This window comes from Lissotriton vulgaris, unplaced genomic scaffold (assembly GCF_964263255.1).
Source record: "Lissotriton vulgaris unplaced genomic scaffold, aLisVul1.2 SCAFFOLD_1549, whole genome shotgun sequence".
NCBI lineage: Eukaryota > Metazoa > Chordata > Amphibia > Caudata > Salamandridae > Lissotriton > Lissotriton vulgaris.
In genome coordinates this window covers 3160-579875 of record NW_028255745.1, presented here as the reverse complement: position 1 = coordinate 579875, position 576716 = coordinate 3160, and the positions used below count along the sequence as shown (strand labels likewise).

Here is a 576716-nt window from a genome sequence, read left to right as displayed (position 1 = left end):
CAGGAGTCCAGGCCTCAGGACAGCCAACGTCTACAGGGCACAGGCAGGCGCAGACACCGCAGAGCCAGCCGCTTTGCGGAACAGGAAGAGGAATCCGTCTTTGCAGGCTTGGAATTAAACATGCTCCAGGTGCAGCGCCTGCAAGCGAAAAACATTAAGTTGTTACAGCGAGAGATGAGGGCAGGGCTCAGGGGCATACAAGGAGAGGTGAGGGGCGCCATGCAAGAGCTGTGTGGAGAGCTGCATGCAGAACCTGCTGCACGGCGCAGGGAGCAGGACCGCATGGACCGTTATACACGGACCATCAATAGATTGGCCTCTGCCATCAACGTTTCATCCAGGCGCAGCATTCTCATGCAGAGAGAATTCTCACATGGCATGCAAGACATCGCCACTGCAGTCGTGCAGGCAACATCTGCTCTGGACGAGCTGCGGGTACAGCCGGCCCTGGAGTACTAACTCCCAGTGAGGAGGACGCCCAGTCTGTGTGGAGCAACAACACCCCACCACCCATCCAGGAGAGGCGCTGTAGTGGCGGGAGCAATAGGCCTGCTACGCACAATTAGAATGACTTTGCCGTCACACCAGTTTATTTTTTGCACTGTGACTGGAACATGTGCATTTCATTTGGAGTGTGAGTAGTTGCCACAGAGGATATGTGGCATTGTTCATCATGCTAATTAAACACAATTACACCCATTAGAGTTGTCATTGCGTCATTATTTCTTACCTAGAAGTAGTTGCGCATGATCTCATCACGCCTCTGGCGGCCAGCTGCAGCACCAGCGACACCAGCTGCCATGCGTCCAGGCCCCTCCACGTCAGAGGATTCTGAATCGCTCAACTCCACTACCGTGCCTTTTCTTGTGGCGATGTTGTGCAGCATGACACATGCTACCACCATTTTTCAGCATGTTTCTGGGCTGTATTGGAGCGCTCCTCCGCTTTTATGAATGCAGCGAAATCTGCTCTACAGTATGCCAAATGTTCTTTCAATGGTGCCTCTTGTGCTAATGTGTGCCCGATTTTATCGCCGCGCACCAGCAGTTGTAGGATTGAGGTAGGGTGTCAAGATGAAGTCCCGGACTGCATAGGCACTGTCACCTGTGGTTAGAAATGTAAATGGTTAGTCACTGAAATGCACATGGTAGTCAGTAGTAATGAGCCCTATGTCTAAATGCATTTACCTAGTAAGTATCCCTCGCCAAATTCACCTCTTGAGAGTCTACGGTATAGCCCACTGTGTCTGAAAATAAACGCGTCATGTGTGCTGCCAGGATACTTTGCTACTATGTCAGTTATGATGTTTTTCGCATCACACACCACCTGTATGTTAAGTGAATGGTAGCATTTCCGGTTCCTGTATATGTACTCATTGTGTGAGGGGGGTGAAATAGCGATATGTGTCCCATCGACACATCCTATGACGTGGGGGAATTGGGCAATGTTGTAGAAGTCCAGCTTGGTCTGGGCTAGTTCCTGTGGGGTGCTGGGAAAGTGTATGTGGTGTTGCATTCTCTGTACCATGGCATCGAGGAATGCATGGAAAAAGCGCGACAGGGCACTTTGTGACACCCCTCCTACTGAGGCTATCACCCCCTGAAAACTACCTGAGGCCAGTAGGTGTAGTGAACACAGGACCTGGATGTCAGTGGGGATGGCTTGTGTCCTTCGTGTGGGGTGTTCTAGATAGGGTCTGAGCTCTTCAATTGAATCTAGTATACTGTCTTCCTCCAGTCTGTAGTGGGTGTAGATGTCCTCCTCTGTGTGCTGGTAGATGGTGATGCGCTCACGGAATATCCTCTCCTGGCGCCTCCTCCTCTGAGCAGCAGCTCTCAGTCTTCGCCTCCTCGCAATGACGTACAGCCCGACATTGTGGAAAAGAGTCTGTTGCATTGTGGGATTCCTTATATACTTTGCACCTGGTTACCACCTGCTCCCACTTGATGGTAATAGCGATTTCTAAAATTGCGATTTTGTTGAATTCGCAAATTGCGATTTTTTGATAAATTCCATTGCGATTCCTTATTTGTGATTTCATTATTTGCGATTTTCACTAACTGCATGATCGCAGAATAAGGAATCGCAAGGGAATTTGCAGAATTCTGGCTCACGCAATTTAAGGAATTGCTATTATTGTGATTCCTTAAATTGCAATGTATTTTTGCTTCATACATTGGAAATTGCAAATTTTTGGTCGCAAATGCTCTTTTTAGCGATTCGCAGCTTTTGCGACCAAAAATTAGATTCATACATATGGCCCTTACTCCCCCTATTAGCTAAATCGCTGATTTTTTAACGTTCATGTATTGTATTTAAGAAATCGCAAAATGCGGTTCCTTAAATGCAATTGCAATTTGAGAACTAGCAAAAGCTAATTTTGCGATCGCAAACAGACGATTTTTACGAATCGCACCGTTTGTGATCGCAAAAGGCTTTGATGCATGTGCCTGTATATGTTTAACACTAAGAGTTAGGGTTGCGTTCTATGTTGTCTGGAAGTACAGGTACAGAGATACCTGGGAATCCCGGGAATGGAATTTAGAAGAGTGTGGTAAGGAAATCAAACTGAAGAAGGTTACTCGTCTATTGTCATAATACCTAAAAGCTATGGAGGGCTGTAGGTCTTATATTAGGGATTATATCGTACAAGAGTAGAAATGTGAGTGATGGCGAAGGGTTTACCTGTGAAGTTTCACCTTACTCAAAGTAGGAGTATCCCAAGAGGGGATTAAGTGAAAGGTATACAGTGGTTTTTACTCGTAGTGAAAGGAAGTACTTTTCTCTTTGAAGCAAGCGAAGAAAACTATCTTTGATTTAGCGCAGCAGACAGAGTAACACTGTTTTTACATTGTTACTAACAGAAATGTATAAAGAAAAAGTTAGAAAATACACTGTTGTATTACCTTGTGAAGGGAGGGTCAGTAGCAGGAGTAATACTGACGTCACAAAGAGCTGCGCTGGCATTGGTCAGACAAGTGGGTGTGTTGTAAGCTTTGATTAGCCTGTAGACAAGACCACGCTGGTACTGGTTGTGGAAAGAGATACGTAGTGAGACCTGATTTAATTGTTAGTGTGAGTCACGCTGGTATAGGACGAGTATTAGCAAATAGGATACTTGAAAATGCAGAAGAGTTTTCTGAATTTGCTGACTGAAATAGTTCGTTACAAGAATCGGAAGGTTGAAGTTGATTAATAAAATCAACAATTTCTTTAGGAAGGACAAGCGTGTAGTAACTAGGGAGGGAATTCTTATGTCACCTCCTAATACACCTGCTTCCTTTATGATGATGGAACAAGGATATCATATGTGTGTTTGGTTAGAAAATTGGGTAGAATATATGAAAGGTGATGGTGTTCTAGCTTTTCCAAAGCATGGTACGTTCAATGTAAGGATTCTTCAAAATTTGAGAAATAGGATGAATTCATTAGAACCAAATCCTAGGTTAACACAGTATGAGGATTTGGAGGAATGGGAAGTTGAGGCATTTGAACAAGAGAAATACAGAGGAGATAGAGAATTAATAGAGGATTTTTACCCAAATACCCATTTGACATTCGAGCGGATCAGATGAAAAGATGAAGAGCTGTAGTAACGTGCGGCTTGTATCCAGTATTAATGGCTGAAGATCAAGAAGGATGTAAATGTAAAGAAAAAAACATATAGGTATGACAGGAGTAGGGTGTGATGAATCTGATGATGAGTTATTAGACGAGATACAACTCCAAGTGCGCCAATGATGGAAACTCCCTTAGTTCCACAGGTTCTATATGATCCAACAGTCACCCAAGTATTACTTGAAAAAGAAAGTGATGCATTGAATAAGACGAAAAAAGAAATAATTCAGAAAATAAATCAGATAGGTTTAAATGCTGAAGCATTGACAGTAACAATTGGTCCGGTTATTCTATTGTAGCGAGATACCCTCAAATTACAAACAGTGACAGTCCCACAGAATAGTGCTAGAAAAGAGGTAGTGATGTTAGAAGATCAAACTAGTGAAAGTGACTCAAATGTCTTGTTACTAGATCTCCCTAATCTTGAGACAGTGACTGGAACCCCGAAGAGAATTTCACCAGAGAATGCAAGAAGAAAAGAACCGATTGTCATTCCAATAGCAGGGAATTCTAAAGGGTTTTCACCAGAAGATCTAGAGTGGGCAAATGGATTAGAAGAGAAAAAGCCCCCAAAACAAAATATAGATGTAGGCAAGTTGAGAGTGGATTTGGAAGAAATGATTATTGGTACCATAAATTCAAACAGATTAGGTTTGTTTGGAGATGAGGAATTACTGTTTTGTGTTAAAGTATAACCTGGAGAGCAAAGAATCTCCATGAAAAAATAGTGGAAGTGGCTTCAGAATTTGGAATAGATGTGGAGAAGTCAAAGATATTATAAAAACCATATAGGTCAGGATTTGGAGAGTTTGAATGCGTCAGGAAGAAGATTACAGATAAAAGAATTGATGTATGTTTTAAAGAAATGGGGAGATGCAGACAAATGGAGAAGTAGATGGACAAAAAAGAGGGATGAAGCAGCTACGAAGGAAACATTTGCATTTCCATTAAAAGATACATTTCAGGCAGAAAGAATGTGTCCAATGAGAGAAGTTCCTGGAGGTGGATATGTTCATGTTCCTTGAACTAGGCAGGATATTTTGTCTTTTACAAATGATTTCCCTAGATTAAGAGAGAAACCAATTGAATGGTACAAGCAAGTAGAGAGGTTCGTAAAGGTTTCAAAGGTTTTGTTAAAAGATTTGGATGGCCTATTTGACATAGTGGTGCCAACCGATTTGCGGACAGAATGTAAGATTACTGTTGATTGGCCAGCTGAAGGGTATCCAAGGGAAGCTAGGACAGGTGCACCTTCAGAAGAGGCGATGAGAAATTATCACCAGGTGATTACCTCCTTAAAAGGTAAAATTTCTCCAAAGGAAACAGATTGGGTTAAGATAGATAGAACAATCAAGAGACAAAAGTGTCAGTGCATGCGTATCACAAAAGGTTACTGCAGGTATTCAAGCAGTATAGTGGATTCGAAAATATTGGTGATAAGGATATGGGACATTTTGTATATAGATTTGTGTATGGATTGAGAACAGAGAGTAGTCTGATGATTCAGCAGTATATTCTTTGCTGACAGAGCAAGCCCATAGATGACATCTTAAAGTATTCAAAGTTTTGTAGAAATTATATTGATGCAAAGCACAAAATGCTGAAAGAGAAAATGATGTGGGCGCAAGTGAAGTTGTCAGAACACCAAGAGGCAAATTCTGGTTCTCAAAATGTTAACCAGTCAAGTGATCAGAATCAGAATAGTCAAGTATCGAATGGAAATAAAGGAAGAGGACGAATGAGTAGATAAGAAGCGAGAAAGAAGTATCCTTGTCACAAGTGCAGGAAGCATGGACATTGGAAGAATGAGTGTAGAAATGTTCAACAAAGTAATGGGGTAAATCAAATTTTAAATCCACAGATGCAGAATGAGGTGGTTAGGAACCAGCAGCAACAGCAACAGGTAGTTACTCCTGAGTTGTAGGTGACACAACTCCCTTTGCCCAGAGATACAGTGTGAACCCCAACACCAGTCACTCAAGCAAGGAACTTGGGGATCATTGTTGACAGTTCTCTCTCCATGAAACAACAGGCCAGTAAAGTTGTAGGCCTTTGTTTTACCATCCTGAAGTGGCTTAGAAAGATCCTGTGGATGCTGCCCATCTCCACCCAGAAAACCGTAGTCAATGCCCTTGTTACATCTCGGCTTGACTACGGGAACATCCTATACCTAGGTGCAAATAAAGCAGCCATATGGCGGTTACAGCTTGTCCAAAATTCAGCTGCCAGACTTTTATGTAAAATTCCAAAAACCACCAGTGTTTCCTCTTACTTGCGTGATCTGCACTGGCTCAGGGTGGAAAACCGGATCAGATTTAAAACCCTGAACTATATGTTCAGGATAAAAGCAGGCACCGCACCTAAATACCTACAGGCATAAGTTCATCCCTACATTCCCAAAAGAAACCTACGGTCACAATCAGCAGCAAACTTTTGTGTGCCTAGGTTCAAACTCTCTAGAATGGGAGGTAGATCTTTTGCCCATCAGGGTCCGTCCCTTTGGAATTCACTTCCGCCCCACATTCGCAAGGAGGTCAGATATTCTAGGGTCAGGAAAGAAATTAAAACCTGGTTGTTCGATCAATAATCTTGAACGACCCCGCGAACCCGTGCCACCTTTCTGTGCTGTGTCTCGGCGCCGGGAAACCCTTTTTGGGTAGCTGTTTGCGCCTTACAAGTTTAAAAAATAAAATAAACCCCGGATTCCGTGGAAAAATTGGTAATAATACACAAAAAGTTCAACAATATTGAATGCAAAGTAATGAGAGTGATTCGGATCCATCTCAATGACGGTGCCTGAGGGGAGAGGAAGAGTGTGTGCTTGGCGCATCTTTGGTGGTAGATCAGTCAGGTCCATTTGTAGATGGGAAAGTTGAAGGAAATGACATCACTTTTCTAGTGGATACTGGTGCTACCTGTTCTACTGTGAGAGCAGCAGAAATTCCAAACCTACCCCGCTCGGGAGAAACTATCGAAGTTGTAGGAGTCTCAAATAAACAAATAAAGACCCCAGTCACAAAACCAATAGAAGTGAATATTGGAAACTTCAGAGACATGCATCGGTTTGTGGTATGTGATTCAAGTCCGGTAAATCTGTTAGGGAGAGATTTGTTGTTCAAAATGAATGGCACCATCTACTGTACGCCTGATGGTGTGGCTTTCCAAACACCTGATGAAGATGTTGCATTTAAAATGATGCTAGCAAAACAAGGGACAGAAGTGGATGAGATGTTTTCTCTTCTTACTGAAAACAGATTGCTTGATGAACTGAAAAACACAGTGAGATCAGATGTATGGGACTTTTCTGGGAAATAAATTGTCCCGATGGCAAAAGTAGACCCAATAAAATTATGATAAAAGAGGGTGCAACTTATCCGAATACACCCCAATACAGAATGAGTCCAAAAGGTAAAAGCAGGACTTGCTCCAGTAATTGACCAAATGATTGAACAAGGTATTCTAAAGGAAATATTGAGCAGTCCTTGTAATTCACCAATCATAGGGCTTAAAAAGCCTAGTGGCAAGTATAGAATAGTGCAAGATTTGAGGAAGATTTATAAGATCGTAGTAACCTGTTGTCCAGTAGTACCAAATCCAGCAGTGAGTTTGTATCACATACCATGGGATGCACATTGGTACACTGTGATTGATTTGTGCCAAGCATTCTCTTCGATTTCTTTAAATCCGGATAGCCAATATCTTTTTGCATTCCGGTTCGGAGACCTTGTTTTGGCATGGTGCTGAGTTCCCCAATGGTACACAGAGAGCCCCTCGATTTTTTATCAGATTTTTTAAAAGTATTTGGAGACATTGATTATGCCAGGAAATTTGGTTTTGTTTCAGTACATTGATGACCTATTGGTGGCATCAAAAGCAAGAGAAGCTTGTGTGACTGACACAGTTGCTTTATTGAACCATCTACCAGAAGGAGGACACAAGGTGTCTCCAGAAAAATTGCAGTTTTGTCAACAAGAAGTTCAATATTTGGGACTAAAAATTGAGGGCCCGATTCACAGAACTAACTTAAGACAAAATCCTAAACTTACTACTATTTTGGTATTCACAGAAGGCACTTACTCATTTTGGTATTCACAGAAGGCACTTACTCATTTCGGTATTCACAGAAGTTAGGAGTCCTAACTTTAGGACTCCTAAATGCCTTCTGTGAATACCGAAAGTATTAAAGTTAGGATTTTTCGCAGTTTAGTAGTAATAAAGTTAGGACTCCTAACTTTAGGACTCCTAAATGCCTTCTGTGAATTACGAAAGTCTTAAAATTAGGATTTTTCCCAGTTTAGTAGTAGTAAAGTTAGGACTCCTAACTTTAGGATGCCTAAATGCCTTCTGTGAATAGCGAAAGTCTTAAAATTAGGATTTTTCTAAATTTAGTAGTAGTAAAATTGAGAAAAATCCTAATTTTAAGACTTTTGGTATTTACAGAAGGCATTTAGGAGTCTTAAAGTTAGGACTCCTAACTTCTGTGAATACCGAAATGAGTAAGTGCCTTCTGTGAATACCAAAATGAGTAAGTGCCTTCTGTGAATACCAAAATGGTAGTAAGTTTAGGATTTTGTCTTAAGTTAGCTCTGTGAATCGGGCCCAGAAAGAGGAGTCAGGAAAGTGACGCCAGAAAGAATACAAGTGATTCAACAAGTGAGTCTGCCTAAAACTAAGAAAGAAGTGCAAATGTTTTTAGGAGTGGTTGGATACTGTCTTCAGTGGATCCGTGGATTCTCACTGCTTGCAAAACCTTTAATGAGGTTGACACGAAAGAATGTGATAGATCCGATTGACTGGGATGATGAAAGTGAGGATGCATTCATGAAACTGAGAGATTGTTTGTGTCAAGCACCTGCATTGGGAATGCTAGATCATATGAAAGAATTTGCTTTGTTCTGTTGTGAAAAGGAAGGATGTGCACTTTCAGTGTTAACCCAGAGACATGGATTGTCAAGACGTCCAGTGGCATATTTGTCTGCCACTCTGGATTCAGTGGCTGTGGAATTGCATGGATGCTTAAAAGCAGTAGCTGCTACTTGTGTTAGTATACAGGAGGTTTATGCTGCCAGCGATAGATTTCTTGTGCAGAATTGCAAATTGTGCAATTTCGGGATGTGCCACATTCAGTCGAGATCCTTTTAACAAGGACTCGTACTCAGTATTTGACCCCTAGTCGGCTGACTAAGTATGAAAGAGTGATTTTAGGTGCTGAAAATGTTAGTGTGATAAGATGCACCACAGTAAAGCCAGCAACCTTGTTGCTGGATCTATACTGTGAAGAAATAAAAGAGGAGGTTGATCATGATTGTTTGGAACTGACAGAAATGTGCACAAAGCCCAGACCAGACATTCTTGATGACCCTTTAGAAGAATCAGATGCTGTAATGTTTGTTGATGGGTCATGCTTGAGGAAAGAAAGCGGCGAATTGAGCTCTGCCCATGCTGTATGTACCATATCAGCTATCCTAGAAGCATCCTGTCTAAAAGGAGTCAAGTCTACACAAATAGCCGAAATGTTCGCTTTAACAAAAGCATTTAAAATTTGGAGGAAATTGTCAGTAATCATATTTATGGACAGTCAATATGGTTTGGGGTTTGTGCACGACTCTGGCCAATTATGCATGCAAAGGGGATTTCTGACTTCTTCAGGTTCTCCTATCAGGAATAGTAAAAATGTCAAAGAAATCGCAGTGGTCAAAAGTACCGCACATAAGTCAGGAAATGACTATGTTACACAGGGCAACAGATACTCTGACCAAGTTGCAACATTTTGTGCTCAAAATACAATGTCTTTGAATAGAGGGTTGGAAAAAGAAGTTACCAATTGCCAACTAATGTTCTTTTCTGCTTTTGAAACATGGGATGAAGTTTGGCAGTTACAAGATGAGGCAGGTACAAAAGAAAAGGGACTCTGGATTAAATCAGGTTGCACAAGAAGAGTAGACAATGAAGTGTGGGTGTGTCCAGATGGAAGACCATTAATGCCAGATAGTTTGTTATCACAAGTGGCTAGGGTATATCTTAGAGCTACACACATTGGTTGAGATGCCATGATTAGACATTTCAGACAGACATGGTACAATCCCAAGTTTAGGGTAATTGCAGAGAGTCTCTGCCAGAGGTGTTTGTCCTGCCAACAGCAAAACCCAGGTAGGAAAACAGTTGTCAGTTGGGGAAAAATTGGAAAAGCTGAAGGACCATTGACAAGACTGCAGCTTGATTTTATGGAATTGCCACCGTGCAATATTCCGAAGTACGTCCTTGTCATTGTGTGTCTGTTTTCTCGATGGGTAGAAGCCTATCCCACGAGAAGGAATGACAGTCTCACAGTCGCCAAGCTCCTGTTGAGAGGACTCATTCATAGGTTTGGATTTCCAGTCACTTTGGAATCAGATAGAGGACCTCATTTTAACAATGAGATAATTAAATTAATGTGTACAGCTTTCAAAGTTGAGCAGAAACTGCACTGTGCCTATCAACCAGAAGCCTCTGGAGTGGTTGAGCATCTCAATGGCACAATAAAATCCAGATTAGGGAAAGTGTGTGCATCCACTTCAATGAAATGGCCTGAGGCTTTGCCCCTTGTATTGATGAGTCTTAGAAGCATCCCTGAAAGAAGGGCGCAATTGAGTCTGCATGAAGTCCTCATGGGAAGAGCAATGAGACAAGCATTTGTACTTTTATCAAACTGATGAATAAAACTCATGATCTAGTGTTGGACTATTGTAAAGGACTAGCTGATCTGGTACGTTCTGTGTCTCACCAGGTTGGAGAAGATCCAACCACAGCACAGCTGAATCAAGCTCATGATTTGTGTCCAGGAGACTGGGCCGTGGTAAAGAAGCACACGAGGAAATCATGCTCAGAACCCAGGTTGAAAGGACCTCACCAAGTCATATTGGTCACAACAACAGCAGTGAAGTGTGCTGGCTTGCCAAACTGGATCCATGTCAGTCATACACAGAGAATCCCAAGTCCACCTGAACGACAAGAGCAGCAACTGGTAGAACAAAGAGAAGAACCAAAAGCTGAAAGTTGTGAAGTCAAAGAGATCAGAGAACCAGACCCTGAAGAACGCATCGATGATGAGCAACTTAGTACAAGTCAAGTAGGGTGGGCACCAGTTACTGGGTCTCAAGAGACTGCTGTAGAGGCAGAGGAAGAGCTAGAACTTGAAAGACCAGAATGAATGGATCAAATTATAGAAGAATCTACTGCAGAAAATCCGGATCAAGCTCAGTCAGAGAAAGGAAAAGAACAACTGAAAGGTCAGGAGAAAACTGAGTCAGAAGAAGAAAAAGTAAGACTGAAAGGTGCAGAACAAATTTAGTCAATAGAAAGGGAAAGATCAAAAGTTCCAGAACAAGTTCAGTTAAAAGAAAGAAAATAAAAGGACACTTGAAATAGACGAAGAAGGTGAAAAGGCAGTACAAACCAAGAGGGTCAGAAAAGGTGATCACTGGCCGAGTGAGTGGAAAGACTGAGATACTTCCTAAGAAGGAAAACAGGAAAAGAACTCGAACAAGTAAATGAGGTATTAAGTCAAGTTGAGCAAGAACAACCAAGAAGAAGATCTTTGCGGACATCAAGGAGAGTGAGAGTTCCTACCAGAAAATATAAGGCTCCTGAATGGACCTATATTATACTTGAGGACTTTGAGAATCTTGATCTGAATGAAGAACAAGAAAATGTCACTAATGAAAGAAATTTAAGACCACCTTAAAAGGAAAAGACTTTGATATAAAAGGTGGAAATTGTCAAACAAATAAAGAAGAAAATAAAAGAAACCAAAGAAGAAATAAATAAAGTAAAGGGGGCTAAAGATGAGGAGCTTTTGAAGTGTGGGATCACACAAAGATTTTTTTAGAATACGGGGGCGCTAGAGGGCGCACAAGCTAATGGCCGCACTTCAGTGAGGCTCTGGCTGCCTGGCCAGAATTATCCTTCATTTATCCGTTTTGCCCGCAGGTGGATGCCTGGAAGTCACACCGTAGTTAGACCCACCTATGCTCCAGTGACCGCCCAACTCTGGGGAAGATCCGAGGTCCGGCGCCTGAGATACGACGCTGTAAACTTTCCCCGGGAGGCACCACCACGGAGAGCTGCTGCGGCGGGCTGGACGCCGTGCTACGCGAGGCCGCGGCTCTCCACGAGGCAGCTGGGCCTCGAGGTCGCGGAGAGCAGCCTGCCGGGCGGGCGGCCCACTGACGGCTCACCGGACTCAAGCGGAGGTGAGTCACATCCCCTCTAACACCGACACAGCGAGGGGAGAGGCTGTACGCCGCACCGGTGCTCTGCTGGGACGACGTACAACGGACGGTGCGGGTCGCCTGGGCCTGGCGTTGAAGTCTGCCCTCCACCCGTCCTTCCTGAACATCTCCCCGCCGATTCCCCAGCATTCATCCGGGACGCTGCTGCATGCGTGGGTAGCGGCTTGGCAGTGAAAGACAGTCGCTGGAAGCCTTCGGGGAGGTCCGTCTGGCGGATCCTACCGGGGTGGGTTGAGCCCCCCTTCCCCCCCACGGCCTTCCGCCTACCGGGTGCTCCCACTGTCGGGGCCTGCCTGGCTCTACTCCAGTGATCCGCTGCCCGCCTTCCAGCGCGGACGTCCCTGGCTGGCTCCATGAAGACGGTGCATGGGGGAGCAAGGGGATAATTTTGCGGTGGTGCTCTGACATCCACATTGATAGCGCTGACCCGAGTGTAGTCACCACGCGGAGGCCTTCCGAGGTGATCGATCTGCCGTAAAGGAGGGGGGGGCGAGAAATTTATTGCCTTTCACCGGACCCATTGGGTGCCCATAGGCGGGGCATGATGGGCAAGAATGATGCTAAACAGCCCAAGCTCTCCTTTGAACCTGCGACCTCCAAAAAAACGCTGCGGGGTACGTCGGGGGCTGGCGGTGCCCCGGGACCATCGAGCACCGAGCCCTCCCCTGTGCCCATGGCTCCAGAACTGCGACTGATCATAGATGAGATGCGCCAGGGTTTTGCCACTATCGTAGATAAGGTTGACCGCTTGTCCTCCAGGATGGATGGGGTTGCGCAGAAGCTGGAGGTTCACGAGGGACGATTGACAGAGGCGGAACAGCGCATCTCCACTGTGGAGGACACGTCTACGACCCACGAAACACGCCTTGCCCGCATGGACAATATCCTCAGAGTGATAGCAGCGAAGAACGAGGAGTTGGAGGCGAGGAGCAGACGCAATAACATACGCGTCACGGGGGTTCCGGAGTCCACCAACACTGGACGTATGGAAGACTATGTTGAACGCATACTGGTCACCGCAGTGGGTAAGGAGGCCTTCTCTAATCAGTTTATTGTCGAAAGGGCGCACCGCTCTTTGGGCCCGATCCCCAAGCCGGGGGCGCAACCGCGGCCTATCATCGCCCGGTTGCTTAACTACCGCGATCGTGATGCGGCGCTCCGCGCAGCTCGAACAAACCGGAACCTGGCCTGTGATGGTGTGCAGTTCTCCATTTACCCGGATTTCACGCCCATGGTGCAGGACCAGCGGAGGAAATTCTTGGACGTGAAAAAGAAGCTAAGAGACATGCAGGTTGATTATGCTCTTTTGTACCCGGCGCGGCTGAGGGTGACCCATCAGGGCAAACAAAATTTCTTTACGAACCCGCAGCACGCTGAGGACTACGTTAAGAAACTCCGTACTGCCAGAAGGGACAGGCGTAACGAGGAGGAAGATGAGGCAGGTGGGAACCCTGCCGAACACGAGGAGTCATAAACTGTATCCTTGGGTTCACTTACTCGCTGGCTCACTGCTGAACCACTGGTGCTTGTCTCAGGATCTGGGCCCTGCCCACGTTAGAGCTGCATTGCCCCACCTGTGGAGTCATTGATAGCTGCTTTCTTGCATGGTAGGCTTGCTGCTGAGCGATGACTGGCTTTGAACACCCTGCCACGCTGCTGTGTTGGAGATGGTATCGCGCAGGCCGATGGCGATACGAGGAACAATAGGGGCAGCAGCTGAAATATGGTCAATAACTTGTCCGCTTGGGGAGCGGCGATGAGACATGGTCCTTGTGCACTCTAACTTACTGACTCCCTGTTGTATTGATAGTGCTTGATTCGGATTCTGTGCCCTGCTTGTGCTGGGGCGGGCCTGCCCTACCTGTGGCGATGTGGATTACTGATCTCTTACGTTGTAGACTTGCTGCTGTGAGATAGCTGGCCTTGAATACCTTGCCCTGCTGTTGGTATAGTTCTTGGAATGCACTAGCTGGTGGTACTACAAGTGACAATTTGGGCAACAGCTGATATATGGGCGGGTCGCCTGCACTCATTGGTAGCTTATCCGATTTGGGGGCGGCGGTGGGACATGATGGTTTGATGTACGGACTTACACCTGTGGGAGTTATGTATGCCAGGCTCCACCCCTTCTTCTCTGTCTTCCCCGTATGGCATATGCGGGGCGGGAGGGGAGTGACGGGGTGTATGGGTGCGTACCTCTGTTGCCCCCAGGAGGGGATTCCCCACATGGTTTTTCTTTGGTTATCGAGTTTGGGGCTTGGGGTGGGGGGTGGGGTCATGGTTCTGGCAAGTTTGGGTTGCTTCAGTGGGTTGGGGGAGGACTAGTAGCACGGGAGTTGTGTTGTTGTGCGTGGGGGGAGGGGAGGTGTTTGACTGTTGAGATGGGTGCTGTTGAGAGTGGACATATTCTAGCAGATGGCGGTCGTGACATGTGTGCTGGGATTGGCGATGGGGTGAATGTCAGCATGGATGATCGTGTGAAGCGACTGTTTTGGACAGCGGAGAACTTGGGACTTGGTGCGTTCCTACTGAGGGCTGGAGCGCTGAACATTTGCTTATTTCGGGGATATGGTGACAAACACGGGTGATCACACTGTGACTACTGTATCTATGTTGTCCTGGAATGTTCGAGGCCTTAATGACCCCCGGAAATGCAGGAATGTAATTGCATATTTAGATAGGCATCATGTGCAAATAGCTATGCTCCAGGAAACCCACCTGAACCCACGTCAAGTTCCTCGGTTTGCAAGTAGATGGGCGAATGTACAAGAGTTTTCCTCCTATTCCACCTATTCTAGGGGGACGGTCATTCTGATTAATAAAAGACTGTCGTTCCAGAAGTTGGGAGTGCGGGCGGATAATGAGGGGAGGTATGTGCTCCTATGGGGGAGACTGGGCACTGATGTGATAATGCTTGTAAATTGTTATGCACCTAATGTCGACACTCCTGGTTTTTTCTTGACGCTGTGGGGTCATGTACTTGAGGTCGAAGCTACGCACATAATTTGGGGGGGGGACTTTAACTTATCACTGCATCCGGGGATGGATAGATCAGACGGTAACGGACAATACAATAAGAAAGCTAGGGACACACTTCAGGGCATACTGACGGAGGCAGGCATGTTGGATAGCTGGAGGCACTTACACCCGGCGGTTAGGGAAGGCACCCACTTCACTGCACACGCGCGCTCATGGGCCAGGATTGACTACTGCTTTATCTCGCGGGGCTTAGCTGGGGGGGGGTCGTTCAGGTGAAACATCTGCCTCGCACATATTCGGACCATTGCCCTGTCCTGACCGTTCTTGAGATGCCTGGCTATGCAAGGGTGAGCCCACCGTGGCGGCTCTTTCCCTCTGCCCTGCTCGACCCTGTCTTTAGACAGGAACTTGGCGAGGAGATAGAGGCTTTCTTCCCTAGGAACAAGGGGTCCGTTGATAAGGTCGAAACGATCTGGGAAGCTTTTAAAGTGACAGTGAGAGGTGTTACGATTTCTAAGAGCTGTGGCATACTAAGGGACATAGTGCGCACGTTGTCTAATCTCGAAACTGAGCTTAAGGCGCTAGAGGCAGAAATGGTCGGAAATCCTTGCCCTGACCTAGCGATGGCGTTCAGGGCCAAGCTGTCAGCTTATGAGGAAGAGGCGGCCAGGGAGGTGAAGTTCCGTGGCAAATACTGGACAGCTAGGCGCTATTGCGAGGGGGATCGGCCGGGAAAAGTTCTTGCGGCACTCACGAGGCACCAGCGATTCGCCACACATATCTTAGAAATTGCTGATGGCGGGGGCAGGATCTACCAGGATTCTAGAGGGATTCAGGATACCTTCCTGCAGCACTACCGTCGGCTCTATTCCACACAACAGGCCGGCGAAGTGGAGTTCGGAAATTTTCTGGATGACATTGCACTCTGCTGGCTAAGTGATAGTGACCGGGCGTTCTTGGGGTGCCCCTTCGAGCTGGATGAGATCCGGGAAGCGATCATGTCACTCAGTAATGGCAAAGCTGCAGGGCTGGACGGCCTACCGGCCGAATTCTATAAGTGCTACATTGACATCATGGCACCCGTGCTGAAAGAGGTTTTTGAGGAGTCGCTGGAGGAGGGGATACTGCCAGGCTCTATGAGGGAGGTGGCAATCACCTCGCTTCTGAAGCCGGGGAAGGACCCGGTCGATACCGATGCCTATAGACCCCTGTCGTTGCTAAATTGCGACGCGAAGATATTGGCGAAAGTGCTCGCGACTAGGCTGTCCCTGCTTATGACTACCCTTGTGCTGCCAGATCAATCTGGCTTTGTCCCGGGGAGAGCCACGTCCCATAATCTCCGCACCCTGTTCTCCCTCATTCCTACCATATCGCCCGACCTGCCAGTCGCTGCTGTGTTTCTGGACGCCACCAAGGCGTTTGATTCGGTGGAGTGGGGTTATTTGATGGCCATCTTGGGCAGAATGGGGTTCCCCCGGATATTCATCGCCTGGGTGACACTGCTCTACACTTCTCCAGTCGCTAGGGTCGTTGTCAATGGGGTACTTTCGGCACAAATGCCGATCACGAGGGGGACTAGGCAGGGCTGCCCCCTGTCACCCCTGCTCTTTGCCCTAGCAATCGAGCCGCTGGCTTGCAGGATCCGGCAATTACATAAGGCCAGTGCCTTTAACTGTAATCAACGGCAGATTGGCATTTCCCTCTATGTGGATGATGTCACCTTGTATGTGCGGCACCCACAGGACCACCTCAACCCACTTCTGAGAGAATTTGTGCTGTTCGGGGGCATTTCCGGAGTGCACATCAATTGGAAAAAGTCGCAACTCTTCCCCCTCACGGCCTCCGTAACTCAATTCCCGCTAGATTACCCTTTGGAGTGGTGCAGCTCTGATTTGAGGTACTTGGGCATTGAAGTGTCGCTTAAAAAGGACGACACGATCCGGATGAACTATGGGGTGGCTATCTCAGGACTGACCGACAACGTAACCCGCTGGTTGGCCCTCCCGCTGTCGATGGCTGGCAGAGCCTCCCTGATAAAAATGGTCATCCTCCCGCGTTTCCTGTACCTCTTTCAAAACATTCCCTACTTCCCGGGTGCATATTTTTTTAAACGACTCCGGTCTGAGCTGCTTCGCCTTTTCTGGGGCGGTAAGCAGCCGCGTCTCAGCTGGAATGTCTTGACACAACCATATGATAGGGGCGGATTCGATATACCAGATCTGGAGGTGTATTATCTCAGTGCTCAGACTCAGCATGCTTACCACTGGGTTAACCCCGCTCCCTTTATGCCTCAGGTTGCCGCTGAGGACTGGATCGTTCACCCGCTACCGCTCAGAGGCATGCTGATGGGCCTAGCTGGTGATGTCGAGACACCAGCTACAACTGTTACCTGCACTATAGACTCGTGGCGGAGAGTGACTAAACTGCTAGGAGCCCCTATGCTCTACTCACCGGCAATGCCCCTTGCGTACCACCCAAAGTTATCGCTTCTAATGGAAAATGGATTTCGATCCATGTGCAATCGGCTACACCTTAATACCTGGGGTGACTTGTTCCAGGATGGACTGTTCCGTACCAAGGATCAGATCTTCCGGACTACTCCTCCGACTCCTATGGAAGTGTTCTATTATATTCGACTCCGTCAGGGGATGAGGGATATCCTCCCTAACTTCCCGGAGGAACCGGGTACAGTATTGCCATTGCACATTTTGCTCATATCGGATGGCAGGCATTTGGTGTCGAAGTTGTACGCTGCCATATGTGACCAGCGCCCACTGGTTCAGTCTAAGGCTCGGGCTGCCTGGGATTCCGACCTACCTGCCGCACTCACTGACGAGCAGTGGAGGTATTGCTGCTCGGTCACTGCCAAAGTCTCCTCCAGCTGTAGATTAAAAATTATCCACTACAAGTTCGTACAGAGATATTACTATACTCCGGTCAGGAAGCTGCGATTTCACCTCTCGGAGGACGACAGATGTGCGAGATGCCGGGCGGAGAGCGCGGGTTTCCTCCATTTGGCCTGGGAGTGTGGAGCGATACAGGCATACTGGGAGCAGGTACATGCTTCACTCCAGGTCATGATTGCTGTCCCTCTTCCCATGAAACCTGTGGTGATGCTGCTGGGTTGTACCAAAAATGTACCCAAGTCAGACCGTAGGTTTGTTGACATTGCGTTGCTACTTGCTAAGAGGAGGATTGCTTGCAGATGGGGAAGGGGCAGGGCACCAAAATTTAAGGAATGACTGGACGACCTCACGTATTGCCAGGACCAGCATGGCGTTTATGCGGAACTGTTACCTGCCCGTTGCACACCCAGTGACTTTTGGTCTCCTTTACAGGTATACTTAATATCTCAAGCGACTCATAGCGACTCCTCTGGAGATGACGAGCCGATGCCGGGCCCATGAGCGTATTTAGGTACTTTACACCACACCCACCATACTATATCTCACACGATGGAATGAACCTTGACCCGCCTTCATTGGGGTGGGATGATGCGATTGTTGTTGAAGTGGTGTTGAGAGGTCCGAGATACATGCGACTCATATGACGCACCTTCGACGACCGGTCTAATTACTCCTACTGTTACTCTGGCACAATGGGCCGATGAGGATAGACATGTGCGCCTGACCCTGCGGATGCGGGTTGGGGTGGATGGCACCTGGGTGGTTGGGCACTACACACCGTCTCAAACAGTACTACATTTCGATTGCCCTCACACTGACTGTCCACTGATATACTAAGCCGGACCACGCTCCCTTGGAGCGCACACGATACACTGCTACACGGGGTTCCGTAGAGGGATAGCCGATTAGGACTGAGATGACCGGGGGGTTGGGTGGGTTAGGTAATAATTCTCCTCCTTACTTGCCATTGCGTCTGTGTACGGGGATGAGATGGTCTCCCCGCTCCTTCTGCCCCTAACTGGATGGGGGGAGGTTTCCTTGTGTGTAGGCCTCTTATTGTAAGACCCTGTGTGTTGTGTTTGAACTGTACCAGCCCTTGTAAAGATGATGATTATCCACTGAATGTACCGTGAATATTGCTGAATTGGATTATCGATGCTGTCACTGTCATGACTCTCTGCTGAATGCCACTAATAAAAAATAAAAAGGTTTAAAAAAAAAAAAAAGATTTTTTTAGAATACGAATTTGGATTCTATTTTTTTCCCTTTCTGATTTTTCTTTCCTTTTTAGTAGAGATATTTTAGATATTCACAAATTTGTAGTACTAAAAATGGCAGAAACATAAGTGACTGAACATCCGAAATCTAGTCTAAAACAAAGATGTGTTAAATGTTGTTTTTGTAGTATTTTAATACTATGTGTAGGAAGGTGGATACCTGACTATGGTTGCCCCCAACTTTTTGCCTGGTGTTTTGCTGGTTTTCCGACTTAGTTGACCTGGGGCCCTGCCAATCAGGACCCCAGGCCTACTGCTCTCTCTCTAAAATGGATTCCATGTACCTTAGGTACATTTCCAATTGGTACTGGGCCACCTTATCAGACCCTGTAACTCAGGGCATAGGTGTACCCAGGGCCTACCAGGGGCTGAAGCATGTATTATGCCACCCCTGGATGGCCATCTAAATCTGACACAACTGGCTGCACGACAGCTGGGGCAAGGTGGTGTAATCACCCTTTGCTTTAGATGTAGTATACCTATATCTAACCCTAAAAATGGACACACAGATTCCTATCAGCCACTCCTATGGCAAGCCTTGACAATCCTGAAGGCAGAGTGCTTGGAATCATGTGAGATGGTGCTCTGGCATGAGCTGAGCCCGTTTGCAGCTTGCGGAACCAAGTCCTAATAGCTGTTCCATGATAACGCATACCATATACTCTTAAGTGCATTATAATCCTCGCGGTGAAATGCTATCTTTGGTATCGCTTTATCAAAACATGTTGAGTAAGGTGTCATACGAATTGGAATACTAACCCCTCGCCAATTCTGGCGACGGGGTTAGCATTCCACCCTTCTAGAGGGACACGACATGTATGTAACTGTGAACCCCGGTTAAAGTTAACTGAAGCCTCAGCTCCACAAAATGGATGCTGCCACCACAGACACGAGTCTGACCTCCTGCTGCTGGGAGTCCTTCCAGCGAGGAGAGCTTGGACAAAGGGTTTCCTGTCAGGGGTGGTGCTAGCACCATCCCAGACAGGGTTTTGTGTATCCTGGGTAGGCAGGGCTATACAGGAAGGTGACTGCAAGTGGCACCCCAGTGCTCACTACGCATCTGCCGGCTAGAACCAGTTCCAGGGGCACACCAGCCCCTGGCCTGGGGATAGTCCGGCATGGGAGAGGGGTGTAACCACCCCCCTTCCTGGTCCCACCCCTAGGGCAGGACCTGGTTGCGTACCCACCCCTTTCTTTAGGATAAAGGCAGGAGCGGGGACCTTTCCAAATTAGATCATCTTTGAATCAAGAAACTACTTTCTACGAAAGGAACTCTCGACTTCTTCTCAAGATTTCTCCCTTGTGGCTAAGGAGTAGTCACCCTGCATCCGCAGGCACCATCTAAGAACTCTGCGGTTTGCTGCACGTCCTTCCTCAGGAATCCGACCGACCAGCACGACGAGACCCGGCTTCCCTGGCACCTCTGACCTCTACCTACCTCTACAGCTAAGCTGAGAACCGTAGGTGCGACGAGACCTCGAGGGACCGGCCATCATCAGAACTGCACGACTTCTATTCAGCACGACCGCAGAGGGATCCTCTGGTGAGTGCTTTGGGGTCCGAGAAGCCCCGACCCTGACCAGCTCCAGCACCGAAGTCCAGCCCCCCAGCATCTCCACGATCTGCGTGGGGCCCTTCTGCTTTTTGCTGCTCACCGCGTTGTCTGGCTACTAGCCCGCTGGCTTGTGGCCTTCCCGACGACGATCAACGACGACAACACCACTGGTCTGGTTGCTCCAGACTGGCCCTTGCTCGCTTCCAAAAGAGGAGCACCCCGGACCCTCCTGGTCCACTCAAGACTCCATTTTAGGTCCACCGCGTCGGCTTGAATTTGCCAAGGCTTGTTGCCCCAATCCTGGGTCCAGCGACGTCGACAGCATCAACCATCGTGGGACAGCTCGCACCTCCATCCTGGTCGCCGACAACGCCTTCTGGTCCGTGAGACTGCAGAGCCCAGCGTCGCCCACTCACCTAGTCGAGGTGACTAACATCCGGTGCCCTCCTGGTGCCATCTGATCACTGGCTAGTGGTCACGAACTTGGTCCCCTCTGCTTTCAGGTGTCATCCATCTTCGATCCAGGCTTGGATCACTTCGAACTATCTTCACTGGTCACCTGCCAGCAACTTCTTTCTTCAGGCTCCTGGTTCGTCAACGAGGATTCCCGACGTCTAAACAGACCTATGCAGCCGCAGCCCCTGGGCTAGGTAACTTCGGCATTTCGGTGCCCCAGCATAGCCTCACTATCTAAGGGTCCAGAGTCACTGTCGTTTTCGACCTATCTTATCGGGTTCACCTGAGAACACTAACTTTGTCTTTACTAGCTCCCATAGACTTTTTCCCGCATCCCGCGTGAGAGTGCACACTCTGCACCCGAGTCCCCTAGGCCTCCTACTAGTAATCTGAAAGTTCAGTAACGTAGTTCTAGCGATTCCAAAGCCTATTAGTACAGTACTTACCTGCTAGTAATTTCGCATTCCACTTCCATAGTATATGGTTTTCCGTGCCCCTCGGGCATTTGTGTAAATTGTGCAACTTAAAGTATTTTCGTAAGAGTTTTGTTGTGTGCTTAGTACCCTGTCCTCATAAAGGGTACAGGGCTGTTGTGACTTAAATAAATACACTGTTTATTTTCATAACACTTGTGCGGTGTCCTTTCACTTGGTGTTCAAGGGGTATATGTGAAGGTATAACAGCTGGCTTAACACGCCCTCTAGAGTTTAGCCCGAAGACTGCTCGTATCCACGCTACTAGGATAGCTGGTCTATAAGGTTGACTTACAACCAATCACCATAAGGGTTGTTTGGACTGATGCAAAGTGCTCACTAGAATAGTGAACACTATATATCAGGCCAACTTCTCACACTACTGTCCATGTTGTTATTGCTGGCTGTTGTGATACCTCTTCTAATGGTAACTAATAACAGAAATAACACTGATACTAGTGAACGAATTAATGTAGTTACTAAAGGAACAACAAATACTAATCTAGAGCAAATAGATGAGAGCATGTATCATCATGATAAATCAAATAGTGATTCATCGTTGAATGTATTTACTAAACTCCTTTACCAATATATCGATGCGATGGATGTGAGTGATTGTTATGTTTGCATGAAATTACCTACGTCTGTCTTGGAGGGGGTGACCTATAACCATCTTCCATTAACATATGGTGTGTCATGTAGTGTTGTGTCCAGTCTGTTTTTTGTAACAGGCAAGTTGCAGTATTACTATTCGTATATGGATTTAGACTTTTCAGAAATCCCTATTCGAAGAAATATGAATCCAGTGCTTAGTAGTAAAGATGCAGAGTTTATGGGTGAGTTCTTTTTAACCACGAAACCAATAGATATAACATATGCTCACAAGAATAATCTATCATGCACTTTGCGTGTTGAAGAGAACATTTTTGTAAATTTAGTAGAGGAGAGAAGGCAGGATTTCCAAAAGAAGGCTGTTGAGCAAATGTCACATGCACAATGGGCTAATCAGGAGGGGGACCATAAGAAAGGCAAGACTCATGCTGCAATGTCCCTAGACTTGTCAAAACTGGGGAAATTCTGTCTACATAGACTAAAAACAGATTATAACAATATCTTCATTGGTTCCAGTGAATGTGAACATACCTTCGTAATAATGGAGGGATAGGGACTAAAAGGGTGAGCCAATGTTGTTTTTCCAGGGATTTATTACGCGTGTGGTAAAAAAGCCTATTATAGGTTACCTGCATGCTAGTATAGTAGTTGTTACTTTGGAATAGCATTTCCAAAGGTTTATCACATAGATAAGAACAATGGAATCAATAAAGTAAGTCAAGGACTAAAAAGAAGTAAAAGAGCATGTTTTTCAGAAACAGTAGGTGACATATTTGGTGTACTGATAAAGTCAGTTGAAGTCATACTGAACTCACATAAAATACGTCAATTGTCAACAGTAGTTGATCGTCTATCAACAGATACTGCTGGAGGATTCTTAATGATCAACACCGACATGGTTGCAATTAGATTTATGGTTTTACAAAATCGACTTGCCCTTGATATTTTATTGGCAAAAGAGGGTAGTGTCTGTGGCATGTTGAAAATTCAACATTGCTGTACATATATCCCAGACAGAAGTAAAGTGGTTAACGGATATATTAAGAGTATTACAAAGATTCATGAAGATTTGACCCAACTGGAGGCTGACGGTGTTTGGGAAAGACTCGGTAGAAGCATTTCCACTATACGTAGTTGGTTTTCTACTTTTGGGAGTAGTCTATTAGGGACAATACTAATCCCTATACTATCAATAGCATTAGTAATTCTGATGATAATGATGACCTATAAGTGTTGTAAAAGTAAGATGAGAACAAGAGTGGTGACTGAAACAAAGAATAAGAGAATGGGAAGAAAGAGAAAAAGGGAAGAAATAGAGTTAGAGGGATAGTGCACATTTAGGCCTGCTATCATACATAACTGAAAGAAAATGGAGCTGGGTGAAATGGGAGCCGAGCATGCTCATTGTAATCGCAATGTGACCCGATGACAGATATCAAGGACGGAAGACATGGGAAAAAGAATAAGTGTATCACTCGTCTATGTAGCCTGTATTGAATTAATTATTACAATGGCAACAATATAAGCATGGGAAGAGGACAACATGAATTAGCTAAGGGGAGGGGTTGGCAGGACAATAATAACTTTAATCAAAATGAATATGTCAGCATGGTTGTTAGACGGGACCTGGAGGGTCGGCCGAGGACAAGGGGAGAGGACTCCGGGGAGAGCCGTCTCCAGCGATCGTACAGACAAGTAACTTCCCCCCCCACAGATGGACACCACAATAGGATAAGATTTAACGTTCTTTATAGGCAATCTTAAGGTACGGTAGAATGGTACAAGGAGGTCTGGACTCAGGGGTCCCCTCGATTATAGTCTCTTGGATGGGAAGGGGTTAGCGGAACAGTCTTATTACCAACGTGGTAGATGCGATGAGATGACGGGTAGCTCACAATCCTCGAGCTCGGCGTTCTTGGAGAACGGGCCGCGGCAGCGCCAGCAGGTCCCGGGTAGATCGAAGGTGGTAACGGTCTGCGGCAGCGCCAGCAGGTTCCGACGAAGGTGGTAGTTACAACGGGCCGCGGCAGCGCCAGCAGGTCCCGGCGAGGATGAAGGTTGCAGAGGGCCGCGGCAGCGCCAGCGGCAGGATGACAGTTCACAAGGTAGGGCTGCGGCAGCGCCAGCAGTCCGTCAAGGATGAGTTCTTCTCGGTGTCTCTCGACTCCAGGATACAACTGCCCCAGTTATAGGTCTGGCGCCCTTTGATGTCCGGACCCTCGCACTTGGAGGTCGGGAGGTCCGGGATGAGGGAGTCCAGACACCCAGCAGGGGGGTGGAGCCAGCGCCCGGGGAGGCTGGGGGCGATCGGCACCTGGCGGGGGAGAGCCATCGACACTTCTTCCTCCCATTGACCTGCCAATTGGTCCGTTCACCTCCTGGGTGGATGGTGGTGCCGGGCTGTCGGGGCCTGGCAAGGCCCAGGGTTGGGGTCGAGCTGAGGCCACGCGGCCGCGGGGTGCAGTGTCCAAGATGGCGGCCGGGCCGGGCAATGGTGCTGAAGGTGGCCCGGACCGGTAATACAGCGATGTCCGGGAGCAGGAGTCCCGTAGAGGACGGGTTGCGGGTTGCTTCTGTGGGTAGCACCTGGAGAGCCGGTGCCCGGGCCCTGTTGTGTGGGGAGGGAGTGAGCCCTTCATGTGGCCTGTCCAACAATGGTGTGATAAAAACTCCCCTTGTTCCGTTTAATCATATTCAGTATTTCAACAATTGCAACTTTTGAGGGTGGGACATGTAGAAATAAAAACTATAACTAGAGTGACTTAAGTTAGCAAAAGAGACTATGCTGAGAGAGTAAAAGAGAGAGAGAAAGGCGAGAGCTGCTAGAAGAAAAGAAGAGAGAAAAGACTGGGAAGATTCAGATCCAAATGACAGCCTGATTAGATTCGAGTGTAAGAGAATGATGAGCCCTGTTGCGTCGGGTTTATAGAGAAGTCTAGTACGTATCTGTCCTGTCCTGATCCTGTCCTATAGTCTTTGTCTCCTGACCCTAATTCAGGGGACCCCCAACAGTCCTTTGGCCCGACGGGTGGTTTTCAGTATTTCTTTAGGTAATTATCATTTTGTCTCAAATTTGCATATTTCTTTGCAAATATATTTTATCTATATGCCTTTTATCTCTACATCTATCCATTCTTTTTGCATTTGATTTGTTAAATGAATTCTGTGTTAATGAATGTTCTTGCTAAATGAAATTTTCCTCCGCATGTTAAGAATGATGGTGCTTGCACTGAGAGTCAGTAAATGAGTGTTCAATTTATGAATGAAATCTTAGATAAATCTTATGAATATTACCCCTAGTCTGTGGTTATTTCACTGAGATCGGTGGATTAGTTAAATAGTTGCTAATATCTCCATCAACTAACTCAACTAATGGTCCACCGACCAGAGTAAAGAGTGTTGATTCGAGAAGATTAGTTAGACATTGAGTTTTATTTTCAAACTATTATGTTTTCACAGAGAACTAACTAATCAGAACACAAGTGAAATATAAAACTAGGCCCCTACGGGATTGACCAGGGAGATTGAATGAAACATTCAGATAAATGAGTATGGGCCCTTTGAAATATTCGGTTTAGTGAATTTTCCAACCTTGCCTTCCGCTGGATCAATACCACCTGGCGATACTGCTGCGAAGTCACTCATCATATATGACTAAACGATAGGCATCGCCTCATTAATTTCAAGTTCTTCAATAAAATGTATTACATGCCGGAGAGATTGCTCCATTTTGGCCTAAGGGATACCGCTGACTGTGAGCAGTGCAAGGCCAGGGCGGCGGGGTTAATGCATGTGGCCTGGTTCTGCCAGAAGATCGCGGAATTCTGGGGGCAGATTTTACAAACATTTTAACAAAATCACAGGGCTCTCGCTTTCGCCTGATCCTGCTACTGGCTTTACTGGGCTACACAAGGAATCTAAAAAAAGATGTTAGGCGATTAATTGCAGTGGGTCTATTGCTGGCAAAGTGTAGAGTTGCGATGCGCTGGGCTCGGGGGCCAGCTCCATCTGTTGCGGTCTGATCCAAAGACATGTTATATTGCAACACGCAGTTAGAGTTATACAACAAACTATTACTCTCACAAAATCACCCCAAAAGTTTCTGGGGGTTATATAAGCCATATTTGGTTTGGAAAAGAAACAGGGGAAGCGGAAGGGAATGATATTACTTGACTGCTAGCCCGTTTCCTGAATGGTCCAGGGTTTAACGTCACCTCTGAGTTAGATGGGTGTTTATGCTTTCCAGGAATGTATGCTCGCAAATTAACCTATGTTACTGCTCCGTTATATGAGGTCAATGTCAATTGTCTGTAATGTACCATGCCCCAAATAGTAATGTCCTATGTCTGTGGAACTGCTTTGAGTACATATTGTATCCAGTTCACATTACTGTACACTGTGTGAACTAATGTCTTAATGTAAAATTTCTAAATAAAACAATTTAAAAAAAGAGGATAGCGCTGCATGGCAGTGGTCCTGGACCGGTTTTAGCCAGGTCACAGTAGCCATGTCCAGTGCAGAGCCAATCAGATGCTTCAAACAAAAGATCCTGTCCAAAGGAGAGTCAAAGGGGGCGATAAAAGCCTAATTAGTGAACTTTACCATATGTTAATCTCACCCTCAATTAATAAATTAGAGAGAGAGAGCTATAGAGGGGGAGAGACAGAAAGAACGAGAGGGGGAGAGAGAGATAAGGAGAGACAGAAAATGCACTAGGGAGAGACAAAGAGTATGGAGGTGAGAAAAAGAAACAAGCATTTACAATGCAATGGTTTCGCCTTTGGAAAAGTTAGAGTTATTGGCATTGTAAATGACAAAATTTGTATTTATGTGTTGGTTTTGAAAACAGATAAATAAATGGCATTTTCATTTACATTTCCATTAGCTTAATCTCCGCAGTCACTCTGCGCTCTCTAGCACTCCCTAGCACTCCCTACTCACTCTGCACTCTCTAGCACTCCCTAGTACTCCCTACTCACTCTGCACTCTCTAGCACTCGCTAGCACTCCCTACTCACTCTGCACTCTCTAGCACTCCCTAGAACTCCCTACTCACTCTGCACCCTCTAGCACTCCCTAGCACTCCCTACTCACTCTGCACTCTCTAGCACTGCCTACTCACTCTGCACTCCCTATGCACTCTGCACTCCCTATGCACTCTGCACTCCCTATGCACTCCGCACTCCCTATGCACTCCCTCTGCACTCTGCACTCCCTCTGCACTCTGCACTCCCTATGCACTCTGCACTCCCTATGCACTCTGCACTCCCTATGCACTCCCTCTGCACTCTGCACTCCCTCTGCACTCTGCACTCCCTCTGCACTCTGCACACCCTCTGCACTCCCTATGCACTCTGCACTCCCTATGCACTCTGCACTCCCTATGCACTCTGCACTCTTCACTCCCTATGCACTCTCCACTCTGCACTCCCTATGCACTATGCACTCCCTATGCACTCTGCACCCCCTATGCACTCTGCACTCCCTATGCACTCTGCACTCCCTATGCACTCCCTATGCACTCTGCACTCCCTATGCACTCCCTATGCACTCTGCACTCCCTATGCACTCTGCACTCCCTATGCACTCTCCACTCCCTATGCACTCTCCACTCCCTATGCACTCTGCACTCCCTATGCACTCTCCACTCTGCACTCCCTATGCACTCTGCACTCCCTATGCACTCTCCACTCTGCACTCCCTATGCACTCTCCACTCTCCACTCCCTATGCACTCTGCACTCCCTATGCACTCTCCAGTCTCCAGTCCCTATGCACTCTGCACTCCCTGTGCACTCTCCACTCCCTATGCACTCTCCACTCTGCACTCCCTATGCACTCTGCACTCCCTATGCACTCTCCACTCTGCACTCGCTATGCACTCTGCACTCCCTATGCACTCTCCACTCTGCACTCCCTATGCACTCTGCACTCCCTATGCACTCTCCACTCTGCACTCCCTATGCACTCTGCACTCTCTATGCACTCCCTATGCACTCTGCACTCCCTATGCACTCTGCACTCCCTATGCACTCTCCACTCCCTATGCACTCTCCACTCCCTATGCACTCCCTATGCACTCTGCACTCCCTATGCACTCTGCACTCCCTATGCACTCTCCACTCCCTATGCACTCTGCACTCCCTATGCACTCTCCACTCCCTATGCACTCTGCACTCCCTGTGCACTCTCCACTCTGCACTCCCTATGCACTCTCCACTCTCCACTCCCTATGCACTCTGCACTCCCTATGCACTCTCCACTCTCCACTCCCTATGCACTCTCCACTCTCCACTCCTTATGCACTCTCCACTCCCTATGCACTCTCCACTCTGCACTCCCTATGCACTCTGCACTCCCTATGCACTCTCCACTCTGCACTCCCTATTCACTCTGCACTCCCTATGCACTCTCCACTCTGCACTCCCTATGCACTCTGCACTCCCTATGCAATCTGCACTCCCTATGCACTCTCCACTCTGCACTCCCTATGCACTCTGCACTCCCTATGTACTCTCCACTCTGCACTCCCTATGCACTCTGCACTCCCTATGCCCTCTCCACTCTCCACACACTCTGCACTCCCTATGCACTCTCCACTCTCCACTCCCTATGCACTCTGCACTCCCTATGCACTCTCCACTCTGCACTCCCTATGCACTCTGCACTCCCTATGCACTCTCCACTCCATATGCACTCTCCACTCTGCACTCTCCATGCACTCTGCACTCCCTATGCACTCTCCACTCTCTACTCCCTATGCACTCTGCACTCCCTATGCACTCCCTATGCACTCTCCACTCTGAACTCCCTATGCACTCTCCACTCTCCACTCCCTATGCACTCTCCACTCCCTATGCACTCTCCACTCCCTATGCACTCCCTATGCACTCTCCACTCTGCACTCCCTATGCACTCTGCACTCCCTATGCACTCTCCACTCTCCACTCCCTATGCAGTCTCCACTCTGCACTCCCTATGCACTCTCCACTCCCTATGCACTCTGCACTCCCTATGCACTCTCCACTCTCCATGCACTCTCCACTCCCTATGCACTCTCCACTCTCCACTCCCTATGCACTCTCCACTCCCTATGCACTCTCCATGCACTCTGCACTCCCTATGCACTCTCCACTCTCCACTCCCTATGCAGTCTCCACTCTGCACTCTCTAGCACTCCCTAGAACTCCCTACTCACTCTGCCCTCTCTAGCACTCCCTAGCACGCCCTAGAACTCCCTACTCACTCTGCACTCTCTAGCACTCCCTAGCACTCCCTACTCACTCTGCACTCTCTAGCACTCCCTACTCACTCTGCACTCCCTATGCACTCTGCACTCCCTATGCACTCTGCACTCCCTATGCACTCCGCACTCCCTATGCACTCCCTCTGCACTCTGCACTCCCTCTGCACTCTGCACTCCCTATGCACTCTCCACTCCCTATGCACTCTCCACTCCCTATGCACTCTCCACTCTCCACTCCCTATGCACTCTCCACTCCCTATGCACTCTCCATGCACTCTGCACTCCCTATGCACTCTCTACTCCCTATGCACTCTGCACTACCTATGCACTCTCCACTCTGCACTCTATGCACTCTGCACTCCCTATGCACTCTCCACTCTGCACTCCCTATGCACTCTCCACTCTGCACTCCGTATGCACTCTCCACTCCCTATGCACTCTCCACTCCCTATGCACTCTCCACTCCCTATGCACTCTCAACTCTCCACTCCCTATGCACTCTCCACTCTCCACTCCCTATGCACTCTCCACTCCCTATGCACTCCCTATGCACTCTCCACTCTGCACTCCCTATGCACTCTGCACTCTCCACTCCCTATGCACTCTCCACTCTGCACTCTCCATCCACTCTGCACTCCCTATGCACTCTCCACTCTCCACTTCCTATGCACTCTGCACTCTCTATGCACTCCCTATGCACTCTCCACTCTCCACTCCCTATGCACTCTCCACTCTCCACTCCCTATGCACTCTCCACTCCCTATGCACTCTCCACTCCCTCTGCACTCTCCATGCACCCTGCACTCCCTATGCACTCTCCACTCTCCACTCCCTATGCACTCTGCACTCCCTATGCACTCTCCACTCTGCACTCTATGCACTCTTCACTCCCTATGCACTCTCCACTCTGCACTCCCTATGCACTCTCCACTCCCTATGCACTCTCCACTCCCTATGCACTCTCCACTCTCCACTCCCTATGCACTCTCCACTCTTTATGCACTCTCCACTCCCTATGCACTCTCCACTCCCTATGCACTCTCCACTCCCTATGCACTCTCCACTCTCCACTCCCTACTCCCTATGCACTCTGCACTCCCTATGCACTCTCCACTCTCCACTCCCTATGCACGCTGCACTCCCTATGCACTCTCCACTCTCCACTCCCTGTACACTCACACTCCCTATGCACTCTCCACTCCCTATGCACTCTGCACTCTCCACTCCCTATGCACTCTCCACTCTCCACTCCCTATGCACTCTCCACTCTCCACTCCCTATGCACTCTCCACTCCCTCTGCACTCTCCACTCTCTACTCCCTCTGCACTCTCCACTCCCTCTGCACTCTCCATTCTCCACTCCCTCTGCACTCTCCACTCTCCACTCCCTCTGCACTCTCCACTCCCTCTGCACTCTCCACTCTCCACTCCCTCTGCACTCTCCACTCTCCACTCCCTCTGCACTCTCCACTCCCTCTGCACTCTCCACTCCCTCTGCACTCTCCACTCCCTATGCACTCCATCTCCACTCTCCACTCTGCACTCTGCACTCCCTATGCACTCTGCACTCTGCTCACTCACTAGTTTGCTCACTCACTACTCTGCTCCCTCACTACTCTGCTCACTCACTCTGCACTCACTACTCTGCACACTCACTCTGCACTCTGCACTCACACTCTGCACTCAATTTTATCAAATACCGAGGAGAGGGGACTGCCTGGAGTGTGCTTATGTGGAGAGAGAGAGGCCGCCTTTCTGAGTTAAAACACCCCGTCATTTCTGCTCCACGTAGCCTGGGGGGTGGGGGCAGGAATGGTTAGACGGACAGCGGGAGGGGGGGCGGGAATGGACAGAGGGAGGTGGGGGGGTCGGGAACGGGATAAAAACAAAAGGAAACAGAAAAAAGACATTTAGAGCGAAAACGTCAAAATAAGTAAACATACAAAGTGAAAAAACATTTATAAAGAAAATGCTCCTTACCTGATCGCTTCGTGGGAACTCAAATCTTGCAGCCAACTCCAACAACAAACACTTGTAAAAAGAAGAAAACAGGCCAACTCGAGAAAAAAAAAATAACACCCACCCACCGCCGCGATGACGATCAGAAGTGGGTGGAGAGGGAAAAAATCGCGGGAACGCCCACGAATCTGCTCCGGCCATGACGGACAGATCTCTGATCCAATGGCTAGCCTCTATTTATGGAGCTAGCCAATGGAACAGAGGGCGTAATCCCAAGTCCACTCTGTTCTAACATAAGATTTCGCCTGCGCCGAAAAGCTACGCAGTGCGCAGCCTTCAGCCAGGCGAAACCTAAAAAAGAGGAGAAGAAATGAAATTTAGAAAAGGGGAGAAGGAAGGAAGGCTTCCAACCATTTCACTGCAGGTCAATATAGGTACATTAGAAGTACTGATTATTGGAGAGAGGGGCAAATCTGACACGGGTGGGAACATGGCGGCCAGCTAGGTGCCGGTCGCGGTCGTGAGCCAGGATTGCCTCCACTACCGGGATGCTGTAGCACTTAATTTCGTGCCCTTCCCCTCACCGCGCTGACCCCCCCCCCACCGAGCTGACTCACGCTGCCTCTGTTGACCGCGGAGACCAGAGATCGCCGGAGACCGCGGTATCCACGAGCCTCTGCACGCCGCCGCCGAGGTCTGCTGCTGCCATTCCCCCGGATGATAAAGGGTGAATGCGGAGCTCGCTGGATACTACAGCGGCTTCTGTTGCAGCGTTTTTCGTGCTATTGTATCTCTCAACGCCGCTTAGGGAGTTTTGCAGCTGGCGGTCATAGTACTGCCTGCACCCTCGAGGTCTCCGGCCCCCCACACCCGGGCCCCGATGCGTGTTCTGCCCGTAAGCCGCCATAAGGTTGGTTGGGAGGGTCAGACCTCGCGGGCGGAAAGGGAAAGACAGAAGGGAGCATACTTGGGACAAGCGGGGTGAAAGGACTGTTTGAAGGATTGTTTGAAGGATTTTTTTTTTAAAACACGGAAAAAAGGGGGAAGAAAAAAAAAAGAGAAAGCAGAAATAGATTTATTTTATTTTGTATTTGTGAAGCTGTTGAGAAGCTACTGACAAGTTTGCTTCCAGGGGCAGGTTTTGACTTGACTTTGAACGTTCTATTACTGAACTGTAATATAGGGAGAGTTGTATCTAAGACCTTTGTATTGAATCAGTATTAGCAATATCAGTCTTTTTTCCTGCCCTTTTTGATGCTTGAAAGGCGGGTTGTCACGTTCCATAGAGCTGCTGGGGCTCTGGTGGAGCTCCGTCATGTCCGGTGCAGCGTACGTGGGGGAGACATCCTCTACAGCTTGGGCCTGCTCAGGGTTGCTGCTCATATTACAAGTTCGGGTCAAAGCAGGACCCCTATTCTTAGCTAGGCTCAGACCTAAGTAGACTGACAAGACTGAGATTGTGTTCTTCTTCTGACTCTTCTGCTTATCTTCTGGAGTGTTGGAAACAATCTTCAAAAGTAGGATATGCACCACACCTTTATTCCATGGAGGTAGTGAGTCTACAATCTGCTCAACAGCTGGGTGCACCAAAAGTCGCGGAGAAGCTAGGAGAGGTTCAGTTATACACAGCAAAATCTGACATCTTAGCCTGTTCAGGTCCTATTTCCACTCCCAGTGTCTTCATCTCTCCCTCTACTGAATTGTCCTGGGGAGAAGGTATAAATTGAGATCACACAATTTCTTGGGGGAGGACCAGGCAACACAGCAACATCGAGTTACGGAGAACGATCAAGGTGAAGTCAGACAAAAAGTTAAACAGAGGCAGGTAGTGAACAAAGCTAACAAATCAGTTAATAAATAAGCCAAGCTTACGCCTGCAAAGGGCCAAAAGAAGAAAAATAATTTAGCCCCCATAAAAGTTGCTCCTTCACTCTGGTCCTATTTCATGGCCAACCCTAAGGGCAATCCGGACCTCATCAGGCGGGGTGGTATTAGTGTCACAGAAGAGGAAAGTGGTGAGGTGGCGGACTCTTCTAATACACTCTCTAACCATTTTGCACCTCTGAGTGCTTTGCCTGTAATGAGTGGGGAGGAAAGACATGAAGAACTCGAGGAGGCAGGGCCTGCCCCACTGGAAGAGGGACTCCAAAGTGCAGAAACGGTTCAGGGGCTACTAAAATGGCTGACACTGGAAATGGTCGCCCGCTTCTCTATCTCGGAAACTAATAAAAAAAAATATACAAGACACCTGCACCGGCCTAGAAGAAAATCTCCTGGCACTCTCTCACAGGATGGGTGACCTGGGACAAAAAGTAGGGAGCCTCGGCCAAGAGGCTAAGAACAACGCTCAAGAGATATCGAGACTAAAAGAGAGAGCGCGAAACATGGCAGAGAGAGTGGAGAGGCTGAAAAATATGTCCAGGAGGAATAATTTTAGGATTTTAGACTTAAAAGAAGGGCTGGAAGGAGATAATTTAAAATCTTAACTTTCATTAACATTCTTACCAATACTTTCCCACAGATTGCTTCCCCCTCAGTCTGGGAGGCACAAATACAGCAAATCCATAGAGATCCCTTCAGGTTGAACCCAGCTCGGAAAAAAACTAGAAAGATCTTGGCCTACATACAGTCGAACACTCTTAAGGAGCAGTTACTGGGGCGGATCTTAAGCTTAAGTCTATTCAGGTGCAAGGCGCCTCCTTCAGAATCCGTTTGGATATCTCCCAGGTCACAGAGGATAAGAGATGGGAGCTGGGAAAACGGATGGATGCCTTAAAGGATTTAGGGGCCCAGGTGAAGTTGCGCTTTCCAGCCTTCTTGAAAGCAGTTCTTGCACATAAGATGCATAACTTTAGGTTCCCTGAGGAGGTAGATAGCTTTTTGGCACAATATAATGCAACTGTTTAAAGAGGGGGTTAGTGAACCAGCATCCAATTTGTTACTTTAATATTATATCAGACACACTGAGGCGAGGGGCTCTACGCTCAAATAGGCAATATTTTTTGCTGGTAGGTAATATGGGAGGGTTCCCGCAAGATGGAGGGGGGTAGTTTGGGGGTGGTGGTGTGTTCTGGGAGTTTTCACATTGTTTGGTGGGGAGCATTGGGAAAAAATAAAAATAAAAATTTAGTAAAATCATTATAACCTCTAGTAGCTACTGCAGAAGGTGGAACCAGATTTATGTTGGGGGATAGGACCAATCAGGTAGGGATGCAACGTTAATGGCTTGAGAGAAATAAGAAGACAACATCTGATTCTTCAGTACTTACGGAATAGCTCAGCTAAACTCCATGCTTCAGGAGACTCATCTTATGCAAGCAGAGTGCAAGGCACTATTTGGTAAATATAAATGGGTGGACACAATTGTAGCCTCGGATAGGCAATGTTGTTCCAAAGGGACTGCGATAATTAAAAAAACAAACTCTGGAGTCAAGGTAACTAAGTCCCAGGTAGATTGCAGAGGACGTTGGGTCATTGTTGAGATTAAGTTTAGGGGGGTTAAACAGACCCTGGTTAGCTTGTATGGGCCTAATGAAGATGATATCTCCCCTTTGAACACTCTCTGTCTGGCCTTTGCTGACTTTGAAGCTCCGCTGATCCTGGCTGGAAATTTTAATGTACTCTTAGATAATAGGTTAGATAGGTCCTCCCCTCGCACCCAGATAGCAGTCCCTCCTGTAAAAGCATCTTGAAATTTTTTAACTTATGTGATGTGTGGAGGAAAAAAACATGGAGAGGTTAAGGAGTATTCCTTTTATAGTAAAAAAGAACTCTCACTATTCCAGATTAGACTATGTAGTTATGGAGGGGGCAGAAATACATAGGGTCCTTTTAGGTTTAAATTTCTTTATTAGTTTCAGTGTAAAACAAATGCAGTACATTGCCATAAGGATATTACGCGAAAGAAGGCAGAGGACAGACCGGCATCTTTGTTTCATGTAGCTTGTCTCATTACCCACCAGGGTCCTCTGATCTCACCGGTGTCCCTGTAGGGCGCCGTTGTTGGGACTTGTGTTTCCAGACATTGGACCATAGCAATGCCAAGTAGATAGAAACAACATTAACAAACCCCCCACCGCCTCTGGAGACCCCCCTCCTCCCCCAACCAGTGTGCCGATTTTCATGAAGCGAATGCTTCGTAGGTGTGGAGCATTTACTGTGCCTTATTCTCATGTTCAGTGGTGACGTGACTGTTGTCTGTCAGGCGTAAAAGGCAGAGGTATCTTGGGCATGTTGTTTCGTTAAATTCCTGGGTCAGAAGTGCTAGTAGTGGTTGCCAGACTGTGTGGAATGTGGCAGTGGACTGTGTAAGTGTGGCTTGGATGCGTTCCCCAGTGTATGCCAGAGTTTATGCAGCCAGCCCGTGTGTGTTGGTCATGTATTGGTCACCCAGAGAGACAGAATGTGTTGGGTTGCTGCCTGCAGCGCCAGTCCCATTTGCCGCCCCCTGACGGACTTCAGCGGATAGGTTAGTGCGTTCGGGAGTCCCAATATGGTGTAGGCAGGGAACCTAGGAATTTCGGTATCTAGGGACCTGTCAATGTCTTTGAGAATCTCCGACCAATACCCTGTGACTTCTGTGCATTCCCATAGGAGGTGTGTCAGCGTGCCCTCTGCTCCGCAGCCCCTCCAACAAGACGGGCTCTTGGACGGATTGCCTTTGTGTAGCCTAGCAGGGGTGAGATACCAATGCGTGGCGATCTTCACAGCCGTTTCCCTACCCGCTGTATTTCTAGCCGTGTGGTTGGCCCTGTACTATATGGATTGCCAGTCTCGGAGCGTCAGTGTCCTCCCTAGTTCTCTTTCCCAGCGTCTCTGTCCAGCTGTGTGTTGTGCCCCGCCATTGTCTAACCCAGGGTGGTGTGGAGTGAAAAAAAACGATGGATTTGGGCCCAGATCTTTGGACTGGGGTGAGTGTGTGACATTGATCTACATTCGGCCCATCACCTGTTGTGTTTGCATATTCCGGGGGGAGGATGAAGCATCTGTTAAAGATCGGTAATCATGCCACGATCCGACTTTTTGTGACCAGCCACTTCTCAAATTTCGTCATGCGTCTACCTACCATGGGCTCAGTCTCGGATTGTGTGAGCCAATGTCTGATTTGAAAGTATTGGAATAGCTGGGGTGATTTGACATCATAGGTTTGGGACACTGTGGGAAGTGGCATGAAGCCCTCTAAGTCAAAAAGATGCCCCGCGATCTGCAGCTGGTACCCCTCCACTGAGGAAACGACAGGGCTTTGGTGCCAAAAGGGAAATCAGGGTTGTCCCATAAAGGGGTTAGCGGCGATGGGAAGCATGTGAGCTCCCTTCTAGTGGCCACAGAGTCCCACACCTCCAGTATGGTCCGTGTGATAGGAGAGTTCTGGAGAGATCGTGGCCTATGTGTGCGTCGGAGAAAAGGTGTTTTCCACAGAGAGGTCCGTGCCATTGCCCTATCTTGGAAGAGCCACCTCTTCTCTGATTCGGGCCTGTACCACTCCACCAGAAACATCAGTTGCGCCGCCTGAAAATATTGTTGTAGATTAGGGATACCCAGGCCCCCCTCGTCCATCCCCCGGTAAGCTAGTTGTTTATTCAATCTTGGTCTCTTCCCTCCCCAGATAAATTGCTGTAGCGCTGCCTGCAGCGTTTGGACAGCTCCGGCCAGTGGGGACACAGGAAGGGTCTGGAAGATATATAATATCTTGGGGAGCGTCGACATTTTTACAGCTGCAATTCTCCCCAGCAGCGACAGGGGAAGCTTCTTCCAGCGACTCAACTCATTATTGATTTGCGATATCACTCTGGTGTAATTTAGAGTTACCGTCTGTTCCGTCGACGAGGTGAGAGTAATGCCCAGGTAGGGGATCTGCTTTTGAGTTCGCAGTCCTCCTCCGTACACAGGTGTTGCCTGGTGGAGGTGTGCATTTTTAACCAGTGGCAGTAGCATTGATTTCCCTTTGTTGACTTTAAAGCCAGATACACTCCTGAAATTGTCAATTTCCTCTAGGAAGGCCGGGACCGAGCGCTTGGGGCTATCTAGTGCCGCTAGGATGTCGTCCGCATATAGGCCGATTTAGTGAGGCTCCCCGCCAAAAGTTATGCCTTGTATGTTGGGGTTGTCGCGCACCCTCTGTGCCAATGGCTCAATATAGAGCGCGAACAAGAGGGGGGAGAGGGGGCATGCCTGCCTAGTGCCGCGTTGTATTTTGAAGGGACTGGAGCATTGACTGTTGAGATGGATCCGGGCCTGTGGTCGATGGTAACAGCTCGCAATCCATGCCTGAAAACGCTCACCCACCCCAAAGTGTTGCAGAACTTTCCCTAAAAAATGCCAATCGACCCGATCGAACGCTTTCTCTGCGTCAATAGTTAAGAGTACTGAGTCTGACTGTTGGAAATGGGCTTTGTCGATTAGGTGGAGGACGCGTTTGGTGTTATCGATACATTGTCTTCCGGGGATAAAGCCCGATTGGCCTGGTTCTATGATCCCGGGGAGGCAAGGGCCGAGCCTCGAAGCCAACACTCCAGTGAAGAGTTTCAGGTCAAGATTAAGCAGAGAAATCGACCGGTAAGCGGAGCATTGAGTGGTATCTTTGCCGGCTTAGGAAGCACTATTATGTCTGCCTCTAGCATGTCCGGTGGGATGGAGCCGGGGCCCTGTAATGAGTTGAAAAGTTTAGTAAGAACCGGGGCTAATAGCGGGCAGAAAGTCTTGTAGAATCCGGCAAAAAAAAGTCTGGCCCGGTGCCTTTAGCGGCTTGAAGCGGGAGATTGCACTGATAACCTCCTCGATTCGTATGGGTTCGTCGAGGGAGCTGCTGATGGCCGCAGACAACCCCGTGGTAGCCGCACCGCGTAAGTAGGTGTCGGCGCCGTTTTCCGGCGTGGGGTCAACCCTGTATAGTGTCGTGTAGTAGTCCCTAAACGCCCCTGCAATTTGTGCGTTATCATGGAGTTCCGTCCCATCTCCATTGCATACGGTCGTAATTTTCGAGCGTTGGACTTTGACCCTCAACGCACTTGCGAGGAGGCGTCCTGTCTTGTTCCCCCCCACATAGTATGTGTGATGTAACCGGAGAGCGCATATTCTGCCCGATCTATGTCGAGGCTCGCTAGTTGAGTCCTGGCAGCCTTCAATTGTTTCCAGATTCGCTGGGCGCCTGTACGGCTGTGCGCGCGTTCCAACTCCACTACCTTGGCTGTCAGGGATTCACGTTTGGCCTTACAGTCTTTGGTTTCCGCTGCCGTGATAGCGATGCATTCCCCCCTCACTACTGCCTTCAATGCCCCCACACCGCCGTCATAGGCATATCTGGGCGGTCGTTGACCTCCAGGTAACCTGCAATGCTTTTGCGGAGTTGCTGGACTGTCGCCGTGCGCTGCAGGAGAGCTTCCCTTAGTCTCCATCGACCCTGCGGCTTCCTAATGTTGGGGACTCTAAGTGTGATTTCCACGGCATCGTGGTCAGAGATGGCTGCCGGGCAAATATCAACGTCTGTCTCCTGGGGTACCAGCTCATTGGAACCTATGAAGTGGTCGAGTCTGGCATACGTGTGGTGTACGTGGGAGTAAAAGGTGTAGTGAGATGTATCAGGATCTTTAGTTCGCCACATGTCCTCCAGCCCTCTTTGAGTCAGCCACTCCCTCCCCGCAGCGGACATCGCGCCGTGTTGCCATAGCGTTGGGCTGATCTGTCTTTCTCTTTGTCCATTACCAAATTGAGGTCCCCCCCAGAAGTAAGAGGGGATCAGGAGAGCACTGGGCCTCCGACAAAGCATTTTTAAGAAAGGACTCCTGGCCATAGTTGGGGGCATAGAGGGAGCCCACTGTCATTGTCAGGCTGCCTATGGTAATACTGTGTGCTAGTAGCCTCACTTTAATCTCCCCCACCTTGTCCCCGACCCTTCCACAGAAATGCTTAGTGACTAGGATCGCTAACCCTGCTTTTTTGTCAGGTGTGGAAGAGAAAAAATATTGGGGGAACGCTCGGGATCTCATCCTATGGCAGTCTTTGGAGAGCAAGTGTCTTTCCGGAAGTAAGCAGAGTGCGGCGCTGAATTCTCTAGGTATGACAAGACAGTGCGACGTTTGAAAGGGTTATTGAGTCCCTTCACGTTCAGGGTAATGATTTTCAGAGGTGTATCAGTCATTTGGGTATCGGGAGTCGTTTACCGCATGGTCCACCCTACGCTTCTGCATTATGTCTTGCGCATGGGCCTCAGCCCCGGTCGGCACACTGGTTCCCTCCCATTTCTCTCGGTCCGCCAACTCCCCCCCTCTCACTCCCCAATCCCCCCTTCCCACCCAACCAACAGCCCTTCTCCCCCCCTAACCCCAACACCCCATCCCTCTCTCCCCGCACCCTAAACCCAATGCAGAAACCGCAAAGTTTTATCATTGTCCCAGGCCAGATAACTCCAAGACAGGCCCGTGGTAATGTCACATGAGAGAACGTGTGGAAATGGCGACCTCTCATGGCCCCCCGCCCAGCCCCCCAACCCGCAGTGATGTATTGCAATATGGACCCCAAGCCTAGCGAGGTCAGTCAGCTGCAAGTGTGTCTCTGGACACCTCCTGAATGGCCAAAGCTTGTTCCTGTGCCACTGTGGCAGGATCGGGTTTCATGGAAGCTCCAGGGGAGCGTCGGCGGCCCACCTTTTGCCATTCGCCCTGGGGCGAGCGCCGCAATTGTTCTTGAGACGGTCGTTGCAAAGCAGCTGGCACAGAAGCGTCCTCGTGAAGGTCGATACCTAAGAGAGAGCAAGTGTCCTGCAGGGATCTCATCTGGCATAAGGACCCGTTCCATTTAAAGATCAGTCTAAAGGGGTGGCCCCAGGAGTAGGGAACTCCCTTCTCGCGTAGAAACAATGTGACGTCTTTAAACGCCTACCGTTTTTGTAAGGTGATGGCGGATAGATCCTGGTGAAGTGTCACTGGCTTTCCCTGGTGCATTATGGGCTGTTTCTGTCGTTCCTCTCGGAGAATTCTCTCCTTGAAAGGGAAGTCGGGCAAGAAGGCTAGTATGTCAGGAGGGGGGTCCGGCACGCGGCGCGGCAAGCCGGCTCTGTGTGCTTTGTCTTTACAAATGACTAAGTCGGCTGCCTCTCCTAGAATTCCCCGGAACATGTCTTGTAAGAAGCCTGTGACGTCCGTTCCCTCTGCCTTGGATGGCACACCGCGAACCCTGATGTTGTTTCCTCTGGACCTGTTTTCAAGGTCCTCTGCCTGAGCCTGTAGATCCACCTGTTGGTCTCGTAGTCAAATGAGTTCCTGCTGGAGCTACTCCACCTCTTCGCCCCTGGACTGCCTCATCTGTTCTATGGCCGCCACTCTTTCGCCCAGGACGTCGACTTCTCGGCGAAGCTCACGTTGTTCACCTGCTGTTTCCTGTTTTAGTGTGTGAAAGCCTTCTCGCAGGGAATTAAATAGGGATTTGAGGAAGGACTTAGTTATGGGTACCTCCCCATCCCCCTGATCGCGGCTGGCTTGGGCGGCGAGGAGGGTGGAGGTTTGTCGTCCTTGGAGGGGCCCTTGGTGAGCATGTTGATAAGGATGCGTCCACCCCTCCTCCCAGAGGCGGCCATCTTCGCCTCCGGGCACACCGTTGTCCCCTCACGGTGCTGGAGGTGTTGGTGATGCTTGTTGCTTGTGTATGTAGGGGGAGGGGCGGCCCAGGTTGGGGTTCAAGGTGCTGCTGGCGATGATGTTGTAGGGGGGGATTGAGGCCCAATCGCCAGGAGTGTAACGCAGGGGGGGTCCCCGTCTCTTCAGGGCCTGCACCTCCACCCCTGTCCTTCCGCAGGGAGTCTTCGCTGTGTTGCCACTCGTGGGGCGGTGCGGTACAAAGGCAGAGGGGCTAGCCCCAATATGGGAAAAGTCTCTGAGGCTAGTATGGCGCGCCCCTGAGGGGGGCGGCAGCCTCGGGCCGACGGAGCCGCCCGGGGGCGAGTCCCCCAAGTCTCTTATGGGGTTGTCTCCATTCTAGAAAGCAATGCAGGGGTTCCTCTAAGGTGGTGGTGTCCCCCCTTGTAGACCGTTCCCGCTGTTGCCCCCTACTGTTCTGGGTTGTCCCAGGGGGTTCTCGCTTCAGTCCGCCACTTACTGTTGCTGGGTGTGGGTGAGTAGCTCTCCTGGCCTCTCTCTCCACCACTGCGAGTTGGGCCTGTTTCACCAACTCCGCGGCCGCCGCAGCAATTGTGCACCCCACAGGCCTTAGTGCTGGCAGCCCCGCGCCGTGATGTCTTTGCTCGCCATGGGGGACCGGTCTCCGTCCGCCTGCTGCTGGTTAATGCCTGTTGCTCTGTTGTCCCATGCGTCCTGGCAGTTGTCCCACAGGGTGCTGGGGGCAGGGGTAGCGGGCCGGATCTCCTCGCGACCTGTCGCTGAGGCCGCTAAGCCGCGACATAGATTTTGGCGGCGGGCAGGCCTCGTAGTCAGGACATGGCGCCGCCCCTCGCTTGCCGCCTCCTCGTCCCTGCTGGTAAAGGAATGCTCCTCACCTCCGCTTTACTGCAGGCAATGCTAATGCCGGCGCTGGACCCCGTTGCTGGGCCCTCGGATTGGCCCCCAGTCCGCCCCTGGGTGGCAGGCCCGGGAGCCGGGGTCTTGATTATCGCTGCGCCCGCAGGAGGCCCCGCCAATGCCGCTGGTTGTTCGTGGCCGCCGCCACAGTGCTCGCCGGTCCCCCTCTGCTCTTCTCCTACCAGTGCACTTGTCTCGCTTCCGCCACCACTCCAGAGCTTGAGACGGGCGCCCTCCATTGAAGCCTCAGGGTCCGGCAGCAACGAGGGGCCGGGGCGAACACCTCTCTCCCCCGGATTCACTCCGCCGCCATTTTGTGGTCGTTAGGCGCGGGCCCCCTATCTGGTCGCGCGGCTTTCCTCCTCGCCCCAGACAGCTTACCGGGCGATGGCCTCAGTTCCAAGCGCCTTATGGCTCAGAACCCCGCCAGGCTGGGGTGATACAGCTATGTTAGGACCGGTAAAGGGGATCTGGAGCGGGGAGCCTCAGGATTTCGCCTCCGCTCAGGTCGCCATCTTGGCCACGCCCCCCCATAGGGTCCTTTTAATTAAATACATGCCCATTCATTTATCGGATCATGGTGCATTGGTTTTCAATCTATCTAGATTTTCCTCCGGATCTTTCAATAAGGAGATGGACACTTATTAGGAGGTTTCTCCTACTATCTTCGACGTCAAGCTTTTTGAAGTCTGAAACTGAAGTATTCTTCCAGAACAATCCTGGGTCTGCCCCACTGTATATTGTCTGGGATGCCTTTAAGGCATGGCTTAGAGGGATACTAACAGAGGCAGTTTCAGCTTGGGCTAGGTCAGAGAGGGAAGAATTGGCCAACTTAGAACTGCAGATAGCGAGGGTCGAAGCTGAGCTAAGGGTGAGACCTCCTGAAGACCAGGGGGAAAGAGCAGGTGGTAAAGAAAGTGGAGGATTGTCAACTAAAATTCAAACTTAAAACTGAAGAAATTTTGCGCCAATAGTGGGAGTTAAGCAAGATGGGGGAATTTGATCAAGGGGAGAACTGCAGTAAGCTTCTGGCCATGAAGTCAAGGTCTAATAGAGCTAACATGTATATTAGTAAGATCAAGGTGGGTACACAATTGACGGAGGAAAAAAATGAAATAGCACAGGTTTTCACAGGGTTCTTTCAAGATCTACATCATGAAGATCTCCAGGGGTGAATGAGCTCACAGACAGCTGGCTCAAGGAGAAATTATTGCCGGGGTTAAATGAGGCAAGTCAAGAATTTCTCTCTCAAGACATGTCAGGGAGTGAAATATTGGAAGTGTTAAACCTGGCTAAAAAGGGGAAAGCTGCTGGCCCAGATACACTTCCGATCGAGGTATATTATATGCTGCAAGATGAGATTATCCCGGTCTGGTTAAAGTTGTTTAATGAAATAATAAAGGGTACTTCTCCCATACCTGAGTCATGGTCAGACGCAGTTATTACCTTGATATTGAAGCCTGATAAGGACCCTTTGGAGTGTCAATCATACCGTCCAATTTCATTATTAGCGTGGACTATAAAGTATTTGCAGGGATTTTGAATAAACAGCTCTGTAAAATTATACCTCAGATAATCCATGAAGACCAAAAGGGTTTTCTTCCGGGTAGGCAAATGTCAGAGTTGGTTTATACTTTGATATGTTCAGTGGACCTGGCATCGTCTTTGTGTACCCCTCTGTCAATTATTACAGTTGATGCGGTCAAAGCTTTTGACCGGGTCAACTGACATTTTCTAGACAGGACCTTGAATGTCATGGGCTTCACCTCGGGCTTTAGAGAGGTAATTAAAAAAATGTATAGCTCACCCCGTGCTCGCATTTTAGTCAATGGTAGCCTATCCCGATGGTAAACATAGAACGTGGAACAAGGCAGAGATGCCAGTTGTCTCCCATTCTATTTGATATCTACCTGGAGCCTTTCACTCAGAGTTTAAGGTTAAATGATAAGATCGTTCCATTTAAAGTGGGTGTTTTTTTTTTAAACTGGCTATTTACGCAGATGATCTAGTTCTGTTTTCATCTTGTGTAGATACTACCCTGCAGGAGCTTATACAGGAAACTGATACTTTTGGGAAGTTCTCTGGTCTTCAGATAAATAAAGATAAAATGAAGGTCATCGCTTGGAACATGGCTAATCAGGGGGAAGTATACGAGACAGAACTAAGATACCTCTGGATCACAATAACTCATGACCCTAGGAAAATCCCAAAGGTGAATCTAGATAGAATTTCAAGGGAAGTGGCAATTCTTTTAAAAAGATGGCAGAACATACCATTATCGCAATATAGTCGAGTTAATCTGATTAAGATGTGTTCTCCCAAAGTATTCTTATCTTTTTAATAATATACCTTTGGGATTTCCAAAAGCTAAGATCCTTAAAATTCAGGGTAAAATTTCCTCTTTTATTTGGGCAGGAAAGGGGATAAGACTGTCCTGGAAAAAACGTAGGTGCAAACTCACACAGGATGGCATGGGTTTACCTGACTTTCAGCTTTACTGTTGGGCTTATCGACGAAAGAACGCCCCGATATTATTGCATTCCCCGGATGATTCTCTGATTGGTATTATGTTCAAAGCCATGTTGGAGGGGGTAGGGGCATCGGGTTTTATGTATAAATTTGGCTCCCCCAAATTCTACAAAAAGGTTCGGCTGAAAACGCTGGGGATGGCGGCCAAACTGTGGTTGAATTGTAGAGTCTGTCTGGGGCTTTCTTATACAGCAAATGGGCCCCGGTGTGGGATTCTCCTGGAATGTTGGAGTGCCTTTTAGATGCCCTAGCTTATCCACTAAAAGCGACAGGAGTTTTAGTATGGGGGACCTGGAAGAGGACAGCAAATGTCTTCCTTGGGAGTACTGGAATCAAACCACTGCTGAAACTTTGTCCAGATTTAAGAACTACCAGCTTTTGTCATGGGGCAAATCTCAAAGTTGGTCGTGTAGTCTGGATGATGTCATGGAGTATGATTTGCAAAATCAATCCCAGAGGGAGAAAGAAGTTGCCCTATGGTATACCTATCTTCTGGCTGCAGCAGAAAGAAGAATGGACAAGCCGTACCGGGTCTTGGAGAATTACTTGCCAGGCGAAGAATGGAAGGAGTTATGGCAAGTATCTATTGACATGCTTTATTCAGTGATTAAATCTGCTGCTCTCAGAAGAAATCATTTCTTCACACTCCGTAGGATATACTGGACCCCGTTTAAGGTCTCTAAACTGAAGGGAGGAGGCGCAGCAAGCTGCTGGAGGTGCGGTTTTCAGAGTGCAGATGATGTCCATATATTCATGTCCTGTCCCAGAATACAAACATTTTGGTTGGATGTCGGTAAGACCATTTCCAGGGTTCTGGGTGCAGAAATGGAGGTAAGCCCAATTCTCATATTTTTTGGTGTGGTGGCTATGCCGGGTGGGATACAACCTCAGTCTGGTCCCCAATGCAAATTGGTGGTTTACTTGATATTGTTGGCAAGGAGGGAGATATGCCTGTTGTGGCGACAGGAAAAGCCTCCTAGTTGGAATGATTGGTGGAATTCTGTTAAATACTATCGAGCCATAGACCAGAGGGTTAATCTTTCTAGGGGTAGGACCGATCCTGGGCTGTTTTGGAATTGGTTGGATGACCCCCCTCCCCCGAGCCGAGTAGAGTGTAGATCATAGTTTATGGATTTAAACTGGTTAAACCTGGATTTAGGACATCTTCCAATGATTAATACCTCTGGGTCAGCTCAAGTTGAGTATAAACGGGCAATCCACGTTTAGAATATATCAGCTGAGACTAAGTATCCACCAAAAGCTATCTGCGCCAATGGCGGGTCAGGTCGAGAGGTGGCAGTAGCTTCGGAGGGCATATGAGGAAAAAAAAAAAAAGAAGTACTGATTATTATTTCTTGATGAGTGCCCCTTGAGACCCACCTAGAAGATATTTCACTTTATAGACACATGGTTTAAAAACTAGAGCTGTAAAATGTTCTATTTAGGCTATTTATAAAAATAAGTTTTTAGGCAAAGAACACCACTGCTGCACCATCACCCTCCAGCTGAAAACCTGTAATAAAAGTTGCCAAAACTTGCTTCTCTTGCTCGGTACCTCAGAGGTATGGTCAAAGTTTGTGGTGGAGGAGGGGGTTGGGGTATTTTAATTTCCACGCTACTTCATTTCCTTAGAAACATGCAGGATAATGATACTGGCTGTTGCTGCGGGTGACAATTTTGGGACAGAAGATTACGAATGTCTTCCACCTTACACAATACCTCCAGCACAGCTGTGATACTTTCACTTCTTGAATCGTCAGTTTTTTTTGTATGGGGTCACCCCAATATATGTCCGTGATCTCTATGACATCGAAGACCTATTAACATCTCATTCCCCACACAGGTTCTGAATTTGCACTCTCTTCACTTTAGGCACACCGGCGCACTCATAAAATGTGCACCGCAGATATTTTTTCTGGCTTGGTCTGGTGGCTCAGTGGATTAATGCAGCCACTCCAGGGATTTGTGTTTGTCCTCGTGATGACAAGCTTACATCCTGATAGGTCCTGCATTTCATCCTTTTAAAGTCAATAATATGAACACCATTGATTTGTGTAACAATAAACATCTGTTACTTTTGGAGAGCGCCAAGACACTCCTCAGGGGCTCTAGAAATATCCTGTTATGGTATGACTGCAAGGCGAGTGATTGTAACATAGGACTTGATTTAGATCTTGGAGGAGGGGAATACTCCCTCACAAACATGATGAATATCCCGTCTGGTGTATTAGGACCCCATTCTATCCTATGGAGATGATCGTAATATAGCGGACAGGATATCAGTCACATTTGTGACAGTGTTCTAATCCGCTGGGATCTAAATAAGGCCCACAGTCTCTATTGTTGGGATTATCCAGTATGATACCACAATTGATGAGTAGTTTATAGCAGTACTATGCTGGATGGGGCCATCATATCAGCCTTTCAATGGCATACACTGCTGTTGCACCCCTTCATATTAGTACAGCTAGTCTTGTTTTTGCCTCCCTCTGTTGGAAGCACTGATGATAGAGTGCAGGCATCTCCAAAGGTGCTGCAGGGTTATAGGCGCGGAAGGACAGAGATCATAGCAGCACCCTTACCTTTATTTTCTGTTACATTGCCTTGTAGCAAACTGCATGTGCCTCTACAGGTAAGTAAGAGTTGATAGGGACGGGTGGACCAGACAACGATCTCAACACTAACCTTATCTTTGCTAAGTGGCCGCCGGCATGACTCACCGGTGGCGAGGTCAGCGCAAGCGGGGGGAATCAGGCAGGGGAGTAGTGCGGGGTATGTGCGCAATATGAAAAATAAATGTAAAGAATTTAACTTATTTTATTTATTTATTTATTTATTAGGTTTATAAAGTGCGACAGCTACCCGTAAGGGTTTCCCGGCGCTGAAAGACAAATGCAACAAAACACAACCCAGAGACGTTATTGGTCAAAAAGCCAGGTTTTCACGGATCTACGAAAGCGAGTATGACAGTTCTCCATCCGGATATCCAAGGGAAGTGAGTTCCAAAGTCTGGGTCCTAAATTTGCGTAGGAACCACCGCCTAGTCTGGAAAGTCTGAACTTAGGTACACAGAATAGATGTTGAGACGAGGAACGGAGTGAACGGACAGGGGTGTAGGGTGTGACAAGGGCCTGAAGATACAAGGGAGCTACTCCGGTCTTGATCTTGTACATAAAGCTCAAAGCCTTGAACTTTACACGATTATCAAAACGGAGCCAGTGGAGCTCCTTCAGGCGTTCAGTAATATGGTCTCGTTTCCGGCAACCACAGAGAAGTCGTGCAGCAGCATTTTGGACCAATTGGAGACGGCGTAAGACTGCCTTGGTGGACCCCAGATAGAGCACGTTGCCGTAGTCCAACCTAGAGGTCACCAAGGCACTCACCACGGATCTCTGGGTGTTTGAGGGTAGCATCCAAAAGATTTTTCTCAGCCACCGCAGAATGGTAAAGCAGGTGGCAGCTACTTTGTTGGCCTGATCTTTCATAGATAAACCCCTATCAATAATCACCCCAAGATTACGTACTCGTTCAGACGAAGTCGGTAAGGGACCCATGGCAGATGACCAGTGCCTCGGGCTCCAGAGGTCAGGTTTGTTCCCGAGAACCAGGACCTCGTCTTTGCACCATTTAATTTGAGCAAGTTACGGTTCATCCAGCGGGATATATCGCTGGGACCTGTTTGCAGAGGAGAGGAAGAGGTGGGATCTGCTTGGATACAGAAAATACCATTTGGGAATCGTCTGCATAAGTGAATAAGTTCAATCCAGAGCATTGTGCAATGTGGGCCAAGGGAGTAACTTAAAAATTTAAAAGAAGGGGGCTAAGGATTGAACCCTGGGGCACACAGTGTGGGGAAGAGTAAGTATTTGAAGTAGACGTATGAGAAAAGATTTGGAAGGTACGGTCCGTCAAAAAAGATGTAAGGCAATCCAAGGCTTTTCCGCCAATGCCAATGGAAGCCAGGTTACTGAGAAGGATACTGTGCGATACAGTATCAAAGGCTGCACTAAGATCGAGTAGAATCAGTGCAACCGTTTCACCTCGATCCAATAGCAGGCGAAGATTTTCTGTAACGCCAAGGAGAGTGGTTTCTGTAGAGAAACCCGGACTAAAACCGGACTGGGAAGGATGTAGAAGATTGTTAGTTGCTACGAATTGTGCCAAATGCAAGTGGATGTGCCTTTCTAAAATTTTGGAAAATGCTGGTAGTAGCGAAATGGGGTGGAAATTAGAGGCAACATTGCCGCTAGGTCCTGCGTCTCTGCTCCTGCTTTCCAGGGTCCACCTCCAGGAACAAGAAGCACAGATAGGCTCCCCTGACCAATCACAAAGCTGCATTGCAGCATTGTGATTGACAAGCAGGCTATAATGCATCCTGCCTGGAGAACAGGGAAAGTGTGCATGACTGTGTGGCGGCCCGAGAGGGCCGACCAAACAGTCATTGTGTACTTAGGAGCAGGCAAACCACTCCCACCCTGCCCTGCTCCGAGAGCAGACCAGCCCCGCCCACCCATCCATCTGCAAAGGAAACATAAAATGATAATAACGTAAAGTTATTATAAATTTGTGTTTCGCACTTTGCACTGCTTAAAAGCAGTGGGCGATGCTCCTCCGCCATTGTGGAGGAGCTGCCACTGTCTTTGCTTTCTGTTGCAGGGTCAAGAGGCAGACAAGGATGACAGGTTTCATGTCTGGGAACGGATACAGAAACATGGGGGTCAAATACCAAAGGCATTTATGAGTACAGGAAGTAGCACAACAGGAGTACACTTTTCAGGTGTTCTTTTTATGGCTTTGGAAATCGGCGCTAAACTGTCCAACTCGCTGTTAGTGAAAGTGCAAAGGGGGCCAGTGCCCATTCTATCTGAACTTATTGTATACAAGTATTCCCCAAATATTCACATCTTATTCTCATTTGAGCTGTTTTGGGGCCATTCACAAAGGCACCTAATAGTACATAAAAAAGTGTTGCAGCAGTACTACTTTTACTAACTCCAACATGCCTTCATGAATAGACCATCTTTGTGAGCAAATTGCACAGCTGGGGACTAAAGCGCCAGTCAATAAATGATTTTTTCAGCTTCCCCTGTGCAAAACCTCCATATATACATGAATACAAATCCGTACATAATTTGACACTGAATGCTGTTCATCCCGAGGAACAAGGCTTATACAAAATAAAAATGCTTGTTACCAAGTTATGCTGCCTGTTATATCCTATATGGTTTCTTTAGGTAGTCTGTATCTTTAAGATAGCATGGAATTCTATGATGGGTTCTAGAACGGTGGTTTGGTAAGAGGCAGTTCTGACTGAGGCACTGCAGTGGTCAATCAATCAATCAATCAGGAGTTAGTATAGCGCAGCTACTCACCCATGAGGGTGTCAAGGCGCTGTGGGGGGTTCAGCTTCGTAGAGTGCTGTGGTCATCTGAAAAGCCAGGTCTTGAGGTCCTTTCTGAACTGGAACAGTGTAGGCCTGTGGAGGGGGAGGTCATTCCAGGTTTTGGCTGCGAGGTAGGAGAAGGACTTTCCATCCATTCTGTATTGTCTAGATGTGTGGAGTGGTGGCCAGAGAGAGGTTGGCTGAACGGAGGTGCCTCTTGGGTGCATGTAAGGAGAGGCGGTTGTTTAGGTATGCTGGTCCAATGTTGTGGAGGGCCTTGTTTGCATGCGTGAGGAGCTTGAAGGTTATTCTTCTTTCGATGGGGAGCCAGTGGAGGTCGCAGAGGTGTAGGGTGATGTAGTTGTTGCTGGCGATGTCCAGGATCAGTCATGCTGCAGCATTTTGGACGGTCTGGATCTTGCAAAGTGGTTTTTTGTTGATTCCAGAGTAGAGGGTGTTGCAGTAGTCCAATCTGCAAGTGATGATGGCATGTGTGACTGTTTTTCTGGATTCAGAGGGGATCCATCTGAATGTTTTCCGGAGTATGCGGAGGGTGTTGAAGCAGGCCGAGGATACAGCGTTGATTTGGGGGTTCATGGTGAGTGATGAGTCCAGTATGATGCTGAGGTTTCATTCATGGTCTGTCAGGGTTGGGGGGGGGGGGGTTCTGAGGGCGGGAGGCCACCAGGTGCTATGTCATGCGGAGGGGGTGGAGCCAAGGATGAGGACTTCTGTTTTCCTGGAGTTGAGTTTCAGGCAGCTGACCTTCATCCGGGTGGTGACAGCTTTCCTCCCTTCTTGGAAGTTGGGCCTGGTGATGTTGGGTTCTTTGGCGAGGGAGAGGATGAGCTGGGAATGTCGTTGGCGTAGGATATGATGCTGAGCCCGTGGTTTCTGATGATGGTTGAGAGGGGGGCCATGTAGATGTTAAAGGGGGTGGGGCCGAGGGAGGATCCTTGGGGTACTCCACATCTGGTCTTTGTTGGTCCTGAGAGGATGGGCAGGAGTCTGATTCACTGAGTTATGCCTGTGATAAATGAGCGTATCCAGTTGAGGGCCTTTTCTCTGATGCCAGCTTTGTGGAGTCTTGTTACTAGTGTGAAGTGGGAGACAGTTTCGAAGGCAGCTAAGAGATTCAGGAGGATGAGGGCTACCATTTGGCCATGGTCAAGGAGGGCGCGGATGTCATCAGTGGTGGTGAGTAGGGTGGTCTCAGTGCTGTGGTTGCTGCGGAATCCGGATTGGGATATGTCCAGGATGATGTTGGCTTCAATGAAGTTTTCTAGCTGGAAGTTGACGGCCTCTTTGATGACCTTGGCTGTGAACGGAAGCAGTGAGATGGGTATGAGGTTCTTGAGGTCCTTCGGGTCATCGAAGGGTTTCTTCGAGAGGGCGTTGACTTCGGCGTGTTCGAAGTTATCGGGGAATGTAGGGTTCAGCGCAATTTGGGTGCGATGGCCGTAACGGCTCTGTGGAAGATGTGAGTTGGACAGGGGTATGAGGATGCTCCGGAGTGGATGCTCTCCATGGTATTTAAGATGATGATGGTCATTGTAGTGTCCTGCAGGACATGGCATACAGCAGCCCCTCCCTGAGGACAGTCCTAATACCCATCCCAAACCCATCCAATCCAACACAGGTATCACCAGTCAGGTGACCCTGCCAATAGAAAAGGCAGTGTGCACTTCCCTAAGCCAGTTCTACACACTTACTTTTGGTATCTGTTATTTATCAAGCATGCAAGCCTAGGGCCCACAAAATTATATTGGTGATGAGGACGGTTGTAGATCATCTCTCCTGCTGTGCACTGCCTCTCAAGAGTGCAGGGATGAGGCCGAAGTGCATGGTATGCCCATGGACTGCTCCTTCGCCACATGGGCCCCTTACGCCATTCCAATCCCCAGAGCCCAGCTACAGTCCTGACTTGCTGGATAGAGAGCCTGTGGAGGAGGTGAGGTCGGCGGCAGGGTCACGAATATCTGGCTAGGTACACCGCTGCGGCCAGGTGGGGGACTGCAGCTGTAAGGCGCCAGAGAGGAAATGGAAAAAGATGCCTGTTGTCTCGGCATACGCCTTCATGCCGACCGGCCCAGGACATTCATCAGTGACCGACCTTGGCCCTTCCCCCCTTGGTGTGGCTGTGCACCCGGTTTTGTAACAACAAAAGGGAGAGTAAGGGATTGTATTCACAAAAAGTGAATGGGGATTACTCCTGTTCCCCTGGGTACCCTTTTTTTGCACTTATCACTCACAATCCTGCTCCACTGTAGTTCAGGTGTCGTAGCACACCCTGATGGCACTCGGTCATCAGGGTGGACCCCGATGATGAAGCATGTCACCACTAGGTTGGTGAGTGAGGGTTTTTTTTACAAAAGGAAGAATGTTTTCCTTTTCCCAGAACACATCCCATTAAGAATCCACGATTCTCTCTGGTGATACTCCTCCTATTGTTTATGAATGTGCACCCGGTTTGCCACAGCGAGAAGCCCTGCAGTAGATGGAGAGAGGCACCAGGACTGATATCTCACTGTGGCAGACCAGGAGCAGCAAACGCTCAGCTGAGTGTGAGCTGAGTCCCCCCCTGTGGGTGAGGGAACGATAGGGTGAGCGCGGCAAGCATAGAGTGCCCTCTGGTGCCCACCTGCTGTCACCATCGGTCAGTAGAGACTGTTTGCCACTGGCTACAATTCTTGTCATCTGCCTGTTAAAGGAATGAAAGTGTGGCTGAGGGAATCATCACTCTAGCACTCCCCTCCCCCTGCAAAGCCAACCAGCCTGAAGAGACAGACACTTGAAAAGAGGAAATATAGCCTTACAACGAGCACTAGAGTGGTGAGACCACAGTGAAATGAGGATCTGAAAGGCCCACTAGTGTTTCAAATCCTGATACTGCTACTACCCCCACTCGTAACAGGGTAGCGGTGAGACTGTGAGAAAGAGGAACAGTCTAGCCCAGGTGGGCCACAGCCTATATGCATGCTCTAACTACAGGCGCAGTGCAATTGAGCGCCCACCAGACAGCACACATGTGTTAGTGAAAAGAAAAGCATTACAAACACATTTATCCAACCCCATAACTGTTTCCCAACACCATAGAGCTGATGATCTGAGGCAAAGAGAGACAAGATGGAGATGGAGAGGCAGAAGATGCAGTCTAGCTGCAGACTCCACACACTCACCAGAGGTTTGCATCTTCAGCCCGCCTCCCGCTGAGAGAGCCCCATTGTGGTCCCTTCCCTGTACAGCCTTCTGCATGGGTCACCAGTTACAGCAAGGCCTGATAGATTGCTGCCTCCACTAGAGGGAAGAAGTGCAGTGCAAGTCTAACACTTCTCTAGAGGCACACACAAAAGGGGAGGGGTAGATGTGCACCTGGTCATTGTTAGTAAGAAGTGCAAGAGTTGAGAAATAAAGAGAGAATCAGAGAAACTCAGCAGCGAAAGAAAGGGGAATGCTCCGACCCTGCCGATTTATGACAAAGTAGGGGAGCCATCACGGGAAGACACCTAGATTACTGGGTGCAGCCACTAATGAGACTGATATCCCCCAAGACACTACAGTGGTCGTCCAAGCCCACTAGATGGTCACAGCCCTAGGCAGGAGAAGATCCAAAAAAGCGACGCCGGCCCAGAAGGTGGACAGAAGCACACAACACTGCCACTGTGGTCGAGACACTGGGACCACATCATACTGCGCCCTCAAGGCACACCATCCCGCATTTCACCAACCATGCCTAATGGCAGCGATGCCTCAAAGTGCAAGCACTGAGCCACCCAGAGAAGAGGAGGTAGAAGCAAGACTCCCCACTCTCTACAGGAACGGAATTCCAAGAGTTCCAGGAAGAGGGAACACCATGGAGCAGGAGCTCCAAGTAGGTCCCTGAGAAGGGAATGTGCATCACATGGCACAAAGCCACACCGACACAGAGGAGAAGAGTGTCAAACAGCTGGCAGAGCCTCGAGGCGGAGGACCAGCAGCAAACATCCACCCCCGGAGTGGGATCTCCAAGAAGGTCCATAAAGAGGGAATACGCAACACATAGCCGGATGACACACAGCACTCAAGAAGAAGCGAACAGGATTAGCAACTGCCCTGATCATCACCGAGCCGGAGCCCACCACCAGAGGCCAGTGGCCGGACTACAGCGATAGTCGACCACTCAAAGGCCTTGTTGGCTGACATCTGAAGAAAATGCATACTGCTGCACCCAGAAGAAGATACTTGCAAAGAGAAGTCTCAACTGCAAGAAAGAAGGTGTATGCAGAAGCACCAAGGGAAAGAGGAGAAGGACGTGTGACCTGCCAGTTCACACTGGGAAACCTGATGACCGACCAAGCCCAGTAGGAGAGAAGATTGAGAGTGGACAGGCCTGGAAGGCACTTGAGAAGACTCCAGCCACTGACAGAGTGCATTATCCCTAAAATGAGCCACTGAGGGGAAGAGAGGATGACCTGGTGGCAGCACAGAAAACTGAAAGTAAGCAGCAATCACCTGTGAACTACTGGGCTTATTTATGAGGCCCTTGCCGCACTTTTACACTGCCAGTCCATCACTTTGTTGATGCACTGGCGGCGTAAATAATGTAATAATCAACTAAGACGGTCCACTAGAGAATGGCAAGGTCAACTCCGTAGTGTCTAACACCACAATGTTTCTTTAAATGAACCCTCAAACACCAACCTGGTTGGTGTCATGCTTCATCATTGGGTTCCCAGCTGGGTAGCCGAATGCTACCCAGATGTGCTACAACACCTGATTACAGTGGAGGGGATTTTTTGTGTTTTTGTGTGATGGTGCTGGGGTGTGGTGAAATTTAAAAATACCTCTAGGAAACTCACTACTCAATACTTTATTTCCAGTGGCCCAGGGTATATTAAAACAATGAGATGGATAATGTGTCAGAGCTCCAATTAGTGTTTGGATTTATCCTTTGGTTAACATGTTTCAGCTCTCGAAAAAATTAAGGAGCTTTCTTCAGGACCTCTCTATACTGACTGTGGTGCAAAGTGAGAAAGTGAGAGGTAAAAATTCAAACCACGTGTTACCGTACTTTTACACACTCGCTAAGGTGTGCTTATCATGCTAGATGGACTAACCGTAAGTCTGGGTCCATCAATGTTAAAATTCCTGTGAAGAAAAAGGACAAGACAATACAACATATAACATAAAAAATATAAAGCACTCACTTATTGTTTGTTGTTGTTAATTCCATACTTATATCGCCCAAGTGGTGATAGAAACAATCAGTGTCATTCATGCGTGCAGGGCCACTCATACATATGCAAAAATACAATGATATACAATTTGTACCATGCTTGCTCGCGACTACAGTGAGCATGCTTGCGATGTTGTCTGGTCATGGGTTCGTGCTACACCCTGTGTCGACTACCGCAGTGAAAAGAGCGATGTTATACGCTTAAAAACCAGCATGCTTGTGGCCAAATTCGGTGAACATGCCAGTGTCTTCTATTCCCAATGCGTGCCGCGTGAAATGTCAACTATCGCTACAGTTGTGAGTGATAGAGTGAACTGCGGTTTTCGTGCTGCAATGTTTGATGAGTTAGCAAGCACACTGCGCGTGCTATGTTGTAATGGCTTTCGTTCATGAAACAAAGAATACGGGAATTCTCCATGGTATTTACGTAAATCACGGTATTTCCATGACCATTCGGTTCTAGGGAGGGGTGAGCTCCTATTAGGTACTCTAGATGAGTAATAAAAGGATGGATGAGGATTCTGCCTAGAGCCAGATTCAGAAGGGATAGTATATATGCCACAATTGGGTTCAGCAAGGAAAGTTCTTACTTAGTCTCGGTGCTCGCCCGCTTTTTTAGCCAATTCCGGTGTCCTCTGGAACTGGATGTGCCTCGAGGATCGAAGCCGCTGGGTATTTAAACATGACTGGGCGGGAGCACTTCCTGGTTTTCACCGTCATGCGTGTTGAGAACTCTGGGTCGCTGACCTACACTGTGTGACAGCCGCACAGTGGTCAGAAACTTCAGGTTCGTCGGAGGTCTCATGACGTATGTGAAATGGGTGAGGCCACCACCCAGCATGCTGCTTAATTGCAGTGCATACGTGCATGCGTCCCCAAGTGTACAGAACACTGGGCCGCTGACCTGCACTGCGTGACAAGCGGGGGTCGTGATGTATATGCAATGGATTTCGGTAGTTCCATCCCATAGTGCAACATGCGCAGAGTGGTCTATAGAGAAGGACAACAGTAATTATACAAATATTGCATTTAAGTGGAATCGGCTACAGACCTGGTTGGACGAGACAGACACCCTCAGTCCACTCCAAGCAGGATTTAGAAGAGGAGTTTTCACAGTCGATCAATTATTTCCACTAAATATCATCTACTGGAAGACAGCATTGATCGAGGGCGGCACTTTGTACGCGGTCTTTGTGGACCTACGTGCCGCTTTCGATCTGGTACCGAGGGCAAAACTGTGGGAGGTAATGGCCGAGTTGGGCGTCCCGGGAGACATCCTTGAAATCTTAATCAGACTCCACAAAGATAATTATGCACGAGTTAGGTGCGGGAAAGGTGGCAAGCTGACTGACAGGTTCCCCGTTCGCAGAGGGGTGAGGCAGGGTTGTGTGCTAGCCCTGACCCTGTTTTGCCTCTTCGTGAACGGGGTGATAGAACACCTGAGGAGGATTAGTAACATCGATGCACCAATATTGAATGGCAGCAGGGTGCCCGCAATCATGTTTGCGGATGACACCCTGCTGCTGTCCAAATCACCAATGGGGCTACAGCGGGTGCTGGACGGATTCCTAGGTTTTTGCAACGAAAGGGGGCTCGAAATCAACCCTGCAAAGACTAAATTTATGATTCTCAACCCAAAGGCCAATAATCGCCCAAACCCCCGCCTGGGCACAGCATGTTTGGAAAGGGTACATACAATAGAATACCTTGGGATAACCCTAAACCAGAATTTAACATGGTCGGCCCACATAACAAAAGCTAGCATGAAACTATCGCAGAGGGCGGGAGGTATCACGAGAATCGCTAGTAAATCCCCACTCCGCCCGCTGGCACCTGCCATTCAGATTTATAAAGCCCAGGCTCGGGGGGGAATCATCTATGGAGGTGAGCTGTGGGGCCACACCTCGACACACACCATCCAAAGCATAGAAAACAAATTTATTAGACAGCTGGTTGCCCTCCCCCCAAGTACTCCACTTCTCCCATTGAGACTAGACCTGGCTTTGAGACCTATTACGGAAGAACTGGGCCTCAAACCTTTGATCTACTGGCGCCGCCTCTGGAGCAGCCATGATCTTGTCATCTACAGATCGGAGCTGCAGGAATTTCTCATGTTACCTAATGCCACCAAAATTCCTTGGCTAAAGTATATAAGGAGAATGTGCGAGACTCTTGGAGTGCCTGACTTATGGTCGGATCCTGAAAGTGCGTGTACGAGGATGTCCAGAAAAGCACTGTCTACTCTGTTCTACAATCACATGCTTCAAAAAACACTGGATACCACTCGGGAGGGGTCCTTAACAGATCTCTTCATTAAAATCAAAGACTCGTACAGCCACAAATGTGTCTTGGATGGCATGACACCGGTGCTTACAAGGAAGATCTTTCTGCAATGGAGGTATGGGTCTCTCCCTCTAAGGTCCTTCACAAAGGCTTAGGTAGGTGGATCGGAGACAGGGGCGTGCCCGGCATGTGCTTATAAATTGGAGAATGACTTACATGTGGTCCTGTTCTGTGGAGCCTATACCAGAATTAGGAGACATTGGTTGGTCCCTCTTTTAAAAAACTTGGGCTTCAGAACATATGCTCCGGCCTATAGAGTTTTAAAGTCGGATCTATCTCCGCCAACAGTGTTTGCTATGGCAAAATTTCTGACTGCAATGTGGCTGGCACGCGCTCGAATAATCAAGGGCACCACAACACTGTGAACACCTCTTCTACTCTCCTTGTACTTGGGCTCACCCATTTTTCAGATTTGTATTGTATTAAGTATATCCATATACTGTTCTTATTGGGTTTTTACATGCATTTTAATGATTATTTTATTCTGTGCATATCTTTTATGATCTTTTATGATCGAAATAAAGATTTGAAATTGAATTGGAATCGAGTGTTATTGTTTTTGACAGATAGTGGTCACGTAGATCAAATCAATCCAAAAGGGGGTGCCTGAATTGTTCTTTCTATATTGTGGGGCTTATTGTGGGGCTTATTGCAAGGTGCATAATAGTTTGCTAGAAAGATACAGTCTCCTGGCATACTTGGGGGCACAGAGGGCATTGCAGTAATATGTGTACTGCTGTCAGGAGGTTCTATCTGCTTAAACTATTCCATGATTAATTGTCGTTGTTATTTAACAGATAGTGGTCAAATAGATTAAATCAATCAAAAGAAGTGCTTGAAGTTGTTCTTTCTACATTGTGGGGCTTGTAGTGTCCTAGCAGACACAGTCTAGTTGTTCTGCATGTAACAATACACCTAACACCCACCCACCACTGATGTCACGAGACCACGTGACACAGCTAATAAAGAGAGCCGAGCGCACGTGCTCGAGGCTCACTAACCAACCACACATCTGGTGTCTGTGTCGCACTTATTACGAGTATGTGGGCCTAGGGCCCCACGACTCCACAGGGCTTATTGCAAGGTGCATGGTAGTTTGATAGAAAGATACACTCTCCTGGCATACTTAGGGAGCACAGAGGGCATCGCAGTAATATGTGTACTGCTGTCCGATGTGTCTTTTTTCTTTTTTAAATTTTATTTATGGTATTTTGTATACATACAATACAGACAAGAATTGTTATGTGGGCTACCCGCCTCTGAGAATACAAGGTATGGAGTTAATGGCATACATCTCGGCCGGTTTCCCCTTTGCTGGTTATACGTTGGTGGTAGGATAAAGGATAGAGAGAGGAGGAGAAGAAACTATGAATAAGTGTAGGAGAAGGATAAGACAGGAGTAAATCAGACATTACTATCTGCTTGAACTATTCCAAAGTATATTGTCGTTCAACCCCCTCACATGGGTGGACAAACGATAGATCCATTGTTGCTCTTTTCTAGCAGTTGGTGTTGGATGTTGCCGCTACCAACTTCCAAATGTTCAATCACTACCCATTCCTTATCATTCGTGGTGTGACCTTCTGCCAAGAAATGATTAGTCATACAGGTTGTATTTCGTTTGCAACGAATAATACTTCTGTGTTCGCAGATTCTTGTCTTTACTTTGTGGCTGGTCATTCCAACATACCTGAACCCGCATGGGCAGGTAATGAGGTAGATTGCGTTGTCTGTATTGCAATTTGTGTGTGTGCGAATCTCCCACACTTTCCCTTGTTCAAGGTTGAGAGTCTTGGTTTGTTTGGTTAAATGGCACACACTGCAGTCTCTAAAAGGGTAATGACCGGTGAACCTTGGGAGGCCCCATGCGTTGTGTATAGTATTTTTTGGTTTCACCAGTTGCTGCGGTCTTGTATGTACTAAACTGTCTTTTAGACTTCTGCCTTTTCTGCATGAAAACAGGGTTTTTTCCCTCTGTTGGTTTCCGGTATTGAGTATTTGCCAGTGCTTTTGAATGATTTTGGCCACTTGGCATGAAATTGGATTGTATGTGGTTACACATGTCATTGGTATTATAGTTTCCCCCTTGGGGTTCTTCTCTAATAGGCTCTCTCTATTTTGATTGCGAGCTCTCTTTTTCGCCTTGTTGGTAATCTTATCAGGATACCCACAAAGTCGTAATTTCCTAGTTAAGCCTTGTGCTTGCTGTTTGAAATCTGCTATATTGCTACAATTTCTTCGCAGTCGCAGATACTGCCCATAAGGTAAGTTCTCCCTCAATGTTCGAGGATGAAAGCTTGTGCAATGCAGTAAAGAGTATTTTGCAGTACCTTTGAAGTGAGTTTTGGTCTTTAATATCCCATTGGTATGGGTGATGTCAAGGTCCAGGAATGTGATGTTCATTCTGCTGATAGTGCCGGTAAATTTCAGATTAGTGTTGCATCCATTTATCGAGATGAGGAAATCATTGAGGGTAAATTCTGACCCCTCCCAGATTAGGAAGACTTTATCAATGTTTCTTTTGTAAAAATGGATGTATTGTAACAGTGGCGGGCCAGGATTGAATAGGTACGTTTTTTCAAAATTAAAAACATATAGCCCCACCACACTTGGGGTGTAAATAATGCGCCATGTTGTGGCATATTTACAATGTGAGGCATCTAGGCAGATGCGTCACTTTGTAAACCCCTGAGCTATATTAAACCTTCCTCAGGTATATTGTATACAGAGTGGGCGTTCCCCCGCATGAAAGCCTTGTAGAAGTGGTGCCGTGAAATCTATCAGATTTCACTGTGCCACTTCTAGGACGCCTCTGCGTCAAATCCTTACGCCTGCCTCTCAGAAGGCATAAGGGTGGCGCAGTGCAATAGGTATAGGCCTCCCCAGGCATTAGTGGAGTTTTTTAATGCTTAAGACATAACTCCAGCAATGCGTGGGTTTTGCACTGACAGATACATCAGTATTCCTGACGTATATGTCAGTCCTTGTGACATGGAGCGCCGTCCAGTAAATACGGCGCATCCGTGGTGCCGCAAGGAGAGCACACTGTGCTGCATCGCTGTTTTTACGCAGCGATGCAACACTTTTCATAAATGAGGCCCCACGCTTCCCAGCATAACCGTCCAGACACATTTACTGGCTGGTTCAGCAACTCACAGTATCCAGGATGAGGGATGCAGATGCTTTTACAGAGAAAGGATGAAAACACCTGGCCACCATCACTCCAAGTTGTCGATGATCGAAGAAGGAATGCCACCACAATCAAGGCAAGTCATTACCACCTGTCATACAGGTTTACCACATGACTTGCAACCCAATCATGCCAGCACCTGTCTTGCGCATCATCACTACCAACCATGGAGCAACGAACAACTGGAGTGGAGTCCAACACCATCTTTGTACCTACAGGAAATAAGCGCCAAAGATCACCTGAAGAATGAGTCAACCAGCAACTACCTGCTCACCCTGCATGCATCCTGATCCCGTTGGAAAGAGCAAGTCTCGACCAGGACCCTTCTACCCCTACGGATGCACGAGCAACTAGTCCGTGGCTCCTCCGTGGTCTTGCAGCGGGCCAGATGTAGCACAGATGCAGCCCCAGCGCAGCCCACAAGCAGTCCCATCGAACCCCAACCAAGGGGCCTCCACAAGTGCGAGAGATGGACTTTACAATGCCCCACCGACGGATTCCAGGAGGTAGCAAGGTAATGCAGCAGAGACTCCAACAGTTTGTAGCTTGAAAAGACTGTATTCAGTGAGTTAAGCAACATCACCAAAGTATGCTCTGTGATGGATGTTTTGCGATGGACTCAGTCAACGCTGCAGTTGTACTTTGCTTGAATTTTTGACACCAACCGCGAATCATCATGGACTAACCCAAATGGACCAACTCCACACTATGGACATGACTCCAGCCGGCATGTAGTCAGAAAGTCCCTGATGTCTCTGAGCCAGCATTCATGTCCTGAACCACTCAGGTTAAATTATGAATGTGAGTGGAGATGTCCTGTTGCAGCTAGCTTTATCAGTCCAAATATTCACTGATGTCATGTTGATTGACTCAAGAGACTGATGGACCACGTGGTATCCAGTTTATTGTTGTTTTGTTTCCACAGGTTGGACTTGTTGCTTTTCCTTTGGAATTTGATAGTAATGTAGGGTCCTGCAGGACACTTCATATAGCAGCCCCTCCATAGGGGCACTCCTAATACCCACCCCACACCCATCCAACGCAGGCATCACCAGTCAGGTGACCCTGCCATTAAATGGGGCCAGGCGCAAGTTCCCTAGGCCACTTCTCCACACTTACTTCTGGTACCTAGGGGCCACATCATTACAGGCATACCGATTCAGGTACACAGCAAATAGTTTTGGCGCACTATTGTACCATCTTTGAACTTCAATTACTTTTCTTGCGAAGTTCAATTATCGGAAGGCACCATATTCGTACGGTCGATACCAATCAATCAATCAGAGTACTTGTAGAGCGCGCTACTTACCCGTGAGGGTCTCAAGGCGCTGAGGGGAGTGGGGTGCTGCTACTGCTCGAAGAGCCAGGTCTGGGGCGGAGGTGTCGAGCAGATCCCAGAGCTCGACGGCGTGTTTGCGTGCGGAGCGGGTGTTGAGGAGTATGCAGCGGTGGTGGTTGGGTCCCATCCTTGGAGGTTCGGTGGTTCTGTCGCAGGTGAAGCTGCAGGTGCGGCAGGAGAAGGGTCCGTGGGTCTGTCTCGGGGTGGCCTGGAAGCAGGTGTTGTTTCGGCCGGCGTAAAGTGCGTAGAGGCTGCTGGCGTCGTAGTGGAGTCTGGTGTCATGGTGTTTGCGGGTTCCAGGGGTTCTGGCGCTGGGCGCGGTCCAGGCGCGGACGGGCGCAGACAGGCTTGCCTTAGGCGCGCCTTCGGTTGACAGCTGCCACCATTTTAAGGGGATCTGGGAGGGAGGAGCAGCTGGGAGGTGGGAGGCGGGAGGCAGGGGTTGGTGAATGGGTGCGTGGGGGCAGGGCCGGATCGGCGGGAACAGCGAGCAGTGGGCGAGGAAAAATGGCGAGGAAAAACGGCTAACAACATAGCATCAAAAAACAACAAGATTCATCTTTAAATCAAAAAATACAAAGGATAACTCAGTTCAGTAAAGAAGAAGAAAAGAAAATAAAGAAAAAGAGAGAAGAAGAAAAGGTAATCACTCTTCACCACAACGTCCCTTGCTTTAGCAATTGTTTGTTAAAAGCATTATTACCCTCTAGGAACTGTGGTGATGCACAAATGAGCTATCAAAGGCTGAAAGGTCACTTGGTTCAGTTGTCTGTCCTAAGGCAATAGCAAACACTTATTAACCCTCAGATATCACTTATGGTGTTACTGCTTAAATGCCAAGTTTTACAAGAGATGTCCTTACCTATTAAAAACATAAGTTTAGAGCTTTGTTATTATATAGTTCCTTTTTCTTATTTGGACAATCCCAAGCAAGGTCTTTGACGGTGTTATCTAAAAATAAAGGCATATATATGAGCCTAACAATTAGTCTTTTGTTTTTCCACAAATGAAAGCCAACACAAGATTGTAAACCAGACTGACCTTGCTGACATCAGGAGGCTTGACTTTATGTTAATTCTTCTATTAATTTGCGATTCAACAATTTTATATCCTTTCTTAAGTTTTGTGTTCAATTGGAGATGCTTTTCGGTAAGCCTGAAACAGTATGTAAAACAACAGATATTTTATTCCTTTACCCGCTGCCCTGTCAGGTGTAGTTCAGGTCATAACCTACATCTTGTCTCCAAGCTCTTATATTTGGAAAAAACTGATTTCAGCACTCACCCACTATCGGTTTCCTTCTCATCCCAATGGCTCCCCCCTCTCATCCTCAGATGTTTTTTTCTGACTGCAAGGCACATGTTATCACCTAAGTTGTATACGTCTGCACTACAGTCTATTGCCACACAACAACACGCTCTAATAGTTCCGTTTAGTTTGCACGACCTTGTTCGTGGTGGCGCTCAGTTATTAGCCCATAACGTATATAAATGCACTAACGTGGTTTAAGATGGTACAAGTCTATAGTACCCTATATTAGTAACAGCAAATGTCCTTGTCCCGTTTAAAAAGCTGTCATTCACCGAATTTAACTATAGAGCACGTTACCCTAGTTACATGACCCTACGCTACCCCCAATTACTGAACCCAACGCCTCACTTGCTTTACTTTGCCAGCAAAGAGAGCGTACTGCTAACTAAGTTGCACGGGCCTCCCCTACTCCCAACAGCCTCAACACACAGTGCTTAACGGCCATTTATTAAAATATCCGTAATTTACTGGCACGTGATGTAATGCTAAAAGATATGGGATATTTCAGTCTTATTTGTACAAAGTTTACTAAGTAAATTGAATAGTTAAACAAAATAGAAGTACACGGATTGCATCAAGTGGATACACAAACATAAGTGGTCTGATCTGTCGCTTAAACCTACTACAAGATGGCGCCCGCTTTCACAATGTAGGAATAGATCGACATCAAGTTGCGATCAACAAACCGAGTCTTAATTTCACGTGACCCTATCCCTCGCACCATTAACGATATTTAAACTGGCTCACAGGTGTTGTTTCTTTCCACTGTGCCTTTTCAAATGGATTAGAATCGGAGACACAACAAGAAACGGACGGTAAGCACTGTGTGTTGAGGCTGTTGGGAGTAGGGGAGGCCCGTGCAACTTAGTTAGCAGTACGCTCTCTTTGCTGGCAAAGTAAAGCGAGTGAGGCGATGTCGATCTATTCCTACATTGTGAAAGCGGGCGCCATCTTGTAGTAGGTTTAAGCGACAGATCAGACCACTTATGTTTGTGTATCCACTTAATGCAATCAGTATACTTCTATTTTCTTTAAATATTCAATTTACTTAGTAAACTTTGTACAAATAAGACTGAAATATCCCATATCTTTTAGCATTACATCACGTGCCAGTAAATTACGTATATTTTAATAAATGGCCGTTAAGCACTGTGTGTTGAGGCCGTTGGGAGTAGGGGAGGCCCGTGCAACTTAGTTAGCAGTACGCTCTCTTTGCTGGCAAAGTAAAGCAAGTGAGGTGTTGGGTTCAGAAATTGGGGGTAGCGTAGGGTCATGTAACTAGGGCAACGTGCTCTATAGTTAAATTCGGTGAATGACGGCTTTTTAAACGGGACAAGGACATTTGCTGTTACTAATATAGGGTACTATAGACTTGTACCATCTTAAACCACGTTAGTGCATTTATACGTTATGGGCTAATAACTGAGCGCCACCACGAACAAGGTCGTGCAAACTAAACGGAACTATTAGAGCGTGTTGTTGTGTGGCAATAGACTGTAGTGCAGACGTATACAACTTAGGTGATAACATGTGCCTTGCAGTCAGAAACAAGCATTTACAATGCAATGGTTTTGCCTTTGTTAAAGTTAGAGCTATTGGCATTGCTCTTGACATTATTTTTATTTATGTTTTTTTAACATAAATAAATGGCATTGTCATTTACAATGCCACTAGCTTTATCTATCGCAAATGACACACACAAACACACACAGAGCCGCCCCACACACACCCCCACACAGAGCCCCGCACACACAGCCACACAGAGCCCCCCACACACACAGCCACACAGAGCCCTCCACACACACAGCCACACAAAGCTTCCTACACACACAGCCACACAGAGCCCTCCACACACACCAACACAGCACAAGCAGGCAACAGGGGCAGACGGAGGCACAAGCAGGCAACAGGGGCAGACGGAGGCACAAGCAGGCAACAGGGGCACACAGAGGCACAAGCAGGCAACAGGGGCCCACAGAGGCACAAGCAGGCAACAGGGGCCCACAGAGGCACAAGCAGGCAACAGGGGCCCACAGAGGCACAAGCAGGCAACAGGGGCACACAGAGGCACAAGCAGACAACAGGGGCACAAGGAGGCACAAGCGGGCAACAGGGGCACAAGGAGGCACAAGCGGGCAACAGGGGCACAAGCAGGCAACAGGGGCACGAAAACGGAGGCACAAGCAGGCAACAGGGGCAGGTGGAGAAAACACAATTTTCAACAGCCCACTTGGCTCTGCAACAGTTGCCTTTGAAAAGCAATACGGCGTAATGGGCATGATCAAATCCCGTCCCCTGCATAAAAAAAAAACAACAGCCTGAGGCGACTGCTAACACAGATGTAGTACAAGGCATTACACGGCAAGGGTGCTGCTGCCGGCAATTATCCTGGTATTTAAACAAATCTCTCTCTCTCACACACAGAGCCGCCCCACACACCCCCCCACACAGAGCCCCGCACACACAGCCTCACAGAGCCCCCCACACACACAGCCACACAGAGCCCTCCACACACACAGCCACACAGAGCCCTCCACACACACCAACACAGCACAAGCAGGCAACAGGGGCAGACGGAGGCACAAGCAGACAACAGGGGCACACAGAGGCACAAGCAGGCAACAGGGGCACACAGAGGCACAAGCAGGCAACAGGGGCACACAGAGGCACAAGCAGGCAACAGAGGCACAAGCAGAGCACAAGCAGGCAATAGGGGCACACAGAGGCACAAGCAGGCAACAGGGGCACACAGAGGCACAAGCAGGCAACAGGGGCACAAGCAGGCAACAGGGGCACACAGAGGCACAAGCAGGGGCACACAGAGGCACAAGCAGGCAACAGGGGCACACAGAGGCACAAGCAGGCAACAGGGGCACACAGAGGCACAAGCAGGCAACAGGGGCACACAGAATACACACATCGAACGGAGGTGGCATACATTCCCGATATACCTACAGATACTTGGGATGTGTCCCTCTAGTATGAATATAGAAACGTTACGCGTATGGCATCCTAATGCGTGCTGGCTCACAGAAAAGCCCGCCACTCTAGCAGACCGGAGTCCGTCACCCAACGACCTAATTTGTGAGACATGCTAGTGAAAACTGAAATGGGGGGAACCCAAAGCACAGTCCAAGCTGGGGAAGAGGTATAATGGCCTGAAGAAAATTCCGGGTGTAAAATGAATACACCCTAACCTCCCAGAGCTACTAAATGGTAACCCAGATTCACAAAATTAGATTTTTTACCAAAATTGGACGATATTGAATATTAAACAGATAAATAATGAAATTATAAAACCATCCCGCCACGCGATGGCGGGAATCGAACACATGCTGCAAGCTGTAGCGACCCCGGCACTAACCACCGTGCAAATGGCCTAGCTCTCATGAGGAACCCGGGAGAGGAATGAGATGGCGGGCCGGTACTGCATGCAAGGCTGCGACAAACCCCGCCACCAGCACTAGCCGGGCACCGTAGGCTATACTACAGAACCTGTTAGGAACTGCTGAAATGCCCCATAATTTTAATACAACAACGCTGGTTTGCCCCGTGAAATATAGCAGTTCCCAATGAAATTGCGAGTACCACACATAACCAGTACCGCATAACTGCTGATCAGTGCTGCAGCTGTAAGCCCCATAAAAGACGTGCCTAAACCGTCCCAATAAAAGTGAATCAACCCTAAGAAGTGCTGGTGTGAAAAGATCCCTTCCGTGAAATGCTAATGCCAATACCATCCCGTGAAAACAGCATCCTACAGACCGCTAAAGTAAAACCTCATGGGAGGGCCGAAGAAAAGTTACAAGTACGAGGCTAATAAAATTGCAACGACTCCCCTCCGAAGGGCAGACACTGTCCAGACGGCAAGGCTCCCGCAACCCTGAATGCCCGCGCTCCGAATGACTGGCAAGTCGAGCGCGGGCCCGCACAAGAGACCTCCCATGCCCCCACGATAGTGTCAAAATTGCCCAAACAAAACGAACCCACACGGGCTGGAGTGCTACGCTCCATGCTAACAGCACCCTGCTAACCACCTCATGTGCCACAGGGAAGTTACAATGCAGATGCCTCGCACCCGTGACCGACCTCCCATGGTGCAGGGCCCCGACCATAAAAAAGGAAAGAACACATCACTCGGTCCCACGTGGCGGAAAGCTTCTTCACGCCCTCCAAGGCCTCTCCGTGAGATCCCGGACCAGCGCCCACGCACAAACGCAGGCCCAGCACACATGCCCCCGAATACCCGCGACCGGGCACTGGAGCAGGGCATAGGCCTCTGAACCCGCGCTGTCCCCTCACCCTCACCCGAAACGGCAAAATCAACAAAACCTTCACCAAACCGACTCACCGCAAGCTAAGCCAAGCCTTGGCCCGCTGGAAACAGCACTCCGACGCAGCGCCTTCTCGCTGGAGGGGAGGGGCGGGCACCGACGCCCCCTCTCCCTCGAATCATGCTAACCACCTCATGTGCCACAGGGAAGTTACAATGCAGATGCCTCGCACCCGTGACCGACCTCCCATGGTGCAGGGCCCCGACCATAAAAAAGGAAAGAACACATCACTCGGTCCCACGTGGCGGAAAGCTTCTTCACGCCCTCCAAGGCCTCTCCGTGAGATCCCGGACCAGCGCCCACGCACAAACGCAGGCCCAGCACACATGCCCCCGAATACCCGCGACCGGGCACTGGAGCAGGGCATAGGCCTCTGAACCCGCGCTGTCCCCTCACCCTCACCCGAAACGGCAAAATCAACAAAACTTTCACCAAACCGACTCACCGCAAGCTAAGCCAAGCCTTGGCCCGCTGGAAACAGCACTCCGACGCAGCGCCTTCTCGCTGGAGGGGAGGGGCGGGCACCGACGCCCCCTCTCCCTCGAATCACTCACCGGCTCAGTCTCTCCGTAGGCTGCGGGGACGCTGGCAGTCTCCTTCCTCGTCCGGAGCTTGGCTCTCCTCCTTACCGGGCCGCGGGCGGGGCTCTCTCACCCTCGAGAGCCTCGCCGAGGACAAGACGCTGGGCTCCTTCTTCCTCTTGGGCAGTACGTGCGGCCGGCAGAGCGGCAGGTTGGAGAGGCACTTCTCCGGTCTCCCCGCGGGCGCCGCCATAGTGCTTGCCGTCTTCCTCTCCTTCTTCCCCGGGCTGCGGGGGGCGGGCACTTCCGGCCGGCCGCGCTAGGATTGGCCGGCCGGCCAGTCACAGGGTTAGGAGAGACGCAGAAGTGCCGGCAATGCCGGACCAGACACGGGGGCGTTCCCGGCGTCCCGTGACGTCGGCAAAAGCCAAAGAATGTCGGGAACGCCCCCGTGTCTGGTCCGGCATTGACGGACAGGCCCCTCGTCCAATGGCAAGGCTCCGTTTACGGAGCCAGCCAATCAACGACGAGGGCCGAACCAAAGCACCCTACAGTTCTCAACAGGATTTCGCCTGCGCGAAAAGCTGCGCAGAAAGCGCAGCTTTCGCTAGGCAAAACCTAAAAAACATCTGAGGATGAGAGGGGGGAGCCATTGGGATGAGAAGGAAACCGATAGTGGGTGAGTGCTGAAATCAGTTTGTTCCAAATATAAGAGCTTGGAGACAAGATGTAGGTTATGACCTGAACTACACCTGACAGGGCAGCGGGTAAAGTAATAAAATATCTGTTGTTTTACATACTGTTTCAGGCTTACCGAAAAGCATCTCCAATTGAACACAAAACTTAAGAAAGGATAACAAATTGTTGAATCGCAAATTAATAGAAGAATTAACATAAAGTCAAGCCTCCTGATGTCAGCAAGGTCAGTCTGGTTTACAATCTTGTGTTGGCTTTCATTTGTGGAAAAACAAAAGACTAATTGTGAGGCTCATATATATGCCTTTATTTTTAGATAACACCGTCAAAGACCTTACTTGGGATTTTCCAAATAAGAAAAAGGAACTATATAATAACAAAGCTCTAATACTTATGTTTTTAATAGGTAAGGACATCTCTTGTAAAACTTGGCCTTTAAGCAGTAACACCATAAGTGATATCTGAGGGTTAATAAGTGTTTGCTATTGCCTTAGGACTGACAACTGAACCAAGTGACCTTTCAGCCTTTGATAGCTCATTTGTGCATCACCACAGTTCCTAGAGGGTAATAATGCTTTTAACAAACAATTGCTGAAGCAAGGGACGTTGTGGTGAAGAGTGATTACCTTTTCTTCTTCTCTCTTTTTCTTTCTTTTCTTTTCTTCTTCTTTACTGAACTGAGTTATCCTTTGTATTTTTTGATTTAAAGATGAATCTTGTTGTTTTTTGATGCTATGTTGTTAGCAACAATGAACACTCATTTATGTGTAAAGAGAAACTCTAGTAGTGGACTTTTAGAGAGTTGTTTCTCCCAGATTTATGCGATATGTCAGTGCACTTGTACTCCAATGCAACCAAAAGTACTACGTATAGTCATATATTGTAACATGAAATTAATTGTCCTTCTAATATTAAATGGCATAGGTATATTATGTTATATTTGTAATTCCAGATACCCTGTGTCCACACAATAAGGAAGCAAGCTTTTTTCTGTCGAGGTCCTGAGGAAGGTGGTTCAAGCCCACCGAAATGCGCGTCGACCTGGCGTGGAAATTCACATAACAATCTGTGTTACCTTAGCCACAGAAGAAAGATTGTTCTGGATGAGAAGTGATGTGTGTGTAAACGTGTGTAGGAGTAGTATGTGAGTGTGTTCAGGTGTGTGGGATGTAGGGTGTCTTTTCTGATTTGTATATAAAATTTGAGAAATATACACATGATGATTTGCATTTTACTATTTATATGAATTGACTAAAAGAATATAATGAATTCAAAAGGAAATCATGTGACAACCCGGAAGCACTTGGTGAGTGGTGATATATACATTTAGTGAAAGGTGATAATGCAAGTGCTGAACGTGAACAGCGTGAACGGCGCAAGGTGACAAAGAAATATACAGTGGTGGCTCCGAAGGACTTAGTTTTAGTAACTTAAACCATGATGTCATACATTTTACAAGAGCCAAAAACGTTAGATGCGCCATAGAGTTGCGCTGTGATGTCATCTCTGTCACATGATTTCCTCTGTACAGTGCTGCCTAACTGTATCTCCATGTGAAACGCCCTTTTTTGAATTGGTGAATAACAAGCTCTTAAACCATATGAGTCTCCTTGTTTCTTTTTTATGTAATGCTTACTGCATACATCATTGAACTGCCTTAAATTGATACCTGTTGGGAATTGTTTTTAATACATAATCTACACCCATCCCGATGTGGTTTATGGGTTTTACTCCTGTTGTTCTTTCACAAAACTTGTAAATAAGGCCCCTTTTTACACAGCATTTAGATTGAAAGGGGCGGGCAATGGGTGTTCCGGTGGCGTTCCGCCACAACACCCACTGCGTTTGATGCTGCTCCCTATTTACAAGGGTGGCGTGAATATAGAGCAGCATCAAAAATAAGACCAGGGAAAACCTGGTCTTAACCTGGCGAAATGAATAATTTCTCCTCGTTTTTGCTGTTTCTAGCACACATAGAAACAGCAAATTGCCTTTAGTGATTGTTCATGTGCAGGAAGTTTTTCCTTCCTGCACATGAACAATCATTTACAAATGACGAGTAGCAAATTCTATGTGTGCTGCTCAAAGCAGCACAGATAGAAGTTACAAATCGCCATTAAGGGACACCTTTCCTGCACATGAACACCTTGATGGAGCAGGGTTTTCACGAAATAATACCTGCTCGGATTGAAACCCCCAAAAGTGCGAAATCATTAATTGTGTAATGTGCAAACTAAATGCGAAAAAGGACTAACATAAGGGAAAGTGAAAACTGCGCAAGCGATACCTAAAATGCTGGAGTAGGCCGCAAATGCTTATGACTAATAGAAAATAAAAGGACAAATGCTGCTTCATTGTTCTATACTAATATGTGTTGGAAATAACCGTAACCTGGGATGTGCATGAGCAAATGCAACATGCAGGGTGGGTATGCTATGGTAAAGCATTTTAAGTGATTAATAATGAATGTTTGTTTTCCATAGAAATATGGTTTTCTGCTTTTTAGAAAAGGCCAGAGATTCATTTTAGAAAATAAATGCGGGTTTAATCTGAGCAAGAAAGGGAAGGTGGAAAACTGTTCATCCTTCATGAATCCTGTGTGCCTGCCAACATTTGCGTGGAGAAATAAAATAAATCTTCAGAAGTGGAACACTTCCTTAGAGCGCGGCGTAATTGAACAATCGAGGCACAAAAGTTGTTACATGACTGATATCGAGGAAATGTGTACTATGACAGCAGCTTGAATTTGAATTTCCTGGGCTGGAAGTTGATAAAATGAGTAAAGAGGACAATGGACAATTTTACAGAAGCATCATGACGAGAGTAGTGTGACAGTACACCCCCTTCCATAACCAATAGAATGAAGAGAGAATTGTGTGTTATGATACAATGTGGTTGGTCTTTTGGGGTTTAATATTAGGTACTCGGTGATAGGGGTTTAGGTGTTGCTTGTTTTCTTTCTGCGTGATAGGAGAGGGCTGCATTAATGTCTCCTATTTGGGCTGGCTCTTTCCTGTTTGCTAAATCTTGACTTAGTCTTTGTTCTTCAATTCTTCTTGAGGGGCTTGCTGCTCTCTTGGCAGAGAGGAGTTTTCCAAAATGTCTTGTGGGTTAGTATAATATTCAGAATTTGCATAATCATTTTGCAAATGCTTATGTCTCTAATATTTTGTCTTTACGCCGATCCACTCACTCATTGCATTGAAGTTGAGATGTACTTCTGTTATTTTCTTTATTGTTTCTTGTGTGATGATCAATGATTCAAGCTGTTTTGAATTTTATGAGCAATCACAATATTTTAGATAAATCATTATAAATATACAAGTGAGTTTTTCTTTATTAGAGATATTGAATTTAGTTTATAATGATTTTTACACGTTCCAGGTATTAATTTGCCAAACCCTGATTACATAAATAAAGCTTGCAACTCCACCAAGGATATTGCAAGGCTAATATGATAATAGACATTGGTAATTTTGGTACTTTACTCACCCAACGTGAAGGGGCTTATTGGGTAATGAATTGGGACCAGGTAATGGAAAGTTTTTTGTGCCAGATCGCTGGATCATGAACACCTTCCTGCACATGAACAATCATTCCCTGCAACGCAGACACCCTTGCAGTATGGTGCAAGGCTGCCTGCATTGGCACTAGGCAGCTAGATTTAGCACCAGCGCTAGGGGAAACGCAGGGGTGCGCTGCATTCTTATGAATACGGCGCATCCCTGCATTTTTAAACAGACAGACTACATTGTTGGCAATTTTGGAGCAACACCGCTTTCTGCCAGTTTATTGTAATATGCCTCTGAGTTTTCTGATCCCTGGCTTACCCCTTGCCACCCCTGAAACTGTTCTTGCGACCCCTAGCCTCAGAGCAAATGGGACTTTGGTGAACCCTGTTTACTTTCTGTTGCTCAAAAGAATGGAACATTTTAATTCATTGCAGTATGCAGGGCACCTCAGAATGTTGTCATCTTACCAAATAGATATATGGTCTGATGCGCGCACTCTAATGAAGTAATGTTGCTTTCCTACTGGAGCTTTGCACTCCCATCCATCCCCTCTTCTGGACTGTACTTAGTTTCACTTTCAATTACTGCTGATATCTGTGTGTGCCCATGCAGGGCCACCCACTCCAGCAGGACAGCAGAAGAGTGTGTATCTTTCCATGCACAAGGGTGGGGCTGGCATGGAGTCCCAGTGAATCCAGGTCTGGCTGCCATGTCCTTCAAGCCATACGGGCTTTAGCTGACCTTTCAACCTATACAACACTGTAACTGTAAGTATTTGATTTCCTACTTATAATTTAAAATTGTTTATATCGGTGGCTCTGTATGGCTTGCTATAAAATATATTAATAATGGGTCTTTGAATTACACATATTTAAAGTTTGTATGTTAAACCTTTTAGAAGCCCACTGCTGGGCTCAAACTATGCACTTTGAAGTTCATACTTAATAATTCCACATTTGTAAAGCGCAAACTTATCACCCCTAAGGGTTTACAGGTGCTGGGGGGCGGGGATGTTAGCGTTGGGGAGATTAAGAAGCATATTTACAAGCCCCTATCACCACCACACCGTCACGTTTCTCGACGTTGTGGTGGTTATAGGGACTTCGCTATATTGACAAGGCGGCATTAAGCCTCTTAACATTTCTTAACGCTGCCTTTTAAATAAAGCACCCTTTCATGCTATGTGTAAGCGGCGGGCAATGGGTATTGTGGTGGTCATTCCACCGCAACACCCATTGATTTTGATGATGCCCCATATTTACAAGGGTGGCGTAAATATGGGGCAGCACCAAAATTGAGACCAGGGAAAACCTGGTCTTACCCTGGCTCAACAAGGAGAAATGTTTAATTTTGCATTGTTTTTATGCTGTTTCCATGTGTGCTGCCTTCTACAGCACACATAGAAACACCAAAACACCATTGAGTGTTTATGTGCAGGAAGGTGTCCCTTCCTGTGCATAAACAATCATTTTTTTAAAATGACGGCTTTCAACTTCTAGGTGTGCTGCATAAATAATGATTGTTTATGTGCAGGAAGGTATCCCTTGAAGAAGAGTTTCCTGAGTGGGTGCAATGTTTTATAGCCCCCACTCTGCACCATTTTTTTCATGTTACACATGTTAGGTTTTCGACGTGTTACACAGTAGCCAGTGCCAAGACACCCACGGGTATTCAAGCTCTTATTAGGTCTTTTTAAAAATGTTGTTTTTCAAAACAAACTCACAAAGCTGGATTTAATTTTTTTTGAACAAACACCCTGATGTGCGATACGTTTTCTCCATGCTCGTTGAGGACATGGTTTCATTGCCCTTCCCATGTCTACCATGCCTTGCAGCCGCGGTGCGTCCATTGGCGCGTAGAGGCGTAGCCCCACAGCCCATGGACCCGTGGCTGCAAGTAAAATAAATTTCACTGTATTTTTAAAATTAATTATCAGGATTATCCGAGCGCCTTTGGGAATCCAGGCAGCACCCGACTGAAACGGGAGTGCGCTGCGCAGGGGGGCAGGCGGGGCTGGTCTGAGTGACAGCAGGACGAGTCCACGTGACGTACATTTGTTAGACATTGCAGGCAGACCTAACGCACAAGTGCTGCTTGGGGCTGAAACTAGCCCGAGCATGCGCATGAAAGTTCCCCCATTACAGCTAGTGACCAGGGGGGTGCTGGTTAAACCGGGCGGCAGCCCCCGGCGTTAAAAAGGGCGACAGGGCAAGCAGTTAGTGTGCCCCCCCAAGCCAAACCTGGCGCTCATCACCAGCCTGTGCTTTGCTTTCTCGAGTCTCCTCGTCGTCATCACCACTACTTACAGTAGACAGACAGAACATAGTACCAGTAGTCTCTTCTTTTAGTGAGTATCTCAGTTGTACTTGTTTTTTAGGAGGATAAATGTCATTAGAGGCCGGGGCCCGGGGTGTATGCAGTTCCGTCCTAACTTCGGTCGGATATATACTGCGGTGCTATGGGGTTTTAATAGCGGAGTTCCACATGGTTTTATGTCTAAATGTAATAACAGTCCGGTTTCAGATTTCACCCGACAACAAGATCATGGTTCGTGTTCGGGCGAGGAGGGGAGCGGACTGAGAACCTACAGGGACGGGGGAGAGTGGTGCAAACAACAGGCAGCACGCAGACACTTGTCATTTGTGCCGTGTTTAGTTTACTTTTTGTTCTAGTTTTCGTTTGCTTTGTTTGGTCGTTCATGTGTTGCAAATTAGTGGTTGTTTTTCTTGAACAGCACACACTACGAACCGTACCGCATCCAAGCACTCTTTATTTAAGCGGTATAGTCATGTGTGTCGCCTTTCGGTTACAGAAGACACAAGTACAGCTTAATAAGAAGAAGAAGGGAAAGTTTAAAGTCCATATTTTATAGGAAATCTAGAAAACGTGAATGCAAAACTGTTAAAGTACAAAAAAGGAGAAACAACGCCATGATATTTCCAAAAGCAAACACAACTCCTAAAATGTTTGCTCGGAAAAAGACTGAATTCGAATGAATGGCTGCCGCTTCAGGGTGGTGATAATTATGTTCAACACAGACCCATTTAGAATACGGGGACTTTGGAAACGGAGTAAAATACACGAGCAGGGATAGTGAAATCATGGCTGCATTTTAACAGCACTCCTCGCTGCCTCTCTGGCCCACGAGGCCAGCCATTTGTAAGAGAGAGGGGCCGTGCCAGCTCCATAGACTGGCAGAGAGAAAGGACGGGCGGCGGAGCGGGAAGGGGCACAGTCAGTCACAATAACGCATAATGATGTTAGGCTCTCTCCATGCTTAATAGCTGCGATGTGCTGCGCCGCACAATATCAGAGTGTGGGCAAGGGGCGTCGAGGACGGAGCGCGTCTTTTACCCCTGGTTAAGACTACACGCTGCAAAAAAAGATGTTTCTGTGCTACAGACATATGCTCAAACGGGGCTAATGTGTGTAATGATCAACCGTGGATAATATTTTCAGTTGCGACCCCACACAGTATGGTCAAGTGGGAGAGCTGGGACTCCCCCTCCCCACAGCCGGTCCGACTTAATTGGCAGGGCTGGTTTGCGTTCCCAGTTCCGTCGTAAGCATGTATGGCAGGATTGGGTACTTGTTGGCAGCATTGGTTTCTCCCATGGGTCCGGTTTTTGATGCGTAGCTCCTCAGTGCACTCCTTACAGCCAATAATTTGGTTCAGTGTATCTCCAAAGGGAACTTGACCCAGCGTTAGAAGCGCTGCCCTTATCCCATCCTAGGGAGATCAGAGTGGCAGGATGAGCGCAGTGAGAGCAGATCCGCATTCACTCTTAAACATGGACCAGCCCTAGTGCTGGCTGGCTGTCCTGATGTCTACATGGCACCTTGTTTTCAAGCTTTGCTAGTGGATATCCTTCTTAAACTCTTGCAGGTTAGCAAATGTTTCTCAGGCATGGCTTATTAGATGTTAGACTGCTTGTCACCATCGAAAATGAAATGAAAATTCTACCAGTCAAGTTCCATTAGCATTGGACCTAAGATACATCATTACACATCACTTAAAGATAATAGCAACACGTTACATCAATCCGTCCAAACAAGTTACTCATTTACCCACTTCATCTCACCCATCCACCCACCCCAGACATCGACCCAACTCATTCATCCAGCTATTCAACCCTCCTATCCACCGAGTCACCAATTCAATTCAACCAACTCATTCATTCATCCATCCTTCCAAATCATCTAACCACCCAACTCACCCATCCATCTATCCATCCATCCATCCATCCATCCATCCATCAACCCATCCCAGAGTTCAGTCTAACCACTCATTCATTCACATCCAACCTATGCATCCACCAACCCATCCATAAAGTGTGTGTACATAGATAAACAGGGATCTAATGACTACAAAAAGATTCAGTTCATCTTGTGCTCTTACTCGGATATAAATTGTGGTGGTCTTGATACCCTTTATGCAGTGCTTAATTTATATATATTTTTTAAAAAAGTGCAAGGACCCAAATATTTTCTAAGGAGTCCAACACTGGTGGTTTCTGAATGCCCGAGTTGCTGATTATCAAGACTGCCTATTCATGATTCCACTTCATGCCTCCTTATCTCACACTTGGGGGTTCATTTGCATCCCTGCGTTCTACCTTTGTTACCCGTTTTCTAACTCTCTCTGCCTCAATCTACTGATTGAGGTACTCAGAAATGCATTGTTATCTCTGTTTTTAAAAGTTTTGTAGTGTTGGTTCTATTTGGAGACTACAAAGATTTTACTGATCAAATGGCATATTAAGTACATTTTGTTTCACCTTAACACTATCATCTGTGTAGAAAGACATGCGTGATAGTCACATGCGTTCTAATGGTAAAGGTAAGGCGTGGTTCCCAATGCTTTGTGAAGGCTGTTTCCCAACTGCTGTGCAACTTCTTCTACTCTTAGAGCTGAGATTTTCATGAAAGTCTTATAGTCTGAATTCAGCACCTGGGCCTAATAGGACGGAATGTATGAAGCTCTGTGGTTATACTGAATAAGCAGCTACCTATGTTATGCCATCTATTAATGTAATAACTGCACTTTCACAATTGCTTTATTAACCTTCCTGCTTTCTCAAATTTGCTTCAAAATGCACGATTTTTCTTCTTTATTTATTCAAAATTTTCTTGGGGGGTAACCCCCAAAACCACCCTTATGGGGTTCGGGCAAGCTCGCTGCACTCGCTCGCTACGGTGCAGTATGCAAATCACTTTGCGCCCCACCACTTTCAAATGTCATCAGCCGCCTGCCGATCCCAGACAGGGAAATCTTAAATAGGGTGGGGCGACCGCAACTGGGACCTGACTGCCTCTAGCGGACGGGTCACTGAGTTAGGGGGTTTTATTTGCAAAGCCCCGTGTGGCTCCTTGTTTAGGAAACCCTCATTTCCTCACCTATGAATGAGGCGGGATACCCGCACGCGAGTTTAGCAGGGCAGGTTATCCAAACATAAATTGGGCATGCGCGACCAATCAAGGACCACTGCTCAGGTTGCTTTTTTAATTACACAAACTTGGCTACAGGACGGATCCAACCCATACATTTTAAAAAAAATATTTTTTTATGAACATTACAAATGTTTGGAGTGGTTCGAAGAGTTGTAGAGATTGTGATACATATAATACAGACATATTATCAGTGGATTAAAAACAAAGGGCCTCATTTACAAGGAATTAATGCAGTGTGGTGCCGCAAGCCATTTGGCTGTGCCGCACTGTTTTAATTCCAAAGCACAGGGATGCATCATATCTACACGACGGATCCCTTTGCTCTCCTCTCCACTGAAGTACAATTTGCTGCAATGCGCCGACGCAGGCACCCTTGCACCATAGTGTGCAAGGGGAATGCGTTGAGGGGAATTATTGTTTATGTGCATGAAGGTGTGCCTTCTTGCACATAAACAATCTGAAATGGTGTTTTGGAACTTCTATGTTTGCTTCTAATGCAGCACACATAGAAGTTGAAAAAAGTAATTTATTTTTAAATAATTGTTTATGTGCAGGAAGGGACACCTTCTTCCACATAAACAATTACAAGAAGGGAATTTCCTCGTTCTATGTGTGCTGCAGAATGAAGCATGAATAGAAAGAGGAAAAAACAACGAGAAATGTAAACATTTCTCCTTGTTGTGCGTTGCTACTCCTTCCGTGGGGTGACATAGCATTCAGACGCATTTTCAGGTTTACGAATTCTTGTAAACCTGAAAATGCGGCAGAATACATGGGTGTTGCGTGGGAACACCCACAGCAACACCCATATCACACCCCTTTCATGCAAAGTGTTGAATGAGAAGGGGCCATATTTACAATGACACGAAAAGTCACGCAGGGTAGCTTTACTTGTGCTTGTAAATATGGGGCAGCAGTTTGCGCCGCCAGTGCATCACAAAAAGTGACGCACCGATGGCACGCGGTAATTGTAAATAAGCCTCAAAGTACAAAACAATCTGTGAGACATTAGGGGGCTTATTTACAAGCCCCCTGCATCGCAGGCGTGTCACTTTTAACTAGGATAAAAAGTGATGTACGGTCGGCGCATTTGCAATTTTTCCCACTCCAAAGGCCAATTTAATTTTGAGTAGGCTATTGCATATAAAACCTATTGTGGACCAATCACAATAACATTTATGAAGTCATTACCTGTCTGAATCTTGGAAATACCACAGCTTTTGTTAACTTTTGAGTAGTGTTGGTGCTTTGCTACTATGTTATGAATTATTTATTTCATAAATGGAATTATAATGAGGTGATGTCTGCATGAGGTAGTACAATTGTAATATATAAGCGGCCTTCTTAGTATTCCAGTGGTGTTAGTGGTTTGCAATTAAGATGGTTGATCATCGTGTTTCTCTGTTAAATTCAGAACAATTGTATCCAGTGAGATATTTATCTAGATTTCTTACACACTTGCTGTTGTGCTGGCACTTCTGAGTTTTCCACCTCTGCTCTGCCCATTTAAGAAGTTCTCCCTTCGAATGATTCACCTTTGAAGCGTTTGTGGATTTCCACATTGTGGCGAATTGTGTTTGACCAAAACAGTTAAATCTGTGAATTTGCAATCAGGTTTCTTCTTCTTAGTTTGATTCATTAGACCAAGCAAGCAAGTTCTGGCGCAAATAATAGTGCCAGACTCTTGTTCTTTTGTCTGAGTGATGTCTTCCAAAAAGTCATTGATTGGTGGTCTTTGGACAGGGTCTCTGTTAGATTCCAACCAATCAGATGTTTATTAAAGTAGTACACCTGAATGCCAAGATGATAGGTCCTCTACCTACAGAGATATTATGTGTGTTGTCTCCCAGTTTACTAGCTGTATTGGTGCCTTTCCAACTAAATCCCTCCGTCAGCGGCTCCATCGCAAGGGTAAAGAGGATTGGCGGTGAAGATCATTCCTCATGTGTACCACATTTTAAGTGGAGGGGTTTAGATATTACTTTCGCTTGAGCTTGAGTGTAGGAATTTTATCCTTGTTGTGATTTCCGGGATGAAAGTCATCACACGTAGAACCATGGATAGGTCATTCTGACTAAAGGTGTTGAATGCTTTCTCCATGTCTGTTGACACACACTACTGTAGGCAACAAAACTTTCAGTGTGTAGTCTTTCATGACATGAAAAATCCTACTGTTTGCCACTTTATTTCTTTGTGGGATGAATCCAAGAGCTTCCATTCTAAATTTAGCATTAATTATAGGTGATACGAGGACAACTTTAATGGGTCTAGATGAGGTTTGGATAGTGTCACAATTATGGCTTCTGTGGTGGTAACAATGCACATCCTCTAGCTTCTTGGTACATTTCCAACTGTTGTAGGCCCAACTGAGTACCCAAAGAACTTTGATCAAAAGTTTTCATAAGCAAGTGTTTTGCCCATTACCAGTTCTCTGGCAGTTGCTCGTATCGCTGCTAAGATGGTAGATACTTGTAGTTTAGAAGAGGTCAACTTCTTCATTCTTGCCCCATTGACATAACTATCCGTTTCTCGGTCAGTAACATCATTGGGCTCAGTATATAGTTGCTTATAAGTCTGTGACGTGTGAGGTAGAGTCTATGCAAGTATTTTAACTGGATGAGGTGAAATTGAGTGGCGATCATCCCGTGTCTCAGAGCTGCCCTAGTCTCGACAAATCCTTATTGGGCAGAGGGCCTAGGTCTCATTCTCAAGAAGAACTCAACTGGTTTTTATGTCAAATCAATGCAGAAAGCCCCCACTAGACCGTCACACATAGGTATAGGCCTACCCCATGCATTGCTGGAGTAGCATCATGCTTATGACACAACTCCAGGAATGCGTAAGTTTTGCCCCAAACATACATCAGGATTCCAGACGCATCTGTCAATCCTTGCGACATGGAGTGCCATCCATCGTGCCTCAAGAAGGGAGCAGTGAAAAGTGTTGCATTGCTGTTTTATTGCAGCGATGCAACCCTTTTCATGAATGAGGCCATTAGTATTTAAGAAACCAAATCCAAACCCTTCCAAAGTAGCCAATTAATGAACAGTTAGATTATGTCTTGCCATAGCTAAGATGATGGAAACATATCTGGCCAAGTGGTTGTCAAAACACATGAAGGTGAAGGCTTTTAGAACTGGTCTCAGGCAGACTTTTGGCCCTGTCAAGGAACCGAACCTGTGTTGATGTCTGACGTTGATGAGGTCAGATGCATTCAGTAGACAAATATGCTGCTTTTACATGGTCGACCATGAGGTATTGGTCCACCGCATTGCAAGAAATCCTGTTGGTAAGGCTACCCTGGGTTGGTTTAGGCCTGCAGTGTCACTGATCAATAAGATCGCCTGTGGATTCTCTCATGGGTTTTTCTAGTTTTTCCAACTTTTCAACTTGATTAAATCTTTTGGTTTTACCTGATTTTCCTTGTCTAGTGGACCTGAGCAAACAATTTGGATCCCTGATTTCTGTCCTAATTTTATGGGAATCATCCACAAACCAGACTCAAGAGTACAGTAACTTGTCTTCTTCATGGGCCAAGATTTTTCATCAAACACACAGATTAATGCAGTGACACCATTTTTTTCTTACAGCTAAGACCACTACGTAAATCCTGTCTGATCGGCCCGAAGCTCTGCATGCCACGGTTATGGAGCAGGTGTTGTCTCCTGATTATCATGGAAATAGAATATATCTTGGTTAACCCGCCCAGAAATTGAGCAGTCTGTAGATATACAAAACCATTATACAATACGCTTAGATGAACAACTTATGGAGTTTGTCTGTCGCGAAAGCCTGACACTCACTTCCATGGCTGTCAGTGGAAGAATCCAACTTACGTTACTGTGTACCCTTCTGATAAATCCAACAAGGAAATTTAAGAAGCAGTGTCATTTAGCTGAAGTAGGGAGGAGCACCAGGAAAACACTTGTTAACACCTCATCTTCAACACCTAGGCAGTGGAATATTGAACGGTCAGAACACTAATGACTAAGGTCAAGAAAATGCTCAGCTGACTAGATGCATTGTGATATCCGATGAAGGCTGTGGTAAAACTGTATACATACACATACATCTATACATTATAACACTTTCACTCACTGACCTGGGATACTGTTTTTTTGTTCTTCTAAAATGATCTCTTCTGTGCATTCTCAGGTCAAACTCTGCATTCTCCCCTCCACTGCAGTTATTGGGATCCAGATTTAAGAAATTAAGGCAAGGATGCCTGTGGTTGAGGGGTCCTGGACAGTCCCTATGGACCTCTCTTCCACTAAAACTGTGCACAGGTCCTAATCACTCAACATTTCATAGGGCTAAAAAGACCCATCTGTTTTGATGACAATTCTGATCTCACGGTCAACCTTATAAACAGCACCATGAAGCCTCTTGGGGGCTGATTCACAGAACTAACTTAAGACAAAATCCTAAACGTATACTTTTGGTATTCACAGAAGCCATTTAGTAGTAGTAAAGTTAGGATTTTGTCTTAAGTTTGACTTAAGACAAACTTAAGACAAGCTTAAGACAGACTTAAGACAAACTTAAGACAAAATCCTAACTTAAGTCTGCCTTAGTTAATGCATGTGTTACGCAAAGCATACTTTTAGGTGGAGCATACAGCACCGAGAACTCCCAGTGAGGATGTACACTGGTGCAACCCTGGACTCTGCCACACTTTTGGTTATAAGGTTCCACGTGTTCGCCTTTCTCCACAGATTGAACAAAGACCGTTTTGGCATGAATTACTGAGAACCATGTCAGTGTGTTTTCAGCAGGGCGAGTATGGATGTACCACTGCTATCAACACACTTTTTGCAGATTACAAGTATCCTGATGGGGTGTGGTGGAGCAAGTGGGAGGCGTTCATTCCGCTCCCTAAGTAATGAGTTCTTACAGAGGGAATCATTAGCTCCCAGTCCGATTCTCACAAGCAATTCCTCATTCTCCCTTGCAGTTTCCCCCTGCAGATACGCTGGGGGGAAACACAACAGCGCAGTGGTGTTTCAGTAGCAATTGTAATTCCCGATGGGGTCAGAAATTCCCTTACCAGTCCCATCGAGAGTCCTAAGCTGTACTGAGGCCCTCAGATCACTAGACTGCCACCCATATTCCCACATATACACTGAATAAGGAAATATGGCTGGGAACAAGGGGTAAAGCTTACAAAGGAAGGGTTAAGCATTCACAAACCCTAGAAACAGGAAAATCAGACCTAAAACCCCTTCCTTCTGTTCTAAAGACATATAGCAATTTGGAAAACTTTTCCTGAATCACTAAGTATGTTTAGAAATGGATAGCAACCAGATATGCCAGAATTGCGACCCTGGCCTCAGAGGTGGTAAAATCAGTGCCAAGAACACAGGGGTGTCACACATTTTCAAAATCTGGCTCTAACCTCGTTTTCTGCTAATTTATCTTACATTAATGGTCAATAATAGTTTAATATGTACTATTAGTTTAAGAAAATGTGGAGCAGCAAGATGTGGACCTCCACTGGCATATTAGATAAGAAAAATAAAATGGTTTTAATGTATGTGTGTGTGTGCATGCAGGTGAGAGAGAGTTTGAGTGAGAGAATGTGTATATTTGTGAGCATCTATGTTTGTATATGGGATTGTGGATGTGGGTGTCAAGATGAGTGAGTAAGTATAAGTGAGTCAGAGTCAGAGTGAGAGAGTGCGAATGAGTGATTCAGGGTGAGAGTGAGTGCATGAGAGTAGGTGAAAATGGATGAGTACAAGCCAGTGCTAATAGTAGAATGAGTGTGAATAAGTGAATGTAAATGAGGATTTACCCATGGACATCGAATCACCAAAATGTCAGGGGTAGCGGAAGTGACATCATATGACCTTTGACCCAGCATCGCCCCAAGATGTGATGTCACATAACTTTAATTCTGATGACAACGCAATAATTCACATTGAAGTTACATAATTACATAATTAATATGAAATATTCTTCTAGGGGAGAACAAAGGGTGGGGGCTTCTCTTAACTGAGAACTTTTTGAAGTGGGCTTTACTAGTGTACTTGAATTTTCCCATAAATTTGCTAATAAGCTATAGGCTGTAAACAAATACTCACTAAATATTCAAGTCCTTTCATTGTGTACCAAGCTACTGAAATCTGACAGTCCCCATGAGTTCACCCAATTATGGGTCTTATTTACAAGTCGCTTGTGCCGCCAGTAAGTCACTTTTTGTGACGCACTGGCGGCGCATTTTGCTGCTCCATATTTACAAGGACTCGTAAAGCCACCCTGTGTGGCTTTTCGTGTCCTTGTAAATACCGCCCCTTTTCATGCAGCACTTTGAGTGAAAGGGGTGTTCCATAGGTGTTGCTGTGGGTGTTCCCACACAACATCCATGGATTCTGTCACATTCCCAGATTTACGAGAAAGAAATTGTGAACCTGGAAATGCATCAGAACGCTACACCTCCCTAGGGGAGACGTAGGGAGAAGCAACGAGGAGAAATTTTTTCATTTCTTGTTTTTTCCTTTTTCTATGCGTGCTGAATTCTGCAGCACACATAGAAAGAGGAAAACACCTCTTGTGATTCTTTTTGTGCAGGAAGGTATCCCTTACTGCACAAAAACAATAATTCCTGCAACACAGGCACCCTTGCAGCATGGTGCAAGAGTGCCTGCCTGCGTTCGCGCATGGCAGCCAATTATGCACCAGCACAGTGGAAAGCACAGGGATCTGTCATATCATTGTAGATATGACACATCCCTGAGCTATGAAAGTGACAACAGTGCTGAGCAGCAAAATGGCTTGCGGCACCGCGCTCAGTCACTTTCTCGTAAATAGGGCCCTTTTAAAAAAAAATCCTATGGGTGCCCCCTTATGTCAAAAATTACCACCATTGTTAGGACCAGCATTTTGCCATGGTGGCCACTTTTGCCCAAACATTACATACAATATGCAAGTGCCAATGCCATAACTTTTCTAATACTGCTTCTCTTGCCCTTTGGAGGTCCCTCATGTCAAAGGGTATGTCTAATATGTCAAGGACCACATTTTGTCATGGATAGCCCCATGACCTTGCCACAGTTTTTTCTTTGGTGTGCCATCACCAGCATACTTTACAATCCCTGTCTTCAGTGATGTAGCATTGATGGCAGCCACCCCATTGAAAATGATTGCAGCACTAATGAATGTGGTTGGGAGTGGACAGCACCCTTTAAAAGAGAGGGATACCCGGCCTCTTGTGTCTGAGACGCCGGGAGGTCAGGTCTGTGTTGCATTTATTAAAGTGGTAATCCATTGTACACCGCCACCATGGTTGCTAACTTGTGAGATAAACTGTATACAGTTTCAGGATTTTCTAATTTTGCGCTTTTTAGACCCCGCCCCCTGACAGCATCCCGCTTACCTTTGGAAGAGCCCAGAAAGAGGGCATCTTTGGAGCGCCTAGCGCTTAGCTGGAAGAAGTTGTTGTGTGTGCATTCTTAATTTACACTGTCTCTTTAATTGGATGTATTCCTGTTAGGTCATTTCTAGAATATAGAGTGTTGTACATGTCATACTCTGCATCCTTTGTAAAGGATCAGTTATTCCTGGATGCTGAACTTGCTGGATTAATTGTACTGTGCTCTTCGATTAATTAAAGGATTTAACTTATATCCTTGGATTTACTCTTCATTTCACTGGCGACGGGATTCGAAGAGCACAACCTACGTGAGCAACCTTATTGAACTCTACTTTGGAGTATTTTTATCCTTTTAATTTACCCATGGAAATTTTGACTTAATATCTTCGATGGATTATGACTCTCAAGCTACACTAATTGGATTATAACTACTATTCGTGGAGCTAGCTGTGTTTGGAATAAGTTGCTGCTTCTACCTCTGATTTAGCTGCGCTAGAAGTGAGTTACTGTTTCCTTCTGCTTACAAAACCTTTTCTTACAATATTGACTCTGATCGTTTTGGGAAAAGATTTTTGGGTCAAGTTTAATTGCGGAGGAAACAAAGTTTTGATCTACTCGATTTCCGATTCCATTAACGGAGGAAACAAAATTGTGATCAACTCGTTTCCGTTACCTGCACGTTTCGCTGCACGCACTGCTGCACGAACTATATTTTAAAAGTCGCTGGCTACTTCACGCTCCGTTTCCGTCATCGTTACTGCCTTCCTTTGTTGACAAGCTCGGAGTTCTCCTGCGTTCCGATTCTTCATCTCCAGCTACGTTGACTATGAGGATTGTGGGTACGCTTCGAAAAGGATTGTGGGTACGTTGCGTGTGACGTCACACGTTTCTGGTGGCCATCTTAGTTAAACGTGAAGCCTTAAGAAAGACGTTTCTCCAGCGGACCTAAATTCTTCTACTTTTTCGATAACTATTTGATTAATTCTTCGTTCTCAGTGACTTTTGTGCGCTTCATCAACGGTGATTCGCACACCATAAACAGTGATTCGCACACTATCAACGGTGATTCGCACACCTTTTAAGTATTTTGTGTTCGTAAGCTTGTACAATAATTATTTATTTATTGTTAAAATAATATCGTTCTCTACCTAATTAACCCAGCATTGTTCAGTTTAATATTGTTGATTTTATTGATTTTGAGTAGCCTTATCTAGGATGACCCAGCCTAATTCTAATATTAGTGCTCCTCAGGCATTTTGGGTTTCTGGTAATTAACCTCCATTAAAATGGTTGGAGTGGAAACCTTATTTTTGTAATTATATAGATGCACTAGATGAGGATGGAAAAATGTCTCATGCTCAAAAGAAGAGACTTCTTCTTCATTCCTTAGGCCCTGTTGGACTAAAAGTGTATGAAACTATGACTAAACCTTCCTTTCCAGGAGATTTGAATGTTTATATGTTAGCGCTTTTACATTTAGACACTTACTTTGCTCCTAAAGTTTGTATCGGAGTAACAAGATACAAATGTTTTTCAAGGAAGCAAGCTAAAGAAGAAAATATTGATCATTTTCTTGCTGATCTTAAAAAATTATCTTTAGATTGCAAATTTGGTGTTTTACAAGAAGAGCTAATTAGAGACCAAATCGTTATGCATTCTTACAATGCTTCTATACAGGATAGATTGTGGATTAATGGAGATTCTCCGTTAGATGATATCCTTGCCATAGCACGCAAAACGGAAATGTCTGGCAGGTGCGCTAATGTGATTAAAAATGATAATACTTCCAAATTTAATGAGGTTGTTGGAAAAGTAAATGCAGTTGATAAGAAGAGGTTTAGTTATAGCTCAAAACAGTTGTTTGGTGCTAGCAGCAAACCTTTATATGCTAAACATTCTCAATATTCTTCTAATTTTAGACCTAGATGTTATAGATGTAACAGCTTGGAGCATTTAGCTGACTTCAAGGGATGTCCTGGCCTTAAAGCTAAATGCGCTAGCTGCGGTTTGAAAGGTCATTTAACGAAAGCTTGCAACAGGAAGAAGAAGAAGAGTAAAGTGAATTTTGTGAATGACATGGATGATGAGGAAATAACTGAGAATGAGTCGGAAGATAATTTGGTAATGAATTTACATGACAAACTAGTTTTGAGAATACGAGATGAAGATGTGGTTAACAAACCTATCTGTTCCATGAGTATTGGTGGAGTGAACGTTAAAATCTATGCCGATTCGGGTTCACCCTATACAATTGTTAATGAAGAAATGTGGAAGTCCTCTTTTGTCCAACATGTGGGTGAGAAACTATTACCATCAGATATCCATCCTGAAGGTTATATGGGGGAACCTATTGCTATTCTTGGTTTCCGTTGGTTCATATTTAGATTCAAGGGCAGAGAGTGTAGGGGTACGCTGTACATCTCAAGTAAAGGGCCACCTGTTTTGGGATGGTTCGACCAAAAACAACTTCACATTATTTTAGATCCTAATAGCAAGGAACAAGTTTTAGTCGTGGATGATAGTTTTGTTGTTACTGATGAGATTTTACGGAAATTTCCAAAAGTCTTTAGCAAAACTTTGGGAAATTTAATTGGTTTTGAACACAAAATCATATTAAAGGAAGATGCTTGCCCCAAAGTGCATAAATGTAGGAATGTTCCCATTCTAGTAAGAGATGAAGTCAGCAAAGAATTAGACAAACTTGTTTCGACCGACATAATTGAACCAATTGAAGCAAGCGAATGGGTTTCTCCGATTGTCGTCGCAAGACGTAGCAATGGAAAAATTAGGTTGTGTGTAGATTTAAGGTATCTAAATAACAACATAGTGGTGGATAAGTTCCCACTCCCTAAAATTAATGAGATGGTTGCTAGTCTTGGCAACGCACAATGGTTTTCAACTATAGACTTATCGTCTGCTTATCACCAGATTTCACTGTGTCCTGAGTCAATGAACCTCACATCATTTGTTACACCTTTTGGTTGTTTCCGTTATAAGCGGATGCCTTTCGGTTTAGCTTCGGCGGCCGCTGTTTTCCAGCGATTAATGTATCAACTGTTCAAGGAGGAAAAAGGTGTCAGATTTTTTCAAGACGACATTCTTGTTTTTGGAGATGATGAGAGTGAACATTTGTCGAGGTTGAAGAAAGTTTTAAGTATTCTTGAGAGCAAGGGTCTTACCGTTGAGCATTCTAAATGTAAATTTGCGCAGAAGAGCGTGACTTATTTGGGTCATGTCATTGACGGAGAGGGTGTTAAACCCAAGCCTTCTTTGATTTCTGCTATCTCCGAGGCTCCTGTTACAACATGTAAAGATGACATAAAATCATTTTTAGGAATGGCAGAATTTTGTTCAAAATATGTTCCAAATTTTGCAAGTGTTACTTATAACATTCGGCAGCTCTTAAAAAAAAGTGTTAAATTTGAGTGGTCTAGTTCTTGTGATGAGGATTTTAAGAACATTAAGCATGTGATTGCTAAGGCCACTGCCTTGCATAGTTTTGATCCATCTCTAAAGAATATAATAACTACTGATGCTAGTAACAAGGGTCTTGGGGCGGTTTAATGCAAGTAGATAAGAAGGGAATGGAGAAAGTGATAGCCTATGCTTCGAGGTCCTTGTCCCCCTGTGAGGAGAAATACCCAATAATTGAAAGAGAAGCCTTAGCATGTGCCTGGGCATTAGATCATTTTAAGTCTTTTGTTTGGGGGAAAATGTGTTTATTACGCAGTGACCACAAACCATTAGTGAAAATTTTGACTACTGAAGGTGTAATCAATGCTTCTGCACGCCTTGCTAGGATTTGAATGAGGTTACAGAATTTCATCTACAAGATTGTTTATGTTCCGGGGAAAAGTAACGTTCTTGCTGATTTTCTATCAAGAATGCCTGTAATGGGGAGGAGCCAAGATGGCGGACGGACAGGACGTTTGAGCTCCCGGCTCCGCAGCCCATCTGCTGTTTACAAGACATCCTGATCTCTACTCTTGCCTACGGCGCGAGCAACTGTAGCCACGAACGCGTTGACACTTACCGCGTTCCTCCGATGTCCCCGCCGGCTGTTTTGGTCGAGGATTCGTGGAGATTGCCGACTTCGGACTCTGCCTACTGACTCTGGCCCGATCACCGCCGCCGGACACTGCTGGATACGTACGGTGAGACGGTCTGGAGCAGGGCCGGCGTCTGGGGAGCGATACCGGCTGTGGAGGTGGGCAGCTTGGCGAAGCCCCCTTAGCGACGGAGGGGTTGCTTATGTGGTTGGGGACGGGCTGGCGACACTTCCTTTGTTATGCGGCCAGCGGTCGGAGCGGCATCCATCTTGCAGCGCCTACCACCCGCATTGTCATACAGCTGGGGGCTCTCACACCGCGCGAGCCCCGTATTACGACCAGTATCCTTCTTGGTGGCTTTGACTGCTGTTCCTCCATGCTATTGAGTCGCCCCCCCACCCTCCGATGTGGGCTAACTGCTGCGGTGGTGACGATGCCGGTCTACCTCGCCGAAAAGGCGGATGTTTCCATACCCCCGACACTTGCTGCCCTGCATACCGTCGAGATTGAGGGTGCTCCGGTGGCGCCACTGCACACTGCTGCCAGGCTGAGGCGGGGTACAGACCTGACCTATGGTGACATCCTTTCAGCCATTATAGACCTGAGGGCGACATGGCGGCGAAACGCTCGAGAGCTGGAGCGGAAGATTGACGAAGCTATGCCTTCCAGGGGACTACCGCTGCTGTCTGACCCCCCACTGCCTCTCATTCCCATCGAGGCGGATACTTTGTGGCGACAGGAGGATACTGTGGAACGTCCTATCCCTGGCTACAGTGTCGAGTGTTCTCTTAATGACGAGGCTGCAGTTACAAAGTTTCCTTCCACTCTGAGTGCTGAGACTCTGCCTCTGCAAGTGTTGCCAAGGCTTCCTCAACGTTGCTGGAGTGTGTGCCGTTCTGTGGGGAGAAATATGTTCGTCACTTTGGACATGTTGATGGTCGGTGATTGGGAACTCTCGCTTACTCTTCCTCTGCTTCTTCTATACCGTGAGCGGCCATCTTGCTCCTTTGTTCTGCCTGCAGTGCACCTCCAGCGGTGGCCATGCTTGCGAAGGTTTCAGCGTTCAGGCCAGGGCTAAAGTTGTCCCCCTCGAAGATCTTGCCTGATCGCCTGGCCATGACCCGAACTATAATACTTGTTGATGTATTCGGTGTGTTGCATATGTGTAATTCAATGCTGTAGATTGCAATGGCTAATACCTGCCAGGGTCTTCCTCGTTTTAGGTCACATATGATGTATCTGATTCTTGTCCCTCCCTACCGTGGTGGGTGCACGTGCGGACTGGGGGTCTGGGGGGCACTATTGTTGTTGGTGGTCACAAACTTCGTTTTTGCTCGACTGGGGGGGAATCGGGTTGGAACATTACCTCGATTTACGTTAGGGCGCTCTGTGTGATATCCCTCCTCATTAGTGGCAATGGCTTCTGTCTTCGCTCTGTTTTGGTCGACGGATTGTAGGTCTTGGGCGGGTAGTGGAAACCGGGACTTGGAAATTATGGCCCTCCTCCAGGGTTAGGTGTTTCTTGGGAGTTTTAGATTAGATTCTTCTTTTCTTGCTCCCTCTATCTAAGGTGATGTTATGTTTTTCTTTCTCCTTTTTCTTATTCTTATTCTATATTTCGGGTTTATGGGGCGACAGGTGCGCTGCAGGGGGGGGGTAGGCCGTAGCCTTCGCATGCGTATAGGGTGGGGGTTGGGGGATGGGTTTTTGTTTCCTTTCTGTTTCTATGGTGCCTTGTTTTTTCTTTTACTTTATCCCTTCTTTCTTCTCTCTTGGGTCCGTGTAGATGTTGTGGCGGGCGGGTGGCGGTGGACAACTGCTAGGACCTCGGGTCTCATATCCTTGCTGATTATTTTCCTTCTGCCAGGCCGCCTGGGTGTTTCGCCATTCAATTGTTGGGCCGTGTGTGCCTATGTCGCTACTACTGTGTTTAAGTCCACATGGACCCTGCTCTTTCTTTTGGCTCATTTTTTATTTTATACTGCAACAAAATGGTTGGACTTTACTTGTTGCTATGAAACTTTAAAAATTAACCTTTATTGATCCTGAGGCGCGCAAGCACGAGACCTACAGTGACCTACTAGCTGACTGCTTGCCAATTGTTATTGTTGTGCTGCTGCGCCATCGTTTTGCATGCACCTGTGCTTACCAGTATTTGTGGCCGGCCTCAGGGTTGTGGGCCACTATTTGTACCTTTCTGAATGCACTAATAAAGGTTTTCAAAAATTAAAAAAAAAAAAAAAAAGAATGCCTGTAATGCTGGAAGAATGTGACAATAATGAGTGGAATAAGTTACAGGTAGCTTTTGTACACGATGAGGGTCTTTGGAAACCAGAGGATTTAGATGTAGATAGTTCTAATGAGAATGATGTTTTGCTCAGAAGTCCTGTAACGGTTAACTCCCCTTCTGAAGTTCCTTCTAGTAGTCGTGTTGTGGAACTTACTGACAATATCACAGAGGAATCAGTTTTTACCGCTGAGGTAGGAAGTTCTGTTTCTGTTAATGAGGATTCTTCCTTGTGCCGTCATTCCTCAAGGAAGAGGGTGGTTCCTCTCTGGCTTAAGGACTACATTATGGAAAATATGTAGTAGTATTTTTTTAGTATCATTTTCATCTTATCTTAAGTTTCCGTTAATTTCGTTTTTTTGTTTTCCTTTCTTTTTTTTTCTTTTTTTTATATAAGGAAGGGGGATGTGTTGTGTGTGCATTCTTAATTTACACTGTCTCTTTAATTGGATGTATTCCTGTTAGGTCATTTCTAGAAAATAGAGTGTTGTACATGTCATACTCTGCATCCTTTGTAAAGGATCAGTTATTCCTGGATGCTGAACTTGCTGGATTAATTGTACTGTGCTCTTCGATTACTTAAAGGATTTAACTTATATCCTTGGATTTACTCTTCATTTCAGAAGTGCCCACCAATTTATACTTTGATTGCTGTATTCAGGCCTCAAAGAGTTAACAATGTCTCTCGCACCGGTCGAGGGATGCACATTGTGGTGCGAGTTTCAAAGGTATCTGCAGAAATCACAATCATTACACTTTCACGAGCATAATTCATGTTGTTGGACAGATAAAACGTTATTTATATAATGCTTTCTTCTAAATCGCTTTAAACAGAGGAAACTGACACCCAACCTAACATGTTACTCGTTTGATTGACTTGGTAAGGATGTCAGAGCATGCTGGGATCTGATCTGTGACAAACAGTAGACACACAGATTTGAGCAATTAGCTCAATGCTAAATTAATATGTGGGATTCAGAAAGGCATTCTTATCTCGATGGCTTGACATATGTCCTGAGGTTTAAACATCAGACTGTCAATAAATAGAAAAAAGACCCGTTCTCATTGAAGTCAGGGTTGTGGTAGGGCTGCCTGTGACGCAACTTCCTGTCACTTCAGTGATGTCATCACTCATCGATTTTTTTTTTGTGCCCATACTTACTTTTTCAGGAATGTGCTCTGAACTCATGCATATTAATGAGGTGTTCCAGTGACTCAACAGCCCCTCGCGCGACTGGCGGTGACTTATGGAAGCAGGGCCTGCACATGTTAAAAGACAGCACTAAGAACAGCTGAAATGAATTTAGGGAAATATATAAAAAGTATGGATGAGTACAATCTTGTCTACGCAACATATTCCGCTTGCGAATGTCCAGCCAGACGTTGTGCCCAGTCACTTACTTTGGTAACCAAAAACAGAAAAAAGCAATTATTGAGTTTAACATAAATTCCTCCAATCCGACAAATAGCTATTTTTTTGCTGAACATCCTGTGGTGGCAAAAATGTCCCTATAACCAACAGTTTTTTCTGAGTAAACGAAACCCACGAATTAAGTGTGGCTATGTTAACACAACAACACAACACTACTGATCAGTGGTTCTATTATTTCAGGTATAATAAGCTTCACTCACCAACATAGTAGAGATAGCTCCAGCGCACAAATGCCAGGATGAAGACCCCGGCGCTGAAGGATGCCATCCCGATCATAACCATCGTGGTGTCTTTCAAACATCTGGAGAAAACCAAGACGCCCATAAAGCTGGTGATGCTGATGAAGTTTCCAGCGGCTTCGCCGTAGCCAATGTCCACTGGACCCCAATTTAATGGATCCTTTATCACGAATAAGGGCAGGACTTCGCGTGCTCCTTCCAAGGTTATGCTGTAGAGAACGGCGCTGATGTAGAGTAGTGCTATTATGACCTTGGATGGTGCCACCATGATGTGACCCTCAGCCTGGATTGAAGGTGAACTTCTTGTGGGACAGTCATCTAACAACCTGGTTCCTTCGGTTTGCTCAGTGCTTTCGCATTGGCTGTTCGCTACACAGGCCTGGTTGGGTTCCCTGCTTCCATTTCCCATGTCCCCTGCCTCAGGGACCTTCAAAACAAAAGTGCTGTATACAACGCAGAATAGGTAACAAGCAAGCGTGCAGAAGGCCAGCACCATACCCTGATGATGTTTCGCACTGAAACATATAAAGATGTGCCCTGAGGCCAAGCTTCCAGCAAAGCCAGCCAACCCGTAGGTGAGCTCAATGATGAGGAGTCGGACAGACCTCCAGCTCTCTGTAGAGTCGAGCGCCGCTAGTGCCATGATGCCAACCCAGTAAGTGGTGAAGCCACCGGTGACGCCGTTCAGTGCCGCAGAGCCGTACACGACCTCTATCGGCCAATCCAGTAGTATCACAAGGAGGAGGAGCAAACGAGACATGAGGTAGCCAAGCAGTGGCACACAGATGGTGATCTTCCGATGCTTTCTGTCCCCAAGCCTGGCCAGGATGTAAGCAGACAGCAAGGGACAGAGGCCAAAGAGGAGATTGTTGATGATGTAGAAGTTGGCGATGGCTATCTGCTGCGCTTCATCAGTCGGCACCACTGCAGACGAATTGGAGTGATTGTAATAGTTCTTCACCACCATCAGCAGCCCGGTGTCGTAGAAAGAGCTGGCCATCTCGGTCCCGGCCACGATGGGCTCTACCCATGACCGCCATCCTACTGCACACACCATGCCAGCTGCTGTGTCTCCTCTTTGCCTTGTACCAATGTATACAAGGTCATAATATAATGAAGAATCTGGATATCACAGAGGACACGCACTCAAATGCATGGTTCTTTCTAGCAGTTCACTGAAATCTTGTATAGTTGAAGCTGTCAGCTCCTGCTAATATTTTGCTGATCCCAAAACGTGTGAACGACTTTTGAGTCCTCAACCTCTTGGGAGCTGCAACACATGGGCATCAGGCTCGTGCTCTCAGTAGCCCTTTCAGCTGAAGCTTCTTTCTCTGCTGTGCATTTTTTACCAGGAGGACAGGAAGTGGGAGGGAGGGGCCGAGCCACGAAAAAACAGCTGTCTCAACAACAGGATGCTTCTGAAAGAGAGCACAGATGAAATGTCCAAAAGTGCCAAACAAGCACTTAGAGACATGGTTCTATGAGACGCAGTATGCCTGTCCGGGCTATTACTCATTCAAGACTACCCCATACAAATTTCAAAATATACCAATTTAGGTCCACACTGTTCCAGAAAGGCATGTGCTCTTCTCCGTCCCATGGGTTCATTCCCTTTCCCTTCCACTCTGTTCTCCATTTCCCCCATCTCTCCGGGGCCCCCTCCAATTCGCTGAAGGAGAGGCAGGGTCGCCAACTGCTCACTTTTCTATTGGCCCGGGAGTGAGGGGCAGCCAATGAGAGCGGAGTGGTCACAGGACTTCCCCGTGTGAGCTCAGAGGGTGTTTACTAATGCTTCGTCTCGAATGGAGTGGGCCCAATTGAACGTTTCTCTTAACTTTCACTGTGGCATGCCAAACTGGAATATTTATATGCTCATAATCTCCAGCCTCAGCGGCCATGTCCCTGCTTTGCAGACGCTGAAGAATTAAATGTAAACCATATGTCGGAGAGTTTCTTTAATAGTTCTTAGCCACATAACACACAGTACGTTCCACCGCAAAATGTATTCCATAACCAGTGTTTTGTTTTCTCTCGGCCATACAGCCTTCAAGCGAGGCTAGCACGTGCTTGGCTGGAAGGAAGGCATTCACCTGTCAGAGGAGACGGAGCATACAGATCATGTAAGGGTGTATAAAAGGCAGCTTCATTAGACAGATCTGCGCTAACATTAAACATACCCCGGCAGGGGATAACAGACTGAATCTAAGACCTCACTAATGCAATAGAACCAGCAGTAACTGACCCAAACCTAATACACGGAATCTACCTTTAGTGCCCTTAATAAACTGCGGCTGCCCACTGCTCACGCAGTGGGCCACCTAAAAGGGCGGCTACCTTAGTGCCACTTAGGCACACTTACACCCCCCTCTAGTCTTGGGACTGGGGGAAGGTATTTATACCTGCCCCGCCTTTCAGGCGCCCTCTTTGTGGCCGGACATGCCGTCTGCAGGTCTTCTCCTGGTTCTGCGTTGCGTCGTGTTTGGCTGGAGCTAGAGTCGGTGTTTGGCGGTGAGTCTGGACCATTTGGAGCAGTTCCTCTCGCTTCTTTACACGGTCTTTTGGGGCTAGATGCCCCTCGTGGGGCCCCAGATGTTCCAATTCTGCGCTTACTGTGTGGCGCGATACGTCCCGTTATGGAATCGGGGTGCTTGGGCGGGAGATTGGTTCCTGCCGGCGGAACATTTGTCAGACCGGGGGGGAGCGGGGGATGCTCTGACCTGTCTTGTTTGGGCAGAAGGGCGTGTCCGTGGGCTTTGTCCCATCTTGTCCTGGGTGGATTTCGCTGATTTGCGCTACGCGGAACTCCGCAAAGTGGCAAAACACTCAGCAGCGCTACGCGGCGCTCCGCGGCGCTCCGCAAGCGGCGGAGTTCCATAGAAAAATGTTGTTCGCAGTGATTGCACAGTGAGGAGGCTTGTCCGCACTGTGCAATCATCTCAAACGGCACCTTGCACAGCGCAAGTGGTCCCTTCTTTCCCTTTTCTGCCACTCGAGTAGATTTATACTCGAGCAGCAGCTTTCTCAACGCGAACAAGCAGTTTCTCATCTCAAGCATACGCTACCACTACGCTACCACTCACAATGGGGAGAGGATGTGGTCTGTCGGCTAGTCTGCCGACTTTGGTGCTAGAAACCACGGTTAAAGCCTTGGGGTCGCATCAACATCCTGTGATTCTGGGCAATTCACTTAATCTCCCCGTGCCTGAATGTGTAATGTAAATACGGGGCTCATGTACAGCGCTCCAATACCTTCGGGTCGAGTTCACGCTATAGAAATATGCAGCAAAAAAAATGAGAAACCTGACTACTCCACGTGGAGAAATCTCGCAGGGATGTTTATTTTCCATGCTCGCGCTCGCCCACTGGATGTTGACAATCGCGAATGAGAAACAATTTCGCCAGGAGGTGGATTTTCCTCACTCGTGTAACTTGGGAGTTACATTCGATTTGATAAACTCCTTTTTCATCACCATGTGAATTCTGTTGTTTCATCGTCATTTAACATCTTGCGAAAAGTTAAGAAGCTTTTGCCATACCTCCCCATCACAACAGGCAAAACGCTCATCTCAACTTTGGTGTTTTCTCGCACCGATTACTGTAACGCCCTTTTCCTCAACGCGCAGGAAAAAGTCATTTCCAAACTACAAATGATTCAGAACGCTTCTGCCAGAGTTCTACTTGGCATTCCAAAATTTGCCTCTGTTACAAAACATTTGGCCCAATTACACTGGCTCCCAGTCAGAAGCCGTACTAAGTTCAAGTCCTTGTGCATTGTGTACAAGGCAATAAACAACATGGGACCCAAATTTCTCAGAAACTCCTTAAAGCCCCTCCCAACTCGCAGAACGCTTCGTTCCAACACGGCCCTCCTGCTTCAAACCCCCAGAACAAGGAAAGTAAACTGGGGAGACAGACGTTTTAGTGTCGCAGCAGCAAGATTATGGAACTCCCTTCCTCTCATCATAAAATCTAGCCCCACATTGCTCACTTTCCGAAAGCAACTCAAGACTTGGTTGTTTTCTCAATGAGCCCTCAGCTTTTTAGACTCAGAACTTACTTGTCCTTAAGATACTGGTACTATACATAGCTCTTAGCGCCGAGACACCCACGGGTAATTGTAGCGCTTTAAAAGTCACATAAATAAATAAATAAATAAATAAGATGTTGACGATCGTGAGCGAGCGAGGAAAAAAAACTCTGCTCCGCTATGCGAAGCAGAGTTTTTCGGAACTCCGCGAGCTCCATGTAATGCCGAATCCAGGAAACTCCACAAACTCCGCGAGCGGAGCGGAGCGGAGTTCACAGCCCAGGGTTACAAAAAACAAAACAGATGAAACCAATCATGCAACTCTCTGCAAGATAGATGGGGCACGGGCCAAGCACAGGAGGACACCTTACTTAATGTCACATATTTCCAAGGCCATCTGATAGTTGAGCCATCGCACACCGTGGGCTTGGTCACCATCATAGAACAGGCTATTGGGTCTGCCTGGTCATCGCATTGACACATTCTTATACCAACTGGACCCCTAGAAAGAATATGTTGAAAACACAGACTTTGGCACGTTTGGCCTCTATTCCCCGTCACCAGCTTTAGTGCTCCTTGTTGTGCTGGTGACCTAGAGTGCCAGGTAAGTGCATAGAGGCACCTGCATGAACCAACGAGGTCACTTGCATTGAGGCAGAGCAGCGTACCCACATAAGGGGGGACTGCGTCTGAACTTGAGACTGGGAATCTTAGATCCCGACTTGGTCATTGGAATATAATACACACGTCTGCCTGGCGATGCTGGGAAATTTTTTTTTAACCTGAATCACAAATTACTAGAATGTATGTTGAATCGGTGTGATTTTGGTGGAGGGCAATTATTCCAGAGTAAACCAAGTGAACCAGGTCGAGTGCTTTATGCATCATGGCATGGTCACAGCTGGTTAGCAAGCTGTGTGTATCTGGAACGGACCAGGCACACTCAGCAGTAATAAAGCGAAAGAGCAGCCCATTGCCACCATCCGGAGTGTGATGGAAGAAATAATTCTATCCCAGCCAAAGCAAATCAAGGTACTCACTGTCAGATGCACTACATATCAGGTTCACGAACTAGTCTTGACACAAGTAAGTGTGTGCCATAATTTTTTCAGTATACCTGACTGGGCAAAGGTCCGGTCTTGTAGCAGATACTGTGACCCTGAAACCAGAGCGTGTTAGTGGCGCTCGCATCATCGTCCTTGCTGCCAGACGGATTGCGTAAGTTTGTTACTTAACATGGATGTGGTTCCAAAGCTGGGAAACACTGGGTTTGAGCACACAGGGTCACAGCCATCAAAACACGTTGAGCATTCCCATTTCCAAGAAAGGGCAGGTATCTTTACATAGTGTTCTCCGCATGGCCACCAGCCCATAAACCTTTCCATCCGGTCTGTATTATGGTAATCCTTAACAGAAGTATGGCACGTGACGACTTGCGCCAGGGTGTGGCATTTAGCGGGTGGCACAGCAGATAAAGACTGCTGTTAGACGAGGGTGGTTACAGGCAATGAGGCCATGCAATGTTGCAGAACCTAATGGTACAGGGTAAACAAGACAGTGATTAAAGGAGAGAACAGTAGTTGCCAACTTCCGGGGAGGCCATCGTACAGTCATACGGAATGGTAAATATAGCCATGTGGAAGCCCACCAAGCAGGAGGGCTTGGTTCAACTCAAATTCATATCCATTAGAAGGGCTTGATAATTTAGACATGGCCTATTTTTGTGCAAGTACCGCACAGTATCCCGATAGGGACGGGGCACACCTATCAGAGGTAGATAGGGAAGTCGTCCAACTAGAAGGGCGGTAACAGCAGGTTGCAGGAGGTTATAGAGCCTGCAATAAAGGAAAGGGTAATAAAGCTGTGGTTATCAAAGAACAGTAGATCCCCCTCCCGGGGAGGCCATCTCCTTTTGTCAGAAAGGAAATTAAATCCAAGGACACTTCCACCAAGCTGAAGGCCTTTCTTCAATTCAAATTCAATATGAAACTTGATGGGTTAGGTACTTTGATGTGGCCTTTTTCGTGTGCACACATGGTCCCCCGAAAGGGCGGGGCACACCTGTCAGAGGTAGCTAAGGAGATGGTCTACCTAGAATGACTAATGGTCAACAAAGAGAAGGTCAACAAAGAGCACTGGTGCACCTGTCCTAGGTGGGCATGGATCTGTTCTTACTGGACATTAGCGAGGTGCTGGAAACAGCAGGTTGCAAGTGAAGGAAAAGGCATACCTTGGTGGGTGGGGGGTCCTGGAGGCGACAGTGGCCACATCCAGAGCTTTGGTGTAGTTACAGGGTGATCCGGAGGTGGAAGGGTACAGAAGGGTACCTCTTCTGGAGCACAATAGGGGTGCCTGTGCCAAACCCCTGGAGTCTTTACGGCAGGACCCTGGAGAAAGAATCGTCAGCGCCCCGCTAGTCCTTCGGACGGCTACGGTTGGAAGCCTGAGCAACCAGGGGCTTGCCTTGCAACGCTCCGCCCTAAAAAGGGGCGTGAGTAAAGTGGTGGACCAGTGGTTCACGGTATTCAAGGGGGGGATCCCCACATAACTTTTAGCACCATTTGGATTGGCCACGGTGCAATTTGGCTCTTCAGGCGGGCAAGGCAGAGTAGGTCAATCACTGCTGCCTGCCATTGGATCGCTCGTAATTTAGTCCACCATGTTGCATACTTTTGTATGGAATATACCTGCAGCAATCTTTTCCCAACAAATAATTGTGTTGTGTATTTATTTATTATATTGTGCATGCTAACTTTGCAAAGGGTGGGGAGTGTTACCTATATAGGCACTATGCTGTCCAGCTAACTCCCTAACATATTTCCTTTTGGTACATGTCAGTGTTATATCCTGTCTCGGAGGGAGAGGGCTGCTCTCTTTTGCCTGAGTTCCAGGTTGCGGAGAGTTGCAGTCTCTGCCAGAGTTCTAGGGAAGATTTCCCTGAGACACTTGTCTCTGATAATGGGACTCAATTTGTGAGTGTTGGGGTTGAAAGTTTTCTTGCTTCTTGTGGAATAAAACATTCCAAAAGCTCTTTGTACCATCCCCAGACAAATGGTCGCATTGAGAGAATGAATAGGGTGATTGGGGAGTGCATCAAGTGGGCTAAGTCTATGAACCATGATCTAGTCAAATCTTTGAACAGCATGTTGTGGTTCTACAGGACTACTCCACATTCCTCGACCAAAGTTTCACCATTTGAACTACTTAGAGGACGCAAAGCCAACACCAATTTCAGACCTGGTTGGATGAACAAATGGCTCAAATCAGGGTCTGATATAGAGAAGCTCATGGATATTGAGCGTGTTAATTTGTCTGAGTCTAAAATTAAACAGAAAATCTTGTACGATCACAAGAAAGCTGTTAAAACAGTTCCCTTGGGGGTTGGTGATATGGTCAGGATATAAATCCAATTCATGTTAAAAAAGGAGAAAAACAAATTTGGTAAACCCATTAAGGTTGTGAAGATTGTAAACAATCCTGTTCAGGTTATTTGCGGACATTGGTGGAATGTTGCCAAAATTGTCAAAGTGAGAACTGCTACCAAGAGCAGGTCTGATAAAGCTGCTGAAGATGATGTCATGGGTTCTTGGGAGGTTCATGTTGGTTTTAGGAGGAGCTCAAGAGTTCTTGTCACTCCCAAAAGGTTTCCGGAGTAAGTTATACATATTGTTTCATTTTTGGTGTTGTTTTTTTTCAGAGGAGAAGGGAAGGTGTGTTTTATCTTGTCTCTGAGGGAGAGTGCTGCTCTCTTCTGCCCGTGTTCCAGGTTGTGGAGAGTTGCATTCCCTGCCAGAGTTCTTTGGTTGGTGGGTGATGGTTTTTCCTTAGTGGGGATTCTGAAAATGTTTAGGTTGAAATCGTGAGACGTGTAACTGGTTGAGCTTCTGTTTGGTGCTCCACAACCGTGTAGCTACTAAATAAACACTTCAACTTACCTTGGCTCCAGGTCGATTACTACAGTCAGCCAATTGTTTTCCCCCTTTGGACTCCCTTACACTTTCTAGTTACTTCCTTGGAGAGATCCAGTCCAAGTACACCCCCTACCCCAACCTCAAGGTGTCTTGTCCATTCTGGCCATGCTAACCAACCTGCTAAGCTTCAAACTTATAATAAACACACCTTGCAATTAAACAACAATATAAACTGTGCCAAACCTTTTCCACTAAGTGCAATGCATACAACTGAACTTCATGTTCAAAACTGTCTACCTAAGCATCTTTTAAATCTTACATCACCTATACTTTCTCACACTTACAATACATCTCAAGAACCCAACAAAAGAAGGAATGGCGGGAGGGTGCTAACTGACCTGTATACTTGGAGCACTGGGAAAGGCAACACTAGAACTCTCCCTTGTGCAACTGACTCTAAACAACTTTGCACCCACTCCCTAATACTGCTGCACCAATCTCTGCACACACTGTATCTCAGCCGCACCACTGGCGTGGAACGCACGGGGAGACCTGCTCACCCCCAGGCACCTAATCATTGCATCCTTATAGGAACAGCCTTGTCTGACCATACTTCTTCTGTTTCTATTGATGAAATGCCTGAGTACAACACACCAGTCTCGTTTCTGTGGAACCACCAGTCTTATATGTGATGCTGTTCCTTCCCCTACCCCTCCAAAGTCTTAAAATTGATCAGTTGTTGTCCATACTTCACAGCCTCAATCTAGTACTATCACAATAAGGTTAAAAGGACAGCTGGCAGCTCTTTCTTGGTTTATCTCTAATGCTGTCTCTACCCTATTTAATAGGCGGAGAAAAAGAAAAAACTGTTTTCCCTATGAATACTCCATCCGTTTCATATCTAGAAGTGTGTGTGTGTGTTGATAGGGTGTCTCTGGAAGCCTTGCATTGTGTACTTGGATCGGATGTTTGACATAATTACCGTGGGGCTTAACTCTACATTGGCTACCATCGCCATAAGATTTATATTTAAGTTAGCTTGCACCTATACACATGCATGAACAGAAAAGCCCCAGCATATCTCCAGAAAAGAAATGCCAAACATCTTTGCTTGATCTCATATCAAGCCATCTCGACCTACCACACAACCTGCAAAACTCTCTTACAGAATACAAGAGGTCACAGATCTGGATTTCTCTGTCTCCAAATATCAAAATAAGATTACACTGTTGAACTTCGGGAAAGTCATCAAAAGTTCTTACTCACAAAGTGAACTTTACGGGTTATGTAGGACCATGGTGGAGCAGAAGCCTGTTGAGGTTGCAGATCCTCAACCCCATGGAGAGGTGGGGAGGCTACAGGTTTTTTGTTTTTTTAAACATTTTATTTATTTCCATTTTCACAAAATATAACCTTTGCAGGATAGCTCATGCATGCATAATGTACATAACATCTATTACTTATGTAAACTTATTGGTAACAATGAAAAAGAAACAACTCTTTAGGACAGTTGTATGCTAACATGCAAGAGAAACATCAATATGCATTATATTATTATAATAGTAGGCCCAGCCTTCGAACATCTAAAGCATGTAGCTTACCACAATTCAAAAAACATTTGTAACAGCAAGGTATGACAATAGTTGTTTAATACAATTGGTGGGCTTGTGCTTGTGGTACCTGTAGCAAGTGAGGGTATATTAGTGTCTTCGGATTTTTGTACTCGTACCCACTCCACTATGGGGCTCCAGATATCCTTAGGTCTAGAGGCAGCAGGCATAAGTTCCCAAAACAGCGAGAGTTGAGTTTGACAATAAATAATGGGGGATATTACCAACAACTAGCGATAATTTTTGTCTCTAACTTGTTTAGAGACAAAAATTATCGCCGCACATCGGCGATTTTTATCGCAGATAAACCTTGCTATTAGCAAGGTTTATCGCAAATGCGATAAAAAACGGCCGCAATGCATGAATATCGCTGAAAAGTCAGCGATATTCACGCATTATCGAGCAAATGCTCTTAGCCATGTTATCCACCTCCCATTGGATAACATGGCTAAGAACTGCTCAGGGCAGGTGTTAGCTTTTGGAGATATTCTCGCTTAGCGCGAATATCTCCAAAAGTTGGTAATAGGAGATAGCGATGTTAGGGACTGTTTCCAGTCGCTAACATCTTGGCACGCCCACTTTGCATGTCATTAGTGATAAATATCACTGACATGCAAAGCGGGGCCCAAGATGGTCGCTATCTCCTATTAGCTGTCACTAACTGGTGTTAGCGACAGCTTGGTAATAGGGAGATAATTTTATCTCTGCTTTCTTGGCTTTTAAAGCCAAAAAAGCGGAGATAAACCCCCTTGATAATATGCCCCAATATTCCTTGGCCATTCCTTAACTGAGGGGGTCGTTCGGTTTCCTCCAATAAATGGCTACTCTGCATTTAGCTAATAACAAGAGCATGGCATGCAGTTTTCCGAAGGTTTGCAGGTGTGCCCTTTACAAATCCCAATAATCCTATCAACAGATCAGGTGTCGCGGTGTATTCAGGACTTACCCGTTGATGTGAAATATGTCCACCCAATATTTTGCAATGGAAGGAGATTCCCAAGCTACATGTAAAAAAGGTGGCTGATTCCGCTCTACATCTCCAGCAGTCAGCAGCTGGCCTCAGACCCATGTGGTGCAGCTGTAAGAGGGTACAATAGAATCTGTGTAAATATTTTTAAATGGATGAAATGCAATTTACTATTAGGGGATAGCATCTTTAGTTATGAATTTTTAAAGTCTAAGTGAAAAATAGTGCCTAAAAGATCAAAGTGCCAACTGTGGGTATCTCTGTCCAGGAGAAGGTAGAGTTCAGTGGAACAAGGTAGCAGGTGTGGCCAGGAGGAGTATGTGTCACAAGAGAGTGCTGGATGAGGTCTCGGTAGAGCAATGAACGATGGCGGGAAAAGCTCCAAGTGGGAGAAGCCATATTTCCAGGATATTTACCTTCAGACTTAGACCACATTTGGAAGTCGAAAACCACCACTGTGATGAAGCTGCAAGCTATAGCCAAAAAGGGCTCTATGAGGTCAGATACCATTGCAGAGAGGTTCTGCGGAACAGGATTTGCAGCAGGAAGTTAAAAACGTAGCGGGAGCTACTGCAAAGTGAGACTGACCAGCCATGCACTTTGTGTAGATTGGTTGGCAAGTAGGCCCTGCTCTTATATTGGGTCTTCTGGCACTTTTTGACGAGTCCCAACCTTTAGGGTTTTGCAGGAAGGGCACCTTCAGCCCCACTTCCAAGGGTCTAGGACTGGTTGGGCACCACTTGGGGGGTTAGGGCTCACTCCAGCAGAGGCTAGGTGCAGGGTTCAAGGTCTCCGGAGCTTGTTATGTCCTTGTAACTCAGAACCGGAGGCCAGTCATGGAGCCCATGTAGTTTCTCTGGTAGTCCTAGGCTCAAGCAGCAAGATAGGCCTCAAGCAGAAGGGCAGTCCTTTGAGTAACAAGACAGGCTTCAAGCAGCAGGGTAGTCATCTGGGAGTTGCAGGGCAGTCCTCTGAGGTACAGAAGAGTTGGTCTGAGGGTCTAATATTTATACTTGGTGCCAGCCATTGAAATGGAGGAAACTTCAAGGTTACCCCTACATATGGTTCTTGAAAGCTCCTTCCCTCCCTGCCAGGCTCAAAAAATTCAAGAGTCACAAAAGATGAGTGTTAGGTTTCTTTGTGTGTGCTGGAGGCAGCCCCTATTGAAGTGCAAGTTGGTAGGGAACAACTCCACCCCATCCATCATTTCAAGGGGACCCATCCTTCCCAAATCTAAGCCCTATTGTCTCACTGTCCTCAAGGAATACTCAAAGCCCAACAGAAGTGTCATGTGACCCAAGACACTGGCATTAGGTGCCAAATGGTTAGGAAAAGAAAATGCCAACTTTTTATGGGGCATATCATCAAAGAACAGCGTTAAATATCCTTAAGCGGGCTTAGCGCAGATTTGCTTAACGCCGGCTATCACCGGGTTTGATCGCCGAGATATCGCAATATTTACAACGCATATCTCCACGGCGATATTAAATCCGGCGATAGCGGCGAAATCCGTAAACATCCAGTGCAACAACGGAAGTGATAAGGTATTCCTTGCAAATAGGGAGATGTGGATTCAGCCATAGAATCCACCTCCCATCATATGTATAGCTAAGCCTGCTTTTTTGCAGACGTTAGCTTTCGGTGATATCCGCGGTTAGTGTAGATTTTAATGTCAGTATTGGTGTCCTGGGCAAGCTTGCTGATAGGGAGAAGTGCTGTTAGCCATGATCCTCGTGTTGTGTTTGAAGAAAAGCCCACTTTGCAGCTCATTAGAGATACAAGGGTTCAGAAAAGGGGGTGGTGATGGACAGAGTATCTGAATTAAGCAGAACACTCGTACCCAGTCAACAGATCAGGGCTTGATCCATCACCGTTTTTTAGCTCACTGCACCATCCCAGCTCAGAACCTGGCTACATGCAAATTAGTCTGTCCCTGGCCCAGTGCATCATGGGAACAGGGCAGACCAAACTACCAAGCCAATTCTTATACTGGAAAGGAAACAAGCTTCCGGGGAACGGTTTCTGGCATTACAGCCGTCTTCGGCCCGGCTTGCTTGAATCCTGATGGTGCAGTGAGCAAGGGACTCACATCTGAGTATACCCTTCCACGCTTATGGTGGACAAAACGGTTCAGAAAAGGGGGTGGTGATGGACAGAGTATCAGAATTAAGCAGAACACTCGTACCCAGTCAACAGATCAGGGCTTGATCCATCACCGTTTTTTAGCTCTCTGCACCATCCCAGCTCAGAACCTGGCTACATGCAAATTAGTCTGTCCCTGGCCCAGTGCATCATGGGAACAGGGCAGACCAAACCACCAAGCCAATTCTTATACTGGAAAGGAAACAAGCTTCCGGGGACCGGTTTCTGGCATTACAGCCGTCTTCGGCCCGGCTTGCTTGAATCCTGATGGTGCAGTGAGCAAGGGACTCACATCTGAGTATACCCTTCCACGCTTATGGTGGACAAAACGGTTCAGAAAAGGGGGTGGTGATGGACAGAGTATCTGAATTAAGCAGAACACTCGTACCCAGTCAACAGATCAGGGCTTGATCCATCACCGTTTTTTAGATCTCTGCACCATCCCAGCTCAGAACCTGGCTACATGCAAATTAGTCTGTCCCTGGCCCAGTGCATCATGGGAACAGGGCAGACCAAACTACCAAGCCAATTCTTATACTGGAAAGGAAACAAGCTTCCGGGGACCGGTTTCTGGCATTACAGCCGTCTTCGGCCCGGCTTGCTTGAATCCTGATGGTGCAGTGAGCAAGGGACTCACATCTGAGTATACCCTTCCACGCTTTTGGTGGACAAAACGGTTCAGAAAAGGGGGTGGTGATGGACAGAGTATCTGAATTAAGCAGAACACTCGTACCCAGTCAACAGATCAGGGCTTGATCCATCACCGTTTTTTAGCTCACTGCACCATCCCAGCTCAGAACCTGGCTACATGCAAATTAGTCTGTCCCTGGCCCAGTGCATCATGGGAACAGGGCAGACCAAACTACCAAGCCAATTCTTATACTGGAAAGGAAACAAGCTTCCAGGGACCGGTTTCTGGCATTACAGCCGTCTTCGGCCCGGCTTGCTTGAATCCTGATGGTGCAGTGAGCAAGGGACTCACATCTGAGTATACCCTTCCACGCTTATGGTGGACAAAACGGTTCAGAAAAGGGGGTGGTGATGGACAGAGTATCTGAATTAAGCAGAACACTCGTACCCAGTCAACAGATCAGGGCTTGATCCATCACCGTTTTTTAGCTCACTGCACCATCCCAGCTCAGAACCTGGCTACATGCAAATTAGTCTGTCCCTGGCCCAGTGCATCATGGGAACAGGGCAGACCAAACTACCAAGCCAATTCTTATACTGGAAAGGAAACAAGCTTCCGGGGACCGGTTTCTGGCATTACAGCCGTCTTCGGCCCGGCTTGCTTGAATCCTGATGGTGCAGTGAGCAAGGGACTCACATCTGAGTATACCCTTCCACGCTTATGGTGGACAAAACGGTTCAGAAAAGGGGGTGGTGATGGACAGAGTATCTGAATTAAGCAGAACACCTGTACCCAGTCAACAGATCAGGGCTTGATCCATCACCGTTTTTTAGCTCACTGCACCATCCCAGCTCAGAACCTGGCTACATGCAAATTAGTCTGTCCCTGGCCCAGTGCATCATGGGAACAGGGCAGACCAAACTACCAAGCCAATTCTTATACTGGAAAGGAAACAAGCTTCCGGGGAACGGTTTCTGGCATTACAGCCGTCTTCGGCCCGTCTTGCTTGAATCCTGATGGTGCAGTGAGCAAGGGACTCACATCTGAAATACCCTTCCACGCTTATGGTGGACAAAACGGTTCAGAAAAGGGGGTGGTGATGGACAGAGTATCTGAATTAAGCAGAACACTCGTACCCAGTCAACAGATCAGGGCTTGATCCATCACCGTTTTTTAGCTCACGGCACCATCCCAGCTCAGAACCTGGCTACATGCAAATTAGTCTGTCCCCGGCCCAGTGCATCATGGGAACAGGGCAGACCAAACTACCAAGCCAATTCTTATACTGGAAAGGAAACAAGCTTCCGGGGAACGGTTTCTGGCATTACAGCCGTCTTCGGCCCGGCTTGCTTGAATCCTGATGGTGCAGTGAGCAAGGGACTCACATCTGAGTATACCCTTCCACGCTTATGGTGGACAAAACGGTTCAGAAAAGGGGGTGGTGATGGACAGAGTATCTGAATTAAGCATAACACTTGTACCCAGTCAACAGATCAGGGTTTGATCCATCACCGTTTTTTAGCTCACTGCACCATCCCAGCTCAGAACCTGGCTACATGCAAATTAGTCTGTCCCTGGCCCAGTGCATCATGGGAACAGGGCAGACCAAAGTACAAGCCAATTCCTATACTGGAAAGGAAACAAGCTTCCGGGGACCGGTTTCTGGCATTACAGCCGTCTTCGGCCCGGCTTGCTTGAATCCTGATGGTGCAGTGAGCAAGGGACTCACATCTGAGTATACCCTTCCACGCTTATGGTGGACAAAACGGTTCAGAAAAGGGGGTGGTGATGGACAGAGTATCTGAATTAAGCAGAACACTCGTACCCAGTCAACAGATCGGGGCTTGATCCATCACCGTTTTTTAGCTCTCTGCACCATCCCAGCTCAGAACCTGGCTACATGCAAATTAGTCTGTCCCTGGCCCGGTGCATCATGGGAACAGGGCAGACCAAACTACCAAGCCAATTCTTATACTGGAAAGGAAACAAGCTTCCGGGGACCGGTTTCTGGCATTACAGCCGTCTTCGGCCCGGCTTGCTTGAATCCTGATGGTGCAGTGAGCAAGGGACTCACATCTGAGTATACCCTGCCACGCTTTTGGTGGACAAAACGGTTCAGAAAAGGGGGTGGTGATGGACAGAGTATCTGAATTAAGCAGAACACTGGTACCCAGTCAACAGATCAGGGCTTGATCCATCACCGTTTTTTAGCTCACTGCACCATCCCAGCTCAGAACCTGGCTACATGCAAATTAGTCTGTCCCTGGCCCAGTGCATCATGGGATCAGGGCAGACCAAACTACCAAGCCAATTCTTATACTGAAAAGGAAACAAGCTTCCGGGGACCGGTTTCTGGCATTACAGCCGTCTTCGGCCCGGCTTGCTTGAATCCTGATGGTGCAGTGAGCAAGGGACTCACATCTGAGTATACCCTTCCACGCTTATGGTGGACAAAACGGTTCAGAAAAGGGGGTGGTGATGGACAGAGTATCTGAATTAAGCAGAACACTCGTACCCAGTCAACAGATCAGGGCTTGATCCATCACCGTTTTTTAGCTCACTGCACCATCCCAGCTCAGAACCTGGCTACATGCAAATTAGTCTGTCCCTGGCTCAGTGCATCATGGGAACAGGGCAGACCAAACTACCAAGCCAATTCTTATACTGGAAAGGAAACAAGCTTCCGGGGACCGGTTTCTGGCATTACAGCCGTCTTCGGCCCGGCTTGCTTGAATCCTGATGGTGCAGTGAGCAAGGGACTCACATCTGAGTATACCCTTCCATGCTTTTGGTGGACAAAACGGTTCAGAAAAGGGGGTGGTGATGGACAGAGTATCTGAATTAAGCAGAACACTCGTACCCAGTCAACAGATCAGGGCTTGATCCATCACCGTTTTTTAGCTCACTGCACCATCCCAGCTCAGAACCTGGCTACATGCAAATTAGTCTGTCCCTGGCCCAGTGCATCATGGGAACAGGGCAGACCAAACTACCAAGCCAATTCTCCTACTGGAAAGGGAACAAGCTTCTGGGGACCGGTTTCTGGCATTACAGCCGTCTTCGGCCCGGCTTGCTTGAATCCTGATGGTGCAGTGAGCAAGGGACTCACATCTGAGTATACCCTTCCACGCTTATGGTGGACAAAACGGTTCAGAAAAGGGGGTGGTGATGGACAGAGTATCTGAATTAAGCAGAACACTCATACCCAGTCAACAGATCAAGGCTTGATCCATCACCATTTTTTAGCACACTGCACCATCCCAGCTCAGAACCTGGCTACATGCAAATTAGTCTGTCCCTGGCCCAGTGCATCATGGGAACAGGACAGACCAAACTACCAAGCCAATTCTTATACTGGAAAGGAAACAAGCTTCCGGGGACCGGTTTCTGGCATTACAGCCGTCTTTGGCCCGGCTTGCTTGAATCCTGATGGTGCAGTGAGCAAGGGACTCACATCTGAGTATACCCTTCCACGCTTATGGTGGACACAACGGTTCAGATAAGGGGGTGGTGATGGACAGAGTATCTGAATTAAGCAGAACACTCGTACCCAGTCAACAGATCAGGGCTTGATCCATCACCGTTTTTTAGCTCACTGCACCATCCCAGCTCAGAACCTGGCTACATGCAAATTAGTCTGTCCCTGGCCCAGCGCATCATGGAAACAGGGCAGACCAAACTACCAAGCCAATTCTTATACTGGAAAGGAAACAAGCTTCCGGGGACCGGTTTCTGGCATTACAGCCGTCTTCGGCCCGGCTTGCTTGAATCCTGATGGTGCAGTGAGCAAGGGACTCACATCTGAGTATACCCTTCCACGCTTATGGTGGACAAAACGGTTCAGAAAAGGGGGTGGTGATGGACAGAGTATCTGAATTAAGCAGAACACCTGTACCCAGTCAACAGATCAGGGCTTGATCCATCACCGTTTTTTAGCTCACTGCACCATCCAAGCTCAGAACCTGGCTACATGCAAATTAGTCTGTCCCTGGCCCAGTGCATCATGGGAACAGGGCAGACCAAACTACCAAGCCAATTCTTATACTGGAAAGGAAACAAGCTTCCGGGGAACGGTTTCTGGCATTACAGCCGTCTTCGGCCCGGCTTGCTTGAATCCTGATGGTGCAGTGAGCAAGGGACTCACATCTGAAATACCCTTCCACGCTTATGGTGGACAAAACGGTTCAGAAAAGGGGGTGGTGATGGACAGAGTATCTGAATTAAGCAGAACACTCATACCCAGTCAACAGATCAGGGCTTGATCCATCACCGTTTTTTAGCTCACGGCACCATCCCAGCTCAGAACCTGGCTACATGCAAATTAGTCTGTCCCCGGCCCAGTGCATCATGGGAACAGGGCAGACCAAACTACCAAGCCAATTCTTATACTGGAAAGGAAACAAGCTTCCGGGGAACGGTTTCTGGCATTACAGCCGTCTTCGGCCCGGCTTGCTTGAATCCTGATGGTGCAGTGAGCAAGGGACTCACATCTGAGTATACCCTTCCACGCTTATGGTGGACAAAACGGTTCAGAAAAGGGGGTGGTGATGGACAGAGTATCTGAATTAAGCAGAACATTCGTACCCAGTCAACAGATCAGGGCTTGATCCATCACCGTTTTTTAGCTCACGGCACCATCCCAGCTCAGAACCTGGCTACATGCAAATTAGTCTGTCCCTGGCCCAGTGCATCATGGGAACAGGGCAGACCAAACTACCAAGCCAATTCCTATACTGGAAAGGAAACAAGCTTCCGGGGACCGGTTTCTGGCATTACAGCCGTCTTCGGCCCGGCTTGCTTGAATCCTGATGGTGCAGTGAGCAAGGGACTCACATCTGAGTATACCCTTCCACGCTTATGGTGGACAAAGCGGTTCAGAAAAGGGGGTGGTGATGGACAGAGTATCTGAATTAAGCAGAAGACTCGTACCCAGTCAACAGATCAGGGCTTGATCCATCACCGTTTTTTAGCTCCCTGCACCATCCCAGCTCAGAACCTGGCTACATGCAAATTAGTCTGTCCCTGGCCCGGTGCATCATGGGAACAGGGCAGACCAAACTACCAAGCCAATTCTTATACTGGAAAGGAAACAAGCTTCCGGGGACCGGTTTCTGGCATTACAGCCGTCTTCGGCCCGGCTTGCTTGAATCCTGATGGTGCAGTGAGCAAGGGACTCACATCTGAGTATACCCTTCCACGCTTTTGGTGGACAAAACGGTTCAGAAAAGGGGGTGGTGATGGACAGAGTATCTGAATTAAGCAGAACACTCGTACCCAGTCAACAGATCAGGGCTTGATCCATCACCGTTTTTTAGCTCACTGCACCATCCCAGCTCAGAACCTGGCTACATGCAAATTAGTCTGTCCCTGGCCCAGTGCATCATGGGAACAGGGCAGACCAAACTACCAAGCCAATTCTCCTACTGGAAAGGGAACAAGCTTCTGGGGACCGGTTTCTGGCATTACAGCCGTCTTCGGCCCGGCTTGCTTGAATCCTGATGGTGCAGTGAGCAAGGGACTCACATCTGAGTATACCCTTCCACGCTTATGGTGGACAAAACGGTTCAGAAAAGGGGGTGGTGATGGACAGAGTATCTGAATTAAGCAGAACACTCATACCCAGTGAACAGATCAGGGCTTGATCCATCACCATTTTTTAGCTCACTGCACCATCCCAGCTCAGAACCTGGCTACATGCAAATTAGTCTGTCCCTGGCCCAGTGCATCATGGGAACAGGGCAGACCAAACTACCAAGCCAATTCTTATACTGGAAAGGAAACAAGCTTCCGGGGACCGGTTTCTGGCATTACAGCCGTCTTCGGCCCGGCTTGCTTGAATCCTGATGGTGCAGTGAGCAAGGGACTCACATCTGAGTATACCCTTCCACGCTTATGGTGGACAAAACGGTTCAGAAAAGGGGGTGGTAATGGACAGAGTATCTGAATTAAGCAGAACACTCGTACCCAGTCAACAGATCAGGGCTTGATCCATCACCGTTTTTTAGCTCACTGCACCATCCCAGCTCAGAACCTGGCTACATGCAAATTAGTCTGTCCCTGGCCCAGTGCATCATGGGAACAGGGCAGACCAAACTACCAAGCCAATTCTTATACTGGAAAGGAAACAAGCTTCCGGGCACCGGTTTCTGGCATTACAGCCGTCTTCGGCCTGGCTTGCTTGAATCCTGATGGTGCAGTGAGCAAGGGACTCACATCTGAGTATACCCTTCCACGCTTATGGTGGACAAAACGGTTCAGAAAAGGGGGTGGTGATGGACAGAGTATCTGAATTAAGCAGAACACTCATACCCAGTCAACAGATCAAGGCTTGATCCATCACCATTTTTTAGCTCACTGCACCATCCCAGCTCAGAACCTGGCTACATGCAAATTAGTCTGTCCCTGGCCCAGTGCATCATGGGAACAGGGCAGGCCAAACTACCAAGCCAATTCTTATACTGGAAAGGAAACAAGCTTCCGGGGACCGGTTTCTGGCATTACAGCCGTCTTCGGCCCGGCTTGCTTGAATCCTGATGGTGCAGTGAGCAAGGGACTCACATCTGAGTATACCCTTCCACGCTTATGGTGGACAAAACGGTTCAGAAAAGGGGGTGGTGATGGACAGAGTATCTGAATTAAGCAGAACTCTCGTACCCAGTCAACAGATCAGGGCTTGATCCATCACCGTTTTTTAGCTCACTGCACCATCCCAGCTCAGAACCTGGCTACATGCAAATTAGTATGTCCCTGGCCCTGCACCAGGTTCTCAGCTGGGATGGTGCAGTGAGATAAATAACGGTGATGGATCAATCCCTGATCTTTGGACTGGGTAAGAGTGGTCTGCTTAATTCAGACACTCTGTTCATCACCACCCCCTTTTCTGAATCATTAGAGATACAAAGCGGGGCGTCGGTAAAAAGGCTTCTAACATGCGCTAATGCCTGTTAGCACTGCCTTGTAAATGGGGCGAAAACATTATCTCCGCCTTTTTGGCTTTTAAAGCCAAAAAAGCGGAGATAAGTCCCTTAATAATATGCCCCTAAGAGTGGTATTTTCAGAATTGGGACTTAAAATCTGCCCTTACCTAAGAGGATTTTACATTACAACTCATCTGAGACCGAACATGACTTTTCTGCTTGTTCATCAGAAAAGTTAGCAATTATTATATGGAATAAGGTAACCCAATGCTATCCTATGAAAGGGGGAGGCCTTGGAGTAGTGAAAAACAAATTTAGGGTTTTTTCCTACCAGGGCATGTAAAACTTAAAAACACAGGTCCCACTTTTTGAATACAAAGCATTGCGCCGTGTGGGGTGTTTAAAGCTTAACTCAGAGGTGACTTATATGGTTTAAAAAATAAGGTTTAGGCCTGGCAACAGATTATTTTGCCAGGTCAAAATGGCAGTTTAAAACTGCACTACATGCTGCATGACACCTGAGACATGGTTTAAAAGGCTACGTTAGTGGGTGCAAGCTGAGTATTGCAGACCCATTAGTAGCATTTAAATCACAGCCCATGGGCACATGTAACGCAACTTTACTAAGGACTTATAAGTAAATTAAATGTGCCAATTGAGTGTAAGCCAATTTCAAGCACTTTAACACTGGTTAGCAGTGGTCCTAATGCCACCAAAAACGAAATTCAGGAAACAGGAGGGGAGAAGGCACAAAGGGGCATATTAGCAAGAACCTCGTTAAAATCATCGCTGTTTTAGCTGCCGGAAACTGCCACTAAAATGGCGATAGTGGGCTTGCTAATATGCGTTATAGAATTCTAATAGAAGCCCAGGTTAGATGTGCAGGACATCTAACCTGGGCTTCTATTGGAATTCTATAACGCATATTAGCAAGCCCATTATCGCCATTTTAGCTGCAGTTTCCTGCTGCTAAAACGGCTATAGTTTTAACGAGATTCTTGCTAATATGCCCCAAAGTTGGGGGTAAGACCACACCAAGGATGTCAGGTCTAACACCCACCTTTAGTTGCATAGAAATCTTGGATTCTGGGAAGGGTTATTTGTGGCTCCTACCAGTGGAAATTAATGGATCAAGGCGGTGAAAGGATCCACTGAGGCCATGATGATAGTGGTATACATGCCCTGTAAAAATAAGAATCAGCCTTCTTATTCCATTTAGTTATGTCTAGCAAGAATACAGAGACTTGAATGCTTTTCTGGTGGATATACATTATTCCATCCACCATTGTATTATAGATTTTGTATCCATCCTCCAGACCCCAACCACGATTTTGTTTAATTAGAAAACATGTTGTGGAAACGTCCTGAGTTTGCCAGAGGGGACGATCGTGACATTCTATAGCGGCAGTCTTGTGGGTGGAACTTGGCATACCAAATCTAATGGTATTCAAAGATTCAAAACACGTACAAATGTTAGCCACCTTAAGTTAATCGACCTCTCCATCGATTACCCAGGGCTGCTTGGGAGTGATGTCACATGGTAGTAATGTCACTCTCTCCATGGATAGAAAGTTAGATAGGTTGCTGGTATACTTTCGGTGCTCAGCATTCTTTGTGTTAAGTGGATTGGTAAATGATTAATTTAAATTGCACATTCACGTTAAAACCTGATGATTTCTAGTGAATCAGTAGCACTTTTTTTGCGCAAGGTGAGAAATCATGATGAGTGGAAATATGACAACATATTGTGTTTCTAACTTTGAAATCTTTTAAATTTATGCTTTATTTATTCCCATATTTTCTGAATCAGAGCAAGAAAGCTGAAGTGGCAGCCAGAAATGCCAGTGAATTTGACATTAAATGAGTACCCAATTATCAAGATTTAAATGTTGGGCATTTATCAACCCACTATCCATCATACACCACTATGGTACTCTCATCAACGATGTCCTGCTGCCTTTTAGTTTCCTTCTCATATCTTTGGCCTTGATTAGGAGTATGGATATTGGAACAGTATTTACTGCACCTGATAAATGCAGGTACTCTCTTAATCAATAATATGAGTTTCCTAGTGGAAATGAGGCCGAAAACCTAGATTTTAGTGCTTTCCACAAAACCAAGAAGTCCTTGTTTTTTTCGGCCCTTTTTTATCTGGTAAATTCAGAAGGTTTGATCTGCCAAGATTTGTTATAGGAAAAATCTGTCTTTGGATTTTTATCGATAAAATTTGACAAACTCATAATTGTGGCAATCGTGCAAATAGGGGGTTGTACAAATGTAAGTTGGAGTTTTTGTGGAACAATTGCTCCCAAAACCATGCTAATTTCTTATTGGACATTCCTGAGGCTGTGGTTAGTCCCAGAGAGAAAAGTAATTTCCCCATATATGTAATCTGGACAATTTTGGTATTATCGCTCCAAGATCAAAAAGAAGCAATGGAAGAGAAACTCTTAAATTGAATGAGAAGATTTTGTGCTCAGAGGTGTATCATAATTTTGTTCTTTGGTGGGAGGCGTCTTGCATGTTTCACATGAATGGCCCAGTAATATAACTGGAGATCTGGTAACTCCCAGACATAACTGGAGATCTGGTAACTCCCAGACATCCTTCTACTTCTGCCTCATTCCTTTCAATCCTATCTCAGGCGTCTTTGAATATCAGATCAATTAATTTATCTCAGGTTGAACCTGGGCAACTACAGAGCGTGTGTAAAATAGCAAGTTATTAAACAGAAAGTTTATGTGAAGGAGACGAGTCAATTGATGGATTCTCCAAATCTCAGATGAGAAATAGTACTCTAGCAGGGACATGGTTTTCTACAGGGTTCTCCAAAGTTGGTCCTGGAGGGTCATGTCGTGCCAGATTTGTAAGGTAACTGCATTATCTAAATCGGGATATGCAAAGAATTGGGGGGCAGATTTACAAGCCCCTTGCACCAACTTTACGCCGCAGTTCGTCACTTCTGTGATGCAGCGGCGTCGTAAACAATGCGCCACAATGCAACATATTTACAAGGGGCCCGATTCACAGAACTAATTTAAGACAAAATCCTAAACTTACTACTTTTGGTATTCACAGAAGTTAGGATTTTGTCTTAAGTTTGTATTAAGACAGACTTAAGACCAAATCCTAACTTAAGTCTGTCTTAAGTCTGTCTTAAGACAAACTTAAGACAAAATTCTAACTTTTGTGAATACCAAAAGTAGTAAGTTTAGGATTTTGTCTTCAGTTAGTTCTGTGAATCGGGCCCAAGGTGATGCATCTAGGGAGATGTGGCACGTTGTAAAGCCCTGCACTACATTATACCTGCGTCAGGTATAGTGTATCAGGGTGGGTGTTCAATCGCAAGGAAACCTCGTAAAAGAAAGAAGCAGAAGAAAGAAGCAGAAAAGCCATTGAATGAGAAGCCAGCGAATGAGTGAGATGAATGTGACAATAACGGCACCCAATGGAAGCTGTGGGAGGGCTCTCAGCTCATTGTAAGTTCTTGGCTTAGTTCCCAGAAGGTCTGGTAGGTGACCCTAACAACATGTTTCTAAAGCTGCCTGTGCAGGACACTGTCTTTGATGCATCCCCTTCCCCTTGTTTACCATGTAAATATACAAAGGTCCCTATGCACAGATCATGTTAACAGTGCACAGGTCTGCAAAAGGTGTCTAATGCCCGGGCAGTTCAATGCTTCCCGGACCGCTCTTATGAGGGTATCCTTGCGAACACTGTCTGATCCAAGCACCCTCTTTCTCACCTCTCCCATCTTTCACCGGTCAGACTCCAATCAATCAATCAATCAATCAATCAATCAATTAATCACGGGTTTATATAGTGGGGCTACTCACCCGTGAGGGTCTCAAGGCGCTGAATGTGATGTCAGACAGCACATGGGAGAGAAAGCAATGCATAGGCACTGCATGTCCGTCAGCTCTTGGCACAAATGCGAGATGGTGAAAGTGGAACTGTCCCACCCCCTGGCCCCCTCTGCGGCTGGCACCTTAAAGGCAGCATTGGGTTCCAACACATTACCTCAATCTTTTGACAACTGATTTTGTAGCTAGATATGTTGTCAAATAGTTTTGATATTCTATCAATTGTTGCGAAGGTGGAATCTTGAACGCTTATACAAATTTAACAACCCCACACAAGGCTACTTGTTTTCCCAGCTAAGGGACCAAAACAGAATTATATCTCTTTTGCCTCTCAATCTTTGGGAAAATGGGCAACATTCAACAGAATATCATTGGTAATACCTGGATTCTCTAGCTTAAGAATATACTGATTTTATTTGATTCATAAAGGTGGCTGCAGTGGTGTAACGCAAAATGAGGGCCCACCCTGCAGAATGTGACGTGGAGCCCTGAGCCTTGCGTAGCGCAAAGACATGGAGAACGAGAAACGTATCTATAAAACAGCACTTGTTAGTTACCATAACAATATAAAAAAGGCAGGGAAAGCCCATGTTATCTCTAGTCTAAATCAAGCGGGCAATTCTACCAAGGAACTTTACACAGTTCTTAATACTTTCACTAACCCTATTGCCTATTCACGCAGAACCCTCCTTTGTAGGTACTCTGCATTAACATTGCTAGCTATTTTGACAAATAAATCAACCTAATTTATGATCAATTTCCTAATGATACTACATCCTTGGACCCATCTAAACTGCCGCCCTCAACCTTGAGAAGGACTGATGTCTGCCTTGAACATTTTCCTGCGCTGCAGATTCCACAAGTCGAAGCCATGCTAAAAACAGCTAAATCTGGTTCTCCTCTAGATATAATCCCAGCCTATTTGTTTGCCTCTCTTGCCCTTCTTCTGGCCCCCTCCATCTGCAACATCCTTAAAGCTTCTATGAGCGAAGGGGCACTTCCACTTGAATGGAAGGCAGCTCAAGTACTACCAATCAGGAAAAAAGCACAGTTACCCGCTGATGTGCTGGCTAACTATCGCCCAATTTTGCTTCTGCCATTTATGAGCAAACTGATGGAAGGATATGTAAACATACAGCTGAAGGGATACCTGGAATCTCACAGTATCCTTGATCCTGCCCAGTCGGGCTTTAGGCCTAACCACTCTACTGAAACCACCCTCATCGGTGTTACAGATCACATTAAACTGGCACTGGACAAGAACATTCCACAAGATGAGGCCCTGCTTCTGATGGAAATGGTCCTTGAACAAAGGGTAAGACCACATCAGGTTCCTACTGGGTTCCTTTTGGATCTAGCTAGAATCTGTTTAAAGAACAGCTTTTTGCATTTAAAGGTGAGCTATTCCTGCAAATAAAAGGTGTGGCGATGGGGTGTTGTTTTGCCCCAGAGATTGCCAACCTTGTCATGGATCAATTTGAAAAGAGATATGTCTTCGATGAGGCGACCCCATTTCGGCACCATGTGTCGAGGTGGGTGCGCTTCATCGATGATATATTCCTTATATGGAATGGTAATGAAGTAGAACTTGAGCAATTCCATCTATGGCTGAATGCGTGCATCCCAGATTTGAGGTTTACCAAGACCTTTAGAAACACTAAGATTAATTTTTTGGACCTGTGGCTCTTTAACAACAATGGGCAGCTGGAGGTGAGCCTCTATACTAAGCCAACAGACAGGAATACGCTCCTGGAGTTCTCAAGTGGACATCCTAGGAGTCTCAAAGAAAATATGCCCTACGGGCAATTTTTATGGATTCGTCGTAATTGTTCGAATAAGGGCGATTACTTTGACAATGCTGAAACCCTTTTTAATAAATTGTGCATGAGAGGTTACCCAAGAAAATTGGTTAGGCCCGCATTGAAAAGGGCGTGGTACACTCCGCGTGAAACCTTGTTGACGCCCAAAGTTAACAAGCATTGGAAATGCAATAGGTCTCGTATTAGGAAATTTTGAGCTACTGGTCTTATAAATTACTATTTTTTTATTTATGTGTTGTTTTTTAAAATAGCTAAGTTAATAGCTTTGTCATTTACAATGGCAATAGTTATAACTTTTGCAAATGTGACACCTATAGCATTTGTAATGCAACATGTTTTGTATTTACGTGACTTAGATGTATCGATATTACAAATAACAATGGCTTTTAATTTTTTTAAATAATTAATACTTAAATAATTTATTTAATTAGTAATGTCAATAGCTTAAACTTTTCTAAATAACTTTTGTGAAGATTATGTTCAGTGTTTTTTATTGTGACGAAAATCCAAGAACAGAAGTGAAATATTAACATCGTAATAAAGCTTGAACGCTTGAAAACAGCTTGAAACATTGAAAGAACATATTTGAACCAGTGATGCTGTGGTGGTGCTGAGTGGGAGATGGGGAGAGGGAGAAAAAGGAGAGCAGGGAGAGGGAGAGGGTAAAGAGAGGGAGAGAGGAGAGAGAGAGGAGAGAGAGGGGGAGAGAGAAGTGAGAGAGGGGGAGAGAAAATAGAGAGACGGAGAGAGAGGAGAGGGAAGAGAGGGAAAGGGAGAGAGGGAGAGGGTAGTGAGGGAAAGGGAGAGAGGGAAAGGGAGAGAGGGTAGAGAGAGAGAGGGAGGGTAAGAAGAGAGGGGGAGGACAAGAGCGAAGGACGGAGGGGAGAGAGGGGAGGGAGAGAGAGGAGAGCAAGCAGAGGGGGAGATGGGGAGAAAAAGGAGAGCAGGGGGAAGGTAAAGAGAGGGAGAGAGGAGAGAGAGGGGGAGAGAGGAGAGAGGAAAGTGAGGGAAAGGGAGAGAGGTAGACGGAGAGAGGGAGAGTGAGAGAGTGAGGGGAGGGAGAGAGAGGGAGGAAGAGAGGGAATGAGGTAGAGGAGATGTAGTGGAGAGAGAGAGAAGAGAGCCTTTTCCTGTGACTTCCGGGAGAAGTACGGAAGGACCTCCGCACGCCACTGAAAGCGTCCAGCTCTGCAGTAGGGCAGACGGCGTCTACCCTCTGATAATTGAAAGTAGACGGTGTCCACTCTCGACTCGAGCCCGTCTACCCTCGAATGGAGCCCTGTCTATCTGAACCGTGACTCTGCTGCACTGTTCATTAGGAGAAAAATGCATTCTAAATGTTTAATACGCCCGGACCTAAACACACCATGCCACCATTTAGTTGGCTAGACCAGAATAAGCAAGTACATGCAAAGTCAGCAGCTTTAGCACTCGGATTCAAGTGGTTACATAGACGCCTGCAGTAGGGCAAAATAATTTTAAATACATCATTTGCACATACAATGCACGGATGATAACGAATTAAATGTGTGATGAGAGTGTAGTTTTCAGATGAGAAATAGACCTACTTGCATTCCAGTGGAGGCGGAAGGATACACACAACAGCCAAAATAAAGGTGTGATTTAAACATTTCCCGTGGCATGATCCTAGATGCGAATGATGTCCCAAGCCAAAGGGTGAAGGTTCCTGAAGCAAAGCCCTAAATAGACTCGCAATGGATGATGCAAGCTACACGTCAAACCACAAAATGCTAACTATCACTTGTAACAAGTGTTTTCCCAATTTCAGAATCTGCTTCGGGAGTCTTTGTACATATGCATGCGAGAAGTTTTTATGGTGCTAGGAGCAACAAAATGTTGCGGGTCACTCTTCAGTTCCGGTTCCAAGGAGGGATTCTACTCACCACAGTATTTGGCGCCATCTAGTGGTGTTGCCGAGTTAGCTGCACAACAACAAAAAATGTGAGGGATGCTTTTTATTGTTATAAATCATAAATGCGCGTTACATACAACAGGAGGGGATAGCCCCAGAATAGCGCGGGGCCGAGGCGGTTGCCCTACCTTTGGGACAGCCGTGCTTGCGAGCCTTGAAAGAACTATCCTGTACTGGCAAGGGTAGAGGGCCGAGGAGCTTGGCAACTCTGAGACAGACACTCGCAAAGTGGATTACCAAGATTTCACAAATCTACACTTAGCGCGCAAAAGGAGCAGCTATAAAAGGGAAACTCCGAAGGTGAAGAGTGCACGGCAACGGTGCGTGGTATTTCCTGGTACAGTCTGGTAAACAACGAGGGGGGTTTCCGGTGACAGTGCCACATCCAGCAAACCAAGGAAATACCAAGAACAGGAATATTCCCGGCAAGCGTCCTCGCGTGGAAAAAATAACGAACACATTACGCAAGTAGACCATCATCTGTTCTAGAAATGCTGGAGAATTTCCTGACTAAATGAAAGTTACTTAAAACCCTACATATCAACGAGACACAATCGTTAACAAGAAAAATACAATTGAAGTTGATGGGCAACTCACGAGGAAACGTTATAAGTGTAGCGAAATAAAAACAGTCAACTCCAGCCTAAGAGTACCACCGTAACACAAGATAGATCCAGTGGTCGACAGAGGGTGTTACTACCTACACATCTGCAAATCCACATGAAACAAGACGGAGGGAAGACAGAGAAGGGGAGGGGGGAGGAGAAATGCGACACGGCGGGAAGGGGCGGAGCGGGTAAAAAAAAAACAAGACGGAGGGAAGGCAGAGAAGGGGAGGGGGGAGGAGAAATGCGACACGGCGGGCACGGGAGGGGGCCGAGCGGGGAGAGCGGCGAGGAGGGTGATAAGCAGCAGGGGCCTTTGAAGTGAAGCTAAGCTTCACTTCAAAGGTGTGGGAGGAGTGCTGCTGGGGAACAGATGGCGATTTGATGCTGTGCACGCGCATTTTAGGTCAATGCGCTTGCGCATTGACCTAAAAGCCAAGGGCACAGCATCAAATCGCCAGTCAATCGCAGGTCTAGGTAAAGCTTATTTAAGCCCCTATAGTCTTGCTCAATGTGCATGCGCATTGAGAGGCGAGACCTAAAAAGGATGTACAGCAAATGACATGTGTCTTGACTTTTAATCCTAAATCTAATAAAGTCAAACATGTCATCACAAAAAATTGGAGATTGATAGAACATTTAAGATGTGCCCAAGCGGAGGGCGCGCGACGTGGCAAACAAGATGGCCGCTCTCCCCTGAGCTCCGCGATTTCGGCGGCGCTTTCCTCACGAAGGGACCGCTTCTGGGCAGCGTTCCCTGCCGAAAACGGCTGTTTTGTGCGTCGGAACTGCCCCTCTACACATGGGTATGTTTCTGTACGCCCTATTTGTTTTTTGAGGCTAGAATTTGCATAAATGCTTTCTCCTCGGAAACGGCCACCATTTTGGTTTTTTCTCCTCAACGTTTTTTGATAATTTTATCTCTACTGACTCTATTTTTGTGCCTTCATGATGCCTCTTGTCTATTGGCTGTGCTTCTTCAACTTTGCAATGTTTCCACGGTTATTTGACATTTAATAAGGCGTTTTGAGTCATTTTTGCTTATCATATTATCGCTGGACCTCTGCCTCAGTTTTTTTTCTCCTCAACATTCGATTTGGCTGTGCGCTGTTGGTTTTCTGCCTCCTCCGCACTCATCATTTCTTCATTTCTGTGCTCTGTTGACATCCAGTTCGACCTTATCTTGACTGAGGTCTCCATTTTTCACAGTTTCAGTGTGTTTCTTCAGGGAGTTTGCAGCCTTTTACCACGTTCCGTCGCTCTTTTTTTGCCTCACGCTGATCCTGTCTCAGGCTTTTACATCATGGAGCACAGACATATTTCTAAGGCTTCTAATGCTGCTTCTGCTTCACGCAAAGACTCTGTTCCTGTGGGCAAACGCCTCAAGAAGGTCGCACCGTCTCCCTCCAAATCTCCTCTTCCTGTTACCCTTGAGGATCTAATGGAGGAACTCAAATTAATCCGCCCTTTTATTGCGGACACCACTGCTACTTTGCAAAGATTGGATGATAAGTGGTCCAACCTTGATAAACGAGTTACTGATGTTGAGCAGAAAATCAGTGACGCACAAGATGTTGTTGCCAAAGTAGACACCCTCACCAAGGAGGTTCAAGTCCTCAAGAAGACGTCTGAAGATTTGGAAAATCGTAATAGACGCAACAACCTTCGTATTTATGGTGTTCCGGAAAATTCTGAAGGGTCCGACATCATCTTATTCCTGAAGACACAAGTTTTACCGATACTTGGCCTGCCTAAACATGTGGATGTCAACATTCAACGAGCGCACCGTCTTGGCCCCAAAACTTCTTCCACTTCATCGAAACCCCGTGGTATCATCGCCTACTTCCTCCTCCACTCTGACCTCATGACTATTCTTCATTCAGCCAAACAACACAAGCAACTGTTATGGTCCGGCCATAAACTTATTTTCTCTCAGGATGTCTCCAAAGAGACTGCGGCGCGTCGTAAAGAATTCTTGGATCTGCGGCCTACGCTTCGGACCATGAACGCTAGATACGGTTTGATTCATCCTTTTCTTTTTCAAGGTTACATACAAGGATCGGTCCTACAGTTTCGAAGACCCGGCTGACCTCCGCAGATTCATCCATTCCCACAGAGAAGACTCCATGGAACAAAGCAGCTCTTATTTTTTTTATTTATTTGTTTCCTTCCTCTCTGTGTTTCTTTTATTGTCTGTTATGACTTGTTGTTTCTCCTCACATCACCTCACTTTTTTGTTTCCATTGTTTCTTAGGTGCGTTTCCCGATGTTTCGATAGTCCTCCTCTGCATTGTATTGTTTTATCGTTCGTCTCCGTCATCCCAGTACGCAGTTTTTTCCTGCATATCTGTTTGGTAAGTCTCCTTCATTTGTTCTTATGTCGTGCTCGGTCCCAGGTCCTCCTTGCATTTTTTTCTCTCTCCTCTTGTTTTTCCTCTTTTGTTCCTCGGACTGTGATTCCGACTTATCGCTGCTCCCGTTCTCACCTCACTGTTCTGTATGGCTAGAACCACCTTGGTTCTTCTTGCCGTCCTCCTTTTCGCTGTCTTCTTTTGGGCTGCTTTAGGCTCCCTCTTTCCTCCCTCTTGCTTCACTTTCTTCTCATTCCCCTTCCTTTTCTGCCTCCTTCAGTTTTTTCTACTTCATCTACCTTACTCTTGCTATTCTTTCTTCCTTTCTTTTGGCACTGCGGTATTAGACATTTCTTCTCTTTCTCTTCCATTTATATCTCTTCACTTCTTCTCATTTCACCTTCCTATGATGGCCTTGCTCCTTTTCCTTTTGCTCTCTCTACTTGGGTCTCTTTACTACTTCCATCGTTCCTCTTTTTACTATATCTGGCTTGTTTCCATTTCTCCTTGCCAATCTCTCTATATATTCTCTCTTTTTACCTGCATTACTCTCTCTTTTTACTTTTCCTTTAATCTCCTCCTATGAAAGGTTTTCAACTCATTTCCTGGAATGTTAAGGGTCTTCGTAACCCTATTAAAAAACAACGTGTTTTATCTCTCCTTGCTCGTTTAAAATGTCAAATTGCCTTTTTACAAGAAACACATCTTTTTACACAGGAGTTATCGATGTTACGTAGACAATGGGTTGGGGATGTTTTTTGCTCTCCTGCTATTAATCACAAAAATTGTGTTGTTATTTTATTTCATAATGCATTGTCTGTTCAAATTCTAAACAAAACTGTTGATTCTAATGGCAGATGGCTGCTCCTTGATTGTACTGTTAATGATTTCCGTCTCTCTCTTTGCAATGTCTATGGTCCGTATGGCATTGATTCTTCCTTTTGGAATGATTTCTCTTTCCTTCTCTCTTCTAATGCTAATGAATATTTGATTGTTGGGGGGATTGTAATCAATTGATGGACCCTTTTTTGGACCGCAAATCACAAGCCCGTTACATTCCCAATAAAATGCAAAAGTCCTTCCACAGATCCATTTCCTCCAGGGGCCTTATAGATTCATGGAGGTTGTCCCACCCTGACTCTCTGGAATTTTCCTTTTTTTCTCCTGTGCATAATTCCCTCTCCCGTATTGACTATATTTTTCTTTCCCATCATGCTTTTCAATTCATGACCAACTCAGAAATAGACTGTATCCTCATCTCAGATCATGCCCCAGTTATTTTAGATATGGACTACCCCTCTCCCACTCCTCAGTCCCGCAGATGGCGTTTTAACAACTCCCTTTTACTTGATCCCAATTTCATTGAACACTTCACTCAATTCATGGATGACTTTTTCACTACTAACTTACACTCTTCCTCTGACTTTCATTTTCTCTGGGATGCTTTTAAGGCCACTGCTCCTGCAGAACATCCCTTCACCCTCTTCACCTCCTCTCCTTGCCTCTCCACCAAACTTTCATGTTCCCCTTAAGGCCTCTGCTATTTATAGACTACTTTCTCCCTCACCTACTGATAGGCCTGAAACTAACCTCGAACTTACCTGGGAATCGGACCTCAATCAAACTTTTCCCTCACTCACCTGGGACTCTATTTGGTCCAAACGTCATTCTACCTCTAGGTCCGCTAGTACCACACAAACCCTCTACTTTTTTGGATTATTTTATACTCCCTGTGACCTGTTCAAATTTAAATTGTTAGATACTAAGATGTGTTGGTCTTGTTCATGCATTTCTGGTGATTTGTTCCACATGTTCTTTCTTTGTCCTAAAGTTCAACTTATGTGGTCCCACATTTGGTCTACACTTAACAAGATTTTATCCACTAAGGTTCCCTTTCTTATTTCTTCTGTATTTCTGGGTGGTTTGGCCCCAGTTTGGGATGTTCCGCTTCATACTCGTAAATTCATTGACCTTTGCATTGCTATTGCCTTTCAAATCATAACAACTAACTGGAAAGATACCAAAAATGTGGTTTATAATGCATGGTGGAATTTACTCTGCCATCATCACAGATTAGATCATGCATGCACTTCTTCTACTCCCATGTTGATTAAACGTGATTTACTTTGGTCCCCTTTAACAGACTTTTTATCTAAAAGTGCCTCATGATCACTTGTTATTGTTATTATTAGTATTACTGTTATTACTATTATTATGTACTTTTATTATTTTACACTTCTCTACTCTGCTTACCATTTCTTATTTACTGCTGTTCCCCCTCCGTTCCCCTTCTCCCTTCTTCTCTCCTTCTTTCTCTCTTTCTTCCCCCTACAAAATGAAAAGTTATAAAAGCATTTTTTCATTTGTATAGTGATTTCCCCTTTAGGGGCTTTTCTTTTTATGTTGGCACAATATTCTCCATAATTATTTTCATTCACGCTTCTTTTTCTTTGTGCTGTTGTACTGATGTTTTACATTGTTTTATTCTACTTAATAAAGCTTTTCAAACTTAAAAAAAAAAGATGTGCCCAAGCCTTTGTTTACCTTTAGAAAAGGGTGGAACCTCAGACAACACCTTGTGCAAGCTAGTAGGGATTCTGCTGTAGTGAAAAAGGACACTAGGAGTTTGTTGGGTTTGCCGGCAGTGGTGGCCAATTTAAGGTGCACTAACTGCACTGCGTGTGATAGCACGACAGACACCAAAACCATTTTGATCAATAATAAGACACATATGATGCGATCATTTTTGAATTGTAACTCCAAAAATGTGGTGTACGTGGTGATGTGCCCGTGTGGGCTCGCCTATATTGGTCAAACCACGCAAGCTGTTAAAATGCGTATCGGACAACATAATTCAGCCATTAGATGTAGGACACCTGGTGCACTGCTAGCTCTGCATTACAGTGAATGTGGACACAGTGAAGATGAGCTAGTCTGGTCGTTGCTAACAGTGATTAAAGCCAATAACAAGAAAGAATTAGAAACCAAATTGAACCGTACAGAAGCACGTTTAATAGAAAAATATCATACCGCGACGGAAGGCTTGAACGATAGAGATGAGATATGAGCACTGATATAAATAGCTATGATGCTTTGGGTTGTAGCATTATACATAGGTGAGGGGGATTATTGTATGAACTGTGTTTGCCCCTTGAAATGTCCCTATGTTGTTTATGCTTTCCTTACGTACAATATATGGAGATTGGTATTCTTTCAATTTTTGCTGGGATGTTTTATACCATGTTGCTTATATTGCTGATATAGAGAATGCTTAGAGTATTGTGGTTCTATTTCTACTTAAGGTGTTTTTTCCTTTAGGTACACTCCTATTATTTAGAGTGTACGCTCGTAGGTGACCGAGCAGTGTTTGTAAATTTTAAGTTGCCTGTAGTATGGATTGTGTCTACCGATTATATGATTTGAGTATCTTGATATTCGTTATAGCGTCGGTAGGCAGATTTAAATAGGACTGGAGTTTTGCTTGAGATGTGCATATTCTGTGATAGAGTTACCACTAGAAGGTGTAGTGTATGAGAGCTCCTATATTCCTGCTGGAGCACAGTGGTGGGATACGTGTTTTCACATTTTGTACACCAGTTATCCTTTGTATTAATTTATCAATTCATATATTTTTTTGTATTTAGTTTAATTTTATTTTAATTTCGGGTTACTTTCCACCTTGCAATTATTGCTTAGAGGCCGCGCTCCGTAATCTTCGATCGGGGCATGCCGGGAAGTGTAGTATTAGACAAAGCTTTTACTTGTAGTCTCTTCTCTATGTTAATGTCCGGCGGAGCGTGACGTAAGTACGCGGACGCCATGTAAGCAGCTGCTGATAAGTCGCGTACACTCGCTGTTTGGAAACTTGCTGCTCCGAGTGTATTGAAATCTTGTGTCCGTGACGGGACCCCTTATGTGCAGGTAATTTATTCTGGGTGGTCTTAACATCTGGTGTTTTTTGTTAGCGTGTGAAACTCGACTTGCTTTTGCTGGAGTGTGAGTAGAGAATTCCTCTAATCGTCATTTTTCACTTTTTATGTGGTTTATTAGGAATTAAGTGCCTGCGTACTTTTTCAATCAATCAATCTATCAATTCATTTATAGAGCGCGCTACTCACCCGCGAGGGTCTCAAGGCGCTGAAGGGAGAGGGGGGGGGGGCTACTGCTCGAATAGCCAGGTCTTGAGGTGTTTCCTGAAGGTGAGATGGTCCTGGGTCAGTCGTAGGTGTGCGGGGAGGGAGTTCCATGTCTTGGCGGCCAGGTAGGAGAACGATCTTCCCTCGGTGGTGGCTCTGTGGATCCGTGGGACTGTTGCGAGGGCAAGGCTGGTGGAGCGGAGCTGGCGGGTAGGAGTGTAGAACGAGAGGCGGTTGTTGAGGTATTCGGGGCCCATGTCGTGGAGTGCTTTGTGTGCGTGGGTGAGGAGTCTGAACGTGATCCTCTTGCTGACGGGGAGCCAGTGCAGATTTCTCAGGTGGGAAGATATGTGGCTGTGGCGAGGGATGTCAAGGATGAGCCGTGCGGAGGCGTTCTGTATGCGCTGAAGTCGTTTCTGAAGTTTCGCTGTGGTTCCTACGTAAAGGCCGTTCCCGTAGTCCAGTCAGCTGGTGACGAGGGCCTGGGTGACCGTCTTTCTGGTTTCTGTGGGGATCCACCGGAAGATCTTTCGGAGCATGCGCAGGGTGTTGAAGCATGAGGATGAGATGGCGTTGACTTGTTTGGTCATCGTGGGGGAGGAGTCCAGGATGAATCCCAGGTTGCGTGCATGGTCCGTGGGTGACGGTGCCGTGCCTAGCGCTGTGGGCCACCAGGAGTCGTCCCAGGCGGATGGGGATTGTCCGATGATGAGGACCTCCGTTTTGTCTGAGTTCAGTTTCAGCCGACTGAGCTTCATCCATTCCGCGACGCTCTTCATTCCTTCCTGGAGGTTGGTTTTGGCAGTGGTTGGGTCTTTGGTGAGGGAGAGTATCAGCTGGGTGTCATCGGCGTAGGAGATGATGTTGAGGTTGTGTGTGCGTGCGATGGCGGCGAGGGGGCTCATGTAGATATTGAAAAGGGTTGTGCTGAGCGAGGAGCCTTGGGGTACGCCGCAGATGATCTTGGTGGCTGTGGAGCGGAACGGCAGGAGGCGAACTCTCTGGGTTCTGTTGGAGAGGAACGAGGTGATCCAGTCCAGCGCTTTTCCTTGGATCCCAGTGTTGTAGAGGTGGTTTATTAGGGTGCGGTGGCAGACGGTGTCAAAGGCGGCTGAGAGGTCTAGGAGTATGAGGGCGGTTGTCTCCCCGTTGTCCATCAGGGTCCTGATGTCGGCGGTGGCTGCGATGAGGGCTGTCTCTGTGCTGTGGTTGGCTCGAAATCCGGATTGGGATGGGTCGAGCAAGTTGTTTGCCTCGAGGAATGCAGTCAGCTGTTTATTGACGGTCTTCTCGATGACTTTGGCCGGGAAGGGAAGAAGAGAGATGGGGCGGAAGTTCTTGAGGTCTTTAGGGTCAGCTGTGGGTTTTTTCAGAAGGGCGTTGATCTCTGCGTCCTTCCAGCTCTCTGGGAAGGTGGCTGAGGCGAAGGAGTTGTTTATGACGTTCCGGAGGTGGGGTGCGATGATGTCGTCTGCTTTGTTGTAGATGTGGTGGGGGCATGGGTCAGAGGGAGAGCCGGAGCGGATGGTGTTCATGACGTGGGTGGTGTCCTCTGTGCTGATGGGGGTCCAGTCGCTTGGGGTGGTGGTGGGGGTCATTGGTTTGGTGACTGGAGGTGGCGTCTGGGCGTCAAAGCTGTTGTGTATATCTGCGATCTTGTGGTAGAAGAACGTGGCGAGGGAGTTGCAGAGGTCTTGTGATGGTGTGATGTCGTTGTTGCTCGCGTTGGGGTTGGAGAGCTCTTTTACGATGCAGAAGAGTTCCTTGCTGTTGTGGGTGTTGTTGTCCAGCCGCTCTTTGAACGATGTCCTTTTGGTGGTACGGATCAGCTGGTGGTGTTCGCGAGTGGCGTTCTTTAGGGCTGTCATGTTTTCTGTCGTCCGTTCCTGGCGCCAGGTTTTTTCGAGCGTGCGCCATGATTTCTTTGAGTCTTTGAGGGCGTCGGTGAACCATGTAGTTATTGTGTTGCTGGTCTTGCCTGGGGGGTTCTTCAGCGGAGTGAGGCTGTCGGCGCAGTTGGTGATCCACTGTGCGAGGTTGTGAGCTGCGTCGTTGGTGTCGGAGTTGTAGGCTGGTGGGTTCTGGCTCAGTGATGTGGTAAGCTGGTCTGTGGTGACTTTGCTCCAGCATCGGCGGGGGATCTGTAGCGTGCGGTGGTGTGTTGTAGTCTTCTTGTAGGTGAAATGGATGCAGCTGTGGTCGGTCCAGTGTAGTCCGGTGGAGTGGCTGAAGGAGACGTGGTTGCTGGCGGAGAAGATGGGGTCCACCGTGTGGCCGGCGTAGTGGGTGGAGGTGTTCACCAGTTGCTTGAGTCCGAGGTTGGCGAGGTTGTCAAGCAGGTTGGTAGTGTTGCTGTTGTTGTTGTTCTCCGGTGGAAGTTAAGGTCCCCTAGGAGGATGTATTCTGGTGATGTTAGTGCATGCGGGCTGATGAAGTCGGCGATGGTTTCGCTGAATTGTGTGCGCGGGCCCGGGGGTCTGTAGACGAGGGTTCCTCTGAGTGTGTTTTTGGGGTTGGTGCGGATCTGGAAGTGTAGGTGTTCAGCGGTGGAGAGTGTGTCTTCGGCGTTGGTCGTGACGCTGATGGTGTTCCTGTAGACGATGGCGATTCCTCCTCCGGTTTGGTTGACGCGGTCCTTCCGGGTGATCTTGTAGCCATCCGGGATCGCTATGGCGATGTCGGGGGCCGAGGAGGCGTTCATCCAGGTTTCCGTGAGGAAGGCGACGTCCAGTGCTGTTGTGTTGAGGAGGTCACAGAATTCGATGGCGTGCTTGTGGACGGAGCGGGTGTTGATGAGGATGCACTTGAGGTGGTTGTTGTTGTTGTTGCTGGGTAGGTTGGGAGGCAGATGAATTTGCAGGCTTGGCAGGTGAAGGGTCCGTGGGTTCACTTCGGGGTGGCTCGGTAGCAGGCGGGTGGTCGTCCGGTGTTGAGTGCGTTGAAGGTGGTGGTGTCGTATCTCAGTCGGGCGCCCTGGCTCCGGCGAGGGCCAGGGGTTCTGGCGCTGGGCGCGGTCCAGGCGCGGACGGGCGCAGACGGGCTTACCTTTGGCGCGCCTTCGGCGCGTCTGCTGCGCGTCCGCTGTGCGGCCTCCATATGAGGAGCTGTGGGAGGGAGGAGGAGCAGCTGGGAGGCAGGAGCGGGGCGGGCGAGTGGGACAGTTTGGGGCGGGGCCGCAGGGACGCAGCGGCGGAAAGGGACACAGAAGCGAATGGGGGCAGGGGGGCACAGAGGACACAACAGTGGGGATAACAGAATCAAATAACGGGCGAACGGGGCACAGAGGACACAACAGTAGGGATAACAGAACAAATAACGGGCGAACTGGGGCACAGAGGACACAACAGTGGGGATAACAGAATCAAATAACGGGCAAACGGGGGCACAGAGGACACAACAGTAGGGATAACAGAACAAATAACGGGCGAACTGGGGCACAGAGGACACAACAGTGGGGATAACAGAATCAAATAACGGGCGAACGGGGGCACAGAGGACACAACAGTAGGGATAACAGAATCAAATAAGGGGCGAACGGGGGCACAGAGGACACAACAGTGGGGATAACAGAACAAATAACGGGCGAACAAGTGTGGACAGGAGAGAAAGAGTCAGAGGGGCAGAGGACTCACGCAGAAGTCCCAGGCAGCAGCGAGAGCACGGCGGCAAAGTCGGCGGGGGCAGGCATCACAGGAGGACTGTGTGGCGGCTGGGGGGCGGCATGCCTGAGGACAGGGTCAAAGGTCGCCCCCTTTGACCTCTGACGTTTCATTATACGAGTGGAATACAGCCTCACAAGGTAGGAATGAGGCTTTTTGCCTGAAGTTGGTACATGGAAATACTGATAATGTCCTTGTGTAGCCTCTGTATTTTACTTAGTAGAGTATGCTGTAGTTTTTCTCGTATTAGGGTTCATTGGCCAATGGGGCCAGGTGGCAGCGGGATAGGTCCCTGCCAGCCATGTTTGCCCAAGAGAGCGCACATTCCTTTCAGGTAGTTACTGTCCATTGTGTGTGTGCTATTTGCCTTGCTGCCTGGGTGTTGGCTCTTACTTGTGTGGTGATGGCCTTTTGTCTAACTGACACCAGTGTAACAAGTCTGACTTGGTCAGATGTTTTTTGTTTTGTTTTGTTCTGATTTTTTCTGTTTGAGAGTTTGGGGCACTTTTGTGTATCTTCTTTTTATTCCATCACAGAGCACTGTACTTGATTTTATCTGGCACTGCTCGGTCACTGATGGGTGAGTTGAGTCTTGATAATTGGCCTAATCTGATGAGATACAGAATATATTATTTATTATCATCATTGTAGAGATTTTGAACCCCCTGTCCTGATGAAGCCTAAAGGAATTACTGTCTGAAACGCGACCGCGCCTGCGTCGACATTTGTAAAGGACTCCCATCACTTAGAGTTGTGTAAACGAAGGAAAGCGCCACTTTATCAGTTTTGAGGTGTTATTCCTCAGGCGCAATGGGGACTACCTTACAGTGTACTGCTCTGAATTAAGAGCGTACACACTGATTGTTTTGTTCTCAGTAGGGGAACTAATTATTGATCTACTTGTTTGTAATATTTGTATATGTTTGATATAAATTTGTATACATCATGTATATATTGTATATATGTAGTGTATCATATATATGAGTGTGATTTAAATGTTTATGTAATGAAGTGTATATTGTGTATATATGAAAACTTTATATGTGTTAGTTTGTTGTGATCATATTGGGTTTTGTCCCGTCACCTGACACGTACACAAGTTATAATAGTAGAAATTAATTTGTTATAAATAAGATTTGGGACTAGCAGGGTAATTAATTGTACTCTGGTTGTAAATAAATGTTTTGATTGATCCCTTTATACCTTTTTTCTTTGACTCTACATCATTGATATTTATTGCCCAGGTATATGAGGGTAATTTGGGCATGACCCCGACTATATATATAACTGGACAAGAACAAGGCAGTGCTGCTGGTTTTGTTAGACTTGACAGCAGCCTTTGATACTGTCTCGCACCAGTAGCTGATCCACTGATTGAGAAAGATTGGTTTGCAGGGACAGGCTCTAAAGTGGCTTACAAGCATTCTGGACCAGCGCACTCAAACAATTAATCTAGGTCCCTTTCGCTCTCAGACCTTGAAACTCATCAAGGGGGTGCCTCAGGGTTCTTGCCTTAGCCCAGTGGTCTTCAAACTTTTTGATGTTGAGACCCCCTTGTCAAACCTTTTTAGGCGTAAGGACACCTTTTGACAACATTTTCTAGAAACTGGTTCTCCTCATCATCAACATCTATCGACAACCATAAATGCCCCTGTTAGATCTGGCATCTTTTGGCATGTATCCCTTGTTTTTTTTCCTTTCTGACCTCCTAATTCTGAATCTGTTTATGCTGGTTCAGTGTATCTGTGCACTTTCTCACTGCTGTTCAGTGTTAAGGTGCAAGTACTCCTGTTGTAAATTGTATTATGGGTTGGTGGCTCCATGATTGGTATGTTTGACTTACTAGTAAGTCCCTAGTAAAGTACAATGAGGGTGCCAGGGCCTGCAAATCAAATGCTGCTGGTGGGCCTGCAGCACTGATTGTGCCACTCACCCATGCAGCCCTGAAAAGAGTTTATCAGACCTGCCACTGCAGTGTTTGCGTGGTTTGTAACTGCCATGTCGACCTGCAAGTGCATCCACTTCACTTTGCCTAATCATCACTTTTCTTACATGGAGGTCACCCCTAAGGTAGGCCCAAGGTACCCCTGTGGGCAGGGTGCTGTGTATATTAAAGATAGGACATGTACTGGTGTGTGTGACATGTCCTGGTAGTGAATTATAGTGTGTTTCATTTTTCACTATGGAAAAGCTATCTGTCCCATAGGCTAGAATGGGAGTTTACTTATAATCTCTTATAAGCATATCTTCCCATTGGGACAAGCTAGAGAAATGGGGTTTAGTATGCTTGAACTCAGAATATAAAAATGCATCTTTTAGTAAAGATGATTTTTAGAAAGTAGGTATTTTCTTGCTTAGCCATTCTGTGTGCCTCTGCTGGGTTTGTGGATTGACTGTCTGGCTTTGGAGTGACGGGGACTGGGGATGTGCATTCTCATCAGATAGCCACTGGGAAGTCAAGGTGTGTCTTGCCTTTCCTAGATGAGTCAGGGCTGGGCAGAATAGACCTTGGCTGTATGTAAAGTAGTGGGAGGAGATTTCCTTGCACCTGAATGGACCTGGTCTGCCTTGGGCAATGTTGTCTCCACCTCCTTCCAGGAAGCTGGGCCAGAGAGGATTGAACTGGTTTAGGCTGGGCACAGGCACTCTCTGCCCAAAAGCAGAAAGAGAAACTGAGTATAAATATTGGGATCCAGACCCCAGAACTTTAGAACTCGCTGGAATCTAGGAATCTGCCAAGAAGAGGAGCTGGAAGAACTGCTAAGAGGAGTACTGCAACTTTGTTGTGTTGTTGCTTTGGCCTGCAGTTGCTGCTTCTGCCTTGGGCAGTGAAAGGACTGGACTGAACTTTCTTTACTTGTTGCTGAGTATCTCCAAGGGCTTGAAGTAGAGCTTGCCCCCTGTTCTGAAGTCTCAGGGACCGCAAAGACTTCACTGACCTCTGGGTACCGCCTCTGCAACCGTGGTTTCAGTTGCCACAGACTCTGTCACTGACTCCGCCGCTGGCTGCGTGTCCTGAAGGCACTGCAGAAGACACCCCGCATCTCACACCGCAACCCTGGTCTCATTGAAGACGGCCGCCGAGCTGCTGTTTGCACCGTGACCCTTGGGCACCGCACTCCGCGCTTCACTTCGCCGCCCTGGTCTCACAGACGCCGTCGCTGACTTCGACGACCGCACCGTGGCTTGGGGACACTGCTCGGAAGTCTTGCGACACAATGCCCCATCCCACACCGCAGTCCGGACAGACCGATGCCAGCTGCCCGCAAAGTGCATATTTTTACGTACTGTATGTTGGATTTTTATCATTTTTGTCTTGTTTTGAATATCAAGTATTGGATATTTTTCTGAACTGGCGTGTTGTCCTTTTGTAGTGTTTTCACTGTATTACTGTTGGTTATGTACAAATCCTTTACACACTGCCTCTGAAATAAGTCTGACTGCTCGTGCCAAGCTACCAAGGAGGTCAGCAGGGGTTATTTCAGTAGTGTATCCCTTTTACCTTGACTAGAAGGAAGGGTCCATACTTGGACAAAGGTGCAAACCATTGCCAACTAGAGACCCACATTTCTAACAGCCCCAAATTACCGCAGCAAATAATTTCTACAGTGGAGAAATTATATTAAACAGTGTTTAGCAAACCAAAGGTCTTTGAGTGTAGGGGTGTAGCTAAGAATAAAGGCTTCATTTATGAGGAATTGGCATAGGCATCACCGCAAGTCTTCTTGCGACACTGCCCTATGCCAATGTGAAAGGGCCGGAATACGCCATATTATGAAATATGGTGCATTCCAGTCCTTTTCCCTTCACAAACTGCTACCTAGCACTAACGTAGGCAGGATTGTTTTTGTACGGGAAGAGGCACCTTCCTTCACCAAAACAATCCTGAGGGGTGTTTTCCTATTTCTATGTGAGCTGCAGAATGCAGCACACATGGAAAGAGGAAAAACAAGATGAAATGAAAACATTTCTCCTCGTTACGCCTCCACTGGAGAGGCGTCAGTTTTTGGAGCTGCCCAGGTTTACGTGATTTTGTAAATATGGGGCAGCATCAAAATTCATGGGCTTTGTGTGGGAACCCCACGTAAATCCCATAGAACACCTTCTTGACGCAGAGTAAAGCAACACAGTGACTTGCACTGCTATGTCTTAATCCATATCTATGAGGCAATGCAATGCCATGCAGGGTGACTTTGTACTGCCTCATAAGTATGGTTGAGACGCTTGTGCCACCTGAGCATAAAAAAGTGAAGTTCTGGCGATGTAAGCCTCTCATAAATAAGCCCAAAATATTCTATACGTTTTTTAGGTCTTTCCCCTTCAGGTATCTACATATAAAATAAAGGGCAGCGTAAATGAAAAATAAATTAAAAAAGTTATTGCTCAGTGGTAAATGCACTGTAGTACATTATGAAACCTCTATTAGTTAATGCACTGCAGAGGTCTGTGTGTAACCAGAGAACCACAGAATTAAATCTTGATTGTTGCAGTGGAGAATAGTGATGTGTATTTTTAGTGCTATAAAGTCACAGCCTATGACGGAAAGAACAGTGAATATGTAAGTTAATTATTTATACTTGCATTACACACTGGGTAATATAGAATGCTGCAAAACATGTGAATAGTTTTACAATAAACTGGTGCTTTCAAAATGTAGGTTTAGTAATACCAGAGCGTATGTAATGCAGTTTTCTTTTTTACATAACTGTCCCTTCAACACCTCTTTAGGGGCACTAAGGGCTGTGTAAATGCAGTTAAAATTAAAAGAACTTCCAGCCCCGTTGTTAATTCTTTGCACTTCTACTCAAAAAAACACATCTTTGTCTTCAGAAAGAGCCAGAACTGCTCCCAAGCATACTTTACACTTGCAGATTAACAGATAAGGCACATTTGCCTTTAATTCAGGCAGGAAGCTGATAACGATCTCAATTAGCGGTCCCAGGACAGCTGTCTTTTTACAGGGACAAGTGAAGCTGGGGAATCTCCGACCCCCTTCTTAGGACTCCACAACCCCCCTGGGGGTCGCGCCCCACAGTTTGAAGACCACTGCCTTAGCCCCTCCCTGTTCAATGTGTATGTGGCCCCCCTTGCTAGGATTATTAGAGAATGTGGATTTACTCCCTTTTCCTACGCAGATGATACTCAACTTCTTCTATCTTTTGATATGACATACACTTAACTAAACAAAGTTGTGCGGAGGGCATGCAAGCTATATCTGGTTGGATGACAGAGAATTTCCTCCAGCTAAATGCTGCCAAGACTGAGATCTTGCTATTTGGCACCGCTCAATCGACGTGGTCCCCAAATTGGTGGCCTGCTACGTTAGACCCTGCTCCAGTCCCAAACCACACGGCTAAAAACCAGGGGGTCCGATTAGACAACTCTCTATCTCTGAGAGACCATGTTATAGCCACTGCTGGGACCTGCTACCACACTCTTAGTCTTCTGCGGAGAGTGTTCCAGTGGTTGCCCTTATCTGTTCGGAGAACTCTGATTCAAGCCCTGGTCATTAGCCGGCTCGATTAGTGTGACATGCTTTTGGTATCTGCCAATGAATCCCTCTTGAATAGAATGCAGATAGTCCAGAACATTGCTGCACACCTGGCTCTCAAAATGCCTCCCTGTACCTCTCCCCGGCCTCTGCTGAAACAGCTTCACTGGCTACCCATTCGCCAGCGTATCAAGTTTAAACTATGCTGCCTAGCTCATAAGGCTCTTTGTGGTGAGAGCCCGAGCTACTTGGCGGAAAAACTTAAGTTTGACCTCCCAAACAGACTGCTTCGCTCTGAGGGTAAAGGGCTACTTACGGCCCCCTCTATAAGAAACTGCGAGCAGGAGGCAGAACTCTTGCCTACCTAGCTCCGAAATTCTGGAACTTGCTGCCAGTGGAATTGCGTAAATGCTCTAATCTTCTTCTGTTCAGGAAACTCCTGAAGACTGAACTATTCTATACGTTTTATGAATCCCATACAAATACAAATTCATTGGCCTTAGGCCTAATGAGGGCCCGTGAAGGGTTGACGTTCTCACTGCGCCACAGAGGATGCAGGGTCCAATGTTTCACCCCTACTGCGCTTCCGAATCGTAATCGGCAGGGTCAGATTGGGATGAAAAATTGGCTCGGGCACCCAAACAAAAAGTGGCCCACAATTGCAGTTCGAAACCATTCATGCCGAAAAAGGTGAGTCCTTCTTATCCGGTTGTAGTCAGATTTTTTCTTTTAAATTGCAAAGTTATTTAAAACTTTTGTGTTTCTTATTTTTTTCTCTCATTTCATTGCACAGTATTTGAATAAAACTCCTCACCTCAATCGGAGAAATCTGGCAGCAGGCACCGGAGGCTTGTCTGTCTGGTCGTTGTTACCTGCTGTGGGGCACAAAAGCTTCCTCCTCACACCGACAACTTGTTAATTGCACCGTTCAAAAGACACACCTCTCTCAAAGGCTCACTGACACCTATGGGGCCTGGGATGGAAGTATGGACACCACATGTTTTGCGTCCTCCTGAATCCCTATTGTAATTCTACAAATAACAATTATTGGGCCTAATATGTGGGCTGCTCAGATTATCTTTCACCTGAAGCTGCAGCTCTATGGGGAAAATCAAGCCAGGTATATTGAGTTTCTTGATCCACAGACTAAAAAAATCGACCTACAAGCTGGCCTCTGCCACAGGCCCTTCGGGCACCGGCCGATTGCTCGCCCTGCCAATCCGACCCTGGTACTCCAGACTATTTTTTAGCCGTTGTAAATCTGAATGGACGGATCGTCATTTGTAATAGCTAGGGGGCCGATTCACAGAACTTATCTGAGACAAAATCCTAAACTTACTACTTTTGGTATTCACAGAAGGCATTTAGTAGTAGTAAAGTTAGGATTTTGTCTTAAGTTAGGATTTTGTCTTAAGTTAAACTTAAGTTTGTCTTAAGTTTTGCAGCCTGATTCATGAAAACCGGAATCTGCGATTCTCAAATAGCGAAAAATTGCGAATCGCTATTGAGAAATCGCAGATCGGAATTCATGATGTTTAGCGATAAAAAAAGCGAATCGCACGCGGCCGCAAAAGCCGTTTGCGATTATCGATAATCGCAGAAAAATCGCTATTTCCGGCTACATCCGTGTCGGGATTGCGATATCGCAAATAGCGATATCGCAAATAGCGATATCGCTAATTGCGAGATCGCAAAATCGCGAGATCGGGAAAACGGGAAGTCGCATTTCGAGCACAGTGATGACATCACAACCAGGAAGCAGCCAGTTCCCACCCCCATTCACCACAGTGAGGCCGACCTCGAGTCAGCAACTGGGAGAGCTCCTGCTATTCTGTTTGGATTCCAACTCTGAAACTACAGTGCTGCAATGTCTGAGGATGCAGTTCCTGGGCCCAGCAACACCACAGGGCGGAAGAGAAAGTTAAAATTTTCCGAGCAGGAGCTGGAGCATTTGATAGAAGGGGTGGTGGCCAACCAATCCAAACTGTTTGGCAAGGACTCTAGGAGGGTGCCGGAGCAGGAAAAACGGAGGATCTGGCAGGGAATAGCGTCCACGGTGAACTCCGTGGGTGTGGCTGATAGGTCACTGGACGAACTAAAAAAACGCTGGTACGACCTCCGAGGTCGTGCCAAAGAGAAGGTGGTTGAGCGGCTTGGAGAGGCATCGGGCACTGGAGGGGGAGGACCTACAGTCCCTCCAAACACAGCCTTGGAGGACCAAGTAGAAGACACGCTGGAGAGGGAGGCGTGCATTGGAGTGACTCGTCTTGACTCATCCCGCCCCACCCAAGACATCCAAGGTAAGTGGCATGCGACTGCGACCCTGTCCCCTATGAATGTCCATGACCATATAGCCTCCCATAATGTTCCATAGTCATGCCATTGTTGCACATCAGGTAATGCCCTGAAGCATTGTGGGACATGTAGTGTGGCCACAATGTAGAAGTACCACAATGCAGCCAGACAGGTTCCAAAGTACGCAAAGCCATAGCCAGTCAGGGAATGTCACCCAGCATGCATGTAGCAACTGCATGTGTGACAGATACATGCAACTAATGAACGTCCACTTACCCTCACAGGTGGCGCAGACAGCAGCGACAGCGAGAGGCTGCAAATAGATGAGGAGGCCCAGGATGAGGAGGAGGTGCCGCCACATACACAGCCACCAGCCCCTGCCGCAGCAACAACACCAGCAGCCAGGTCCACCAGCAGTGTGCCTCCTGCGTCTGGCGCAGCAACCACTGCCGCAGCCAGGCCCACAACTAGTGTGCCCCAGCCACAGCCGCAACTACTACTGCCGCAGCCAGGCCCACAACTAGTGTGCCCCCAGCCTCAGCAGCAACTACTACTGCGCAGCCAGGCCCACTACCAGTGTGCCTCCAGCCCCTGCCGCACCAGCAACGCCTGCTGTGACACCACCAGCAGCTGGTGCCTCTACATCAGGGCCCGCGACAGCGGCAACACAGCGGCCAGCCACTGTGTCAGGCCAGCAGAGCAGGCGTGGCAGGTCTCACCTGCAGACCAATGCAGCTATCAGCAGGAGGGGGAATGGACAGCGGCTGGCGCGAATGAGCGTGGAAAGACGCATGCTGCGTATACATCAGCTGCAGGCACGCCGGCAGGGTGCCATACAGCTACAGCTGTACAACATTGGGCGCAATGTGGCCGGAGTGGGGGACCGGATGGATCGCATGATGGCGGCCATGGCAGGTGTGGGGGAGGGAATGGCCCGCATGACTGCAGCCATGGAGGCCAACACTGCAGTAATTACATCTCAGAGCAACGCAGCACGCCGGCGCCACCGTCAGCTATTGACCCGGCTGACGGCCTACACCAGGTCCAATTATGTTATAGGCAATGCCACATCACGGTTATCGCGGCGGTCCCTTGCGCAGCAGCAGCAGCTCATCCAGTGCTGCGAGGATGTGGCCAGGGTCCTTGAGCACCTGACCACTGCCGTGACAGCACTACACCCTCCTGCTCTAGCCAGTGTTGGGGGTGATGATGTCAGTGAGGGGACATCGAGCGTGAGCAGCCACTCTGCCTCACAAGTAGGGGCACTCAGGCGCAGCACCAGGCCAACGGCAGGTACACGTGCCTTGGATGAGGAAGAGCCGCAGAGGCGCTTGGGTGGTACGCGCAGGAGGCGCACTTGACTTCATATGACAATTTCAGGCACAGGCTGAGTATAAGCCTGCCCTGTCCTTTCACACAGCAGTATGCTGAAATACTGTTAGCAATGACAACATTTAAAGTGGTACCATTATTGTGAATGAAACAATAATATTTAATTTTGCAGCACACATTGGCGTTGTGTCATTATTACATTTTGCATGCATTTGTGATTTGTGGGGTGAGGGTAGAGGGTGCACTAGAAACTGTTCATTGTGATGTGGTTGCGGCGTCTGTGGCCTTCAGCTGGGTTCTCCCCGCGTGCATGGCGCGCATGTGCAGGTGGCCGGTCGTCGTCCCCTTCAGATTCACTGCCAGAGATGTCGACAGGTATCCGGCTCTTGGTAGCAACGTTGTGTAGGATAGCACACACAGCCACAATGCGGCAGCACACTTCAGGACTGTAGTACATGGCCCCACCTGTCTTGTGAAGTATGCGGAATCTGCTTTTCAGTAGGCCAAATGTTCTCTCTATACAATTCCTTGTGCGTATGTGTGATACGTTGTAACGCCGTTGCTGTGGTCCTTCCCCGAAGTCTCCCCTGACCAGTCGTGTGTGGAGGCCGCTGTGGCGAAATATGAATGAGTCATGAGTACTCCCCGGGTACTGTGCCACTATGTCCGTGATGTATGTCTTTGCATTGCAGACCATCTGGATGTTGAGGGAGTGGTAGGACTTGCGATTGCGGTACATGTACTCCGTTCCAGCAGGTGGGCAAATGTGGACGTGGGTACAGTCAATGCATCCTATCACGTGTGGGAAACGGGCAACATTGTAGAATTGTAGCTTGGTCTCATCCAATTCCTGTTGGCTGGTGGGAAATTTGATGTGCTGGTGTAGCTGGGTCAGCATTGCGTCAAGGAAACTACGTAGGCAGCGGGACATGGTGGGCTGGGATATCCCCCCAGCTACCGCAACTATCCCCTGGAAGCTCCCAGAGGCCAGGAGGTGCAGGCTACACAATACCTGGACATGTGTTGGGACGGCATTGGTCCGCCTTGTTGGGTGCTGCATCAGGGGGTCAAGGTCCTGTATAAGCTTGATGATCATAGCCCCATTCAGCCGGTACTTTGCGTATATTTGCTCTCTGGTCTGGCCCAGCAGGGTGACCCGCTGGCGGAATATCGTCTCCTGGATTCTGCGTCTCCTCCTTGCTGCTCGCTGTAGCCTTCGCCGCCTGACCACCATGTACATTCCTGGCATTGTGAGACTCCTTCTGCTGTTGCTGCTTCCCCTTAAGTGTGTTTGGTCAGGCCTGCACCAGTTACTGATTGGCCAACGGTTTTTCAAAAGAAAATTCCAATGGGTTTGATGGTTACCACCTGCTTTGGGTTCTCCTTAAATTGTGCCTCGCAAAATGCGATTATTGGCTTTTTCGCTAATAGCGATTTTTCATGAATACCGATTGCGAGTAATGTGCGATTTTGCTATTATTTTCGCAGACTCCATGCTTTCTCGCTATTTCCGATTCGCAATTGGTATCCTGCCGGCATTCTGCGAATATTTTAGCGATTTCGCAAATCTGTGTTTGCGAATTCGCATTTTTGATGGTGAATTCCGATTTTGGGAACTGCGCCCGCGATAGCATTTTCGCAGCTATTGCGGGCGCAATTTTGCTTCATGAATCAGGGTGTTGGTCTTAAGACAAAATCCTAACTTAAGACAAAATCCTAATTTAAGGCAAAATCCTAACTAATTTACTACTACTAAATGCCTTCTGTGAATACCAAAAGTAGTAAGTTTAGCATTTTGTCTCAGATTAGTTCTGTGAATCAGCCCCTACATCTATATCGCCAGTGGCCGGATATGTCAGATCAAACTGAGATCTGCTTTGAACAAACGATTTCCGGTTAGTGTGAATTTAATTCCCGATCATCATTGAACATCCGTTCCCCAGAATACCTTAAAATACCTTAACAGCTGATTTAATTAGACTGATTAGTCTTTAACTGTTGTGGAACTGTGTGGGACACTTTACTATTTTTTTGTAATTGATCAAATAACACTTGAAGAATACAGCTCTCTCTCTTGTGTTTTTTTTTAATGAAAGAGTGCATTCAGGTATGGAGAGATAAGTTTGCTAAAGTTTTATAATCTCTGTGGCAGCTTGTGTAGCTCAGAAACCTTACCAATCTTTCCTTCTCAAATGTCTACTTTAAATTCCTGTTCACTAGAGCACACAGCAGAGAGATGTAAATCAGCAGGCGCCTCTCTGAGACATGATGACCAGGTGTTCCTGACAATGTAACTGAAAAAAATCCGTAAATTGCTTGGCAACATTTTGTTGATGTAGTTCCAGTAGGTGAAAAGTGGGTCCTAGATATTTCTCTTCTTTTCACACGGGAAAAAGTGTACTTTAAAATATTGGACGAAGAATGTGCATTTGAAGGAATTTGGTGGCATTTTAACAAAATATATGACGGAGTTGTAGTTAGAACAGTATATTTATTTTAGTTTTTCTCCCTCTTTTGTTCATTCTTTCGTTGTCTGAAGTTTACCTTCTGCGTTGTGGTGTCATATTTTTTATTACATATTTAATTGAAGACTTAGATAAAGATCAACAATTGCTGAATAGATGTAGGCTATACCTTTTTTATGTGAAATGGAGGTAATACCATCCCTCTTGAATGTATTGGCAAGTTATGCAAGTGTTAATTATAAACATTTTCATACATCTAATGTTATGTGAACATATGCATTGACTGCAATCACTTCAATTAAGAAATCACTTAAACAAAGTAACTTAAAATTGTATGTACTTATGCAGAATACAGAGAAGATGAATCTTCCAAACTCACCTAAATTTCTTCAGATTCCTGTAATACGTGCAGATGTTCAAATCACTACTCCACAGTAAGATGTTCATAAGGAGATGTTAGATACTACCACAGGATGATAGTGGGAAGCTAAAGCTTGTTTTTAGTAGAAATAGATACATTTTTGTACAGGTGGTACAAAACTATTCTGAAGTAGCGGCTGCTACTGGACGGGAGTGGTGAGTCAGGAAAGGGGGTGGGGGAATGAAAAAGATTTTTTTTTAAAACACTTACCTGGAATCGTGCCTGCTGCCGCCTATACTAGGTCTTCTTCATCTTCCTCGAGTCCGGCAGCAGGAGGCACCTGGGCTCCCAGGCTCCCCACAGCTAATCACATTGATGCAATGCAGCGTTGTGATTGGTCTGAGCGCTGTGGTTCGGCTCTCAGGCAGGGGCTGGGGGCCTGGACATGATCTTCACCCAGGGTGTAATGCAGCCTGGTTGGCGTGCCCTAGGAAATGGATGAACATCAGTCCTACTGACTGCATTGAGTCCCCTTCGTCAACACAAAACCTCATCTCTCTCTTTCCACTCTTGGTTTGAGGTTTTGATAGCAAGACCACTGGACTAGCCCAAGGGCTATCTGAGGGCTCAATTACTCCCAATTCAAGCATCTTTTGGACCTCAGTCCTGATGCAATCTCTGACATGATCAGGCTGCCTGTAAATCTTATTTTTAAAAGTTAGACTCTCACCTGTGTCCACTTCATGGGTACACCAGGTGGTTTGACTGGGTGTCAAAGAAAACATGTACCTGTATTGATTGAGGACCTTCCTGTAATCAATCTGCTGCTGATCAGTGAGGATGCCTGCCAAAGCTTCTCTGACAACTGATCCACCATCAGGGTTTTGTGAGAAGAGATCAGGGAGAGGGTCACTCTCTTCGTACTGTCACTCATCAGTTGTCATGAGCCAGTCCATGTCAGCCCTGTCAACATAAAGGTTTAGCCTGTTCATATGAAGCACCCTATTGGGGCTTCTGGGAGTGTGGAGGTCCACCAGATAGGTGACCTCACCCTTTTGTTCAAGTATGGTGTGGGGTCCACTCCATTTATCCTGGAGAGCTGCTGGGCCACTGGCTCCAACACCCACATCTTCTGGCGTAGCTGGTAAACAGTCAGGACAGCATTTTGGTCAGGCTAAGCTTTTTGGAGTTATTGGCTTGCCTCAAGGTTTTCACTTGCCTTCTTCGTGTATTCAGCCATCCTGGAGTGGAGACCAACAGCCTGATTCATGTACATGCCGTTTTGCCTGTCCCTAATAGCGAATCATAGCGAATCGCTATTGAGGACACGCAAAACGGCATTCATGTAGGAATTGCTACTTAAATAGCGATTCCTACATGTTCTTTATTTGCGAGTAGCAATTTGCTACTCGCAAATACTCCCCAATCATTCCTATGGGCCAAGAGGCCCATTGGAATGAATGGGGATTTGCGAGTAGCAATTTGCTACTCGCAACTGAGATAGCGATTTTAAGGGTGCCAGGGGTGTCCAAAGGACGCCCTGTAGCACCCCTAAAATGCACTTTTGGACAGGTGTTGTGCACACACATGTCCAAAGGACATGTGTGTGTGCTACATGCAACTTTGAATGATGCTTTTAAAAGCATTTTTCTGATTTTTTGCTATTTACCGACAGGTCTGACCTGTCGGTAAATAGCGGCCCCAAAAGTCCAAAATCGCAATTTTGTTGTGTGTCATGAATAGCATTTGAGGAATCTCTATTAGAGATTCCTTAAATGCCATTCCACGCAAATATGCGAATTCTTACATAGCGATTTTTGCATTTGGTATCATGAATACCAAATGCAAAAATCGCACTCGCTAAGGGCCAGATTCTGAGAATCTGGCCCTTTGCGAGTGCAATTTACCTACATGAATCAGGCTGCAAGTACACAGTCCACTATGTCTTGTTTGGGAGGTTTTAGAGGTCACTCCTTCACCAGACACAAGGGACCCCTAACAGGATGCCCAAACAAAAGTTCAAAAGAGCTGTAGTTAACCTTTCTGAGGAATCTCTCTATAGGTAAAGAGAAGACAGGGCAGAAGGGCAACCCATTTTCGCCTAAGCTTTTCTGGGAGGCCCATGGTCATGCCCTTCAGGGTTTTGTTGAATCTTTCAACTAACCCATTGCATTGAGAATGATAGTGGTGAATTTGTAATTTACACTACACTACTTCCACATTGCAGTAATATAACTGGGCATGAAGTTTGTACCTCTGTCAGTTAATACCTCCTTAGGGAAGCCCACCCTGGAAAAAATTAATTCCTTGCCACCACGGGAGCTGCAGTGGTTCTAAGGGGAATGGTTTCTGGGTATCTAGTAGCATGCAATCCAAACCCTTTCAAAGGGAACCCCAACCACTGGAAGTGGAATTAAGGGGGGCTTTGTGATGCCACCTGACTTGCCACAAGCTTGGCAGGTGGCACAGGAGCGACAAAACTCCTTAGTGTCTTCAGAAATGTGAGGCCAGTGAAAGTGGGGGACAAGCCTATTCCAAAGTCTTACTTTGGCCTAGTGTCCTGCCAGATGAATGTCATGTGCTAGGGTGAAAAAAAGCCCCTAAACTTCAGAGGTCTGACAACCTCCTAGTGGCACCAGGTTTGGGGTCCCTACCCTCTGAGTAAAGAAGTCCATCATCCCAGTAGATCCTGTGGGACCCACTGACATTCTCAGCAGCAGCTTGCTGTCTGAGGGGCTCAAGAGAGGTGCAGGTTTGCTGCACCAAACTCAAGTCTGTCTTGTAGGTGCCCCCTGCCCCCAAGAACTCAACCTGATCAGGCTCAAGTTCATCTGGGTCAGTTTCTTCACAGTGTCGAAGATCAACTCTCTCAAGAGACTGATCCTCACTTTTAGTCTGGGGGTAAGGCACGGCCTCACCCCTCCCACTCCTTCTCTTGGAAAGCACCTGGTCCATTGTTCGAGGATCCGGGGCATGTTCAGTGGATTTCAGTTTGGCTTGTGACCTAGTCACAGCAAACACATCTGCACAGATGCCCAACATTGCTGCATGAGTCCTAAATACAACCTCAGCCCAGGCTGAGGTCTCCAAATCAATGCCCAACAAACACTCTACTGGAAGGCCTGCACTTACCACAACCTTTTTAGGGCCAATTACCCTTCCCCAGCTAAAATTAACAACTGCCAAGGAATGGTCAGTCCTGACACTGTTTCCATTGGTCACTTGGTACATTTCACCAAGTAGGATTTGGTCAGGAGACACAAGATCCTCTGTCACCATAGTAACACTTGCACCTGTGTCTCTGTATGCCATGGCCTCCTTTCAATTTGTTAAAGGCTGTTGCCGTACTTGCCCAGGTTACTGGGACTGACAAGTAAGGTGGCAAGATCCATGTCACCATCACAGACTAGAACAGCCTGAGCTGGAGTTCTGACTAAGCCAGAGCCCAACTCAGGGCCCGAGTCACAGAACTAACTTAAGACAAAATCCTAAACGTACTACTTTTGGTATTCACAGAAGGCATATAGTAAAGTTAGGATTTTGTCTTAAGTTTGACTTAAGACAAACTTAAGACAGATTTAAGACAGACTTAAGTTAGGATTTTGTCTTAATTCTGTCTTAAGTCTGTCCTAAGTCTGTCTTAAGTTTGTCTTAAGTTTGTCTTAAGTTTGTCTTAAGTTTGTCTTAGGTCTGTCTTAAGTCTGTTTTAAGTCTGTCTTAAGTCTGTCTCAAGTTTGTCTTAAGTCAAACTTTAGACAAAATCCTAACTTTACTGCTACTAAATGCCTTCTGTGAATACCAAAAGTAGTAAGTTTAGGATTTTGTCTTAAGTTAGTTCTGTCAATCGGCCCCTCAGAGTCCAAGGTTAACCCTTCTAATCCCTTGCTCCCTGTACCGCCACTTGTACCTTTGCTAGGTGGTGAAGTTGCCCTAGGGGCCATGATGGGAGGTGTATTCTCCTTGGCCTTTGGACAATCAGCATCCTTTGGCCAATGGGGTTTTACCTTACAAAAGTAACACCAAGGTTTCTTCTTGGTTTTTGGGACCCTTGAGAAGACTCCTTTTTGTCTTTACCCTTGTCCCCACCCTTATCTTGAGTTTTAGAAGCATCTTGTTTCTTCTGGTCACCACCATTGTTCTGTTTTTTCTGCTTCACACTGGTCCCGACCCACTGATCTGCCTTATTTCACAATTCTTAGGGAGATGTCAGATCTGAGCCCACCAGGCATTGATGCAAAATCTGATTTTGACTATTAGTAGGGATATGCTCCCTCATATTAAACAATGCTTGATAGTCATGTACTTTGCCGCCAAGCAACCCACCTTCCAGAGCCTTAATGGCACTATCCACAAAGTCTACCCAGTCCTGGGTCTGTGCTTTCTGGGTGTCTCTGAACTTAATCCTGTATTGCTCAGTGGTTAAGCCAAACCCATCAATGAGAGCACTCTTCAAGACTGAGTAACTGTCAGCAGCTTCTTCTCTAACTGTGAGGACCTTATCTCTACCTTTGTCAGCAAAGGAGAGCCATAAGATAGCCGCCCACTTCTCTTAAGGGACCTTCTGAACTTTACAGGCCATAGGCTGCAGGGGTGTCCTGCTCATGCAGGGGCACCCTCTCGCTTAGAATCAAGCACCCTGCCTTCAGGATTGCAAAGGCCATCAGTAGGGGTGACTTATAGTTTTTACGTGCAGTGACCCAAAATATAGTAAACCTATATCTTTAGTAAGTGGTGTTAGCACCAACTTACACAGGCTTCAAAGGCAGATTTGTAGTTCCATTTTGAATGGTCTCTCATAGGGGGCATAATACAAGCTGCAACCCATGGGAGACCTCGGAGTACCTATGCATTGGGTACCTGAGTACCATATACTTGGTGCATATAAGGGTATCCAATATGGGATGTACCTAAGTACGTAACACAACAGTTTAGGGGGAAACCAGATAGACTGGGGTCCTGATTAGCAGGATCCCAGTTAGTCTAGTCAACAAAACAGCATCACATCAAGCAAAAAGTGGGGGTAACTATAGGAAGCAGATCCTACTTTCCTACACTGCCCTATTATCATTTTATTATTCCTCTTTCAACTACTCAGAGACCATTGAGGCAATACTCCTGTGCCTTAGCGGAGGAGCCGCTGCTGGTATTCTGAACCGAAGGATGTAGTTACAAATAAAGGAATTTATCTGAAAGCAGGGGCTGTCAATCAGCTGGAGCAGTAAGACGAGACAGCAGATAGGAAGGTCCTTTTGAAGTCCTCACAAGTCTTATTGACTTTTGCAGGAAATCTGCCTTTTCTGTGAGGTCACTCCAGGTTTTTTTTTGCCTTTTTATGGTACTTATGTTAGCTGGAATTATGACTCAGTGCATTGTATTACAGCAATTCAGTGCCATTGTGTGTGTGCTCTGTCCCTTAAACTGTACTGTAAAATTGCTTTCACGTAATTGGCATGAACGTCCTGGGACTTGTACCTTGTGACGCCTAGAACTGCCTTTGTGATACCTGGCCTTAGATGTTGAAAAACATTGCCAAGAACAGAAGGTAAACAGGGATCTGATGTGTCTCTGTGTGAATTTTCAAAACATTTTCTTTTTGAGCTAGACACTAGACTTTATTGTGATATCATCAGGCTCATGGCATCAATTACTGGGATCAGGGCCAAAAGGCCATCAAATGTTACTTCCTGTGATGTCATTGAGGTCAAAGGTGTATGATGTCACTTCCGCTACCCCTGGCATTTTGGTGAATCCACATGCCTGCTAACTGGATTATTTAACTTTCCAGTAATGCCATGGTAAGTTAGAGCAGAAATTGCACCAATGGGGTGGAGGTTAAATGTCATATGCAGGCTGCAGTGTGTATTTACGTCACCCATGTATTAAAAAAAAAGTATATCTTCAGAGAGCACGATTGTGTTCTGACTAAGCAGCAGTTTAAAATTAGTGCAATGACACATGGCAACAAAAGGTGCCTTTGCCATTTAGAAACACCTTGGGGCTTATTTACAAGCGTCTTGTGACACTTTTGCACTGCTGTTGCATCACTTTTTGTGACGCAGCACTGACGTAAACAATAAGCCACGTTGCACGCTATTTACAAAGTGACGCATCTAGGCAGATGCATCACCTTATAAACCCATGCACCACATTATTCCTGCATCAGGTTTAATGTATGCAGGGTGGGCGTTCCCACGCCAGAAAGCCTTGTAGAAGTGATGCAGTGAAATCTACAAGATTTTACTGTGCCACTTCTAGGATACCAATGTGCCAAATCCTTATGCCTGCTTGGAGCAGGCATGATGAGCAACGCAGTGCAATAAGAATAGGCCTCCCCATGCATTGCTGGAGTTGAGTCAGGCTTACGACACAACTGCAGCAATGCATGGGTTTTGCGGCGATAGATACATCAGAATTTCTTACGCATCTGCCAATCCTTGCACCATGGTGCGCCGTATTGTAAATACGCCGCATCCATGGTGGCGCAAGGGTTTCTTTAGCAGGCGCAAGGAAACCAGCGCATTGTTGCTTGAACGCAGCGATGCATCAGTTTCTTGTAAATAAGCCTACTTGTTTTTATAGGGGTAAACATTCCGTTTGCAGAATTGGCAGAATTTGGTGATTCAGCATTACTCTTCAATGCAAATTTCAGCGCAACATGCATATTTTACGCCTGTTGGCAGAACTTTGCTGAACTCCGCCCACCCATTTTTTTTTTACAAGAGGTAAATGACCTTTAAAGTGTGCCTTGTAAGGGCACATGGCTGAGTGCGCTTAGTATATAAATGTGGCACTCTGTAGATAATGGAAATACATGCCCCCCACATTGAATAGTTAAAAAAGCGGAAAGGAAATGGGGCTGTCAGGAACTGCAGCCAATAACTTCCAGAGCCACCTTAGACTTTCAGTCTGTGTCTCTAGTATTAGGGACTCTAATTCCAGCACTAACAGAGGGTATGACAACTCATCTACATAGGTGAGTGGTTAGATGTAAGGACAAGGCTCATGTCCCTGGAGATGTCTGAGGAACTCTGGGAAGGTTTGCAGTAAACTGGGACAGGAAGTGCTGAACTAGAGGTGGAAAATATGTTGGAAAGTAGTGAGGATTACAATGTAGGGAATTCTCCAACAACTGGTTTGTGCACAGGATAAGACTGGCACCCCACCACCATACCTTCAAAACATCACAGGGACCTTTGAAGAACCATCCTGAAGGAAGCAGACTCTGGCTGCTGGAACAACGAAGATGCAGGGACTCCTGCTGGCTCCTCGGGATAGAATCTGCTCTCCAAGGGTAGGCCTCCTGGTGCCTGCTACAGGTCAGAAAAACTCCAGGCTCCAAAAAGGCCCAGATGAACCCTATAGGAACTGTGGCTCGGGACAGACCTGGTGCTGAGAAGCCTTTCCTGAGAATCTGAGGGCTACATGAGTGGATGCTTCCAGCAGTTAAAATTATGATCTAATCCTTTCTTCCAATTATGGAGGAACAAGGCAAGGCGCTGAAGCTTCCCCTGAGAAAGCAGGCAAGTAAACCAGGGTCATCCCACTCAAGATTTGTACCACAATGAAAAAGACTTGAGAGGGACCTCACAGCGAAGTTATCCAACCATGTTGAGCCCTGCTGGGCTACAGATTCTAGCCACGCAGCTGCGGTACATCTTGAGAACCACAAAAGTGGGTAAGAAGACTAAAGGTACAACTGTGGCTACGGGGTATATCTACCCCAGGGAGGCAGTGACTTGTGCAGCTACACAATCCTGTTTTTTCCTACTTGATGCTTTTGATGCTAAAAACTGGAGGCTTCAGCAGGAGTGCAACAATGGAATATCAGACTTTGAGAGACCCTTGCCAGCTTCAGCTCCTGGCACTACTCCAGTAAAGGGGGTTGAGCTTGCAAAAAGTAGACAAAGGCAAAAGTAAACATTTTAAATGGGTGACCACCCCGACCTCCGCTCCATCGCGGTCAGCCTTATATCATGCCTGGGTCTTGGTTATCAGCACCCTGTGGAGCATATTTACAATAGAAGTGGCGGAGTGCGGTGTTAGCCTTCTTGGCTTAACGCAGCGCACTGCCACTTCTGAAACCCAAGGCTGCACCGTATTTACAAGAAAACAGTGCAGCCCTGAGTTTCCCCCTGCACTGGTGCTAATTTAGCTGCCTAGCGCCAATGCAGAGACCCTTGCACCGTAGTGCAAAGGTGTCTGCGTTGTAGGGGAAGATTGTTTATGTGCAGGAAGGTGTCCCTTCCTGCACATAAACAATCTTTAAATGGTGTTTTGAAAGTTCTGTGTGTGCTGCTTAATGCAACACACATAGAAGTTGCAAAACGTCATTTTTTGTAATGATTGTTTATGTACAGGAAGGGACACCTTCCTGCACATAAACAATCAATGGTGTTTTCATGTGTGCTGCACAACGCAGCACACATGGAAACAGTAAAAACAAGGAGAAATAAAAAATGTCTACTCGTTGCGCCAGGTTAAGTCCAGGTTTTACCTGGTCTCAATTTTGGCGTTGCCCCATATTTACGCCACCTTTGCAAATATGGGGCAGCACCAACATCAATGGGTGTTGTGGTGGAATGCCCACCGCAACACCCATTGCCCTCCCCTTTAATGCTAATTAAAGCATGAAAGGATGCCTAATTTACAAGGCAGCGTTAAACCACGTTAAGTGGCTTAACTTGCCTTGTAAAAAAGGCGAATATCCTATCGCCATCAAAACTTCGTGAAAATTGTCGTTGTGGTGGTGACATGGGCTTGTAAATATGCCCCAGTGACTTTTGATTGGTACTTTGGGGTAGATTTACAAGGACTGGCGCATCCCTGCATATTAGCAGGGATGCGCTATTAAAAATGCGACATGCAAGAATACCATTGCGCCACCGCGGATGAGCCGCATTTACAATGCGACGCACCATGGCGCAAGGATAGTCAAATGCGTGTCGCATCTTCTGGCGTAAGAGCAGCACATTGCTGGAGTCGTGTCGCAAGCGCAACATAACTCCAGCAATGCTCAGGGGCGCCCTATACCTAACATGCTGTGTCACTCCTTACGCCTGCTTCAAGCAGGCATAAGGTTTTGACACAACATGGATGTAAAAGTAACTCATTGAAATCTTGTAGATTTCACTGCGTCACTTTTACGGGGCTTCCTTGCGACGGATCGCCCACCCTGCATACATTATACCTGACGCAGGAATAATGTAGCGCAGGGCTTTACAAAGTGACACATCTCACTAGATGCGTCACGTTGTAAATCTGTCGCATAGTGAGTGGCGCATTGTTTACGATGCCGCTGCATCACAGAAATGATGCAACGGTGTCGTAAAGATGACAAAAGGGGCTTGTAAATCTGCCCCTTTGTATTTTCTATGCGTATTTTAGCCTCAAAACCTTACAGATTCATATATCCAGTTCCAATTTTGATTGTTTTGGTATCTTTTTGCTTTTTTAATTGCCCTTGGGTTTTCTAAATTCATTTGGACATTTTATTGTGTTTTGTTCTTGACTTTTAAAATTACTAGTACTGCTTTAACATAACACATATTCCTCTGGGGAAGTGTCTGTTGCATGTGCCATTGCTACCAGGGATTGAGCAGAGATTCTCTTAGAATGTGTTGTGACCTAACCATGGGGTGTTTATTAAATTGGTAGGGGCACTACACTCACAGATTAATAATCCTAAAGGAGATCTAGAGTTAGAAAAGGCTTAAAGTCTTCCACTAAGAATACTTTCTTAGTGATGGAGTCTTTTTTGGCCTGCATGCGTTCATGTACACTTCAGAAAACAGATCCATGACTGTAGGAATCAAAAGGAAACAGATCTTTCTCTATACAGGTAACTAAGGTATAGAGTTTGCTTTTACAGGGCTAAATAACTTGATTAATATTTGGCCTTAAATTAGGATCTTTAAATCCTTCAGGAATTGCCCCCGACTTTAGAGCACAATATATTTTTGTTGTTTTCCCAAAAACACTTACTGCAAATAGGTTTTCTTCAGTAATTTGACTCTTAATTACCTGTGTTGAGCATTCACCCAAGTCATGTAGACTGGCACTTCGCCAGTTACTGTCTTCTTATCATTAACAGGAATGCAGCAGTGTAGCATTAATTGCTTACTGGCAGGCAGTTGCCCATTCGGTTGCCTTTCTTATTAGGTTTTGACTGCACAGCGTTTGTGTTGGACCGGCCTCGTGGCGTGGTCCGACCCCTCCCGCATGGCGGGTCCCGGACTACTGCTACCCCTGTTCCCTGGACGAGAACCACACCTGCAGCCCTCCGAGTCACCCCCAGCTCTTCCCCGACGGAACCCGGACCCGTAACCACAACCTTCTCGGCTGGCCCGGGCCCCTTGCTGACCCACCGTCCCCGGCCCAGCCGCCATATTGGACCCTCCACGGCCAGGCCTCGTGGCCTCGGGTCGACCTCCACCTCAGGCACCAGCCAGGCCCCGACATCGAGGCACCACCATCCAACCAGGGGGTAACGAGACCACTTGACGAGTCAAAGGGAGAAGGAGTGTCGATGGCTCCCCTCCGCCTGGTTTCGATCGCCCTCAGCCTCCCTGGACGCTGGCTCCACCCCCCTGCTGGGTCTCTGGACTCCCTCATCCCGGACCCCCTGACCTCCAAGTGTGAGGGTCCGGACATCAAAGGGCGCCAGACCTATAACTGGGGTAGCTCCAGAACAGGAAGGCAGTTGTATCCTGGAGTCAAGAGACCCTAGACGAACTCATCCTTGGAGGCCTGCTGGCGCTGCCGCGGCTCCTCTTCGTGAACCATCCTTGAAGGCCTGCTGGCGCTGCCGCGGCTCATCCTCTTTGCGAACCATCCTTGAAGGCCTGCTGGCGCAGCCGCGGCTCATCCTCTTCGTGAACCATCCTTGAAGGCCTGCTGGCGCTGCCGCGGCTCATCCTCGTCGTGAACCATCCTTGAAGGCCTGCTGGCGCTGCCGCGGCTCATCCTCGTCGTGAACCATCCTTGAAAGCCTGCTGGCGCTGCCGCGGCTCAACCTCGTGAACTATCCTTGAAGGCCTGCTGGCGCTGCCGCGGCTCATCTTCGTGAACCCTCCTTGAAGGCCTGCTGGCGCAGCCGCGGCCCCTACTTGAGAACCCTCCAGCTCGAGGATTGAGAGCTATACGCCTGTACCGGACCGGTACCGAGACTGTCCCATTACCCCTTTTCCCCCCAGAGACTAGAATTGAAGGAATCACTGTATCCTGGTCCTACTGTATCGTCCAGTATAACCTGCTTAAGAATAACGATAAAAGTGTGCAGAACCTATCTTTGTGTGGCGTCTATCTGTGGGGGGTAGTTGCTCGTCCGTACGATCTACGGAGAGGGCCCTCGCCAGGAGGCCTCTCCCCCTTGCTCGGCCGACCCTCAGGGTCCCCGTCTAACAGTTTGCGTTTGTGAAATCTCTTGTATTAAAAATTAAAATCTTAAGAGGGGCTTAGAACCCACGTATTACTTAACTTTACTTACCATTCGTTGGAATCAATGCCGCTCTAATTTCCTTGCATCTCATTGGTCAGCACGTTGTCTGCTTTCACTTTTCACATCTTCCTGCTTTGCCGTCCATGCAGTGGAGCATGGCCCAAGTACAGCTTCCAGTTATTGGCCAGTGGCTAGTGGCCAGTGTCCTTCCACTGGCTACGCACTTCAGAAGGTACTTTCTAGGTCTCGCCTATTATATCCCGCAGGGATAAATCGGCGAGATTTATAGGAAGCAGTTCAACAAGTCTACCAAACTGCGGATCACGTACAGTTCATGTGAGCTATGCACGTGCACAGAGCCAGCCACGTGACACACCACCATTTGTCTGTGCCTCGGCATCAGACTTCAAAGGCTGCCGCTCCCCCGCCCCCCTGCGTGCACATCGCACACCACCATTTGTCTGAGCCTTGGCATCAGACTTCAAAGGAATGCGCTCCCGCTCCCCCGCCCCCACACAGCAATGCCGAGAGCTTGGTTTTTTTTGCATCCATTTTGCGGGGAAGCCGTGTATTGTTCGGTGTTCTTTGCACCTTTCTCTTTTTTTTCCTGGACGAAAGTGAAAGCCTACTGTGCTTGTTTACAGTAGCCTTGCTCCTCAAATGCTGTTGCTGTGTTCCCATCTCTCTAGGGACACTCAGCTTGAAAACACTCGACTGGCTAGCTGCAATGCTACATCCGCTATGCTTTGCCTCTATACACGTTGATCCCTCACAGACTGTGCTGACTCTGCCCCTCCTGATTCTGAAACTGACCAACGCAGTCACCATCCAGTCTCTTCTCTCTGTCTTATGATGTCTGCCCTGCCACTATTTACTTCAGACCCTCACACCTCCTCACCCTCACACCCTCACCCACCCTCACACCCCACCCCCTCACCCTCACAACCCTCTCACCCTCACCCCCTCACACCCCCACACACCCTCACCCTCATACCCCTTCACCCTCACCCTCACCTTCACATCCCCTCACCCTCACCCTCTCACCCTCACACACCTCCTCACCCTCACACCCCCTCACTCACACCCCATCACCATCACACCACCTCATCCTCACCCTCACACACCCTCACCCTCACTCACCCTCTCACCCCCTCTCACCCTCACACACCCTCATCCTCACATCCCCTCACCCTCACATCCCCTCACCCTCCTTCACACCCTCAACCTCACACCCCCTCACCCTCACACCCCCTCACCCTCTCACCCACCCTCTCACCCTCACACACACCCTCACCCACCCTTTCACCCTCACACCCCCTCACCCTCACACCCCCTCACCCTCTCACCCACCCTTTCACCCTCACACACCCTTTCACCCTCACACACCCTCTCACCCACCCTCACCCTCACACCCCCCACACACACACTCACCTTCACACCCTCTATCTCTCAAACCCCCTCACACCCCCACAGCCCCTCACCCTCACCCTCCCACCCCCTCACTCTCACACCCCCTCACCCTCACACCCCCTCACCCTCACACCCCCTCACCCCCTCACCCTCCCTCACCCTCCCTCACACACCCTCTTACCCTCACACACCCTCTCACCCTCACACCCTCTCACCCCCTCACCCTCACACCCCCACACCCTCACCCTCACTCACCCTCTCCCCCTCTCACCCTCACACCCTCACACCCCCTCACCCTCACACACCCTCACCCTCACACCCCCACACCCTCACCCTCGCACACCCTCACTCACCCTCTCACCCTCACACACCCTCTCACCCCCTCACCCCCTCTCACCCTCACCCCCCTCTAACCCTCACACCCCCTCACCCTCACCCTCACACCCCCTCACCCCCTTACCCTCACACACCCTCACCCTCACACACCCCTCACCCTCACACCCCCTCACCCTCACAACCCCTCACCCCATCACCCTCACCCCCGTCACCCTCACCCCCGTCACCCTTCCTCACCCTCACACCCTCTCACCCTCACCCTCACACCCTCACCCTCATACTTCCTCACCCTCACAACCCCACACCATCACAACCCCACACCCTCCCCCTCACACCCCCTCACCCCCTCAAACCCCTCACCCCCATCACCCTCACCACCGTCACCCTCCCTCACCCTCACACCTCCTCACCCTCACAACCCCACACCCTCACCCTCACAACCCCACACCCTCCCCCTTACACCCCCTCACACTCCCTCACACCCCTCACACCCACACTCTCGCACCCCTCACCCTCACACACACCCTCACCCTCACCCTCACCCCCCTCTCCTCACACCTCCTCACCTTCACACCCCTCACCCTCACACCCCCTCACCCCCACACACTCACACACCCTCACCCTCACACCCTCACTCACCCTCTCACCCTCACACACCCCCTTACCTTCGCACCCCCTCACCCTCACAGACCCTCAACCCCTCCCCCTCACTCCCTCTCACCCTCACACACCCTCACTCCCCCTCACTCACCCTCACACACCTTCACCCTCACACACCCTCACCCTCACCCCTCCTCACCCTCACACCCCCTCACCCTCAACCTCACACACCCTCACTCACACACCCTCACCCTCACACCCCCTCACACACCTTCCCCCTCACACACCTTCACCCTCACACACCCTCACCCTCACCCCTCCTCGCCCTCACACCCCCTCACCCTCAACCTCACACACCCTCACTCACACACCCTCACACCTCCTCACACCCTCTCACCCTCACACACCCTCACCCTCAACCCACCTCACCCTCACACACCCTCACCCTCACATCCCCTCACCCTCACTCACCCTCACTCACCCTCACACACCCTCACCAGTATAGCATATCAAAACATAGCATAGCATAACAAAACAAAGCATAGGATAGCAAACCAAAACATAGCATAGCAAAACACAACAAAGCATAGCATAACAAAACACAACAGCACATAGCATAACAAAACATAGCATAACAAAACATAGCATAACAAAACAAAGCATACCATAACAAAGCATAGCTAAACAAAACATAGCATAGTAGAACAAAACATAGCATAGCATAACAAAACATAACAAAACATAGCATAACATAACAAAACATAGCATAACATAACATAAAACAAAGCATAGCATAACAAAACATAGCAAAACACAACAAAACATAGCATAGCATAACAAAAACAACAAAACATAGCATACATAACAAAACATAGCATTGCAAAGCATAGCAAAACATAGCATAGCATAAAAAAACACAACAAAACATAGCATAGCATAACAAAACACAAAATAGCATAGCATAACAAAACATAGCATAACAAAGCATAGCATAGCATAACAAAACTTACCATAGCAAAACAAAGCACAGCATAATAAAACACAACAAAACATAGCATATCATAACAAAACATAGCATATCATAACAAAACATAGCATAACAAAGCATAGCATAGCAAAACACAACAAAACATAGCATAGCATAACAAAACACAACAAAACATAGCATAGCATAACAAAACAAAACATAGGATAGCAAAACTAAACAGCATAGCATAACAAAACAAAGCATAGGATAGCAAAACAAAACATAGCATAACATAACAAAACATAGGATAACAAAACACAACAACACATAACATAACAAAACATAGCAAAACACAACAAAACATAGCATAGCTTAACAAAACACAACAAAACATAGCATAGCAAAACAAAACATAATAGCATAGCAAAAAATAGCACACCAAACACAACGTAGCATAGGATAGCATAACAAAACATAGCATAGCAAAACAAAGCATAGCATAATAAAACACAACAAAACATAGCATGGCATTACAAAACATAGGATAACAAATCAAACCATAGGATAGCAAAACATAGCACAGCGTAACAAAACAAAACATAGGATAGCAAAACAAAACATAGCATAGCATACAGCATCACTCCGCACCACCACAGCATCACTCAGGGGCACCACAACATCACTATGCGCTACCACAGCATCCCTGAACGCCACAGCATCACTCGTTCGCCACCACAACATCACTCAGCGCCACCACAGCATCAATCTGTGCAACCATCAACCATTCAACAACACCTGGTTCAAATATGTTCTCTCAATGTTTCAAGCTTTATTACAAATGTAACAAAAAGATGTTAATATTTCACTTCTGTTCTTGGATTTTCGTCACAATAAAATACACTGAACATAATCTTCACAAAAGTAATTTACAAAACTTTAAGCTATTGCCATTATAAATTACAATAACTTTTATTTAAGTATTAATTTATTAAAAAAATTAAAAGCCAATGTTATTTGTAATATCAATACATCTAAGTCACGTAAATACAACACGTATTGCATTACAAATGCTATAGGTGTCACATTTACGAAAGTTATAACTATTGGCATTGTAAATGACAAAGCTAATTCATTTCGCTATTTTCAAAAACAAAACATAAATAAAAATGTGTCATTTACAATTCCAATAGCTCAAACGTTCCTAATGCGAGACCTATTGCATTGCATATGCTTGTTTTATTTGCTATCTAGCACTCAATGCGAGTGCATCTGCAGGCCACCTCCTCTCTCCCCCGGCGCTCTTCCCACATCCCTCGTAGCACCCTTTCCTACTCGCTATTGTATTCTCATTATTGCTTTCCCCTCCCTCCTTATTGCCTGCCCGTCCCCACCCTCTCCTGCCTTGCTGCTTAATCCGTCCCCCCCAATAATTTCTCCGATTTTTGCTTGTTTTGTTTATGTGGGCTTTTGTTGCGAAGATATGTTGTAGAGATTCCAGCTTTGAACATGGGAAAGCATGCTCAAGTTTCAGTGGCCCATTTAACAGTTTGTAATTGTTCACACATTACTTCAGGTCTGTTGATTTCCAAATGCAGTTTGTGCAAGCGTTTATTTTGCAATCAACTGTTTCTTGCCTCATGGAGGTCGTTAGTTTTACCAGCACATTTTTTTCATTCTTAAAATGCAGTGCGAGTGACTTTATTGTGGGACACAGTTAGATTCAATGGATACTAAAGTCCAATAAATCAATAACTGCCATAACAAATAAACAATATTTTTACAGTTTAGATTGAGTCTTACAATAGTTCTATTTAATGTCTAGTTTCTGTGTGTTAACTTATATTAGAAAATTGGAATGTTGGGAGCTCCATTGAAACCAATGGAGTGCTCAGGACTTATAAAATGGCTGGTATAAGCCTGGAGCTCCAACATTCCAATCATTCTTTGTTCACAGCTCTGGCTGTGAACAAAGGCTTCAAGGACCCTGAGGGTATTCTAATCCCCTCGCGCTCCCATAAGGCATTGTTCTTTTTTGTTGGAACATTCTGCCCTCTAGTGGCATAATGTTCTAATAGCCTTATAGCCCTTCGTAGTTGGGCTATACCGGCTATTAAAGTCCCTCTCACTTGTTAAAGGCCCTCGCTTTCGGCTCGGGCCTTTAACGCTGGAGAGGGCCTTTAATAGCCGGTATAGCCCTCTACGGCGGGTTATAAGGCTATAGTCAGCTGTTGAGTTTATGCATTGTTCATCAACCTTCTGGAGTGCCACCACAAATGATCTATTTGTATACTGTTTGGCAACTATTAAGTATCTCCCCAAAACAATACTAATACAATGGGAACCGTGTGTGGCTTTACAGACAGAGCTGAAAAATGTGCAACTAAAAACCACGTGGGTCTCACCCTAACATCTTGTGATCCTCTGCAATTTACAGTCTTAAAATCCCATTCAGTGGGGTCCAACAGCATCACAGCACTTGATAACATCTCTTACACTAAAGAACCATCCATCCTTTAACAAACTTTTAAGAAGGGACAGAGCTTGCTTTCTGCATGTGACCTTCAAGCTTAAACCCTATGGCCTGCTAATATCCTCAGTCCAGATGTTTTACTAGCTTGCTGGGTGCTACTCGGCCTATTAATTCGAAGCTTGACTATGAGGTGAATCTTAAATTTAACATATTTAATTGACGTTTTTCTTTCTTAATGTGAGCATTCTCCTACCAGGCGCACATTACATGCCTTTCGAAAAACGCAGTTTACCCTAATATATAGCAGTATTTCCAATTCTTCTGCTGCACATTATCCTATGTCTCAGAAGATCTGGAGAGAGTGGGTGTGTTTTTATTAATTGTTGAAGTGCATTTTCGATTATGAAATACATAGGACCTCATTTCCAAGAAAGTGCTGCAGCGCGGCTCCGCAAGCCTTTTGGCTTTGTCATGCTGCGGCACTATCAAAGCACGGGGATGGGTCAAGTCTACAAGAATATGACGGATTCCTTTGCTTTCCCCTGCATTGGCGCACAATTAGCTGCTATGCACCGATGAAGGCACTCTTGCACCATGGTACAAAGATGCTTGCGTCATAGGGATGATTGTTTAAGTGCAGGAAGATGTCCCTTCCTGCACATAAACAATCTAAAAATGCAGTTTTTCGAATTCTGTGTGTGCTAAGTTACCACACACAGAACTTGCAAAACGTCATTTGTTTAATGATTGTTTCTGTGCAGAAAGGGACACCTTCCTGCACATAAACCATCAAAATGGATGGTTTCCACCCTCTATGTATGCTGCAGAATGCAGCACGCATAGAAAGAAGAAAAAAACGAGGCAAAATGAATACATTTCTCCTCGTTGCGCCTCCCTCCGCCTCCCCTGGGGTGGAGTAGCATTCAGACGCATTTCCAGGTTTACAAATTCTCGTAAATCTGCAAATGTGTCTGGTTCCATGGGTGCTGTGTGGGAACACCCACAGCAACAACCATGGAACGCCCCTTTCACGCAAAGTGCTGCTTGTAGAAGGGCCGTATTTACAAGAATAGGAAAAGCCACGCAGAGTAGCTTTTCCTGTCCTTGTAAATATAGGGCAGGAAAATGTGCAGTCGGTGCGTCACAAAAAGTGACGCTCTGGTGGTGCAAGGGACTTGTAAATAAACACCATTGTATGTAAATGCATTGTGGTAATTGTGCGCGCATAAAATGTCTCGCCTTCTGATTTTGAATTAATTTTGTGCCACCGTCTTTGTTTGTGTTTTTATTCTTAACTGTCTGTCGCCTCACAGAGCGTATTTTTCCTGATCGTTCTAACATTCTTCAAATGCACTGCGTGTGACTGCATTGTGGCACTTGTTCCAATTTTATGGATCCAAAAGTCTAATAAATCTATAATTGCTGTAACAAATAAATAATATGTTACATTTTAGGGGGATTCTTACAACGGCTCTATTAAATAGTGAGTGTTATTTGTTTGCGTTTTAACATATTTAGCTTTGCTTTTATTTATAATACCTCAACCTCCTGGAGTACCACAAATAATCTATTTTTAATACCCTTTTGCAACTATTACATATCTCCCCAAAACCATACTTACATCATACTGTTCTATATGGTATAGTAGGGGCAAATTGAGTTTAGAGGTCATAGCCCATTCAGAGTCAAATGTGAATTCAAAAGGTCACCAACAATATTTCTATCTAATTCATGTATGTATTTCTAATTAAATACATACAATTTAGTAGTATGTGTATAACAGATATACTTTTCTGTTTTCAAAGGAAATGCTCAAACCGGACAATAATTTAGTGATTCTTACTATCGCATGCCTACAATTATACATTACTCGCCCACAGCACCTCCCCTGAGTAACCTTACAGTGCTCTGCTTCGCTACCCTAAAAAAGTCAAGTGCTACAAAGGGGTGCTGCGGTCTCAATATGGGAACATTGTGGACCTATTACTGTTGCAAACCTCACATCCTGCACAACTAATAACACAATGTCTCACATGCAATTATATACATTACTATTGGTTTGTCAATATTTGTAAAACATGTTGTACAACAGCACAGGCTGCGGTGCAACATGGCTAAAACAATTTCACCTCTACGAGATCTATTGGCTTTGCCAATTTTTTTTACAAGCTACACAGCAGCGCGAACTGCTGTGCAACAGGTCTAAAAAAACATTGACAAAGACAAATATATCTCACATTGGCGAAACCTATTGACTTTGCCAGTGCTTGTTAAGGCAGGAGTAGCTTTCACTTCTTGTGGTGTCTCACATTTGGGCTGAATCGATATTGTGTATTTGGGAGATAACTTTCGCAAAGGTACTTGGGGCATATCAACAACGAGGGGCGGTAATTATCGCCCAGGACGCCTAGCGCTGATTTCCCTAACCCCGGCTATCGTTGAATTAAATCGCAGAGTTAGCGCGTTATCATCAACACAGAACTCAAGGGCGATATATAATCCAGCGATAGTGGGGAAATCGATGGTTTTGCAGGGAACATCGCTGGTTTTCCAGCAATGTTCCCTGCAAAACGGTGATATGCTTGATGATACGACCCTGTGGTCGAAACACATCAATCCACCTCCCATTGTCAACATACAATAGTCAGGATTTTAGCAGACGTTAGTTTTTGGCAAAAACCGCGGTTTTCACCAAAAACTAACGTCTGCTGAAATCCTGAGGGCCACCTTGTAAATATCGCAATGTTCATTTAGCGATGATTTACAAGGTAGTCCGTCAGGGATATGCCCAGTGACGCCCACTTTGCATCTCATTAGAGATGCAAAGCGAGGCGTCGGCAAAATGGCTGATAACGTGCTAATGCATATTAGCACCGGCTTGCAAATAGGGCGAACGGATTATCACCTTTGTTTGGCTTTAAAAGCCAAAAAAGCGGAGATAAGGCCCTTGATAATATGCCCCTCGGTTTTGTAAGCTTTTGCAGGTCAGACTTATGTATTCCTACCTAGTTTTGCAAATCAAATATTTGCCACAGCCAACAACATAGACAGTTTTTCTGCTGAGTGATAAATGTTTAGGCCACCTTTATTTCTACTGTACGTAGCCCACAATTCGGTGCAATTAAACTCTTCAATCCGTGGCTTTCAGACCAAACTTGTGTGCGTGCACAGCTATTGTCCAGTTCTAAGAAATTTCACAGATTCCATTTTTGCAAACTGTGATGTTTTCAAGAACTACAGGCTGTGCATTGTTTTTAAAAAAAAATAATAATAAAATGTCTGTCCTTTTCGGGGATTGAACATGAGTTGGCCACTTGTCTCAGTGTTACCCTACTACCAATGTCTCTTAAGGGTATACGGTTCTTTTTGCTTGAAGTGTCTTCTGGTTGGCTGAGTAGTTTAACCAAACTGCAGGCACTAATGGAATTTAATGTTGGTTATCCTGTAGCATGAATTACCTCATGCAAATCTGAAAGGTGATCTCGGTACATTTACCTGGGCGTTTCTCGCGTAACCGGTCTGTAGGAGTGGTATGAAAGCTTATCTGTGCTTATTGCTGTCATTAAAATGCTGAACATATTCTAGTACTTTAAAGGTATGTGCTCATTAAAATACTGGTTTATGTGATCTATGCGCTGTACGCTCAGTAATGTGGTCTTCTTATACACCTGCCATGTACTTTGGTCACTGGCGGGATGGTGTGCATGCCCAATACTGAAGAGATCAGAAGGTTGCCTCGCATTGTGTACTCACCTGAGCATGCGCAGTACATGTTGGAAGGACACAAATTAAATGAGACTTAGGGACATACCTGCCAACCCGCACGGTGCTACCTTGTGACACACAATATCGACTCCCATCACACGGTCTCCTGTGAGGAGCAGCTATCACACTGTGGCAGGGAAAACAAGCTGAAAACCACTTGAGCTGAAAACCACTGTAAATAGTGGTTGTGAAGCTCGTTTTCTAGGGCGTTGAACTGTAGATGTCCATTAAGGGGTGTGAAATTCCTCAGGACCTTGGCACCAGCCTCAGCAAGCTTTTTTGTTTTGGAGGAGGCAGCTTGGGGTGGGTATGATTCAAATGTGTCTTATAGGTTCTTCTCCTGTTAAATTAGCAGTTTTACATTTTCCCGCTGCACCTATAACATGAGAGCATGGTCCTAAGTGTAAAATGTAGGTGTCTTTATGAAAGAAAAATCATTTTAGAAGTGTCTGCAGTCCTGTACAAGTAATGCAAGGTCTTTGAGTAAAAGTGTAGAACATGTTTTTCTTCTTGAGGTTCTTCAGATGAACAATATAGGAATACACAAATGTAAGGATTTAGAGTATGTCTGTATTGTTTTTCTTTTTTCCTCAGAATTTAGTAAATTAACACAAACTTCCTTGGCTGCTTGGAATTGGGAGTAACAAATTAAATCATGTAACATATTCCTCTTGTCAGTTCTCCAAAGAGATCCTTTTATACTTGCCAATAGGTCCAGGCTGTTGTTTTTTACTTTACAAAAACAATGGAGGAGTTACCCCTCAAAAAACGGAGAAAAAAGTTCTCTCACAGTGGGTTTTAAGTGCTCAATTCAGCACAGTATGTCCCAACCTGTTAGTGGATAATGCATATCCTTATAGAAGACCCCTCACTCACCAACCTGGTTGGTGACATGCTTCATCATCGGGGTCCCACCCCATAGGCCGAGTGCCTATAGGGTGTGCTGCGACACCTGATTACAGTGGAGCTGGTTATTTTCTTTTATGTGTTCAAGGCGATCAAATAAATGAATTTAAAAAGGGCCAACACTACTCACTGCAAGTATTTATTCTTGAGTGCTTGAACCCTCGTTAAAAAATGTGTAACACCTATGCCTAATTAGGTAGATGTGGTAATGAATCACCACACCCGGTAGGTTCTTTGTATATTTTTATTAGTTAACTGTTAACAGGTGCTTCCAGCTTGGCGGCTAATCTTTCACACCATGAACGTTCTAACTCGCACTCTCAGGAGCAGTGCGGACCATACCAAGGAGGAGGGCGGGAGAGGGGTGGGTGCGGACGGGTCCAGCTGGTGAAGTTACAACACACCTTCCCCCCTAAGGAGAGCAAGGGAAAGAGATCCCAAGGCCCCGGGCTGGTGGAGAGAAGGAAGGAGAGAGTGAAGGAAAGGACCCCAGAGAAAAGACAAAACGAGAACGGAAGAGAGAACAGGGGGGGGGGGAGATGAAATACACCAGAGACCAGAGCAGGTAGGACTGAGAGGTGAAGAAGGGAGACAGGGTAAGGCGACCCCCATAAACTTGCAAATAAAGAACAACATAGACGCTGAGACTTGAACCCCAAAACAGGAGACAGGTGGCTCCTTACACATTTCCCTGAAAGAAGGGGAAAAAATCCAACTAGGCGCCCGTCTAGTAAGATAGGAGATACTTGCACTACAAAAGTTAGTTATTTTAGCGACCCAGTCATCCCGGGATAAGGTAACAGCCTCCCAATTCTCTTCTGAATTTGGCTACTTCCGTCATCGATGTGATGATCACCACCGCTTCCGGCGGCGGAGTTGCTGAGAGATGGGGTTGATAGTTCCCCGTGGTCCCTGGCCACGCTTTATCCCTTCCACGGAGAGGGTGGCTGTTCTGTTCACTAAGATGCTTTTGTTCGAACTGAGAGCACAACATTTGCCCTCCTTTCTGTTCCCTTTTTAGGTTTTGCCTCGCCGAAGATGCGCTCTGCGCATCTTTTCGGCGCAGGCGAAAACCTGATGAGTTGCATAGTGTGGCTTGGTTCGGCCCTCGTCCTTGATTGGCTGGCTCCGTAAACGGAGCCTTGCCATTGGACGAGGGGCCTGTCCGTCAATGCCGGACCAGACACGGGGGCGTTCCCGACATTCTTTGGCTTTTGCCGACGTCACGGGACGCCGGGAACGCCCCCGTGTCTGGTCCGGCATTGCCGGCACTACTGCGTCTCTTCTCCCCCGTTTCCCGCCCCGTGACTGGCCGGCCGGCCAATCCTAGCGCGGCCGGCCGGAAGTGCCCGCCCCCCGCAGCCCGGGGGAAGAAGGAAGACGGCAAGCAGTATGGCGGCGCTCCCGTGGCCTGGAGGGAACCGCCGCCGTCGACGTTGCCGGTCTCCCATGCCGAAGAGGGAGACCGGAGAAGTGCCGCCGTCGCAAGGTGCAGGTGAGTCGATTTGTTTGTTTTTTTTTTCCCCTCCTCTCTTCCCCTGCCTTCCTGCCCCAACCTCTCTCCCCCTGTCTCCTACCTTCACTCCGCTGTGTGAATGCTTGTTGCTCTTTGCAATGGTTTACCGAGTCTTGGTTATCACAAATGCCTTGTGTTAAGGGCCCTGACAACCATTTTAGTTAAGAGTTCCTGTATAACATGAACCTAAATGAAATATGTTTCTGTGTCTAAATGCTACGTTTTGCATAAGTTTTAAAATATTTTTTCGAATGTGCTTACATCTGAAATGGGAGTACTCCGAACAAAAATATTGTATAATCAGTAAATAATTCTACACAACCAACTCTCACTTTCCAGGACATATACGATGGGCTCTCCCTCTGTAGCACCTACATACATGAGCCGCCCTCTCGGTGCTCGGTCTCCCCGAAACATTAATGCTGCTGGAGGCGCCGATTCGGGTAGTTAGTCTCATAGGAAATCTGCTGCCAGTTTAGTTAACAGGGCAGGGTCTGGGGGCTCGGCTCTTGACTATGAAACTGGCGTCCCCTTTTCGAGCTGTGTGGCCACAAAGACGTTTTTTTTTTAGCCGCCTGGATAGTGGCCCTTCTCTTCACTCAGGTGGGGTCTTTAGTTCGGTATGAAGCCTTTAGGGACCCTTGTTTTCACGATCTAGTCTCCGGGGAGGCTGCCCTTTACACCCTAACCTTTCTGGGCCCTGTTCCGGGTATGGGCCCTGCTCTTCATTCTGGACAGTCAACAGGTTTCAAAGACCAGTCTCTCCGAAACATTAATGCTGCTAGAGCCTCCCAATCCATTCCTACTTAGGTTTCGAATCGCGGTACATTCCGGCTGGGCTCCCACCTACGTATACTAAGATTGAAGGATATACCAAGTACCATTTCCCAACAGCATATGTTTGCAGGACACTTCCGTGCACATAAATAGGATTGTCAAGCTTCACAGCAAACACATAAGTCCCTTCCTCCCAGTGTATACAAAACGAGGCCCTCTCCCTCAAAGCAGACATATAAACAGGGATCTACCAAACCAGTAAATGTATACAGGCAATATAAGTTTCCTTAAGTCAAGAAACTACATTAAAATCTTCCACAGAAGTGCATACATAAGTGGTCCACTAATCCCATTTGCTACAAAAGAGCACCTAAATTAAGTGGCACCTGCCCCACAACACCGACCATGTACATGCACTTCAGCACAATGAGTGGTCTCTTCTACCCTGGAAAACATAAACCAAGATTTCCATACATCATACGTATATACTACCCACTCACATTCCAGGGACAGTGCGTGGTATGTCCCTCCAGTTCCTGTACACACAGCCTGCCCATTCAACATGTACGTAAGGGACACAATAACCCCCAAAGCGCATACAAAGGTTGTCTATGCTTTCCTGGTAGGGTGTGCGTATTCCCTATTCACAAGTGGTTTCTCACCTGTCTGGTTCACAGATGTTTGAAGCTCTTGGGGGCCCTTGGCCGGGCTGTTTGGCCCTGGGATGCACAGTTCTCGTTGATGGGGCCCGTTGGGGCTGTATTTCAGTAGGCTTCAATAACAGTGTAGCCAGTAAGGGGTGTGTGCTGAGCTCTGTGGTTCTTGTGAGTCCCGTGTAAATATCCGATCCTGTAAGGCACTGTGTGGCCCTTTTTACCCTCGCGCTCCCGACCACGCATCCACTATCCTCCCCTGCGCCCACCAACACTTAACAAGCAGGCACCCTTTCCCGGGCGCCACTCCCTGCACACCTGTCCCGAGGCCCACTTCTCCCAACCTTCACACCTACTCTCATGCACTCGGTCTCGCCCCTCTGCTGTTATTATTGTTACCCGAGCACCAATAGCAATCCTGCCCCATTCCGACGTGCGCCACTCCAAATGCCGACCTTTTCCTAAAAGTAATGACACCAATCTTGTCAATTCCAATCCATCCATGAAACCTGGGCACCCCCATTATCAGGGTGACGCAACACTTAATTAACCAACCCGCACCCTCTGAGCAACCCTCATTTGTATCCATGCGGTGGAATCCAGGACGCTATACCTGTTCTTTGTATAGGCAGTAGAGGCCTTCTTACATCGTGTTCTGTTGCTGGCTTTTCCCTGCCTTTCCTTCTCATTGACATCGCGCGTGCTTCCCGCTCAGAAGGCCTTTCGTAACCAAAACCCCACGAGCCCGCCAGCTGGGGTTGCCTGTGCGCGGGCGAGGTAGGTAGCAGAGTATCTCCCTTTCGGCTAATTAAGCTGGAATATGCATCAAAGCAGCCTATTAGCATGGCACGCTCAAAGATGTATCAAGGCCTTTAGAGTAGTATGTCGGGGAGGGCATGTGATGAGCCCCCCGCCGTCACCACCGCCCCCCAATCCCTCGGTGCCATTAGCCTTTATTTTTAATTAATTTATTTCTTTATTTTTTGATGTGACAATGTTTTTCTCGCTGCCTAGTAACCCTCAACCTTTATGTAACTCATGTAATCCCTAGTCCTTATGTTTGCAACTAGTTCTTATGTAAAGCGCTCTGACACCTTCGGGTAAAGTTTGCGCTATAGAAAATCGCATCAAATAAGTAAATTATGGCCAGGCAGTTCTGTCTGTTGTCTCGTTCATTAACCTCCGCAAGCACAGGAGGGGTGGGGCAGCTCCCTGGTGTCGACCCACCATGCTCTCGTCCCAGCCGCACCCTCCTCCTCCCCTCCTTCTGTTGTCCTGCCCCTCCCCCAAAGCATTCACTGCATCAGGCAATTTCCGAATGGCGCCAACTGGTCATCCCTCGCCCGCTCTGATATCCTTATCTCTATCCATTCATTCTCCTGGACAGCCCCCTACCCCCAGCCTGGTTCCTCCCTCCTTTACCCTGCAATCCGACCCGACGCTGCCTCTTCCTTGGTCCCTACTTAGTGCCTTTGGCGGGCTTTTTACTATCTTTTACAGTGGCCTTGAAGGGGCGTTCTCGCGCATCCAATACTCACTCTGCACTTTTACCCGAGCAAGTTATCTCTATCTATCCATCGACATTATAACGCTATGCATGAAACATACTACAGGACCCAGTGAGGTGTCTTATCTACCCGGTGTTCCTGCACCTTTGCCTACCTTAAACGGCACATAATGAGTGATAATAGTCAAGAGGTGAAATCGCCCTCGTGTTGCGAGTAGCCAACTCAAAGGTATGCTTTCTTTGAAAGCTAAAGGAACTAAGGAAAAATGCCCTCAGTTTTGTAAAGCGCCGACTTTCATCTTGCAATCACGTAGTAAATAAAGTCAGTTACTAACGGCAGCCCGCTTTGAACACCATCCGACATGTGAAGGGTATAGAGTGAATGGTCCTAGGTAGTTTACTAATTCGGAAGCAGTTTCGTTCAACTTGCAGAAAGTCGCATTATATTTCACTAGCACATCCAGGTTACACATAGGGTGCACACGCCCTCCGTACATGCCTTTCTTACACTGCTAACTCTGAAGTGATCCTTTGGACTTCACACAATCTGATCTGTCATGTGCACTTTCGTTGTACTATATATAAAGTATTCTGGTACCCAATCTTTTCCTTAACTGAGAACGTAATTTGTGCACTCCTCTACCCATCTCCTGCCATCCTGTCTCCCTCCGTTCCCAGCATGCCCACCCCGAAATCCAAACGTACTCCTCCGCATTACTCTTGCCACTGTCATAACCGCCGCCAATACACCCTTCCTGAAAACCATTCTTCGGACTTTAATTTGTTGTTCATTGCGCTCTCACTGCCGGGAGGAGGAGTGGGATCTTGGGTGGTAAATAAAAAAAATATTGCACCAATTTATCCAGAAGCATTGTTTGGAGGGTACGTGTAAAAATACTGTAAAACGTAAGATTAAAGTCGGATGCAGTTTCCGATAGTAATGACTCATTGTAGCAAGCCGACTAGCAATCGTGATGGGCGTGTGAGGCTATTGAAAAGGAGCGCTGCATTTACTTCCGCCTTAGTAACGCGTTGGACGGTGACGTCTTCTTAAAGCCCCAGCCATGTACTGGTGTCCATCCCCGTTGTATTGAAAAACGTGTTGCTATAGCTCGTCAAGTTTACTGTGTATGAAGTGGCATGTTTTCGATGTGTTATGTCTTAAATCACTTTTAAATGCTCGAACTCCGTCCAGATCGTGGGTTCTGGTAGCAAGGTGAATGTAATGCATTTTGGTCCAGTAGCCCCAGCACCATTTTGGTCACTTTGTATCACATCTTAATGCCAAACAATACCAGGCGCACACACGGAGCATGCGTAATAACACATTATAATCTTACACATGATGTGTCATTTTGACAAAATTACTCATTTTAAGTACCTTATACTTGGGGGGGCTTTGTGTGGCTGTGTGTGTGGGGGGCTTTGTGTGGCTGTGTGTGTGGGGGGCTCTGTGTGGCTGTGTGTGTGGGGGGCTCTGTGTGGCTGTGTGTGTGGGGGGCTCTGTGTGGGTGTGGGTGTGTGTGGGGGGGGCTCTGTGTGTGTTTGGGGGGCTCTCTGTGTGTGTTTGGGGGGGCTCTCTGTGGGTGTTTGTGTGTGTCATTTGCGAGATAAAGCTAGTGGCATTGTAAATGACAATGCCATTTATTTATGTAAAAAAAAACATAAATAAAAATAATGTCAAGAGCAATGCCAATAGCTCTAACTTTAACAAAGGCAAAACCATTGCATTGTAAATGCTTGTTTGCTTGTGTCACATCCATGTTTGGTTTAAGTTGAGGGTAGGGAAAGGGAACTGATGCCTAATGGTACTCTGAATTAATGTCCTCAGGAACCGCTCAACCAAAATGTACTCTGCTGACATGCTCAAGTCCTCCGTTACACTTACCACCTCACCCTTCTGGCAAGCATCGATCCCTTGAACAGTTTATTCCTTTATCTATTTATTTATTTATTTATTTATTTATTTTTTCCTCTTCGGAAGTTTCCTGGACCATATTTCACTGCTTCTGACCCTGCCCCTGTGACCGGTTTCCTTCTCATTGGTCTCCTTGTCGTTGTGTCCCTCATAATTTCTCTTGTGGAACGTCGTGCCTGTGCTTCTCGCACTTCCACCTGTACAAGCCTCCTCGGGGACTGGACTTCCCTCCAACTTCGCCCCCGGGATAAACCTTGTGAATCTGGCCTTGTCCTTAGTAAACCCTAACACAACTTCTTCCCAGCCTTCTGGGAGCCAATAGACTCTTCCAACCGGACCTTTAGGGTACTGGCTTGGTCCGTTTTTGAGTGAATTCTCACACCCTCCTTGACGATTTCCTCTTCCCGGGCTCGAGTGAGGGTCAGATCTCTTATACGGTCTGAGTTGGTAAACAACCCTAGCGGCATAGCTCCACGCTATCTTAATCCTTTGGCAGATTGGTTTGGACAGTTCGTCCACTCCTCTCGTGGACTGTGTAACCCCGTACGTTTTCTCCTTAACCACCACCTTTACCTCTAGAATATCATGTTTCCTGTTCATTCTCACAAAGTTTTTCCTCATCTTGTTTCCAACATCCTTTTCCTCAGACATATTCTGCTTTATTCTGCGCATGACCCTCGCGGTTTCTGTTTTCTTTTTGTTCCTCCAGACTTTTCTTCTTCTTACTTCAAGGCCTAAGAATGGATACGTGTTGACCTTCAAATTCTCTAATCTGGTAAGTGGGTTACTTTTATTTACAGCCAACCTTAACTTGGACTCAGAACCTTTCGGATTTTTATTTCTACTTAATTTCCCTCGTTCCATCTCTTCTTGTACTGCAATCACCTCTTCTGCATTATCCACTTTAAATTTCATACTTCTCTTCCTGTAATACCACTCTGTCTCTTCTTTTCCTTTCAATATCAAGTTTCCTCCTGCGTCTGCTGCTTTCACTTCATTTCCTATTGTTAAAGACAAATCGCTCTTCCTCCTGTATTTGTCCATTACTGTACTTTGCGACTCTGAATCTGCGACAGCTCCCTTAAATTCTCCACTTCTATTGATGGTATGCCTCAGTTTTGCTTCGTTTTTGTTTCTCACCGCTTCGTTATCTCCCCTCTCTCGGCATATTTTTCTCCTTTGTACTTTGGCACCTCTTTCTCGCTTATTTTGTACATTTGCATAATTCAAGTCCTTTTGCCAACCTTTTATTTCTGCGTCCTTACAGTCTCTCCCTTCACTTTTAATATTCGCTATCCATTCTCCACCTTCCCAACAGTTAGTCCATTCTTCTTCCCCTTTCTCTTTTTCCACGGGTTCCTCCTTCTCCTCAGAAATGGTTATGACGAATGCTATGCGTTTTTTTTCATCCCATCTTACTCTCCTCCTTATCCGCGGTACCAATCCTTTTTTTTTCTTGGTTAATAGCTTATGATGCGATAATTTTCCCATAGTGCCTCTTCTGATGACTTCTTTATGCTTTTGTCCTAATATCCTCCTTATGTTTCGTGCTTTTCTATCGAGGCTCTGGTGGATAGGTCTAGTTACTTGCACTACACTGAGATCCCTTAATGTGCTTTGTTCACAAATCCTGTAGCTTACTGATCCTTGACCCCCAAAAGTTAAGGATCCTCGAAAGATATCGTATCTCACATGAGATGCTCTTCCTTAAATCTGAGTAAGACTTTCCCCTTAGGGTTCACTGCGCACCTTGCCCCTCAGAGATTTCCTCACGCAGCTCCACCACGCTGCCTCCGTTCGGTTTCCAGCACTGGACAAAAAGTTTGCCACACTCCCTCACACAGCTTAATATAATTTCACACACGGCAATCAAGGTCCCCAACCGACTTTGTTCCACATATGTCACCTCACACAGCTGCTGCACGTTGTTTCAAGGCGCTGCCTCAGTTCCTTATCGCACAGGGATTGAATGCTTTCCCTGACCCTCTCCGTTACTTCATACAGCTCACGTTGCTGCCTCAGTTTAATTTCAATCACGAAGAAAAAGGTTCGCTGCACTCTTTGTTCCTCATATATCACCTCACACAGCTGCTGCACGCTGTTTCAAAGCGCTACCTCAGTTCCTTTTCGCGCGTTGCAACAGGGATTGACTGCCTTCCCTGATCTTCACCGTTTCTTCATACAGCTCACGTTGCTGCCTCAATATAATTTCAATCACGGAGACAAAGGTTCGCTACTCTCTTTGTTCCTCATTTGTCACCTCACACAGCTGCTGCACGCTGTTTCAAAGCGCTACCTCAGTTCCTTTTCGCGCGTTTCAACAGGGATTGACTGCTTTCCCTGATCTTCACCGTCACTTCATACAGCTCACGTTGCTGCCTCACTTTAATTACAATCACGGAGACAAAGGTTCGCTGCACTCTTTGTTCCTCATATATCACCTCACACAGCTGCTGCGCGCTGTTTCAAAGCGCTACCTCAGTTCCTTTTCGTGCTTTTCAACAGGGATTGACTGCCTTCCCTGTTCTTCACCGTCACTTCATACAGCTCACGTTGCTGCCTCAATTTAATTACAATCACGGAGACAAAGGTTCGCTGCACTCTTTGTTCCTCTTATATCACCTCACACAGCTGCTGCACGCTGTTTCAAAGCGCTACCTCAGTTCCTTTTCGCGCGTTTCAACAGGGATTGACTGCCTTCCCTGATCTTCACCGTCACTTCATACAGCTCACGTTGCTGCCTCAGTTTAATTTCAATCCCGGAGACAAAGGTTTCGCTGCACTCTTTGTTCCTCAGTTGTCTCCTCGCACAGCTGTGTGCACTGCCACTGTTCAGTCTATTGAGTTTCCTAAAACACTGTGTTCCACATAACGCTCCTCACCGTGTTTTAAAGGCTCCCTACGCTTCTGTGTAATTCAGCTTGGGTCCCCTTCGGATGATCTTCCTCCCAATAATACATGAAAACTCCCGAATTCTATAATGTTATAATTCTCTTGCCTCGGATAATACTGTGAGTAGGAGATCTCCGCTTCCCCGTGCTGTCATTCATTCCAATCACGATCACCAAGCGCTCTGCCTCGGACCAGCGTCAATTAGCACTTTTTATTCACACGCAGATTCTTAAGCTCACCTCATCTGCTTAGATGAATCCCTCGGTTATTGTCTTGAGTCTTGCTTCCCCACTCCGTGACCGTTTCCCGGAGGCACCACAGGGAAACCGAGTTAACTTTCTCCTTTCTTCCTTTTCTCCAACAGGCCACCAGAAAGGGAAATATGCTTCGAAGTCCTCTTTCTTTTTCCAGGATTAAGTAACAGGAACTTCCTGTCGTCGACACAGCAGTTCCTCGGGGCAAGATCTGCGACGTCCTCTCCCTGAAGGATGTTCCCTGCTTCTCACGACTTGCGCCCAAATCCTTTCTTTACACGGAGGGGGCACGGCGCTGTTCTGGAAATCACCTCATAGATGCCAGGAACGGAACATTTCCTCCGTTTTTCGTGCGTCCTTTGCTCTCACAGCTTCACTCCTAGCCCCTCGTCCCTTAACGGCAACACATCGGGTTGTATACTGGGTGAATTCCAGATTTCAGCTCCGATTACTGACCATAGACCATAGATCTTCCTTCTTCACTTGGTGAGCCTCATTCCACTTCAGTTCTTCGCACAAGCATCAAATTCATCCAGGGGGAATGCACCTAACTGACCCTGGCTCAGCTCCACGTCCTCGTCGCCAAGAATGTGGTAATGAATCACCACACCCGGTAGGTTCTTTGTATATTTTTATTAGTTAACTGTTAACAGGTGCTTCCAGCTTGGCGGCTAATCTTTCACACCATGAACGTTCTAACTCGCACTCTCAGGAGCAGTGCGGACCATACCAAGGAGGAGGGCGGGAGAGGGGTGGGTGCGGACGGGTCCAGCTGGTGAAGTTACAACAGTAGACTTCGGTGTTTATAAGAAGTGTTATTAAAAATAGCTAAGTGTGCTATGTGAAATGTGATAAATGCTATTGATTAAAAAGGTCTACATGTTTCAACCATTGTATTTATTCATTGGTTTTCGTCAGGACCGTGATGTTGAACTGGGTGGTCCGCACACGCTAAGGTGCGTCCTGCCCTAGTCCAAGGTGGAGTGCACAAATTGTGAACTCGTGTAAAATTGGTGCATTTTCTTTGTTCAAAGAAAAAACACTTCCTTGCGGTATTACCGCTTCATGGGCACCAGCGCTTCCAAGACGGCAAGAGTCCGTCTCTTGCAGCTTCTGATCATCAGACGGCAAACCTACTTGGTTCCAGCTGGAGGCGCCCCGAGGAACAACCCGGTCATTCCTCGGGGCGCCTCCAGCCGAACCAAGTAGGTTTGCCGTCTGATGATCAGAAGCTGCAAGAGACGGACTCTTGCCGTCTTGGAAGCGCTGGTGCCCATGAAGCGGTAATACAGCAAGGAAGTGTTTTTTCTTTGAACAAAGAAAATGCACCAATTTTACACGAGTTCACAATTTGTGCACTCCACCTTGGACTAGGGCAGGACGCACCTTAGCGTGTGCGGACCACCCAGTTCAACATCACGGTCCTGACGAAAACCAATGAATAAATACAATGGTTGAAACATGTAGACCTTTTTAATCAATAGCATTTATCACATTTCACATAGCACACTTAGCTATTTTTAATAACACTTCTTATAAACACCGAAGTCTACCTAATTAGGCATAGGTGTTACACATTTTTTAACCAGGGTTCAAGCACTCAAGAATAAATACTTGCAGTGAGTAGTGTTGGCCCTTTTTAAATTCATTTATTTGCTCGCCTTGAACACATAAAAGAAAATAACCAGCTCCACTGTAACAGGGCCGGCCCTAGGCATGTGCAAAATGTGCACCTGCACAGGGCCGCCAAACCCCAGGGGCCGCCACGACGAGGATCGAATCATACACATATTTGTTGCACTGGCGCCCCCTGGCAGGATTTGGCGGCCTCCAACCCCGGCGGCTTTTAGTTTCACTTTTTAATACTGATTTCCGCAGCCCGCAAGCCCTGTCACCCCCCTTTCACTTCCCTGGCCTCCTCTCTGGCTCCGCTGCGCACCACCGACCTCCTGATTGGGCAGCAGGGGCGCCGGGGTGTTACTTAAAATGATTAATGACCAGGCTGAGTTGACTGTCATCACCCGGCTGGCACAGACAGACGCCGGAAGCCAAGGTGATCTGCGGCGCACGCAGAGTACTCATCTCTGGCCAGGATTGCGAGCGCCGTGGCTGCGCCGGGGCCGGGGGCTCGGGCCGAGGTGTTGACTCGAGTGTGTCCAGAAGCTGCCTGGATCATGAAGACAGAGGCAGAGTGGTGCACATCGTGGCATTGCAGCAGTGCAGTAAGTGACCAGCAGTCGGGTCGTCACTCTATAAGTAAGTGAAAGTCCACGACGGTGTCACTTTCGTATAGCTTGCATCCGCCAATTGCTGTCGGCTCGTTCTCATTTCAGTAAAGTAGCTGATTTCCTAGGCCTACACTGTTAACAAGCCTTTTCCTGCATGAATAGCAGAGTGAAAGCGCGGGTGTTTAGATTAGACGCCATCAGCGGTGATCTGATTTAGCATATGTTTATTAGGCTGCTGCTCATCCCTTTTGACCGCAGAACTACACAGAGATGAAGCCTGTTCCCAGGACATGGTGTGTGGGCGGGAGTGTACGGTCAGTGAGGAAGTCAGTGTCAGTGGATAAATGGGCGCTGGATGGGCGGGCCGGCCCAGAGCTTCAATGAAGCCGAAACTACTGCCCTTGTGTCACTTGATATTGTTAGCGCCCACTGGTACAGCAGACAGCTGAGACCATGGTGATTTTACGGTTTACCCCTGAGACACGGATGTTACAGGTTGCAGCTTTCCCTTCCGTTGCTGTTCCGCTGCCATCCGCCGCCAGTCTCGAGACAGCAGGTCAGTAAATATATGGGGTGATTATTTAAGTCTATTTGTGGGCCTGTTGGGCCTGTTGGGGGTGCGTGGGTGTGCTGGGTTAAACTCATGATTTTTGTTAGGATCAAAAATAATTATGGCAGCAAGCCTAAATGGACAGTGAGTGCAACTTATGCAAAACACGTCTCCTTCAGCTTTGTCTATACTGGCTGATACAGCAGAGTTACTTACTTAAGATGAACAATGGTACCTCAAATGTTTTTATTTAATCAACTCAGAAAGCGGTTTTCAGGAGTTTTGCATTAGTGTCAAGTATTTTTTAAACCTTCTCACTTCTCAATAATTTGAAGAATCTTGTATTTTAGCTTTTTCAATATCACTCAGCACTGTTTTGCCCAATTTCGCGTCATGGCATGGCGGGCCCGCCGCGTCCCGGCCGACTCATGAGGCCCGCCGCCCAAGTACGACCTTTTGAAATCACACGGGGAAATAGAGTCAACGCGTCAGTAATCATAATCATATGCCTTTAATGCCAGTTTCACTTTTAATGTGGTGCGCCTCAATTAACAACAAAGGTGTCTCTTGTGGCAAAGTACCTCTACAAAAGGAGAACGGCAATTGTGAAATGTCTTTCTTAGGCATGAAGGCGAAATGCTTTCCTAGCAGCACTCTACAATTTTATAGATTATAGGATCAACCACGTATTATTGAATTAATACCGACTTTAGCACTGAAAACTCATCTGATGGCGTCTGTGTAATGGTGGGAAGGTAGTGGGTGAGGTATTAAATTAATGGGTTGGGCTTGGGGCCAACAGTCCAGCCAAGTGAAACAAACACATGCATAGGTCGGCTAACAATCCAGCAATCACAATTCACTATTTCCTCAAATTTGGCATATAAACATAGGCCAGAAGCCTCTTCTCACACACCCTGCCTTCAGCTACTAGTTGTCCTAGCTATATAAAAATACATATAACATGGCATACTGTGCACTTGCTGTTGCTAGAGACAACATATTTATCTATGTATACTTCATTTAAACCAAAAGCAAAAATGCTAAGAAAGAAATCCCCTAAAGATGGAAGGAGAAATGAATAAGGTGGTCTTCCTAAAGCATGTATTCTAAAGAGATGCTTTAATTATGAAAATGCTTTCTGGACGTTAAGTTTGTATTGTGTGTAGTCAACTTCTGGGGTTATCAAAGTCCGTCCGGACCCCCTCTTCCGGGGCCCCCACCTACGCTCCCTGCACAGGGCCACCATGAGCCTAGAGCCGGCCCTGACTGTAATCAGGTGTCGCAGCACACCCTATAGGCACTCGGCCTATGGGGTGGGACCCCGATGATGAAGCATGTCACCAACCAGGTTGGTGAGTGAGGGGTTTTCTATAAGGATATGCATTATCCACTAACAGGTTGGGACATACTGTGCTGAATTGAGCACTTAAAACCCACTGTGAGAGAACTTTTTTCTCCGTTTTTTGAGGGGTAACTCCTCCATTGTTTTTGTAACGTATCCCGGGGACCAGGAGTTCCCAACTCACATAAATTCCCTAACTCTCTCTTTTGTTATTTAAAATGTTGTTTTTTACTCTCAGATAGATGAAAGTGGTTCTTGGGTGCCTTACTAATGTATGAGGCGCCCCAAGACTAAGGACTTATTCTGAGACTATCCTCTCTGTTGATAGATTATTTGTATGCCTTGTCTAAAGACCTTTTGTTCTGTCCACCAATAGATATTTGCTGCCCTACAACCATTGTCAGAGGGGCCCGGACAACAAATCCAGCCTGGGGAATCAGCACCAGTCCAGCTAGAAGCCAAGGTGAAGGTAACCAGCACAGGCGTTGCTGGCAACTTCGACCTCAGAGAAGGTGGAAGCACTGGGAGGTGAAGCGTGTACCCCTGCCACTGTCTTGGGCGAAATACGGGGTCACAAATCAGAAATGAGAAGTGGTGGATCAAGTTTTTGATGCCCAGCTGAGAGTCACAGACCGACCAGAACGGCAAGGAGGCTTTTGCTTGAGGTGACCCCTTTTGAAATAAGGGTTGCTTCAGGTACTTCAGCATCATGCCCCTGAACCCTGGTCCCAAAGTGAAAGAGAGTTTGCACGTCTACACCTTTGTTTGTTGATCAAGAGATACCTGGGCACACTGGGGACAATCTGTGGCCCCAACAAAAGAGCAGTGCGCCAGCGGAGCAATACAGGAGTTAGGGAAGGACTTGAGTTTAGGGTACAGGTGCTGTGCCCATGGTGCCTGTTAGATTAAAGTGAAGAAAACTGGTGCACTGCCGGAGACACTGGACAGGATCGTTGAGGGTATTTGCCCCGGAAGGTGATTACCCTATCCTGAAAGAAAGACTTTGGGGCATATTACCAACAAGTAGCGATAATTATTGCTAAATAGGCTTAGCAACGATTTTTTTTATCACTGCCTATCGCTGGATATGTTAGCGGAGAAAACATGCTATTAGCAACGTTTTTCTCCATTGTGCTAAAATATCCAGCAATAGCGGCGAAATGCGTGAATATCGCTGAGAATACAGCGATATTCACGCATTAGCAATTAAATGCTCTTAGCCAAGTTATCCACCTCCCATTGGATAACATGGCTAAGAACTGGTCTGAGCAGGTGTTAGTTTTTGGCGATATGGGAATATTTGCATCGCTACGCCTGCCTTGCTAATAGGCGATAGCGACGTTAGCGACTGCTTTCAGTCGCTAACAGGTTGGGTACGCCCACTTTGCATGTCATTAGCGATTAATATCGCAGACATGTAAAGCGGGCCCCAAACCCCTCGCTATCACCTAAAAGCTGTCGCTAACATCAGTTAGCGACAGCTTGGTAATAGAGCGATAGAATTATCGCTGCTTAGCAACCGTTTTCGGCCGCTAAACCGGCGATAATTGTCTATCGCCACCCTTGGTAATATGCCCCTTTGTTCTTCTTGAACTTTGCCGTGATTATTTTCCTGAGTTGCGAGTTGTGCAGCTCTATTGTGGGAACAACAAGAGCCTGCCTGTGAGGTTCAAACAGACACAGAGAGAAGACTCCCCTCTGGCTGGTTGTACAGCGGCTTAAATTTCCTAAGGACTTCTTTTTGTTAGCAATGTACCCCTTTGGTCGTCCCATTTTTGAGGAGGAGCAGCCCTTTGCGGCTCCTTGTCCTAATTCCCATGGTCCCGTTTGGTCCTCCTTGCCCCCCTGCAGCCAGGATTGTTTTTGTAATAATATGTCTGACTGCTTTAATATTTGCATTAGGAATAATGGTTATTCTGCAAGAGAAAAATTCTTCTGAGCAGTTGACAAATGTTACTTTGCCCTTTCCTTGAGTATATTAATTGATACTCTAGCCCTCATAAAAGGAACACTAGAAAAGTCTATTGAAAATGTTGTTATTAGATATGTGTTGTTGGATATTCTGAAATTGTAATAGATGGTCACTGAAATACATAGGAGCCCTGAAACTTAGAATTGGACTAGATGGCTTTGGGATTTGCTTTCTGCTTGGGGTTGAAAAATATTGATAATTCTGTTTGCAATAATGGTCATTACTCTCCCCTGCTATCTGTATGACCCAATGCTCTGTTCCCTTTGGGCTTCTGTCTCTACCTTATATATGCCCGCTTAACAATATTTAGAATGAGAAATGCCCACCTTGCAATGGATTAGAATATTGATGAATTTATGAGAATAAATGTGCAAAATATTTTCTATGTTCCTTCTGAATGTAGTTTTGGGCTTAAAATATAGGGAGTCTCCCACCAGAATCGGGCCAGTTGGCATGTATGGATTATGTTGGTGTATGATAAGGAAAATAAGTAAGCAAAAGTGTTTCTCCTTTAATGAAGCCTTTCAGTTCAGCTAGGACAAACTGTGTGGAACTGTTGTTTGCTTTGCCCCTGTTCCCTTTCAAAGTGTGTTGACAAATTTTGGCAGAATTCTTTCTGGACAGGCGAGCAACTAACTGGGTTACACAAGCTTGTGCCTGCACATCTTCATTCATCAGCACTAAGGGGCATATTTATAAGCCCCATTCATAACTGGAGCGTCTAAAAAAAGTGACATAGTGCAATTTCACATATTTACGCAGTGGTGCTAAGCCACTTAATGTGGCTTAAATCCACCTTGTAAATATGCCCCTTTCTGCCACAGCCTTCAGTGGCAAAGGAGCGTGCAATGGGTGCCAAAAACTAACATTTATACAAAAACAGGGTGCCTTTTCCTGATTTTATGCCTTATGTGTGGTGTGCCTCTCCCCCTTGGGGTGGCCACCTCTGTGTGAACAAGATTGTGCAGTGTTATTTAGGTTACCAAATTTACAACGTGAACTAACAAACCCTTCAGTGTCATGGGGGACCATATATGAATCAAAGACTTGTTTAAAAATTGTCATACATTTATTCAAAAATTTTCTTTAAAAAAGAGTCATAATATTACAAAACTGTTACATTAAAAAACAATTGCACGATATATATTCAATTAATACAAATAATATTAATAACACATTTCTAAAACAATTTTAATTTTTTTTTTTAAAAACTGCTTGTGAAGCAATGTTTGCCAAAAACATATTTGTACATAGATAGTAGAACACAAATTATAGGAACAAACTGTCGACGCGGCGTTTCGGTGCCTCTTAAATTCTTGCACCTTCTTCAGGACTCGTTCCCTGATTGGTCACATCTACAAAAACATATATCATAATACATTTCATTAGGTCCCATCTTCTAACATCGATTACATTTACTTAGTACATCATTAGTTAAAACTTAATATTTGGTAACCTATATATTCTCTTTTGCACACCTCAACTCAAGATTTACTCCAACTTTCTTTCTGTCTATTTTCATTTTCTATAGATTGATTACCTCCTGGGCGGGATGATAGCATGGGAGTGTGTTTCCTTACACCAATATTAGTGACTGACTCAGTACTCATTTACTGTACTGGACAGTCCTGTCCCATACCCCTGTCTCAGATCTTTTTATTATATCTGCATGGTCATTACTCACGGGTCCCTTTGTTATGACCCTGGGGACTGGGTTAAGATTCTTTTTCCTTAACTGTATGTGTCCCACCATATCTATTACTCAACTTACCCAGGTGATATTCCCTGGATCTTTTTTAGTCATATGAGTCCGTTTAGCATCTGCCCATATTTTTCGTCCCCTTTGTTTCTATGGGATTTCTGTTATTAAGATAGGATAAACAAAAAAGGATTCAGACCGTTTGTTTTTGGTTTTTCCTTGCATGTTATATTATATTCAGTATGGATTGACGGTTATGCCCCTGCTTAATTACCTTCACACTCGATACTCTCGATCTTTCCTCAGAGTCTATGGAATTTAACCACTTCAGTACTACAAGGCAAAGGGAAAGCATATATGTATATTTACTTTTCTTTTTGTAATCAATCTGTTATTTAACTAACCCCTCTTTGCTCGAGTAATTAAAAAGTAGGCCTATCCATTCCTCACCGGTTTTGTTTCCACTTATATTTTGGTCGTCAGGAGGACGCCTCTGGGAGCTCCCTTTTGATACTTCTTACCCCTGCTCCGTCTAGGGATGGAATAATCTTTGTTAGTGTTTCTCTACTTCCACTACACTTAATCAAATATGCCCCATTCTTCTTACAGTTCTTACCTCACTGGATGTTTAGAGTTACTTATTAATTTACTTCACTCTTGTGGTTGGCAATCTTTAAGTTGAAGCCTTTTGACTTGGCTTGTACTTCTGAGAAGAAACAAATGTTGTAGCTGTATCAGAATAGTCTTTTTTTAAAAGCATTTTTCTCCTTGCTGCGCAATGTTCACCCTATCTCTACTTACTTGGTAATGGGAGCTGAACTGCGTGGCGTCCTCCTTGCCTCTTGAGTCTTCTCGATCTAATCAGGCTTACTTCTGTCTGGTATTTATACCGTCAGAGATTGACTCATTAGTTACACCTGGCCACTATTAGTTGGGGCAATTGTTTGGTGACCCGACTGTGGCCGCCATCTTGTAGTGGGTTTAAACCTTATTCCCTTTTAGCGTTTTATACTAAATTTATTTATATTAGAGCTCCCTCAACTTATCTTCTCATATTAATAAATATGCCCCTTATTTATCGTTTTAATGACGCATTCACGGGGTTCCACCGACTTATTTGGCCACGATCGCTATGGAATGTATATGCTATTTTTATTTATTTTCATGCCGTAGTTTCACTCTATACTCCGTTGATTTCGCGATGATACCTCGTTTCATGCGTTATTTCTTATTCTATTTGAGCCACCATAAGGTTTTTCCGTGCTTATTTCGCGGTCGCCATCTTGGATCAGGGGACCTTTTGTTGTTTAAACCCCGCTTTATACTTGCGTCTCTAGGTGCATGAATATACATGGATTTATTGTGAATGCTACTGTTTGTGCTTCCCGTTACTCATGTTTATTAAATTACTTTTATGAGCCCGTATTTGCCTATTTTGCGTCTCCTATCCCCTCGTCACTGATAGTGCGCGCCATCTTGAATTGGGGAGGCAAAACCACTCAAAATTGGTTCTGTTTTTATATTATCCACTTGTTTACGGAGGACGTTTTCCACATATTATATAAATTTATATAGATTTATATCTCCTAATTGTTGTGGTTGTGCCAATAGTTGTCATCCTGCGCATTTTTTTGTTGTTTGGTATTTGTGACCTCACACACGAAAAAATGTAATTCGATGTTAAAACCTAATTTTATAATGTTGGACATTGTATACACTTAAGGACCCTATTGTCTGGTTATTTACACAGGGGATCAATAGTACCACACCTCAGTGGCCACTAACACTAGTGTTTGCACTACTGCCTGAGATCTAACCATTTTCCAGACCCTTTCATATTACACAATTCTCATGCTAACTCATATTATTTTATGTTTTGCCTGGACCTTAGTCTTAATTCTCCGATTACATTACAGAATTCTTTCCCATTCCTCTTTGTTGTTCAGACCTGTTTTGTAGGAATTGAATTTGGACATATAATATTGTTCTCTTTGTCTACGTTTTCTGGTTAAGTCTCCTCCTCTCCTATTTAAGCTGACTTGTTCTATAACACACCACCGTACATCCTCTACTGTATGGCCCATTTCTGTCCAGTGGGCCACCAGAGGTGCTGTCAACTTTTTGGTACGGATGGCTGACTTATGTTCAGTTATTCTTGTCCTAATTTCTCGTTGGTTTTCTCCTATGTATGCTTTGCCACAAGGGCAATTGATCATATATATGACGTTGTTAGTTCTGCAGTTGAATAATTCTTTATGTATGTGTGTTATTTTACCCAAGGTTATATTTGGACCTGGTATTATAGAAGGGCAATTTTTGCAGTTCCCACAGGCATAATTGCCTGTTGGTGTTGACCCATCTAATGTTCTGATGGAATTCCTTTTCATTTTATTGGGATATGTTTTAACTAGACAGTTTCTAATTGTGCGGTTTCTCCTAAAGGCAAAAATTGGTTTGGGAATTGGAGTTTCGCCTGGGTCATTTATCAACTTCCAATTGCTATTGATGCAGTTCTTTAATTTATTAGATACACATGAAAAATTTGTCACAAATACAATAGGTTTTGTTTCATTACTTTGTCTAGTTTTTGGTTCAAATAGACTTTCTCTATTGTAATATTTTGCCCGTTTGTAGGCTTGTTTTATCATTTTCTTTGGGTAACCTGTCGGCAAACTTTTTAGTTAGGACCTTTGCATGTGTATCGTACTCTTTCATAGTGGTACAGTTCCGCCGGACCCTTAAGAATTGTCCGAAAGGTATGTTATTTTTTTGGGTAGCTGGGTGGTGACTATTGAAGTGGAGCATTGTGTTGCGGTCCGTTGGTTTTGTGAAGAGTTCCACTGCTAAGGCCCCCTCCACATTTTTTATTTTAATATCTAAAAAGTCACACTCCTCGTTACTGTACGTGGAGGTGAAATTTAGGTTTTCATCACCCAAGTTTAGCCAAGTGATGAATTCTGTTAGTTCCTCTCTATCTCCTTGCCAGATAAAAAAAATATCATCAATAAACCTTGACCATTTTTGGATGTTTTCAAAGAATGGCGCCATGGGGTTAAAAATGTGTTTTGTCTCAAAGTCCGCTACGTATAAACACGCCAGACTGGGAGCACAGGTGGCTCCCATGCTGGTCCCTTTCGTTTGTTTATACATGTTCTCTTTAAATAGAAAGATGTTATTTTTAAGGATAAGTTCTAAACATTCTATTATGAATGTCGAGTGCTCTGATAGATCTTCTTCCCCATTTAACAGTAACTTTTTGATTACTTTAATGGTGTCATTTTGGGGGATATTTGTATAGAGCGCTTCTATATCAAGCGTCACCATCCATTGGGTACCGGGGTTGAATTCAGTTCCTTCCACTTTTTTAATCATTTCTGTCGTATCCTTTATGTATGCTGGTTGCATTACAACCAACGGTTGGATAAATTTGTCCACATATTTACTTAGTGGTTCTGTAAGGGAATTTAGACTAGAGACAATTGGTCTCATGGGTGGGTTGTTGATGTCCTTATGCACTTTGGGTAACCCGTAAATCGCTGGAATTGTCGGGCTTTCATTATTGAGGAAATTAAATTCCTCCTGATTGATTACGCCATCTTCTCTGGCTAATAAGAGTAGGCTTTTTATACGTTTCCCTAGATCCTGCCATTCTGTCCTATTTGATTTTGTATAGTGGTTGGGATTGTCTAAGAGATAGTGCATCCTCTTATCATAATCTGTTGTCTCTAGTACCACTATACTACCCCCCTTGTCTCCGGGTTTAATGGTAATATTATCATCTTTTTCTAGACTATTTAATGCCTTTTTCTCTTCCAGGCTTAGATTGTTTTTTACCCACAACCTCTGATCCAGTATCTGTTCAAGTCCTCTTGTTATGACTCTTTCAAAGGTGTCTACATTTTTATTTACCATGGAACTCAGTGGGGTCCATAACGACTTTGGGCGTAGGCCAGATTTGTTGTCTGTAGGCATTCTTTCTTTGCCCTCAAAAAATTTTTGGAATCTGATTTTCCTTATCAACTGTTGTAAGTCCCTTTCTAGGGTAAATCTGTCTGGTGGTCCTGCTATGGCATAGCCTAGTCCCTTTTCTAATAGACTGATTTCTTCCTTGGTCATGTCCCTATTCGCTAAATTTATTATTGGGGCTTTTGTATCAGGTTTTAATCCCATGTTTTTTGACTTCTCGTTCTCATGTAGGGACGTTGTTGGCCCTGGTTGGTCTGATAGTTGCCTCTCCCTCTCCCCCGTCCCCTCGGGGTTGGGTTTTGGTTTTGATTTCCCTTGCGCCTGTCTAAAAAAACTAGACTATCTTTTGTTTGTTTATTGGGTCGGTCCCCTTCTGTCTCAGTCTGGTTCCCTGTTGTCATCTCATTCTCCGAGTCACTGCTCGTGTATGATGTGTCAGAGAATGTTACCCCCCGTCTGGGGCCCTGGCGTTTGTTGGTTTGCCAGTTACTTTTGTTGGACCGATCTTCCCTGGGCCTGTCAAAATAATCTTTTTGTATATAAGGATACACTAGCTCCTGCTTATATTGATTTAAATCTTTCCTAAATTTATTACTTTTCTTGTTGATCAGGTAATCCTTATATCCGTCAAGATCCCGTTGGATCTCTTCCAGTTTTTGTTTCGCATCCTCTACTGAGGTGTTCTCTTTTAATTTCCTTTCCATCTCATCTAGTTCTATTTTCTCTATAATCAGGGTGGCTTGTGCAGTTTCTATAATTAGCAAGAGCCAATCTCTGCTGCATCTATTGGCTATGAAAGTCCAAGTTTCTAAAATTTTTTCGTTTTTTACAAAAAGGCTTGGTTCATTCTTAACCTGCAACCCCTTGGGTATCATCCCCTTCTTACAATATTGTATTAGAAAATCTGAGTGTAATTCAGTTCTAATTATTTTTTTCTTGTAGTTCCAGAGTTCTTTCCATTGTTCTAAATCAGTATTTGTTGTTGTTATTGTGTTTACACTTTTATCTGGGCAGTTAACTAATTTGTTAAATTGATCTTCTGAGAAACTGAATACTTTGAAGGTGTCCATTTATTCAATTTGGAGCCAACGTATGATAAATCACACCTCACTACTGTGTGAGGAAAAAAGAGAACAAAACTCCCCAGTTAAAGAACTGTACTATGTTGTCAGAAAAGTTATGAGTAGGGAGCTACCCTTTCTGTCAGGAAAAGGATTGGGTCGACAATTATACAAAAACAGGGTGCCTTTTCCTGATTTTATGCCTTATGTGTGGTGTGCCTCTCCCCCTTGGGGTGGCCACCTCTGTGTGAACAAGATTGTGCAGTGTTATTTAGGTTACCAAATTTACAACGTGAACTAACAAACCCTTCAGTGTCATGGGGGACCATATATGAATCAAAGACTTGTTTAAAAATTGTCATACATTTATTCAAAAATTTTCTTTAAAAAAGAGTCATAATATTACAAAACTGTTACATTAAAAAACAATTGCACGATATATATTCAATTAATACAAATAATATTAATAACACATTTCTAAAACAATTTTAAATTTTTTTTTAAAAAACTGCTTGTGAAGCAATGTTTGCCAAAAACATATTTGTACATAGATAGTAGAACACAAATTATAGGAACAAACTGTCGACGCGGCGTTTCGGTGCCTCTTAAATTCTTGCACCTTCTTCAGGACTCGTTCCCTGATTGGTCACATCTACAAAAACATATATCATAATACATTTCATTAGGTCCCATCTTCTAACATCGATTACATTTACTTAGTACATCATTAGTTAAAACCTAATATTTGGTAACCTATATATTCTCTTTTGCACACCTCAACTCAAGATTTACTCCAACTTTCTTTCTGTCTATTTTCATTTTCTATAGATTGATTACCTCCTGACGGTATAAATACCAGACAGAAGTAAGCCTGATTAGATCGAGAAGACTCAAGAGGCAAGGAGGACGCCACGCAGTTCAGCTCCCATTACCAAGTAAGTAGAGATAGGGTGAACATTGCGCAGCAAGGAGAAAAATGCTTTTAAAAAAAGACTATTCTGATACAGCTACAACATTTGTTTCTTCTCAGAAGTACAAGCCAAGTCAAAAGGCTTCAACTTAAAGATTGCCAACCACAAGAGTGAAGTAAATTAATAAGTAACTCTAAACATCCAGTGAGGTAAGAACTGTAAGAAGAATGGGGCATATTTGATTAAGTGTAGTGGAAGTAGAGAAACACTAACAAAGATTATTCCATCCCTAGACGGAGCAGGGGTAAGAAGTATCAAAAGGGAGCTCCCAGAGGCGTCCTCCTGACGACCAAAATATAAGTGGAAACAAAACCGGTGAGGAATGGATAGGCCTACTTTTTAATTACTCGAGCAAAGAGGGGTTAGTTAAATAACAGATTGATTACAAAAAGAAAAGTAAATATACATATATGCTTTCCCTTTGCCTTGTAGTACTGAAGTGGTTAAATTCCATAGACTCTGAGGAAAGATCGAGAGTATCGAGTGTGAAGGTAATTAAGCAGGGGCATAACCGTCAATCCATACTGAATATAATATAACATGCAAGGAAAAAACAAAAACAAACGGTCTGAATCCTTTTTTGTTTATCCTATCTTAATAACAGAAATCCCATAGAAACAAAGGGGACGAAAAATATGGGCAGATGCTAAACGGACTCATATGACTAAAAAAGATCCAGGGAATATCACCTGGGTAAGTTGAGTAATAGATATGGTGGGACACATACAGTTAAGGAAAAAGAATCTTAACCCAGTCCCCAGGGTCATAACAAAGGGACCCGTGAGTAATGACCATGCAGATATAATAAAAAGATCTGAGACAGGGGTATGGGACAGGACTGTCCAGTACAGTAAATGAGTACTGAGTCAGTCACTAATATTGGTGTAAGGAAACACACTCCCATGCTATCATCCCGCCCAGGAGGTAATCAATCTATAGAAAATGAAAATAGACAGAAAGAAAGTTGGAGTAAATCTTGAGTTGAGGTGTGCAAAAGAGAATATATAGGTTACCAAATATTAGGTTTTAACTAATGATGTACTAAGTAAATGTAATCGATGTTAGAAGATGGGACCTAATGAAATGTATTATGATATATGTTTTTGTAGATGTGACCAATCAGGGAACGAGTCCTGAAGAAGGTGCAAGAATTTAAGAGGCACCGAAACGCCGCGTCGACAGTTTGTTCCTATAATTTGTGTTCTACTATCTATGTACAAATATGTTTTTGGCAAACATTGCTTCACAAGCAGTTTTTTTTAAAAAAATTTAAAATTGTTTTAGAAATGTGTTATTAATATTATTTGTATTAATTGAATATATATCGTGCAATTGTTTTTTAATGTAACAGTTTTGTAATATTATGACTCTTTTTTAAAGAAAATTTTTGAATAAATGTATGACAATTTTTAAACAAGTCTTTGATTCATATATGGTCCCCCATGACACTGAAGGGTTTGTTAGTTCACGTTGTAAATTTGGTAACCTAAATAACACTGCACAATCTTGTTCACACAGAGGTGGCCACCCCAAGGGGGAGAGGCACACCACACATAAGGCATAAAATCAGGAAAAGGCACCCTGTTTTTGTATAATTGTCGACCCAATCCTTTTCCTGACAGAAAGGGTAGCTCCCACTCATAACTTTTCTGACAACATAGTACAGTTCTTTAACTGGGGAGTTTTGTTCTCTTTTTTCCTCACACAGTAGTGAGGTGTGATTTATTATGATAAATCACACCTCACTACTGTGTGGCTCCAAATTGAATAAATGGACATCTTCAAAGTATTCAGTTTCTCAGAAGATCAATTTAACAAATTAGTTAACTGCCCAGATAAAAGTGTAAACACAATACCAACAACAAATACTGATTTAGAACAATGGAAAGAACTCTGGAACTACAAGAAAAAAATAATTAGAACTGAATTACACTCAGATTTTCTAATACAATATTGTAAGAAGGGGATGATACCCAAGGGGTTGCAGGTTAAGAATGAACCAAGCCTTTTTGTAAAAAACGAAAAAATTTTAGAAACTTGGACTTTCATAGCCAATAGATGCAGCAGAGATTGGCTCTTGCTAATTATAGAAACTGCACAAGCCACCCTGATTATAGAGAAAATAGAACTAGATGAGATGGAAAGGAAATTAAAAGAGAACACCTCCGTAGAGGATGCGAAACAAAAACTGGAAGAGATCCAACGGGATCTTGACGGATATAAGGATTACCTGATCAACAAGAAAAGTAATAAATTTAGGAAAGATTTAAATCAATATAAGCAGGAGCTAGTGTATCCTTATATACAAAAAGATTATTTTGACAGGCCCAGGGAAGATCGGTCCAACAAAAGTAACTGGCAAACCAACAAACGCCAGGGCCCCAGACGGGGGGTAACATTCTCTGACACATCATACACGAGCAGTGACTCGGAGAATGAGATGACAACAGGGAACCAGACTGAGACAGAAGGGGACCGACCCAATAAACAAACAAAAGATAGTCTAGTTTTTTTAGACAGGCGCAAGGGAAATCAAAACCAAAACCCAACCCCGAGGGGACGGGGGAGAGGGAGAGGCAACTATCAGACCAACCAGGGCCAACAACGTCCCTACATGAGAACGAGAAGTCAAAAAACATGGGATTAAAACCTGATACAAAAGCCCCAATAATAAATTTAGCGAATAGGGACATGACCAAGGAAGAAATCAGTCTATTAGAAAAGGGACTAGGCTATGCCATAGCAGGACCACCAGACAGATTTACCCTAGAAAGGGACTTACAACAGTTGATAAGGAAAATCAGATTCCAAAAATGTTTTGAGGGCAAAGAAAGAATGCCTACAGACAACAAATCTGGCCTACGCCCAAAGTCGTTATGGACCCCACTGAGTTCCATGGTAAATAAAAATGTAGACACCTTTGAAAGAGTCATAACAAGAGGACTTGAACAGATACTGGATCAGAGGTTGTGGGTAAAAAACAATCTAAGCCTGGAAGAGAAAAAGGCATTAAATAGTCTAGAAAAAGATGATAATATTACCATTAAACCCGGAGACAAGGGGGGTAGTATAGTGGTACTAGAGACAACAGATTATGATAAGAGGATGCACTATCTCTTAGACAATCCCAACCACTATACAAAATCAAATATGACAGAATGGCAGGATCTAGGGAAACGTATAAAAAGCCTACTCTTATTAGCCAGAGAAGATGGCGTAATCAATCAGGAGGAATTTAATTTCCTCAATAATGAAAGCCCGACAATTCCAGCGATTTACGGGTTACCCAAAGTGCATAAGGACATCAACAACCCACCCATGAGACCAATTGTCTCTAGTCTAAATTCCCTTACAGAACCACTAAGTAAATATGTGGACAAATTTATCCAACCGTTGGTTGTAATGCAACCAGCATACATAAAGGATACGACAGAAATGATTAAAAAAGTGGAAGGAACTGAATTCAACCCCGGTACCCAATGGATGGTGACGCTTGATATAGAAGCGCTCTATACAAATATCCCCAAAATGACACCATTAAAGTAATCAAAAAGTTACTGTTAAATGGGGAAGAAGATCTATCAGAGCACTCGACATTCATAATAGAATGTTTAGAACTTATCCTTAAAAATAACATCTTTCTATTTAAAGAGAACATGTATAAACAAACGAAAGGGACCAGCATGGGAGCCACCTGTGCTCCCAGTCTGGCGTGTTTATACGTAGCGGACTTTGAGACAAAACACATTTTTAACCCCATGGCGCCATTCTTTGAAAACATCCAAAAATGGTCAAGGTTTATTGATGATATTTTTTTTATCTGGCAAGGAGATAGAGAGGAACTAACAGAATTCATCACTTGGCTAAACTTGGGTGATGAAAACCTAAATTTCACCTCCACGTACAGTAACGAGGAGTGTGACTTTTTAGATATTAAAATAAAAAATGTGGAGGGGGCCTTAGCAGTGGAACTCTTCACAAAACCAACGGACCGCAACACAATGCTCCACTTCAATAGTCACCACCCAGCTACCCAAAAAAATAACATACCTTTCGGACAATTCTTAAGGGTCCGGCGGAACTGTACCACTATGAAAGAGTACGATACACATGCAAAGGTCCTAACTAAAAAGTTTGCCGACAGAGGTTACCCAAAGAAAATGATAAAACAAGCCTACAAACGGGCAAAATATTACAATAGAGAAAGTCTATTTGAACCAAAAACTAGACAAAGTAATGAAACAAAACCTATTGTATTTGTGACAAATTTTTCATGTGTATCTAATAAATTAAAGAACTGCATCAATAGCAATTGGAAGTTGATAAATGACCCAGGCGAAACTCCAATTCCCAAACCAATTTTTGCCTTTAGGAGAAACCGCACAATTAGAAACTGTCTAGTTAAAACATATCCCAATAAAATGAAAAGGAATTCCATCAGAACATTAGATGGGTCAACACCAACAGGCAATTATGTCTGTGGGAACTGCAAAAATTGCCCTTCTATAATACCAGGTCCAAATATAACCTTGGGTAAAATAACACACATACATAAAGAATTATTCAACTGCAGAACTAACAACGTCATATATATGATCAATTGCCCTTGTGGCAAAGCATACATAGGAGAAACCCAATGAGAAATTAGGACAAGAATAACTGAACATAAGTCAGCCATCCGTACCAAAAAGTTGACAGCACCTCTGGTGGCCCACTGGACAGAAATGGGCCATACAGTAGAGGATGTACGGTGGTGTGTTATAGAACAAGTCAGCTTAAATAGGAGAGGAGGAGACTTAACCAGAAAACGTAGACAAAGAGAACAATATTATATGTCCAAATTCAATTCCTACAAAACAGGTCTGAACAACAAAGAGGAATGGGAAAGAATTCTGTAATGTAATCGGAGAATTAAGACTAAGGTCCAGGCAAAACATAAAATAATATGAGTTAGCATGAGAATTGTGTAATATGAAAGGGTCTGGAAAATGGTTAGATCTCAGGCAGTAGTGCAAACACTAGTGTTAGTGGCCACTGAGGTGTGGTACTATTGATCCCCTGTGTAAATAACCAGACAATAGGGTCCTTAAGTGTATACAATGTCCAACATTATAAAATTAGGTTTTAATATCGAATTACATTTTTTCGTGTGTGAGGTCACAAATACCAAACAACAAAAAAATGCGCAGGATGACAACTATTGGCACAACCACAACAATTAGGAGATATAAATCTATATAAATTTATATAATATGTGGAAAACGTCCTCCGTAAACAAGTGGATAATATAAACACAGAACCAATTTTGAGTGGTTTTGCCTCCCCAATTCAAGATGGCGCGCACTATCAGTGACGAGGGGATAGGAGACGCAAAATAGGCAAATACGGGCTCATAAAAGTAATTTAATAAACATGAGTAACGGGAAGCACAAACAGTAGCATTCACAATAAATCCATGTATATTCATGCACCTAGAGACGCAAGTATAAAGCGGGGTTTAAACAACAAAAGGTCCCCTGATCCAAGATGGCGACCACGAAATAAGCACGGAAAAACCTTATGGTGGCTCAAATAGAATAAGAAATAACGCATGAAACGAGGTATAATCGCGAAATCAACGGAGTATAGAGTGAAACTACGGCATGAAAATAAATAAAAATAGCATATACATTCCATAGCGATCGTGGCCAAATAAGTCGGTGGAACCCCGTGAATGCGTCATTAAAACGATAAATAAGGGGCATATTTATTAATATGAGAAGATAAGTTGAGGGAGCTCTAATATAAATAAATTTAGTATAAAACGCTAAAAGGGAATAAGGTTTAAACCCACTACAAGATGGCGGCCACAGTCGGGTCACCAAACAATTGCCCCAACTAATAGTGGCCAGGTGTAACTAATGAGTCAATCTCTGACGGTATAAATACCAGACAGAAGTAAGCCTGATTAGATCGAGAAGACTCAAGAGGCAAGGAGGACGCCACGCAGTTCAGCTCCCATTACCAAGTAAGTAGAGATAGGGTGAACATTGCGCAGCAAGGAGAAAAATGCTTTTAAAAAAAGACTATTCTGATACAGCTACAACATTTGTTTCTTCTCAGAAGTACAAGCCAAGTCAAAAGGCTTCAACTTAAAGATTGCCAACCACAAGAGTGAAGTAAATTAATAAGTAACTCTAAACATCCAGTGAGGTAAGAACTGTAAGAAGAATGGGGCATATTTGATTAAGTGTAGTGGAAGTAGAGAAACACTAACAAAGATTATTCCATCCCTAGACGGAGCAGGGGTAAGAAGTATCAAAAGGGAGCTCCCAGAGGCGTCCTCCTGACGACCAAAATATAAGTGGAAACAAAACCGGTGAGGAATGGATAGGCCTACTTTTTAATTACTCGAGCAAAGAGGGGTTAGTTAAATAACAGATTGATTACAAAAAGAAAAGTAAATATACATATATGCTTTCCCTTTGCCTTGTAGTACTGAAGTGGTTAAATTCCATAGACTCTGAGGAAAGATCGAGAGTATCGAGTGTGAAGGTAATTAAGCAGGGGCATAACCGTCAATCCATACTGAATATAATATAACATGCAAGGAAAAACCAAAAACAAACGGTCTGAATCCTTTTTTGTTTATCCTATCTTAATAACAGAAATCCCATAGAAACAAAGGGGACGAAAAATATGGGCAGATGCTAAACGGACTCATATGACTAAAAAAGATCCAGGGAATATCACCTGGGTAAGTTGAGTAATAGATATGGTGGGACACATACAGTTAAGGAAAAAGAATCTTAACCCAGTCCCCAGGGTCATAACAAAGGGACCCGTGAGTAATGACCATGCAGATATAATAAAAAGATCTGAGACAGGGGTATGGGACAGGACTGTCCAGTACAGTAAATGAGTACTGAGTCAGTCACTAATATTGGTGTAAGGAAACACACTCCCATGCTATCATCCCGCCCAGGAGGTAATCAATCTATAGAAAATGAAAATAGACAGAAAGAAAGTTGGAGTAAATCTTGAGTTGAGGTGTGCAAAAGAGAATATATAGGTTACCAAATATTAGGTTTTAACTAATGATGTACTAAGTAAATGTAATCGATGTTAGAAGATGGGACCTAATGAAATGTATTATGATATATGTTTTTGTAGATGTGACCAATCAGGGAACGAGTCCTGAAGAAGGTGCAAGAATTTAAGAGGCACCGAAACGCCGCGTCGACAGTTTGTTCCTATAATTTGTGTTCTACTATCTATGTACAAATATGTTTTTGGCAAATATTGCTTCACAAGCAGTTTTTTTAAAAAAATTTAAAATTGTTTTAGAAATGTGTTATTAATATTATTTGTATTAATTGAATATATATCGTGCAATTGTTTTTTAATGTAACAGTTTTGTAATATTATGACTCTTTTTTAAAGAAAATTTTTGAATAAATGTATGGCAATTTTTAAACAAGTCTTTGATTCATATATGGTCCCCCATGACACTGAAGGGTTTGTTAGTTCACGTTGTAAATTTGGTAACCTAAATAACACTGCACAATCTTGTTCACACAGAGGTGGCCACCCCAAGGGGGAGAGGCACACCACACATAAGGCATAAAATCAGGAAAAGGCACCCTGTTTTTGTATAATTGTCGACCCAATCCTTTTCCTGACAGAAAGGGTAGCTCCCTACTCATAACTTTTCTGCCAAAAACTAACACCAGGGAATATCTGGTCTTAGCATGGCGATATAAGGAGAAATTATTAATTTATTGTTGTTTTTCGCTCTATGTGGGCTGCATTCTGCAGCACACATAGAAAGAGAAAAAACAAGGCACATATATAAAGAGTAAATTGCCATTATTGATTGTTTATGTGCAGGAAGGTGTCCCTGCCTGCTCATTAAGAATCACCCCTGCAGCACAGACACCCTTGCAACATGGCTGCAGGGTGCCTGTGCTTTCTCTACGCAGCTTTTTTTCCACCAGCGCTAGGGGAAACACAGGGGTGCGCCATATTCTTGTGAATATCACGCATCCCTGCATTTAAAAAATGTCGAAGTGTGGCGTTGCTAAATTTGGCGTAGCACGGCGAGACGAAATTTTTTTGTAAATATGCCCCCAAGTTGTTTTCCTTTACACACAGCCTAGGCTCTGAAGGTTGCCAGCCACTAACCCATTAGAATGGTACGCGTCCTTGTCACTAGTGGTGATTGACATGCATTAAAACAGCCTGTATAACTATTTGGGATCCTCCCCCTTTTAATAATTGTTGAAGCAAGCAGGTGAGGAATCTTATTAGAGTGGTTCCGCCTTAGTTCCTCTGAACATCGGCCAAACCGCATATCTCTTTAATTCTTGGCATATGACGTCAGAGCGTGCATGGCAGGCAGAAGCCACGTGAAAGCTTGGTTCATTTTGGGCTTGAGGTTCCAGCAGGACATTGAGCTAAGCCACAGCCAAACATCTAGCTTGAGCCTTCAGTGGCTCGCCCACCTCTAGGAATCAAGTGTGGTTGGGTGACACACAAAGGAGAGAGTTGCATGGGTTCTGAGGGCCCCATGATAGGCAAGTAAGGAAGGTTCTAAGGTCCACCAAACTGGTAATGGAAAAGGGGGAGCCAAAGGAATTAAGAGTGGGGAGATGGCATAAAGTTCTCAGGATTCCCTGATTAATGGGTCAGTATCTGATCCAGTACAGGTTTTGCTTTGCATTCTGGGATTTACAGTCCTTGTAATAACATAAATATAGTACTTCAAGTACTAGAATTCAAGGAACAGCCTGCTCTGGATGAGCTGGCAAGCATAGACTTGGAAAACCTTGAAACTCAGGATGGCCCATCATTGCACAGTGACTATGATGAATGGTTGAAGAACCACTCACACCCTCACCAGGAGGAATGAGGGAGCAGAGGGACAGAATGAGGGAGCAGAGGGACAGCATGATGTCCCCTTAGACAAAAGGTTTTTGACCTCCCTGGATAAAAGGCAAATCAGAGCAAAGGGGGCAAAAATGTATTGCAACATAGCTGATTTTCCGGGCAACATGGTGCTGAAAACCCATCTTTGACGGGCATATAAGGATGGTGAAAAAGTGTGGTAATTATGGTTCAAAGTGAGAAGGGGTAAGGACATGGGCACTGGTCTGTGAAGGACCCAGAGAGGGTCATGAAGGAACTATGTGGCAGGCGGTTCACAAGTACAGTCAGGCCGTTGCTCACAAGTAAGAAAATGACAGCTTCAGAAGAAAGGGGAGACAAAGGACCTAAGTGGAAGGCGAGGACGAAGTCAGGAAAGAGGCACTTATCAACCATGAAAGATAGGCCGAGCGCTTTGAGTGTCCCAGGTAGAGCACCAGCAAAGCCAAGAGAGATGTGTTAAGACTGATCTCCTCCGGGCCCTCCATTCCTGTTCCTGACACATCTTTTTAATAAAGATATTGTGACTTGCTGACCCCCCCCCAGGTGGCATGCAGGGGTATTGGGAGTGTTGGGGGACCAGACCAGCAGGAAGACCAGCAGCAGGAGACTGAGAACTAGAGGGATGATGGTATGTTTTTGAGGACCAGGTTCCATAGACACTGGTCCTGATGAAAGACCAGGAGGAAGAGGCCCATCAGGGCCAGACAGAGGAAGAGGATGATTGGGTGGAGGCCCCAAAAGAGTACTAGGATAAGAGGAATACCAGGAATAGGAGGAGGTGGAGACCAAGAACAGGAAGGGGAAGGACATGGAACAGAAAGACCAGGATGACAACTTGCACAAAGATCTGGAGTAGAAGCAGTAGGGATGGCCAGAAATATAGCAAGATAAGGCCAACAAGGAAGAGTACTAGGAAGAGGAGGAGGAGGAGCAGGACAATTAGTATGAGAACAATTGGGAGGACCAGCATTACTATAAATGTGTATGATAAGAAGAGCCAGTGTTGTGCGCATTGTGGCTACTGCAGCGCTCAGGCCTTTGACGAACTATTAACTTGAGCAGCATGTAGCAGTAGTGACAGCAGCACTGTGCATCACCCACCATCGCACATGAGTCAGTCATCTTTGTTGATGGGTCCTATGGTCCAGTTAGGATGTCTGGCTGCGGGTCCTGATATCTAACTAGTGGAACCAAAAATCTGGCTGTTGCGGCCTTACGTCTGACTGAAGGATTCACATGTTTAACCAGTCCCTGCTGGTGGGTCCTGAGGTCTGACATGGTATGTGGGTCTGTCCTAAGGAATAGTGGGTAGGAGCAGAGGAGCTGCAGGAGAGAGCTGAAGACTTGCTATTGGGAACAGAGGACAAAATGGCGGGTTCCAAGGATTGTCTGCTGAGCTCTGAATGGTTTGTAAGAACCAGGCGATGTGATGGATTCTGACACAATGCTGGTAGGTTCTGACATCAGACTGGGTGGTTCTGAGGTTTGACTGGTGGGTTTCAATGTCTGGCTGGTGGATGCGAAGGTCTGACTAATGGGTCTAAAGGTTTTGCTTGTGTATGGGTGGTAAGATCTGGTTGGAGGGTGGGCCACAAGGTCTGGCTGGTGAAAATTGACATTCAGTTTGTGGGAGCAGGGGTCCTTCTGATGAGAGTAGAATTCTGGTTGCTTGTGGCTGGTGGATTGTGAGGTTCTGCCGATGTACCCGGAGGTCTTGTGAGTGGTTGCAAGATCCAGCTGGTGAACTCTGACATCTGTATAGTAGGTGTCAAAATCCAGCTTGTGGGTGCTGAAATCTGAATGCTTTCTTCTAATTCCTGGTTGGCATATGCTAGTTCAAAACCAACCTCTTTATATTGCAGTGTTAATATTCCCTCTCCTCCCCCCTTATTCCTTCTTCTGTCTTCCCTCCCCTCTTCCCCCTTCCCCTCATCCATAACATTTTACAAATTCCTTTTACCTTTCTCTAGCTGATATCAGCCTAGGCATTGTTTAATATCATTTTTGAGTCTCTTACTTGTATTTGCTGGTATCTCTATGTATTAACAATCTGTTCAATAAAGCTTTTCAAACACAAAAAAACAGCCTGCCATTACTCGTGTTCCTGTCCAGAGGGAACAGTTCACGCTGTTTCATACTGCACTACTTCTGCTAGGTTGGGATTTCTGTCTGCTGGGTGGTGATTGATGGCTCATGACTAATAGGATCTGGCTGTTGTTTGCAAGGCTAGGCTGGTGGGGTGTGAGTCCCGGATTTTGAACACTGACATCCTAATAATGAGTGCCAAGAACCAGATGGTGATTCTGATAATAGGCTGGTGTGTTTTAACTTCGGACTGATAGCTTTGGTTGTCAGACTGGTGAATTCATTTGTCAGGCTGGTAGAACCCGAGATCTAGCGGGTATGTCCTTTGACCACATTTGTGCGCCATAATGTATCCTCTTGTATCCTGGGGCCTAACTTTAGTGTTTTGAAATATCCTTTGGGTGTCCTGCGATGTGGCTGGTGGTACCACCATATGAGTGATTTGTTGTAGAGGTCCAGCTTGTGGCTGGAGTTGTTTGCCAGGTAGGTGGTTAAGTCTGGTTGGTGGGTAGTGTGGTCTGGCTCATGGATGATTAGGGTATGTATTGTTTATAAGATTATCAATGGTGTTTGGTGTGCTGGCTGCTCACATAGGCTGGTGAAACCTGAGGTGTGGCTGGTTTGTCCTGTAACTTTCTTTGTGTGAATTGAGGCCTGGCTCATGTGTATTGAAATTTTCAAAAGAGGGAGAAGATTACCTACAAGGGATTTTGTTTGTCTAGAACGTTTACAATTGTTTGCAAAACTATTTAAAGTCACACCCTCTGCAGTGGTGGATGGCAGAATGAATCAAAAAAGAAATTCAATATAATCACAATTTATCAATTGAAAATGAACAACAAATCATACACGGGGCAACAAAATATCTTTCAAAAAACATTCATATATTTAATATATATGTATTTTAAAATGTGTCAGGGAAAAAGCAACAAAACATAGTATGTAAGGTGACGTCAAATAACCTATACAATATACTATGTTGACATCTTCTCTATGCTATTTAAAACATTCAATGTTATACAGAAAAAGATGCTCTAGTCGACGTTTCGGTCTGTCTGGGAAATGAAACCATCAGTCCATCTTCAGGACAGAAGGTTGACTGTAGCTCCAGGAAGATTTAATGATGGACTGTAACCTGTCACTTCTGTTTTGGCAGGTACAGATGTTCAGATTATTTTAGTAAAGATCAAACAAGTGGACCTGTCGTTTAACGGTGAAGTCGTAAACAGGTATTAATGATATTACTGATATTTAGCCTACAAGGATAGACGGTTTGGTCGTGTCTTCACAAGCGGGCAAAATATCGATTAATTGGATTTTACCCGCTTGTGAAGACACGACCAAACCGTCTATCCTTGTAGGCTAAATATCAGTAATATCATTAATACCTGTTTACGACTTCACCGGCACGCACTAAAAGCGGTGCCGCTAATAGATTGCAACATTCCCAACCTGTTTGATACATAAACGACAGGTCCAAAAAAAAAACTTCCTGGAGCTACAGTCAACCTTCTGTCCTGAAGATGGTCTGATGGTTTCATTTCCGAGACAGACCGAAATGTCGACTAGAGCATCTTTCTCTGTATAACATTGAATGTTTTAAATGACATAAAGAAGATGTCAACATAGTATATTGTATAGGTTATTTGACGCCACCTTACATACTATGTTTTGTTGCTTTTTCCCTGACAAATTTTAAAATACATACATATTAAATATATGAATGTTTTTTTGAAAGATATTTTGTTGCCCCGTGTATGATTCGTTGTTCATTTTCAATTGATAAATTGTGATTATATTGAATTTCTTTTTTGATTAATTCTGCCATCCACCACTGCAGAGGGTGCGACTTTAAATAGTTTTGCAAACAATTGTAAACATTCTAGACAAACAAAATCCCTTGCAGGTAATCTTCTCCCTCTTTTGAAAATTTCATTGCGCAAACCTGCAAGGGTAGATTGGGTTCCCACCATTTTTGAATATTTCATGTGTATTGAGGCATGGTTTTTGTGTCCTAAAGAAGATCTCGTGTGTCCTGAGATTTTGCTGGTGGGTGGAGTATTGCAGCATGTGCATGTAGAGGCTGGGATTGTCATTGGAGAGGTCTGGCAGGTAGGCGGTAAAGTCTCACTGATTGGTTGTGAGGGCTGGCTCTTAGATGAGGATGTCTTACTCATGGGTGCTGAATTATGGCTGTTGTTTGCAGGGCCAGGCTGGAGGCTGTAAAATGTGGCCGGTGAGCTCTGCTGACAGTCTATTAATGAGTGCCAAGATCGAGATGCTAGATTCTGATGCCAGGCTGGTGCATTTTGATTTCAAACAGTTGAGGCACAATCTCAGGCTGCTGAGTTCATATTTCAGGCTGGTTGAATCTGAGGTCTGGCTGGTTGTCGGGCCCACTTCAGGAGGGGGGAGCAGGGAAGGCAGGTGCTAGGTGTCATAGCGGGTACAGTTTGCGGGTTGGTTAATGTGTAGTCCTGAAGGGTTGCAGGACTGACTGGACCGACTGGAGGTGTGCTAGGCTCTCTCCTGCCTTCTTGTTCTTTCTACAGGCTTCGTTCTCCTGTCTTGCCTCCCCATTCCTCTGCCTCTCGTCTGAATCTTCTGGCTATGCCATAAGGCTACGCTATTATTTTACACAATAATTTATAACGATTAAAAGTCCATCATATTGCCAAGGTCCTTTGGTGTCTGTTAACCATTGAATGCTGTCAGGGGCTTCCCTTGATGATGGGCCTCAGGGATCATACTCCTGCTTGTCCTAAATGAAAAAGTAACCCCTTAGCACTATTCCGACATATGAAGGAATATGCAGTGCATCGTTTTGTGGTGATAATGGCCTTGCTAATATGCCCTGAAGAATTCCAATAGAAGCCCATGTTCACACCAGAACATGGACTTCTATTGGAATTCTCAAGGGCATATTATCAAGCCCATTATCAACACATTAGCTGTAGTTTTCTGCCACTAAACTGGCGATAATTTTTAACGCCGTTCTTGATAATACCCCTAAATCTTAAAAGGGGCTTAGAATCCACCTAATGCTTACCTGAACTTACCATTGGTTGATTCCAACGTCGCTCTCATTTACTTGCTTCTCATTGGCCAGCATGTGTCATTTGCTTGCACTTCCTGCTCTGCTTTGCCAGCCATGCTGTGGCGTGGAGCTTGGACCAAGTACAGTTTCTGGTCATTGGCCAGTGTCCTTCCACTGGCTACTCACTCTGCAGGTACTTTTTATTTTAACTTACAAACGAGCACTCCATGCAAGGGCAGCTTCTTGCAGTCTCACTCCTCCAAATGGTCTTGCAGCCTCTTCCGAAGTCACACCTCGTTGCTCCCCCAAACTCGTTGTTCACTGTCCCCCTCCCATATCCTTCATTGCCTCTGCTGTGCTTGTTGAACAAAAACGTGTTTTCTCGGTAAGGCAGTCTGTTATAGTTGGTACTTAAACTTGTGGTTTGCCCAGACCTGTTCTGGTTTTGTGCTTCTTTTGGAATTTGTGGAGGGGTTTTCCCGTGAAAGGGATTGTAAAAGACAAAAGGTGTTTATCAACTGTCCCTGGGAGAGCAGCAACCTGAGCCTGCACCTCTCACCACAGGCAATTTCCCAGATTAAAAACATGCATTAGGCTGAAATTCAACACTTCTGCTTTTCAACCCCTCCTATTGTCTATACTTTGGGTGTCTGTGCTACCATCTTATGGCTAGAGTAACCAATTTAAAGAGGAAACTCAGAGTAAAAGTTGTTAAGAGATTTCATGTGCGTATATTTATTTTCTTATGAAAAAGCAACAATATTTTTATGCAAATTGCTTAAAAGGCTACAGGTCATACTGCACTGTAGATATCGCATAGATGGAGCAATTATTTGAACGTAACAGTACATAAAGCTGTACATAGGAGTTGCCGAAACCTCCCCTTCTATTCCAAAAAGCATTGCTCCCATCAAGTAACTTTTAATTAGGACTCCCGATTTTATGCTAGTTATTTTTTTACCATTTCCGTCTGTACTAATCCATATTTATATTTTTGACAATTTTATTGGTATTTATTGGTATTTATTTTATTTTAGAGAATAAAGTGAGTTGTAAAATGGTGTATCTCCACATTTTTTTAACTGATAGACGTGCACTCATACTATGATGCCTGTCGCATTTTAGCAAATTAAGTGGGCAAATATAACAAAATACTACTCCGACAGGTACATATTAGCATCATATACAATTAAATGTTAACATATGCCTGTATTTAAGGGAATCTCATCCTGTTTTTAAATCCCCATCTGTAAAAAAGTGAAAATTCTCAGCCATACTTTTAATGCAGCGCTCTCTGTGTATTTGAAATCATTTTGGGGGTTGTTTTGGCAATGCATGCATGCATGGTTAAGTCTCACACCCCCAGTGCTATAGTTTGCGCTGTTTAACACATACACACACCTTCCGTTTTCAGAATCCACAGCCAGTCCTGTCAAGCGTTACGCAACAGGTGTGACGCTCACGCATTTCAGTGCGGTGATCCGCGTGACAGCATGCAGACACAATTGCCCTTGGCCTATTTATGCACACTATCTCACTCGCACTCAGGATATCACAGCAGCTCATGTATTCCGAATGGCAAATTGCTTCTAGAGTAGATGTGGTGTAAGAGCCAGAGATGCCTTATGGAACTTGGAAACCAAGTTCGAGTCTCGGCGTCCGCCCACCATCCTGTGATTCTGGGCAAAACACTTTGATCTCCTGGTGCCTAAAATCAACATGCATTTGCATTGCAATAGGTCTCGCATTAGGAAAGTTTGAGCTATTGGTATTATAAATGACAAATTTTATATTTATGTATTGGTTTTGAAAATAGTGAAATTAATAGCTTTGTCATTTACAATGCCAATAGTTTTAACTTTCGCAAATGTGACACCTATAGCATTTGTAATGCAATATGTGTTGTATTTACGTGACTTAGATGTATTGATATTACTAATAACAATGGCTTTTCATTTTTTTAATAATGAATACTTAAATAAAAGTTATTGTAATTTATAATGGCAATAGCCTAAACTTTTGTAAATTACTTTTGTGAAGATTATGTTCAGTGTATTTTATTGTGACGAAAATCCAAGAACAGAAGTGAAATATTAACATCTTTTTATGACATTTGTAATAAAGCTTCATAAATTGAGAGAACATATTTGAACCAGTTATTGTTGAATGGTTGCACAGATTGATGCTGTGGTGGCGCAGAGTGATGCTGTTGCATTCAGTGATGCTGTGGTAGCGCATAGTGATGTTGTGGTGTCCCTGAGTGATGCTGCGGTGCTGCTAAATGATGCTGTGGTGATGCGATAGATAGATAGAGTGCGATAGATAGAGTGAGGGCGATAGAGGGAGGGCGATAGATAGAGGAAGGGTGATAGATAGATAGATAGAGGAAGGGTGATAGATAGAGGGAGGGAGGGCGATAGATCGACAGATAGAGTAAGGGCGATAGATAGAGCGAGGGTGATAGAGTGATGGCAATAGATAGTGTGAGTGCGATACACAGAGTGAGGGCAATAGATAGATAGACAGATAGAGTGAGGGCGATAAATGGAGTGAGGGCGACAGATAGATAGATAGATAGGTAGGTGGGGGCTGAGCCTACGGCACAGAAACCTAAGCGAGGCTGACAGCAGAGGAGCCGGCAGGAGGAGCGGACTATGTCGAGGCTGCCAGAGGCTGGAGCAGCCTGGCAGCAGGGGTGGGAAGGAGGCGACTGGCAGCAAGGGGAGCTGGTGAGGACCTACTTTGTTACCCCTCCCTTATATTCTCAGTTTAATATTATTTGTTGGTGTACCACTGGTAATTGAATCTGAACTAATTGATCAAATATTTCGGCGGCCTTGGGAAGATGTTGAAAGACAGAGGGAAAAGCTGCATTTTGGGGCATCCTGAACGTCAGGAAATGTTGCAAATGATGTCTGTGTGAATTAAAACTATAGATTCTTCCTGAGTGATGTCATTGTTTAGGGGCAAAATACGTTTATTCCTCAATTATGTTAGATACCTTACACCAGGCACCAAATAATAGAACTAGCAGAAACGAAAAGATGTGTGCACATGTACATTTAATAATATTCAGTGCATATTGTGTGCATATGTACATTTAAAAATAATCAATGCATAGTTTATCGCCATTTGCAAAACAAATTCGATCATTCTAAATCTAGGCCCTAAAAAAGCAAAGACAAACCTACAGATCTATAAATGCTCCCATTTTTCTGATTAAATACATCTTGTCAGGAGATATTACATTTCTGCAATTTAGTGCTGTAAGTTTGGTAACTAAGTGGTTATTCTAGATCTATTAACTGTGCCGTAAAGTGTATCTCCCCGATTTCACAATGTAAACAATTTAGTTGCATTTTATCCATGTGTACGTATGCCCGTGTCGATTTCCCGCATTATCCTATTATATTTTTAATTGTATCGATTGGAGAATATCCCCAATAAAAGTTTCTTCCCCGTGCGAATTCTGAATGTTTAGAATTCAGTGTGCCCTCTATGGAAAGCAAAGATGTGCGCGCTCCATACGTGGCCGCACAATCACTTTAAGTGGAGAAATGCTCCCTGGCCGTCGGTAGATGGACGTGGCGGTTCAGGGGCCGCGGGGGAGCTGCGTTCAGTTTCTCCCAATTAACACTTGAGTGTGGGACCTTTGGCACTGCTTCCAATGATTAGCAGGATGCAGGGCAGTCTAAGGAGCGCTGGAGTGGAAGCAGTCGGTACAGAGGCCGGTTCTGCACTGTCGTTTCCAAATACTGCTTGTCAGATTGAATATAACGTCACTAGACTATATGCTCCAGAATGTGCAAATCTTACACCATCATGTGCAGGAGAGTGTCTAAAGGAACACAACCTCCTCGGTATGGAATACTGTTATTTCTATCACAATCTTAAGTACTTCTTCACGGGTGTAGCATAACCTCAGTGGAACTTATTTTGGTATCATTCCTGCAGGTAGAAGCCAAGCTACCCCTGATTTGGGAAGGCTGACCTTGCCCTGTCCCCCTCCCTCTCCCCTCCCCCCATCTAATTCCTTTAGGGCAGACCGGAGAGGTAGTATGGAGAAAGTCCTCTGGATTCTGTGCTGCTGGTGGGTAGACTGGGCAACACAGAAGCACATTAAATGCAATGACCTGTTTTTTGTTTGCAAAAAGTAGAATGTGACCTATTTTTGGGGACTCTTTAATTTACAGGGACCCTGGTTTGTCTGTGTTTTCAATAAACCAAAACAGACCCTAGCAATCATTAGCAAAGACAATCGGTCTTGCCTTACCAATGCGAATGGCAGGATGACCGTGTGTCGTCACAATCGTAGCCTTGACCAGGCAACACCTATTGTGTAACACAATACGACAGTCATCCCGAAAGTATAGAAAACAGCATTGTCATTTTTCTGCCCACTTTTAACCCGGCCAGTCGCCACTATTAGCTTTGCCAGGGCCACAGGAGGTGCAAAGGCTTTTGCATTGGAAAACCTAATCGTAGCTATGACCACGGAGGGCAGCAGGGCTGAGCAGTGCAACGGGACAACGTCCAGGGCATTGCCAAGGCTGGAGGTGGCACCTGGCCCTCTGTGGAAAAGTATCAGGAGGGAGGGTATCGGGGAGGAGAAGAGTGCCTCACCAAGGCTGCACCTGGAACACCACGGATGAACATGGGGGGATCTTAGAGGGTAGCACAGGAAAGAGTTCAAGCCAAGACATGCAATCCTATGGACGGCTGAAGCAGTAATGACATTAGAAACAAGGCAGCGCTGGGAGGGGGGCTGGGCAGAAATGCGAGTCACGGCCTGGCGGCCGTGAAGTGTGAAGCAGTGGGCGGGGAGGCAGGAGCAAATGGTAAGGGGAGCCTTTGAAGAGCAAGGCAGGGGGGTAGAAGCGCGTTCACGAGCACGAGACCTAAAAAGCGTTGCAAAGCCAATAGTTTTTCCATATGTAAATTCCATTTACATGGTTAATGTTTTTTTTTTTACATATTGCAAAGCAGTTGAACTGCTGTGCAATATGGTTTGAAGTAAAAAAAAAAAAAGGAAAAAAATGGCCTTTGACATGGACAATGCTGGCAGCATCAAAGCACCTTTTAAAAAAAATTAAAGCCATGTTGAACAGCAGCTCAATTGCTGTGCAAAATGTAAAAAAAAAAACATTGACAAAGCCAATAGATTTTGCATAGATCAAAAGCTATTGGCTTTGCCAATGCTTGTTGAACAAGGAAATAGCTAAAGTAACACTATGTGTGGGGTGTTCACAGCAACCCCCAAGCCCGCTAACGCAATATTTTCAGGGAACGGAACCTCCGAAGACCCAACACACTCACCGCGTCCAGGGCGCAGACTAACTATGCAACAGTAGGAACCGCATTGTATGGAGAGACGCGTCGAGAACCACATAGAATTCCGAGGACAGGACAATATACTGATTTGAAAGGATGGGAAATTATAATAAATCAGGTCCTTCAGATAGTCCAGAGGAGGCCTCTCTGAGCAATTAAGGGGCATGGACTGTTATAAGGCACCTTCTCCACATAGAAGCATGGAATTGATAATTCGGAGCAACAGTGGAAGGATGCTTAAACAAGACCAATAATAGGGGTGTTTGATCTAGAAATAACTACACAAGGCTCACACATTGGAACTTTTGCTTCAACATAGAACCGTTAAGCCCCGATTACAAATAATTTGACTAAGGACAAGGGAATTAATGAGACCAAATTTGATGTGTAAAAATGCAAAAAATGTCAAGAGAAATATGTATGTAAAAAAAACATATAATTCATGTAGAAATGGTATGCAAAGTAAAGATGAACCAGAAATTCGCATGTGCGGAGGCTAGAGAGTTTATTCACGAAAAGCAATTGTAATCAATTTAGGGAGGTCGAAACATTATTAATTAAGGTATCACAAACCAACACACACCTCAGAGGATGTAGAGTTCTGTCCCTTGGAGAGTATCACTATGGTTAGGTATAGCCAGTATTAAAGCATAAGACCTCACAGATGTTTAGATTTTCACTATGAACCTCACAAAATGATACCTTGAGGTGACAGTGAATTAATTAGATGTATCACTATGAAGTCCCTCAGCAAACAATGCAATTGTCCACTGTTTTGCTGCCCTGTGACGACAAGGGGGAATATAGTGGTATTGATTACCAAAATGTTTACTAGGGAAGTACACCGATGAGTGATTTATTGATCCTATTATGTAATTGAGTAAATGTAGTTTTTTTGCAGTCATGGTATGAAAACTTTCCGTTTAATAACAAGCTAAGAAATTTGAAAGTGGAGTAGAACCTAAAATGGTGAGTTATTTTCTCTTAACACACATAAACACGGTGCAATCTACCTAGTAGGTTTTTAGGTTTTATTGAATTAGCGCAGTTAATTAAAACCATAGCTATAAAATATCAACATTAGCACAGTTATCATATTAAAAAGCAAAAACTTGAAAAAAAACAATCAAGATTTGAAATCCTGTACATATAAAAAACAATCTTATAGGTGCCAGTGTAATCACAATGCGGTGCAGGGTCTGAAGTCAAATAAATTAGTGCAGGAATGCCAAATAAGGGGACGGAAAAAGTCTGTAATGAGTTTTTGGGGGGGATGAACTGGAAGCACGGCTGGCCAAAGGGGATAAAAAAAGGTTGTCCAAAAGTCTCACGAATTTTCCAAACCTTACAAGCACTTGAGTGTCTGAGGAAGTAAAGCACAGGGCCGATGCTTCCCAACACGATCTAATCCCTCATTTTTAATATAAGGGTTTTAAAAGAAGTCTTCTGGGGCGTCCAGCGCAGGACAGCAGCACAGGAGATGCAGCCATGATTCGGTCTGGTAGTTGCACAGTCCGCATGCCCCCTCCTCACTTGTTGGAGCCCATCGGTTAAAGGCAGTTGAACGCAGACCTAGGAGACGCATGAACATTATATTATTCCGAGCCACTGCATTTAGATTTTCTAGGAGGTAAAATTGAGGTACTCCAGGGAGGTCTAAATTGTTCAGGGGCAGCAGAACTGTTGATGTTTTTAGAGCCTGGGAGTCCATCTGGTGGGAGATTTGTTTGACCTGCTTATTGATAACCTTTTTCCAGACTGTGTATGGAATAGTGTCTGAAGTTAGTAATGAGTTATCGGTCTCTAGCGATTTTATAGCCTTTGTAACTTGACGATTCCATGGATTTCCAGGACTAGCAAAAGTTTATTTTAGCCGGGCTTTTAAAGTGTTGTCTGCGGCTTTTAATGTCCTTATAAAGTATTTCAGGGTGTCAGCCTCACAATAAACAGATTGTCTTTGAAGACCCAGCTCCAGTCGTAGTCTTGCCCTATGAATGAAGTTTGAAAGATGGAAGATTTTTTTATAAATGGAAACTTGGGCAGGGTCAAGACTAGCCGAGCATGCGCCAGGGAAGGCCTGATGCCCATAGTTTAAGGCGGGTAGAAGAGTGGCTTTAATCACCTTCAGGATAGATTCTGCAGAAGGACTACTCAGGGACTGATTGAGTCAGATCAAGGAATATGTTATAGCTCCTGCTCTCTTTTTCAAGGCGGCTAGGTGGGCTGCTGGTCTAGAGGACTCACTAAACCAGACCCACAGGTAATTATATTTTGTCGTTGTCTTGATCTTTGCAGGCCCAATGTACCACCTTAAGCTTTTCTTGTTCTTTCAGCCGCCGAATATCAAAACCTTAGTCTTTTCCTGATTGATTATTAAGGTCTTGGCAATATTATATTTATGGAGCCTGCTCAATGCTCTTTGGAGACCCGATTTTGGCTGGCCCATTATTACAATATCGTCGGCATATTGTAAAATGTGCAAGTTCCTTTTTGCAGAGCCCAATTTTGGCAGGAGAAGGTTACTTTTCTCCAAGAATGTTCCCAGGTCAGCAGTATAAAGGTTGAACAAGAGGGGGGCGAGAACGCAACCTTGCTTTAGACTGTCTCCGGTAACAATTTTTGCAGAGACTGTCTTTGGGCCAGTTTTGATTCGCACCCATGTGTTCTTGTGCAAGGAGATAAGGGCTCCTAGCAGGCTCTGAGGAATCCCCCAATTATCCAGTTTCCTCCATAAGGTGTTGCGCGACACCTTATCAAAGGCGGCGCTGTAGTCTATAAAGCAGCAGTAGAGAGGAAGAGGATTTTTTTGTGCTGCTTGTTGGCTCAGAATAGCTAGAGTCATGATGTTATTGATTGTGGAGGCCGAGGATCGGTACCCTGTTTGGAAGTATGGTAGAAGGTTGTATTCTGATACCCATTTTTCTAGTGACCTAAGAAGACACCGGGCGTATAACTTGGCCTCAAGATCTAATAGGGCAATGAGTCGGTAATTGGCTGGTAGCGAGGGATCTCCTTTCTTAAAAATTGGGCATAAGATCGAGCCCAGCCACGAGTCTGGTAGCCGACGGGTCGTAAACACGTTGTTATATAGGGGGACATTTGAATACTACTGCTGGAAGGCAGTTGGGCCTGGGAGCACCGTCGTTTTTCATGGCTTTCAAATACTTGGAGATCTTGGCTAAGGTAGTCAGCTCGTGAGTTTCTGTCTGGGTGGTATCGGCACGATCTCTTAATTCGATCGCCACAAGATCTGGGGTGTCACAGCAGTATAGATGAGTCACATGCTGGGCCCAATCGTCTTCACGAACCGCGTTCCCTCTGTTCTTATTGGAGGAACGAAGCTCATTCATGTGGTTCCAGAACTGGGACAGATTTTTTTCCTTTAGCAAGGCAAATATTTTTAATCACTCGTTCTGTTCTTTTTGTCTCTTGGCATCCCATGATGATTTTTTGAAGGCTTTGCGCAATAAAGCCATGTTATTGGCAGAGAGCGCGGTGCCTTTCAATTTATGCAGGCGCACGGCCCTCCTTAGGGCTCTTCTTTGGCTGGCTAACTCCGGGTCAAGGGTCAGCTTCGGACGTGGCCCATAGGATCTGTGTTGAGCTTCAGGGCCTGTTAGGAGGTCTCGTAATTTGGCAATAGCGTTGTCCCACCGATGATGAAAGTCTGTAGGGGCATTATGCGTGGGATTTGGAATTTCTCCCCCAAACCAAGTACCCACCTTAACAGATCCCGAAGCGTCCCATTTAATTCTTCTGACTAAAGTGTGGAGTTCGGCCTGCATTGAGTGCCCCACTTCAGTTATTTTCGGCAGCGGCAGGCACTTGCAGTTGCATTGTTACAGTTAAGGGATTATGGTCGCTCTCGGAACGAGTGGAAATTTCCATCCTGATTAATTTATTCACCAGAGATGGTGATAAGAAGATGCAATCGATGGTCGATATATTCTTAAATGTTGGCGGAAAATAAACACCCGGGTTCTGTTCCAATATAATTTGCTTTGCAGAGCGTAGGTTGTAATTAGTTAGAAAAGTAATCATGGTTTCTTGCTCTTTAGATTTAATGACTGAAAGGGCGTTGGTTGCCAGGAATCTGATGTTAAAGTCCCCTAGTAACAGTACCTCTGCTGAGGTGAATTCCAGTAAAAGTTTTTCCAGGTGTTTAATCAGTAGGACTGTTGCCGTTGATTTTAAGGTTTTAGCTGTGTTGTGGTAACAATTGATTAAGAGCATTGAGAAAGCCTTACCTAAAGATGAGAAACAGGTAATTAGCACAGTCTGCCCGGCCATTAAGTTCCGAAAGATGGGAGTAGCCGCAATCTTACACCCATGTTTGATGAAAATGGAAAGGCCCCCAGAGGGTCTTCCATAGGAATAGGGCTGGGTAGCTGATTGAAAGAGCTCATAATAGCCGTGGAGAGGCGATGGAGATAGAGACCAAGTCTCCTGAAAACAAATAATGTCACTTTGATTCAGGAATTCCACGGCTGATTTAGATGAAAAGGTTGACTTTAACCCAGCCACATTCCAAGATGTGATGGTCCGTTTAGAGTCTGACCAGTTGGCATCCCCGTTAGGAGGACTGCTGCTGAGAGCATATGGTTGAAGGCTCTCGGTCGGAGTGCCCATAGCGGCTGTCAGTAGCACGGGAGATAGGATGGCTGGATTTACAGCTTACCAGACGTTGATTATTAGTGCATGAGATGTTTATAAGGTTATCCACTTTCGAAGCTTCTGGAAGCCAGACATGAGTTGCACCCCGGGTTCCTTTCAGAACGCTGATGTACGGCCTCACAGGGTCTACCTGAAGAAGAACATGGGGATATTTTTGTTGTTTAGGAACCCACAGTTCTATACCCCAGTTTTCAAATTTGCTGGCTTCCCCGAGAATTGCATCCCTTATAGATTCTCGGGGCCACGTTGTAACAGTTGCTTCAGAGCCCCCTTTGCCTGATAATGAGGCAAACTTGACCGATGTAAGATCTGAAGAGGTGACCCCGGAGAGCGCCGGGACGTGGCTGAATAGGCGAATAAGGTTGTTTCTATTGAGGATGTCTTGTGGGCCCTTGTGGTCGTAATGTGGAAAAAAAAAGTTCTGCTTCATTTTCCGGGCTTTGATTGTTCTGTCTCCTAGCTATTTCGATTTGGGGTGGAGATGCCTTGAGATGTTGGGGTCGTACTTCAGGTAGATAGTTATTCCCCTCTAGTTGACCTTTCCCTCCCGGGACATGTATCAGTTGGGACTGAAAAGACCTCTGCGTTTGTATAGAGTGAGCCCAATGGGGTTCGATTGGGTCACCAGGCGAGTGGCACAGGAAGCAGCCCGTCGCTTCACCTTCTGTTGTAGTTTGGGACTCTGCATTCGTTCGTTTTACCTTTCCCGGGCCTTTGATTGGGCTGTTCCGTATGTTTAGTACTTCCGTTGGGGGCTGTGCTGTGTTATTTTGGCAGCCTAGACTTTGGTCATGAAAGGCTATTCCTTTAGTTTTATTTGGCAAAGATCCATGCGTTGCCATTGAAGAATATAATTCGGTGATTCTGGGAGCCGGGGGCGTTTTCTTGGGTACTTCCTGAATCGATGGCCCTAGATTTTCAGTGGCATCGTTATTGACCACGGCAATAATTCTTGTCTCAATGATTTCCGGTTTAGATTTTGAGGCCAGGTTGAAAATGGGAAAGTAGGAAAGCCCTCTTACTTTAGTAACTGGCATACTAGGTGCCCCTGACCCATCATGCCCATCATGCCCCACTCTCCTTTTCACAAGGCGTTGTTGTGTTTTAGATTGTTTAGATTGTTTTTTAAGTTTCTTTCTCGCCCTCCTCCCAGAGGAGGTTTCATGGGAGAGTTGGGTGGCATGTGAACCATGTTTATATGGGCTGTGTCAGTGAGATCAGGCTGCAAATTCGCTCATGCAATGGGTTTTAGACTGCTGATGTTAGTGCTCTCCGAGCCAGCTTTGAGATTGCCTGGGCTGGTCCCCAATGACGAACAAGCCGAGATTTTAAGGTCTGGTTCAAAGGAAGGGGGGATAGTTCTTCTCGCTGATATTGGATCGGCCAATATTGCAGTACACAAGGGCTCTTGGGAGGAAGAAGAGGTTTGAGACTCTTGAGTAGATTTCAGTTTCCCGCTTCCATTGATGTTAAACTTCACGCTATCCAAGAGCGCACCCAGAATTTCTGGGAGAGGTGAAAGTTTATTGATTAGTGGAAAACAGGAACAAGAGTTCGAACTATCCAAGTGCCCTATGGATCTTTCAAGAGAGCTTAGCCTGGAGCCCAAGTCTGACAATACTGAAGCCAAGATCAATCTGTAATTCCATTTTCTGTGATTGCCATAGCAGGGCTGTTGCAATTGCGTCTTGCTTTACATGAAGCGATGTCAGCGAGACCGAGATAGAACTTGTAGGTCCCAAAATTTTGATTGCGTTGATCTGGACAGCCCTGAGGAAGTTATTGTGCTTAAACTGTGGTACAACGAAACACGTGTTGGCTGCAATTTTGGAAGAAAAACAGTGGATGAATAAAATCTAACTGGATCACGAAGACTTTATTGACTGGATCAAATAAGATTACGAAAATTGTTATTGATTGGATTAAATCAGGACTGGAATATATTATCTTCCTGCATATCTGGAGATATTGTTGCTTTTTTGTTAATTATTATTTTTTTTTTTTTCGTTTAAAACCTTTATTGTATCAAAGCACACAGCTATTCAGCCTAACATCCCGGAGGCAAGGCAGCATGGTATCAGGAGGAGTAGAGTGCAAAACGATTCATATCAGGACAATGCAGGTTGTTTTTTATTTTATATAGGAACAAAAACCAATACAGAGGCGCCAAAGGGCGCAAAAGAGAGGCAATGGAAGAAAAGAAATGCATATGAGTCAGTAGGAGGCGTCAGAGGCCAGGTAAAAATTTAGAGAAGAACGTAAGTAGGATGTAGGAAGGGGGGAGAGGAAGGAACAGGAGAATTACAACATGAGTAATATAGCTGGTGTCGTCGGCTACGGCGACAGGTGTTCATCACGGGGAATAGGCTCCGGAGGTAGGCACAGGTCACCCCTGTAAGCATTCCATGCCCCCCACACCTTATTCCATGTCTGAGGCCTCCCCCTGGCAACGTACACCGTCTTCTCCCGTAGCATACACCAATCCATATTGGCCTTCCATTGCACCACCAGGGGGGCCGTGTTAGCACCCCATTTCTGCGCTATATCCTCTTAGCAACCATGTTGCCCAGTGTAGCCCAACGAGTCTACGCCGTGTTGTAGTCGTTCGGCTCCCAGACATTGAGGAGGCACCTACGCGCCTCCGCTGCCAACTCGACTCCAGTCACCTCCCTCATCACTCTGTGTACTCTCTCCCAGTAAGGGGCAATAACGGGGCACTCCCACAAGATATGCATGAAAGTAGCTAGGGCTCCGCAGCCACGACGGCAAAAGCCATCAGGCGAGAAGCCCATGCGTACAAGCCGGGGGCCGGTAACATACACCCGGTGGAGGATTTTAAACTGTACCAGCCGCAGACGCGAGGAAATGGCGACCTCCTTAGGGGAAGACACAGCACTCTGCCAGTCCTCGTCGTCCAGTTCCAGGCCGTCGGCTACCCACTGTTCTCGCAGGCGCTGGAGGAGGTCGACTCTAATATTGATCAGCTTCTTGTAGGACAGAGAAATGGCGCTATCAGGCATATGTCCGTCCAAAATTCTGTCCTCCAAGGGGGAGCTCTCGGGGATTTCGCCCTCCTCTGGCCTAGCGGCAGTTAGCGCGTGCTTCAGTTGGGCATAACGGAAGAACTCCGATCCACCCAGATGGTATTCAGCCTGTAGTTGTGGAAATGACTTGACCTCCCCCTTAGCTAACATGTCTTCCACCCTAGAGATACCTATAAGGTCCCATTCGTCAAAATCCTTGGTGTGCCAGAGCTTGCCTAGGATATCGGAATCATACAGAGGGGTAAGTCTCGTCAGTCTACCCTGCCAGCCCTGTATCTTGGTGATCGTCCGCCACGTGTGGACCGCCGCCTTGGTCGGGCCTGTGAGGTACCGATCGAAGGATCTGGAATATAGGGCGCGGTAATAGTTGCCTCCCTGCAAAAGCCACCTATCCATAGTGTAGCCCGGGCTGTCCACAGGGCCATACAGGCCATGGTTAATAGCAGTAAGTTGAGAGGCCCAGTAGTACCTCCGCACATCTGGTAGCGCGATGCCCCCGTCATACCACGGCAATGTGAGCTTCTGGACAGCGACGCGGGGCCGACCCTCCCAAAGCAGGGCACGCTGCAGGCTCTCGATCTCTCTAAAATAACGAGCCGGAACTAGGTCCTGGGTATTCTGCAAGGCATACAAGAACCTGGGCAGAGACATCATTTTGAACAATGCCGCCCGGCCCAGAAGGGAGAGCGGAAGCTTGCGCCAACTATCCACATCCCTCCGCAGTCGTTGGAGAGGCGGGAGTAAGTTGCAGTCATACCTCGCCTTAGGATTACTCGATATATAGATTCCTAGGTACTTGAAACCTTGTCCGGCCAGCTGTATGTTGCAGCCCCTAGGGAGGCGCGGCGTGTCACCCTTAAGAATGTAAAAGGAGGATTTGGCCCAGTTGATAACCAGGCCAGAGTAGCGCCCGAACAGCCGGAGCACGTCGCACGCCACAATGAGCGACTTACAGGGAGAGGTAAGGTAGAGCAGGATGTCGTCCGCATACAGGGAGACCCTATCCTCAAAGCCCGGGGACCAGGTGATTCCATGCAAGTCAGGGTGTGAGCGTAACATAGCCGCAAGTGGCTCCAGAGCCAGGGCAAACAGGAGCGGAGACAAGGGGCAACCCTGTCTAGTACCACAGTGAAGCGCAAAAGAAGCGGACATGCGACCGTTAACCGTGACAGCAGCCAGTGGGCATGCATAAAGAAGTTGCACCCAGCCCAGGAAGCTCGGTCCAAACCCAAGCTTTGCTAGCACTGCCCATAAATAGCTCCACTCCAGGGAATCAAAGGCCATCGTGGCATCAAGGGAAGCAAGTACCGCCGGTTCCTTCAGAGCGTGAGCCCTGGCCATAACCCCATGCAATCGTCTCAGGTTGAGGGCAGTGTTGCGGCGGGGAATAAAACCTGATTGGTCCGGGTGTACCAGGTCACTGATAACACAGACCAGCCGATTAACAAGTAGCTTAGCCAGGATCTTGGGCTCCGCGTTGAGGAGAGAAATGGGGCGGTAGGATCTGCAAACGTCCCGCGGCTTGCCGTCCTTGTGAATGACCACTATGGTGGCCAGTCGCTGATCTAAGGGAAGGACTCCCTCTGCATGGGCCTGGAGGAACATATCTCTCAGATAAGGAGAGATCACATCCGGCCGGATCTTGTATAACTCAACCGGTATGCCATTGGGGCCAGTAGCTTTACCCGACCGCAAGGCGCGGATCGCCAAAGCAATCTCGTCCGCGGTTATATCTCGATCCATATCGGCACGGTCCTCTTCAGAAAGACAGGGGAGGTCAATCGCTGAGAGGAACTCAGCTGAATCGGTCTCGGAGCGGTCTGAACTGGCTGTATAGACACCCCGGAAATAGTCAGCAAAAGACTCGGCAATAGCGCTCGGGTCTGTGACCGCCACTCCGTCCTCACCCAGGATTTCCGGAACCACCCGGCTTGCCATCTCTCGCCTGTCCAACCAGGCCAGCAACTTGCCGGCCTTGTCACCGACGTCATAAATGCGGCCCTGCTGCTCCTTGGCCAAAACCAGGGCAGCATTCTGAGCGAGATCATGGTACTCCGACTGTTTCAGGGAGAGTTCGTGTAGGAGAGAAGGGTCTGGCTCAGGCCCCAAACGGGACTCGAGATCCAGGACTTCTTCTTCCACATGCAGAAGGTTGGCATCACGAGCACGCTTAGCCTCCGCGATGAGAGCTAGGGCTTCACCCCGCAATACAGTCTTGAACGCCTCCCACAGGGTGACCGCCGAGCCAACGGAGCCCGCATTTTCAGTGAAATATAAGGCGATGGCCTTAGTCAGGAGCGCACGTGTCTTATGGTTGCGGAAATACCAGGGGTTCACCGCCACCGGACGGCTGGACAGGACAATACCAAAATCGAACGAGACCCACAACGGAGAGTGATCAGAGACGCCCCTTGCCAGATAGCGGGCCTCGGACACGGCAGGTGAATGCGCCGCCAGGGTGAGAACGTAATCTATACGGGACAGGCTCCCATGGGCACCGGAAAGGAACGAAAATTGGCGGAGCGCAGGATGCAGTAGCCGCCAACAATCCACTAGACCCATGGAGTCAAGGAAGGACGGCAGCCACATTTGGGAACCCCGTAGGTCCCTCGGCGGCTGGCGATCAAGGGTGCCAGAGCAGACGGAGTTGAGATCGCCCCCTAGGATCAGCAAGCCTGAAGGCAGGGACAAGATGGCGCTATGGACAGCCTCAGCCGCGGGCGGAACAGCCAGCAGCAGACGACAGACAGGCAAGCTGTGAGCCGCGAACAGAGCGTCTCACCTCGGAGCTCTGGGCGGCAGTCCAAGTGACGTCAGCTCCGGCAGACCCGCCGAAAAGACGAGCCGGCTGCCAGACCACAAAACTTGGGGAACAGCGGGGACACAGCAGCCCTTCAATAGCCTGACACCAGCAGGGACGGCAGCAGGTAAGACAGCACGGCACAGCAGCAGCAGCAAAGCCGGAACCGGAACCCTCTACCTAGTAGGACTAGTTCAAGTTAAATGGATTTAGAGGGGGCTTGCTTTGTTCAATGCCTGAAAGTGGCTTGTGTAAAATGTTTGTTATTCCACTTAATCAGATGTTTTTGTGAGTGCTTCTTAGATCCAACAGTAAGTACATCTCTGTCAAAAGACTTATTGTGTACAATACCAATCTTGGAGGCACTTTGAGGCAACGCATTCCTCAAGATTGGTTGTTGTTCTTGTTTATCTCATTTACTTGTTTCTTGTTTGTAGGTATTCCTTCCTCTACTTTAATTAGGACCACCCTTGGAGCATATCTTCTTTACCATCCCTTTGAATGAATGATTTGTCGTCTTCCATGGCTCACACCAGGGAACTAGTCAAAGCTGCCAAGTTTCCCAGGTCCACGCATGATCCAGTCTTTTTTTTCCTTTGAATTCTGGGACTTGTAGTTTTGTTTTATAATGAAACAAACAACAGGGTACAGAATTCAAAGAAAACAAGCATTGGCATAGCCAATAGGTCTTGCCTTTGGGACCTTATAAGTGTTTAGCCATGCAACAGTTAATGTTGTTGCATTAAGGATATTGTGCTGCATAACTAAATACTTATAAGGTCCCAAAGACGAAAGCTATTGGCTATGCCGTTGCTCATTTCCCCTTTGATATGATGGTGCCCTCAGCAAAATGTTCTCGAGACAGTAGAGAACAGTGGTAAGGCTTGCTGGTTGGTGCCATCATTCTTTGCCAAATGTTTTCCTACAGATGCCTCATTTGATCTGCCCACAAGGATCCCAGACGGGGACTCCATTACCAGAAAGAAACAAGAGCAAACATGCTTGTTATCTGGGGCTCCAATTACCAGCCCCAAATCCATCTGTTGGGAATGCTGCCACAGTAGAGAACAGCAGGGCCTGGACAAAGTAACCCCCCCCCCCCCTTCACTGCTTGGTCACCCTGCCTTCCCTGCTTCAACAAGTAAATTGCCTACTACTCATTAGACTAGACTTGGAAAGTTAAACTTGTTAATGGGGACAGTTCCAGACGCTTGTTGTCCCATGGGAAAAATGCGGCAAGTGGGAGATGACTTCAAGGGGGGGACGTGTTCTGTGGAATGCGCCCGTCCTGCTGGGAAAGGCTGCTGTATGAAAGTCGTGTCCTGCTGGGAAAGCAAATAAGCCAGCCTAGAGAGAGCCGGGGAGGCTCCAAATCACAAAGCAGAGTTAGGCTAATAAGAGGACTTTGTTGCCATAATGACAGTGCTCTGGTTTAACTTCTGCACCTTTTATAGCAAGACTGCCTGGGAATAGTGTCTCGTTTTTCAGAACTTCACTCGCTCATCTGTCCTCTGAAATTCAATTTATTTTGAAGCCTTGCATTTATTGGATGAAGATGCACATTATATTCTTTGTCTATCAATTTGACAGTACACGCAAAAATAACATGTTTAAAGCACATCAAAACAGTATTGTTACCAAATTAGCAATGGGAAGTCCTTACTATAGAAGCTAACAAGCGTAAAGAGAAAGTGAAAGGAAAGAGAGAAAAAGATAAGAGATGAGAGAGAGGAACATGCAGAAGAAAGAGACAGATGTGCGAGAGGAGTGAAAATAAAGCTGACGAGGAGGGAGTGGGAGAAGGGAGGGGGTCGAGGAGGGGAGGGGATTCACGCGCTGTAAGGTTTAATGAGCCATTACAAAAAGCAAGATGGCCTGTGCACGTTTATGTGCACATGCCCGCAAGCTTGAAGCCAGCTAAAGCCTCTCTGGTAGCACTTTGAAAACCTGCTTACTAAAGGTCTCGCCTGAGGTAGTGCATGCGCTAGCTCAAGCGAGACTTAAAAATGGGAGTGGGGTAGCACACAACACATGAACCTGGGAAACTTCGTATGACTAACTACTTTTCCCTTTTATCCCTCCATTGAAGTTCATGTGTTTGCTTGGTCTTTCCACTGGGTGCTGAACCTCACTAACGCGGTACAAAAGGGGGTGGTGATGGACGGAGCATCTGAACCAATCAAACACTCACACCCAGTCAACAGATCTGGGTTTAATCCATCACCGTCTTTAGCCCACCTTGCCACCCCAGTTCAGACATGGACCTATGCAAATCAGTCTGACCCTGTGCCTCATGGGAACAGTCCAGCCCAAACTGCCAAGCGATGCTTTCCCTGGACCGGAAACAATCTTCCTAGGACCGGTTTCTGGCATTCCAGCTGTCTTCAGCCAGGCTTGCTTGAATCCAGTGGCAAAGTGAGCAAGGGACTCACGTCTGAGCAAACCCTGCCAACTTATGGAGAACAAAGCGGTACAAAAGGGGGTGGTGATGGACGGAGCATCTGAACCAATCAAACACTCACACTCAGTCAACAGATCTGGGTTTAATCCATCACCGTTCTTTAGCCCACTCTGCCACCCCAGTTCAGACATGACCCTATGCAAATCAGTCTGACCCTGTGCCTCATGGGAACAGGCCAGCCCGAACTGCGAAGCCATGCCTTCCCTGGACCAGAAACAAGCTTCCTAGGACTGGTTTCTGGCACTCCCGCCATCTTTAGCCAGGCTTGCTTGAATCCAGTGGCAAAGTGAGCAAGGAACTCACGTCTGAGCATACCCTGCCAACTTATGGTGAACAAAGCGGTAGAAAAGGGGGTGGTGATGGACGGAGCATCTGAACCAATCAAACACTCACACCCAGCCAACAGATCTAGGTTTAATCCATCACCGTTCTTTAGCCCACTCTGCCACCCCAGTTCAGACATGGCCCTATGCAAATCAGTCTGACCCTGTGCCTCATGGGAACAGTCCAGCCCGAACTGCCAAGCCATGCCTTCCCTGGACCGGAAACAAGCTTCCTAGGACCGGTTTCTGGCATTCCAGCCGTCTTCAGCCAGGCTTGCTTGAATCCAGTGGCAAAGTAAGCAAGGGACTCACGTCTGAGCATACCCTGCCAACTTATGGCGAACAAAGCGGTACAAAAGGGGTTGGTGATGGACGGAGCATCTGAACCAATCAAACACTCACACCCAGTCAACAGATCTGGGTTTAATCCATCACCGTTCTTTAGCCCACTCTGCCACCCCAGTTCAGACATATTCCTATGCAAATCAGTCTGACCCTGTGCCTCATAGGAACAGTCCAGCCCGAACTGCCAAGCCATGCCTCCCCCTGGACCGTAAACAAGCTTCCTAGGACCAGTTTCTGGCATTCCAGCCGTCTTCAGTCAGGCTTGCTTGAATCCAGTGGCAAAGTGAGCAAGGGACTCACGTCTGAGCATACCCTGCCAACTTATGGCGAACAAAGCGGTACCTCACTAACAGCATTGCGCTCCACATCATGAATTCTGGTTTTGAAAATAGTTTTGTTTTACCCCAAGTGCAGTACTTAATTTGAACCGGTAGTTTCCGGTGCTCAGCTTCGGCACTTAATCATCAACACCATCACTTTTCATGACCACCAGGACACATTCATTTACGGGGAGATTACATGATTTTTCCAAAATCCCAGAATGTCGAACCAATGGGGAGACTCCGACCTGGTTCCCCAGCTCTGAAGTCGGCAGCTCTGGCCAATACTCCACATCCTTTCCCAACTTTCATGGTTAGTAGTTGGTTTTGTTTTAGGAGAAATGGGCTAATGCAAGTTGCCTTCTGATTAGATATTTTTTTTTACAAATTAACCACTGCCCAAATGGAAATGAAAATGGGTGTCACATTACTTCTTCATGTTGGCACGTGTTATTTTACTTGGTCACCGCGGTTGATCCAGAAACAAATCCTAATATTTCACTTTCAAAGACACTGCCCTGAACGGAACCATGTCAGTACCACTAAATGCAGTCTTATATTGACAGCTTGCGTTTCTATGTAGTATGGGCCTTAATTGTTTTGTATGGCGTCATGGAGCAGAGATGTAACCTTGCCATCACGTTACATATAATTTATCAAGACAATAAACTCTAATGCTTATGGCTTAACACAAGCTGGTCTCCAACCGTATTTGCGAATGCAATTCATTTTGGTAATATACTTTTTGGTTTGTACAGTGGTAAAGCTAGACATTCTGAATAGGTTTTGTAGTTAACGTGGTTTCTAATGGTCAATGTCTGACCCGTGATCAGTCTGGCTACTGCGTTCCATACTACCAGAACCATTGTGTATTGCAGATGTTTACATTGTACTGTAGTTAACACGTCTCAAGTGAAGTGGCTACAATCTCTTTCTAATTCTCAATTTTGAAATCATGGAATAATGTCGCCACCCTGTGCCTACAATATGTATTACAGTCAAGTCTGATGTGCTGATTTTGCTATACGGTCGTTTTCGTTTGCATCTTTACTCTATATAATCGACGCTCCCGCGGCTCACCCGTTTCTTTCTGTCTGTATGATGATTAGTGGTCATTCAGTGTGGGTGAAATGGCAGTGACTACTTATTGACCAGGTTTATTGATACAGTTTGGCTACTTCCACATTGCAATCATTTACATTTTGTTGATTTTCTGCTCTTTGTGTTTCCGTAGACGGACTAATTGAATTATAATGACAACCCTATATGTCTATAGGTGGACACGCAAGCACTGAGCACTACACGGAGCCTTCACCATTAATCATATTGTGACAAAATAATTTTAATCATAATGACCACTAAACATTTAACTACATATCATGATTTGTATTTCTTAAATAAACTAGTTCTGGATAAGATCTACATGCTACACAGTGAATAAATGCGGCAAGTCTTTTAATCACTACATCGCCACACTTCCGCTTTTAGGTTCTTGGTTCCTAGAATTGTGGGCATGAGTTGTCTCTTCTAGGCATCCATGCCCTATCTCACCACCCCGAACACCTACACTGACGTTGGGAGATGTTTGGGTGGCGGATCACATCAGATCGTTGCAAGACCGCTACCATCTTCATACCTCACAATTTTAAGTACCTACAGCTACGTCATGCCCTGGGCTCACACATCTCCAGGGGTACGACACTCCCTGAATTCAGCCCACTAGAAGCTCGGGTCATGATGGGTAACCTGGGGAAAGGCGGGGTGTCACGGATATACCGTACTCTGATTAAAAATAACCCAACATCACTCACCCCACTCCGGAGGCGATGGGAGGGATGGTTGGGCCTCCTGGAGGACGAGGACTGGCGCAACGCCCTCATGGCCCCTTTAACCATTCAACCTCAGCCAGACTCCGCTTAGTTCAACTATAGTCAAGTCAAGTCAAGAGATTTATATAGCGCGCTACATACCCATAGGGTCTCAAGGCGCTTGAAGAAGGGTGGGGAATTACTTGTCGAATATCCAAGTTTTAAGTTGCTTTCTGAATGCTAGGTGGTTCTGAGTAAGGCGAAGGTCAGTGGGAAGTGAGTTCCAGGTTTTAGCTGCCAGGTAAGAGAAGGATCTACCTCCCATGGTGGTTTTGTTGATGCGAGGTACAGTGGCAAGGGCTTGGTTGGAGGATCGTAGCTGGCGGGAAGGGGTGTAGAAGGACAGTCGTGTGTTGAGGCATTCGGGTCCAAGTTCGTAAAGTGCTTTGTGTGCGTGGGTTAGGAGGCGGAAAGTAATCCTCTTATTTACGGGGAGCCAGTGGAGGTTTTTCAGGTGACCAGAGATGTGTTCTTTACGCGGGATGTCTAGTATGAGCCTGGCTGAAGCGTTCTGGATGCATTGGAGTTTTTTCTGGAGTTTTGCGGTGGTACCGGCGTATAGGGTGTTTCCGTAGTCCGGGCGGCTCGTGACCAGTGCGTGGGTGACCGTTTTTCTAGTTTCGGTGGGAATCCAGCGAAATGTTTATTTGAGCATGCGAAGAATGTTGAAGCAAGATGATGAAACGGCGTTGACTTGTCTGGTCATCGAGAGTGAGGAGTCCAGGATGACGCCCAGGTTCCGTGCGTGGTCCGTCGGGATGGGTGCTTTTCCAAGGGCTTCTGGCCACCAGGAGTCATCCCAGGCGGAGGGGGAGGTGCCTAAGATGAGGACTTCTGTTTTGTCTGAGTTCAGTTTCAGACGGCTGTGCTTCATCCACTCGGCTACTTCTTTCATTCCTTCGTGTAAGTTGGTTTTGGCGGTGTTAGGGTCTTTGGTGAGTGAGAGGATCAGTTGAGTGTCATCCGCGTAGGAGATGATGTTGAGGTTGTGTTGGCGAGCGATGGCCGCATGGGGGCTCATGTATACGTTGAAGAGGGTGGGGCTGAGTGACGATCCTTGTGGCACGCTGCAGATGACTTCAGAGGCCTCTGACTTGAATGGTGGGAGGCGGACTCTCTGGGTTCTTCCGGTGAGGAACGAGGTGATCCATTCCAGTGCTTTTCCTTGTATTCCGACGTTTCTGAGGCGCTGTAAGAGGGTGCTATGACAGACTGTGTCGAAGGCAGCGGAGAGGTCGAGGAGGATGAGGGCGACTGTGTCTCCATTGTCCAGTAGAGTTCGAATGACGTCTGTTGCTGCGATGAGGGCGGTTTCAGTGCTGTGTTTGGCTCGGAAGCCGGACTGTGAGGAGTCAAGGGATTTGTTGGTTTCAAGGAAGGTGGCGAGCTGGTTGTTGACAGCTTTCTCGATGACTTTGGCCGGGAATGGAAGAAGCGAGATGGGGCGGTAGTTTTTGAGTTCGGTGGGGTCAGCTGTGGGTTTTTTCAGAAGGGCACTGAGTTCTGCGTGTTTCCAGCTTTCCGGTAAGGTGGCGGAGTTGAGGGAGCAGTTGATGACATCTCGGAGGTGTGGTGCTATGATGGAGTCTGCTTTGTTGAAGATGTGGTGAGGGCATGGGCCAGTTGGGGATCCTGAGTGGATGGAGTTCATCAGGCGGATGGTGTCCTCAGTGGAGATTGGGTTCCAGTCATTAAGGATGTTCAAGGGGGGTGAAGGTCCTGCAGAAGGTTGGGTGGGTTGGTCTCCGGGTCAGTTGTCGAAGCTGTTGTGGATGTCTGCGATTTTGTTGTGGAAGAATGAAGCTAGGGAGTCGCAGAGGGCTCGAGAGGGGGTGATGTCGCTGGAGTTGGCTGATGGGTTGGTAAATTCTTTGACGATGTTGAATAATTCCTTGCTGTTGTGGGCGTTATCTAGTCGGTCTTTGAATGCGGCTTTCTTGGCAGATCGGATTAGTTGGTGGTGTAAGCGGGTGGCGTTTTTGAAGGCGTCCCTGGTGCTGGGGTTTGGGTCTTTTTTCCAGGCCTTCTCGAGGGAGCGACAGAGTTTCTTGCCTATCTTAGCCCAGAACGCCTCTACAAAGTGGGCATGCGCCCCTCTCCGGGCTACAGGCGTTGCGGCTTCGAACCAGAGGATTTCTATCACTTGACCTGGACCTGCCCGCGCCTGGCCTCGCATTGGGCTGCGATAGAGTCCGAGCTCACACACATCATGGGCTGGCAGGTACCCCATGACCACATACGACTTCTAGGGGTCATTGATGGCCTACACGGGTCCCAATCGGATAGGGTGTTTGTGGGGACAGCCATCACAGTAGCCAAACACAATATTGCAGCCTAATGGGCACAACCCAAGCCCCCAAGTGTAGCCAGGTGGCACGGGGGAGTGGACTGGTGTGCCGCACAAGTGAAACCCCTATTTGAGCCCAGGGATGCACTGCTAAAACCGCAGGGTATGGGGTAAATGGGCGCACCAACTAGACTGACTATAATTGTTCCTGTTTATGTAAATGAATGTATACTTTGTACGTTGGTGTTGTGGAATGGAGTGTGTATCTGTTTCTAAGTAATGGAAAAGTGGCCTGTGCTGCCATAGTGGCCTGTGCTGTCCTTAGTTATTTCAAGGATTAAATATGGATGTACAACTCTAGCAGGTCTTTCAAAAATGTCCACAGCTCCACTAAAAGCATGTCTACATGCGGCAGCAAGACTCATTACTGGATCCAGAAAATACAACCACATCTCCCCTCACCTGAAAGCATTAAACTAGTTACCTTACGAACCCAGAATTCAGTTAAAACCGGCATGTACTACACACAAAGCGCTCCACTACAAAACTCCAAGGTACCTAGCTTAGAAAATAGAGCTTTCAAGGGGAAGCAGACCAGCTAGGAGCGCCAAACAACTGTTGCTGAAACCACCCATCTTTCGGAAGAAGAAAACATATGACAGAGCTTTCTCCGGAGCAGCCCCCAGAATCTGGAACTCACTCCCTCCAACCATTAGAAAAATTCCAAACATAGCAACATTCAAGAAGGAAGCGTAGAGCTTCCTAATGAGCAAGTTCCTTCCATAAGGCTAGTCTGTTCTTTAGCATCTTGACTAATACCCAAACGTCGATCACAAACCGCTCCTGTAGTAGAACTCACGGAAAGCACATCAGAACCACGTGTACAGAAATATTGTTACTTTTGCTGAAACTGTAGTAATGCTGATGTTTTTGCTGAAACTGATAAGAAATTCATGTACAGGAATTATATATAGCTGTTCGCACTGTATCACAAATGTTCCAAATGTAACTGTGAAGCGCTCTGATACCCAAAGATCAAGTCAGCGCTATATAATACTCTATAAATAAATAAATAAATAAACGCTGACCCGCACATGCCCCTAATAAAACCTCTCCTTGTAATCACATTCTATCCCATACTCTCATCAGACAACGAACGCTTCACCTGACTAAAACTGAACTCTTTAAATGCTTCTTGCCTTGCTGCTTAGGGAAGGTTTGCTCCATATAGAAAACAAACCTCTGAAATAACTACCTAGTTTTATTTCCCCTCCCCCGCCGACAAATTCTATTTAATTTGAATCACTAAAACCTGCACAAACCAGAAAGACACAGACACCCCCTGTGCTCCACACCAACAAAGCTACTTACCTAACCCAGAGCTGCTAAATGCTATGGTGGAACCTGGATAATTACCAACTCACCCCACACTCATCTCCACTCCCACCCTTTTTTTGAGTAAAGTTCCATGGCAGTAATAGAAAATGCCACATAATGTTATTCTGAGAGCTCCCACAGCACCAGGAACTGTCTGTTAAGATCTCAAGTCCACCCCTGTTAACACTGATGGACATAGTAGACTTTAATCTTGATATCATGAAGCACCTTTACGACAGTTGCTTCAATCAGATTCTCTCTGATCATTCCATGAACAGTGCATTCCCAATGGTCTACTCATCCTCATGGTAAATCACTCCATTGGATGCTGTTCTGACTCTTCGTGACCTGCTCTCCTTCAATTATTGACTCCATACATCTCCAACCACATGATGAAGCATATTAAGTTATACCTTTCCTCACCTCACTTTTCAATTATCTGCCTATCTCGGCCTATATCTCAAGATAGTCAGCCTTTAGGCTCGAAAAAGGTTGTACAGAGAAAGATTTCCCCCTATGGCTTTATATGGACATGAATGCCTATTATAGCCTTATAGTCCAGTATAGCAGGCTATACCAGCTATTAAAGGCCCGCTCCAGCATTAAAGGGAGCAGGCCTTTATTGGCCGGAATAGTCCAGCTACGGCGGGCTATAAGGCTACTAGAACATTCCGCCACTAGAGGGCAGAATGTTCTAACAAAAGTCTCTGAGTACGAGGGGATTTAAATCTCCTCGGACTCTATGATGCATTTGTTCACAGCAACAGCTGTGAACGACAAACATTGGAATTCTAGAGCTCCGGGCTTTTACCAGCCGTTAGAAACCAGGAGCACTCTATTGTTTTCAATGGTACTCCCAACATTCCAATGTTCTAATTCCTATCACTTCTTATTGCTAAAACAATTAATAGGGCAAACCATGTAAAAGAGTTTTTAGCTATGTGGCAGGTGATGTCGATGTACGGTTGGAAGGCTGGCCTGATAGTACATAAAGGTTTTGGCCATGTTCTGAATATCAGACAGACCCTCCAGAGTTCCCCAATTCTGCAATTTGCAAAAAAAAAAAAAAAAAAACACGCAAATTCAGCAGTTTTGTAAAAATTCTGCGATTTTTACAAAACTGCCCACAAAATTCGGGGGGGCTGTATAGTGTAATTAGAGTTAAATTTATTTATACGTTACTGATCTCGATGGCACAGATATTTTAAAATGTGGGAGAATAATTTGATGATAATCCATAGCTGTTCAGCCAGTCTGGCTAGTGAGCAAATGTAAGCCAATGAAAAATCAGCAGGCGGGAGGAGCCACGCACTGGTCCAAGACCTGACCTGTCCCCTTGCCCCAACATCCTGCAGAGTATCCTGAAGCCCGAGCCTGCCACTGATTAGCCGAGTTGAAGCGGCGAGCGATGGCTAAGCATGGGTGGAATTTGCGAATTGGCGATACGCGAATTCGTAATCGCGATTCGCATAAATCCGCCAAATTCCACGAGCTTGCAAATTTTTTTTTGCGAGTTTGCGAGATTTTTTTACCAGTTTGGGAACGAGAACTTGCGCATGCGGTTGCAACGGTCGCGAACATGTTATTTCCACTTAACCAGCCTGCTTGTGATGCCTTTTACCTGTTTCGGGTCACAATGACTTGTTCGCGTTCGCAATTTCCTGTTTCGGGTTGCAATGACGTGTTCGCGTTTGCAATTTCCTGTTTCGGGTCGCAATGTCGTGTTCACGATCACGGCGTCGCTCGGCCAGCTACCAAAATCTCTCAGCGCACGCGAACAGGGATGAAAACTTATCAGCGAACGCAGAATCATGGTAAGTCAATGTATTTTTGAAGCGCGAACAAGAAAATAAATCCGCCAACTCGCGAATTGCAGATTTTTGGGCAATTTCGCGTGGTTCGCGGTTTGCGAAATTGCTAAAAATTCGCAAATTCCGCGAGCGGAACTAATTTTCCGCCCATACTTATCGACGGCGCGACTCCGGCCCCACTGGGCCATCGGGGGCCGGAGATACATCACCATTCATTTGAGGCCTCCTGACTTGTTGGAGCCTGGGGCTCGATTTGTACCCTGGCCAGCCGCAAGTTTGTCAACACCGGGGGCCGGCGCAGGAGGTGGCAGGCCGGGCCCCGGAGCCATTAGTGTACTCGCCGCGATGTGTGGTGATTGGGAGTGCGGCCCCTGCCGCCTATACCGGGAGCGGAGGTGCATTGGAGGAGCGGCGCTCATAGTGGGAGCGCGGGTGGCGCCTTAGCGTGAGCGGGACTCCGGGGCGGCGGGGAAATCGCACGTCGACCGCCCCCTGTGAGGCCGCGCTGTTGGAGGAGCTCACGGGCGCTGCTTGGGCGGCAGGACAGTCGTCGCCTTAATTAGACTCCCCCATTCGTCGGTCATCGACGGGCCCCCTGCGGCATCGGGGCTGGTGCTGACGCGCCGGGACACATAATAGCCCTGATGAGGTGGTCTGCACTGGGCCCCATGCCAGCATAACTGTGTGGTGTCATGGGCTGAGCTCCATACACTTTAGACCCATTGACTATCTGTGGACCTGGACTGGCACTCAGGGGGACACAGCCAGGCGGATAGGCCGGATTGTCACTGTGTTTCGCCAGGGAGGAGCTGCGCTGGCTGACAGCTTGTTGTGTGGAGGTGGGCCCCTGTCACGCCTTCCGGCTTGCCACATTTGCGGGACCCTTTTCCCCATCGGGGGGGGGTGCCCGGAGACTGCACTGTCTTGGCGCCGGGGGATGTCCTGAGCCGGGTGGCTGACAGACTGCCTCTGTGGAATTTGTGGTGGGTCTGTGCGACTCGAGGCCTCGGACGGGCTCCTCTGGTCCCTTCTCTGGGGGACTGTGAGGCTGGAATCTGGCGGTGACCGGCCGGATCTGTGACTCTCCTGTGTGGGGTTCTGTCAGTTCTCCGTTTGGGTGGTACAGCGGTTCCCGAGCACCTGTGATCTCTGAGATGGGTCCTGTCCGGTGCCTTGCGCGCCGGTCATTGAGTGCGTTGCTAGGTCACTCGCTGTGGTCATTTCTGGACTGCCTGGGTGACATTGCTGCGCTTTGAAGAACAGGAAGGGCCCGTGGGCCCCTGAAGAGGCACTTCTGATGACGACCAAAACTGACTCAGACAAGCAGCATTCGAGGTCTGTCAAGGGGTCCAAGCATATTCAAACCAACAAGTTGGACCGTTACACTATTCCCAGGGGGTCCCCACCGGAGCCGAGGAAGAACCAGTCGCTGGGGGAAACCTCCACTGGTCCCCTGACTGAACCGACGTTGCTGGACGTGATGGCGGCTATCAGCGGCGTCAAGTCCTCACTTGGTCACAAGATGGAATTGCTGGATAACAAACTGGATTTAATCACCATTGAGGTTAATCTCATCCGTGCAGACCTCACAAAGGTAAGTGAGAAAGTCAAGTCTTTAGACATCAAGACGGCAAGTTTGACGGATGACGTGGCATTGCTTCAGCAGGAGGTACGTGACCTCACCGTTCGGAAACTGGATGAGTATGAAGGGAGGCCCAGACGAAACAACGTCCGTATCATTGGCGTTCCTGAGAAGGCTGAAGGCCGGCCCCAGATTTATTTGTCGAAGACATTATTCTCAACCATCTCAAGCCCAAGGGACTGGGTAATTTTTTCACCATCGAACGGGCACACGGGGGGCTGGGGGAGAGACCCAAGCCTGGAGCGCCCCCCCGACCGATGATCGAGAGAGTTCTGAACTTTAGAGACCGAGATGCTATCCTGCAGGCTTTCCGCTCTGGGGGCCCCTTGAAATATGAAAATGCTAATCTTTACTTTTTCCTGACTTCACGCAGGCCGTTCAAAGACAGCGCAAATGTTTCCTTGGCGTGAAGAAGAAGCTCCGAGACAGCGGGCTAAAATATGCAATGATGTTTCCGGTCCGGTTGAGGGTGGAGGTCAAGGGAAGAGCTTGGTTTTTCGACAACCCGGAGGTTGCATCGGACTGGTTGGACAGTGGTCCCCCGGGCGGGCTGGAGGGACAAGATCGAGATGGTGGTGGCGGCACACAGGAACAGGAATGACGGAGAATGCTGTGTAAATGACTATCGAGTCTGTTAGGTAGTTGGTTTCACCCACAAATACATCGTCTGACCAGAAACTGTGGACTAAAAAATGGTGCAGGCAGAGGGTGGGGTTGTTTCTGAAATGGGGCGGGGGAAGGGGACAGGGCTCGGATCTCCTCCTCTTTTCTACTTTTAGTTAGTTAGTAGTTGATTTTGGGGTGACAAGCACACTGCTAGTTGGGGATGGTCGGAAGCTGTGAGCAGGGGTGCAGGGAGAGGGGGTGGGGGCTGGGAGGTTTGTGGGTTTGGGGGTCTGTGGAATTGTTCGAGTTTGTTTCTTTTTTTTTCTTTTCTTATTTCACTTGAGGTGACAGAGCTATGATTGTAATTTATCCATACCGTTTCAATGCCATGTGCTAGAAAGGGATCGGGATGTCTGTGCTTAGTTGGAATGTTTGAATGTGAACGGCCTGGGGGATAAACTTAAAAGGGGAATGGTGAACCAGTTCATTAGAAGACACTCCCCAGATGTTGTACTACTTCAGGAGACTCATCTTATTGGTAGCCGCTGCACGGCTCTCCAAAGGGGGGGTTATAAGTTGGTAGCGCATGCTGGGTTTACCACGGGATCTTGGAGAGTAGGCATTTTAGTTAAGAACTCATTTTCCCTTTCCATTCAGGCCACATGGTCAGACCAGAGAGGCTGCTATATCGGGATATCAGGGCAGTGGGAGGGGAAGGTAGTTACTCTTATGTCCATCTATGTCCCGCCTGGTCTTCAAGCAGACACCTTCCGGGACCTGTGCACGATTTTTCTCACTTTACCTCTGGGTCTCCTTGTGATGGGGGGGGGGGGGCTTCAATGCAGTGGTGGATGGGGAAGTGGATAGACACCCGGCTCGAAAGCTGAGGCCATCGCAGAGATGGCTCCCCGACGTCTTAGAAACGACAGGGCTTGTCGACGGGTGGAGGATAAGTAATCAGAGCGTGGTACACTACACCCATTTGTCCGCCGCGCATCATAGCCTGTCCAGGATAGACTATATACTGTTACCAGCAGCCCAGGACGCCACGGTGCGCGAGGGGCGACACCTGGGAAGAGGGGTTTCCGACCACTCCCCGATTTGGCTCCGGGTAGAGACTAGCTGATGTAGGAATGTGTGAGGAAGAGGACCGGGGTGAACCTTACCTGAGGACGCAGAAAGCGATCACCTTCCCCCTTATATCTCTCTGTCTCCTCTTCTATATTTACAGACGCTTGATGAGGAGCCCTATACCTTCAAGACAGCCACACCTCCTAGTCACGTGAGAGGATCAGCGGGCCCTTGGAAGATTAAAGCGGAAGACGCCGAGGACGTGGCGTTCTCGTGGGACCTTCGGAGTTACGGAGATCGGAGCAGGAGAAGCGGCTCATACAGACCTTCGAGATCTCACCGTGGAGCAGCGCGGAACCCGCACCAAGAGAAGAGAAAGCACCGGAAAGAAGATTGTCCCCGGGACCGGAGACTACGGGTGGCGCAACAGACGGGCAGTCAGACCCTAGCTGGCAACACGCGGAATCCAGCCACGGCCCTAGAGGGTTGTGGCTGTACAAGGTATGGGGTCGGTTTGGTCAGGTTTGGGGGCGCATTGCAGAGATTCCCACGGGAGGGGGTGCCACTGAATAGCGGAAACTAAAACCGGCATTGCGTAGAGCCTCCCTACACTGATGTATGTAGAAAAACACTGGTGATGGTTTGGTGTAATCCTTGCACCCCCCCCCCCCTGCTTCCCGCGTCCATTTCTGAAGGTAAATCACCTTCCTGATCAAGCCTATGTCTTTTCTTTTGTTTTTGGGTGAACCCGGTCCCATGTGAGGAAAGAAAAGTCCCTCGCCATTGAAGCCATTCGTCGCTGGGAAAGAAGAATCACAAGTCGGAAACCCAAGACTATTATTTTCGGGACTACAGTTCCCAGAATTCCCTGTTTTGAGCATTCAAATAAAAGAAAACCACAAGTACAAACCTACCTGTTTTCCTGATCTGATTCTCCACCGCACCACACGTGGTGTCAGAAGTGGGATCTTTTGGTCCGCCTCATCATGGAAAACCTAATACAGCAATTGATTCGCGGCCAGGAAAAATTAGAATGGGCGGTGGAAAAACAAATGAATTCTGCCCAAGCAGCCCGGAAACTGTTAAAGGACAGCCTGGCAAACCAGGCAGAGCAGATGTTAAAGGTAGCGGACGACCGCCTCGAGTTGACCACACAACTACAGATAAGAGCCGGGAACGGTCCCAATGTCTCATTACAAAAGTATAGTACAGGAGAGGACCCGGACGCATTTTTGTTGAATTTTGTCAGAGCAGCAAGGGCTTCAGGGTGGTCCGAGGCTAAGTGGCCTTTCTTCCTAGCTCCCCTTCTCACGGGCGATGCACAAGCTGCATACCAAATTGCCAATTCCATGGGCATACACCTTATTCCGAAATCAAGGAGATAATTTTGGATCACATGGGGATGGATCCGGAAGCCTATAGGGTTCGTTTTAGGAAGGAAAGAGGTTCCACTTCTGATAGGCCAAAGACCCTATATTTCAAGCTAAAAGCCGCCGTGGATAAGTGGCTAAAACCACAAACCCACTCTAAGGACGAGATCATGGCAATGATATACTTAGAACAGTTCATTGAAGCCCTTCCATTCCCTTCCCTATCCAACGGTGGCTTAAACAGCACAAACACCTGAGTCCCTAACAAGCAGTAGATATGGCCACTACATTTATTAGGGCTCAACCTCGGACTTGCCATGGGATACTGAGAAGTCAAGTCGTCAAAACACTAACCAAGGAAAGCCTGAAAAGAAGCCAGTGAAATCCCTACCAGTCCCTGGGAAGTCCAGACCAGTCCGTTTAGAACCACCCCCTTTGAGAAACCCTCAATGTTTTGGGTGCGGTGACATATCGCACAGAACTGTCCACAGAAAAAAACCCAGGAGGAGCCAATGGATATTGTATCCTGTATACTGCAGAATTGGGCCCCAGTTTTCATGTAAGTGTACAGATACAGGGAATACGGGTAAAAGCGCTACTCGACTCAGGGTGTAGACAGTCGGTAGTACTCCATTCCATTGTAGCACCTTTTCTCCTCAGCACAACCAAAGAGACTGTCCCTATCAGATGTGTACATGGAGATGTGAGGGTGTATCTGGTAACACAGGTCCCGATCACACTTCTGAATGGGCAAACCTTAGAGGCCAGACTTGGAGTAGTGCCATCCCTTCCCGAAAAAATGATTATAGGGCAAGACAATCCTTCCTTCTTACTCATATTAAAAGATAAGGTGCATACTCTCAAGACCTGAAACCCAGTAACCCTGACTCTATTAACACAGGCCTCCTGGCTATCAGACAAGAGTTTCAGGTGCACCCAGAAAAACGACCCCACTCTACAGCCTGCCTGGTCATGCCCAACAAACAGATCCTCAGGCTAATCCTACATTTCCCCTTTTTATAATAAATAAAAAACTGTTGTACAGAGTGGGTAAACAAGGGGGAATCCCTCAGCTTGTGATACCCCAGGCTTTTAGGGATCAGGTTCCTTTTTTTCCCACTCCCATTTACTGGCAGGAAATAGGGGAGCCCAAAAGACCATTCAAATGCTGTTACAACACTTTTACTGGCCTGGGATTTTCTCACATGTAACCCGGTTCTGCCAAGAGTGTGAGGTCTATGAAAAAAGAACCCCTATAAACCCCCTGCTGTTCCTCTGCAACCACTGCCTATCGTGGGGTCTCCCTTCGAAAGGATAGGTATGGATTTAATAGGACCTCTCCAGAGAACTAAAAAAGGAGACTTGTATGCCTTGTTTGTGGTAGATTATGCCACACGATATTTTCCCTTGAGGACTCCCACCACTAGGAACATTACAGAAAAGCTACTTGAGTTATTTTCCAGAGTGGGGTTCCCAAGGGAAATATTAACCGATCAAGGGACCCCTTTTGTCTCCAAGTTGATGTCCCAAATCTGCACCTCTCTAGACATCTCCCATATCAAAACCTCTGTGTATCACCCACAGACGGACGGCCTCTGTGAGCGCTATAACACCACATTGAAGCTAACCCTAAAAAAACTCCTTACGGTGGAAGGGAAAGAATGGGACATGCTACTCCCTTTGGCACTGTACCTGGTGAGGAGCCAACCTCAAGCCAGCCTCGGTTGCTCACCCTTCCAACTTCTCTATGGAAGAGAGCCTCAAGGTCTCTTAGAAATCACTAAAGAGGTTTGGGAACAGGAAAAGGAGGAAGAGACCAAATCCTTTTTGGATTATACACACAGTCTCCGCAATAAGATACATAAGCTAAGGGATTTCGCTGACTCCAACTTAGAAAAAGCACAGGTCAAACAACAGCTTATATATAATAAGGGAAAGAAATGGAGACACCTACACATAGGGGATTGGGTGTTGGTTCTTCATCCCTCTGCCATAGGAAAAACCAAGGCAAATTGGCAAGTACCCTACAAAGTGGTAGACAAAATAGGGTTGACTTCTTATAAAATACAGGTCACACCAAAAAAACAACAACTATACCACATAAACCTCATGAAAAAGTGGTTAGGTTCCCCCCCCCCCCAAGTGATGTACAAACAACAGAAGTCGTCCCAGAAACCACCATAGAACAGCTAGTGGTTAATCCTGAATTAACAGAGGAACAAGGAAAGACCCTTCAGGAGACCCTGAGCCCCTTTAAACACCCTTTCTCTGATCTTCCAAGGCATACTACCCTCGCAGAGCATTCTATTCAACACAACCAGGGAAGGTAGTCAAGCAAAAGCCTTACCGTATACCGGCTGCCAGACGAAATGCCATAGGACAAGAGGTCAAAAGCATGCTGGCCCTGGGTGTCATAAAACAATCCCAGAGCGGATGGTCGTCACCTATCGTTTTAGTGCCAAAACCGGATGGGTCTGTCCGGTTTTGCATCGATTTCAGGGCAGTCAATTCTATTTCCAAATGCGACTCATATCCCATCCTTAGAGTCGATGAATTGATTGAGAGACTAGGGGAAGCACAGTACATCACAACCTTAGACCTGACAAAAGGATACTGGCAGGTGCCCCTCAAACAGGAAGACCAAGAGAAAACAGCCTTTTCAACATCTACTGACTTGTATGAATTCACAGTGTTACCCTTCGGTTTGCATGGTGCAACTGCCACGTTCCAAAGGGTCAAGAACAAGGTATTGCTACAACACCAGGACTATGCGTCCGCATACCTTGATGACATTGTTATATTTAGCCCCAACTGGGAGAGTCATTTCAGTATTGTGTGCAGGTCTTAACAGCTCTACAAACAGCGGGATTGCATATAAATGCAAAAAATCCAGAGCTTGTTTTAAGAAAGTAAGGTACTTAGGGTATCTACTAGGTGACGGGTTCATCAAACCACAAACAGAAAAAGTAAAAGCAATACAGGAAACCCCCTTCCCATCCACAAAACGAGAAGTCCGAGCCTTTTTAGGGCTACTGGGATATTATAGGAGGTTTATTCCTCAGTATTCTGAAGTAGCCACACCTTTCACTGATCTCCTACAAAAACATGTCAAAACCAAAGGTTTGCAAAACACTAGCCCACAAGCCAGAAAAGCTTTCTCCGATTTAAAAACTGCCATAACCACAGCGCCCATCTTACGTTCTACTGATTTTTCCAGTCCCTTTTTGCTGCACACCGATGCTTCAAACCACGGGTTGGGGGCTGTCTTGTCACAGATATCCCGCACCAAGAGAAGAGAAGGCACCGGAAAGAAGATTGTCCCCGGGACCGGAGACTACGGACGGCGCAACAGATGGGCAGCCAGACCCTAGCTGGCAACTCGCGGAATCCAGCCACGGCCCTGGAGAGTTGTGGCTGTACAAGGTACGGGGTCGGTTTGGTCGGGTTTGGGGGTGCATTGCAGAGATTCCCAAGGGAGGGGGTGCCACTGAATGGCGGAAACTAAAACCGGCGTTGCGTAGAGCCTCCCTACACTGATGTATGTAGAAAACACTGGTGATGGTTTGGTGTAATCCTTGCACCCCCCTGCTTCCCGCGTCCATTTCTGAAGGTAAATCACCTTCCTGGTCAAGCCTATGTCTTTTCTTTTGTTTTTGGGTGAACCCGGTCCCATGTGAGGAAAGAAAAGTCCCTCGCCATTGAAGACATTCATCGCTGGGAAAGAAGAAGCACAAGCCGGAAACCCAAGACTGTTATTTTCGGGACTACAGTTCCCAGAATTCCCTGTTTTGAGCATTCGAATAAAAGAAAACCACAAGTACAAACCTACCTGTTTTCCTGGTCTGCTTCTCCACCGCACCACAGAAGGGTAGCCCCAATTAATGCGTGGCTCTTAAAAGACCCTGTCACCAAGAGGGAAGTTGCTAAAATCACAGCAAGATATTTCCAAGAGAATAGTGTTACAGTGGACTCGGCACAGACTCTGTGGGAAGCATTTAAAACTGTGGTTTGTGGGGAGGTAGTGTCCCTGGTCGGAGGTGATAAGGTTGGAGGCGGAGGTGTCTCGGGCAGCAGCCCCAGATGATATGCACCGATTAAAGTTGAGCCAGGACGAATATCGGGGCCTCGTTAGAGATAGGGCCAGAGTACAAAACAATGAGACGCAAAGTAGGATCTATGAACATGGTGACAAGGCCGGCAAATTAATAGCGTGGCTTGAGAGGAGCGAGTTGGCGTTGCGGCTTGTGCCAGAGTTACAGGGAGGAAGCTCCAGTATGATAAGAGACCCGCAGGCAGTGGCTGACGAATTCTCTAAATATTATAGGGGGGTATACACCTCCACCAGGGTGTACTCTGAGGCAGACAACACGGAGATGATCAAGGACATCCAGGTGCCACTATCAGATGAACGCCGGGAATACTTGGACTGCCCATTCACTAACGATGAGGTGGCACAGGCCATTAGAGGAGTTTGCTCCGGAAAGGCCATGGGACCGAACGTAATCCCAATAGAACTTTACAAACTAAGCACTTACAAATTGGACCCCTTTGTTTGCTCTATGTTCTTAAAGAGTAAGGAGAGGGGTCGCCTCCCGTATGACCAGCGGGTGGCAAACTTTGTGGTCCTACACAACTACAGATAAGAGCCGGGAACGGTCCCAATGTCTCATTACAAAAGTATAGTACAGGAGAGGACCCGGACGCATTTTTGTTGAATTTTGTCAGAGCAGCAAGGGCTTCAGGGTGGTCCGAGGCTAAGTGGCCTTTCTTCCTAGCTCCCCTTCTCACGGGCGATGCACAAGCTGCATACCAAATTGCCAATTCCATGGGCATACACCTTATTCCGAAATCAAGGAGATAATTTTGGATCACATGGGGATGGATCCGGAAGCCTATAGGGTTCGTTTTAGGAAGGAAAGAGGTTCCACTTCTGATAGGCCAAAGACCCTATATTTCAAGCTAAAAGCCGCCGTGGATAAGTGGCTAAAACCACAAACCCACTCTAAGGACGAGATCATGGCAATGATATACTTAGAACAGTTCATTGAAGCCCTTCCATTCCCTTCCCTATCCAACGGTGGCTTAAACAGCACAAACACCTGAGTCCCTAACAAGCAGTAGATATGGCCACTACATTTATTAGGGCTCAACCTCGGACTTGCCATGGGATACTGAGAAGTCAAGTCGTCAAAACACTAACCAAGGAAAGCCTGAAAAGAAGCCAGTGAAATCCCTACCAGTCCCTGGGAAGTCCAGACCAGTCCGTTTAGAACCACCCCCTTTGAGAAACCCTCAATGTTTTGGGTGCGGTGACATATCGCACAGAACTGTCCACAGAAAAAAACCCAGGAGGAGCCAATGGATATTGTATCCTGTATACTGCAGAATTGGGCCCCAGTTTTCATGTAAGTGTACAGATACAGGGAATACGGGTAAAAGCGCTACTCGACTCAGGGTGTAGACAGTCGGTAGTACTCCATTCCATTGTAGCACCTTTTCTCCTCAGCACAACCAAAGAGACTGTCCCTATCAGATGTGTACATGGAGATGTGAGGGTGTATCTGGTAACACAGGTCCCGATCACACTTCTGAATGGGCAAACCTTAGAGGCCAGACTTGGAGTAGTGCCATCCCTTCCCGAAAAAATGATTATAGGGCAAGACAATCCTTCCTTCTTACTCATATTAAAAGATAAGGTGCATACTCTCAAGACCTGAAACCCAGTAACCCTGACTCTATTAACACAGGCCTCCTGGCTATCAGACAAGAGTTTCAGGTGCACCCAGAAAAACGACCCCACTCTACAGCCTGCCTGGTCATGCCCAACAAACAGATCCTCAGGCTAATCCTACATTTCCCCTTTTTATAATAAATAAAAAACTGTTGTACAGAGTGGGTAAACAAGGGGGAATCCCTCAGCTTGTGATACCCCAGGCTTTTAGGGATCAGGTTCCTTTTTTTCCCACTCCCATTTACTGGCAGGAAATAGGGGAGCCCAAAAGACCATTCAAATGCTGTTACAACACTTTTACTGGCCTGGGATTTTCTCACATGTAACCCGGTTCTGCCAAGAGTGTGAGGTCTATGAAAAAAGAACCCCTATAAACCCCCTGCTGTTCCTCTGCAACCACTGCCTATCGTGGGGTCTCCCTTCGAAAGGATAGGTATGGATTTAATAGGACCTCTCCAGAGAACTAAAAAAGGAGACTTGTATGCCTTGTTTGTGGTAGATTATGCCACACGATATTTTCCCTTGAGGACTCCCACCACTAGGAACATTACAGAAAAGCTACTTGAGTTATTTTCCAGAGTGGGGTTCCCAAGGGAAATATTAACCGATCAAGGGACCCCTTTTGTCTCCAAGTTGATGTCCCAAATCTGCACCTCTCTAGACATCTCCCATATCAAAACCTCTGTGTATCACCCACAGACGGACGGCCTCTGTGAGCGCTATAACACCACATTGAAGCTAACCCTAAAAAAACTCCTTACGGTGGAAGGGAAAGAATGGGACATGCTACTCCCTTTGGCACTGTACCTGGTGAGGAGCCAACCTCAAGCCAGCCTCGGTTGCTCACCCTTCCAACTTCTCTATGGAAGAGAGCCTCAAGGTCTCTTAGAAATCACTAAAGAGGTTTGGGAACAGGAAAAGGAGGAAGAGACCAAATCCTTTTTGGATTATACACACAGTCTCCGCAATAAGATACATAAGCTAAGGGATTTCGCTGACTCCAACTTAGAAAAAGCACAGGTCAAACAACAGCTTATATATAATAAGGGAAAGAAATGGAGACACCTACACATAGGGGATTGGGTGTTGGTTCTTCATCCCTCTGCCATAGGAAAAACCAAGGCAAATTGGCAAGTACCCTACAAAGTGGTAGACAAAATAGGGTTGACTTCTTATAAAATACAGGTCACACCAAAAAAACAACAACTATACCACATAAACCTCATGAAAAAGTGGTTAGGTTCCCCCCCCCCCCAAGTGATGTACAAACAACAGAAGTCGTCCCAGAAACCACCATAGAACAGCTAGTGGTTAATCCTGAATTAACAGAGGAACAAGGAAAGACCCTTCAGGAGACCCTGAGCCCCTTTAAACACCCTTTCTCTGATCTTCCAAGGCATACTACCCTCGCAGAGCATTCTATTCAACACAACCAGGGAAGGTAGTCAAGCAAAAGCCTTACCGTATACCGGCTGCCAGACGAAATGCCATAGGACAAGAGGTCAAAAGCATGCTGGCCCTGGGTGTCATAAAACAATCCCAGAGCGGATGGTCGTCACCTATCGTTTTAGTGCCAAAACCGGATGGGTCTGTCCGGTTTTGCATCGATTTCAGGGCAGTCAATTCTATTTCCAAATGCGACTCATATCCCATCCTTAGAGTCGATGAATTGATTGAGAGACTAGGGGAAGCACAGTACATCACAACCTTAGACCTGACAAAAGGATACTGGCAGGTGCCCCTCAAACAGGAAGACCAAGAGAAAACAGCCTTTTCAACATCTACTGACTTGTATGAATTCACAGTGTTACCCTTCGGTTTGCATGGTGCAACTGCCACGTTCCAAAGGGTCAAGAACAAGGTATTGCTACAACACCAGGACTATGCGTCCGCATACCTTGATGACATTGTTATATTTAGCCCCAACTGGGAGAGTCATTTCAGTATTGTGTGCAGGTCTTAACAGCTCTACAAACAGCGGGATTGCATATAAATGCAAAAAATCCAGAGCTTGTTTTAAGAAAGTAAGGTACTTAGGGTATCTACTAGGTGACGGGTTCATCAAACCACAAACAGAAAAAGTAAAAGCAATACAGGAAACCCCCTTCCCATCCACAAAACGAGAAGTCCGAGCCTTTTTAGGGCTACTGGGATATTATAGGAGGTTTATTCCTCAGTATTCTGAAGTAGCCACACCTTTCACTGATCTCCTACAAAAACATGTCAAAACCAAAGGTTTGCAAAACACTAGCCCACAAGCCAGAAAAGCTTTCTCCGATTTAAAAACTGCCATAACCACAGCGCCCATCTTACGTTCTACTGATTTTTCCAGTCCCTTTTTGCTGCACACCGATGCTTCAAACCACGGGTTGGGGGCTGTCTTGTCACAGATATCCCGCACCAAGAGAAGAGAAGGCACCGGAAAGAAGATTGTCCCCGGGACCGGAGACTACGGACGGCGCAACAGATGGGCAGCCAGACCCTAGCTGGCAACTCGCGGAATCCAGCCACGGCCCTGGAGAGTTGTGGCTGTACAAGGTACGGGGTCGGTTTGGTCGGGTTTGGGGGTGCATTGCAGAGATTCCCAAGGGAGGGGGTGCCACTGAATGGCGGAAACTAAAACCGGCGTTGCGTAGAGCCTCCCTACACTGATGTATGTAGAAAACACTGGTGATGGTTTGGTGTAATCCTTGCACCCCCCTGCTTCCCGCGTCCATTTCTGAAGGTAAATCACCTTCCTGGTCAAGCCTATGTCTTTTCTTTTGTTTTTGGGTGAACCCGGTCCCATGTGAGGAAAGAAAAGTCCCTCGCCATTGAAGACATTCATCGCTGGGAAAGAAGAAGCACAAGCCGGAAACCCAAGACTGTTATTTTCGGGACTACAGTTCCCAGAATTCCCTGTTTTGAGCATTCGAATAAAAGAAAACCACAAGTACAAACCTACCTGTTTTCCTGGTCTGCTTCTCCACCGCACCACAGAAGGGTAGCCCCAATTAATGCGTGGCTCTTAAAAGACCCTGTCACCAAGAGGGAAGTTGCTAAAATCACAGCAAGATATTTCCAAGAGAATAGTGTTACAGTGGACTCGGCACAGACTCTGTGGGAAGCATTTAAAACTGTGGTTTGTGGGGAGGTAGTGTCCCTGGTCGGAGGTGATAAGGTTGGAGGCGGAGGTGTCTCGGGCAGCAGCCCCAGATGATATGCACCGATTAAAGTTGAGCCAGGACGAATATCGGGGCCTCGTTAGAGATAGGGCCAGAGTACAAAACAATGAGACGCAAAGTAGGATCTATGAACATGGTGACAAGGCCGGCAAATTAATAGCGTGGCTTGAGAGGAGCGAGTTGGCGTTGCGGCTTGTGCCAGAGTTACAGGGAGGAAGCTCCAGTATGATAAGAGACCCGCAGGCAGTGGCTGACGAATTCTCTAAATATTATAGGGGGGTATACACCTCCACCAGGGTGTACTCTGAGGCAGACAACACGGAGATGATCAAGGACATCCAGGTGCCACTATCAGATGAACGCCGGGAATACTTGGACTGCCCATTCACTAACGATGAGGTGGCACAGGCCATTAGAGGAGTTTGCTCCGGAAAGGCCATGGGACCGAACGTAATCCCAATAGAACTTTACAAACTAAGCACTTACAAATTGGACCCCTTTGTTTGCTCTATGTTCTTAAAGAGTAAGGAGAGGGGTCGCCTCCCGTATGACCAGCGGGTGGCAAACTTTGTGGTCCTCCACAAAGCGGGTAAGCCCAGGACACACTGCTCATCCTATAGGCCTATCTCGTTGCTGAATGTTGAACCTAAAATACTAGCGAAGTTGCTGGCGACACGACTTGTTAAAGTCTTCACTACCTTGGTACATCCGGATCAGTCCGGCTTAATGCCACATCGGAACACTGCCCTTAACCTACGCAGATTACGCGTAGTGTTGGGCAGGTCCCCGACTATCCAAGAACCAGGGGTGCTGGGGTCGCTGGATGCCACTATGGCATTTGACAGGGTGGTCCTATTTGTTTGCAGTCTTGGGAAAGATGGGCTTTGGACCAGAGTTCATCGATTGGGTGCGTCTCTTGTATGCCGACCCCCTCGCCAGAGTAGTGGTGAACAATCATAAGTCTGCTGGCTTTCCTCTTGGCAGAGGCACGAGGCAGGGTTGCCCCTTGTACCCACTCCTGTTTGCCTTAGCGTTAGAGCCACTCGCGGCGTGGGTTCGGTGGGACCGGTTGATCCGAGGACTGTGATGGACGTTAGATTGGGAGGATAAGATCTCATTATACACTGATGATATTCTACTCTATCTCACCAATCCAAGGGGCTCCCTGATACGTTTCCTGGATGTGCTCGCCATATTCGGGAGGTATTCCGGGTTTGCAATCAACTGGTCAAAGTCAGTGCTTTTTGTCCTCAGAGGCGATCCGCCGGTGATCCCGGAAACTTGCCCAATACAAATCGAACTGGACGGTTTTGATACCTCGGTATTTACATCACACTTGACCCGAAATTACGTTATGCTACAAATTTGGGCCTCCCTATAACTCGATTTACAGTAGACGTGACACGATGGCGGGCACTCCCGCTCTCCCTTTTGGGCAGGGCAGTGCTCTTCAAGATAATAGCTCTTCCCCGATTTCTATACACACTCCAGAAATCTATGGACCCGTACCGGCGTCCTACTTCAAGGAAATAGAGGTTCTCCAGAGGGAGCTTCTTTGGGATAGTACGCCCCGTTTAGCCTTTACTAAGCTCGCCCTCCCCTGGTACGACAGGGGGATAGGGTTGCGGGACCTACGGAGATATTACTGGGCCTCCCAGTTGGTGGCGATGAACCACGTCATATACGGAGCTGGGTATGCTATGGACCACTGGCAGGTGCAGGGGGGGGCCGATTTCACCAGGGCACTGTATGCCAGACCGGGCCGGTTTCCCCATGCGGGTCCTACAGCACATGCGGTACAGGTGTGGCACGTGGCAAATAGGCATCTCAAGTGGGAGGGGAGACTAACACTCGCCACCCCCTTATTGAGCTCGGAGAGACTGGAAAGCCTATGGAAGTCCAAGGGGTTTGACAAGTGGGAACTCATCGGGATTGCACAGATCAAGGACGTCTGGGGGAAAGCCATAGTTCACACGTTTGACTCCATAAAGCAGCAATATCACCTTCATGATAAGGAGCACTTCCGTTATCTCCAGATCAGACATGCACTATTTACACACATTCCGATAGGCATACCACTTCCTGATGCTTCCCCCTTGAAGACCAGGTGTTAGACGGTCTTCTCCCGGAGAGGACCATCTCCCTAATATATAAAAAACTCATTAATAATATGGAGAACCCGCTGGTACTAATCAGGACACAATGGAGTGCAGATGGGGTGGAGTTAGACGACGAGGATTGGCGGAAGGCGGTCTCCTCTCCGCGCGTAGTGGCAATACAGATGAGGCTCAGATTAGTGCAGTTAAAGATTCTTCACAGGTCGTATGTCACAGGGCCCCCGTCTGGTTCGAATGGGTAGATCAGAGAGCAGGGAATGTCGCAGGGGGTGCAGAGAACTTGGAACTTTCATGCATATCTTGTGGCATTGTAGGGAGGTACAGGACTATTGGGTAGAGATCCATGATAGACTACGTGATGTCCTGGGGTTGGAGATACGGCCGGAGGCCCGTAGGTGTATTCTAAACGGATCTGTGTGTGTATAGGAGACAGTGGGTAACATTAGCATGCATGGTGGCCAAGCGCATCATTGCTCAGCTGTGGGGAGCTAGGCAGCCACCCCGGGTTGGGAAATAGGCGGAGGACATGGATTGGTGCATGTTCAGGGAGAGGTCGGTCTACGTTTCCAGGGGTTCTCCCAAAAAATGGGGTAAAGTCTGGGCAGACTGGAATTGTTTCCGCGGTGATATCTGTACGCCCCCGTTCTGCCTGGAAGAAGAGGAGGTGCAAGAGTCCCCATAATCCCTGGATCGCTATCCTGTATGTATTGTTTGAAGTATGGACCTGTATATCGGACAATTGTGTAATTGGCCAAGTCAACTGGTGTTTTTCTTTTGTTGAGTTGTTAATAAAAAGAAATAAAAATTAAAAAAAATCAGCGGGCATGAATTTATTCAAGCTTTAAACCTCCTGAAGGAACACTGTAGACCGCGCTGGAGAAGCCGCCTCTCCCCTGCACCCAATACCAGTTCCTGTCTGATATTACCTTTCCTAGGCCGTCAGGACATAATGAAAGGTTCGCTCCATAGCCGAAGAGATGTATGCGGTTCCTAGCTTTGCCCAGTAAAGAAGGCTCTACTCGTCCTTCCAACATTAATTAATCGTGTTCAGCCATTTTCCTGCCCACTCCTTTTCAACTGATCTTTAATATATCCAGGCACATAAATCTACCTTTATTGAAACCGACAATAGCCATTTTATGGGCATTTCCCCCTTCCTCCTGCAGTAATATTTTTTTTATTTTGTCGAGTGGGAATTAGGAGCTGTTAGCGGGTTCACTGCACTGCATTTATTTCCGTACAAAGCAGGTCGATTTTTTTTTCAGCTATGGTAAATAACTAAAGAACTTTGACAATTGTAAGAGTATAAGAGTACAAGAGTACTTACCAGCTTTGTTCATAACTTCGAATCCTGCTCTTCTTGATTGCACGCTTTTACATTCACAAGGTGTCCTTCGTCTATTTCCACACCTTGGTTTAAAGACAACTCTCCTCAACCCTGTGGCTGCCTGCATCTTAAGGGAAGTTTCCATGGCACACTCCTACTTTTCAGCACTCGCAGGGTAAGCAGCAGAAACTCCAAGAACAAACCCACCATTTAGGACGGAAAGTACCTGGTGAGGGCTTCATTCTGGAGAAGTCAACAGCTCACAAGAACACCAGACCTAAGAAGATTCCTAATGTTGCACATATGTTTTCAAAATATATGTCGATGTTAAGTCTGAATTTGTATGATGGCGACCAGAGAACGCGTCTTCTCTGTAGTCCCACCACATAACCTCCTGTAATGGCTGGATTTTCTGTTTAGATGGGATCAGCCCCCAGGGGCCCCTGTGACCCAGCCAAAACGTACTCACCTTCCCTCCTCAGATCGTATCCACAATGAATAGATATACAGATATAAATACAAGTCGCACCTAAGGATGGGGAATGACAATATATGTATGTACAGATTTTCTACAATATCTTATTCACATCAGTTGGTCTCGCGGCCACCCCGACCCAGACCGTTCTACCCTAGGGCAGATCTGACACACAATCCGGTGTGTCTACACATGGGCCTGCAGAACCCAATGCTCCCTTTTCCAAACTGTTCGCAATCCTGCGAAACTACACACTAGTTCGACCTCCTAGTGTTCTCACTTATTCAAGCCACAATCCAGTGGGTATACACACTGGTAATCCCCCCCAGTGCTCTCACTAACGCCGCATATCAACGACGACCACATTCCTATGAACAATTATCAGGATAATATCTCAGTTACCTACTCGGAATAAAACTACAATAATAACTTTGAATATAGTTCCAGATTGAATAGTGTACTCCCTGCTCTTGGCATCAAAGGTCCACTCACTCCCTCTTTATTCGATCACCATTTACCTGATCAGGATTTCTCATCCGTTCACCCAAACAGCTTTCGACTAGAAGTGCAGTTTACCGAGATTGAACATGAACACCAGGTACACAGTAATTCTATATGAATTAGGGTATTTATTAATAATAGACACAAATCACATTACTATGCAACATAACTTCTGCAAGAAAAAGGTAAAGATTAGAGTGCACATTCTATTAAAGTTAGACAGAGGTCACCTTATTAGTGGGAAGTCTGGACTCGGCAGTCATCTAGGTTCCCTTCTCGTCTCTGTATCCTGTCTCGCCTTGCAGTCACCCTCAGCCGTCACAAGTACACGTCTGCACCGCTAGGCTCAACCTCGTCTGCTTCCCCTCAGGACACCGGAACCTTGCTGATTATTAGCTACCGTCTCTCTCTCTCTCTCTGTATCAGTGCGCTCCGCGCTACTTCTCGTTCAGTCTTTCTCAGAGAGTTTCGGTCTTAAATCTTTCTCCGACTTCAAAGATGGCGACTTGTCCACCATGAAAATGAGTAATGGCAGAGATGCTAACTGCTAGATGCCGCCTACGGACTAACTGACAAACTGACTAACACCTTCGCTAATATCAAAGCCCGTTCCTTCATGGAAATTCACGGCCAGTAACCTGCCGCCCACCAAATTCTTGTACCTCCCCGTACCAAGGACACTTTCCCAGCCGGCCGGCCTGAAGTTGTGTCTTCGGAGTGGAGAAAAATACATTCCTTCGATAAGGGTCAGCCTGAACCGGTTCTCTCCAAGCGAACAACAGCTTGAAACTAAAACATTACACTTCACCTAGAAAGCCTTCTCGAGCTACCAGGCAGAAAGCAAAATGGAGTCTGTCTCGTTTAAGGCCTATGGAGCCCACAATATGCATAGCTCCCTGGAAAATAGCCTAGCATGTTAGCAAATGAGCAAATCATGACTAATACTTATATATTTATCCCCTAACTTAAATTCACAAGCCTTACTCTAAGGAAAATGGTACGAAAATGTCCTAATATATGTAAAACAGGGTCCCTGTCTGTCGGCCTAATCCCTATGCTATGGGGGTGATAGGCTGGAGTCACTCTCCATCATTCTCCTTCTCCAAAGAGCTAGCAAAAAGGCAGCCATAACATTACACCCCTTGACTCCAGTCTATTAACCACAAACTAAATGGAACTAACATCGGTAGAAGAATAATATGAAACAAAACTAACTGATCTACGACCCTTGCTAAGTCTAAAAAATTGCAGCAGGGAAGGGATGCACTGAATAAAGCAACAAATAGCTATTAGGACACAAATAGCGACAATAATCCCCCCTAAAATCTGTCGTAGGGAATGCATGTCAGGGAGCCAATTAAAAAGCCAGTCAAAGAAACCCTGATCAATATGTTCTCTAATTTCTGCAGTCAAGTCGTGGAGTTTGTCAATGTGGGATTGGATAGCTTTAGAATGGTCAGACAAATTAAAACAGCACAGACCTTCAAAATCAGAACATTCATGTCCATGTTTTAGCAAAAGATAATCGATGGCGGCCCTGTTTTGCAAAATAGCTCTACGTTCGCCCTGGGCATCTAATAACAGATCAGATAAAACAGTAGAGGTTTGGTTGATGGATTTAACCATCCAACAGGCCATTTTGCCGATTGTTTTGGCATTATAAACGGCCAATGCAGGCACTCCAATAATAGAAAAAGCTAAACCAAGGTACTCTGATCTAGAATAGAGATGAACAGAGGAATCACAATCTTCATGCAATGACATCGAATCACGTACAATACGGGAATGTGAAGTAGGATGTGAGGAAAACATTAGCAAACTTAATCTAGTGATGGCACATGGGCCACCAGAAATATTCGCAGGAATATAGGGCCAAGATGAATTCCCACAGGAAAAGAGCCATCCAGCTGGCAATTGCATTGAACGATAATGGCTAGTAGCTACTAATAAACGTTTACATGTCATATTATTTTTAACTGAAAGACATGAAGTAGGAAGTCTCTTGGAACATAACAAAAGTTGATGAGGTGAAAAAGTAGTAGCGGCTTGGAGCTTCAGCCGCAAGCACTCAGTAATAGCTTTAGGGTCACAAGTCATAATGAAACAAAGATCTCCAGGAGTAATATTAAAAGTAGTGATTCGGGAATGAATAGGGACATCGAGGTCTGGAAGAGTAGTACATGAGGGACAAAATTCATGTGCCGCGAAATCACCCAGAATAACATTAGGTCGGGCATTAGATATATTAAAAATATGGCGAAGAGTTTCGGTGGATGCAGGGACAGCAACCAAACAGGTCGCTAAAATGTCAGTGACAGATTTCATGGGGGTAAGGCAAAAATGCGGAGAGTTCGTCACCCGCCTTGCGAGTGTAATCCAGAAGTTCGAAGACTTGTCCCACGCGGACCGCGGGGCTCTTATTATCCCATCAACCGGCGTCAGTGGATCCTCTCCTCTCCCGGCGTAGTAAGCCAAAAGGAGTCCAACGCCGACACATCCTGCAGCAGCAATCCAAAGAATGATCTGAAATAATACAAATACAGGCCTTAATCATTCTCGTAAGTAACATTTATCAGCTGGGACAGCTTCCCAGCCATCTTTCCCTGGCTTCATCACCAAAACGGTGTTGTCATGACCGGTCGCAATAATATCAGCCTGTTCAGGAGGATTTTTAGGCGATTGCACCCATATTTTAGCTCCAGGAAGATCAGACGATCCGAAGCCTTTTTGTCCTCGCACAGTTAGCAACGTTGGGGCAGGGCCTTTTTTGATCTCACCACTGAAGACAGGCATAATCAGTAATTGAGCAACACGGTCAGACTTTTTGATGAACAAATCCGTCTCACTGCTATTAAGCAGGAGAACCTTAATCTCTCCCTGGTAATCCCTGTCAATCACTCCTCCGAGTACTTGTACACCTTTCAGGGCCAGGCCAGATCTAGGGGCAATTAATCCAAAACTACCGGCAGGTATACAGACACCAATGCCAGTTTCAACAATGATTCGATCTTTTCCTGGAAATTTTGCATCATTTAAAGCATGCAGGTCGAGGCCTGCGGAACCTGGGGTTGCTCTACATGGAGCCAAAGCACCGGGGGTAATTTCCCAATACACTACAGTATTTGATATAGAATTCGGTTTCGCATCAACATGTGGAGGAAACAAACGCATCAAAGGAGATTCAGCATGTAACAAAGGACGATTATTTAAAATTAACAAAGCTTGAAGTAGGACATCTCTCCACTGGCTGTACCGGTCATCAGTCAACTTACGCAACTGTTCTTTCAACAAGCCATTCATCCTCTCAATCAGTCCTGAAGCTTGTGGGTAATATGGAATATGAAACACCCAATCAATATTATTTTCCGTACAGAATTCCTGCACCAATCTTCCACGAAAGTGGGATGCATTATCTGATTGAATCTGGAATGGGACACCATAGTACAGAATGATTAACTCCAGAGTTTTAATTGTATTCACTTGGGTAGCATTCTTGCAAGGGAAAGCGACCAAAAGGCCACTATAAGTATCAACCACTGTGCAAATATATTGACAATTTCTGCTCATAGGGAGCGGACCAATGTAATCAATCTGCCAAATTTGGGCGGGCAATTTACCTCGATGTAAGTGGCCTCGAACAATCTGAGGCACCTCTTTTTTCCTAGCATGCTGGCAAATGGGACAATGTAGAATGACATCTTTTATTAAAGAAAAGGGAATATGAATTCCTCTATCGGCAGCCCACCTGCTAGTGGCTTTCTCTCCAAAATGTCCTGCTTTCTGATGGGCCCACTTCGCCAATCCCGCCAAATCAGAATCCTGCATGTCAACCACTGCCTCAGAAATTTTAGACTGTTCATCTGCAATATTATGAAAAAATTTGTCAAGGGAGTCAATTGGAGTATGAGCATCCACGTGAAAGATTGTTACAGTACTCTGCGGGAGCAATTCCCAAATTTCTTGCCACAGCTCTTTGCCCCACAATTCCTTTGAATGCAATTCCCAATTATGAGAATGCCATGTTGGCAACCACACCGCTAGTCCATTTGCAGTGGACCAGGAATCAGTGAAAATATGACATGTACCAGGTAGTTCCTGTTTCAAAACTTGGTAAACTGCATAGAGTTCAGCATATTGACTACTCTTACCATCTCCAGTTGTGCTTAACAATTTCTGTGTAATCTGATTATAAGAGACAGCTTTCCAATGTCTTTTGTCACCAATGAATTTCGCAGAACCATCCGTAAACCACACATGTTTTCTATCCTCCACGGACAGATCATCAAACGATTTACCCCACTTCACGGGAGACTCCTGCACTACGGGAACCGAACACTCACTTTCAGCCTCATTGGAGGGCGCCTGCGCCACTCGCTCATGTAAAACCGCCACACCTTTCGGACCCACACGTGCCCTGTCCTGAATGTACCATTTCCATTTAATCACACTAGCCTCCTGAGCATGTCCAATTCGATGAGACTTTGGTGAACTCAAAACCCACTGCATAATTGGAATTTCAGGCCTCAAAATCACAGCATGGCCTAGGGTCAATTGCTCGGTATCCACCAGAGCCCAATAGCAAGCAAGCAGCTGTTTTTCAAAAGGTGAGTAACGCTCACCAGCCTCAGGTAACTTTTTGGTCCAAAAACCTAATGGCACTTTTTGTCTGCCCTGCTTTTGCCACAAACTCCAATTGGCATACAGGCCTTCCACGGACACATTCAAATCCACATCACCTTCACTCACGGGCCACAAATCCAAAGCATACTGAATAGCTTCTTTAGCCAGATTGAAAGCAGTCTGTTGAGGTTCACCCCATTCAAACGCATTCTTTTTACGAGTAACTCGATACAGTGGAGCCAAGATTTGACTCAAATGGGGAATATGCTGACGCCAAAATCCAAACAAACCAATAAAGCATTGAGCTTCTTTCCTGTTTCTGGGAATGGCAAAATCAAGTATTTTTCGTTTAACCTGAGGAATCACCTCTCTGTGACCCTCATGCCAATTAATCCCTAAAAATTTCACAGCTTGGGATGGAGTTTGTAATTTGTCAGGATTGATTTCCCAGCCTTTCGCTCGCAAACAGTCAATGATTTGATCTAAATGGGACTGCACCTGGTCTTGCGTTTCACCTTGAATCAAAATGTCGTCAATATAATGACAAATCTGAACTTGTGGATTCGTGGGTACTTCAGACAAATGCTCCGCCACCAGCCGGTGACAGATCGTAGGACTATGTACATAGCCTTGAGGAAGACTTCGGAACGTCATTTGACGTCCATTCCATGTGAAACTGAATTGTTCCTGACATTCGGGGGCAATCGGAATTGAAACGAACGCATTAGCAATATCAATAGAAGCATACCACGTACCAGGATGCTTTTGAATTCTCTGAATCAGTGTGACAATGTCAGGCACAGCAACAGTCAATTTAGGTGTATTTTTATTTAATTCTCGATAATCAACAGTCATGCGCCAAGAGTTGTCACTTTTGCGCACGGGCCAAACGGGATTATTCCAAGCAGATGTGACCGGAGTAATGACTCCTGCGTCAACCAAATCCTGAATCGTAGCGGTAATTTCTTCATGACCACCTGGGATGCGATATTGCTTTTGTGAAATCACTTTCGTCGCTAAAGGTATTTTAATAGGTGGCATGCGTAAACGGCCAACCCGTACGGGTCTGGTCGAAATGTACTGTTGTGTACCAAATTGATAGTACCCATCATCCAAATGCAAAGTCATACCTTTCAAAATGTCAATTCCAATAATGTATTCCAAAAGTGGCACAACCAACACAGAGTATTCTCTACGAGGAATTCTACCAATTTTAATTTCGAGTGCAGTTTGAACCGCGGGTGTCTCTTTACCACCCAGACCAGTAATCATAAAAACTTGTCCATGAAATTTTCTCGACTTACCATGAATTAAAGTGGCCTCCGCCCCAGTATCAACCAACGCTCGGGCCCTTTGGATATTACGATGTTTCCAAAAAATCTCAATATCTACATAGGGTCTGTAATCTCTGTGGGCCCACTTGCGTACCGGAGCTTGACCTATTTCCTAGTCATTTTTCCTGCGTTCTGTCAACCAAGACAAATCAGGGTAAATGTTCTCAGTTTTCTTTGGTATTAGAATGTCTTGTTCATATCCGTCTCCAGTACGAAACGGATTAGTGTCGGGTTCATAAAGTTGTGAGTTACGGTCAGAGAGTCTGTTACGATCCTCCCTCCTTCTTACGTCAGGGGAATAACTCCTTGCATCTCGTCGTCTGCTAGAAACACGATCATCTCTTCCCCTCTCGCGATCATCCTCTCTCCCCCTCCCATCATTACGACGAGGGGATCCATCACGTTCATAGCGCCGATCATCACGGCGATCAGAATTCACACGTCGTCTCTCATCACCACTGTCATCCGAACCACGATCATACTCATTCTTTCGCACACGACGGGCACCCTCCTTTCGATCCAAACCACGCTTACGAAACATGTCCCATAAGCGATTATTAGGCTCGCCATCAATGTCTTCCCTTTTGACACCATCAGCAATGAGAGCAAGAAACATGTCACGTCTAGAGAACTTATAGTCCCCACCAGTACGACCCTCAGGTCGAGATTGTCTTTCAGGTTTAAACCATTCACCCAGCTCACCAAGCTGACGAACAGACTCAAGCACAACAGACAAAGGATTGCCAGTTTGGTTAATCAATAATGTCATCATGACCTGCTTGTAAGCAACAGGAGAAGAACGAATAATGCGATTACGCACAGAAGATGTTAAAAGACCATCCAATAACTTGTCAGCAGTACTAAGGAAGATAGACGTTTTCATGACTTCCTCTTTTAAACGTTGCGACGCATCGCGCAGAGTGTACCACGGTTTCTCATCAGTAGGCCAATCAGATTCAGTTGGATATTTATGATTACAGCCGTCAGACGCAAGCTGGAGCAAAGAAATTTGACCAGCACCATTATAATTCCGAAAATGATCCTGAATCGTAGAATCAGAACTCAAAGAGCAAAATCGTAAGCAATCAACAGCATCGAGCATAATACCGGCAGCGCCAAGCTCATAAAGGCGCACCATCCAGGTAAGCAAGGCCTCACCAGGCCGTTGTCGAAATCGTTGCAAAATGTCACTAACCTCCTGCTGAGTAAAGTCTTCAATACAATCAAGAGCTATACCACCCGGGTTACCAGGGGCCTGTTGTAATTTTCGTCGAAAAATAGGGTGAGCAGAAACTGCGGGAAGAGCTTCCGAGGAAGCCCGCATCTTAGATTTAACAGCACAATCAGGGCAAGCTACGTCATCCACACGGGAAGAACGAGCACGGTCACAATCGGGAGTTGAATCAATACATGAAGCAGATTTACAATCACGTCCGGAGCGAGAAGACTCGCGCTTGTCACCCTCCTCTGCCGAGGAGTCAGAAGTATGAGAATCCCAGATATTACCGTCCCACTCATCGGGGTTCCAATCCATTCCAGCTTTAGCGACAACCATACGCACTTTGCGTGAAGACACACGTCCACGACGATGTTTATACTTATATCGTGCAATACGGACCGCAGCCCTTTCGGCAATGGTCTGATATGTTTCAAGTTTGTCGGCAAGCAATTTATTTTGACAACGCAACAAAGTGTGCGCATTCTGCAACTCAACACACTGACCTTCCGTGTCCTTAAACTGTTTCTGTAGTTGAACAAACCTCTCATGCATAATTCTGTATGCATTAAGAACAATCCACCCTCTGCGTCCTAAAATAGGAAGCTCCTCACCTTTCACTACTGGCGCTTTCTGCAAGCACGACACAACATCGGCAGGCTCCGCCTGCTCCAAGCATGAAGACCAATTTTCACTCAAACCAGTAGAATCGGCCCACTCACGGGCCAAAGCCTCGTAAGGGGTACATTCCCAGCCGGGAATCTGAATCGGTAATTTAAAAACCGACGATGATTTTTTCGCAAACATAATGACACAAAAAAAAAAATTATATACACAATTATAAACAAAATTTTATACGTACAAGCCGAGCGCAAACCAACAAGATTAAAACAACACAATGCACACAGGCTTCGTAAACAGTTCGTGACGCCAGATGTAATGGCTGGATTTTCTGTTTAGATGGGATCAGCCCCCAGGGGCCCCTGTGACCCAGCCAAAACGTACTCACCTTCCCTCCTCAGATCGTATCCACAATGAATAGATATACAGATATATATACAAGTCGCACCTAAGGATGGGGAATGACAATATATGTATGTACAGATTTTCTACAATATCTTATTCACATCAGTTGGTCTCGCGGCCACCCCGACCCAGACCGTTCTACCCTAGGGCAGATCTGACACACAATCCGGTGTGTCTACACATGGTCCTGCAGAACCCAATGCTCCCTTTTCCAAACTGTTCGCAATCCTGCGAAACTACACACTAGTTCGACCTCCTAGTGTTCTCACTTATTCAAGCCACAATCCAGTGGGTATACACACTGGTAATCCCCCCCAGTGCTCTCACTAACGCCGCATATCAACGACGACCACATTCCTATGAACAATTATCAGGATAATATCTCAGTTACCTACTCGGAATAAAACTACAATAATAACTTTGAATATAGTTCCAGATTGAATAGTGTACTCCCTGCTCTTGGCATCAAAGGTCCACTCACTCCCTCTTTATTCGATCACCATTTACCTGATCGGGATTTCTCATCCGTTCACCCAAACAGCTTTCGACTAGAAGTGCAGTTTACCGAGATTGAACATGAACACCAGGTACACAGTAATTCTATATGAATTAGGGTATTTATTAATAATAGACACAAATCACATTACTATGCAACATAACTTCTGCAAGAAAAAGGTAAAGATTAGAGTGCACATTCTATTAAAGTTAGACAGAGGTCACCTTATTAGTGGGAAGTCTGGACTCGGCAGTCATCTAGGTTCCCTTCTCGTCTCTGTATCCTGGCTCGCCTTGCAGTCACCCTCAGCCGTCACAAGTACACGTCTGCACCGCTAGGCTCAACCTCGTCTGCTTCCCCTCAGGACACCGGAACCTTGCTGATTATTAGCTACCGTCTCTCTCTCTCTCTGTATCAGTGCGCTCCGCGCTACTTCTCGTTCAGTCTTTCTCAGAGAGTTTCGGTCTTAAATCTTTCTCCGACTTCAAAGATGGCGACTTGTCCACCATGAAAATGAGTAATGGAAGAGATGCTAACGGCTAGATGCCGCCTACGGACTAACTGACAAACTGACTAACACCTTCGCTAATATCAAAGCCCGTTCCTTCATGGAAATTCACGGCCAGTAACCTGCCGCCCACCAAATTCTTGTACCTCCCCGTACCAAGGACACTTTCCCAGCCGGCCGGCCTGAAGTTGTGTCTTCGGAGTGGAGAAAAATACATTCCTTCGATAAGGGTCAGCCTGAACCAGTTCTCTCCAAGCGAACAACAGCTTGAAACTAAAACATTACACTTCACCTAGAAAGCCTTCTCGAGCTACCAGGCAGAAAGCAAAATGGAGTCTGTCTCCTTTAAGGCCTATGGAGCCCACAATATGCATAGCTCCCTGGAAAATAGCCTAGCATGTTAGCAAATGAGCAAATCATGACTAATACTTATATATTTATCCCCTAACTTAAATTCACAAGCCTTACTCTAAGGAAAATGGTACGAAAATGCCCTAATATATGTAAAACAGGGTCCCTGTCTGTCGGCCTAATCCCTATGCTATGGGGGTGATAGGCTGGAGTCACTCTCCATCATTCTCCTTCTCCAAAGAGCTAGCAAAAAGGCAGCCATAACACCTCCAAAACGAGAGACTACTCTACCTACAGATAAGAATCCCGGTGGAGATTACGCTTAGTAGCGACGGTCAAGTGAAGGAGGAGCATACGCCACCCCACCCCAATCAATGGAGGACTACAAGGATCACATGTTCACCCTTCTCTATTACTATTGGGCAATGCATATGTGGGAATCAATGGAAGGGGGTGGACTCTGGAGTGTAAATCTCAAGGCCATTGGAAGGTCAAATTATCATGGTTTCAAACCATGGTCCTGTGTGATGCCAGCTTGAAATTGTGATGCCACACTGCATACTCTTTGTATTTACCAACATTTACCACACTTTTGGTGAAGTTGTAAGCATTTCTGCAGAGCCACAGTCAATAAATCTAACTTCCTGACCACTTATTCTAAAGCCACAGGTTTGCTAAAACTGGGAAATATTCTGACAGGATTGAAGTCTGCTCAAGACTAAATATACATTTTTAACACTTTCAATACCTATAGGACTGCATATAGGAAAATGAAGAACCCCCCCCCCCCACACTAATATTCTAGCAAACATGGAACTGGTATTCAAATTAATCTCGGCTGTCACATTTGATAGCCTGTGGGCAGCCGCAGCATTGCTTGGGGCTTCAATAGCGGGTCCTAGACTCTTTTGGATGAACACATGGAAACTAGACTCCACTCAAAGAGGTCTACTTAAAAAAATACATTAAGAAATACAGCTCCCTCCTATGGGGTTAGGACTAGAGCTTTGTTTCCGTAGAGCTGTAGACACTTTAAACATGCCTATTTAAAAGTGGAATACACTGCTAAAACAGTTTCCATTGATTTCAGGCTGAAAATGAATGATTATGAGTAAAATAAAGTGCTGCAAAAATGCAGCTAAATCCCCATATTTGTGCTGCTAAATTTCCATATTTGTGCTGCTAAATTTCCATATTTGTGCTGCTAAATTTCCATATTTGTGCTGCTAAATTTCCATATTTGTGCTGCTAAATTTCCCAGGTATTCTCCTAATAAAATGTGATTGTTATGGTGCTGAGAGGGGGGACCAGAGTGGACCGTTTAACTTCACCTGCCTAGTCTCCTTTTGGCACTGACAAAGTTAAAGCTTCGCAGGGAAGAAGTAGTGGGCAGCAAAGATAACAAAATAATTAAATAAGAGTGCAATAGAGCAGAGCTCCCAGTCAGATTTGTCACACTGAATGGGGAGGAAGAGAGTACAACCGATTTGCAGACCGCTGTAAAAGGCTCCTCCCTGCTTTATCTGAAGGCCAAGTTGGCAGCAAATGTTATTTGATTGTATTTAAACCCAAATACAGGTGCCCTTCCCTTGGAAAATGGCAGAGGAATAAGAATGGGGCTGGATGAGCGTGGACGATCTGTGTCCCTTGCCTGGAAATAGGACAGACAACCTTCCACATACTTTAAATCCATGCCAGTCACTGGGTATAGAGCGTTACAAATTTATAAGACCATTGTTGTAAAAGAGTGTAAGAAGACGTGGTCAGCAATGTACTTTCTTTTTCTAACCTTACTGTAAATATTTGTTATTGCTGGTTTTGCATTTTAAACACATTTTTTGTAGTCTGGCCTAGAAACAGCTCTACCTCGCGCATTGGCTCTAATAATCAAAAATAATAAAACACGAATAGAGAGAGGGCATTTGAGTCAACCCTCTGCATCCATTGGCTCTTGCACTGTGAGTGATGGTGGTTTGTCCGATCACATATGCACATTCTCCTAAAATACAAAACGTGCACCTCAGTATCAGAGGTGGCGGGATAATGCTTTACTTTGCCAATACATTTTTTCTTTCCTTTGGTTACCTTTTTTCTTTAGTCATTCTTGAGTGTTTAAACTATGACTGGTCAGGTTATAGTAATTCAAAGCCAATAGTAATATATCTTTGTGCCAATAACAATAATATTTTCTTGTGATTTACATTAAATTTGTCCTAGAGACATCTGCCTCCTAGGAATCCCTGGTACAGCTCTATTTTTCCTAATTACAATTTTGTATTCCAAGAATGTGACTAACAATCAGGCAGTGGCATGCTCTCCTTTTTTCTCCATTTTTATGGCATGGGCTTGCAATAAACCATTATCATCACACTAGCATGTCAATGCAAGACCTATTGGATTTTCCCATGCCTATTTATCTTTGCAACAGAGTGATCTCATATATGTTGTATTGTTTGCTTACTTTTATTTTTAGCTAGTGTTGCCTGACCTTCATGGGGTTTTATGTTTCTCTTTTAAGTGCTGTTCATTTGGTTTGATAGAATAGTAACGGACATCTTCTAAAATTGCTAAATGATCCCAATTAGTTTTAACCTAAAAAGTCTTTGAAGCACCACACGCAATCTGGGAATAGTATCATCGGCCATCACATATTGTCACAGAGCTACCATTAAAAGCACTTAAGAATGTAAGCCCTCTATCTCAGGTCATTATATGCCAAACCTTGACGGACTAACCAATAAAGAAGATTGAGAGACCTATTTAACGTTCGTTTGGCATGGGACTCCTCAACAAACGTGGCAGGGTACCCGGTCTGCCAAACTCTTAGTTTACCCGCTGTATATAGTGTTGGGTGAACCATCATATTTCCTTGGTAGAGCCTCCGCTGGCTCTTCCAGTGGAAAAACTTGACCATCAACCCAACTGACATTGGGCTGTTGGTGAAAATACCACAGGCCATCTTCACCTATTTAGGGGGAGATTTCCAATGTATTTTTTCCTGTTTAAGACCGCCAGAAAAAGGTTGAAGGTACCAAATACGAAAACGTATAAATGTAAATGTAAATCCGTATTTGTAAATCGCGAACTAGTCCCCCCTTACAGGTCTCAAGGTGCTGGGGGCTGTTGTGGAAATTAAGTGAGCTATTGTCCAGAGTCACATGGTACTGAGCTGCCGCCAGAGCCAGGGATCGAATTGTGAATCCTGTGCTCTGAAGTCAGCTGCCCTGGCCACTGCACCAGAAAAGCTCGGAGAAAAGTCCCAGCCAGCCAGTAACATTGATTTTTTTGTTTTCAAAAACAAACTCGAAAATTGGACTTTTTAGGTGCATTAAACAGGGTACTTGCACAACAAAGCTTCTGTGCCTTCAGTTGAGCCACTGGCATAGCAAAGTGTCCTCTAAAATCACAGGGATCTTCTTCAGAAAGCAAATAGCTCTGAATATTGCAGGTTGTATCCAACTACGGCAGTGGAATCCTCCGCCCTGCCAGAATATAGGCCAGCCAGTCAAACTTTAAATAAGGCCCTAACCCCCAGATTCATCAAAGTCCTGTTTTGAGAGTCCTTAATAGAGATTTTTAAGGAATCGCTATTAAAGACTCGCAAAACGGGATGCATGTAGAAATCGCAATATTTTTTGTGATTTCTATAGCTTCCTTATTTGCGATTCGCTAATTGCTAATTGCAAATAAGGAATGGCTGTCCCATTCATTCCTATTGTTCATGAATTGCATTTAAGGAATCTCAAATTGAGATTCCTTAAATAATTATTCACAATTTAGCGATTTTTAGAATTGCGATTTTTGCATTTGGGATGATGAATCCCAAATGCAAAAATAGCGCTCGCAAAGGGCCAGATTCTCAGCATCTGGTCCTTTCCGAGCCGATTTCGGCTTCATGAATCTGACTAAGTCTTTAACTCTGTGCGTCTCCCTTATTGTTCGGAAAAAAATGGGTGGCTACATTCAGGCAAGCCAGCACCACAGACCTCATTTTTGTGCTTTGGTGGCAAACTCTCAACTCCTTGGAATTCAAACTTCCATTCCTCTGCACCCTTCAATCGCAGAATTGAAATACATGTTACCCATGACTAACCACAGTAAAATGGAGGTCAGCCTCTTCGACCAGTCTTAATTTGAGCCGGACTTTTCGCACTTAATTGTCAACACCGGCGCTTGTGACAGTCTGCCACAAGGTGGCGGTGTTTGACTAATTTAGAGATGACCACATTAACAGTTAAATATTAATTTAATATACATTAAAAATGACTATTACCTGCTGCCCATGGCATTCTTATAGCTTTGGGAGCCAACAACGGACCGAATAGTCACACTTGTAGGAGTGTGATGTTTTTAGTTGTGTTGTTACTGTCATTGGCAACATGTGGTACACGCTGCAGGGGCCTCCTGACAAGAGCCCTGCAGCGGGTTATGATCAGCTGCTCCTGACTACCTGGGGAGCTAGCAGCCAGTGCGTAGTCCTTTTGCAGAGTGGGCTGTACTTGAGTCCTAAGGGGGAGTTCACAGGAGGTGGCTAACAAGGCAGAAGAGACAATCTCCTATAGACGTTTTCGGTTGGGCCTGTAGGGTCTGTGCTCTGATGCTGCCCGTGACTGCACTCATTGGGTGCTGGATTGTTCCCTGGAGATTGGAGGTCAATCTGGATGGTGAGGTGTGGCGAGTGCTGGCCTGAGCGGACCGGAGCGCTGGGGTGTGGGTTATCATTGGGGCCCCCCTCCACAGAAGGTTAGCAGAGGCATTGACAGGGGACACTGACTGCACAAGCTGGCTCTTATCCAGATGGACACACTGCAACCCTGATGCTGTTGGTAGTGCTAGCACCAGAGTTGGGATGGAAGAGGGTGATTACTGGGAGTGTGGGGGGTTGGGGGAATGGCCCACAGGTGAGACCCCTAGACCTCCTAAATATTGCAAAGCACCTCCATGCTGGACTCTTGTGCTTGTGGTGGTCCCCTTGATTGACAGATATGAATTGGGAGGTGGCGTGATAAAGCATCACTCCACCTCCCAATTCATATCTCTATTTGCCATGGAGGGAGATGATTGGACCTCCTCTGGGTGATTGGGAGCTCGCAACAACCCCAAGACGGAAGCCCCCTTAGTGAATTCTGTCCTGTGAGAGGCTCTGGGGTGGCAAAGTGCCCGTCTGTGCCTGTAGAGTCTATATGTGTAAAAAATAAAGCAGCCAAGCCCCATCCGGTCAATACCATCACTCAATACACCTTGACCCAGAGGTCTTCCCTTGGACTCAGGAGGTGAGAGGTGTCTCCCTCTGTTCAGGAGCGGCAGTCTGTGGGAACCAACGAGAGCGAGCTTCTAGGAGCTTGCGAACAGCGCTGGCGGGAAAAAATGAGGCTGCATCTGTGGATGTGAACCTTCTCCGACCTGACCTCCAGAACATGTCAAAGGACATGCGGCTGAAGAATTGATTGCAGAGCTCTGCACACAGGAAACCCTATCTAGAGAAAGCATGGCAAGGATGAAAATGATAACCAAAGCATTGGAGGCCAAGGTTGAGGCTGCGGAGGAGCCCTTGGGGTGCAACATCATCCATGTGCTGTTGTTTCCCGAGATTTGCAGGGCTTATCCACAATGTTCTTGGTGGAACACGTGCGCAGGGTGTGGACTGATAGACCCCACCCCCCTTCCTCCCCACCTTGGGCAACTTCTAGAGTACTTATGGTCTGTATATTCCACACAAAAAAGATTGCATTTCAAAGGTGGACAGAGAGGTGGGGCTACTGCAATATGAAAATGATAAAACAGCTACCTACCCAGACTTGACCCATAAGGTTCAAACTCAGAGAAACTCAATCATGGAGATTAAGCAAAAACTCAAAGCCATGAACTTGAAGTATATGCCTTTCTACCTAGAAAGACCGCGTGTGATAGCGAATGGAAATAAAAACATTTCTTTAATTGTCAGAGGGAGGTTTAGGCTTAGCTAGACTTTTCGGACAAAGTATCTATGCAGTGATTGGGCATGACGAATGACCACACCGGTGTACGTGGGTCGAGGAAATGAAGTGAGAGAACACGCAGTCCCCTGTGGGCAACTGGAGTCATCTCGCACATGACCCCTCGAGTGCTGGTCCAAAACGATACTACTATGAGAAATGAGGGGGTATCCTCTTAAATGGAGAGCCCTATCCCTGCAGACATACAAGGGGAGGATGACCTTGACAGACCAACAAACACATGCAGGTGATGAGAAGCTAGAGGCTGCTGAGACCTAATGGGTTCTCTTTACAAAGGTACAAGTAATTTTAATGTTGAAACGCGTCCACCAGTGCTTATTGTTGATACCTTGGAATCAGTTGGTACGGTGACTGAGTGGGAAAATGGCTGCTGTTGAAATGATCCGATTGGGGACTCTCTCTCCAGTATGATACTGGGGTTGGCCAAAGGAAGACCCTCCTGGCATCTTTGGGGAGGGAGATGTCAGCCTGCTGGCACATTGGGTCGCAGAGGTGGGGGCCTGTTGCACTCTGGAGCCTGTTCGACCTCAGGTGCGACAGAAATACCTTAGGCTCCTGATATTAGTGGTCTTATTTGAGATCAAAAGGATGGACTGGGGATAATTGAAATGTTGGGGGGTGCTCTTAAAGTTGTGAAACTTTGCGGAGTGTTCAATGGTAGACACAGAATTGTGTGTTTCACCTGTCTTTACATGGGGTGGGTTTATTGGGAGGGGATGTTTATTAAGTTGTGCTGTGCAATGTTCTCTTCCTTGCAGCATGCTATTGGTCGCATCGACTTTCCCTTGGTGCCGCTTGCCCTCTATTATGTGAAGGGGCTTTGGCCCTCTGGTTCCTCATCCCTTACTGGGGATGTTGGGCTCGCTCATTTAGTATGCTCAACCATGGTAGACAATTATCAATTCATCATATGGAATGTCCATGGTCTCAGTGGGTGTATGGTAATGGAGAACAGGGAATTAAGCTTCCTGAAACATAACAAGGTTGCAGTTGCATGCCTGTAGGAGACCCATCTCACAGAGGCAGAATCCCATAAGCTTGCAAAAATGTGCAGGGGCCAATTGCACTCTGCCACCTACTCTGGGTATACTGGGGGCGGGGGCGGACGGTGTGGATAGCTCCGAGGGTATCATTTAGACTCAGTTACTCTGAAACAGACATAGAAGGTGGATACATAATGCTATTTGGTGTAATGGATTGGAGGAGGTTTGCATCATTAACGCGTATGCGCCGAACATGGACGATACAAGCTTCTAATATAAGATACAGGACTTACTGACAGAGTATATATGGACGCCTACATTTTGGGCTAGGGATTTCAATTAGGTCTTGGATGACACAATGGATAGAAAGCCGCCCAAACAGCACACTAAACCAAGAATGACGATGGCTCTGGCTAGTGTCATGTCAAAAGCACGTTTTGTAGATATTTGGTGGCCCCTAGCCCTGCAACTCTCCAACACAACACTTACAGCCAACTGGATCATATTTTAGTTACTGGTCTGGGCATGCATATATTGGCATGTGCCAGATAGCTGGGTAGGTTTTGGTCTGATCATTCCATATTGTTGTTGGAATGCGGGTATGGATAGACGGGAGACGCAGGGCCTGGTCTCTTCTTGGAGAATGCCACCAGATATTCGGAAGGATGAGATGTGTTGTGCTGACCTTTCCACTGAGCTCCATGGCTATATGAGAGAGAACTGGGGTTCTACGTTCGCAAGTGAATGGGAGGCAATGAAAGCTGTAAAGAGGGGAGTCGCAGCGCCTTCAGACCCTCAAGGAGGAGTAACCGCACTTTACAAACCCCTGATTGATTTATTGAGTAAGGTATATGGAGTAAGAAAGCAACTATAAGGTGATCCGATTGTTCAAAAGAGGAAGCTGGCAGAGGCTCAGCAGACAGAAATTGAATCTCCGGATGCCCAGGTTGTGGTATTGACATTAAATCGCACCCTTGTCGAAACATGTCAAAGATTGGACAAATTCATACTTAAGCCATATTACCAGAAATTGCATAGGAAGGGTAATAAGCCCGATCAGATAACTGTCTGTTAAGGCTGAAGGTGGAGACTCCCCTGGTGTGCTATCTGAAACATCCGATTGGTAAAGCCGCAATTACACAAAAAGCCATGAATGGCACATTTGGAGCACACCTAAAAGGCGTTTATCAGAGAGGGCATCACAGCACCTCTGATACTATTCAACATTTTGTAGCTATTATTGGAGTCCCTAAGGGTCCAGAGGCTGTGATCTAAGGAATTGAGCTAAACTTGCCCTAGATTAGTTTTGGGAAGTTCTACACTTGATGCCCAAGGACAAGTTGCCGGGGTGGGGGGCCCAGTTCCAAGCAGAGTTTTATCAGGCCTTTTAGCCCCATCTGTCTGAGAAACTCCTGGAAGTTCTCAATGAGGTACAACAGGTAGGTGCTCTTCCAGTCCTTATTCAAGAGGGTATAATATGTAGGATTCCCAAGCCAGGTGGAGGGCTAACAGGTCCTGCGTCTTATTGACCGCTGACCATGATCAGCTCAGATACTGAGGTCCTGTGCAAGGTCCTGGCCAATTGATTGGAACAGGTTGTGGGACAGCTAGTCCATGAGGATCAGTGTGGGTTCATACTGGGGGCTGCAGTACAGATAGGAACATAGGAGACTCACCCACGCTCTGCACTCTGTTGCGGAGTGTGTTGAGGTACTTTCCCTAGTTGCGGTTGACATCGACCAGCCATTTTGCACCCGGAGTTGGACCCATTGAAGTGCTTCGGGCGATGGGCCTGTACTCTGTGGTTGGGTCAGTTTTTGCGCTGCCCTTTAGCCATTGGCCATTAAGCTTAGGAAAATCAGAGTCTTGGACTCGATACACGTGGTGTCCTTGTATTCGGATGATGCTCTTTCCTTTCTTAAAGTGCCCCCGGATCTCACTACTGAGGCTGATGCAACTATTGAGGTCGTTCTGGGAGATCTCACGTCTCCAGGTCAATCAACACAAGAGCATTATCTTCTGCTTGGGGGGGACTGGTAGGGTAGGAGAAGGACCTTAGGTGGAAGGTGGACAATTTTAGATATTGGGGCATTAAGGCTGCATCAATGGCTGACAGACAATACACATATAACCTGGGAGGGGTAATGGATGGGCTGTGCACATCTGAATGATTCTGGACCACACTCACACTTTCCATCAAGGGGCGGGTGGCAGTGCCTAAGATGGTCTTGTTGCCTCGTTGTCAGTATCATCTGTAAAATGCACTGTACCTTCTGGGACTTGAAGTCTTTAAGCAGTTAAACAGTATCCTGGTCTCTAGAGTGGGCTGGCAGAAGGAGCAGAGTTGCACTGGAGGTACTAATCCTGGAACAGGAATTGGGAGGCTTGGGCCTCCTGAACTTGGAATTATATCACATAGCCCATATAGAGCATTTTGCAAAGTGGCTTGCTGATGAGGACAATTGGGAAAACGACTACTACAAGACGCATGAAGCTGGAGCCTTGGTCTGTCCTGCTCCTGAGGGGTGGCGGCTCGAGTTCTGCCCTTCCATATATAGTGCACCAGACTGCCTGCACCTGGGAGCGGACTGTTACTAGGGTGTCAGGCGCTCACATGAATTGCGTCACATGATAGATCCACTTACCTTTGGAATGGAACTTTGCTATCTGCTTTCAACTAAGACACTCGACTGATGGTTTTTTTTATGCAGCCCCTGGAAACACATTGAAAGTTTGAAGCTACGAATTTTATGTTTTAAATTGCATCTTTCAATCACAGTCTTGACTAAACAATTGCATCTCATTTTCATAACCAATTTGTTACATTTCCGCATTGACGTGGTAGATGACATTTGCCAGCGGGCAGGGTAATTATGTGAGTTGTTCAGGGAGTTTTCTTCTTGGAAGTAGTGGATTACGGTAAAAAATTATGATTGGGGAATCCGTGCGATTCAGAGGTCTGCTGCAGTGGATTATGGATGTAGTAGGCATTATTATGGTGGCGGTTGAGATCATTGGTCGATTTCAAGGGGTGGGTCGACGTGAAGGTTTAAAATGAGATGGCGAAACTGGTTGGATTATCTATTTGCGCATGGAGGCAGGATTATAATCACAGAATTACGATGGTTGAAAAGTCAGTTATGGGCGTTTACTCATACTGTGCGCATCACGGGGATACACCAATTCCAAATAATATCATTGATGAAGCAAGGGGGATTAGTTGGTGAGGATCCCAGATTTGGGCCTGAATCCATATAATTTCTGGGGAAAAGTTCATTTGAATACTTTGCTGGCTTTGTAATGAGGGTAATGGATTGTGAGTTAGTGCACAGAATAATGATGCGTTAATATGTAATATGTAGCTAACGGAGAGTTGTAGTGATGAGGACTTAAGGAGGTTTATGTAATTGGTTGGATCGAAGGGGTGGGGTGACGATTCATAAAAAGAACACAGGTGACCGCGAGAGGTTTACTTTTTGCGCACAGAGAGTACAAGGAGCACAGGCCATTAAAATGACCAAGTTGGGAGAATTTTGGTGCAGTTTTTCATGGGAACTGTAAAATTAAATTGACCTGTAAGGAAACACTTAGTGGTTTGCTTTTGACTGGTGAAGTTCTATGACGGGAAGATTAGAGAGGTGCGGAGGGGCTTGTTTGGGCACTTTATATTCAGCGTGTAGACACGCTATTAGAGGGAAAAAGTCAATGTAGGGGGCAGTTTCAAAATGAATCATGTACTGTTTGATGCCCTGTTAATTTCTGGTAATTTCTTGTAAACACCATGTTCTGAACATATCTATGTCGGTGTTTCTTAATTTGTAGTGTACCCCTGAGGAAGGGCGATAATTAGCCCGAAATGCATTGGGAACTATACTTACCACCGAGGACTATTTGTGTATATTCTTACTGTAGAAAAAGCCTGGATTGGCATATCTGCAGTATCAGATATAAAATACACAGCATTTCTCATGTGCCAAGATAAAATTGAAGAATCAGGGTAAAAATTGTGGAATACAAGGAATCAAATTAACTGAAAGTGGACAACTGTGTTGAAAATCTGTTATGATTCAAGCCTTAATGTCTTGAGCTCAGGATAGCACCGCTTATTGGGTCAGTCCGAACAATGAACAAAATCACTTAATTATTGTCCTTATTGATGCAATGAGTCCCGGTGTATATTTCAAAATATATTTAATGTTCCTTTCAAAAAATTTATGTAAACAGCCAGCTGGCTGACCACTGCTCGATGGAGAGGTGGGTGCCAATCTATACCCTGAGGAAACAATGACTACCTTCTAGGAAGCATAGGACTGCTTTGGGGTTGGCCTAAGGCAATGTTCACAATTTGTCAAACTGGCTGGTACAGTATGGAACCTATGCACAGATTTTCCCAACGCCCCGCCCATAACGCCTACATTAGATAGCATCCTGCAGCTTGGTGCAGGTCGGCAGTTAATTACACTACTGTACAAAACAATGAAATCATATCGGCACAGGCCTGTACCGAAAGCAAGGTGTGCGTGGGAAGAAGACTTAATAGCCCGCTCTCCGACAAGGACTGGGCAGTGTCCTGTGCATTTGTCCAGAAGGTATCAGAAAAGCTCACTTCAAAACGAATCCATTTCAATTTATTACATCACTCTTAATTAACTCTGAGCACACCAAGTAAGATATACCCACCTTGATCTGCTTATAGCCTGAGATGTGGACCAGAGCGAGCATCCTTTCTACATACACATGGCTTGGTCCAGCCAGATGTCATGGACTACTGGGTTAGGGTCGGCTCGAGGATACAAGGGGGAAGCGGGAATTCCTCTATCACTTCTTCCTGAACACTGTTTAATCAGACCCCCCAGGATATAGCGGCCTGGATTCGCAAATTTAGCGGCACAAATATGGAAATTTAGCGGCACAAATACGGAAATTTAGAGGCATTTTTGCGGCACTTTATTTTACTCATAATCATTCATTTTCAGCCTTAAATCAATGGAAACTGTTTTAGCAGAGTATTCCACTTTGAATAGGCAACAAGGAATATGGAATAGAGGAAGCAGCCCACAGGTGAAGGCTGTTATTCCTTGGAATTGCAATTCTTCATCTGAAATCGCGAAATCCTGGAGGGTTTGCTGCCAATGCACTCCCTCCCTGAAACACTACACTGCCGCGTGGGTGCCCAGCACTGCAGTGAAAGGGGGTGCTGGCAGGACTGGGGGAGCAGTGATTGAGGCGTACCAGGGCCTCAGTACTGGAACAGCAATGGCTGAGTCTGTACACCCTCCTATGGCTGTGCTGCCACAGGCGCTGCAGAGGCACCAGGGCCTGCACCACACCTGCTGATACCCAAGTGATTGATCCGCAGAGGTCATTATTAATAGATATCCTCCATTAATGCCCACAGTTGTCTACTACTGTTTAATCCACTACAAGGTCCCTGGATAAAAAGCATGAAAGGTCTCTTCGAGACCGTTAGACTAATCCCCAGAACCAGTGGATTAACCACTAACATTGGGTCTGGAGTAGCATGCTACTCACCGCAAAGCGCTTCAATGCCTCGTCAGGGGTGTTAAGCACTACATAAAGGGAGTTATAATACAATATGTTTGCGTGTCTCTGCTAGTATTAAAATAGAAGCTGTGTTCAGAGCCAGGACTGAAACACATCTGAAAAAGTACTCTAGTACTTAACAAGAGAACCTGGTAGAGTAAATACAGTCCCTGAGTTCACGTGGCACCGAACATAGATAGTGAAATGACACTCGTGACCATCAGACTGCATGCAAATCCTCTCTCGCCGAATAACTAAAATGCATAGCATATTCACCTTACAAATCACAAAACAAAAAAAAACGGAGAGGTGTGACTCCTAATAAACAAGAAAAGAGAATGAGCGATGACGGCCGATAGCTTTGCTTCTGTGAGAGAAATAAGATCTGCAGCTGAATAAATCGAATCTATTAGAGGGAAGTGAACGGTTAAAAAACTAGTGATCCATCGACGGCCTCACCGAAGCAGCGACCAGTGTGAAATACATTTAACCTGCTACCTGAGCTATAAACCCAGAAACTGCGAGAAACGACCTATGTTTCACAACACCACGAAATCCTGCGGTCTGTTCAGATTTCAATGGTGTTGTGATGAACAGAGGTCGTTTCTCGCAGTTTCTGGGTTTATAGCTCAGGTAGCAGGTTAAATTCATTTCACACTGGTCGCTGCTTCTTTTATTTTCCTATGAAAATTCTTCGAATGTTTTCATTTTATATATCACGGGGTCAATCACGAAGGAAGGCATGTAAGACGGCTTCAATAATACTATAGGCAAATTGCTTAATGAATAGGCCCCTATATGTGCAAGGTTACTCAATTAACACTATTTCGTCCAAATAATGTTTTTGCTTTCTAGGTGCTTTGCGCTCTTACTTTATTGCTCCCTTGCTAATTTTGGTAAGGGGTGAAGTACTACTGCACGCCCACAAAATTTTTGTGATAACATTCGTAGCTGAGATTTCGAGATTTTTTTAATTCAAATACAGGTTGGCGCTCAGCCCGCGCACACCATATCCTGAGAAGGCAGCACGTGTAACCTGACGCCTGTGTTCTCTCTATCATCTGCGCACGCCACCTGGTGATCTCTGCCCGAAGAAGAGGTGCCTACTCCGTTGCGTCATTAAAGCTTAGAAAAGAAGCTCATGGCTGGACTGACTGGGAAACTAATTTTTATATTATATAGTACTGGCTTCTCATTTTTTTAAAAATCGAAACCAATTGTCCACATTTTCGTGAAGCTCACGACGAAGTGTCTACTTCTGTACGTAGAACTCTTACAGAGACAACAAAGGGGAATGTCCTTCTGTTCGTTGGGTTCTCTCGTGGCAAAGAACACCTTTCAGACCCCCCAGGATATAGCGGCTTTTGTAAAAATGCTGCGATTTCTACAAAAGTGCCGATTTCGCGGGCACTTTTGTAAAAATCGCGGCATTTTTACAAAAGTGCCGATTTCGCGGCAAACCACGAAATCGCAAAATCCCGGAGGGTCTGTTTAATGGGCCTCGCTGATCAAATGCAACAGAAAAGATGCAATTTAAGTTCTTACATTTGGCCTTATTGTTGAATAAAAAGGTGCTTACCTCAGCTGGCTAGGTAAGCAACACCCTACTGTCCCACTACGGGTAAGGGATATGATAGAATGGGCATTGACTGACGAAATACTTCTTAAAATGTCAAGAAGGGACGATAAAGTGGCGGATGACCTGGCACTTTGTGGGGGCACATAATGCATCAATGCATCAATTTGCGGAGGCGGCAGACAATGATTACAAAGGACTACCCAGGAGCTGCCCTGATCAAGGGACTGTGCAATGGCAAAAATGCATGCACCTAAGATAGGCTGTCAGAACACAGACCCTCTTGCAGCAGTGTATATCCCTATATAGATGATTGCCATTACATGTATAGAACCAGTTGCAGTTTCTGACTGAATGTGGGGGAGGGGATTGGGTAGGGGGGAAGAAAGATACAGACGTATGCGACTGGCTTACTACAGTGTGATTGAGTAGAATGCAGACAGTTTGTTGCTTGTTTTATTGTAAACAGCATAATTAAAGAAGTCAAAAAAAGATATGGGAGCATTATGGATTGACCAATTTGTAGACAAAAGATACCAACATTATGCGAAATTCATGGTAAGAGAGACGCGACTTTTACTGGAATGAGGCACACGGATTGACGGCTCTGTTAACTTAATGCAAAATTCAATTAAATGGCTTTAACAAAAATAAACAAAAATCAAACTCAGATTAAATTCTTTGACAAGGAAAACTAAACATACAAATTACTGTGATTAAATAATTTCACAAGTATGAAGTAGTTTGTTTCACAAGTTTGACTCATTTTTTAATAAAGATAGCAATATGTGATTTGATAGACTATCTTCTGGCTCTTAACTTCACAATTTTAATTAAATTCTCTTATTTTGTATGCTAGTACATACGAGATGGACTCAGAATATTGTAGTAAATGTGTTTTGGCAAAAACAAACAAGCATTTTAAATGCAATAGGTCTCGCATTTGAGAGAGTTTAAGCTAAAGGGTATTTTAAATGACGATGCCTTTTATTTATCTGTTTTGATATTTAATGCAAATAAAAGGCATGGACATTTCCAATGCCAATAGTTCAAACTCTTGTAAATGCAAGAACTATTTCCTTTCAAAGAAGCGGCCGCCATTGTCCAGGGATGCTTGGAAAGTGAAAGTTCACACGGCACACTGAATGTTGCAGGAAAGCATGTCATGCCTGCAGTGGGGGAAAAACCCATTCAAGAAAATGCAGACTAAATAAGAGTACAGTGTAACAACAGAAATAAAAAGGCCAGTCCTCATGGGAGGTTACAAATGAAGACAATGTGGTACTAAGGAGGGACTAACAATCCTATTAATGAATCAAAAGGCAGCATTTACATAGGACAATGGCACAAGCCAATGAAAAATATGGGTGGAGTGTGGGCGGAGCTTCAAGTCCATACTCAAATACAGCATGCCTCGCAGAGCAGCACATGTGCTCCCCAGGCTAAACCTAAAAATAAACCTAGTAGGTTTCATGTCATGCCATGTCATGCTAGAAGGGTTTATAATGTGAGCTACACAAAAGACACTGCTTAAAACCAACCCTAACAAACTGATGTTGTATGGATGGAAAATGACGAATCCATAACTTCTGAAAAGGTGCCATAGCTGAAAATCGTATTTCCAGAATAGTATGTATTTTCAAAAGGCTGTGGGTGTTGAACAGACACAATAAAGCAAGTCAAGTTTTGTAAAAAGCCCAGCTGGCCACTTTATTTATTGATTGTATCCAACCTAGACCAAAAATTGTGTCTCTTTAAAATATTACTTTATTGCTTTGAATGAAATAAAAGAATAATACTGGCAGCCTCTATCCTACAATATATATGTGTTTATATATATTATATATATATATGAATGCAAAGCATAAGAATAAATACCACAAGTCATTTCTAAATGCCAAATTAAAAAATGTCCTCAAAGCTTTGCAAACTGTGGCTCATGCACATACCAAGTCAGGCCAACGTCCTCTCTCAAACACTGCACCAACTCACTCGCAGGCCGACGTCTTCTCTCAAATACTGCATCAACTCACTCACAGGCCAACGTCGTCTGTCAAACACTGTATCTTATTCTGTATATGCCGTTAAAAAAAGTCTCTTAATAGGTTACAGGGCTAGCAGGGAACCTGAGAGAAACATTTCCACCTACCACACAGTGTCATATCAGGGTTCCTAAACGGCACAGGCACGCGTGCACACATACACACACACAAACACACATGTACACCTCCACTTTTCAAATCTGTTTAGCTATGCATACATACACACTCAAACATTGTGTATGTATGGACACACCCCCACCCCTGCCAAACTGTCAACAAGGACATCTCTCTGGCCACAGAATGTTTCTGTGCAGTGGTTTCTTGTCTCATAGTTGCATACTAGTAAAAAGCCTTCTCTGGTCATAATTCACAAACTCTTCAGTAAAAATCAACTAAAATAAGCCTTCATAACTTACGTTCCTATTTCCTTCCCTCATGCTTTTTCAGTTTGTATCGGTGCTACAGTACATTGATCGCAAAGTGACTTTTGATGGGAAAATATCCCTAGATGTGCCTTTCTAATACATAACTTCCTTTTCTCACAAACTATTGCCTTTGTCTTAGGAACAATACATTGCTTTGCCAGACTTTGCTTGTTTGCCCAGAGGTGTTTTAATGTCACTGCAGGGCATCACCTAGCTTAATAATCAATTTATGGCAAAAAAACAGTATCTCAAACTATCAAATGTTTGTCTGAACGAGACGATGATCAGTCAAGAAGGAAGCCCAGAATGTTCTACCCAAATGCCACTTCTTGAACCTGGGAAAGTATTTCTTTCAATACAACTGTGTGCCTTAAACAGCCTGACACATGCACAGTTGTTAGTTCCTTCTGCTTTTCTGAGTCCATGTGCATAGATGTCCGCCCAACCCAGTTATCAACAGTCAGTGGTTGAACTAGAATATCGGGGACTGTTAACTGACCCCACATCAGCAACAGCATTAAGCCGCGTGGAAGAGAAACCAGGAAACGAAGCGGACCAGAAGGGAAAGCATAAGAAAAATGGCTACACAGTAAATCCGGTTAAATGGCTAAAATTAAGGCTGCGAGTCTTTAAAAAAAAACTTTAAACTGGTAGGTCAGTCAGTAGCGGTAATCCCTTCATCAAGATGAAAAAAACTGCTATTCCCCCCAAACAGTGAGTTTAACCGGCTAGCCTGGTAGCTCCACTGTACTCCCTGGAGGCATGACCTATGGCATTTCCAATAGTAGGTAATACTTCTTGAAGTGCACGGATTGCAAAAAAATATATATGTGCAGATTGTACTCCTGCAATGAAAGTCAGCATATTACATGATAAATTAAGAGTAATGGATTCTGATTCCACACACAATCACACACAAACAAACCCTCTCATATTATGGCTATCTAAAATGGAACCCTGGTGTGCCGGCTTTCCAAACGCGCACCAAGAGAGCGTCCTGCGGGGCAGTCTGAAGAAGCGGGCTTATTCTTGGCAAGCCAGTGGAGGCCTTGGCCAACTTGCATAGGATGGTCAAGTCCGTCAAGCTCCTATTTTGTGCATTGTAGTCTTGGTATTGCAAAGCACATACCAGGTGTGAAGCAGGAAGTGCAATTTACTCCTGTGGCTCTGGAGCACCAGCTGTTCCTTCAACATGCGCAGTGACCGGCATTGTGCACCAAACCAAAGCATAGCTCCAGAAGCTTAAAAAATATTGTTTTCCTCGCTGTGCGAAAGTCTTCTCTCATTCTGTACAACTCAAGCCTGATCTTGATTTGTCGCTACTGTGTCAGTTTTTTTTTTATCCGAGCAACCAATCCTACATATGGGAGAACAATGTTGATTGTCTCTACGTCGGTTGCTTAGTTTGGTTGTTTAATAAATATTTGATATGGATGCCCTGTATTCATGGGAGTGATTCCTCAGTCCTTAGTTGCTGTCTGTGGTGAAGAGATTGCTGGTTATTCGTCTTCTTCCCGGTTGGCGTAGATCCCCGCTTCCCAGCGCAGTGCTAGGGCACTCTTTCGGCGGCTTACTCTGGTGGCCTCAATAACCTGCAACAGAAAGAAGAAGGTCTGTTAATGTGGTGCTCGACAAACCAACCACCTCACAACTAACCGGTCTATATCTCTGCAACTACTTCATAATGACAGACTTTTTTAGAAGCTACTGTGAAGTGAAAGAAACAATTTCACCTATTGCTGAAAGAAAGGTTCTAGTTGGACCTCTTTAAGAAAATCTTCAACACAAAGAATCATCATCGTTCCCTTATTTGAGGTACATGGCGACGAGTCGTTCCTGTATTTCACAATGATTGAAGGGTTTTAATGTTTTACAGGTGCTGCATGGTTTGTAGCATATCTCTGCGAATTCAAGGACACCGCAAATAAATGCACTGATCTGAAGGTCATAAGTTCAAAGACTAACCTGGTTGAATCACTGCTCTATCTTTCCGAGGTCAAGAAAATTGGGTAGTATTACATTGAGTGATATTTAGACCTCTTATTTTATAGTATTTAGAAACTGCAAAACACTGGTAATAAAGAGCTACACATAAAAGCAGACTGTCATAATTGCTGGAAAGATGCTTCTGTACCTGTACGGTGATAGGTCATTGGAATTAAGATTTTACAGATCGAGAATTTTGGCGTCGATGTTACTGTACGAAAAGTTACTACCTTGTGCATTGGGAACAGCCCCATAGACTAATGCCAACTTGAGATGCTAAATGCACAAAGGGCCTCACTTTTACTCAGCTGTGGGAGATTAGCTTGTCTCCTTATGTTCAGGTATCATTCTGATTAGTTACTTGCTAGTAAAAGAAAAGTCTAATGTTTAGGTAGAGCCAGAAGCCAGCTCAAGATGGTCCAGATTTGGGTGTTTCTCAAATCAACAACCCCGCCTCTCAGCCTGCAACCAGGAGCAGAGAAGAGACTGGTGTCTGCAGGGATTACCCGCAAAGATGCAGTGCGCCCTAAACATCCAGAGCCCTTTGAGGCAATGCACACCTCTACCCTGATCACTCAAGGGTCAGATTAAAGGGTAATGCTTTAGCTTGTCCATGCCGGATTGGTTAAAGTCAGTCCATGTGGAATACGATTCAGAAGGCGACCTTCACTACTTACCTGTCATGTAAGCAAACGGTCTTCCTTGCTCCCAAAGAATCAAGAGTGACAAACCACATAGTGTTTTAAAAAATATTCACTGTTGCGTTATAGTATTCGAAAGCCTTTTTGTCGCAAAAATCAATTTACAGAGTAACCACTTAACAAAGGAGCCCCACAAATAATTTAGTGATCTGTTGAGGGATTTTACAAGTTGGAGTAAAAGAGTGTCTCAGAATGGTTAGGCATTCCTCTGTTAGGAAACTGCAAATCCTCTTGTTTTCGGGAATTAATGTTGAGCAGGACGGTTTTGGGTACCGTGCGTGACCTAAATGAGGGTCAATGGTGGTTCACTAAGCCCTGAAGACGTTAGTTAGATGTAGACTTCTTAGAAGGTTTACAGGTGTGACTTGATGAAATTGCTCATATCACTCCTTTTTTCTCTGAAGGTAACCAAAACATTTCTTTTGCCTCTGATAACACTCTTGTGTAGCTTCCTCGAGCCACGAGCGTAATATCTGGCATGTTACTTTACCTGGGTAGACATGCTCGACCCGCTGTTGTAATTCTTATTGAACTAGGCTTTGAAGAAAACGTATTTCTCATACCAGGGAATTCAAGTAGGCGATCCAAACCGCAGATTTATTAACATTTGATTATCCACTGAAATTCTTACGACATTCAGTGTTGAATACCTCGCCAATAATGTATTGCAGAGGGTCTTAGGACCACAGGGAAAAGACAGAGAGCGGAGGGTCCTCCCCAATGGCAGAGGAGTCAGCTGCCTTGGAGCCAGCAACTGAAAAACAAAATATTGTATTATCGTTCTTTTTTTAAGGCACTGGCTGAGCAATGCGTGTGTAGGTAGGGGAAGGGCTGGGCCTCGGCAGATGGGGAAGAGTGGGGGGCACTTATAAGTGCACATGTCTGTTTGGCTAGCCGTCTATGGCCGGCCAACAGACATGCACACTTGGGTTTCTCCAACCAGCTATATGCTACAGCTGGGTGGAGAAACGGCACAGACTTCCTGTGCCTGAGCGAGCGCCAATCTAGCACGCTCAGGCCAATCCCAGCGCTACTCTCATAGCATGACAGCAGCATCTGGATTGGATAGGGAGTCTGTGCCAGGGACTATTGGGAGCAGCAGAAGAGCAGGGGAGCACTGTGGAGAGAGGCAGCCAGCAGCTTCAGGTACGTTGTTTTATATGTTTATTTTTTATTAAACACCACCCCCGCCGCTAGTGCAGCCCTGATGCCCAGCCACTGCATATTGGTAGCAGCCGCGACTGAAGGCATGAAACTTCTTCCCAGTGGTACAAATGATGAGTGGTATACCACTTTATTCAGGTATATAAAAAATCCCTTTTGCCATTTTAAACTCTGAAATGTTGATCAAAAGTAGACCTGAAAAAGAAGGTGGCTGGTCCAATTCTTTTTACTAATTAAGGCTTACGAAGTCATAAAGCGGGTTGTCCACAGAAATGTGCCAGGCATTTGTGGGCAACCTCATAGTTGAGGTATCACCAATTTCAGGCTGGCTGAAGGGCTAGCAGTGCCTGATGCATTCTTGCCTCAAGAGCTCTTTCCAAGTCAAAGGGCAAATTTACCACAAGGTGGTTGTATGACGGAACAATGCAGATAAATTCTCGGCATGCCTTACCATGCATTTTTCACCCCATAATGTTTTAGATTGCATATGCTTTTACAACATATGCCTTTACCACACATTGTTTATACATATATTTTTATATATAAACAATGTATTTGTGAGGGGAGACCCCTCCACACCCCTGAACATACCTTAAATGTGTGGTAAAGGGCACACAGTGTAAAAGCATATGCCTTCTAAAAACATACATGGTAACGGTACAGCGTGGTAAAAACCTTGTTGTAAAAGCTGTTTCCCCCCATCAGCCCAGATCTTGGGTTTCTTTGGGTTGTACAAAGTTAGATACAGGACAGATACGAATCTCTAACACATTGTAAATAAACTCTATTAATCTGCCTTTAAAGCACCAGTCTCAGATGATAAATCGCCATGGACTTGCTTCGAAAAGATCTCTCTACAAACCTTACAGCATTTTCAGGCACTTTGCCTGTAATTCCGCCATCTTACTTCCGGCTGGTCGTGCCTGCCTGTGTAGCGTGGGATCAATCTGCTACCACCAGGTCCATCACGTGAAATGTGGTCACACAAAGATGGGTTCACAGTCATTGTGGGTCATCAGGACGAATAGTCAAGCTAACTTTTAAACCCTGCTGAGATGCTCAGAAGCCTTGGGAAAGGCGCTAACGCACGGGTCCTCAAAAGATTGCAAGCATCTAAGGTGGTGGATCAGTGCAGGTTAAGAGAGAGGGAATGGATTACCTGCCTAGAAATACTTTCAAAGCATTTCCCTGGGAGCACAAGGCGATACCTCAAATTATCTATGAAGTGCTATTCACAAGAGCATACACAAAAACATTGATAAACCAAACAAGTTTGGCTTTTGTACAGTGCATGCACAGCCACCCACCCTACAGGGAAGCATGCAGACAGAGCAACAAAACTACAAACATGAATGCATATACAGACTAAAACATGCAAAGGCAAGGGTGCACAGAGAACAACACTGATGCGTTCACAGAGACAACCAACAGAGGTGGCCCGCACACAGACGTACACATACCAAGACAACTCGAGTACAGGCATATGTGCAAAGAAAGGTGGGTAGAGGACACACAGTCAGATGGAAAATGAAAAACATACAATTAAGCAGTTGACAAGGTGTTTTGCAGACATGTTTCTACAGCTTGGATTTCAACGACAACTAAGAATTTCAAGTACAGTCTTCTCTACTTTCTCTGTGGTTTACATTCTTCTCCTGTGAGAACATCAAGCTCTGAAACCAAATATTTTAATGTGATGAGAAACGGATATCCACTGGTGAAAAAAAAACACAAAAACAAAAAACAGAACGACTGGTTTCCACTGAGAAATAGTTGCTGAAGTTTGGGAAAATAAACTACCTAATTAACTACATTCAGTCAGAAGTGCTGTGCAATGTGCATAAGTAGTTAGAGCAAATTTGTACCTCTGCCGTAGCCATGGTGATAAAATAAACTGTTTTTCCCCCTTCTTTCAACCACACATGATCGACGTAAAAGTCTCATACGTAAGTGCCTATCCCATCCTACAACTCTACTCTGAGCACGTGCCTCGGTTATTTCAGTCAACTTCACAGATTTGGCCTAAATGTCGTAAAAACGACAATTTAGCCACACTTGAATCCTAGAATTATATTAACTAATATATACATTATTTCACATTTGTAAAGTAGTAGCAAATAGCAAAAAATATATGCCACCCTCCACTAATCAAATTCTGGCATGGAAGGGTCAGTGATACACATGCACCGCATGCCGACAAGGAACATGTAAACACTCATAGAAGACATGCATGCATTTAAATGAAGCATGCAGGCAGAGGCCAAGGAGAAGCAGATTCAGAGTACCTCAGAAGTAAACCTGTTAGACAGACATTTAGAGAAGTACTGGTGAAAGAGGAAAAGACCAGCGTTAGTGCGTTCAATGGACAAACAGGAAAAGTGAGCAACACAGACAACAGGTAACAATCACTAGAGCACACAGTGAGGTGCTCCGAGTATGTAACTTTCTAGTTAGATTCCTGCTTCAACAAACTCAAGTATTAGTGCACTGAGTGTACGGCATTAGGATAAGGGGGGCTATTTATACATGTGAAACTGGCTCTGTGGTACAGGGTTTTAGTACTCAACAATAAAGCAAACATTTTCTAAACTTTGAACATATTATTGTGATTGTGCAAGTTACTGTCCTGAACCAAAAACAATAACACTAAAGGGCCGATTACGATATCATTTGGAAAAGTTCCGAATGGGATTCGGTATTACAGAATCCGATCCGGAACCCTCGTTTCAGAACGAATCGTACGTATTTCCCAACAGCCGATTAGGATAGCCGGAAAACAATCGGGCAGTCCGAATCGGTTCCGAAAGGCATTTGAACAGTCTTTCAGAGCTGATTTGCACAGCTCTATGGACATGGTTTCCGGACGAGCGATTATGATGACCGATTCGGAAAGATGTTCTAATACGGTCGGCCCGACACATAACGGCTGTCAGAATCTGTCTTTGGGAGCCCGCTGCGGGCCCGCCTTCACCCAGAGGCATCTGAATGGGGCCTGTGGGGGTACCCAAGGGACGCTTCTGCCAACCATGCACAATGTGGCATGCAACCACGGGGTGCCCGCCACAGGGTGCAAGGTGTTCTCCACCCACCCCTTTTTCAGTGGGAGCCTGTGTTCTCGTTCGGAACCCAGGCTCCCATTGAAGTCCATGGGAATCCTATCGAACGATGTTAGGAAGCACCGTAATCTGTCGGTTGACCTCGCAGAACCCGATTAGTTCAGAAAAGATTCCGAAACCAATTTGGTCGGAAGAGTTTCCTAACGAGATCGTAATCGGTCCCCAAGTTGTTTTTCAAAAGCTGTAACATGGCTCTCCTTAATTCTCATTTTCCCCAAACCTAAGTGTTACTCAATACTTTTGGACGTATTGGGTCTGTGAAATGAGGGCCAATAATAGGAACTTGCTCCAAGGATCGCAATCCAAGCAGAACCCTGGATGAAACCTCCATTTACCACTGGGATTTTCCTCTAAACAGTGCTTCCAAGACTACTTTCTGTCATGGTGACAGTAGGTACTTACTTGCTTGGGTACCAACTCTAAAATAAGAGCATATTGATTTTTATGAATAATTCTGTTGTCAATGTGGGGCAGGAACAGTTCCCTTGAGTTTTTGTATACATTTTACAGACCCCTCTAAGTTCTTATCCAGTTTCCAAAAAGCTCAGTAGTGGCTACTGGGTGGGGGAGGGGGGGGGGGGGTCACTGTTTGTATTTGCTTTCACTTCATGTTTTTGTGTGGGCCAAATACACACGCACAAAAAAAAGCTGATCTATGGGGATTAATTCCCGATACCCGATTCATGGAATTAGGACCAGTGGACATGGTGGCCCATAGATAGGGTCTCCTACAGACTACACAGTGGGAAATTAAGTGGATAAGTTAGCTTATTTTATTTGAGGTTGGAAAGGGATTCCTCCAAGGGGGGAGGGGGGGGGGGGGAGGTTCAAATGGAGAAAAATAATTCAGAGAAAACAACTGTTATCAGTTCATGTATGCCATGCACTTACTGGATGTGCACGAGGAGTAGGCATACACATGGACATCTGTGTAAACTTCAATGTCATTTTGTGAATCACAAAGCGGGTAATCCTATGTAAACCATAGGTGCACGTTTAGCATGTGCAGACTTCTACATTTACTTCTGAACTGGACCCCATAGGAATAGACGCAGAGGCTCAGCAAACCACTCTGACATGAATGGAAAGGCATGTGGTAGGTTTAGGGGTGTGCCAAATTAGCAGCAGTACACAAAATGTGTAACTGGCCTTTTGAGCTATATTTTAGAGCAAAGCACATTTGTACATCCATTTTGGACGAAAGACTCATTTTGCTAAAAAAAATGCACAAAAAACAAGCACTTCAAACAGCAGTAGTTTGCATTTTGGTCGTTTGCTTCGTTACCGTGCGCTTGAGCTAATTTTTTTGCCATGAATGACACATAATTAAGCAACAGGGTGCAATAGAATAACTTCAGGAAATTGTTCGCTCCAACTATGGGACCGACTCAGGTTTACTAGGCGCAGGAGATAGTATTTTTCTTAAGCCTGAATCACCAGTATTTTCAGGGGTTTGGGCCAACTAATATTCAAAGTTGATTTGGAATTTTAGAATTCTTTTTAATGTCTAAAGGGGGGACCTGGTCCCATAACGGCAGCATGCCCTTCCACTAGGGATACATTATTCTTTTAATTGTCTATCAGGCTGGTGGCCCAACTAGACCTCTTGTGTGACTCCTCCATTAGAGGCATAATAGATATGGCATTAAGCCTATGGTGGCAATCGCACTACAGCCATGACAGTCTATTAGTTATGCCATTTCTGTAGGTGTGATGCTTCAATTTGTGGCATCTGACAGGTTAGCACGAACGATAGAAAACATTAAACCTACACTGGAGTCATCCACCCTCTCGCGTCGTTTGGTTTTGTGGCTTTCGTAGTCTTCCAGCAGGGTCTCCATCAGGTTTTTCGGCCGCTGGTTACCTGCACTGTCTTCCGACAACAAGTCAAGGTCTTGAGGGAAGCCTTCTGCGGTTGGGGAGGAGGGAGACCGGATCTTTTCGATTTTCCCTGAAAAATATCCAAAAGAAAGGAAGGTGGGGTGAGCATAGTCTTGGCCGATAGCTTTATTCTTTAATCTATGAAAACTGTTGGAAAATATCCAAACAACTAGAACAATTCGTCTGAACAGAAGTTCAGAAACATTTAAGAAGTCTTGAGCTTCGGGACAGCATCACAGAGGCAATGCAATCTAGGAGTATAGGACTGACCGATTGACCAACCTGTATTCAGGCAAGATATAATAGGCAAAAAATAGCACAGTCCACCTATAAGCAAGCCACAGCATTAGACTTCTTGGGTAAAAGCACCTACAATATGTATACAGTGCTCCACTAGAAGTTCTAGCCATACCGACGCACAACCTTACTACATGGATAGTCATGCACAGAATTAATTATCATGGTAAGGTTAGGAAGGCAGTTGTGCTGAAAGAGTGACATACAACATGGAAATCCATCATAAGATTCATGATGCGACAGAAAAATATCACATGAACGTAAGATTCGTTTTATTCTTTGCATCAAATATTGAAAAAAACACACACCAAGATCAACCTCCTTTAATATAGACATTTGCTTTTGTGTATCTGTAGAATATTTCCTTGCTTCAGCTGTTACACTTGAAATATTGTTTTCGCGGCTGCATAAACCACCTATTCTGATCTGCTTATCCTCCTGGAAGACAAATTTCTCATTGGCTTAAGATTCATCTTTATCCTATGTGAAGCTGATGTCTCTGTGTTTGGTGATTCTGATTTCTTAGTGGGATGAATTTATCAGGGAAACAGATTTATATAGTGATGCTATCTCTAATTAAGTCTTATAACTTGTTTCAGGCTAACTTTGTTCCACTTTTTTTAGTTACATCCTCCCTGGGGACATTTCCCACAAATTAGTTCAGGCCTCTAAACAGTTCTGTGATGTACAGAAAATATGTATAGAGTCAGATGCCTTCTGGCATCCAAATTCAACGTGTTTGCTCTTTATTTGTTACAGAGGAGTCAAAAGAAGTATCTTCAAAAGTTGTATTTTTCACATTTTGATGTTAGAAATGTTCGTCAGTGGAGAAACTATATAGGAGTCTGGCGCTTAGGTGAATGTACTGCTTCTACATGTTCTTCATTCCCATACAGGTAGGTTTGTAGGTTTAAGAAGGATAGATCGAGAATGGAATACTATTAAACTGGGGAAACAAATTAGCTCCTGGTTGCACGATAAAGGTGTATGCTTACAGAAGATGCAAGTGGTGGCTGTTTAAAATATTCAACATATCACTTGTGTATGTAAGTTGCCATATTTAAAAGTGGTTACTGTAGGAATTTTTTTTTGAGAATTTGCATAATAACTCAAGGATGGAGTCTGTGTTAGACTCAAACATCCTGGAGCTGGGATCCTGTTTTTACGTGATACCTGCACTGGCTTCCTGTCAGCAAGAGAATCACGTTCAGGCTCCTCACCCACGCACACAAGGCTCTCCACGACATAGGCCCGACTACCTCAACAGACGCCTCACGTTCTACACTCAGTCTCGCCAGCTCCGCTCCGCCAGCCTCGCCCTCGCCACCATCCCACGGATCCACGGAACCACCACCAGAGGAAGATCGTTCTCCTACCTGGCCGCCAAGACCTGGAACTCCCTCCCCGTCCAACTTAGACTGGCCCAGGACCACCTCACCTTTAGGGGACACCACAAGACCTGGCTGGTCAAGCAGTAGCAGCCCCCCCCCCCCTTCAGATCCTCACCGGTGAGTAGCGCGCTTTACAAATGCTATGATTGATTGATTGATTTCTCTCACTCAAAACAATCTGCTTCTGAATGAGCGATCAGAAACACAAATACTAATCCTGTATTAAATTCTTGTCTGAATTAGAGGAAATGCAAGGAGTGTTTTGATAACAAAAGAGCATATTGCTCGTTTCTCGTCAGGGCAAGGGGATCACACCCTTCGATAACCCCTGCTCACCCCCTTGGTAGCTTGGCAGAGCAGAACAGGCTTATCTCACACGGACCCCCAACAACACAGTACCTTAGGAAAATGAAGCACACGATGATCAGCGGCGTCGAGCAATCCGGCGTCGCGTCTTCGGTGTCGATCAGGCCTCCGCAGGCGTTGTCGATGATGCAGTTGCACAGAGTGAGCAGCGCTCACGGCGTCGAAGGGCACACGGTTGATGCGATCATTCCCCCAACAACAGCACACTGGCAGAAGGGGTAAGCCGTCCTTTAGATCACTTCTGACAAGGAACCCTGTAACCAAGGACAAGAAGCCTGCTGATCTAAAGGACGGCTTACCCCTTCTGCCAGTGTGCTGTTGTTGGGGGAATCCTGCAGTGCTTCTTTATTTTTGCCAAGGAACCAGGAGGGAGGAACTTTGTGTGTACTCTCACGCTTGCTAAGAAAATCTCCAAGGACTGGAAGAGTGCCAGTCTCCTGCCGAAGTCACAGGGCCAACAGACTTCACCTGCTAAAAAGTGCTATCCGCTGGAAGGTTGAATCCAGCACCTCTAAAAAGAACAGCATCACGACGACCGGACGCTGGGCCCAACCGACGCCAGCAGCAACGCCAGTGAGTAGGAGTACGGCTCTAACTCCAGAGGACCTCGTGTCTGCCCCGCTGCTGATCGCATCAACCGTGTGCCCTTCGACGCCGTGAGCGCTGCTCACTCTGTGCAACTGCATCATCGACAACGCCTGCTGAGGCCTGATCGACACCGAAGACGCGACGCCGGATTGCTCGACGCCGCTGATCATCGTGTGCTTCATTTTCCTAAGGTACTCAAGCCAATGATGTCAGGTCTAACACGTGTCCCCTCCAGCTGAAATGTGGGGAGAACTACCCTTAACCTAGGGAGTCCTCATCACTAAGGCGGAAAAATCTGGACAGACCATCAGCATTGGCGTGATCTGTACCAGGGCGGTGTTCCACCGTAAAGTCCATCCCCTGTAGAGCAATGGACCACCTCAACAGTTTTGGATTCTCACCCCTCATTTGCATTAACCATCTGAGGGGCCTGTGGTCTGTCTGAACCCGGAAGTGAGTCCCAAACAGGTAGGGTCTTAGCTTCTTCAGCGCCAAGACCACAGCAAATGCTTCTCTCTCTATCGCACTCCACCTCGTTTCCCTGGGAAGTAACCTCCTACTGATGAAGGCTACAGGCAAGTCTCGGCCCTCTTCATTCACCTGAGCTAGAACAGCCCCCACGCCATGCTCTGAAGCGTCCGTCTGAACAATGAATTCTTTCGAAAAGTCGGGTGCTTGGAGTATAGGTGCTGTGCACATTGCAGTTTTCAGGGTGTCAAAGGCCGTTTGACAGGCATCAGTCCAGATCACGTTTCGTGGCTGCTTCCTGGAAGTCAGCGAAGTCAAGGGGTGCACAATGTTACCGTAATCCTTGACAAACCTCCTGTAATAACCCGTGAGTCCTAAGAAGTCTCTCACCTGTGTTTGGGTTTTGGGCGGTGCCCAAGCCAGGATGGTATCAATCTTGGGTTGCAGGGGGGCAACCTTGCCGCTCCCTACTTGGTGCCCCAAGTACACCACAGAACCCTGCCCAATCTGGCACTTACTGGCCTTGATTGTGAGGCCTGCTCCGCGCAGGGCCAACAACACTTCCTGGAGGTGGCGCAAGTGTTCCTCCCAGCTGGCGCTGAACACTGCGACGTCGTCCAGGTAGGCGGCGCTGAATTCCTCCAGTCCAGCCAAGACCTGGTTGACCAACCTCTGGAAGGTGGCGGGGGCATTCTTCATCCCAAAGGGCATCACCCGGAACTGGTATAGCCCATCTGGTGTGGAGAATGCTGACCTCTCTTTTGCCCCATCAGTCAAGGCGATCTGCCAGTACCCAGACGTTAAGTCAAACGTACTAAGGTACCGGGCAGCCCCCAACCGATCGATGAGCTCATCAGCTCTGGGGATGGGGTGCGCGTCAGTTTTCGTGACTGAATTGAGCCCTCGGTAGTCCACGCAGAACCGGAGTTCTGGTGAAGCACCAGGCGCTGCAGCCTTCGGGACCAAGACCACTGGGCTGGCCCAAGGACTGCTAGAGGACTCAATCACCCCCAATGCGAACATTTTGGAGACCTCCTCCTTAATGTACGCTCGGACCTTGTCAGTCACCCTGTAAGCCTTGTGCTTCACAGGAGGGCTGTCTCCGGTGTCAACGTCATGGACACACCAATGCGTGACACCCGGAACCAAGGAAAACAGATCCGGGAATTGTCCCAACAGTTGGCGACAATCCTGTTTCTGCTCAAGGGCCAGTGTGTCAGAGAGGCCCACACCATCCACTGACCCATCCTGCTCCTTAGCATACAGGAGGTCAGGAAGAGGCTCACTCTCCTCCTCCGTTCCATCATCTGTCGCTAAGAGCATGCCCACTTCGGACCTTTCTAAGTGGGGCTTCAAACGGTTGACATGCAGGACCCGCAAGGGGTTCCTGGGAGATTTCAAGTCCACCAAGTAGGTGACATCGCTCTTCTTCTCCACAACCTTAAACGGTCCCGTCCACCTGTCCTTGAGCGCACAAGGTTCCACAGGGGACATGACCCACACTTCCTGACCAGGCTGAAGCTCTACCAGAGTGGCATTCCGGTCGTACCATCGCTTCATCTCCTCCTGGCTGGCCTCCAGATTTGCCTGAGCAAGTTCTCTGAAGCGCCGAGTCTGGTTCCGAAAGGCCAGCATGTAGCTGTATACATCCTGGGGAGGTTTCCTGGGAGATTGCTCCCAGCCTTCCTTGACCAGACTCAGAGGTCCTCTTACCGGGTGACCGTATAAGAGCTCAAAGGGACTGAACCCTAGAGCCTTCTGCGGCACCTCACGGTAAGCAAACAACAGGCATGGCAAGAGGACGTCCCATTTCCGCCTCATTGGTTCTTCAAGACCCATAATCATGCCTTTCAGGGTCCGGTTGAATCTCTCAACCAGCCCGTTTCCTTGAGGGTGGTAAGGAGTGGTGAACTTGTAGGTTACCCCACACTCCTTCCACAGAGACTTCATATAGTTCGAAATGAAGTTGGTGCCTCGGTCGGACACCACCTCTCTGGGGAACCCCATCCGGGAGAAAACACCCATTAGTGCCCGTCCCACCACGGGGGCCGTCACGGTCCTGAGAGGGATGCTTCCGGGTACCTTGTGGCATGGTCCACCAAGACCAGGATGAACCTGTTGCCCAGGGCTGTCTTGGGGTCCAGGGGCCCAACAATGTCAATACCCACCCGGTCAAAGGGGGTGCTGACTACCGGAAAAGGTTGGAGGGGAGCCTTCTGCTTCCTTCCGCTTTTCCCACTTGCCTGGCAAGTGCGACAAGTCTTGCAATGGATGTCTACATCCCTACGCATCTGAGGCCAATAAAAATGGGTGACAAGCCTGTCATAGGTCTTGTCCTGCCCCAGCTAACGGTACGTCATGAGCCAAACCCAATAGGAAGGCTCTGAAGCGCTGGGGTACCACCAGCACACGGGCTGACCCAGGCTCAGCAGCCTTAGGCTCGCTATACAGGAGGTCGTTCTCCCAGTACACAAAATGTGACCCTGACTGATCACCTGAGGATTGGGCTGAGGCCTGCTGCCTCATGCCCACAAGAGAAGGGCACTCTTTCTGTTCCGCACAGAATTCCTCCCTGGAGGGACCACCATCCTGCTGCCAGTGGGTCAGCTCGGGCAGATCTCCCAGTTCGGCAATTTGTTCCCCGGTGGGCTCCAGGGCATCCCCCTCAGGGTCTACCTCCTTCTGGACCACGGGAACAACGGGGGCCGGTTTCCCGCGCCTCCTGCCTCTTCTCTTCACAGCTGGGTCCTGGGCCGTACTTTCAGGCTCCGGGACCCCATCAACACCCTTACTCGCTGTCATGGATCGAGTGGTTGCACACACCCACTCTGGCACACCCAACATTTTCAAGTGCGCCGCTCTCCCCACCTTAGCCCAAGGGGAGTCTTCCAAATCATTGCCCAGGAGACAGTCGACAGGCATGGCGGGCCTCACAGCAACTTGAAGAGTACCTGAAACTCCCCCCCCATTCAAAGGAAACCTGAGCCACCTCACACTCTTTCTGGGAGTTATCGGCAGCTATCACGGGGTAGAATGCGTGGGGAACCACCTGCTCTCTGGACACCAAGTGACACTTGACAGCTGTCACACTCGCTCCGGTGTCTCTGAGGGCTTCCACTCTATGGCCATTAATGGTCACCCACTGCCTATATTTACTAGTGTTACTAGGCAGAGGGGGTGGAGGGACCATTTGCATGTCTCCTAGCGAGACCAGGGACATTTCTGCGGGACCCCTCCCACCATGGACAACCATCTCCTCCCCTCCCAAGGCTACACTTGCCAACTGACGAGGGGGTGCACGAGGCGGTGCATTCGAATCCTTCTTGGGACACTGGGGGTCATAAAACCGGTGTCCCACCTGCCCACAACCGTAGCAGGTTAGGGGGCCCCTATGAACAGGTTTACCCGTCGGGGCCCCTGACTTCTTCTCAGGGGGAGGCTGGGAACCCTTCCCTTGGGGATTACTTTGGGGCCCTTTCTGAGACTCCTTCTGTTTACCCTTGTCCCCCCCACTCTTCTGCTGGGGACCCTGCCCACCTTTGGCTGAGTCTCCCACTGGACCCTTGTGGACCCTGGTACTGACCCAGCGGTCCGCCTCCTCAGCAAGTTTTCTAGGGTTAGATATCTTGCTATCAATCAGGTGCTGGCGCAGCTCTGGAAAACAGTTATTAGACAAGTGCTCCCACGCAAACAAATCATAGAGAGCTTTATAACTTTCCACTTTGCTGCCCTTTACCCAACCATCCATGGCTCTGCAAAAATAAGACACATATTCAACCCACGTCGTACCAGGCAACTTCTTACATTCTCTAAAAGCTTGTCTGTACTGCTCGGGGGTTAAACCATATCGCAACATTAAAGCATCTTTCATATGAGCATACGACATCCTATCCGCAACAGGCATGTCTAACAGGGTATCTCTTCCCTCATTCACAAAGCGACCCCACAACCCTGCTCCCCAATTCTTCTCAGGAACCTGGTGGGCCAACAATGCTAACTCATACGCTTTAAACCATTGACCAATATCCTCATTCTTATTGTAATCTTTGATCACATCTTTCGGGAAGTAAAACTTACTTTCTGCAGGCTCGGATGGAATGCTGCCACCAGAGGGATTCAACTCTAACTTTTTAGCTTGGATATCCAGTTCCCTCAACCTGGCTTCACGCTCCAAAGCTAACTTCTCTCGTTCAAACTCCAACTTTTTGATCTCTAAATCAGCTTCCCTTCTACCTCTTGCATTTTCTAACTCCAACTGCCCATTTATCTTTAGCCTTGCCATCTCCATGTTGTAAGCTCGCTCTTTCGCCCTTTCTTCTCTTTCTTCAGGGGAAAGACCTTTGGAGGAAACACTGCTTCCGGGAGAGGGCACAGGTCCATTCACTGGCACCTCCTCATCCCCTTCCTCTGTGGGTACCACCACCACATCAGAGGGATTTCTGGATTCCCACCAGGCCTGTAATGCTTTATAAAAATCATCCTTTCTCGAGAGGCCGGTGGTAGGAACTTCAAACTGGTTGCAAAAGTGTTTCAGCTCATCTTTCTTGTATCTTTTTAGCTTACTCCTCTCGAACTCTTCAACAACAACGATAGCAGGGGCAGTGACTCCGTTGTCACTCATGGTTAAACTGGCAGTGTTTAGAAAATCAAGTTTCAGGAAAGCGGAGAACAAAAATAGGATCCTTCCGAATCAGATTGTGACTGCGTTATGGTCTGCTTTCACTATGTAGCGCACACTAATCACTGTACATGGGTCATAAATGCAAGGTCCAAATCCTCACCGCTGCATCCAATGTTAGAACCGGCTGTCTCTAGTTGGCAGAGGTATACACTTCTGACAAATAGGGACACTCCTTTTCTAGTCAGGGCAAGGGGATCACACCCTTCGATAACCCCTGCTCACCCCCTTGGTAGCTTGGCAGAGCAGAACAGGCTTATCTCAGAGGCTGTGTGTTAAGCAATTATGACCACATACAGTAATACAGTGAATACACTACAAATGGACACAACACAGTAGTATTATAAAAATAAGTATTTTTATATAAGGCTTAGCACAAGACCAAAATAACGGCAAAACTGTACACAATCGGAATAAATACGTTCGGGAAGGAAAAAGGATAGTTCAAAGGTAGTTTCTTCTTTAGCACAAAAGTCTTTAGTATCAAGCAATTCTTCTTCTTGGAAACACAGTTCTTTGGCAACAGGGTAACTCACACGGGAGCTACACAACGCTGGGCAGGGATAATCCACAGGTTCGGCGTCGACCGCGAGGAGCGCTGCGTCGGGCCTGGAGTCACACGGACCCCCAACAACACAGTACCTTAGGAAAATGAAGCACACGATGATCAGCGGCGTCGAGCAATCCGGCGTCGCGTCTTCGGTGTCGATCAGGCCTCAGCAGGCGTTGTCGATGATGCAGTTGCACAGAGTGAGCAGCGCTCACGGCGTCGAAGGGCACACGGTTGATGCGATCAGCAGCGGGGCAGACACGAGGTCCTCTGGAGTTAGAGCCGTACTCCTACTCACTGGCGTTGCTGCTGGCGTCGGTTGGGCCCAGCGTCCGGTCGTCGTGATGCTGTTCTTTTTAGAGGTGCTGGATTCAACCTTCCAGCGGATAGCACTTTTTAGCAGGTGAAGTCTTTTGGCCCTGTGACTTCGGCAGGAGACTGGCACTCTTCCAGTCCTTGGAGATTTTCTTAGCAAGCGTGAGAGTACACACAAAGTTCCTCTCTCCTGGTTCCTTGGCAAAAATAAAGAAGCACTGCAGGATTCCCCCAACAACAGCACACTGGCAGAAGGGGTAAGCCGTCCTTTAGATCAGCAGGCTTCTTGTCCTTGGTTACAGGGTTCCTTGTCAGAAGTGATCTGATTTCCTAGTTCAGGGGTCCTCCTCTTATACCCCTTTTCGTCTTTGATCCCTTTGTCTATGCCGGGGGTTTCCCAACATCCTGGGTCTGTGGTGGGTGGAGCTAGGCAGTAGCACCTGGCCTATTCATTGAGCCGGGCCGGGTCCTCAGACGCCCCGCAGGAGGTGGAGCCAGCATTGACACTGGCAGGAGCAGAGCTATCGCCCTCCTGGCAGGAGGTGGGGCCAGGATCGTCCATGGCAGGTACAGAGCCATCCGTCGCTCGGCAGGAGGTGGAGCCAGTATTGTATCAGGCAAGGCAGGCTATCAACAACTACTCTCCCCCTACTCTCAACGTAATGTCCCACTCATCCCACACTGACTCATCCAGACCTCTTGGAGCCACCCAGCTCCTGTCACGCACACGCAAGACCAGCAGAGACCAGATATGGTTAGACAAGAAAATAGACACTTTCTAAAAGTGCTATTTTCGAACCCAGAGTCCAAAAACCATCCACACCAACGGATGCGTAATTAAACCCTGAGTTCAGGGATACCAAACTCGACATTGCACCATGCTCCCCGAGCCAGCTAGGATTATAGCGTTAACAATCCCGGCGGCCCATTCTATCCAATGGAGAGCAGGCTACCTCGCAATAGTGAAGCCCTAAGATGGCGGCACTTCACTATCAGGACATGCCAACTTGGTCAGGCTTGTCCTACCTTACACTTACAATGCACCCTGCCCACGGGCCTACCATAGGGGTGACTAACATGAAGCTAAGGGAAGGTTGGAGGGGCTGGCAGGTAGGTATACCTGCGCAGCCGATGTGACAGTGCAGGACTGCACGTGGGTCTCGCAATGACCGACCCGTAGACATTTTTTTACAAGGCCGCTCCTGTGGGTGGCACAACACGTGCTGCAAGCCCACGAGCGGCATTTGTATTTACAAGCCCCGGCACTCCTGGTGCACTAGACGAGGGACTGACAGTAAACCAAATAAGCCAAACATGGATACACTAGATACGTCATTTTAACATAGGGAGCACTTGCGCTATGGCACTGATCAGCAGTGACACGGCGCCCAAAGCATATACCAGCAAAACATCGTAACACAGTAGAGGCAAACAGAAAAAATGGAGGAGAGACTCAAGCCAATGATGTCAGGTCTAACACATATCCATTACCACCACCTCAAGGCTGCTCCAATTTAGGAAAGAGTGGACGACTCACTTCTTTAAAGAACTCCGCATCACAATGCACTAACAGTCTACAAACCAGCTTCCTCTCCTATCCACGGAGGACTTTATGCAGGACTTTGACCCTGTCTGGCACTTCACTACCTTTTGGCTAGGTTTACACTGTAGAAATACCACATACATATAAGGTCACAAAGTGCTCCATTATTTTTATTAATGTTGGAAACCCCTTTCATTATGTATTGTATAGCTAGTTTTTTTAACAGTTGCCGTAAGAATCAGGAAAAAAAGATTGGATTTTTAATACTGTAAAAATATCCTTTTTAATCTGTACTTTGTATATGAATTAATGTTGGTGATTCTCAGTGAGGAATGGGAACACTGCTGTAGTTGTCCTCTTAGGAGGAGGAAAATGGAGAGAAAATCGGTTTTTTAAACTTTTTTCATGAATTTAATTGTATTAATTTGATTTTATTCTGTTTTTAATTATGTACCTTATATTGCTTTAGTATACTTTTATGATTTTAATTAATCGAATAAAGTGTTTTTTTTTTTTTTTTTACACTACCTTTTGGCTAGGTTTACACTATAGAAATACCACATACATATAAGGTCACAAAGTGCTCCAGTTTACTGGTTCAGACAAGAGCAGTTGTAGGCTGAAATGTCTTCAGTGGAATTGGTAGTGTGGCAAGGGCCCAAGTGCAAGGAAGGTATTGGACCCATTGGCCGGTGTTTGAGCTGTGAAATGCATCAATAATTCAGATTCAGTAGGCACCCGAGGACTTTGCGTCTCGGTGCAACTACACAGTCTGCTGTGGAAGCTAGGCCACTGAGGCTCCTTAGAAAGTAAAGCGCCATTTTATAAGAAACACTGCCCCTTTAAGCACAGTTCAGGCAGTAAGCTGATAGCGCTATGGTTGTTATTGCAATTTGTTTTATATAATTAAATAGTTCAGCACAAACACTGAATTAATTCTTAACCTTAATTTATGGAAGGTCACTCAATTAATGACCTGTGCTTAACATTAAAATAAAAGTTTCAAATAAAACTAGAAAGAGAGCTGGCTCTGAAATGAAACTAATTCATACAACAGTTAATATGTACAGGGTGGATCTGCTAAAAAAAAGGAATAAATCATACTATTCTTCTGATAGGCTCTGGTATGCCTATGCAAAGAAAAGGACAATACGATAATATGAATAATTTAAGGAACATCTCTTCAGTTTATAAATAATAAGCTGATTTCCTTAATCAAGGATTGTCATTTTCATGATACCTGGCATTTGTATTTCTGCAGCTTCATGCGCACTCAGTACTCTGGGCCTAATTAGAATGTCGGTCAGTAAGCCTCCGACCGCTCATCAGAGGCTTAACGGCTGACATCCCCGATTTGAATTCCAACTGCCTAATTACAATGTAGGCAGTAGGAAGTCAAACCAGCCGGTCATACCGGCTAGATTCCGACGGGCTCAATGAACCCGTCGAACAGTCAGAAGCAGCACATAATTCCTTAAGGAAGGCATTTCCGCAGTCGGGATTATGATATTGGTTTCTGACAGGCTTTATGCTGGGCTTTCTGACATGAAAAGCCTGTTGGAAAGTGACTTATGGGGGCCCCCAGCAGGGCCTCCATGCCTCAGCGGCCTCCGGTTGGGGGCACCATAGATGCCCCCAATGCTAGTCCCTGTAGTGAGTGGCGGGTACAGTGAGGCGCCTGCCACACTGTGCACACCAAGAGGTGCCTGCCACATGGTGTAGGCATTAACAAGAACTCCCAATTCTCTATGGTAGCTTGTGCTGAGGCCAGTTTCTGACAGCAGCACAAGCCCCATAGAGAAATGGGACCTTGCAACCGCACCATGTGTAGTCGTATTGTAAATGCAGAGTCAGGACTGCCGACCCACGGTCGGTCGCTTCCACATCCATGGCGATGCCGGTCAGAGGCAACTCCGACCGACATCGTAATCAGTGTGAAAACAATTGGAGGAAAGGAAAAGTACTACTGACAAGAAGAAAGATGCCAAGCTGTGTGTGTTAAAAAGGGTGATGTGGTAAAGATTAAAGCTTCTGTTACTCATCAACTGTATGCCAAGTATAGCAGTCAGATGGAAGTAATTAAAGTGTTTAACAAAGCTGTGAAGAGAGAAGATGGTCTTATTTAGAACTTAAATAGAGTTGCTAAAGCCGCCCATTTTTTTTTAGGAAAAGGAGTTAAGAAGAATTGGAAGAGGCAGAACAGAAGCATAAAAAAGGATGGGAGAGCAACAAGAAGGGTCCTGAAAGTTTCAAAGATTTCATGGCGTACAGTTGAAATGTTTATTGTACAGCACTAAGTATTTTTATGTTCTATGCATTTTAGGCTGGTATAGAAAGGGAGATGTCTGGCATCTTGGAGAAGACCTGTAGAATGTGATACTGTGTAGGTTCAACCAGTTGTTGATGTATGGTTAGTAGAATGTTACTAAGGCATTTGGAGCTGGGACACTGGTGGAGCTTTTATATGGAAATAAATGTATACCAACAAGAAACTACTCGCCTGTTCTTCATTGGATTGCCATTGAAGACTCGTAACTATTTTTTTAAACGTATGCTAAGGGCCTGATCATGAGTTAGAGCGTTATTTATCACCCCTGATAAAGAACAATTTCATGAAGTATGTAATTTATCAGTTGCAATAAATAATACCCATTGCGATTTCATGATGAATAACATGCAGATTTTGGTGATTGACGCACCAAAATCTGATTGGTACAGTAAATAGTGTATGTTTCCCCCTGTTAAATTTCAATTTCAGCAGGTTCAACTTGATGAAAGTGACCAAATGTTGAGTTATTTAACATATCCGATAATTATCTGATGCGTTAAATACTAATGCCCACACAGGAGTTTAAACACCGGTCGGAATGAGGCCCGAAGTGCCAAATTATATTTCAGTAAGCAACCGAGCAATCCACACATTAACCACTAGATGGCAGCCCAATACTAAACAAAATAATTCATCACATAAAATTAAAATGTAGCTACCACCGCGTAACGTTGCACACGCAGTACGAGACAAAATCCGCGTACCCCCCCTCCCCACCCCCACCCTCCCCAGCCACCCAGCCACAAATCCATTCACTTTATTGAATCCTGAAGCCCTCTTATCAAACTGAGCCATATCAAACAAAAAATTGTCTAAAATGAGAAGTCAAAATTAAAAAGCCTGATCCTGGGTAGATGGTTCACAAGCTCCCAATTTAGCAGCTACACAAGATAATTTGGGCTTCAGTGTGTTGATCGACAGAAAGAGGGACAATGGCGTAGCTATACATATGGCCACCCATGGAGGCCCCTTTATCTGCTGCCCCAGGCAATGTGGTGGTCCTAGGGTGTAGGGAAGGCGTAGCGCACCCTCAGCATCAAATTTAACTCAAGTAGGGGAGGTGGGGGGGCATGCTGCCCCCAAATTTAATGTAGGAGGCATACCGCCGGGACCCGGCCTACCCGGGGGCTTAATTAAAAACAAGCGTGGGAGACAGCGCTTGTTTTTCTTTTTTCAAATTTGCAGATTTTGCAGCAACATTTAAAAAAATTTTTTTTACCCCTAGTGGGAATCTACTTGTAGGGGGGGGCATGCTGCCCCCAAATTTAATATAGGAGGCATACCGCCGGGACCTGGCCTACCCGGGGGCTTAATTAAAAACAAGCGTGGGAGACAGCGCTTGTTTTTCTTTTTTCAAATTTGCAGATTTTGCAGCAACATTTTTAAAAATGTTTTTTTTACCCCTAGTGGGAATCTACTTTTCACGTAGTCAAGGGCAGGGTGCTCCTTAGAGCGTGCACACCACCCGGACTACTTTCTTTGGTCCTGACGAAAACCCTATATTAACAACAGCGGTTGAAACATGTAGACCATATTTTAAGATTGCATCACCCATTTCCTGTACACCGGAGTCCTTCCTAATTAGGCATAGGTGTACGCCTAAATTAAAACGATTTTATTATTGCCCATACCCTCCAGAATAAAATTTAAGATAGTGAGTAGTTTATTGGACAATTTTTAAATACCACCACATCATTTTTAGGTCTCGGTAATATCCGGTCTGCCAAAGGCAGACCGGAAGTCCGAGAATTAATGTCAGTAAGAGGGCTGCTTTATCCCTCCCTCTTTTTGGCTCTCCCTCCATTGGCTGGCTTCCTAAACGGAAGCCAGTCATTGGAGGAGAGAGCCGTCCCTCCGAATAGGCTCCGTCTTTTTCGGATTTGGGGGCGTCATTTTTGCTGTTCTTTAGCTCGTGACGTAGCCCGTCACTCAGGACAGCAAAACCACGCCCCCAAATCCGAAAAAAAAATAACGGAAGTTTGAGACCCCATTTTGCTGCAAACCCGTCCCCTGTTAGGTCGCCTCTTCAGTCACCTTGCAGCCTCCCTCTCAGCCCCTGCAGACTCCCACCTCCCTACTCCCTTTCGCTCTCACCCGTCCTCCCAGTCCATAGCTCCCTGCTCCGGCAGGCTCCCTCTCGGCGCTTATCGTCCTGCACGCTCCTCTGCCCTGTAACCTCCCTGCACTCTCACTCCCAGCTCGCCTCCATCCAGTCTCCCTCCTCCCTCTACCCTCCCGTCCCCAGCAGTCTCTCTCAGATCTACCCATTGCTGTCCAACCTGCAGCTCTCCACTCGCTTATTATTGAAAGGAGAAGTGAAACGAATGTTTTCAGACTCACGCGACCTGCACGATCTGAACAGGAGTCTAGTCGGGCAATAACAGACAGACTGTAAATACAATACAGCTTTAGAGGACCTCGGCCAGCCAAGAAAGGCCAGCGCTGGCCCCGCACCCCGTGCACTGACAGTGCCCCTGACCAGAAAAAACACCGCCTAAAGATCAAACCCGGCGTTTCAATGAGGTACATACAATACGAAATCAGGACCGGGGTATGAAGATGGCACAGTGAGCTATCTGCCGACATCTAGTGTTCTGCATCCCCTCCCCCAGGGTCAGTGAGTGAAATGACAGGGCCTAGAAACGCCTGAAGTGCAGTGTTGGGCACTGTCCTCCTTGTGACTGCTGACTGCGTTAAAAGAGAGGCGCTTGGACTCCGTTCACTCTCATCCCCGGTGTTGCAGCAGCAGGCAGTATAGCGAGGCTCATGTGGGGGTTAACACTGCGTCATTCGTGGAAGTCATGTAACGGAGAAAAGGCGGTGAAATACACACAGACGGCTTTCTCGGCTCCCAGGTGTTCAGAGTCAACAAGTGCGGAGAAAGCGTTGTATTCCGTGGAAACAGCGGTGGAATGCGCCCGGGGGTGCAGCCCCCTCCCCGGGTACACCCTCAGGGTGGGGGTGTTTGAGCAGGTGGGCCTGCATCCTGGGCTGAGATCCGGTTAGACAGCACAGTGGGTTAGTGCGTCAATAAGGAGCTAGTTAATGTACCCACTGGCACGGTTGCTAAGCGGGGGCATTAAACGGGGGCAAGAGGCTAGTGGGTTAATGCACCTGCAGGACAGATGCGAGAGTCCTGTTGGGGACGACTCAGCCATTCCTCTAAATAAAGCAGCACACATAACGAGGGCGATAGGAAGAATTATTTACACACCCTCGAAACAAAAAGGCCGTAACAGTAGGCGCTATACGGAAACCACGATCTTCTATAGCATTTGACAACCAGGGGGCGCTTGGCTTCAAGGAGCTGAGAGTGTGCATATTCCAGGACACAAGCACCCAGAGGAGCCGAGCACCGACGATAAATGCTCTGCGCATCCCAGCCCCCCTCCCTCTCCATCCGAGGGTTTTCCCACAAGGAAGATGAAACGCCGAGCGGGCGAGAACATGGGATTAAGAACGGGCTGTCGCACATCCGGCTAACTTTAAACACCCGTCCAGAGGACAGCTGCACGGGGGCCAGTCAGTCCCCGGCACTGGAACAGAGGGAGATGCCGCTGCCCCCGAGACAATGACATCTAGGAGGGAAAGGGTTACACAGAACCCAGAGCCACCATCCCCCCCTGACCCCCCCCCCCCACCCACCCCCCGAATTGAGAAAAGGAAGGATCCCGTCCCAAGAACCAGCAGACGCAAGCCCAAAACACTGACATGTAGAAGCAGAAATATACCACAATACGGAACCAGCTTTGGCTGAATCCAGAAGACCACAGAGCCCGCGCGTGTTAATTCAGAACACTGAACAGTAGAAGGAAAAAAATATATGAGAAAATAGGACCAGCAGATGCAGAATCCAGAAAAAGTAGGACAAGAAATACTAGAAAGAGTCCCCCTGTGTCTGAAGTCCTAGACGCCATTATCTTTGTAACCTGAGCATATATGCCAATATACCCAAGTCAGGCGGGACCTCCCGATGTTATAAACCAACAATGGGTTTAATTTGGCTGTCTGCTGCTTGTTTCTCGTCTGCGGTGAGGTGAGGAAAGGTCAATGCGCACGTAATGCGGGGACGCAGTCTGCAAAGAGGGCATTTTACTGTGCAAACTTCCAGTGTTGCTGTTTTGTGTAGCACGTGGGTGGGTCGTTTCTTCCCGCGTGTATATGTAAGTTATTCTTATGCGAGTTTAGAGTTGTGTGTGTTCGTCTTCATGGTGCATCTCTGTTGTGGCCCTGGAGTCCGCCAAGTTTAGTTTTTGCTCCTGTTGTACCTGTCTGTCAAGAGCCAGAAGATGTGATCTTGGGATGGGGCAACCCCATAACTCTTCACTGTGTATTGTGCATAGATGATTGGGATTTTTTATCACTCGATGGATAGTCAACCCTTTCTGGTGTAGGTCCGGTCACTGGAGGTGATTGTAGGTGCGGGTGGCTGCTGCATCCCCTGCATTTATCTGCATTTGACGACATGGTCAGAGGTTCGAATCCCGGGGCTGTTTTCAGCCTTTCATCCTGCCAAAGTGGAGCAAACTTGAAGTAGTGAGTTGGGTTACAATAAACATATGTTATTCTGCGCCTTGATATGTGGGTGCGATCTGTACAAATACACAATAGAGAAGTGCAGTTGCCGAGGTATGGGAGAGCGTGGAAGTGTGCGCAAAGCTGAACGTGTGGGACTTGCACTGTGCGGTGCTCACATTGGAACGTGCGGAGATGTTGGTCTTTGGTGTGGCCATCCTCAAAAGCTTTAAAAAGGGGAAACGAACCAAGGGGGAGACCTGAGTGAACTATTGTGATGAGAGATGCGCTGTCCTTCCTCGTGCGCTCCTGTGTCACGATTCAAAGGAAAGGGCGGCACCTGTGAGAGGGGGCAACACAAGTGGTGGCTAGTTTTACATCGGAGCATTATTTTTTTTTCTGTGTGGTGTGTGTTTTCTTTGTGTAATGTTGCAGCACACCTGTTCAGTGTGGGTGTGGCAAAAATCACGGATTATGTATTAAGGTTTTGCGGAGGCGCTGGAAACATTAAGTCAATTTTCTTACTTTTTTTTTTTACCCCACTGCTACAGAGCAGAAGTGCGCGGAGCGAGCGCCCATACAGCCCTTAGCAAACCTACGGCATGTTTTTAAGTGAAACCGTGGCCTCAGTCCTGCGAGCTTGACCCTTTGCTCCCAGCATCTGGGGTCTAACTAATTAACATGGCCCGTTAAGAAACACTCGCAGCATCATTCTTCTCTGCCGTTTCATGTTTCACCGCCTGCTCTAGTTCCTCGTTTTTAAATTTCCCTCACGTTTCTTTCTGGCGCCACACCCCCTTGGTGTTTATGCAGGTGCTTGCATTATTCTGACAAGAAGTTTAGCAGTTGGTGGTTTTGTGTGTGTGTTAGTGTTTTAGTCTGCTGTTGGCTGGGCCACGGGGTGTCCAGTAAAAACATCATATGGGGGGGGTCTCATGAAGGGGCGACATCCCTCTCCCTCACTACCTCACTCTCACTAACTCACTCTCTCTATTTCAATACCTCACTCTCTCTCTCTATCTCACTACCTCACTCTCTCTCTGCTAATGCAATAAGAATCACATATGCAAAAAAAAAATAATGCCAATAGAAATAACAATGCCATTTATTTAGGGATATAAAAAATAAATGAGCAATACCAATAGCTCTACCAATAATATTGCCGAGACCATTGCATTGTAAATGCTTGTTTTAAATTCACATACAAACTTAAAAAAACGAAACCCGCTCCACTGTAGTCTGGTGTCGCTGCACACCTGGATGGCACTCGGCTGTCCGGGTGGGACCCCGATGAAGAAGCATATCACCAACCAGGTTGGTGAGTGAGGGGTCTTCAAAACAAAGGATGAATCTGTCCCTTTAGACACTCGAGTGCGCTGCTTTTCTCCACCCAATGAGAAAATAGCACAACAAGGGGGTACTCCTCCATTTGTTTGTTCATAATCTGCGGGATCCCACCACCACACCTAGAGGGTCAGGTGATTGCTACACTGCCCCATTTTCTTTATTTTAAATTATTTTGTGGGACTCGTCTGAAGCAGTTTTCCAAAATGGCTGCCACCGCTTCTGGGTGAAGTGGTGACAGCCATTCAGATTTCAGCACAGGCACTGTCGGATCCATAGAGGATTTGCGCCCCTCGATATACAAATTTAGATTTGGGTTAATATCTCAAACTATTGAAAAGACTTGCAGCAAATCCCAAAAAGCATGATTTCTGGACCAAATGCTACCTTTCTGCTAAATTTGGTGCAATTCCGGCCAGCAGACCCAGCTGTAGTCGTGTTCAAAATCCCTAAAGTAATTAACATAGGGAAGACATGTTTTGGGGACCCTTATTCCCCCAACCCCGCAAACCCTTTTTTCGACCCCTGCTTTTTTTATCACCACAAAACTTTCCAGACAAATGCTGAAGTGAGCGTCAAATTTCTGGGGATACATTAGTGAAGATTCTTCTAACGGCGCCATAGATCTAGGCAAGTCAAAAAAGCTTTTCCTATGGAAACAAGGTCCTAACTATAACTACTCACTGGCAACACATTGGCCTGTTAGGACTTGACACTCAAGGGAAGTTTTTTTGTGTGAAACTGTGATTCTAGTGAGAGAGCAGAATGCCATCAGTTAGCCAATTTAGAGGAGTAATGTGAAAGACAATAACAGACCAATGAATAAAGACGGCTGCTGAAACCCCAAATAAGTAAGCACATTTCATATATATTCAATAAAAGGTCAAAAGGGATGCAGGTAATGCTAGACCAAAAGAAAAAAAAGAAAAAAGGGCATAGCCACTCGGATTGGCTTTAGCAGGCTCCTGTTATGGTTAGGTTTTTAAATTATTATTTTTTGGTGGGCATATTCCACAAAAATAAATAGAAAAGAAAATACAGCCATCTACATGTGGCAGCCATACGTCTGCAATAAATAAACTGCAATTTAAAAATATTCATTAATGTGACCATGTTACTTGTGGTGTTCTTAAATAAACCTTTTAGTTGTGTTGTATATGTTATTATTATAATCTGTGTCACACCTAATGTGACTTAATGTATAAGACCAACTTTAAAAAGAAGACAAAAAAATATAATTTAACTGGGTACACGAAGTGAAGGCAAAATAAATAGCATGTATTTATACTTGAGATTTAAAAAAAAAACACGTTGCACTAAGTTGGTCACTGGAGAGAAATGAACTATTTTTGGGTGGCTGTGAACAATGTGCAGAGGCTCTGTGTAGTCACTTTAAGTGAAGAGAGACAATGGGTCAAGTGGGCTGACTCACTGCCCCAGCTTATATGCTATGTTGGGTGGAAGCAAAATGTGCATGTCAATTTAACCGACCAATGGCCTATTGACCAATAGCGCCTATATAGCAGTATTAAATATGTATTTTGTGGGAAAACAGTCTGGCCAAATGAAAAATAAAAGAAAGGAAGGAAGGGGGTGGGGTGAAGCATGTTGCTAGTGGAAAGGTTGTCAATGGGCTCATGCCTTGGAGAACTACGTCTCTTTGTATTCAACAGTGCCAGAGTGCCAGGCCTTGCCTTTGTTGATGAAGGAGCTATTGTTCTCATTGAAACACTAAAATATCTCTTGCCTTCAACTGCAGAATGGGGTGTCTGTGCCTCAGGGCTCATTTCCTAACGTCTGAAGAATTCCATTTAGCAGTGTTGGAATGTTGCAGTTCTCTTCGCTTTTTCTATGGCCAGTGGTGTTGGGCGATTCTGCAGCGGCGTCCATGCTGCAGTCGACCCACATATTCCTTCATTCACAATTTAGGCACATGGTCTCGTTACCGCTTATCTCAACATTTGCAGAGCTGTGCTTGTGTGTTTCAGCTCCAAAAGGGGCAGTAAAATAGAACAAGCATCTGCAATGCAATAGGTCTCGCATTTATAAGAGTTTGAGCTATTGGCATTGTAAATGACAATGCCTTTTATTTATGTTTTGGTTTTTAATACATTTTATTTATGTTTTTTTAAAATAAATAAAAGGCATTGCTATTTACAATGCCAATAGCTTAACCTCGTGCAAATGCAAGATCTTTTGCATTCCTAATGCTTGAAGACTTCGCAAAGTTGCCCTCTTCTGTCTCCCATGGCACCTGAAGAGCTCCCAGTTTGCTTGGAGTTAAATTAACAAGCCAGTGGTCACAACTGCGAACGAGAGACCCTCCTGCGGTAAGAGAAACTCCGTAAAGAAAATAGTGCTTACAGACTAAAGAAGATGTACTGTATAACTACCTAAGTAAAAGAGCCAGTCCTCATGGGAGGTTACACATTGAAGATATGCGGCACTAAGGAGGGACTAACAAGCCTAATAAGGAATCAGAAGCCACTATTTAAGAAGGACAATGACACCAGCCAATGACAAATAATGCCAGAGAGAGGGCGGGGCTTCAAGTACATGCTCCAATCCAGCATGGCTCGCAGAGCAGCACATGCGCTGCCACGGCTCGACCTAAAAAAGACACACTGGTGTTAGTCTCAAGCATCTACCAAGAAAGGGATACTCACCAAATGTGTTTATTACATCCTCCACTGTCGCTAAAAAGTGCAGAATTCAAACACAGTTGCATTTTTTCAATAGTTAAAAGGAATTTTTGTTTTCCAAGGCAATTTTTTGGTTTGCGGACCACACACAGGGGAGTCTGCCTTTTCAGCCAGAATGCCAGACTCTTCATCACTGAATGAGCAGCCAATGCTCTTCAGCGGTATTCGGTAAGCTGTGTATGGAGAAAGGCACTGAAGAGTAGGTAAGGCCTCTGAATGCTGTGAATTCATAGGTCTACTGGGGCTGGCTTTGGTGTCGAGTGTGACAATCTCTGCCCCCCCTCCCCCATGACCTCCTTCACGGATTCACTCACTACTACTGTCCCAATGGTGCCTCTCATCTCTCCTTAGCTCCTCTCACATGTATTTTATAGCGCTCCTCGCCCCTATGTAAAGTGCTAGAGCACTTTACATCACAAACCTATTATACAGAGATAAAGAGTCATACAAGCATGTAAACCAATGTATAGGAAATTATACTTAATACAATGAGGACTACAAGGTATACGAGTCAAGTCATCCATACTGGTAGGCATTATATGTTAGGAGTGCTTAGTACAGAGGAGAAGTGTGGCTCAATGGTTAGAGCGGCAGACCCTGATGCAGAGGTCTGGCCGGGACCAGTGTTCAATTCCCCGCCTCGGCGGGTCTTGGGCTCAAACTTCCACAGACCTGATAATTCTCGCCTCGGTGCCTATTCCGAGCTTGCTTAATCTCCATAAAGGCCCCCACAACGCTAAGGATGCCTGGCCTCCACCTTGGGGGTGCCCAGGAGTGGACGCCTCACCGGGAAAGCCAGGATGGGTTCCACAGCGGTATTCGTACAAGCGCCTTGAGACCCTTGCGGGTGAGTAGGGCGCTATACAAGTATCAATTTACATTACATTACAGAGAAATGAAGGGGCAGATTAACTAAGTTTTCGTTGTTGTGCTACATTGCGTGAAAATGAGAGGCCAGAACAGAACCAGATCCACTAAGATGTGGTGCTCTCACTCTCTCCTAGTTCTGGTGCACCTTAGGCTGCCTTATGCCAATGCATACTCCCTTGCACCATAGTGCAAGGGTTTGTACTTGATGTGAAGCATAGGTTTTAAACTAGAAGGGTACCCTTCTAGGACAAAATTATATGCTTTGACTAAGAATAACGTTTACATCTGTACTGCATCCTACGGCACACACACACAAAGCTAGAAAGGTGTGGATGAAATAAATCTTCTCCAATTGTATACTTGCCTCCATGAGCATTTTTTTAAAGTCAATCCCTTTCTACCAATGTTAGTAGATAGGATTTAGCGTCAGAATCCATGGGTGAGTGCGGGCACATTCAAATACCACCCATGGTATTCCTTCTTGATGGAAATTAGAGTACTGGTGCAAAGTGTTACTAAATTTGTCCCATAAACACAGGATTTGAAATTTAACACAATGATTTGTCATGGCATACTGATAAAATTGTATTACTAGCCAAAAGAACACTTTTTGCACAGTTAGAATAACAATAGACAAAGAAAAAACAATAAGGTTCTCAACCCATGCCTTGCAAATTCCATGCAGCTCTTTGATGGCAGTTCATAGCTCAATGTGCTATCTTTGAAGGACTGTAACTTATGAACTCCAAGTAACTAAAGGATTTCTGTGACAAAGGTAGCACTCTTTCCAAACAAACACCACCTATAGCAGGGTTTGGGCGAGATGTTTTCTGTGGATTAAAAATCATAAATTTCGTTTTGGATGTATTTATTTCTAGTCCCCGATCTTGACAAAATGAGACAAAGCCATCCAAAACTCGCTGTATGCCCATTGGAGTCTTTGCCAACAACAGGGTATCATCCGCGAACATAATCGCAGAGATCCCTGAACCAGCGAGCTTTGGGGCGTCTCTATTGGGGACCATGTTCAGGTGGGCTATTACTCCGTTGACGTAGAGGCAAACCGGGTCGGTGCCAAAACGCAACCCTGCCTTACCCCCCTGCCAACTGAGAAACTAGATGACAGATTGCCTTGTCTCCCACACCAGACCCTTGCGAAGTTCTGGGAGTGGAGTCGTATTAGTATATTTAAAAGGGGGATTGGGATACCTAAATCCCCCAATACACTCCAAAGTTTCCTTCGTGGAACCAGATCAAAGGCCGCACGAAGGTCTACGAACACAGTATAAAACTAACCGCCCTCCACTTTGACCGTTTTCCAGAAAAGCATATTTAGTCTGAAAATATGGTCAGTGGTGGATACATTCCTCCTGAAGCCTGCTTGATAATCACTTAAAATTTCAGCTTCCTCAACCCAGTCCAAGAGGCGATCCAGAATCAGCCTTGCGAACAGTTTCTGAGATACATCTATTAGGCTGATTGGCCTATAGTTGGCTGGGAGCAAAGGCGACCCCTTCTTAAAGATAGGGACCAACTCAGCTCCCAGCCAAGTATTTGGAAGTGCCATTCCCCCAAGAACTGCATTAAAACATTTTAGGAGATAGGGTGCCCATAGGCAGCACTCCACTGAGCTACCTACATAAAATGCAAATCTGTGATCTGCAGGTTACACTTTGTACTTTGCAGTGGGGACAATACCCTCAATGCCTCTTTACTGAAAGTCAAAACTGTGACTAGAATACATCTGAGATTTCTCCTTCCAAGTGCTTTACTCGCCAGGGATGTCATGCCTTTGTTATTATCCCCCCCAAAAATGCTGGTACACAAAGATCTCTGCAGGCTGTTGTAATCTAGCCTCAGCCGGTCATGCAAAGTGTGCCCCTTCAAGCTTGGTGCCTGGTGCGGCGGCACTGGTCGCACTGCCCTAAAGCAGGCGCTGCATCTACTTCATACTGAAGAGCGATTGGCCTAGTGATGCATCCCGCGTTAACACAAAGGGGACACAGCTACCCTGTGGACAGCAACAAGGAACTGCAAACCGCGTGGCAGAAACCAGTGCACTGAGAAAAAGGGATGCAACCACCCGATATTCACGGTCCAGGATAATAATGCGAGCAACTTAATTGAGCAATTTTTCTGATAATTGACAGTCTTTAGTTGGCCACCAGCTTAGTCTAGCGGCCAGAGTTCACTGAAACAAAGTACTATTTTAGGAGGTATTCATTTTCCTGTAAGAGGCCACAGTGGTGGAAGCGATTTACAATTTTGAGGCAACAGCCACCATAATTCAGGAGCAAGACACAGAAGTGAGAGACAGGACAGCAAGTTCAAAAAATGTAAACCTGATGTGGGAAGAATGTGCACCATTTTCAAGTATCCATCAGAAATCAATATAAAAAGACCAAATAGGTTAGTGGAGTATACCATTAGTAGGAGACTTCTGACAAATAGGAGTTACATTTGAGGTGCTGCAGCGTTAAGGGGGCTACATGCGAGACCTTCATTGTTATTTGATCACGAGGATAAAGTGTGACTAAAGGGATAGGTTTGTAGCATGTGGGACAACATAGCTATGCCTAAGCAAGGGTACACCATCACAGGTATTCACTTCTCTCCTAAAAATTAGAAAATTACTCTCTAGAAGACTATGATGGAAAGTGGAGTGTTGCTGGTCTCCCACTTAGTATGGTATGCAGCTTTGTGGCGCGTTTTTTATTGCGAACATTTTGCCACATGCACTGCAGCGCCTAACTAAACAGCGCCACCGTTGGAGGCAGCAAATGCCAGTGGGCGGGGTGTGGAGGGGAGCGAAGGCCCTGTAAAAAAAAACCAAAAATAGCATCTAGAGGGTATAGATGTTTGGCCCACAGCGAAATCTACGCAAATCACTTCGTACAAGCAAGTACTCAGCCTTCCAAATCCACAGACATGGACTAGGCAACTCCATTGGACAAGAAGGACCAGACCCTTAAAATCACAACTACAAGACTGACAAAATGTGTCCCTTGCCCTTGTGTGTGCAAATAATCTCACAATAGCATTTTGAATTGATGGAAGCCTCTCAAGAGCTGTGTCAGGAGTAATAGTGAGAGCTCATTGCAATGTTTAGTCACGATAAAACCACAGAGATTACATTTTGCAGGTTTTTGGCATATACCAAGAATGGTAGTATGTATTGCTAATGTTGTACCTGTAGACAAATGAAGGAATTCATTGTATCCCTAGATTTATACTGATTCCAATGGGTTTGGGCCAATATTGATAGACCGTGGTTTTCAATTTTGTCTGGGCTCAGCGGAGGTGCTTCCTTACCATCCAATAAGTAGCTTGTGGGTGTATTTACGTAGGGTGTGAGTCAGTGTGGATGTGGGGAGAGTGAAGTCTGCTTGGTTTGAGGATTATTGGTGTTGGGGCCACTGTTTTGGCAGGTGAGGCTGAAGGAGTGAACCTGTGAAGCTGAAGGGCACATGCAGATTTTGAAAGGGGTGAATATGGCTGATGCTTCGAGTACTGAGATTACAGGTATGGCGAGCCGGCGGATAGCATACTGGACAATTTGCAGCATTACGTAGGTTTCCACTGGGTTTCTAGTCTGAGACATCAAGTGAGTCAAGGGAAGGTTTCTTAAGTAATTGTTTGAGTAGTACAGTTCGGAACCTGCACTAAGTTGGTCTGGACCAATGTGTTAAAAAGTCTGCCGAAAACCCCAGATGCACAGTTTAGGCAGAGGACGTATGTGAAGGTTTGGCGGGTTCAACGGGTTCTAGCAGGGATCCCCACAATCACGCTAGTCCGTGTCAGGTCATGTAGATGGTTACCGAGATATGGTAGCAAATGTGTGCTATCAATCTGTTGTGCGTTGTTCTGGGCTTTCAACCTTGTGGTCTGTTGATAGTTCTGATTTTGGCTGGGAGGTTGAAAGCATTGCACTGGTGAATGTCACGGTGATTGGTCATTAAATCTCCATTTAGTGAGACACAGGACCTATACCTGGCCAGTAGCATAGCAGCAAACAGTGACTTTCAGATTGCGGAGAAAAGCTGCCTTCCATTTTTTCCATGTCTGCGATATTTGCGGAGTAGAGATACTCCGGGGCAGGTAAGACGAGTAAGGCAGCAGACTGGAAGTAAGCAGTATGGCATTCTTGAATGCATACTGACACACATGGTCTTGAGAAGTTAATAAAATAAATAATGATCTGCCTATGCATTGAATTGCATTTAATCTTGACGGTCACTCACAAAAAAATTAAAAAGGGATTCTTTTTTTATTCTACGCAAATTGTGGTCTGAAAAAAAACCTCTTTACTCACTAATTCTTTTAGGAAGACGTCATATAGTGGAACCTAAACGGGCACCCCTGTACATATAACCTGGTTTCCACCACTCAAGCAGAAAAGTGTCACCCCTTTCAATGCATAGTGCAATTTTTTTCTATATATATAGCGGGGGGTCCTGCAATTTGCAAATAGGGTCTGTACAAAACAAAGGCAATGGGAGGGACATCTCAAATTGGAGAGTCCTATTGGACTAGTTTGTACTTTGAAAATAATTAATAATAGAAAACCAATTCTGGTCACAGAAACCAACTCGACCTCTCCCTCTTCAAACACTGAAATGCTGTGCAGTGTAAAATACAGCTTTAGAAATGGACACATACCTGGGGCAGTTTTGTAGAGGGCAGTTCTAGTTGGCAGGCCCGGCGCAGTCTTGCTGACGGGGCTAGGGGGGTTTTGTATCCTCTGCCTTTGTCTCTTCAATTCCTCCTCTCGATCCTGAGCTGCACGGATTTCCTCTTCAATCATGGACAATGTCCGCTGCTTCTTGGACCTCAGTTTGAAGGGTCCTACGGTCACTTCGGGCTCATGCACTTCTGCGGTACTTCTCAGCTCCGCAGCCTGGGAATACTTACTGAAGTAGCCTCCTTCTTGCCGGTTTTCCTCCACGGTGACCCGTGGACCAGAGTGAGATACTGACGAGTGTGCGAGGCTTTTTTCTCCCTCAAGATCAAAATCTTGATAGGACAAAGTCTTTGGTCTGTTAATAGCATCATAGTTCTGTTGTACAGGACAAGATTCCTGTTCTACAAGGGAAGACACATGCTGTACAGGAGAGGGTAGGTGTTGTTGATCAGCCACTGGGCTCTCTTGAGTCTCAGAACCAGGAGAGGTAGGCGTGCTACTTTCTATATGTTTTGTGGATACCTCTTGCTCTGAGGTGTCACTTTGCCCGGTAAGGTCTATTTCTCTGTTTAGCCCTTCTCTTTCAGCTTGTTCAGCTAGAGCCTGCTCTATTGCATTTTGCACCAGGAGGCCAGCGTGGTATTTGAGTTGGTCATCTAGCAACATAGAGTCCATCAAGGTGGAGGAAGGAGAGTAGAATCCTTGGTCACTAAAAGACTTGGACATTCCTTCTAGCCTGAAATCTGTGGGTGTGCCGGTTGGGGGAGTTTGGGGCTGAGAAAAATCTCCAAGTGAATTCTCCTGAAGAGCACTCGTGGTCTCGTTGGATGCCCCACTGTCGCTGATGTTGTCCATGCTGAAGTCATTGGATAGCGTTTCGAATACTGTGGTGTCTTGAGATTTCACAGACAACTCATCCAAGCCAGAATCCGACTCATCCGGAGGGGAGGAAATACTCACAGATCTAAACAAATGATCAGCCATGTCTTGGTCGTCATCCTTTACCACTGTAAAGACTGCTGTGGCACTCGTAAACTCACTTTCTTCAGGCCAAGTTTTGGATCTCATATCATCTCTCGAAGTCCCACTCCACGCAGGCTCTGGTGATTGTTCGGGAATATAGTTGTGATTATCCACATGCTCATTTTCAGGAGCAAACGACACCTTTGAAGCCTTAACTACAGTCACTTCTTCATTAGCCTGCAGTGGTTTTTCACATGTAGTGGTGGACCCAGTCACAGTGACTGAAGTTGTTGGTTTCTTTGGCTGTGGTGGACTTAGTGACTTGTAGAAAGGCTTTACAGTAAAAAGTTTGGGCGTCACCGATCTCCTCGGCCCAACCTGGTGATTTGTCTGCCTTGTATTTTCCATACTCAAAAACTGCTTTCTGGCAGCCGAGAAATCTATTTGCTCTGTAACAATGTCCTCCTTGCTGACAGCAACTGGCTCTGGAGGTACAAAAGTGACAGACTTTGGTTTTGGTGGTGTTACCGACGAGCCCTGCTGCTTCTGCTTGCGCTCTTGGTACTTCTTGTGGGATTCCAGGTTCTCTTCATCCAACTGTTCCTCCAGTGTCTTCTCTTGAGGAGGATTCCACCACTTTGCAGCAATGCCTGGGTTCTTTTTGACAGCTTGACTCCTAATCAGCTCCCTTCTTTCCTTCTCAAGTTCGATAACTTCCTCCGTAGGCCTCACCTTCCTGACTCGGATTTTGTCTTTCTCGTCAATGTCATCAAAAAGCTTTGCAGGCTTCTTATCTTCGTGGAATGCACGCAGCTCAAATTTGGCCTCTTTCTTGATGGTGATTAAGGGCACATCACCATCCTTGGAGGATCGCCTTGAACTGTTTGAAGAGCTCGGGCTCCCGGGATACCTGAAGGTGTCACATGGCTCTTCTCCTCGCTCGAATGGAGAGTGCCCATTCGGCTTGTGCTGCTCTGGCGACACACTGGGTGGACTCTCTTCTACAGCAGGGGGCTGCTTTCGGTCCACCACTATGATTTCCTTTTGGATGAAAGCATGATCATTTGCAACATGAATGGATGGTGCAGTCCCATCTATAGCAGCGGTGCTTGGCTCTGGGGAGGATGTTCCATTTAAGGTGTTCTCCACAGAAGAGTCACAGCAGTTTGCTTCCAGCACCTCATCCAAATACTGAATCTCCTTCGCCACATCACTATCTATGGACTCGTGTGGGTGGTCCAGCCCATTGTGACTGGAAACAGGAGAAAAGCAATTGGTCTGATGATCAATGGAATTTGCTGAAGTCACCAACGTACTGGGCTTGTGCTCTGGAACTGGGATTTCAAACTCCATGTTTTTTTTGTTCACCGAGGATACGCCTGAAGAATCCAAAGGACTGGCACTATTTCGATCTCTATCCTTTTTCAACTTCGTGTCATTGTCATCTGGGATTTTAGGAAGTTTCTAAAAGAAGAAAGAAAGAGAAATAGTTTAGAACTCCAGAAGAACATTGAATTCCTTCACCCTTCTCCACCCCATATCTCTGATTTCGTTGCAATCCGGTAATACACAATACAGCATATGAAATGCGCAATCACTCGGTCTGGTGATATATTAGCATTGAAGGGAAAACCACTTCATCCATAAATCTCCACCTGCTTTTGCCCCATCTTGTCTCCTCCTTTCCTCTTTCCTGATCCTGTTTTCTAATCTCTTTCTGCTTCCCAACATCTACTAACTATGAAATTACTTTAGAATGGTGAAGATTACTACCATATTTGTTCCTGACGGACTTTAGACATATTTCGGGAAAATATCTTTCTACGCTAAACACGGTGATGGTCTGCAACCATGAGCCTCAATGCTAACCTTTTATGGAGCAAGAGAGAACGCCATAGAAATATACCCGGTCATATTTAGTCAGCAGTTATTGGCCATGGTTTGGTAGAAAGTCCCTGTGTAGAGGACTGAATTAAGCTCACTCTCTGGACTGGTGTTGCATAGGTCAGGGGCAAACTGAAGACACAAAAAGACTTGGAGATTGTTTAAACCAGATCTGTTGTTACCAATGCATGATTTGCAGGTTGATGTGAAACTATAAACCATTCAAATTCCCGTTGAATTTATTTTTGCAAAATAATGTAGGCAATATGCATTTATAAGGAATGTTGCAGTAATTTTCGACAGAAAGATACTCTCATATATAGATTTAAAAAGTAGATTGCTACCACAAGTCATGTTGTTCAGCAGTGTCCCAAGATACCCCCAAACACAGCACAGACACCAAACGGAACTGGCGGCCTGAGAACAAATTTAATTCGGATCTTACAATAAGCACTTGAAAGATTGCGTTCTTATCCATATATACAAATGTTATATATATTTATGGAAAAATCACAAGTACCCAAATTAACCTTTTTAGAAAATGGCCACCCAGAAGGACTTTTTGGAGAATTCAATTCGTAACCTACTATGATTCCTAGGCTATACATTTCAGAAATTACATAGCGTATAAGATCTGCTTAAGTAAGTTTAGGAGACAGTTTTGGCTCATGTAAAAAACATTTTGCAGTATCAGAGCGGGACAGAAGTTATCTTATGTACACAAGAAGAAAACAAAATTAGAGGTGTGAGATACGCTCAAAGATAAATTTTCCTCTTAGCTCCTCACCGCAAAGGGTAGGCAGGCAGTGTTAAGGTATATCTAAGAATAACATGGTTCACCGTCCCCGTCCTGCATGGAGTTGTATTTTCCCCTTAAGGTCACGTGAACGGGTGGAGTTAAGTGCGTTCAAAGCACTTTTACCTCAGGCATGGTTTTGAAAATTGTCATTCATGCAGGTTGAAGATTCATTCATAACTTCCCTGCTATTACTGAAGTGGAATGATGGTCTCTTTCTAAGGAACATGAAGGTCTTGCTGCAGAGTCTCGGACAGCGGGCATTGGCATCCACCAGATGGGTAACACCCAAGTACATTCAGGCACGCCATAGGCAGTCGAGCACAAATGGCAATGCAGCGGTTATTCTCCATTACTGTATGGTTTCATCTGATGTATAGTTTCTTACAATGCTTGGTGAAATATCAATGCTCACCCTGAAAACAAGGTGTTCAATTTCTAAACAGTTTCACAAGTAATAAAGATGAACCTGTGTGTGTATATATATATATATATATATATATATATATATATATACACACACACCGGGCCGAGAGCTGTCTACCACATGATATGCTAATGTAAACTTTCAGCAACATTTCGACTCTTAAAAAAAAAAAAAAAAAAAAAAAGAATTTGGACACAATTTACATGGTTTATATGAGGAGAGAACCAAGGTAAGTTTCCAATTCTACTTTTTCCCCTCTGCAGTATTGACAAGAACTACTCTCTATAACTACTGCCTTTGCTGCACCGCTCTAAAGAGAAAGGAGTTGCCAAATTCCCTTACAAGTGAGTGTTTTTATCTACCTCATGAAATTATTTTTATTTGAAGTAGTGCAACAAATTGAAACTGTGGACAATACATTTTTCGTTAGACCCAAAGAACTCACTTCACAATGGCAGGTCTGAAGTGGAGCACTTTCTCGAAGTATGTGCTATTATCTAAGAAAACACACTGGAGGGTAGCACAATTAAATCCCGGAAAAGTATTTTTAACAAAATGTTATTTCAGGTTAAATGAGGAGCACATGACTCTTCAATGGATTCTGAACATTAACTCACTATTTCTTTACTTAAAATAATGCTACAGCTCAGGGTTCATTGTTCTCCTTTGTTGACAACGCCTACCAGCAAGGGAGTAGCCAGAAATGTAAAATACCGCCCCTACTTTGAACCAAACCTTTGGTGATACTGAATGCGTAAAGCAAGTAAGCACGGTATTCATCTAGCCATTTATTATCCCAGCTTTCCAGTCATCCATTCTTTGGTCCTTCACCCCACCCTTTCTTTATTCCAACAATCTACTGAGATTTCATCCATTCATCAGTCCACGGATTCATTCATCCAACTTTCTATCCATCCATCCTTTTATTATTCCATCCAATGACACTTTTTTTCAAACCTAAATCCATCCGTCCTTTCACGCTTGCATCCATAGGTCTTTCATCCTTCCAAACTTCCATCCACCCTTTCTCCCAAACGTACGTTAATTGATTCTTTCACTACTCCATCCAATTTTTCCAACCATCATCCTTGCGCCATTCTCTTACAATTTTCAAACTTCCTTCCTTTCCCTTTTCTACCCTCATTTTTTATTTTTCTCAAAATTATTCTTTCCTTACAATATTACTGATCTATCTGTTCTTTTCAAATGTTTCCATCATCCCTTTTCCTCATTCCACTGGGCTCACTTAACTCGACGGCCACCTCTTAACCCCGCCCTTATCTTTATACGTTTTAAGGGACTTTGTCTGCAGTTTTGAAGAGAGAATGGGCCAAATATAAAACCAATCAACGTCCACCGGTCCCCACATTGCTTTTCAATTTGTTGCAGTTGATACCCATTCCTAGACCGCTAAAATGTGGGTGTCCTACACTACTGCTTACCAGGATTGTTAATTACACACCACAGATCGCAATCTGAGAAGATGTAGGGATCAGAAGTGAACAGGATAATTTTCCTGTGTGAGGAGAGTGTTGAGAACGCAAGAGCGGCCACAGAAAACAACCCTGTGACAAGGAGCAGCCACGTTAATTTTGTGATTGTGTAGAAGAGAATTATTTGAGTGTGTGGCATCTGCAGCTAATTGCTCGACAGAAGGGAGCTGTGGACCCATTTTTTGTTACATAAAAATTTTAAATTAAAAGATGAATTAATTTAATTACAGTGGTATAGGAATAACAGATTACGTATCAATCGCAAAACCAGAAACAATGAATTAGCCTGAGACACAGGATTCTTCACCGGTAAACTTTATCCAACGGCGATAGAACCAGCATCAAAATAAAAAAAGTTTTTTTGTGCATTTAAGTGCAATTTTTCCAGCGTTTTATTAGCCTAAGAATCCAACTATGCCTGGATGTAAAAACGCTCTACCACGTGTTTTTGAAAAAGCTGCCCCCCATATCTGAACACGAGTCCTTCCTACTCCACAGTACTACTCTTTGTGCTGATTCTGTATTTTGTGAAAAAAACACACTACAACATGGCAAAGTCGTGCCCATCTATTACCTAGAAAAATGTGGTGTTAAAAGTAGAAACCATTAGAGAAGCAGTAAGTCCACAAGCTATTCTTCATTTATTGGCAGAAAACTCTGTATTAAGGTGATACCACATCACCCAGCAGAGGGAGCGAACTCAGCTCATCCATGAACTATTCATGTCATGCCCTATAATGACTGCCCAAGCTACAGAGCAGACGAGCTTCCAATGCGCCCGGGCTTCAATTAAATGGTTTCCATGCGCCATGAATCATCAACATCATCAGATATTCACTCACAATGCACAATCAAAAAATAATGATTTTGGAAAATAAAAATTCTGAAGCACTTTATTTAAGAAAGCAATCCGCCAAAGTTGAACAAAGAGCAAACTATACATTAAAGTGCCAACAAAACAGCAACAGAGAGGGCAACACAAAGTCCTGTCATGGAACGGAATGTAATTTAAACACTTGACATAATCAACTAGAGGACCATGCTACAAACCCACAGAATGGAGCGGTCTAGCCGGAGTCCCACAGGTGATACCAAGAAGTTAATTATACATTGGTAATCGCTCAGAAAGTAAACACCCCGCTTGAAAGATTAGGGGCCTGATTCACAAAAGACCTGGGCACTCGTGCAGAGGCTCCCCTGCGACAGCGGGAGCTCTGCCACTTGGGCGGAATCTCAGCAACAAGAATTCTGACTGCGGAGAATCCGCCTTAAGTATGGAGACTCCCCCAACGAGCATTCTCACTGCTGAGATTCCGCCCCGAGTGTGGAGACTCCCCCAACGAGAATTCTCACTGCGGAGATTCTGCCTCGAGTATGGAGACTCCCCAACGAGAATTCTCACTGCGGAGATTCCGCCCCGAGTGTAGAGACTCCCCCAACGACAATTCTCACTGCTGAGATTCTGTTACTAGTACGGAGACTTCACTGCGACTGCGCGACCACCGCCACGAGTGCAGAGGCCCTTTGTGAATCAGGTTTGGGTGTTTGACGTGGACTCAACTCCAGGGTACAGTAGTTCAAAGCATTAATTATTTGCGGGAAAGTGCCAAGCTGTTTTCCATAAACCTTTTCTTGTGGAGTGCAAATTCTAGTTTCCGAGTACGGTGAAACAAGCGGAGTCTCACTTTTTAGGAGCTGTGCTTGTCCGAGTTTAAAAATCATTATTTCCCAGAGTCCCACATTAGAAGGGGATGTAGTACCACAGTTGGGGCGCCAAACATTTTATTTGCGTCTTTGACACACATTAATGTTTAGTGACGAATTCAAAGGTGTGAAGCACTCATCACATTCACTGCAGAAAAAGAAACCGACTTTAACTTTTAATTACATCGGGTGCAAGCACAGAGAAGAATCTTTTCGCTGTATAACCCCTACTTTTGGTCTTTTTTGTGGATCTCGTGGAATCGAGTGAGATTGGTTCACAGAAGAGACACACAGATGAAGAAAAAAAGGAGACAGTTTAATAAGCTAATGAGGAACAGGAAGAAGAAAGAGGAGGAAGAAGAGAAAGAAGAAAGGAAGACGGGAGAAACAGAAAGAGGAAGAAGAGAGAAAGAAAGAGGGTGGAGAAGGATAGACAGAAGTAAAAGTGAAAGAGGTGGAAAGAAAGGAGAGTTTACGTCCAACCCATTCAGCTTGGAGATAAAAAACGAAATTGAAAGAACACATTTCTTGTTCTTTCCTTGACGTGCAGGAAAGCATGGAATATTTGTTACGTAAAAAGCAGAGAATTCATTCATTTTCAAGCTAGACATAGGAGACTGTAGCACAGCAAGGGGGCGTTAGCAGGCGGGGCATGGTCTGGATATATGAAAGGCGACGAGTCACCCTGCGTTCGCCATCTTAATCAAAATTGCAAGATCAACAATAGCCCTGGGCCTAAAGCTACAGAGATGCTTCAAGATACAAGCAAATATTGGCATGCACATACAATTTCAGGCGTGGTGTGCGAAGTGACCCTAGCCAAAGGACTCAAAACCTGCCCTCTTTTGCAGGCCAGGGCCCAGGCCCAACTTTTCTTTGGCATGCATTTATCTGTGGTTTCCTTACAGACCGGAATTGCCTCGTGCCGCTTTACCATACATACTGGGTGAACACGAAGAAAAGTGGGCTGCAAGACAAAACATTCACCATTCGTGTCCACTTTTGTCTTTTGATTTGCTTTGGTTGTGGTTTAAGTGGGCATTGTCTGTCAACTACAGATACTAGGCTATGTAAATGTGGTAAATTTATAATGATAGGTGAAAGAAATCCTCTCTGGGGCTTGTCCTTTCAGTACGCCTTAGGTGTTGAGGGAGAGTATGATTAGCTCAAAGTAGGAGAACAAAGATTGCAAAGCAGTAATGGTTGCTCCAAATACTAGAACTTTCTTCGTATTGCACATTTCATCTACCAGACTGTGATACTGAGCACTGTCAGTAGTGAGTAGTGTGATAATATTATCACAAAGGGCGCGCTCCTTTAACATAAAACATGGTGGTTTCTTAAACTTTCTTGAAGAAATATATTCATTGATCACAATCAAACGTTTGGTGTTGATGACATTCTTTCTTTATTCAAACACTTAGTGTTCATCAAGTTCAAAGATTTTCGAAATTCATTATAATCATGAATTCATGAATTGAGTTTCATTATACCCAATCCATTTCGGGTTATCCAACTAACCCTTCATCAGGGGTCTGTGAAAGAAACATACAGGACCTTAGAATTCAGAACATAACATCAAAATAATATGTTGCTTCTAATTACCAACTAACATTCTAATTCAAAACTATACATTCCTTATGTTTTACGTTCTTCATCAATTTGGTCATATGATGCAAGACAATACAATAACTGCTAAGAGAGATGCTTCTTTTGGTCTTTTTACCTTAAGGGGCCACGTCCCTTTATTCTGCTTGGCTCCAGTAACAAGGTCCACTTCCCAGCCTTTCTCTGCCATGCACCTAGTGTTATGTGGAGGGTGTTTTGTTGTTCTGGTAAAGGGCGTGTTAAGACAGATTTCTGTTCTCCAGGCAGGCATTACAATGTTGTCTAACTAATTGAGTTAAAGAAGCGTCGGCACCTGAGAACAGCCTCTGTGGCCGTAGACATTGAAGAAGGACGAGTATGACGATACTCAAACTATTTTAAGCGTTGTATTAAAATTGGAATAGAGCCAATCAACGTTACATTATGCTCTTCAAATTAAGGACCAATAAAGATTATGTATATGCATACTTCAAAATAAATGGGAACTGATGCAATGACAAATTATAACAATAATATGAATCGTTAGTAATCTTATTTTTGAGCCTAATATGAAGGAGTGCGTGCCAGGCAGATGTCTTCTGCATTATTGTGACAACACTTATAGCGCTTCTTTACCCTGACAAAGCGGTGAATCTCATCAGATGGGTAGCTCGCTAGGCCGATATCTAGTGCTTCTTTCCCGGACAAGGTGCTGAAAGTAATTCGTTTTAAGCACCAAACACTATTCAATAGCACGGACGGCTCGCTAGAACCCCGTTCAAAGCATCCGCCCTGGAATGTCCGGCGCCGCGTTGAGTAAAGTTCAAAGTAATATCACATGAAGCGTGTGAAACTTTAATTAGATAAAAATAACATCCCGCCAATCGTGTGCTCTGAGCATTCCCTGCATGTTTAAACCAGGCATCACTTTCAAAACTCACCTCTGCGTGGAGACAAAGAGAAACAACACTGATGTGCGATCGGATTTTTAACAAGCGTGCAGGAGCGTGTGAGAGCGTGGTGGGAGCGTGTGAGGCTGAGAGGAGATGCCATGCGTGCTCATCGCCTGTCCAGGCACGCACATGGTTTGTCTCCCTTCGCGCCTCAAAGAGACGACAATAGTCTCGCCAAGGCGAAGCAGTGCTTGCGTTGCATTCGCTAGGCGAGACCTAAAAAACTGATGGACAGGAATGCGATTCTGGGCGATTACCAGTCGTGGAGATCAAAGAAAGCACTCCACCCATCACTTGAAGGTCTGGCTTGGAGACAGATTTATGTGTAATCAATAAAACTCATAAATAAAAGACACTTACATACATATTGGGACTGTGGGCCAGCTCCCTCCTCCATTCGATCTGATCAGCTGTTATTTTGCTGGCTAAAGCTAAAAGGGTTTCTGTATCTGTTTAAGTACATCTGCCTGCTAGGAAGCATGTGCACGGTTCTATTAAAACTAGTTCTTCATCTTTGTTCTGAAAAAAAAAAACTAGTTCTTCACGTTTTTATTTTTAATAATCCACACGCTGTTCGCTGGTTACGTTGTTCCCGTACTTGCCGTTTAAGTATGAGTGTGCTAAACCCGCTTTTTTATTGTTGAATCATTTTTAAAGTATGTGCATGACATGTTCATGTGCAATAAAAGGTAGAAATTAAGCAAAGAATGGAAAGATGAACTCTGTGTGGCCCTGGGAAAGTGACCTCACAGAGGCCTCGAGACTGGATCTGAATCATGGAATGAGTGTGCCAGACTTCCCAGAATCCATCGTCATTTTGTTTGCAATAGATCAAATCAATGTGGATAATACGGAAAAGGAAGTTCAAAATCTGCGGAATGTTTTAGTTGTAATTTAACCTAATTAAAACCACCCACAACCCGTTTTGTGGTCAGCTAACTCCATGAAACCGTTTGACGCAGCATGGGGCAGCCACGCTCCTCTTAAAATGGACAAAAAACACTATGACGCAGTTCTTATCCAAGACGCAGCTCCGTCACAGGTACGTCACGCACGAGCGACAGGTCCCACTCCTTAGTGATGCCCAGCTTATTCCCAGGTCTACTATGCATAACACTGAGACTTCCACACATTTTTGGATAGTATTACTTCATTATTTTGTAATGTTTACACATGGCGACTGTCTGTCCAAATATCTCTCCCCACTAACAGTTTAAAAACCAAATACAGAAGTAAGCAACCGAAACATGGCCAGTTCATCTTTATGAAGGACCTTCCCTGTGTGTGAATGCATGTTGCCACGTTGTTAGTAATTTTTGATTCATCTGAGCTGGAAACAAAATGTTTGTTAAACTCTGCATATTATACAGCAGATAATGGATTATATGACAAATGCATAATTAAGTGAAAAAAAGCTGCGGCTGCAACACCGCATACTTTCAGTGGCCCTGCCTGTAAGGGACAAAAAAACTGAAAGGAAGTCAACCCATTACACCAATTTTCAAATGCGTCAAAACCTAGCGGACAACTTGGTCATAAAAGACAACAACGTTTGTTAAACTGGAAAAAAGTTGTAGTGCTCTCTCCGCAACATCAAATTATAAAAGTAAAAATGTGAGTGCTTCACAATTACAATTTGTATTCACTATTGATCACAATCTAACAGAAGAAAATCCCTTGAAAAGGGTTGAGGGACCAATGTGGTGATTAGTAACAGCCCATGACCAGAACAGCGCCAACATGAAGAGAGCCTCACCATCCCAAAGCGTGCAGGGCAACAATGGCGGGATTGAGCGGGTCCATCAAGCAGAGTCTGACAATGTGCGTGCTACACAACTTCCCTGTTCATAATCCATTTATCGCAATTCCAGCAGGGTCCCTGAGCCATCAAAGGCATGCGGTGACCCGCTGCCCTGCAAATTTAATTTACTTAGGCCATAGAGAGGAGACACGTGTTGATGGAAGAGCTCGCGCTCACCCAAGCCAGGCTCTCATGGCCCGAAGACCTGTTGAGGCCTTGTGAGGACCCACAGGACAAAGCCACTATTGAGGCACGGGGCTTAGCATGAGGGGGGACTGCACTTTCTTAGTCACAAGCACTGCCCTTGACAGAAGAGATCTTTCCCTTCATGGGGCAGGGTGCAGATGTGGATTCTCATAAACCTGCCCCCACCAGCCCGATGTAGGCAGAAGTTTTAGAGATATCTGTTTGAGAAAAAAATTGATACTCTAATTCAATTATGAGTGGGCAAGAGGGCAGACTTTGCAAAGTGGCCCTTTACAATCCTCACATTCAGCACCAATCAGGTCCCTGTCAGGCAGTAAATGTCAGCATGATATCAATAAATTCACAGGAAAGGATAATGATTAATGATGCACCCAAGATAGCAAACAGCAAAGTACCAGCAATGATGTTTGCCGACGACACTCTATTGCTCTCAAAGTCACCGATGGGCATTCAGAGGATCCTCGACAACTTCAAGGATTTCTGTTACAGTAGGGGCCTCGAGATTAATTGTCAATAGACCAAATATATGGTCTCTAACCCAACCAGCTCTACTCGCCCTAATCCCAGCCTGCATGGCATTCCATTGGAGAGGGTGTCCGTATTGGAGTACCTTGGGGTCACTTTAACTGAAAAAAATTGATTGGTGGGCTCAAACTAACAAAACAAGCCAGAAGCTAGCTCAGAACACAGGAGGGTTGATCAAGCTATTTAGGAACTCTTTCCATAAACCTATCGGACCACTCTTGGAAATCGACAAAGTGCAAACAAGGGGTGCTGTAATGTACGGGGCTGAACTTTGAGAGCATAGTTCTCTAAAAAACATCAAGTCTGTGAACACCTTTGTCAGGCAGTTATTTGGTCTCCCCCCTCAGTTCTCCCCTTACACCGGTTCGTTTGGACTTCGGGTAAGGCCAATTGCAGACAAAATTGCTCTTAGACCCCTAATGTTTTGCCATTGCTTATGGGTAACCACGGAATTGGCTGTGTATAGGGATGAGTTAAAGGAGATCCTGGGCTTGCAGGGCGCTGGGAAACTACTGTGGCTCGCATGTGTCAGGGACTCATTTCTAGACATGGGCAGAGCGAGTCTATGGCACAAGCCTGAGGAAGCTTGCCCCACAATTTCTAGAAAAAAATTGGTTTGGAGTTACAAGGAGGGTAAAGTCACCTGTGTACTGGGATGCTCAGCTACAGGATCATTAACAGTTGCGTTTTTGAGAATAAAAGATCAGTACATCCTAGAGCCTGCCCTGAATGAGATACTACCTGCACTAGCGAGGAAACTGTATATTCAATTTAGGAACTGGGTTCTCGCGCAGCTCGTTCTCTCCAACAAATGGGCAGGTACATTTTCTCTAGGTGGTACGGCCGGTAGCAATGCAGAGGAGTCAGAGATGCATGTATTCTTTTTCTGCCCTGGCTACAGAAAATCCAGACACCATTGGTTGACCCAATTATGTAGAAATCTGGGGACCTAACACTGTACAGAGGCATTTAGGTTGCTGAAATACAATACACTATCCCCAATTGTATTTGCAGTGTCACGTTCAGTGGCGCAACAAACGTTTAAGTGGCCCCCCTGGAATGTACATGGAGGGGCCCCCGCTCCAGAATTAATCCTGAGCGCTCAGGCCCAAGTACTGTGCTGAGGGGGCGCCTTGTAGCTCAGGTCCCCCCGCACAGCAGGGGTCTGACGTTACGCCCCTGGTCACGTTTCCTACTCGCCATGTGGTGTGTGCGTAAGCCACTCTTGAAAACCAATGGGCAGGACTAAGCCGACAAAAAACTTTTTCCTTTTTAATCGGGCATGCTCCATTTTTAAAACTAATCTTTTTATCTGTGTTTTTATAGAGTGCTCTTTTATAGTGTTTTACTAATATGAAGTGTATCAGCTTTATCTCTGGCCAATATTTGTATATTTTATTAATAGGGCATTTTGTATGTGTTATGTATTTTACGTAATAATGTGGAATAATAGTTTGCAACTGTAATATAGGACTTTGGTCCTTTGAGTCTATGTACTGGAGGATGCATTTATGTATCATCAGTTTATTGCGCCTGCACTTTTATGGTCTAATGACCGCAGTAAAGTGTTTTTAAATGAATTGAATTCACAGGAAAATTTGCCTGAGAGTTCAGCGGTGAGCAGTAGAGCCAGGAGATTCGTATTCAAACCCAGACTTTCGTTTAGACAAAAATTGTATGATCATGGTCAAGCTAGGCCCTTTGTTGGTGTTCGTCAACTCCTCTGTGAATTTGGGATCATGAGCTAAAAGCACAGCCTTGGGCAGATGAATCCCCTCTACCTTCACGAAACACAATCCTATACCATGTCAACAGGCTCCGTAGGTCTAGAGTACGGTAAAGGGAGACTATATTCGAAAAGCCTGTTACCAGAAGATGGTGATGAAGAGCTATATTCAATGGCATAACCCGAGATAAATCAACAGTTCAAAAGGAACACATTTTAAATTAATGTAAATGTGAACGTGGCACCGCAGGTGCTCTAGAACCCCCCCACACACAAAGATGTCACTCAACACAATATTGACAAGAGCTTGTGTGAGTAGACTGAAGGAGAGTGAATATGCGAATACCACATCAAATACAGACCAGCACACAGACTTCAAAATCTCATTGGGACTGGCAGTCCCTCAGCAGCTCATTGGGACTGGCATTCCCTCAGCAGCACAGGAGGGTAAGATGTGCCATCCTCCAACCCAGAGGAAGAAGGGAGGCAAATAAACAGCTGTGTTCAGAGTAGAGAAGAAAGAACATCTCCACATGCACATGGCAACCCCACTTATACACCTAGCACTGTGCTTTAAGCAGTTCCATGAAACTAAGCCCAGTCATGCTCAGACTGCAGAGGGCCGATACAAAGGGTAACAGAAGTAGAAGTCAACAGTAGGGATAGTAATTGTAGCATTTCCAGAGTGTGTTAAACCAGAAGGCATCAAAGCGCTAATACGGAGGAAGTTGTAAGACAGGTACCAAGCCAAGCAGGGAAAACCTCAAATATCTAACAAATCTGAGGGAAGACTACTTCGCTAATAACCACGTTTTCACCTGCTTACGAAAAATCAGGTACAAATTTGAACTGCTGATGTGTTCCGGGAGAGAGTTCATCAGCCTGGCGGCCACCAATGTAAGGTTCCAATCACTCCACCTGGCTTTCCTACAGTTAGGAACTACCATCTTACATCGTCCAGCTGATTTCAGAGACCTCATTGGAACATACCAATTAAAGGCCGTCCTGAGATAACGCTACCCTTGTGAATGGAGAGCCTTGTTGGATTACAGTAGCTCTTTAACACAGGATGCAGCAAGAACGAAGGGCCAGTAGGGGTCTTTTGTGATATGCCTGGAAGGGCAGGAGATGGAAGCAGGAGCAGTGGATGGTTCCGGTGTACGCAGGAACACTATCCGAATAAAAAGAGAGCGGGGCTTAGTCAATTACAATATATACATCAAAAAAATACAGAAAGAAGTGTTTCTGGCAGTATACCTAGAACTATATAAACAAAAGGAGAGAGCAAGGGATTTTTTCAAGTGTGTGAAAGGAAAAAATACTCCCAGTCCCCTGGACTGGGATATAAAATTAACAAGGAAGGAGTATCACCACCGAGACCTTAGCAAAAGGTTCTGAATGGGATGTCAATGAAAAAAGGAAAATTTTAGTTTTATTGAAAAACTTCCCGTGATTTTGTGTGTGTTCGTCCTGTGTTATTATCGTGAGCTGAACATAAATGCATGCATTTAGAATTATGTCTGTGAGTTCTGATGGGTCACCTACCCATAATTTGGATGCAAGTGACTTATCTAATTACAATTACTGCCACCATGCACACCATTGATCTAGTGTGTCTGAGTGAGCGAAAGAGTGCTAACATATAGCACCTGCCAGCTTTTACTATACGACAAACAAGCACCATAAAAACGAAGTACAATCGTTTATGTGCTCTGAGCACAGTATTGGTTGGTTGTATAATCGGAATGGGATTCGCATGAAACATGCAGACATGTGAGATTCGACACTACGTTACAGGCACGTATTTGTTTGTTTGTGACTGCTTTTCCTTTGTTCCTCCCACAGGTCTTACTTTTTCCTCGCCTATTTAGGTTTGAGCCTACGCCTATTGCCGATTTTTGCAATTAGGCAAAAGGAATCTAGGAGCGGCTGCTCGTTAGTGTGTGCAGACCACCCATTTTACTTGTTTCTGGTCCTGACGAAAACCTGTGATTTACATTTAAGGTTGAAACATGTAGACCATTTACATAGATACTCACAGTCATAATCACCTACTAGTATCTTCTCACCCTTTTTTAATATTGTCCAGGAGCCCTTGAATAAAAAAATTTCAAATGGTCATACCAGGAAAATTTTTAACACCACTTTTTGCACTTTACACTAAAAAAAACAGCTCCACTGTAGTTCAGGTGTCGCAGAACACCCTGATGGCACTCGGCGGTCAGGGTGGACCCCGATGATGAAGCATGTCACCAACCAGGTTGGTGAGGGAGGGGTTTTTAATAAAAGGAAAATTTTCCTTTTTTCATTGACATCCCATTCAGAACCTTTTGCTATGGTCTTGGTGGTGATACTCCTTTGTTAATTCAGTATACCTAGAACCTCATAGCAAGTCATCCATTCCTTCAGAGCAAACAAGTCCAATTAAGTTGCGGCTTAAAATTTCTTCTTTGTGAAACATAAGACAAGGACAACCCTATATGCTTATGGGGACCGGGGTCAATATATAAAGCATACACATCAGTCCCATTGGACTTCAAGCCCTGGAAACCTCTGTTACTTGAAGAAATCCAACAACTAATACCAATTTAAAACATATATATACCATATATGTTGAGACGCAATGAAGACAGGAGGACACAAAAATAGGTGGCTAATGGTTTTCGGTCAAGTTCATGTATTAACAATTCTATGAAGTAATATGTGGGTAAGTAAACCGTGTGCAGATGACGCAGTGCCAAAATGTGAACAAATGTTTAAAACACATCTACATTAAGACACTGTTTAACTCCCCTGGTTTTGCACAATATTCACTGGTATAACTCTTAGGGTGCTGTGAGATACTCCGTAGTCCCTACTGCTATGAATTCATCTGAAAACCAAGGAGGGGTGTGTCGACGTTTCAACCTTATGCGAATTTAAGGGTTTCCTCAGGACCAAGTCATCTAACCGCTTCGTATAGACAGCTCGGTCTATAGGAAGTAGGTTCATAGCAGCAGACTGAAGCAGGTGTCTCTACCGCTCATGACGGTCTGTTTTAGGGTAAAACCGACCTGCAAATTTAGTAAGGATTTTTGATTGCCGAAAACAGTGTTTGGATTACTAAGGGTGTTGCAATTAATTAAATGAGCGGCACAAACAGACTTGCATGTTGGTTGAATGGTCAGATGACCTGCTTCTGAGTCGCTTGATTCAATTCTCTACAACGTGTTGTTCCAATAAAGCCATCAAAGTGTCCGTCGAGCCAAAATGGCAAGTTTTTTCTTTACTGTGGACAGGCCTTGTACTTCATCAGTATGAGCTGACAGCCCGAGACCATATACAGCATAACAAAAGAGTCTAACAGATCTACAAACTCAAAGCCTTTATCGGGGTTGAGCCGACACGCTGCTAATACACAAGCGAATACAGACGCCATAGTGATTGGATGCGAATATTGGCACCATTCAAAACTATCCTTCTTGACCGTCAATAAAGATGAATATTTAAATTGAAGGATTGGCCTGCTCTATTAAAAATAAGGCGATTACTGTCACGCATACTGGAAGTTTGGAATAACATAATTCTGGAACACACTTGACATAATCTCTGTATCTTTCGCCCTGAAGAAGTCCTCTGGACGAAACGCGTTGACTACGCTCTGTATGAAGATTTTTATTAAAAGAAAACTTTAAGCCCAACTGAATTGATTCTTTAAATCATTATTTTGACTATCATTGTTACTGTGTATTGCGGGGGAGTGCTGAACCATTGTGTTTCATTTCAGTCTAACAGAATGTGATGTAAATAATGTATACGTGGGGTTCATAATGTTCCTGAAGATTATGGGCCTGGTTGTCCTATTGTATACATGCTCCGATATCAGAATGCATCTCTAATAAGAAAATTACATCACTCGTCGCTAGTTAAAGCTTATTACAAAAAAGTAGGGAAGTTACTATGCCTCCTCCCTCTCGCGACCCTCTCTTGGGGCTGTCCACGACATCACTGGCGGAAGATGGGAGCCCTGTCAGTTAAGTGTGACAGGAATTAATTCTCTCACACAGCATGAAGACTGGCCACTGCATGCCCTGCCTCCCTTGCCCTTCAGAATGCTGCAACCAGCCACAGAAGCAGAGATGCTTTCCTTTTTCCTCTCAAGAAATGTGCGTCTGTCTACATAACCCCCAGATGTCCTGCACAGTGGCGCCTCTCTGACTTGGCCCACAACACTTCACATAAACACACAAGACTTCTAAAAAATAATAAAATTGAAATGTAGTTGGTGTGGGGAGGGGGGGGGGGTCATGCTCTGTTTCTTTAGCTCAGCTCCTCAGTCAAATTAAATGGGCTTGGGATTAGCCCCCCCCCCTTTAAGAAAACATTCCAGGCAGCAGCGGCTTCTCAGTTATGGTGGAGGAGCATCCTGCCACCTTCCAGCAGCCAGAAAAAAAGTTTTTAAAAAATACAATAGTAAAAACTCTTGTTTATTATCGTTTTATTTTTCTCTTGGAGCAGAGTCTTGGGGGGTGGTGAAAGACTGAGTGGGGAGCGGCTGACCATCTCAAGCCGGTCCAAACCCACATGCGCAGTGAAGCTCTCTTCAACCCCAGCTGCATTGCTGGGTTGTAGAGAGCAGACACAGGCTCCCAGTCTGTGTGGGAGCATAACTCATCGGCAACCAGGCCAATCCTGACGCTGCTTTCAGCAGCATGAAAGCAGCATCAGGATTGGCTGCAGTGCAATCTGGGAGCCTGTGCCTGGCGAAGCGAGGAGCGCGATGCAGCAAGCAGGTGAGTGTTTTGTTTTTTTCCTTATTTGTAATACTGATAAAAAATGTTAACATATTTAGAGGCACTGTATATACCATGTGTAACTACTACCTAACACCTCTGAAAGCTAAAAGGCTGAATCTACCGGGCCTGGCATCAAAACTGCAACATGCAGGCTTCACACAAATTCCAGCAGAGAGTATGACGTACATACCAAGATGTCTTCCCAATTGGTATGTTTGATAGATTTGGTACCAGAAAACTGCCAGAGTGAAATCATGGTTCTAGCCCTGGGCTTTCATTTAACACAGTGCATTCTGGCAGATGTAGTCCCAATTTCTCTTCCATCGGCCCGAAATAACGTGATATTCATGGGGACATGGCGGCTCCAGGCAAGCCCGACCATGGATAGTTGGGCACCGGTAATATTGTGGGGGGAAAATAAAGTAATTTACCATATGTACCCAAAAGCATGGACATTCTTACCGACTTCAGAGAACATCAGCGTTCAGCACTTCCACCCAACCCCCCCTCCCCCCTCCCACGCCCCCTCACTCTTTGACTGGATTAGTAAGGGTTAATGGAAGGCACATGCTTTAGTCCAGATGCGGCTTGTACGCCCTGGTCTAAAACATGCATGCTAACTTCGATCATATTATAAAAACGCGTTTCAGTTTTTCTACAGCGTCTGCATGTCGCTGAACTGCAGCTTCACTACCCGAAGTCCTCGAATGCGCCTGGAAGCTCACGTGTGGCTGATAGGAGCACAGCTTGTAAGGCAAACAGCGTGGAACCGAATATACACAGTAAGCTCTCATGTTAAAAATTAAAATGTTCCCGCCTCGAATAAAGCAAGCTCATTGGGCACAAAAAGATTGGCGCAGGTTTTGTGTGTGAGCATAGAAGGGAGCGCTTATACATCACAGAACTTCATGGCGCTAGAAGACCACAATAGTAGACACGGATATGTGGGAAGGTAATAGACGCAACCTCGCCGGGTCAGAGATCGCAACATCTCGGCGCACGGTCTGTGGTCAGCATAGCCCATTGTAAAGTGCCTACGGACGCATCTCACTGCTGGACTTAACCCCCTCCCTCCCGTTAGAGTCAGCAGTCTACAACACAACGCACAGGGTACATTCCCTTCCGACCCCCTCCGTGTTAAACAGTTTTTTGTGAATGCTCACAGAATACCAGGCAGGAAACACACACAGCACATGGCCTTATCCAAGCCTGTGAAACAAACATTGGCACAAGAAAGTTTACCTTCTAGGTTTCCTCCTTTCTTTTCTCTGGCAGCTTGTCCAGCAGCAACAAAGTGTCCACTCGCCATAAAGCCACCTCTCCGCAGCTTCTCTCAAATCAAAAATCCCCTCCTCCCTGCCTCCTTCACAGCGGCATGACGTCATGCGGGGAGGGGGTGGCCCTGACACAGTCCATACAAAGAGACCCTTTTAACTTAAAAAAAAAAAGAAACATACGATGACGTTTCGGGAGCAGAGTGAAGGAAGTGGTTGAGCTATTTCGCAAGTTTTTTTTGGTCCGGAATGCGGGCGCCGAGGAAATCTCCCAAAAAAGGGAATTCGTTGAACTTCAGTTCTGGGTGATTTCATGGAAGTGAGAGCACATGTCCCAGAGCTGCGCTGCAGTGCCCGGTGAAGGCGCTAGAGGGCGGCACAGCGACGGCTACGAGGCAGGACCGTGGCGGGACAAGCTGGTCTGTCTGTCTGTCCGACAGACTCTCAGCTCCGTCTCCCCTCCGTGCCGCTTGGAATGCAGTCTGCGGCCGGCGTCTCTGTGCAGACGGATGCAGCACCCTCCCCAGAGGGAGGGGGCGGCGCAAGAAAAACAGAGGAGAGAATTCCAAAGGAAATTCCCAAGCTGCGAGTGTATTCATTTCTCAGCCCTGCAGTAGCATCCAGTGCATTGTGGGGGTGTCAGGGCTCAAGTAATTGAAGAAACCCGCAGAGTGCTGTCGAAAACTCAGGCCAGAAGTCAACCGAGGTTTCTGCTACAGCATCATCCTCCTTAGCTCATCCTTAGCTCGCCGGTTTCTTGTTCGCTTAGGGGCGTAGCTTCCATTTGTGCAGCAGGTGCAGTGGCACCAAGGTCAGGGGGCCCGAGGGGCCTGCTGAACCCCGAATATTGCTCTTTGTTATTTATCAAGCTGCAACCAGTGCGGGGCATTTCATACACAGCACTACATGACAAGGGAGCAGCAGCCCACCCCGATTGACAGTTTGGCAAATAAAACTTTAGCAACATTCGAAGCGCACTGCCAGAGTTCGAATTGAGGTGGAACCAGGCTCCCCTATTCCTATTTTTGTGGCTAAGCTTCTTCACTACTCTTTGAAAACATCTATACAACTTTTGTACTCTAATCTCTACATTTCTAGTGGTTGTTTTTATTTTACTGTATTTGGTGCTTACTGAGTCCAATTGTTTCTCTGGTGCTAGTAAGGTGGCATCTAAACTCCAGTATAGTTTAATCAATGCTGTCCTTCCAGCACATTCCCCTGCTTACCTGCCAAGTGGGTCTGTGACACCCTCAACCAGTCCTAACTTTTTAGACAGCAGCATGACGTTGCTTTCTGGTAGTTTAGGGGGAGAGGGAACAGAGCATGCTACGTGGCAATGTCTAAAAAGCCAGGCTCAGCTGAAGGTGCCACGCGTGGCATGGTTCCAGTTTGCATCTATTGCCTCAACCTAGTAAAGTCCCTAACCATTTTTTAGGTCTTGTCTACAGACAGCTTTTGGCTATTTTCTGTTAAAGTCCAATTTTGTATAACAACCAGGTATTTGTAAAGTGCGATCGAATCGCCCTTAAGGGTCTCAAGGCGCTGAGGCCAGTTTGGGAGATTAAGCGGGCTATTGCCCATAGTCACATGGGGCTGAACTGAGCTGCCACCGCCAATCGAACCAGGAGCCCCATGCTCCAGAGTCAACCGCCCTGGCTCAGCTGCCCTGGCCGCTGCCCCACACCTCTTTTGTAACATACCAACACATTTGGGTTAGACAAATGCTTAGCATTGGTTGGCTCTCTGGTCAATATCATTTGCTTGCTCCTTATTAGATTGCTTTCATTCACCTTCCATTGGTTTCTCCCCTGGAGGATAGCTTCTTTACCATTCTTTTGAGTGGACACTTCCACCCGGCTTCCAAATCACTTGTCAGGACCGGCCTGAGGGTAGAGGAGGAGGCTTAGCAATTATCTACAAAGAGCAGTTCCTCTGTCGAGTCATCTCAGAAACTATCCCGGACTGCGAGAGCTTAGCCTTCAGCCTCGAAAGCTCCCCTAACAACTGCTTCTCAGGTACTTTAATTTACCGCCCCCCAGGTCCCCCCAAGCAATTCCACAACCATCTTGCATCGATTGTGGCTGAACGAGTCAGCACCTCCTCTAACTTCACCCTGCTAGGTGATTTTAACTTTCACTTTGACTCTGTAGCCGACCATACGGCAATTACATTTACAGACGACCTAGCAGCGCTGCAACTAAACCAATCTGTCAGCTCTCCAACCCACGTTATGGGTCATTTGCTGGATCCAGTATTTAGCAACTGCGTAGATCTGGAAACTAGTCTACCAATCCCCATCCCGTGGACTGACCACCTATTAGTCCCCTTTTCCTGGACCACACCTAGGCCCTTAACCATCAGACCCACAGTAAGAATAGCCAGACCCTGGTCTCGCCTTCCAGTCGAAAAATGGACCACCAAACTGGCTAGCAACCTACCTCTTCACAATGAGGACCCCTGCCTAGCAAACCAGACATACGAAGAATGGATCACTCAATCACTCGATCACTCCCTCCCCAAAAGAAAAACCACAATTAAACGTTCCCATAAATCCGCTCCCTGGTACTCAGAGGCCCTTAGGGCAAAGAAACGCCAGTGTAGGCAAGCCGAAAGGAAATGGCGTCTGGATTTCGCACCAGGAAATAAAACTCAATACCGAAATTTAATCAAAGAGTACAAAGAAGAAATCAAAGCCACCCAAGCAGCACACTTCTCTAATAAAATTATTTTAGCCAAATCAAAACCACAAGAAATTTTCCAAATTGTAAAAAATCTTACTAAATTGCCACCCAGCCTGCTTGAGACCAAATCCACAGAACACTGCAACAAGATGGCAGACTTCTTCCTCCAAAAAATCAATAAAATCTATGAATCCTTCCCCCCCCTGCCCACCGTCCTCCCAACTCAGACCAACTCTACCCTGACACCCCCTTCATCCCAGCCTCCTCCCACATTGGATCACTCCCCCCCCCCTTAATCTTGTGTCCCTGGAATCCGTGGCTCGGAAAGTTAAATCAGGCTCCCCTGACGACCCAGCCCCGCCAGACATTGTTATGTCAGCATCCCAGGTCACTCTGCCCATCATAATGGACCTCCTGAACTCTTCCATCACCGCCGGCACGGTCCCACCGGAATGGAAACAGGCCATGGTCCGAGCCCTGCTAAAGAAACCTAGCCTGGACCCTTCAGACTTCAGCAACTACCGGCCAATCTCTCTATTGCCTTGGTGAGCAAAGTCTTAGAGAGATACATCAACAGCCAACTGGTCGCCTACCTAGAAAACCACCACTTATTGGACCCCACCCAGACAGGCTTCAGACCCAAGCATGGAACCGAAACCGCCCTCCTCATGGTCACCGAGGAATCCAGAAACATCCTGGATCAAGGAGGATCAGTGGCAGTGATCCTCCTCGACTTAAGTGCAGCCTTTGACACGGTCAGCCATGACATCTTGCTGGATCGTATGACTAATATCGGTATAAAAGACAAGGCATGGCTACGGTTCAAGTCCTTCTTGAAGGACAGATCCTTTCGGGTATTTGACGACGAGCCAATATCCACTAGCAGATCATTAAGATGCGGAGTACCACAAGGCTCTTCATTAAGCCCTGCGCTCTTTAACATTTATAGGAGGCCACTGGCTGAGGTTGTCCGTCCGTTTGGAGTTAAGATCATTTCCTACGCTGACGACACTCAGCTGGTGGTCTCATTGGCGCTGGAAGCCAACATGCCAAAGGGAGGAGGGCTCAGAAAATGTCTAGAGGTAAAGAGCTGGATGTCCTCCTCATTACTCAAAATGAACGGGGACAAGACAGAGCTGATGCTTCTGGGCCCTGCTGACCCTAGCTCATTCAATGCTCTATGGCCACCCTGTCTGGGCTTCCCCCCGGCACCTAAGGACAACATCAAGAGCCTCGGGGTATGGCTGGACAGATCCCTTTCTTTTGGCATTCAAGCCACCAAACTTTTGGCTACCTGTTTTGGCCTCCTTAGGATGCTAAAGAAAGTTCTCCATCTTCTACCCATGGAAGCCAAACAGGTAGCCATCCAGGGTCTGATCCAGTCCCGCCTGGATTTCAACAAAGCCCTCTACCTTGCTGCCCCGGATTATACACTGCGGAGACTTCAAACTGTGCAGAACTGTGCGGCCCGCACACTACTTCAGCTTCCTCACCAACAATCTGTCAGAGCCGGTTTGATCAAACTACACTGGTTGCCAGTTCGCCAAAGAATCCACTTCAAAGCCATGTGTATCGCGCACCAGGCCTTCTGGAACACAGGTCCCCTAATCACCCGCGACTTAGTCTCCCATTACCAACCTAGCAGAAACCTTCGATCTAACCAAGCCTTCATGGCCACAGCACCCAGAATAAAAAAAGCCAGATCTGGCGGTAGGACCTTCACCCATAATGCCTCCAAGATGTGGAACACCCTGCCCCTTCATCTGAGAGCCAACCCCAACCTCTCCTCATTCCGGAAACAGTTCAAAACATTCCTCTTCAACTCCCCACAGTAATGCTTTGCCAGTCTCCCTGTTCCATCTCTCCCCTCTGTTGGTTCCTAGCGCTTGGACGCCCCCGGGCAGCAATCGCGCTCTATAAATCCACATACAAATACAACTGGTATCCTTCCACTGCTTATATTAAGGGAACTATGTTTTACCACAGTACATGTTTTCTTGCTCTCTCCCTCAAGAGTCTTCCCTCCTCAAATCCCAACCTGTGTTCAGTGTTTGCCCCCCATTACTCCTAGCTTGTTCAATGCTTTCCATACCCCGGATGACTTTTTTTCTAAATGTAAATTCAGAAACTCCCAGTTCGAACCAAAAATTTGGAGTGGTGCACCACTCGATAATAAAGGTAGTTTGTCAACAATTCATTTAGCCTTGATTTAGTTGTCTAAATGAATCCTTTATCTTCATAAGTATCCAAATACAGAAAATTGCCAGTCAAAACGTTACGTTCATATACAATGAACTTCTTCAGGTCATAGATTTAAGTACGGTCCTGGGAGAGAAAAAGCACATGTACAGTGTGGCTCCGTAGGCCTCCTTGATGAGGGCCAGCATGCGATGAATTGGATGTAGTACTAGCAACAGCCGTCGGCTCCATATGGTAGTATGACCGTCATACTACCATACGGAGCTGACGGCTGCCACTCCAAATTTTCGGTTCAGCCATTATCTGCATCGCAGCTGGCACCCAACTATGGCAGGTGCTGGAGTAGATTGATTCAACAATAAATCCGTCTGAGTGTGCACAAACACGAAGGGAACACAGCAGGGGAGTGCAGTTACTGTGTCCGCCTTTGCCCGTAACCGCACTCAACTCTTCTGGTTCCTCTGTGGAGAATTTTGAGAACGATAAATCCAGGTCTTAGAACAGGAATATTTTTACTCCCACTATGTGGCCATGCTAGCTTAGATTCAGGGCAAATTAGATGGATTCTCTGAGGAAGTCACCTGTGAAACCCACTATCTAGACAAGGAGACATTCGCTCGTCGTTACGGGGAGGGGGATCGCCCAGGCAGGACGCTCGCTGGCTTGTTGCACAAACCGCAGGCTTCCGCATATGTGTTGTACTGCAGGATGATCAGCAAGTTCTCCAGTCTTCTCCTGCTGCCCTCTTAGACAAGTAGCCATCCACTGGGGCCAACTACCACCCCCGCTGTAACCACTTGACTGCACATGGTGGCGTATTGTCAGGGACAACTGTAATTTCTGGAACACCATGGCCCGCCTTAGGGATATTTGGGAACCATTTCTCACATACATGCGCTGCAGGGTTACACACGTGTCCTCCCTCACCACAGTGACCTGCACTCGAGGTCAGCCCGCTGAACTCTGCCACAACACGTTCCTCTGTGCTCACGAAATAAGGTCACAGCCATCTCACCCCCACCCACGAAAGCGGATACCCTCCCCCACCACTGTTGCTGCTTCTCTGTATGGGACAGCTTAGTGTGCTGCAGAGGGTTCCGGCTCATTTGGCTGTTATGGGGTGCTGGGGGCACGTGTGCAAGAGGAACGGTCTTGAGGCTAGTACGGTCTGTACTTCAGAATGAATCGTACTCATCCCCCCATCCAATTTCTCATCCCAGTTTTCAAAGTGGTGATATTGGTCACGTTCTCTCTCTAAATGCCAATAAAAATAACAATTAAAATACATATATATTCAAGATGCCGGACAAAAGCGCCTGCATAACAATATTGGGATCCCTCAGGGATGACTTGAAAGCAGGTACTGGGAACAGAAGTGAACCGCCTGTCTGCATGACCTAATGTCCGCTGTCCCAAAGAGCGCCGCCGCCAAGCTGCTGACCCGATGTGAGCCGTCTCACTTGCGAGTGTGTAGCAGAAATGTCATCAGATCTCTCCCGCCCAGCCCAGTACCACCACAGACTGCCATCGAGAAACGGGTCACTGTAAAACACACTCATTCCTTACCCTGCGCGCGCCCCCTGCACCCAGTACCCAATTATAGAGGCAAGACTACACAAATAATCACAAACTGCACCACATGCGGGCAGATTCTATGGCAGGACCGGAGGCTTCTGATTATGCTTTCTCATTTCTTTACTGCAAAACACAGCAGCCAATGAAAGTAAAACTACACATGTAAAAAACTACAATATCCATGAGGCTTTGAACCACGCCTCCAATATAACGTCCAATCACATCATGAACAAGCATACAAAGTAGAGAGGCACTAATCCTGCCTCCGCTTTCTTTGCTGCTCCGCAGCCCAGATAAGTGTCTCTCTACTTGTCTCCTTATATTGTGTGATTAACCTGCATATATGCTAATATGGATGTATATTTTATTGGTGATTGCAATATTTGATGCTTATATTGCTTGCTCTGTTGCTTGTTCTACTGCTATTGCGGAAATAAATTTCGTCTTGTAAGCACGAGCGCTGTTCGCACTGCGTTTATTGCTTCCTGGATCGGAGCGCCGCTTCTCTGTCATGCTCAGTTTTCCTTAGAATTTAACTTTAGCTTCAGCGCGTGTTGCGCTTCAGGCCCCCTCTCCCTTCGTGAGGCTGCCGGCAGCCGTGGCTGCATTCCAGCGTGTTACGCGCTAGTGAGAAACTTGGCCCCCCCCTCTGGGAGCGAGACGCACACCGAGGCCTTCGCGGGCTCTCAGCGTGCGTCTCGGGGACTCGCACGCGTTCATTACGCGCGTAGCCCCGAGTACAGTGCCATACAGACGCTCTCTCCCCCGGCTGAAGTGGGGACTCTACGCAGTTGGCCAGGAGTCGGTGAGGCAGTTTTTGGACATAAAAAGGCAGCGTTTTTCCCCATAATTGCCAACGAGGGAAGCATATATTAACCCTTACACTCCCTGAGTTTAGGGAGCTTGCACAATTTTTGGGAGGCCTTATATTGATTGCATAAGGCCCTACTACCTCCATTAGTCCTAGATTAGACTTCATGAACTGTGCAGTGACTGTTTTACTTAGTATTGGCTGACTCCTGCGCCTGGCACTTTCTCCCAACCGACGCCCTTGTGGGCTGGACAATAGAGCTCCCCCCTGGGGATTTGATTGGAATTGTACAATTCTGGTGTGAAGATGGCAGAATTTGACTTCTGCGAAGAGGTGGTAACTGCGTGTACTGAACAGGGCGATGAGGAGTATTACAATGAAGAATCCATGGAGGGCCTTATTGACAAAAAACTTGATGCTAAGCTAGATAAGGCCCTTTCCTCTGCCCTGCTGCCCTTAGCCAAGAAGCTAGAATTACTAGTCCCTGATAAGCCTAAACCCCTTCCTAGTTCCAACCAGGATTAGGACCCTCCCCTCCCCCCTCCAACCCGCCCCCCCCCCCCCCGAAGAAGGTTCCTGTGGATCCCTCCTGGCCCCATGTCCATTCCTACGCTAAATTATATACATCTAAGGAGGCCTTCGCAGGTGCGGAACCTGACCCGACCAGACCCCTGTCCTCTCCCGTTACGGTGCTAGATACCACTACTGACACGGATACCGATACCGATTCCTCACAGGCCTCCAAGCACCGTAAGCGCACCAAGAAGTGCAAGCATGCCTCATCCCCTGTCACTCCTTCTCCCTTCTCCTTTGACCCTTTGGACATTGTCCACCCCATGTCCTCTGATTGGGTTCCCCCCGGCTGTGGCAGAGTATTTCAAAACTCATCTGCGCAACGCCTTTGACAAGGAGGTTAGGGCTCACCTGAAGTCAGAGAGCCCAGACCTTGCCCACAAAGTGGCCATGACCCCTGACATTGACACCTCCATGACTACCTTCCTGAAGAAATATAAGAAGGATCCCAAGAAGGGGATTGATCGCGTGCTTAGGGCATACCAGGACAAGGTCCTTGACCTTTCAGGCCCATTGGCAAAAATACTGGAATTAGCTCTCCAAGCTCATGAAACAGGCGACGCCATCCATCCTGAGGTTCTGGCTGATTGGGCACAACGTGCTATCTGCATGCTTGGGAACGCTAACTGCGCCCTTGATTCTGAGAGAAGGAAGTCTGTTCTAATCCGGATTGATCCACAGTTGGTGGAATTGGCCTCTTCGGAGCCAGTCCTCTGGCCGAAGGACAATTGTTTGGGGACAAATTTGTAAAGGACATTGTGAAGTTTGTTAGCACTTTTGCGTCCCTCGACAAATCACAGGCATCGCAGAAGAGAGTTTTACATCAGGTCTCTGGAAGGGCCGGTCGTGGCAGGGGACGTTCGACCGGCCGCTTCTCTAATAACAGTCCTCAGAGAGGATATGCCCCTCGACGTGGCAGAGGAGGATACACCCAGGAACCCGACCAGGCGGGTTTCTACCCTTCCAGATCCCGCAGATTCATAGGCCGCTTTAATCTGGGTGTCAACCGGGGCTACAAGAACTTTGATAATTAGTCCTCTGGTAAGTCCGGTGAGTCCGGTTATGCCTCTGGGGGGCAGGTTGAGACATTTTGTGAGGAATTGGGAGGCCCTCACGTCAGACGTGTGGATCCTTCAGACTGTGCAGGGGTACAACATAGAGATGACTGAGTGTCCTCGTCAAGCCTTCCCTCCTCAGCCTCTCCTTTTTTCCCATCTAGAGCAGAGTTTGATAGACTCAGAGCTAGAAGGGTTGCTGGCCAAGCAAGCCATTGCTGTAGGACCCTTCATTCCAGGACGTTTTTGAAGCAACTTATTTTTGGTCCAGAAAAAGGGTGGCGGTCAACGCCTAGTACTAAATTTGAGAGATTACAATCCCTTTGTAGTGTATCGCCACTTCAAGATGGAGGGTATTCATCTCTTGCGAGATCTCCTGCTGGAGAAGGACTGGATGGTCCACCTGGATTTAAAAGAGGCTTACCTCACGGTCCCCATTTGCCCCTCACATCAAAAATTCTTGCAGTTTCCTTGGAAAGGGCAGTGGTACCGGTATCGTTCTCTCCCCTTCAGCCTCTCCTCAGCACCGGGGGTGTTCACAAAACTCCTCAAACCGGTGGTCTCTCGGCTCCAAGAGATGGGGGTGCGGCTCATTGTTTACCTGGACGACATGCTGATTCTGGCACAGGATCGGGAGTTAATCCTTACACACTTAAAGTGGACAACGACCCTGTTACAGAATTTGGGGTTTATTATCAATGCCAAAAAATCTGTGATGATACCGAACCAGCAGATGGAATTCCTGGGGTTCACGATAGATTCAGTGTCAGCGCAACTTCTCCTTCCAGTGAGCAAGATCAGGCCCATAAAGAGGGAGATCAGGACCACGTTAGCCAAGGAGATGATTTCCTTGCGGGTTCTGGCGAGAATTGTGTGCCTCCTCATCCATTCAAGCTCTCTCTCTGGGCCCTCTTTTACCTAAGAAAAAATTATCATTACGATCACCTCATTCCCCTCTCGCCAGAAGCTCGAGGAGCTGCAATGGTGGCTAGAGCACATGACAGCTTGAAACGGGCGAGCTATCTTTGGCACCGCCCCAGACGTGGTTGTTGAGTCAGACGCCAGTCAGTGGGGTTTGGGCGCTCGCTGTGGAGAGTTTACCACAGGGGGGCGCTGGTCAGCAGACGAACTAAAGCTGCACATCAATTGTCTGGAGTTGTTGGCAGGGTCCTTTGCTATCAAGTCTATCTCACTGCTGAAAAGCAATTGTTGCATACTGCTTCGAATGGACAATATCTCAGCGGTGAGATACATCTACTGTCTGGGGGGACGAGGTCCCGCATGCTAGTACACATTGTGAAGGAGTTTGGGCATTTTTGCCTGGATCGCAAGAACTCAGTTTTGGCAGAGTATCTCCCAGGAAATTTCAATCAGGTGGCGGATTGGAACTCCCGGTTTCTGAGGGATTTCAGCGATTGGAAGCTTCTTCCATCACGGTTTGCGGAGATCATGGATATGCGAGGTCCTTGCATGATAGATCTGTTTGCATCTCGCCTCAATTCCCAACTTCCCCGGTTCTTCAGTTGGAGACCGGACCCTATGGCGATGGGAACGGATGCGTTCCTGCAAAATTGGGGGCAACAGAGGAATTATGCTTTTCCTCAGTTTCCATTGATACTGAGGGTAGCGGCGTTTGTCCGCCGACAGAGGGTTTCCCTAGTCCTAGTGACACCGTTTTGGTCGACTCAGTCATGGTTTCCCACACTGTTGGAGTTGTCTGTGGATCCGTGTACTTTCGAGCTCATTCTGAGCCAGAGACACCCGGACGTGAGGCTGCCTGCGTCGTTTCCTCTACTTTAAAGGAGAATATCTTCAAATTATTTAAAAACAGAAGCCCTCACTGGCAACATGTGATGTTTCGCGGTAATACAAAACCGATACGACTCAACTGTTATCGAGTCAGGTAATGAAATTCAACAATTTTCAGGCGCTTCTTTGAGTAATCCCAGATGTTGACGCCCTCACCCACTTGCGACCCTCATATGAGGAGTCATCATTATATATATATTGAACCCATATGGGCCGGTCGTCTTACTTTATCACGAGCCTCATGGCTTAACCTTCGAAAGTATCTTTACTCAATGACATATTCCTGTATAAATACATAGTTCTGCTCTATCCTCCCTGAAGTACAGATCTAGTTGAAGCCACAGTATATCACTGTTCACCATCAGCTTCATGAGTAGTGGACAGCTACCTGATGAAGGCATGTATGCCGAAACGCGCGTTGTAGACATCTGCCACACTGCCTGAGTCAACGTTTTCATCTATCACATGGATTTGTAAATACTTATGACTGTTGATGAATTTATTTCTCAGTAATGATAAATTTGATTCCTAAATGCATAATCGAATCATTGTTTCGTCAATTGAAGTATGAATCTTATACAATTTAAAAAATATTTAAAAAAATAAATAAATATACTTATAAAGATAAGTTTTGCATATGTACATCATGTTCTTTTAGGGTGCTTGTCAAATACATGTCTATATCCCAGACTTAGAAAGGTATTCTTTGGTATAGAAATGTTTTACATCGCTTTCTAGCTATAACCTTCTTATACTAGTTGTCTGTGGATCTCCCATTCTTACTCCCGACAGTCCCGACGCTTCTCCTGGACCCAGTGGGGTCATGCCACCCCTTGGTCCTTCAGAACCAATTAACCTTGATGGTGTGGACACTCTCCGGAGACATGAGAGCATTGCAGGACTTTCACAGGCAGCTGCCGGCTTTACGCAGCAGGCGTGGGCTCCTTCCACCCGGAAACGATATTCTGCTTCCTGGAAATGATGGGTGGGTTGGTGCCTTTCAAAACAGGTGGATCCCATGGGATTATCTATAACTGATGTACTGAACTTCTTGTCCGAATGTGCTGAGTCAGGCCTTGCTTACAGGTCAGTTAATAATTTCAGGTCTGCTATTTTAGCTGGTCATGACCATATTGATGGTAAGCCTGTGGGGATGCACCCCTTGGTATGTAAGTTGTTTATAGGGGTCCGTGTGGCCAATCCCCCTCGGCCCAGGTATTCCACTTTATGGGATGTTACGAAAGTTCTTACTCTTTTGGAATCCTGGCCTGACAATGGTGCTCTTTCCTTGAAACAGCTTTCTGCTAAGCTTACTATGCTACTTTGCCTTATTTCATGTCGTAGAGTGTCTGATGTTAGAGCCTTAGATCTAGCTGGTAGAATGTTTTCTCCTCAGGGTGTCTCTTTTGTTATTATGAGAAGAACTAAGACTATGTCTAGATCAGTGGAGTATCCTGCTTTTCCACACAACAGCAAGTTATGTGTGTTGCAATGTTTAAAAAGTTATGAAGAACGTACTGTTTCTCACAGGGTGGACCCTTTGGGTCAACTGTTAATTTCTGTACAAAAGCCATTTAAACCAGTCGCTGCTGCTACTCTTGCTAGGTGGGTCAGATGGATTATGTCAGAATCTGGTATTTATGTTTCTGTTTATGGCGCTCTATCCGCTAGAGGAGCTTTGGCTTCTAAAGCCTATTTATTAGGGTCCCGTTTGGAGGACATTCTTAAAGCGGCTGATTGGTCTTCAGATTCAATGTTTAAAGTATTTTATTACAAACCTATTCCTCATGTTTCTGATGCTGTGATTGATGAGCTTTGAACCAGCATAATCAGAAGCCTCCGGTCCTGCCATAGAATACAAAATTTTCTAGCTATCGCAACAAGAATTTTAGATTCTATTAAGGACACGGAGGCGAGGATTATCCCACCCATTGGGACAGTTATTCAACTGTAAAGTTGTTTTGATATCATGCTGTTTAACAACTTTTATGCCCACCCAAAGAGAAATGTAGTTGTGGGCTCCCTTTCTCAACCTTATTTTTCTATTGTAGGAAATGATTCCAACAAATGTTGAGTGCCTTCTCCGGAAGGAGTGGACGTGCCTGCAGGATGGAAACAGACGCTTTCGCTGGTTTTGGATTGTTCTCCGTTGAGAACCTATTACAGGAACTGTTAATTTCTCCGTTGAGAATTCAAAGACTTTGTTTGTTCTTATGGGACTTCTTCGCGCAAAGAAAGAGGAGGCAGGATTAGTGCCTCTCTACTTTGTTTGCTTGTTCATGATGTGATTGGACGTTATATTGGAGGCGTGGTTCACAGCCTCATGGATATTGTAGTTTTTTTTACATGTGTAGTTTTACTTTCATTGGCTGCTGTGTTTTGCAGTAAAGAAATGAGAAAGCATAATTCTCGCCTCCGTGTCCTTAATAGAATCTAAAATTCTTGCTGTGATAGCTAGAAAATTTTGTATTCAGTGCGTGCCTTGCAGCAATGTATGATGACTCCCTCCCCCCTTCCCCTTTAAATAAACTCATACGTAGCAGCACGCTGCAAGCAGGGCCGCTTCCAGTCAGACGTCACATCCGGCCACCGGAGGAATGCACCTCAGCACCTGGAGCACGAGGCGGACAATGTCTTTGCTTGTTCCTCCATGTGATATGGTTATAGTTTGAGAGGACCAGGGTCGAGGTAAAAAAAAAAAGTGTTTAATATGCAGACGCGGACCCCTAATCTGGGAATCCACGGAGCCCCCTTTTACGGTAGACTTCATGGTCAATTCTGTGTCACCAACACATGCAGTTTATTCATCTAGGTATGGACTTTAGTACGGAAATTTAAAGACGTACATAAAGGAGGAAAAGGATCCGGGCTGCCACAATAGGCTTGTAGCGCTATAGAAATGAAGAATATATTTAACGAATGGGTACATTTGTAACATTTTCCATGAAGTTCGCTACATACGTCCCCGGGGGACTTCTGCACTATTCTTCGTCCAACGTTAGTTAAAAAGGCATCTGCGCACTCCATTACTAGTTGGGAGACAAACCTATACCTGTGCATTTGTTACTGTACGTTGTGCCCTGCTGTAGGACAAGAATCCCCCTCCGTCTCCCGTACCTTTATGAAACATCAAAAAAGCCCTGTTTGTGAGGAAAAGTGGGAAAAAGAATAAACTGACAGGTTCCGCTATAATTTGGCAAGTGGAGCAAAAACAAAACTAGAGGATTAGTCACTAGTTACATTAAACGTAAATACATTTAAAAAAAAAAAAAAGTATAAACATATTTTTGGCCAAGTAAATGATCAACATGGTGGATTTATGCCACAGCTCTTCATTTATAACAATGCTTTCCTTGATCATTTAAACTTTGTTTATCTGCGGAGGGTGATTCATTTAATGTACCGAGTAGCAGTTTTCTTAAAAGCAATGCCATTATTTTGAATCCACCCTTCCTGAAAAAATTTGCATCGTTTTTAGGGAATAATTGTTTCATTCTGAATGAATCATAAAGTGGATCCCAGACAGGCACTCCCATAATAAAAACATATGTTTCTTAAGTGCATGGTCATTGGTTTTCAAGAGCTTTAAAAGCGGTGCTTCCGGCAATGTTGGCACAAGACAAACTTGAATCATTTCCCTTTAGACACCACCCTTAGGCCACTTAGGGCGTTTTTATGATGAGGGACTTTTAGAGCGATCCCTACTATGTGGGTTTTCTGCACTCCTCCTTACCGGATTGGTTTTATCCATTTTACAGGACTCTGCCTGCAATTAATACTGAACTTGATCACAGTGAACTTCTTGTCACTTGTACGTCTGTTTGTATCAGCAAATTCTTCAAACAGTACACCCCAAGAGTATCTCCACACAATACTGTCAGAAGCACCCGGGTGTAACAACAAGATTATAAAGTGTAACAATAAACAGTGGTTTCACAGAACCACAAAGCAATAGTGCCTGAAATACCACCAATTAACAGTAGCTTAATGTACCATCAAACAAGAGTACCTGAAAGTACAACCAAACAAGAGGAACTGACAATACCACCAAACAAGAGGACCTGAAAGTACCACCAAACAAGAGGAACTGACAATACCACCAAACAAGAGGACCTGAAAGTACCACCAAACAAGAGAAACTGAAAGTACCATCAAACAAGAGGACCTGAAAGTACCATCAAACAAGAGGACCTGAAAGTACCACCAATAGGTTCTTGGTGTACCACCAACCAGATGGGGCATCTCAAGAATGAGCAACGAGGGGTGCTGCCAATGAACACAACCTGATCCTGCCTCACAATCTGCTTAATTCTCTCAAACATACTTAGATGGGCTGCACAGAATCAACATGCGACGCGTAAAGGGTGAGTAGGTATTAATGCGCATCTCTCGATCGGATCCAACTTTCGTCTTTTCAGGGAGCACGGCAGGGACTGTCGAGAGAATGGGAGGTTCGGATGCAAGGAAATTAGTATTGCCGTTCACGCAGCGCCCTGAGGTAAACTATCCCGCATCTGCTGTTCATGGAGCTCCGGGAGGCAGTGAGGAGTCTCCTGACATTAGAGTAGGCTGTTGTGTGCTGCATCAAATCCAATCTTCAGTGACCTGATGCTGAAAAGAAACTGGAGGAATCTGTCCTTAACCCCTTCGGGGGGGGGGTGATCCGCACGGTGCGCCCATGCTGGTGACGGAACCGCTCCGTCACCAGCCTCGGTTGACGGAGCGGTTCCCCGCCCGCTCCCCGCCCGCTCAATAGAACGCGCCGAGCAGGCGCGAAATGTGCGCTGCGCAGGCGCGTCGAGCGGGCCATGACGGAACCGCTATGTCATCAGCACAGCGCTACCGCGGCTGATGACGGAGCGGTTCCGTCATCAGCGCGGAAGCGGTTAAGGCTTCTTATGGAAATAGGGCTTGACCTGTGGCCCACCATGTGGGATGTCTCGAATAGAGGCGCTGCCCAGTGGCATTCTGGTATCGGTGGCACAATAGAGAACAGTCTGGTATCGGTGGCACAATAGAGAACAGGGCATGGGTGACCCTCGGGTCAAACCACTTAAATGGAATGTCAACTCACTTGTTCAGAATCGCTACCATAATATGAAATCCCTTGACACAGAGTCCTTCACTTCCCCACTACTCCTCCACCTGCAATCCCGCTCATGTCACTGCCTGTGAGAAATTAGAGTAGCTTACATTCACACACTTAGAATGGCAATGTAAACATATGCATTAAGAGGCATGTTAACATCTTTACCTACCCCAAGATCACAATGTGAGTCAGAGGCTTTCAAAAGGAGAAAGGTGCAAGCACAAGCTGGAATTACCGAAGGGGCGGGTAAAGTCACAGCACAGATTCCAAGGACAAACACCTTAAAGCAAAAGGGCCCAATTCACAAAGCTTTTGCTGTGACTGCACTCTTGGGAGTACTCCGGGCTTACTCTAGAAATGCAGGATTAAGTCCTGAGTACACTGACACACCAACTCACAGCAAAACCCTTATGAATGTTGGTACCTGTGTGCAAGCAAAGTATAAATGAAGGCACGTGTCTGTCCATCTGTCACTCCCTGGCCGCTCCTCATTAGCTTGCCATTTAAATTTACTCCCTGAATGCTAGATTATGTCTCACATTGATGGAGTGTCGCAGATTCATTCACCTCTTGCAAACTCACCCCTGTCAAATGGGTGGGTCATGACACCTCTGTTTCAGGGTGCGACTGCAACCATCACGTTAAGAGCAGGGCGCAAGTCCTAAACAAGCATTTGCAATGCAATAGGTCTTGCATCTGCAAGAGTTTGAGCTATTGGCATTATAAATGAAAATGCCTTTAATGTATGTGTTTTGAAAACTTGCAATCGGTGCGTAAACACGCACTTTGTTCTTATAGTCCTTGCTTACGAGAAGCAAGACTGGCAGTTAAGAGGCGCAGTTACTGCCAGCCATGGCTTCTCGTAACAACTATAAGTACAAAGTGTGTGTTTACCCCCCCCCCCCCCCCCGACCCCCCCACACACACTTGCGGATTTTCAAAAAAAGAAATAAAAGGCTTTGTAATTTACAATGCCAATCGCTCAAACTTTTGCAAATGCGAGACCTATTGCATTGCAAATGCTTGTGCCTCGTGGCAGGTATGAGGGCGGCGAGGTCACTTTGTAGGAATGATGAAATAAATCTCAGCCCTCGCTCTACCCAATCTTTCTCGTGCTCTGTGCAGTGAGCGGCCCATACAGTTCACGCGCCCCCTGACGGGCTCGTGCTGGTCAGAGGCCATGAGATTCAATTTGGCAAAAGCGGAAGCAATAAAAGCAGGAGCTTGCAAATTACCTCAGCGATAAGGTTTACAACTGACCCCCAACCTCCTCTCCCGGCCGCCTGTACATGTGTTTACATTTGGAAGGAGGCAACATATCACCCGAGAAGCGAGATGACTCACAAATGTGGGGAGCTTAGGAGCAATTATTCACTTCCGGGATCATCTACACGCCCCCCCTTCCCGGACTGCACGGGGGGGGGGGGGGGGGGGGGGGGGGAGTTGGGAAATCTCCTTCAGAATCCAGGAACAAGCACTCCTTTTAGTTTAATATCATGTAGGAAAGCACCTTCAAATACCAGCGTTCAGGATGAGCCTTGTACAAAAACCCTTTGTGTTCGATTTAATAGTCTACAATGTTGCTTTATCTATAAGAATGTAGGCCACATATACGGTACAAAAGAAAACTGAAGTGCCTCTTAGTTCACTAATAGCATTGTCATCAAAGTGGGGAGCTTGGGGCAGGGCCGGCCTTAGGCATGTGCAAGCTGTGCACCTGCACAGGGCCACCAAACCCCAGGGGCCACCACGCCAATATATATCCTTAATATAATAATCCTCTGAGGATGGATACACGTTTGCGTGGCGACCCCTGGCAGGGATTTGGCGGCCTCCGGCTCTGTTCCACTTCCAAACACCTGACGCCCCCCCCCCCCCCCCCCTCTACACTGGCCTCCGCCCCGCCTGGACCCCCTCTTCTGGGGCCCCCTACCAACGCTCCCTGCCCAGGGCCACCATGAGCCTAGAGCCGCCCCTGCTTGGGGGCAGGAATGTTTGTAGGTTCATGTTTAAAAACACTCACTTTTAATAAGTACTGCCCAATGGAGGGATACAGTCTAACGTACTAATGGGAAATCCATGTTTTCAGGACAGTGCTGTGAAAGGGCCTTACTTATCAAGGGAACTTTGCCTGGCACTTTCCTTCAGAAGCAGACTCTCGCCAACATTTTCAGTTCCAATAAGGGAGGAAAGAAAAGGGGAATCGAGGCATACTTGGCATATCAATTGTACCATCCAGAGGTGGAAAGTAAAGACCAATATTTAAGGCAAGAATTTTTCCACACCTACAAGGGGAAAGAAAAAAAAAAAAAAAGAAAAAAAGCAGCGATCTGGTGGTAAAGCGACACGGAGATACAAGCATCTGAAGGAAGATCATTCAAGAACCCTTCCTCTGCACTCACCCGTTCAATCCATTTCTCCTGAAAATCCCCGGACTCACAATCACTTTTACTCGATTGTAGGGTGGCATAAAAGCTCACAATGGCACTCATAGTCACATCCCACCATGTATTGTCACACAACAGAACACATGAAGACAGCCTTCCGACATGCATCCTACAGAGCCCAAATGTTCCAATACAGGCACATTTCTATTCCTAGAAGGGGGTGCTGGACTCAGAGGTTTGTAGGAAAGGCTTGGCATGCATTCGTATTACATGTACATAAATCAAGACCGGAGTCTGAAGATCAGCAAGGTGAGCCTTACCACTGGTCAAGCCATGGAGACCGGCAAGTTTGGCTAAAGAACAGAGTTGGAATAACTGCACTGAGGTCTGGTGTACAACAGTGCCGTTTGGGGGCACTCTCGGGCCAAAGACATGTTGTTCAAGGGGGGAATATATGTATTTGCGTTTAATAACACGTGGTTGGTGGATTTACACCAGACTGCCATTCTGTTGGTTTAACTAGTGAAGTCTATGGAAGCGTCCAGCGTGGATATCCATGCACAGGTAGCATTCCACAGGTTTGAACATCAGCAACTCAATGAGGTAACAAACACGCTATGCATTTGGTGACAAGACAGAATTGCTCTATACAAAAGTCAACCCTTATGGATCATTCCAAATGGATGAGTTTAGAATGACATTAAAGTAGGTGTTATAGGTCATATTCCATAGTTCAAAAAAATAATAATTTGGAAATGTGTCAACTTGGCTCTAGTCATTTTCCACTGAGTGGTAGTGGGGCTGTGTATATAATAACTCAGTGATTTGATGTTTGATGTGCTTAAGCGATCAAATGGGTCACTGACTGTGGAAGGAATATTGGTTGAGGAGAGTGTGGCTTTGGGTGATGCCTGGAATGACTGGTCAGTCGTTCAGCTTATGGGACACTAGTTGACTCTCAGAAGACCAGAATGAGCCAAATACAGCAGGTGTAGTACAGAAGGAAAGCAGGGTGGGCTGATGGGTAGGGTGACCAAACGCCTCCGCTTTCCCCGGACAGTCAGTTTTTTTTTTGTAGACTGTCCTGACAGTTTTGATTAAAACTGACGACGGGGCGGACAGCGTGCGCATTTGATATAATTGGTTTTAAAGATTCCCCTACTGTGCTACAGTGTCACTGAAGCTGCACCGCAGGATGTAGAGGGGCGCATCAGAATCTGAGACGACAGTCAGTTGACTTTGCTTATGAGCTGTCCCCTTAGGTTCATCACAAAATCTGGGAATGAAGGAGAGGGGTTATTTAATGAAAGCACTGTTTACACTATTTTCGTTTAGATTGTGGACTTTTGGCACACTTTAATGCTACCTCGTGTTCGGAGACCCTGTATGTTTTATTTTTGGTTCCATATTGTATCAATGGCAAATATATTTTTATGGATCCTTATGCATCTTTACGTTATATGTCATAGGCACATCTGTAATCTTCTCAACTCTTGACTTTATAATTTGCATTTGGCACTTTCAGCTGTGTTTTTACCTTTTATAGGTGCAAGACTACAAGCCCCAGATTACCAACAGGCTCAGTGATCTACTCATAAGGCAACGGCAACCTGAGACCTTTGTAATGTCTTCCTTTAGCTAGGTAACGCTTAACAAAATGGTGAAAAAAGCTGATTTTGTTTGCCTTGCTAACCTAGTCTGTCTCATAGATGTATGGGATGTGCCCTTGTAGTCCTTACATGCCAGTAAGTGAAGCCATTATAGTTAGCATGACCTGGCGACCTGGGTTTGCTGGGGCAGGCCTGTTTTCTTACGAAATTTCTCTACAAGTTTCAGAGCATGTCCAGGTTTTCAGAGAGGGTAGACAAGGGAGGAAAGTTTTCATGTATTTTGGTGCAGAATTAATTATTAGCCCTTAGCAGAAAGCAATTTCGTTAGCACAGATAATACTGTGAGTAAAACTTGCATTTAATTTCCAAAAGTACCTATTGTCAGTCTTTCCTATATTTGTTCTGCGCTGTCAATTAAGTCTTTCTGTGCTTATTAGTCAATGCAGAATTATAGTCCTACTTCTATGTTTGTGGACTTTCACAGTTTTTGGTTTACAAAATCTGGTCACCCTACTGATTGATTAGGTATGGCCCATTTTAGTCACTGCAGAAGATGATACGTGAGGCATTTGAGTCACCCTAGACTAATATGATGATCCCATATGCGTATGATAGACTGTTTAGTCTAAATCACTTTGTGACTATTTGTTTACGTTAAATTCATGTTCTCTCTCTAAAGTATTCTTAGATGTTTATATGGAGAATTGCTATTGTTCAAGAACAACTAATAAAATATGTTAAAACACATTTATTATGTTTCTCTTTCCAAGGGATTCTTTCCATTGAAGTGGTCTGACTTCCGCTGCTCTTCTGGACTCCAAAACAACCACAAATGCCAATACTGATAACCATTTGAATGACTTGACAAGGCACAAAAGCTAATAGTCTAGATGTGCCATGTTTAATCAATAAACTTTATTTCTTAAGAAGTTTTAATTCTTTTTACACACTTTTTTTCAAAGAGAAACATCGCCACAGGTTAGTACAAAAAGTTAAAGAAAACAAATATTCACTAATTGATCTATATTCACCAAAATCACACAAAATACCAAATCCATTCAACCACTTTTTCACAATCAACCCACAATTCTTCACTCACACTACACAATCACACTCCTACTCAAAAACTCCCTTATAGTCCAAAAGTAGAAATGTGTTCTTCTATATAGAACGGAACAAGGGACCTAACACCAAAAACAATGGAATGAATTCTGAACAGGCTTGGTTTTGTACAGCTGCGTGATACACAACAATGAATTCATAACCCACTTATTTTGTACTGCACAACCAGCCTTGACTGTCTAAAGCAATGCATTTGTTTGATAACAACAGAGAAAAAGAAGAGTTCTACGCGTTTCGAACCCTCTTAATCATGGGGTTCTCCTCAGGACCACCAACAACTAATTTGTAGATCCAGAAGTGATCAATAAAGTTTCAATGAGGTCAGTTACCACAAGGTAACGTGCGGACGCGGGCGATGTTGTTTGGTTTGTCACAGACTTGAAAAGTCTGACTTCCTTAGATGAATCTTAATCCCATATGGCTAACTGAAAACTGGAGGGAACCATGCCGGTGGTGAAAACAATCCTTTCAGAACGGCATGCGAGCCACTGTGGAGGGATCAGCAGTACATGTTCTTGCTGGCTCGAGAAGTTGAAAATTATTAAAATCGCGGAGAATTAGCACGCACGAAAGAAACCCTGCATTTACTTGGCAGCGGCGCTCTCACGCCGAGAAGGAGGCGCCGGCTAAACGTTCCCGGCTTTTCCAAATAGTGAGACACTAAAGCGCAACTCTAATGTATAAAGAAATCGACTCGAATGCATGACGTCTTAAGGAGCTCGGTGCCATTCTGAACGGATTGTTTTCACCACCGGCATGGTTCCCTCCTGTTTACAGTTAGCCATATGGGATTAAGATTCATTTAAGGAAGTCAGACTTTTCAAGTCTTGCACACTTAGCATTTCTCCAACCCAGCTGGGTAGAGAAACCAACAAAGGCTCCCAGTCTATGTCTGAGCTCCAAACCGAAGCGCTCAGACCAATCCTAGCACAGCTCACATGCTGGGAAGAATATTCCCAGCATGAAAGCAGCACTGGTATTAGGAGCTGGGAGCCTGGACAGTGTGCAGCAGTTCCTGGACGGGACGCAAAAGCAATAACAGAAAATGGAGAGACGCACAAAAATACTGGTCAGGAGCCAGGCTGTATGAAGTGGAGGATTCTAGCTCATACATTTTAAAACCATATCCTTAGTTACATAGGCCGCGTCTCTTCAAATAGATTCTATAATATGCTTCTTTGGCCATGCCATGCTTTTAGAGACTCCTCCCGCTTTTCATCCTACTTATAGCATCGATGCCGACGGGTCCCCTCTCGCTACATGTCAGCAGTGCACCACTTTCCAACCCACACCATATATGAAATGCATTATTTTCAGGGGTACAAGAGCAACTACAAACAAACCAAAACTACAACTCCCACAATACATTAGGTTGTCCTATAAAAATACAAGCCTGGATAAGGCGATAAGCGGCCAATTTGTAACTGCCAAGTACGAAATGCATTGCTAAAACCCTCACAAATCCTGAGTCGCAGCAATAAGAATGCTGTTAAGCAGGATTTGTGTCCAACATTTAGGCATGTGTGGTACTTTTTTGGGCAGTGCATGGAAGACTTATAACTAGTATTCCTTACCAGAAAGAATCGCAAACATCTTTCTGAGACACTAAATGACGATTCTCCTTGGAAAGCGTAATTCAGGCACGCCTTTACATAAATAAAAACAAACTGAGTAGCTTACACCTTGGTGTGTTTAACCTACGTTAGGCCTTTTAAAATCTGGATACAGGGTGAGAGCAAGCACAATGAGCCAAAACCCTGCGAGAGTGGAGAAACAAGTGCAGGAGAAGATTGCTGGACTTCTGATGTCCTGCTGGCACAAGCTGCAAGTAAAATCAATTTGATGAGCCAGAAATGGATTGAAAGCTTATGTGAATGCTTTACCCTGATGAATAACAGTGCAGTTATCGGGTGAAAAGCTATATTTAAAGCACAGATGCTTTATGATAAAATACACCTAATAGTGATCTGGAGACTAAAAATAGATGTTCCCGCTACGTACCTTGGGATCCCTTTTGTGTTGGGACCTGAAATATAAGTCTACTGAAAATAGGCATCTGGGTATAGTCTTAAAGTTCTGAATATGCCATAGATATTGGTAGCGAGCATAATATATTTTTATAAATTAAGAGATGGTTAAACATAACTTGAGGTTGGACAACTTTCTGCAAGGACGGTTGCAACATGGCCAAATATTAGTGACCAAACAAAAGGGCACTTCAGATTGCAAAAGTACTAGTTAGCATTATTATGACATAACCGTAGGTGATACTGCATAACCTTTGACTCAATTACGACATCGTATGACGTAACTCGGACCAGATGAGATCACATGGCTTCAGATTAAGAGGAAATGCCATAAATGGGTGACCGAAACATGTCGTAACTTAACTACATATTGCTTTCTTAGCAAGCCCGCCCTTGCAGTGCTGCGTCAGCACCAGTCACTCCTGCAGCTGATGCAGAGCATGAACTTTGAAACACTGCATTACTTTTAGGATGGCGTTTGTCATTCTCTTCCTACTAAGGGAAGTGGCATTGACATCTTTATAGAAAGAGTCCCTAGCTTCCGCAAAAGCAGTGGCTTATGCTGCTGAATCAGCAGGCTGTAGTGTTGCTGAAAAAGCAGTAGCCTTTTACACAAATTAGTAGTCAGAAGTATCCGTTGTATAGATATCAACTAGCACTTGAACCACCTGTTTTCCAACTCATTTCCTAAACTTGCTTCTTCTTGCCCCGATTGGCCGCTGGTTGATGACGTAGGACTCGGAGAGCTCCTCTAGCAGGCCAGGCACTAATCATTGGGCCGGCTTTTACAACGAAGGAGATCACCATCTTCACCCAAGGCAGTGTCTGTGGTCCACCAACTAACCTGTCCCACTGGTTCTAATTTGCAAGTGGGCGATTGTTAGCACATCTTGAGCTTTCTCCTTAAAAAGGGCCGATTTTGTAAGGAGAGGGGGCCGGTAATTGTGTACATCAGATAAATGCCGAAGGGTGACTTTCTGGGAGCAGCTAGCCCAGTGAGAGTTTCTTTTAAGAGGTAATTGGGATGTAGGACCTTTACAATGTTCGAAATTGTCTCTTGCAGTTAAAAAACAACAGGAGACTTGAGACAACCCACAGAAGGGGTTGGTCGCTACGTTTTATCTCGTACCTCATGGCCGGTAGGAATCACATTGGCCGTGTGGGGGTAAATATTATAAGCCAAGGCTTTTTTCTGTACATTTTGGGCTGTCTTTATTGAATGTATAATTTGTTTGAGCAAGTTGTAAGGATGTCTTACATTTGTGTTTTTATTACAGTCGTGAAGAATGGTGTGTCCAGCTTTAATGCAGTGGCTAAATAAATAATTAATGCCCTGAAGAAATTGCCATCAATTTATCGGCAATGAAACATGTTGGCGAGTGGTGTGTGGTTTTATAGGTAATAGCCACGCCCGGCTTTTTTAATCAGATATGCTGCACGAAAGAACAGAATAAAGGTCGTACATATGTGCAGGTTATCTTCTGTTTGTATGTTACACTGTCTGTATTGTATGTTTTGTACACGTTTTGTCCCACTGCATTCTATATTATTATTTATTTTTGCATACACGTTTATGTTTGTTTGGACACATTTCATTTAAAAGCTTGATGACTGCCGATGATGAGAATAGTGCAACTCTGGTGTGTTCCTACCAGGTTCCCCGATGGTGGTTCGCCCGTGAGGGGTCATCTTGCTTTCACACACTTTTTTTCACAAACACACATTGTTGTGTGGTGTTTATGGGTCCCAACTGTCTAACAAGAAACTGTGGCTTATTTTAAATTCGGCATGATCGTAATGTACTTTCTACCCCGAGAACCTTTGAGATAGGGGAGTTAGTTGAAAAAATTATTTCAACGCATTGTACATCCATTAAAGGAATTAAGAATAGTGCCTCAATTGGACCAGGTCATTACAGTTTGAATGAGTATCTGTGGTCCACCAACTAACCTGTCCCACTGGTTCTAATTTGCAAGTTGGCGATTGTTAGTACATCTTGAGCTTTCTCCTTAAAAGGGCCAGGTTGAGTAGCCTGCAGATGTCCAAAGGGAGCGATTTTCATAACGCAAGTACTAGGTACTGAAAAACTATTGCCATGACAGGGGAAGTTGTAATAAGTGGTATATCTGTTGAAGGACTGCAAGGTTGAGTGCTGTGGATTTTTTGGACTGGTGCAGTTTTTCTCGCTCTTATTTAGAACAGGGTGGAGATGTAAAAAATAGTTCTCCACAGGAGTTAAGAGGTTCACCTCACACTTGAGATATTCTTAAAGCAATGACGCATTAGTGCATTACAAATGCAGTAATACTACTTTACTGAACGGGGAAGCCATGTGCAAGTCCTGGCCTTTAATAAAGGTTATGTGATTATTCCCCATTTAACACTAAATGTGTGGCAATTGGCATACCAGGCGGTATAATGAAATTACAGCTTTGCGGCATTATTGCACATTTTCAGATGTTTTCCAAACCAGTGGGCCTCTGTATGACGTACTGTAGGGCTATGGAGTCGGTACGGTAGCTCTGGGGGTGTCCACTTAGTCTGGGAGCCACCCAGTATCCACTTTGAAACAATGGGTCACGTGTAGAGCTTCCCGCAAGAAGAATTAATACCTATACGGCCTGGCACTTTTAAAATTACAAAATCATTCCAATTACTCGAATCTCTGGGAGAGGGCTAGCAATCTAAGAAAACGACAAACTGGAAACAAACACTTTTCCAATACAGTGGGTAGGCCCGTAGGTTTGACAAATTAGACCATTTCCACATTTGACACTCGTAGCCACGGTAAATGTAAACAAGTCCCGTCCCAAGCAGTCCATTCCCCCTACAGGGGTATCGTTTTCCAATAAACAGAGCACATGCAATTCTATCAGCAAGATGAACAGCTGGCCTCCCTCCAGCGCGTGCACTGCCGCTGTGCAAGCTGGGAGAGGCGACGTTCGCTCGCTCGAGCTCTTAGAATCGATCTTTCCCAGCGCGCGGACATCTCCCACTGGCGGCTTGTGCCACTGGGGAAGGGCGAGGTTGTCCAAGCCCTGGTGGTGGGCAATGCTATTCTGTTGCTGGGTACGAAGTTGGCAGGCTAGACCGGTGGAAGGCTGCCCAGAAAGCAGACGTCTTCACGACTGTGCCCTTGCCAAATAAACAAGCACTGGCAAAGCCAATAGGACTCGCCTTTATGACCTACTGACTTTTCCAAAGGCTTTTAATCCACCCTGTACGTCATCTATGGCGCGGTGCAGAGCTGGCAAAGTATATATATAAAAAAACGCTTTCAGCTGCCCGTGTCATTTGTAAACACACCCCTAAGTCACAGTTTATGCAACAGAGGGGGTGAACAGCGAAGCAACACTGGGGAAGGGGAAACGTCACTATAACACAGGAGGGGTGCAAAAGCAACAGGGAGAGAGCTGGAGGGGAAGCAAAAGCAATGGCAGCAAAAGTAACACAGGTGTTGGGATAAAGCCACACGGGGGATGTGTAGGAGGAGAAGTACATGGGCGAGCACAAGTAGTGGTGGGAAGAAACAGTTGGGCAACAGAGAGCAACATGGAGTGCAGGGTAGAGACGCACACAAGGGAGACGGATCGAGATCACAAAACAATGGAGTGCTTCACACAAAAGAAAAAATAGTGATTGAAAACCAAGCACTGAAAGCAGTGCCGGGGCTCTCCTCAGGTGCCAGCGCTAACAGGAGAAATGTGCTGGTTTAAACTGCCTCCTGACTGGAGCCCCGGCACGTATTATTCAGGGGAGGACTTCTAATGGCTAGAGCTGACAATTTCGGAGCTGGGGAATTGGGTTCGAGTCTCGGCGTGGCTCAACATCCTGTGATTCTGGGAAAAATTGCATGCCTTCCAAATGAGTGCGTCCTTAATTGGTGCTATAAGTGCTGGTGCTGAGGAATAGGTGCAGGTGCTGAGCACCGGAAAGCACCGGCACAAATTAAGCACTGTGCCAACCAACCAAAGAGATTATAACAAGGCAATGCTGCATGGGAGGGACAAGCACAGGATTGAGAAGTTGTAACCCAATAAGAAGCAGGCAAATTAGAGGGACCAGGAAAGCCAACCCATGGTTAGTAATGGGCGAGCTCCAAGTGCCTCTATGTCCTTAATAAAGAATAATATGTCCTGTAACAGACAGAGCATGTGCGGTCTAGTAGGCTCAACAGATAAGAAATGGACCATTGTGCTTCACTTGCTTTTCAGAGTAACGCACAAAAGAATTGGAAAGAAATAGCAGCTTACAAAACATTTTTTAAAGTAGAAAATTATTCTTTTCCTAGGAAATTGAACCAGAAAAAGCATTACATTTATAACAAGCAGTGGCAAAGCCAACAGGTCTCCTCCATGACCTATCGGCTTTGACAATGGCTTTTCTCAATGTTGTATTGCTTCGGGTGAAAGGGGTGTTAAGCAAAATGCCCCCCCCCCCCTTGATGCTGCACAACATTGGCAACAAAAAAATAGGGAAAAAAAAGAAAAGAAAAAATGATCACTTATTGCATCATTGCGTTGGCTTGTGCATGCATCACAATGCATGGGTGTACCAGTGGAATGATGTGGGCACCATTTACTCTTATTTATTTACTGATCCAAGATGGTGGATACCAAGGAGGAGAAAAAGAGAAGTGGGTGAGGGAGCCGGGAGTAGAGGGGCGGAGAGGAACACCACCACATGAAGGAGGGAGCAACACAGAGGGCGAGGGAGTAATGGCGGCAGAGAAGCGCTAATGAGGAAGAGCAGTACACAAAGGTGAAAGCAATATGGGGAGCGAAGGGACAAGGACAAGAGGGAGAGAACATAGAGCCTAGAGGGAGATGCATATGAGAGAAAAACAAAGCGCGGGGGACGTAAACAAGAGACAGCTGATAAACACCTGCACTCTCATCAAGTGCCTAATCCAAAAGAAAAAGTTTCCTAAAAGAGCAGTGGAAGGACACTAGTCATCCAAATCAATAGGATGCTAAAGTGCCTTTGCACCAGGGGAATGACACGCACACAAAATGGACAAGCCAAGCCATAGGAAGGAAGGAAATGAGAGGGTGACAATAAAGCCAGCCAATACTAAGCAGTGGGTGGGCTTCAAGCATGCTGCTAATGATTGGCAAGCCCACAATGGGTCTTTTTCAACACGACAGCCACTCAGCCTGGTCGGCTCAAGTTACAAATTAGTACCCATTACGTTTTCTGAAACAGGCAGAGCACAGCTAAAAAGAATGTTCACTGTTAAACGATATCCTTTTTGCCAGGTAACCAATTTTCGTGCTTGCACATGGTTGCATGCATTTAGTAAAAAGAAGATGGAATCAGTATAGTTACCCAGACAACCATACATTTTTACAAACTGTGTTGAACTCCTACTCCGACAAGAGTGGTGAGTTCTGCCTGGCTTAGGTGCATACCCTAGCCACCCAGTAACCCCATTCCCAGCACAAACTCAACAAAATTCTGAATTCCGTATGGGATTAGTGGTTTTCCTACTCACCTGATGAAGAACCTAGGTGATGTAGCAAGTATGTCTGTGGAACATCTGACTGGCTGACTACAACCAACGAAGGCTGCGCATTTGTTTTCCACTGTTTAAGTACAATAAATAATTTTTCTTGGCAATGGTTTCGCAGGGATGGGAATTATCTGGCTGACAAGTAGTCAGGCCCTAACTGTTTCCAAAACTAAAGCTTGCAAACGAGAAAACCCTTGGTACAGGATATTACAAGGCTGCTTTTCTATCTAGTACAGCAATAATCAGGGTTCAGAGAGTCCCGGTTGCCACTGCATCTGCTGCACCAATGGAAGGAATTTGGAAGGAAAGAAACCAACAGGAAATGGCTTTTAAGCGCACGATTAGTGCCAGACAGTCGAAGTCTGTAGAGCTTTATTTTTTTCCACACTGCTCACAGGGAGAAAGAAAACATTGTATCGTCTATAAATAAACTAGAGCTAAAAATAACTTGCGGACAAATTACTACTCAACGCGGTTCAGATTTTGGAAGCCGGCTAACAAACATTAGAAAACTACAAGCTAGAGTAGAGTAGATGTATAACATGTGGGAAAAGGGCAGTGGTGTAGTAAGGGAGGGTGGTCCACCCCGGGTGGCACTTTGAGAGCAGGCCAAGGTAAGTTTTATTTTATTTTATTCTCCCTCATCTTGGTCTGTCGCTTCCACCCTGCTCGTCATCATCTGTCGCGCCCCCCCTTACCTGCACCGGCAGTCACTGGGCAGCAAACTAGCTACGCCACTGGGAAAGGGGTGTCTCAGCTGAAATACCCATGTGTGTGTGACACCTTGAGCCAGGGTTGCTATTTGGGCAAGAAGCACAATGTATGCGAAAGAAAGAACTAAAAGAACCAGAAGGGGAAGAAAAACAGGGCCTGATAAGACACTCTGAGCTGCCGCTGTGCTCCCTGAGATCTCCAAGAAGGAAAACTTGGAGCTCTGTGGGAACTGGAAACTGCAGCGCACTCAATTTGCCAGCTCGGGTGAGTAAGAAGCTCATCCTGACCAGATTTTTTCTTTGCATTAAGGAACTTGTTGACAATTCATTTTTTATTAGTGGTGGGTGAAGAACTCGCTTACACTTGGCGGTAGGTGGTGTGCAATAGGAGCTACCTGTACCCAGTCTAGATAATGTAGCAGATAGCCAATATTTAATAACCAATATACCAATGCCCTGGAGTCCTCTGTGCAAGCGCTGACCTGAAGACGGTCAGTTAACACCCTAACATAATAAATACACTGTAGCACTAGTTTATCAATTATACTAATATTGCCCATGCACAGAGGATACAACTTTTGTGTTTAATAGTAAGCATTAATTACTGTAATATCTTTTACATCCTAATTCAAGAACACTCGGCTTCTTACCCTGAAAAGAATGAAAGTGTGGTTTTGCGCTGAATGCATTTAAACGTTTTCCATGCACTATAGTCCACTCCCAGCTCTTTGTTGTTTCTGCATATCTCTCTGAGATATATGACCAGGACTGGAAACAGTTACCTGTGGGTTCCATCTGGAACGTGGTATCAAGTGAATGAACCTACAGGCCAAAGTTCTATGGTTCAAATCTGTGACCTGGAGATGATACTTGGTGCTCTGCAGCATGCACATTGAGCACCTGAGCTATTTTAGTAGTACTGGAAGATGGGTGCTGCTGCTGAACAGACTTCTGCAGTTGGCCTCCTCATCACTGTGTTAACGTACTAGCTGGCACACTTACCCACCAGATAATAGTGTAGTTTAGTCGATTAAACTTCCTACTGTGGAAATCTGAGTGCAACTTGGGGGTCGCATTTTCAAATCTTTACAGCCAACACAGCGTTCGAGCCTGTCGACTTGGGAAACAAACAGCTATTATTTCTAGTGCTACTTAACAACTTGACTGGGGTAAAATGCATCATGTACAAAAATGTGTCCTGCATACACCTCCACATGCATGTATGTTGTCCTGGTTGGTTCTTTTCATTCTGTACTTGCACTGATAATCGAAAACAAAAACTGAACCTACCCCGGCAGTTAAACAGAAAACCAAAAGTAAAAATCAAAAAAAAGCCACCATAAAAATACTAACAGTTCGTGAGAAGGAAAATCAAACCTGAAACATAACTAGTTACGGTAATTAAACAGAAAAACAAAAAAACAAAAAAAAGTTACCATAAAAATACTAACGCAATTTTTGAGAACGAAAATTAACTCAAAAAGAAGCAGAATACAAAGCCTGGCCTGGGTGTGCTGCTCACACCTGTCAGGGACAACAGATCTTCACTAAAACAGCCTGCGCCACTCACTCGTGTGTGGGAGGGGTAAATGCCAGCGTGTTTTGTATACAACTCCCAGCTGCCCCCGATATTTGCCAAGCGCATTCATAGCCCTGGGTGCGCGTCATAGGTGTGTGTGTGGGGGTGGGGGGGTGGGGGGGGGGGGGGAGGTTCCTGCAGCTACTGACGTGTGAATCGTGCTCTCTCCCCTGAGGGGCGCTTCGAAGCTGCTCTGCGCAGCTGCAGGGCCCTCACGAGACTCCGAGGCTCATTAAACAATGACATCGCTAAGGTGCTTAAAGCCCGTTTAGCGTTGACGTCTTCCTTTCTTATCCAGCAGGGCGGCCTCACGGAGGATTAGAACGGACGAGGGGCGGAGAGGAGCAGTTTAGCAGCAGGTGCCTGTCTTGGGGGCTTCTAGGCTCTAGCTTTGAGCTCGGGCCACCCATCCCTCCCATGACTTCTCAAAGCTACGTCATGTAGTTCACGAGAGAGGCTCTGTTGCGCTCCTAGTAGATTCAAAGGTAGGGTGACCCGAATTTTAAAGCCAAAAAGCGGGATATTTCCCAAAAATGGAATTAGGACTACAATTTCACTTCCACACAGCGCACAGAATTACAGATGAGGCAGTAATAACGTACATAAAACGCTATTTTTAAAGCCAGTAGCATGTCGGTTAATTAAATGGACTTCTTATAACAGCAACTACCTATCACTCCTTTGCAAAACTTAAAAAGATCCCTCCCAGCGTTTTCAGCTGAGCCTCTCTAAAAACCGGGTCATGAGCTTAATTTCTTGAAATTTGCCGGGAGAGCTCGAGAAAACCCGGGACAGTCTGGCGAATCCGGGTCGCCTGGTCACCCTATTCAAAGGGGCTTATTTAAACGCCGCTTGCGCCACTTTTGCGTCATTTTTAACATGGGAAAGTGAAGTAGGGATGGCTCAAGAGGCCTGTAAATAAGACCCAAAGTATTTAGTAATCTAAAATGAAGTAGTAATTGTCGCAGCTCACCAGTCTCAACGCCACAGACAGCTAACCTCCTGTGTCCGTTCTTTTTAACCTTCGGCTGGCAAGTGGTCAATATTTAACCGACACGTCAGTTTATACAGGGCATCACCCTGCTCAGGCCGACGGCACGAGGAGCGAAATTGGAAGCTTTTAGCTCATGCATGTGGCGGTCATGTGCCCAAGCCCCTAAAACACATGATGAACAACACCCGCAACCCATTCTGGGCGTTTGCGCAGAGTTTTGCAAGCAGGGATTTAGTGCCAGTATTCATACTCTTAAAACTAACTACAAACACCACAAGGTTATTATTATTCTGTTTGGTAAACGCCTGAGCGCTCTGACAGGGTTACAGGAGATTGGGCAGTTGGGCACACAAACTCCAGACACGAACTCTTCGCTCTGCTTGAAAAGGCAAGGCTTTGGTCAGGCTTATAGTCGATTCAGCTTCCCAAAACACCCACAGCGGGGAGACAACCTTCAGAGCAACTAGAACCGCAATGGAGATAAAATATTGGGCCTCACAAAATCCCTTAAAAGGTATAACATTATCCTTCTGCTTGTGTAATAGTCTAATAAAGTAACACTTACATGTGTGAAAACTACAAGTAAAAGTTTGGGATCCCTATAGCGGTCACAACTACTCCCAAGGAACGAGGGTGAATTTCAAACAGGCTTATTTTAACAGGACTGCGTGTACCAGCATGCTTTGCGCTGTGGAATGGATTTTTTTTAACAGACGAGTACGCTGAACTAAAACCTCTTGTTAGAAGCCGCTTAACTTAGGTACCCGAAAAGGTGCGCATTCAGAGTGTCGACCTTTAAGTTGGTTACAAGGATTAATATCTCCCACCCGGAGTATTCCAGGCGCTGTACTTAAGGCGGTGGGCCAGTATTGCTGCTAGACGCTTCCTTGCTTCCCGCTTCTAAGCTGAGCTCCCCCCCCATTCTCTTGTCTGCTAGTAAATAACATGTGCTCTCCTCCAGCCACCAAATCACTGAGCCTATTGTACCGACCCTGGTGTACTGTTCTGACTCTCCAAATACACCAGTGACCTCCTCCTTTCTGGCATCTATCCCCTTTACTTACAGCTAGCCATAATGAACCCCTTGCTCACACCTCAGGACTTGATCCCCACCCCTCCTGCCGCTTAGACGCCCAGTGTTCATCTGGGTCACAGTTTACTGTGCCTTTCTCCACTGACGGAACCCGCCAACTCCACCCCACTCTAGATCACTCACACACAAGCGTACAGCTTCCTCGCCACAGCTCACCATAACCAAGGTGGACTCCATAATCTCTCAGCAGTTTGCGACCTAGGCACCCATTTCACCTCACCTGTGATTTACTACTGTGTGTCACCAGCATGGCATTGACAGATTCATCTCCTTTGTTCCTGGTCACGCCTTCTAGATCTCCTGCTAGTAGTTACCCTGCTCATACTCCTCTTGGTGGGCGTACAAGGCATATTCGTGGGGTCTATTTACATTCCTCGGTATAATCGCCTAATCCTTTGGCTTATTTGATCATCACTCTGCCAACAACACAAATATCTCCTCCTTTCCACAACTCGCCTCCTAACTTCATTCACAGAGATCTTCTTTCCACAAATCACCTCCCATCAAAGATATCTCCCCCTTTCCACAAATCACTTCCCATCAAAGATATCTTCTCCTTCCCACAAATCACCTCCCAAAGAAATCTTCTCCTTCCCACAAATCACCTCCCAAAGTAATCGTCTCCTTCCCACAAATCACCTCCCAAAGAAATCTTCTCCTTCCCACCAATCACCTCCTAAAAAGATCTCCTTCCCACAAATCACCTACCATCAAAGAGATCTCCTTCCCACCAATCACCTCCTAAAAAGATCTTCCCACAAATCACCTCCCAAAGAGATCTTCTCCTTCCCACAAATCACCTCCCATCAAAGAGATCTTCTCCTTCCCACCAATCACCTCCTAAAAAGATCTTCTCCTTCCCACAACTCATCTACCATAAAAGAGATCTTCTCCTTCCCATAAATCACCTCCCAACTTCATTCACAGAGATCATTTCCTTCCCACAAATCATCTCCACACTTTTTTTTTTTAATCAGACTGTCTGACAACCATCATCCCTCTCTTCCGAGCGTACAGTTGACTTGATACTAGACAGACACAGTGTTAAGAGGAGGAAGATCTTGAAAACATTTTATCATCTGCATGAGCAAGCATGAGGACATGGAGCCTTGAAGGGTGCGGGCCCTACAGAGGAAGCAAGGCTCTGAGCCCTCAATGCCCGAGTACCTACTCCTACCCATCCAAAAACACAAAGGCTTCTAAACCTGCATCCCATGTCCCATGCGATTGCAATCTCAGAGCCCAGAGAGGCGGGAGGCTGAACACAGTAAAAATAATTTAAAAGAAATATTAAATACGATTTTCATGCTAAGTGATGCAGATGTACATCATACTGGCACCACAGCCCCAAAGTCACACAAGTACTGATAAACACACTAGATGAACCGGGCTATTCCATGGGGTCAAACACACTGCATTGACTCGGCTGAAGGATACCAATCTATGAAAAATAAGACAAGAGACATTGAGTAATTTGAACATGCACACAACTCTAAATCGAATTTTCAAAGGTAAGTCTTGCAGAAGTAAAGATGGTAAACAAATCTATTCATTGTACAAATCACTACTGTATATTGCAATACATCTCAAGAGTTGTGTTAGCACTTGTGCAGCAAGTGATTCACATACATGTGTTGAGTTGGTTTCATATTATAATGTGTCAATATATTTAACACTATTTGAATGTGCATAGAAGAATCCGTGCCCCTGTTCTTTCTGCCTATAAAAGTGTATAGAAGCGCAGAGCGATTGACACAAAAAATGTGAAAGCTTGTAAAAATACAGCACTAGGAATAAAACTAATCTGTCCAATCCCAACAGGCAGGTGTTAATTAAAAAAAAAAAAAAAAGGGCCGGGCTCTCGTCTAGAGGCAGCTTGTACCAGCCCATTTCTCCTGTTGGCGACGCCTAAAACAGAACCTACTACTAACCATGAAAGTGGGGAGAGGGTGTGACGTAATGGCGAGAGCTGCTGACTTCAGAGCCAGGGAACCAGGCTCGAGTTGTGGGGTCAGCTCAACATTCTGTGATTTTGGGCAAATCACTTAATCTCCCCGGGCCTACCATAAATTAATGTGTCCTTAACTGATGCTCATGAAAAGTGCCGGTGTTGGTGATTAAGTGCCAGCGCTGAGCACTGGAAACCACTGGCTCAAATTAAGCAGTGGCAACAAGTAATAACTTTAATCCACAGCTGTAGCTGGAAACATTTTTCTTCAATACATTCTACAACCGTGCTGAGGCTGTTCACCTGCTCGGTTGATGGGGTTTCCAGCTCATTTTGTGTTCACCGAGTGTCACCTGCTCTTCACTGGATGACAACCCACATCATGCCACACATGGTGGCGAGGGGGGTGGAGACACATTACACATGATGCACCAGCTTTGCTAACATTTCTGCAATTTGCCTCAATCAAGTCAAGCATCTTCTGGGAAAATACCCCTCACTCAGCTGCCCGAAAGTCACTGAACCACGCCATTATAGGTTTTATCCCTGCCTCCGTGGGCACATTACAGATTAATACCGGTGCAGGCACGCGCCGCTGGGCATCTGGTCCTTCGTGAAATTGAAAGTAAAGGCTCCCTGCTGCTCCACTTTACTCCAAGTCATTTGTAATTTGGATTACTTGGAGGAGGAGGATTAAAAGATGTTCTGGCGCCCACAGCAGTCCGTGAAATAAAGAGCTCACAAAGCCATCACCGGCGGGGCGGCTGAGGGGAAGTGACGTTTGCTACAAGGGCGGGCCTCTCTTACCAGCTTACGCCTTGGTCTTTCAGTCCTCTGCTGCTCCATTTCATTTTCATTTCATTTATAAAGTTTTATATAGCGCAAACTTGACCCGAAGGATATCAGAGCGCTTTACAATTTTAGGCAATTAAATAACTTCCCACCCTATTCCCCTATAAACGCACATCCCACTATGGAACTAAAAATGCAAAATTAGAGAATGTGCACCCCTCTAGAAATTGTTCTAAAACAAGGATGTAGGTGATGATGATGATCAACATATCAACAATCATAATCCAGCGTTTTTTTAGGAGCTTAATGCTGAATGCAAAGGTATGAAATATACAGACTGCCTAGTCTTGATTATACCTCATTTCTCCTTCGACCACCCTACACTTTTTGTATCTTTAGTGGAAAAGAGACGATACGGTCCAGGAATCCCGAGACTGGATATGAATCCCAAATGCGTTTTTACTTGGAGGAAAGTTGTCTCAAGGCTCTGGACCTCTCCAGCCTCCAAAGAACAAAGGTAAACAGGGGTTTCAAGCGTTTATTCCTCCTTTCTGGATACTTTTATTCATTCCCATCAGAGGGCATATTTTCCTTCGTTGTTGGAGATACCACAGTACCAATTGATTTGTGTGAGCGGAGATCTTTTTATTAGTGTTATCATCAGTTATCATCCATTTTTGCTCATTTTTCATTTATCCATTATACAGTTGATTCTTACAACAAAAGGACAGAACATACGACACATGTTTTGCCCTGTTTGGCGGGTAGAGCCAGGGCTTTCTCAAGGCTACTTTATAGCCTTTTCTTTTTTACCAGAACAGCAAAATATCATGTATCATACAGCGGATTTACCCGATGAATCCTGACCGGATGATTACTGCTCCTTAAAATTTTAATAAGACTACTGATGATGCGTACATCACCATGTGACTATGAATGAACATGATATTTTGCTGTTATGGTAAAAAAGAAAAGACTATAAACTAGCCTTGAGAAAGCCCAGGCTGTACTCGCCAAACAGGGCGAAACTTGTGTCGGCTGTTCTGTCTTTTTGTTGTAAGAATCAACGGCATAATGGATGAATAAAAAATGAGCAAAAATGGATGATATCTTGTGATAACACTAATAAAAAAGATCTCCGCTCACACAAATCAATTAGTACTGTGGTATCTACCACAACGAAGGAAAATATGCCCTTTGATGGGAATGAATGAAAGTATGGGGAAAGGAGGAATAAACGCTTGCAACCCCGGTTTACTTTTTGTATCTTTATCTACTCTTGCCGGATCTTTCTTTATCTCAGCTTTCTTCCCCTGTCACTGTTTACCAATGTTTCTCTTCATCCTGCTATTTCTCTTTCCTACCATTCTTTCCCTTGCTATGGGGAATATTCTGATGATGAAAAGTAAGTTGCAGTCCCCAGTCTCTCTCTTCCTCAGTTTCTCTCTTTCTTTATCTGGATCAAAACGTGATGAGAAAAATAAGTGCTGGTTCCCTAAAATGGCCAAGGGCCACCTTTTACAGTTGCTGGCACAAATAAAGCACTGACCTAGGCACAAATTGGAGTGGAGGGGCTCAGCATTGACTTTATATATATATATATATATATATATATATATATATATATATATATATATATTGAATAGCTTTATTTCGATATAAAAGCATATCATAAAAGCATTACATTACAGCAATGGATAAAAACAGTTTGACAATACACAATATAAAAAGCCTACAAAATCAACAGGGATATCAAGGGAGTGGATTATTAGCCCAGTCATAAGGACAGGTTCAAGCAAAAAATACATTACTGGAGCAGCAGTTTCTTTGCAGATCTTATCCGCCAAGCCCAGCCCAAAAATTTTGCCATGCAACAGCAAAGAAGGGACGAGCATCTGAACGTAATATGCGTAAGGCTTCCAGGTGTGATCTAGTGCCCAAGCTCCTACATAGTGGCTTCAGCCATCTCGACCTGGGCGCTGCATATGCACAACACTCAAACAACAGATGGGCAATGGACTCAACCCTTAAATCACAGAAGGGGCAATATGGAATGGTTTGTAATGGTGGTTTCCAAGTAGAAGTTAACAGCCCTAAGTGAAGTACTCCTACCCTAAATTTGAAATACAATGATCTGTCGCCCGGGTTATGAATTAAGTCCAGGTATGGTTCTCTATAGGGGAGCTCCTTAATTAAAAGAAACTCAACAACAGATTTACATTGCTTAGAATTGCACATTCTCTCATTAGCCACCCATAACCAGTCTTCTTGAGCATCTGTTTAGAAGGTGCTGTTCTGTTGACCCAAGCGTCTCCTAGACCCAATTCATGGAGAAGCCGCTTGACCTCCCTGAGCCAGCTGACCTTGTGCCAGCCCGGTAGGGATAGGAGTTCTCTTAGGGCATCGGCATAGCTGCACAGTTCTGGAACATTCCATATCCTGGCCCATAGTAAGAGGGGGCGTAGCCTAGCTTGCTCACATATTGGGCGTGTACCTGCATCAAGTAAGAGGGGGAGTGTAGGGGTACTGTGGGGTAACTTCATGAGATCTTTATGGAAGTGGTTTTCGAGGTGGGTTAAGGTGTCGACTCTCTGTACGCCCCACAGTTCCGCACCATACAGTGCTGCACTCACCAACCTTGCCATGTAGATGTCTAATAGTGCCCCGATGGGTTTAAGAGATGAGGCACGTTGTTCTTTAAGCAGGGCCCCTGTGACCCTCTTATGGGTCAGAAAGACCTTTTGGTGATGTGCCTTCCAACTCATGGTGTCACAGAGTCGAATGCCCAGATAGTCAAACTCTTTGACTCTTTCAAGTGGGACTGAGTCTAGAGCGGGAGGGATAACAGATTTCCTGGGGGGGGTTAAGAACAAGGAATTTGGTTTTGCTTATATTTATAGACAGGCCCTTGGTGTCACAGAAGGCCTTGAAGCTAGAAAGCAACTTTGCCCAGGAGGTACACCCTCCTATTACATTGGGCACAGGTACACTGCCCAAATTCAGCTGTTGTGCCACCGCAATTTTAGCCTTCTTACGAGAGTAAGCGGACCGAGAATTGTGTTTCCTTTTGGGTGGTTTACCATTAGTATTATTGCACTTAGGTGTGTTTGGGATTACCAGGGTAGGGGAGTTAGAACTAGCTTCCTGCTTGGAAATAACCACAGGTAGGTTCAGGTCGCCTGTCTGAGTTAAAGGACACGAGGCTGGGGAAAAGGATGGTAGGTTCGGGGTCTGATGGACGTCTGCCTGCGTAATTATACAATGGGGAATGGCCGGACGCTCCGGGGTAACCGCAGTTGCTATGTGGCCCAGGGAGGTTTTTTTTGAGTTTGCAATGTCCTGGGACAATCTTCTAGCGGCTGCCAAATCCAGGGAGACACGAGTCTGTAGTTTGGAAATTTCTTTGTCTATGGCTAGATTGGTGCGAGTAATAAAATCATCCATGGGGCCGTTAGTTGGTGGCCCACCCTTAACGGCCCTACTCCGGGTTGTCCTGGTGCACATGACTTGGCGAGAAGGACAGACCACCTAGGCTGGCACTACAATAAGGAGAATAGGATGATGAACCTAATAGACCAAAAGCCAGGCAAAGGGCGAAAGAGGGTGGCCCAGTCCAGTCCTCGCAGACCTCGAACGGCCTCAAACGGCCCGCTCTTAGCCCGGTCTTCGCCCCGAGCTGCGTCCCGCGCTGCGGGAGTCTGAGGCTATGATAAAGGGGCGTGATGGGCGGGGGGGCGGGCCCGCAGGGAGAGCGGACCGGATGCTGGGTAATGGTCTCGCAGGGACTCCTGGATGTTGGAGTCCCTGCACGCTCGCAGCCCCGCTGAGCCTCACGCCCAGAACCGCCTTACCGTTCCTGCCCTTGGCTGACACTGCCCCGAGTTCTCCTGGACGCTGCGGCACCCGCGAAGCGGGTGCGGCGAGGTGCTGGCCCAAAGAAATTCAAGGATGCTGTTGATGCGCTGCCTTAGCGATTAAGTCTCCTGGTGCAAACAACAAGTGTCCAGCATTGACTTTACAAACAAGTAGTGGGAAAAGGGAAAAAAATTATCTGGGCAGTCTACGTCCAGACCACTAAACTTTAGACTTCTGCACCTGTTGGAGGTCCCTTGGTTCAGTCTCTAGCACGCTAGTGGGAGGTCCTTATGAAGCAAAGGCCCCAAACTTTGCCACAGCTGCTCATTCACTTCCACGTGTTAGAGAATTATCTATCTTCAGGAAACTGCTCAACACTCCCATGCTCTGCTGCTTCTCTTTTTTGATATCATTCCCACTCGTCATCTTAGGTTCCCGGTTCACTGGTCAGTAGCTTCTTTCGTCAATGCCAAGATGATTTCAGGAGTGGATGTAGTGCCTAACAAGTAATTAATCAAATCAAGGGGAAGGGTTGTGGCATAACGGCGAGAGCTGCCAACTTTGGGGCTGGAGAACCAGGTTTGAGTCCCAGCGTCGGTTCTACATCCTGTGATTCTGGACAAATCACTTGATTTCTCCATGGGTCGAGTTTGCACTATGTAAAATTGCACACAAAAAAAAAATGCGCGCGAGCACCATTTATTGAAAGCACATCTCTTCTGAGTCGAGTAGCACACTTGGAAAAGGAGTACTGAGGTCAGCGGTGAACATAAATGAGGCATTCAGCAGATTTCCTGCAGCTATGAAGATAGCAAGAAACTAGAAATAAAATGCCAGGTTATCGACCCAGGCTTTTTCCCATTTAAAAAAAAAAAAAAAAAAAAGATACCACACTTTTTAACCCCAAAAAATAACATAGCGCTTTGCAGCAAAGGGAAAAATAATAAAAATTGGCACAATATCCACAGGTGGAAGAAAAATGACAACAGTGAGGCGAGTGAGAGCTATATTAGGGTGACAAGATTTTTAAATCGAAAAACAGGGCATTTCACAAAAATAGAAGAGCTCCAACTTCACATCAACCGAAGAGAACAACGATAGGGAACGTCAACATAGAAACACACACAACGAGGCACTAAGGGAATATATAAAATGCAATTTCTGAAGCCATTATCTTAGCGGGTAATTAAATTGCTTTTATTAACAGCTGATAGTCCTGCTTTAGAACATACAAACCCGCCTCCCACTGTTTTCAGTCGACCCTCTCTGAAAACTGGGACACAAGCCAAAGTGGCAGAAATGTGTCAGGACAGCCGATGAAAACTGGACTGTCTTGGCACATCCGGGGTGCCTGGTCACCCTATGCAATATGCACTTTTTAATGGCATCGGATTAACTATAGGGCATTTAAAAGATATGTACATTGGTAGTTGGCAATGGCTAGACTTCTGTAGAGGGCCAGAGTAAGGCAAGGAAGATATATACATTTGATATATACATTTGTAATAAGCAGCTGGTGTGGGAAAGAGGACTTGTTGAGGGTGGGGGTAGTACAAGAAGTAGACATGAAACTCACTTGAACCCCAGCATTTAGAAAATAATTTGACATAATGCGTCTAGTAGTGTGAAAGTGATAGGCTGTGTACATTTCACGCCAGCAGCAGCAGTGTAAAATCTACACCATCAGCAAGCAAGAACCAAGTCAGCGACATTAGGGTTGTTTAATCGGTGATTGTTTAAGTCTAATTTGAAGATTAGTGAAGGACGTTTTAAAGGGGTTGGAAGGGTTTCCAGAAGGTGCATTCCCTGAGAAATTGCACTGGATGGTGATTATTTTTTTTTTTTAAAACAAGGACTTTTGAAAAGTAGTTTACATCTGCTTCTTATGATCCAGATTTTACTGGACAGGTCCAGTTTTTGTGACGTGTGGAAAGTAGTGCATCGCCTGATGTGTGAAGCAAGAAGTTTTAGGTCACTGAGATTCAAGTGTGAACAACGCAGGAAGTTTAGCCAGGAATTCATTTTCTAACAAAAGAGTGGAGGGTGGTTTTGCGAAGGTTACTTGGGGCACACAAAACACATCGACTCTTAATAGCGGTTACAACTTTTGGGATCGCAGCTACTGTGATTGCAAGTACACAAGACGCACCCTAAGGACTAGTAGATCCCCTTGCTTTGCCTAAATTATCTCTGCACACCATGGCATCCTCAACCTCACCACGTCAAATACCTGTACCCAGACACCATTTACTTGTTGTTACCAGTGACACGGCTGAAATAAGGTAATGGAAGTAGGTATATTATAGGGGCAGGGAGTAACAGTAAGGGATAGGTTGATGGTTATGGTAGGGTAATGCAAAGGGTAAGGGAAAAGGAGGGGATTAGGGTAAGTGAAAGGAATATGCTTAAAGTTCAGTTTAAACGAAGGGATACATTTAGAGTGTCTGGGTTTAGGGTTTGAGCAATGATTAGGGATAGATTATGGGGTAATGCAAAGGATAAGGCTTAGGTTCTGTGTAAAAATAGATGTGCGGTTCGTTTAAAGGTATACTTTTAGCAGTAAGGAACAGGTTTAAAGTAAGGGAAATGGAAATGTTTATACAGGAAAGGTTAAGGAATGGGGTGAAAGCAGGGCTTATGGTAACGATAAGGGTTAGGCAAGGGGAAGCTTTAAGGTAAAGTTTAGGGGAAGGATAAGGATTAGGGGGAATTGAAGCAGGTTACAATATAAAGGAAGTGTTGGGGTTGGGGTGTAAAGGCACAATATATATTGTTGGCAGGCAGGCTATTTATGCGTAGATAAGGTGATCTTGACGAGGTATAGGCAGGGCCACTGGAATTATGTGGCAGGAAAGGGCCACATTATGTGGCATGGTTGAGTAAATTATGCGGCAAGAAAAGGCTAATTATGAGGCATAATGTGGCACATTTTGTAACAGTATTACTTCATTTTTTTTATCTTATTTTAACTTGGTAACACTCAGTGGGCATTTGTGGCACCCCATTAGTACCAGTTGAACATCCAAACATAGCAATATGCAACAGAAAGATGACCGGTCCTGCTTTGCAAAGGGCCTTTCACTTTGCAGCAACACGTGTTGTCACAGTTTTTGTAACTTTTGTATAGTTTGAGCTAGATTTTTTTTGTTGTTAAAATCTATAGATTATGCGGTAGATGATGGGTTATGTGGCAAATCTAGAACTTTGCGAAAATCTCCATGGCCGAACAATCGCACAATTCCAGTGACCTTAGGTGTAGGCAGGCAAGTTCGTTTTTGCAATCAAGATAACAGGCCCATTGTAACTGCTACATGCTGATCAAGGACAGAGCCCCCCTTTGGCCAAGGACCATAATACATCGAAGCATCGCGAGACGACAGTCGTCAGCCAGGCTAATTTACAATCAGAGAACCTAATTTACAATCAGAGAACCAAACACCTTGCTCCAGGAAACTATTGAAGGCTGATAGAATAAACCTTCCACAGAATGTCAGAACTACCCCCCATCCCCAAACACACACAACACGCCGACAGTGCTTAATTTGGCAACAAAAAATATATATATAAGCGCCAGGACCCTCACCAGGAGGCCACTGCAGCTTGCACCGCACATTGCCCCTGCCAGCACTGCCAATGACAGTACCAACATTACTATTAATCATCGCACTCCTACAAGTGTGACAATTAGGACTATTTCAGGCCCCCAAAGCTATAAAAAAAAAAAAAAAAAAAAAGGCTTAGGCGGCAGGTAATAGTAATTTTTAATATATATCGTATTAATAGTCAACTGTGGTTGTGGTCACCTCTACAATAGCCAGACAGCGCCACCTTGTGGCAGACTGTCACAAGCACTGGTGCTGACAATTAAGTGTTCGGAAACCACCGGCTCAAATTAAGCACTGCACGCATACCTCATAAATACACTAACTGCTTTCCTTTCAAATGGCTCACTAAGGTAAACACTTTCAGATGCCACCTGCAGATCCTAAGCTCAAATTCTGACAAGACCAACTCAAACTTACATTTTTCTGAGGTTGGTAAACCGAGTCCTATTTCGATATTATCAAAAAAAATTTTTTTTACAACTGATAGGGACGGGTGGTGACAAAGTTGGAATATCACTAACTCTTTCACAGACACCCAAGGTGTGCTGGAAAATGTAGGAAAGGGTTGGCTTTATTATTCAAGAGCCAAAACCGAAGCTTTTTTCAAGTGTTTACTGCAACAGCGCTCAACTATTTTGGGAATGTACAAAGCAGGACGCCCAGTATAAACATTTGCTTTCACGTAGCCAAAGTGGGGGGAAGCAAGGTCTGAGGAAGGTAAAACAACAAGGGAGTATAACTGCGAGGAAAAGTCAGACTTCTAAAAACTTTGAAAGGAAGGCATTTTTCTGCTTATAAAACCTCATGACCTCTGACCCGCAAGAAAATAGACTTTTTAAAACGTTTTATTGGTGCCACAGGTGGCTTTAGCGTGCAGAATACTCCACGGTGCCACGCTCTTGCACTGCTATTTACAAGCTGAAAGGTAATCCTTTTACCGGCTTCGGAATGTGGTAAAGCAAACTCAGCCCTGCTTGGGAGCCAACCAGTGCTTAATTTGAGCCGGGGCTTTCCGGTGCTAAGCACCAGCACTTAATTGGTTTCCAGTGCTTGGCACTGGCACCTAATTCTAATTGTCAATGCTACAATTAGGGCAGTCTGCCACAAGGTGGCGCTTCTCATGTAATTTAGAAATGAGCAGTATAACAGCTGTTTAGGAAAAAAATATACATTAAAAAAATTGCTAATACCTGCCTCCCAGGCCATTCCTTTAGCTTTCGGGACTTGGAATAATATGAACTGTCGCATTTACATGCGAGAGAGATGGCTACTAGTTGTTTTGACAGCAATGACAGGGGCGATGGGTGGAGCAAGCAGCAGTGGCCTCCTGGTCAGAGCCCTGGCACTTAATATTTTACAAATGAAGCACTGGAGCCAACCCGGGACCTCCAGTCAGCCCCAGCGCCTTGAAACACATTATTGTTTTGTAATTGCATTTATATAGCGCTTACTACCATTGACGAGGCGCCGAAGCGCGTGCGTGCATTAACCAGCTAACCTATCTTGCACAATAGCGCTATATTAAAAACACAAAACTATGCAGCGCGACATCAGCGGTTATCAAGCAGCAGGCTGCCCCCATATTCGGATAGGTAAAGACAGGAGAGAACAGTAAAGCGCATATGTTCCTAGTACTCACCCTCACACCTTGTTCCATGGACAGGCACAGGACTTGCCAGGGGGCTGTGTACCTGAACATGGCTGCTCCCTGCCACGCGGGCGCACAGCCTGGAGGCCAAGGACCACCCGTGTGCCCCCAGGAACCCCCTCACAGCTTCAGGCTGGGGTACCGCGGACCAGGCGTCTGGCCTCAGTCCGACCCCTAACGTAAAGGAGAGCTCCCGCCGCGATGGGAAAAGTAGTGTCATAAGGCGCTTTGCTGCTCAGGGGAGGCTTAGATCAATGCCAATTAACAAAACCCGGGTAAAGGCCTTTGGAGAAGCCCTGCTGCGGACGTGGAGGCGCAGCACTGCCCCCTGCCGGCCACTGGCATGTATAATAAGGCAATCACGTTTAAGCTGGTAAAATGAGTGGGTTGAGCGCCTGCTGCTGAGACCTGTGTGCAAAGGTCAGGTCCCAGGTTTCAATGGCCCATTCTTCTCAACTCGAAATAATGAGTAGCTGAATGGAAATTACAACCTTCTGCGTTCGCCTAAGGGCAATTTTGTTAGGAATCTACACAACAGTTCTGTTTCAACAAAACTTGCAGCATCAAAGTTTGACTCACAGCTCGAAAATAATTAAACACAAAACAGCACATCCTTTGTCAGAAATGGCCCTGCGCGCTCCAACAAAGGCAGCGGGTCACATACTTCATATAGATTCCACAGAGTGGGAGCATTTAACCCAGCAACCCCCATATCAAACGTCATTGCCGTGATTACTTTACCCGGAAATGACAAGAGCGGGTCTTATTAAAAACACAGGGCCTAACCGGAAGTTAAGGCCAGTAAAGATAAATAAACTCGAGGTCAAATATGAAAGAAGGCAAAGGCGTTAACCCTCCCCACCCCTCGTCGATATTGCGCACAGTTCTTGCAACATTGAGTTGAAAATAACTCCAAGTTTTTTTAAACACTGAAAGGTCGGAAAAAGCTTGGCGAGACACCGCCCGGATTACGACAGAGGGGCTTCCAAGCGCCTAGCAGTGCGCAGAAAACAGTACTGTACGCTCAATTTCAGTGACCCAGGACGTCCGAGCCCCTGACCGGAAATACCTTCTTCCCCGGAAAGGTATGCATTCCATTCTACAGTCACAACTCAGGCCCTGGGTCCAATCCCACCATGCGGCCGGCTGCGCACACTCACCAAAAATGCGCACCAGTGAGTGGTGTCGTGATCATCCGAGGCACATCTGCCTTGAATTAAACCAGACGTCACCAACAGCAGAGTTCACCACAGGTTCAGTCCACCCTTGAACCTATGGCCCTATCGTGTCCCGGTTCTGTGCGTGGGTAGCTCATCCCGGCCAAGGTGTTTTTCGGTGCACTATGGTATTTATGGTCCTGTGCATCTCATTATAAAACCCGGAATACAAGATCCAGAATTCAACATAAAAATTAAAAAAAAACTGCACTGGCGGAGCCCTCTTGTATGGATCCGTGAAACTCGAGGGACCGGTAAAACTTGACATTAGCATTCACCTATCGGGCTCGCGAGTGTCCCAATAGTGCATCCAAAACAGATTTTTTTCCCCCTTTGCATTCTGGGATTTGTAGTCCTGTTTATAAACTCGTATATGAAAATTCGGGCCACAAGCCCCAGAATGTAAGATGAGGTACTCGAGCCTGGGAGATGTTAGAACTGCAAACCTGGAAGGAATAGATTGCAGCTTTTAAAGGAACACTGTGCTGAGAAAACTGCTGCACCCTGAGCTGGATGCAGTAGGCCTGCACAGCTACTTATGCATTGGCTGACGGTTTCATTTGTTAGGAGGTAGCAGCATTACTCTTACCAGGCCCTCTTTCGGAGTGACAATTGCCACTTATACCCTCTTTGTGATTAGTGGAGTGTGCTGTGCAGTACTAAAGGCCAAACATCATGTTTTCTACCACATCAACAAATGACGCAACTTCTGTATGTCTTGTTCATAGCTTCATGCCAGATGCGAGAGAGAGGTGGCAGGCAACTGGTATGCCTCGCTTATGCACTATGGCAAGGGCCATTTGAATTATGCAGCAGAGTTGGACCAAATTATGCTGCAGTGTCGACTGCCGACTAAATTATGCAGCACGAAAAGGCAAATTATGCGGTGTAGTGTGGCACATTTTAGGGTACTATTACTGTAGTATTTTCATATTTATTTTTACGCAGGTTACCACGGTTTGGGTAAAGCTGTCACCCCATTAGTACCAGTTTAACACCCAATAAGTAACAGAAAAAGGACCAGTCAACCTTTGTGAAGGGTCCTCAGCAGTGCCGCAACATGTCACCGTATTTTTTAGTAACGTTTGATCCATTTGAGCTAGAAACAATGTTTTGGGTTTAAATGTGCAGCCTATTCTTCAGATGATGGACTATGTGGTAAATGCAGCAACTTAAAAAAAAATGTGGAAAATGTCACGACTGCAAAATCGCATAATTACAGTGTCCTTGACCACGGCCTAAAGCAAATGCTGATCTTTTAGGAGTGCCTCTACTGTATGTCAGGGGTGATTGCAAAGGGAGCGATAGTCAGCAGCAGGTGGGTCAGAAGTGTTGCAAGACCAGGCTATCAAATGGAAGGATGCTCTTCATAGGACCAGTTTCACAGGGACCTGCTGGCCCTCCTGCTGTCCTCGGCAGTAAAAATGGTGGTCTCCAAATGGAAGGAGACAGATAAGGCGACGTTCAAGGGGTGGCTCAACTGGTTAACATACCTCAGAGGCACAGACGGCACCGCACTGCGTAACTCACCCTGGAGACCGACAACCAAGGGTATGGGGACATCACTGGACGTATACTTGGGCCACTACGAAGCCCCCTTAACCCTTTCGATGCTGATGACGAGCTCAGCTCGTCATCACCCACGGGTGTCGTGTGCTGATGACGAGCTGAGCTCGTCATAGAAGCAGCAAAATTGTAATTTGCAGCACAGGGCAAAAATCCCCTCAGCAGCCATGTGGTTAAACACAACCGAAGAAGGGCGGTAACGCACAAAGTACTCTCCCACAGGCCAAGTTAGACCCTTGAGCAGGAACTCTCCCTGTGGTCTTTCCTCTCCCTTCTCTTCTCTTGCTTTTTCTCTCCCCTCCCACTTACTATCATTCCTATAGTAGGACAGTGGAAAGAGGGACATCTGAACATGTAGACGACTTACCTGTAGCAGTGTTATGTACAGCCAGTTTGTGATGTCACCCCGCAATGGCAAAGCGATGATAATTGTATGTGTAACATTTCTTAAAACAATACTTTGAAATAAAAAAAAAAATATGTCCAGTAATGAAAAGAAAACACAGTACACCCAGGACTTGCCACCATCTTGTTGTGTTAGCTGCCAAATCATTTTGCCTTTGAAACCCCTTTTAACAACTTCGGATGGACCTGGCCTGTGGTCAGACACTGGGAACTAAAATGAAGGAAATATGGATCTAAAGAGGAAGGGGTGTTTAGGGTCAGCCAGAAAAGGGCATCTGCCAAGAATTAGCTGATACCCTGCTCAAGTTACCCACTTGCAGGCAGAAACTCCCAGCATGTTAGGGACACAGCTTTATCCCCCAACCGCACAAAAAACAGAGCTTTACAGATTTTCTTTAGAAATAAAAAAGGGCACACAAGTTGGCACTATTTTTTCTTTTTTTTGCCACAGCATCTTTCGGCCTGGCAACGGGAGTAATTATGTCAAAAACCAGTCATGCTCCTTTGAATAAGCCAAGATTATGTGCAAACCTTAGGGCATATCCTGCGTGTCCTGGCACTAAACCATCTAGTGTGAGATAAAAGGGTCTACAATTCTCCATTTGTTTTAAAATCAGGGAACAGTTTATACCATTTATTTAGAAAATGAAAGCCCCCTTTTTGCCAGCCTGTAGTCACGATGAACACACACGGGACATTGATATAAAAGCAGAACATCCATTTTAAGAAACAGTTGTATCACATTTCATACACATATATGCCAACATTTTGGAAGAGAAAAGTGGGAGATTTTGAAAAACAAAATCAGGGAAATATATTTTCCCCATGACTTCTATTGAGCAAAGGCAATTTCAGATAGGAGACATCTACAATATTGCAATTTTTGCCTTAAAAACAGGAGTCCCCCACATGAATAGGGTCTAGTGGCATGTATCAATTTTTTTACAATGTTTTAGCAACAAGATATTCAAATGACTTGCCCAGAATCACACAATCTCAGACAAGTGCTTGAGCTGAGACTTTAAACCCGTCTCCAAAGTTGGCATCTTAGCCACTAGACAACACACCAACTATTTTCCTGTCTTTAATCACAATTTATTGTTTCACAACAACATCTCTACTCCAGCGTTTGGACCGATGCTATCCATTCATGCAGCTGTTACTACCTTGAGAGACACCATGGGGGTCATTTACACTCAAATTAGTTCGTGCATACCCAAATACTCAGAATGCGGCATTAGCCAGCCTCTTCTTTAGGTATATCTGAGGCCCAGCTTTAACTGTCTTGTCCACTATATGTTTTCCTACAAAAAAATCGTAATAAAAATGCACACGTATATATTTACATACAGGGGCCTTCAATAAGCCCTCTTCATCCATTGGTCTGTTCAAATATCCTTCACATTTTGCTTCCATGCACCGCAGCATACAGTATGGGGCAATGGGTCCTCCCACTTCATCCATTGGCTGGCTGTCTTGCACTGTGAGTGATGGCAATTTTCCGGATCATATGTCCCAGGGGTAGTGTGCCTGGGCTGCTGGACCACTCTTATTTTTTTATTTTTGTCAATTGTGTTATACAGATTGCTTATATGAGCAAAAAAAAAATACAAACAAAACATTTCAATCTTTCCAGACTTATTGGCTTAGCGAACAATGATCGGTTATGCAGCATCTGTATAGTAGGTAACCACCAGTAGTGTGGCATCCTAAAACCCTCAATGTATGATTAGGTGGAGAGTGCAGCGGCGGCTACTCCGCTAAGGCGGAGAAGCGTTGCCCTACTGCTCTGCGAGCAGTTTTAAAAGGAAAACTAAGATGATAATATCCAATGTTATTATCATTTTAGTTTTCCAATTCCTTCTTAGGTGCTGGCGGGGCTGGGCTGGCCAGAGCAAGGACCAGGGGGAGGAGTGGTGCGCATACTCTAAAGTGTGCATGACAGTTTGGCTGACTATCTTGTGCCGGCCAAACAATCATGCGCACTTTGCATGTTCTCCACCGGCTGTAATACACAGTCTGGGTGCAGAACACGCACAGACTCCTACTCCCTCTCTGAGCGCCATATCGCGGTGCTTAGAACATTCACAGTGCTGCTGTAAGGCAACGTCGTGGCTGGCTAGGGGAGTCTGGGAGCGTGTGTGCTTCCTGCTGTCAAGGAGATGAAGAGGACCAGCAGGTAGCGGCCAGCTGGCCTGCAAGTAAGCGTTTTTTTTCCGTTTTTTTTTCATTTACCCTTCCCTAACCCCGCCATCCCCGTTAGGTACCGGCCGCCTCTGGGAGAGTGTGTAGTTGTATGATGTCCTGTGTGGCAAGAATTTGTTGTGATGCATGTGGTCATGACCCATGGTCTGCTCGTGTCACAACTTATCAACTGGTTAGTTTACGTCAACGATGGATGTGCAATTTATCAAAGGGGTCAGCTATCAAAAATTCATTGTGTTCTTTTCTGTCCTGTCTTTTTGCGAGGGAGTTTAGGTCAAAGTTCAACTGTGAGCAGAGCTACAGGAAGTGCCTCCCTGAAGACCCTTCACTGGCTCCCAATCCATAAAAGAATCTTGTTTAAGCTACTGTTGACGACTTTCAGGGCATACCTCCACCTGGGTCCGGTATATCTTTCAGCAAGGTTCAAACCATACACTACAGCGAGAACACTAAGATCTAGTGCTGCAAACGTGGTCAAAGTGCCTGGCTTCAAACTAACAACTATAGGAGATAAATCAGCCACAGTACTGGGACCAAAGGCCTGGAATTGCATGCCAAAGGAACTCAAAGTAATTGAACAGGAGGAGCAATTTGGAAAAGCTTTAAAGACATGGATCTTTAGAACATCTGATGCCTGCTGCCTGGCCCTAATTTAGGTCTCAATCTACACAACTGATCTTTGTCATTTACAGCGCCAGCAGACTCCTAGGAGTGACGCTATACAAGCAACACCTTTCATTTCATTTCATTTTAAGTGTGCAGTTCTGTGTCTGCAATGTTTTCTCCTACATTCGAATTCATCACACATGCCACGCAATTCTCTATTTTTGGCATGCGTATTAAATGACAAAATAGTGAAATAATACAGCCACAGAATGTGCCGCATTATGCATCATAGTTTGCCATCGCTTGCTGCATGTCAACCCCTCTGCACAACTTAGTACTCTCTTTCTGCATAATAATTACACTGGCCCTGACTGTAAGGAGCGACATGTACAGATATAGAGGCAACCAGTTTCATAATAACATCCTATTTTCACCCAGCAAAGCCACCAAACATCCCTTGCTCTTTTAGTTATTCCTGTTCAGTGACCTGATCCGGCCTGTCATGTAACTCCTTGTGCACACCACAACATCGGACAGTTTGCTAATCTGAGGAAAGTCTTCAAAACTCAGCGGTCAAAGTGCATTAAAAAAGTATGAGAACAGTGTTCTTGAGTGGAATGGGGTGGGGGACAGTGAATGTAGGCGTGGGGTCAAAGGCGTGGCTAAATAAATTAATTATTCTAGAACTATTCTGTTGGTCTTTCACTTTCAAATAGCTGCATATAAAATAATGCACACCTTAGCTGAAAATTATTCCAAGTTAGACTAATCAGTGGGAAACTACAATTTTACATCATGAAACCTCTGTTGGTTAACACGCTCTCTGCAGATGTCTGCGTGTGTAATCAGAGAGCCACATAATTAAATCCTGGTTGGTGCAGTGGTGAATAATGACTTGTGTATTTTAGTGCCAAGAGGTCCCAGCCTGTGACAGAAGTCACTGTGAATATGTAAGCCACTATTTTCAACTTAAATTACACACTGTATCAGATAGGCTGCCACAAAATCGGCGAAAAGATTTTTTTTAAGATTAAAAAGTGCTTCCAAAGTCTAGATTTTATTTAATACGTAGACTACACCTAGTGCAAACATATTTAATAGCTGTACATTAAAACACACACTCCACATCCCAGCTGGTGACACTCTTACAATACCTCTCAAAAAAAAATTATTGTCATCACAAAGCTTCAAGTGACTCAATCAATTTAAGTCAAAACTGGCTTCTAACAAGCCTTTACGTTTGCAGATTAACAAACTGAACAGATTTACATTTCATCCAGGCAGCAGGCACTTTGGCAAGAAGGCCTGTTTCTTGTTTAGCTGACTGTCCCTCTCTCTGCCTCAAAGCACAGGAGACTCCCTCCTCTCCACTTCAGCTGAGACATCTCAGCTGTCGCAATTAACCCTGGAGGGATGGTTGTCTTAACAAAAATCAGCAGGGGAACTATTTTGTCAAATAAAAAAAGCATGGGCATGTTGTGCCCCACAGATCCAGCCCACTTCGACCTCTTTGTAAGCTATAACTGTAGAGTGTGGACCTGGTATATTCTCTGCTCTCAGTGAAACTGATATCAGAGAACTATACTCACAGATGAGTGCAGCATAATGAAGTAAAACCTCATTGACGCAGCAATCACAAACTTTTTGGAGAACAGGTCAGAACTGTACCACCGTTGTATGTAGTGGTGTAGCAAGGCTGCTGTAGGCCTAGTGCAGAAAGAAAAAGCTTGGCAAAGCTAAAAGTTCTATTGGAGTTGCCAGCTAGCCTTTTGGCTTGCCAGTGCTTGTTTTGTCAGGATTTTTACAACACTTTATTGTTCAGGAACCTGCTGGGACTTCATCAATCTAAAAATAAAACAGCGACTAAGAGCAAACATATTGTTTGGTCTCAAAAAGCACAAATTTCCATGGTCCCAGGTACTGAGGGGAACTACTTGGCATGTGGATGTGATCCTTGTGAAAGGGCAGTATGCTGTGACTCTGAAAGAAGTTGGCCAATGGCTGAAGTGGGTTGACCCCACTGTCCCATGCTGTAAGCTGTAGTGGGTGGCAGAAAAATGTGAAAGACACCATAAAAGGCCAAAGGGTGTGGCGAGGATGTAGCCTAACGGCTAGAGTGGTCCATCTCGAAGTTGGGGAACTGGGTTCGAGTCTCAGCAGGGATGCTCAACACACCCTGTGATTCTGAGCAAATTACTTAATCTCCCTGTGCCTAACCGAATGAATGTGTCTGTCTGTAACACAACAGGTGCTCATGTAAAGCGCTTTGATAACTTCTGGTCACGTTTGCACCATATCCATCTCTCGAAAAAAAGGAAGAATGAAGAAGGCTAGAGGAATGCCTCTGTAAGAATGGTATAATTATAATTTTAGTGAAATCAAAACATCTCGATTAACGCAGACCTAAAAATTGGCAGCAATTCCCTGGTTTTGGTTAGATGGCAAAAGCAGTTTCAGAATGTTTTTTTATCTGACTCCAAGGAAACATACCATGGAAAGTCAAGTGTCGAATATAGGCTGGAGCAGCTGCATCCGACTGGAACATTGTCATTCTTTCCCCGAGGAACGAATGAGGTCAGAGAGGCTGGTGCCCTCGCGGGCATATTTTGTGTCCAGTCAAAACTTTCCCATGGAGCTCCTCCTGGGTAGCACTGTCAGATTTACTGCTTTCGGGAGTGCCATGGATTTATTTTTGTATCAGGAATCATTCAAATATTCACGTCATATTTAGATTTACCAGCTTGAAAATCAAAATCGCAGAGGTTCGAGAAGACAAAAGAAAAACATGTATTTGTAAGAGAGCCATAACTTTCAATTAAATACCCTTCTAACTAAAGCACGCTGGTTTTATAGAACAGTGATCCCACTGGCGAGTCTGTTCCAAATGCAAAAAAATAGAAGTTTGCCCTTTGGATTGAGAAATGTTGGCACAAGCCCGTGAACCTTTGGACCATTTTCTTAGACATGTAATGACTGAACACAACAGCATCTGGGGAGCAACTGTTTCTGCCTGTGTAATTAGCAAGGCTGCTGCAGCTGATGAGTTCCAAAGGCAGGAATCCTCGCGAGAACAGCCTAATATACCCTTGTGAGAGGCACTGACACACTTTCTTCCCCTTTAAACCTCTTTCAGACACTGAAGCAATAAGCTGTGACCTGAGGAGAGGTCGTTGCTTTTTCCCTCCAAGGAAGCGCAATAAGCCCATATTATCCAACCCTACAAATGACTCCATTTTATAGTCCTAAGTATTGGAACCTTTATTAATTGCTGTCTGATTTAATCTTAATCTGTGAAAAGTACGCTATAATTAAGATATTTATCCCCACAGGTTGGGCAAAAGTTTTTAACTTGCAGATACCATGTGTTATTGTATGTATGTTTTTATATTTTAACTGTACGCTTTTATGATTTTTTAAACCAAAATCGAATAAAGCTATACTGACTGACTGACTCCATCAGTGTGGGGGCAGTAGAGGGCAGACACCATACAAGGGGCTTTACGTTGTTGAACACCAAGAGAATATTCCTAAACATACGCCCGTGGGGCCAGAGGGCTCTTGTTTCCGTCGTGTACATTTCCAATGTTATGCTTAGTAATTTTTGTGTGTCAATCAAGTTACTTTGGTGGGATTCCCCTTTTGATTTGTGGACAGAGGAGGGGCGGGTGGTGGGGTGGGGGGGCTTTGTTGCTGGGTTTGGGGTGTTCTATGTGACCTGTATTGCTGACCAACTCCAAGCCACTACAGAGCCGGACTGTGTCTTTTGAGCTGGAGTTTGTACCGAAATGTCTGATGATGAGATTGAGGTCCTTCTTTCTTGTTTTCTCTGAATTTCAATAAAGAGATTTAAACCATAAAAGTAAAAGCACCAGCTAGGCTTGGATTTATTTGGTGTTTTTGTGTGCTTAGCGGAGTTGTGAGTTTCTAACCTACACCCCCTCCCTGAAGCAGCCTTTGGACTGCTCTGCCATGCTATCCTGAGTTTTAAGCCGGGTCTGGGGGCTTAGTGGATAATGCGCCCACTGTAGAAGTTTGACCTCGCGGTCACAGGTTCAAATCCCGCGGTGGGTCCACTCAGCCTTTCATCCTTCTGAGGTCGATAAAATGATTAGCACTCAGTTGGCCAACAATAAACATCTGTTATTCATCGCCAAGATGCTCTCGGAGGACATGCCCTTTACAAATAGCATTGTGGCCCCAGGACACCAGAGGTAAAAGTCTCCAGCTATATCCCCGTGACTCCCCTCGATGGCCCTGGGCTCTGACCGGAGAAGTCACCGCTCACGCACCTGAGCTGTAATGGAGGTGCACTGCTACTGCCCACTGTCCCAGACCAAACCAGTACTGCTACTGCTCATCTACTTCAGGTCCCATTGCTGTAGCACCATAAGCTCAAACAGCTGCACTGCTGAAAAAACAGCAGTAGTGACTCATGATGTGTGACGCAAGGATGGTACAAAAGGGGGTGGTGATGGACGGAGCATCTGAATCAATCAAACACTCACACCCAGTCAAAAGATCTGGGTTTAATCCATCACCGTTCTTTAGCCCACTCTGCCACCCCAGTTCAGACATGGCCATATGCAAATCAGTCTGACCCTGTGCCTCATGTGACGCAAGGATGGCACGGCCTGTACACTGAGGCATGTCATGCTGTGTGCTCCATGCATCTCCCATCAAAAGCCAGGCTTTTCCCAGAGCTGCACATTCTCCATCCCAGTGGGCAGTGATCCTCCTCGGTGGGGTTTGCCCGATGCTGGTTAATATATTCTATGTGTATGGTGTTGTTTGGCGCCTGCGTGTGTATCTTTTGTGCCCCGGCACATGTGTAGTATAGTGAACCTGCCTGGTAGTGAACCAGCTGCTCAAGTCAAGCTCACAGTACCATAAATGCACCCTCAATCAATCTATCAGTCTTCTTATCGAGCGCAGCTAGTCATCCATTAGGATCTCATGCAGGGCCGGACTGGCCTTAGCGGATACCAGGCGTTTCCCCGGTAGGCCGCTAGGGTGGGGGCCGATTTTGGGCCCCTGGGGGCCGTTTTTGTTACCGAGGGTCGGCAATATCGGCTCCCTGTAACAAAATCGTCCGAAAACGGCCCTAGCAAACTGCTCAGCTACACTCCCCTTCACCCCAGGGGGCGGCTGAGCAGTTTTCCTGCGCCGGTTTCTGTCCCAGTCTGGCACTGGTCTCAAGATGCTGGGGGGGGGGGAGAGAGATGCTGTAGTTTAGTCGAAGAGCCAGTTCAGTTGAAGAGCCAGGTCGAGAGGTCCACCCTGCTCGTGAAAGGTGCTTTGCTGTCCATGCACATTATGCATGCGCATTCTTAGGGAGTTGGAGTGCCTCTGAGGTTGGTGCACTGAGACCGATTAACCAGGGAGCCCATTTGGTAGAAACTGCTGAAAAGTTGTCCATGTGAGCCTGGAGTCAGAGTCTCGGAGCAGAGGATGTTGATTGAGCACCAATGTAGCAGAGGAGGTGGCAGAGACACTGTTCACTGGTGTAACTGGTGCTATGTGATAGTATCAAACGTAAATGTTTGTGTACATGATGTGGGGCGGTCAGTGATCTATAACGGAGAAGAATGGTGGGCTGGGTGAGTCTCCCAGCAGTCACTGGACAGCGGTTCTCGAAAGAAAATAAATGGACTGCGTGGTGAATCAATCCCCAAATCTTTGGGTAGCCTCATTATGGAATCATCAAGGCTCACAAGCAGGGGAAGAGAACTTCCTGGGGAAGAGAACTTCCTAGGGAAGAAAGATTGGTGCATATATGTTTCAAGAATAAGACTCTAAGGGGCACATGAATGAAGCCTTATTCCAGTTCGCAAACAGGCCGATTCTCAGAATCAGCCCCTTTGTGAATGCGAAAATGCCTTTTGGGATGTATCATCCCAAATGGCCCACGCACAATTGGGAATCGCACCATTTGCGATTCCCTATTCTGCGAACGCATTTAAGGAATTGCAAATTGCAATTCCTTAAATGCAATTCTGGAAGCACCCAAGTTGTGCAATTTTGCCTTTAGAAATTTCAAATTACTACCAATTTCAAGTTCGTGGTAATTTGCGATTTCTTTGAAAAATGCACTTTTTTGCATTTTTCAAAGTGCCATGTGGCACACATACATGGCCTTAGGGCATGTATGTGCGCCACATGTGCACACATGCTTATTTCAGGGGTGCAACAGGGTGTCCTTTTGACACCCTTGCACCCTTGAAATTGCATTCACAATTTGCAAGTATCTAATGGGTACTCACAAATTGCGAATGTCTTCCCATTCATTCCTATAGGCCTCTAGGCCCATAGGAATGAATGGGAAGGTATTCCTTAATTGCAAATAGCAATTTGTAATTCGCATTTAAATTGCCTTTTGCGAGTCCTTAATAGCGAAGTGCTAAAATTCGCTATTAAAGACTCGCAAAATGCTTTCTTGATACATATGCCCTTAAAGCACTTAAGATGAAAAACTAAAACTCCTTAAAAACTGACAGCAGTCTCACACTTCTCACAGACTTGTAGTCACAGGCTACTGCAAGCACACTCACACGGATCACAGAGTATTGTCTAGTCATACACTACCAGAAGCTTACATCCCTCAGATACTAGCAGCCTGTTGCTAACCCTCAGCACTGCTACACCCACCGGAGAGGCAGACACAATATCTTTCCTTGCACAGACTAGTAATCACATACTACTGACAGCACTTGCACACCTCACAGTAAAGCATCTCTACTGGCAGCACCCTCAAAGCTGTCACACATTAGTAGTGTCACACTACTGACAACACTCGCACCGCTCACATGCTAGCAGTCTCACACCGCTCATAACACTCTCACATCCCTCCATGACTAGGAGCCGCACACTAATGAAGCTTGTTTCCTTCCCAGTATAAGAATTGGCTTGGTAGTTTGGTTTGCCCTGTTCCCATCATGCACTGGGACAGGAACAGACTAATTTGCATGTAGCCAGGTTCTGAGCTGGGGTGGTGCAGTGAGCTAAAAAACGGTGATGGATCAAGCCCTGATCTTTGGACTGGGTAAGAGTGGTCTGCTTAATTCAGACACTCTGTTCATCACCACCCCCTTTTCTGAATCGTTTTTGGCCACTATAGGTGTGGCAGGGTATACTCAGACATGAGTCCCTTGCTCACTGCACCATCAGGATTCAAGCAAGCCGGGCCGACGACGGCTGAAATGCCAGACACCGGTCCCCGGAAGCTTGTTTCCTTCCCAGTATAAGAATTGGCTTGGAAGTTTGGTTTGCCCTGTTCCCATCATGCACTGGGACAGGAACAGACTAATTTGCATGTAGCCAGGTTCTGAGCTGGGATGGTGCAGTGAGCTAAAAAACGGTGATGGATCAAGCCCTGATCTTTGGACTGGGTAAGAGTGGTCTGCTTAATTCAGACACTCTGTTCATCACCACTCCCTTTTCTGAATCATTTTTGGCCACTATAGGTGTGGCAGGGTATACTCAGACATGAGTCCCTTGCTCACTGCACTATCAGGATTCAAGCAAGCCGGGCCGACGACGGCTGAAATGCCAGAAACCGGTCCCCTGAAGCTTGTTTCCTTCCCAGTATAAGAATTGGCTTGGTAGTTTGGTTTTTCCTGTTCCCATCATGCACTGGGACAGGAACAGACTAATTTGCATGTAGCCAGGTTCTGAGCTGGGATGGTGCAGTGAGCTAAAAAACGGTGATGGGTCAAGCCCTGATCTTTGGACTGGGTAAGAGTGGTCTGCTTAATTCAGGCACTCTGTTCATCACCACCTCCTTTTCTGAATCGTTTTTGGCCACTATAGGTGTGGCAGGGTATACTCAGACATGAGTCCCTTGCTCACTGCACCATCAGGATTCAAGCAAGCCGGGCCGACGACGGCTGAAATGCCAGAAACCGGTCCCCGGAAGCTTGTTTCCTTCCCAGTATAAGAATTGGCTTGGTAGTTTGGTTTGCCCTGTTCCCATCATGCACTGGAACAGGAACAGACTAATTTGCATGTAGCCAGGTTCTGAGCTGGGATGGTGCAGTGAGCTAAAAAACGGTGATGGATCAAGCCCTGATCTTGGACTGGGTAAGAGTGGTCTGCTTAATTCAGACACTCTGTTCATCACCACCCCCTTTTCTGAATCGCACACTAATGGAAGCACTCTCACAAACTAGCACTAAAACCAATAGATCTGGAGGATAATTGAATCACTGCTATCTGTACCAGAAATCAAAACTCCCACACCATACAGGGCGATATCTCTCTTTAAATATCTGTGTGTCATGTGCTGCACTGGTCTGAGAGATCCATGTGAGCTGCTCACAAGAGAAATTATTAACAGGGTAATGTTAGGAATCCCGTATAAATATCATGAACAGCCTATAGCTGAACCACGATTAGCCATATTACACACATTTTGCACTAATACATATATTTGTATGAAACTAATTTACATTATTTTGCTGATTTTGTAATATTGAATTGAATTGTGCTAACAAATATTGCAAAAGAAGCAAAGCGGGAGAGGGTTGATGGAAGGCAAATGTAAAACGACAGTGGTTCGTAATGCAGCGTGCTCCATTTGAGCATCCCTATCTCCGCTGCAAACATGATAAATTATGCGCAACTGTGATTTCGACTGAGTGGTGCTTGAAAAGACGCTCTCTTCCCGCCTGCGCTGATGCGCACACTTTTACCACCAGAAGCACTGCTACGGCAAGAACTTTTTAACTACACTCGAAAGACAAAGAGAATATGCAAAGAGAAACTACGGACCTTTCCGATTCAAAGATGGCCGCCAATCATGCGCAGGAAAGGAAATCCTTCTCTAAAACACGCCACCAGATACCAATTCGCTAGAGAAACTTCCAGAAATCACAGTGATTATTTCGTAACCGTTATCACAATAGTCGCGGCAGAGCAAGCGAACCAGGTGGCGTGCAACAAGAGGGTAATCGCTAGTGTGCGTCTAAGAAAGCTCAAGGGCATTCTATGTCAACTCAAAAAGTGCTCTGTAAAATGAGAATGGTTCATAAGGCAACAAGTTGCATTATAGCATTCCTACCTCCGCTACACACTTGATAAATGATATGCAAATAGTGATTTGGACTGACTGGAGCTTGAAAGACGCTCTCTTCCCGCCTGCGCTTATGCACATGCTTTTACAACCAGAAGCACTGCTACAGCGACTACTTTTTAAACTACACTTGAAAGACATGGACAAAGAGAAAATACAAACAGAAACTACGGACCTTTCTCATTCCAAGATCGCAGCCGAACATGCGCAGGAAAGATTGTATGAGGTTTTTAGATATACGAAAGGAGTTTTTATGTCCGATTTTTTAAAAATATAAAATTATGAATAGGATGCAAGCTGTTAACCTTTTGGTGGAAATGGGGAATTTAGATATAGCCTGTGCCCTGGGGAAATATATGAATAAAGTTAAGGTGTTCCTCAAGTGCACAGAGTAAGAACTAAGAATGCTTCTCCCTAGTATCACACAAAGGTGGAACTATCAAGGGATTACAGTATTACTTGCTGCATGTGAACGATCCGAAGTATACATATGAATTAAGTGATTTTAATAATTTAGAATATTACAATGCTCCGATTAAAAAAAGGAAGTTGAACTATATGTATATTGATGTGTAACAACTTTTATGATACCGCTGTGTTATGGTTTACGTGTTTTATCAGGATAAGAGGTAAATTGTACTTTTATGGTTGTAACAAACCAAATAAAGTTTTGTTTGACTGACTGACTGATTGCTTTGGAATACTTTACCTTCCTTCCAGTTTTAATCAGGGACCACCGAGATGCCCTAGCATTACTGACACAGGGTTACTCTTGCAAGCAAAAGCTGACAATACCTCAGGAAGGATTTGAGCCTAAAGCTTTTCCCCTGGAGCCTCGTTTGTGAAAAAAAAGTAAAAGCGCAGGGCTCTTGCATCTGCCAGGGCACTCCAGGCAACAGTAATTATCTCCCTCTTTATAGCTTGGATCATGCAATCTTGGGGAGGTCGAGGAGCAGTTTCAAAATACACTCTTCCAGGCTCTCCCAAGGGACTCGCATATTCATTGCTTACACCTCAGCCCAATAAAGAGCCTGAGGAATAAGTTTTCCCTGGATCACCTTACTTAGTGGCTCAAAAGTTTAACTGCCAAATCTATGGGAAAACCTTTTCGGGGCCTTCACTTCGGCTGTAGTGACAAGTTTCCGATAGGCCATATGTTTATCCTAGCACAGATCATCTGCAAAAGCCATACCTCGATTTTTATATTCTCTGACCTGCTCCAGCCGTACATTCCCTGGAAACTCGATAAAGATCCTTTTCTTTTTTGCAAAGAACAATGTCTTTGTTCTATCAACATTAATAGTAAATTAATTTTCAAGACAGTAAGAGGTCAGAGCATTAAGTTTTCTTTGGAGCCCACTAGGCGTAATATACATCACTACAAGTTCATTCACATACAAGAGGCAGCTAGTATGCCTACTCCCAATCTTCGGTGAAAAGCTATGAGTATCACTCAACATCTGGGGAAGGTCTCCGCAATGAACAGAGTGAATAGGAAGGGGGCTAATATGTACCCCTGGTGTAGGCAATTCTGTACTGGGATTTTCCTGGACAAACTACTTAACCAATCTAGGTCAACTTGAACCCAGTTATCACTGTGTAGTCTTGTAAGCAGACCTTACAGAGCCCCATAGATATTTTCCTTAGTCTACTTTGTCGAAAGCCAATGAAGCCGCAGCACATGCCACCTGCCAGCTCCATTGACCTCCATATGACTCACCACTGGGAGAAACAGTGGCCCATTACAGAATACTTTGATCTAAAAACACCTTGCTAAACGGGGGTTATCCCAGAGTCGAAAGCCCAAGCCGCTAAATGCTTCAACAGAGTTTTAGCAAACAATTTAACAGTAATATCTAACAGGTCAATCAAGTGATAATTAGCAGGCTGATCCAAGTCGCCTTTTTTGTGAATGGGCTTCACTATGGTTCCTTTCCAAGAATCCAGAAGACAATCTGAATATGTTACCCACTTGAACACATTCAAAGTTAGACCCCACTTCTTAGGATTGTTCTTAAAAATCACAGATGGCAAACCATCGGAGCCCCCTGCCCTGGAGGCCTTAATATTGCTGACTATTTCAGACAGAATTACTGGTGTCTAAGTGTTTGTGATCACCTCCACATCAGCTTGAGGACAGTACGCGATCGCTACCCAGTTCTCAAGATCTGCGCCACTATAAAGTGAGCAAATAAAAGTGTACCAGTCTTCCTCACTGATCTGTGCCTCAAGAGAAGATGGTGATGAGAGGGTTACCGATTCACCAGCCTACAAAACTTCCTACTACATTTGTCCACAATGGCCAAACAAAGAGCACTAAAGGACAGGCTCTGTACACCCCACACGACCTTTCATAAGAGATTCAAAGATACAAACCCATTCAAAGAAGCCTGCATTATTCATGCAACTACAGCATCAGTGAGCTCATAAGACCTTTTTTTCTAAAGTTCAAACTATCCTGACCCCCTCGACCTTTCCAGCCAACCAACCAATGGTTTCTGTCTCCCTGCCCCAAGGTCACGAGTGAGAAAGGAAGGGGGCGGGGGCTGAATTGCGAATTTCATACACATTAAATTGCATCAAAAACCTAGACATCCACTCTCGTAGCTTCTCTATCTCCCATCTTTGTTCCCTTTTTGTGCACTCGCGCACTCTACTCTCACTAATCTGGGATGAAATAAATTAAACGTAATTCATAAGAAATAGCATGGAGCAGAAAACATTCACACAAAACCTCTGTTGGTGCTCTTAATATGTCGAGTCCCCCCCATACCCCCCCCCCCTCTGCCCACAAATGATTTCGTAGTATAAAGACTGCAGCAGCTGCTCTCGCAAAAGCAATGTCTCCAGAGAGGCGTCCTGTTAATAGGGAAGCATTAGCGGCATTAAGAGTCACCGGGGAATCCGGTAATGGAACAATCCCCTCAGTGGCAGAGCCTCCGGCGCTGCGTGATAACGTCATCTATTGTGCGCGGCCCGCGTGCCTAAAGAATATCTTGTCGCATTAGAGCAGTCGGATTATTACTGGTAGATTGAGCCAGCGGGACCACAAACCTCGAGTCAAAGCTGATAGTTAAGTGCATGGCACAAGTCTTATAAAAATAAGTATTCATATTACCTCATGACGTAGCGCTATAAAATAAATAAAATAGTGCTATTTAAATTATTTGTGTAAATACTGGGACAGACTAACCCATCTGACAGTCTTACAGTGTCAGCATTTATATACAGGGACAGAACAAAGGCAAAGCCTCTCTTAAGTACCTGTGAAGAGAAGGCAAGCTGTGTGCCTTTGTTTCCCTCTGTGGCATTTACATTTCAATGTAAGGTTCCAGGTAACCCCAGTCAGCATATACAAACAAAAGGAGGCCGGATGGACCCTTAACGGCCCAGCTGGAGGTAAAAAAATGCTCCCTCGCTACCTGCACTTTGCTGCTGGGAATGGAAAGCAGGCAACCTGCAGATGCTGCTGAACATGTCCCAGTGTCTGAAAATGACACTGAGACAAATTCAGCATATTTCTGTGGTGCTCAACTTTTTGGCATGGGGGCCGCCATCCACCCTGTGAAAAGAGTGGGGGGACGCTGTGTACCTGCGTGTACTCCCGACTCGAGCGCTGGGTAAGCATTAAATAGCGCTGGTGACCCATTCCAGGCTATGCCCAATGCATTAAATACCACCTATATCTCCTATAACAGGTATCTGCATGTGTATCCTACGAGTGATGGCACCCGCTGTTTTCTGAATGACTAGCTGCCAGCAGTAGACTTGTTTGTGAAAAAAAATACTATTAGACTATGATAATCACACACCACACCTGGAAGTCCAGGTACTATATGTCAACACTGAGCCCAGAAAAAGGACATCTAGGCCCTCGTTTGTGTCCTGGCATACTGCAATAGTCTAGAGAGACTAGTATTGCATCGTAGCATTTCCACAGTATTTACTACCCCATGTGTGTTGCTAAAGGGCTTACCGCAGGAATAGCACCCTATATCGTGTGGGGTGTGTGGCTGGAAGGGTGTTATCTTTGCTTTTAGCCCATGAGGTAGAAAATTCTATTTGTCTATTTTTTATTTACAGAGTTTTTTATAGCGCGAACTTGACCCGAATCGGGTATCAGAGCGCTTTACATAGCACCAGTTGCGTTACATGAGGACACATTCATTCTTTTTTTTTTGTTAGGCAAAGGGAGAATAGGTGATTTGCCCAGAATCACAGGATGTTCAGCGTCATTGCCGAGACTCTAACCCGGTTCCCCAGATTCAAGCGCCCTAGCCGTTAGGCCAACTCCTCTCCCCCATCTCATGTGTGATTAAGTCTTCCACCATTTTCTCCCTGGAAGCTACAATGGATGTAGTGTAGTGGGGACATACACAGACTTTTCTACCCCATCATAGAGGTAGAGAAAAAAAGTTGCAACAGGCATACAGAGGGACTGATGGAACTTATGGGTGTCCACGATGATGATGTACGATAAGACACTATGGGAGAATAAGCAAGTCGCGGACGGTGACTTAGCGGAAATGGAGGGTCGAAGAGCGAGCCAGAACTGTTGCACTGCCTTAAAGCTTAGGGGTTTAAAGGGGTGTCAATCAGAGGTTTCATGAGTAGAAACTAGCTAGAGCCAAGACAGGGGCCTGCCCTGACTGTGATAGTCAAAACATGAGGTGAGTTTTCTAAAATATTGCTGAGTCAATGCTTTCTCACTTTCTTTCATTCTCCCTGCATCTCCCTATCTGCATTGGCTTGCTCTTTCTCCATCCATCTCTCTTCTCATCCTCTATTTCTCCGTCTGTTGCCCTTTCTCTTTTACGTTCCAATGTTTCTTTCTGACTCCAGTTTCTGGCTATCTTTATTCCCTCAATTTCACCCTCCTCCATCTCTCGCTCTATCTCTTTGTCTACCTCTCTCTTTCACTTCCTTCGCATCTCATTCACAATGCCCAACTACCCTTCCCTTATCCTCTGCCTTTCTCCACTTCTTTCTTAGTTTCTTCAGTCTTTCTTTGTTGGTTTATCAATTCTTTATTGGTTTTGATTGCACATAGCAGATCCGCATTTTAACAAGCAATGGTCATGTCAAATTTTTCAAAATGTGCAAATGAAACTATAAAGTCCATTAAAAAGTACACGCATCACAACAAAACAGATATGATGTTGTCTACAGTAAGATACTCATCATAGCACTTGATCATCGTTAGGAAGTAGTAGTTATGTTTAGTTCTCGTGCTCATGTATTCACAGTATGCATTCTTCATCGTACCCCATAGATCTTCCTATTACTTAGTCTTTTCTGATCTCACTTTCTATCTCCCTCCTGTACACCTGGTTATCAGCCCTCTTGAACCAAGTTTTTCTTTCATGCCTCTCCCCTCTCTGTACACTGCCAATCTCCAAGCCCAAGTAGGTGCAGAAGAGAGTGGGCCAGTCAGTGTTATGAGCTCTGTGTATTTTCATTGTGGAAATTCAAATAGCCAACAGGGCTGACCACTCCTGCCCCCATGGAGGCTTGGGAATGATGCGATAGTGCACAGAGAAGGCAGAGTAAACATAAGCTAGGAAGTAGCAGTTCGGTTTCCTTTGGCGTGGGACTTCAGGCTGAACTCGCGCTGAACCAGAGCCAGGCACCTGGCTCTAGCCTTCATTGGTTCGCTCACTTCTACGGCCCTGTTTGCAAGTTAGTTAGTACATTCCGGCCCATGTGTAAACCCTTGTTTAAGCTTGGGTTGACACATCCATCGTTGTGATTGGTCTGAACGCTGTGGATCGGCGCTCAGATGGAGCCTGGGGGCATGTGTATGTACCCCACCAGGCTGTGTAATGAGGCCTGGTTGGGAACATGTAAAGTGCGCATGACTGTTTGGCCAGGCTAAGGCGGCCGTCCAAGCAGTCATGCCCACTTTAAGTGTGCAAACCACTACTACACCAGTACCTCCAGTCTAGCCCCACCCTAACCCACCCCAAACCTGTGAATATTATAATGATTATAACTACGTTGTTATCATTTTATTTTTCCTGCTCAAAGAGCAGTGGGATGATGCTCCACTGCCTTAGAGGAGGAGCCGCCCTGCTGGCGGTAGCGGGCATCAGATGTTTTCCCGGGAGGATGCAAGGGTGGGGGCTGGTTTTGCAGAGTGGAGGGCGTTTTTTTGTTACTGGGGCCGGTTTTGCAGCAGTGCTGCAACATCGGCCCCTAGTACCAAAATCAACAGTGCTTCACACTTGCAAACCCCACCCCCCCGGGGCTGGTCCTACAAAATTGTCTGAGCTCTTTTGGGTTCCCAGTCCGGCCCAGCCTCAAAGATCACTCAAGCTCCTGGAACGAGCGCCCTATCTCTGAGGGTATTGGCTTGTCTCTAACTCCGTCCACTCCAAAATAGTCTGGCCTACCATGTGTAAGCTTTGCATTGGGCCCTGCTGCATCAGTGGTATTTACAAACACAATACCATATTACATAGCCGAAGACTATGCAGATAGTATGTACACATTTATTTTTGTTGCAGTGAGGCAGTGGAACTTTTGCCAAATGACTTCATTGGTCCAAAAAGAAAAAGGTCTCTGTTACTGGAAAATTCCAACAAGTCCCTTATTCTCCACACTACTAAACACGCCTCCCGCAGGCTCTACTGGGCAGGGAAGATGGGAGACCAAAAGAGGATATATATTTATATTTTCCATGATTCAAAACCTACCTCGCACAATGGCGCTGCTATTTCTGGATGGGTGTGGGAGGAATGCAAAAATACAATGTCTTATTATCAAGCTTTGATTTGCAGCTATGTTTTGGAGTACTTTGTGTTGAATGTCCTCCCTATTTTCCACTCAACCTTCTGGACTAGTCACAATAAGCACATGCAGAGAATGCGATGGCAGAAAAGACCAGGCCTGGCCAAGCCAGCCTACATATTCCAATTTCTTGATTTTAAGGCAACGTATATGTGAACTTATAGCGCCACCAATAATATTTCGCTAATATTAAAAACTTTGCTACTCCTGAAAAAATTTTATTTTCACAAAACTCCGCCAGCTGCAGAATTTTCTACAAAAAAACTGAAAAAAACAAAGACATTTGTGTGTTATTTTTTCCATAAATTCTTCCCTAAAATTAGAATGAAGGTTATTTCTCCTTCTAAATCTAAGGTTTATCTTAGTTTTACCTCACTATTTTTTTTTTATCTTTGTGAAGAAAAGCTTTGGTTACAACATTTATTCATTGATGATATACAACTTTGAACATCCCGAACCTAGATGGTTTGTATTTTACTTTGATAACTTGATCTTACAAAAGGAGTTCCATATGATTAATGTCAATACTAAGCGCTCTAAACTTGCTAATTAATAAAGAGGCTGAAGATACAGGTGGACAACTGCCAGTTCGGGCTGGACTGTTCCCATAGGGCACAGGGTCAAGAATTATTTGAATATGGCTGGGTTCAAACTGGAATGGCATGGTGAGCAAAAAAACCGATGGATTTAGGCCCAGATCTCTGTACTGGGGTGAATGTATATTCCTTAGTTGAAGAGTGAATCTTGAAACTGGAGAGCCGTATGTGCTATCCATCAATTGGCAGTGCATCCTACATTCTGTCGAGCCACTGGGAGAAACATCATACAGTAGGATAGCGAATGCAGTTTTAGCTGCAATCACCTGTCACTGAATCCTTTAGTTGAGCCAGGGATGGGTTGCGAACATAGGCCGTACAAGAGGCCCCTGCCTGTATTTTCCTTTGCATTGTTCCAGAAAGGGTTCGCGAGCCAGAAAGGAAGTGCCTCCTTTGGTCTCTTAGGCATATCACCAAGCACAACATCCCTGCGACAAGATAAATCCTGGAGCTACAAACCAGCCCCATAGCGCGTAGCTCCTAACAGTTACTTCTGCTGTTCTCTTCGGAAGCTGCCTTTGTCCCCGCCAACCTTTGGCAGTTTTTCTCACTCAATGTTTTGACAAGTTCTAAAAGCTAACAGAAACTATACAGAATATAGGCAGCTTTGCCATTACCTTATCTTTACTGTTATTTGTTCTTGCTATATTATTTCCTGATGGCAGTGTCAGTAACATCTGCTTCAGTTTCTGGCCATACCAGCCATAAATACCTTTTAACATTGTCCTTGTTTGATCCAATAGTTTCCTGCATTTTATGGGAAAAGAAATGTCACATGTCTATGTTGCCAACAGAGGAATGAACGGCTTTAGGTCTGTTTCTCTAGCAATTCCCAAATAACCAAATTTTGTGTTTTAAAGCACATTATGTTATGTTTCTGTGAAAGAAGAAAATCTACACAAACTTGCTAGTCACCAACCTTTAGTAGCAAATATAACCACTGAGTACTTCTGGCCTAGTCCTTTGTTGTACCATTACTTAAAGGGGCCTTCCGGTGAACAATGTTTACAATGTATCTCAAAACCCAAGCGGACATCATCAAGCAAAGCAACAGATTAAAGTGATACTTCTTAGGGGTTGTTAGTGATGCAATACTGGGTAAAGAGAACTTCCTATACACTGGATGACCCCTTCAATGGCTATATATACTTCATTACTAATGTTAATGTATGGGAGATCCATCTGAGTCGAGAGTGAATATGTATAGCAATATAAGGAAACGTACAGGTTCAAACCCCTTTTGTACAACACCTTTGACCCCCTTCCCTCTGTTATTGTGTTGAACATGCTTTAAAAAATAAAAATCTCAATATCCATTATAAAAGACAAATAACTTTTCAGTAGAATGCAACAGAATACAGTAGTTTTGGGGTTCAAAGTAAAGTGTGATCCATGGAAGGTATATAGATGCATAAAGGGAGGTAGTATATGTAGATTAAAGATGCATTACATAAACTCCAACGTTCAAGTGTTGTTGTACTTTAAATTAATTTTATTTATTTATATATTTTTTGTAATTTAATAGTGAAGCAATTGTAGATAAATAGTTATGATAAAAGCTTTACTTATTTATGCAGTCACATATACATGTTAAAAACGTAGAGTAACTATCAGTAATATGTACATTTGTTAAAAAGAACTAATGAATATCTATATATATTTTTTTAAACATAACTATTCTAGATGTTTATACAAAGCAATACACATATATAGGCACATATCTGTAGTACAAATCAATGCTTATATATAGAGGGATATGCTGTATATTTCTGTTTGCGTGTGGTGCTTATGTGGGTCAAGAGCCAACTCTTTAGTAGTTTTCTGATGATAAGGTGGTTATCTGTGGATTTTATGTTGGGGGCTAAAGAGTTCCATAGTTTGGCTTCTTGAACAAAGAAGGATGTGCCACACATGGTTTTTTTCTTGTATCTTGGGATTTTGAGGCGAGGTGCCACTCTAGAGCAGAGGTTCATTTGTTGAGGGTGTTTGGTGATTTTATTCCTGATGAAGAGCGGTCCTGTTCCATGTATCGTTTTGTGGGAGATACAAAGCAGCTTGAATGTGGATCTTCTGGCAACTTGTAACCAATGCAGGGGTTTCAAGGCAGGGGCGATGTGGTCTTGCAGTATTATATGTAAGAGTAGTCTGGCAGCTGAGTTCTGAATCCGTTGTAGTCTTTTCATGGTCGTTAAAGGTGATCCGTGGTTGAGGTTATTGGTGTAATCGAGTTTGGACAGAACAAGGGAGATGGTAGCATGTACCTTTTGTGGAAATCCAAAATGGGGGAAGTTTTGTCGCAGAGTTTCTATAGTAACAATGCTTGATCTTGCTAGTTTGTCCACTTGGACATTCATTGATAGCTTGGAGTCCCTGGTCATTCTGAGGTTTTTTACTTTCTTCAATACTTTAGGCCATGTTCCCAGATCATCAGGCCACGTGGCGAGTGGGTCACAATGTTTCCAATCACCACATGTGAGTATTTCCGTTTTGGAAGCATTCAAATTTGAGACTACTCCAAGTCATCCATTGATCCACGGTTCTGAGACAACTGAAAATTGGTGAGATTCCAATGTCTTTGGAGCATTCCAGTTGAAGGAGTACTTGCATGTCATCTGCATAGTTACAGCACATGAGGTGAAACTGATTGATCAGTGCCGGTAATAACTTAATGTAGTTGTTCAAAAACATGGGCGAGATGATAGAGCCTTGAGGGACCCCAGCATTTGTGAAGGTTGGTTTGGACGAAAAAGGTGGGGCATGAATAACATTAGTTTTGTTGCGGAGGTAGGATGCCATCCAGTCTTGAGCAGTCCTCTCTATACCGGCTTCGTAGAGTCTTTGTATCAGAGTGTCATGGTCAACTATGGCAAAGCGAGCTGAGAGGTCCTAGAAAACTATGTTCTTCAGGTCATTCCAGATGGCAAGGGCAGCGGATTCTGTGCCTCTTCCTGGATGGAATCCTGTTTGGAAGTCAGAAAGGATGGCATTATCTTCAATGAATTGTGACATCTGGGTGAACGCTGCTCTTTCTATCAGTTTGCCCAGGAAAGGTCCATTTGTAATCGGTCTGTAGGTGTCATGGTTCAGTGTGGCCAAGTTTGTTTTCTTCAGTAATGGGTGTATGTATGACTTTCTGAGTTCTTCTCAAAATATTCCAGTAGTTAGGGAGTTGTTGATGATTCGTCTTGCTGGAGTGGCAGCAGATGTTTTTAGAAGAAATGTCTTGAAGGTTTGAGTTGGACACTGTCAGTAGGTCTACTGGCAGGCCTGCTTGCTTTACCAGGTCCATAAATTCATTGTGTGAAATGTGTTGGAAGGAACGGAGAGGCTGGTTTACGTACAAGCCCAATGTGTCTGCTTTGGCCATGTAATGAATTGCCAGTTTGTCTGTAAAATCTTGAGTAACGGGATGAGCTCCTTCTAGTCAATCTGGTTTATGAAATTCATTGAGAATTTTATAGAATTCTTTATTTGCACATTTAGCAGTTTGAATTCTGTCTGAATAGTATCTTTTCTTTGCTTTTTTGATAGCTGACTTGTATAATTTATTAATTTTCTGTAGGTAAAGTTTGTCTTGTTTGGTGTTTATTTTGAGCCAGGCACGTTGCAGCTTTCTGATTTGTTGTTTTATCTCTGTATTTCTCCAAGGTGCTTGTTTTCTTTTGTTCTGTAGTGTGGTTTTTAGAGGTATCAGGATATCAAAAGCTTCCTGTAGCCACTCATATAGTTTTTGAACAGAATGTATTGTTTCTAGATGTTAGTTGTGTTTCTAGGTGTTCCAAATTGAGTTTGTTCCACGGTCGATAGGTGGATGCAAGGAAGGTGGTTGCAGGTGCGTCGCTTACTATTTTATGTTGGAAAGCAAACAAACAGTGCTCTGACCATGTAACTGAAGTTATTGTTTGAAAGGTAACTAGTTCTGTGTTAGCAAAAATGACATCTAGGATGTGTCCAGCGATGTGCGTGGGTGTGTGGACGATCAGATGCAGGTTCAGTGCATCTAGGCCAGCGATGATTGTTTTCGGATGGGGCATATTGGGTTTGTCAAACCAAAAGTTGAGGTCACCCAGAACGCATAGGTTGCAGTGTAGTGTTATCAGGTTGGAAACTGTGTTTAGAAGTGTGTCTCTGAATGTTGCATTGCTTAGTGGAGGTCTGTAAAGAAGCAGGAAGTTACAGTAGGAATACGGTGTAGGAGTGCATCTGGTGAAAAGGGCCTCACAATTTTTTATGGATATGTCGTCTCACTCACTCACTCACATTAAATGGGAGAGAACCAGCACTTCTCAGGACTGCGGAAATACGTTTAATGGAAGAGTGCCAGCACTTCTCAGGAGCAAACAGGTAAGGTGGCTAGTGAGGGCCAGCACTTATGTGTCTCAATTCAAAGCACTGCCTGTTTTTTTGGATGGAAGAATGTCTAGTTGAAATCTGTCTGAAGTGGTATAAGACATTGGGCGTGATGCAGGGGTCCAACACATCGTCCACTCGTCTGACACGAGTGGCATCATGGGAAACCCTTCCACTGCCGGGGTGTTTGTCAGTCTTAAAGAGGTATGCAAGTAGGAATCATTTATGTGTAGTATGGAGGGGCAACACCAGGCTACTTTAAGACAGGGTTTTAAAGTGCAATTAACTACAGAACATGTTTGATCCATTAGTACTTGGAAAAGCAGAACTGCCCACAAAGGCCACAGCATTCTATTTCAAGCACAAAAGCATTTAAAGCTGCACATAGGTACAGGGTAAGTTGCAGGCTTGGACAAAATTGCGATTTTTTTCTGCTAAACATATGTCATTTTCACCAATGTTTATTTTACTAAATTTACTTACCCGATAGCTAGCATGAAAACCGAATGCGCGAACAAACCTGGCACGTAACTATCATGCGAGATGCCGGCAGTAGACGAGTTTGAGGAGAAGGTCCCTATGGTGACCTTTTACGGTTTGATTGAGATCTTTTCTGCTCAAATCATTGTCTCGTAGGCGAAAATTATGTGGAATTTTGTCAGGTGCGGCTTCTCCGTAATGGCGGAAGAGCGTTGCCCCACTGCCCAGAGTTAGCAGATGATTAATAAAATGATAATAGAACAATGTTATTATCCTTTTATTTATCGCTGTCCTGAGCTGCGCAATAGGTATAGGGCGGGGCAGGGCAAGGCAGGGAGGAAGAGTAGTAGTGTGCACTTATAAGTGCACATGTCTATTTGGCCAGCCGTTTTAGGCCTGCCAAGCAGACATGCGCACTTATGTTTCTATAACCCACCTGCGTTAAACAGCTGGGTTGGAGAAACAGAACAGACTCCAAGACACTGTCTGAGTGGCAAATGAGGTCGCTCAGACCAATCCAGGTGCTGCTCTCAGATGAGAGCAGCGTTTGGATTGGGTGGGGAGCCTGTGCTTTGAGGCACACCCACTTCCGAGGAGCAACGAGGCGGCCGGCAGCCGGAGCGGAGCGGCAGGTAAGATTTTTTTATATTTGTATTTTATTACCCAACCCACCCTATCCCCCATCTCACTCCCACCCCACCAACCTACCACTTTACATAAGTGGTGAGCGCTACTGAATTTTGTAAAGGTGAAATGATAGTAAGTTTCCTGAAATTCACAAAAAGCAAAATACGCACGATTTCACCAGTTCACTAAACATTTCAACTGCGCCTAGTAAGTAATTATTGTAAGAGTCCATGTACATTTTTTTTTTACACTTCAAGTAATATTCACACCATCAATTATGGGAAGAGCGATTTTTAATGATCTGAAGTATGTGACCCTTTAAGAAGTAAAATGCCTCTTGCAAAAATAGGGCGGATTCCTGCTTGAATTTGTGCCGAAAGCTTTATGTGACAAAGCTTTGTAGTCTCTAGGTTCAATCCTACCATAGAATGGACAATTCGTTTCCAGTAAAACCAAATTCCCATTTGTTTCCAAAAAACAATGGCGAATTACTGATGTGCAGTTTCAAATAGAAATGTATGCAAACAGAAAAAAATCTGAATATATAAAAGTATTGGTTTGTGCACACAGGACATGAGCGGAAGTGTACATTCGGTGACAGCTTCTTCTGAGCCAACAACCCGGGAGTCACATGTATCTTTCATCACCCTACTTGGCTAGAGTACATTTTGTTCAATAACAATGGGGCCTATTCACAAAGGCATTTTGGAGTACGTAAATAAGAACAGCTAGAGTGTTCTTTTACACACTCTTACTTCTTGCTTTTGTGAATTATTCCTAAAAGATCTAAAATGGGAATATTCAGATAATATTCATTCAAAAGTGTTACAAATAGGAAGATCTGTGACTCATTTGTTCTCTTTCTAATAGGGAATTGGATGATTTGGGCCAGATTCACAGAGGCATGTAAGAGTATGTAAATATATACTTCTGTAGTACTACTTCCTGTGTTCATAAATGGTTTTGTGGATCAGCCCAGATATGTGGCCATTTACCAGCTACCTCAGCCAGGCCTTTGTCGAATGGACAATATCCGGAGATACCTGGTGCAAAGTATGTCGGGAAGAGAAGCATGGCCAACAACTTTGTTTGAGCTTTTGGCATTGTAAATGGCAATGCCTTTTATTTACGTGTTGGTTTTTAAAACATAAATAAAAGGCAATGTCATTTACAATGCCAATAGCTTAAACTCTCGCAAATGCGAGACCTATTGCATTGCAAATGCTTGTTTTCAAATGTGGAGGGAGGCACATCTCCCTTCATGTTACTAAAATGGTCTCCTCAAGGTACAGATATCCTAGAAGGTCTTTCCACCAGCAAACAGTAATGGCAAGATGTTGAGAAACTATGTAAAAAGATTGCACCTTAAGATAATAACTTTCATCCAGTGTTGTTTATTAACCAGGGGCTTACAACTGTGACGTTAGCTAAACCAGAAGCAATGTTAATCCATCAAAAACTGGAATACACAAACTTCCAAATATATCACAATTATCATCCTCAATTAACAATTAATGTCTCACACAGTAGACACTCTACTACAGACCTTCACAATACAAACACAAGCCATAACATCACACATCTTATTGGCATCTGAACCTACACCTAACCCTTCTAAATGATAGACACCTACCACAACTCCAGACATGTACACATACGCACAAACCACCTTCTCTCTTGCAGTTCCATCCAGAGTTCCAGGGGGCTTCCGCCGTTCCCAGAAGTCATATCAACTAGATACAGTTAAGATCTTTTCAAAGAATGATGGATTTCACAGTTCCATGGTCACCATGTCGGCCATTACCCAGTTAAATAGAATTGTTTCTTTCTGAGTGGTAGACCTTGCATACACAAGTACCTGACGATGCTTCTTTCCCTATTAGTAAATAGCGACCCATTCCCTTCTGGAAACTTTCTTTATGGGGTTGGCGCATCCTACGAAGGAGCGTTTTGTAACCACCTTCACTCAGCACCAGTTACGTACTAGCTTCTCCTCACTTAATGCTAGGACGCGCCCACATTCCAGAAGATGTAGGAATTGTCAACCAAACATACACTACTTCCAGACTAACCAGCACTAGACACAACAGTTCTGAAGAGGTTGTCTCTGGAGCATTGTAATAGAACACATAACAAGTCATACGCATACGTCACAAAATGGAGCTACAGCAATTGGCCATAATGGCAACCCTAGCTTCAATGTGCCACTGATAGCAATTCCAAGCAAATGCCATTAAAACACATAACAGCAACCTACCACAAGAGAGAAAAACATCCAAACAGCAATCATGGCTTCCAACTGCCTTTCTGTGCCGTCAAACGTTGAGAAATGTTGCTGCGGCGGTTGAACTGTAACGACCACACAGGTTCCCTACTCCCTGGAGTTACTCCGCTTACGGTTAGGACTTGTAATAAGAGGTGGCAGCACGGGATCCCCAGAATTCACTCAATAACCAGTTTCTGCAGGTCCAACGACTTTCAAGACTAAACTTCAGAGTGGCCACCGCGATACGGCACGCTGAGCGAGCTACGCAGGTACTCACATGCCTGGCAGACAACACGGAAGGAAAACAAAACAGGTTTCTCCTCTGAGAACCCAGTGAGGTGCCTCAAGGGCAAAGAAAAAACACACCCACTATGTTTTGTACATGTCCCTGGTCAGCAGACTAAATAATGAATAAGTTAATCATAAACAGACCCACTACTGGACGTAAGTCTTACTGTGCTCTTGATAACATTTTAGAAAGGGGCACTATTTAACTTAAGATAACTATGAGAAAATATTTTATATACAGGTCTCATTTGGGGAAAATGTACATTGATTAGCTATAGGTTCGTAAATCTTTAATTTTGAACGAAATTCAGTGTAACTAATACTTATGACAAACTTGGAGTCTGTTTCAAGGTGCTGTAATGGACTCTGTAACTATTAACCCCATTCTTTCCAGAACTTTCTTTCTGTTGTATACGTTGCTCGTGAGCAGTGGAGGAATACATAATTAACAAACCATTCATGCCATAGTGGGCTGCACTGAAGGATACCATAAGAGCGTGTACATTAAAAGTCAGCATAGCGTGCACTGAGTAGCCAGTAGGAATGACTCAACTATATGCTGGAAGATCTTTAAAGAGAGACTCGAATCAGTTTCTAACTAAGCATCTTTTCTATTTTAATAAATGGATAGTCTGAACATATGTTTTTTGCACCATGAGACTTCCCAGAGGACCTTTTTTTGAAGATTTGGTAGCCTTGGGAGGTGAAACATACATTTGAAGCTTGCTGTGATTTTCAACTAATTACCACCACACTTTTTCACTTTCCACTCTTTCCTTCAGGACGCTGCAGTTGCTCTCAACAAGCAATGTGTCTTACCCGGATCCCAAAACTAAATCACCAGTCAAAGTATTTCCTGCTAAGAAGCCTACCAATAAGGGTTTTATTCTTTGTGTGTAATCTGTTCAAAATCTATCTAGTGTCTAGTGCTTCCACACTAAATAGGTGCCCGAACAGCACCTTGCAATAGCAAATCCTGAATGTTACCACCCATAAAAATGTGCAACGGTATGTCAGCTCAACATCATGGCGGTGCCTCCTCCTCCACATGTACAGACCGGTCTCCTCATTCTTTAGCACCACTTAACTGCTTGCATCCACCTCCAGTAATCCCTTAGAACTTGTAATAAATGGAGGAAAATGGACACTTAGCCAGATTATCCTTCTATTTTCCCAAAACACCTTAACACTCTAGCCACCAGGTAAATAGCACCTTTTTTCCAACAACTTATACAAAAAATTGATTTTCTCTAATAAATGTCAGACTTGATGTGAAATGATCCAGATCTTCGTGCCTTGGTTTGGATTATGTGTTTACACAGCTTCTCCTCACTAGGTCCCCTCTTATCAATCATGTGTCTGCTTTATGTATCAGTTCTTTATCGTATGGCTACGGGCCCGACCCGCATCATCACTTCTTTCAACCTCATGCAATGCTCCTTTTCCATCCACCCAGCCTAAATATCTCCTCTTGCAATTAGGAGGCCTGCATGCTTTACATTTGTCACATTGATTTTAGCTAGGATAAACACGAAACCAAGATTTACAGGAATCTGAACAGCATGGAGACAAACATGGTAGATACCACATTGACGCCACCGTCTCGTCTTGGGCATCCTCATCCCTCTTAAGTGGTTTTTCAACCGTCATGGAAATCACTTGCAACTTACGAACAATAAGAACAACTCGTCCAACACCGGCTTTGAACCCTACATGACCGAAAACCTTCAATGTACGAAACCTCTTGTTTGACTAGTCACAATCACCAGTCTCGTTCCCTCCTCTCCAATCAAAAGCACACATTGGACAGATCCAGTCCAGAGCAACACCCTCAATGAAATCGAGTGGTCCCACCAGAGATACATTTCGCCCAGATAGCTCAAGGAGACACAGGCTTCCATCACTCCGTAAACACCGACACGATGTACATCAAAACATAACCGGGAGTCGTTGAACGATAAAGGTTATGGTATACAAAGTAAGATGAAAAGTTCTCCATCAACATGATCAATAAAAAATGATTCAAAATGTATTGCCACTGAGTGATTAAATTGGCGAACGGAATGACAAAGAAAGCTTTCTGTTTCATGATTCCCTCAGAGGTACTGTGGATGTTTTCATGCTTTTTCCCCCTTCTGACAGAGGAGTTGATCAAGGCATTTCCCCGAAGAGAACATGAGTATAGAGTGACATTAAGGGGCAGGAAGAGTAAACTAAAGAAAGAGGTGTGGGAGATTCTGCAGACAGCCAGTGCCCTGAGGGATAGTATGTTTGGAAGGTGGTGATCCACCCATTCATTAACGCTGAGAAGGTAGCAGACCAGGTTGGGACAGTGCCAGCTCAGGTCTGAGTGAATCATTTTTCAATATATGACTGTGATTATACTTAGCCCCTTATTCAGAGAGATCAAGAGGTAGACAGATCAATGATACAATGGGAAGAAGTGAGAAATGGTCTGGAAAGTCTAGATAAAGTGTAAGGCAAATCAGGGAAGCAGGTGAATCAATGTTATTGGATATAAAAAAGGGGAAGGACAGGAGGAAATGTTTAATGACTGTGACTCAGAGGGAAGAAGTTCAGCTGGAGATTCTGTCATGTTTTAGTAAATGTGAATCATTGGTTTAAGTGGCTTAAAAAAAATTAAGTTTTCAGTGGTTCATTTAAAAAAAAAAAATAAGAGCTAGGGCTCTCGTTAGGAGGCAGATTGCAGCAGCCCATTTCTCCTGTTAACGCCGCCTAAAACAGAACCAACTACTAACCATGAAAGTGGATATGGGTGTGGCGTAATGGCCAGAGCCGCCAACTTCGGCGCTGGGTAACCAGGTTAACGTCTTGGCGTGGACTCAACATGCTGTGATTCTGGGCAAATCATTTAATCTCCCCGTGCCTACCAAAATTGAATGTGTTTTAAACTGGTGCTCATAAAAAGTGCGGTGTTGATGATTGAGTGTTGGTGCTGAGCACCAGAATCCACTAGCTCAAATAAAGCACTGAAAGTTTTCAGTCTTTTGTAAAAAGTCGAGATTGAGACTGCCGACAATTCACCAGGAGCAAGTTCCACATCAATGTGGCTGCTCTTTGAGTGTTTAATTTCCTGAATACAAGTGTAACATTGCGTATGCTTTTTAATTTAAACTAATTGACAAATCTTCTGAGTGTGGATCTCAACTATCCTGGTTTGTTGGGAAGCAGTGTTTCCTTTGTGTTACAAGCCTGTTTGGATTTTATTCTGGCCTAGTGGGGAAGCAGGTACAGGTTTCTGAGGACTGCGGCTACGTGCTCGCACGTCTAGGTGTCTAATACAAATCTGCAGCCAAGTATATAACAGCTTTAAATGGGACCAAGAGATGGGTAGGCAGACCAGCTAGGGTGGAATTGCCATAGTCCACTTTAGAGGAGACCAGCTATTGCACCTCCTGGCAAATGTCATTTTGGTGGAGAAATGGTATAAGCTTTTTGACGACTAACAGACGCTACATGGTCCACACGGGAAATAATGGAAAGAGGTGAATCAATTCATATGCCCAAGGATCTCATCGACTTAGTTGTAGGGATAGGCTTTGCTGTTTCTAATTGCCAAGAGCCATTCATCAGTAATTTTTGATTTGCGTTCTCATTTGATTAAGAGGTCTTCAATTTTCTCTTGACTTAGTTTCAGTAGATTTCCCGCCACCCATTCTTGGATCATCAGCAGACATGACTTTCGTTTGGTGATGTCCTAATGTGACGATACCTTCAGGTAGATCCGGGTATCATCTGCATTCACCAGAGAGAAGTGAAATTTTTTCCAACAGGGCACCTTATAGCATGTATGGCATAGTTCTGAGCAATGGGCAGTCAAAGTATTGCATGGAAGCCATATGTGTATAGCTCTACTACAAGTCAAGAAATGTTCCTGCTGGCTGGACTTCCCTGCGGCTCTAAGGGTAAGCACATTGATGTGACGTAACCCATTAAACTGCACTTTACTCCATTTACGCTTGATAGAAGTAGACTTTTCTATTGAGAGGTAAGTGGCCATGGAAATCTTCTTATAAAGCAGAACAATGCTAGCACTGGGGTGGCTCTTAGATAGACAGACCTATCCAGACTGACGTACATTAAATAGCATAACCGGCTGCTCAAGGCAGACGTCCCCTTGTTTGCACAGTGAATGCCCGGAGAACTGTGACCTAATTGTTACACTGAGTGAGGAGTCCATTAAAGGCGCCGCAGGCTTCGATCCAAACGACAATGACAGCAGTGGGCATGTGGCCTGTCCGTAAGTACCGCTACAGGCATCCTGCTCCCCTCACGTGGGCTTCTGTCTTGCAGTGAAGTAACTTGTGGGCATAGGCAGCGTAGACGGATACTGGTCCTGAGGAGGGACGGAAGCGAAGCAATGCTCCGCTACGTGCTTGAGCACAGAGGTCACCTCTCTACCCACAGACCCAAGCATCCGCAAAAAAGTAGGGACTTGAAGTCACTCCAGGGTAACTCGAATGCTGAAACCCAACTTAAGGACTACATAGGACATCAACTCTTTGCGGCAAAAGACAACATGCACTTTGGGGGCGTGTGTGCGTTGACATGATAGAGCAGACGTCTTAGATGAACGAACATGTTCCACTATATATATCTCTTAAACTTCAAAATGCACCAGTGGCAATGGGCGAAACTAATCTTTATTGATTCATCGATTGACTTGAGTGCTTGTGCATGGGTCGATCCTAAGGGTCCTAGGATCTCCTCCAATAGACATCAACTGCCTGTCAGTAGGTGAAACAAGTCCGGAGATCAAGTGGCAGTCTGTTGCGAGAGGGCAGGAACTCAGTCTTTCACCCTCTTGTCCCAAATGGTTTAGGATGGGCGACATGTACAGTGTGGGCTTGACCCGTTTCAGTCAGTTAACAGGCAGGAATGGGATTTGCATGGCATTAATATCTTATTCCATTATGCTATACAGAAGGAGGCTGCCAAGAAATTTCGCAATGCCAGCATTAGATGAATCACCATGTTTAATATGAATAAGAGGAGTAACTGATGTCCGCCATCGGTCACCAAGACTCACTGATTAACCGTGTTACTGTGAGGTGGGTGCCTAGATGACAGATTTGTGAATAGGAGGGGCCCTTGGCTCAGTTAGAGGAAAGACTTGAGTGCCAAAGAGGACAATCATTAGGTAGAACAAGTGGCAGGCGTGTCATGCGCATTAGAGGGGCCAGGGTCACGCTCATTTTGGGGCCTCTCTGGTCTTCTAAGCACCTCTCAAATTAAAACCAATAACCTGGGACACATATAACTGACTAACCTATGAAGCACTTAAAATGTACTTGCATGTTTCACTATACTAATTCAACACTAATCCTCTATTGGTCCCGAAGTAGCGTGCTACTCGCCTGAAAAGCGCGTTGACACCTCCTCAGGGGTAGTAAGCGCTATACAAATACATTTACAATACAATACAATATCGAGGCAACGCCAAAATATGGCGCCAGCTAGTGGCGACCTGAAGTTACTTTACTCATCATGAATAAATCACAAAAGCAGGCTATGTTTCCATCTCAGAAAAGTAAGTCCAGCCCGCTTTTGAGATATATTCATGATCAGAAAGGTAACATCAGGTCACCACTATGTGAAGCCATGTAATGCTGCTGTCTCGAAATGTATCCCAGGCCATGTTTTTATTTTGAACAAGGTGTCTGTCTATCTATCTATCTATCTATCTATCTATCTATCTATCTATCTATCTATCTATCTATCTATCTATCTATCTATCTATCTATCTATCTATCTATCTATCTATCTATCTATCTATCTATCGATCTATCTATCTATCTATCTATCTATCTATCTATCTAGCTATCTAGCTAGCTATCTAGCTAGCTATCTACCTATCTATCTACCTACCTACCTACCTACCTACCTAGCTACACATACTAAGCACTGTCAGTCCAGGCCCTGAAAAGAGTGATTCCAGGGACAAACAGCCATTGGCGCTCCCTCTTGTGATGGCCCTGGAGACTGAGGTGCTGATAGTCATAGAGGTACCGATGGCACCAGAAAAGAGACGTCTCTCCAGACTTGCGTGCAGGGTGGGCGCGATTAATAATGGAGGCCGGTGTTGAGGAACAGCGAAGGTTTTATTGAATAAACTGTATTACTTCACTAGAATGGGCTAGTTAATGTGCAGTGTAACAATGGCAGGGTGGATGGATTTCTGTAAACTGAAGCCTGCCTGTAAAAAAGACAGACGTAGAAAACACTGTGTCGCTGACCAGCTCCAGGAGCATAGTGCGTGTGCATGTTCCGTAGCCCAGATTCTGCCAGAGACTTGATGCCTTTCTTTTAGATGTTGGTATAATTCTCTAAAGAGATACAAATCTGAGGCAAGCATAACATAGTGCAATGAGATCAAATTTCTGACTTTCTTTCCTAAAGTTTTTTTTAAATCTTGCTGCCAAAGAATAACAAGTCTCTCTCGAATGCTTACTTCTCATATTCCATCCCTCATAGTCCTGAGACAATTCAGTTTATCATGCCAGCCCCCATTTGCACTGTGCCGCACTTGTAAATGCTTATTAAATGTGGCCTCGCTTTCTCCTAAGCATGCCTGAACAGAATTCAGACCCCCCCTCCCCTCACACACTTGGAAAGAATGAATACTTTTGGACAAGCACCAAATATTCTGGTGTTTTAAAGTACACCAAACTTTACAATGCCATGGTTTGTATTAGGAACCAGAAAGACATTGGGAGTTTTACCAAACTGCAGCTGGGAAGGTCAAAGCAGTTTCTTTCTCGATCCGTTTAAAAGAAATAATACTTTTTAGTGGTACTGTATTAGTGCTGAGGTGGGGAATATTAAACTAAAAGCAAGAACTTTACTTTTTATTCTCTGCAGGTATAAATAAATAAATAAAGAAGACAAATTCAAATAGTGCCCTGCAGGGCTTTAAGTGGGCCAGGTCCTGCCAGTACTCAGCACCGGAAGTTCTGAAAAGCTGGTGCTGAGACGGGTCCCTTTAGAGCTCTCCATTTTTGCCCTCGCCCTCAGGAGGAAAAAACATAAATCTTAACTCTGCAGCAGTACCACTGCTCACTGTCTGTGAAGTAACTTCAGAGTGACCCATTAAAGTTATTTCAGTCTCACCATTTCAGAACTGAACACACAGTTTTTTCAGCCCACTTAAAGCCCATGTACCCTGGGATAAGCAGCTGCTGCCGCAATCCTTGTGTTAACATGCGGGTCAGACAGTGCTGAATCTTTGTTGGAATAGTTTCTTAGAGCTTTGAAAACGGAATCTTGCTCAAGCCATTGGTACTTATTGTATCGACTTCAGAAGCCTGAAAGGCTGAGTCAGCTTTTCGGGAAGAGCGACCTATCTGCGGAACACAAATATAGCGCTTCGTGGAGCGCTCCGACCCAGTTCTGGCTGAGCTGTCTTATCAGCACACATGAGACAGGAGACGCACAGGAGTGCGACCGGGCCCCGCCCCTTCCCAGCTTTCGAGGCGTGGACCCGCCGACAAACTGCGACATGTACAGCAGGCCTGCGCGTCGAAATCCAGCAGACGACACTGGGAGCTACGTTCAGCCCGCTGCAGCGCTGCGTTCGTCGGATGCAGCGTCACCATTGGCCTCGTTGCAGTGCTGGCACGGGTTTAGCTGCATGATTGCTGTGGATGTCATCCCAGCACCACACCGGAGCTCTATGAAGGATCCCGCTGCAGCACTGCACGCACTGCACGGATGCCATGCAGTGCTTCCAGGGATGTCTAAGCAGTGCAGCTGTAGATCTTGCTGCAACCCGGGAACAGGTGCCATTGCTTTGGTTGCACGGCTGGCTGGCACCAGTCTCATCAACGCGGGCACAAATGACACTATAATGTTGGCACAAATAGCACTGCGACGTTGCCATAGATTAGGAATATCGCTGCAGTGTTTCCACTGACGTCATTCCTTGAACTGCATTGTTGGCACGAGTCGTATAGATGTCATTGCGGTGCTGGCCACAGTGTTTTTGCAGTACTGGGCTGCCATGGACCCACGGCTGTATTTCCACGGATATTATTGATTTGCTGGAAGCTGCTGAAGTGCTGCAGTGATCTCACTGCACTGCAGTGCCGGCTCCAATCCCGCTGCAGTACTGGCACAGACGCCACTGCAGTGTTTCCACAGATATCAGAGCTCGTTCAGTTCTAATCTCGCTGCAGTGCTGGCACAGACGCCACTGCAGTGTTTCCACACATATCAGTGCCCGTTCTAATCTCGCTGCAGTGCTGGCACAGACGCCACTGCAGTGTTTCCACGGATATCAGTGCCCGTTCAGTTCTAATCTCGCTGCAGTGCTGGCACAGACGCCACTGCAGTGTTTCCACAGATATCAGTGCCCGTTCTAATCTTGCTGCAGTGCTGGCACAGACGCCACTGCAGTGTTTCCACAGATATCAGTGCCCGTTCTAATCTCGCTGCAGTGCTGGCACAGACGCCACTGCAGTGTTCCCACAGATATCAGTGCCCGTTCTAATCTCGCTGCAGTGCTGGCACAGACGCCACTGCAGTGTTTCCACAGATATCAGTGCCCGTTCTAATCTCGCTGCAGTGCTGGCACAGACGCCACTGCAGTGTTTCCACGGATATCAGTGCCCGTTCAGTTCTAATCTCGCTGCAGTGCTGGCACAGACACCACTGCAGTGTTTCCACAGATATCAGTGCCCGTTCTAATCTCGCTGCAGTGCTGGCACAGACGCCACTGCAGTGTTTCCACGGATATCAGTGCCCGTTCAGTTCTAATCTCGCTGCAGTGCTGGCACAGACGCCACTGCAGTGTTTCCACAGATATCAGTGCCCGTTCTAATCTCGCTGCAGTGCTGGCACAGACGCCACTGCAGTGTTCCACAGATATCAGTGCCCGTTCTAATCTCGCTGCAGTGCTGGCACAGACGCCACTGCATGTTCCCACAGATATCAGTGCCCGTTCTAATCTCACTGCAGTGCTGGCACAGACGCCACTGCAGTGTTCCCACAGATATCAGTGCCCGTTCTAATCTCACTGCAGTGCTGGCACAGACGCCACTGCAGTGTTTCCACAGATATCAGTGCCCGTTCTAATCTCGCTGCAGTGCTGGCACAGACGCCACTGCAGTGTTTCCACGGATATCAGTGCCCGTTCAGTTCTAATCTCGCTGCAGTGCTGGCACAGACGCCACTGCAGTGTTTCCACAGATATCAGTGCCCGTTCTAATCTCGCTGCAGTGCTGGCACAGACACCATTGCAGTGTTTCCACGGATATCAGTGCCCGTTCAGTTCTAATCTCGCTGCAGTGCTGGCACAGACGCCACTGCAGTGTTTCCACAGATATCAGTGCCCGTTCTAATCTCGCTGCAGTGCTGGCACAGACGCCACTGCAGTGTTTCCACAGATATCAGTGCCCGTTCTAATCTCGCTGCAGTGCTGGCACAGACGCCACTGCAGTGTTCCCACAGATATCAGTGCCCGTTCTAATCTCACTGCAGTGCTGGCACAGACGCCACTGCAGTGTTCCCACAGATATCAGTGCCCGTTCTAATCTCACTGCAGTGCTGGCACAGACGCCACTGCAGTGTTTCCACAGATATCAGTGCCCGTTCTAATCTCACTCACTACTGGCAGCCATGATGTTGGACTGTGCCCATGCATGTCATTGCATTGCTGTAAAATCACTGCAGCACTCGCTCCAATCTTATTGCTGGCACGGATGCCACCGTGCTTCTAGCACAGATATTACTGCAGTGCTAGCTTGCGTCTCATTGCAGTGCTAGCTCGGGTGTCAGTGCAGCGCCAGGAACAGATCTCGCTGTAGTGTGGGCAAGGATATAATTGCTGAGTTTTCAAAGATGTCATTGCAGTGATGCCCTGGCACAGGCATCACTGCACTGCTGGCAAAGCCGGCCTTTGCTAAGATCAGGGCTCGAGTCGGGTACCACGCGGGTGGACAGCGTCCCCCCACTTATTTTATCGGGTGGACGCCGTTCCCCCTGCCAAACAGCTGGACTACACTCTTTGGCCTCCGTAGGACGAGATCGGAGCTCAATCAGAACGCTGCTCACGCGCTGACTTCTCTGATGCAATCGCATCTAAGGGGTGAGCGAGGGGAGGCATTGAGCCCGCTGGTGCAAGCCACCTTTCGTGACATCACTGCCTGTCGTGACGTCACTTCCGGTGACGTCACTTCCAGTGACAGCGTCCCCCCACTTCTTTTTTTAGGACTTGTTCCTTGGCTAAGATACAGCCCTGGGCATGGGAGGAGAGAAATCTGGCGCCCTTGGTAAGGGTACTGAATTAAACAGCGGGAGCTCCTCCGCTAAGGCGGAGGATCATCGCACCACTGCTTCAACTGCAAGCTCAATGCAAAAAAAAATGATAATCACACTCTATTATGATTTTATTTTTTGTATTAAGCTTGCAGTTGAAGCGGCGGGCAGGGCTGGACTCCCCGCATCACAGGGAGGAGTGGTGGTTGCACCTTGAGTGCTCATGACGGTTTGGCCAGCCGTCTCGGGCCAGCAAACCACCATGTGCACTTTGCATGTTCTCCACCCAGGCTGCATTATAGCTTGGGTTGAGAACATACCCAGGCTCCTATTTCCTGTCTGAGCGCTGAACCACGGCGCTCAGACCAATCACAGTGCTGCATTGCAGAGTTGTGATTTGCTGGGACCCTGGGTGCTTGCTTCCTGGTTCCTGTATGGAAGATGGCGTGACCAGCAGCTAAGTTTCTTTTTTTTTTGCAAACCAACCCCCAAACCTCCAACGAACATTACCAGCCGCCACTGGAATTAAATGAGGCCGCATGGGGGCACTTTTGTGTTCACGGGTCAGTACCTGGGTGAATAGGGACTGGCCCTTGAACACAAACATCTCCAGATCCCCCCCTCCCCAGCTCACCTAAATCACCAATAGTTTAGCTGCCTCACGCAGATGATGGTTTTGTTGATGTGTGCCAGCAGGGGTCAGAGGGTGAAGGGAGGGCAAGGGAGGGAGCTAAAGCTATGCTAAAAACATCTCCCGCCCTATGATAATAAAGGAATATAAGTATATGTAACACTTTAAACTGGCAAATCAGAGAGAAATGAACAGGCAGGGACACGGACAAAGCTGGAGCAAGAAGAGAAGGCCGCTGCTGTTGGCATAACCTTAATGCACACAGCTTCATGCACCCCTCAGAAAATTGGCGCCCTGGGCTTGGGCCTGACTCGTCCATGCTAATTGCCAGCCCCGAGTGCTGGCAGTAATATGTCTGCAGTGGTACTAGCTATCCCCAGTAAGAACGTTCATCTTCTGTTTATTGTTCTTGAGGGCAGGTTTCCGCTTCTTATAAATAGCCCTCCAATCAATAAACAGCTGGAAGTTAGCTTGTTTCTTTCGATGACGATTTACATTCATATATGAAAACTGCAAACAACACCCACGTAAAATCTGCTTGCAATAGTTAAGCTGTGTTTGTTGAAAAGTATTGTTCAGCCTCTCGCCCTGTTGGTCGCTTCACGCTCTTGACGCTGACCCGGAAGTGACCGATACTGTGATTCAATAACGCTCACGCTGAAACTCTTGCGCTTTACCATATATGGCGCCCGCGAGGCTTCCAGGCCTTTGCCCGGGCCTGTGATAAGTCAGCTCTGCTCTGCTGCCAGGCCGCAGACGTAGAACCGAGACGGCCCGATATAGTTTTCATTTTTTTGTCTGCATATCCTATGAGCTTAAACTTGATGACGAGCAAATGTTGGATCACTAAACTTAAAAGAAAAGCACAACTTTCAACACAATACGAAACTATCAGCTTTGCAAATGCGTGCCAAGCGTTTTGGGCAGAAAGTTGAAGTGTCAGTTGAACAGTGAGAACTAACTCGGGTGGCAAGTCTCTAATAAAGGCATCAGCCTACCCAGACCGCCACATGTGACTGCATGCCAGGCAGGGGAGGCACCTTTGTAAAGGCGGAGGAGCGACGACCCACTCGTCCGAGTCAGTCACAGAAAAATAAAATGACGCTGAAACAATATCATTTATTTTTCTGTAACTGGCTCTTGCATGCAGGCGGGGTGGGGCCGGGATATGAGAGGCAGGTGGTGGGCACTTAGAAGTGCACATGTATATTTGGCTGCCCGTCCTAGGCCGGCCAAACATACATGTGCACTTTATTTCTCTAACCCAGCTGTGTTTTCAGCCTGGTTGAAGAAAAGCTGCAAGCTACACAGCAGTATCGGAGCGACAGAGCAGGCCGCCCAGACCAATCATGGCGCTGCTGTCCCAGCAGGAGAGCAACACCAGGATTGGCTGAGCAGCCTATGCCTTCCCAGAGACTGCTGGGAAAACTACAAGGAGGCTGCGGTGAAAAGTACGTTTAAAAAAATGATTGTTTTCCCTTCCCATCCCCGCCGTCTGTCCCCCACACCACACTCTCCACCCGGCCGTCTGTCCCTCACCCCTCACTTTCGTGTTGTGCTGGCCACCACTGATGCCAGGGTGTGAGATTCACACCTAGGGCTTTAAGTGGGATGAAAAAACTGGGAGGTCTCCCAAAGGGGCGTGGCCGATGTAATTAAGGGCGTTGCTTAAAAACGCAAGCTAAAAGTCTGTGTTTAGCATAGTGTGCCGCCCGACTTGTATTTGCTGTTCGTGTCATTGCATCCAGATATTTGATACAACAAGTAACATTACACCTTCGACAAGCCAGGTCTATTGGCTTTGTCAATGGTTGTTAGTTGCATAAGATAAATAAGCAGCAACTACGGCTTGTATATAATATTGAAAAAGCTTCCACAATGTTGTTGCACCTGAGTTTCAAACAGAGAAGGGAAATCCAGAGAGAAAATGACTCTCTTTAAAGGATTTCCCTTCCCATACAACACTCGCCTTGCATGACGTCATGCCATAACTTCTCCACTAGTGAGAAGTGAGCAGTGTGAGCAGCGTACATGATGTGCCTGGCATCACTGCAGCTGGGAAAAAAGGGCCGCCTGTGCCAGGCACAAAACAAAGCCCGACAGAGACCCGTTTCGAGGCCCCTTAAAAAAAAACTGCCGGTGCTCAGCACCAGTGAGACCCTGCCCACTTAAAGCCCTGTTCACACCCAATGATGGAGACCGAAGGAGCTAAGCTCCATAGTGCTGTGCTTTTGAAAACTAAAAAACTGAGTTATTGATTATGGACCCAGTTGAGTATGGTAAACTTATAGTCGGGTGACCTGCGCGCTCTATCAGTATCAACAAAAAAGTAAGACTACGGTTTTCCACAGAAGGTTTCAATTGACTGCACTCACCAACAAAAAACACTGACAACGAAGTTCTACAAGGAATTATATGCAACTTTGAGACACATCATCTGAGATAACTACTTTGCTTTATGCTAAGGGATGCCACTCAAATATGCACTGGAATACTTTCAATTTGCCTCTCTCTGTGTTCAGTCGAACCTCCCGTAAACCCGGGACTTGCGCTAAATTTACTGAAATCTTCTGGGACTGAGGGTAAAAAACACAAGACTGTCTGGCAAATCTGAGATACCTGGTCACCCTACTGAAGGCTACTTTATAAATGTGCCTAGATGGCCTGTGAATCCACAAAACATAAAGCACGTTTTAACTGTGTATAGGTGTAGATGCTGGGATTGCCATAACACTTCTAAACTTAAGCCTTGGGACATTGACCCCTCCCCGTCACCGCTGCCTGGATTCACATAGGTTGTGGTTGAGATCCATTGTTGCACACTGACTGACCCATGGTGAATGGTGACTTGGGTGCGATTAAAATGTAATTAACACAATAGCAGACCAATGAGTGAAGAGGGCTGCTTAAACCGATATAAGTATATTATACATATAACTTTAGTAAAATCAAACGGTCTTGTTTAACGCCAGGCCTAAAATGGTGAAGCAATTTTGTCCCAAAAGTTACATTTAAATGGATGCGTAGAATATTTGTTGCACTCTGCTTATGTCTAAGCGAAGAGATGTTTGTCACATAGATAGGGATGACTATTTACAATAATTATTGTCATGGTAGTGCCAGAAAATTATTTAAGACGATTTCCTCATATTTTATAGAGTTTTTTGATGTGTTACACCTCAGAATAGTGTTGTGTTCTCTGATAAGGAAGTGATATCACCATGAGAGGCAGACAGTGCGGGAGGGAGCGTGTAATGGGTGTGCGGTGGTCAGAACCATTAGCCCTCATATTAATTATACAATTAGTACAAGGCATCTTCACATAAATTCTTAGGAAGACATCGCCTCATGGAAACCCCCCAGGAGGTGACAACTGGATAGAAAACCATCCAGAATAGTATAATTTGTCAGTAATAATAGTGATGGGTGACCCAGAATCTACAGTGACCTTTAACTTGGTTTTACCCATATAGACACCGCAAATGGGAACGGTCAGGAGTCGCGTAACGTAAAGGAGATTGTGAGCATCCGTTAGCGGAGCTCACATTGATAAAGGAACTTGCGCTTGTAGCTGGCTCGTGGGCCCAGCCAGCGGCACTTAGCCCAACAGACAGCCTGGCACTTCCAAAGCGTTGTGTGGCACTGGCTGCGACACTAAACTGCAGGACAAAATCAGCAGGCAGAGGGGGCCAGATTGCAGGACAAATCTGTAGAATGTGTCTCCTTGCAATGGGGACCATATGAGGTCCCCTCTCCACCAGGCCTTGCCTCCCTACACAATAGTAGCAAGGTCCTGGTGCCATTGCACCTGCTGCACCATCAATAGCTACGCCCTCTGACAGAGGAGTCTGAGAAGATTTATTAAATGAACAGCCGTTTATTCTGAAGCTTGCCTGGTGCGAAGTCCGGGCAGCGCTTAATTTGAGCCTGTGGTTTCCAGTGCTCAGCAGCAGCACTTAATTGTCAACACCAGCAGTTATGACAGTCTGCACATGGTGGCACTGTCAGTCGAATTTAGCGATAAGTACAACAGCTGTTTATAAATTCAATACACAATAAAAAAAATACTAATACCTACCATCCAGGGAATTTTTATAGCTATTGGGGCCTGGAATTGCCACACTTTTAAGATTTATGGATAAAGTAATATCCGAATAAAGTATATTGACTTGACTTGACTTGATTAGTACTGTGTTGGTGCTGCCATTAGCAGCGGCAACGTGTGGTGCAAGCTGCAGTGGGCTCCTGAAGTTTATTTTTTTTTTTTTTTTTTTTTTTTTTTACAAATTAAGCACTGGCGGGGACACCGACGCGAATCCGAAAGCTGCAGTGGACTGGGGAGGGGGCAGAGCTGCCGCTTCCCTGCTGCCCCCTCTCTGCCAGAACAGAGCGCCCCAGCAAAGAAAATGGAAGTGGCAGTACAGAGCCGGAGTGAAGCTCATCCTTTGCAACCAATTTATGGCTCAATAACAGCCCGCATGATCTTATCCTGCTGTTCGCTGCAACCAGTGTCTCCGGGACAAGTAGCGCACAGGGCGCCTGTGCTTCAAAGAATACAAATGTATGACCTCTCGGCGGCTCCCAGCGATTGAACTGATTTCATTTCCTTCAGTAGGCCTTGGCGTTCAGGAAACATGAGTTAGGCACAGGTAGTTATTATAACTTGTGCCATCTTCACCCAGTTCGGGTATTTTAGACAGAAAAGCGGGCACAAAGGGAGAAAGCAGAGGCCAGCAACGGTGAGATAAAGGGGCGGGGAGTGTCTGGCAACTGATGAAAGAGGCTTGAGGTGAATTCAAGATAAAACAGCCTTGGTATCGGGGCACCGGCACGCCTCATTTTACAAATTAAGCACTGACCCTGTGTATTCTCTTTCAGAACTTAAAGTCAGTTTGTGTTATAGCACATTCCTCTTACATACATTTATGACCCCGACAACTCCTACATCAAGAGCAGGGCACGAGTCGGGGTACCACGCGGGTGGACGGCATCCCCCCACTTATTTCCGAGGGTTTTTCAGGGTGGACGCCGTCCACCCTGCTAAATCAAAACCGGGTCCATCATTACAAAATGGGAGCGCGGCGTGCACAAAGTAAACAAAGCATTTCCGGGTGGGCGAGTGGCTGGCTGAATCCGGAAGGTACCAAGCACGCCGGTCACCACGCCCCTGCACCTACCAGGTGCACCGTTGCCAGGGTACCCAATAGACGCCAATATCTGACCTCAACCAATGAATGGGTGGGTCTGCAACTCGGCAGTCCCGCCCACCTGCAACATGCCCTTTATTTTTCGGGCTTTCCTTCAATTAGCTCCTTTGTTTTTTCGGAGCGAGTGACCCCCTTGACTCGGCTGCGACTGTCCTCCTTGCCTGTTGCCTGACCTGCCTCCGCTTCCTGCACCAGACTTCCCGGCCTCGCCTGCTGCCCTATCCCGGCCTCGCCTGCTGCCCTCTCCCGGCCTCGCCTGCTGCCCTCTCCCGGCCTCGCCTGCTGCCCCCTCCTGGCCTCGCCTGCTGCCCCCTCCCGGCCTCGCCTGCTGCCCCCTCCCGGCCTCGCCTGCTGCCCCCTCCCGGCCTCGCCTGCTGCCCTCTCCCGGCCTCTTTCAAACCTTTTTACACGGATTTGAATGTAAGTATGATGGCGTGCCCTTGCGTGTTCTTCCGTGTGTTGCTGTTTCCACATTTGTTTGCGTTTCACTGATTTTCTGATGGTGTATTTTTGCTGTGTCTCTATTTGTCAGCCTGTGTATGTCTGCTAGTTGCTGAAAGTGTTTTCATGTATGTGTGTGTAGAGCTGCGTGTCCTCATTACCCAATCTGGTAGTCTTATTTAGTACTACATTTTCTGTTATTCTCATTGGCTGATGAAATAAACTGCATTACCGCCTTGGTACTTTGGATTTGTTGCGACGCTTTCCGTACGGTTTCCTGTGAAATTGTTGCCATAATTCGACTTCATGCATATACTGAAACTTAGCTTCAATTAAACATCCTTTTTGACGTCCACAGCTCTGAACTGTCGCATTCGCATTGCTAGGGATCATCCAGTGTTGCGGTTGCCATGGTCGTTTGCTGTTACCGCCATGTTTATTATTTTTGTTACTAGGATGGAAGGGGCAGTCTGTTTCTTTAACATTCTTGGTTGTTCTTTTCTGTTTCATTTACAAGATATGTGAGCAACTAAATCTGTTGTTCTCCAGGGCAGCGCAAGGGCATGGGCACTCGATGTTCGTCAGATAATATCAGTTTAGAACATAGGTTGTAATAAGACTACAACTACATGAATGTTTGATGGCCTACTCATAACTGGGGTTATTGAGAAGTCGATCAACTTCTCAATGTGAACTGGCTCGTTGTGGCCCTTCCTTGGTCAACGCCATGGGTCCAGCTAATACACACAAATGTTGAGTATCTTTCTCCCACACGGAGAGAGCTTTTTCCCCTGTGACTTACTTGTCCACGTAAAGAAATAGGACTGAGAAATTTGGAAACTCCATCCAGCAACATTTAAAGTCACTTGTTCCTACCAGGTGATCCTGAAAGTGCTGCTAAAGCATACTGTAGAATTGCCTGTTCCTCACAAATTAATCACTAAATGCCCTTTCCAAAGTTTGCTTCCACAAAATAAACAAGATTTTACAGCAGGCCCCCAAGAGAGGAATACTGGAGGCATGTGGTGTGTAATTTGCAGGGGAGCTTGCAGTTCTTGCTCAATCTTTTCAATACTCGGGCCCCCCATAGTAATATATCAAGGTTGTGTGTGTAAAATGTCAAATGGGTTCAATTGACTGCAGGTGGGTGGGTTTCACTTCCTCTAGCCCTGAAGAAGATAGCCACTTTACATGTGCACCCTCTTAGCAACTTTTTAGGGATAAACTTGGCATTAGAACAAGGAGTCTTTATCGAAGTGGTAGAAAACTGTCTTCTCAGGCCTGACAACCATCTTCTGGTTTTACCAAAGTTTGAAAAGCAACACCCCTGTACGTGAGACTTGCTAAATGTAAATGTCGTGTTCTAGGAAGCGTAATAAATTTTATAGTTTTGATAATCACTATTGTAGTTTCTAGTATGTGCTTTTCTTCGGCTTTTTTCAACACACTAATTCTACTTTTGTTCATGGTCCCATGTTTTAGTATGCCTCACTTACAGCACTTAATGGCTGGACTAATGTAGTTGTACGCCAAACTTCATCCACATTTGGGCTGCTAATTCCTCCATACAGGGACCTTAAGTCACAGGCTTAAGTACCAAGCAGCTTCAATTGTTAAATCTTGCAATATATGCAAATGATAGATCTGCCTTACATGTGATGTCACTTCCTGTCATGATGTCACTTCCTGTCGTGATGTCACTTCCTGTCATGATGTAACTTCCTGTCGTGATGTCACTTCCTGGGACCACGCCTACCTTGGAGAGTCCCCCCACTTCTTTTTTTAGGACTTGTGCCCTGATCAAGAGACTTTGGGGAAGAAGAGTTTACTTCTCAGCAAGAATAAACCGTGTTTCCCTGCCTCTAAGCACGTTGTCTGCAGTTTTCCATCCTGGCCTTCAGACTGAGCCAGGAGGCGGGGCTTCCCCCAATGTCTCAGCTACCAGAAGGGCAAGGGGGCGCTGTGGTTCAGCCACATATCTCCTTGCCTTTCCTCTGCGCAGGGCTTTGCAGGGTGCTTTAATGTCTGTTTCTGAAGAGCTTTGGTGGACTTCACTGGACAGAGGGGCCCTACAATGACCATCTGTGGCTGCCCAGGGAGACAGTCCAACAGATCTAGGCACTGGTCTGGGAAAAGCCAAGACCAGGTGAAGTGTCATCAAGTTTCCACAGACACCCCGGCATGACACTGATCCCTGAAGCGAGTTTGGTTCAAATTGTCCTGATCTGCACTTTCACCCCAGGCATTGGCAGTGCACTCCTGTCAGTAATCCTGTGTAGAAGAGAGGACAAAACCATCCAAGTTTTCTGGTTTCAAATCTCCCTGTAATGCAGTTTTTCAATATTCACATTCCCACAGTGCAAACCATTATATGGCCTCAATTTTAAGCAGAACCACCAACATTTCAGACCCGACCTTATGTACTAACTGTAGCTATAATAACATGCGTCATCTTCAGCCTTTTCAGGCATTTTAGCCAAGAACCCATACCTGCGGTGCTGAAGAGTGAAACTACCTGTCCCACAATGCCGCTTGCTTTTGGCCACACAGTCAGAGCTGGTTGGTTTCACCCATGATGGGAAATTGTCAGATATGTATGATGCCTACTTTGCCATGATACAGTGTTGCTGCACAAGCAGCCAAGGTCATGGACAGTTTCTGCGCCCTGCAGCGGCCATTGGCTATCTTCATCCTGAAAGATGGAAATCTTCAGATTGTTCGACAAATGAGCAAATCAATAATCCAACCATTGCACAGATCTGATTTATTTCTTTATTATTGTTTACTGTTTTATAAAGCTGATTTGCAGCTCTTAATGTCTGGCAAAAAAGGATGGGAGACCCCATTCAGTCGTAACATATAATGCAGTGCAAACGCCAGCCCTCCCTCCTGAGGGTGTATAGAGGAAAGGGTGGCATAGAAAGCCCAACACAGAGCTGCCAAATGGCCATGACTTTTGTGAATTATGCATTTTCGTCCAGGCCCGGATTTTCAGCCAAGGCACTTTGCATATTGTCAATTGTGCTGGCACTTTTCCAAGGGCATGGAGTTCCAGTTAACCCTACCAGGCTCATACCATCCATTCGGCTGCTGGTGTATGGTCGCTTTACTGCATGGGGACACAGTCTCTCATATTAGCGTCACTAAAGATGTTTCTACAGGTGTGTTGTGCATAACGCCTACCAGCTCTTCGCTCCCAGTCTCTCATGCAAATAAAGACAGGCCCCCATGTCTACGCAGCTTAAGTTGGCTGCACAGGTGGCAACATTCTGGGCCTCTTTCAGTCTGCCTTTTCACATTATAGGATAAAGAATATGCCTAAAGGTCAAAGAAATCCAATGACAGAATGTCTACCAATCAATCAATCAATCAATCAAGATATTTGTATAGCGCGCTACTCACCCGGAAGGGTCTCAAGGCGCTGCCAATGTATTCCCAGGTGAGAATGTCACCCATCATGGGTCTGCTTGAAATCCATGAAGTGCATACTGTGATGTCCACAGTGATCAGATGACACTTTTGACCTCTCACACACTTAGAATGTTAGAGGTTACCTTTTTTTGAACTTAATAAACAATCCCAGTCAAAGATGGCCAATTTATATGTGAGTGCATCCAAAGTGACTATCTTTAAAAATGTCAATTTCTGGTATGGGACAAGATTTCCCTACTCGGTCAGCTTCTCTGCTCTTGATTTGATGGGATTTCTCCCAATCCTTGTGTTTGTCCCGCCCAGGAGCATTTCAGCGTCACAGTGTTCTGATTTGATGACTCATCCTTCCACTTCTGATGTGATACCTTGCTTGGCAGTGCCTGGGAGGAATCATATTTTCTGCTTCTGTCTCTCTCCTCCCTGTCCCACGCTCTTCCCCCACCCTATGCCTACTCAGCATTTTTTGCCCCACAGCTGTTTTTATTTTGTTGTACTTTTTTTTTGCTACCACACCTTTAAATATATTTGTGGGTCATTTCAAGATAGTCTCCAACTTGTGTGCATGTGCGCATGCATGTGGCAGGTACCTACAAACGGTTTTATTTTTTAAAAACCCCATTCAAAGATGGCCGGCCAATATGGATGTGCGCACATCCATAGCGACCATCTTTGAAAAGGACTGATAAATATGCCAAAATGCATACAAAGATGATTGCTACAGATGCATGTGCATTCATGGCAGCCATTTTAGCACTGCATTGTTTAAACACTTCAAAGGCATTCAAAGATAGTGACCATGTATGTGAACATTCACCGCGGCCATCTTTTATTGCATTTAATAATGTTTTTAAACCCACTCAATAGTGACCAACGAGCTTGTGGAGGTACTCCTAGTTTTTTGCCCCGAGCTATACCCTACGGCCAGCCCTTTCTGCAATTCAAAATTACTACTTTATAACCCTTTCTAAAAATACATGGGGAATTCATAACTTTCCCCAAAATATTCCAGCATTGGAGAAAGAATACTGAATACCTACCCTGGATTATTTCGAGGAAAGTTTTCCTTTCCCCCAAAATTCTAGGACTGCAGTTCCAACAGTAAATTTAACCTGCCAGTGCCAGCCACACCGACTTCTGCCCTTAGGGTGCAGTTTAGGGCAAGAAACACAAGCGCTTAGATGCCTCGTCAGGGGTAGTAAGCGCTATAAATGCAATTACAATACAATACAAACACGCCCTGGTGGATGCGCGAACATTCACTGCGACTATCTAAACTATAAACGACAGCATTGGCAAAGCCAATAGGTTTCACTGTTAAGACCTATTGGCTTTGCAATTCTTGTTATTATTTGGAACCTACATAGCACACATTGGCAATTAGTATGTCATTGCAGTGTATTTAAGTAACACTGTTGATCACCGCTATCTGTGAAAGTGTTATCAGATATCTGCTGTGATTTCTTTATAGAAAGTCTGTGTTGGGGCTTTATAGTTGGTTTTATTTAACTGAAGTATGCATCAGGCATAACATCCAACTTTACCCAGCTGTAGGACTGGCCCTAAAAGTCCTGTGGCTTAGTGAAGCACTAAAAATATTTCCAGGGCAATCATGTTAGGAAAGGGAGGTAAGTCAATAAACGTCCATCAAGACTTCAGGAGTGTGGCAGGTGTTTTTAATGCTGTTTATAGACTATTACATTCCACAATGATTGTATGACAGAATCGCGCAAGCGCTTTGCAAGCATGCCTTTTTGACGCTGGCATTAGAACGAACGCGCCATTATGACGCGTTTCTTTTGTAGGCAAGTCGTTACGACTTGCCTTAGGGGGGAGCTTGACTTTGGATTAGTATAATTTACTATTCCAACTCCAGTCTGCGCAACAGTGGGGAAGGTGGTGGGCTTTAAATCCAACGCCACTCCACCAATGCACCCCCCTAAAGCAAGTTATTGTAATGAGTTGTACGCTAAATGAATGCATGGTAACGATGCATTCGTTTTATTGCTGGCGCTGTTAAGGCACAGCGTGATCCCGGCTTCGGACTAAAGGATGTTTCCCTCCACAACACGAGGTGTCACTCCTCATCTCACGCAAAGGATTGAAAAGTAACATTTGCACACAGAAAGAATCACACATAAGCAATCAGGAGGCTTAGCAGCTATGCTTCGCATCCACCAAGTTTAAAAACAAAAGGCTTGCTTGTCTCACTGATGGTATCTTTGGAGCTACACAAGTTTTAATCACGCGCCAAGTGCAAGTCTGGCCCCGGGAATACCTTGGCCAGTGGCCACAGGTGTACATGGCACGGCCCACATGAAATCAAGTCCTTGAATGCTCCTTCGCCATGGCAGTCAGAAAAGGGTGCGGTCCGAACACAAGCGAAAGACACATAGTAGATGGACAGAATGCAGAGCAAATCACACATTCACCCCCAGTCAATAGATCTGGGTCATATTCATTGTCCTTTTGCTTACCACTCCACCCCAGTTCAGACATGGCCATATGCAAATCAGTCTTGACCCTGCACCTCATGGGAACAGTCCAGACCGAACTGCAAAGCCAGGTCCTCCCTGGACTGGAAACAAGCATCTTGGGACCGGTTTCAGGGCATCACCCCTCATCAGCCAGGCACAAGCGACAGGGGCGGCCTTAGGCATGTGCAAGCTGTGCACCTGCACAGGGCCGCCAAACCCCAGCACCGCCACGCCAATATATATCCTTAATATAATAATCCTCTGAGGATGGATACATATTTGTGTGGCGGCCCCTGGCAGGGATTTGGCGGCCTCCGGCTCTGTTCCACTTCCAAACACCCTGACCCCCCCCCTCATCAGGGCGCTTCCCGGACCCCCTCTTCCGGGGCCCCCCGACCTACGCTCCCTGCCCAGGGCCGCCATGAGCCTAGAGCCACCCCTGCAAGCGAACCACGTGCAGTCGATAATAAATGAAATATACCAGTGACTCTCTCAGTAGCTCAGTTCAAAATGGCGCCCGGACCCACTTGGCAAAACACACAAGCCGTTCATTCTTTTCACAGGTTCACGGTGTGGCGTTTAATTTCTGTTTAAGAGTTAACACATGCAGGGCTCCTCCTGTCACCCCCCACCTCCCCCCCCCCCTTCCCACCCACGCTCTTCTTCCGGCCTAGAATCTGATTTTCCGCGCTCGATAAGAACGCTTTATGAATCCAGCTGTCATCCTCTCGCCTTCCTCCCTGTTCCCAGAAGCAAGGTCGGCCCAGCTGTGGGAGACGAGGTCTTCCCGGCCACAGAAATGTAAGTACAGTACAAAGTGTCCCCAAAGTGGTTTATTGTCGAGGCACTTAACCTTTCCCATTGCAAGAGCAGGGAGAAGCTTAACACCTCTGCTCCAAAGATGGGATGCAGCCTTTCAGCATCAAGGCATGGTCTTAAAAATAGCCAGCCTTTCTTCTGTTAAAATGTTTTAACCATAGAAGGGAAACTCAAGCACAACCCATCCTGCACAACCTCTGCATGGAGAAACGGGTACTCAAGGCAGAGAGTGATCAAGCTAGTACCCGATTTATCTCAATACCAGTGAAACTAGTTCCTTGTTAGCAATTTTTCCACAAGTAGGTTTGTTACCTTATCTGTATGGTTTTTCAGGTCATCACTCTTAATGTGAACATTTTGCAGGGGCGTAGCTATTACTGGTGCAACAGGTGCAGTGGCGCGGCTCGGGGCTGTGAGCGGCCCATTGCACCCAATTATGGACTTCGTTTACTACACTACTGGGGTCAAGTGGGTAGCTTTTGTGCTTGCATGAGGGCCCAGGCACCCATGCCTCGCCACTGTAGGTATGTGTTCACCCTGTACAGTGCCTAATTTGAGCCGGTGGTTGCCGGTGGGGCCCACTGCCTCTCACTTTTAGGGACTGGCACTTATTTTACCTCACCAGGTATTGTTCACGAGCATGAGAGGGAAAAAAACAGTGAAAATGTGGAGAACTGAAAAAGACAGACAAGCTGGCACAAAGTGAAAAAGGAAGAAAGCAGGGACCAGCAAGAGTCTGGTAATCGATGAAAGAGACTCGAAGTGAAGTCAAGACTACGCAGTCTTGGTTTTTTGTTGCCCTGCATTTTAATAGCACCCCCGGGGCAGAGTTTTGGGTACCAGCACTCCTCCTTTTACAAATTAAGCACTGAACTCCCTGTGTCTTCTCTTTGAGAACTTTAAGTCAGTTTGTGTTATAGCACATTCCTCTTACATACATGTATGACCAGTGTGACCTGTGCTTGTGGTCTGCCCTAGAAGCCTCTGTGAGAGCACCGACCCTTGGAGGGAAATTTGATTTGTGCTTGGCCCTTACTTATCTGTCCCATATTGTTGCACCTTATTTAAATTGTAACCAGTGTAGTTTAACTAATGGGTAATAACTTGGAATAATCTTGATGAGAGGAGAGAAATAGGTTGTTGAAAATAGTGAAATAGTGCCTCAAACATTTATAGCAGAGAGGTTGAATATGTTGTGCAGGTGGTTTCTGCTTTCTTAATACTTTTGACGGTGGGTTTGGCCTGTGCTCTTTCAGTGAGGTGGACCCACAGAGACTGATGCACCCTAGGTTTTGCTGGGACTTGCAAGAATGTCACGAATGTGACCCCAGGTAATATAATGAGCAAGAGAGCAATGCAAGGGACATTTTATGATATGCACGGAACGGAATTATTACCCGCATTACGGGTTTTATATACTATATCTCCTTGTAAAGCGCTCTGATACCCACAAGGGTCTTGTCCGCACTATATAAAACCTTCAAAATAAATAAATAAAAACTGGTGCACCGTATTCTTTATATGGCATCTGGTGCGTTCATTGGTAACATTCGTAAAAACGACAAACTTGCGCCGGTGAGAAGCACTGAAGTAGCGATTCGCTGGAATAAACCTGTGTGCATTTGACTTTCTGTATTAGTGCATTGAATGACCAGGCAAGCCAACCATTTCAATGTTCCGCAGGTGCCAATGGCTCGTTAGATCAATTTATTGTACCAGTCCCCGCCAGTCTCCATGCAGATCAATCTATTGGTGCATAGAATTGTTCCAAGCAGGGGAAGGATTGAATGGGCATGAAGGATGACGTTTTCCATGATCCTGTAGAAGTGAGGCCAATGACTGAATGGGCACCAATGTTCCACTACTGTCTCCACCCCGCATGAGATTTCCTCATCAGAGTAAACAGGGAGCCTTAGTCTCTTCCATAGTAATTAAGCCTCCCTCAATCCATGTGCCTGTTCATCTGTCTGTCTGTCTGTTTGTGTGTTCGATAACCCTTGTAAATGTGTGCTGTCTTTATGTGAGCCTTTCTATGTTGGTATGTGCATGGGTGAGTGCATGTGTGGGTGGGCGTTTACATGGTCTTCTGTAGGCGGAGTCATCATTGTGCGTGGATCCTGTAGTGTCTGTATGTATGGCGGTTTGTAAGTTCTGTGGTGTGGGCGCAAATGCACATCGGAATGTGCCTGTATGTTTTAAGGTGTGTTTCTCTGGGCATGTTTATGTATGTGTGTTCTACATCAATGTGAGCATGACTGTTCCGTCCACGTTGCTTTGCACAATACCAATGTCAAACCTATCAGCTTTGTCAAGGTTTATTGTTACCTGCCACCGGCTCCTGGTTTTTTGTACTATCTTTGTGAAATAGACCAGGCACTATTTTTTAAATACCTTCTGCCTGTTATCTGCTGATGCGCAACTAAAGCCGTGATCTCTAGAAATCAACAAAATACTTTATAGGAACCAGCACTATTTGCTGCTCCTTCTGGTTTCTGTAGTTATACCTCTCCCATTTCACCTCACCATTCCTACTTTCCTGACTGCATTGTTGCTCAGGTGAGTGCGGTACCCTTAGGTGGGAAACCTATGTGTCTGTCTCCTTCGTGGCAGTCTCTAATACCACTTTAAACTTTGTCTAAAACACACAAACACCAGCTAAAATGATACTTCACAAGTTAAGAAACTAACCTTCCACCCCTGTAACATAATTGGAACCACTTTTATTTTATTTTCTCAGGCCTGAAAGAAATGTGACGTCAGCACAGTGACGCAGGACAACATGCTTTCAAAGATGTGGCTCTAATCTCTGGGATTAGCCTACCTTCCTGCAAAGTGTAATGCAATCTGATGAGAGAGAATGGGCTGGAGTTGCCCAGACAGCAGCATGTCCCCAGTGAAGCTGGGGCATCTGACCAACCGCCTTCTGCTCACCTTCCTACCCTTATTTTCATCTATCCTCACACCCACTTTTACCTATTTACCTCTCCTCTTCGTTTTTTTCCTGTGACAAGTTCCTTCAATTGTTTTCTTTCTGGGTAGGCCCGTTTCAAATTTTAAATCGGGGAAATTTCGTGTGATGCAAAATTACTGAAAATTATGCAATTATGCCTTCTCGCATAATGTGGAGTAATTTGGGGCAAACATTCCTAGCACAAGCACAAAATACGAGCGGATACTGATATTTATGTTCTGTGCATTTAGTGCTATTTTCTTACCATAAACTGCATTCTTAGCTCCATTTTAAAGGCGAAGGGACATTTTGCAAAAAACAAAGTAGCACCAAATTTGGGGTTATGCTCCTCATGTAATTCAGAGTAATCTCGCATTATTTTGCTGTGATTTTATGTAATTACTCTACAGCAAATTATGTAAGGTACACCCACGCTTATTTCGGGGTCACAGAAGATAACAGAACAGTTTAACAAAGACCATGGCAACACATATGTTTTATTTAATTTCATTTCTATTTTTTTGTTCTTTTTGGAACATTTTTGTCTTTAAAATTCGTAATATGTGAGGAATTTTGAGAAGTATTTTGTGTTTATAGTGAACATGGAATTCAAACCTTTCTCCAATATAATTATATAATCTTTCCATGAAAATCTTTGTATTTTTAAGAAAACAAAAATTTCTCATTATAACATTTCTTCAAAATGGATATGAGTTCCATTAGCTAGTAAGACTGTCTTTCTCCATTTTGGATACATTAGCTAGTTCTTGTGTTGAAGAGTTGGGACTGGTGTCATTGCAGAATTGTTTTTGTGGCTCGAGTGCAGCAGTTGTAATGTTGCCAGTAATGTTGTAGTTAGAGTTTTTGTAGTTTGACCATAGCTGTTGTGGCAGTGTTCACTGTAGACAGAATAAAGTACAGGTAGCGGCACTTGGACGTCTTTAGCGCTGGAGGTGCCCGGTGCGACAATCTTTGCTGGTGCCCCCCAGTCCACGAATTACCTGACTACCACGCTCCACCAGTGCCCCTCATCTCTTTATAGCCCCTCTCTCACACGCCTTTCATTTGCTTTATAGTGCTTTTCAAACCAGTGTAGGACGTGAGAGCACTTTACATTACACACACATTATACAGAGCGAATGAATCATATGTGTGTAAATCAATCTATAGGAAATGTTACATAAGACAATGAGGAGGTGTAAGACTCACATGTCACAAATACTAGTAGGCAACATATTTTAGGATTATTAGGTCTGGGGAAGCACAAACACCATGAATAAGAAGATGTTTCTATCCAAATGAACCTTTTTTTTTCAAAATTAGGATAATGAAAGACGGGGAAAAAAACGAAACTTTCTAGCCTATACCATGCAGTTTGCAAGCAGTTCTTTGATGTGAGTTCAAAGCCCACAGGGCTACATTCCGGGCCACTGGAATTACGCGATTGTGCAGGGATTTTCGCACGATTATAGATTTGTCGCATTTGCCACACAAAACATCGTCTGCCGTATAATCTGCAGATTTGAACAAAAACAGTTGCTCCTTGCTCTAACGGTTCAAAAGTTACTAAAATCGCAGCGACACGTGATGCAGCGCCGTGGAAGGCCTTTTGCAAAGGTTGACTGATCACCTTTCTGTTGCTTATTGCTATATTTAGGTTGTTAAACTGGTAGCAATGAGACGCAACCAATACCCAGACAGTTTTAACAAGTTTAAAAATGACAAAATAATAAAATAATACTATTATAAAATGTGCCGCATTAGATTGCATAACTTGCCTTCTCATGCTGCATAATTTATTGAATCATGACGCATAATTTGGCCCTTTCTGCAGCATAATTCCAGTGGCCCTGGCTATATTAGGGCTACACGTTCTTTGCAGCAGGCATAATAACCCTCTGCTCTTCATTATCTTCAGTGGACATTGTCATTAGAGAAAACTTCATCTCTATCCCGTGTTATTTCAATACACGGATCGCCCCTTCCTCAGCCCCTACCCGCATCTCCGAGGTCAGCACCACATGCGGCTGCACCGGTCACACCGCCCTAGAGCCGGCCCTGCTTGGAGACTCCAAATAACTCCAGCAGATCATTGCTTCTATCCCTCGCTCCACTGCACTTTATTGTTAAAACAGATGTGCAGAGGCACACATAAATACATAGCAACTGTGCCTAGTTCTCCTTGGCAACAACAGATGGCTTACTTCGGCCACATATATAAACAAGCATTGGAAAAGCCAGTAAGGCCAACATTAATATACAGACATGCACAAATACTGTTTGCATGGCTTAGCACGTATGTCGTTTGACATACCCATTGCAGAAAATGCATTTTAAACCAAACTGGATCAAAAGGCGCCTTTTATCACAAGAATGATGTGCTCTCTACTTTCGTGCAAAACAAAGCGTTGATTGTTAGTGAATGAAGGCAGTTCTTTGTTCACAAACTTTTCAGAAGTAATGCGAGCTCTGTTGCATCACTAGTAATGTTTGTTAAAATGCCATAATCACAGTGTGTGTGAGACATAATTTCCCTTTAATTACATACTTTGCCTTTTACTTGATACTAATTAAGTAAAATATCCTGCTTAATTTGGTCCTGCATTGCCACATCATTTTAGTGGCCCTGCTTACAACACTTATTTAAATTCAGCATGGTAGATTAATCAATGATGAAATCAACATTTGGTCTTACATATCTGTCTGAAAGATCTGAAACCAAGGCTAAGTGGGCCGCCCAGTGTTGGTTAGCAGGGCAATGACAATGCCTGGGCATCTAACAGAGAACGTAGTGGTGTGTGCCATTTGAGTTACACTAACAGTGCTGAATGCTGCCTCGTGCCATGCCAGCAGCACTGCAGGATGCCTTCGGGCACAGCAATACAGCTGTGTGGGAGGCAGAGAGGCATGCCACAGCAGCAAAGCGCAAGGCCGCTGCATGCATGTAGTAGTACAGAGGCCCCACCACTTTAAAATGTCACCAGCCGCCAACCACTTTAAAATGTCACCAGCCGCCACTGGTCTTACATATCTGTCTGAAAGATCTGAAACCTTGGCTAAGTGGGTCGCCCGGTGTTGGTTAGCAGGGCAATGACAATGCCTGGGCATCTAGCAGAGAACGTAGTGGTGTGTGCCATTTGAGTTACACTAACAGTGCTGAATGCTGCCTCGTGCCATGCCAGCAGCACTGCAGGATGCCTTCGGGCACAGCAATACAGCTGTGCGGGAGGCAGAGAGGCATGCCGCAGCAGCAAGGCGCAAGGCCGCTGCATGCATGTAGTAGTACAGAGGCACCCACCACTTTCAAATGTCACCAGCCGCCACTGGTCTTGCATATCTGTCTGAAAGATCTGAAACCAAGGTTAAGTGGGTCGCCCGGTGTTGGTTAGCGGGGCAATGACAATGCCTAGGCATCTAGCAGAGAACGTAGTGGTGTGTGCCATTTGAGTTACACTAACAGTGCTGAATGCTGCCTCGTGCCATGCCAGCAGCACTGCAGGATGCCTTCGGGCACAGCAATACAGCTGTGCGGGAGGCAGAGAGGCATGCCGCAGCAGCAAGGCGCAAGGCCGCTGCATGCATGTAGTAGTACAGAGGCACCCACCACTTTCAAATGTCACCAGCCGCCACTGGTCTTACATATCTGTCTGAAAGATCTGAAACCAAGGCTAAGTGGGTCGCCCGGTGTTGGTTAGCGGGGCAATGACAATGCCTAGGCATCTAGCAGAGAACGTAGTGGTGTGTGCCATTTGAGTTACACTAACAGTGCTGAATGCTGCCTCGTGCCATGCCAGCAGCACTGCAGGATGCCTTCGGGCACAGCAATACAGCTGTTCGGGAGGCAGAGAGGCATGCCACAGCAGCAAGGCGCAAGGCCGCTGCATGCATGTAGTAGTGCAGAGGCACCCAAGACGATATTAAATGCTGCCTCTTGCCATGCCAGCAGCACTGCAGGATGCCTTCGGGCACAGCAATACAGCTGTGCGCGAGGCAAAGAGGCATGCCACAGCAGCAAGGCGAAGGCCGCTGCATGCATGTAGTAGTGCAGAGGCACCCAAGACGATACTGAGTGCTGCCTCGTGCCATGCCAGCAGCACTGCAGGATGCCTTCGGGCACAGCAATACAGCTGTGCGCGAGGCAAAGAGGCATGCCACAGCAGCAAGGCGCAAGGCCGCTGCATGCATGTAGTAGTGCAGAGGCACCAAGACGATACTGAATGCTGCCTCGTGCCAAGCCAGCAGCACTGCGGGATGCCTTCGGGCACAGCAATACAGCTGTTCGGGAGGCAGAGAGGCATGCCACAGCAGCAAGGCGCAAGGCCGCTGCATGCATGTAGTAGTGCAGAGGCACCCAAGACGATACTAAATGCTGCCTCTTGCCATGCCAGCAGCACTGCAGGATGCCTTCGGGCACAGCAATACAGCTGTGCGCGAGGCAAAGAGGCATGCCACAGCAGCAAGGCGCAAGGCCGCTGCATGCATGTAGTAGTGCAGAGGCACCAAGACGATACTGAATGCTGCCTCGTGCCAAGCCAGCAGCACTGCGGGATGCCTTCAGGCACAGCAATACAGCTGTGCGGGAGGCAAAGAGGCATGCCACAGCAGCAAGGCACAAGGCCGCTGCATGCATGTAGTAGTGCAGAGGCACCAAGACGATACTGAATGCTGCCTCGTGCCAAGCCAGCAGCACTGCGGGATGCCTTCAGGCACAGCAATACAGCTGTGCGGGAGGCAGAGAGGCATGCCACAGCAGCAAGGCGCAAGGCCGCTGCATGCATGTAGTAGTGCAGAGGCACCCAAGACGATACTGAGTGCTGCCTCGTGCCATGCCAGCAGCACTGCAGGATGCCTTCGGGCACAGCAATACAGCTGTGCGGGAGGCAAAGAGCCATGCCACAGCAGCAAGGCACAAGGCCGCTGCATGCATGTAGTAGTGCAGAGGCACCCAAGACGATACTGAGTGCTGCCTCGTGCCATGCCAGCAGCACTGCAGGATGCCTTCGGGCACAGCAATACAGCTGTGCGCGAGGCAAAGAGGCATGCCACAGCAGCAAGGCGCAAGGCCGCTGCATGCATGTAGTAGTGCAGAGGCACCAAGACGATACTGAATGCTGCCTCGTGCCAAGCCAGCAGCACTGCGGGATGCCTTCAGGCACAGCAATACAGCTGTGCGGGAGGCAGAGAGGCATGCCACAGCAGCAAGGCGCAAGGCCGCTGCATGCATGTAGTAGTGCAGAGGCACCCAAGACGATACTGAGTGCTGCCTCGTGCCATGCCAGCAGCACTGCAGGATGCCTTCGGGCACAGCAATACAGCTGTGTAGGAGGTAGAGAGGCATGCCACAGCAGCAAGGCACAAGGCCGCTGCATGCATGTAGTAGTGCAGAGGCACCCAAGACGATACTGAATGCTGCCTCGTGCCAAGCCAGCAGCACTGCGGGATGCCTTCGGGCACAGCAATACAGGTGTGCGCGAGGCAAAGAGGCATGCCACAGCAGCAAGGCGCAAGGCCGCTGCATGCATGTAGTAGTGCAGAGGCACCCAAGACGATACTGAGTGCTGCCTCGTGCCATGCCAGCAGCACTGCAGGATGCCTTCGGGCACAGCAATACAGGTGTGCGCGAGGCAAAGAGGCATGCCACAGCAGCAAGGCGAAGGCCGCTGCATGCATGTAGTAGTGCAGAGGCACCCAAGACGATACTGAATGCTGCCTCGTGCCAAGCCAGCAGCACTGCGGGATGCCTTCGGGCACAGCAATACAGCTGTGCGGGAGGCAAAGAGGCATGCCACAGCAGCAAGGCACAAGGCCGCTGCATGCATGTAGTAGTACAGAGGCACCCAAGACGATACTGAGTGCTGCCTCGTGCCATGCCAGCAGCACTGTAGGATGCCTTCGGGCACAGCAATACAGCTGTGCGCGAGGCAAAGAGGCATGCCACAGCAGCAAGGCACAAGGCCGCTGCATGCATGTAGTAGTACAGAGGCACCCAAGACGATACTGAGTGCTGCCTCGTGCCATGCCAGCAGCACTGTAGGATGCCTTCGGGCACAGCAATACAGCTGTGCGGGAGGCAAAGAGGCATGCCACAGCAGCAAGGCACAAGGCCGCTGCATGCATGTAGTAGTGCAGAGGCACCCAAGACGATACTGAGTGCTGCCTCGTGCCATGCCAGCAGCACTGTAGGATGCCTTCGGGCACAGCAATACAGCTGTGCGCGAGGCAAAGAGGCATGCCACAGCAGCAAGGCGCAAGGCCACTGCATGCATGTAGTAGTGCAGAGGCACCCAAGACGATACTGAGTGCTGCCTCGTGCCATGCCAGCAGCACTGCAGGATGCCTTCGGGCACAGCAATACAGCTGTGCGGGAGGCAGCAAGGCATGCCACAGCAGCAAGGTGCAAGGCCGCTGCATGCATGTAGTAGTGCAGAGGCACCCAAGACGATACTGAATGCTGCCTCGTGCCATGCCAGCAGCACTGCAGGATGCCTTCGGGCACAGCAATACAGCTGTGCGGGAGGCAGAGAGGCATGCCACAGCAGCAAGGCGCAAGGCCGCTGCATGCATGTAGTAGTACAGAGGCACCCAAGACGATACTGAGTGCTGCCTCGTGCCATGCCAGCAGCACTGCAGGATGCCTTCGGGCACAGCAATACAGCTGTGTAGGAGGTAGAGAGGCATGCCACAGCAGCAAGGCACAAGGCCGCTGCATGCATGTAGTAGTACAGAGGCACCCAAGTCGATACTGAGTTCTGCCATGCCATGCCTGGAATACCGAAGGCTGCCAGAGCATGCGGGGGGGTATAAGGCTAATCTACAACAGCCTCCCTATGCTGCACTGGACCATCAACTCACTTCTGAATTCCAAAGGGCCCTCAAGAACTGGCTGTTCGAATGAGCCTCCAGTACCTGCAAGCACCCGGATAGCCTATCGGGGGATTAGCTGAGCTTTATAAATCCTGATTGTTTGAGTGACGAATGCTGTCAAGCTCTGGAGTCACAACAGTGCAAAATATTGTGCACGCCATGCTACCACTGTGGAAAGCCGGACATTGTTGCAGTGCAGATGACCAGGGCTTAATATGTAAAAATATAAGTACCAGGGTCCAAGGTATTCCACCGCAGCCAGCAATAACCTGTTCTCCTGCCACTGCTGCCAAATGGCAGTGCCAGCATTACCTGAATTGCTGGCAGACTGGAAGCCTTACCTGTGCTTCCTAAACTCTTCGAAAGATGGCTTCCCCATTCACATTGGTACAGGTATCAGTTGTCACCATAGGGGGGAGTAACTGTCTTGTGTTAAATTGTCTGTTAGGGCTGCATGGATTTGTGCACTCTCCTTCATTCACCAAAGGAATGCATGTATGCCAAACCTCCCGATTCAGATGGGAGACTTCCGATTTCAAGGCGAGTCTCCCGCCTCCCAATTCCTGCATTCAGAAACCTGATTCGGAGTTTTGTAAAACTGCCAAAAATAAAGTGTCGATGCCTGTCGCGCACGCGCCACTCTCCCTCTCCAAGAATTACCTCTGACATCAAAGGATAACGCTTTGTCCTTAATTCTTAGAGGGGGAAGTTAGAGCATGTGACAGGCCTTGACATTTTGTTTATGGCAGTTTTATCTAGGGCAAACAAAAACAGAGTTTAGAACTCTATTTTTGTTTGCGCTATGTTAATACACTGCAAAAAATGAAATGCTGATTGTCTGTCACCATACATACCAATTGACCGGATTCAGGCAGATTTTCTCCTGCTTCAATAAAAGTCAGTGGGGAAAATACATTCTCCCGAGCATTTTTTGAAAATCTTCCACTTGCCTCATCGAAAATGTCAGCATGTACGGAAATGATCCATGTTTTCCAGCAGACAGCAGAATGTTCACTCCTATATATGCAGAAAACATTCCAAAGAGTGCAGGACCAGCATTTATCGAAGGAATAATTAGGATAGAAACCCAAAACAGCTAGTGGTGGGAACAGCTGACATGGAAGCCCAGGGCATGAGTACAGGCCGGGTGGCTCACGGCTGTAGGAACAGCCGCAGATGCTTCTGCCTTCCTCGCTGTGTGGTTTTACTCCATGTGCGGGGCCGTTATGTAGAGTTGCCAGCCTGTCTGCACCCAGCCGCTTGCACAGAACTCTCCATGAAGCCTCCAAGCTCTGTGGAGTCCCATGCGAGTTGTGTACAGCAGATCATGTTGGTGCCTAGGTACTCTTAAGCCTCAGCGGCGGACCGTGGAGGGAGTTGCGGTGGGGCAGAAAGGCGGGGCGGGGGATGGGCAGGGTGGTGGGTGCTAAAAAACAGAATATGGATGATTGGAGGTAAGTAAATTTTATTAATAAAATGAATTTCGTCGCACTCGCTGCATCGCATTTTGCGATACAGGGCACGCTACGAAATTCGTTTTATTAATTAAATTGTTTACTTACCTCCAATTATCCATATGCAGGTTTTTAGCACCCCCCACCCTGCCCCTCCCCGCCTCTCTGCCCCACCACAACTCCCTCCACGGGCTGTGGCTGTTCAGCCTGTGATGCGTATTTTAATGCTGTACAGCAAAATTCACACCTTAAACTCAGTGGTCGCCCCACTACCTGGCTCAGAGCCGGCAAATGTCAAATAAAACTATGCTCTTGCATAGTTTTATTTTACATTTGCCGGCTCTGCCAGCGGTGTTGGGAGGGGCGGGGCTTTGGCATGGGAAGAGGGAGGAGGAATGCTACGTGCACTCCACTCTCTAAGTGCGCATATGTGTTTTGGGCGGCTTTCTTAGGCCGACCAAAACACAAATGCGCCCTTAGGGTTTCTGCAGCCCAGCTGCATTGAGCAGCCAGGCTGGAGAAACCCCACAAACTCCTGGGTTTGAGCTGGGCAAGACCCTGCCTGCTCACACAAATCCCTGCACTGCTCTGCAGCACAGAAATTGGATGGGAGTCTAAGTCCCAGGGGCTGCTGGGACCCAGGAAGAGGAGAGGCGGGGAACGAGATGCGACGCTGGAGGCGGCCAGCCGCTGCAGCAAAAGGTACGTTTTCTATTTTTTATAATTTTGTAACCCCCCAGGCGACCCTACCCGCCCACCACCCTTTGTTAACGGCGAATGCCACTGCTTAGACTCCTGAGACCGAATGGCTACCCTTGGGTTGGTCTAAAATATGACTGACACATACAACAAAGATAATTGCTGGAGTGGGCTGACCCCTTACCTCACACTATGTATTCTTAATGTGGGCTGATCCAGATACACTCCAGTAAAGCTATGGCTTTAGGGAGCTGACACAAACTCCTTTCTGTTAATAGTATTAATTATTATGATGTATTCTTTTGCGTTATTATAACAGGCTGGCAAACTCTTAACAGTGTCTCTGTGCCACACGTTTGCCAATCATAGACAAGCATTAGCAAAGCAAATAGCCTGTGCCTATTGCATGCATTGGCTTTGCCAATGTTGCTTGCAAAAGCTGTGCAGCATTGCCCAAAACATTTTCTTTTGCCGAAGTTGTGCAGCATCAGTCAAGAGAAAAAAAACAGTATGATGAAGTGCCCGCTGCTGACATGTCATTTCATAGATGCCTGTGTGCACAGGGTCCGACTGGCCTTTTATTCCAACAGGCATTTCCCTGCTGGACTGGCGCATTGGTGGGCAGTTTTGAAAGCTCAATGCTTCTTGTAGTGCCTTCTGTCCATTTCACCATCTCCCCAAGATTAACTGTGCAAGACACAGGGTGCCTCAAGAAAGAGGGAGAAAGAGGGATGGAGAGCAGAGTGATGACAGAGGCTCTAAGGAAGGAACAAACAAGAACATATAGAGCAGTGGTCATTAAATGTCTCGGAGGGTCGTCAATTCCTCTGTCCTGTAGAGCCATAATACTATGGAAAATCGCAGCAAAAGAACTGGCAAAATGCGACCCTGCCAAGCAGCCAACAAATTAGCAGATTCCTCCCAAATGCATTGTTATATTTGTCATTATTTTTAAAATAATAAGCATCTCCTTATTCTGACATCAACCTTAAGTCTTTTTAGGTTTTTTAAAATGTATATTCTAAAGCACTGCGTTTTATGATGGTTGTTCATCCTTTTATGATTTTTTAATGAATCAAATAAAAGTATATTTTGACTTGAGTGATGACAGAGGGAGAAGAGAGAGAGAAATGGAAAGATGGAAGACCGTGACAGAGCTAGAATGAGGAGAGGAAGGGAGTGGGGTTTGTTTAAGCATTTTACCCAGGGATGCTTTTAGTTCCCCAGTCTGAATCTGCACACGTGTAATGATGTATTTCTACATGCGTCATCACGCATGCATGTCCCTAAAAAACGACGCAGGGACCTTTTTAAAAAAATTGATCAATCCAAGCTGGATCGGTAAATTAAAAAAGTTACATTTGAATAGTCTGAAAACACATTATTGTAAAGTGGAGTAGCCCGGCAGAACTTTGCAGCCCAGACCTCCATTAAAATTAAAATTTTAAAAAAAAGGACTCCAAGGGTTGGGGGCAATGGAGAAGCAGTTGAGGAAGCAACAATGTGTGGTTGAGAAGCAAAGGAACAACAGGGCAGTGGTGATTGTGGCTTCTAGGGGGCTGAATTCTACGCTTGAAGATAGGTAGGGGAATGCCCGAAATAAATAATAAAACAAACTCCATGGAGCGGTGGGAAGATCAATGGATGAGCTTAGTGGGGGGAGGTGAGGGAGCAACGCTGAGCGTGTGGGTGGGGTCTGGAGGAGGGAAGCAGAACACAAGGGGGAGGGCTTGAAAACATACACACTCCTGGGAATTGCTGACACAATAAGAAATAACAACCAACATGCGAGCAGTGAAAGGAAACAGGTTATTTATTGAAAAGGATGGTTACTACACTCCACAAGTAGGGGAGGGACAAACAGGGATGGACGGACTGGGAACCCAGATCAGCCATGAAAATGTTGAAGGCCAGCCCCCCTTGGGGAGGCGAGAGTTGCAAGTGCTACTTTTGTTACTGAGGGCCGATATTGCAGCACCGCTGCAAACCAGTCCCAAGTAACAAAAAAATAGCCCTCACTCTTTCAGCCTCCATTGAAAACACCTGATGCCCACAAATGCCAGTCAGGACCTGGGGACAAACATACAATGGTAAGGAAATTTATTGAATACAAAGTTAGCAAATCAGAGTGACAATACAGGGTTAGGCCAAATCCCACTTTATGTTTTTAGTATTGTCCACAAAAGGATTTTGCCTACTAGACAGTTCAAAGATGCCTACTAGGCAAGACATAAAACACTAACCACCTTCAAAGGTGTATTGTAATTGCATTTATGTAGGGCTTACTACCCCTGACAAGGCGTCGAAGCACGCTACTCCGGAACCCATAAAGTAGTAGTGGTGAATTAGTATAGTGAAATATGAAAGTAATTTGAGTGGTGGATATGTTAGTCAGTTATTTGGATTCAGAATGATAGTGGAGGGATAGAAGAGGCAAAGAGGTTTGCATTTATATAGCGCTCGCTACCCCTGATGAGGTGTTAAAGCTCCTTTTTGGTGAGTAGCATGCTACTCCGGAATCCATAAAGGATTAGTGGTGAATTAGTATAGTGAAATATGAAAGTAATTTGAGTGGTGGATATGTTAGTCAGTTATTTGGATTCAGAATGATAGTGGAGGGATAGAAGAGGCAAAAAGGTTTGCATTTATATAGCGCTCGCTACCCCTGATGAGGTGTTAAAGCTCCTTTTTGGTGAGTAGCATGCTACTCCGGAATCCATAAAGGATTAGTGGTGAATTAGTATAGTGAAATATGAAAGTAATTTGAGTGGTGGATATGTTAGTCAGTTATTTGGATTCAGAATGATAGTGGAGGGATAGAAGAGGCAAAAAGGTTTGCATTTATATAGCGCTTGCTACCCCTGATGAGGTGTTAAAGCTCCTTTTTGGTGAGTAGCATGCTACTCCGGAATCCATAAAGGATTAGTGGTGAACTAGTATAGTGAAATATGAAATTATGTTTGAAAGGTGGACATGTTAGTCTGTTATTATCTGTTGTTATGTGGCCAATTTCTTTACCATCCTCAATCAAGACAGCCATACCAATGAATGAATATATGGTTTCTAAAGTGCACAGCTACTCCAGGAAGTGGAAAGTAATATTGGCATGCTCCCTCTATCCAAAGCTGGTTAAAAGCAAAATGCTTTTCGCCCTCAGCGCGTTGCTCCTGAGCTATTGCTTAGCAAGAAAGCTTTTGGTTTAGAAAAGCCTTTTTTCTTGTTCTCATTACAATTCCATCTTCGTGCTGCACAAAGAACACTGCAGAACTTTCAAATCTTCCCCTTGACCTTCACATTGCAGCAATGAACAATTCTCTTCCTTTTAGAGGCTGCCTTTTCATGTGTGACGAATAGAATTCAGCCCAGCACCTCTCCCTGCTGAGCAGAATCAACTTTTGCTCAAGCGCAGCAGCATTCCTCTGGTTCATGGTTACCCAGGGGCCCAGTGACGAGTGGGTGTAAGTATATTATAGTTTACAGCACGAGCAAACAAGCATTGGCAAACCCAAAAGGTCTGGGGCTGGTTGCCAGTGTTTTAGCTTTGTCTGTAATTGTTTTCTAAGACTAAACTTTAATTTCATTTTCTTCAATTTCAGTTCAACACAGTTCAATTCATACAAGAGCAATCATTTGCATATTTGTCAATACCTGGGTTAGGTAGACATTGTTATAATCAAATGATTGTTGCAGTAATATATATTTTCCTTTTTGGCATAATTCATGCAGCACTCTAAGCTTGGAACGGTATTCCTTTGACTTATAGTAGGTGCTCCTTTGAGTGTGGACAAAGTTATATCTCTCTGACAAGCTCTAATAAGAGGGATTCGGGGGCTGCTTCTACTCATTCCAGTTTTTCTTGGGTGTTATTTCACTAATCTAAAGCTGTAATACTGTGCTTGGAGTGGTAAAAGACTTTTGCCATTTTGGAGCTTGGTGTGGATGACACTAGCTAATCCTGTGCTTAAAGATTTTGCTGCATAAATGGTAAAATACTTTGTCACTTTTCTAGCTCAGTGTGGATGGTACTGTGCTAATCCTATGCTTAAACACTCTGTTACAAAAACAAACATCTGAGGTGAGCAGTTTTAGAGTGTTGATGGTGTTGTACAGTGCCCCATAAAAAGGAGCAGATCGCTGCCTAAAGTTGGGAATTATCCATCTTCCTTTTTTGCAAAAAGTTATGTGTCAGTCTAACACTTTAATCCTGAAAAGTTATTGCTTTAAGAGATATATATTTCTATATAAATAATATATGTCTATAAATAAATATATTTACTTAAAAAATGAAGTTTAAAGTAACATTATAGCTAGGTGTGATAAAATATCTGTTTTTGTTTAAAAAAACAACCTAGAAATTCAATGAAAAAACACAAAGGTTAAAGTAACATTATAGATAGGTGAGTGACTATGTCAGTGACAACATTTTGAACTAAAAAAACTAAGAAATCCACAAATTATAGTTAACAAAGCTAACTTGCTCCCCCGCCATGTACTGCTTATGACCTCACATACTACATGACCATGACATCATTGATGATATCACTGATGAACAGTATCATCAACAATGTGATTAGGGATGTTATAAATGTAGTCAATAAATATATCAAGAGTGATTTAATATGCTAGGGTAAAAGCAGTGCATGTGGCGGGCGCTAGTCATAGTTGCTTTAGTATATGAGTTATAGTTCCTTGAGATAACTATAACTGGTGAATTTCAGTGGTTTTGTTCGTATCAAATGGTATGTTTTACAATACTTTTTCACCTAACTATAACATTCTTTTAACCTTTGTTTTTTTCATTGAGTTTTTAAGGTTATTTAATGTAAAGTTAGATATTACTACAATTCCTAACTATAACATCACTTTAACCTTTGTTTTTTCTGTGAGTTACTAGGTTTTTTACATAAAGTAAGATGTCCATCATAATGCATGGTGGGGGGCTGGACACAGGGTCTGGCCTGGCATTGTCCACTGTGGAGCCTCCGTCAAGGCTTGAGGCCCTTGCCCTTCTCCTCCATTCCCTCCATTGTCCAAGTTCATACCCCTGCTCCCTCATTCTAGTCCTGTGTGGCTGTTGTTCTGCTACTGCCCTTCCTGCCTACCCCGCACAGTTAGCCTGCTGCCCCTACCCACTCACTACATGCCCCCAGTTGTCTGAGTCCATGCACCTGCCCCCTCCCTCCTACACTGCGTGGTCCAATGTGCTGCCAGTGCCCTTCAGTTAACTTGATGTCCCTGCCCACTCATCCGGCCCTCTGTTGCTAGAGTCTATGCCCCCATCATTGAACTCCTGCTTAGCCTCTGTGCTTAGCTAGCTGCCCCTAACCTCTTTCCCCTTGCCCTCTGATGTTGGTGTGCATGCGCCTGCTTCCTCCCTATTGCCCGCCATGTTCCATGGACCTGCCACTGCCTCTTCTGTCTACTCTTAGTATTCTGTTGAGCTGCCACTGCCCCTCCCGTCTGTCCAACACTCTCCACCCTGCCTTCCATTGTCTGAGTTCCATGTCCCTATCCCCTTCCTCCTGATCTTCATGGTCCATTTTGCTGCCACACCCTTTTGCCTTCCATGCTTTGTTGTGCTGCAACTGCCCTCCTGCCTGCCCTGTGTGGTCTATTGTGAAGCCCCTTCCCCCTACCTCTGCCCTCTCTTGCCTGTGTAGAGCCCCCATCCCTCCCTTCTACCCTCCACGGGCCTTTGTCCATGCCCCTGACCCCTCTCTCTTGCTCGCCATGGCTGTTGTGCTGACACTAACCCTCCTGCTTGCATGCATGGTCCATTGAGTTGCCACTGCCCCTCCCATTTTCCCTGTGTGGTCAGCTTGCTGCCCCTGACCCCTCCCACCTTCCCCCCATTGTCCATGTGTATGCCATTATAGTTTCCCTGTTGCCCTCCATCTTGTGTTGTACTTCCAGTGCCCTTCCCCTCTGCCCTGCATGGTAGGCTTGCTGTTTCTGGCCTGCCCCCCTGCTTTCGTTAACTATGTGCAGTCCCCTATCCCCTCCCTCCTGCCTTCCATGATCCATTGGCATGCCCCTGCCACCTCCCTCCTGCCCTTCATGGTTCATTGTGCTACAACTGCTCCTCCTATCTGTCTGGTATGGTCAGCGCTTACTGCTCTTGCTGGTTTCCCCTTTGCCCTGTGTTGTCCATGTGCATGGCCCTGTCCCCTCTTAATTACTTCACATGGTCCTTCATGCTGCACTGCCCTTCAGCATGCCCTGTGTGGTGTATTGTGCTGCTGTAACCCCTGGTGTCTGCCCAGTAAAGTCACTTTGGTGCTCCTGCCCACCTCCTTCCTCCACGTTATTTTCTGAGCCCATGTCCCTACCTCATTACACCTGTCCTCTGTGGCCCACAGTACCATACATCCCAACATTTGAAGAACCTTTAAGATTTTGAAAAAGAAAAAAATCTGGGGAACTGATTTTTTCCATTGGTTTACATTGAAAAAGAAGAGATTTTAGACGGGAGATGGCTAAAATAAAGCCCTTTGGGCTTAATAACAGTTGCCTGCCTGAATTGGGACTGTTGGCATGTATGGGTGTACGGTTACTGCCTCTCCCTTCTACCCTCAATGATTTGTTGTACTGCCACATCCTCTCTTGCCTGTCCTTCATGGTTAATTGGTTCCCCCTGTGCCCCTTTCCTTTGCCCTCCATGGTCCATTGTGCTGCCCCTTCTGACTGCCCAGTGTGGCCAACTTTCAGCTTCTGCCCCCTCATCCCTGCCCTCATTTTTCGAGTCTGTGCCCCTGACCTCTGCCTCCCCTCAGTGTTCTAATGAACAACTAGATAGCTAACATTCTATATTTATTACAAAAGTGTGGTGCGGCTTAAGTCATCTTGATGTGATAAAAACTGTAAAGACTAAGGCATTTCCTTTAAAAATAATAACAATGATGGGGTCTTTTCCCCATAGAAATTATGGTTAGTGCTCTAAAAACTTAAAATGAGGACACATTTTCTGAGTTCTCAAATAGCGACAAAGTGCTTTTAAATTCCTTGCTATCTTTATGTTTTTTTTAATCTAGTTAATCACTTGATTAATTGTTACACTTCCAACTTTGCAACTGGGGAACCAAGGGTCGAGTTATGGAGGCAGCACAACATCCTGTGATTCTTGTAAAATCACTAAATCTTCCATGCCGAAAACCCAAATGAATGTGTCCTTTTGTAATGCAACTGATGCTCATGTAAAGCACTCCAATGCCGTTGGATCAAGTCTGCGCTATATAAAACTGCAAAAAATGTTTTAAAAATTAAGCATGTTACACACTTCTTTCTTTGGGCTATACTTGGTTACACAGGGGTGCTATATGGGTTACATATTTGGGTTACATATGGGCTCTTTTTGCTAACTTAAATATTTTCAGTCACGAAGCTCCCAAATTTCCTCATTTACTGCAGTATCCTCAGTAGAAAATGTTTTCCGATTTCCACTTTGATGCCATCAAGATGGCATTCAGATGTGCCACACTTTTAGCATAAATTCAGAATGTTAGCAGTGTAGTTGCTCATTAAAACACAGTGGTAAAGCTGCTGATCACTAAAGAGTTAACTGGCAGGCTGATGGGGAGTTGAAAGTGCATGTTTCAATCTCCATGTCAGAATGCTTTAATAAAATAGAAAAGGAAGATATTTGAGAACTCACTTAAAATGTGTCCAAATTTTGATTTCTACAGCACTAACAATAATTTCTATGAAGAAATGGAAGTGACATTTTTCATGTTTTTCATGTTTTACCAGTTTCATTAAACCAAGATGGCTTTAGGACTGCCATAGTTTTGTCATAACTAGGATTGTTAGCACTCTAGTTGTTCTTTAGAACATTCTGGGAGGCTGCTGTAGAACACATGGGAATCGAATGGCAGGCTGCTCCTGATGGAAGTGTATGCTTTACTGAGGCTATCAGACTTTATTCTCACATGGCTGAGAAAAATTGTGTGAATTTACAGAACATGTGCTCTCATTTTAGTTTCTGGTGCGCCTTCCATAACCCCTATGAGACAATCATTAGAGAAAACAGTTTTTTCTCAAACATGATTCACAAAATCCCAGCATTTTTTACAAGGTAAAATCACCAACGAACACACTGCAATTCCTAAAACTAGTATGGTACCATCAACAAATGATTTATATTGTAACTAAAATCTGTTATTACCTTTTATACATGTGCCTGTTTGTGACCTTCAAAACTAGCCATTCAGTACAATGCATTTCAATGGGGTCCATATCCCAGAGTCCTAGATCGGCTGCCACAGCATGTAGTCCATGTTCTGGCTAGCCAATAAAAGCAGGTGTGGGGTGGGGGTCCTATTGGGACCCTTTCTCCACCCTCATGCCCTTTGGGGTATGGGTGTCCCTACCCTGGCCCCTTACATATTTTTTTAATTCATTTGCAGGACAGAGGGGACCTAGTTCCTTAGCCTTGTAATGCCTGCCAAAACATATTGTTCAGATTGTCACCAACCAACCAGGATTCACTAGTCTACTTTACATTGGCCAATCAGAGAATATCTGGACACCAACTGTCCAGATATGTATACATTTTTAACCTAATTTCTCAAAAAGTACTGAATGTATTTACACCAAATCACAAAAAGCATACTTTCTGGACTAGAGTCCTGACAAATTTGGTGCAATTGTGTTCAGCAGTGTTTGTAGTAGTGCCAATGGAAAATGCATGGGGATTTCACATTGTGTGACTCCCCCCTTTTTCTTGTCCCCTACTTGACAGATCACCCTGAAACTTTCCATGCACAAACTAGGTAAAAAAGAACACTTTTTTGGAAAGTTTTTGAAATTCGTCAAATGGCACAGAAGTTATTCGCACAAAAAAGCAATTTACTCTGGAAACGCTCACCTAACTATATATAACTAAATATGACATTTGAGATGTCATCAGTGATGTCACTGACCATGTCATGAGTGATGTAATATGTGAGGTCATAAGCAGTGCATTAGGTGAGAGTAAGTTATAGTTAGCTCAGGGAACTATAGATGCTGCATTTCTATGTTTTTTTGTATGTGTGTAAAATCTAAACCCAACCATAACGTCCCTGTAACCTTTGTTTTTTTTTAAGTGAATTTCTATGGCTTTTTAATGCTATTTCCTAACTATACCGTCACTATAACCTTTGTTATTTCACTGAATCTCACAGTTTTTTAATATAAATTCTACTGCAATTTGACCCATAAGTTCAATTTACTAAAATACATTTTCACTAGTTTATAAATATATTTGATTCACACATTCATTCTTATTAGATATTTTAAAACAAAAAATAAAAAAATGTAAGGTAAGTTAACTTTTGTAATCTCTCTATAAATACAATGCACCGTCTTGTTTTTTTAATTCATTTCTGGCCTCGCTGATCCATTCTCAATCAAAAGCACACACTCAATACTACTGCAATTTCTAAGAATGTACCACTTCCTGTGTTGGGGTATGAGTGGCTGTGTGAGCGATGTGTGGGTGTGTTAGTAGCTGTGTGGGTTTGTAAGTGGGTGTGGGAGTGGCTGTGTGAGTAGGAGTATGGGGGTGTGAGTGGTTGTGTCGGTGTGTGAGTTGGTTTGTAAGTCGGTGAGTGTGTGGTTCTGTGAGTGGGTGTGAACAGTTTTGTGGGTCTGTGAGTAGGTATATGAGTGGCTGTATGGGTTTGTGGGTGGGCGAGTGGTTGTATGGGTTGGTGAGTGGTTGTGTGGGTGTGAAATTGGGTATATGAGTCTGAGTGGGTGTGTGAGTGTTTTTTTGGGTCTGTGATTGGATGTGTGAGTGGGTGTATGAGTGGCTGTGTAAGTGTATAAGTGGGTGTGTGAGTGAGTATGTGGGTCTGTGAGTGGGTGTATGTGTTTTTTTAATTGGGGTCTGATCCGCGGATCCACCGTGGAGCACACGGGGGTCTCGCTGAGCACCGTGGTGGAACCCCGGACCTCCGAGCGCTAAAAAAACCAATTTTTTTACAATTTCTTGCCCATGAGGGACACCTCAACGACTCATGGTCCTTCCACCCTGACCCCTTCTATTACTCTTACATTTTATTTTTGCCACTGGAAACATAGGTGCTCATTAGGATTGCGGATTTTCTGCATCCTCTGGGCCGGTGGAAGCCACCGCCGGCCCGGAGGATGCGGAAAATCCGCAGCGGACCCACCAAAGACCCACCGCCACATTAGGATGGCTGGTGGGTCCTGGTTTCCGTCTGCAGCTTTTCCGCCGCGGCTGGCTTACAACGCGGCGGGAAAGCACTAATATGGTGACGGTGTCATTCAGACACCGTCAGCCAGATTAGGATGGGCTCAGATACATGCTTTTCCGCGGCGGCTTTTCCGCCGTGAAAAAGCATGTGTAACTTCACTGCAGGGGCCCGTTGCGGGCCCCCTAGGTGAAGGGGGGGTGGGGGGTGCACATGGTGGGTACCTATGGTACCCCCCTGCATTTGTATGCAGTAAGCGGCAGGCACCACGCGGTGCCTGCCACTTTCCACATACAAATGCAATGCGTGCATTTTTAACATTGCTGCGGGTGCAGCTTGAAGCCGCACCCGCCGCAATGTTAAAAATAGAGGATGTAACCGCCAGGGTGGCGGTCACATCCTAATTGCACAGGAGGGAACTCCGCAGCCCATGCGGAAGGTTCCCTCCTACTCTGGGGTCGCGGACGGACGCAAGTCCGTCCGCGATCCTAATGGGCTCCTTAGTCACAACATACAAAATTGCAGCTGCAACTTTCCTCTCGCGTTGCGGCCAGCCAATGAAGGCATTGCTGTTGGTGCGTGACCCTGCAGATCCGCTGCAGAGGATCAGTGTCTCTAGATATATATAAATCTTTCTACTTTATTAACTCCAAAACTACTGAGCAGATTTATACCAAATTACAAAAAGCACTCTTTGTGGACCAAGATCTAGCTGTCAGCCAAATTTGGTGTAATTCCGTTCAACGGTTTGGACTGTAGTCGTGCCTAAATTTGCTATGGGGAATTGCACGGGGATAATGCGTTTTGGGACCCCCTTTTTTTCTCAGCCCCCACTTGATGGAACATCCCAAAACTTTCCAGCCAGCAGCTGAAGTGACTGGCAAACTAGTTTTGAAAAATTTGTGAAGAATTGTCAAACAGCGCCAAAGTTAATAACAACACAAAAAACATTCTTCCTATATATATATATATATATATATATATATATATATATATATATATATATATATATATATACATGAGGTACGTGGCGCTCCTTAGACAACTCACAGCATTCAGCCGATCAGAAGACACAGGAACCAGCAAGACCCGTAGTTTGGTGCAAATGTTTTTATTTTAGTATTTTAGTCCAGCACCAGTCCGCCATGACGCGTTTCGGCTAGAGATAGCCTTGATCACATGACAACGTCACGAGGGCTGATCACCCTTTTAAAGTGCAAAATGCCATCACATGGGTTAGAAACAGAAAAAATACTATCAATGTTTCTAAACTTTCCACAACAGTTAATTACGGCGTGAATGCCCGTATATTACATGAGTCACACAGAAAGCAGCATATGTTCATATTACAATATATAAATTAGTAAAACTCTGCACAGTATTAGAGTTAAAAAATGCATGTAAAATACAAGTACATACTCAAGGCATGGGTAGTAGAAACTTTTAAAATTCATATAAAAGTTAAAAGCCTATAAATAGTTATATACATATAAAATATAACTGAAATTATAATTCATTTATTTACACAATTGATCCAGGTGTGCTGTATAAATACCATGGATCAAATATAAAGTGCAATAGTGCCCAAGTGGGCAAATCCCAAAGCCTGAGATGTATGCTCTGTATTGTGCAAAGTATGCTGAATGTGCAACTTCAAATGATGGCAAAAAAGTGCTACCAAGTGCATGATAATTAATAGAATCAAAATTAAAAGATGTCAATTGGTCATGGAGGGAAAAAGGGATAAAGTTTGTTCCTACAGAATGTAAAATCCACAGTTTCAAAACACAATGCAATTACTAGAAATTCAGTTATTTGTTTTTTGACAACTCCAATCAATCAAATTTACATGGATGACAGGCTCAACAATTCTTGCATATATACATATATATACACACTTATAGATAGGTGTGGCAGTCCTCCCCTGTGTTAAGACCAAACGGTGCCTTGGTGTCTAAAAGGATTATGTAGCGAGTCTCAAGTTTTCTTAAAAGGGACTCTCTATCACCGCCTCTCCTTTGGGGAGGAACACAATCTATCGCAAAATATTTCAGTAATGAAACATCCTTTCCATGGTTGCTCTCGAAGTGCCTGGCCACTGGATAAGCTTGATCTGCATGGATAATCGCTCGCAGATGTTGAAGTATACGCTTATGTACTTGAGGCCTAGTGCTACCAACATATCTTAGGCCGCACGGGCACTCCAAGACATACACAACAAATTCTGACTTACAGTTTAATTTCTGTTGGATTTTAATTGGAAAGGGTGAAAGAGGGGTAGAAACCTCAGTCTTACTGATGCCATGCTTACAAGCTTTGCAGCTTGAGCATCTTTTAAAGCCTTTGCTGTCATTTAACCATGTACCTGAAACCACTTCAGGACTGCTTGATACTAGACTATCCCTCATAGAATGTGCCTTACGATAGGTAATGCTGGGAATTTTACTGATGTGTTGTCCAATCACAGGATCACAAGAGACTAAAGACCAGTTATCTTTAATTATTTTATGGATACATTTATGTTGTTTGTTGTAAGCCATAATTAGTCTTGTCTCATTGTTTGTGTTATCAGTAACAGAGCTGGTTTGTGCCGTTCCTGAGCCCAGGAGAGCAGTTCTATCTATCTTATTAGCTCTGGTAGTGGCATTGTCTATCGTGTCTATTTTATAGCCTCGCTCAACAAATCGAGCCCTACATGCTAACTGTGCCCTTCGGCATTCATCCTCACTACTGCAAATCCTTCTGACACGCAGCATCTCCCCATAAGGGATGCTGCGTATCAGATGTGCCGGATGGTGGCTTCCAGCATGCAGCAGTGTGTTTCCCGCTGTAGGTTTGCGGAATAGTCTAGTATGCAGACTGTTATCATAAACATATAGTTCCACATCTAAGAATACAATGGATTCTCTGCTCAGGGTGTGTGTGAAATGTATATTCAGGTTATTGTTATTCATTTCCTGTATAAAAAGTGTCACCTCTGACTCAGATCCATCCCATATAAAAACAAGCATTTGCAATGCAATAGGTCTCGCATCAGGAAAGTTTGAGCTATTGGTATTGTAAATGACTAACATTTTATTTATGTGTTGGTTTTGAAAATAGCGAAATTAATAGCTTTGTCATTCACAATGCCAATAGTTTTAACTTTCGCAAATGTGACACCTATAGCATTTGTAATGCAATATTTGTTGTATTTACGTGACTTAAATGTATTGAGACTACAAATAACAATGTCTTCATTTTTTTAATAATACTGCATTGCAAAATATAGCACTGTGTTACAGCACCGTGCACTGTATTGTAGTATCGTTAGTTCACTGGAGGATAGTCCTGCCTATTACAGGGCAAAGCAGTACACTGCAGCAAATTACTACTGACTGCAGCACAATATGTTCCAGAGCTGCCTATGTAGTGCTTCTCAATATAAAGCAGAGTAATTCAGTATAATGGGGCACTGTTGTACATAAGGCAGCACAGTGTACTGTTTTACAATACGGTCCTCGATATTGTAGACGATTCTCCATTCCACTGCCGTCCTGAGTACTGAAACACAGCAGAACACAGAACCGGTTTGTCGCAGCTCAATACTAGATACAGCACATTGCAGTGCAGCAGCGCATTTTAGTCCTACGTACTGCAGAGCTGCATAATGTACTGAAGCACAGTATCATACAAAAAAACAGCATATTCATGTGTTATACTGTACTGCAGAGCTGTATGATGTTTTGCAGCAACTGCATCGCAGCATATGGATGCTTGCATGCTATGAGTGCAGTCCTGCACACTGCACAACAGCATAGCGTATTGCATCAAAACAAGTGGCAATTAATACTATACACACACTCCAGCATAGTACGGTTTGGCAATACAGCAGATTGTACTGCAAGACCGTCTTATGCACTGTGGTGCGGTGTGCAGCAGTACAACCCTGCGTCTCATAGCACAGTGCAGTGTATTGTATTGTATTGCGTTGAGATTCTGCATAGTACAGTGCATTAGGTTACGGTGCAGTCTCCCTTGCTGCTGCAGTCTAGCGCATTTAAGCATTGGGCCCTACGACAGTTTATATGTATTGCATACCTTTCTATGTACAAACACTGTATTGAATTACAACATACTGGACTGTAACATAGCATATTGTGACGCATCATTTTAAATTGTGGTAAACTTTATTGCAACACAGTGTGATGTACTGTAGCACAAGCCTAGAAACTACACACAGCACAGCTATTTCTTGTGGAACACAATACAGTACCACAGTCCAGTGTGGCAGGGTACCTACCGTATGGCAGTGAAGCACACCGTATTGCAGTCCAGTGCTACTTCCGGTCACACTGCCTTGTTGTGCTGTATTCCCTTTTGCAGGCCTCCATACCTCTGGCGAGGCCGCAGCGGTGGTAGGCAACTCCACAGGAATGCCTTGGATGGGAATTTTTTCTGCAAATACCGTCGGTGTGGGCGACGAGAAGGGTCTAAAGATAGCTTATTATTACTGCGTTATTCTGAGCAAGGGGAGCATTTGGTTCCAGAACACGAGGCCGGCATTTTCCTCACTGAGGGATGCAACAGGGCAGGGGTTTTGGCCCTAGGCACAAGTCTCCTCACCCTTGGCCTTTCTGTCCGGTCTGGACACCCTGCGTATGGGGGGTGAATGGGCTACGCTACGGCATGGTGGTGGTGGGGAGGGGAAGGGTATTCCCAGTGCAGTTTTCTTTTAATCAAGCAATAAGGCCAGTTTACAGCCCGCAGAGCCCGGTCACCTGTGCCACGGTGGAGTGTGACCAGGCGGGAGAACGCTGGAAATGGGATTTCTGAAGTCAGGCTTCTTGTGGCGCAGTTAAAAAGACAACAATTTACGCCTAGAACTGGGAAATGGGCGGACGGGGAATTCCAGGGCCCTTCTCTCTTGCAACAGTCCTAAAATAAATGCTCGTAAGAACAGAGGCGGGGCATGGCGGACTCCTGGGCATTTCAGCTGAGTGTCATACCGATCAGGGTACAAGTTCTAAAACAAGTGGTGCCTGTAAATACTTAGACTCATCATTATAACGTGCTTGAGCCCATTTGCCCATTATTTGTTAAACATACCTCTTCTGTCGTGTGAATATTAACTTGCCGATGTAACCGCCGACTCAAAAGAACTGACGTACCGTATTGAGTAAGCGCGGAAGGATACCATACTAAAATTTAAAGAGTTTGCGAACGCTGCTAATGTGCTCCTGATTGAAGGCTTGTGGGTAATGTAGTGTATGTGCCGCCAATGAGAGCAAAAGGATTTACAAGAACCCAATGTGTCCTTCACTGAAACACTGTGTTTTACCCATACTATATGTTCTAGGATCATGCAAGCAGATGTACATATGTACTAACACGAGTGGACAAGAAGAAAAAGTTCTGTGCGCCATGATTAAGCACAGGCTCGGCACCACGCTCCAGGCCGGACCTCCCGCGAGCCCAGCTCAGTGCCAGGAAATTAAACCACACATACGTCCCTCGAAATGTTCCATAACCTGGTTCTTTATCAAAAGCGGGAACATGCACCGGCTTCCTGTAAGAACAAGGTTTACAATCCCGGGCGGAAGTCAGGCAGGCCGGGGGCGGGACGTGAAGACGCACCGGAAGCCCGGGCGGGCTCCCGCGAGGTGAGAGCCTCGCACGCACAGAAGGATGACACCGCCGCCGCCTGCAAGGAGCCCTCGCCTGGAGACGAGTACCGGTGAGTGGGGGCCTTTGCTGAGCTGCGAGGGCGGGAGGCATGTGTGTGTGCGTGGGGCGGCGGGGGGCTCTGTATGTGTTGGAGCGTGCGTGCGTGTGTGTATGTGTCTTGGAGTCTGTGTGTATGCGTGCGTGTGTGTATGTATGCGTGTGTGATGACTGCGGGGGGGAGGGAGAGAGTGTGTGCGAGCGAGTGTCTGTGTGTGTGTATACGCATGCATGTGTGTATGTGTGGGGATGTGCACGGCGCGGGAATTCTTGTGAATGTGGACGGAGCCGACGTGCGCGTGCACGAGGTCAAATCCACAAGTTAAAGCGCGTGGCACCCTCTTGTCTTCCTAATCCCCCCGAAGTCAATCACTATAGTTGTCGAGCTGGACTGGAGCATCCTACGGATGCTTACTCCAGCTCGACCTAACCAGGTCATCTATATATCTTAACCAAAGTTTAACTTTGGTATTCATGACGGTGGCATATTGCTTACTAAGGACCTGCTCCTCCCAGTACCCCATGTGTAAAGAGGCGTAACTGGGAGAGAAGCAGGCCCCCATTGCCACTCCTCTGGTCTGTATAAATAACTGATTAGCGAAAAGAAAGATGTTATTCTCAAGACAAATATTAATCATGTCCAGCAACATTTTGGAGTGATCATGGAAACATTGATTTCTTTTTTCCAAATAATGTTGCACAGCCCTCAAACCATCAATGTGGAATATGTTGGTATACAGCGATGTTACATCCATCGATACAAGGACATAATTGGGGCTCCATATAAAGTCTTGAATCTTACTCAACAAATCACCGGTATCAAGAATGAAAGAAGGCAGGTGCTTCACATATTCCTGGAGAAAAAAGTCAATATATCTGCTCATATTCTCCAGTAAGCTATTACAAGCAGATATTATGGGCCTGCCAGGGGGTTTTTGTATGTTCTTATGTACCTTAGGGATGAAATATATCACCGGAGTCACCGGATGGTCTTTTTTCAGGAACTTGTATTCATCCATCGTGATGAGGCCCTTACTTCTCCAAGCTGATAGTTTGAGGTAAATTTCGTTCCTAGAATTAGATGCCTCTTGCATGGAGATACGACGATAACACTCCTTGTCGTTAAGTTGCTTGTGGGCTTCCTCTAAGTACATTGTACGTGGCCAAAGGACCACGTTGCCCCCCTTATCTGATTGTCTGATCACCAGATTCTTGTTGGCTTTCAGTTTTTTGATTAAGGTATGGTATTCTTTGTCTCTGTGGTCATATCTTTTGGTTTGATTTGCAGTTCTGATTTGTAGCTCCTTGAGTTGTGAGACAACACGATCGTGGAAGATATCTATATTATCTTTGAGCATGAGAGGGCAAAATTTCGATTTCAATTTAAAATTGGTTGCGCATGATGTTGGCAATGGTTCGCCCCCCAATGCCTCTTGACTCTCAGTGTTGGGACCAAATTCATCTTGGTGTAGCTCCAATAATTCTTGCGTTAAGGCTGCGCCCAATACCGCAGTGTCACCTTATATATATATATATATTATTGACACCAGGAGCATCATCTCCATAAAGAGGCCCCACAGTGGAATTGGGGCCCCCATGCAGAATATTAAGAAGGGCCCCCAAAACTCCCATATCTCAAAGATATTCATTGGCCTTGGGCTGAAGGGGGACCCCTTGAATGTTTGAGGGGGAGAGGACTGAAGGATTGGGGTTTCCCTTTACTGCAAGAGCTTCATGGGAATGCGTTGCACCCCTGCACCCTCGACCCTCTTAGAACTACTGTTCCCAAAATGCTGCATTTTTCCACGCCTCTTCCACTTAGCAATACTCAGGGCACTAGATTGAGCTACGTCCTTCCTTCCAATGACTAATCCAAGCCCGATGAAGAATTTAGTACATCAATTTCTCTCCCGTTCATCTACAATGTTTAGAAGAGCCCATTTTGCAGAAAGGACAGTATTTACTTGTGTACGTTCAGATGGGTCATTCACCACTTTATTCAAGTATCTTTGTAATATTCTACATTCCCATACCAAGTGCAAATAGGATCTACAGCCCTCTTTACACCGCAGGCATGTATGCGATAGTTCATACTTCATTTTCCATAGTCATTCCCTAATGTAATCCACATGGGGAAAACATGTAAACTGTATGAACCTGAACCTCCGTGTGATAAAAATTTCTCTTGAGGCCATAAGGACCACTCTGCATCCTCCAGCACCCCCAGATAATTCCCCCAGATGTAGGAATGTGCCTGGCATATGTATTACCAGTGGTTTATAAATTTGAGATATGTTCTGTGTGAACAACGGGGCAGTAATAATTGTGGTTTGTGATGGGCTAAATTCTGGGCTGTCTTCTACTGCATTTAACTATGGGTTGAGTGCATGTTTAAACTGCATTCTTCTTGTAAGTTGGTAAGTGTTTTCATGTGTCAAAAAGAAAAAGGGCTGGGGGGGACTAGGAGCTGAATGGAGGTCCAGTGCCTGTGCTCCTGGGGTGAAGTAAATGCAAAAACTAAGGGTCACTGTTCCTAGTAAGGAGAGAGAGACTGGAGAGAGTTGTATTGAGGTTGGATGAACTCATGATGCCCTCCCACATCCTGAGGGATGTCATGCTTCATCATAGGGTGATTGCTCCTCATCGGGCCAGCACTGCAATGCCCTACAGGTCCCCCGAAGGGTCACTTTGGCAGGGAGATCTTCTGTTTTTGTTCCTGTATGATGAATGCAAGTAAGGTCTAGGTGGGGTGGTGAAGGGTGTGCAGTGATAAAAAAATTAAAACTGATCAGGGGTATCGCTGAAATTTTTAATAACTGTATACCCGTCAGATTAAAGAACCAAATTATAATGTCTGTGCTAGTAGTGGGATAATAAGGTACCCTAGTAGCTGATTGTTTATACCTGAAGATGGGGTCAAACGCTAGTCAACATGTGTCCGAAGGTACTCAGTCACCCAGAGATTCCCATCCGTGCAACCAGAACTGCTGGAATTATGTATTTCTGAGGCTGCTGTGTTTTCCACATAATTATGGATTTACTCCACTTTCAACATAATTGACATGGGTAAAATAAAAAAAATGCAAAAATATCAGAAGTGGTGCCAGATTCCTCACAAAGGCTAACTGGTCACCTTTCACTGATCCATTACTGCGTTCAGTCATTAAACCGGTAGTAATGAGGTGAAACTTTTGTCCAAACCGCATTACAAATTGTGTTAAAAGGACAGTAACTTGAAATAATGCTGGTCGGATGTGCTGCTTTATTTGTCTTTTCTTGCCACATAATGAAGTCAACCACTCCACATAATTTGGTTCTCCATTGCTGCATAATTTCAGGGACCCTCCCTATACATCAATGAAGAAAGCACATTCAGTGAAGTATCCTTCCTTTTTCTGTTTCTTTCATCTTTGCGACTGCTGTGGCTTCCTTCTCCCCATTTGTGGTGGTCAAGAGTCTTTATTGACTGCTTTGCCCTGTGGCGCAAGTTATCGATTTCACTTGCAAGTCTGCCCTGCCCAAGCATCTTACTAATTGAATTGTTGTTTTTCTTCATTCTACTTTCATTTTTGTTTTATTTATTTATTTATTTTATAAAGTTGTATATAACGTAAACCAGATCCCGAGGGATATCAGAGCGCTTTACAAAAGGATGACAGGGAGAGTACTACTCCAGTAGCGATATCAAGTAAGAATGCCGAACAGTTGTAGTCACAGAGATCACATACAGGTGATACACAACGAGAAGAGAGGGAGAATACAGCTCCAGTAACAATATCAGATAAGGATACCAAACAGTTATAGTCACAATAATCACAGACAGGTGGTACACAGCGAGTAATGAAATAAACAGGTCAATAACAGGCTGCTACGGGGGGCAAAACTTACATCCGAGAGGAGCAAAGAGCAAAAACACAGGATGGTAAAAAGGATGTTTCGATAAATGCCCCCACCACACCCTCCTCCCTTGTGTGACTTGACCCTTTCCCCAATTTATATACCGCAAACTTGGCACAGCGGCATTAGGGCACTAGGTGAGCCCCCTGACACCCTCCACTCGCTGTTGTTTCGATCACCCTCTACTCCCACCCTCCTCTCTTGTGTTGCTCGATTTCCCACAAACCCCCACATGCTGTTTTTTTTTTTACATGGGGCACAGCAGCGCGGGCTACTCTACAACAAGGCTTAAAGAAATAATTGATATACTACACATCTGGGGTAAAGGGCACTTCTGAGATGTGGGCAGTGCAATTAAACACTTCTTGGTTTTATATTCACTTATTTTCCATGCCTAGATTATCTTCTGCCTGCACTAGCAGTTAAAGCGCCTTTTGGACAAGTTCAGGCAAGTTATTCAGCCCATCCACTCTGACGCTGTCGTAATGTTGCCGGACTCCACTGAGGTGAATAATGGCCGGTTGTCGTGGTTGGTGGGACAGCATAGTTGTGACGCTTAGGATTTCTTAAACAGGAGCAAAGAGTTTATCTGGGGGCGGGGCCAGCTTGGAAATCAAAATCAGATTTAGAAAAAATGGACACACCAGCTCCATACTGTATGAGGCTATGACTAGACCGGGGAAGGATGGCATGGTTGCATAGGGCAACCCATCCGGCTCTAGCAGCCCCTCAGCCTACAGCCCATGGACAGGTTGGTTTATCGACCGACGTAATAACTCGATAAGACAAGTGGTGGGGCAGCCCTTTACATACAGATGACTATCTAATACATATGTTGACCCTAAGGGGCCGATTTAGAGCTTGGTGAATGAAGTTTACTGCATCAGGATGGCAGAGTACATTATGTGCGCCTTACCAATGGAACTCTGCCCACCAAATTTAGAGATGTTCACTTGCCCCTATGGACTACATCAACAGCCACCACCATCATGCTGGTTCCAGTTAATGTAGAAACATTTGACAGCTATGATGGCCTGCTATCGAACTTTTCAGAAGATTTTTGTTTTTCAAAATCACACTGCCAAAGTGGGAGTTTGTGGTAGAACACCAAAACATAATGGCCATAGGAGTGTTCTTCCAAGCTATGGGGCTAGTTTTGATATTTTTTTCCTGTCTCTCATCAGCAGTTTTTTCCTGGTGTGATGAACAGAAAATAAAAGGCATTACATCGTCCACCCTAAACAGGGTGGACAGAGTAATGCCTTTCCTCCAATGACCCCATCTCTGTCAGAGCGTCAGAGGAGGCATTAAGTCAGGGTTCTTCAATCCGTGGGGCGCGCCCCCCTGGGGGGGCGCGGCGCCATCCCAGGGGGGGCGCGGCGCCATCCCAGGGGGGGGCGCGGGCTCCACTCCGATCTTCCCTTTGTGCCCGTTTCTTTGTCTGGGTGATTCTCCCAGGAGGGGGCCAATTCACGTAGTCGACAGCGGTGCGAGGCAGGGGTCTCCTCTGCTAAAAACGAAAGCAAACAAACAGACACGCTTTCAGTTTTAGCAGAGGAGACCCCTTGCCTCCCACTGCAGCTGAAGCTGTCAGCTCTGTGAATTAACCCCCTCCTGGGAGAGTTAGCTCTTCCCAGAAGGGAGAGAAGGTTTCGCAGAGGTTTTGAGGCACGGGCAGGGTGGGCTCTGGTCCAGGGCCCCAGCCTTTCAAGGGGGGTGGGAGTGAGGGGGAGTTGGGGGGGGCGGGAGTCCTTCAGTTATTTTGGGAAGGGAGGGAGAGGTTGCAATCCGGGTTTGGGCCATGAATCGGGACAGTGGGCTCTGGTCTGCAGTCCTCAGCTCATGAGGATCTTTGTGTGGGCACCGGGATGTTGGTCTGCAGATTCGAATTTGAATCATAAAAGGTGTGAGGGTGGAGTGGTGGATGTATGGGTGGGGGGTGGATGGATGAGTGAGGGGATGGATGGTGAGTGAAGGGGTGAATGGATGGTGGGAGAGAGGATGGATGCATGAGTGGAGGGATGGATGGGAGTAGATGATGTGTGTATGGTTGGAAGGGTAGATGGATGGGTGGAGGGGTGGATGGATCAGTGAAATGGTGGATGGATCGATAGGGGGGTGGATGGTGGACGAGTCGGTGGGTGAATGGATGAGAGAGGTGATGGATGGATTGATGTATTGATGGGTGAAGGGATGAATGAATGGATGGATGGATGAGTGAAGGGGTGGATTTGGGGATGGATGGGTGATTGAGGAGGGTGGATGGACGGGGGGATGGATGGAGGAGTGAAGGGGTGGATGAGTGGTCAATGGATGGATTCATGAGTGGATGGATGAGTGGGTGGATGGGTGAAGGGTGGATGGAGGGATGGGTGGCTGGGTGAGGGGGGAATGGAGAGAGAGGGGAGGATGGATGGATGGATGAGTGATGACATGGATGAATGATTGGCAGAGTGGATGGGCAGGTGTGTGCATGGATGAGTGAGGAGAGGAGCATGCAGATGGATGGGTCAGAGAGTGCATGCATGAGTGGGGGGGGAGGGTGGAGAGCGGGATGGATGGGTGGATGGATGAGTGGGGGGTTGAGTGGGTGGACGGATGAGTGACTGGGTGGATGGATGAGTGGGTGGGGGGATGGCTGGATGGGTGAGAGGGTGGGTGGTTGGATGGATGAGTGGATGGATGGATGGATGGGTAGAGGAGTGGATGGATGGGTGGAAGAGTGGATGGATGGGTGGAAGAGTGGATGGATGAGTGGGAGGATAGCTTGGGTGAATGGTTGGATGGATGAGTGGGTGGATGGATGGGTGGAAGAGTGGATGGATTGGTGAGGGGATAGATTGGGTGAAGGGATGGATGGATGATGGATGGATGGGTGAGGGGGTGGATGGAGGGATGGAGAGGTGAGATGATGGATGGAGAGATGGAAGATGGATGGGGTTGCAAGTGGTTGAAGGGGTTTGGATGTGGATGGGGCTCAGATGGAGGGACGGAATGAATGGTGGGGGAGTTGGTGGATGACAAGGTGTACATGATGGATGGGGAGGGCTGTGATGACTTCCTTTGCTTTCTTGGTGCCATGAGAGCTGTGGTTCAGAGTGGAAGGTATTTGAATTGTTTGGCTGCTCTATTGTCTATGTGTTACTGTTCTGTATTCTATGTGTGCTCATGTGTGGGATCTATGCATCATGCGTGTGAAATTTTGCGTGACGTCCAGCTGCTACTTAAATGCGGGGCCCCCATGGGCAAGGTCGGGTTCCATGTTTTGGGTTCCGCTTGGTGAAGCACCCATGGTGTGTTCCCTATAGTGGGTTCATCACGGCGGTCCTCCCTTTGGTTCACTTGTGCATGGTGCTTTACATCCTACAATGTATTTGCTTATTTGTTGGGGAGTCTGTGAGATTGGGTTCTCAGCACTTGCGGTGTTAAAGACTAGGTACCGTTTAGAACTGGATGTGGAGCACAGCCTGAGGATGGCAGTGGCAGGGATTCACCCACAGATTGAGAGTCTAGGTGTGGCTGGGCACCGGCACACCCGTCACATTCATGTTGGTGGTGTTGTTGTTGATCTGTGTCCTGTGTAAGGCAGGGCATCCTAGTGGGGAGAATTTACGCACATTTTGTCTTGGAGGATTGTGTTTTGAGCTGTCTGGTATGCGTCTGTCGTTTCGTCACACCCACTCAAAGGCCTGCAGTTTGCTAGGCACTCTTGTTGTGTTGAGCATTGTTTGCCGGATATGGCCCGTGGTGTGCGCGTGGCAGTCGATCATGTGGTGTGCCGGATTCCCGAGGTTTCTGTCGGGTGGTGGGGGGGCCCAACATCTGGGGGAATTCAGCTGGGGGGGCTCAACCTGAAAAAGTTTGAAGACCTCTGCATTAAGTTGACAAAGCCAACCAGGGCTACTTCAGGTCCACCCTTCTCTACATGAGGCAGGTGAACTGAGGTTTTAGCAGGCAGGATGCTCTGTCACATTTACAATGGACGGCCCTCTTCGGAGTACTCTTTCCGCTAAATTCTAAATCAGTCCCAATAGATGGAAAGTTGATTAATTCTAATGTTTATAGTGAGATGGCTCAAAGCTGTAAGCGGGCACTGATGATTGCCCGCTCAGCAGTCAGTGATTGGGTACTGTAGGGAACTGCATTGAGTGTGGATGTGCTGCATGTGAAAAAGCAGATGTCAGCCAAAGGTGAAGTGGGCTGACCCATTGCCCCCTGCTGGATGCAGAGGGCTGGATGGAAGCCCCTGTATGTTTATTACATATATATAACATATCATGACTCAGTTGAAGGCTACGGCCGAAACGGTTCGGTCAGATGTTCTCCTGTTTATTCTTGAATTGAAATGAATAAATAAAAGAATTCCTCTACATCCTGAAGCGTGCTGCTGTGTGGGTTACCATGTTGGTGAGGAATGGGGAGTTAGGGTCTGAGAGTGCTATATATATATATATATATATATATATATATATATATATATATATATATATATATATATATATATATATATATATATATATATATATATATATATATGTATATATATGTATATATATATATGTATATATATGTATATATATGTATATATATGTATATATATATATATATGTATATATATGTATATATATATATATATATATATATATGTATATATATGTATATATATATATATATATATATATATATATATATATATATATATATATGCACACATATATATATATATATGCCTGTGTGGTAGTGACACTTTTACTGCACAACGTAACCGAGGTATGGAACACTTTCCTTTTAAAAGCAATATTTGCCGTCGGGATACTTCGTGCTGATTGAGATTTCACGAAGATCGGCAGTTGGAACCAGCACAACTTTGAAGGGCAGTGGAGCATTATGGGCAAGGTAGTCCCTTGTTAAGTGACACTACTTTGCATATGAGACAGCAGAGAAAACTGTTATACCGGCACCACTGGGGTGTTACTTTTGCAACCTATGAAACCGAAGTACTCATCTCTGCTGAGGTGTATTAAGACAATGTTGAATAAACACCTCATACACTGTCCCTTTAAACTGGATGAAATGACTGAAGTCCATTCTCACGGTACACGGCAGCTTGGCATTTGAGGAAAAGTTATGAAAACTCGAAACACGTTATGCGTGTGGGTTTTTTTTTAATAAAAAGAACTCTTGCAAGTACTGATTGTGTGGTCCGTGCACCGTGATGTATTGCGCACGTCTTTTCTGGATGTAATGGAGATGTCTGACACATCTCGAGACGGACCCCGACCCGTGAGGAGGAATGGCGCCTTTGTTTGTCAGGACTTTGAGACATGAAGCGAGGAGCTTCTTTAATAGGGTGCCCTCCGGCTTCTAAAAGATGACAGGAATGGAGCTTGTATTGGAAGAGGCCTCCAGGAGGGGCCCGCCCGAACTTTGTAAATGGATATTTTGATGCAGCCAGGGTTTGCCGAGGATTGCCCTCAGCACGACGAACTTGTGGCTTTGGGGAAACATGGAAAGCTGCTGCTTGCCTGCGTGGTAGTGAAACCTTTACTGCACAACGTAACCGAGGTATGAAACACTTTCCTTATAAGCAATATTTGCACTCGGGATACTTCCTGCTGATTGAGATTTCACCAAGATCGGCAGTGGGAACCAGCACAACTTTGAAGGGCAAAGGAGCATTATGGGCAAGGTAGTCCCTTGTTAAGGGATACTACTTTGTATATGAGACAGCAGAGAAAACTGTTATACCGGCACCACTAGGGGGTTACTTTTGCAACCTATGAAACCGAAGTACTCATCTCTGCTGTGGTGTATTAAGACAATGTTGAATAAACACCTCATACACTGTCCCTTTAAACTGGATGGAATGACTGAAGTTCCTTCTCACTGTCCTATGAGCTACCTTATTTAAACCTCAACGAACCCACGGACACGGCAGCTTGGCATTTGAGGAATAGTTATGAAAACTCGAAACGCGTTATGCCTGTGTGGTTTTTTTTTATAAAAAGAACTCTTGAAAGTACTGATGGTGTGGTCCGTGCAGCGTGATGTATTGCGCACATCTTTTCTCGATCTATATATACATATATACATATATATATATATACATATATACACACATATATATATATATATATATATATGTAACAATCCCTGCTACCTCTCGCCCGGAGCCCAGTCCTGGATACCGCTGCGCAGGAAGAAGAGAGGAGACCTCAGGTGCAGTGAGCAGTACTTTTTATTTCCTCGAGGAAGCGGCACACCACAGCATGACGTTTCGGCCTACACAGAGGCCTTGATCACATGACGCACGCTGGGGAAGAGGTAATATTTAAAGTGCTAGTGCTCAGTGAAAATACATTCTCATAGGTAGGTTGTGGTCACATGTCACGCTGAATCATAGACATAGACAAAAGGTTGTGGGCAACATACATCACGGGATAATCCCTGAATTTGCGCACTTACTGCAAAAATACATTTGGTAATATTAAAGTGCAAATACAATTTGATTGTTGTAAACAATACAACGCAGTAGTCACTGGATAATCCAATGGATGGATAAAGCAGAATCAACGCCATTGTGCAAAGTGCAAATTGTGTCATGCGGATAATTAATATGATACTCAGTATATATACTATATACAATACACTTCATGTACAAAATCATGTATAACATCGAATTTTAAAGGAATGTATAAAAATATAAATCCATAAATAACGTGTTATAAATATATAAATATATATGTTAAAACCATGACTGTACAAGCATATGGACAATAAATATATATGTAAACACAGCACTATTAATACGGGATGAGACCTGTAGTGAACATGAAAAATATTACTGCATAAATGCATTTGAACCATAACACTAAGGTCGCAGCATCCCATGATTGATGCACAGAATTGTTTGCTCGTATGTCTGCACAGAGCTGAATAGTTTGGGAGCAGAGGAGATGTTAACCCCTCACAAGGAAAGGAGACCATCGCAGCCTCTGCCCCCCGAACCTTCAAATAGCTCTGGCTATGCCTGGTTGGACCTTACCTTACCATGGATGTACCTAAGTGAGTGGTGAGAGAAAAAAGAAAAACTGTGCACATATTTTTATGTGAAAGTTTTTAGATTTTATGTGAATCTGTGAAATTTTTTCGACTCTTTCTCTGTAGAACTTTACTAGTTGGTTCTCTCCGTAACAGCAAAGTGTTAAGCTCTTAGTACATCCAAGTGCAACCTAAGCCTAGGCTGCACTACACACTTAAACCATCCGAACCTCTAGATTTTATACTGTTAAGAAAATATATCTTGATAGGAAGATAGACAGATACACTGAGATTGTATAATGGAGGGCAATCAACTGCCAGAAGGGGGAGGAACATAGATGTCTACAGAGGTTTGCTTGTGTCATAGACACGTGTAAAAATCTTCCGTGGAGTTCAACCCCCCTGGTGCTCGACAGTCCATTTCCAGTATATATCTGGTCTCCAATTTTCTCAAAGCTCCATCTCTATCACCTCCTCTCTTGAGAGGACCAACACAGTCAATGGCATAGTAGCGCAGAAGGGAACTGTCATTGTTGTGGTGTTCTTTGAAGTGGCGGGCCACCGGATATGCTGGATCATTTGTCTTGATGGCCCTAATGTGCTGGAGTATCCTCTTGTGCACCTGCAGTTTGGTACTACCAACATACCGCAGGGCACACGGACACTCCAGCACATACACCACATACTCGCTTTTACAGGTAAGTTGTTTTTTAATCTTACGTACATTGGGGGTGAAAGGGATCGCATACTCCGTTTTGTTCAATCCGTGCTGGCAGGCCTTGCAGGATGAACACTTCCTAAAGCCCTTACTTTTCCCTAACCAATTCTTACTGGTAGGGACTTCGGGGCTAGGTTTTACTAGGGCATTCTGCATAGAATATGCTCTCCTGTATGTGATGGACGGGGTATTAGAAATTCTGTCCCCTATCACTGGGTCACATTTCACCAAATTCCAATGTTTGGAGACTATTTTCCCCAGCGCCCCATGTTGCTTGTTGTAGGCCCAAATCAATCTGACTGTTTGATCATTAGGGGTGGTAGACGTACTGTGGACTTTAGGCTGTAAGGCTTGGTCACGTGAAAGGGCATTAGCTTTGGTTATGGCCCTATCAACCACTGCGGCCTTGTAACCCCTAGCCAAGAATCTGGCCCTGCTAGCTTCCTGAGCGAGACTACATTGGGCTTCTGTACTGCTCAGGCGTCTTATACGCAGCATTTCGCCATACGGAATGCTGCGTATAAGGTGGGCTGGATGATGGCTACTGGCGTGGAGAATTGTGTTTCCAGCCGTTTCCTTGCGATACAGCCTGGTTTCGAGTTTTGCTGCTCCTGGTGTGACTGTCATATCTAAGAAATGCACCTGATCCCTGCTAATGGTATCCACGAACAGTCCACTCCAGTAAGGCTAGACAGAAGACCAGCACGCCATACCTTCAGCTTCACAAAAGTTTATTAAATTAGAGCCCCTACCCCCACAACAGACGCGTTTCGCCCGGAGGCTTCGTCAGTGTTCACCAGTGTAACAATACCAAACGCCATTTAAAGCTCACTCGTCATAGACATCAATGACGGTATGTTGTTTTCAAATGCAGTATATAGCAGCCATCTTGTAATGTGCAAATAACGCAAAAATAAACATTTCTTGGCGTAAACATCACATAAAGTGCTCAGTGCAAGTTTAAAAAACATTAGGTGATCAATGAATATTATTATCTAAAGTGCATGCATGTTTTATTTATTGGCAAACATTAAAAATTCTGCCTATTGTACTCTAGTGCTCAATCTCACTAAAGCTATGTTGTTATTGCATATTGGCAGAATTTTGTCCCCAAAGTTGAGCCCTGAATAAAAAAAATATATGTATATATATATATATGTATATATATATATATATATATATATATATATATATATATATATATATATATATATATATATATATATATATATATATATATATATATATATATATATATATATATATATATATATATATATATATATATATATATATATATATATATATTAGTGTAATCAAAAGGTATTACCTAATGTCAGGCCTAAAAATCACGGTGGTTCCTGATGTTAAGAAGGAACTAGAGGGCATATTATCAAGGACCAGTGTTAAAATTATCGCATTTTTATCGGCAGGAAACTGTTGATAAAACGGTGATAATGGGCTTGATAATAAGCCCTTGTTAATTCCCATAGAAGCCCATGTTCTGATGTTAACATGGGCTTCTATGGGAATTAACAAGGGCTTATTATCAAGCCCATTATCACCGTTTTATCAACAGTTTCCTGCCGATAAAAATGCGATAATTTTAACACTGGTCCTTGATAATATGCCCCCTGGGCTCTAGGGATCATGTTAGCACTAGCAAATGAACAGGGTTGTTCCATTCAAGAAACTTGTCACAGCTCACCCGTGCTGTTTAATGCAATAGTCTCCATCATCTCCAAGTGAAGTTGTGTTAACCTCTTCTGTTTTTTTATAGAAAAAAATTCTGAACTTAAATAGTGCAAAGCCACTAAAGATGAAGGATTATTTTTATGCATTTATCGTTCTCCTTCACAAAAGAGTTAACAACAGGACATATGGAGCAGAAAAAGAGCAAACGATTACTATGGTCATTATTTACACAGATAAAGAAGGCTGCACTTGCACGAGCTCAGACATACAGGTGCAAATCTTTAGTCAATTAATAGCACAGGCTGTTTTACCCACAGGGGACTAAGCAGTGAAGTAGCCATGCCTGACTTCTGACTATGTGTTTGTGATGAGCAGTACTGTCTCACAAGGGACCAGATATGTTTGGAAAGTGACGAAGCTGGGAGGAGTGTGTCATTGGTGTCTGATGCGTCATTGCAGAAGATCCGGTCCTTGACACCGCTGTCCACCCTGAGGAGTGCACATAGAGCAGTCCTTAATTTGAGCCGGTGGTTTCTGGTGCTCAGCACCAGCACTTTATCATCAACACTGGCACTTTTCATGAGCACCAGTTAAGGACACATTCACATTAATTTAAGGTAGGCATGGAAGATTAAGTGTATTGTATTGTATTTGCATTTATGTAGCGCTTACTACCCCTGGCGAGGCATTGAAGAGCTTTTTCGGCGAGTAGGAAACTACTCCGGAACCCACGAAGGATTAGTGTTGAATTAGTATAGTCAAATATGAAAGTAATTTGAGTGGTGGATATATTAGTCAGTTATTTGGATTGAGAAGGATAGCGGAGGGATAGAAGAGGGAAAAGAGGTTGCATTTATATAGCGCTTGTTATCCCAGACGGGGTGTTGAAGAACTTTTTTGGCGAGTTGCACGCTACTCTGGAACCCATAAAGGATTAGTTGTCAATTAGTATAGTGAACTATGAAATTTGAAAAGTGGACATTTTAGTCTGTTATTTTGATTGAAAAGGATAGTGGAGGGATAGAAGAGGGAAGCATTTCGATTTTTTTTTCTTGAGGGCATAGCAGTAGGAGGGGGCTAGGGATGAGTAAACAGAGATGTCGAGTGGAGAGGGAAGAGTTTAGAAAAGCTTGTTTTGGGGGATTGGTATAGTAAAAAAGGTGTCCAATGATGCAAGAAGGGGTAGAGTAGGGGAGAGTCTGGAAAGTTTATTTTGGGGATCATAGTAGTGGTATGGGATGAATGAGAGTGTGGATGTAGAGGATACATTGATAGAGGAATAGGGTGAGAATACGGTAGTGCATTGAAAAGAGTTGTAGAAAGAGGTTTGAGATGAGTCAGGAGTTGAGGTAGAAGATATATTGAGAGCAGTATAGGATGAGAAATAGGGTAGTGCATTGGATATGCTGAATTAGAAGAAAGTAATAAATATATCGATCCATAAGTACATGGAAAGTATATAGATGCAAAAAGGAAGTAAGTATATGTAGATTAAAGATATTGATAGAGGTATAGTGTGAGAAATAGGGTAGTGCATTGAATATGTTTTTTTAGGAGAAAAGTAATAAATATATAGATCCAAGTACATGGAAGTTATATAGATGCATGAAGGAAGTAAGTATATGTAGATCAAAGATGCATTAGATGAACTCTGGCGTTCAAGTGTTGTATTTAAAAAAACTATTTATTTTTAAAACACATTATTCTACGTGTTTATACAAAGCAATACACATACATATGTACATATCTATAGTACAAATAAATGCTTATATAAAGAGAGATATTTTTTATATTTCTGTTAGCGTATGGTGCTTATGTTGGGAAGAGCCAATTCTTGAGTAGTTTTCTGATGATAAGGTGGTTATCTGTGGATCTTATGTTAGGGGGTAAAGAGTTCCATAGTTTGGCTTCTTGAACAAAGAAGGATGTGCCACCCATGGTTTTTTTCTTGATTCTTGGCATTTTGAGGCGAGGTGCCACTCTACAGCGGAGGTTCATTTGTTGAATGTGTTTGGTGATTTTATTCCTACTGAAGAGCAGTCCTGTTCCATGTATCGCTTTGTGGGTGATACAAAGCAGCTTGAATGTGGATCTTCTGGCAACCTGTAACCAATGCAGGGGTTTTAAGGCAGGGGAGATGAGGTCCTGAGGTTTTATATGTAAGAGTAGTCTGGCAGCTGAGTTCTGAATCCATTGTAGTCTTTTCATGGTCATTAAAGCTGATCTGTGGCAGAGGCTCTTGGCCTAATCGAGTTTGAACAGAACAAGCGAGATGGTAGCGTGGACCTTATGTTGAAATCCCAAATGGAGGAAGATTTGTCGCAGAATTTGTAAAGTAACAAAGTTGATCTTGCTAGTTTGTCCACTTGGGCATTCATCGATATCTCGGAGTCCATGGTCAGTCCAAGGTTTCTTACTTCCATCAATACTTTAGGTGGTGATCCCCGTTCATCAGGCCAGGTGGTAAGAAGGTCATGATGTTTCCACATGTGAGTATTTCTGTTTTGGAAGCATTCAATTTGAGATAGCTCCAAGGCATCCATTGATCCACAGCTCTGAAGAAAACTGAAAATTGGCGACTTTCCATTGTATTTAGGGCATTCCAGTTGAAGAAGTATTTGTGTGTCATCTGCATAGTTATAGCACTTGAGGTGAAATTGATCGATCAGTACTGGTAATTACTTCATGTAGATGTTGAAAAGTATGGGCGAGATGATAGAGCTTTGAGGGACCCCTGCTTTTGTGGAGTACGGTTTGGACGGGAAAGGTGGTGTATGGATGACATTAGCTCTGTTGCGAAGGTAGGATGCGATCCAGTCTAGAGCAGTCCCCTTCATGCCGGCTCTGGATAGGACTTATTGATCTACAAGTTGATGGCTGCGTACTCCCTCATGGTCTGACTTTGGAAGGAACGTCAGGAGGTACCAATGGTGTGCCAGAAGGAAACCTTGGAGAATGTGTTTGTTTCAGAGATGGCGTATGTGGTGTGACTCTTGAAGGAGAGTATGTTTTTGAAAACTCGGAGTCAGATGTCGGAGGCACATGTCTTTTCCGCAGACTTTCCAACCAGCTTGGTGAGACATTTACAGGTAACTGTGCCTTGGATCTAGCAGGAGATAGAGGTCTAGATTCCACCAAGTCCATTGAGACACATTGGACCTCAATTGATGCTGTTTGAGGCCTGATTTTTCCAGAATCCCAGGATGGTAAACTGAGGCCGAAACTCGAACCTGGATCCCCAGCTCCAAAGTTGGCAGCTCTGGCCATTACACCACATCCTCTCCCTACGTTCATGGTTAGTAGTTGGCTCTGTGTTAGGCGGCGCTAACAGGAGCAATGGGCTGGTGCAAGCTGCCTCTTGAGCCCCAGCAGTTTTTTTTCTTACAAATTAACCACTGACAGTGAGCCCAGCATATCCAGGCCTTCACTTAGCTAGCAGCAGGGCAAGGCCTGGGGAGTACCCCACATGAGAAGGAACCTCCCAGACATGTCCCAATAGTGCCACCAAAGTTGAAGGGTCAGTTCTATGTGGTATCGTTTCCTCAAGATCAGAGCATATCAATTCTCAATAAGCCTTCACTCCTGTGCACCACCAGGGCAGTCGAATAAATTCAGCCCCATCATGAAAACATCCGCTACCGTCAGGCCAAAAGATTAGCCTAGCACGATATACCCTGGCACCTAGAGAGCGCACCGACGACCCCCCTGTGCCAGAGGGAATGCTTTTTTGTTCTCTGTTAACAGGATTATTAAGGTCTCGCACTAGTTTATTTTAAGGCTAGAAGTGAGGTCACTCTAGTGCAGGATCTCATGACAGACGAAAGATATCTCTCAGGATCCAGCCTATAAAGATGGATAGTTGCTTCATATAATAAGATTGTTATTTGTTTAACAACGAATCTGATCCTCCTGTGTAAATAGTGTTCTTGTAAGTAGATCCATGATCAGGGCACACAACAGCAGGGACAGTGGGCAGCAATAAGGCTTCTATAGTTTAACACGGAATGGTTTTGAAAAGGATCCATTGATTCTCCGTCTAGCTGTGGGGTCAGTACAAAGATACCCTGGACAATGAGGTTGTGCCTTTTCTTGCAATATGTGCTCTGTGGTTAGGTAATACTGTCAAGGAATGTGCAAAAGAATCAATCCTTAAAATAAGAAAAAGAGAAAGCAGCTTCAAATTAAAAAAAATAAAATAAAAGAACGCACAGATACGATTCCCTACTTGTAAGTGTGACCACTACAGAATGAAGTGCTGGCCACGCCCCCTCTAGCTTTAGTCTACATAATGAAGTGATGACCACACCCTCTCCAGCTTTAGTCTACAGAATGAAGTGCTGGCCACGCCCCCTCTAGCTTTAGTCTACATAATGAAGTGCTGACCACGCCCTCTCCAGCTTTAGTCCACAGAATGAAGTGCTGGCCACGCCCCCTCTAGCTTTAATCTGCATAATGAAGTGATGACCACACCCTCTCCAGCTTTAGTCTACAGAATGAAGTGCTGGCCACGCCCCCTCTAGCTTTAGTCTACATAATGAAGTGCTGACCACGCCCTCTCCAGCTTTAGTCTACAGAATGAAGTGCTGGCCACGCCCCCTCTAGCTTTAGTCTACATAATGAAGTGATGACCACACCCTCTCCAGCTTTAGTCTACAGAATGAAGTGCTGGCCACGCCCCCTAGCTTTAGTCTACTAGAGAATGAAGTGCTGGCCACGCCCCCTAGCTTTAGTCTACTACAAAATGAAGTGCTGGCCACGCCCACTTCAGCATTAGTCTGAGCTTTGAAGCAATAGCGTGCAGTCTGACAATAGACTCTTGGTCGTTCTTCACAGACAGCACATTTATTCTGGCACCAAACGTCCGTTTTCTGTACACAAAGGCTGCACACATAAATTCGGTTGCCCTATGACTGATGAATTAAAATTCACGTGCATCCCTTCTGGCTAGTGCAAATCTTTAGTTTAAGAGCAGCAGTCAGCACTCAAACAGTCACAATGGAAAGAGTTTGAATGTCAATGGACTAGTGTTTTAGCGGAGGCTGGAATGTGCTATAAAGCCGCTCCTAGTCACGAGCTTGCTACAAGACACTACTGTTAAGGTACCTGGCAAAATGTTGGTCTAGCGTCGGCTGCCATGTTCCATGAACAACAAAAACAAGCATTGCCAAAGCCGCTAGTTTGGGCCACGGAAGGCTGTGCAATGGTATTTTTTTTATTGTAAGCATATGCTACAAAAATAGAGGGAAAAACAAAAAAAAACGTGGCCACCCAAACGTTGTCGCCACGTGCCTCCATTTTAAATAGAATAAAACAAATTGTGCAGTGGCTGTTTTTACAAGTGATTTTTTCAAATGAATTTTATTTTTATTTGTGAAGGGTCTAAGAGTAAATCGCCAACTAACCAAGCACTCAAATGACAGGCAGCTACAATGTTAATTAAACAATTTATAACTTTAAAACTGAGCACCTGAAGTGCAGGCAAAATAAGTAGCCAGTATTTAGTTCTTAAATATAACAAATAAATACATTTTAAAAAATCACATAGCAAGGAACTATGTTTAGGTGGATGTGAACAAAGGGTGCACAGGCTTGATTCGCTTCTCTCGGTGCAGGGTACCAGTGGGTAATGTGGGCTGACAATTTTTTTTTATGCTATATGCCATGGTGGACAGGAGCAGAATGTGAATACTCATTTACCAGATCAATGGATAAAATCCACTGACTAATAGCCCGTCTGTATATACCTCATGCACAAATGTTCTGGAAAGCCAATAGTCTTGTGAGAAGCTTAAGAAGTTTCAAGGGACAGAAAAAAGGTGAAACCACAATACATAAATGTGGCTTACTGGGTGTACTTATTTTGAGCTGGTGGTTTTCGGTGCTCGGCACCAGCACTTGTCAACACCAGCACTTATGACAGTCTGCCTCATGGTGGCACTGTTTGTCTCATTTACAGATAAGCACAACAACAGTTGTTTATGAATTCAATATCCAATAAAAATGATTAATACCCTCCGCCAAAGCCATTCTGATAGCTTTGGGAGCCTTGAATAGTCAGAATTGTCACACTTGTATAAGTGTGATTGTTAGTAGCTGTGTTGATACCATAATTGGCAGTGCTCACAGCGGCAATGGGCATTGCAAGCTGAAGTGGCCTCCTGAGGAGGGCATGGGCACATATTTGTTTTTTACAAATTAAGCACTGCTTGATGGAAAGAGCAGCTTAGGTTCTGCATCCATATGAATACATTCTTAGTTCCCTCCATATGCCCCACTTTGGTACAAGCTCACTCAAGTATTCATCAAGCATCCATGTTGGGGGAGTGATTATATTAGCTGTGTTCATTTAAAGACATATTGCCTGAAGCAAAAAAATGGCGATAAGAGGTGTATGCATAACGTATGCTTATGCATGCGCATAGTTTAAAACTGTCTGGGTATTCAAGGACATTTTATTGGTACACGCATAAAGTACAAATACAAAAGTGCTTGCACTGTATTCAGACTTAAACCTATTTTGCTAAAGGAAAGAAGTGTGCACTGTATGCAACATCTAAAACTCATTTGTCATTATGCACATTGCTGGCCTGTAAGTCCCAATGATGTGCATACGTTACACGCCCATTCACCCTTGTAAATCACTTTTAACTTATGCATGCATATGTTTTGATTTTTCCTGGGGGAAGTAAGACTTGCACTCGAGAAAGGTATTGTGAATTGGTTCCATTGATTTTTAGATGGATATTACCAAGGCCACACTGGAATTATCAGAATGTGCAAACATACAATTTTCTGCATAATCATGGATTTACCACAATCTAACATGTGCTGTACAATTTTCAAATAATAAAACAAAGATAAAAAAAGTTTCTAGCTCAAACGGATCAAAAGTCACTAAAATAAGCACTACAAGTGGTACTTAGTAGTGGTAGTTTCTTTGCACATGTTAAATGGTTATTTTAATTTGTTGGTTGATGCGTTACACAAGGTAATAAGGTGAAAAACCTTTGCCTTGAAAATATTGTGAGATAAAATAAAAACACTACCACAATGTGCATTGCATTTGCCTGTTCTTGGGACAAAATGTTGTCATTTTTCCAGAGATATATTTTGTCCCTCTAAAAAAAAAAAACGTTATATGTGCAAATGCACAATTCTGCATAATTTACTCATGTCAGTTTTTAACCCATTGGAAAATATTCACCAAAATGGGGTGCTTCTGCAAATCTGCAACTGACATAAGTATCCTGAAGCAATCTTTGTGAATCCCCAAAAAGCCAGATAGCTGCTCGATAAAGTAAGCAGGGGAGTAGTTTCAAGGAGGGGGTGGGGGATTGTTACCCCCCCCCCAATTAATGTATTCTGCAGTAAATAGGTGGGTACAGGTGCTTTAAATCCGGTATGGGGAAGTGTTTGTCATATTTCAAGTAGTATTTTTACAAGCACATGCAGACAAAAACACACACACTCTTCTCTGTTTTGAAGGTCTTTAACACCTTGGGTGCTGCCCCGATTTCCCCCCGGTGCTGGACATTCCATAACTGGGTGTGGTCGTGACGGAACCATTCCGTTATCAGCACAGCTCAACCGTGACTGATGGCGGAATGGTTCCATCACAAGCATCGAAGGGGTTAAAAAATGGTTATATTACAAAATATTGAGTTGTAAGTGCCCCTCACAATCCGCACTCCACTCCCTTCCTATTGCTCATTAGCCGCCCCACTCCTGTCTGCTTCTCTAAGTATATTAACCAGAGTGATTGTTGGGAAATCTGTAGCTCACAACCCCCTGATCTTACTGACCAAGCTACGCCCCTGCGCGTCAGGGCAGTCGTATAGGAGTGGATTTCCCATTTTGGTGCCTTGTTTTGTGAATCGGGCCCTCTGCGTTTGGCAAGGCACAACTGTTTTACTGGGAGCATAAACAAGAATGTTAGTCATTATACAATGATATCCTGAGGAAGGAGGGGGGTGTGTCCGCGCAGTTTCTTGTGCGTGGCCACTTAGAAAGCCATGGGTGGAGGAGGAAATGCCTTTGTAATTCTCACCTTCCAGTGCATGTTCTAGAAACAAAAACAAGGCGTTAATGCCCTATTCTTTCCAGCATTCCTAAGTTACACAATCAATGGCGCGACCTTCCGGACCGGGAGAGACCCCATGCCTCGTATTTGGAAGGGAAAGCTAAACATGTCACTTGACGTGCAGCAACCATACCGGAAAACAAATACAATATATTAAATCACATTCATGCAGGGAGTGCCAAATGTCTAAAGGACGGCGTATACAAACCATAGTTGGCCTTCAGTTTGTGAATCAATTATCCTGATAGCTTCAACACGGCTTTTGCATGGCTGTTCCTACATGGTACTACTACTCTCTCCAATGCCCTACCCTATTTCTCACCCTATACCTCTCTCAATATATCCTCTACCTCCACTCTCTTGACTACAATGTTCCCCCAAAATAATCTTTTCTATACTCTTCCCTAGTCTACCCTTACTATGAAGCCCAAAATAACCCTTTCTAGACTCTTCCCTCCTCTACCCCTCCCTTGCATCATTTCAAACCTCTTTTACTATTCAGATCTCCCAAACAAGCCTTTCTAAACCCTTCCCTCTGTCTCTTCCTCCCTCTACTCATCCCAAACCTGCTCCTGCTGCTATGATCTCCAAATAAACACTTTCTAGACCCTTTACTCTTCTATCCCTCCACTATCCTTTTCAATCCAACTAGCAGACTCCACCACTCACATTCATCTCATATTTCCCAATACTAATTCAACACTAATCCTGTTTGCGTTCCTGAGTTGCAAGCTACTCCTTGAAAAGTGCTTTGATGCATCACCAGGGGTAGCAAGCGCTTTAGAAATGCAAACCCCTCTCTTTTCTATCGCTTCACTATCCTTTTCAACCCAAATAACAGACTCACATGTCCACCGCTCAAATAAATTTCATATTTTCCTATATTAACTCAAGACTAATACTTTTTGGGTTGCCGAGCAGCGTGCTACTCACCAAAAAGCACTTCGACGCCTCATCAGGGGTGGTAAGCGCTACATAAATGCAATTACGAATACAATTACATACTAGGAACGATTCACAACAGCACGTAAGAGCCTCTAACAGAGTATTTCTGTAATACCTTTTTACACATTCCTAAATGCCTTTGTGATTCGACCTCCGAAACATTTAAAACAGGAATTTAATGTGAATTTAGGTCCATATACACCATCCAAAACGCCGCTGCTCGTCTCCTCTTTAAAATCCCACTGCACCTGTCTATAAGGAGGACCTTGGCCAACCTTCATTGGTTACCTGTAGAGCAATGGGTACGGTTCAAACATACCTCTATGAATCACGCACAAGGCCTTTCACAGGAAGGTACCTAAATATTTTCGCTCTCTCACCGAACCTTATAAACGTGGACGTTCTCTAAGATCCGGCACCTCCTTTCTCGCATTAACACCCAGAATTTGCAGGTCCAAATGGGGTGGTCGTTCCTTCAAACACCTAGCGCCCAGACTATGGAACTCCCTGCCGCTCGAACTGCATTGGTCCCAGACTGGGAAAAAGAGAAATTCTTTCACCATAGAGTCAAATACAAACACAAAATTTATCAGGCAGAGAACAAATCAAAGTCCCATGTTTTTATTCACAGGGTACTTGAAAACTTCCTATTAGTTCATATACATCACAAAGATCAAAAAGATTTGTGCCCACATAAGTGAAATGGGGGGTGGGAGGGTGTGCAGTGAAGGGATTTAGTGATATTTTCATTAGGTGACAAACAAAATTTGTACAATGTTACAGTGGTTCCCCTCATAGGAGCCACATATTACAGATACACAAAAACCAATAATCCTTGGAAACCAGACTTCTATGAACAGCTGTATTAATCTTGCTAGAGTAAAAAGCTGGTATCGTGGGGGTAAGTAGTCTACGTTTCAACCCTAAACAGGGTAGGGACAGTTTCCCTTACAGAGCGGGTCTTCTTCAGGACAAGGAAGGTGAAGTGGGCAAACTTCCTGCTATTGTAAGGTAGTAGGGAGTGGTCGAAGATCCTGTTTCCACACAATTAATCTGGTTATTTCAGGGGGTTGACTAAGTATGGCATCTCAGGCCAGCGTCGTCGCAATGCTGCTGTCAGAGGAATTAGGATCGCAGTCCTCTCTGATTCAATCTGGGCAAATTGGTGGCGTGCTCTCTGCTATCTGCCGTGAGGAGGCATCGGAAGGAGCGAGGACGTGGTGTGACAAACTCGCGTCTCAGTTACCTCCTGGAGTACCAAACTATTTCTCACAGTTTGGTTCCTGTTTGTTTCCGGTACTAAACAAGGAACCAAACGGTGAGAAGCAGTTTGAGCGGACTGTGAGAAGCAGTTTGAGCGGACTGTTCAGGCACCGAGGGTCCAACTAGCTTCAAACAAAATTCTATTAAAATATACAAAGAACATGCACCTTTAAATCTACCCCACAAGCTTCATCTTTTTTGGCTCTTTTCCAAATTGATGTTGAACGAACCCTAGAAGACTACCACTTCTCTCATGTGAGAACGGCTCATAAACTGTACTAAGAAGCTACGTGGTCCTGAAGAGAGCTCCCCTCAACTGAGGGAGTTCGAAACGCGTAGACCAGTATTTTATACAACCTTAGGAGTGTTTCTTATGACACAAATTAGACAATTAATTAAAATGTGTTCCCATGGTTGTTTTCTGTAAATAATTTGTAGAAGGTATATATTGTAAAAAGAAAAATGTTGGATGTATGTATGTATGAATGGATGACGAGGAATGTGAGTAGGCGAGATAGTGAATGTAATCCAATTTTGTGTCTTTTAGGATGTGTTAAGGTGCAAATGTTAATCATGAGTATATAAATATATGAAAATTAAAAAAGTTCCTTTGATATGAAAAATTAAATAAAAGAAATTGATTTATTTTCAGACTGAAAAAGAAGTCCATGGTGCATATTGTTTCAAATCAATATTTTTCCTTGAAATATATATGAGAATAGAGTGGCAGCACTGGCAGCTATTTTTTTGTTTACACTACAAGATACAGCATAAGGTAGAGGGTCCGGCCACTTCAGCCATTGGCTAACTTCACTGTGAGTGACAGCATTCTGACATTTCACACATACAAAGTAGTTCCCTTAAGTGCTAGGAACCGCTATAGCAATGTGTGCTTTTTGAGACTAACAAATATTGTAGCTTGAAGCCAATGTTTTTTTTTCCAGATGGATGAGGAACAGGCAGCTTTTCCAACAATAACGTTTGCAAAAACCTAGACAAAACAAAACAAGCATTGGCAAGCCCAAAAGGTGTTGGCCCAATCTATTGGCTTTAATAATGCACATTTTTAAAGTTATGCAAGGCGATCTGAAGGAGACTAAACAGTACAGTAATGCATTTAGATGAGCAGTAGCAAATGTTACAAGCCTGAGAATGGTAATATTTGCAGAAAAGGGTGGTAGTGATATCACTGTACAGATCATTGTTGTGCTGCAACATGAACCATTCTCCGTATTTCTGTTTCACAGTTATGCATAGAAACAAAATCAATTGGAGATGGTCCAGAGATGGGCTACACAAATAAGGTTCAAACCATAAGTCATGTGAAGAAGCTTATGTGAGTTGACAGATGCACCCTGGGGCAAAGGAGGGAGGCCTAGTGGAATATGGTAAAATGTAAATGTAGTATACTTGTAAAGCGCACAGCTGCCCATCACCGGGGCGTCCCAGCGCTGTATAACACTGTGGAGCCCTTCCTGGCTCTCCCTGTGAGATGCCCCTCCTGGGCACCCCCAAGGTGAAGCCAGGCATTCCAGTGGCCGTTGTGGAGATTAAGCAAGCTATTGCCCAGAGTTGCAGCGTGGGAGCCCATGATTAGAGTAGGCGCCGAGGCGAGAATTATCGAGTCCGCAGACAATGAGCCCAAGACCCTGCTGCGTCGGGAATTGAACCCTGGTCCCGGGCCAGACCTCTGCATCAGGGTCTGCCACTCTAACCATTGAGCCACACTTCACACAAACTCCAAAGCCCCTAGCATGATCATGCCCTGTGACTGTGCTCCGTTGCTGAAGAAAGAAATGCATCCGTTATTGACGAAATCACACTGTACGCACACGCGCTAATGCTGCAACTCCGCACGCTAATGCACGTGCTTGAGACATCGCAGTTTGAAAGAACGAAGAGCTTGCGTTTTCGAGCTGTGCTATCTGTAGCATGAGCACTGAGATCTTGCATTGCCAAGTTAATGTATGTGCTGTAGGGAGCAGGATTCATAGGGCATTCCATGGAAGTCAGTAAAATGATTATGATTATATGACATTTATATAGTGCTAATAAACGATTAGTAAGGTATTGCAGGGCAACCAGTAGCCTGGGAATGTCCTTCCAAATGACTAAAGTTTCTGGCATTGACCTGAGTTTGATTCTGCTTCTGGAGACGTATCCGTCAGAGGTACCTGACTGTGATTTAGGTCTCAAAGGTTGACGCTCCTTGGATCTGGGGATTGAACCGGGTCTATATGTTGTGAGATTGGTTTGTTGGGTGAGATGTATGGTAAACAACGAGATTCGAGTTACTCCATTTTTCTGGGAGAACAAAGACTGGTTGTTCTTGCGAGAGCGCCTGGCACTAGTAGGGTTCTGCTGTTGCAGGAAGGAGGAAAGAACAAATCACAAAAAGAACAGACCTGCAAAAACCAGCAACTATTTAATGTCCTTAAAATTGCTCTGATTAGCTCTGGACCACAGTGTCCATTATTTTCATTTCAGATTACACAAAGAGCAACGTGTTACTGCTTAAAAATCAATAAGCCCTGAGAGCAAACACTGGCACGAAACACTTGTTGGTCGCCTGCCATATTTATAGAAGATATGACACAATCATAACGGAAAGCCAAACGAGAAGATAGATACAAAGCAAATCCAGTGCAGGGACCAAAGGTCACTGTTGTCTTGTTCCATGTGTCCTAACAGCACGAGCACACAATGAGCTGGACTGCATGTACTGCACTTATGACCAGCCAATTTTTCGATCAACAGGTGGAAAAGGCCTGGTCATTGGTCCAGCCTGCATCATTCACTAATGCGGTAGTGTAACGCAAAATGATGGAGCACTCCTGCAGAATGTGCTGAGAGGTCCTCAAGTCTCCCATATGGCAAATATATTCATTGGCCTTGGATTGAATGGGGCACTTCCTAGAATGGTAGAGGACCCCCAGAGATTTGGGAAGGTCCATACCGCAGGGACTGTAAGGGCCTGAGTTATGCCCCAGCGCTGGTGCAATGGATGTAATCTGGCCCCAGGTTTGATGCCGCTACCGGCAAAGATTCTTTATAACTGAGAACTTAATGGCAGATAATGAAAGCTACATCCACCTAACCGATACATTTCATTGACAGTTTCCTTTTCTCTGGAAGGAAGGTTGTCCCATACATTCAGTTTGCTTGTGGTGAAAAAATATATTCTAATGCTGTTTCTGATTCTCCATCATCACCTCACTCCAGTCTTTTGTGTGACCTCTTGTTGTTGAGCAGGAATGTTTACAGTGGGTACTGTATGTACATCTCAGTGACCTGCCCTACCATGGTCCTGTTGATTGTAGATGGTGCAGGAGAGGGCCAGGCTGGGACAGAAAGAAGGCATGGGCATCAAAATACAGGTGCCCCCCATTAGCAAACCAGATAGCTAAAAATGGTCCCACGTTTGCAAATCAGAGTTGTTTTGAACTTGTAAAGACATGCATTACAAGTATTTTGCAAGGTATGGAAGACTCCATTCATTTGTGATAGCTGCAGGAAATGTTTGTGGTAATATCAAGGAAATCAACAGTAAAGACCGTCCCTTCAGACCATAAAACAGGCCCACAGTCTCCCATCACATTTTGATCAACAGACTCCACCACTTCGGAATCCAAGGAGACACTCTCAAATGGATCACCTCATATCTTACCGGAAGAACCCAGAGAATCAGTTTCCCACCGCTCACCTCGGAACACTAGAAAATCATCTGCGGCTTCCCCCAGGGATTGTCACTCAACCCAACCCTCTTGACAGATACACCGTCAGATCGCACAAACTGAACATCATCTCCAACACCGATGACACCCAGCTCATCCTCTCACGGTCAGAAGACCCCTCCACCACCAGAGTCAACTTCCACAGAAGTATGATGAACATTGCTGACTGGATGAGGGACAACTGTCTCAAGTTCAACACAGACAAGGCCATAGTCTTTAATCTTTGGGAGCAACATTTCTCCATGGAACGATGTATGGTGAGCTACTGAACTCGGCCCCCGTCGCCCGACAGACTAGGCCAGCAACCTCAGCATCATTTTGGATAGCCAGCTATCTATGAAAAAGCAGTCAACGCAGTCTCATCCACCTGTTTCCACAATCTATGCAAGCTTCACAAGATCTTCAGGTGGCTTCTAGTCAACACCAGATGGACCATCACGCAGGCCCTCATCACCAGCAGACTGTACTATCACTCTACGTAGGAATCAATGCATGCCTCCTGAAGAGACTACAAACAATACATAACTCAGTGGCTAGACTCATCCTCGTCCTCCCAAGACGAACCACTATCACACCCCATCTCAAGAAGCTACACTGGCTCCTGATCCAGAAGAGATGGCAGTTCAAGATGTTGACCCACTCTACAAAGCCCTACACAACAGACTAGCATACATCAACAATCACATGACCTTCCACCAACCGACCAGTCACCTATAATCCGCCTCCCTCTTCCTTGCAGACACCCCCCGGATCCGCCGAAGCAAAAGCAGAGGACGCTCCTTCACATACCTCACGGCCAAAGTTTTAAACAACCTTCCCCTACACCTCAGGACTGCCTCATTGCTCCAGCAATTCAGGAAAGGGCTCAATACCTGGCTGTTCGAATGAACAGATCACCATAACAACAGCTAGCAACTCCCGACACCTTGAGACCCTCATGGGTGATTTGCAGTGCTCAACAAATCCCTGATTGAGTGATTGATTGATTGAGCCACAAAGAGGAGAAGGCAAGACAATGAAATGGAAGCATATAAATCCTGTCTTGCTACTATAGAAATGTGTCAAGCTAGCTGGCAAAAGAATCTTGAAAGCACATGGCCAAAATTACTCAATACAGGGGAACCCTACTCACAGAGAACCAGGGTAGTAGTTTTATACGGAGAGACAGTGGTTCTAGAGGAAAAAATACCTTATGTTTTAGGTAATACACATGCACAATGGCAATACATTTGTAAGGGGCAAAATAATGTTTGTGGTCAAAAAGAGCTCTCTACGCAGTAAGGTCTGATAATTATTTATATATACACAATAAAAGTATAAATCACTTTCTTAAATTCAAAAAGCAGTATACTTTGTGCAGTGTATCCCCAAGTGAAACATGGAACCATAAGTGAATATAAACAGTGAATAGTGTAGCAAAACGATTCCATAGGTACAAGAAGTGACCATTCAATTATACATGGTAACAGCCTAAGTGTGTGGTAACACTGGCTGCTTAAGGTCCTTTCTGTACTCTTGTCGACGATGTTTCAGCCCACCTATGGATGTGGGGTCTCCTCAGGACGTATAATGTGGGGATATCTTGGTTCACAGAGGGCGCAGCCTACGTAAAATGGTGGTGTCCTGTATACGGTGAAGGGAAGGAAAAGTGAACTCACGTGAGTACCCGGCCGGGTGCTCACATTGAAGAGGTTGAAGCTGTCTCTGTCAATAATGAAATAGAGGACTCCTCTAGTCCTTCTCAGATGGCTGGATGTTGTTTCCCAGTTTGACATTCGATGGTGTCAGGTTATATGGATCGATCTCCGTTTCGATAATTTAGCCGACTCGTGAGTAGTCTGGCGTCTTGCCTATGGATGCGGCTCCCGGTGCGATGGTCATCGCACCGGGAGCCGCACTGGGTACTCACGTGAGTTCACTTTTCCTTCCCTTCACCACATACGGGACACCACCATTTCTTGGAGGCTGCGCCCTCTGTAGACCAAGATATCCCCACATTATACGTCCCGAGGAGACCCCACATCCATAGGTGGGGTGAAACGTTGTCGACAAGAGTACAGAAAGGACCTTAAGCAGCCAGTGTTACCACACACTTAGGCTGTTACCATGTATAATTGAATGGTCACTTCTTGTACCTATGGAAACCTTTTCCTACACTATTCACTGTTTATATTCACTTAGGGGATACACTGCACAAAGTATACTGCCATTGTGCATGTGTATTACCTAAAACATAAGGTATTTTTTCCGCTAGAACCACTGTCTCCCCGTACAAAATTACCTTGAAGGCATTTTCCGAACCATTAATATACATTTGTGATTCTTGCAGTACACCTATTTTTTAGTGCGTTATGGTGGGTCAAAATGCTAACGGACTGCTGCTATCAGACACGCTCCTAGATCAAAGAGGCAAATTAGTCTTCTGGTGTCTTACAGCTTCCCATTGCACTCCAGGGATTTGAGTGGTACAACAAAGCGGTATTCTATACACAGCTCACATTGTAAATGCTGCTCTCCAAAGAGGACACCACTGATATCCCATAGCCACACACTGAATAATGTGAATACGTACATGAAAAGGAATAATAAAGATGGCAATCCCACCCCGGAAGTGGCCGATCTTGAGGTGCGAGACGTCCCATCTCCCCATATGTACAGATTCCCACCAGCCCTCTAGGAGGGAGACGGGTGCATATCCCATCCGGCGAATGCAGTGGTAAACTGCTGCCTGCCAAACTGTTGCGCTGAGTGTGACACTAACAGTCACAAATTCATCTAGGGTCGAAGTATACTATGAAGGCGCTCGAGCAGCAATTCCAGTGCATCAGGTTCCTATCCTAGGTGTCTTAGAAGCGACCCCTTTCACAAGAATGAATCTCCTTGCTTCCCCCCACACTGCTTATCAAGTCATTCATATTTCCTTGAGGTACACCCCTTCTCATATATTTCATTCCACTCTAAACCACAAGTGGAACAGAGAACGAAATCCCGCCTTATGCTTCCAAGACAACATGCTTCATCTCTCAAGAGGTTGCTCCCAGGATTGGTCCAGCCTTCAAGGGATTCAGTGGCCAGTCAAGGCCAGGTATAACGAGAGGCACTGAAACCATCCCCTCATATGGTTGTAAAATTGAGGCGGATGGCAAGCGACTCTACCTAGCATGCTCCTGCTGCACTACTGTAAGGGGTAAACATCCTTTACAACGTGGTGTTTACACCGCGCGTCCTTTACTACGCAGCCATTGCAACGCAAGTCGTTACTACGACTTGCGCTGGAGGGAGCTCTTGTTAAAGGAATAGTTTGATTTTCTATTCCAACACCTTCCCTACTGTTACGTGGGCTGGAGTTGGAATAGAAAATTAAACTAATCACAATCTAGCGCCCTCCAACGCAAGTCGTTGTAACGACTTGCGTTGTAATGGCTGCGTCGTAAAGTACGGCGATCATTTTGATCGCGTTGTACTGACGTACATCCCTGTAAGGCGTCACGATTCACAAAAGGCCTGTTGGAAATGTCCAAAGATTACACCTTCCTGTGGAGTAAACTTCTGACTTTTAAGATCAAACAGAATTACAGTACATCTAAAGAAGCATGACTATTGTAAAATTCCAGGAGTACTCACTTGCATAACATTAACGCTTGTCCAATTATCACAGATGGAAAATTCTATATAAGGAAATATGATGCCAATGGACATTGGCTCCTTCAACTTTTTTTCTTTCACAACAGGAAACTACTTTTTCCCGTGCAGAAACATTTCCCCAAGCTCCATTTGAAAAGGTGTTTTTAGGTCTCGGCTAGCCGCGCGGAAGCGCGTCTCCGCCGAGATCTTTTGTCAGCGAGTGTGCTTCCCAGGAGACACTCCTGGCCGCGCGCAGGCGATTCTTAAGTGGCACGCGCATAAGCACGAGCGCTGCGCGAGGCTCCCACACAACACACGCATGCGCATACATAGAAACACACACAGAAGCGCTCACGCACGCACATACATACAGAACCCCCCCCACTCATACACACACGCGCGCACACACACACACACACACACACAAGTGCACCGGCCCCCCCCCTCTCCCCCTTCCCCCTCCCCTTTAACTTACTGTGGCAATCTGGGGGACTCCGCTCTCCGCACCGGCAGGGAGAGTTGACGCTGCGGCTCTTGGTAGCTCCTTTCCCGGGACTCCCTCTTGGTCAAGGGAGCCCCACAACACGTGTGCAACGTCCTGTTGTCGGCCCCGGGGCTCTCCACGCTCGCAGGAGCCCCGGGCCGCTCCACGCATTTCCTCCGCCTGCCTCCTCTTCCGGTCCGGACGCGGCTCCGCCCCCGTCACAGGCGACTTTGCCTGACTTCCGGTGCGGCCGCGGCGGAATTCCGGGGGCAGTAAGAGTTATTTTATATTTAGCTGCTAAATGAAACTATGGCCTGCCTGTTTTGTTACCTATGTTATTTACTCTGTTAAGATAAAAGAGCAGTTATAAATGATGTCCTTTTCGAGGCACATTTGTCTGGTTATTCACATTAGTGGGCTCCATGCCTCTTTCAATATGTACCATTAACGCTAGTGCAGGATACACTTCTGCACTGCCGTCCCAGTCACTGACAGCAGATCCAGGGCTGACAATTCACAAAAGAGACACTCTTAATTATTGTAAGTGGTGTTTTCTGTGCCTTTGTGTTTGTCTCTGTAGATCATTGCAAATCTGATCGATTTTAACGATATTATCCTGGAAATCTGTGTCAGATGTCAGTACCCCAGCCCAGAATTCCCAATATTGTACTGTAATACGTTGCATTACAGCATAATGCAACATATACACTACTGTAAAAAAAAGCCCTGAAGTCTATCACCAGTGAAGTATGCTCGAGTCCACAAAAAGACGCACTGTGATGTAACATGCTCACCTGTGCATGCAAAGAAAAACCTCTTTCAGTGTTCCGTATGCTGTAGTATATTGTGTTTTGTTGCTAAAGAAACACAAGCTCACACCCAATGTTTACAATTCCAAAACAAGATCACAAGAACAGTTATGGTATTGATTGGCGAACTCCGTATGTTTTCCTACTAAAGGTGCTTCACTCCCAGGGCTCCCTGTTCACGAGAATGCCGTAAAAATGTTTAAAAAAACTAAAATAAAGGGGAAAAAAACAGTATAAACAAGAATAGAGTGTTAATATATCTCAATAAGTGCCAATACAGAGTTATACATAATCTCTTTGAGTTTCATATAGATGTTGAGAAACAGGAATGGTTGAAACGTTCATTATTTATTTCTTGCTTGAAAATAACAGGGATATGGACACAGCCAACATGCTTCGGCCCATAACAACAGGACTTCTTCAGGGCTGTTAAACATACACATGACAAAACTTAAGCCACATACAAAACATGGATCCATGCAAATTATAAACATCAAGTGCACAGTAAAGCAACATACAAAGCAACCAATTAAAAAAAAAATAACAATATTAACACAAAATATATTTGAGTGCAGAGTAGTGAGTGCAAAGTAGTGAGTAGTGAGTGCAGAGTAGTGAGTGCAGAGTGCAGAGTAGTGAGTGCAGAGTGCAGAGTAGTGAGTGCAGAGTAGTGAGTGCAGAGTAGTGAGTGCAGAGTAGTGAGTGCAGAGTAGTGAGTAGTGAGTGCAGAGTAGTGAGTGCAGAGTGAGTGTGCAGAATGCAGAATAGTGAGTGCAGAGTAGTGAGTGCAGAGTAGTGAGTGCAGAGTAGTGAGTGCAGAGTAGTAAGTGTGAGTAGTGAGTGCAGAGTAGTGAGTGCAGAGTGCAGAGTAGTGAGTGCAGAGTAGTGAGTGCAGAGTAGTGAGTGCAGAGTAGTGAGTAGTGAGTGCAGAGTAGTGAGTGCAGAGTAGTGAGTAGTGAGTGCAGAGTAGTGAGTGCAGAGTAGTGAGTGCAGAGTAGTGAGTAGTGAGTGCAGAGTAGTGAGTAGTGAGTGCAGAGTAGTGAGTAGTGAGTGCAGAGTAGTGAGTGCAGAGTAGTGACTGTGAGTAGTGAGTGCAGAGTAGTGAGTGCAGAGTGCAGAGTAGTGAGTGCAGAGTGCAGAGTAGTGAGTGCAGAGTAGTGAGTGCAGAGTAGTGAGTAGTGAGTGCAGAGTAGTGAGTAGTGAGTGCAGAGTAGTGAGTAGTGAGTGCAGAGTAGTGAGTAGTGAGTGCAGAGTAGTGAGTGCAGAGTAGTGAGTGCAGAGTAGTGAGTGCAGAGTAGTGAGTAGTGAGTGCAGAGTAGTGAGTGCAGAGTACTGAGTGGTGAGTGCAGAGTGCAGAGTAGTGAGTGCAGAGTGAGTGTGCAGAATGCAGAATAGTGAGTGCAGAGTAGTGAGTGCAGAGTAGTGAGTGCAGAGTAGTGAGTGCAGAGTGAGTGTGCAGAATGCGGAATAGTGAGTGCAGAGTAGTGAGTGCAGAGTAGTGAGTGCAGAGTAGTGAGTGCAGAGTAGTGAGTGCAGAGTAGTGAGTGCAGAGTAGTGAGTGCAGAGTGAGTGTGCAGAGCAGTGAGTGCAGGTGCAGAGTGGTGTGTGCTGTTGAGTGCAGAGTGCTGTGTATTGGCAATGTAAATAACAATGCCATTTATTTATGATTTAAAGAAAAAGAAAGAAATGCCAATAGCTCTACCTTTAATGATGCCGAGACCATTGCATTGCAAATGCTTGTTCTCTCCGTTCCCTCCATGGAGGTGCACTTACTTCTGCTTTAACAGGAGTGCACCTCACACATTCCTACTATGGGAATCTATTGGCAAGGAGTATGCGCAAACCACAAAACTACGGGTTTGTGGGAGTTCACCATCTGCAGCAGGTAGAACCACCACCCCATCACACACAGAACCCTAAATCTCCACAAACTGTCACAATTTCCTCATTCACAACTCCATTTGCATATACCGCTGACCCTGATTCTATAAACCAGGATTGGGAATTTGTCTTGCAAAAAGAATATTTCCACAGGTAAATGGGACTTAGGTGTCCTAAAACCTAAGTAAAAAGATCCCATAATGAGGCGAGAAAAATTAACCAGTTGTCTGCCACAAGCCTCGAAGTCCTGCCATATCTCCCACATACTCTGCTGGCCAAAAATATAGAAAGGAAAAGAGACATAAATAGTGTAGGAGTATACATTTCTTATGTCTTGCTAATGGCAATGCATAGCTCAAAATGTAGCAATTTTTTGCCAGATTGCATTTATGCTTGAAAATTGGTGGCAGCCAGTGGCTAAGAGGGCAAAGGTCAAGTTTTGAAAGTAGTTTACAGGGTCATCAAACAGTTGAAGTTCACACTCTTCACAAATACAGTGTTCACACTGCCAATCTCCTCATAGTATTCAAGAGTAATGGCCAACACCATTGGCTGGATATACCCAAGTAGGCTCAAGTGCAAGGCAATCACATCTCACAAACAACATTCAGAACGGGCACCCTCCCAGGCACTTGCACATGCACAGGTAATGACAGCCAATAGCGAGCACCAGGGCCCTTGTAGTATGTTAATTACCATGCCAGCTGCAAAATCGGACTCATAGTAGTCTCCAAGCGTTCTCAAAAGAAGTCGATTCATAACTTAAAACGCTGCAAAAGCGAGAAGTGACAAACAGTGCATCATCAATTAGATCGATTCAGCTGGCGGAATAAAAAAAGGACACATGACCTAGTGCAACAATAACAGGAAACACCGGAAGAAACACAAAGTGGAAGCTATTCAGTTTCAGAACGACACGCAGAATGTTACCGCACGTGGCTAAGTCAGCGAATAAGAGGCTACACTATTTTTCTCCTTCAAACCATGACTGCCATCATTGTAAACACTTTTTTTTATTATTTAAAATCCACCTGTCTTTGACTCAGGACAGACAGACGCGCCATTAGCTCAAAAGTATATAAAGCACAACTCTTGCATTTGGGGAGAGGAGTTGGCCTAACGGCTATGGCGGTCGACCTCGAATCTGTGGAATTGGGTTCAAGTCTCAGCGATGACCCTGAACACCCTGTGATTCTGGGCAAATCACTTAATTTCCCCGTGCCTAACAAAAAAAATAAAAAATGAATGTGTCCTCATGTAATGCAACTGATGCTATGTAAAGCGCTCTGATACCCCATTCGGGTCGACTTCGCCCTATAAAAAACTCTGTAAAATGAAAAATACCACTGCCAGATTCGAGGCAACTCACAGCATCACGGAAAAGCATATAGAATGGAAGGACTGAATAACACCCTGATGGCACTGGCAGATCTCAGTGATTGCTTATAGACAGGGCCTCAGGAATTATGCGCCAGAGGAAGGCCAAATTATGCGGCAAGGTTGAGTAAATTATGCAGCAAGATCGGGCAAATTATGTGGTGTAATGCGGCACATCTTGTAATAGTATTACTTCATTGTTTCATCATTTTTAAACTTAACACTCTTTGGGCCTTGGCTGAACCTCATTAGTACCATTTTAACCCACAAATATATCAATAAGCAACATAATTGTGACCAGTACAGCTTGGAAAGGCCGTTCCACTGCATTGCAACTCGTGTTGTCACATTTTTTGTCATTTTTGAACAGTTTAAGCTAGAAACACATTTTTTGGGGTTAAAATCTTCAGATTAAGTAGCAGATGATGGATTATGTGGCAAATGCGATAACTCTATATTTGTGCGAAAATCACCATGGGCGCTCAATCACATAATTCCAGTGGCCATGCTTATAGAGTTCATTCAGTCACTCACTCAACATACAGGGGTACTGACATGTGTTAGGTCGCTTGCTGGTCATTACTGGTGGTGACCCACAGTATGTGCCGGCCCCAAAATTTGGGGCTTTGTGTTTTTCAGGGAAGAGGGGTTTTTGTACAGCGCATGGCTACCCATAGGCCCTGGGTTGGTCCCAGTCTTGCCTGAACTCAGCCTCTGACCGTTTCTAAGGGACCCAGGATAGTATGAAACGTACGTGGGAGCACAGGGGAAGATAAACAGCAGCTAAAACCTGGCAAATCTTCGGGGCTGCCCTACGCCAAGCACATTTACGGCTAGGAGTGATCTTTATTTCCAATATCTCCACATTATCCTTAGACCAAGTGGTGGCACTTTCATTGCAAGGGAGTACGCAAGACAACAGCACTTACGTTTCTAGTGCACTGTGTACCTGTTTAGGATTGGAATCTTTCAAGAATCTCTATAAAAAGTTACCTTTCTGCAAAGGCATGCACATCTGAAATTTGATCAAAGTTTCTCATGTACTATTTTATCATCTTTGTATTGACTTTTGTTTAAACAAAATAAAAACTTTCTTAAACTGAAAAAAAAAGTTTTGGAGCTTCACAAGATCCCGAAAAGATCATTACCACTAGTTTTTCTAAGTGAAATTCGACACCCCCGATAAAGAAAACTTGTTAAAACAACATAAAACACTTTAAAATGTAGTATGAGGAAGCAGCCACTGCAGAGCAGACGGGATCTTAGAAAATTGAGGTAGCACAGAACAGAAGAGAGAAAGAATCGTCTTTCTTCCATGGTAGTCGAACGCACAGCGCGTGGCGTTGGCATGACGACAATCACACACCAAGTGAGAGACAAGCCCAAAGAACGTTGAATCCCTGTCCCTCACGGCTACGGCTAGAGATGTGTCCCCTTTTCCTGTCACATCAGAGAGCGACAAAGCAGTGTTCTTCTGTTTGTGAGGCAGGCAGCACATGTCAGGTCATCGATATGCGCCACAGACCATGATCTCTTGCATTATTTAAGCAAGCGGCGCTTTCTTTTCATGGGCATTAATGCAGGACACCGTTGTCCGTTGTTTCTTTTATTTGCCAACCAGAAAAACAAATCACATTGCAGTGTTCAATAAATTAGCTTTGCCAAACAGCGCAACAAATGAGTGTGGTTGTAACTCTTAACAGTAACTCAGTCCTGCCTAAAAAATCCTGCTATTGGGGTGAAGCGCGTGTGGCACTGGTACCCTGCACAAAAGCAGTGGTATAGAAAGATGCAACATTTTATTTGTGAGCCGGCAGCAGGGCTCGAGTCGGGGTACCACGCGGGTGGACGGCGTCCCCCCACTTATTTGACCGGAGGGACGTCGTCCCCCCTGCCAAACAGCTGGACTTCACTCTTTGGCTTCTCTGGGACAAGGACCTCTGCACCTTTCGTGATGTCACGTCCTGTGTGTGACGTCACTTCCGGCAACAGCGTGTCCCCCCCCCCCACTTCTTTTTTTAGGACTTGTGCCCTGGCCGGCAGGCACATAATGTGTAAGGAAATTGGTGCCAGTGGATTCTGCTCCAATGCTGAGGGTTACACGTGTTAACAGACTTTACATTTACAACCCAGGCGCTATTTCTAGAGCCTTTACAGATACTTTATTACATTCTTTTCAAATAGACATCCATTTAAGAGCAATATAGTGTTTCTAACTCTGCCCCGCCCGCAAAGCAGCACGAAACCTAAAATTATAATAATTCAGTTATTATGATTTAATGTTTCCTTTATTTGCGCTGCTTACAAGCAGCGGGGTGACTCCCCTCCCCCATAGCCACTTTAAAGTTACCTAAAAGAAGAGTAGACTATTTACCAGAGTATTATTGCTTCTAAGAGGTAGAGTAGTGTAAGGGGATCACCTCGAGCAACAAGCATCTTCAAAACCAAGCCCTCTTTTATGGCAATTCAGTAGGACATAACCACACAGGAAAATGCAGGCGGGCGTCCATGGCTTAAATTGCCTACACTGTGTTCAGAGCAGGGGCGGACTCTGAACCCAAATTAGCACTGGCAATTTTTTGGGGCCAGCCCATGGGGAAACACTAGCTGGTCCAGGGAGGCTAAAAAACGCTTGCTTACTGCTTTTGTTACTGGGGGCCGACATTGCAGCACCGTTGAAAAACCGTCCACCACCTCGGATAAACCAGCTTTGACATGGAGTGGTGAGAAAGCAATTCTGTATAGGGGCACCTAGTTCCTCAGAATAACAGTGAGGATTGGCGAGTGGATCCCCAGTAACACAAATTAGTGCTTTTACCCATCAGCCTATCTCTGGGCTTAGCAAGACCTGTGTTGGTTCTTTCACTATTTCCTCAAGTACTGTTTGTGTTACTCTTAGTAATACAGGTCAAATTAGTTTTTAAAATCTGTCTTAGGCCACTCTGATTTAATTACAGATCATGTTTGACTTCCTAAATGTATACATATTTTAGCAATAGTGGTTCCTTGTACACCTCATTGGTTAAAGATCTCTCCCATTGATTGTATTTCACATCAGGAATGCAGTTAATATATGGGAAACAGCAAAGTTTACGCCAACACTCTCCTTTTGCCTAAGAAAGGAATACCTTGCTGAGAAATATTTTTATACAGCTTTCTGTATATTAAAAAAAAGTCTTGATTGTGATATCGATAATGGAACCGAATCACACGAGTACTCGTTTTGAATGAGGAGAAAAACAAAAAAGTGATTGAATTCATCTCAGCTTATCCTGGACTGCATTCCATTTCATTATTTTTTTTGCCACTCCAGACAGGAATCACCATCATGCAATTAAGGCTTGGGCTTTTTCCAATATGAATGCAGCTCAACCCGAACTGCCTGGTCAGGTTCCTTGTGAATACAAAAACAAACAGCCGTAGACCATTTTCAGGTTGTTTAAGGCTCATCAGTGAGGCACAGCGTGCTTCTTATGCCACAGCGAGCACGGACCCACGTCTGATGGTATTTTGATAACTTCAGAGAACAACATTTATAAATGTTGATTAGAAGTTGTAGAGTGCAAAACTATAACCAATACTAAAATATCATATCATTTGCATTTCTGCACAGGTTAAATACTGTTTGCTCCATATAAATGTCAGAAAACCTATTCTCCTTACCTCCTTGGTGTATTACAATCACTACTCTCTGCCAATTGGGCTCAGGTGGAGCTAGGTAATCGGGCCGGCTATCCCAGGGAATCCCCATTAAAAATGGCCTTGTGCAGGGGTGTGCTCTAGCACCCCTGCTTTTTAGTTTATTTTTAGCCAACCCCCCTACTTTATATACCAAATAAAGTCCTTTTCCCCTAAAGTGTGGAAACAGAAAATTGCCTGTTTGCTTTATGCAGATGTCCTGGTACTGTTAAATTGCACCCCAATTGGTCTACAGAGGAAATGATACACCCTTGAAACATTGAGCAAGCAGAACCAGCAACAAAATAATCTAGTGAAGACCAAGGTGTTGGTCTTTGGTAAAAGAGTAAAAATATTCAGCTGGTATTTAAACACCCGGGAGGTGGGCTCAGTTGATTGTTATAAATATTTAGGTTTGACATTCGGGAGGAATTAAAAATGGGTCATACCCTGGGATTGTATTAAGCAGTAGTCATTGCGGCAGGCTAGCTGCTTGTCCAGATTTAATCGTAAATATGGAGGGTTGTCTCATATTCCTTTATTGAGGGCATACAAAGGGAAAATACCTTCCCCAGTGCTTGTATGGCACAGAGGTATTTTCACTTGATCCCTCCTATGACTGGAACCGTTTAGAAGGGGCAGTTCTCAGACGACGTTTGTCGCCTCCACCTGGAACCATGGTCCAGGGCATAACAAGGGAGTTCAATCTTACCTCTTGGAATTTGTTGGCATTTACCCAGGCTTTAAACATTTTTAATAGACTCTCGGAGGATGATGAAGTGATAAAGGTCTCTAAAGTCTGCTGTGATGACATTCAAGGCAATGAATGAAGGTGGGCAAGGGAAGTAAAAAACAATAGATTAAGTCGTATCAAGAGCCTCTATTCTGATTGCGGTACAATTATATCCTGGTCCCGTTTTCCCGGTAAACAAGCATTGAAAGAGTCTGCTCAAAGGTGGCCAGGACTCTCGACCTGGCCTACTACCTGAGTTAGAAATCTTCGATCAGTTTTTCAATACCCTCTCTAGGTCTGGGTGCTGCTTTTTCTACCTGACACAGGTACCTGACCCCGACCTGCAGAATGAAATTTTAAGGACAAGATTGGGACGCAATCCAATCCATTCGTCCTGCTCTTGTTGGGTCACGGTGCAGGATAATGATGTTTTTTTGTCCCTACCCCCGACATATACTTATGGACTGTGGTTTTTATCTTTAAAGCCACATTACGTTTTTAAGACCCTTGTTTTTTAAATATAGAATTGTACAAAAGAGGAAGGCTGTAGAGTTTCTGTAAAAAAATTGTTATGTAGATGTGGCATGAGAATGGCTCGGTTAAGAGTTTTTTTTAGTTCAATAAGTTTATTAGGATTTAAAGAGTATACAAGAAAATTTGAATACCATAAAAGGCTCGGTTCAGAGTTTTGACGATGGATTACAGTAGGATTGCAGTAGGAGGGAGGGCGATGGGTTGACCAGACTGGTTTTAAACTAATTGTACACTGTAACCATTTTTATATGTTTTTAGAATGTTTTATGGACAATTGTCCAAATAAAGTTGTTTTCTACCTACCTACCTATTCTCAGGGACAGAACATTCTAATTTTCCTTTCGAAAAATGCAGCGAAAAGCTCTTTTGTATCACAAGGCCACCGTGTTACCCTTTCTGTGAGGTCTTTTTATAATGAATCACTTAAATGTTGCAGCATTTACTTGTTTGAAAGTGAAAATAATTGTACCAGGGTTGCATCTTATAGCATACACCTGTGCTCAGCTCCAGTGGGACAAAATGACCCATTTAGCTAAATTAAATGTGAGGTATTCTTAGAAAAGAAAATTCCCCTGAAAGATACTCTGCGGATAATTTGCTGAAAGCTCATCATTCTGCGTGCTCGACCTTGACGAGAGATACATTTTCCTGTAAAGAACAAATCTTTCAGGGATCATTTTAATATAATGTGCTGTATCACCAATGGTGAGATGCAGGGGCAGAATCCCCAAGCAGCAGAGCCCATCGCTTTTAGCCCATGAACCATCCTGAGTACATTATTACTGGCTTTTTGTGCTCTCACCTGAGCGATCACTTATGGATTTTGTCGACTTGGCTCAAAACCGGAGGCTGTTCTGTATCCGCAAGTCCCTAAGAAACAATGTTTGATTTTATTGGCCTCTTTGTCTAAATAATGGTAAGCTCTGGTGGGTCTTAGAAGTCAGTCCTTCTTCAGTTGGTTGAAACTGTTGTAGTGAAGTTCCTTTGCTGGTATAACCAAAATGGAGGGAAACATCTATTACAACGCAGGCATTACGACAGAGTGCCTTTACAACACAGTCAGTACCATGACTGCGACATTATCACTAGTTCCATTACAACGCAAGTCGTTACAACAACTTGCTTTAGGGAATGCAGTGTTGGACTGGTGTTGGATTTTAAGTCCAAAACCTTCCCTACTGATACACCGACTGGAGTTGGAATAGTAATTTAAACTAAATCGTTGTAATGACTTCCGTTGGAAGTGAACTCTTGGTAATGACACAGTCGTAGTATTATTTATTTATAAAAGGTTTATATAGCATGAACGTGACCCATGAGGTTATCAGACCGCTTTGCAAATGGTCATGTTCTGATATGTTCTGTTACAGCGTATTTAGAAAGCGCGCGCTCACCAAAAAGGTTTCATATATGGTGGAACAATACAATAAAGCAAACAACACCAATTCGGAGACGATATAGGATGTAGCAGCCCCTTCTCCTCTGTGCCATTACCTGACTCCAGCCCATACCCTCCTTCATGGTTTGCCAAGCAGTCTTGTCTAGATCCTTTAAAACTGAAAATGCCTTAAGTTTTTGTTATACTACCTGGAACTGATGAAACAATCCATAAATAAAGAAAGTCACAAAGCATGGCACATAAAAAGTATAGCCAAGTGCTGGGTTTGACTCTAACATCCTAGCGCTCTGAAACATTGTGATGCGGTTTTGAAAGTAAACCATGGCTTTACAATTACTATGTATACGTAGTCTACCGAAATGCATTATTATTGAACTCACACTTTTATTTAATGAATTTCTACCATATACCAATCATTCCACAGCTACCACATTGAGAAATAACATCAACTCACTCCCTCCCTTTAACAAAACCATCAAGCATTGACTCGTCTTGCTGGAAACAGTCCATCAAGAACATACAGTAACACAAAGGTGAACCTTGAAAACTTCATGAAGTACAGAATCAATGTTTATGTTGGGGTCGAAGTGATCAGGAACTCACAGGAACAGACGTCCACTACTTTCACTGTTCATATTGGGGAAACATCCTTTACAACGCAACTTTTACAACGCACTACCATTACGACGCAACTTTTACAACGCAAGTCATTACAACGAATTGCGCTGGAGGGCGCTCTAGGATAGGGAATAGTTTAATTACCATCCAACACCTTCCCTACTATCCACGGGGACTGGAGTTGGAATAGTAAATTAAACTATTCACTATCCAGCGCCCCAACGCAAGTCGTTGTAACGACTTGCGTTGTAAAAGTTGCGTCGTAATGGCATGCGTTGTAAAAGCATGCGTTGTAATGACATTCATCCTTCATATTGTCAGCACTTTAAACCACCATTTTTACAGTCTGGTCCTATGATTTTATCAGCTAACATCTTCCCCCTTTTGCAGTAGAAACAAATTGTTCTTTTGTGAGCTAACTAATTGTCTAGGCACCTTCTCTGCTAGGCGGAAGATAACAAATCAATGTGCATACCCATTTAAGTGCTGGGTTTACTGATGCCTGGGTGAACAGTTTGGTACTGGAGAGGGCCAGCATTGCTCCCTCAATATCAAAAGGATAGCCCCCTACCATCATAGTTCCAAAACTTTTCTGAAACACTTCGACCGCTGCATTTAAGTCACCACGACAACAATTTCAACAAATCTTACCAGGAGCTCACGATACAAACTGGACAAACACAAATCAGTATTTTGTTTCCCAACCCTCGAAGACGCAAGACTGAATCATAATTCAGAACCAAAAGTGTGCTTCAAACACAGACACAAAGACAAACAACTAAAATTGTGACTCCACCCCTTTTAATAGGTATACCCATGAAAACAAGTGGTGGGAAAAATCCCAATGTGCAATCAGCTGCCAATTGTCTCCAGGAGTGGAAAACTTAGAAACCGAAATAGAGGTTTCCGGTTATCTGCAGGAAACACACCACCGAGGATTGACTTGCTACTTTGGTTACTCTATTGTGTTAGCAACGACAGTGCTTCTTTTTGCATTAAAAAAAGGGGGTAAGTGTTTACTTTTGTTGAACAGACATGCAATCGCCCAGAAGGGCAGTGTCCGCATATAAACTGCATGCAAATGTTATTTCTGTGACCTGGTCACGTGTTGGGTATTTGGGATATGCGACCAGTTCCAACATGCTTGCTTGCTAAAAGATTCAAGTACCATGTACAGGGTGAGGATATAAGATGACGGGGACATTCAACAAATGGTACTGTGTGCTCTGGAGTGAAACCAGTTTGAGGAAGTTCAAGTTAAACCTCTTTGCTTACATTTCTGTTGACCCCATTGCCAAGATTTTTTTTAATTGAATTTCTGACGCTTCTAATTCCTTTTTGCCTTGGAATTGCCCAATATTTTCATAATCAAATTGACAAAAAAAATATGTCCTGCTTTATTAAACTTGTATTTTCAACAAGGCCCTCACCTCTCCACCCCCCCCCCCCCCCCACTGCCATGGAAAATGTAATGATCCTGCACATTCACACAAAAGCCAGGATTGCCCAGCCAGAGACGAGTGATTACCTAAACACAGAGGAAGCCAAACCGAAGGCCCTTCATCGGGGTGTCTAAGAGTGTGCCGACTGAGGGTGTCCAAATAACTGGAGATAACGTAAGGCAAACTTCTGTCTTTGTCTGCCCTACCTGTACATAGTCCCAGCTCTAGCTCGAGGCAGTGTTGACAAAATGGTGCATGTGCTGTCCAGTTTAAGTAATGGACCTCAGGGAATCGGCATTAGATCAATAATCAGAATTACAGCAGCGGAAGTAGTGTTAATGCTTCTGCTGTGAAGGGTCACGTCTTCAACCAGATTTCCTGACCACTCACCCCCAGGCCTACCACCTCCCGAGCCACAACAGGCTTCGCCACATTACTGTAAAAGCCCTTACCGTGGAAGTACATTTCTCCCCAGGGCTAACACCAGAGTGTGCTCTGAACCAGGCCAGTGTAAGGAAGGATAATGCTGGGTCCCAGGGCACAAGTCGTAAAAAAAGAAGTGGGGGGACGCTGTCACCGGAAGTGACGTCAAGACAGGAAGTGACATCACGAAAGGTGCCAAGCTCCTCCTCCCAGAGAGGCCAAAGAGTGAAGTCCAGCTGTTTGGCAGGGGGGACGGTGTCACCCCGGTAAAATAAGTGGGGGGATGCCGTCCACCCGCGTGGTACCCCGACTCGAGCCCTGCTGGGTCCTTAGTTTTGAAGTGAAATGTCCCTCCTTGGGATTCCTACATGTCACATAGCAGGATCGAACCTGCGCAGTCAGGGGCTCTGGAAGCGCAGGTGTGTCCCGGCCATGCTGCCTCAGCCCCTGGTGGCTCTGTAATGGGTACCAAGCAAGAGAATTCAGCTAGGGATCCTGGTTGACATTCACCTGATAGAGTGCCTGGTTAAGCCTCATCTTGACCTCTCAGCTGGATCTGAGGTGCCTTGACCAGGCCTGCTGCTAAGCAACAATGGTGACTGTGGGATGACTTGGATGCCCCATCACTCGTCATCCTTTAATGAACCCATTGCCCCAGTTGCCAATCTACCCTCCCTCAGCACTGATCTCTTTTTCTTCAATCCTCCTTTTTGCCTTCCTCAAGAGGTTTCATTTCTTTCCTCATCCCCCGCTCTTCTACTCAGAGGCAGTATTCCAAGTGAAACGCACAAACTAAGCCCTGTGCATTTGAAATTTTTATTTGCATAGTTAATAAAAAAACATTGCAATATCTCCATTTTAAAAATACATATACGTACTGTACATTTTCCCAGTAAACTCAATATTGCATATAAAACGATATAATTAATTTTTAAAATCTTATAAGTTAAATACAAATTTACAATGATGTTCATCTTGACTGTGCATTTATCATCAGTTGCATAAACGCTAACATAAGTTTGGAGAAATGTGAGAAAAATAGCCATTTAGGAAGGGAGGCACCAGGATGGGAGAAATAAAGCACTTGCACTGCCTTGGGTGGTATTTTCCTGGGAGGATCCGGCTTGAATTTAACACATTAAAGGCTGCCAGCACCATTGTGGGCTGCGTAAGGGCTCTTTAACAGTAAAAATATGGACTCCATGATTTAGATTTCACTGGGGGTAAGCTCTCGCGGCAGTTCAGTGGTTGCCTTTTTTTATTGAATTCTTCAAGACAGAGGGGTTCAATTCAGTTCCATTGAGAGCATTTTCAGCACATTTTGCAGCAACTACTTGCTAAAATGAAACTGAGCAAGCCCACTTGATGCCTCCCAGAAGAGCTGCAGCAGGGGCTGATTAAATCCTGGTGAAATCAAAAAGCACATAGCCTTCGATCACGCTCCCATGGGTTAGGCCATGCCCTTGTATGCGAACGAAGGGGGCGGCGGAGTCGCGCGCCCTGCGATGCTGAGCAATGCTGCAGAGTGACCGACCGGCTGCGCATTCCTCTCATCTGCATTGCAATTACTTTAGAGACACCCTCCATCCAGTAAAAGGCTCCAGGACAGGACCAGTCGTCGCAGCGGTGCTCTGTCGTCAGCACTGTCCTACCATGGGGATGGACAGTCCAGCAAATAATCGCGTCATCATCCTTGGCCGCCCTCTCTAGGACATTCTGTGCCACTTGGGGACTCGTCCACCTGGGACGAAGGCCAGGTATTAGCAATCACTTTAAATATTTAGAAGGTGGAATCTTATGGCTTCAACTGGTTAAAAGAGCAGGGCTTGTGATCCCTTCCAAGTACCGGAAGTTATATTTCGGCTATGAACGTAAGCAGCTCCACTGGAATTATGTGGCAGGGTTGACTACATTATACAGCACTTCTATAGCCACATTATTTTGGTAGCTTATTTTAAGTCACATTAATAATGTCTGAGAAAAAGGTTTCACCTCATTTGGTGCCAATTTGACACCTGAGTACAGCAAGCAGCAACTGAAAGTTGGGCAGTTAACCTTGGTGCTGTAACCATGGCACTTTTCCAAGTAACTTTTGTCCTTTTTGAGCTAGAAATATTTTTAATGATGAAATCTGGCAATTAGGTAGCAGATGATGGTTTATGTGGCAAATGCAGTACACCCATATGTATGCGGAAATGTTTTGGCCACAGAATTGCATAATTCCAGTGGCCCTTTATATAAGACACGACAAGTTAGGAATTTGAACATGCGTTCTGGTAAGGATGTGTTTTCTCTGATTAGTTTGTAGCTAAAATCATAACTGTGACTATTAAAAGATTAAGGGCCAGATGTAGGTAAGTAACATTTACCGATTCTTAATTACCGAAAATTACCGAATTTTACCGATTCGGTAATTTTACCGATTCTGTAAATGTAGATTTACCTACATGTGGCCTTGGATTTAGGCCCCTACATACCGATTGGCTATTTACCGGTCGGTAACGGCCGAAATCGGCCGTTACTGGTCGGTAAATGGCTTGAAACGGCCACCTACATCGGGCCCTATGTATATAGTAGCAACATTCCATAAAGATAGGCCTATTCTAATTTTGTTTTTTAACGTCATTTCTTATGAGATTGAAGGAAAAGGTATGATGAAGGAGCATTAGAACACCTGGAGAGTTGCGCACTAGTAAATAAATGGCAGTTGTAGGTGTTTTATTTTTTAATAAGGAAATGTATCTCTAATAACTCGTCTGCACCTATTCCGTTTCATAAACAAGTGCACTGAACGGATTCACCTCAGAAGTTATGACTGAGGGTGTTGTCAGCTAGCAAAGGGCGCGCTCTAATACCAGCGTACAACAAAAAATGTGACGTCATCGATGTGCGCCTTTGCGCTTTAGGCTCAACGGAAGGGGGCTTTCTTGAACCAAAGACAGTAATGTCTCCATTAGGAAAACCGCAGAATCCCTCAACTGCGTAACACAATGTTATGAGCAGGGCCACTGGAATTATGCGATTGTGCGGGGCCACGCCACTGCACTTTTCGCATAATTATAGATCTGACACATTTGCCACACATCTCATCAGTTGCTGCATATTCTCCTGATTTCAACCTACAAAAATGTTGTCTCTAGCGCAAATTGTTCAAAAGTTAACAACGAAGCGTCATGTTTTGCTGCGCAGTGGGAGGCCTTTTGCAAAGGTTGGCTGGTCACATGCTTTATGCGTATTGCTGTATTTGGGTGCTAAACTGGTACTAATGAGGTGCAACCAAAGCTCAGACAATCTTAGCAAGTGAATAAAGGGCAAAATAATGAAGGGATAGTATCATAAAATCTTGCTCTTTAAGCCGCATAATTTGCATTTTTTTTTGCCGCATAATTTACTCAGTCATACCACATAATGTGGCCCTCCCCTGCCGCATAATTCCATTGGCTCTGGTTATAAGCCAACTTCAGCCCCTCCCCTGCCGCCAAACCTAACCACGGCAGGTTGAAGGGACGTTTCAATCACGCTTCTGTGAAAGCCCCAATTACACCTCCGACTGCACTTTGTACGATTAAGAGGAGCGCCGAAAATAGCGGTAACTCGCTTAACTCCTCACACGCGCCAGGCGCAACCATCCTTGGCAGGTGGCTGGAAATCCACCTCACGCCGATAACCGCATAATCACCGGCGTTAGCATGCTCTGCGGGTCGGGAGCCCGGCTTGAATGCTAAGACAACCCGATGGGTTAACTGACAATAATCTTGTGTTTGCATAGCGCTACGTGCCGCAATTCAGCTGTTTTAGGAACTATGAATAACGCAATGAAACTGCAACCCAATGTTAACCACTCCTAAGGACGGGAGGCTGAGCACAGTTTCAACTAAAGACCTCCAGGGTAGTGCATTTTGCAGGCGACCTAATTTCAACTCACTGAGCTATCATTCCAGAAAAGTTCAAGTTAACTTTCTCCATTCACCCAACAGCTGTAGCGGGACTCGGCCTTGAGCGGGTCTCTGTTTCAGGCACTGCTAGGCCTGACTCACGCTGTGCACCACTAAGGACGCACTAAAATGCGGGATAAAGACAAGTCCAGTCTTGGGCAAGATATGAAAGGATGCAATGTATCTAGTAAGAGACAATAAAACATCTTCATCCCGGAACATGAAGTTAAAGGGCTCCTGCAGGCACACTGAATGTGGCCAGAGTGGTTGAGATGCCTAAAAACGTATGGGAACTATGATGAGTGAAATAGGGGTGGGGTCAGCATATTTGGGGGTCCCAATAGCCTTCCCTCACTTCAACCACTGAATTTAGCTGAGCTCCTGTCCCAGCTGTGTGCAATGGCAGAAGAATCATGGATGTATGTCGTTACAACGCATGCTTTTTCCAGGCATGCCTTTACAACGCAGGTTTTACAACGCAAGTCGTTACAACGACTTGCGTTGGGGGGCGCTGGATAGTGAATAGTTTAATTTACTATTCCAACTCCAGTCCCCGTGGATAGTAGGGAAGGTTTTGGATAGTAAATTAAACTATTCCCTATCCTACAGCGCCCTCCGGCGCAAGTCGTTGTAACGAAATGCGTTGTAATTCCGGCGTTGTAAAGGTAGTGCGTGGAAAAGTTTCGTTGTAAAGGATGTTTCCCAAGAATCATCGTAGGGCCCTCCATCTGCAATTAGAACGTATCCTGGTCCCCCTTTCCTCTCTCTCAGTCCAAACCCACCACTTCTGGGATGTGTGGTGATGTCCTAGAAGGGCCACTGGAAGAGGGAGGAGCAGGGCAAGGGGTCCTTGTGCGGCAGCGTCTCCACCCAAGGCCTGGGATGCCTCACCCAAGCTGCCCAGACAAATCTGCAGGATATGGTCCCCCCAAGTGCACCTCCGGGAAATAAAACAGGACGCGCCCTGAGGGAAGCTTTCTTTCCTAGCCAACAGGAATGCTGCTCCCCCTCCCTCGCATACTATTATTTTTCACCACCCAGCACGCACTTTAATACTTAGAACAACCAAGTAATGTCACAAATTATGCTGCACTGACATGCTGCCTCCCACCCACCCCCTCCAGCAAGGCAGCGGACAGGGAGTTCACTGGTATTCACTGACTCAGTTTCCTAACAGGCAGAAGTAAAGTTGATTTTTGCACTACGCGAGCCTGATAGCCTTGTGTTAATGTGACACAGATAATATACTTTTTTGTTGCAAATCCATCGATAACGTGGCTTTGCGACCTTCGGGGTTTGTCTTTAGACAAAGAACAGAATACTAAATCTTGCAGGAAAAAAACATTATGCATGTTGCCTGTTTATCACAAATGTGTATATACTACATTGGCGACCAAGCAGTTGTCTGTGTCAAGTTCTCCCATTAAAGGGGTTGGAAAAGATAGTTGGGGCTTTTGAGAGTTAGTGGGGGCACCTACAATGCGTAGGCACCACATTTTTTCAAAAAACACCACTGATGTGTGTTTGCTGCCTTTTACTCCTAATAAGGACAGAAAAACCTCAACAAATCTCAACGACGATCAAAGTATTCTCTATCTCCAAACGTTCTAAGACATTTGCCACGTGGAGATGGTATGCTCCGAGGATGGGAAACCCCTGTGGTGGGTAATGTTCTTTCCCTCTGCATCCAAAAATGTGTCTCCTCTGCTGCACTACAAGGTTGTGGCTGCCCCAATGCGCCAAACACCGCCGTCCAGTTTCTTGCACGGGACTCTCTGCCCCCCTCCCAGATATGTTTAACATCTGCGAGCTGCAATAGGGAAAGTAAACTTAATTTGCGACTGAAATTATTTATTTGGGGGCAGGATTTAAAAAATCGCTCCATTTTACATGAAGCTACTCAAAAATAGGAAGAAAGCCAGAAAAAAGACGGCAAACACGGCCACACGATGCCTTTTGCCCCGTTTCCACGTTTTGGGTCCATTTTCGGTCTGCAAGCCCTCTCTCGGGGAAGGGGGCTGACACCACGGCCTGTGTCCCTGCAGCCCTCACGGGGACGCTGTAGAGATGCATAGAGAGGCGGGGCGGGACAGAGGGCAGGGGGCTGGCACGGTTTCTGTGACATGCCTTGGCACCCTGTCCATGTTTAGAAGCAAGACTGCCCCAAGTTCCAGTTCCTACATTGTGTTTGCCAAAGACCGTACAGTGGGAAGCACCGCACACGCAGTGTGTGTCACACACGCCCTCTTCATGTTCACACCCGTGCATCACAAGCCCTCCACACACACAGCTGCCCGGGATGCGCAGGGCTTCTGTTGCCAAACACGCCAGTGACAAGCCGCCGAGCAAACACACTGTCCTACTGGGAAGGAAACTAAAGGGCAACGCATTCCTTTACGTGTGTGAGTGCTGGAAGGTCACTCTAGCCCTCGCCCCCGCCCTTCCTCTTCACCAGTAACACCTAGCTCAGACCCACCATCGTCATCACCACCACCCCAGTGTCCCACCCCCATAAGTCACACACACTGCTTACAACGCAGCCACGAGTCTGTTTACAGCACTCACTTGGAAGCGGGTCCCGGCGCTCTGGGGCCCCCTCTCCGGGCAGCGGGCCCTCCCTGTGCTGCAATGTGGGGCACAGCGCCTCGAGGCCCTGTGTCCGGGGGTGTGGGAGCCCTGCAGGGGCTGCGGGATGCTGCTGCTGCTGTGCGCGGCGGCTGCAGGCGGGCTCTGGCCAGCGCTCCTCTCTACTCTGATGACACAGCCCCCCCCCCCCCCCCCCCCCGCCATGTCTCCTCCTCCTGAATAATGAATACATGAATGGAGCTGGAGGCCTCTCTCGGCTTTCCGTGCGGTCACGAGCGGCGTGCTGATGCTTTCATTCAGCCCCGGACTGCAGGGCCTGGGAGTGTGGGGGGTTGAAGATGGAGAGGGTGCCCTGGGCCCTGGAGCAAGGGAGAAAACGGACCCCTGGGCCGCTGTTTGTTTGATAAAATGCAGGAATAATCAGGGTTCGGACGCTCCCCCTCTAGGCTCCGGTGCCACTGCGCCTTCTGCACCTATGCCAGCTGAGACCCTGAGGAAGAGGGCGGCAGTGCGCACGTTTACTGCCAGGGTCGCATCGGCAGGTCCAGTGTAGCTCCGAGAAGCTGCACGTCTTCGGTAAGGCGCAGATGTACGGAGTACCGGCACTTTTCAAAGTCGGTACCGCCCAGCCCTATGATGCCCTCGGGAGCGCACACCAAGGAATGCTTTTTGCCTGGACCGTTATTTTTCATAATATTCAACAATATAAAACCCCTGAGTCGGGGGGAATGCGGCGGATGATGGCCTCCAAAGAGTTCCACTCGTCACGATAGCTCGGTGGGTCGAAGCACCGGCTGCAGGGTGTCTACCACTTGGTGATGCTCTTCCCGGAAACTGAATTCGCTTCCGGTCGTCTGAAGTTGCTAAAAGGGCAGATGCTAAGCTGTGCAACAGCAGCATTTCACGATAGCTCGGTGGGTCGAAGCACCGGCTGCAGGGTGTCTACCACCACTTGGTGATGCTCTTCCCGGAAACTGAATTCGCTGCCGGTCGTCCGAAGTTGCTAAAAGGGCAGATGCTAAGCTGTGCAACAGCAGCATTTCACGATAGCTCGGTGGGTCGAAGCACCGGCTGCAGGGTGTCTACCACCACTTGGTGATGCTCTTCCCGGAAACTGAATTCGCTGCCGGTCGTCCGAAGTTGCTAAAAGGGCAGATGCTAAGCTGTGCAACAGCAGCATCTGTTGTACTTAGCACTTTGAGGCCCATGCGGTGCTGTTGTGGGCGCTTCAGATTTCTAATTTTGACTAAATTCTTGGGAGGAGATAAGATGACATGGCCTTTGGGGGAGGATGATTTACAAATGGAGAAAACAGCTGGATGCATGTAAACTGGGGGAAAGAAGGAGGGTTAGGATAATGTTGGTGGCTTACTGATAGCCACCGAACTGCTGTCTGCAGCCGTAGATGTACTCTTCGAAAATCAACCAGCCAGAGACGTTTTAAGGCATGGAAAAAGTGGGCAATTGCCCAGGGCCCCCACCTTTCAAGATTCCACTGGGAGAGCGAACTTTCTCCCCAGCTCACTTCTGTGTATGTCTGGATCCCATCTCTTAATGAAAAACTCAATATTGTTTGGCATCGCAGGAACTGAATTAGCTATCCTTCAGGATCTTGTTCGCGCTATATAAAACTTTATAAATAAATAAAAGTGGGAAATAAAATTCCAAGTTTTTCCAAACAGAGGCCCCCAAATAATTTCTTGACCAGGGCCCCCCGAATCCTTGAAATGACACAGCACTCAGCCTGAATCACATTTTATTGTGCATTTAAATTGAAATTGGGTGGGCAAAACGACACTTTCTGAATGCAACTTCCAACATATGCATCATGATGTTGTGAGACCAATTTTGTTTGTTTGCTTTTAATTTAACATTTCAAGGACGCTGGCAACCACTTTAGAACAGCACATTTTTAGGTCTCGCCTACGCAGCCCGCATGCGTTACATAGGAGGACCTTTAGCCGTCCCTCTGCTCATTTTCAAGCACACACTAGTGGTTGAGGAGGCATCCAGCTTGCGGGAGCGAGCAGGGGCGCGCCATAAGCATGATTGCAGTGCTTGAAAATGAGCAGATTGCTCTCCCAAGCGCATGCGCACCACTCGCGGGTGCACCCTTCCGCCTTTCTCTCCCGCCTTTTTTTATAAACGCGCGCATGCTTGTTTTCATTCCCTCCGATGCTCTCCCTCTGTTGCTCCTTTCCCTTGACCACCTCCTTTTCTTGCCCTGTCTTCCCTCAATTCAGTCTCCTTCCTTCTCTACCTCGCCCCTTCCACTTTCCTGCCTTCTTCAATCTTGCCTTTATGTTCCCCTGAATGCGCAATTTAAGAGTTACTTCACACAAAGCTTTGTTGTGACTTTTGACAGGGAAACCTGAAAGCATTTATTTTTCTTGAGCGGAGCTCCCTACATTGTTAAAGCAGACACCGATGGAATATACTTGAAAACCTCCGTCCCTTGGTAGTCAAAGCTTTTTGCCAGTGCCCATAGAAGATAACGGTAAAGCTCGGTCCAAGCTTTCCCTAAACTCGGGTTACAATATGGCGAATGTGGAAACCTGCTACTGTAAGGAGCAATGTGACACCCAAGTCTCCAATAGGGCAGTGTTCTGAGAAGTTTTGCATGCGGCCCTGGCGTAGATTCATTAGTTTGAAGTGGCGGGCAGGAATTTGACATTTTATGGAGATTCGCCAGGTCTCATTAAACCTCCAAGTGAAGGTGAATCAATCTGTGTGGGTGTCGGGCAAGGGTGGTAAACGTTTACATTTTTGTTTAATGGCACAATTTTAGCTTTTCACGCCAATCGTGAGAGCATCATAAATATATACACTTCCCGCAGGCATGCTTTTATATCCGCATGGATGTTCATTCACATGGAATCGATAAAAAAAAAAATTATGAACGGACAGGTTTCCTCCCACTGTGCCAATTAAAACTGCAATGTTTGCATAATCGTCGGAGAACATCAAAAACAAGCATTGGCATAGCCATTAGGTCTCATCTTCGGGACCTTATAAGTGTTTAGTTATCCAGCACAATATCCTTAGTGCAACAACATCAAGTGTTACATGGCTAAACACTTATAAGGTCCCAAAGGCGAGACCTATTGGCTATGCCAATGCTTGTTTTAAAAGTGAGCAACCTAGAAAGAAGAGGCTCAGTAGCAAACCGCTCTACAAAAAAAGAAAGAAAAAGCATTGGACTGGGAGGTGCAGGGGAGGCACAGCAGATCAACTTAACACTGTTGAGTGGCTTGGAGCAACAGTGAGGGGCAGGGGACCAAGGGAGCAGGGAGTGGAGGAAAGTAAAACAAAACAACAAAAAAGGCTTTTGGAAAGTGGAGGAGGGGAGGAATGGATGAGCATGGCGGGGAGCACAGATATGAGGGAGGAAGCAGCACATGCAAGAGGGAGTACGGAAACACGTGCACTCTCATGGAGTATTGAAAGAAAAAGTAAAATGTAGACCCCTACACATAATTAGTGGAAGGACACATGTCAACCAGTCAGAAGTACAATAATAAAGCTTTGATCCAGGGAGGGACAAACACAAGAAGAGGAAGGCAAGCCGTCAAATAAGAAGCAGGCAAATGAGACTGAGTCGAAAGTAACCAATGGCAAGCAATGGCCGGACCCAAAACCCACTCAGTAGTCTATTGGCTGTGGGTAAGATCTAAACATATTGTACTTAAAACACATACTATTCACACTTAAACAGGGGAAATTCCCCTTACACTGTTCATCTCACATAACAATACCTTAAACACGAACACAATTTTTAGCGAGATAAATACAAATAAAAAATCTGTTCTTAAACTGGCAGAATTTGGCTTTTTTAAAACATTTTATTATGGGAGCACTTTATTTACAAGCATTTAAGTCGGGTCAAAAAACCTTTCGGACAGACTTTCCTCTGTGAAAGTCTTCCCCACAATGGGATGTGGACTTTAAAAAATGGGTGGTGCTGAAAAGCACCACCCAGGATGTTATTGTATCCTATTATGTGGTCACTGTCAACATACTCCCATACTGGGCCACCTGTTTAGTTCCCAGTATAGATGATGCAAATTTCACCATCAGAGATGGGCACTGGGTACTGATGGAATGCCCATCAGATATCACCCAAAAGTGGGCTTGGTACTATGTAGATACAGCCACTTTGGTGGAGAAATCTCCACTGCTCTTGTGGGTAATTCTGTAAAATCTGAGTGCAGTGCTGGATTACCTAACAGGCAAAGTAGACATCAGCCTATGATCCCCACTCCTTTCAGGGGGCATGTGGCAATGGATAGAATACATTGAGGAAAGTGAATATTTAATGTTTTATCAGCTTATAAAAATTATGATGTTTTTTTATTTTTGTTTAATCTCGGCATGTTAAATTATAGTACTATCTCATGGACCTTGGCCAGTTATTTTGGATATAGCACAAGCGCGGAGATACCCCTTCGGGGGTCGAATCCTGCGCTATACAAGCAAACAAATAAATAAAATAAATAAATAACAATAATGGTGAATGTTTAGTTGTGTGTAATAAAATTGGTTTATTACAATTGTTGGTGTTGGTAAAATTAAAATTGCGTTAGGAGATAATTTGCGACAGGGCCTCGAAAATTCGACTGCCTAGGGTCCTCCACAGGGTTTAGTCCGGCACTGAGTAGCTGACATCATATAAGAAATGGGGAAGAACATTCCCTATATTTAATAGTGGTGTATCAGAAAAAGTTTCTCCACATGGCTATTTTCTACTTTGGGTTAAAAAAATGGTATGCAATAAAAACATTTTCATTACATCATCATCCTCATAATCCTTTATTCCATTTTATGCATGCAGAATTTTCAACCGGGTAGATAATCTGCATTCGAGAATTGTAAGCATCCCGGTAGGAAAGGCAAAAAGTAAATCGGGTACATTTTATGAGCTGTGCATGCAATTTTTAGTAAATCCCTAAAAGGTCAGAAATCTGATGCAAAGGCATTAGTAACCCTACAGGAGGAAATATCCAACTATTTAACGTGGGCCTTTATTAATCCTGTCCTCCGTGCAGGGCCGTTATAACAGTATTATAGGCCCCCGGCCAAAGCAATGCACTGAGCCATGCCTACACAACCACTCACAGGAATAAAATTGTTTAACAGAAAATTAGTGTTAAATTCTGGTCTGCATGGGGCCCCTATGCTTGTGGGGCACCTGGGCAACTGTCCAGCATGCCCATGCATTAAGGCGGCACAGCTTGTGTGAATGCGTGAACCCTGGGTATATCATCTCCAATGCTTAATTTATATAGGCTGTGAGCAGAAGCACCAATTTTTGGGGACCAGGACTTATTTTTCTTCTCCAGCCTTTGACCCAGAGCACGAGTAAGACAGGCATGGCAGCGAATTAGGATTGGGAGGTCGGAAATGAAAATGAGCAAACATCAGTTAAATTCTCAGCAGTGGTGTTTTACGGTTTCCACTTGTGCACAGTGGGAAAACGCCGGCACAGACGTCATAATTCATTTGAGAATATATCGTGGCAGACAATCACATGCATGTTCGAGGGTATAACATGCTTTAAATTCTGACACTTATTCCGTATTAGATCCAATTTTCTACTTAGCTTGACAAAGAAATTATATATGTCATTAAAACATTGCAATGTTGAGATCTCCATGGAAGACAATGAAGTAGCTCCGGACTTATAATGGTCGGTAGAAGCCTGGAGCATCAACATTCCAATGTTTGTCTTCATGGTTCTCCCTTTTTAATTCAGAAGATTCTACCCTTAGTGGGTGGAATGTTCTAATAGCCCTATGGCCCTTCTGCCTCAGGCTACACCGGTTGTTAAAGGCCCTCTCCCTCGTTATAGGTCCTTGTTTGAGGTTCGAACCTATAACTCGGGCTCAGGGCAGTTAACAACCGGTATAGCCCTCAGCAGCGGGCTGTATAGCTATCAGTTGAGTGCTAAAGAAAATCGCTCACGTCACAGCAAAACTGAACAAAGCTGCAGGCTGTTTGACCTCTGGACCAACCAACAACATTTTTGTTTTTGAAGAGTTGAGATTAAAACGGTTCAAGGCCACTTGTTTTTGGCTACACTTCTAAAAACTGGGCAGGCTCTGGCTCCTGTTCCCCTTTGCAAAGAGAGAACTGACAATAACTGACACTCCTTGTGTGCCTAATCAGTATAATATTCCAACAGATATATATGTAGGAAACTATCCATACTTCAATGACATAGCTCAGTTTTAAAATATGAAAACAGATGAAGTATGATTTCTGATATACTAACCATGTGTGTTTTTTTTTCACTTGAATTAATTAATGCTAATTGGGTAGGGTATATTTCAGTGTTTTAAGGAACAAATACACTTTGGAAAATTAGCAAAGAGTTAAACAGTCAGTGGGAGCAGTTTCAGGAGCCTCTTCCATCCCAGCAGTTGTACGTCAGAAATATCGCCCTGCAAAAACATTGTAGGCAAAACACCTACAACCAAAATATTGTGAAGTTAAGTAAATATCAGTAATTATAGATTTACTAGATTTTTTGTCCCCCAGGCATGTCCTTTCTCTTCCCCACTTATTGTCAACTGCTAAGGACAAGTAACCTGAAAGCAGTCATGTTTGCTCAGGGCGGAAGAGGGTTTAGAGTACCCTGCTTGCCACCATAGAGTTCAGGTTGTAAGGAACTTACACCAGAGGAACCTTTCTCTCCATGCCCTCTTGGCCTGATGCAGACGTCACCAGCAGACAGCCACCATGAAGATAATTCCTTCACATGAATTCAGCTGAGAGGGTGATATTCACAAAATGCTTTGGATTCCCCATCTGAAGTACTTATAATATAGTGGACTTTCTATTGCCATCATGATTGGGGGAAAATTCAACTGGCTTAGTAGATAAAACGCCCACCAGAAGATCTGTTAATCAGGTTTATAATCTATCGTTTGATGGATAATTTTGGAAAACCCTTTGATCGCAAAGCATAAGACTTTCCTGCATGGATAGTGGTGAATAGTAGGATCCACCTTCACTACTGAGTGCCCATTTTACACATACACATGGAAGGGATTTGTAGCTGTCTGAAAGACCCACAGTGGATAACCATCTGCTCTCTGGGACTAAAAACTAGATTTGAATTGCACTGCACCTCTCTCAGGCCAAGGACTCCGGTCCTCCTTGGACATCAGCCTCTTGTTCACGAGTTCACGTCAAGCCTGATTAACTAACCGCTATCCTCTGGGTAAAACCACACCCACTGGCAAACTGTTTCATCACTTTTATACACACAGGACCTGATTCACAAAGGTAAACTTACACATTTGTACAAGTTTACTCTTTTTCAGTATTCACAAAACTGTAATCTAACAGTAAGTTTAATATTGCGGAGAATCGGCAGTCGGGCGGAGAACTCCGCACACAGAAAGACAGGCCTATCTTTTTATGTGCGGAGTTCTCCGCCCCCACTGCGGAGTATCCACACTCACAAACTTACTATTACATTGTAGTTTTGTGAATACAGAAAAAGTAAACTTTTACACAAGCATGTACGTTTACCTTTGTAAATCAGGCCCTCAGTTTCTAGCGACTAAACCTTAGCCGTTAAACTCTGACAAAACTCACATTTTTTGTGTCAGAACTTGGTCTAATTACATATCTTTTTCATAGACTCTATTGTCTATATTCACTTTGTAGCACTAGGTTTTATACAAGCTTGGATACCTCAAGGTCTTTTTAGTGCGTTTATGTGTCTGTCTAACATGAGTGTTGATTCAGCAATGTGCCTGTGGTAGCGGAAATGACATAATTGGCTCTTGAACCCTTGATGACATCACATGATTGGCTCCCTTGTCCCACCATGGGCCCCTCAAAAGGGGGAACAGCCTTTACAACGTGGGTATTACCACGCGCTACCATTACAACGCTGCTATTACAATGCAAGTCGTTACAACGACTTGCGCTGGAGGGCGCTGTTGGATAGGGAATAGTTTAATTTTCTATTCCAACACCTTCCCTACTGTAACGTGGGCTGGAGCTGGAATAGAAAATTAAACTATTCCACTATCCAGCGCTTACAGCGCAAGTTGTTGTAACGACTTGCATTGTAAAAACAGCGTTGTAATGGCACGAGTGGTAAAAGCCCGCGTCGTAATGCCATACGACCCCTCAAGAGTCTCCTGTTTACTGCTGAGGAGCAAAGGGAAGAGTCCTGTTAAGTTTCGGTTCCTGTTACTGTTGTTATGACCCAAGATAATAACAGTAAACAGAGCTCATCACATCCACACACACCTATGTGTCCACAGTATAAACTGGAGACTAGGAGTCCGAATCACATTGAGTTTTCTCTGATTTACTCATGCAATACTCTTGAATTCCAGAAGTTAGTAATGGCTTACTCATGAACATCATGAGTAGGCCAGGCGTACAACAAGAGTTAGTCAACCTTTCTCATACATCAATTGTGAATCGCGTAAAACAAGAATAAGTCAAACTTACTCATACATCAATTGTGAATGGGACCACAGATTCTCAGTTGGAGAACAGTATGAGAGTGAGGTGTGTTAAGTAATAATATATCAATCAATAATCTTTATTTCGATTATAAAAAACCATAAAAGATTACATACAATATAAAAACAATCAGACAATCCATTCGATTCATAACCCGTCTTCTCAGACACAATTATAAGTACTAATCGAAGTCCCAAAAAAAGTTTTCCAATTAAAGCAATAAATACGATTTTAGATTCTAAAATACATGGAACATCCTTCACAAATGCCATTTTAACATAACTTCACAATATTAACAATTCATTTGGGCACAGTTTGTAGATGATGTTATTTCCTTCTTTAAAAAATACATTTAAAACTATCAGCATTATATACAAGGATCCATACCAATCAAATTATAGGTATACGTCTTAGGTTATTATTATTGTTTTCTTGGCACAGGCTTAATCACAAAAATAACTAAAACTTCAAGCCCCTTCTCCTTCTTATTAGATCTACACAGAAAAGCTATCTACTTACACTAAACACAATAGGTTGTGCAGTATCTGTTTGCAATATTCTTTCCGCCTCACTACAGCATCTGAATCCCAGGAGCCGACAAATTGGTTTAATCCATTTTCTCCTAGCATAAATATAAGCGGGGCAGAAGAATAACACGTGTACTTCATACTCTTTAACACCTGTATTGCAAAATTCACAACTACCATTGTTTTCCTTTTCTGTATTACACACCCATTTAGGGGTATTTGCATTAATTTGCAAAATACCATAGCGAAATTTTAAATACAGAGATTCGGCAAGTTCTGATTGGATTTCATCCATAAAAGACTCAAATTTACTATTTGGGTTCATAGTAAGGTACCTTAAAGATAAGGTGCCAAATTTACAATTGTATGACAGAAAATCTTGAATAAACGTCCAGTAGGTTTGTTTTAACAATTTTTTAGAGCTCAAGGTCAAACCTTCTGGGTCCTCCCAAAAATGTCTCGACACCAATTTAGTAAACCAGTCCTCGATATGATTCAACCACGCCAACCTTGTAGTATTTCTGATTTTGAGAATTTCCTATAGACCTTCTCTATAATGAACAAGTTTGTCTGTTGACCACAGGCGGATCCAAACCAATAATGGCCGTAAAGCCGCATGATCATCAGTACGATGAATGTGTAGATCCATTAATACAGGTAGTAAAGGAGTGCGCTTTGGGATACTTAATAATTTCCTAGGAAAAATATTCTCTTGCACCATAAAGGTATTTTTCACTGCGTATCCCCATAATTGTGCCCCGTAGAGGCAGGCAGATTGTACCTTATATTTATATAACTCCAATACTGGAGAGATGGCTTTCGATTGGCTACTCTTGTGTTTCCTCGTTATCGGAACTAAATTCTGGAAAAGAATTGTTTTACTTTTATCCAGCTGCGGTTTCCATTCAAATTTAGTATCTAGAGTAATGCCTAAATAATTAAAATTGGGCACATATTCTATACTTTCAGTTTTGACAGTTAGGGTTTTTCTAAAAGATTTATGCGGATTAACTGCCATATATATTGTTTTGGTAGAATTAATCTCCAATCCCTTGGTTTCACAATAGATTCCAAAAGTATTAAGTACATTTTGGAGGCATTTTGGTGTCTGGGATATTAAAATCGTATCATCTACAAACAAAAGTGCAGGTACACGAGCCCCCCCCCGCCCCCCCCCCCCCCCCCCCCCAACTTGGGAGAATCATGTTCGCAGCCCAAAAGGAATTCTGGAATGTCGTTCACATACAAAGAGAATAATGTGGGGGCAAGCACACACCCTTGTCTTACACCCCAATTTATATGTATACAGTCTGTCAGTTCGCCATTTGGCCCCCATCTAACCCTGGCAAAGTTACACTCGTGCAGGCCAATAATCTGTGCCAGGATTTCCCCCCGGGTCACCCAAGTCTCTTAATGATTTCCGCAGAGGATTTCTGGGGACCAGGTCAAAAGCTGCCCTGGGGTCGACAAACACAATATACAGGTGCGCCTTTTTAACTTTAATATACTTCCAAATAATACAAAGGAATCTAAAAATCTGGTTGGTTGTGCTAATTTTTCCCTAAAACCTGCCTGGTACTTGGTTAGGATGCTATTTTCCACAATCCAAGTTCTCAGTTTATTTAAAATTTGTCTTGCAAAAACCTTTTGTAGGACATCGATTAGACTAATCGGTCTTTAATGCGCCGGGTTCTGACGGTCCCCCTTTTTAAAAATAGTTACAATCTCTGCGCCCCGCCATGTTTCAGGAATGGTGCGCCCAATGCAATGGCATTACACAAGAGGTTAATGTAAGGGGCCCATATCTCCTTCTCTTGTCTCCTTAGATCGCCTGGAATTTTATCCGGCCCCGGTGCCTTCCCTGATTTTATTGCATTTATTGCTTCCATTGTTTCAGACATACTAAAGGACAAGGGTATCTCTCTTGGATGGGTGCTTAAGTCATCACTACCAAAATTAACCTCGTTATTAGCAGTTGAATACAGATGAGAGAAATATCCAGGAAAAAATCCCTGCAGCAAATTCCGTTTCTATTACCCTTGGATATCAGGCATCAAAACGTGGCTTGATCGTTTGCTTTGCACGCATCTAGCAGCTCGGACCAGATATTTTCGGCCAGCTTTTCCTTGCCTTGAATAATACATCGTTGTAGCACCTCCTTTTCTCCCTGTGGACTAGAATATCCATACTTTTTATTTCCTCTATCAGATCTTTTTTAGCTTTACAGCATTCTTTGTTATACCATGAGTGGCCTTGGGAGGATAGATCTGATGTCCCCTTTTTGGAAGGCTTTAAGATTTTAGTTAGTATTTGTCTACCATATTATCATGCATCTACATGATTGGGATCTCCTTTATTGGCAGATTGATGTATGGGGAGACGATTTCTAGATCTTTTTTTTTTTTAAATCTTTATTGACATGAAGGCATCAGTGACATATACAGTATTGCAAATCGGATTCAACTTGGTTCTGTGTAATATTAGACCGGTAATGCAGTATGGTAGTGCGTAGTTTAGCATGTAGTAAATGCAGTCCCAACAGGTACATGGATTTGTAGCAGTAAGTGTCTTCAGTACAGTAGTTGGAACGTTACCAATCTGTCTCATTTATACATAAGGTATACCCCCTCTAACCCTCAATATCATGTTCAACAATGCGTGAAAGGTTTTAAGATAATAATAAAGAAAAGAAAAGAAAATCTAACTATTTCTCATCATGTGTAGTATGTCTTCTGCACACTTCAACATTTATCAGCCATTCCTTTTAATTCCAATTCGGTACATGGTTAAGCCACAATCGTGTGACAGCCCGGTGCATGAAGAACTAAACTCCCACCCTTCTAGTCATCCTCCCCCTCAGAATCTAGATCTTCGTTTTCTGGCAAGGGTTCACAGATTTCTCCTCTATAAGTGTTCCAGGGAGCCCAAATCTTGTTCCATTTCCGGGGGCAAGCCCTAAGCACATACACCGCCCTTTCCGTTACCATCAACAAGTCCATATTTTTGGCCCATCGAGCCGCTGTAGGTAGCTCTGGAACACCCCATTTTTGTGCAATGCCCCTCTTGGCTACTGTAATGGCTAGCGTGACCCACAACAGTCCATACCTGTCCAAATCATTGGGGTCCCAAATGTTCAACAGACACTTCCGAGGTTCAGGCAGGACAGATATCTTAAGTGCTTGAGAGACAGTGCGCATAATTTGTTTCCAGTATTCTTGTATCAGCGGGCATTCCCATAGGGTGTGATACAGATTCCCTTCCTTCCCGCATCCCCTGAGGCAGAATGGGTGTGGTGTCCTTTGTATCCTGTGAAGTAATGTTCTAGTGTAGTAAACTCGGTGCAGAATTTTGAGTTGTACTAATCTGAATTTCGCCGATATGCCTACTTCCCTCGGTGAGGCAAGCGCTTCATTCCATTCTGATTCATCAACCTCTCCTATTTCCCTTACCCATTTCTCCTTAAGGTGTAATGTGGGGTCTGCCAGGTTGTTGACTAACTTTTTATATGTAAGAGAAGTTGCACTCTGCGGCATGAAATCCGTCAGTAGTCTATCTTCTAGTGGTGAAGACTCTGGTAGATCAGTGTCTGGTGGAATTGCTTGGAGTAGTGCGTGGCGTATCTGTACGTACCTGAACGTCTCGTTGGGGCCCATTTCTAGATCTTTTTAACAGTATTTTCATTCCCTAATACTACGGACCATTTAAGTGCTCTACGATTATTTGACAGCACAGGCTCAATTGGAATATGTGTAAAACCACTTCTCTCTGGGGAAATTAACTGAAAAAGGGAAGCAGAGAGCGTCAAACACAAGGGGTAATGATCGCTCTCCATGCGATCTTCAACTACAAAATAAAATATCAGGACTTAACTCAGTAGAGTGTATTTTTCCAGAGACAAAATGGCTTTGCCACAGTTCAGGTTTCCCATAGAGTGGGAAGTACACATTCATCTTAAACCAATGGATCATAGGGAAGAGAAATTGTAGGTAAAGGGGGAGCCTATGAGTTAAAGTGTAAGTCTTGGAAAACTGAGTGCCAGGGAGAGAAGTGGCCAGTTTTCAAGGATAAATTCGCGGCTGGAGGGGTGTTGTTTCATTCTTTTCATAAATGTAATGGCATTAAGGGACCTTCCTCAGGTCCCTTTCACTGAATGACTATGTGTGTGGAATCTCTTTCATCTCTAACGGAAACTTGTGTGGAATGAAGCAAATTATGCACAAGCACTCTAGTCAAGTGATCCACTTCATAAATAGGGATGTAACAGATTTTGGGCCCCAGAAAGCAGGGTCACACTCCACCTGTCTTTTCTTTGTTTTTGTCAGAGTGGAAATGTAAGGTGAGCTTCAATTTACTTCAAGGTAAATTCAGGTGCCACTGTCCCAGTCAGAATATACGTTTTTCTCTGGCTTGTACTGGCACGTTACTACGCAAGCTTCCAGTGGCGGCTCCTCCATTATGGCGGAGGAGCGTTGCCCCACTGCTTCCTCGCAGTGTGAGAAGCAGAAACATAAAATGGTAATAACTTTCAGTAATTACCATTTTATGTTTTTTGTTTGTTGCCGGCGGCCTGGTGGATGGGTCTGCTCTGCTTATGGAGCAGGGCAGGGGAGGAGTGGTTGACCCTCTTGGGCTGCCCAAACCAGTCATGCGCACTCCCCTGTTCGCAATGCACCCTCATCTGAATAAGCAGGCACTCTTTAGGAAGGAACAACGTTGGATTTTCCGCCTGTCATGTGACAGGAACAGACTCAATGAGGCTATCCTGTGGAGTGGAGTCAACAGGTTACTTTGACCTCACCCTCACTCAGCCCTATTGACATCCTTGTGGCCACGCCAACGATTCCTGTGAACACCCCATGATATGGAGCAGCTCAGGTCAGCCATAGCACCTTCGGTCAGCTACACCTTTCCTCTGGACACCCTCTGTGATACATGGTTATCATGCTGGCCTGACTGCTCCAGCTCACTTATTGGTTCCAATTAACTTGCCCAGCGATTTGCCTCACACAGTGAGGCATTTGGACATAGATTTGTTTCAGTTAGTGACCCCATGCTATGCATGTTGTAACATCTGACTTTGTCTTTGCATGCCTGCAATATCTGCCCACCGGCTGTCGACCAGCCCACTACTATGATGGACGGCCACGAGGATACGCATGCAAATATTCCTTACTGTATGCCCAGTTCTTTACACCAATAAGCTGGCCATATGTTTTACCTTATTTCTCTCAGTCAGAGAGCCCCGCCCCGTTCATTACGGCTGCAAAACCTGCCCAGCCTAATACTATGTTTGAGCAGGAACCTTGAATAGGTATGACAATATCCCTGAATGCCCTGAGGATCTGCCCAGATCTTGATGCTGTGCCATTACACATTAGGATGATGCAGCCATCTGAAATCATTCCCCTCACTCCAGATGGCCGCTGCCCGCTTCCAACATGATCCGACTACACCAGAGCACTTGGCTGCTTCCTGCACTCGCATGGAGAGCAGCTGCTTCCCTGGTACTTAAACCGGACTAGCACACACCCCTGCTCTAACTCTTCCGAGCTGGCGGAGTGAGGGGTAGGTTCTCAGCACCGGTTCCCAGCTGAACTGTAAGTATGACCACTCACTTGGGGGCTCTACTCTACGCCCACACGGCATACGCCCATTTTTGACAATACCTATTGCTCTACTTAACCTTGGCAATATTTTCATTTGATTTTGACTGGCAGGAGGTTAACTTTGGTAATGTACATCCTCTGCCTGCCACTCGATGGAGCCTGAACGTAACCGAATTCGGGTGAGTTTCTGGCTGCAATCATTTGACGGTGGTTGGTTACCACCACCTTCACCGTAGCACCATGATATGTGTCATGTTTGCCACATTTTGCTTCTTTCGATGCTATCCGGCTACACACCTTTAAGTTGCACTAATCATGAGAGAACTCAGAAAAAGGATGAGAACATCCCCTCACTATCCACACTGACTAGTGACTCAGCTCACTCACCTGTCTGTGGTGGAGAGTGGTCCCTTTCAGACCAAAGTGCTAAACTGCCAATCAGAGAGACAGGTCTAAAATACATAGGCACCAATTTACAATAATTTTAGGGGTTGTAGAAGTGACATCAGGCACCCTTTGACGTTGGATAAAATCAGTCGGTTGAGCCGTTAACCATCATTAGATCATTGGAATGTTGGGAGCTCCATTGAAATCAATGGAGTGTTCTGGGATTCTAATGGCCGGTAGAAGTCCGGAGCTCCAACATTCCAATGTTTGTTCACAGCTGTTGCTGTGAACAAAGGCCTCAGGGAGCCCAAGGGGATTTCATACCCCTTGGGCTCAGTGAGGCCTTTGTTTTACAAATTTGAACAATATGTCCTTTAGGGGATGAATGTTCAAAAAGCCTTAGAGCCCTCCACAGAGGGCTCTACCGGCTATTAAAGGCCTGCTCCCTTTTTAAAGCCCCTCGCCTTCTGCTCGGGCCTTTAACTCTGGAGTGTGCCGTTAATGGCTGGTAGAGCCTGCAACAGGGGGCTCTAAGGCTATATATTTTACCGTGAACAGCCTCTTATTTTCCTGCGGAAGCAGAGCTCAGAATGAAAACTGCAGAATATGTAGGATTTTTAGAACACAGTTTACTTTTTGTTTCTAATAGCTGCTTTCATGATCACTTAGAGTAGGTGTGGCATGGCTAATACCAAGTGTACCAAAGAGAAAGCCAGGGGAGCAGCTGCTTCCACAGGGTACTCACAATTGACTCCCTTGCTTAAAAAGCTCAGTCAGAGCCGGAATACAGAGGACTGCAGTTAGAGTTTGGCAGATGTGTTACTTTGTCACAAATGTGACAGATACCCTGTCTACCTTATTACAGGTGCCGCAGGATATGAGGTACTTGTAATAAGATGTACTTGATAGCCTACCTGTTTGTGGTAGAGTAACCAGTCCAGACTCTAAATCAGGCCACAGCCTGAAACTTAAGCCACTGTGTGTATCTTTCAGGTAACTTAGCTCTCCCAACCGTGTAATTTATGAAACTGGGTAAGGTAACAGTAGTGTATCAAGAAAGAGGTTGAATAAACTCCACCACAGTGATAGGTTTAATCGATTGACTTGTGAGTCGTTTAGCTTACCCTGGCAAGTCTTTCAATTCTGCGCAGAAAAGGACCAAAGAAGCCGACGAATCTGTGGACATGAAGAGCTGGATGGTCTCTGAATAGTGGCACTCTGACTACACAAGACCAACTCAACTGAGACTAGAACATAATTTACAACTGATGGAACAATGTGGAAAAGCAAATACCGCAAGCTTTAAACAATTGACTAAACCACTGGAAATTAACATAGCTTCCCCTGACTCTTCAAGCGCATGCATTTTGTAGGTTTTGGGGAAAATATTGGGTCCCAGCTTCTATGTAGTTATTTGTCCATCATAGTCGTGCGGAAGCTGGGAAGACCTGCCTTTAGATGCCTTTTTTCATAATTTCACCTTGTAGCGATTACAAAAAAAGGACCTTTTTATAGCTGTTCCTATGCTGTGCATGAATGCAACACCACAGTGACTATATAAGATACACACAAGCGTAGGCAAAGCCAACACCATCAGAAAACAAGCATTAGCAAAGTGAGACAGATGAGCTTTGCTAATGCTTGTTTTTGAGTGTCAGCTCAATAGTTAGCCATTTAGGCGTGGCCATCTTTAGTAGCTCATATGTAAATTGCGGTTGTTGATCTGCTCATGATTTCTTTGAAACATTGGCACAATACTGGAGCATCTGCAAGTCTTTTGTCAACTCGTCTTCATGTTTGTTTTTTTGTTGCCGTTTTATAAAGCGCAAACTCTACCCTAAGGTATCAGAGCGCTTTACATGAGCATCAGTTGCATCACAGATGGACACATTCATTTTTAAGTCGAGCCTGGGCAGCGCCTGCGCTGCTGCGAGGCATGCAGTAGTGGAGTATGGCTTTGAAGCCCCGCCCATATTTTTTAATTGGCTTGTGTCGTTGTCCTTCGTAAACACTGGCTTCGGAGTCGCTATTAGGCTTGTTAGTCCCTCCTTGGTACCGCCTTGTCTGCATTTGATACCTCCCATAATGACTAGACCTTTTACTGGTGTTGTTACATGGTCTTCTTTAAAGGTCGGTGAGCACTATTTTATTTAATGCTCTTCCCCTATTTCACCAACTACCTTGCAGCACGCCGCCTGCTTTTATTTTAATTTTTACTAATGGTGGTCTGCTTTAATTATAGCGGCCGCTTTTTAAACTGTATTTAGCAGCCATGATTACTTATTTATTTTGTTAACTAGCACCCATACGGTGCGTTCACATTTATGGTTTCTTTACACAAATCGCATCTAAAGAAAGGTGTGCTGTTGACATTAAAGTGAAAGTGCGGCATGGGCGCTTTTACAAAAAAAAAACATGTTTGCCACCTTGATAAAACAGATGCTTTTTTTTGTCAAAGCCCCCATGCCCCGGTTTCACTTTAATGTTGGTCACACCCCTTTCTTTAGACGCGGCTTGTCTAAAGAAAGGGGTGCAGCCTCCATAAATGTGAAAGCGCCGTATAGGCGCTAATAAAACAAATATTTGCAATGCAATAGGTTTCGCATTTGCTAGAGTTTAAGATACTGCATTACCAATAGCTTAAACTCTCATTAATGCAAGACCTATTGCATTGCAAATGCTTGTATTTTTTAGGCATGGGTGATTAAGTGATTTGTCCAGAATCACAGGATGCTTGACCCTCCGGCAGGAGTCGAACCTGATTTCCCAGCTTCAAAGTCGTCCTCCCTTGCTGTTAAGTCACACCCTCTTCAAAAGGCAGTACCCTACTCGCCCATTCACTATATCTGGATTTGCTCAGCTCACTTCTCTTTTATCCTGAAACTCACCACATTTTTTATCCCAAGAATAGACCTTCCTCTCTGAAGCAAGCTGAGGAGCTACCCCTTTCAATATAATCACTAAACTGCACACTGCACGCACAGGGCACTGATCCTAAAATGCAAATTTCTTTTAACGGTAGGATTGTGTGCAAAATATTCTTAATAGAAAGTTTCACACGCAACCACACCTTTTTCTTATGATCTCACAAAAAACAAAAACACTTTAAAAGCTGTCTAATCTTTTTTTCCTCTGACATACATTTCAGATGCATTTAAACTATAGTGCAACTGACGCATTTACCAAAGGAGTCTTCTTCTGAAAATCCAACTCACCACCCAGCACGTTTATTATACGACTGTTGTGCCCTAAAGAAGTGCCTGCAAATTCTAAAATCTCTTATATTTTGGCTGGCAGCAGCAGAGACAACAGAACCATGAGCGAGCATACCCTGCCCTTGGGCACACAAATGTAATACTTGTCTAAAAGGTGCCTAACTAGATCTGAGGCCAAGAGCAACATTTTAAACTAACAATGTATCTGGCAGAAGAAGGGTGGCAGCGTGACAGGTTACTACATCGAATAATATTAACACAACCACCATAAACATAATACTTACTTATTTTCTATATAGTGCTTAATACTCCACGTTTGCGGTTTCTAAGTGCTGTAAATATCAGGTGTTAATCTAACCCACTTTTATGATTCTTAGTTTATCAACCTCGACAGAGTGGAGGGCTGAGTTGGCCCCGCTAGGATTAGACCTCGTGACTTGCAAGTCAGTCCCAATGTTAATAAGGAGCACTTGACTTACCACGACTTGTTGAGAGCGTACATTGACATCTACGTCTGCCCATCTTTAACCCTTGAATATTTTGCGTTTTTGGTACCCTTAATTTTGGACGCCCTCGGTGCTTGTGGCCTACATAGCGCCCTAGTCCCTGTGTGCTTCTGTTTAACTGGTTGGCTGCTGGAGTGTATGCTCACCCACGTGCCTGGGATATGTCTTTTCAACTTGGCCTGTGGTCACGGGCGTAGCTTCAGGTGGGTCATTGTGGTGTTACACCCCCATAATAAATGTATTTTCTGATAAATAGTTGGGTTGACGCACATCCTCTTCAGATGTTGCTGAGTCAGAGGTCTCCAGATGGATGCTGGAGGAGACAAGAGTTTGTGCGGATTTCCAGCTCCCAGATATTTTCATCATGCACCTTGGTTAGGGAGACCAGAACTTTAAAGCCAAAAACCGGGACATGTCACGAAAATAGAAGAAGGACTACAGTTTTACTTCAAGCGATTGCACAGAATGACAGCGCTCCTCAGCAGAGAATTACAGAACAGACAGTTACAACATACATAACATGCAATTTTTAAACCCAGTAGCTTGCAAGTTAATTAAATTGCTTTCTTGAAACAACTGCTAACTATCCCTGCTTTATAAAGAATAAAAAGCAGCTCCCACAGTTTCAGTCGCCCCTCTCTAAAATCCGGGGCAGAAGCTATATTTCCTGAAATCTGCCGGGACAGCAGGTGAAAAACCGGGACCGTCCGGGCAAATCCGGGACGCCTGGTCACCCCAGCATTGGTGGTAATGACTTGGTAAAATGAGGACACAAACACTGAGGGAATCTATTGGACAGGAGTTTGCTTGGCTTGGTCAGGCTTTCCTGGGTGCTTCCATCACATGGTCCCACATGATACCTCACCGCAAGTGGGGCAGGGACATAAAGTCCAGAGTCATCAACGTGTCTGTCAGGAGAATCCACTCTGAGATTTCAAAATTATGCCTGGGTCCCGGACACTTAAGGAACATTCCCCATAAGTTGGTCAGGGGTGACAACATGTTTCTCCAAGATGGGGTTCATTTATCTGATGCAGGAATGGACCTATTCATTGAAAAAGTACCTCCAATATTGCTTCACAACATCAGAGGGGCTCGCCATTATTCTAACCAGCTTGGGGCATGGACTGACGGTTCATCAGTGTAGGGCAAGGGGCCACAGCTCCTAGTCACACTTCATGTTGTTCCTGTGACAAGGGCACAGAGAGTTGGGGCCACCCCTCAGGGATACAGGTGGTTTCATCTATGTGGTCCAAGGGTTGCCAAGTGCTTAGAGTTGGGATGTGGTCAAGCAGGACCTCATTGTAAATACGGTATGCTCACTGTAGAAGTTAGGTACAATTCAATGTGTGCATCAACTTGATTAATATTTTTTCCTAACTGTGTTGTATTTCATAATGCTGTTTGATGTAATCTCTTGTGGTTTTGATTGACATTTTACTTGACACTTTATTATGTTTGCGTTATGTTGTATTTTACCTTCACTTTAAAAAACATGACCTGTTACCCTTGACAAACCTCTGGTTAAGAACTTGTCATTGATGTATTTGCCTAGGGGGATTGTGATCCAGACTGGTGGTCTCAGGGACCTATTTTTCCTCATCAGACTTTGACCCAGAGTAAGAAAATGAAAAACACACAAGTGGGAAAGGAGAAAGAGAATGATGGAGAAACCTGTGACAAAGGAAGGAAGTAGGAACCGCTGCAAGTGATAACAAGGGGCAGGGAGTGTCTGGAGGTGTAATGTAAATGTAAATGTAAATGTCATGGTACTTATAGAGCGCACTGTCACCAGACGGTCACCTTGCGGTGTCGCCTATTCAGCTTCCTGGCGCTGATACTCATACCACTGTGGAACCCCTCCTGGCTTCCCTGTGAAGTGTCCACTCCTGGGCACCCCCAGGGTGAAGCCAGACATCCTTAGCGCTGTTGGGGCCAAGCAAGCTATTGCCCAGAGTTGCAGCATGGGGCCCGTGATTAGAATAGGCACAGAGGCGAGAATTAACAGGTCTGAGGAAATTGAGCCTGAGACCCCGCCAAGGTGGGAATCGAACCCTGGTCCCTGGCCAGAACTCTGCATCAGGGTCTGCCGCTCTAACCATTGAGCCACACTCCTCCATGGATTAAAGAGGTATTTTACATGCCAACGTTCAATAATGCCAGTCACAGGCTGCCGAGAAAATTGTGGGCCATGACACCAAGGGGCATATTTACAGTAAAGTGGCGAAGCGTGTCGGTAAGCCAAGAAGGCTAACGGCACGCTTTGTCACTTTAGAAACGCAGGGCTGCACCATATTTACTAGAATATGGTGCAGCCCTGCATTTCCCCCTGCGCTGGCGCTAACTTTAGCTTCCTAGTGCCAACGCAGGCAGCCTTGCACCATAACACAAGGGTGCCTGTGTTGAGGGGAAGATTGTTTATGTGCAGAAAAGTGTCCCTTCCTGCACATAAACAATCTTTTTTTTTAAAAAATCAGTTTTGCAACTTCTATGTGTGCTACATTAAGCAGCACACATAGACGTTACAAAACAGCATCTAAAGATTGTTTATGTGAAGGGAGGGGCACCTTCATGCACATAAGCAATCTTCCCCTCAACACAGCCCCCCTTGCAAGGGTGCCTGCTTTTGGCACTAGGCAGCTTAATTTAGTGCCAGCGTAGGGGAAAACGCAGGGCTGCATCATATTCTAGTAAATATGGTGCAGCCCTGGGTTTCTAAAGTGACAAAGCGTGTGATTAGCCTTCTTGGCTTAACGACACACTTCGTCACTTTCTTGTAAATATTCCCCATATTCTTTTACAAATTAATGCAGGCTTGCCTCACCTATGCACAAACAGGGTTGGACTGGCCGTAGCGGGCGCCGGTTGTTTTCCCGGTGGGCCGGAAGGGTCGGGCCGGTTTTCGAGAGGTGGGGGCCTTTTAGTTACTGTGTTGGTTTTGCAGCTCCAATATCGGTCCTCTGTAACAAGAGTAGCAGCAGTGTTTCCCACCAGCTAGCCCCCGCCCCCACCACGTGCCCGGTCCAACTTGATTGCCAGGGCTGGTTTACGTTCTCAGTCCAACCGTGTGAAGGTGTTTTATACAAACACAGGAGACAAGGGGGTTTCCACATGTCGTGTCTTTTAATCTAAAATCACCCAATGCATTTCAGGATTAACCCTTCTTCGGGGGTATCTACAATGCAAATAATAAAACAGTTCATGTGTAAAACCATCATAATTGTTACTCATTCAATGAACAATTCAACTAAAATTGCACCATTTATGACAACACAGAGTATTTCCCATTAAATAATATAGCCATGTTGCAGTTATTACCATTTATATCATACCGTTAATTTGGCCTATCATAAAAGAAGTAATCTCAACTGTGAAACGCGCACATCAATATACACTGCCACACTTCCCGCCCTCCACCTCATCCTTTGCTTGGTGCAATCTCCTTAACAGTATGAGCCTAGTGCATATAGACGTTCGATTCCCTGCATTTCTGAAGCAAAAGGTAAGTAAACACCTAAAAAAATCAATAACTATGCTTAATAAAATCGTGATTCATTTTTGTACTAAACATGGTGGAGTATTGTACCACAGGTAGGTATCATTAATGCTTGAAAACGCAATAAACGACAATTCTGCAGGTACTTTTCCTCCCAAAATCAGAGGCCAGGACCTCTTGCGCAAAGTTTCTCTTTAATAGATTGGATGCACTTCTTTTTATTATTATTGATTTCCTTTGTATTGACCCTGCTAGGCCCCATACATTGTCCACTTGCCACCATGGTGCAGGTGCAGGCCAATAAAGTAATCAAGCGATTAGACGCGACAACCAGTTGTAATGACATTACCTTTCCCCCTCCCAGAGACACGGGTAATCCCATCAGCTGCAACAACTCTGGTGGAGGGGGGAGGGGGGCTTCCGCATTTGATACTAAAATAGGCAGTTTTAAGTAACACCCTATCCTGTAGCAAAGGTATTATTATTAGCTTTTGGTTTATAAACAGGTTTCATTCCTTGCCAATAGCTAATACTAAACTATTTAAAATATAAAAACCTTTATTTAAAATAAGCGCGCGGGGAAGCTGAAAGTTTATATAATAGAACTCTCCTTGCCTGCAAGTATGTTATTAGAATGACTTCCTCTGGACATTTGACCTGTTTTCTGTGAATGGCTGATGCCTTAGGCATTCACACAGCAGAGTGCCTGATCAGCATTTTAAGTGGTTTACCCTTTCAGTATAGCGTTGTTTTAGAGGCAAAACAGGACTTACTGGTCGTTTTTCAGTAAACAGACTACTTCGCAGACAGTGGTTGGATCTATCACATATCCCTGCATTGCCAAAAGAGTGCCTTGTCTGCCTTGCTTTGTGCAAAGTGGGCTCATCAGGTTCTATGCACATTAAGTAATTACCAGAGAAAGCGAGGCAGCCATGTAGAACAAGCATTTACAATACAACTTTTCAAAAGTTAGAGCTATTGGCATTGTAAATGACAACATTTTTATTTATGTGTTGGTTTTGAAAACAGATAAATATATGGCATTGTCATTTACAATGGCAATAGCTTAAACTATCGCAAATGCGAGACCTATTGCATTTGCATTGCAATAGGTCGCGTATTTACAAGAGTTTGAACTATTGCAAATAACGTGTTTTATTTATTTATTTTTCAAAAACCAAAACATAAATAAAATGTCTCACACTGCTGTCTCCCTCACACTGCTGTCTCTCCCTAGAACACACACATGCTGTCTCCCATACTGCTGTCTCTCTCACACACACTGCTGTTTCTCGCACACTGCTGTCTTTCTTACACACAATGCTGTCTCTCACACACACTGCTGTCTCTCACACTGCAGGTGTGGGTTGTGGGATGTGGGTTTCCAGCTCATATCTGGAGGGTGGGAGCTGCTGCGTTTCATGGGTATTTTTTTTTTTACATACTCCCCAGGGCATTAGTGGTAGTTTCAGAAGCTTTTGTTTTGGGGGGATGGATGTTGGGGGTCAGATCTCAGCCCAAAACCCGACCCCTCTTCATGACCTTGTGCCCTCATGCCTCGTAAACGCAATTGGCTTATGATTTTGTCCCCGGCACAGTATACTGTATACCAAAACATTTCATAACATATAGATTAACATAGCAAATCATGGCATAGACTATACCAGATGACAGCATGATATACACCATAACATACAGCGTAGAGCAGAACAACACAACACAGGGCAGCAGAGCATAGCACACATTAATATATAACAAACATATGATCGCATATAGCATCCAATAGCAAAGCAAAACATATAACATATCAGAACACAGCACGATGTGCACCATGGCATACAGCGCAGCGCGTGACACCACATAACATACACATGGCAGAATATAATAAAGCGTATCATCATATACCAAAGTATAACTCCACACCCACTTCACTTGAGTGTAGCGCTTTATGAAGGGAAGTGCTACTGGTTAAACTGGAGACTGCCGGACCATAAGTACTGGGTGCAAAACACAGACCCACAACTTAACTGAACTGTGAAGTGTGAGGCTACCCGTCCCATGCGCATGTCACCTCATCTGGGCACCGGGCTGCATGTGCCTCGAATCCCCATCTACCAAGCGCTATACGTGCCTGAATCCGTGATAGCTCAAAGTGTGTACACAAGAAGACACATTCATCCATTGACTGTACCTTGGCAGTTATCTTTTGCACCCTGTCATCCCCCAGAGCCCACACCAAAGTAAAATTTCCCAGAGACAACGCCCACCAACGTTCTATGCATCCAGACCCAAGTCCAACCACTGACCCGTCATCTCGGCAATATGGAACTCTCTCTCCTGCACTCCGCTGGGCGCCCCCCATGACCAACAGCCCAGCAATCCACAATCCAGCTCCCGCACCACGCCTCTAGTCCTCACTCACCATCTAGTGCCATCCACACAACATGTTGTGCTCTGTATGCAATCAGCCCTCTCCATCTGTTCACTTTGCATAGACGCCCGTCTGCACCCTATCACCCCCGTCCCCTCCCGAGCACCCACCTCCCTCCAAACAGCGCCCCCAACCCCCGCAGACCGATGCACACCTCGCAACACCCCTCCAGCAAACCGGACACCCTCCGCGTCCCGCACGCCCACCCGAATGCCCACTGAACCACCTGGCCCGCCTCACCCACCAACAAACCCGCCAGAAATCGACCCCGCCTCTTGCCCCCGACAAACGATGCACAATCCCTTCCACTGGCAAACACCGATGCGGCCCAGTCAAACGGGCTTTGCAGGCTGAGCGCCTCAACCATGATCCAACATTTCAATGTGTTTTCGCAACGAAAACAGAGATATGGGCCACTAATCAAAACCCTTCCCCAAACCGAACACCGGGATCAGTCCTCGCCCGAACATCTCCCGTCCCGAGCAAAGACCGCACACATCAGAGGAGGCATGCATCCAGCCATCAACCTCCCCGCCGAAAAGCGCACCCGAGAATAAGGCATAGCCAATAGCACTACTCCGTTCCTTCCGCCACCCGCGACCCACATCCCCGACACCATGGACGATGTGCCATACCCCAGTTCCACTCACGCGTGTGTTTGTGTGTGTGTGTGGGGGGGGGGTACCAGTTGCGTAAACTACAACCAGACTATGTGCGAGTCACCACCCAGCAGCACAACCAAGGCCGTATTCGAAAGCAACATCTTCACACCCCCAAAGTGCACTGCATCGACCCTGGGGGAGGTTGCTAGCCAGCAAACGTTCATTAGGACAATTACACTTGGAATGCGCCTGTGTCTACTGAATCCCAGGGGGCAAAATCTGCACGAAGGAATCGTGTTTTCGTCGCATCCTTCGTCCATGCCACCTTTATTATAAACAATGTGACGGAGATGGCGTGCAGTGACAGCTACCGTGCTGTCCTGTTATCGAGTATACTCGGCGAGAGGTCTGGATCCGGGTCCTGGAGAGAAGCACTTCCGGGTCCGGCTGCGGCCAATAGCAGCGCGGCCCTGGGTTGGGTAGGCGGGACAGCGCCTCACAGAGGATCCCCGGTTTATTTAATGCGATTTTATATAGCGCGAACATTACCCAAAGGTGTCCGAGCGTTTTACAAAAGAACCAGTTGCGATACATAAGTACTTAGGATTACATAAAAGATACAACCACAGAAAGAGCCTTCAAAAGAAAAAACAAGGTCATTTTGGGATTCGGGGGCGTGTTTGTGTGTTTTTCGTGCTCTCCCCTTCCCATTGGCTGGAAGGTAAAATTCGAGCCAATGGGATGAGGAGAGGGCGGGACTTAAAAAAGACCCAGAAACGCCCCTGAATCGCGTTTTGGCGGGGAAAGAGTGATTGACAGCCAATCTCTTCCAATGGCTAGCCTCCATTTATGGAGCTAGCCAATGGAAGACAAAGGCGGGACAAAGCCCCATACTGTAGGATCATAAGATTTCGCCTGCGCAAGCACTGCTGCGCAGTGCTATGGCCAGGCGAAACCTAAAAAGCTGCTTGTAGCCAATACAGAGGTAGTAGACGCTTCACCTGTGAAGGCCGGCCTCCCTCTCTCCTCCCATATTTGTACTCTTGGACCTTGGGGTCCAAACTCTGAAACCCCCCACTTCCTGCATCCCTGCTGTTGTGTTCCACTCTACTGTCTTCCTCTGAAGGTGTTCACTTCCTGTCCTTCTGGTGCCTTTGCCTGTCTCGTGATCTTTAACTGTCCCCAACCATGGCGTTCCATCAATGAGGCTACGCTGCACAGCATCTCAGTTTGTCAGCCGAGAATCCAGCATGGATCTCAGATGTCACCTGCTATCACTGTTTGTGCATACCAGCCCCCTAAAACCAGATGCCTGGCCACCACCATTACCGCTAACAGCACGCTGTGCAGCTAGAGCCATGGCAGCTCCTGCAAAGCCGGGGGAATCCAGCACCCATGCCCCTCCATGTGTGTGGGTCAGTGAGGTGGGAGCTCAGGTGCAATAAAAGTATTTTCATGGCACAGTCCTGGTTTCTATCCCTGGCTGTAAGATGTATACCACCTTCATATGTATGTAGACAGTTGGCTGTTGGTGACTATTGACATAGTTGGTGTCTACATGCATTCAGTGTGATCCAATGGCGACTAAACGCCTAAATACTGCATAACAACAGTCTGGGAGAATCCTTCCTACACCAAATGGCAAATTAAGTTGGCCACCCACATCTAATCACAGCGCATCCAATGCCAGCACACACGCTGCAACAACGGTCTACCTGCAGAAGATCCATCGACCATCAACACACCTACCGTTTATCCCCGTATCAACCAACTTTAAATAACCAGTCCCATACACAAAGCTCCTGTCTGTGATCTCTCCTCTCCCACTGCCCCAATCCTAATCCCTAATCACTGCATCTACCACCAACAAACCAATCTTTGATCACTGTCTGTACCTGCCTTAAATCTATCAACCATTATTTTCCAAGCAAGCTACCTGTGACTTTACCCTCTACCTCCAATTAACACATCAACCTGACCACATGTAGTTGCTGCATCCAACTCCAACGAGCCTACCTGTAACCTCTGACATTCTATTGAGTTTGCTTTCAGATCAAGCTGCTTGTAAGCACTACAGCTACCTCTTTCAATCTATTCTCCAACCAAATCATATATAACCCAAAATACGTCTCCATCCGAGCTACCAATCACCAAAAGGGCTATCACTGTAAAATGCACTTTCCATCTACCTCCACCAGATCTAAGGATGATTCCATTATCTTCTGTAAATCCACCCATCCAACACATCTAGGTGAGATTTAGTGAGGATATTAAATAGTTTTAGGTCATTGGCCATATATCTGTGCCGTTCGATCTGCCATGTCACCGTTCCATGAACAAGTCAAGCCATATTCCTCCGAGCAACCAATCAATCTTCGTAGTGGTACACACTTTCTTCGATTCTCGATAACACAGCTTCCAATCTAACTCTTACCAGTCTTCACCTAACTAATGGTCCTACAACCACATACTTTAATATGCTTATGGCATAGACATTTCCCAGTCTGCGTGAGGATCACTTATACAGCATGGGGTCAGAGACTCAACATGTCAATGTGAGATCTACCTCTCATCAACTTACTAGGAATCTGTTCATCTGTCGCAACAACGCACACGGAAACACAAACACACAGAAACACACGTAAAGCTTGCACGTGTTATCCCTGTTTCTTGTATGTGAGGGAAGCCTGTGCTACTTTTAGCCCTGAGGTTACTTTGTGCTGGAAGCTTGTAGTGAGGTTTTACTTGTTGTTCCATTGTGTGTGTATGTGAGCGAGGGGCCCCTTCAAATCCTATATCCGACAGATATTCATTGGTCTAGGGCTAAATGGGCCCCCTGAAGGGTTGATAGGGCCCTCGGCATTGCAGGGGCTGCAGTAGCCTCTCTTTCGCCCCTTATTAATGGACGCGTTTGAGTGTTTTTACACTTCTACTACCATTGCTCTTCCAGGCTACCTGAGTACTACAGTTTAACTCCAGTAGCTCTATACCTATCTTGGGCAATGCCTCAAAGGTTTCTACGGCCACACAGCACATTTATCGAAAGATTTTATCTAGTCGATTTATGCCCCAACAGCACTTTCATGGTCTGCCCTCGTCTCCTCAGGGTTACCCTGACACTACTGTGAATCTTCTCTAACTCTAAAGTTTTTAAATTCCCAGATACTAACTCAATTCTTCACCGCGCGTCCCCATAGCCGATGGTCACTCTTACTACAAACATTTCCAATCATGGCTCCCTGGCCATGGCTGCCAGATTCACTTTAAATATTGGTGCGGCCCTTGCCATATGCGCTACATCCAGTGGCATAAAGCAAAATGATGGGGCACCCCTGAAGAATGGGATGAGGGCCTTCTAAGGCTCCCATATTTTATAGATATTCATTGATCTTGGCCTGAATGGGGGCCTTCAGATAGGGCTGGGTGCCCTTGAAAAGGGTGGGGGGCCTGTGGCGACAGAGGCTTGTTTTACACCCCTTAGATACATTAGGGCCATATGAGTTGTGCGGCTCATGGGATGCTCTGACCCATGGGGACTAGGTCCAATTACAAAGGCCTGAGAATTACCACACTTCCCCGTTCCTAAAAACCATTAATAAATTACTATTTAAAAAATGTTTGTATACACCCAAACTAGTTCTGGGCACACGAGCTGCCCTATCTTGAACACAGAGAGCCGGCAACATATGTATGTGACTAGTAAACGTAGGCAATAGGAAAGCATAATACAATGCTAGCTGCCGTATAGTATATGTGCATGTAAATATATGTATAGCATACAATGTACTTGTTCAACCATGAATTTGACATTCATGCTTATCAGCAGAAGTGATGGATGTGAAGATACATGAGTCTAGATAAAAAAAAAACATACATGCATTTATAATCTTTTATTCATACCTCCCACGGAATAAAACAGACATTAGGGACCGTAAAGAATGTTTTAACAATCTATGCACCCTTCAGATATAATTATATGTCTACGCATGACGTCACATCAACAGAATTAATGATGCAGTGCAGTTTTCCATCAAGGGTTCTCAAAGGTTTATGATCATGTTTTATATTTATTAGTGCTTTGAAGTGGGATCCTTACCCAGAGAGCGCTGTACAAAAACAACAAGTACATTTCACATTATAACACAGGAATTCGGAAAGAACGTTTTAAAGTAAATTTACTTATTGTCCATGCACTGGTTTATTTTCCGCATATTAAAGAGTAGGTCAGCCTTCATCTTACACAAAGCTACAACACTGTGAATCAAAGGGGAGTTAAGCATGGTTGGTATATTTACAATAGTCTGTATTCAGAAAGTAAAATACATGTTTTAATTGTATTAATTGAAAGTAATAATGCAAACTGTTACAAAGTAAGGAAATCCAAAAGTAGTAAGCTCCAAGAAGCTTTATTGAAGTACAGGTTACAGAAGTATGATGTTGTAGCCAGGATGGTAAGTATCTCTGTAAGTAAGCCCCACCAGGAGCAGCCCTCCTAGCTGCTCAGCCTGCAGACACCAACTGATTCACTTCACCCAGTCAGCATTCCATGACATATACAACATTCTACACATACTCAGGCTGAACAACAAGGGGAATTAAGAGAACAGAGAAGGAGAGGAACATTCACCTTACTACACAAACTTTCCAATAAGTGTCAGGAGTGTCTTCACTTTCAGCAATATCCTTGTTTGCTTTGCATACCATAAACAGGCTAATTGCTAATGCAGCTAACATTAATAGGCCTTTGATGTCAGCAGGCAGTATCAGGCAATAGGGAACACAAAGAGAGGAATGGATGAGCAGAAAGGGAGAGCAGAGGGGATGAAAGAGCTTCCATTTGTCTGCGTGGACACTCCTGCGGGTTTCGGGTCACAATGCAGAGAGACTACAGCGTATAGCCCGCTCAGCCTACAGCAGATAAGACTACATTTAACCAGGGACATCTGAACAGCATTATAAGCCCCATCTTCGAGCTCCATCCCTCTAGCCGATAGGTCGCATCCATTACAAGAATCTGGGGACCCCCAGTGAATAATTATTAGAATCCGGTGATCCCCACTGGAAGCATAGGATACCGGCCTAAGCAATTTCGATTATTTAAACCATAAAACAATACACAAATGGTTAACTATGTTATGTAATTCACAAACACACACAAAAGTCACAATTTTAATAGGAAAGTTGGAGTTGTTCTAAATGATGGCAACTCATCGTCTAAACTTTATTCTATTTGATGCACGTGCACTGTCACACAAATCCATCTGTTGATACCAACTTCATTTTTTAGCTTCCCATTTCAAATTTCTTCCCATTTACAGAAAGTTTTACAATGTTCAGTTTTACAAGTTGCTTTTTGTCTTCACTTTATTAATCTGTTAGTATTATTTTTTGTATTCTAAACAGTCGCAGACCCCCTGCGTAGGCTTCGCAGACTCCCTGGGGTCCCCAGATCACAGGTTAATAACCACTGAAATAGGGAAATAAATACAACAAACTGTAAAAGGTTAAGAAAGGTCATATAAGATTAACTATGACCTAGTGCTTTGCCTCTCTATTGGTTTCCTAGAGGTTTCCATTGCTTCTGGTGAAGAAATGTCCTTTGGACACCATACATGGCCCGCCACAGTAGGGTTCAGGTATGAAGCCAAATGCAGAGAATTGGTCATTTTAGTAGATTTGTTTGTGTGTTTATCCACGAAGAGACTCATCTGAACACAGCCACAGTATCCACGTCTTGTAAAAACTAAAAAGGCACATCCAAACAATACTCTAGAAATACTTTATTCTGTCAAATGTTCCTTAGAGGCATAAAAGGCCCAAGGTTGGAAATTCCTCTAATTTGATCAAATTTCCCTTTGAAATAAACTGAACAGACAACTTCTATGGTATCTGTCATATTATGCTTGAGGCCTTGCAAAGGGTATGGAAAGTGCTATATACCTAATTGATACCTACTTAGAAACCATAATCCTGCAATCTAATAATGCCTAATCTCCTCCAACCTCTCTGTTAATTCCACCAACCTTGTGCATGAACACATCTACCCCCACTAATGAACACAAATAACCCTGTCGGTTAAATCTACACAAACATAATCGAGTAAATGCATGGGACGGTCTCCTTCAGTGCACAAGACTATTCCCAATAACCATCAACAATCAATAACCATTGGATTAACCACTAACCTCGGTTCCAGACCAGTGTTCTGCCTGGCATATAGAGCATCTGCACCTCAACAGAGGTAGAAAACACTATAGAAATACAATTAACCCCTTGCGTGCTCCCGTCGGCCAACGACAAACCCTTCAGAACGCACGCACAGCGGCGGAAAAACCGCTGCGGTTAAGGCGTTAAAGTACAATAGAAATACCCGCACAATGCAATCTGAACCCACATGCTGGTGGCACCACCAGTTGCAAACCAGAAAACACACAAGAATTCAATGTATGTCCAGTCAGGCGCAGTTGCAAATGTTAGATGTACTTTTTACAATATTAACAATGATCTGGAGTTCAGGGGTCAATTCCCTGTGAATCTTAACTCACCGCAGTGGACTGCTCAGCTCCATATGCATTGAATTCTTGCTGGTCTTCAAACTGCACATGCTTCCACTTCAATTCTACAAGGCAAATGCATTTTGTCAACAAAATGGAAGCACATGCACGTCAACAAGACATGTATATACACTAGGCCTCAGTCTGATAACAAGTGTTGAATATTAGCAGGATTCTGCACCACCTCTCTCATTGAGTGGTTGATTCTTTCCAAAGGGACATCTGGTGGCAGCTTTGAGCATTGCACTCACCTTACAGGGCCTTAGACAGAGTCATACATATCATGTCTCTCTGGCAGAATGTTGATGTATTTATGGAGGGTGGTGGAACCCTAAAATGCCTTGAGAATAGTGTCCCACTTGAAGATCTCTCTTTTCAAAGGTATAGCCTCAGCATGTCACTGATAGATTTGTCTTTTTCTTCATTTCTTAACTAAGTTTTCATTTCAATTCAATATAACTTTATTCGGTTGCAAAACAACTATACAAGCTTTCTAAAGCCAGGCCTCAACAGTGTCTGTGTGTTGCACAGACAAAATGAGCATAAACTTAATGGTAAGTATTACAACAAAAAAATAAAAATAGAGAGGAGAACTGTTTATGCCTTTTAAATTATGGCATGCAGTAGCCAGGCTTGGAAACAGCTGGTGGATAAATACAGAGAGAGTTCATGGGATGACAGAGAAACATTTTGAGAGGAACTACTATTGGGACTGACTGTGAAGCCAGAGTTTGGCACAAGGACGTGCAGGATTTTCCAGTCCTTACTTCATTATGACATATGTAGAAGCGAACCTGAAGGTGCGTATATTATGGGAGGAGAGTAGCGACACATGTGGCAGAGTAGACATGTTTGTGCTCACGCAGGTCTTCCAGGTAGGACTTGGGGGAAGGTAGATTTCACTGTGGTGTGGTCATCTGTCTGAGTTAGGGTGTACTTAAGTTAGGATTTGAAGATGTTGAGTGAAGGAATTTTCCTAAGAGACAGTGCAAAGAGTCCCAGATTTTGGGGAGGCTGCATGGGGAAACTGTGGCATGGTCTTCTTTTTCCGGAATTCAGGTGCTTTCAGCCACAGTCCTCCTTTGCTCCTGGATCAGCAAACACTTCCTAAAATCGCTAACGTTTAAGCTAGGTATTTTGGTGTGTTACGATGGACAGCTTTGCAGTCAAGCTTAAAGGAACATTTAACATTCAGGGGGGTTTCAGCAGCTAAAATGTCTCTGAGAAACAAAACCGTTCTGTAGGATATATATGGATTCTGGCGCTGTTGAAATGACCAAGCCTCTCATAATGTGTGTCTTAGGCAATTAACAAAGTATTTGACAATACAAAATGCCCCATATCGAGTCCATCTTTATGGGGTGACATCATCCAGGGTAGTCAATGTTGATTCTATTGTAGTGGTGATAAAATCTTTCAGCAAAGTAAAGAACCCCCCTTCTACCATATGGGAGCTCTTGCCCTCTGCAAAGCCAACACGAATGCATTCGCAGCCAGATGCTAGCTGTCTTATGGGAGGAGGTGGACAGAAAAGGAAATCATAGCACTACTAGCTACTGAGTAGGTTATAGAGCCATGCCTGCTGAAGAGAGGGAGCTAGCGGAGCAACAACCTTTAGCGGCTGATGAGTTCATTAAAAATACCCGCCACGGCCAAGTCTGCCAACAACTCCACGACTTAATACTTCTTCGAGATTGTCTGACGGAATATCGCGGAAACAAATATGATGTGGACAGAATATGGAGAAAGATTTACTAATCATAACTGCACATCTACGTACCATGATGATATATATATCGTCAAGGCACGCATTTGTAGAGTTAAGTACAGTTAAAATTGCTTAGGCCTAGGAACTTACCTTCACATTATTTTTTTCCTCAATATTTTTGACACAATATTTTGTCCACACAATATTTTTTCTCCGATATTTTGTGCAAACACCCTTCTTCACATCATCAAGTAGAGCAGGTTAATAACCAATGTGTAAATTCACACTGTTTCTTCCCAAGTGCTAAATACGTTTCTGGGCATTGCAAAAATGGGATAATCTTAGCAAAACGACTGAACTCTACATGTGTTCTCCACATTGGCTACAAGGATCAATTTATTCTGCTCAGAACGACGTTTTAAAGGTAGGTAGCCTTCTCGGCCCAGTTCCTCTTTACATCCCTCTTCTTTCTCTTCCTCAAGAAGGAGATACTGCTGCATCTACACAGCTGGACCGCCCCCATTCCTAAAGATGAAAGAGCAGCCTAATTTGCTAAAAGCAAATTCCTCTTTAGGACTTACAAGTGTTAGAAATAGGGCTACCCATTGCCGGAAGAGTTTAGTTCCTTGACTTTCAAATGGTTTTCCTTACCAAAAACATCTGGGTGATTTCGGGTATGAAAAATGTCAGTTTCTTCACTGCTCCAGGATTCAAAATGGCGTCCCACACCTAGCCATGCCTCAGGTGAATGTGTTAAAGGTTTGGCTTTCGAAATTGTACTTTTGAAAACAGAGCTGATCGATTAAATCCAGTCTTAATCTTGTACAATTTTCAATTTCAATCTTGGGGCAAGAAACGAAAATTGATTATTTAGGTTTGAGGCAATTATGAATTCAGGATTTAACAGATAGAGGGCGTCAGTTCAAACTTGGCTAAGGACCTGAACTGTTGTTGTTTATGTTCTGGAGCAGATGCTACTGTAGAAAACATTATATAGTGGAGAAGTGTGGATCACTGGTTAGAGGAGGCATACCCTGGAGCAGAGGTCAGACCCGGGACCAGGGTACGATTCCCGACGCGGCAGGGTCCTGAGCCCAATTGTCCACGGACTCGATAATTCTCGCTTCGGTGCCCACTCTAAGCACGAGTTCACACTATGCAGCTCTGGGCAACAAGCTTGCTTAATCTCCACAACGGCCCCCCGTGGCGGGATGCCTGGCTTTCACCTTGGGGATGCCCAGTACGGGCTATCTCACAGGGAAAAGCCAGGACGGGTTCCCAATGCAAGCGCCGAGATGCCCAAGGGTAAGTCGAGCGCTATTTAAGAACACACACACATACTTATGTCCGCCTCTGCTAGACTTATAGAAAATGTATTTATAGTACACCCACTCTTCTGGGAGTGGGAGAGTCAATAATCAATTAGAAAAGGTAAAAAAACGTTGTAAATAATTACATATTCTGAGATATTTTGAGAAAAAGTCCAAGGTCCATAGACCTACAGGATGTGTATTTTTGCATGCATTGCTGCGAAAACAACTGCTAATTCCTCAGGTGGTATGAGGAAACACTGACAGCACATGATCCAAGCAGACCCGATAAGATAAAACAACTCCCAATAGGATCTACATTCTAATGCAGAGTTCAGATTGGTAAATCCAAAATGGTACTTGTAGAATGTATGGATTAAGCTTCTCTGCCTGGCAGTTACATGATTATGGAACAACGTTTGCGCATCAATGCAGCATCTGACAATTTTTCAAAATGTTAGATTGAGATTCAAAGTGTTTTTAGCCAGCCTTACGAAAAGTACGTCAATCTGTTTTCCTAGATGTTGTGATAGGTGCTGGTAATATGCATGGTAAGATGTTATTGGGACTGATGTTCCATCAGTCCCAATAAGATCTTACCATGCATATTACACAGTTTATAGGCATGCAGTTTTTCTTGTAATAAGTATTTTCTATGCTTTTATTTATTTTGTGTAGTTTTGTATTATAGTTTGATTGGTTGGCACCTTAAAGCTGCATGATATCAAATTAATAAATATAAATGCAAACTCAGGTTTGTCTTGCAAGAAATGGCCTACCCATCTCCAGAAAACAATTTCTCCAGCAAGGGCACAGTATCTCTTATTATGCTCTCATTGTTAGCAAATACACACTCTGATCACTGTGATGAGTCTTCGGCCCTGATCAAAACCTATTTTAATTCTACAAGTCTTTTTAGCTAAATGTTGTGCTTTTTTAATAGGAGGGCCATAGCCATTGTGTTTTAGCTAGAAGAAGACGTTTGTATACATTTTCACTATGGAAGGGACAGTATCCTAAGTATGAATCCTCAAGTGCCATTCTTCTAGGTTCATTTCTCTAGACACCAGGAACCAGGAGTTGGCACTAGAGTAAAATCACTCATTACACTGTTCATTTTCAGGTCTCGCCTACCAAACAGAGCAAGCTGTCTGTTGGCAACAAGGTCTATTGTCTGTTTATAGTGGGGCTTAGAACCTGCCCATTGCTTATTGTAGGTTGGCATTTTTGTCACTTTCATTGGCTTGCTTTAATTTATTAGCTTTTGTGGGCTTTACTTATTCTTGTGGTGTTTACCGCACCCCTGGAGAATTAATTCATTAGTTGTGTCCTTCCGCTGCTCACTTTTGAAGCACTACTTTTTTCTTTTTGGTTAAGCACCCCTCAAGAGTGCATGTGTTTTCCCTATGTCTCCCTTGTGTACTGCTCTTCTCCCCCACTGCCATATTCCGTTTCGCTCTCTTTTGCCTTTGTGCCTCTCCACTCCCCCCTCTGTGTCATGCTCTCTCTTGTGTTTTCTCCTCCACTTTGCTTTCTCATCTGTGTGCTTCCCCAGGCCCTCCACATCTAGGATGACCGGAATTGTAAAGCCCAAAACCAGGACATTTCATGAAAATGAAGAAGGGCTACAGTTTTACTTCAAGCGAGCGCACAGAATGACAGCGCTCCTCAGAAGAGAATTACAGAACAGGCAGTAAGAACATAGATTAAATGCAATTTTTAAACCCAGAAGCTTGCCTGTTAATTACATTGCTTTCTTGAAATGACTGCTAACTATGACCTGCTTTGTAAAACAAAAAAAGCACCTCTCACCGTTTTCAGTCGACCCTCTCTAAAAACCGGGACAGGAGCTTCATTTCCTGAAATCTGTTGGGACAGCTGGTGAAAAACCAGGACCGTTCGGGCAAGTCTGAGATGCCTGGTCACCCTACCCAAGCCCCTCTCACCCATGATGCTTCCCCCTGACCTATGTGTTGGTTCCCCCAAAACCTTCCATATAGCTCCCCCTTACAAACATAGAAAAAGAAAAACGCTTTTGTTATATTGCTTCATTTTTTATTTTCTGATCCAACTTGGATAGGTAAATAAAAAGGAAAAAAAAAAGCAACTGTGTCGTTTTGTAGGCGCATGCATATAAGTTGCACACATCTACAAAATGAGGGTCAGATGCGTCATAGTGCCTTTTCTTGTTTACTTTTTAGCCATGATGGACTGCATCAGGATACCTCTCAGAGAGACCTATTGGGTTTGCTTGTTGTATTTTTTCCATTAAACATTCACAGTTACATTTTGCCAATGCACTTGGTTGAAACATTGCAACAACAAGTGAATTAATAAAATAAATGCTTATGCAGGGGAGTAGCTCAGTTCCCTGCAACCGGGGGAGGGTTAGGGGGAGGTGGGAGCAGTGAGGAGAGCAACCTTTCAGGGCACCCGCATTCAGTCCAAGCGAATAAATATCTGTGAGATACAGGAGACTCTGCAGTCCTGCCAAGTACCACGCATCAGGCGTTAGACTAGCGCATTTCGAGGTGGTGCTCCACATTACCGCACTGAAATGCATTGTCACGCATAATGCAGTAGTCTCAGCTGTCACAGAAAGCGCGTTGCAAACAACTGTGTGTGGCAGCTGGCAGCGCGCGCGAGAGCCTGCTTGGGCTGCTTTTGCAGGCTTCGGGCGCTCCAAGCAGTTGAGCAGTCTCAGCCTCACAGTGGACAGCCCGTGCTGCTACAATTTATCTATCTTTGATTTCTGCAGCGCCACAGGGTTGAGTGACACAGTCTCAGACTGGAAGTAGCATCGCAGGAGGTTGTGACGTCATATCCTGCTACCAGAGAGCACAGCGAGTAATTAACTTTTCTGAGGACTCTGAACGGACTGGCCCGGCTGCTTGCTGAGCCACACTCTCTGGTTTGAGGGCCCGGCCAGGGCATCATGGTGCTCGTCCACTGGCTTGCACCAACCTGCTGTACGCACCTCCGATCTGTCCTGCCCTGCCAGGCCACTTGTGCTGGTGCAGAATATGCCGAAGAGCTCAATTATTGGCCAGGACGCCTGCCGGCTAATTCATTCAGAGCAGGCCAGGCTGGCTGACTCAAGGCCACTAGGCAGACCCCCCAGGATATAGCGGCATGGATTAGCAAATTTAGCGGCACAAAAATGGAAATTTAGCGGCACAAATATGGAAATTTAGCAGCAATTTTGCGGCATTTTATGTGGCCATTTTTCCTACAACAAACACAGATATCTTAGTTTTTTTAGTTACTTAACAACATGAAGCTATGTATATTTGGTTTCTTTACAATGTAGACACTTTGGGGCAGATTTACAAGCCCCTTGCGCTGCTTTTACGCCGCCGTTGCGTCACTTTTGTGACGCAGTGGCGGCGCAAAAGATGCACCATGGTGCAGGGTATTTACTACGTGACGCATCTCCCAGATGCGTCACGTTGCAAAGCCTTGCGCCAGAAGAGGCGTACCATTGCAGGTCAGTTTGTGTCTTGCAATAGCCTTAGAGCTTGGTGCCACTGTACCTGCTGCACTAATGATGGCTATACCCATCGCCCCTTTTATTAGTAAGCACGTTAAATAGTACAGTGTATTTTGAACACGACCTGATATCCCACCGGATGCCCGTTCGACAGACCTAAACACTAGAGAAAGAGCAGTCAAAACCGCCAAGTGGTCACTTGTTAAACAGTAGCAAACTGCATGTTGGTACTTGTAGTTTCGTTGCAAAATGTCAGCCTGCAAATCGTCATAGATTTAAAAGCGGGGACTGATTGAAGTTGACACCCATGACATGGGGCCACTTGACGCCCGTGTTAAATTTCTCGCCTCTAGGATTTTTCCCATGGCTCACTCCCAGGCGGAAATGGTCTGCAATAGGTGAGCTCAACCCTCTGACTTCATCCCTTGTCCAGCGCGCCTCTGCAGATACCCTGTCCCGTGTGCGCCTCAGCTCTCTCGGCTGAGTGGTTCTGTCTGTTTATCTTGAGGGACAGACATCTCTGCACGGCGCTCCGTCTCCAAGCCAGCGAATAGGGTGACCAACTGGCATTGGTGCAAATTCAGGACGGTGAGTGTAAAAATTCAGGACAAAGGGTCAAAATTCAGGACACAAATTCAGGACAGGAGCTCAAAATTCAGGACAAAACTTCAGGACAATAGGTACGTTTTACAGACACATCAGAGGTCGCGCAATAGTATATAAGTAAGCCCAGCCATTTCCAAACATATTCAACCGTTTGCAAACCTATCCATCATGTATCCTTCCATCTATCATTTCACTCATCCATCCCTTCATCCATCCCCTCATCCATCCTTTCACTCATCTCCATTATCCATCCACCCTTTCACCCTATCCATCTGTACACTTATCCATCCACTCTTCATCCCATTCATCCATTCACTCATCCATTCAGCCATTTACCCTTTCACCAATCCAGCCATCCTTTCACTTACTAATCCTTCCACCCATCCACTATTTTAGTCATCCATCCATCCTCCCTTTCTCTCTCCATCGACCCTTTCACTTAGCCATCCTTCCTTCCATCCATCCTTTCACCCACCCATCATCCATCCATCCATCCATCCATCCATCCATCTGTCCTTCCCCTCATCATCCATCCTTCCCCTCATCACCCATCCATCCTTCTCCTCATCCATCCATCCTTCCCCTCCATCCATCCATCCATCCTTCTCCTCATCCATCCATCCTTCCCCTCCATCCATCCATCCATCCATCCATCCATCCATCCATCCATCCATCCATCCTTCCCCTCATCCATCCATCCTTCCCCTCCATCCATCCATCCATCCTTCACCTCATCCATCATCCTTCCCCTCATCCATCTTTCCCCTCATCCATCATCCAGCTACCCTTCCATTTCTTTAGTTTCTTAAATTATAGACAGCATGTTTGAAGAACCGAGGTTTGCTTACAATTTAGTGACAGTAATTACACTCTGTGAAGAGAACCACGTGCTGCCTCGGTGTAATCAGGGGTGTAATCTGGCCGAGTCTCGGATGTTTGGGGCCCTGGGTAGAAATGGAATGTGTGAGCCCCCCTTTAAATAGCAGAGACATGACACATTGCCTCGTACAGGAATTCAAAGACGCAGGGCGCTTGCCGCCCCAGAGCTCGAGAGACAACCCTCCAACCTCACCTCTCCCCAGCCCCTCTTCCACCTGCTGGCGCGTGCTGCCCTCCTGGGACCCTGTGACCTCTGCGGCTGGCCCCTTTCGGGCTCTCCGTGGCTGGATAGCTGAACCTGTCTGCTCCTTAACAAGCACGTGCGAGGTGGGATCAATGGGGCGCAGGCTAGCCACTGAAAGGTGCTTTTATCTGATAATTAGCATCAACTTGGAGACAAATTGATTGTTGGCTCGGGGTAACAAGAGGGAAATGGCAGTCGCGGATTCCACCATCAGGCAGGGCTGTTTGCATGTGAATAGATGTCGCTGCTCCTGAACCTGCAGCCCCTCCCTCTCAGTCACCTTCGAAGCACCTCTTAACAGGTCATCAAGGGCTGGAGGTGTGAGGGTTGCAATCCCGCTGTGCCTCTCCAATGCTGCTGATAAAGCAGACCCCCCAGGATATAGCGAAAAATGCCGCGATTTCTACAAAAATGCCGATTTCGCTGGCATTTTTGTAAAAATCGCGGCATTTTTTAAAAAGTGCCGATTTCGCGGCAAATCGCGAAATCGCGAAATCGCGATATCCTGGAGGGTCTGACTAGGTGAGGGAGAGTGCACTGCTGCATCATGCAGTCAGGAGAGTGTGGTGAGAGAGTCGGACCTCACCGGTGGACTGGAGAGTTACGCTGCTCAGGCCTGGGGAGAAGAAGAACAGAACGAACACAGTTTGTAACTCATGACGAATTAATCAGTGACGTGGAACCGCATTTGCAAAGGTCGGTGTTAATTGTGGTGCGCTTTGCAACCATTACGAAGCAGCTGTAAGCTTCCCTGCATGATAGCTTGTTTCACAATTTCATTTTTTCTCACTTCCCTGCATACTATGTTGCTGTTTTGCGAACATCTTTTGAAAAAAGCTTAGTGTTTCTAAGCCAATCTGCTCATCGAGCCAAACACAGTGTTGTACAAATTACGATGAAATAAGTGGTAGAACTTTAAAATATGAATGTTTGAATGAATAAATGAATATATCACAAACTTTGGTTATACAGACTGTTCACAGATAGACATAATACCATGCTGCTGAACTTGAAAGGCACTCTGGGCCTTCACAAAAGAGCATTATAGCTTATGTATAGCACAGGCTATCCGACACCATCAACCTGTGCCCCAGCCCCGGGCTCCCAGTAATTATTGCTGTCCACCAGTTCTGCATTTAGAGCTCCTCACCAGCATCTTCTTGGGGACAGACTGACTTCGCCACTACAGCAGCAGAGAGTGTATACAGCCGGCTGAGCCAGTGAGTGTAACTGGCATAGAGACACTTCTCAAGGACATCAGCAGCTGCATTCCCCCCCCCCCCCCACCTAGTTACAGCATTGTAGTGTTGTGACTTTATTAGAGACAAGGTATAATTACATTAACTTAATTTTTCACTGAGGAGGGGTTAAATATCCCTGTTGAAAGCACTTGACTGTACCAATGATGTATTGCATATTCCCAATGCTACAATCAGTTTACGAGGGTGCTAGGTTAGTGCCCTTCTATTTCTGGTGATTTGCAGCACTTTTAAGATTTTGTTAAAGTTTCTTGTTGCTCAAATGAGTGTAATTTCTGATGTTTATATATGTTCCCCTCGACTTTACTGCTTGATTTTGCTCGTGAGAAAGTGTCACTCATAGTGGTTGAAATGTCACTCATAATTACACTGAAATTATGAAAATGTCACACAAAGCAATCTAAAACCTTGGCAGCTATGACTCTGGGGCCCATCATCACCTTCTGCAAGAGGGCCCCATCACTTTGCGTTATGCTGCGGAGGGTATCCTTGACATTAGAACACCAGAGCCGCACCTGAAGACATTTACAAGAAACTCAGAGGAACTCTATATATATATATATGTAACTCTACATATGCATGTACCACCGTGATTAATACTGAGCTCGTATATATGAGAATGTATGCATGTTACTGCTCTAAAAACTATGCTAATAAACAGATTTAAAAAAAAAAAAAAAAAAAGAAACTCAGAGGAACTCTGACTTCAGTAACATTATGGGCTGTCACGCTCAGAGAGCCCGGAAGTGCCGCGAACAGATATTTAGATAATTAAACGCACTGCATCATTTTCCTGCTGCTAACCACACATAAAAGAAGCAATAAGAGAAATAACACGAACAGGCACAGAACAGTCACGTCAGCGCTTTCTGACTCACGTGACCACCTATTTGCGCGCCACTGCAGACGTGCGCCTTCTGGTATGTATTGTGCTGACTTTGCAGTTTCTGTTTGCCACGTGCAGTTGTTGATGTTCTCAACCGCGAGCTGCGTGTTTGGGGCCAGATACTGGCAGCGGGGCAGAGACACAGGACTTCAGCCTCCAATACCACACCCGTAAATAATGTTATCCCAGAGAGAGGTTTTAACCATGTGTGGAATATAACTTGTGGTCTCATATTAATTATTTGACCAGTTTACAATGCATTTTTCCACGTTAAATTTCGCCAGGTTCTACCTGGGGAAACCTGTCAGGGAAAAACAGCCGGGTGCAATACTTATGGTATAACTCCAAATTGTGATCCCAACACGTGTTTGTGCAAGGATTGGGAGTCAATTCGAAGTCATAACCAGGCTCTGACACGGAGGACTTCACCCATGATTATTAGGGCGACAGGCTGCAAATAAAGATACCATGTGCGGTATTTACCGGTTACTCTTAAAGTCTTCAATTCTGAGTTTTGGCCGTGGAAATGGGGCATAACATGCAGAGGGAAACAGCCATTACAAGACGGCAGTTTCCACACATGCCATTACAACGCAAGTGTTACAACGCATGCTCCATTACAACGCGTAGCCTTTACTAAGCATTTTTTTACTACGCATACGCTTTTACCACTCATTCCTTTACAATGAATTTCATTGTTAAGATATGTATGGAAAAGGCATATGTGTAATACTAAGGACATATGCGCGGAAAGAGCCACGTTGGTAGGCAGTCCTTGTCGTTAGAGGAAATAGAGACTCTTCCGCTTCCTCACAACGTTGTGCACCGCCCCTCAGACGAGCAGCCTGTATGAGGAGAGAAGCAATGGGATTTGGGCCTGGGGCGGTGGGGCTACTATTTTTGGGGTTTGGGTTAAAGAAGGGCTGGGGAACTGGGAAAGCTTAGGGGTAGTGCTTTGGGGTTTAGGATAGGGGAAGGGCTGGGAGCCTGGGGGTTACCCAGGTGTAGGGGTTTAGGGCAAAGTAAGGGTTGGAGGCCAGCGGGGTTCACGTGGGGGGAGTATTTCAGGATTTAGGGCAGGGGAAGGGCTGGGGTCGGGGGGGGGGTCATGCAGAGGTAGGGGTTTAGGGCAGGGGAAGAGTATTTTTTAGAAGGGTTGGGGGGTACGCCGGGGACTGGGATTAGGGTTTAGGGTAGGGGTTGGGGAAATGTTTGCCCCGCATATGCCTTTAGCATACATGCTTTTACGATGAAATTCATTGTAAAGGTATGGTAAAGGCATATTCATGGAAATAACATGCGTGGTGAAGGTTTGTGTTGTAATTGCATTCGCGTTGTGTCGCTGGCCGCGCGACACAGAGGGGAGCATAGGCGAGACAGCGTCCTAGTCCCACACGTCGCGCGAGAGGAACTTGCAGCGCGCCAACCATCCGAGCTGCCCTCCTCGCTAAACGGCCAATGGGAGGGTGCTCTCAGGCGGGGGGGGGGCGTTCCCGGGGGGTTTATAGCGGGCCCACCAACGCTGCTCGGTCTTTCCTGCCGCGTTTGTTCCCTGGGCTGCTCTGCGCTGTTGTGCGTCGTGTGAATTCGTCGGTGAAAAGAAGGTATGTGGTCACTACTAGGCCTCCCCCCAGCCCCGTCCCTGGGCATGACCAGGTCGATGGGGCCCAGTGGTTCACCACGGGGGGGGTTGGTAGTGGCGGGCCGGGATCAGATTGAGCGGTGGGATAGGATGAGCGGCCGGATAGGATGTTTGACCCGGTTTCCTTGTCTTTGGGGTGCGGGCGTTGCGGGATTTTTGCTGCTTGGGGAGATCGGGCCTTGGCCTAGGCTGCATCGGGGAGAGTGCTTTGGATGGTGCTTTCCGTTCCGGGGCGGATGGGGGAGCCGTTGTGTGTTTCCGGCCGTCGGCGTGGCCGCGTGTGTTGGGCTTTGCGTTGTGGGCGATCCTTGCTGCCCGGGCCCAGCCCGCGCGGCTGCGTGGGCGGACGGGGTGGCTCTGTCTGTCTGTACTGGGGCCTTTTCCAGGGTCGCGCCTCTCCGGTAGGAGCACTTGGCTGCAGCGTGAAAGGCCGAAGGGTCGTTGGTTCGAGCCCCACAGGGGGCGAAAATGAATAATTTGCCAGGCGAGTACCAGCTCGAGTCGGGTGAATAGGCGAGGCAGGTTCGTGTACCGGCTCCTCCGGGGGTCGTGCTCTTACGGTAAAGGGATTCCGGTGGAAGGCAACGCCTGGTATCGGCTTGCGAAATGGAGGCCGTTGCTTGTATTCACTTCCGGTCTCGTGCTCGCCATTTTAATTACTTTTAGCCGACATGTTTTGAAGCACAGAAATTGTGAATCATTCTTGCATTAGATTACCGGTAATGTGGTAAGATAGACTGTTTAGGCTGTGTTCTGATCCATGATGTGAATAATATATATTTATTTCGTTTTATTAAACGAAGAATAAGAGATTCGTAATGTTTGGTTTATGGTTCAAATATGTATATAATAACATGTCTCAAAGCCCCAACACCCTTCCGCGGTCTCACACCCACCGTCACCGACCGCGAGACCACGATGTAAACATCATATCACCTCTGTGGGGTCCTTCCATTAGTATCTCGACTTCGCAGCCTTCGGCCCTGCCCCGTAATAAGCTGTTACATAACAGAAAACAGCAAAGGAAGTTCCTATATCATTGGGGTCCTTTAGTTGTTTATTTCGTTTTATTAAAACGGAAAATAAGTGATTAGTAATGTTTGGTTTATGTTTCAAATAAGTATATAATAGCATGTCTCAAAGCCCCAACACCCTTCCCCGGTCTCACACCCACCGTCACCGACCGCGAGACCACAATGTAAACATCATATCACCTCTGTGGGTTCCTTCTATTAGTATCTCGCCTTCAGCCCTGCCCCGTAACAAGCTGTCCCATAACGGAAAACAGTGAAGGTAGTTCCTATATCATTGGGGTCCTTTAGTTGCAGGCAACGCTAAATGTCTCTTTTCCGCGGTTGTGTTGTAACACGTTTAATAAAGTCGATTGTTGGAATTAATAACACATCCAGGCTTGTATCAACCTCACACCAGTGTGTGGAGTGGAACAGGGGTCAACCATAAATGTGAGTCCTCTTGTATTGTTTTGTAACATGAAAACACTCCTATTTCCATAATTCCCTAACACACCTCCTTGCCCCTCACTACCCTCAGGTTTACTGTTCCTAGTGCTGGGATACTCACGGGTGACTACGCGCTCTATAAAAATTTATTAATAATAATAATAACATACTACTTGACTGCCGTATAAAAACTCGTTCGGGGCACGGGTTAAATAGGATGCTCCAAAGACAGCGTTGAGTGTAAACATACCTGCCAACTCAAACGATGCTCCCGTGTGACACACATTATGGCGCTGGCCGCGGGACCCAGAGGGTGGGTCTAAATACCGAAATACAACGATAACGGGTACTGCCGTTAATTTGCACATGCAGGGGTCCGTGTTTGCGCTGCACTGTTGAGCTGCGAGGCGCGACCTCCGCAAAACGCGAACGCCTTAAACAAGGGATTAGACACGGAGTTGCTCGTTACCATGACAGCTTTTGGGACCCACTGTTACTGTCGTGTAACTAAACTAGTTTCCTGAATGGTGAATATTCCCGAGAGCACGGGATGTGCAGATAACGAGAGGGAAAATGAATTGTTTGCGTAGCAGCATTGCTTTTGCTTGGCAGCAAAATGCAAATGTGTTTTAAAACTTTCTAGTTGCAATGATACCCCGACTTTTCATTTACATACAAAAAACATGTCTTACACCGGTCCCTGACTTTCCACTTGAAGGCGGGAAACATGTCTATATTTTATTCAGGGAGGGAACCCTCCGCGCTAATTTTAAAACATCAGCACAAGTGCAACTTTGCAATACAGAATAGGGTGCCAGAACGATGTACTTTTAACAGGCATTAGAAATGACCAACCTGCCCCAATTCTATCCCCTGCTTCGAGGAGAAGAAGTTAATTAGACCACTTCATTGCGCTACCCTCCTCTGGTCTTGATTTAGTCGAGACGGTAGGAAGTAGGTATCTGTAGGGCTGGAAGGATTCCCTGCCTGTTTTGTTTATGTTTGTTTCGGGGGGACTCTAATTAAGGATGGAACAGTGCAGACTCTGCCCCAAATGAAGGGTGCTGCGTCATAGGATAGCTCGGGACATATTGGTCAAGGGAAGCCCAAGTGTACAATATGACGCTAACTTACTAATTGTGCATGTCGCAGTTTGCACGCGGTTTCAGAAAAGGGGTGGGGATGAATAGAATGGCTGTATTAAGCAGGCCGCGTTTACCTACACCGTCCCAGCTTAGAACCGGGCGACATGCAAATTAGTCTGTTCCTGCCCTGGGGCATGGGGGGACAGGGCTAACCAAAAGATTAAAGGTTACACTCAAGTTTGTTGTTACACAAGTGCACTTACAGGGAATAACGGTTGTATTGTTCTTTCAGATACTGCTTGGAACACGTCGCCAGGTTAACAGCCTCTTGGGAGAAAGGCGTAGATCATCAGGTAATTGCCGGGGGTAACGTCCATTGGGTCAGCCCTTGAGCAAAGGGGCAGTGTGGTTGCGATCTGCGTGTCACGCTCGGGTAGGGCGGGGTCAAGTAGTGGAGCGGTGCATCGGGTGACGCGGGTTTCTTTACCGGTGTGCTGGCAGGGAATACGTTCTGATGATGAATAACACAGTGTTGTTTTACAGATTGCGCTCAGGAGCGCGGGCAGGGATTGGCAGCAGCTAACTTTGAAAGAGCAGCAGGTAATGCACGGGTTGCATACGTCGGTTGGGAGCGGTGCATCGGGTAACGCGGGTTTCTTTACAGGTGTGCGGGCAGGGAATACGTTCTGATGATGAATAACATGGTGTTGTTTTACAGATTGCGCTCAGGAACGCGGGCAGGGATTGGCAGCGGCTAACTTTGAAAGAGCAGCAGATTGCGCTCAGGAACGCGGGCAGGGATTGGCAGCGGCTAACTTTGAAAGAGCAGCAGGTAATGCACGGGTTGCATACGTCGGTTGGGTTTGCTGAAACAGAGCCGGATGAACTGGCGCAGACCAGCCGATCCCACTAAGAAGGCACAATGCCACGGGAGGGGTTAGTGGTCGCGGGAATGTGTGGTTCAACTTCGTGTACTTTCTCATCCGTAGGGACCCGGAAGGGTAGAAGCATTCGCGATGAGCTCCCGCGGCGCCGCGTTGCCACAGGATGGGCTATGGGCGGAATTCTTGGCGGTCGCACAGGCTAAGGGGCCAGCATGGGCACAAGGCTTCATTGAGGCGTGTCAGCTTGAGGAGGCTGGCCGACCTGGGGCCCCCGAGGACGCTCCGGGCACTTCGGGAGAGGGGACGCGTCGGTCCACCCGCAAGCGGAAGATCACCCGGAAGGAATTCCCGGCTGCACCAGCGCGCAACAATCAGACGGCGACACCATCCCCCCCGCTGTGCCACCAGCGGATATGCCGGTTGTACCTACCGTGGTACACGAGTCAGCGGCGGGAATAACGAACTTGGCCCAAATGGGTAAGACAATGGACGATATGATGGGTTTGATGGCAATGTTTCAGAAACGTTTAGACGCCATGGCGGCAGCACAAGAAAGGTTGGTCCCACAGCGGATCCGGTGAGTCAAGTATGGGCTCAGTCAGTGCCAGCGGGGCCGCCACCACTAGCAGGGTCACCGTTGCTGGCCGGACCATCAGTGCTGCTGCCCGCCAACTCGGTTGCCAACGCCTTTAACACTCATAGTGTCTCACCAGTCAGCCAACAGAGTGCGGCCACCATTGTTCCCCAAAATAACGCCCCTATTCTCACAGTCACCCCTCAGATTGTCAATGCCTGTAACTCTCAGAGTGTATCAGCAGTCGCACAGCAAAGTGGTACTCCCGCGGTTCATCAAAGTGTGGCCCCCACGTTTCCTCTAACGGTCGCCCCTCAGATTGTCAATGCCCTTAACTCTCAGAGTGTGTCAGCAGTCACCCAGCAAAGTGTTGCTCCCGTTGTCCCTCAGAGTGAGACCCCACTGTTCCTCTAGGTACTGCCCCCGTCGTACCTCAAACTGTCGCCCCCGGCCCACAGGCGGTCGGCCATGCACCGGCCACGGAAGGGGCATCATCGAGCCCGGGGAATGTTACAGGTGGGGCAGCGGGTGGGGCCTCTTCAGTTCCGGTAGGGGCGTGTCAGCCAGCTGGCTCGGGGAAACCGGGCATGAAATCGAAAGGTGGCTGTTCCTTGGCCAGACAGGTGTCTCAGGCTGCTAAGGAAGGTATATGGAGAAGGGAATATATTGACATTTTGACCCTGTTAATGCATGACAACGCAGGTGCTGACACAAGGAGGATGGGAAAGAAAGAGGAGGACAAGGTTAGATTTCAGCGTTGGCCCGAAAAGACTATTGAGAACTGGACCGAGGCATTCAACATATTGGCAGCTATCATAGTACAGAAGGACCCAGCTCAGAGCGAGGCCCTGATGGAGTATGCCAACTCCATCCAACAGGGGGCAAGAGAGTCCGGAGGGATGGGCTGGTTTTCGTACGATCAAGAATTTAGAAAGACCATGACCAGCTGCCCAGAAATAGGGTGGGACCACACGGACATCCAGCTTTGGTTTAAACACATGTGTAGGACTGGGAATAGCAAGAGGGACACTTCTTATAGAACACAGAGTGAGGGTAGTGATGCCAAAAAGTGGGAGCATGATCAAAAGTGGGAACAGTATCCAAGGCGGTCCTTCCAGCAGCCCTTTCGGGGGGGTGGGGGAGAGGACATTTAGCGGGACCAAGACGCTTTAACTCGGGTACCTGCAGAATGTTTAACAATGGGGTATGTACCTGGGGGAGGGCGTGTAAGTTTGCCCATGAGTGCAGCAAATGTGGTTCCCAGCACGCAGCAATCGCCTGCACCAGCGGCCAAAATCCCCCCCCCCCCCGCTGCAACGCAGGGAAGGAATGGCGCTCGACAATAGGTTACCTGAACAGCAGACCGGACGGACTGAGCATGACAACGAGACAAGTGGCAGACTCCCTTGGCAGCACAAAGAACAGGCAGAACACAGCAGGGGCCTACCTTTCATAGAGTCACAGGGCAGGGGTCGGACTGAAATCTGCAATGAAACTGGCGATGACGTAATTCCTCAGCGGGGAAGTGGGACGGAGCATTCCAAGGGTCCATCTCCCATAGTGCTGCAAAACATCTTACCTTTGCTCAGGGTGTATCCACTCGTAAAAGAGCGAGCGCTATTAGTTGACGGCTTTGTGGACGGCTTTAAGATTCCTTACAAAGGCCCCCTTGGCCCCAGGGACGCCTTGAATTTGAGATCGGCTAGGGAATTACATCAGGTGGTCAGTGACAAGATCAGGAAGGAGGTTGACCTGGGGAGGGTGGCTGGGCCATTTCCTTCACCCCCGTTACAGAATCTTTTAGTTTCCCCGCTAGGGGTGGTTCCAAAAAAGCAGCAAGGGTCGTACAGATTGATCCATCATCTGTCCTACCCGGAGGGCAATTCAGTCAATCATTGGTTGGAGGAAGGGGCGTGTTCGGTCTCCTATTGCTCGCTGGACATGGCCATTGATTTGATTAGGAGAACAGGCAAGGGAGCGTGGTTGGCCAAGGCAGACATCGAGTCAGCATTCTGCCTCCTACCTGTTCACCCGGACAGTCAACACTTGCTGGGTTTCAGGTGGGAGGGGGCATTCTTTTTCGATCGCTTCATGCCTATGGGTTGCGCGGTCTCATGCGCCTTCTTCGAGGCATTCAGTTCCTTCCTTCAGTGGGCCCTCACGGCCAGGCATGGCATTTCCCAAGTCACCCATTACTTGGACGATTTCCTCTTTTTTGGCAGGGACGGTTCCCAGGAGTGCGCTGAGGCCTTGCGGGCCTTTGAGGTCCTGTCAGAACATTTGGGTGTTCCTTTGGCACCGGGGAAAACTGAAGGGCCTGGACAGGTGCTGACATTCCTGGGCATAGAACTTGATACCATTAGAGGAGAATCCAGACTCCCAGCGGAAAAGGTGTGTGAACTGAGATGGGACATTAGTGCAATGATTGGAAAGGGTAGTGCAACCCTGGAGGTAGTACAGAGTCTGTTGGGCAAATTGAACTTCGCAGCGAGGGTCATACCGGCTGGTAAGGTGTTTTCCCGCAGGTTGGCTAAGGCTACGGCCAGTGTGAAGAAGAAGCATCACTTAGTACGTCTGGGACCGGGATTGAGAGCAGACCTGTGCATGTGGGACGAGTTCCTGAAGAATTTTAATGGCACAGTGACATGGAGGGCTCCCTGGGAAAGCAGCCAAGGCTTATGTCTATTTTTGGACGCATCCGGTAGAGTAGGTTTTGGGGTGATCTTTGGAGAAAAGTGGTGTGCCATGAAGTGGCCGGATGCGTGGCACAAGAAAGGGGTGACTGCAAATATAACTGTCCTGGAGCTATTCCCCATTGTGGTGGCACTGCATTTATGGACAGAAGGACTGGGCAACAAGAAGGTGGTGTTTTGGTCGGACAACCTAGCCGTGGTCCAAGCAATCAATGGTCTGAGTGCTAACTGCCCGTTAGTTTTAAGTCTGCTGAGGGAATTAGTCAGGGCTGGGTTACGTAATAACATCGAGTTCAGGGCTAGGCATGTCGAAGGTGTCAAGAATGTGGCAGCTGACGCTCTCTCTCGCTTTCAGCTGTCACGATTCCGAGAGGCATGGCCGCAGGCAGGGGAGGAGATGACACCATTCCCGGCAACTCTATGGCGACTCCTTCAGTGGGGGAATGGTTGAAGAGGATGGGCCAACGTTCCCTGGCCCAGACAACCAGGAGAAGATATGCGGCCCAACTGACCACTTACCGTGCAGTGATCCTGTCCCTGGGAGCATCAACTTTAAGTACAGGGGAACAGGTGGAGGTTTTTGTAGTATGGGCAAGGGAGACGGGCAAGTCCCACTCCTGGGTGTGCAGCCACCTGGCAGCGCTTAAACATGAGACACGTTTAAATGGCGAACAGGATCCAACGGGAGCATTCAGGATCAGGGCAGCACTGAAAGGGTGGGCCCGGGATGAAGTCAGGTTCCCAGACAGAAGAGCAGGAATCGAGTTCCCCGCCCTCCAGCGCATGATGGACACGGTGCCGTCTGTCACGAATTCGGCATTTGAGGCACAGCTCTTTGCAACAGCCTTCTGTTTGGCGTTCTTTGGTGCCTTTCTGGCCAGCGAGCTGGTGGCCAAATCCAAATCTGACAGGTCAGGGAGAGCTTTAGACATGATGGACGTTTGCGCCAGGGATTCATTAGTGCTGTGGCTACGCAAATCCAAAACTGATCAGGCGGGTAAGGGCGTGGCCATCACGTTACATGCATTTGAGGACCCCAGATACTGCCCAGTCACCTTGGTCAGGGAGTACCTGAAGATCAGGCCTCTGCTGGCGGGCACCTTCTTAATTCATGCTGACGGCACACCATTGACGAAATTCCAGTTTGAGCGAGTGATGGCGATGGTGATGGCCAAGGCGGGCTTGTCAGATACCGAGGGAGGTCGCAAATTTTCCAGCCATTCATTTAGGATAGGGGCAGCTACCGCCGCATATAGGGCCGGGCTGGGCGAGGAAGGTGTCAAGAGAGTGGGGAGGTGGTCGTCCCCTTGCTATCAGCGATATGTCCGCCCATGAATAATCCTGGCCGCAAGGGCCATTCTCATTCACGAAAATTGGGAGAACGAGCCATTGAGCAGCAGGCCTTGGCTCCCAGAAGCATGTCATTGTTGTGTGTTGTGATGTAGTTATGCAAAGCCAAGTTTCATTGTGGCAGATATTTACGTGTAGACCGTTAAAAGTCAAAGTTCTTCGCTTGTTGTGCAGTGTTCAGTTATAAATAAAAAACAATAATGCAAACGGTGTCTTTTCTTGCAGCTGACTGTTGCGTATGGGTGATGGGCCATTCTTACGTTACCAGGCTGGAACAGTGGGCGTCATACAGGAAATGGGATTTGGCCTTAGCAAGGACACAAATTCTATGGCTGGGTTTCCCGGGAATGAGATGGGGCCAGCTGAGGCGCAGGCTTGACCAATGCCTAGCAGCGCGGGGTGGGCCTCCCGACATCCTCATTATCCACCTGGGAGGGAATGATCTGGTGACGGTGGGGAGGAGATCCTTAGTAGAAGCCATGCAGAGGGATGTAACTGCTATAACTAACAAATTGGGAGCCACGGAGTTAACATGGTCGGAGATTGTCCCCCGCAGGGCCTGGAGGGGAGCACGGTCAGCAGTTGCTATAGAGAAAGGCAGGAAGAGGGTCAACAGGGCCATGCAGAAATTCATGGAGAGGAGGGGCCTGGGGTTCATTAGGCATGCGCTGATACAGGAAAGGACTGAGGGATATTATGAAATCGACGGGGTGCACTTGTCTGGGCTTGGTATGGATGTCTTTCTCCTAGACTTGCAGGAAGCCCTGTCAGCGGCAGGGTGCCAGTGAGCGTGTAGGTGGGGGGGCTCTGTCATCGACGGGGGCCTCCTCCAGAGCTGTGGCGGAGTACAGGGCGATCTGGAAGCAGATGGACAGTAGGGGTACCTCTGCGGCAGAAGGATACAGTCAAATACCTCTGCCTGGCACAGTAAGGGTGCCTGAGCCAAGAACCTGGAGCCGAGGGGGTTCCAGGAAACAGCGTCGGCGCCCCGTTAGTCCTTCGGGCGGTCGGGGAGCCTGAACCGACCGGGGGTGTGCCTCATCGCTCCGCCCTGACAGGGGGGGCGGGAGTAGAACAAAATAAAGTGATAATTTACTGCACCGTCAGAGCATCGACTCGCCGTGCAAGATGGCTCGTTAGGCATGCGGGTCAGCGAGGGGCTGCCGCATTGGATCGCCTGTAAGATGACCCACCTTATCAGCTACTTGTTGTACGAAATAAACCTGCACCACTGCTTTCCCACAAATATGTCTCATGAGTTTCCTTGGTATGTAAGTGTTAACGTGCACAATGTGGAGCGAGCGCTGGCGGTGTGGGCACTATGTCGCTGGCCGCGCGACACAGAGGGGAGCATAGGCGAGACAGCGTCCTAGTCCCACACGTCGCGCGAGAGGAACTTGCAGCGAGCCAACCATCCGAGCCACCCTCCTCGCTAACGGCCAATGGGAGGGCGCTCTCAGGCGGGGGGCGTTCCCGGGGGGTTTATAGCGGGCCCACCAACGCTGCTCGGTCTTTCCTGCCGCGTTTGTTCCCTGGGCTGCTCTGCGCTGTTCCCACCCTACCCCTGACCCAGCGGCAGAGCGGAGGGCGAAGTTGTGAAATGTTAATGGTCGTGTTTTGTGTTGCAGGCGGAGTCACAGGGCGATCTGGAAGCAGATGGACAGTAGGGGTACCTCTGCGGCAGAAGGATACAGTCAAATACCTCTGCCTGGCACAGTAAGGGTGCCTGAGCCAAGAACCTGGAGCCGAGGGGGTTCCAGGAAACAGCGTCGGCGCCCCGTTAGTCCTTCGGGCGGTCGGGGGGCCTGAACCGACCGGGGGTGTGCCTCATCGCTCCGCCCTGACAGGGGGGGCGGGAGTAGAACAAAATAAAGTGATAATTTACTGCACCGTCAGAGCATCGACTCGCTGTGCAAGATGGCTCGTTAGGCATGCGGGTCAGTGAGGGGCTGCCGCATTGGATCGCCTGTAAGATGACCCTCCTTATCAGCTACTTGTTGTACGAAATAAACCTGCACCACTGCTTTCCCACAAATATGTCTCATGAGTTTCCTTGGTATGTAAGTGTTAACGTGCACAATGTGGAGCGAGCGCTGGCGGTGTGGGCACTATAACTCATGCGTGTTAAAGGCATGGGTTACAACGGAATGCTATGTAACGCCATACATCCACATGCAGATATTGGCCCCCATTCACAAAGGGCCTTAGCACTCCTGATGGAGGGCCTCAGTCAAGGCAGGACCTCAGTACTGCAGTTACCCATTGCAAAGCTCCCGCGTCAAGGCCGGAGGCCTTTGTGAATCGGCCCCTCACTATTTATTGCACAGATCTCTGCATGTTTGTCTTGGATGGTAACTTGATGTTATGGGCATCTTTAGCCGGAATTTTGGCACTCTGAGAGCAGAAATTATATGCTACTGTTCCTGGCTGTTCTTGGGGTGCTCCACGTTGGTAATAGAATGTGACAAAAGGTAACTAAAAGCAATAGGTCTTGCATTTGCTTAAGTTAGAGCTATTTGCGTTGTAAATTACTTTTATTCATGTGTTATGGACGGGTTGTATTCTGAAGGTTCTTCCACAGAGCACCAAGTTCGCGGCAGCTTGGATCTTACCACTGGGTGTAGTGCTACACTTATGGTGGAGTGCGAGCGCCGCCTCTGGGGCCAACCGGTCCGGTACGTTTGTTTTGATGGAGTCCATGATCTTTATCGCACTGAGGGCGAGTGGACCCAGACTCTGTCACCTATGCTTTCATGTTCTTCACATCATCGATCCACCCTTGGATCCACCCGGACACTTTTCCTCTGGTAGCTGCAGCACTTCTTTGCAAATCTCCATAGAAAACGACGACGAAATCCGAGACCAAAAGGCACCTATGAACCCGGCTTCCCTGGGTGAGGTAACACGAGTACTCTGGTGCTCCCGTGAGCCTTGACTCTTGAAGTGTCCTAGTCTAAAGGGGTTTTATCGTAGTCCATCCGGAAGTGTCCTTAAACAGTAACTTTGTAACTTCTTCGTTTCCCATCATAAGTCAAAGGTAACTCGCGACTGTGTTTAGACACTGCACGCGTCTCCCGTGGGCCTCCTACTTCCTAACCTTTGGTTATTTAGTGTAGCCCCAGCGATTCTACAGGCCCTAGGCCTGCTGTCTAACTATCATGTGGTTTTTATACCACTTCCTTAGTATATGGTTTGTGAGGCCCATAGGGCATAACTGTTTGTGTGCAACTTATCGTATACTAATTGAGTAACTTGTGATGTACTTTTATCTCTGACCTCATAAAGAGTGCAGAGGGGTTGTGTTTAGAATAAATACATATATATTTGATATACACCTTGTGTGGTGTCCTTTCATTAGGTATTCAAGGGATTATAATTGGTAAAACAGCTTGCTTCACATGCTCTCTGAAGTCTTAGCCTATGACTGGTGGTCCATGCTACCACTAGGATAGCTTGAAGGTTGAATTTACAACCATCATCAATAGGGGTCGATTAGACTGGTGCAAGGTGCCCACTAGACTAGTGGACATCATATGCCAGGCTAACTTCTCACATCAGGGTCGTGGACCAGGGTCAGCGGACTCGATAATTCTCATCTCGGTACCGACTCTAACCAAGGATCACACTTGGCAACTCTGGGCATTAGCTTGCCTCATCTCCACAACGGCCCCCACATACGCCGGGGATGCCTGGTTTCACCTTGGAGATACCCAGTAGGGACCATCTCACAGGGAAAGCCAGGACGGGTTCCCCAGCGGTCTACTGCGCAGAGATACTCCCTCGGGAGTCAATTCTAGCGCATTACAAACCCACAATTAATTAATGTGTATTAACTCAGCAGGTTGTGTGTGACATCGAGGACAGGCATCTGCAGTGTCCGGGAACATCTTGTTCAGTCTGTATGGAGTTAGATACGCCCTGTGCACCATACAATAACTTCTTTTAGCGGCATCTGCTTCCATCCAATTGATTGTTTTCTGATTTTTGGCCAGTGGCAGCTTGAGCTGGGAAGCTGATTCCCTCCTTTTACTATTTGTGATAAATTGAGAGATGCCCAACAAATGCGTTAGTGTGGCTCAGCTGGATCAGGAGACCAGTTTATCTACTGTGCATGTCAGATATTTGCTGCCAGTAAGCCGCTATTGTGGGACAGGTCCAAGTGAGGATCTGATTGTGCACCTTGGGTCTTACACATGGGGTGGCTACCTGGACTATTTGGGTCTATTATGTGCACACTGTTTTGTATGATGGTAAGTGCTATTTAAGAGCTTTATCTATCATAAACAACAGGGCACTGGTCCTGTATGTATGTCTTTGTTTAGGTTTCAGTATTCACCAAGTGAAGGTATTTAGCCCTTTTTACCAGTTTGCGCACATGAGATTTCTAAGCCGGAGCCTTGTGTTGGCTCTCTGAGACCATACATTAAATATAGGTAAGGCTGATATAGTACCGTGTGGAACTTGAACCCACTTCATCGACTTATGATTGACAGTCGTACAAATGAGTACTGCGTTGACAAATAATATGAAGGCGTTCTTTTTGATTCTAAGCAGTTTACCTTCGGGATCTAGAGACAGTATCACAATCATCTCTATCAAGCTGCTGGTTCAGTACTTATTTTTCACAGTTCATATATCCCTTCTGACCCACAGGTAGCCTACACACCACACAGAAACATTGGCTGCGTCAGTTAGGTATTTAGATGGAATATCAGCAACAAAAAATATTGTGGGACAAAATCTTGTGTCAAGAATATCGAGGACAAAAATATTGTGAAGGTAAGTTTCTATAGGTAAGCAAAGTTTTCCTATACTTAACTCCACATATAAGTGCCTTGACGGTATATATACATCTTCAAAGTATGCAGATATGCAGTTAAGAATAGTAATTCTATACTTACCTATTTGCACTGACCTTCTTGATATGTTTTTGACACGATTTTCTGCCCACACAATATTTTTGTTTCCGATAGTCTGTCAGAGATCTGTACATTGGGAATCAGTTGAATGCCGTAGACCTTATTAGACTCTTTGTAAGGGAGAAACTTGTTGATCACAGACACACATTAGGGTAAAAATATTTCCCTCCTTTTTTAAAATGTACCAACGTAGGCAAAAATAAAATATAGGATCTGCAGTGAGGTCGTTTTACTCACATCGGTCCGTACATCCCTATAACCCTCTGTATGCTAGCGCTCTCTAGGAATAGTGGTCTATGTTCACTGTTCTTACTGGAACCATTTTCACAAGGTTCACCATTTTAAAGTGAGGCTAATGAGCCCACCTTTATTATGAGATAGATTTCAGTACAGGTGTGGAGCGGGCCTGTGGGTGAAGCATGCCACCCTTGGGTGGGTGAAGGCCCAGGATCTTATTAAAAAAGAGTCCCTTTCCAAACATTTTTATAATGGGTTCTCAGCAGTTCAACGCTACTTCCACCTGATTTGGTCTTGAGCAGTGGCAGTCCTTAGACATCTGTTTTGGAGTGTGCTCTATAGAGTGTTTGATCCTCTCACTCTTGTTTTAATACGTTTGGGACCAGCCTGCTTAGATCAACACATCTCTACCTGTGCTCTCCTTTTACGACCACCATCTTACTAAGAATTGAAGTTTTGTTGTCAAGTAGTAGCTTTCTAAATCTGTTAGCCAAATACTACCCTTCTTGTGCAAACTTTTTAACATATCTGCTTTAGCTCCATTCATCCCATATCAGGGCAACGCTAAAGCTGCTCGGCCATATAAGAACAACGGCAGAACCTGCCAAAACACAACATACTTACCTATTGCCCTAATCATATTACCCAGGTACCTATCTGATATTGAGTGAAAAATTTGAGCAACCGGGTATCTAAAAACCATGATTTCCCAAATAAAGTGACAACCCCAGCTGTGCCTCAAGTGGTGCCTCACGTAGGGCTCCTATTGTGAAAAGGGTTAATTTGACCAGTTGAGGTGCAGACAGATGGTGAAATCTATGGAGAATCCCCAGGAGGCTATCTACTGACATAGCCCGAGCCCTCCGATACATGAATATTGATACTTCTCCATAGAGTTGAACACCCTGGATGCCCCTACCTCTCAAAGCGATGAGCAGTGTAGAAGCCAGAGGCTCAATTGTCAAGTTAAAAAGGTGTGGAGATGGTAGGCTACTTTGCTATTCTGTGACTTCCAGCAGTCTGATATTACACTGTCGGTTGTACGTTGTGTCATTTGGCATGTGTAGATCCGCCTAATCCAGCAGGTGAACTTTGGGACAAAGTTGAAAAATGTAAGCACCCTCAACCAGTAGTTTGAATTGTAAACAAATAAGGTCATTACCATGTGGAATGTGACCATTCCCAGAGGTTTTCTCCACATCAGGATCTCCAGTTCAGGGTTGAACCTTCTGTGTGGCATAGGTAAGACTTGTAGTCTAATGGGTATTTGTTGGGTCTGGGGATCATAATCAATCAAGCCTTTCTTATAGGCTGGATTTGAATAGCAGTTGTGTTGGCTTCTTTTAGTATTGCATGGAGTATGTCTGCCAGTGTACATCGGTCACATAAAATTCCAAGGCAACCAGTCATCCCCAAGGGTTTTCCCTCGATTGAAGTCCTTTATCGCTCCAACCAGTCCTTCTCTGGTCAACTTAGCTTCCAACAGTTCTATGACTGATCACACTGTGAGCAGGTCTATCTCACTTAACTGTCTTTGCATGTCACTAGGCTAGGCGAATATGCTACTGTTGTGATCTTGGTGAATATTGTGGACGTAGGTGGGCTTTCCACTTCAATAATGTTCCTACTTTTATTTATACGTCCTACGTTACCGCTTTTCGAGTGTCTCAATCAAATTGATCAGTCTAATTTTTTCCTGGAATAGTCTACAGTGCAGTGGCTTTCCCTGGGTAAATCGATCACCAGTTGATTTATGGTTCTCTCGCTAGGAAAGTTCATCTCCAACTGCCTGTGGGTAGCAGTTACACTTCCTAGTCTTTATTCCCTGGCAGCCAGTTTCAAAGCCACCCGAGCTGTGCCCCTGCTCGAGCTTATGCCCTTGCTTAGCTCAAAATATTATTTCAATTCTAACTCCAATTCCGTTTGGAAAGGTCAATTTTTCAAGGTGTTAGGTAACAATATTGTATTTCTAATATCGACATGTCAAAACATCATATCATGATATGGTAACTATATTGTGACATGCAACTGTCAAGGAGTATTTATAAAAAATTCCACATGGGCAATCTGAAGCGCTACTACCACACTCATTTGTGAGTAGTAAGGGAAAACGATCAGGCAACACCGTATCATAATCCAGTGGCGGTTGCTACGGGCAGAAGTAGTGGGGAGGGAAATTCACTTACCTGCTTGCCACCGCCTCTCCTCCGTCCTCTTTGATCGACGCTGGAAACAAGAAGCACACAGGCTCCGACACACCCCTAAATCAATCACAATGCTGCTATCACCAGCATGACAGCAGCATCGTTATTGGTGTGAGTGGCCTGTTTCGGCGCTCAGACAGCGAGTGGGAGGCTGCGTATGTTCTCCACCCGGCTGTGCAATACAGCAGCGTGGAGAACATACTAAGTGTGCATGGCGGTTTGGCCGGCCCAAGATCATTATCTGGCACATACAATAAATAGTCCCTGAGACAAAAAAAAATTCTAGCCTAGAGTATGATCCCCAGACTTCAGAATATTATGAGTTTTCTAGTTTATCTGAGTATTTCACTCTCCATAAATCTAGCATGCCCAGATCCTCCAAGGCCTTCTTCAGTATGGTCATCATGGTGACAGTGGCAAGATAGGTCCTCTTTATTAATCTTTCAAATACACAATTAAAGTCTCCTGCCCACAACACATATGTGTCAGTGTGGGGTGCACACAAATCAGAACTGTCAATAGAAGCATCAACTGTGTGTTTGGGCGTGCACAAACAGTATGCAGGCATGTACCCCATTTAACAAGCCCCCAAAACTCGCATTTCTACCTTGCTGGTCATTCATGACTTGCAACACTGACAGTTGAGTTGCTTTGGCCAACCATACACCTGCCCCATATACCGACCCCCCTCGCGTGGGATGAGTGATTATAGTATGAGTATTAATGATGTGTCCACCTTTTGGAGCCTTTCTCACTTTCCTCCTTCTCCAGGTGTGTTTCTGGGAGGCATGCTATTGAATCACATATTGCCGTATATATGATCCACCTTTTGTGGTTAATCCCCTCTAGCACACCCACAACCTGTGTCCAGTACTGATTACAGTGGCAGCTGGCTTCTATGGGTGCCCAAATATTGCTGCGAGAGCAGCGCCCTGATTGGAGGACTAGAGCACTTACTCTAACCAAGCTGTCTAAAACAGCTTGGGTAGAGGTTTGAAGATGCCCAGCCAAAGGGACTTGTGCACTTTGAAAAGTGCGCAAACAGCCCACCCTCCTCCCTGCTGCTGTCAATCTGTAGTGGCCCACCACCCGTCCTGAAGCTCGGTTCAGGATAGAAGGATCCAAAATAAAATACCATTTTATTTTTCAACTTTGGCGGTAATTTAAGTGGGGTGACGTTCCTCTGCTCCAATGGATGATCCGCCCCTGACAGATTAAGAACCCTAAATCTAAATGGCGGGTAGTAGAAGGGAGGGGTGCGCAGCGAACGACACCACTGACGCACAGGCTGGTGCACGCCATGGGATTGTGGCGAGGGTGTAATAGGAATGGAGGTACGCACACATGATTAGGGGGTGAGGAGAGACGGTAAGACTGAGAAGGGGGACAAACAACATAAAGAAAGGGAGGGGGAGGCGGTCCTTGGGAATGGGAACGGGGGTGTTTTGTACTGTATCCTGGTGACAATGCCGTCTTTTGATGTTCTTGTTTTCTTGCAAATGTTTTGATTGCAATTGAGTTACGAATGTAAGACTTGTCTCTCCACGCAGAAATGGGACGCAATGACTCAGGCATGTCTGGGCGCCCAGGACTTAGCCACAGGCCACACAGGTGTAACTGTAGTAGCGCCTTATTGATTTGCCGCACTGCCAGTGCATCGGAAAATAGACACAGTTGTAAAATTACCTAGATGTTAATGGTGCACCCAATGTAATGTTAAAAATAAAAATGCCAATAAGCAGAGTTGACAAAAAAAAGAACTCTAAATCTGAATTAACACTTTCACCTCCCTCTGGGCATACAGCAGTGTGCACATACGGGCGTGTGAGCGACAATCCACTAGCATTCAGTGGCACGCCAGCCCATTGGTGCATAGCATGACGCCTCCTCTTCTTTAGTTTTGCTCTCTTGGGAGGCATTGGGATGGCAGGTCTTACAACTTGTCCGCATTTGTTTTCCAAGGCCACCCCTGAATTATAGTATCCTTCTATTCAGAATATCCTACAAGATTTCTCCAGGGAAGTAGTTGGGACAGAAAAGAAGGGTGAAACAGGACATTTACACAGGGTTCAGGCAGCTGAGGCTGCCAAAGGAGAAGTGCTTCTCCATATGATCTTGAAAGGCCTCACTCCCCTATATTTTATTTTATCATATCACAACTCAACCACTTCCGAGCAACCTCAAAATCAAAAGCAGCTTTTCACAGGTCGTGGCTAGAGCTGGACACGTTGTCAGTGCCAATTGTAGAGGACCACTTGTCATGTTGAGGAACATGTTAAAATATCAGTGTTACTATAGGAATTTTAATGTCTAGAAATAATCAGGACAGGACAGCCTGCCATCCAACTCAACACATCGGGCAGGACTAATCACATCCACCCAACACAACCTATTGTTGTCCATCTCGAGGCTCCCAACTGCGCTCACCGCCCTAAGACACAGTATACACACATCCATAACACTGGAACACATTAGACTGAACATAACACATATATCCAACAAAAAGTAGCTATGACGTAGTCGGTTATCATAGGTACCATTGACTACTCAACAGAAGGTTTTAGTCAGATCTGTTCGGGCACACACATTTTTAACCCACACGACACTCTAATGTGCATGATACAGTATCAAAGCAACATATTTGGGTGCCCAAAAGGACTGCCATCTTCTCAAACAACCATATATGGCAGAGCCAAAAGAACACCTTCATCAAACTACACCACGTCCTCACACAAACACACACACATCTTCACCACAGTCATATAGACAATGGGCCTCATTTATGAGTCCCTACCGGCACTATTGTGCAGCCGAAACGTCACTTTTTTGATGTTCCGGGGGCGCAATGTGGCTCTGACATATTTAAAAGGCCACGTAAAGCCACGATGTGTGGCTTTTTATGGCCTAATACATATGTGGCCCTTTCACGCAGAAAACTGCGTAAAAGGGGCATTCCAGGGGTGTTGCTGAGGGCGCTCCCAGCAACATCCATGGCTTTTTGACACTGCCCTAGATTTACAAGAAATCGTAAGTCTGAGGCAGTGGCAAAAACATACACAAAAGGGAGGCACAACGAGGAGAAATATCTTTACTTCTCCTTGTTTTTCCTCTTTCTGTGTGCTGCATTCTGCAGCATACATAAAAAGAGGAAAACGCCTCTGTTGATTGTTTTTGTGCAGGAAGGATTTCCTTCCTGCACAAAAATAATCATCCCCGCAATGCAGGCACCGTTGCAACATGGTGCAAAGCAGGGGCATAACACAGGCCCCCACAGACCCCGTGGTGCGGGGGGGCCCAAGCAACAGGGGGCCCCCTCAGCAGAGTACTCCGGCTATGGAGCTCCTGATTGTGCCCGGAGGGGGCCCCTCCACGTACCTTGCCCTCTCATTTTCCGTTACACCCCTGGTGCAAAGGTGCCTGCATTGGAGCACGGCAGCCCATTGTGCGCCGGCGCATGAAAAAGGACAGGAATGTGCCATATCTAATAGATACAGCGCATTCCTGCCCTTTTCTTTTGCCATAGGGTAGTGCAGCAGGAAGGCCTGCTGCGCTGCCCTATGGCAAAAAACCCATAAATGAGGCCCTATGAATCATTGTTGCTACAATAGAAACGTAAATCTCAAGTATCCCACCAGAGTTGAAATACTTCATACTCGTCCCAATGCATCAACACAAACCATCACCAAAGACTACACTGAACAGATCAACCTTCGCTGGCCAAACTCAATGACGCCCGGCTGCTATGACTCTGGTGAATGAGAGATCTTAGAATTTCACAGAAAAAGTGCCCAGAGACTGAAAGCTCTACAAGACTATACAAAGGGCAGAAGCGCATATAACATAACATAACATAACATAACTTAACATAACAGAAGCAACTATTGAAAGGTCTCCAAACAGACTCGAAGCAGCTTTCAGGTGCTGGTTAAAATCTTCTCCAGGGAAAATATTTTTAGCCCTGTGCACTTACATCTTGTTAGAGCACATCAGTTAGTTAGTTAATTAAAAAAAAATCTATCCATAAACCTGTTACCACCGTAAGGCAATCCATTACCAACTGCAGGTCATCTGCCATTAGCCAGTCTCATAAGCCAATCACGCCTCGCCCTTACTGACAGTGGCGGCATTACCGCTTTATTTTTAACCTTCAATCACCGACAGTTGAACGGCTATGATTCAAAAAGACACATGTCAAAACAAAGCCTACACTACACAAACACCATTCAGCAAAGCCAGGGCATTCCTGGGTGAAGCGTGACACGGTCACTTTTAAAATTATGTGAATGAAGCAGACTGGAGTAAGATGAATCTCCCCTGCCAAACTACACATCAATCTTGTAAGATAAAAGTGATGCTACAGCCAGTCTATAATATTTAGAGCAGAGGTGTCCAATGTGGGTCTATGGGGCTAAATTCATGGTATATTTTCAGGATATTCACATTAGATAAATGTACATATAATACATTAAGATGGGAATCATTTGTCTAGTCATTAATTAGCCTGAAAAATTCTCAGGACCAACATTGAACAGCCCTGAATTAAAATCGAATTACAATCATAACAAGTTAACCACGCGTGCCTCTACGACTCAGTCCTAACCACAAATGAGTCTTAACCATGCATTCGTTTACCAAGCTTTTTCATACTACGCATGCCTTTAACAAGCAACTGTGTTGTAAAGGCATGAATGGTAAAGGAATATGCGTGGTAAAGATCACCACTACCTGACCCCCCTCCCCACCCTAAGACCTAAACTCCTATCGCCCTACCTTACCTCCCCACCCTGAGGCCTAAAATATACCCCACCCTGCCCTTAAAACTACCACTTCCCCTCCCCCACTCTTAGGCCTAAAACACGGCCCCCCTTAAAAAAAATACACATACCCCCTGCCCTGAGCCCTAAATCTGACACTCACCCTTAAAAACTCCACCCATAAAACCTAGCCCCAGCCCTTAAAACGACCCCAACCCCCTCCCACCACCTTGAACCCTAAAACGTTGTCCCCTTTTAAAAAGACTGCCCCAACCCCCCGCCCTGAGCCCTAAAACCGCCCCCCACCCCTAACAACTACCCCCAACACGGCCCCAGCCCCACTTCCTTGTACACGTTGGGAGCTTCCTGTTCCAATGCTTCCTCTTCCTTTCCCTGCCCATCCGGACACTAGACCGCTATCTGCCTTAACCACGCGTATGCATGGTTAAGTCAGATGCGTGGTTAAGGCAAGCATCGTTACGCTTGTGGGAAAACAGTACACGTGTCTCAGCCCGCGCTGTAAAGACCATTTCCCATCATAACATTATTCAGCACTACAGGTTTGAACGGGATCGCTCAGAACATTGTATACAATTGCTTGCCTGATTGCTTCGCCATGATTTTGATTTCAATTTGAACGTTGTAAGAGTAGTTAAGTACTCTTGTGTCTGGAATGTTTTCCCTAAAGTCTAACCAGTAATGGTTTTAAACCATTAGCCCCTTTCTTAGTATTTGCTGCCTCAAGCTAACTCCTCCTTGGAGGTTCCAGGTCTTTGCTCAAGATTATGATTCAAAAGATGATACTGCACACAAGGCAATGCCGAAAACTGCGCACATATTGTTCAAGGGCATTTACCAGGTTCCCAAATGAAATTCAGAAGTGATTGAAGAAGGGCAGACTTGCAATTATTTTATAAGGGCTCTTTGAGGAATAAGTGTTGCTTAAAAACCACTGAATATAGTGGAGGCAACAAGTAGCAATAATGGTCAGGAGGCAACTTGTAAGACTTTATAGAATTTCTAGCCTTAGAGTCTAAAACAGGAAGAAAAAAATAGGTTCCTAAATGTGTTTCCAGTAATTTGAAAACTTTGGAGCATGGTGGCATATTAAATGCTAAATTAGTCAGTGATTTGCCTTCAGTAGGTAGACTTTTAAAAGTCACCATTTTACAAATTCATCAGAAGCTTCTAGCATGAAAATGTCATTATTGTCAATCGAATCTCATGATAATAAGATCCTTTCTTATTCCTGGTCTTATAAAAAAACATAGCAAAAGAGAAAGGCACATAAAGCCTCTAAATTATGGATTACAAATGATTTAACAAAAATATAGATCGCCTAGTCTGCTGCCCTGAATCATTTAACATCAAAAGTGGGTGTGGTCAAATAAGAAATTAGAATCTGGTAAAAATTAAATGAAATCCCCGAAGGAGAGAATTTTTGTCTTTGAAAAAATTTCAAGACAGTGGGCACGTATACTAAATGACACATTGAAAAAGCTCTGCACTAAAAATAAGGACTTGAAATATTGAAGATGATAGGCTGGCCTGGATTTTATTATGAATATTTCTGAGAATAGTGAAGGAGAGCAAAGTGCAAGAATTTCACAATGAAGATGATTAAAAAGCATGTATTACCAGATAAAAGGAGGAAGAGAACAATTTTCCTATAGTTATACGTGACCATATTAGCTTCCAGGCTGCAAAAAACAGTAAAAAGCCTCATTCCACCATTTTGCATTTCTGAGATTTTAATATTAAAATATATTGCAGTCCAAAGCAAGGAGAATTAAGAGAATTCCAGTGCCAGATGGCTATTCTGTCTGCATTTTTTCTAAATATGTCTTTTATGACCTCAATATCACAAGGAATCAGGCGAATGATTTCCAAATCCAGATGATTTGATTGTACGGATTCAAAAATCACTGGAAATACCTCCATATGAATTTATATGAAGGTCCTTTCACAGCACTTAATTTAAAATATACTACACACAAAATAATGTTAAGGTGCTATCTTGTACTGAAAATTGTCATGGGTATGTTTTGTAAAGATAATTTATAGTTCAACTTTATTCATCTTTTTTTTCTGGACTTTTGCGTATCTTTTGGCTATTGACATGCAATACAAATTTCCCCTTTTTCGTTGACGAACGCTTCTTCTGCGTTATCAATTAAAAGAGGGGGCATTTAGTTCATCCTGGAACATAAACCACAGAGGTTTGGCTGTAAAGATATTAAAGGGCATTTATTGAAATTTATTACAAAGTGAGATCTCATGCCTACTTCAAGAAATCATCATGTTACTGCTGTTACACTGTATTTTATGAGAGGTTAAGTGACCTTGATTTTGACGGCCATTATAATTTACAATTTACTGTACTTGATAAATCCATTTACAGATTTTGCCATTTTACTATTTTTAAATAATTACAATTAAGTTTGCACAGGAATTCAGTAGTGTTTGACATTGCCAAGCTGGCATGGCAAAATGATCTGCTCTGCGTAAAGTCACTTTGTTGTATTGGAATACTAACGTGACACCCCAATTTCCTGAAATTCATAGAAATTATGTGGGATTTCCAGTGTGGAAAAAATTCGTCAATTAGTGAATTCTAAAAATAAAAAATCATCTAAAGAGCTTCTCCATTTCTATGTATAAAAACAAATATATAGCTAGATGTACACTGGCATATGTAAGTTATTACAGATGACTAAAATGAATACATTATTCCAAATCTATGCTATGTTAAAGGCCTGATCACAACAAATGCATAAATTAATGTCACACACACGGTAAGACTAGCGACTCTGATTGAAGGAAAGTCTGTGAATTATCACTCTTTTAGATTAAATCTGAAAAACAATGTTTGCCTTGTATTAGTTACATTATACTCTGATAAGATTATACCGAACATTTCTGGGATAAGAAATGTTTTTATTTATTTCATCTAGTAGACCTTTATTCTATTCAATACTTTTTTTAAGTGCTGCTCCACGTAAACCGGTATTAGAGTACTTTATGGAGATCAAATGGAGAGTGGAGTAAGGGTACGAAGGACCTAGTGAGTGAGTAACCTCCACTTGTTCTTTTGTCCATTTGTCCACATCTCGAATCAAATAAAGCTGTCAACACAGCATAAGAGGTTCTTTGAATACTTCTTGTACAACGAATTAAAAGAAATACATCTTAAATATGTAACCAACATTCAGTTGAAGAGATCAGGGGTACTTTAAGTCTGAAGGGAACTCAAGCATGTGTACAAATCCATCTCAGACACTGAAAAATTGTGTCTCTCGTTCTTAGCTGTTGCTCACATCTACATTGATGTCTGCCATTCAGCCCGACTTTCGGCTTCCGAGTCCTGCTAGTTCCGGGCCAACATACAATTGACTGACACTAGGCACCGGGTTATAATTTTCAGAATGGACTTTCGCAAGAATTTACCTTAACAGACCTACCTTTGGTGGACATACTGGGCATGTGACATTCCATCTAGTACCTTTGGCTGATGTGTTGTCAACTGAGCTGAGAGCTGAACTACAGCAATTTATGCCCAAATCATGTGTGTAAATGAGGTAGTTGGGAGAGCTAGGAGAGCCATTCACATGGTATACATTTGTGGATCACCTGTGGAGTCATATAAGAATTCAGCAAGAACTTGTGGTGTATAAACTTCAAGTGCTTTTTTCTAAAAATATTCTATCATGTGTCTTCATATTTAAATCCATTGGGTGCCATTCAGGACTTCTCCCAGGTTTGGTCCCCACCTATTCTGGACATCAGTTGTACTTGTTTTCAAAGTATGTACTTGCATGTTCCTTCCATAGGAAGGAAAATCCTCAACAGGCCATAGTGTATGTCAGAATATCATATATAGGAATACTGTTTGACACTAATACCATGTCCAAAATATTGTTTACAAAAATAGTAGCTCATGGGGATATATTGTACTAAGGGGGTGATATTGTTGTAGACAACATGCAGGACACAATACATTTGTCAGACAATATTCTGACAATGGTATTCAGGCACCACACCATTAATAAAACTACCATGTCTAGGAAGTGATAATAATCACTACCACAAGTTTCACCGAAAATGCCATCTGATCTTCCAAGCCAGATCCAGGTCATTGGCAAATCCACATCTGCAAAGGCCAACAATGCCTTAAAATCTTCCACATTTGTGCACTTTTCCCCTTGTACCTATGAACATATACACCAATGGATCAGAAAGAGATTGAAAGGCCCTGGTAGATTTAAAAATAGGTTGGAATTATTGAAACAGTACAGAAAGAAAGGAAGCAAGAAGAGCAAAATCCAATAGCATTACTGAATTTAAAGATATGTCAATCACGAGAAGGGATGAGAAGCATCGTTCATCCCACAAATTAACACTTTTATAAAGAGTGTGAACGTTCAATAAATAATAATTCCAGATTTGTAAAGTGCGACTTACACCCCTAAGGGTATCGAGGCGCTGGGGGCCCTCGGTGACATTAAGTGAGCTATTGCCCAGAGTCCCATGATGGTGAGCTGGGCTTCCGTTGGCGACAGATCGTGCTCCGGAGTCAGTCACTCTGGCTGCTGCACCACACCTCTCCCTTAGTTCAACTGTCCCAAAAGAGGATAACACCCCCTTAGTTTAAGACTAACCAATAAGTAGAGTTGCCAATAACCCTGATAATGACAGGCTACAAGTACTACTAATTAATACTGTTGAATGTTGAATTGTGCAATTGAGTAGTTGTTCAGGACCAATGCAGTCACTATTTCATTTATTCACCCTTATGTTATATCTACCAAATCCAAAGGTATGTAAAAGGAATGGATAGAAGCTAGACCATGCTCTATAAACATAAGGAAGGAGATAGGGTCCAGCCTTTGTAAATTGTTGGTGTATAGCCATTGGTTGGTAGGAGGCACTGGCCTGAACCGTTGTGTCTCTATAAAGGAGGCTATGGACACTTTGTAAAGAGATATACTAGGCTGAAGGAGGACAAATATTTAGTTCAATGACTCTTGAACATGTGTTTTATTGCAATATGTTAATGGACAAACTGCACCCATTTATAGTGTATGCATTGGTAAACATGTGTTCACCTTGTTTAAATGTACATTTGAGCAGGACTTATACACTGTTGAAAGTACTGAGCGTGAGCTGCTCTTGCGGTTTACCAACGAGCTAGCACCTGAAACCATTGTGTACTGCACTTAGGAGTGCTTTGTATTAACCTGTCTGAGTCCATTCATCTGTGCATGCAGCACCTCAGTTTAACACAGACCATGAAGATCAAAACTGTTCTAAAGTCCAAAACAAGTCTCATCAGGAGAGTCATTTAGAAACAATGAAGAAGGTTACATAGAAACAACGAGTCCTACCAGCCATGTTCTACAACAGTCCACTGGGACAGCTGTCCTTAGAAAAGTTGTGATTTCCTGGAAGCAAGGATTATGAGCGGTGAATTTCTGACATGGGTCAATTGCCCTGTCTCACAGGGCTTCAACCTTCCCTCTCACCGAATAACTGTCTTTTTTTCTTCTGTCAAGCTCTCTGAAGTAGCAGAAAGGTTACACACAGTGCTTCATAAAACTCTTGATGAAGGTTTTTACCCAGAAACCGGTCCCAGGATGCTTGTTTCCGGTTCAGGGAAGAACTTGCTTGGCAGTTCGGGCTGGACTGTTCCCATGAGGCAAAGGGTCAAGACTGATTTGCATATAGTTGGGTCTGAACTGAGGTGGCGAAGTGAGCCAAAGAATGATGATGGATTCAACCCAGATCTGTGACTGGGGGTTAGTGTCTGAAAAGTCTCAGCGCTCCGTCCATCATCTCTTTGTGTTTGCTTTGTTTGCCCAAAGTTGGCAGGGTATGCCCAGACGCGGGTCCCTTGCTCACTTTGCCACTGGATTCAAGTTAGCCTGGTTGATGAAGGTTATTACCCAGAAACCGGTCCCAGGATGTTTGTTTCCGGTTCAGGGAAGACCTGGCTTGGCAGTTCGGGCTGGACTGTTCCCATGAGGCACAGGGTCAAGGCTGATGTGTATATTGCTGGGTTTGAGCTGAGGTGGCGAAGTGAGTAAAAGAATGAAGATGGATTCAACCAGATCTGTGACCGGGGGTGAGTGTCTGCAAAGTTTCAGCGCTCCATCCGTCATCTCCTTGTGTTTGCTTTGAGAATGCTTTTACAACCAGGACTTGATACCCATTCCTCTGGTATATCACCATTTAGGCCCTCATTATGATGGCGGACTGAGAAGCATCAACTGCCATCGTATCGGGATGGAGACCGCCCAGCATGTAGTCACCCACCAAATTATGATACGACTGCGGTGTTAGCAGTCAGAAACATGCCATTTTCTATTGCGGCT

At 45.6% G+C, this 576716-nt stretch overlaps 1 protein-coding gene, 1 long non-coding RNA gene and 1 pseudogene across 5 annotated transcripts; 1 reads left to right on the top strand and 2 right to left on the bottom strand.

Moving 5' to 3' along the window:
* Positions 1–93013: 93013 nt before the first annotated feature.
* LOC147659021 (solute carrier family 46 member 2 pseudogene) lies at positions 93014–94117 on the bottom strand (annotated as a pseudogene).
* A 178667-nt stretch (positions 94118–272784) lies between these two features.
* Positions 272785–538222, bottom strand: LOC147659019 (A-kinase anchor protein 2-like). 4 transcript variants are annotated; one of them, XM_086952037.1, is made up of 4 exons: positions 538153–538222; positions 309031–311479; positions 282307–282485; positions 272785–275159 (listed from the first exon to the last, which is right to left on the bottom strand). In XM_086952037.1, exons 2-4 carry the CDS (start codon positions 311366–311368, stop codon positions 275067–275069), a joined length of 2610 nt encoding a protein of 869 aa, XP_086808163.1. In that variant the 5' UTR covers positions 311369–311479; positions 538153–538222; the 3' UTR covers positions 272785–275066. The 4 variants fall into 4 exon arrangements, with proteins under 4 accessions (XP_086808163.1, XP_086808161.1, XP_086808160.1 ...); XM_086952035.1 differs by lacking the exon at positions 538153–538222 and adding an exon at positions 506327–506501; XM_086952034.1 differs by lacking the exon at positions 538153–538222 and adding an exon at positions 404010–404216.
* On the top strand, positions 488023–489411 carry LOC147659020 (uncharacterized). Its single transcript, XR_015307335.1, has 3 exons — positions 488023–488352; positions 488387–488721; positions 489026–489411. It is a non-coding gene; the product is annotated as an uncharacterized LOC147659020 (long non-coding RNA).
* Positions 538223–576716: the final 38494 nt, after the last annotated feature.

Excerpts from the sequence above, each read along its gene's own strand:
- LOC147659019 (XM_086952034.1), bottom strand. The coding sequence starts at position 404,042 with ATGATTGCTGTTTGGATGTTTTTCTCTCTTGTG. Across the intron at positions 311,480-404,009 it reads GGATGTTTTTCTCTCTTGTG|AAACTTCCTAAAATCCCAGA; the intron begins GTAGGTTGCTGT and ends TTCTTCTTTTAG. Across the intron at positions 282,486-309,030 it reads CCTCTACAAAACTGCCCCAG|GGAAAATCGAAAAGATCCGG; the intron begins GTATGTGTCCAT and ends GATATTTTTCAG.